Source organism: Squalius cephalus (assembly GCF_949319135.1).
Source record: "Squalius cephalus genome assembly, chromosome: 4".
NCBI classification, from domain to species: Eukaryota; Metazoa; Chordata; class Actinopteri; order Cypriniformes; family Leuciscidae; genus Squalius; species Squalius cephalus.
The window spans coordinates 45,567,188-46,143,903 of NC_137125.1; the positions used below are offsets into that span (position 1 = coordinate 45,567,188).

Consider the following 576,716-nt stretch of genomic DNA (forward strand, 5'->3'; position numbering starts at 1 on the left):
AGATTTAATAGCTTATACATGCGTATAATACACATTTATAGGTGATCTGATACAAAGCTATGTGAAAATATACACCAGAATTAATGTGTTTCACTTAATAGTTTTTAGTTGTAACAGAAGAGTTGCTCCTGACATTGATGTCTCAGGTATGTTCACAAAGAGCTTTCGGTTCGCAGAGAAAACATAACTCAAGGGCACGGTCTCATCTGGCACTTATGTTATGGGGAACATTGCACACTAAGTGTTGTCGTATTAAAGAGCATATTGAGTTGTGTAGGCTAATATAAATACACTGTGTCCTGCATGGCCTTACTGGGGTAGTTCACCTCAAACTACTATTAGTTGTGTCCACTTACAATCAAAACAAAAGGTGCTTTTGAAAAATTGTTTTGGACCCCATTGACTTTCATTGAATAGACAAAAACACGGAAGAAAGAAAATCATTCTGGTTAGGAACAACATGAGGGTGAGTAAAGGCATATTCACACCAAGAACGATAACTATACGCGTTCACACCAGCGGACGATATCGTTCTGTTTACTATAAGCGTGCACCGCTGTTACGTCATCTGCCGCTCGCGCTCTTGAAGCAGAATGGATTCTGATTGGCTGTCGTTGTTTTTATCGTTCATCAGCTGAAAAAAATATATATTCTGAAAGCGATTCCAACGATATTGTTTCTCTGTGCTGTTATCGTTATAGTTGTAGTTGTATTGTGAACTCTCATTCTTTTATATTTAGAACGACATTTAGAACTTATCGTTATCGTTATATATTTATCGTCCTTGGTGTGAACAGATGACAGATTAATAATTTCGGGGTGAACTATCCCTTTAACCCTCTGAAGCATGCAAAATAAAACTTTTTTCTTCCAAACAATCATCATTACTGATGTTTTGGTTTCCCTTTGGTTAATTTTTTGGAAACTAAATCATAACATTCATGTAACTTTTTTTTATTATTATTTTTATAAGCAAAAACAAATGTTCCAGGAACCAAACAGTGCTGGGAAATCTTGTCATATTCACACAAAAAAGAAGGAAAAAAAAAATATAGAAATATGGGAAAGGGTCAAAAGTAATTGCCTATATGATGGTTTGGATGTACTGTAACATCACATCCTGAATGATTAAAATGCCTTTTTGTGCAATACACAACAACTCTAAATCGTCTAATTTTAATGTCCAAATTATGCTTTATACCAGCTCAATGCTTTATTTGTTCTTAATGCAAGAGGACTGTAATGGTCATATATTATACAGCAGGTTGCTGCGCAATCTGTCATGTTGGTCAGAGGCTGGAAACCTTCAGATAGCCACACAGGCAACACTAGATGTCAGTGTTCTCGCTGATGTCGAGCTGCAAGCTTTTTGTTTGTGGGAAGAGGAAGGAGAAGCATATACAGTAGTTTGAGAAGTTGATGTTGCACTTTACAACTTGCGGGTCCTAATGGATTTCCTTATATTAGAGGGACTGTCTATAAGGAGTTGGGGGCTATTACTGTGCCAAGCCTGATCACGGGGCATCACTTTCATCTTGCCAACACTCTTGTATAATTAGCAGAAATTTGCTGAGATGTGTTTTCTCCTCCCTTCATTTCCTAAGATGAATCATCAGGAGTATAGACTAAACTCCCTTTCTTAACTCCTAAGATGCAGAAGTTAAATGTAAAATTAATGGTTCGTCTTATTTAGAAGATAAATTTAGTTTTTTTTTTCAGCTTTGAAGCTGTTGGATTCACCTAACATGCCTCAGACACTTCTGAAGGCGCATAAGTTTGAGGTTTGACAGTCTGTTTAGCATCATAATTACATAAGTACTTTTCTCATGTGTGCTCCTTCTTGTTTTTAATGATCGTAAACAAACTTAGCATGAATAATCTATCCACTCACACAAGTTTTAATCTTGGGGTGTAAAACATGCCTGTGGTCAGACAATAATAATAAGATTTTTTTCAGGGTCATTCAATAAAATTGTGTGCCTTTTTTAAAGAAAGTACATTTCTATGTAAACTGACAGATAACAAATGACAAATGACAATACAAAGTGTTTTTTATAGAATTTGATGCTGGCAATTTGATTGTTTCCTTAGTGACAAACCTCAAAAAAAAAAAAAAAAAATTATATATATATATATATATATATATATATATATATATATATATATATATATAAATTTATTATATATAAAAAATATTGTTTCTGTATTAGTAAGTGATTATATATGTATTTATGCATGTATGTGTGTGTGTGTGTGTGTGTGTGTGTGTGTGTAATATATATAGGCTATATATATATTTAGGCCTATATATAATTATAATAAATGTATTTAGCCATATGTCATCTCGGAGAAAGACAAATATTATTAATTATTATTATTTATTTGTTTGTTGACGTCAGCTTTTCTACTTTTAAATAAATATAATTGGTTTACAGTATATTCTTATGACGCCCTTTTCGTGAAATGACCCCAGTGCTGTATCTACTAAACGTATTGATGACGTCACGGAGGACGGCTCAGTTTCGATGTTTGGGAGAACCAATCAGAGCGCAGTAAAACCCGGAACTTCAGAGAGCGTAAGAAAGAGCGCCTGTATTCAATTTGAAAAGCAAGAGCAACATCAGGTATGAAATGTTTTTATGTTTACATAATCTATATCGTTTAAGAAACGTTACGGATTTCCTTTGAATGGCGACTTTATTATGAAGTCATATATTGTACAGTATTAGTTTCAGCCTCAAAGACACATGAAAACAGAAGTGTACTTCTATATTTCAGCCATGCTAACAAGTGTTTCTTTTTTTGAGTAGTTCATGCGTGTCATATTTAATATGGAATATTGTGTCAGTCGCGAGCGGTGACTTTAAGGAAAAACAGATGTTCAAAATATACACAAACGCCAGTTTGAACGCCAGTTTGAACGCATTACAAAGGCAGTCTTTGTAATGCGTTCAAACTGGCGTTTGTGTATATTTTGAACATCTGTTTTTATAATAGTTATCCAAAGTCGAAAGTGAGAGTTTTGTTTTAACAAACAGATTAAAGAAACATCACACATGACATGAAGAGTTTTGCTATTCATAGTGTCAATGGGAATTTCATTGTTAATCAACTAGATTCTAACTAACCTACTTCTTTATTTAACCCTCAGGTTCTGTTTGGGAACCTTGGGACCCTTAAATCTAAGTATGTTTAAAGTGTGTTTGTTTTCATATAGGCTACTTAATTCGGTTACACTTTACAACAAGGTTCGATTAGTTAACATTAGATAATGCATTAAAAAAACATGAACTAACAATGAGCAATACAATAATCTTTGTTAATGCTTAGTAAAACAAAAAAAAAATACAACTGTTCATTGTTAGTTCATGTCCATATGATCAGATAGGCCTACAATCTTTGATTCTAATAATGTAGTAGTTGTACATTTAAATTAACATTAACTAAGATTAATAAATGATTTAGGAGTATTTTTCATTGCTAGTAATGTAGTTAACTAATGATAACAAATGGAACCTTATTGTAAAGTGTTACTCTTAATTAAAAAAAAAAAAAGGCCGCTGGTAATTTTATTAGCTAATCGTTTGCGAGCTGATTATAAACACAATTTCTCAATGAGACACATCATATTTCATACAATTCATTAAAAAAACATCTCAGAATAAATGTAGACTGTACTGTAGTACGTTGCTGTGGCAAAAACCCAAAGAAATATACAATAAAAACAAATCCAGCTAGTTAATAAGGTCTATTTGGACTTTTTTTGTTGGTGTCAAACTGAACCCAAATGTAAATAATTTTTCTATATTCAGGGATCCCACATTAAAAAAAACCCCTAGAAATATCAGTTAAACTTCCCTGACCTGCAAACATCATGGAAATGAGTAAAATCTTAAGTCATGCAAAAAGTCATGATAATTTGTCCCTCAAATTTGATAGGTGGATTAGAATGTTGTGGTGATGGGGATCCAGGAACATGTTGTACTTGGTGAAATCATCTACACCATATCTTAACATAACCTTCAGAGCAGTAAAATTGAGTGGGAATGTTTGGATGCGCTCCAGCTCCACTCCTGGGAGTTCTGAAGACGTTACACCGCTTCATTTACAGATGTTACCCAACACCTTTATATTTAGATGCAAGTGTGTTAAGAAAACAAGAGTTTGTCTGTGTAATTCTCCGTTTGTAAGCATATATAATCATTAAAGGGTTAGTTCACCCAAAAATTACTCACCCTCATGTTGTTCCACCCCCCTAATACTTTCATTCATCTTCGCAACACAAATTAAGATATTTTTGATGAAATCTGAGAGCTGGCTCACTGCTAGGTTATCGATATCAGCCAGCCCAGAAAAGTTAGTAAAGACATTGTTAAAATAGTCCAAGTGACTAAAGTTTATCAAGCGACGAGAATACTTTTTGTGCGAAAAACAAACAAAAATAACGATTGATTTTCTTCTGTGTGGGCCTCTTGAGTGAGTTCACGTAGTGTAACAAGCGCAGCGCTTCTGGGTTGTACGTCAGAACGTAAGCTCACTATTGGCCGACGCTGGTCATGTGTGTGATGCTGGCCAATAGTGAGCCTACGTTCTGACCTATAACCCAGAAGCGCTGTGCTGTTACACTACGTGAACTCACTCAGAGGCCCACACAGAAGAAAATCAATCGTTATTTTTGTTTGTTTTTCGCACAAAAAGTATTCTCGTCGCTTGATAAACTTAAGGTTGAGCCATCGTAGTCACTTGGACTATTTTAATGATGTCTTTACTAACTTTTCTGGGATGACAGATATCGATTACCTAGCAGGCTATAAAGGAGTGAGTGAACGAAAGTCTTACGGGGTTGGAACAACATGAGGGTGAGTAATTACTGACAGAATTTTCCTTTTTGGGTGAACTAACCCTTTAATACAGTATAAGCACTGAGTTATGCAAACAAACCCCGCTGGTTGCTACATATTTAGTCTTTTTAACTAGGTACTCCTGACCCCAGTCCTCCTTTTCCTGGCTTTTAATTGGCTTCACTGGGCCTAAAATGCTGCAATATTTCTCGAAATTGACTGCTTATTTGAGTGTCGAGAGTGATGCAATTTACAGTAAGTTGCTGGTAAAAATGGACCATGGCTTCAGATGCAGCACTTAGCAGAGGCTTCATGGGGCACGCGTAACTTCAGGGGATGCATTTCACGTTTGCTGAGTTTTTATGGAGGTTTTGTACAAACAAGAAGACCGGCGCATGGCATATGGGATGGGATTTTTTTCTTTCTTGATGCTTTCGCTCCTCATGGATGCTCATATGCACACCGGTTCGTGTGCCCTCTCGGTCTTTTCGGGTTGATCGGGCTTGCCTTGTTTACAGTGTGTTATAGAAGGGCTGACGCCAGCCTCCCTCGGGAGAGAACAAGGGTTAATTGCTGTTAAAGTGTTGGTCTCGTTCCTCTTTCTGGCCCTGACGCTCCATTAGAGCTGACACTAATGAGGCAGTGCAGAGAGGACACCCCGGAGTCCAGGGACAACACCACCGGCTGGGGGAGGGAGCCATGATGGAGAGACTTTACTTAGCTGAGAGAGAGAGAGCACATACTAAGTCATAGATCAAGAGTGTGTGTTGTTGAGGATGTGTGTAGGCTTGGCTTCCCTTAATTGGTGGCTTACCCTCTGCATATGTTGTTTGTTTGTCATTAAGAATTCACAGGGGAAAGAATCGCTGGTCGTCCCTTATACTTGGTCTTTGCAGCCAATGGCGTTCACTTGGTTATATTACCGTATTATTGACTGTAATTTACAAATGTCAAAATATGGATTTTCAATGCCCTAATCGTATAAATAATGAAATTGCCTAAATGTTTTTTTAAAAAAGTGCTTTATAAATAATTGATCATTGAGCTCAACAAAATATATATGGCTGATTGGCTGCAATAATTTATTAAAATATATATTTAAAATTTAAAATGATATTATTTTAATTGGTTGTTTTTATCAATAAGTACTTTACAGAATTAAGTAAATTATATACAAATATAATAACAATTATTACAGGTTATAATTATATTATTAAAAATAAATATATTTAAACTTTGTTATTTTATTATTTATCTAAATATTAAATATAAAATGTAATATTTAATTTATTATTATATTAAATAATTTAATATAATAAATATAATCATTTAATTAATAATGTAATAGCACAAAAAGTTATTTTTCCATATATATATATATATATATATATATATATATATATATATATATATATATATATATATATATACAGTGTGTGTGTGTGTGTGTGTGTGTGTTTATATATGTATATATTATAATGTATATATATTTCTAATCAAATTATTAGACTAATTATTTAAAAAAAACGTATATAAGCAAACCCAATAAAATATAAAAGGCTGAAATAATTTAACAAATTAAAACAAGTAATAAAATAAGTTGATTATAACTGCAAATTATTTATATTATTTATTTCATTTTCTGCCATTAAATTGCTATATTGGTCAACCAGTCATTTTAATGGCTTGATTTTCTGCATTGTAGGTAGTTACACTGATCTGGAGTCAGCATCTTCAACCGGTCGGCCATGAGTTATGCTCCGAGTCCATTCACCCCCATGGGCAGCCGCAACATTCAGGAGCAGCGGGACCGCTGGGAGAGGAAGAGGAGCCGCACAGCCCGTGAGCTAGTCCACAGCGAACAAAGATACTGTGAACAGCTGGATCTAGTCGTCACGGTTAGTCTCTCTACAGGCCCAACATTACACACACGCCCATGGGCTGAATTAGCCATTCTTTTATCAAACAATACGCTGATGGAGAAACACTTGTCAGGGTTGGATTCGGTCATCCTTGAGAGAAGCAACAGAATAATGCCTTCGTTGCAATGTGTTGAACATTAGAATATCCTAATTAATACAAATCTGAAATTCTAATTATCTTGGAGAGCTTTATTCACAGTTTCAACAGCACAAGGTTTTCTATTTATTGAGTGCTCCTTGACACCATCGCAGGGCTATTCTTTTGAAATTCATGGTTTATAACCTGTTCAAGGCTTTTTATTTTGCGGCTAATTGGTTTTACCTTTAAGATCACTGAGCTTTCAAAGCCTTTTCTGTGCGTATTATGTAGATTATATTGGGTGTAACCACAAATATACACTTGAATCTCACTCATACCGGTTGTTTATAACATAATAATTGCCGTTTGGAAAGCTAACATACTGAACTGGCACATCCGCCTCGTTGTTTTATAATGCCGCCTTCTAATTAAACGGCCGACCATCAAAACTTGAGAAAGCGCACGTTCTCCTTCACGTCGTCTCCCACCTCTAGTGAAGTTGCGTTAGATATGCAGCTCATATTAAGCCGTTGGAGGTAATTGAGATGTCATTGCTGCAAAATGCTCGGCTCTCCACAGATTTGTTCTCGCTTTGTCTCAAGGGTATGCGACGAGAGGTGACACTCTCGGTAAGATGAAGAGTCATGTACGAGTGGCGTCTGAAAATTTAATTTTCTCTCCCTCCTGTCTCTTTCTTTTTCTCCAGTACTTTGTGGAGATCTTGAAGGCCAAAGGAACCCTCAGGCAGGACATTAGAGAAAGCATCTTCAGTTCAATTAAATCCATTCATTTAATAAACCAGTAAGTATCCTTTAAATAATTAAGCGAATATTCGCGCTCAGGGGAGAGAGACGGCTGAGGGTGGCTGGCTTTGATACCGTTTAAAAAGGACGAGAGGGTAGGGTAGTATTAATTGGGGTCTAACAAGAATCAAGTTTGAGAACTTGGAGATTGCCTGGTGTGCCTTATCTTATGTTATTCTGTTTAATTGGATTGCGAATCGATGCGGATGCTGGATTTAGGCTTACAGCTGCACTTTCTCCTGTGTATTTCACGTTATCCGCCATGGTTGCCATCATTGGTGATGGCTGCCTATTCGTAATGGCCACTGTTTGTGTCTTCCAAGCTTTATGTGTTGATAAAAATAAGCTTTTGCGTTTTGCTCATGCATTTTTAATGAAAATGTACATTATCATGCGCTCATTACTGACTCACAGTCTTTCCACCTGGCTTTAACACTACTGTATCAGGCTGCTCAATACAAGATTTCAAGTCAACATGAAACACCATTCGCAACCCATTTTTATTTTGCAATCTGATCAGAATTTGAAAAGTTGATGGGTTGGAGGGGAATAGGGTTGTCACAATACCAAAATTTCAGTAGTTTTAATTTACTTTTTGTGCTTATTCACATGTCAAATGCTTTTATTCAAAGCAGTTCAATGCGTTTGTATTTTTAGGATCAAACCCAATGCCTTGGGCAATTTTGTGATTTTTCGATACCAAAAAATGCTTTTGAATTAAGTCAAAATAATATTAAATAATATTTTATTGATATGATTCAATAAAAATATTAACAAATTGAATTAACAATGGTTTGTAGCCTTCACGTTTTTAAGTAATTAAACAGTAATAGCCAGTAAATAATTAAGAACAGTTAAAAAATATATTAAAAAAATGTTGTGGGGGGGATCAGTATGCATGGATTAGGTCTGTTGGGCTGCGTTTAGATTTAATATTTTAATACAAATCCTTTTTGTTTTTGTCTGACTCGTTTACGTTCTCTTAGGACATGCCAGCATCAATACCAAGAAATGCATTTGACCGTGAGTCAGTGTTGTTAAAGTGAAGTAAAACTGTTAAAATTTGTTTTTGGAAGTTACTAAAGCTGAAATAAAATAAATAATAACTGAATATAAGTATTTTTATTATATAAAAATAAAAACGTAACACAAATTACAATGTGAAAAATTACAAATGTTTTAACAAAAATTTATCTGAAATATTACAAATTACCGTTCTGAGTGGGTCGAAGAGTACAGTCAAAGAAACGACAACAACAATAAAAACGTAATTCTAAATGTTTTTCTGATGCAAGACTTTTATTTTGAAATGCGTGCCTGAGTGCTCTTGACTCTTCTGTCAGACGCAGTTTAGGTAAAGAGTGCCTGAGAAAAACGCCTTGTCCGGATTCAGTGTCTGCTGTCAGATGAACCGAGGGAGACGTTATTTTTATAAAAACGTTATTTTTGCAAATTGCTACGAAATAAAAAGTCTCACACTTCAGAAAAACGAACTCAAGGTGCACACTCTTTTATTGCGCATGGAAATGTGGAGGTGCGAATGCAGAGTATATCACTTCACTATATAACTAGTTTCTGTAACTTTTTCCCAAAATTCCACTTTATTTTCACTTTTGTGCTATTTTCTATATTTTTGATGACTGTGATGCTTCATACCAACATACTGACTCTATATTATTATCAAAAACTAGTTTAGGACTGCTGTTTAATAGCCTTACTTTATAATATTATAGTGTTTAATCATCAGTGTTAGTGATAGTCTTACAATTTACATGTATGTTAAGTAAAGTGTGTGTGTGTGTGTGTGTGTGTCTGTGTGTCAGTCATTTTTGAGAGATAAATTTGCTAGGTTCAAATTCATAAAAATGTGGGTCGCAGCTTAATGACCATGGGAAAATATGGGTACCACGGCCAAACCAAGTGAGAGAAACTGATTAAAATAATACTAAATAAAATTGCCATGAGCGCTTGCAGAGCACGAATGCAAATAAGCAAATTATACTGACATGTTTTTAAATTTGAGATAACTTTGAACTAAAGTATCGGTACTTTTGACTATAGGGCAGGGGTGGGGAAAATGTGAGATATTTGTGATGAGAGCTGAAAATAAGTAATTTCTTAGTCATAGATATTGTCTGAAATAATAGCAAGATTGTACATTTTAAGGAAATAGTGAACTTTAATTTCATCATGACTTTAATAACATCTTTATATTTCACCAGTGGTGAAGTGATCATGCTAAGTTGAGCCGTGACTCTTCCGCATACAGACGATTAGACACCCTGCTTGAGGGGCCTTTATGACAGCATGAGCAAATGAAAAGCCAGAGCTGCAGAAGATGAAATAATACATCAGAAAAACTGGCCTTAAGAGCAGTCGGCATTGATCTTCCCATGCGGGATGGGCAGACTAACAACAAATTAACTCACAGGTGTCAAGAAGCCTGTTCTTGTTCATTTTATCTGAGGCTATCTATGGCACAGAGCTCTTGTGAAGCGTTTGGTGTTTTGATGTACCACGTTTGAAAGCAACAAGCAAAAGCAGAAGCCCTCTCCACTAATGTCCAATAGCCTGCGAGCGAACAAGCTTCTAGCCTTATTAACGCCTTTAAGCCTGTATTAGAGAGATCATCGCTTCTTAGTGCAGGTGAAACAGTGTTTGATATATTTAACAACCTGATCAATCTCAGAGAATTTGCCTGACAAGCTCAGAGAGACGTTTCCCAACAGGAGAAACATAGTGAAGGATATTTCATTAGTCTCGAATTGGCCGAAGTTCTCGTAAGAATTACTGCCCCGTGGTTTCGTTGTGTGCATATTTTGAATTACTAAACGACTGGAAGGGGAACTACTGACTGCCTTCGAGGGCTTCATCCAGGCCTCGTTGATCGAGAATCATAAAATTGTCTGAATAATGAATCTCCGTGGGTCCCCGAGGCTCCCATCAATGCCTGATTGACGGGCCTCTCTACAAACAGTGGCTGAATGAAGATGGAGGACTGAATTTTAGAGCCCGATGTATTGGATAAATCGGTGCTTGGTTACCATATATCATCATTAGAATCGGTTATTGAAGTGCCGGGTGAAGCGTAATGGCAGTCTCTCAATTTAGATCTGTGAACAGACAGCAGTGGCTGACTGATTAAAACGAATAAAGTGCTCGCGTACTCCAAAACCACATCGTTATCAGGAAGCTTCTTCAGATGCGTGTTGATATCTGCGCTTGCTGCTGAAGGTTATTTCAATCCTTAACTGAAATCATCACTTTTTTTTTATCTTTGACTAGTTGTAACACTGAAAAATAGAGAACCAGGGCAGAAGGTGAGCCGTAGATTGTTTGTTTTTGTCATGCACAATATGCGTTTTACAGCATATGAATTTGAACCATATTAGATTTTACTCTTAATGAAATAGTTCAGCCAAAAAGTGCAATCCTTGCAATGGATTTAATTGCAATGTCTTTCAAAATTCATTTGACTTTCTTTATTCTGTGCAATGAAAAAGGATATATTTAGCAAGCTGTCCAAGCTGCTCTTTTCCATACAGTAAAAGTGAATGGTGATGGCTACCACTTTCATAGCAACTGTTCCTCACACACAGCTGTTGTACCATTATCCACTTTCATTGTATGGAAAAGAGCAGCTTTAACATTTTTCAAAACTTCTCCTTTTGCGTTAAACAGGAGAAAGCAAGTCATACGGGTTTGGAATGACATGAGGGTGATTTAAATTCTGTTTATTTTTATATTTTTAACACATTTTAGACTTTTAGCAGAATTTAATTTTGCATTTCTGATGTATTATTTCAAATAATTGTAAGTTTTCTTATGGTTTTTGAGATATTTGGAGTAATTATATAACATAAGGACAATACAACCCAACGTTTCCCAGTTTTCAATAAAAGCGTTCAAAATGATGGTTGCCTCAAAGGCGGCGTTAATACGATGACATCTTAAGAAATCTAAAAATGTCTGTCAGCTATATTTAAGCCTAAAAGAATAGGATGCAGTTTGTTTGAAGTTCATTCTTTGTACATGATATGATACTCTTGGGTCGGTAAAGAACAAGCAAGCAAGCAAACAGACAAACAAACAAAACTTGAATATATTGTCATGCCGCTGCCATTCATCAGAATTATGCCTGTTTATCTGATGAGGGGAATAAGGCAATAGTGGGAACAACCCAATTATCCCAGAATGCACCGTAACAGTGATCACCAACTTGAAAGTGCTGTCACTTAAGTAGCACTGAATCAAAAACGTATTTGAGAGATAAATATTCTGAACGAGTGCATCTTGGGGGTTTCTTAATGACAGTAAATGTGGTGTGGAAAGAGATCAAATAGTCTCCGAAATGAAGGAAGAGGGTCCTTGTCACTATCGAGGGAAGGAGGGGGGTCTCCCAACAAACTGAACGATGCTTTTGGGTCCTGTACGGATTCGTGTTTTTACGAGTGTTTGTGTTCCTGCTAACTATTCATAGGCGATAATTAGTATTCCTCGGTTCTCGTTTCCCACAAATGAAGCCACATAGACCTCCATTGTTTGGTTGAGTCCGTGCCCGACCCAGATGTCGCAACCGCTAAGCATTAATGTAGATTAACGTGACGCAGGAGGAATGCTAATGTTATCTTTGTCATCTTCCTGACGGCTGGAGAATTTAATTGCCCTAAAAAAGAGCATAAAAAATGTAAGTCATAATTTCATATTTATCATAATAGCCTCTGGCTGTGAGGAGGAAAAAGGAAACACTACTTTTCCCGCCCTTTGCCCTCGTTAGAACTCTCTCGGTTGCTCCGGCATCTCCTGATTATGAACAGAGGCTACCTTGGCTAGCAACTTCATTAAAATCTATTTAAATCAACTTCAACCGCAAAATGCTCCTTCTTCCAGCATGTAAAAAACGTAAAGTCTCAGGGAACATCATTAGAGAGAGTGTGTGCGTGTATCCGTACCTGTATTTCTGTTTGGTCTAAGCTGTATGTGTGTGTGATATCTACCTCGCCTAGTTTGGATAATAAGCTCCCTCACAAGTGTCAACACCCTCACCCTTGAATTATACCCATGTCACCCTAATGTGCCTGACAGCCAGAGCACCAACTCTTCCATTCCTCTTGAACGCCTTGTTTTGTTCCTGGTTTCGCAATGGGTGCGTTCCCGCTACAAAGCACCACACGCTTGCCCTTGGGCGCTAGCCCCTGCACCCTTGTCTCAAATAAGTATGTCACCCACAGGGAGGGGCCCTTGGATGACACCACACAAATCTGACTAAAAACGCTTCCTTTCGCAAATACTTCTGCCTCTGAACTAACCCCCCTCATTATTTGTGACAAGAAATGCCTTGATTTCCAAAACAGTATCAGGGTTATCATTGCGTTTGGAGTGCGATGGCAAGACTGCAGTGCAGAGTAGGATAACATTCTTATGTATTTATTGAGTTAACAGGACTTAATTGTTAATGCGACACAATTTTAAAGTATGCTTTTAAGTGTGTTTTTATATGTATTTGGCAGGCAAAATAATTAGATGAATCATTTTAAAATGAATAAAACAAGTGATTTTTCACCATTTAAGGCAAATCATATTTTCAATTCTTCTTTTTGTTTTTAACAGGACCCTACTCACTCATCTAGAACTGGGGAGGTTTGGCATCGGGTTTGAGGAGTTCTGCACTCACCTGCAGTTGTACAGTACTTACGTTGACAACATCCAGACGGCTAAAAAAGTCCTCATGGTAAGTTAAAGTTCAGTGTTTACTCTTTAAGTTGCTCTTTATGTTGTATGGCCTGAGTAATACCTGCTTGAACATAGCCATAGATTAGTTATTATTCACTGAGTATTAACATTTCTCTGTGTCATTTTCCTCTTTCTGCATTGCTCTTTAAAGGTAGTCTAATTATTATTCCACCTGCTATGAAAGTTACTCAATCAAATGGTCATTTGTATTGGCTTTTCCTGAGTGAATGTGTTCTTTTACCTGGATAGAGGTCATCTCCTTACACTAAAGACGGTGGCTATGTCTATCAATATGAAATCATGAATATGTATTCATTATAGATCTATGGTAATGCATAGGATTGACAGTATGTCATGCTCCACTTCTAATTAGTCCAAACCTATTAAGTCTTGTACAACTCCTCATCTCTGGCACCTTTTTTCACCGCACCATATTGTTCGGCTCAACCTTGTGGGGGAAAAAAAAAGAAGAGAAGACACTATGTCGGGTCAGTAACTCAAAGATCACCATTCAAAATGATTGACGTTTGGAACGGTGAAAAAAAAATGGAGTCACCTACCTGATTAAGGCTTTAGGATGACACTCTGTGCAAACAGATCTCTCCCAGGCAAAGCCCAGCGGTACCATTAGGTCCAACACTACCATCTCATTACGCCTGACTTAAGTGGGCAGCCTCCATCAGTCGGCCGGTAAAAAGTGCGATGGGGAATCTCTCTCTTTGCTAATTAGCTCCTCCCTCGGCAAGGCACCTGTACCCAAGTGTACGGATGACTGATTCCTTGTTAGACCAAATCAGTTAGCGGTTAAAGAATCATCGGAGCGCCAGGCTAGTGCTAACTTCTGTATTCTGTGTGCTTACGGTGAACCGAGGGGGCATTTTTTTTCCCGTACCATGCCAGTAATTGCGTCTGATACCGAATATATGTTTGCAGAAAGGTCGTTTCGAGTGTTAGCCCTGCAGCAAAGCTCTTCCAAGCCTCGTCTAGCCACACGCTGCTTTTATTTAGCTGGGGGAAGCTTGGAGCCTCACAGATATTAATGTCTTAATTAAGAGGAGGAATACGTCTGTGGCCAATTGACCGATTCCCATTGATTGCAGACTGAGCTGTTTAAGTTAGCATCGATTACTCCGCCAGGCCTACATGGCTGTAATTGCTGGAACATTGGCTGGCTGGCATGTTCACCATGTCACAAACATGGCTAGTCTGTTCCTCAAGATCCACGTTCTTTAGTTAAAATAGCAACAACAAAAAAAAGTTTTTCAACCAAGGAGCCTTTTACATCCCCAAATAGTTTATTTATTTCATTGTGGCATTTTTAATCCACTCTTTTTGTCCCATTTTTAACCTTGACCGATAGTTCGGCACAATAATAATATGAGTAAATATGTAATAATGAGATCTTTTAAAGTTTATTTATTTTAAGGATACATGGTATACTATACGAGTTAGTGACTGATGTTAGACATTTATTAATTTACTGGTGTCAGTCGGTGTCGGAGCCTTATTTACATTACTGTTCAAATGTTTATGGTTTGTAAAGGCCCAAGAACGATAACTATAGAGATAACTATATTAGCATCCACAACAGTGGATGATATCTTTGTGTTTATTATAAGTGGGGCGCACTGCAGTTTTGTCGTCTGCCGCTTTAAATGCTCGCGCTCTGAAAGCAGGATGGATTCTGATTGGCTGTTGATGTTTTTCTAATTTATCAGCTGGAAAAAATCATTCTGAAAGTGATTCCAATGATATCGTTGCTCTGTGAGCAATATTGTTATAGTTGTGGTGTAGACTCTGACATTTTTTAGAACTACATCTTTATCGTTATTATCATTATAGTTATTTTCCTTGGTGTGAACGGGTCTAAAGATTGTTTTTGAAATGAGTCTCTTATTCTCACTTATGCTTACAAATTAAACAACTCTTTTCTATTTTAAATTTTTTTTATTAAATGTAATTTATTCCTGTAATGACAAAGCAGAATTTTTAGCATCATTACGTCTTCACGCATGATCCGTCGCAAATCATTTAAATATGGAGATTTGGTGCTCAACAAACATTTCTTATTATTATCAATATTGAAAACAGTTTAATATTACTGCTTAATATTTTTGTGAAAACCTTGTTACTTTTTTCCAGGATTCTTTGATGAATAGAAAGTTGTCCATGCTGAATAAAAGTATTAATTTCTTTAAAAAAAAAAAAAAAAAATCTGACCCCAAACTTTATACCTTTGTCTTGATTTAATGCTCACTTAAAGTAACTCTTTAAAAACATACTGTTTTTTAGGGGTTTGTTTATAAAAAAATATATTTTGTATAATTTAAGCTTTAATATTAAAAGTATTCTTTTTTTATTGTTTTGATGACTTTCCTATTATTTTAAAATGTGGAAAGCTTTCTGGCAATTTAAAATGACAGGATTCGTTCTAAGATTTTTATTTTTTTTTGGCTGGCCTAAATAAAGAATTCCTCTCACAGCACGTCCAACATGTTGTGATTTAATGTTAGTGTGTTTCTCAGAGGGAGACCCCAGCTGCCTCGGCCATAAATGCTAGCCGAGCAGGTGTTGTTCGCGGTGTGGGCCGTTTGAAGATGATGGATTGTTTTGTGTACTTGATATGTTTATTTATTTACTTAGCACACAAACCTAGCACCGACCCATGCTTTTCTCAGAGAGAAGCACGATTCAAAACATATTTTACATATTGAAGTGATATTTTGCTATGCTAATTCAGACTCTGTCTGTCATTAGCCTGACATTGTATGTGTGGATGTATATTAAATAATGAAACCAGGGTTGCTTCTATTCAGAAGACAGCTTGTGATAAGAGACAACAGAGATGTCTCGTTGTGCATGAGTGAGATTCAGTCACAAGCGAGACTGAATACACAATTCAATAGACATCACGCCACATGCATCATCGACAGAGGTGAAAATGTTGGTGGGAGGTAAACAGTATTATCGCTTGTATTATCACATGTGCTCTACTGTTGTATCAAGTTGTTTTCATGGAAGCAGATCTTTGATTCATGGTTCATTTCCTTCTCAGGTTCAAGTGAAGAAAAGCAAAGCCTTCAGACGGTTTAAAAAGCTCCAGGAGTCGAGGCCCGAGTTCAATCAGCAGAAACTTGAGGACTTGCTTCTGCTTCCTCTTCAGCGCATCCAGCAGTAAGTTGTCAAGCTCACGTGTGACAGTATTGGAACTTTAATGGTTATCCTTTATCAGTTTATCAGGGGTTCGTTTTGTTTATCGGCTATCTTTTAACGTTGGGTATTTTTATAGTGCATGCTCATTTACATTTAGATCACATTTGCTTCATCTAATGCTCACTTAAAGTTAATACTTATGTAAAAACATTAAAACTTTAAGAACACTGTATGAAGTGTAAGCAAATCTCAAAATTAATATTCATTTTGATAATATTGTGATGCTGAAATTCACTTGATTTTTAGTTTTAATTGTTTTCATTTATTTATACCTTTAACTTTTGCTCCTATCTAATGCTCATTTAAAGTTTAAAATTTAAGTTTAAGTTAATATTTTAATGAATTAAATGTACTCTTTAGCAAATCTCAAAATGAATATCTATTTTTCATACTATGCATTATAATGTTGTGATGCATAAATTCACTTGTTGCTCTAAAAAATTATGTATTTTAATTTAATCATACAACATATTTGATCTTTTATACAATTTTAATTGGTTATCGGTCATAAGATGAAAATAATTATCAGCTTATCATTATGGGCCAGGATTTTTTATAAAGGTGCATGATCCCTGGCTAAAATGAAAATCAAGTTTTTGCACATCTGTGGATGTTTTTAAAGTAGGCTGAATCCCAAGAAAGTGTAACCAGTTTTTCTGTGGTCCTCTCAAAAGACTGATGCTTGAGTTTGGTGGTAGGGACTACAAGTTTGTGCAAAACTTGATTATTTATTTATACTTATTACAGCATACTTATTTACCCATGTGCTGTGGTGGTCGTGCAGAAATGGCACGCCTACAGATGTTTTGAATTCGATTTTTGATTTAATGGACTCCTCAACCACTTATTGCAATTGACGTGCAAAGTTTTCTTTTAATCTCATTAAATGTCAGAGTACCTCAGCCATTGAATTTTCAAGTAAACGAGATGGATTGGTCAGCGGATGTTTTTTTTTTGTGTATTTAAAGTTTAAACCATCTGCTTCGGCGAGGAGATTATTGGATCGACAGCATCAACGGATTGAAATGCAGTCAGTTCTTGATGGGAATGTAAAGCGTTTTGGTTATGCATCAGTATCTTCTGACACAGGCCAGTCTACTTCACAGTCTTCTGCTCAGCTGTCAAATCACTCTACAACTTCACATTTTGTTGATCATGCTATGTGGGTTTTCTTTAAAGAAGGATTTTGGGAATCATTTGATGGCATGATAACAGAAAGCTGTCACCACCGGGTTATGGTTTTCATGCTTGAATTCTCCAACCGTATTTCTTTGCTTTGGAGGAGTCAGTGCACGGCGCATACCGAGCCTCTCAATGACAGACGTAATTATTGTTTGATGTCGTGCTCACACCTGCTTTCAGACTGTCCAAGAACTGTCAAAATCCCTTTTGTTAAGGCGCCGAATTTGTTGGCTGTAATTTCATGCGGTCGTGGTCTCAGCCGTTAATTAGTGTAACAAGGTGCGAAATGAACTAGAACATGCTTAAGAACCAGCGGAAATTACATGGCATTTCTTTATCAAGCTGCTCGAGTCCATCTTAATTAGGCTTTTATGTCACTCCTACTTATTAAATGTAGTTTCCAACATGAAAGAAGACAAACGCAATGTCATTTTTGCAATGACGATAATTATGTCTTTATATTTATTCTTTATTAGAACATTTCCTCCGCTTGCGCCCACCTGTCGTGGTTTTCATTCAGTGGTTTCATCATATGCAAAATGACAGAATTCTGTTCTGATCTATTTGAGGTGATTTGATCACAAGACAGTCTCCTGGTTTTAGCAGGAATCTCTTTTGACCACTTTTTATTGTCAAGTTTTTCTTTTTTCTAGACTACACATCACTTACTATCAGTGACAGTGTGTTGCTGCATGATAAAGTACAAAAAGATTGAGATGTGAAGCATTTCAAATATTTAAGCACTATTGATTTTGTGCACCAAATCGGCATATTTGAATGGTTTCTGAAAGGCCCACTGAAGTGCCTTGGAACGCACAACTTTGTATTATGCATTGACGTAATTTCCACTGAAACAGGAAGCTAAGGCTGGACATATTGAATGGCTCCTCCCCCTTTTCAAATAGCCAATAGCGTTTAGTTTACCTCCTTGACAGCAACATCGAAGCAAATCCGAGGTCTGATGATACGTTGGATTCAATAGTAGAGGTGTGAATAAAATTCTAGCCATTTCATTCTTAACCAATGTACATAAACGGAATAAAAATCGAGCGTTTAAGCAACCGAACTCACATCTCCAACCCATATTGCTCCATAACGTGTCAACGGTTGCTTTGGCCAGGTGGTATTTATAGCATAGGGGGCGGGATGCTTTAGATTCTAGAGAGCATTTGATTGGACAGAAGATGTGATGAGAAGCTGAAGTCCGTTGAAAAACAAATGATCCATTTTAGCGGAAGTGAGAGACTGTAAATTTTGAATGCTTATATCTCCTAAATGCGAATGTTGTCATTGTTTTGAAACGCACCAGCTTCTTCATAACCTCAAGGCTAACATATTCATACTGAAAGCTAAAAAACTTACATTTTGATTTCAAGGGGCCTTGAAGGATCATGTGACCCTGAAGACTGGAGAAATTGCTTGTGAAAATTCGTCTTTGCCATCAGGAATAAATAACTTTTTTTCTGTGTCGCATAACGTAAAATTTGAAAATAAGAAAAGAAGTGCGAATCATTCTGCTCTTTTGAAAAAATCGAAAACAGTTATTCTAATAATATTTCACAATACTATTGTTATACTGTATAATTGATCAAATAAATACAGCCTTTTAGGACATTTCAAACTCTTGTTTTAGCACAGTAGATGATGACAGGAAAATAGGCTGTCCTATGCTGTCCTGTTACTACCAATGCGACGTTGTCACATGCATTTTCGACTTCATTTGTATGATTGGATCACATAACATTTTGTACTCCATTTATACCTGTGTTGAGCAGTTATCACTTGTTATCAGATCACCCAAAACCAATGTCCACACGATGTACGTGTGAACGGGGTCACAAGATGCCAATCTTTAGAAACAAGTATTTTCTAGCCTTTTTTTTTTTTTTTTACGTGCAGCAAACCACAGGACTCGGTGCTAAATACGGCCTCTGAGCTTTTTGCCGCACCCTGAGTTTTCTCCACCCAGTTATCACACAGATATCCTCTAATTTCCCTCGGAGCTGCCGAGCGCTGACATCTCAATCAGCATGTTCAAAGACGCCCTTGATCTGATCTCATCCTCTCAGGCCCTGATCACTGTGTTTCCCATTGTCCCCCCATCGATTCTGCCTCTCCGCTCTCGGAAAGCGAGGACACACGGGGGGCGCATAATTGTATGATGATCTTAAGTGGCACGGCAGAAGAGCTCCATTCTCGGAGAGTGCAGATAATCAGGAGTACCGCCTCTAACGGGGACTCAGGAGGAAATTGTTGTCACTTATTCGGCTGGAGGATGATGGATGGCGAGGCTGGCTGTGTGTGGATCATGGTGGCTACTTAAGACATGGAGCAGGACTGTTGGGAGGGAGGATAAAATCACTCCTATTATTAAACGCCATTCACTGCAGCTGCCGAGAAGAGATTCACGTCGTGTCCTCTGTCTCCCTCTCGTCTCAACTCTTCATCCCTTCTCTGGTCTTCCTGACTACAGATGGACATTTTGGTCAATTTGTCAAGTGTTAGACAAATAAATAAAAGTTATAGTTAATGAGTAACTAAAGATTCTGGCTGATATCAATAGTTTCCATGATAATAATTTCCATGATATGGGTGTTATTAAAACTTTTATTTTAAACGGTAAAGTGAATTTATTTTACTGTATAAAAAAAATGTGTATTTATCTGTTTATCCATCCATCTGTCTGTCTGTCTATTCAGCGTTCTGTCTATCGGTCTGTCTGCCTGTCCATCATACTATCTATCGCTCTATCTGTCTCTCTATTTAGCGTTTTGTCTATCGGTCTGTCTGTCTATCAATCTGTCTGTCCATCATTCTATCTATCGATCTGTCTGTCTGTCCATCATTCTTTCTGTCTATCTATCCATCTGTCTGTCTGTCTGTCTATTAAGAATTCTATCTATCTGTCTGTCTGTCCATCGTTCTGTCTGTCTGTCTATTTAGCTTTATGTCTATCGGTCTTTCTGTCTGTCCATCGTTCTGTTTATTGGTATGTCAATCTGTCCATGGTTGATCTATATATAAATCTGTTGTTCTATCCATTATTGTTCTATCTATATTTCTATCTGCCTATCTGTAAGCTGTCTGTCTTCAAGTTTATTTTTTACTTTATTCATAATTTTCAAAGAAGGATTGTCAATTGTGCTTTTCTAGTTAAAAATGACAAATTCATTTCTTAGAATTTCTGTTCATTTTAATTCTACTTCCTTAGATTGACATTCCAATTCTGCCTCCGGATTGCTACTTCAAATCAAATTCAATCCAAATTCAGGAAATACATCTATTTAAAAAGCTATTTAAAATTCATAAGTTGTTGTTTAATGCATCATACCATCATGCACCATTATAAATTACATTGTGACCAATTACAAACAAAATATTCGGATCATGTGAAATATTCCTGACCATGATGTTGATTGTGTTTAGCAGTAGTTCTAAGTGATTTTAACCTTATAGGACTAAAATGGGCGTGTTTTTAACACACTTGTACAGCTTTATAATGGATTTGAACGTCCTCAACATCCACATAGCGAAGTGCAATATAAGAGGTTAATCCTTCATTCTGTGGTGGAATTCGTCGCTTGGAGCGGGTCAAAAGGTCATGGCTGTGTCTCTTTTACATGCAGAGAGCCTCAAAAAGCGGAGGAGGACTCGTGTTAATGGAGCTGAGCCATTATGTAGCCGATAGTGTCAGGGCTGTTATATGGGCCTGTGCTTACACAGCAGATGGGTTCAATTCAGTCGGTGCTTCAAACACAACATAATGAGGAGTTCAGGAGGTTTTCTCGCCGTTTGTGTTTGTTTGCAAAGGTGTTGATTGAACTCATTTAAAACCAGCTTTATAGTGCTGTCCTCCTAATCGCAGTTTCTTTGCTGTTGAGACGTTGCTTTTACATGGAAGTTGAGAGGTCACATCCTCCATATCTATGGTTTAGTCTTAAGACAAGACCTCGGGCAAACTCACCTCCTCTCTTCTTTTGATCTGTTCAAATGGGTAATGTTAAAGCTCACTTGTTTCGATTCAGCCTGAGACTTGAAGGACTAGGACGAGCACTACATGATTCTTCAGTCTTTTAAAAGCACTTTTTATTTAATATATTTACTCTCAGAACTGGTATCGATCCCCTAAATATAACATTACCCTCATCTCGTCGTCCTTGATATGTTGACCTCAGGTAGTGATTGCCTGCCACAATGCTCTGCTCTCAAGCAGAGAAGACTTATTGAAATTCTTGGAGGCTTCCAGACAATCTACTTTATGTCTTGGCTTTTGTTAATTAGGTTCAGGCACTTGGAAAGAGTCAAAGTGTGGTGAAAAACTTGTAAAACTCTTCTCAAAGTGCTTGTCATATATTTAGCTGTGGTGTTATATACATCTAGGCTTGTTATTTTGTTCATTAAGATTATTGTTTGAATGCTTACGTTTTCGAGAGTGCATACCGATTCATAGGGAAATGTTTTAATATCCAATTAGCCGATTGGAGTCCAATTAGCAGCTTTAATATACTGAAAATCATTACATTTGCATTGGATACAATTAATTTGACTTGTTTGGAGATTGCTATTTCAAGAATACTATAATAACTAAGTATTATTATGATTGATTAACTAATTTAAATGGATAGTTCATGCAGAAATGAAATTCCTGGTATTATTTGTTCACCCTCATGTTTTTCCTAAAGTTTTTTGGTCTACACAAATGTTCAAATCAAATATTGTTTTGGACCCCATTGAGTTTCATTAGATGGACAAAGAAAGTTCTATTTAAAATTGAGGAAAGTTACAGGTTTCACAAGAGCTTGAGTAAATTATGACATAATTTTCACTGTCCCTTTAACTCCATGCAATCAAAACCAAAGTTACGTGATTTGCATCCCATCTAAATAATTTTTTTTTTAAAAATCTGCATACGTTCTCAGTGTACTGGGAAAACAATATGCATTTTGTTATCGTTTGTGTTATAATTTAATTGCTGAAGCTGGCGACATCTTGGGTTCTTCATAGCTGATGTGTTCATACGTCTGCAGTTATTAAAGAGTAGTAATTATGCAACATCCACCGCCGTGTTCAATAACCCGTGCAGGAGCCTGACAGTGGCTGTTGTCTCTTAATTAGGAATATGAATCCTTAATGCACGTATTTAAAGGCAAATAATTAGACAGATATTTCCTCCCTCTCTTCTCCTGCGCGTATACGAGCTGACCCGACATATCGGCTGCTGCGGGGGGGCTGGAGGAAGAGAATGAAAACACGACGCTTGTTTCATTTGCATATTACAAAGGAATTAGCGAGGCAAGGCGTCCGCGCCGGTAACTAGGCCAGCGACGCTTTCTAGCGCGCCTCTTCATTATAATATCTGAACTGTTATAAATACGGTTCAGATTACGTTATTGTCTCGTTATCTTCTCTTTGCTTTGCGCGCTAATGACTGGGACAGGGCAGCTAAACGAGCAAGTTCCGTTTACATTATTTGGAATGTGCTTTAATAATGCTCATTAGGCCGTTCCCTTTTTTGTTACTCTGCCGCTTTAATTAGATTTCTTGCCCCCCCACTCCCCTAATAAGGGCATTTCGTGGCTGATAATGCCTGTAATGTATTTGTTACTACAAGATGAGACAAGAAGAAAAAGAAGTGAGATTATTTCTCTTTTTAAGTGCCTTTTAATAGAAGAGGCTTAATTGGGGCTTGTTTGGTTTCCTCTTCCCTTTCATTTCTAATGAGCAATTCGCTACTGCTCTAGTTTTCCCCGTGTTCTGAAAGCCTGTTTAGTTAGGTTTCGTTTAGGCTGTTTGTAGGCTAACTAAATATGGAGCAAAGGTTGTTTTTTCTTTTTCGGAAGTTTTGCGGATAACTCTTCCAGAATTTAATAAAATTTTAATTTAATATTTATTTATTTTTGACTAAGGCATCATTATTACTAGATTTTTTTAAAACCAAAAATTTTTTTTTTTTTTTTTTTTTTTTTTTGTTGTTGTTATATTATTATACATTTTTAAGCACTCACAAAAAAGCAACAACTCACCAACACCTTAGCAACCCACAACATCTTAGAATTGTGTTTGGGTTGCACATGTTTAAAAATCGTATGTTTTTTTTTTTTTTTTTTGTCTTTTTAACATAAAGTCGAGAGATGTATAATGCAGGATGGATTTAAAAGGTCTGTTAGGTGTGCATATGTACAACCCTCTGTGCCGTGGTTCAACCTGTAATCTGTGAGCATTTCACTGTCCTGGCACCCATACTGTATGTCTGCTTTAACCGTTGCGTTCGGGTCTTGACCTGATATAAGGAGCAGGGAGAATGGAGAGCGAGACACTCACAGACAGAAATCAATGGCAGCTGTCAATGAAATCCAAGGACGTCGTACCCCCCGAACTAATAGATTAAGCGAGCACCCATTTGGCAGAAGTACTTTTTAGATGGTAATGGAGCATCTGACATATTAGCAGTGATGGACCATGCATTATCTCTTTCTGATTCTTTTTTTTTTTTTTTTTTTAGGTTTTATGTTACTTTTAACCAGAAACCCATTGGCCAGGTTATAATGGTGTTTTATCAGACAATATTAGCAATATTCGACAATATGTTGTTATTTTTTGGAAAACCGATTGTAGCATTGATTATTAATTGATTTGTTGTTAGTGTTTAATTTAATTTTATTGTAATTTATTTTGACAAAATAGTATAGCGTTTTAATATCGGCCATGTATCAGTTATTGGCCATTATTTAAGTTGTTGTCGGTTGTTATCGCAGAATAAACCCCGACAAGGTGATCAGGACCCTGAAACGAAGCGGAGGAATATTGATCTGAGTCTAAATATTTTATTAGCTGTTTAAACGCAAAGCTTCCGCGGAGAAAGCTGTTGCTAGCAAGAGGCAAGTTCAAATTAGATGTACATTTAAGGGATACTGTACATTCATACCACTTACACTGCATTTCACTACATAAATAATTATGGGGATAAGAGATATTGATTTGAGATAAAACTGTTTTAAAATCGTCCTGTTTGCAAAACAATCCTCTAAAAATGGCAGCAGCTGCCTTTGTATGAAACAAGAGAGAGTCTGTGATACCGGATGACATAATTAAATAACTGCACACAAAATATTGATCTGAGTTTAATATTTTATTAGCACACCGAACGCAAAACTTCCATGAGGAAAACCTAACTTCAGTTACCCGGATGAGCCTGTGTTATCAGTTTTTACTTGTTGTTATCGAGGAATAACATACCTGTGGATGGCGCGATTGACCAATCAGAATCAAGTATTCCACATAAAAAAATAAAAAAATTATTTATTATTATAAAAATGTAATACATTTATTATAGTAATAATAATCCTTTTTGGCTTGTTGGTATCAGTCAGAATATTAATCCTTAATTAATTAATTAATTAATTAAAGGGATAGTTCGGCCAAAAATGATATTTAACCCATGATTTACTCACCCTCAAGCCGTTCGAGATCCATATGTCCATCATTTTTCAGACGAACACATTTTCAGTTATTTTAGAAAATGTCTTAGATCTTTCAGTGGTTATAATGTGAAGCTATGGGGTCCACCTCCTTCAAGTCCCAAAATGTACATGCATCCTTCACAAAAGTAATCCATCCGGCTCCAGGGGGATAAACAAAGGCCTTCTGAGGGTAAACCGTGCGGTTTTGTCGTAAAAATATACATATTTAAAACTTTATAATCGAAAATAACTGGCTTCCGGTAGCGGTCGACGCGCGTTCACGGAGATGGATGCTGGCGTAGGACGTAGCGTAGGAAGCGCCGTGAGACACTTTCTAAAATAACTGAAAATGTGTTCATCTGAAAAATGATTGACATATGCATCTCGAACGGCTTGAGGGTGAGTAAATCATGGGTTTAATATCATTTTTGGCCGAACTATCCCTTTAAACTATGTAATGGATCATGTACAGTCAGTGTCCCATTATCTTAAAAAATATATAGATTTATCTACATTATTTATATTTTAACTTAAACTACATACAAATTCAAACTTTGAGTTTAGCAGTCATTCCTTTAAATCTTTAATATATTTCATAAGAACGGGGATCTAAAATGAAATCAAATGAGGACATTTAATGCTTGCATACAGGAAATTACCATATATAATAGTTGAATAAATGAGCATGCACATGCTGGGATTTTTCAGCTTCAACTTTTAATTCCAGAAGCTTTGCAGGATGTCCCACAAGCCCTGCTGTGAATAAATACACATCCTGTACTCAAACTGACTGTTTTGCCTGAAACTGTTTATCAAATCACCTCTGAACTCCTGAGAGGAAGGGAGGGCCGAAAAGGAGGAGTCAGAAGACCCCACATCAGACGTTTCCTCCTCTCTCTCTCTTTGGCCTTGTACTCTCAGCCCTCTTAAAATCTCTCGACAGAAGTGGAGTTTAAAGGATGTGCTCTTCTACCCCCCTCTGTGGTTGTCACGGGTGATGGGTGACACGGGCGTCTTGGCGCCTGCCACCACTGTTTACATAATTTCAACATGGCCGCAGGGAAAAAGAGACTTCGGCTGCAACGATCTTCTCTTCGAGCTCCTCCAATTAGAAAGGCCCCTGCTCCGCCGCTTAGCACGGCTCTCGGGGAACGGGAATATTCCAGCTTAACTTTTCAGCCCGCGGGGATCGGCTGGCTGAGTCACCAAAGAAAGATGCCACGGTGGAGTTGAGAGGACGTTTAAGACAGACTAAAGATGCCCCAGTTTATCTGACAACATCTAAAATGTTGGACGTGAAGTGGAAATGGTGGTGCCGGAAATGTTGAGAATGTTTTGTGAGCACCGAACTGTATTTTTAAAGTATCAAGTCTTGTTGTAAACAATTTTTGGTTGAAGTAATATTGTATCAAAATTGAAAGTCACCCAGGCCACATGAGCCATTGGATAATCCAATAACCCATTTTCCATGATACAATCAATTCCCTATAATAGTTCTGCCATACTTTTTTTATCCTAGTTGAAAACATTTATATAAAATAATCATTGTACATAACGATGTGATGCCTACATTTATTTCATTTTAAAACTTTTAGAATTATTATAAGTATAATCATAATATACTATATTATAATTATTTCTAGTGTTCTATTTGTATTGCTTTTATTTATTTATTTATTTATTTGTTTTAATATATAGAATAGAATGTTAATATCAGTCCATAACATGAAAATAATCATTGGCTGTGTATTTGCCAGAATTTTATTTAGTTTTAATATCACATTACAGAAGTAAAATGGGTCAAGAACAGTTTCACATTGACTTTTATCATCTCATATCCATTTCCTTTCTTGGATGTTTTGTTATCTGAATACAGTTGATCAAGCTTCTAGCATTAAATAAGAAGTCGTTCTCATTACAGTTAATGACTGCGTATGATATTTAGTTTCATGGTATTTGCCGAAATGCATATTTGATTGCTACATTAATTGCCTGCATACACCTGTGTAATGCTAATGCGCTCCCTCCAAAAGTTTTCAAGTTCCACTGCAATCAAAGTACAGAAAACTGTAGAGAATTGTATTCCCAATTGTGACGATACCACAGAGTCGAACTTTTTCTGAGAGCCTTCTCATTTGAAAGAGGCCTTTGATGTCTCTAGTCGCTGGAGTTCTGCTTAAGTGAACTGTAATCTCTAGCATTAAGACTCGCTCTATCTTTATCTCCATCCCTGAAACAGCCAAATGAATTACCACCAAATTTACTCCCCTCTCAATTTGGCCCTCACCTTGCGATACGGGGGTCATTTCCTTAATGGGGCCCTTGATTTTTGCCCAGCCATTTATAACCTTTTTGTGTCATCAGCGGACGATAGCACGATAATCAATATTTCATTTTTTTTCTGAACAGAGGGGAATGTGAAGTTTGACCCCGTGCACTTGTTTGTGTGAACCGGATGGATGGAATTGCATTTTCATTTTCTGTTTTTCAGTCTCTATTTTTGCTCCCTCCTTCAAATCCTTTCCTCATCCCTTTGTGCCGCTAAAATAGCACAAAATCAGTTCCGCCGCATTGTCTGAGGAAGCAGAAATACGGCACATTAGTGTAATTTTGTTGACTGAATGGCTCTTTATTCCTTCTCAAAAAGAAAAGCCTTTTTTCCTAAACGTGTCTTAATGCGAGTAATGTCATCTTACGATGACAGCGCTTGTCCGACCTCCTTACCCTGACACGCCGAGATCGGTTTTCTCTCGCGCTTTAAGGGTGTATTTATAGAAACATTGCAATAAGCCTGTGCCGTGTTTTGTTTATTTGTTGCTTTTTTAGGTACAAGCATTTCTTGAGGGACTTGACAGAGAACACCGGTCCAGACAACCCGGAGTTTCAGCAGCTTTCAAGTAAGAGGCACCGCCGTCTCGCAATTCGACAAACACTCTCTTATCCTGTTAGCGCTCTGTGACAAAAATGTTGATGGGTTTAGCCTGTCTAGATTTTTTTTCTTTTTCATTATCTGTTTATTGTCAGGATCTGTATCAAGCTGCGGAATCACATTCACCCAAAGTCACACTTGTTATGCTTGTCAAATTTGCTTTCCACTCTAGTTTGTCACTTACAGAGCAACCTAAAAAGAGATCACTCAACATGTTTGTGATGATGAGGTGCTTTGCGGAGATAAGCATTGCGGAGGATACCATGGCCTGTTGAAGAAGGTGCAAATGCTGAAATCGTTTCATACGGTGCCAAAACAAACCTGCGTCTTAAAGGGGAAAAAAAGTTTTTTAAGCTGGCAGCCGAAAAGACAGCCTCCCTTGTCTTTGTTAGGGTGACAAAGAACAACTCTGGGCCCCTGTTGTAGCGCTCACGTGTTGTTATTGTCACCGGGTGGCTTTGCTCTCAGAGGATGAAAGTACAGCGAAGCTTAACGTGAGTCTAAATTCTCGATGTGGATTTTGACATAATTAATAGGGACCAGATCAGAGGATATCAACCATGCAAAATATAAATAAATAAAATCTCTGGCATCAACAGAAGCCCCGATAATGACTCATTTCTATCGTCAAATAAACAGCAAATCCGACTTAAGAGCCAGTGTACACAAGGAATTATTTATGTGTATCAATTAAAATCTCATTGGTTGCTTGCTGCTTTTGCTTACAAATTAAAACAGCCCGTGAGTCTAAGATGAAGGTACATATCCAGATTTGGCCCTCCATTGCCTCTTCCTCTTCTCATTAGAGCTGCTTTTTAAGCTCACTAGCTCTTTCTTGGGGGGGGGGGGGAGCGAGAGAGAGAGCAATAGAAAAAAGTTTTCTCAATCAGCCTAGGCATATTGTAAAGGGAATTATTTAAAAACAACCCCAGACAAATTATATTGTATCTGATTAAGCAAACTAGCTGTGAAACTCACAAGAGGCTTTGTTGTTGTTTTCTTTTTGCGTGTCGATTTATTTTTTATTTTTATGATTTCCTGTTTTCTCCACAAGCTCCACTGTTTTAATTATTATAATTGTGGCGTTCGTCAATCATGTGCGTTTTGGTATGCCATCTTCTGCATTTCCCTACAGCCAAGTATCCTGAACTTTTTTGCGGAGCCTGTCAAAGGTTAATTAATAAAAGTTACCACTCGAGAACTCCTCGGACCGAGTTCTGTTTAAACATACTGAATGTCTAAAATGAAAAGACAGAGAGAAAGTATTCGTAGAATGTGGAATGAGAAAGTATTAATAATGCATCAGCCGTAGCTCTGTTGAAACACAATTACAGAGATGGTTTTCTTAAAAGGGAAGGACTGAGAGACATACAGAGAGGGCCCAGTCATCTCTAAACAGTCACTTTGTTTGGTTTTGCTTGTAGTTGTTCTAAAGATAAGCAACTCAATTAGGCTGTGATTATTTTACTATGAGGCAAACGCCCCGAGCGCTCTGTTCATTGTCTGAATTGTTTGAGTCAATAAGACCAAAGCTGGGTTTAAAATTAGTATCCATCTGCTTGTTTGTTTCTTTTTTCTTCTTAATGAGTTGATGATGTCTACATTAGTTAATGAATTGCTGGCATGGTAACTGGCTAAATGTTTTCAGTTGCAAACTAAAAAAGTATGATTTTCAACTCTGAAAACGAGTTCACTCTGCATTATTTAGATCACGTTTTGATGCTTTTATGTTGCACAGCTTGCTTCCAATAAACCAATGAACCGCAGAAATCTGTTTTATTCAGAAGCCATGTTTATCAGACAGACAAGAATACAAAAGTTCCAGATGAAATATGTAGTCCTTGTGCTTTTTATGGCCAGCTTTACATCCTATGGCAAGGTCTTCACCTAATCAGTGCTATTTGGATGTGTTAATGTACCCTCATCTTTCTCCAGGGGTTAATGGTGAAATCAAACATTGTGTGGAGGCCAAAAACAAACTTGTAATTATCATATGCAATATTGGAATCTGCATAATTCATGAACGCCTATGGGTTTGCACTTATTAGTGTCATGCTGTTAGATTACTTGTATGATGCTCCTAATAAGTTCAAAATTGCATAAATAGGTCAGGCTCGTGAATTATGTGAACTTTATAATTATTTTGTGAAACCATTTTAAATTCCACAGATGTTATGTTGATAAATTATTTAACACTCTCAAATAAAGTATTGCAAAAAAGGTTTCTTGTTGCATAGATTATTGTTTACAATAAATCATAAATTTGCATCATAGGGATGCACAATATATCGGCCACCATATCGGTATCTGCATCGATATATGTTCATTTTTAATGTTATCGTGATCAGCCCAATAAGAAAAAATTTGCCTGATATATTAAAGTCGATAAATAATGGATTATTTCCTTCAGTTGCGCACTCTTCACCATGGTTTTAAATTACTTGAAATATGTTTGGAATCAAAAAGGAAAATACAGTTAAGTGCAACATTTCTGTCATATAGGCTACTTAAAATTATAATGAAAACATTCATATAATTGTGTGCTAATTGACACGGATTTAATTACTTATTTGATGAAAATTTGGATTTAGATTTGTCGGCCAATGTATCGGTTGTCGGCTTTTGAATATAAAGATTTATTGGTTATCGGTATCAGACAAAATTGTCATATCGGTGCATCCCTATTGCATCTTATGCATGCCATTAGGATAAACATAAAATTATGCATTTGAGCATGTGGAGTCCATAATGCATTTGTAAACGTACACTAGAAGTAATACCAAATAGACACAAGACTGAAGTTTTAAATTGTGGTTTAAAGGCACCGGATAGCGTGAGAGCTGCAACATGCAACAGCCAATAAGTTAGCACCAAGTAAGTAAAATAGGAGAGTAATGTATTGCAAAATGGAAGTGTTTCATTTTTTGAATCAGTGCAAAAATGGCTGCAAGCCCTTCTTCCATGTTGTTTTTTGAGAATATGAATGATCTAATAATTGAGGCACCTAATCTGTGATTAGTCATGTAAAGTGTTTACCAACATGATCGAAAACTTTAAACTATGTCTTTAAATGTATGCAGTGTGACAAGCTTCAGTCTTGTAGTGTGTGCTTGGCATAACGACAAATTTTTGTGTTGCATAGTTCATTGTGCTGTTGGAGTTTGGTTATGTCCATTCAGTCCCTTCCACTGTTTCATGCTGCGTGCCCTCTTTCTGCAGAGGCAGTGAAGGTCGTCTCAGAGGTCGCCCAGCGGATCCAGGACAACGCTCGCAGCCATGAGAACCACCTGCAGCTGCGCAGAGTCCAAAAACAGCTCAAGGGCCGAAAGACCAGAATCCTGACTCCAGGTTAGTGTCTGTGATCTTCCATTCTTTTTATCTCCCAGAGAACCGTGGAGAGCCAGAGAGTTAAGCGGATGAAGGAGGTCAGGTGGAAGAGTGTGGAAAAGTAGTCTTGTTTAAAAGAGACCCAGCTGTTTGCCCATAATCAATAGAGGCGATTTTGTTTTCGCCCGGCACAATCGTAGTCTCCGACGAGAGAATTAACTGAATTTATCGACAAGTTCTTGCTGCTAATTGGTAATGGAGGGGAAGTGTGCCTTAAGTCAGTTCTTTCCATCTTTCTTCTCTTGTGCTACTTGTGGAGTGGAGGTCCTTTCTTCCTTCTTATTTATCCCAAGGGAGAATGCCCACGTGTGAAACAAAAGAGAAGGAGATGGAGAAGGAAGAGAGAGAGAGAAAGAGAGAGAGAGAGAAAAAGACAGAGAGGGCCTTGTCGTGAATGCCTTGGCCTGCCAATCTCCCCCAGGACCAATTAGCGCCTCTCCTCATCTTGTGGGCCGGTAGATAAAAAGGAAGCTGGGAGAAAGGGAGCGAGAGAGAGAGTGTGTGTGTGTACAAAGGTGGTTGGGAGGCTGGCGATGAATACCCAACGAGCACTGGGCTCATTTCACACAGCGCCGGATGTAGGAAGAGTGTTAAAAAAAAACCTCTCATCCTGTTTTTCCAGGACTCTAGAATTCTACCGAGGTCCTTTCTCTTGTCCAATAAGGATTCTTTTCTTCCATTCGCACTTTTTCTGACTTCAGAAGGCCGAACCGAGCCAGGCCATCCCAGCTTATCTCACCCAACCCCTCCGTTTCCTCAGATGTGCCCTAACGAAAGTGATGCTTGACAGATGAGAGGCTTCGGAGCCCCTGAACAATATTAAGTGGCCGGCTTGGAGATAAGGGCAGTGTAATTCTCAGACGCAAAGCTTGAATCAATGGGACATTGATACGGCAGACAGTCTGTCTGTTTCCTTGGAGTCCTCAGCAGGACGTTGCCGCCACCACCACAGCTTTCCGAAGTTCAAGCCGAAACTCAGGCCTACAGAGAAAGACGAAAGTGAAAGATGAGACCATTCCATGCCCTTTGGATGCAACTGCTTTTTTTTCCTTCTAGGTCTATTAAGTGCAAACCTTTTATAGCAGAAACAAACTCTAAGCGAGTATGACAATGCAAATGCTTGGCCAATGGATTGTAAACAGCTGTCCAGTTGTACATTCTTCACTCTGGTTCATTCTTAGCTACTGAAAAGGGGCATTCAGACAATATTCAGACTGCCTGTAAAAATCAGTTTTTTTTTTGCATATCCAGATTTTATCTAGGTGGGTTTTTGAAAGTCTGGAAAGCAAAAAACAAAACAAAAAAAGCACATGAAATCTGACATTTAGAGGTGGTTTAAAATGCGATTCCAGTCCGATTTTTACAGCTGTGTCTTAGTCTGGACGCTCTGGCTGCTCAATCAGATTTCAAATAGTCTTTTGCATCACTGTTTCACCGGTCAAAACCGGTGACGGAAATGTCAGAAGTATTCCTTCATACATTCATGTATCTGTACCAGTCTCCTCACTGAGTTTTTCTTGTGCAACGGAGGAGTGCTGCACCACGACTCAACGTTTATTTGGAGAGCGAGATGATGGAGACCTCCATTTTTGTCATGCATCTGTTTTGAAAGCCTTGTCACGTCCAAAGCAACCCATTCAGATAGGTTGGTTATGTCCGGTCACACAAATCTTATTTCACTTGCCATTAATAGTGCGGACAGTCTACCTGAAAAGAAATCCGATTTGCTTGCAGTCTGAACATAGCTTCAGATATCTGTGCCAGATATTTTAATCCAGATGTGTTATTGTTCAGGTAACTTGTGTTGCTCCACCATGACAGTTGTTGAATTAAAAGAGAAAACTAATGGGGCAATTAACACCATTTTGGAATTACTGTAATTATGAGATTCCAACTTGGAAAGAGGGCCCACATGGAACATACAACTCGCAATTACAATGTTCAGATTTGACATCTCTTAATTACAGTGAATGAACCATAACCATAAAAGACAGTTTACCCCTGCTTGCGGCAATGAAACTGACAATGTGTGATTGTGGAGCTTGCGTTGGTAGAAGTGCTGCATTCATGTACCTACAATGAGTATGTTTCGGGCCTTAAAGTCACAATTCTTCATACAATTGTGTAACCCGAATCTGAACAAAACTTTAAAGAGGGCTCCTGGACTTTGAATACTGTAGATGAACACCTGAATCCTCTTTTTAACTGACATAAAAGGTTAACCTATCCAACAAAGCCTTCTTAAAATTAACAATGATCTGACTTGCCATTCCATCACTTTCAAATCCAGGCATGCTTTTATGTCTCTGGGTCTTTGGCTTGGTCACATCAGGAGTACCCCTTACGCTTTGTAGTGCAACCTTTAGCACCCTGCAAACCACTAGGTCCTTTGTAGTTGGGCAGAGGTGTACTTTGACAGGGAAAGTTGAAAGCGTTCAACATGAAGAGGGGGATCTCCAAGTTCCTGCTCTTTGAACTGAGCCGATGAAGCCTTCCTTGGATATGTCAGTCCAAACCAGGGATGGGAATGTGAGGATGAGGCGAACAGATTGACATTAAACAGAAGCAGAGTCCTTTACCATTTTACCCACGGACAACTTGATGTTTTTGGCACTGGCTGTCTTGTATTTGTGTTTGTACACTTGTTAGCATTGTGTAGGCCTATGTGCAACTGAACACATTAGGCATTACTGTCCTGTGTAATCCAGATAGAGCTTGGCCATGTAAATGCATGTATCCAATTTAAATAAGCCAAGGAAACCATTAAATCCAATCTGCACATGTCGCCTGAGAGTATCACAGGATGTATCCTGGTTGTTGCCTCATATTAAACCTGTGGCATTTTTAAAAAGAGCTTTGACCCCTACTTGACCCCTCTGCTAATCATAGAGTGCTTGTCTGTCGCTCAGAGCATCCATTTTGAGCTCCGCGCTCTTGCTATCGCCGGAGCGGCAATCACAAGGTTCACTGGGGCAATTAAGGAATCAGTAGCAGGAATGAAATTTCATCTTATCTATCCAAATGTCAGCATCTAATTTAGTTTCCATCATGCAACTGCCAATCACTGAGAAGGGAGACGCTGGTTGTGTTACCGTCTCAAGTCATGTAAACCTATAAAAAAAACCGTACATTTTTTTTTTTTTACTTTTTTATGCAAACAATAGGGAAGTCCTTCATCCATTTCTCTGTTATCTCTTCTCATTGTAGGGAGGTGGTACATTCGGGAAGGCTGGCTTAAGACAGTGCCCACTAAAGGCACGGAGGCAAAGCCCAAGATGTTTTACCTGTTCTCTGACATCCTGCTCCAGGCCAAACCATGCAGTCCCTTACATCCTACCCACGGGGATAAGTTTGTTTGTCAGCAAGTCTACCCGTTGAAGGAGTGCACGGTGGACAAAGTCTTCGGCCACACCAAGAGCCAGGGAGGCCTTATCAGTGTAAGTTGAAACAGTTTGCAATATATTAGAAATGCTGTTTAATATTATTACAATTCAGTTGAAATTAGTGAAGAATTCAATTATGATCTGAATCTTGGTCATGATTCAGTTCACATATTTTGGTATGATAAGATATTCTTAAAGGTAATGACAAAACTAAAGATGGATGACCATTGGACAAACAGCTAGCTCCACCCAAACTCACGTCATTGGTTGAGCCAATGTTGATGTAATGTTGTGAAATTAATCTTGTGACTGTTTTCTGGGAAATCACCCAACTGTTGGCTCACTTATGGTTGTCTCTTCATATCAAGGGATTGGATAAAGTATTTTAGCATATATAAAAAATAGTACACACTTCACCTTTAGAACACAAATTGAATATTTCATCTCCTGCTTCATTGAACGTGTCCACGCCAGATGTAAACTGGGGATTTAGGTGAACTGAAAATGAACGAATGCACAGTACACTGGGTATTATTGTAGAAATTATAATTGATTTTTAGATTCTGTAATCGATGCATTAAATTTTCATTGGCAGATCAATGCATCATTACAACCCCAACCCCTTTTTTTCTTTGGGGAAAATCTGAGGACTATTACACACTTTTATCCATTAAAATTCCTCATAGGCACTCTTCAGATCCATCAAATATATTTGAACCGTATGTCCCTCCCCACGCTTATTGTTCTCAGAACGACTTGATCTGCAAGTTAGCAAAAATGATCAATTTATCATTCTTCTTCTTGCACTAATTACTCGAGTTCCTCATAAGGCTTCAAGTTTTAATGTCTCCACATGGCTTGATCTCTTTCCAGGTCTCTGTGCTGCCGCTGGGTGACAAATTATGTCTAAGCGATCTCCGCACTCTCATGAAACATTCAGACGAATGTATCGCACACCGCAAAGGCATTTATTCAACACGGTTTAGTTTAAGTGCCTAAACCCATCAACACACAGAAGTGGATGTTTCTTAAGGATTTCGTTTTGTTATTTTGGTTATAAAATACCATAAATCTGAGAACTAACAAACTAACTAATATACACACTGTAAATTTATAATACATCTACTCGTTAACTACATAAATGCAACTTAAAGATGTAGTATAAAAGGTTTTTGGGGGCGATGCCGCCAGATGTAGTATGCTATCTTGTCACAGTTATGTTTTTTCTGCGTGGAATAGACATAAAGAGGATCTTCTGAGCCACCCGCCCTGAAGAACTGTGGGAAGGCGCTCGCATCACTCCATCAGATTAGATCACAGATCCATCTCTTCCGCTCGGCCGCTGAATGCATCTTCCTGAAACCCTGTTAGTGCTTCACACTTCTCTCCTCTCCTGCGGCCGTGGCTGCATATTATCTAATGGCTAGAAATGGCATTTCATTAGCCTGTTATCCCACAGAGGCCTCAAATGCATACTCAATAGCATTAGGTGTAATTTCTCATAAGGACACATTATTGATCCCAGTTCCACCCGCCTCCCACCTGGACCGAAGGGGAAAGAGGCTGTCAGCACTCTCTGGCCCCTCCCCAGCCGGGCCGTGAAGAATTAAAGCAAAATTAAATTTGACAGCTGGAAATGCCATGGCAATCTATATGCAAAGTTTGAAAGTAGTAGTAGTAGAGGAAAATGTGCTATGAAAATTTTGGCTCTCTCTCCCCTATCCATTTGTCTAGATGAGAGAGTGTTTGTATACGGATAATTTCTTCCCTCCTTTTCTCTTTCTCTCGCATTTCCCATCTTCACGTCCCCCTCCCTTTTCGTCTCTCCATCTTCCTCTCACGGCTCCCCGTCTTTCTTCCTCCACCTCCTTGAATATTATTTTGCATCCATGACCGATTCCCTTTGATGTATAAATAATCAAGTGAAATTATGTGCGTCGAAGAGGCTCCGTGCTCCGCCGTTCGTATTATACAAAGTAATTTCTACCTAAGAGGGTCAGATTTCCTGACAAATCCCTAATTACCGCATCGCAATAGAAGTGGAATCTATTTGTGCATAAATCAGGCCACCCGTCCCCCCGTGCGGCGGACCCCTAATATCGCGCTTCGCTTTGCCTCGCTCACTGAACTCGGTAATTAGATAATACTTTTGATGATGGTACATTTGAAATCTTAATCTGTTTAATACCTAATGAGAAACAAGCGCGCCAGCCCCCCGCCTCCTTAAAATACAACCGGAACGTCATTACTTTTTACCAGGTGTCCATTAAAGACCTGGCTCTTCTCATCATTACGATTCCATTCCCAGTCGTAATAAAGATTAGGCCTGATTATTGAGATGCTGTCGGTAACTGCTGCCATTTTCTCCACTTCGCCGGCCTCAGGTAAATGTGAAAGGTCATTTAATATTTTCAAGGCCCCAATTATAATCCACTCTAATAGGTCCCCATTGTAATTATTCCGAGGATAAAGCCTCTGCCTTTGTTTGGGGTTGGATGGTTCCCGTTGTCTTGTTTGACATGTGTAATCTAGCAGTAAAGTCTCCTCAGTGCGGATGAGTGATGGTAATTGCTGTTGACTCAAGGATGAGCCATCTGACGGGAGGCGGAGAACGTGGGCCGAGCTCAGAAAACTTGTCCTCGAAGTGCAGATTGTGCCAAATTAGCAGCTGAGAGCATCAACTGGCACATCTGTGCATCTTCGGGCTCGAGTGGAGAACGTGTCGCTTCCTCTGCATCTCGTTTTTGTGCCTGATGACCTATTTTGCATCAGATTGATACCAAATTTTCGACTTAAATGTTATTGACGATGCTTTTTAATGTTCTGTGAGGTGGATTAAATGCTCTCACTCTGTGTTGTGCGTTTTGACACACTCAAGTGTCTTAAAATTCATCTTAAGGACAATTAAGCCCTTAAAATGACTAATTGTTGCTGTACCTCCTCTACTTCTGCAGGCTATATGTAGGGAGAACTGTGAAGTCAGTACTATGAATCATAAGATCACAAACGGTTGAGATTTCGAGACCGTGGTCAATGTAAACAATGGTGGCAACGTCAACAAGCTAGTTCATGGACGCCCTCTAGTGATCCAATGTAATTATGCACACAACATGTTGGATTCATATGCTTTTGTAAAAACGTTTACACCATTTTCAAGAAAAGTTTCAATTGAATGATTCAGTAAAGTAAAAAGTAATATTTTCCATACCTAAAATGAATGTGAGCACATTCGAAAAAAGAAAAATATAGTAACTTTTGCTTTTTAATATATTAATCAATTGCAGTTTTAATTTATTTCTGAATAAGTAACTGATATGAGCATCATACATTGACCCTATGCCTAAGAACAAATGTTTGATCAGTAGACTTCTTAAATTGATACCACCAAAATGTCTACATATTTTTCTTTTAGTGTCCATCACCAGTTCTCTCAATCTCTTCCTCTAAATCTGAATGTTTTCTCTGTTTCCTTTCTTCTAGTTGACCTTCGCCAGGGCCAAACTGCTCCTAATGTCCGATGATCAGGGGGACATTAATGATTGGTACCGTAGTCTCTGCATGGCTATTGGGTGAGTATGTCTCTCCACATAAGGATGCTCAAAATTCACCCCCTAAAAAAACGAAACTTTCTAGGTTACAATTCCAAATCTCTGTCCACTGTATCACTCCACCCAGGTTTTGAAGTTAAAGGATCGACGCAGCTCATAATCGTCAGCCTTTTACACTGTACTCAGTGTTAGCATAACATCAGTGCCCTTCACTTTCACAGGATCTGAGGGCAGGGCGAGAGTTGGCATGGGGCGAGCTCCTCACAGGGGAACAGTCACAACTCTCAAAGCTAAGCTAATTAGTTTAGCACTCTGTCTGAGTGATTGGGAGGGACAAACTGTCACCTCATGCCATCTTCAGAGTGGGGAGCTCCTCGGGTGTGGCCCGCCCAACCTACAGGCCCAGGGGAGCACAATTAGAGCCCGAGCTGGACAGGTTGTGGTGGCTGAGGTCAGAGGTGATTGGTATGAAAAAAGAAAGATGTGCCAGTCACTGTCCTACTTGTGGACTACCAATGTGGATCCAGTACTTTTTTTTTTTTTTTTTTTTTTTTTTTAAACATCAACCAGCATTATTATTCTGATGATTGTTCATTTTTGCAAAGAAACTTAAACATTAAAAAAATGTATGAAAACATTTTAAAATTCTAATAACTTTATTTACATGCTTATCATACATTTTGTCCATTTTATTTTTCTATTTTGTATAGACTTTTTTTCTTCATTATCAAGACTATTTTTGTACCTTGACATTTTTCACTTTGTGCCGCAAAAGATATCGAAGTTATTATTTTTTTTAATTCAGAAATTAAAAGTGTGGTTATCATAGAAGAGGTTCAAGTCATTGCATTTCTGAATAAATATATAATTCATATGAGTGTCATACACCGACCCGTATGAGCAAGTGACAGACGTTTGATCAGTATAAATACTTTTTGACCTAAATTTTCTCCCCTTTAGGTCCAATTACTAAAACATAGTTTGTTTTCATAACCGTTTTCCATCTTCTCTCTGACCCATATTATTAAGCGGGTCATTTATTTATTTTTTTTATGCTTTGCTGCACTTATTTATGACGTCCTCAGATCCAATAAACTTTTAACTGCTCCATACTTCAACATGTTTAATAAAAAATGGTTCACAAACCTGAAATATGTCACGAAAACTGTTAAAGTTAAAAGGTTTTAAAAAAACAGGGATCGTTAAAAATATTAACTTGAGTTGATATGCAGAGCAGTAGGTGCTACACAAGGCCTGGAACTGAAAGTCATTATTAAAATATGTAATTTTTAGTACTCTTTAGTACCTCCTTTTTTAATTACATTCACATTTGACACAAGCCATGTCACCGATCCGTGTCACGTGACTTACAGTTGCCTTTCTGATTCTGTATTCGTTCCCCTCCGTGATTATCTGTAATGCAAATATAATCGTTTCCTTTCATGAAACGCTATCAGATTCCCATTATTGATACGGCATTATGTTATTGCTATTGCTTGTGGTTGGGAAATACAATCCTTGAGCTTATTTTCAGTTGTTGCATACCAGTAATCTTAATGCCACTGATTATTGACTTGGAGCAAGACCGCAAACATATCGAGGCCCTTAAAACGATCCGAAACTTAAGAGCATCATTCCCTCCAATTTCCTTCGCACAGAAGTATGGACAGAAATCAACATATCGCTAATTCAGAGTGCAAATAAGTCAGGAAAAGTATAATACATCTTCCATCAGAGTGGTTTTAATTGTAGTAAACAAATATTGTTATAAGAAATGAACATGGTTTAAGCTTCACCCACACAAACGGATCACTACTAGTTGTTGGCCAAGGGACTCAATCAGTTGGCCAATCGATGGTTTCGATGACACGAGGTGAAGGTGCCTGGAGCCTTATGACAAAACTGAGCGTCTCTCATCGAGGCAGATCCGCTCGACTTTATGGTCAGATTGATGTCTCCTATACTCCAATGCAAACCACATACTTCCCTTTCATGACACCAGAAAAAAAATCACACACAAATATCCTGTGCTATAGACACGGTGTCTCCTGTGTTGGATCAAAAGGAATTGATCAATGTATTTGAACATTTTGAGTTCTCCTGCTTCTGATTTAGTTACTTTTTCCCCATTTCACACATTTTTGTGTCACTTTCTTAACCGTAAAATGCGTATGTGAGTGTAAATTATCATTAAAATGTATTTTGAAGTATATTATTGATTCGTAAAAGATTATTTAAAGTGGGTCCACAAGTCTAATAATATGATCAATGTATGATTTTTTTTCTTATTTTAAAGAACATTTTTAAATGATCTTTATCCTACTGTTTGATATTATTCATAATTCATATTATTCATATTCATATTATTCATTGAGACCTAGTGAAAATGCATCTTTTTATTATTATTATTATTATTAGTTAAAATATATATAATCTATAGATATTGAAATATGAACAAGGTGTTTTTTATTTCTTGTTTAAATTCTCAATCACCTACTTTTTAGTTTATCTTTCTTTGTTTCACACATTTTTATGGTACTTTCTTAACAAAAAATAACCATGTGTGTCTAAATTATCATTTAAATGTATTTTTATTGATTATTATTTTATACTGTAATTTTAGACCCGCAATGTGGGACATTTTAGTATTAATTATATATTAATTATATATACTGTATATTAATTTATTTATATTGGGGGGTCACAAAATTACACATTGTCACATCAGAAATTGCTAAGAATACAAATATCACATTCAAATACAGCTATGGTAATGTCTTTGTCAATTTTAAAGTGGTAGTTAATACTTTATGGATTTCATCGCAAAACCGCAGGCGTGAGCTGGAAGGTTTTTTTTTTTTATGCAAGGTACAAGTTGTACAAACGTACTACATGTCTCAGTGTAACGAGAGCCGGAGTCTGGAGAACGGAGAAGTGGTCTGAGTTTATCATCTGTATTAAAATGTCAAAATTAGCATCAGATATGACATGAAAGTGAAGCTAATGATGTAGTCATTTCATACTCCTGATTCCTGTTTAAATGACTGATCTTAATGTCTTCCCTGGCTCAGTTGATGACTGATGGTCTTGTTTTCCATCTCAGGCAGCTGAAGTCAAAGAATACAGTGGTGCACAAGAGAGACGAGCTGTGTAGGAAGCCAATCAGATCCAAACCAGACTGTCAGAACACTCCAGAACTCCAAACACGTGGAATAAAAAGGATCATGGTCGGTCGTTGCTTCGTGTTTAATTATATTTATTGTTAAAATGAACTAGTAATTTGATTATAGAAATGGTATCCTAAAGTCTGAGACCATAATTTTTTTTATTTAATATTTTTATATTATATTATATAAATTTGTATTTATTTAAATTGTTTAAGATCCTAAAATGTTCTATTTCCTGGTTTAAATTGGATTTTAAATCCCAGATTTTCACTGTTCATAATCTAATTAAAATCTGGAGATAGAAAAAAAGTTTTAAGATTAGAAAAATAAAAGTTTTTTAAGTAAATGAGGGTGAATTTTTTAAAAAACTTTTTTTAATTTATTTAAAAAAATATATATAATTAAAAATGTATAATAAAAAATGCTATAATTAGGTCACATCAAATTTCTGAAATTCATTTCAAAATATTTTTTTATTCAAATTATCTTTATAATATTATATAATTTATTTATTTTATACTGTATATGTTTTCACATTACATGTACTTAATCTTTTGTTGTTTGTCTCCTCCAGATGTTGGATGAAGAGGTTAGGGGGTACAGCGAGGGTCACAGTTCCATCCCTTCAACAGGGGAGAGCGGCCACAGCGCCACCAAGAGGCTGAAGCCTAATGAAGCTCCTGCTGCAAAGTAAGTTTTAATGCATCATGTTACCAGACTCTGACTTAACCAACACTTTCCCATCTCTATCATCTCAACCGGCCCATTATTTACCCAACATTTGTAATACAGAGAGTCTGACTCTGAAGAAAAAGTATTTTTATGTTGTGTGGATATGAAATATGTACCTGCAATGGAAATTTCAATAGCATAATAACACTGGTATTGTTAATGCAGACCACAGGAGTCTTCTGGATCAAGCTGTGTCATTCTGTGAGGAGGTTCTGAAAGAGCTGAAAGATCTGCCCACAGACGGAAGGTGATTTAGGGTGAATGTAATGCAATGCACATCAACTACATACTGCTGCATTTTTTTCCATATGCCAAAGTATATGGTGCAATGCAGGGTTATTGATTTTAAGCATGTTTACTGTTCACTTTTTAAAGATTTTTATACTGTGATGTCTTATCAAGTGTAATTCAGTGCATAAATACTTACAGATAATGGCCAAAATAAAAAACAAAACAAAAAAAAACAAGCAATATGTATAGTAACAGAATATTTATCCAGTCACAGACTTTGATGAAATATCATTATAATGCAAAACAAATTCAATTATGCTGTTACCATTTATTATAAAATTTTACTATAATTTGCTGCAATAAGTCTTGGTTTGCATGAGATTTTGATCTGTTATACACTGGAACAAAAGGGGGAACTGCTTTTATATATATTGTATATTGCTTTAATTATGATGATACTCTGCCTTTCTTAATGCAAATATATACAGTTTTTTTGTATTCTTGTGTTAATCAAACTTTTACTGTCAGATCCATTTAGGAGTTTATTTGTTACTGAACTCTGTTACACTGTTCAATATTATATTTTGCATGTGAATTAATAAAAGCTCAGTGATTTTCTCTAAATATTGACATAAGTACTATTAAACTAACAACTTCAACACTGTTAACTGATCATGTGGTCAACACTGCCCTCTTCTGGAATATTGCTGATCGCTCAAGTCTCACATCCATTTAACTTGGTTTGTTTTGAGAAATTCAAGCCTGTTGTGAGAGTCGATTAGTCAGTAGAGGGTTATTATCAGAAGACAGGTATATTTTGGTTATATATTAGGTCTCTAAGTAATTTTTTACTATATTTTGTTAATAATCATTAGCTTGTTTCCTACAGTCATGAAAAACTGAATTTTTTTCTTATTTCCTTGTAATGGGAAAGTAATATAAATTTCGAATAGTGAAGTGATTATACATTTTTCTAGTTCTCATATGAAATATGAAAGTTCATTTGGCCACATGGTGGCAGTGCACTGCTTTTTTTTTGTAATTTCATAAAGTGGGCCACAGAATGCAGATTGTGTTGAGTAGAGCTGACCCTCTTTAGACTTATATGAAATTACTGATATTAGATAAGAAATTCATGCATTATTTTCTCCTTCATTTTTGCGTTTATCATCACTGCACGCTAACCAGGTTATGAGGTAGAGTCCATTTACGGTTTCAGAACAAGCCTTTGGAGCTCTCGATAGAGGCTGATGCAACAACATCTAATTTCTGAAACTGCCAGGCATTTACCCGGTTGCATACTTGGCACAATTTTCGCAATTTGCTCCTCATCTTTTCACTTTTGCTCGATGCCGATGCCAGATTCTTTGCTGAATGCTCTCTCTCCTGCCTTACATTCTGTTGACAGGTGGTTGTGGATTCAGAAATACCATTCATGGTCACTGTGTTTTTGATGGATTGTGACTGGGTTACAAAAGACTGAGACCACAATGAAATTCTGTGATTCATCATTTAAAAGTCTGAAAATAATCAGGAAAAAAACAGAACAGAAATTTCACTCAAATTATGCTGATCATATAATTTATAAAGAAAACATTTGTATTAAATTTGAAGATAGATAGATAGATAAAATGATTCAACAATGATAGATAGATAAAACTATTCAACAATGATAGATAGATAGATAGATAGATAGATAGAATGATTGAACAATGATAGATGGATGGATGGATGGATGGATGGATGGATAGATAGATAGATAAAACGATTCAACAATAATAGATAGAGCGATTCAACGATGAGAGATGGATGGATAGATAGATTGAACGATTGAACAATGATAGATAGATAGATAGATAGATAGATAGATAGATAGATAGATAGAATGATTCAACGATGATAGATAGATGGATGGATAGAACGATTCAAAAATGATAGATAGATTGAACAATAGATAGATAGATAGATAGATAGATAGATATATTGAACGATAGATAGATTGAACTATAGATAGATTGAACGATAGATAGATGGATAGATAGAATGATTGAACAATGTTAGATTGATATATAGATAGATGTATAGATCGATATGTTATCTTTGTTGGTACTGATCAGATATGCTTCTATTCTGCATTGCTAAGAAGAATGTTTTTTATAAGTAATGAAATGTTTCCCTGCACTTTTGGGATGGACGAATGGATGGAAAAGACATGTCCAGAGAAAGCATCATGTACTTTTAGAGAAAGAACAGAAGCAGAAGGAAATGAGCTTCCTCGGTCTATGGCTTACCTTTAGACTATGAGCAGTAAATCAGGCCTTATCTGAGTCTCTGGCACGCTTCTCCTGGAGCCCTGCCCTGTTTAATTACTCCGTAACTGGAGTTGAAATGGGACGGGATGGCTAATGGTGAGGCCTTTGAGGGCTCGGTGACCTCAATGCTTATGGAGCTTGGTGACACAATTTGGGATCTGTTCCTGCAAGTCTGTGTATGTCCATATTAAGTGCGGTACATTTCATTTCTAATATACAGTCGATACGAATGCTTCTAAATGCTTTGTAACTATTAATTCATGGCATCTGATGCCAATTGTTAAATGGAATCTCTACAGCAAGTTATATCTTGGGACTTGAGTAATATTATGGATAATTTTTACTTTGCTTATGAACCAGTAAGAAACCACCCAGCGAAGGCTTGGCAACAGTTTAAAATCCACTTTGCATGACTGCACCATGTCAACAAGTTTTGTCCTGGCAAGACTCTCACAAAATCTAGCAAATATGTATAGTTTGGAATTCAGGTCAGTCTGTAAGTAATTTTGCAGGTGTCTTTTCTGATATTATTATAGACATGGTGACAAAGTTTTTTTTTTTTTTTTTTTTTCCCGAAAGTCAAGAACCAGATCTGTCTGTGTTTTTCTGTGCTTCTGAAATCAAAGCAACAAAGTGTCCCTCAGTTTGTGGGTTATATTTTATTTAAGCAATACGCCCCTTGAAGCCTTGTTTTACAGTGCATTTAGAACAGCTAAGGGGCGTTGTTAGGCACAGCGCGGAGCGGAGTTCCTAAAACCCCCTTAAATCCACTGTAAAACACGGCTTCAAGGGGCGTATTGCTTTTTTAAAACGGTTACTCCATAAAAATTAATTTTAATATTTATTTTATTCATAAAATAAACACCAGCAACAAAAAAATATAACGTTATAACCATAGACTGTAAAAAAATATGGATGTAGTGTCCGAGACGTCACCCGTAGGTTTCTGAAAACCGTTTTTGAAGCCTAAAGTGGGCGTGGCCAACCGTCGCCATCTTGGTAGCGCGTCACTACCGAATTTATTTATTTTTACAGTCAGACAATTAGCTGAGGTAACGTAGCGGCTAACAAACAGCAGACAAACGGCTAATGATGACTAATGACCACTGCAGCAGGAATCCACCTGTCACTCAAAAGTGGACACTCATAATTATGCAGAACTTTAAGGCTTAATATAATGTAAATGGATGAGTTATAAAAAAAATCACCCCCTTCACAGTTGTCATGAAGGGAAAAATGAGCTATATAGACCAAAGCCACTTTTTGCACCAGGCTGTAAATGTGTTTTTTTCTGCTGTAAAGTTGGGTATTTTAACATGGGGGAGATACAGATTTGACTCACTTCTGCACCCAGCCTCAAGCGGCCAGTCGATGAATTGCCATTGAATTCACTTCCTTGTTGGTTTCAAGAGAGAGCCGCTTGGTTATAACACATTTATTCCTCCGCCAAGCAAATGTAGTTCCAAAGAGGTTGCTAAGCAACACATGCAGCAACAAAGAATCACAAACGTCAGTTGCGCAGTAATACTAATGTAATGCGGTCACAGGTGTATGTTTGTTGAGTAATTTACAACGGCTTCGAACGCGGCTCAACCAATCAGAATCAAGCACTGGAACTATCCGTTTTATGATATTGTAATAGAGACCTTGTTGTAGCTTGTGATGTGCTCTGGCTCATGTACCTGCACTTAAGGAGGAGATTTAAGCATGAATGTTTATTACTCAAGCAGTCCAGGGCTTCCTTGCGGTGTCCAAGAAATGTAGGAAGCAAAATGTGTTTGGAAGAGGTTTAGTGGCCAAATCACAATCTTCCAAAACATCTAGAAATCTGATGCTTTGTGTGTACAGTCTCAAATAAGTGCTGTATTTACATGCACTTCACTTGAAATCTCAGCCTTTAATCTTGGCATTGGTGGATCATTTGTCCTGTTTATGCCGTTTGTACAGTGCATGACCGCTCAATGGATGTTGTTTGGTTGGAACTTGCATCTTACCTTAAATCAACATCAACTGAAAGAGTGGCTGAATGGTGTGCAGTTTCATTCTGGTGTACATTATTGTCAAACACAGTCATCGGTCTCTTGTTTCTGTTTTGGAAATGGTGCATTAACCGACTAATACACAAGGCCCTGGCAGAACAACGAGCGCTGTTGACCCTGACAATCCCTCTGCTTTTGGAGCATTTCATGCGCGAGGACTGATGCATTAAACACTAGCGTGCTTACCATTCTTTTCCCGTGAAATGTGCCTGAGGATCTCCGTGGTGGTTTTAAGACTATTTAGTATCGTCTTAGAGAGATGTTTGGCTTTTCAGACCGAATCTTACATTACAGTTTGAGCGCACGTGAAGAAACAAGGGGCAGACTGTCTGGCGCTGTTTACTTGTTGCATGCGAGCAAAGTCATTTTTTCTTGACTTGAAACTGTTTTTTATTTCTTCTTTTACATGTTCAAAACCTTCGAGTTCTCACAGTTTAAATTTTATTTCTCATAGGGATTCATTCATTGCACATAGGTTTCTTGTTTTGTTTGACATTGCTTTGATTTGATTTGATTTGTTTTTGTGATTTTTGTCTCGTTTTGCTTTGTTTTTGTTTGTTTGTTTGTTTGTTTTTGCATTACTTTGATTCGCTATGTTTTGATTTGTTTTTGCTTTTGTTCTGCTTTGTTTTGTTTTTGTTTTTATGATTTTCTTTATTTTTTGTTGTTTTGTTTTGCTTTACTTTGATTTGCTATGCTATGCTTTGATTTATTTTTGTTTTTCTTTGGTTTTGTTTTGCTTTGTTTTTGTGATTTTGTTTTGTTTTTCTTTTCTTTGGTTTGCTATGCTTTAATTTGTTCTTTGTTTTTATTTGCTATGCTTCAATTTGTCTTGCTTTGTTTTAATTTTGTTTGCATGTTAAAGTTAATTATCTACATCATGGCAGGTATATATATATATACATTTATTTATTATTATTATTATTATTTATTTATTTATTTATTTATTTTGAAAAGTCATGTTTCTGTTACTTTATTTTATTTTGTCATTTCTTCTTGCCTAGGGGACATTTTATGTACAAGTGGCACAGCCTACCCCACTATCCTGTACATTGTTTGTACTGAAGAAAGGAAACTTGGATCTTCACACACTATACTAACTCAACCCTTGTCTCCCCTTTTGTATCTCTATCCTAGTTTTCAAATCCTCAATCCAGATGTGTGATATTTCGGCTGGATTTTTTGTTTTACACTATCAGACAGTATATCTGGTTTGTTACTTAGTCCATATGGATGGGTCACCCACCATCGGCTTCTCATTTAACCTAATTTATTCATGTCAAAGGAACATTTTGTTTCTGTCTCAGTTAATCTCTATTAATAACCCAGTCCTAAGCAAAGCAGCCATCAATCTGATCAGATCTGCAGCCAAAAGCAACGCCATTCATCTTAGACTCAATGCACACCCCTCATACTGGCCCCTTTTGTAAATATCTGAGGATGCAATGTTGTAGTTACAAAACCAAAACTGCTCATCTGTTGTCATGGCAGCAAAATGAGTTGAGTTTATGGATACTCATGTCGGGTGATTTGGGATTTGACCCGATTGGCCCTTTGGTCCTATGTTATTGTATGCATGACATTGCATACAATACATGTATCTCCCTGTGAAAAGCTTTAGGTTGTATATACAGGTAAGATTATAAAATAATTTCAGCTCAAATCAATATTTATGGTGAGAAGCTGCATAATATACAGCCTGACAAACAATCAAAGTTGTTGTGTCATTAACCACCTAGCAACCATCCAGGACACCCTAGCAACCGCCCAGAACTAACATTTTCTTTAGAAAATGTAAAAATCCAGTTCAATGTATTTATTGTATGCAATGCACACTATTCTTTTTTTGCTGTATTTGATCATTTTACTTTTTAACATGCAAACGCTTTCCCATAAGTGCTTATTAACTGTTTGTCTAAATATTGAGGTCATAGCTGCAACTGTCAGCTTAAACCCAGTGTCTAGCCTTCTTCCACATGATCATCGCAGTTGACCTTTACAGCAAGCCTGTGATGAACACTGTGATACAGATATCCCACAATGCATCGCTGGAGCATCAAAGATTCAAAAGTAGGTCAAGAGTAAGTTATAGATCATAGCAAGTATATTGAGGTCATATCTTCAAAGGTATATTTAAAGGTTTTATTGTGTTTATTTGTTTACCCGACAGCTATCAAAATATGATGATATTTACTTTGTAGCATTCAGCCCCGTTCTATTCATAATGGCAAAACTCAGTTGCATAATTTTGACTTATAGCGAATGCTAAATGTTGAAAATACTTGAGATGATAGGCTAAATATAACCAGTGTATAATAGTACTGTATGTGTAGGCCTTGACCCATTTGATATGTAAAACTAACACACCTCCTGTAACATTTACTTTTCCAAGAATTCTTTTTAGTTTAGTATGGCTTACGTTTTGCGTCATTGCAAAGCTAAATGTATACAGAAACTTTTATATCAGTATCTGGAGCTCCTTTGCTCTGAATTCCACAGTTACACAATAATCTGGGTAAATCTGCCAAAGAATAAAAAAAAAAATTCAGCATGACATTTACAGTAGGTATAAAAATATATACTATACCACTGTATAAAAATATACCCATTATATGGTTAAAGATCAGCCTTGAATTATTAAATGGTTAGCATGGTGAATTATATTTTTTAAACCATAATTTGTTAAATTGGCTGGATGCAAAAGGAAGAAAAATATTGTCATTGTTTTTCAATATTGTGTGGACTTTTTGTCTTTTTAAGGCTCTGAGGAAGGACAATATGCAGCGCAACTTTACAAAGTATATTTTTCCCCTTTAAATGGACATTGCCTTCATACAGTAAATGCCACATATCATCTGTGAGGGAGACGGGGAGGATTGTTCTCAGCCGAAGTCTGTAGGGAGTTCTGTTTGGAGACAGGTTTGATGAATAGCACTCAAAAATAGGTTATGATAGCAAAATATCCTGCTTTTGTGATACAGCAGATAAACATGGTTTTATACGTCAAACTCTGGATGGTTTTAGTTGGACTATTGCATTGCTTCTGATGCTTTAGGCAGCGAATCATTTGAAATGGAGCCAGTAAGGAGCAAAAATGGTCTAGAATGGCATTGAAACCCTATTCAGATATTGCAAGACCCGTCATTCCCATGTTTTGTTGTGTAGTTAGTGTCTCAAAAACATCAATTGAGTCATGTGGTTTGTGAAGCAGAGTTGGCTGGTTATGTCAGCGCATGTTGCACGTCTGTATTTTTGTCTTGAGTGTGGTCATTTTGTGGTAATGACTGGAGTTTGTGGGGTTTTTTTGTTTTTTTTTACAAAACTATTGCAACTGTTGTGCAACCAAATGCGTATTATAGGAATGAACTGAATCAATACTCCTTCACCTAACTGTGTTCGATAAGCTTCATAATTATATGATATTATGAATTATTAGGGCGCTAACACACTATTCAATCTATTCCTCTTCATAATCGCTTTTCTTCGCTGTCACTTCCTAACTTTTTTGGACAAGTATTCTGTGTGAGAACGGTTATATAATGTTGAAAGTAACATCTCACTTTCAGTTCTAACCCCTCATGCTATTTTTTACAAATATTTGTAATGGCATACGGCCTGTTTTTCTTCAAGATTAAGCGAGCAAGATTAGCATTCACGTTTGTTTGTGTGGGCCGACTTTTGGGAGTGTATTGTTTGGGTATGAGTTGGTTTTTGTGGCTTCTGTTCAAATACAGGCTTTATTGAGTGATTTTGTGACTGTGGTTTGAGTTGTTATTTTTGGGTGTAACAAAAAATGGCAATAAGCTCAAATACATTTGTCGATTTTTACGCTTCATTTATCTTTATAAAATTACACCGTAATGATTTAAATAATATAAAATACCATCCTGAAAAATATTGACTATTGCATCCATTTGCTTTTATATTTTCTCTTTTTAGCAGTAACCTTTTTGATTCCTTATTCCGAGAGAAAAAATAGAGGCGTGACATTTGGGCCAAATGGATTTTTTTGTGCATTACAGCGCTGCTCTGTATGAAAAGCAGGTGCACATGATCTTTGAATTCAATCTCACAGGTCATTGTGTGCCAGCCTGTTAATACATTGGCAATGGAATTGGTATCCACCCCATAAAATTGCATTCACTGACAGAATGTTAAAAGAAAAAACTGTTAAAGTGGGCAAAACAGGTATTATATCTTACAATTTGGATTGAAAATAAGTGCTTTTAAGAGATTGCCATCATAGTGACAAGAGCAACAATATAAAATATTTAACATCTGTTCTCAAGCTTAGTTTGAGAACAGATATATGTTAAATGTTCTATATTGTCATACTTATTCAGCAATTGCTTATGCTAATGCTATTAAAGCATTGTTTACCAATGAGTAAATTAGCATTTACTGAATTAGCTAGTTAAGTCTGGCCAAGTTTCCGCTGCTAAACATATTTAAGTTGAGATTACATGATAATTTTAAGTTCAATTCATGAATAAGCTTATATTTCAATTAAAATGTATATGTACAAAATACAAATCTGGTAGTTCTGCTTACTTAAATTGTGAATTTCTTAACTTGAAAAAAAAAAAAGGAGTTTTGCCAACTGATTCGGATTTACAGTGTTCTTTTAAAATTGTCAAATCATGCAGCTTGTTGAGGAGCAATTACGATTTCCAACTGTCGGACAATAAAAAAGGTGAAAAATTCTTGCAATGAAGGAGGGACCGAGCCACATCAGATAACAAAAACAACACTGCCAAGAACCACCCCCAATTTCTTACTTCTGCAGTTATAATAATATGTAATATAGCCTACATAACATGGGCACTGTAATGTATACTTACACCATTCTTCATTTTAAGTTTGCATCTTTTATTATTGCAGGGCTTTGGTTTGAACTTTAGCTTGTTCCATTACATCAGTGTTTTCTGACCCTTCAAGATCAAGTGTTGCTGTAAATAATAATTTTCTCTTTTATTCTGGAGTGTGTATGGATGACACTGGGAACTGATAACTGTTTCAATGCTGGCTTTCTTTAGAAAAGTGCTATTGCTAACGAAATAAAATACAGAAGTAAGGAGCATCAAGGAAGCATAATATTTATACTAGCCAGCCTAGATATGAAATGGACTTGTCAGTGGGAACTGGTCAGCTGGAAAATGTAAGAAATATTGCTTCTTCTATGGAGAGAGCAATTCCATCTATGGCATATTAGCCTGTTGCTATGAGACGCAGCCTTTGAGAAATCAGTGTGTGACAGAAAGCCTATTTTAAATATGTTGCCTAAATATAAACAGCCTTCTGTCCTCCCGCTTAACTCAGGCCCAGTATTTGTCTTTCATTTCTAGTAGTGAATTGCTTTTTAATTCCCTCATCTTATGTTTGTTGTCGAGTGGCGTCAGTTTGGCCCTGTACGTTTTGAAAACCTTGATCCTTCTTTCTCATTTTTGCTTGTTTTGAGTAGCCGATGATAGTAACCCATTCTTTCCTGATCTAATCAAATTCCAGAGGGAATGCACAGGATATATACAGTCAAACTGTGCACATATTAATTCCCCTCAGTGAGGGAATTGCTCTGTTCCCTATAAGACACAATGGAAAGCAAAAACTCTCAAATGTAGAGAAATATTGATTTTTGGGAGGGAAGAATGATTCCAGCTCCCGGCTAGATGAAAATGAAGTCATAGATCAGTCGAAGGGTTTCTCTCAAAAGCAATGAGAGAGCTCAAAAAGCCAATGAAGAATATAGCAAGCGTTCGTCCTCCCTCTCCTTCACTTTCATGCCGTATTTTGGCCTCCCGAGCTTCACTGTCTACATGGATTAGTTTGAAAAATATCCGCAGAGTTAAAATGCCTCTGCTACTATGAATTGCCATTTATCCTCACAGATATGTTCAATTTAGAGGGGTGCTTTCAAGTTCTGGCCAAACCAAACGAAAGCCTCAGACATTCTCTTGAGAGCTTCCTCACCTAGAAATACTTCAGCTATTCTTCTGAAGTCTGATGCTGATGAACTGGATTTACATGTTTAGCACATTAGCCTTAATTTCCTTCATTTTCAACTGAAATCGAGCTGATGTTATCAGTAATTCTAAAGCAGTATCTACTAATGATCTCACCTTCACTTCTTTGTTCACCTCTTGATTCAGATTAGTAACTTTTATAGCATTAAAATGAATTAGTAACCTCTTGTTAGTCTAATCAAAAACAGGCTACATCATGCTGTAGTGTGTAGTTTGTTTACTAAGAACTGGAAACTGACGCTTCAATTCGCACGGTCTCACCAAAATTGGACAATAGAAGATTGGAAAAACGTTGCCTGGTCTGATGAGTCTCGATTTCTGCTGTGACATTCAGATCCTGCCTTGTATCAACGGTTCAGGCTGCTGCTGGTGGTGTGATGCTTTGTGGGATATTTTCTTGGCACACTTTGGGTCGCTTAGTACCAATTGAGCATCATTTGAATTCCAGAGCCTACCTGAGTATTGTTTCTGACCATCTTCTGATGGCTACTTCCAGTAGGGTAATGCACCATGTCACAAAGCTTAAAGCATCTCAAACTGTTTTTTTGAAAATGACAAATTAAAAATAAGGCCTCCACAGTCCTCAGATCTCAATAGAGCACTTTTGGGAAATAGTGGAACTGGAGTTTCGCATCATGGATGTGCATCTGACAAATCTGCAGCAGCTGTGTGATGTTATCAGTAAGTAGTTGGCTATATTTCATACTGAATATAACTAAAATGTACAAATTCATCCCTGTACATTAGTGGCTGTCAAAATGAAATGCTAGTGTTGCAGCACCAAATTTCATAGATTTAACAAGATGTCCTGTTCAAATAGCAAACAATTATAATCCCAAACAGGTCACCATTTCCCATGTCCTGTATGTGCACTCTTGAAGACAAACAGCAAAACTTTGCTTTGAGAGGTTTCCAGGCTGACCTCAGCTGACTGGCCTTTAGTGGTTTTCTTTCACAAATGTAGATCTGAAAAGAATCAAGTGTACCAGATTCAGCTATAATCCACTTTGATTAATGCTCCACGGAAAGAACACAAGAAAAAGTATCTGGCAATCAAGGCCCTACACCTCATTTCTCATATTAAAAAAAAGAGATTGCTTTAGAAAAATATAGAAGGAAGGAAAACAATGTACAGCATGCATGATAATCTGATTTTGCGTTTTCATAAGATCAGGTATGTTTCAACATTTTGCCCATGTGATTTAGTCAACATCTCATTTTCTTCTGTATCACACATATAAAACACAATGTGAGATGTTTCTGAGTGTTGTTTTTTTTCGTCTGTCTGCAGTTCCCATCATGAATCTAATGATGCAACAACAGCCTCTAATCACACATCCAGGCTTTGGTATCACTGATTATTCTGCTAGTTTAATAGCTCTTGATAAGTGATCCACTTGGCCTTGCATTGCTCTTTCAGACATTCAACAAACAGCAGCAGTATTAACTCAAATGCAATTAATATGCATTTGTTTCTCGACCCATCAGATTGGCTTGTTGATTGCCAAACCTCTGTTTGAGATAATGTGGCAGATATGCTTTAAACTGCATTCGCCTGGTGAATGTTTATTATGTGTGCGTCATTATGTGTGGGACCAGCAGCTTATATAACAATCCCACATACACTCAATCAGTGAAGGTCCAAACAACACCCACAGACCTCACAATTAGTGCAGCTATTTGTTATTTCTGAAGAGATGCTTGCATTCACACTTCAATAGTTATGCTTCAAACCACATGTTTTGTGCATACACACACACACACACACACACACACAGTCATGGTCAAAGGTTTACATGTTAACATATTACATTTTACATATGTATGTATTTATGTATATATAGTGTGCGTGTGCGTGTAGTGGCCAAAAGTGATATCTTTGAAAATTTATATTCATGAAAATGTATATCTTCACCCTTTATTCAAATATTAGAAAAAAAAAAAAGTGAAATATTGCGTAGTTGTGCTTGGAGTGCACAGATTTTTTATTTTATTTGTGATAACACAATAATAAAACATTTTTGGCAAGGCTGTCACACAAAGAAATTATGAACACATGCAAAAAAATAACTGATTATGTTTTAGTCAATGTATGCTTTTTTCCTGTTTTTATATGCATTATTTTGCATAGTAAAATAAAACCTGTAGCTGTAGTTTGCGTTTTTTTGCTAAATACTTTTGTCAGATAACTATCTTAACCAAGTTTAGTGTTTTATTCTTCCCTCATTGTTAAAATATAATATATATATAAAATATTTCCCTCGTATTTTTTATGGTTTAAAGAAGGGTCATTAAAAACAAATATCTCCTCCAGACATCAAGTTTGGCCACTAATATACAGAATATACATACTAAAACCCCTTTTAGGCCATATCTTTTGACTTTTTTTTTTTTTTTTTATTAAATCCATTATTCATATTTTATAAAACACTAATTATTTGGTAAACCTACATGCATAATAATTTAAAACTGATTTATGTATCATTTTTAATGTTTATAGTGTATTAGTTTATAGCATAATGGTTTTCTAATATCTCATACAAGAACAGAATGTTGGTGAATCTTTGTAAACAAATAGAACCATTAATCAAATGCAAAAACATGGCAACAAAGAGCAACCCCTTCCACACACACACTCAGAGCCTGCGATGTTTTGGCTCCAGCTGTGGCTTGCGTCAGCGTGACGTCACGATCCTCATAATGCTCGAGCTGCGCAACATTGGAGAGGCAGTGCTACAAACCCATGCGAGTCTGACGAACACCTGCGCGAGATCAACACGGGTATAAAGGATGCACCAGTCCCTTCTTACTTTCGGTCTCCAGTGTGTTTTTTAAAGCGTGCCAGTCAGTCAGAGTGACTGAAATGTGGAGCGTGCGTTGAACTGGATAGGGGCGTTTGAGTTTCATTCCTTTGAGATCTGGACGCGTTTCTGCGAAAAATAATGAATGACATAAAAGTTGCAGTTCTTGGATCCGATGGTGTGGGGAAATCAGGTAAATTTATCATTTGTATTTAATTAAATGCTTAATTTATCATCTTCATTAAATAGACTTGTTTCGTTTTTTTATCAATGTAAAAAAAAAATATTGTTGTTTTTATGCAATGCAAGTTTGAATTTGTTTTACAAAAATATGTAAAATGTTTTTATATACACATATATATATACACAAACACACATACTGTACATGTGCATATGTGTGTGTTTTGTATGTTTCATCTTTTGTACTCCTCTTCACATCCACAGCACTTATTGTTCGATTTTTAACCAGGCGATTCATTGGAGAGTATGCATCATCATCAGGTATGTGTGATACTGTTTTCAGATTGCATTTTTTCCTATTGTTTATGGGGGTGCATTTGGTTTGGAGAAGTGTACAGAACATAAGAGGTATAGGCTGGAATCTTTTTTGCGTCTGATGTGATCTGTTCTTGCCTTTACAGAATGCATTTACAGAAAGCGCATGTCTATTGATGGAAGACAGCTCAATCTTGAACTTTATGACCCCTGTTCTCAGGTATGTGGACATCTAACTGTAACTAGCTGGAGTAATCCAGGCAAAAACCAATAGTGTGCTACTGCATATTCCAGTGACATAACAGATCTTTCTTTAAGATCACTTAACCTTTGCCTGTTTGAACAGGTAGACTGAATTTCATTGTAAGCTAAGAAAAACATTGTATGGATTGTAATGTATCGCCTCATCTTGTACACTTTACTAGTCTTGACTTTTCCCAGAGACATGGCATCATCAAAAACTTTTAGTATGTATCCTGTAGAAAGCAAGTGTTGTCTTCCTTGCATTAATGCGTATTGCAGAGGGTTTTGCTGCTTATGAAATCTTTCCACAAGCTCCAGACAAAACCAGCAGCATATAATACACCAAACAGCTCTGCTCACTGTACGCTTATATTATTCTTTGGAAATAAACCTTATATAACCACACAAGAGTGATTTAATATGAGAGGAAGCTTTGTCCTCTTGAGCTTTATATATATCTATATTATTAATGTGGTAAAAAATGAGGTAAATACAGTCTAGGAGGAAGACTGTGTTTTCCTCTTTGATAAAATCCAATTATTTAATCAGTCTGGTTGCCCATTATGTGATTGGATGCCATCTGTGCATCTTGGGGGTCCAGTCGATTATCCTGTTTTTCCTCACACAATCCCATTTTGTGTAATCAGTGATGTTTAGTTAGTTAAATGAATATTGCTGTTGTAAATAGTTTTACACAAAATGTTAGTAAGTGGGTTTTCCACACTAAAATCAAGTATACCAGTGAAGTCTTGTGGTTATACTACTGAAATAGTGAGTATTTTAACGTTTACAGATTGGCCCTGTTCACTTTCATGAACTCCAGTACTCCAGATTTTTGCATTTAAACTTTAGTGGTAATGTTCCTTTAAATACATAATGCATGTGTGTATTTTTTGCAGCCGTGCGAGGGGAAATCCACTCTCAATGAGCAGATCCACTGGGCTGATGGTTTCGTGGTCATTTACGACATCAGCGATCGTTCCTCCTTCCTCACGGCCAAAGCCATAGTGCACCTGATCCGAGAGCTTCACCTGGGTGGGACTAAAAGGTAACGGTTCTCTAAGTTCACAACAACATCCTCTGGCAGCAGAAGATGTGCCTATTTCTGTCCATATACTGTATGATTGTTGCTCTTATGTGGGTGTATAATTCACCAGCTTGGGTTTGCATTGAGGAGGATTGTTGAATTGACTATGTGGGTGGTGTTGATGGGTGGATGAGCTGGTGACTCAATGAAAAATATCTATTTTTAGTTTATCCTTGGCTATTGAGAATTTTTCAGTGATGAAGTAGATGCACTGGACAACTCACTTTATAACAGAAATGGGTGGAATACTGAATGGGCTTGTGTTTTCAATTAAGATGTGTTCAATTCATAATTCAGGTTGAATCGTTTTTTCGTCATTTAAATGAATTGCGATTTTAGACTTTTCCTGCTTTTTCTTTTACTTTGGTTATAGTGAATTAATTTAAGAAGAGCTAAACGCATGGAGAAACATCAGCCAATCAAATTAAACTTCTCTTAAAGTCAGCATGAAACAGAAGTTGCGATAGTCTTTTCTTCCCTATTGTGACATATATATCCGAGTGAAACGGCTTATCGAACAAGAAACAATGTTGGGCGCGACTTGATTTTGTCCTTCAGGAATTGATTGGATCGTTGGATGATTGTGGTTTGCTATTGGTCGATCTCATGTGAGTGACAGGTTGTCCCGCCCTCGCGCCGGTAAACACATCATCAGAGAAGAGAAGAGATCTCACTGCAACAGGGAGGGGAGGTTTATTTTAATTAAAGATTATGAGGGCGCATGAATAAAAAATAAAAATAAAAAAAATAAAAAGATGTGCATGGATAAATCACTTATAATAACACTGCAATATTCCATAATAAAATAAATAAGAATTATCAATTTTGATTTCATGGTGACTCGTCTAATTAAAAGAAAAATGATGTTGTGTTCTGAATTTGGTGGCTTTTTAAGAGAAATTTAAACATCCCATATGCAAGTGTAGTTGATAAAGTTGGCAAACTGTAGCGGACAATGAAACATCCTAAGTATTGTTGTTACTCCTCTGACCCCAGGGACACGGACTCTGTGATCTTCCTGGTTGGAAATAAGCAGGACTTGTGCCACATGCGTGAGGTGGACCGGGAGGAAGGCCAGAGGCTGGCGTCAGAGGGCCGATGCCAGTTTTACGAGCTGTCCGCTGCGGAGCACTACCAGGAAGTGGTGCTCATGTTCTCAAAGATCGTGCGCAATGCCAGTCTGGGAGGCAAAGCCAAGGAGCGCCGCCGTCGCCCCAGCGGATCAAAGTCCATGGCCAAACTCATCAACAACGTCTTCGGAAAACGGCGGAAATCTGTTTAAGAACGAACTTGGACAATTGTTGCAGGACTGAGAGATGAGATGCATCAAACTTGTTTAGATAGTTCCTCACCGCTTATTGTCTTGGCCACACAGTCATTACCGGGTGCATCTCACAAAACACATCTAGAACATGGACACATTTTACCCTAAAGTCAAACTAAAACAAATTGTTTCCTTGCTTAAAGAAAATGAAGCCTGATAATTGTGATTTTTGCATTGCAACAATATTTTCATGACAATTAAGCACAATTACCTCATAAATTCTCATTACCGTAATTTCTCATTGTGGTAATGAGAAAATGTGCTGAGTTGTCACAAAATAAATCGTCACAATGCAAAACATTTAAAATAGGCTTAATTTTATTTATGCAAAATATAATAACCTATTTTTTTACGTCTGTGTACATTTGCACATCTCTGTTCTTTGCCTTAAATGTTTCTTTAATCACTTCTTTTGATGTTTAAGCAGCAGATTAAAAAAAAAAAAAAAACACTAACTCTGAAGTTGTGAAATATTGTTAGCTTGCTATGTAGTTATTGATAAAATGTTTAATGTATGATGCCAGCAATGACTGACTAATGGTGTAGTTTATGGATTTTGAAATCTCTTTAAATTCATGAAAAATATAAACATCTGTGCATCAAAATGATGTGACCGCACTGACCAAGCATCTTTTCATCTTCTAGGAATTCACATCTAAATGTATTTGTTTCCACAAAATTGGGAAACAACTGACCTATGTCCAGAGCATAAGTGATAGGTATGCAGTATTGAATACTTTAGCAAACATGCTCACCAGAAATAACATTATCTTGAATGTTGTGCAACTGATTTGCTTCAGGTAGCAAGTTTGCATGTTACAGTCAGGAGATAATGTAGAACAGACTCCGATTTTGGAAAGGCATCAAAAAAATAAGGGATGAGTCACTATTTTTTCTAATTTGTACTACAAATTACCAGATACATAGTACATGCAGTATTGTGCAAAATACAAATTACTTTCAATGTCCTAAATAACATGTGTATAGTATGCACTATGTAGCCTACTATTTACTAATACTATTAAAAGTGTTTAAAAAGTAAACAGATGCTATTAAAGATCAATTGATGTTGCTTGTGGTTCATTCCTCCTCACACTGGCGATGGAAGGTCAAGTCGGATGCATTGCATTGTGGGATCCAGTATTCTATGCAGTGTGCTTTGGTTGCGTACTATGGTATGTTTGTCAAAAGGTGGTTATTCCACGCACACAAAAATGTTGCATATTGTACACTGAAAACACTCTACAGAAACATACAGGTAGTAGGCTACTATTAAGACATACTACAAAATACAATGTGATGAGTATGATGTAGTGCATACTATGTATTCTATTGGTTGTTAATTAAGTAAAAACCAGCCAGAACAACCGCATATCAACATCCTGTCATCACACAACATGATTTTTCTACAGAAAAAAAAATATTTCAAGCATTGTTCTGAAGGTACCATTACAAAAAAGAAATTTATTCAAGTGTGCTGTTAGTTTACATCTTTTAAACAAAAAAAAAAAGTATACTTTCAGTCTACTTTTTATGTACTTCTCAGAAATATCCCTAAAATTACACTAAAGTATACTTGACTTATAGCTCATTTATTAGTATATGAAAATACACTTTGAAGTAAACTCAGTAAATTGCGACAAGTACAAGAACTTCTGTCAATATAAGTATTTAACTAGTAAATTATCAGCATACAAATAAGTTCACTTCTATAGTTGCAGTACGAAAAACGTAGTTGTAAACTAGTTGTGTACACAGTTTACTACTGTTACACATAAAAGTATACTTTATACACTAAAAAGAGGGCCATTTTAGCTCCAAGTACACATACAAGTATACTACAAGTACATAGATATTAATATACTTGCTACTTAAAGTATACTTAAAAAATATACTTGGCATTTACTTAAGTATACTTAATAAAATAACCTTGAAGTATACTTATTTTTGTAAGGGCTATTTGAGCAAACAGATGAGACAAATTCTCATTCTTTTGGCAACCGACAAGGCAAAAGAAAAGCTATCATGCTTTTTCGTTGACCTTTCGGACGTCTGGCCAACATCCAACAAGACAGTTTCCTACATCAGCAGGTAATGCTGCGTAATATTTAAGTCAGGATAAGTGTGGATTGGGTCTCTGTAGTTTTCATACCTGCAGGAGCTAGCGAAGACGAGAAACCTCTATCAACATAAGGGAGAGGAGCAGATGGCTGTTTGTGCAGCATCGATTCAAAGGGAGATATGAAACACAAAGTTTTTGCTTATGAGGGTCTTGTCATCACGTATTGATTCCTGGATAAACACTCAAACAGCTAAACGTGCTGGGAATTTCACTTTTAAGTCATGCTTTGTGAACTCCCCCGTCGTCTAACTAATATGCCTAAACATGTATTTTTCGCTTACCGTTATAGGTAGGACGGAATTTGTTGTTACAGTTTGCATTACACTTGTGGTGTTTTAAAAGAAGTGTGTAAGTTTAGCACCTCTAGTGATGACAAATGGAATTGCAATCTGTTTGTTTGAGTGGCTCAGTTGGGCCCAACATAATAACATTGGCAATGGCGCGAGTTGGGATGAGGCAGCCTGTTTGTCCAAACAAAGGAGGATAGGTTTGACAGCCGTCTTTATTTTCATTATTCTGTTTGCTGAAGCTAGTTGAACAGAAATACATGACTTTAAGTCAGCATGAAACAAGTTTTATTGTTTTATTTTATTTTTAGTGAAATGGCTTCTCGAACAAGAAAAAAAATTAATTTTGTCCATCGGGAATTGATTGGAATCGTTGTTGTTTGCTATTACTGTGATCTTATGCAAGTGACAGATTGTCCCGTCCTCATGCCGAAAAACTTTATCAAGTGTGAAGGGGGAGTTATTTTGATTAAAGATTACGATGACAAAAAAAATAATGTACATGCAATGTAACTGCAAAATTCCATAAAAATATGAATTGTCAGTTTTGATACAGAACGTTGGCCTCTGTCACCATCTGTGGTTAAAACGTAAATTGCAATTTACTTGTGGAGTTGTTATTTTACATCAGTCTGAATCTGGTATTTTGTGTTCTTGCTCAGTAATGGAATTATGTTAAACAGCTTGCACACATTTCATGTTTGAATTTAGTGATAGGGTTAGGACTATGATTTTAATCATCTTAACAGTTACATGATAAGAGTGGCATCAACCCACCAGCATTTTTCTGTTATTCAAGCATCACTTAGTTTTAGCTATGGGGATTAAAAATAGCTAGTTAGTCATCTTAATACAATGTTAGTTGTACAGTCAACAGGGTAAAAAGAAAACGAACGTGCTGTCATACCTCAGACTTATCCTCCCACCTTAAGCTCTTTAAATTTGGTCACGAGACATAATGAATAATATTGTTTACCACGCCCTGTTCTCATATCATCATTCACCCAGTAAAGAGGCACTGAAAGCATCTGGTGCAGGCGGAGTGGATGGGTGGTGTGTGTTTACTTGTGCAAACTTGTGGAAGGACGAGCAGCAGAAGAGAGGTGTTGCTGGAAGGAAAGCAAGCAACCGGTTCCGAGAGATTTGCTGTCCAAACCACACATGTGAACTTGTGCGTGACCCCTCTTCAGGTGTTCTTGGCAAACACTGAATTTTCAGCGATCTCAACACCTGACCAAAGCAAAGAGCCCGGCCCGGCCCGGCACGCAAAATTACCTAAACCCCAACAGACCGTGTACCATCAGATGGAAATACTGTCTTTTATCTTCACAGGGAACGACACACACGTTGAGCAGGTGTGCTGAAGACTGATTCTCACACTGCTTATAAATCAATCATCATATTTATATATTAATAAACTGTATACTGTAAGTAATTAATTCTGCAAGTGACAGTGTTCAATAACAGGGCTGTTAACGATGTCAAGTCAGCAGTAATCAGCTGGTCATGTGATCTCAAAATGGCTGCCACCATGAGGAGACCTACTTCATGTAAAAATAAAGCAGCTTTTATTAGGCTACAGATATGACTGGAGTCTTCATCTCATGTTAGTGTACAACGTTTTGAAAAAATGTTTTAAGTACCATTCATTTCGATTTAGTTCATCTATGTAATCTCCCATTTAACACATAAAATTTTCAGCATTCTCAGTTGTTGATTAGCTAACACATGGGTTGTGGATAAAATATGGACCTGTATATAGACTGGGGTAAGTAACATTTGTTACACAAACGTGTGTGTGTGTGTGCGTGTGTGTGTGTGCGCACGCGTGTGTGTGTGTGTGTGTGTGTGTGTGTGTGTGTGTGCGCACACGTGTGTGTGTGTGTGTGTGTGTGTGTGTGTGTGTGAAAAAAAAAATTGGTTTCGAATTTATACTCAGAAATTGCTAGTATTAGCACACATAATTATAAAGACACCGCAAGTAAAACATTGAATTAAGCATGGAATTGTGAAGTAGAAAGACTGAAATAGTATTTTTTGTAAAACATACTTCAATAATCTCTTGTAAAACCTACTTCAATAGGTTTAATTTACTACTTTTTTACAGTGCATATTTGTGATACATGCTCTATGCTCAGTAATCATGCAGATGTAATCAGTCACTCATTAGTGTGTACACAAGCCATGCTAATGAACGCTAGGACTGATTAGCTATTAATTAACAGCACATCCGCTGGAATTCAGACTGAGATGAGTTGGCCGTGGGAATTCGTACACTGCTAAATTGCTTATGTTAAGAGAGACACGAAATTGTATTTTTATTTCCACCGTCACTGCACCTTGCGTGTGTTCTCTTACAAAAATAACACGTTGCCTGAGAAGGAGATGGAGAGAAAGTGCCATGCACACCATAAACCATAATAGCTGAAAGCTAATTCATAGCTGGGCCAAGGGATTATTTTGCAGCAGCAGGCTGGAATCTCTTTGATGAGGCCAGCAGAATAAAAGCCTAACATATGGATCTGATTAGCACAGGCGAAAATGATTCTTTGATTCATTTCTGCACGAGGACCCAGTGCTTGTGATACTGATGTTATAGTGTTATGTTTTTAAATGCATCCCAATCTGTCTATCAGCTAAGTCTGGATGAATAGGGCAACAGATTTTGGCTTTCACATCAAAAAGATTGGACTTCGTTGTAAACTTTTATTGACCCACATTTAGTGCATTAATACACGTGAGCCACGTTCATGCGTGTTGTATTAGTGGCACGTGAAGCTGATATATGTTAAGTTCAGTGGGAGGGTGATTTGTTTAAGACACATTATCACGTTAGCGCACATGTATGGAACGCAAAGTGGAGACGGGGATATGCGCTTTCTACGTGCTCAGATGACAATAGGAAGATGGAAAGCTTGGTGGGGAATACACAAGGAGAGATTACAGATTCTTTAACTGTAGTGCTGTTAAATTTATAGCGTAATGACGCTATAAGTTCACATACTGGCTTTACATGGTTTCTAGCTGGTAGAAACTAGGATCTTCGCCTGTTTCAAACTTGTTTAGTTGGTTGTTCATCTACTACATTACCTGAAAGTAGGGCATGTGGGCCCAAGAGGTCAAGGTTAAAAAGTTGGCCTATGTGTGCATACTATTGCCCTAAAAATTAGGACAATTAAAAATGTATTTAATATTACAACGTAGTTCTAAAATGTATCTTTATTTTGACTTGCTCTATCACAGCAGTGGCTTGAAAAGTTTGCACACTTGTTTATTTACAGACCCATAAAACCATCATACATCTTATGCCACTCAGGTTTAAATGTAACCTTGGACTTGCCCCACCAGCTGCGTTTAAACTACCGCACTGACGGGAACCAAGCACAGAGATGGCACAGATAGCCAATCGCAACTGGAGCGTACTGCTACAGCCACACATCCAGACTGCAGGTATGTGTGCTGAGATAAGGAGCAGTGGCACTCGCTGGCCCGTTCCAGCAACCCGGCTCAGGTATGCTGGGAATGTAGCAGAGAGTAACAGAATAAAGACAGGCAGCCTGTAGATCTGAGCTGAGGCTTCACTGAAGGCCATTGGTGGAGGAACTGAGACGTTCTTGATTTTTGTCTCTTAAATAAATCCATGAAGGTAAAGGAGTTTAGATAAACCAAACATGTAAGATGGGTTATGTAAGTGTGTGTTGAAGGGCCAAAGAGTTATTGGAGCTAAAGTGTGAGCAGTCCTATCCAATTCTGCCATTCCTGCCAAGTCTCCTTCAGGACACAAAGTTTACTTTCAGGAGACCTTGTGGGACTCCATTCTTCTCCAGGCCCCGAGCATAGCGAAGCGGAGGGAGGAAACAGTGCAGAGATTATAGCAACCCATCAAAAAAAAATATTCTGCTCCATTCCAATGCGAAAATGAGCAAGCAATAATAGCTGATAATAGCAGTGTTATGCCTGAGAGTATCAGTTATTTTGCTACTATTCCACATTAATGAAACAACAGACAATTTTATGTTGTGAAATGAATAAGAATTTGAATCTGATAATTGGAGGAATAGACTACATTTGTTTTATCTTGGATTAAACAAATATGTGAAATATGTCTGGTTGCATAATGGTATTTACTGAAAGAAATCTGGAGACTGGTTTTGGCTCCTCAAAGCTTTGGTTTGTTCCTGTTACAAATTTCCCTCCTTCCTTGTATATGCGCAGGAGAACAAATCATTTATGTAATAGTCCTCATTACTCATGTCTTCATCTCTTTTTACACACAAGATAGCTGTAATTGAGAGATAAGGGATCATGTACAAAACAGTTACACAGCTAATCACCAAATAAATACAAACTTGGAAATTACATTGATTTGAGTTGAAATGAAAGATTTGCCTGTAAATGATCTTAAAGCTTCCTATAAGAAAAAATTGTCCGCTTCAATGTACAAAAACAATCAGCCAAGCAAAATGGCGTAAAATGCAACAACATTACAGCAATATTAATACTGAAATCGTCTGATGATGTTGCGCTAACATTGATAATAACTGAGACACAAAATGGCGGCAGTTTAACAATGAGTTCAGGGGTAGGCAAGGCCTTGAAGGATCCTTCTGTTGTATCCTTTCACATTTCACTGCATTTGAAGGAGCCTTCAAATTGGGACAGCCTTTGTCGCGCAGCGGTGACTGATTCGGCCTTCGAATGAGGCCTTCAAAGGATGCAGCCTGGTTTGTCGGATCTACGCACTAGCGCAGGTTAAAACCTCATACTTTAATACTATTTATAGTACCCAAGTTAATAAAACAGGCTGTGTGACTACGAGGAATGATTACATCAAAATGTTCGTCCGTATGCAAGTTCGAGGGACTTTATTTAAATTAAATATACACCTGTTTAGCTATTATACACCTGTATAGCTAACCCCTGGACCAATCAGAATTAAGTATTCCAAAGAACCGCGCAAAGACGCGCACCATTGGCTCTAAAATAAATCATGTTACTCGGGATGTCATTCGTCGACACTTTGTCTGTCCTGCAGAGGGTTAAGTACTGGTTTTGAAAGTGTGGCTAAATAAGTGTCCAACTGTTTGGACCATTGTATGTGTATCTGTGGGTCAATGGTTGTTTATACTCTCCTCTTAAAGTTGGCCTACTAACATACAGACAGATTTAAACTACTGATTTAGGTTATGTTATTAATCAGCTCCTCCTAGCATTCATCAAATCTATCACACATGATAGCATTATCTTTGATAAACGAAATCAAGGCATATTCATTTCAAAGTGATCAGTAGTTATATTTTTCATACTTCATCTACACTTTTGAGAGGTAAAATCACTGTTGGCAGTGTTTTGAACACTTAAGGGCACTTAGAAAGAACATGTATGGCCGACTTCCATTTTGTCTGAATGCCAGTGACATCCTAAGTGCACTTCTGGCATTACCGAACAACTTCTCTGATCCTGACCACTTACACGTTTCATTGTCTGTTAAATGCTTAAGTGGAACATAAGTTTAGAAATTAGTGTCTGGCACCTCTGATAGAAGGGGGGGGGGGGGGGGGGGGATATTATCATGAAGAGATGATTTTTAGCTTTTTTTTTTTCCTAGGCATATTTTTGTCTATTTCAGAAGATTCACCTCCAGTATGTTATGTATTTGTGCAATGTATTAGTTCATTACACTCTTAAATACTCTTAAAAAACGTTGGCTTTTGCCATCTATGGTTACATGAAGAACCTTTGACATCCATGCAACCTTTTTATTGCACTAAAGGTTCTCAGTCATGGAAAAAGGTTCTTTATATTATTCAAATGTTCTTCACACTAAGAAGAAAATGGTTCTTTTAAGTACTGTTCACTGAAAGGTTCTTTTGGGAACCCAAAATGGTTATTCTATGCACTGTAAAATAAATGATATGATCACTAAATGTTTTTACATTGCTTTAACCCATCAAAATAAGTTAAGCAATTTAATGTAATTTAAGTTGAAATAACTTAAACATTCAAGTTGATTGTACTTAAAAATTTAAGGCAGCAACGAAAACCCCATTTTGGAAGCTTTACTTTCAAGATTGCGGCTTGAGCTAGAAATGTACTTGCAGTTATTGTGGGGTTTTCTTGGATTTCTTCTAGTTTTCATGGTCTATAGCTCAGCATTGACGTGTATTCTCAGCTGTCGGTTTAATTGTGGATAAGTGTGTCATGACCAAAGCACTACTCTTTATAGTTAAGACCCTTTTGACACATACTGCTGGAAAGAAATGAGTCATTGGTCGGATTACATTTTCTAGTGGTGTAATTTTCCAAATTGCCTTTGACCCCAACTATAATCAACATTTAAAAAAAAAAAAAAAATCAGACTTATAAGTATGAAAGGATTTTACCAGTGTGTGACATTTCTTAGCTCCATTTTCAGACCAGCTTGGCATACATGCCGTGTTGTTGTATATAAGACTCATTCAATCAAAGTACAGACTTGTCAGCCCTAATCAGGCATTTTTATTGGTTTCTTCAGAATTCAGCTAACAGTTCATGGGTCTCTTACTAAAACCGGTGATCTCATCACAGAGAACTGATAAATGTGACATGCTTTAACCTGATTATTTTTTTTAAGTGCAGTTTCTGCATACCTAGCCGTCATAAAACTGAAAAAATACTGGACGTAAGGAAAGTTTTAGATTATTTGATATTCTAAAAACATGATTATGCTTAAGTGAGTTAAAGTTCAGTCAAAGTAAGATTACTAGTATGAGACTATGGTATCACAAAAGTTTGATTGTAACTTGTAAGGTGCTGGTATGATGGATGAGATGAAAGACAGTATTTTTTTAATAAAAGTCAACATTTTTGTCCAACTTATTTGAGCCTGCATGGAAGTGTCCAAACAATTCCCTTCAAATCCCATGCAACATGTTAGCACCGTAGATTCCTCTAATCTCCGGCCAGTATGTGAAGCAGGAGTGTGCGCACCTGGGCTAGGTGTGGGTAGCCCTCATTCTGTGATTTTGATACTGGGACAGTGTGTTGTTTCTTGTTTGACCTTCATAGGCTGGTTCATTAATTCAGTATGCAGTACAGAGACAGACACTAGTCTGGGACTGAGAAGATGCTCTATCCTCATCTCTTCTGTTTCAGTTCATTTCTCTTCAGCAGTTTGAGGTCTAAAAATTAGAAGAATGTTTGCTCCGTGTAAAATATTCAAAGAGCTTTTGGAATAATTTGTTAATATGTGTTTGAATGGAACATAAAGAGTCACCAAAAACATGTAGGAGAATGTCAACTGTGCATCTTTTTAGTAAATCAGATTTCTTTGGTGTGGCATTTGAAACTAGGTACATTATAATGCACTTTAATGCAATAATATTTTTTTAAATTATGCTTTTTTCCCACTATGAGAAATCCATAGATTACTTCATTTATCAAAATTGACAACTACTATATATATATATATATATATATATATATATATATATATATATATATATATATGTGAGCTTATTTTTATTTTCTTATATTTAAATAGGAAAACTAGACACTAAACATTTTAAAAAGACCTACCTACACATACAATATACAGTGCGCATGTACAATATAATATGTAATACAATATACAGTGGTGAAGTAGCGCCCTCATGTGGAAAGGGAAAGATTGTTTGAGAGAAAGGAAGTGAAATGGAATTCAGTATGAAATTATTTTAAATATATGCTTATTTACGTAACAGCACCAAAATAAATGTTCATTAACAATATATAAAATAACTGTAACTGTTGAATAAATGATGCAAACAATAAACATTTAAAATAAAATAATGTGTTCAAATGTGCTGCTTTAGGCCTACTTAACTATTAATATCGTATTAATAATATTACATGCTAAATTAAGTGCTAAAAGTGTTTTAAGATAACGTTCGGCGTTAACATTTATGCAAAACGGTGTTGTTTAAAGGTTTTTATATACTTTTAAGTATACTTTTTCTTTATTGATTATTTATTTATTTTAATGGTTTCTTTACATGTTTTCGGTTTCCTAATTTTTATCCTTTGTTTTCGTGCTGACACTAATCATCTGCCATATTTAAAAAAAAAAAAAATTATTCTCTTGGCGTTGAGTAATTTTTGTGCCATGTCTCTGTTATTCTAAGCAATAATAGTTCATAATAATGCAAACTATCAAAAAATGACGCACAAGACGCGAACTGTACAGTACACATCTTACGTGACGCGACGCAACATAAACACCGCTTTGCTAATTGGTTGTTCCAGTTTTGCAGCGTCGCGCGTTTCCAAAGTGCACGAAATGTGAGTCACGTTGCTTTGCATATTACAATGATTCCAGGAAGCTTTTTTAGGTCGGCTGTTTCCTCCTGCACCTACGCCACCTTGTTTACCTTGCTCTTTCAGACGAACTTAGTCTATTAAAACGTTTCTTAAAGGATTCAGCTGTACTGAGGTTTATGTAGGATCATGAGTTTCTTGTACCTGAAAGGTGTTGTGTTTTTCACCTTCATACCTGTAGTGCTGAATCTCAAACTTATGGATAATGGGCTCTCTCTGAACTGTACACAAGAGGTAAGATAATGCAAAAAGATCACCAGATACCATAAAACGTTTAATAGGCCTATGTTTAATAGTCTCTATGTGTTTATTTAGACATCTGATATTTGGCTTTTTGGGGGTTTGAAGTTTTAGACTCATATTTGTGTCATCCATTGTTGTTTTTTTCTCTTTCTCTCTTCAGGAAGTACAATGTAACGCAGAGTTTAGTAAGTGCTTGTCTTTTTACTCTCATTGGAAATGTTTTATTATTATTATTATTCATATTTTGGATTATATATATATATATTAACTCATGGTTTTAATAATTTTGCCCCCACAGATAATTGCATGTATAAAGAATGGCTCACTCCTTCAGATTTTACTCCCAGCGGCCCTGATGATTTAAAAGTGTATGTTGATGTGAGAAGAAATATGAAAGATGATTGGGAGCCAGTGATTGTGGCAGAATGGAAAGCAAAAGATGACGGTGGGTCACTTGTTGTAGGCGGTGTCTGAGTTTTCAGATTAGATTACATTATCATTAGATATGTTTGTTACATTATGTGAATATGAAGAAATCCATTTCAATTCCTTGCCATAGTAAAACAAATTTAAAGCAAAGGGACACTTAAATTGAATGTTTAAACCTATATTTTAGTTTATTAAAAGCTATGATAACGCTAAAACTTTACAATAAGGTCCCATTATACCATTACTTAATACATTAACTAACATTAATTAACAATGGACAATGCATTTGTTACAGCATTTATTAATCTTTGGTCATTTTAGTTAATAAAAATACAACTGTTCATTGTTAGTTCAGGTCCATGAAAAATGTTAATAGATAAAACATTTATTTTAATAATATATTAATAAATGTTGAACTTAACATTTAACTGTGATTAAAAAATATTGTTCTTTGTTATTTTATGTTAACTAATGTTAGTAATCTTAACAAATGGAACCTTATTGTAAAGTGTTATAACATTTTTAAACAGCCATATTTCATGGTTTTTAAAAAGGATCTTTATTTTCATTTTGTCTTTTCAGTAGGTATTTATAGATTGTAGTCATCAAGTTTATTAATCGTTTTTTCTTTTCTTTGTTTGCAGGAAGCATAATCCATTTGAGAGGAACAGAGCTTAGTGTGATGAAATCATCCACCAATGAACGTCTGTGTGTTCATTTCAATTTCCTGCAGAAATTTAAGTCCATGAGAAGTGATGCCGGTGAAAAGGCAAGACGATTGATCGATTGATTGAATTATTATTTTTTTTTCACAGATACTGATATATTATCTATTCTATTTTAGTGGTCTTTTTCTCTGGATAAAGTTGTGGTAGATCCAGGCAGTAAATATGAAGTGACTGTCTCCAATCTTCCCAAGCCAAATTTACAACACACTAGTTACAATGTTTACCGAACAGTTGATGTTCCAGGTAAGTGCTAAATTAAACAAAATTCCTTGCTCAAATCTACATTACAGTTTATATTCAGCTTCAATCTGTAACCACAGGTTGTGACGATCCTTTGATGCGAACGACCAAAATCTGTTTTGAGAGAGGTGAGAGAAGAACTTATTTATAACTGGTTTACCTTAATCAAATAGATAATACACATAGAAACCACCTTAGTTCAGTATTAAAGTATGCATGCGCATCTAAAAAAATGAGATGTTTCTCTTAGGGGAAACATGGCAACCCAATATTACTGTGGGGAGGACTACAGGTCTAAATGGCGAGGATATTCTGTATGTTGCGTTTAATCCTGGACAGAATGCAGACAAATACAACGTTTTTGTGAAGTGCAGTAGGGACCACGTAACGAAGACTCTTTTATGTAATGTAAGACATTTTATCTATGGATATTTAAATATATGTAAAAGAACAAGGCTGACTATTTTAACTCTTTTAGGAGAGCAAGACGTTAATAAATGTGACATATGGCCTGGAGAACTGGCCACGCACATGCTGCAATTTCGATGTTCAGGTGTGTAGGCCTAAACGTGCGCTAAATTAATGAATGAAGTAATATCATTCTTATATGCAAGGATCTTGATATAAATATTGTTCTTTTCCTATTTAGATCCAGCCATATTTTCGGAAGTGTGCCAACGACTGTCGTCGAATAAACCATAGTTGTAACATATGTGCCCCTGGTGTGTATGGAACGATTTCACTTTTTGAACTAGTAAGAAAAAAATACAGTAACACGTATAATGCCTCTTTAATCATTTTATGTATGTTCCTTAGTAACACCAAGCCCTCCCGAGAACAACTCAGGACTTTGGATTATTTGTGTTGGATTATGCCTCCTAATTTGTGGCATTGTTGTTTTTGCCATTTATTTGCGCCGCAGGAAACCAGGTAAGCAGTGACATGTTGATGTTTATCATGTGTGTCACAACACTGGCAGTAACTTCCTGTGGCTGTAACTTCCTGTGGTTAGCCACATAAGCAGTGCTAGGAGGACTGAAACAATAAATCTTATATGCAGTAAATGATAATTTTCAAGGTTTATCCGTGTTTCTAATTTTCAAAATGTATTTTAATACAGATGCAGAACAGAAACACCTGAAAAAAACACCTGTAGAACCGCCAGTTCTACCCGGCCCACGATCCATATTGATCATCTACTCCAGAGATCACCCTCTTTACACAGACATAGTCCTGAAGCTTTGCGCCTTCCTGCGGGCTAAATGCGGCACTGAGGTTGTGCTGGACCTACTTGACGCGACTTGGCTTGGCACCATTGGCCGGCTGCAGTGGATTGAGCAAAAAAAGCGACACATCGACCAGACGTCAAACAAGATCTTGGTCCTCTGCTCCCGAGGAGTGCAAGCCAAGTGGGGGGCGATCTGCGGAGAGCCTAGAGTCCTCCTCCGGGAGGATGTGTGCTCGCCGATCGGTGATATGCTGACTCTCGCCCTTCAGCTGATTACACCTGATATGCAGCGTCCGGCTTCCTACGGGAAGTATTTGGTGGCTTACTTTGAAGATGTATGCAGCGAAGGCGATGTGCCGTCTTTGTTTGACATTGCGGTCAAATACAAGCTGATGAAGCATTTCGAGGAGCTTTACTTCCGTATCCTGGATGTGGAGAAGTATCAGCAAGGGACGGTGCACTGTATCGAGGGTATTGGAAAAGAAGAGTACTTCAAATGCCCCTCGGGCGAAGCCTTGAGGAATGCGATCGAAGCATTCCAGGTGCACCAAATGAAGAATCCGGACTGGTTTGAGAAAGAGTGCGTGACTAGCGAGGAGGATGTGAGAGGAGAAACAGATGCACTTTTTGAGGTGCCCATGCCGCCAATATATGAATTAGTGCCGGTGTATAACAACGGACTCCCAATCCTTGTAAAAGAGGTGGACATCCATCAAGACACACAGAGCGTTTGCACCGTAATTCCCCAAATTCATGAGAATCCTGAAGAGTCGCCCATAATGATTATTAATCCTAGAGTCCAGCCACATAACAGCGAAGTACTTTCATATTATCCGGCAATAGAAAGTCCTCTTGAAATACCCAGTATGACACCAGTGGACCCACAAATCCACCCATATCTCCTTGCCGAACCAGTACCATTGGAAACCTCACATCCTCCTATTGCGTTTCCAATGGGAGAATTTTCAGATAATTATCTGAAGGACAGCAGATTGCGCTTTTTAGTAGCACCTCCACCCTCGATGGAGGACAGCTTCCATTTATATGGAGAGATGGACATGTCCCAGCCAATGGAGATGGAGGAAAGTGAAATGGAGGGAGCTTCTGAGACGAGACCATCACGAGGGTCCGATCAGGGATACGGTTCCAGGTATTCCACAGTGAGAGAAGACCCCAAGATTAAGGAAGACCTAGCCAAGTTACAAATGGAACTTTTCCTGAAAAGCCCCATCTCTTCCAGTTTCTGCAACAAAACAATGGAGATCTGAATTTCTTCAGTGTCTTTTGGCTGTTTTCTGATTTGATGTGTGCCGTGGTGTGCTTGAAAGTTCTTGAACTGTCTATGGTTGGTCGTCACTCCTAAAACATTTGAACGGAAGGACAATAGGAAATAGACTAGATGGATAATGAGTTCAGTTATCAGCCGTTTTATAAATGTTTCATCAATAACAAATTGAAGACACGAACACAAAGGTGTGATAAGTTCACTTTTACTGTGGAGCAGAACAAGTACCTTGTTAAACAGCATGATATAGAACAGCACACCACATGATTAAGGATATGTTTAGCTACTGAACACAAGTCTAAGTCATTTGGTTGGGCTTGCAATGATACATTTGTCCTGTTTTTCATATTAATTGCTCAGACGAAATGTTTTGTTGTATTATATTGCACTAGAGTTACTTTTTTAATAGTTTATTCCAGTTTAACAGCTATAACCATCTACTATGGAAGTTTGTGTATACTTTTAAATGAGTAGATGTCTTTGGTAATCTTCTGTTGTGTGCTTTTTACTATAATTTAGATAAAGAATAACTTTATTTGCTTCAAATTTCATCCGACTTTGGACCTCAAATTACTTTTTAACCAATTTAACTAGGATACTTCCAGACCCTTGCAGCTGTTACAGTGCAAATAATGTCTTATGTAAACATAACAGTAACTTAACTTGCAAAATAAAGCCCTTGCAAGAAAATCCTCTGTAAAACATTGTGGATCAATAGAGAGAGGTGGGGTTGGAAGTCGATTTCCTTGTCAAAAAAGGTTATGTAATATGTACATACTCTAAAACCTGTAGTTTAAAAAACATGCGTAGTATGCAGTGGTATATATTTGTCAGGTTAAATACTGCACAATGAGGCACAAAAAAACCCATAATGCACTTTCGGCCTGCATATTTAACACATTTAGCTCACCCTGTACCCCAATCCTCAAAGCACAAGAGTAATAATATGTTAGAATAAGGATGCACAATTGTTATTAATTACATGTTACACTAGAATATAAAATACTCTGCTGTTTTAACTAAAAGTGACAGGACAAGTTTTCTTACTGTTCAGCCAAACTGTTGATAATTCACCCTAAAATGAGTATTATGTGACAAATATAATTACTCACCCTCAGGTCACTCTAAACCTGCATCCATTTCTTTCTTCAGAAGATATTTAGAAAAAAAAAAAAAAAAACCCAACATTGTTTTGGACCCCATTGTCTTCCATTATATGCACAAAAACAAAATATTTGTTCAAAATATATATTTTTTGTGTTCCACAGAAGAAAGTAAGTCTTGCAGGTTTGAAATGACATGAGGGTGAGTAAATTATTATTTTTGTGTGAACTGTCCATTTAAGGTGGAAAATTTGACTGAGATTTGGCTTTGACATATTTGTTCAGGTTTCTGGTGTAATTCTTAGTGTAACTAAAGAGCTTTGAAATATACATACACAGATGCACTGCATGTAGATTAATTATATAGGATTGTGTCCTCTCGCAATCTGTCCATCAGCGCTATCACAATTGTATTGGTTGGTCCAAATGTTAATTGTGAAAATCATACCTCATTTACTGGCATGAATAAAATAGCATCTGGAATTGAGCAGATAAACCAACTGGTTCATGATTTCAAACATGAGGTTCTGTAAAGAGGTAGCCTTGTAAAAACTTATGATGGCAATATGGCTGGTTGGGAGCGGCAATGGAGTTTGGTCATTAAAGATGGATTACAGTTCTCCTCATAGATTCTATGCTTAGCCTATTAACATTAAGGAACATCACGAATTTGTATCATACACCGTTCGGCAGTTTCCAGTCCAAAGTACCATTGCCACTGACACAGTATTTCAAATAGGAAAGGACTACATCACATTCACAATTTGAAGTGTACACCAAGCCTAACAAGTCACAAGGCATATTTACACTTTTGATAAGTGCATTTAGGAACATCTCTTGACAAGGTGTCTGAAAACACTATAAACATCTATCTACATTATAGCCTACTAAATTGAGGACATTTTTACATAGAAAATAAATTATACAACATTGCACTTATAACATTTCCTCAGTTGAATAGTCCTCACGTAATTAAAGTGCCTCACAAAACAAGTGCAAATCAAAGATTCTCGTATCATCAAATAAGCACTGGTTTACAGTCACATCCCAATACATTAAGTATATACTTGCAGAGGTCACAGGTGGGAATGTTTTTCATTGGCACGTTGAGTGGTTTGGTTGTAGCACCTGTTGAGAGTGGAGGAGAAGGGATAGTACACCCAAAAATGAACATTTTGTCATCATTTACTCACCCTCAAGTTGTTCCAAACCTGTATGAGTTTCTTTCTTCTGTTGAACACAAAAAAATGATATTTTAAAGAATGTTGGCATTACAGTGGACAGTAGTCAATGGCCAATGTCAACTTAAACTGTTTGATTACCAACATCATCTTTTGTGTTCAACAGAAGAAAGAAACTCATACAGGTGTGGAACAACATGAGAGTGATTAAATGACAACATTTACATTTTTGGGTGAACTATCCCTTTAAGGAGAGGTACTGCGGGCATAAATGTGGATTTAGGTTGGATTTGTCTTTTTGATTTGGCAAAATTTTCCCAAAACATCTAAAATACTAGCTAACATGTTTATAAACATATTTTTATTTTATAGGCCTATCATCTATACAATGTAAATAATGTACGATCAGTTAGCTGTTTTTGGGAATGTCTGACACAAATGGCATTTTGCATGTAAGCAAAACAAAATATTTCCGGATTTGTACAGAATCCTACTTTTGCTTCCTATATGATATTGTAATTGTCAGTGTTTTTTTTTTTTTTTTAATTTTGTAAAATAAACAGACAAAAGAGTCAGACAATGAACAACCACTGAGTTAATACACCTTAAAACTGTTTCTATGTTTAGTTTCACTTGTTAGGCCTATATTTTGCACACCTGTGTAAATGTAATAAGGTGACGAGTAACGTTAATTTGCATATTCATCAAAAACGTAAGGGGCGAGTGAGCGAATTATTCCGTTACCTGCAGGGAGCAGATTTGTTAAAGGATTTTTTTCTCAGTAATTTTCGTCACAATTAGAAAATATTTATTTATTATTTATTTGATTTTTAATTATAAAATAAACTGATAAACAGCGACAGTAGTTTTATCTATTTTATCGCTCGCCGCTGACTGTTGCTATGGTTACTTCCGTTAGCGAGAGCGTATTTGCTAGTATTTTGTGGTTACTGTACTGTTAAGCCACCTCATAATTGCACTTTTACAAAAAGGTAAAGTACACTTTATTTATTGGTCAATTTTTATTTAATTTTAAATATTAAGAAAGGACGTTAGCACCTGCAGTTACCTCCCCTTAAAAGGGCTGATGCACACTGTTGTAGGACGTGGCCTCCGGTGAGCGTTAGTCCTTAATGAGCATCTACGACTGAGTATTGACAGCCAGCGTGTTCACATAACCGTGGGGACACATGTCGTTTTCGGAAACGCAATGGGAGAACTGGGCTGTGTTACCCCCACGTCCACGTGCAAACCTCCGGACACCTCGTAAGGACACGCACTGCTCAACCAGCTCCAGGCACTTACACCCCAGGAAGAAGATGTTCTTGAACATGAAAACCGATATGGGCATTTTGTAAACAAAGACGAGGAAACATCTGACCACCAAGAGCGGTGCGTTGAGCAGAACGCCGGTGAAGAACCTCGCCCAAATCCAGCGACAGTTCATCTCCGAGGCCGTCAACTCGTAAAGCCAAATAACCGGAACGCCCAATGCGATGAAATACACGGATATGACCGTGTACCTAAGGTATATGTTGGCGATTTCGTTTTTAAGGACCAGTTCCACCAGAGTGAAGCTGTCCAGGATGTCTAAGCAGGTGCTCATGAAGGAGCCTTGGGAGTGAAAGCGCGTGGCACCGTTAGGGTCTTCAATGATGGAGTTGATGAGGCAGTAAAGCAAAGGCGCGCAGAGCAACATGGTTATTTTGAACCCAGTGACGCCAAATGGCACCTTCAGGGCAATAAGATCCAGGATGGACGTTTCCAGAACGAGCACCACTTTCGGGGTGGACGCGATCACGTAGATGAGCCATGCTAAGTACGCGAAGGTGAACTCTCCGAGGTTGCACCCGAAGATGGAGCTCTTCTGGTGGAAACCACAGGCTCGTTCTCGCTTACTCCTGGCGTTTTTCATGAAGAAGATCGCCCATCCCGATATAACCACCAAATCCGTGGCTATCCACGAGCACCAGTATAGATCCGTGAAGACGATGAGGTAGAAATCCAACATGCCTCCTTGCAGAACGAGCACGAGGAAGCACAAGATCTTATAAAACAGGTTCTTCTTAGACCTCTGCACGAACAGAGGGGTGGACTGCATGAATTCGCTCGATGTCATGGTGTAAGACTGAGGCTGAGCGGTGGCAGAGGAGACCAGGGGCTGGGAGCTGCCCTCCTCGAGGTTGGCACTGCCGCTGGTGGTCTGCGTGTCTCTCCTGGACGCGACGCTTCGGATGAACAGCAGCTGTCCGTTTTCTGGTGCTGAGGAGACAGGTGAGTCGGGCTGGGAGATGTCTTTTATGATTTCAGCAGTCATTGTAATTCATTCCTTCTCCTCCCGACTTGTTTTGGCTGTGCTAGTGTAATGATAGCCGTTCAAGGGGGGCAGAGGAAGAAATCCCGTTATGGAATTCCGTTGGATTGGAGTGCATTTACCCAATCCCTCCAAATAAAAACTGATAAATTATGAACTCAAGTCAATGAATAAAATGACGCTGAAGTTCATTGAAAACACGAATTAATTTTTAAACATCATATCCACGTTAAAAATTATAGTAGCCTACTGCATTTAATTTTATTTTAAAGATTGTGAAAGAATGGTTGGGAGGGAGCATGAAGAATAATTTTCACACATTTCACTCTGAGTCCAGACCTTAAATTCATTGAAAGTCTTTGGGATTTGCTGGAGTAGAATTTATATTGTGCTTGACTCTTGCATTGTCAATACAAGATCTTGACCTAAAATTGATGCACCTCTTGATGAAATGTATTAAGGTGCAAGATGTATTAATTGTCATTTTTATCATTTCAAGTACTTTTTTGCTAATGCACAATATACTTGGTGAAAACATGGTGAAACAATATTTCATTAAAATTAAAACGTTAATAATGCTGATAATCTATGAAAAAGGGGCATTCCCTGAATAAACATTATTTTGATTTGATTTGTTTTGGAAAAGATAATGTAGATAAAGTAAGGATAATGTTGATGATATATTATGCTTTTTCACAAAGCAGCTTCCATAAAAATGCTAAATAAATCAAATGCAAATGGCCTCTCCAAAGCGGTTCTTTTATAACAGTCACATTTGTCTGATGATGTGATGTGCATTCAAGCATGATCACTCACAGAAGCCTGATGTAGGACATCAGAAGCCTAGTATGAATTTTATCATTTATCCATTATTTATCTGAGTTATTAATGTAGGAGAGTCAGAGCATTGTTTCATGTTAAAAAAATGCTGTAGCTTTAGTTAAATTATGTATAGGGCATAGGCTGTATTCTTATTGCAGATTTCCTTTGAAAATTAAAGCTACAGTCCATAATTTGTTTGGGTTAAAAATTATCCAAAATAAATTTTTGAGCAAGTACATAACCAGCCAGTGTTCAAAACTATCTGCTTGCCTTAGCTCAATTCAAAACGGTAAGCTTATAATAATGTTTTTAATTCCAGTGGTACTGGTAGATTTCCACAGGAAATTCTACCATGTCTTTGCATCATTACATCACATCTGTACACATACAGAAAGTGTCTCGGCTAGTAGGCTATATTGCGTGTGAGGATGTTGGAGGTGGAGATTTATAGCCTTTTCTCACTCATTTGATGCTGGATCCAGAAAGGTTCAAACAACAATCACAAGTGACAATTGGAGATTCACCCGTTGTAAAATGTGTGTGGCTACAGAAAAAAAGAGACCAAGCAACCGGGCCCATGCGAAAACAAGGATAAATATCAGAAGGTCATTAAATGTAGTTAACATTAACAATTTGAGAACAAAGTATAATTTGCACGGTTTGACGTGATATGATAAGCGATCGTTAGATTTAATAAGCGCGATTTACTGCAATGCTTTTTTCCCCTTGGTCAGAACAAAAGTGGATGTTACTTACTTATTCAGATGACATTTTCCAGTGAAAATTCTTATGTTGGTCATACTTCCAAAAAGTAGAATCTGTGATTGTGAATGACAGTATCCACACCGGCGCGGTGACTGACAGCCGCACATTCTCCTCAAAACATTGGATTCATCCGCGCTGTGCCGTGTCGAGGCACAACCCACGTAAAGCTGATAATTCCGTGAATAACAGCAATTGCAGATTTCGAACAGAGATGGCGATAAAGAGGAAAAACTACGGACTGCAGCTTTAAGTTAAGATTTAAACCATCTGTTCCTAAAAGGTTGTTTTCGGTATATCCTTAATTTGCCAAAAATAACACCATTTTAGTATATACTTAAGACCAGAACGAAGACAACTTTTTTTTAACCCATATTCAACTTTCAATAAGCCCAGAGCATAACTGCTAAATTACATACCGTGATAGCAGTCTAGTCTCATTTACCAAACACCACCTGAGTTTAACTACCGTACAAACCATCAGTGATACAATTCAAATAAAAATCCACAGAAAAAGAATACTTTGATAATAAACTTTAATTTCAAGTTACATTGGATGGTTCTGAACCATAGAAAACAAGCACATTTCTGTATAAACATATGCATATCAACCAAGTTCGACAAGAACCGAATAACAATTAGGTGTTTGTGGTTTGACTACTGCCAGCTGAGCTTAATATGCAATACTCACTGAAGCAAAACAGATTTACAATTAATAGACAGTTAAACTGATGAACATTCAGCTTCGTATTTGAATGCATTTAAGTCGGCATTTGGGAGTCCAGATTCACAAAATTTCGGCACACTCAGTTCATAGGGACTTCCCATGGGATACCACAGCTAATTAGGTACAGCTTAATAACAGGTACAAAAAAAACCTCAGTGGATAATTTAATAGAGGGAAACAAAAGGACATTACATAAGGATAAATGTTACGAGTTGTCCGCGTGAACGTTGACGAGTGCATTTGTGAAATCCAGGAAGCTCACCGCCACCACCACCTCCCACCCATTCAGAATCAGTGCATGAGAAGAGAGATATTTCAAAAATATCAGAAGCATTAACAGCCACCAGTTAGTGAAGTCATACACCGTTGCTGTATCCTCACAGTCAATGATAAACATGTCAAACCCACACCCGAGATAAACTCAGGCAAGGTTCGTGAGCTATATCTTTCCAATTTCATATATAACTTAGTGTCCTTTCTTGCAATTTTTTAAATTACTTTTGTTTTTGCTCTTTATACTTATTCTAGTACATTAACCAGACATGAACAGACTCACAGAATGGAGAAGGCTTTCTAGAAAATATTTTAGCACAAGAGCTATTTTTTTGTCTTTTGACGTGTGTTTTATATTCATTTATTGTATTTGAAATGAATTCATTGTTTTTAATGGCCTGCTGAAAGGCACTGCCACAACACAGGGGAAAAAAGACGCTACTGCCCATCAGTCACACAAGACAGTCCTGTCTAGTTTCTAACAGGGATAGAAGTAGAGTAAATTGGGACGAGGGTTAGTAGGAGGGAGTTAGCGAAGGATGGAGGGAGCCCTGCTATAGGTACAGCTCATAGTAATCGTCCAGCTCTTCGTGGAACAAGTCCCACTCATCTTCGGAGTCGGTGACGTCATCGTCGGTTCCGGCAGCCAGAAGCATGAGGAGCATCTCGCTGAGCTCGAACGTCACCATCTCCTCGTCTTCGTTGTCGAAGGAGTCGCTGTTCTCCCGCTCGTCAAAAAGATCCCAGAGTGGCGTCCGTCTGGAGCTCTGCAAATACAGATTTCAATAATGCGAATTTGTTGCACGTCATTAAGTAAATTCGATATGCTTTTAGCCAAGCCGAAATGAAAGTTGCAGTTTGGCATTAACATCGAGACAAAATAACCCTTAGACTTCAGTAGAAGCTTTACCCGGTTTCTTCCATTGGAGCCAGTCTGTCTCCTCTGGGGTTGAGGCTCTTCCAGACGGCCATCAGGAAAAGCATGTTTGTAAAAGCAGTTGGCTCCAAACGGACAGGTCCCACGGCCTTCATCGAAATATCGGCAAGATTTACTCCTGGGTGCGAATATGAATAAAACTAATTAGCTAAACAAATGGATCACAAAACCCCACAGAACTGCAATGTTTTTTAAAACAATGCTTCAGGCTTAAAATGACACATCAGCCAAAAATTACAATTCTGTCATTTACTCACTTTAATGTTACCCTCAACTAAAGGACTTCAAAAATGGCACTTCATTGCCATTTAACACCACTGAAGCCAAACGCTTCTTGGATTGATCATGGATTGGGATTGGGAGGAACTATTATTTAAAGCAGGAAACTTGTATCAGAAATGTAAAATTCAGAAGCATGTACCCCATGCCATCCTTGTACTTCTGAATGAGTTGCTGCTTCTCATCCTTGTCCTCCACCCAGTATTCGCTTGGTATGACAAAGTTCGATGTGATTCGACACTCTGGGCAGGACCTGACGGAGAACATATTCATTTAACATAAATTTGATTCTCCCTTTTACACTAGTACTGATCTTTAAAAGAAGAGGTGGACAATTACAATTAGCGATAATAACCGTAAAATTACAAAAGATTTAAGATCACCTCCCTAGAATCCTATTCAACTTAATACACGTTTAATTATCTTAAGGACGGTCTTACTTTATGATTTTGCTCTCGAACTGCTTGGCGCTCCGCCATTTCCTGATGCACTTGAGGCAGTAGCAGTGGCTGCAGTTGGAGAGGATGCCAAAGCGCCGTTCGCTGGGGTTGGTTTTCTCGAACACCACCTCCATGCACACGCCACACATCATGTCCTTACTACGCTGGATGGCAAATGAGATTTCCATGTCCTTCTCGTGAGCCTCGATGCAGGCCTGCCGTTAACAGAAGGAGAGTTTACTATAAAATCTCAGAAAACAAAAACAGAATGTCAATCCACTACTCACCTTGATGTGTTGCGAGCGCTGGGAAGTGTCTGAAGGGTGTAGAACCTGTAGGCCACACATGTCGCACACGTCTCCGTGGAGGTAGGCGCAGTTGAGGCCGTAGCGACATTCGCCAACGGCGGCGTACGGGCAAAGCTGTTTCTTCATTTCTTTGTTAGCTTGATCTTTCTCATATTCCTCTTCGATGAGAGGACCAGGCCCCTCAAACAGCACTGGTTCAGCTGCAGGAGGAACAAAAAAGGAATGATTTTAAGGTTTAGCAACCAAGTTCCTGAGATAGGAATAGGAAAACAACAACGTATAGCCGGTGTGGGTCGAAGAAACCTTTAGTCAACCTAAAGACCAGTTTTGTATTGTGGTCTATCACAGCACCTGCTTGCCTGAATGTAAGAGTTTTGGCTGCCACCCAAAGACTAGGAAAGAAACAGCACTGTTCCTTCAGCTCTTTGCTGATGAAGCCACTCTTTATGATGAATGTAAGTGGGTTTGGGCCAGCAAGAACAAGAGAGCGCACTGGTGGAGCACAGCCTGAGATCGGCTGTGTGTGCCGGGTCAGTCCAAGCTTAGCAAGGGGCTGAGTATTCATGCTGCATCATAAAACAGCTAGTTCTGTTTGTATGAGCTGCATCATAAAATGGCGATAAATGCACACCTTTGGCCACTGGCCTGCAGTGGGGCTAAAGGGCTACATTACTGCATGGCAGTGTTATTTTAGTATCATTTATATACTATTACAGTATATATTTATACTTTGAATCGACTTTTATTCGTATATTTTTAGTCATTTTGTTATGTGCTTTTGTCATTTTTAGTAGTTTTGTATTTTAAATAGTTCTATTCAGCTTTAATTTATTATTTCAGTTTGAGTCATTTTAGCACTTCAACATATTTTATTTCAGTTAAAGGTTGTCTAAGCGATCCCGGGAGACGTTTCTTCTTGTTGACATTCGAATTATTGTCAAACAAAACGGAGGCTGGCTAGACCCTCCCTCCTCCTCATCCCGTCTCCTCCCTCCTCCCCTCCCTTCCGGCATAAAGGAAAGTCAAAATAGTCACTACAAAGTTAAGTTTTACTGATACTTCATTCAATGTGTAATGTCGCCAAGTTAGATAAATGCTTTTATATATTGCAGAACAGAATGCAGAAAAAGAGAAAAATTATCTTAAAATCGTTTTGCCACCTGAGGTTATAAATAGCTCCCATACAAGGACGCAATGATAGCAAGATAACGTTAGCTTCGCGTTTCCCAGTGAGCATAAACAACGGCGGCGTTGTAAACCAATTTAGTCAAAGTTGTCAATAGCCTATAAATGAACATTCAAATTCACGACAAACAGTGGATGAAAACAACCCTTAACTTACACAAATTGTCGCCCTAACGTTACTGTGAATTTGCTTGATCGCTGCTAGAAACATAACGTAGGCTACATGTTGTATTCACCAAAGTTAACGCTGACTGCATAAATCTAGCTAATTACATCCTTGTGTTGGTTTGGCGAACATGAACGTCAGTTTAGAAAGAAAAGTGAATTTAACGTTACCTGTTCTGCAAAAACAGAGCAACTGAATGTCGGATAGTAGCTAATCCCTTCTGCCGGCGGAGGTCTCGCCACATTTCAAAGGTTTTTCCGATGTAAATTCGGGACTTCGCACGTTCCTTATCCTTGTCCCTCTTGCAAGTTGTTCTGTTCATCGGAACGTCGTCTCTTTGGTCGTGTGTCGGCCATAATTCAAACTTCCCTCTTCATCTCTCTCCTCCACACACCCACCTCATGTGCACGCGCACTAACCCCGCAAACGCGCAAACCCCACCCTCCAACACTTCTTGTCGGTGATTGGCTGGAGCTCTGTTTGTTATGTTTCGTGGTGCGGGTGAGCACAGTTTGTTTTTGTTGCCGTTTGTGGAGCCTGTGGTGTCTACAGAGACCGCGTTTTTTTACAGTGTGTTCAGGGGACAGGCAGCTAGCGGATAGTGAGGAGATGTTTGCTGTATGTGACAAAAAATGTTTTGGCCTGACATCGCTTAGACAACCTTTAATATCCAAGGCAAGATTTAAAAAAAAAAATCCCCCAAAGTTTCAGCTTTTTTTTTTTTCAATTGAAGAAAACAATTTTTAGTTTTAATTATTGATATGATGCAATCAGTGAAATTATTATTTATAAATGCAACTATTTATTGAACAATGGCATTTTTTAAATCATGTTGCAGATCCTTTACCACAGTTTTTAGGATTAGTGATTTTACCATGGTTAAGTTGGCTTCGCATCGTGCGTCAGCACAGCATTCCTTGGCGTTCCTCCCAAGGTCATGGGTTCCATACCCAGTCAATGCACAATGCTGATAAAATGTGTATCTTGAATGTACTCGCTTTGGATAAAAGTGCTTGCCAGGCATGCAAGTGTAAATACCATGGTAAAAATCAATTGGTAACACTTTAAAATAAGGTTAAATTTGTTAGTAAAAGTTAATGCATTCTGTATCATAAACAATACTTTTACAGTATTTGTTAATCTTGGTTGATGTTAATTTCAACACACTAATACATTTAACCTCCAAACAGTACAAGTTAACATTAGTTCCTACTTTATTAACAAATAGGACTTATATCAACAATAGTACATCTACAAATTAAACTAGATTAATAAATACTGTACAATTGCGGTTCATTGTTATTTAATGAAATGTGGATCTGAACCTGCTAAGTTTTACAAATCAATTATTGTATTATTTACAAAACCGTATTGAAAAGTATCTACTTGAAGCCTAATCTGATTGTCAAAGAATCAGATTAAGAGAATCCAGATACACTTTGTCTAATTTATTTTCCAGGAAGCGAGATTCGGATCCTGTGGTTCATGTATACAGAAATGAAGAAGCTTGCCACAGTGATAGCATTATTATTACAAACCAAGGCATTCATCAAGCAAACTAATATAAAAGCATTATTGTAAAATTAAAAACTTTTATATTGTACACCGAATGCTTTGCTTATTATCTGCTGGCACTGTGTTTTCACAGATTGTCTTGGCAGTAACAACTGAACATCTTTCCCTGCTACACTCACCCCTCCCACAGTAGGGCTGCCCTGGCACGAACTCGGCAGCATTGACCCAGTCCACTGCCCCCGAGCCTTGGGGCTTCTCCTGGGCGTCGCTCGTGCCACCTGGCCCATCAGAAACGGGATCAGGAGTGCCAGCAAGGGGAGCAGCGGTCAGCGGCACCGACGGCTTAGAACTAGGGACTTCGTCTTGCTTGGCAGGTTTGGTATGTTCATACCTGGGGCACAATGCAAATTTAATGAAAATACAATAATGCGTAGACTGGTACTCTAGGTAAGCCATGCAGTGCAATGAAAATGCACCCCTCGACCCAAGTAGTGTATCTGAAGTGAGAGCTTCTAGAAATTTGTTTTGCAAAACTTGCTCTCTGTGGTTTGTAATTGTTAGGAAGTGTTATTACAGTTTTACTAGTATTAATACCCAAGTGAGTGTTGGGGAATTAAACCTTAAATTAAAAATGTAATCAGATAAAGTATTCAGACAGGCTTTAGCACATTATAATCATTAAGCAGCTAGTTTTTTTTTTTAGATGATATTATGATATTGAGATGATAAGATGATATGGTCACAAACTTGACGTTTGTGTGGTTACCATGGTGAGTACATGTCTTGTTCACACTTATAATGCAGCAGTGAGCCACTTACAGAAATGATTCATTTAAAGATGTAACATTTGTGAGTGGGTTTGACAGTGTCTACAGCATGTTAATTAAAACACCATGGCTACAAATTTCAAAACTAAAAACAAAATGTAAGGGGGGAAAAAAAACTAGGTAATCTAGTCAGCCTTACTAATTGTTACCCATCCTTATTAGTGTACAAGTACAGATTTTAATATAGTGTTGTTGGGTTGTTTGCATCTTAAGTCATTTACATTTATGCATTTGGCAGACGCTTTTATCCAAAGCGACTTACATTGCATTTCAAGGTACACATTTACATTCTTATCGGTTCTTATCAGTTCAAGTCATGTTTCAGACAATATAATTGTTTGTAAGGAAGAGCTTAGTTTTCACATGCAATGATTGTTATAGATAGATAGTTTGTTTTCACATGCAATGATTGTTATAGATAGATAGATAGATAGATAGATAGATAGATAGATAGATAGATAGATAGATAGATAGATAGATAGATAGATAGATTAAATAACTGTACAACAAAAATGACTATACCATTTATAAGTAAAAAAAAAAAGAGAAAACCACATTATTTTAAAAACAGTTTAATGTGATGGAATCAAAGCATATTATTATTTACAATAGCTAACAAGCCTGATCACAGTGTCATATCATATAGTTTAGCATCTGACCTTTATTTGTCTCATTCATTATTCCCCGACAAAACACGCTTCAATGCTTTCCTTAAGCATCCAGAGACCCCTCCATCCTCAAACCTCTTGGGTCGTTCAGCCCTATTCTAGCCCGGTTTGTGCGCGTGTGTCGGCCTATATATGTGGGGGTGGGGGTCGCATAAATAAACGACACAGCGGTGGAAGCACAAGTGGCTACATGAACCGAATGAACCTGACGGCGGTAGCAGCAGAAGGGGAGAGAGAGAGAGAGAGAGAGAGAGAGAGAGAGAGAGAGAGAGAGAGAGAGAGAGAGAGAGAGAGAGAGAGAGAGAGAGAGAGAGAGAGAGAGAGAGAGAGAGAGAGAGAGAGAGAGAGAGAGAGAGAGAGAGAGAGAGAGAGAGAGAGAGAGAGAGAGAGAGAGATATGCATGTTAACACACTAGGGTTATGTAATTGCCATGCAGTGTGCATTGCGCTGCTCTATTTGGGCCCCAGATTGGTGGAGGTGGTGGGGGGGAGGGCACATGGAAGGAGAAAGCCAAGAGACAGAGATAGACACAAAGCAGCAAAGAGAATCCATCCATAATGAAGCATACATTGAGGCCCTTTCTACGCACACTTAATGAAAGCTGGACACCCACCCTCCCTCGGAATAAACACAGGAACAATAATGCGGTAAACCCCATATGGGGACAAAAGCATCACTGCGCCTCCCCAAGATAATCTCAACGCTGACAATACAACTCTGTCAGACATCAATCTAGATTCTAGACATCAGATATTTAAGCTCAAGACCCTGAAACCACAGGAAACAGTCCTCTCAAGGAGAGCTCTCGGTCAGATGTAATGCTGTCATAGAACAGCCTCGGCAGACAAAGACATTCCCATAGTGCCATAGTGGGGGCAGCAGTTACTATGGGGATACACTTGACTGCAGACAGATATGAGACAAACATTGTCTGCACTGTCTGGCTCGCAGGCTAATTTTTACACTTCTTCGGGCACCTTTGCACTGCATTGGCCAAAGGTGGTCTGTTTATATGCACTTGTTGCCATTTATATACCTTTAGATGGCAAGTGCACTCTAAAAGAAATGGCCTACAGACAGACCATTTGCATTTGTGTAGCATTAGTGTTGGCTTTTATATATCTATAGATAGCATGACTGCAACACAAATGCAAATGGTCCGTTTGTAGGCCATTTTTTTATCTTTAGATATATAAACGCCATCATTAATGCAAAACAAATGCTTTAAATGCAAACACAACTTGCCCTTTAAGAGCTACTTTTACACACCATCTCCTAAAGACACAGTTCAGGGAAAAATGAAAATTCTCTCATGGCAAGGACAAAAAAAAAAAAGCTCTTTAAAAAAATGTTTGTGTTCCACAGCAAAACGAATCTCGTAGAGGTATAGGAATGAATAAATTATCAAAGAATATTAATTTTGGGTGAACTCCCCTTTAAGGAAGTGACAAACTCAACAACTTGTTTACAGAAAATTCTGCTTCTCGGATGTCACGGACATCTAACGAAGCAACACACAACACTTCTCAGAAGCCTTCCTTACCTCTAATACATTTAAACACACTCATGTGTTACAGATCCTGAACACAGAAATGCAGATTACATTACCTCTGAAGTTATGTAACATCTGCCCAGATCTTGTCGTGAAAGTGAGCGGTTGTTTTGTTCAGCACATTTTGAGGATCTACTCAAATGCAATACTTTGCATCATTATATCTCTTACCTGCAACGGTCCCCAAAAGCACAGGATCCCTTTTGAAAGAACTTGCAGATCATGGTTGGCTTGCAGCTACTGAGGTCGTGTAAATATCGACAGTTGTCGCCCTCTTTGCAAAGGCCGTGCATGAAATACCTATAAATGAAGATGTTTTTTAAGACTGGTCAAAAAACTAGAGCCATATGACAACACTCACACAGACTCCACTTTAGGCTTTTACACATCTGAAGGCACTAACAAAGGCTGATATACAACATAAAATAATCAATATGTCATGACAATAAGCAACGGATACTAAATAATATGACTAAGATGCAAGATGCACAGCCCACGTCTTTTACTGAATAATAAACAGCATGACCCAAATAACCCTTCGTATTTGACAACAGTGCTAATGTAAACACTAACGTTACATATTACTCGTGTTTGAAACCTCTCTTGCATTTGATGCCATTAGATTTGTTGGTTAAAAAATAGGTTATTTTGTACAGTCATGACTAGACTAGAATAAAGCCTGACAAGTGAATTCATATACATAAATCATCAAAGCTGACACTGACACATTGGCTGCTGTCCAGACGGTTAAACTCAAGGATTTTGATGGCTTCCTTGGAAACTCTTTACTGTCAAACTGACTGCCATATGTGGTTGATGCAGTGCCGTGTTGTTTTTTCACAAACACGGATGTTTCATAGATAAACACACACAGAGAGAGAGAGGAAGAAAGGACCGCAAATAGCAACCGCTGTCGGACTGATCGCTGATCGGTGTGCTACAACAACAAACACACACTCATCCAGTTCAGCACAAAGACAGCGGCGCTATCCGATGCCTCAACATCGACACACACACAGGCGTTTTGCGTTTTATATTTGTGACCGTTAAATGTTGAAATAACCGCGTTCCTCGGCGGATCTCCACTAACCTGCAGGGTACGTGCTTCGTCCAGCCTCCGATAACTGCTGGAGCCGCTGTTGACGCTGCCGCTGCCTCCGCCATTGCTGTTTATGTTGAAGCCCCAGCACCCGGATCTTCCGGAGAGCGGCCGCTCTGCGCTCGGACATTTTCGGAAAACCGAAGGCGCCTTATGTGATCGAGTGTTTTCGGAATACAAAAGCCGCATCTCAATCGGGTGTTTTCGGAAAAACGAAGACATGGCACGAGTCAGGTGCTATTCTAAAAACATTCCAACTCGTGGCTGTAACTAATAAAAGGTAGGATGACCCCCCTACCCTGTGTGTGTGTAATCTCCAGGCTAATAAGTCAGATATCACTATAAAATCATATCATCTATTGCTTAGGTAACCACTGATTGATTTTTCCAATGGCTTTGAAAAGCAGGCAGAATTAGACATTACTTCCCCTTGTTTTTATGTCAATCAACCAGTCACCACTCCCGCTTAAAACTGAGATAGAGAGTTTAAAGCCCATAACACTGCCTAGTTACCGAATATTACACACCTCAAACAAAGCTAAGAGGAAGAAAGGAGAAATAGCAGACAGATAATGTAAGCCTAATGTGAATTCTTGCTGGGAATTCTTGAAAATAATCTTTTTTCCCCAAAGCAAATCGACAAATACAGTCATTTGTTTGGAATTTTGTCTTTTAATAAGTCATTTTATTCCTTATTGAACATACTGTGTATTGACCATCACTAAGGGGAACTGTGCACATATTCTTTGTAACATTTGCTCTGTTATTGTGTCTTCGCTCATGGTAACTAATAATCATGTGCTGTTTTGTTTTTAGAACATGACGAGACTGAGGTGGTGGTTATGCTTTATAAGCAGCTGCTTGAGAAGGTCTCTTGAGAAGTCAATTATGAATCACAGCTGGATTCTTGTACTTTTTCTGTTGCAGGCATCTACCTGACTGCCAGGAATGGGGTAGAGTTTGGGGTGCTGATGATAATGGAGACAAACATGTGCCGCACGGCTTGCGCTCAGATAACCGCAATGAATTTGAGAGTAGCGAGGATTTGTCTCTGATTATTTTGGAGGTTTCAGCTCAGGGATTATTGTTGTTCGTCAAAATGACTATGGTCAGTTCAACTCAGATACGGTAAGACAACTTACCATGTGTGTCAATCTTTTTGGTATAATTAATGCTCAAAATCTTAGAATACACGGAAACACTTAGAAATCAGAAAAACAGCGAGCTCTAGTAATATTAGCAAAATAGCACAATGCTCATGAAAAATCCGTATTCATATTTAATCTGCAGTCTGGTTGCAGTGCCATTGAGACAAAGGGCCCTATTTTAACGATCTGAAACGCAAGTATCAAGCGCGAAACGCAAGTAACTTTGTGGGCGGGTCTCGACGCAAATCTAAAATGGGTTGGTCTGAAGTAGCTTCATTATTCATAGGTGTGGTTTGGACGTAACGTGAAATAAACCAATCAGAGCGACATCTCATTTTCCCTTTAAGAGCAGGCGCGCTTGTTCCATGGCGGATTGCTATTATAACGGTGGATTTGCCAGGCGCACGCCAGGAGCGGTTCACAGCCGAGGAGACCAACGTTCTCGTCAGGGCCGTAAAAGACAGAGAAGTGACATTGGGGATGGGAGAAACCCACCCAAATTAGCTTCGGTTAAACAGGCGTATAAAAATTTGGGTAAATGTGTTATGCCTATTTTTTCACATCTTCATGGACACAACAATGATTTCCCTCGTGTGTTAATATTTTTCCTTGTAATAATGTATGATTTGCAAAAATGAAAACTGCTGCGTCTGTGTGTAGATGAGAGAAGCAAAGTGTATGCGTGTTGTGCACACGCTACATTGATTATGGCCAAGCATGCACCCTTAAAATAGCATATGAATAACATGCGCAACGCACCACTGACTTTAGACTAGGTTTTTCCTGGTCAGTGGCGGAATTGTTTTCTAAACCTGCAAAATAGCATCAGGGAACATTTGCGCCGGAACACGCCTCCTCTTTTGCAAAATAGGAATGATACATGCATTGGTGTACAAAGTCAATTGCTCTGGGTGCAAGATAGGGCCCAAAGACTTATAATAACCAGCTGCACTGTGCGCGGGATGCCTGGGATTGTATTCCTGCAATGTCGCCCTTGGAAAGTGCCAGATGAAAGGACTGTCACGGAAATCAGGTTGGCCAAAACCTTACAATAACTACTTTGTGCTTCAGAAAATAAAACATTAATCTGTTGAATTATACTGAAATTAAATTATTCTTAAAATAATAGCATATATCAATTTGAAATGTGAAGATACTCAAGGTTTATTTATATACAGTTGCATTATAGTTGTACAGCGAAACTATACAATACTGCATAATATTGATATATAACTGTTCTGTACACCATTTTATTTATCATTGCAGGTGGATTCTACCAAAATCTAAAAGATGCCTGAGCAATGATCATAATTTATTTTGGAGATATGAGATAAATTATTCAACTTCTTTTTTGTTATTTAGTCCATTTATAAAAAAGTGCATAATCATGACATGTCAGATGTAAGACAGTGAGGAAAGTTGTTTCTTGTAAGACAGTGGTGAGGAAAGTCCCTCCACCCTTCCCTTTTACACCTGACCTAGCTCTGTCACCGCAAAAAAACAAACAAAGGCTGGTTATTTTTCTCGCCTGAAATCATCATTGTGACTCATTGTCAATCAGTATATGTATACACAGTATATGAAAAAGATACGATAGAACAGAAATTAGAGAGGACTGACTGAAAGTGTTGCAACTTTTAGATCCATCTCTTCACTGTACTGTTTGTCTTTCACTCTATTGTGAAATGGTAATAAGCACAACTCAGAGATACCGTGCAGTTCGTGTCGTGCATTAGCTCTAGGCTACCTTTTTTTACTTCCAGTACTTAGCTTCTTGTGTAATGCAGTTAAACAGGTAACAGTACTGCCATTAAATATTACATTTTCCTTCATTTTTGCAAGCATATGTGATTATTGCACTCTTTTACCCAAATAAGGTTTTTCCTCTGGGCATTTAGGGAAGTTCAGTGTTGTGCATTTAGAGAAGTTGAAGTACTTAGAAAATGCCATTGTGTATTTTTTTTTTATGTGGTTAATACCATGTGCAAGAGTGTCTTTATAAAGCCATATAATAATGCGCACAGCAGAGATCAAGCTGTAAATGGACAGGAGGAAAATCATAAATTTCTTTATTGACTAATTTTCACATTTCATATCAAAGGTAAATGACCATTTATTCATTTGTTTTTTGTCAAAGCAGATGTTTAATAGTCATTTAATATTTTAGTGGTGTTATATGTAAAAATAAGTACATTTCGAAAACAAGGAAATTGTCAAATATTTTATTATATTATTGCATTTATTTTTATTATGTACATTTTTAAAAATATTTTATACTTAATAATTATATTTTATTCTATTATATTATTGTGTGTGTGTGTTTGTGTGTGTACATTCAGTTACACATCTAACAAAATAAATCTATGCAAATTTCATTAATCCATGAATATTATTTAAAATGTAACGCATATAAATATTTTTATTTTCACAGGATGTCTTCCGCCGTCTGGCCTGTTGTTATCTCATATCTCTTAGTTCTCCCGTTTAAAGCACATGGTGAACATTTCGAATATTGTTCCACTGAACACACAAAAGATCTTTCCAATAATAATCTAACAAGGATACCATCACATTTATCAAACAACATAGAGTACTTAGATGTGTCGCACAACAACATCTCCAGCATTGTTCATGGTGACCTGTCTGGTTTAACCCAGCTCTGCTTTCTGAAAATCACACACTGTGGACTTCAACACATCTCCCCTGATGCCTTCAGCAGCAACTCTGAAATCAAAGTTCTGAACATCTCCTACAACCATCTGACCAGCATTCCAAATTTGTATTTGCCCCAGCTAAGGATCCTAGACCTTTCCAGAAATCCATATCCCAACTATGGGCTTCCACACTCATTTGGTAACTTAAATTACCTTTCCATCCTTTCGATTGGTAGTCCAGTTGCTACTTCTGTTAAAGTGAAAGACTTTGTTCCTCTTCAAAACATCCGTTTGAAAAAAATCATATTTGGAGATAGAACGGAATTGAGAAACTATGAAAAGGGCGTTTTTTCGCAACTCAAATCATTACAGGAAGTCATTCTGAAAGTGACTTTTTGTCAACGTTTTGACATTTTCAAAGACATGATTGTAGATTTTGACCAAACCCAAACTAAAAAAATTCAGCTCATTAAGTTATTTCCGGACCAGTGTAGCATAATGACTGACCCATTTGATGCTTTTAAAGATTTGCGTGTCCTCAGTAACTTAGGCATTGTGGACACCTGGATAAACAGCTCTGTGATGGTCAAACTGTTCAAAAATGTTTGGAAATCATCTTTTGAGGAAATTGCGTTTTTAAACATCACATACAATGAGGACACTCCTGATGGCTTCCAGCTACCGAAGCAGAATCACACCATGAATCTACGAGCGTTCGTACTCGATGGTGTGCATCACCATCAGTACCGCTACCCCACTATTAACACAAGCGTGGAACTAATCAACCAACTAACCTACCTGAAATTCTCTGGTACTGGAATGAATATTCTACCATGTAATCTAATTTCAGCCATAAAGTCACTACAAGTCTTGGACCTGTCAAACAACCTCTTGGATGACAGCGGCTTCTGGTGGAGTGGCTGTTCATCACACAAAGTGTTTCCAGCCTTGAGGAAACTCTCGCTAAGCCATAACCGTTTCAACGACCTCGCCGAGATTGCCAATAACGTCAACGATATGAAGTTCTTAGAGTCTCTTGACTTGAGTTTCAACTCTATTTCCATAGGCAAGCCGTGTTTTTGGCCGTCCCACCTGACTGAACTGAGTCTCAGCCACAACAATCTAGGAGATCATGTGTTTCGCTTCTTATCACCACACTTCCAGAAGATAGACCTCTCGAAAACAGGCTTAAGTGTCATTCCTTTAAATAGTATATCATTGCTTCCCCGACTAACACACCTCTATTTGAGCTTTAACAGCATACAGGTCATCCCGGCAGATTTTCGGTCTCCTGCGTTAGTAAGCCTGCGCATTGACCAGAACGCAATTACTTTTATTAGCCAGAAAACAATGGAAGGTCTTCCCAAGCTGAAGACTTTAAAAGCCGACCACAATCCATTTAGCTGTGATTGCGATTCCTTTTGGTTCATGACGGAGTTGAATAAGTCACTTCTCCTAGATTGGCCACTGGGTTACGCTTGCAGCACCCCACCATCGCTTTCCGGAAGGCGTTTGGGGACGTATGAGTACGGGTGGCTGTCCTGTCAACCGGGCTTGCAGGCTGCTGTGGTTCTGCCGGTGTTATTTGTGGTAGGAGCTGCTCTGGCCGTCACTGTTTATGCTTGTGATGGTGTTTGGTACACAAAAATGCTTTGGGTGTGGATACGAATGAAGAGGAGAGGCTCCAAGAGGGCTAATCGATTGCTCAATGCTACCTTCCGCTACCATGCCTTCATTTCCTACAGCCAACATGACTCAGTCTGGGTAGGCTCTCAGCTGGTACCTGCATTAGAAAGGTCAGGCCTGTCTCTTTGCGTCCATGAGAGAGATTTTGAACCTGGGAAGTGGATTGTGGACAATATAATCCAGTGTGTGGAGGACAGCTACAAGAGCCTCTTCATCCTGTCCAAAAACTTTGTGCAAAGCGAATGGTGCAACTATGAACTGTTCTTCGCCCAGCACAGGGCCATCAGCGTGAATGATGACTCGCTGGTCTTCGTTCTTTTGGAGCCCATACCGACAGACTCTCTGCCCAAGAAATTTCTAAAGTTAAGAACGCTGCTAAGGCAGAAAACATACTTGGAGTGGCCCGCAGATGAACGCAAGCAGCGAGTATTTTGGTGTAATCTCAGAGCTATTCTGCAGACCGTGGACCAGAGTAAGATTTTAAAGGACGTGGCCACAGACATTGCTGACATATGTCCTCTGCTGCCTGTTAAAGAATGAAGATCTGTTTGTCTGAATAAATGTGTGATTTTTAAAAAGAACCTTAATTCACTGTCTTTTAATGAACCTATAGGGCAGAACAAAATCTCTATTATTCCATTTATCGTTTGGATATTTTCATTTCTTTTTAAACTATTAATGTGTTCTCTTTTTAGACTCGGATAGCCACTCCAGATAATGTGTACCACATGAAACGTATTCTTCTAAAAGTCTTGGCCTGTGTCTCCACCTACTGTTGAACTTCAGAAATGGTACAGACTTGTATTTTTAAGGACAATGATTTGCAAGTTTTTAATACTAATCCTTTAAATGTGGACTGAACTAAATATTTCACCATTAATTATATATATATATATATATATATATATATATATATATATATATATATATATATATATATATATATATATATATATATTGGTAATGTATATATTTACACAGTTATTATTATTTGTATTATTATTTGGGGGTTTTGAATAGTTTTATGTATAGTCAGTGTATGCACATATAACTGACAATTTTGAAACAACAATTCATAAAACCACAAAAGTGTGCAATGCTTTTTATTTGCAAACAAATATTGCAATTAATAAATGTTGCAAATGTATACAATTTTAAACACGTGCGATTTTGCTCTGACAAAGCAGCAACTTATCCAGTAAAACAATTATGAAACAGTTCATGAAACAAGAAAGGTGTGAAAGGTAATGCATAAATATGAATCCATTTTATTTACAAACAAATATTGCAATGTTCTTCACATGTGACAACTTGCTCCAATAAAGCAGCAGAGTTAAACAGTAAAACTGAAACATCAATTCATTAAAAAAACAACAACAACAACAACAGTAAAAGCATAATAGGTCATGTAAAAATATATATTATTACTATTATTTTTTTTTCCCCTGCAAACATTACAATTAATACATTTTGCAAATGAATACTATTTAAAACAGATCACAGTTTGCTCCAATAAAAAATGTGACCTAACATTTCTACAAAATAATACCGTTGAGAACAGAATTCAGCTTTCAAAATATAGTCAGAGAATGTCTCTGATATTAGTTCTCTAAACATTGCCGCTATCTTTATGTATGCCGCTATCTTTATGTAGCACACTACATTACCCACAAAAGCAAAGGTCCATCATCAACTGCGCATGCGCTGAAAAGTCACAACTTGATGCCCCCCCTCCTCCCTATTTCAATGTAAGATGGTGGTTAGGAGGCACTACCGCTCAACAGAGAGGCTGTAAGAAACAAGGCTTGGTGTTTTCGCATCAAATCACACAGGAGCAGTGACAAGCCACCCGGGAAATTATATTGCGACCTGTTCTGCTAGACCTGGGTCGTTCAGATAGATTTTATTTGCTGTGAATCAATCTGTACAGATAGACAGGGTGAGTATCCCACTAAGGCCTCTCTTGTCCACCGCCTCCACATTCAGCTGCTTTCCTCTCTCAATTCACCTCTTAATAACACATCTCATCCCTCTTTCTCCCTCAAACGTCCATTTCTTGTGGAAATTCCTGTCTTTTTGTGTGCTTGACAGACTAACGTTAGTCGTCTAGTTAGCCGAGTAAGTTAAGTTAGCCCCTAGCCGCACCGTTTGACCGGCTTTTAATAAAATACACGAAAATTAATTCTCGCTTCGTCAAACACTGACTTATTTTTTGTTATGCATACTTTGAGACAGTATATAGTATACGCACACTGGTTTTGGTGTATATTTCGCCTTTTGAATAACTTCAATAGGTATTAGCTTAGCTGGCATACTTCAATGCATTAACAAGGAAACAGAATTAAATTCTGTGTATGATTATGTACTTTTACATAGAGGGGATTTCCTTGTTATTTGAGTAGGAAGTTGCTGTTCCTTCTCCATGCAACATCAGTTTACAGATGTGATGCCAAATACGATGACTTTGATTGCTCTGTCACTGCAGGTCATTTCTATATATTTTTTGTCCACACCCTTCATTATTGTGGGTGACGCGTGTTTCATTATGCAGACCACTCACTGACAGGAGGTGATTGCTACTGGTTTTTATTGACCAAATGCACCTTTACTTTCCGCAAACAATCAATCATATGAGTCTCTCAAAAGAGGATATTTTTGTGTTTGGTGACAGCATCATGTTCCCGGACTCTGTAGTTACTGTGTTGAGTGTGCACTATTAATCCTGTTTTGTCAGCAGTGGGCCTTTTGAGCTTACTATGTGCTTTTTGTCTTTCAGCTGTAAGCCTATTTTTTTAAGAAATAGACAAGCCAGAAATGAATACGCAGTCATGTTTTTCCAAACCCGTATTACTAATTGTTGTTCTTTTGTGCAACACAAAATGAGATGTTAGGCAGAATGAGCAGCACTTTGGTTGGAAAGAAATGGAAAGAAAGATGCAATCAAAGTGATTGGTGGCGGAGACTGTCTGACTGGTTTGAGAGCAGAAAGTCATGCAGGTTTGGATCAACGTGAGAATTAGTAAACGATGGCAGAATTGTCATTTTTGGGTGAACTTTTTCCTTAAACACTTTGGTTTTGAATTTGACACAGTAGGTTTGCCAGTCACATTAATTAAGTCATGTATTACATTTACATTTATTCGTTTAGCAGATGCTTTTATCCAAATGAGGAATAGCAGCAATTCATCTTAAAGAGGCAATAAACACGAGAAGTGCTTGTACTACAAATTTCAGATTCAGACATCAGTTTAGAACAGCGATCTCAGGAGTAAAGGTCCATTCACACCAAGAACGATAACGATATAGTTCTAGAAAATCGTTCTTAATATAAAGGAATAGCAAAAGCCACAAATATATAACGATACTGGCACAGAGGGATATTGTTGGAATCACTTTCAGAACAATTTCTTTTTCCAGCTGGTGAACGATAAAAACATTGACAGCCAATCAGAATCCATCCTGCTTTCATATCTCAAGCATTTAAAGTGACCAAAGACAAAACTGCAGCATGCGCTTTGAATAAACAGAACAATATCCGATAAATAAATAATCCGCTTGTGTGGATTCTAATAGTAATCATAGGTGTCATTCTTGGTGTAAACAGGTCAAAAAGGAGAGGTTAGCTTGGAATGTGCTTCTTTGGGAGCAGGTTTTAAGTGGACAGGGATGTCTAGGCCCAGTTCCAGCGCACTGTCCGGCAAGCATTGTTTGTGCCAGACACAATGTTTGTGAGACACTTTTCTGGCAAGGATTACTGCTGCTAAATGATCACATTCTGAATGGACTTCTGCCTTGGTGTTCAGTTGCTTAGAAATTAAGCTCTTCGTCTTTATAGTTGGTTGAAAAAGTTGCACCTTTACATTCAGTCCGAACGGGTCTGCCACAATCCTGGCAGTACAGGAAAAAGCCTTCTTTTAACATCAGCTTTAGTAAGATCTGAAACAATTAAAGCTGTTTTGTCCTGAGCTGTGGGCCATCTCAGATATGTTACAAAAAAATGGATGAACCCTTTGTCTCATAAAGTGTTTTATTTTATTGTTTTTTTTTTTTGTTGTGCTTTTATTCTGTCTGCCCAGAATAGCTATTTGTGGTACAGACACATCTTTCATTCCTTGCCGATGCTTGTCCATCTGCTCATGAAGAGCAGCACACAAATGGACACGACTCCCACTCTGATGATAATTTCAGCTACGCTCTTCTATGACGTCAGCTGAAACAACTGTCCATCTCTTCACTAAGCTTGTCGGCGTACTACATTTGTCCTCGTAAAAGGCATGTTTTTGAGCCTTTTATTTTATTTATTACAAATTCATCATAATGTTGTAAATTGAGTCCGACAGTCTGTCTTTATGTATAGCAGTGTTGTATACTGTGTAGTTGAGTTAAATTAGTTTGTTGTTGTGTGTTAGGAATCGGATTCTTAATTGAAATCATTTTCTACTAGAATAGATGTAACTGCATGTTCACCACCTTTCAGTTTTCAGACCATCGATTTGACTGCCACATTAAATTAACTGTATATTTCAGAAACACTTTTAAAACGGTACCAAAGGCTTTCTAAGTCAGTCTTCAAAGCTTTTTTGTGTGTTGAAACCTGCAGTTTTGCACAGTTGTTATTTTCATCCTTTGTGTGGTTAGTAGTGCTCTGTTGTAAAATGGCCTTAAGATGTCTGTTGTGAAACCCTTCGATTTCTTTCTAGACGCCACGGTGTTCCTGAGATTTGCACTATTTACGTAGTTTCAAATGTTGGCTTTCTATTAAAGGTTCTGGCAAAAGTTTTCTGAATTATTTTGACCATCAAAAATGCATGCTTATAGCTATTACTAATAGTGAGCGATCAGAAACGTTTACTTCTCAGGGTCTCAGGCAACAAATAATGGAATTCATTTGTTTTTTATGCTTTGAAGAAGTGTGCCGGAGAGTCTCAGTAAGGTGTGGAGAAAATCAGAAAGCCTGATGGGCCTGCAATTAGCAGTTTGAATGTTTTCTCAAGGATTCAGTATGCTTTGAAGAAAGATCATTCCACATCGACCCCTACACAGAGGATTGAGGGCCCTTCAGGTCGTCCTTTCAGTGTTCAGCTCTCACGGCACACTTGGTTAATGTATATACGAAAACATCTACCATCGCCAAAACTCAAACATTGTAGGCTTAGATCATTGTTTGTCCCTACGATTTCCCAGTACCTTGCAAACATGTTTGTTAGTCTGTCTGCTTAGAAGAGATTTGTGGGTAATTCTGGCCTCTTTGGTGGTCAACAGTTATAATAAGTCTTGATTTCTGTTCAACTTAATCCAGTTTGGTATGCATTCACACTTAGTTTACAATCAGAATTGGCACTCTTTTACGTGTTTTTTTTTTTGTTTGTTTTTTTGTTTTTTTACTGTTCAAAGGTCAATTGTGACTTTTTCTTTGAGTTTCCTTCCATATTATGCATCTTTCTTTCACAGAATGTGCATGTGATGTTGAATGCCACAAGGGATCAAACCCCCGTCCAGCTTGAGTGTGTCTTTTGGGGTTTGTAAGCATTGTGATGAAATCAGATCCCTTTTTTTATGGGAGTGATGGTTAAATATTTATGCATCATTCCCAGCAGGGGCCAGCGGAAAGCTTTCATTACTCGCAGCTGATATCCGCCTCTACTGGGAAGGAATCCCGACCTCACTGACAGTGGGAATTCCTTCTTCCACACAGTTCTGAGTATAGCAAAAAAAAAAAAAAAACTCTTACACAGTTTCTAATTCCATATCGGCACGTTAAGGAGATGGTGCGCTTCATTTTCGCCACCCCCTTCCCACTACGCTAGCTGGGGTGTGACTGTGTGGATCCCAGGAAGTGCTGATTACCCTACATGTAGCTCACACCGCCCTCTGCGTTCAATCAGCATTTCCCTTTTAAAGGGAGATTCAAGGGGCTGACTCCTCCTGCTGTACTCTGCCTTCCCAGGATGGGATATATTTAGAATGCTCCCCTCCCATCAACTCACACCCACCCACTGACTCCTCTTCACACTCCTGGTGCTTCCGCTATTGACGGAGTGACCTTAAAGACTCCATGAAATCAAAATTGGGGTTTTGTTGGCTTTTAGTCTGTGTCTGGTAGTTATGAGGCTATATATACATGCACTACTGTTCAAAAGTTTGGGGTTAAGATGTTTTTTGTTTCGTTTTTGAAAGAAGTCTTGTCAGTTGGGCAACGTGGTGGTGGACGCACCAGTGTGACCTCTAACAAAATTTAGTCAGTAGTAGGAAAGTTGCAAAATGCATGGAGCCCTGACTATAGTTTGTAAGTTTAACATGCCATAGATGAGTCTCTGCATGGAAGCTTCATATTCCGGTTTGTTTGTTTATGAACACAAGGCTGTCCTGTATTTGTTCACATTTGGGAGCTTCATTCAGACCATTGTTTGATAAATGAACCTCATAGGGAAGTGCCTCCAGGGAACAGAAGTGTCTCGGACAAACTGCTGTATTTGTGCTTGTCCATGTTGTTAATACATAGGAGTTTAAGTACTACAGCGGAAACAAAGACTCCAAACTAGAATGTGACAACAAATTTTGGCCAAAAGAAAACTGATTGCCACTAAAAATGAGCTTGAACCAATCCCCCCTTTCTTTGGCACACTAGGACGCCAACATTAATTTTCATTACTGTTTAAAATGAAGATGCTAGCAGTCACATAACACCACAGAGACATTAAATTGGTTTTCAACCAATGCATCCTATGTTCAGCGAACCTTGTCATGTGCCCACGGATCTGTGTTCCATACGAGGATCCAAAACCTCATTTTCAGTAATTGCTGAATCTGCACCTACACAGTTAGACTACCAGTCCACTGGGTGATCCCTAGGGGATACATATACTTGTTTATGAAACTGTTGCAATTGTTTGTGTGGGTGTTTGTGCTTGTCGATTCCAATTATGCCTTCAATTCCTCTCATGACTGAAGTTTTAAACTCCTCCCACGCACGCAGACACACTCTTACTAGTAGCAGAATCATTATTGGCTTTCTGATGCAACCACTGGTGTGCTTTGAGACTATTTGAAGGATATGAGCCTAATTCTGTCTTGCTGCTTAAGATTAGGCCTACACGCTGTTGGAAGGAAATATGATTTTTGTAGATACTGGCTGCATTTCTAAATCTAGAAGCTTCATTTGTTTGAAACTTTTTGGCCCATAATGGACAATTTTTATTTTATTTTATTAATTAAACGTATTGAAGCGTAACTAGAATGTAAATTCATATTAAATACATTTTTTACATTGAAATATTATTTTTAAAAATGTTAAACTTCAATTTTGTTTTTCTCCTCAGCTCTGCCTCTGTACTGTGAGAACACCCCGCTTCTTTTCTCTGTGCCGTGCCATAGGATGTCCCGCAGCCCTGAGGTGAAGGAGGACCCCATGGAGTGCCCACTGTGCATGGAACCATTGGAGATTGATGACGTCAATTTCTTCCCCTGCACCTGCGGCTACCAGATCTGCCGCTTTTGCTGGCATCGCATACGCACAGACGAGAACGGCCTCTGTCCGGCCTGCAGAAAGGTAACAAATAAGTCGAGAAACCATTCATTTGTTTCTGAGAAATTGCTCCATTGGGGAGCTCAAGGAGATGAGATGTTTTAATGGCTAGCATTCAGCATCCCAGGGAACTTTGCTGGATTAATTCACGCTCCTGTTGTTGCCTCAGGTTCTGCGTGATTTTATCGGTGCTGTACAGCTGTGTGGAGGGAACATGTGCAGCACAACAGGCCTCCAGTGCTCCAGTGCTTGTATTCTTTCTCTAAACACTAAAACCAGTCCCTGTAGTGGCCAGTTTACTGCAGCTCCTTAACCTTAATGTGCTTAATGCACATTATTATATCCTTGTTTATTGCAGCATATATCATGCAATATCATCATCATCATTCCAGTGGGTGATCTTAAAGAGAACTCCAGGGTGTCCGCTGATCCTTAATCTGTGGCATATTAAAACATCTTAAATTTGCACTTCAAAATTAAACACTGAATTCTTGAATACCTCATTGCATGCATTGTATTTCTATTTATTGATATGCATTGATATATTGTTACTTTGTGAAAACCTTAGCATTTCTTTTAGATTTTAAACTTAAGATTTAAGACATTTTATTATGCATTGTATTTATTTTATTTTTCATGCCATGAATCTAGCCTTTGATTCTGATATGACAATAAAATAAATAAATTTTAATAAAAAAAAAAAAAAAAAAATTCTGTCTTAACCTAATTTAGTGAAACAAGATCCATCTTCTAGAATTAAGTCATCTTACGTCTAGCATCTTATGTTTGGTTCAGCCCTATCCAGAAGACCCTGCGGTGTACAAACCTCTCTCTCAAGAGGAACTTCAGAGGATAAAGAACGAGAAGAAGCAGAAGCAGAATGAGCGGAAGCAGAAGATCACAGAGAACCGCAAGCATCTCTCCAGTGTGCGAGTCGTCCAGAGAAACCTGGTTTTTGTGGTGGGCCTTTCACAGAGACTCGCCGACCCCGAGGTGATTCAGCAAAACTCAATGCTTTCTGACCTCTGTGTAACTAATGTCGTTCACACTCAATGTAAACGATTCAGGAAGTCCATATTCAAACAACAAAGCTTAATATTCATCTTGGTGGTTTTTTGTAGTGAGCTCTCAAAATTCACCCACATATGGTTTCCGTGTTTAATAAAAGTTTCACTGCAAGCAAGATATAGAAAGGTACACGTTTTTGCATTTTCTCTTCTGTGTCCTATCAAGGTCTTATCTGTTTAAGTGTTGAAAAATGAAGGTTAATGAGCATTTCTCCTATCTGCTGAAACAAGACTTTCGTGAGTGGATGAAAAGAACATAAAGGACTTTTTGAGTTCACATCCTTCTGTGTAAAAAGACCCATCTGATTCACAGGATTTATAATCTGGATCTGACTCTCACTCTAATCTAGTAGTTACTAGTGGTCAACCGAGAAAGGTTGCCGATATCTTGGAGAGCAGGCAGATCATACTATTCGATGTAAAGATGGTAAATGACACTAGCACAACTATTTTTATTATTAGATTTATATTAATTTGACATAATTGCTAAAATAGTTTGATAATTTCTATTAAAAAAAGACCTCTAGATTTATACAATAGCAAATTATTGATTTTGTAGTCCTATTATTGCACTTTCAAATATAAAGAAATTGTTAAAAACATTAATAAAAAGCAAACAACAATAATCTGGTAAATGGTGCGCTCTGGGAATCAACACTAATTTTACATGCAGTACACAGTGTATATAATGTTTAAATGCCTGTTTTCTGAATTCAGAAAGCATTTGCCTTTCTATTATTAAAGAACTGAGGGAACAAAGACAGTAACCTAATGAAGACTGAGAATTGTAACTCCTTTGTGCTCAGGTACTGGGTTCTCAGCGCTGTTAAAATAAAAATAAAAATAAAAAAGAAAAGTCCTGCTTACGTCATGTATTGGCTGATTCTGATTATCTGAAATATCGGCCGATATCTCAGCCATGTCTATATATATATATATATATATATATATATATATATATATATATATATATATATATATATATATATATATATATATAGTCTGACCGCTCGTAGTTGCCTGTGTCAACAAGTTAAAATGTGCATTGTGGCATCACTCTCACTTTATACTTTGTCAGATATGAAACAATTATATATTTTAGTGCTTCCAAAGCATCTTTGCCGTGGTAAAGCATACCTATTACCTATTATTATGGCTGTTCTCTTGATATGTTGTGCAGGATTGCTTCCATGTAGCTGCAAGAAAATCCTTGAAGATGTGAAGATTTGATTTTAATGCCACATATCATCAAATGGAAATAAAACATGAGATTAAATGTTTTCCTGGGAAAATGGGAGAAAGCTAGCTGCCCACTAGCTGCACTTAGCCTTCATTACCAGCCCACGAAAAACAGCTTTCACTCTCTTTTTGCTTTCTTCTCTCTGACACTTTCTCTCCCTCTTTGCCATCACAGCTAACGTCATGTACCCTGAATAGCTCTCAGCAGAGAACAAGTTATTCAGTGAGAGAGAGTGAGAACATGCCTTCTAATTCTGGTCCAAATGATATTAGGAGCACAAAGCTTAAAAAAAACAAAACATCAAATCTATGTTAGTGACTGTTTATCAGAGGTCTTTAAATTATAGGATTTGCCTTAATTTTCTTTCTGTACCAATCGTCCCTTTAACATATCAGTCTTTGTGCTTTTGTTTATTTCACACTGAGGGTGTGAAAAAGAACAAAAAACAGAAAGCGAGTGAAGCTGCTTTGCGTGAACAAAGACCGCAAAGAAACATCCGGACTGCTTTCACAGTTCAAGAGTGACCAGAATCTCAAAAGCACCATGCCATCGAGGCGAAGCCCTCCGCCAATGAGCTGTCAGTCACCCGCTGCTAGAGACCTACTTGTGTGCCACACTTTGTTTCCAGTGTTGATTTGGCTGAACATTGTGGACATCCTGTTGATAGTGTTTAGGTCGTCGGTTCTCAATACAGTATGTCATTCACACAAATCCTGTTTTTATCTTGTCCTCAAAAAGCTTTGTGTAAAATGGTTTACTTATGTAAGGTTTTATAAGTAGAAATGATATTTGTTGGTGTAAGAAATGTGGTTTAAATTGTTAAATGATATTTGCCACAGTGCTGATGGTGTATATTGAGTTCCTAACCTAGATTTCATATGGCCTTCTCTTGTAATAAATGTTGATTGAGTCATATCCTTCCGATGAATCATGATAATCAGGTGTGCTCTATCCCTGTGTGACTCCACTAAACAAACTGCATTTGCTTATGCTGTTGATGATCTGCAAACAGCAATCAGGGCTCTATAAATATATAATTGATGTCTGATTGCAGGTTTTAAAAAGGCCGGAGTACTTCGGGAAGTTTGGAAAGATCCACAAAGTGGTCATCAATAACAGCACTTCTTATGCTGGCTCACAGGTGAGCTTCGCTTTCTTTTCGGTCAATCTCTTGCCTGCTCAAATATTTTGCATAATGAACAATCTGCCATTTGTCCTTTTTTTTTTTTTTTTTTTTTTTACTTCAGCAAATAAATACTGCTTTGTTTTGCTGATTTTGTTTTATCCTAATTTCTCTGTTTTATCTGATTTAATCATCTAATATGTTTGGATGTTTGTCCCCAGGGTCCTAGCGCCAGTGCCTACGTCACTTACATTCGATCAGAAGATGCCCTCAGAGCTATACAATGTGTTAACAATGTTGTAGTAGACGGCAGAACACTTAAGGTAAACTTAATGACAAAAATAGTCCAATATTATGAAAAGCAATATACTTTCAGTTAGGGCTGGGTGTTGAAACAAATTTGCTTGCTATTCTATTCGATATCGATTAATTGGGTCCCATCAGGTACAGCATGTGGCAAATTTCCTCAAGGAAAAATATCTCTCAACTAATGCTGTAAGTTATACAGGGAATCACTGTAAAATTACATCACTGTAATATTAAAGGTTAAAATTAACAGATTTGTGTGGTACCAGCTGTTTTTTGACATCTTTTGGCATATATTTAGATACAGTATACACCCGTTTTTTGTTTTTGTTTTTTCATGTAGGCTTCTTTAGGTACAACAAAATACTGCAGTTATTTTCTAAAAAGCATGCAGTGTCCCAAACCAGACTGCATGTATCTTCACGAGCTGGGAGACGAAGCTGCTAGCTTCACAAAAGAAGAAATGCAGGTAACGTTGCAGCCTCCTGCAACCTGTTTACTGACGTCGACAAACTTGCATATGAACTCTTAACATTTGACATTGCAGGCTGGAAAACATCAGGAATATGAACAGAAACTCTTACAGGACCTGTACAAAACAAACCCCAACTTCCTGCAGAACTCGGCTGGGGAGAAAACAAAGGGCAAATCAGGCACATCACAGAGGTTTGTACTCAATTGTACCTTTCCCAGCAGGTCCAATAAAAAAAAAAAAAAAAGTTATTAACTTATATATTTATTTATTCAGAAATAACACGCATTGACGTGGGAATTATTTCATATTTTTCATTTATTTTATTCTAAAATATTCTAAATATTCTAAAAAGAATTATATGTGTTCAAACTTTAAATATTTGAATTATTATTATTATTATTATTATTATTATTATTTAAATAAATTGAATTCATTATAATCTAGTCATCTAAAGTTTATATATTGCATGAAGTAGAAGTAGCATCTCAGCTTTGTTGTTAATCTTGCATTTGTATCATGACCCCCAGTTCCAACAGTAACAACAAAGAGGCGTGGCCTTCGTTACAAACCATAGGGAAGATGCCCAATGGGCTTCCAGAACACCATGAGACCCCACCCCTAGATGGCGGCTCAGACTCTGAAAACATGACTCCAGACGGTCTGGACACAGAGCTGGGCCTTGGCTCCATCGCTGGCCTGCCTCCCTTCACTTCAAATTGTGACCCTGTCAGGTAGCCAGCCTGTGAACTTCTGCCCTGTGCCTTATTCTGTCAGCCTTTTCCTTTGCTGAACATTTCATCATCTTATTCTCAAAGACTTAAGGGCGCCAAGGTCATAGTGTTCAAGACATCGTTGGATGGTAGAACAATCACTAAATAACCTACTCTAGAAAGAGAAAATGTAAAAAAATAAAAAATAAATAAAAACCAATATGCTGAATTCCACAAAAACATTTTCAAAATGAAAAGACAAAATTAAGCATTCAATTTGTTTGTAAAATTACAAAAATGTAGTCTTTTTTTTTTTTTTTTTTTTTTTTTTTACATTTACATGACAATTAAGAATGTTTTTCTTCCAAACATCTTAAAGGGTTAGTTCACCCAAAAATGAAAATTCTGTCATTAATTACTCGCCCTCATGTTGTTCCAAACCTGTAAGACTTTCTTGCATCTTCGGGAACACAAATTAAGATATTTTTATGAAATCTGAGAGATTTCTGTCCCTCCATTGACAGTCTACGCAACTACCACTTTGAGCTTTTGTTTATGTTCGCTGATCAATTTAAATGTGAATAAAAGCCTAAATTCTGTTTGTCAGAATGTAATTGATTCTCATGTTTTTATTATTTTCCTGCAGCCCGAGTAACAAATCTTCAGATTGCTTCAGCATAAGTAACGGAGAAATATCACAAGTAAGTTCATGATTGCATGTTCTTTCTTTACCTTTGAGAATGGCTAGCTGTACACCTATATAATGTTATCTGAATCACTTTTCTTTTATTAGGAAGACTAATGTTTTAACATCATGAGTTTTTTTTTTCCCCTTACTAAACTCTTCAGATTTCTGGCAACCACTCCCCATCGCCCCCTCCTGGCCTGACCAAGCCGTCTTTAGTGGTGCCTATTTGTGTAGCAGGACTGACAGTACGGTCGCCTTTCGAAGGAGCAGCAGCCGAGTCACAATCGCTCTTTTCAGACAACAGCAACTTTCGGCACCCCAATCCCATCCCCAGTGGCCTGCCCAGCTTTTCCAATTCCCTTCACAGCAACTCCGATTGGCCCACTGCCCCAGAACCACAGAGCCTCTTCACATCAGGTACCTGGACCCGTTTAGACTTACTCATTCACATGAAAGAGAAAAAATGAAATGTACACTTATTTGTCTTCATTCTGACAGAAACCATACCAGTGTCGTCCTCTACGGACTGGCAAGCGGCTTTCGGTTTCGGCTCTTCGACCAAGCAGCAGGATGACGACCTAGGCTTTGACCCCTTTGACGTCACCCGTAAGGCACTGGCTGACCTCATAGAGAATGAGCTCTCAGTGCAGGATAAAGCCTCCTTGCCCCTGACCACCACAATGTCAGGGCCAGTCTTCCCCCACGGGCCTTTACTCGGCCCTCTACACAACACCCCCTCCATGAAAAGCGCCCTTCAGCCTCCTACGTCCTCACACTTTGCCCCAAACTCCAGCCTGCCCTCTCGGGGCTTCTCCCAGCTCCCACACCGCACCGTCTACAACTCCTTCAGCTTTCCCGGCCAGACGCAGACCTCTCGCCACAGTTGGATGGGCATGCACATGCGCAATAACCTCCAACACTTGAATCACACCGGGGCTCCTTCTGCTGCCCAGCATAGCAGCTTTTTGGACTTGAACTTGGCGCCACAACAGCAACATCATCATCACAGTACGGGGCTTGGAGGTATCCATATGACAGGTGAGTGTAAACTAGTGTTGGGATCTGTGTGTGTGTGCATATCCGTTGCATATCTTTTGTGCTCATTGTTAATCTAATAACAAAAAGAAAATCACTCACTGCTCTTGACTGGTTGAGCCCTGCTGGAGCAGCTCTAAGTATTCGCTGTGCTATTAAATTAAATTTAAAATGTGATATAATACAATATGAACAGTGAAAGTAACAGTAGCTCAATACTGTTTACAATACAATACATTTTAACTGGCATTAATTAGGTGTGAAAATATGTATTTGCTAAGCTAACTAATTTAATTTGTACTCTTTTAGTTCCTTTACCCAATATTTAAAAAAAAAAAAAAAAAATACAATGAAAGTACAGGTTTTCGGCAAGTACTCAAAATAAAATAAAAAAATAAAATCAGTATAACTCATTCTGGAAAAAGTAGTATTGGTACATCCATAATAAATACATAAATAAATAAATAAATAATATAATATAATTTATATAAAATTTAAAAAAATGTGATAATGTTTTACCATATGGTAAAAATATACCATATGTGACCCTGATTCATGGGTCAAAATTATCGTAAAATTTCCTTTATGCCAAATATCATTAGGATATTAAGTAAAGATCATGTTCCCTGAAGATATTTTGTACATTTCCTACCGTAAATATATAAAACATTTATTTTTGTGAGTGAATGCTGCACTATCGCGAACATAAATGGACAACTTTAAAGGCGATTTTTCTCAATGTTTAGATTTGTTTGCACCCTCAGATTCCAGATTTTTAAATAGATAACAAATCATACATCAATGGAAAGCTTATGTCAATTTTGTGGTCCAAATTTAGGTTTTGTGGTCCAGGGTCACATATTGCATACATGCAAACTGCCCTCTTATGTTTGCATTATGGGTATCTCTGTCATTGCAAACTCAGCCACTGGTGGGCAGTGTAGTACTATTTTCCCATCATTCAGCCATGTACATCATCAGAGAAGATTCTAGTGATTGCCAAGGGCTCTCTTATGGAATGAAACCTCATGATTTATAGCAGTGAGATCAGTGTCACATTTAGTGCTGATACAAATTGTAGAGCATGTAATCATCATCATCATCCCCTGAGGACATCTTCATGACAGGGCTGCAGTGTGCATAATGCATGATGGGCCTGCCCACTTCCTTTCTTACCTTTAGCATTTTAGGTATGTTTCTGTGGTTTACGGGGTGAACTTCTAAATCTGGTAAGTGCTTTTATTTAGAGTAGCCAGTCTAGCCAGGTTCATTCAGTTTGACTTGAAAAGACTGAAAACATGAACTATGTGCCTAAACTTATACAAAGACTAATGTTTACAAAGATTATTTTTTGTTTCTCTGATGTGAGAACAGCCCGTAACTCAAGAAAATATCAAATACCGGTATTATCTGTCTGAGGAGAAGGTACTCAGACAGGGGGAAGAGGCTACAGTTTGACATTTCATTCAAGCCATTACCTGAACCTTTCAGCTAGGAGCAAATATCATAAAACACGTCATTCAGTCTGATACCATAACAACATGGACAAGTAAATGTTGGGACAGATTAAAGATGCATTTATGATGATGTATAAAAAGCAGTATTTATTAGGCACACAAATAACGCATCTTAGTTGCATTAAAGTGAAAACTAAAACTTCTAATTTCAAAACTTGCTGAACAGCAGCATTTAACTACAAATAATCAGCTCTGAAATCAGGTCTTGTAGCTACACCTAAAGAATCTGAGCTACTGTCATGCAACTGAAAAATGCATTTAAGTCAGTAGCGTCAGTTAGTTACTCCCCAACCCCATCCTGAATTGATCTTTCAGGAATTCAGTTCATTTAAATAAAGCGTTTCCTTGCGGTCTAGCTGTAGGGCTTTTTATGGGAAACAATCTAATCTGCTGACACTGCTGTGGAAGTGTAGCATTTGTTAACATGCTGCTTGTTTCTCAGCATGCCTCTACTTTTTGAAGATTAGATTAACTTGTATTTCAGTTGGTGCAAAAAGAAGGGATGGGAAATTGGATGTGACCTCAAGGTTTCATTATTCGTAGAAACGATGAATAACTAGCATGACTACTGGCTTCCTTTCAGACTCTATTGTGCTGTGCAGCGTATTTTGTTTGTTTCTTCAATCCATGAGTCTCCGTGAGAGAAATGGTCTTCCCTGTTTGAAATGGTGTCCTCCAGAGGATGCAGCTTGCCCAGGACCTGGGAGGAGAACATTGCATTATTTACGAAGAAAAGTCGAGATACCAAAATAGGCTGGAGGGCCAACCCATGCAGTCTCATTAGAAGTGTGTTTGAGAGTGTGAGAGAGAGATTTCTGCTACATGGAAAATGTAGATTTAGATGTAATTGAACACCACTGATGCAAGCAAATGATAAATGAGGAAAAATAAGCTAATTGGTTGACTATAAAGTGTTTTGCTGATGCTACTATAATTCTGATTAATGTATTTAATTTGCGTTGTCGAAATTATAATGTATATAGAATTACCGAAGATTAATATTTAATTTTATTTACTTTAAACTTTTTCCAAAAATAACTCAAAACAGATAAGACATGTAACTCTTTTTAATAATCCAAGTTGACGTGATTATCAGCCAATGCTACTAAATGTCAGCTTGGTGTTTGTGTGTGTGTGCGTGTTTTAGTTTCATAATGTGAAACTGTTTTTGTGATGGTGCTAAAATTGGGTGCATTTAGGCTGCAATTATTTGATCAAAATACAATAACATTTCTATTTGAATATAATGTATATAATTATCAGAAATCAGCCTATTTGCTGCTCAAGATTTTTTTTTTTTTGTATCATCAATGTAATATTTTTTTGGAAACAGTAATACAAATTTTTAAAGGGTTCTTTGAGAAAGTTTAAAAGAAAAACATTTGAAATAGAAATCTTTAATATTCATAAATATCACTTTTGATTAATGCACCTTGTGGAATAAAGGAATTAAAATAACTTGAAACTTTTATGTAGTGTATATAAAACATTTTTAATTGAATTTCCAGCCAAAATAACTAATGCATATGTTACAGTGGAGATTTGTGTGCTTTTAATGTTTTATTAACATACCCTAGCCTATCTGATATATTGTTCATCATCGCAAAGCAAACCTTCACTGAAAAACACCTACTTTACAATCTTTACAGCCCCTCAAAAGAAATGAGGTTCCTTCAAGTTGCTGCTATGATTCTGAGTTTAGCTTTTGTCCCATCCACATAAATAAAACATGATGACACTTGTTTATCTGAGTATGCAAATGGAAACATGGGTGATTGTGTTAATGCCTGACACACTTGGCTAGACGAGCATTTTCCAATCAGAAGGAAGAACTGTGGAGAGGTTTAAAAAGAGCACCTAATTCACCTTATTCAACACCTTGTTCATCTTATCTCCTTCAGATGTGTTTCATTAAAGCCCAGTCCTCTTCAAATGTTGATATTGAGTGTATCATATTGGCTCGTTCTCACACTTGACTTGACTAGGTTTGGCTGTATCGACTACAGAACCAATTCAGCGTTTCCCAAGTGAGCGTGTCACGTCCTCTGTGTTTGAGGCTTGATCATTGTTAATTTGGTTATCGGTCACTGGGAAATCACCTACTGTAATATAATGAAATTTTTGTCATTTGTGTTGTGTGCAGGACATATTTAGCTGTAATAAATAAACTCGAAAGGCAAATGGAGAATCAATGGAGAAACATCCTTTTTGCATTCAAATGATGTAGTTACTACATCTACCAGCAGGGCTAACTGGCCCATGCTAACCAGCTTAACCTTGACCCCTTGGTTGAGACCCATTATGTCTGGTTTTAACTGACTAATGGAGTAATAAACGCATAGCTGACTTTGCAGCATCCATAGGTTGACCCCTGCCCACGCTCAGAGGGGGAGCTCCGTCTGCTCCTTAAATTCCCACATTGCAAAGTAATGAAATGACAAGCATGACCTGTTTGACAGAATCAGTGCTGCTGGTGTCTATGCCGGGTTCACCTCTATTGTCTGAAGACCATTCAACAGCAGGCTGTCCCAGTAGACCAGGGTTCACCAATCTCGGTCCTGGAGGGCCGCTGTCCTGCAGAGTTTAGCTCCAACCAGCTCCAACACACCTGTTTGAAAGTTTCTAGTATGCCTAATGAGACCTTGATTAGCTGGTTCAGGTGTGTTTAATTGGGGTTGGAGCTAAATTCTGCAGGACAGCGGCCCTCCAGGACCGAGATTGGTGAACCCTGCAGTAGACCATTGAAAAAAAAATCTATAATTTAAAAAATATATATGATAGCAATATCTTTATGTATCAGGATTAATGAAAATCAGAATCTACTTTCAAGTTTTCCTAAAAGGTTTATTTATTTTCCTCAAATTATTTCTACCAATTGTCCCAAAAAAATGTAAAAAATGAAATAGCCAAATACTGTGGTTGTTCAAAATGTTAAATGCTAAAAAGTATAATGCAGTTAAAAATTATCTGAAAATGATTGACTAAATAAACAGATCAATTTAGATATTTGAATTTCATTTTTCTTTATTTTTAATTTTATGAATTCACTAATACAATAAATGAAATGCTTATTTATAATATTTAACTACGTTTATTTCTAATAAAACATTTTATTGCCATTTTGTAATTCCTTGCAGAGATTTGGAAATTTGAGGGATGCAAACAAACAGGACAGTTTTAAAGAACTTCCCAAACTTCTCATTCTTGCGCAACCTTCTGGAATGCTTGATTCTGATTCCCAGCATATTATTGACCGTTGTCCCAGACAGTCAATTTTCTTTTTTTTTGCTGGGCCTAGTTTCACATATTGAATCACTATTAAACTCAGATTAATAACAATGAATTTTATATATATAAGACAACCTCATAATGTTATTTTTATGGTCAAGTTTTCACCTCTTTATATATTGTGCTTGTATGTATTTAGAAGCAAGGTGCTCAGAAGTTTGCTGAGTCTTAAGTCAAGCTCAGAGGCTAAAGGCTTTTTTTTTTTCCTGCCAGGGTTATCTCATTCACTCCATTCCCCTGTCTTTGCAATTCTTCCTTGTTTGTCCCTCTCGCTTCTCTCTCTTTCTCTCCGTTCCCCCCTTCATCATCTTTGCTGCTTGGTTTCTCTGTCCCTGTGGGCAGAAGCAAACCTTAGGAGAATACTGGCCTGATTAAAGAAGAAAAGGTTTATTTTGGCTTGGGTCCAGCTGAAAGAAGCTCTGCGTTATTGAAGCCGCACGTCTCTCCTCCAGTGTGACACACAGAAATAAATGAGAAACTAATTGAATAATAACGGGACTGTAAAGAGCTTTATAATGATTGTTCCTCCATTAGAAAGGGCTGGTAGACTCAGAAGGGAGCCAAATATCACCTGCTGTTTTTGCTGAATCAAGTATAAATCACTATTACAGTAATGGCTATTAATACACTGTCCAGCTTTGATTAATGCTGTTTTTTTTTTTATTCTATATCTAATGAAATGCAAAAGAATTCAATTAAATTGTGTTTTTATTTGGGCTGTCAATTGATCGCCAGTCATTATATGGCAAATAATTAATCCGATTATTTATTTGATTTTGATTGCGTCATATTAAGTCATTTTCACGGTTTTAATTTTGTTCTAAACATAGTCCTATTTTACTGTTGCGCTCCTTTTGGCTGTTTTTGAGTTTGTTTTTCCCAATTTGCTTTAAAATGAATCACCGAATAACACAACTAGCAGCACTTGTTTTTGTGTTGTACAAGTTGAAACTGATAATTGCTTTTTCTTTCTCCATCTTCTCTTCATCTCTCCTGTTGTCCCCCAATCTCTTCTTTTCTGGTGCATTTGTGCGCACGGGCGTTTGGATACCCCACCGGCACCCTCCCGAACAGAAAACAGCACCTCGGTAGAAAGTCTAAATGTGAAGGAGTGGCAGGACGGGCTCAGAGCGCTTTTACCCAACATCAACATCAACTTTGGTGGACTGCCCAGCTCCTCCTCATCTTCGTCTTCATCATCCTCCTCCTCCTCTAGCGTGAACCACCCAGGCGGCATCTCTCACAGCCTTAGCTGGGACGGCACAGCCAGCTGGATGGACCCCGCCATCATCACAGGTACAGCCTGCATTACCTTCACAAAAAAAATGTTGCCTTGTAAAATGCTTGTTAATAATTGTTTCCTTCCCTTTTGCACCAGTCATTCTCTTTTCACAAAGGAAAAGTTACACATTCATTTTGCTTGCTTAGTTAAATCTAGCTATAATCTATTATGTACACAAAAATACTAATGTTAAATATTAACATTGGAATATATTTCATTCATTATTATTCATGATTTAACATTACTAATTAAAATTAATGTGATAATATTGGCAATTTGTTTTTCAATCTTTACTGACGTTGTGTGAGAATAACACAGATGTGTTAGATTCTGACGGTATTAAAACCACAAAACACATTTGTGAAGCAAATTTACCTGACGACCTCGGGAAAAACTAGGCTCGTTCAAATTGTGCCTTTGGGAGCTAAAATGAATAATGCATTTAGGCCTTTTAAACATTTATAAGTAACCTTTTCACTAAAAATGTCAGAGATGTAAAGCCATTTTAAGGGCCACAGAAGAGGGCACACATTTCAGATCAGTTCGATCTCCTGCACTTTCAGGCGGTCTAAAGCATCCATGTGGACTAAATCAGATATCACACAGAAAAACACCAACAATTAATATCCAAAGTGGTTAAATAAACAATGTACATTTATAGTGTTCTTTTTTTATCGTTCAAGCAACATTTTCATCTACTGTTTTAAACTGATTTATGCAGCTAAATTTCTAATCAATACTTCAAGCAAAGTTTTGCCATTTTCCTCTCCCGGGTTGAAGGGAAATAGCAACGTTGTATCTGTTGCTCCCTAAGGTCGAAGTTGCAATCTGTATGGATGTCACGGATGTTGTCTGGGTGCTCTCAGCGGCTGCCTGCAGCATCCATCATCCACAGGGGGTTTAGAATTAATAGCTCACAGCAGGCTGGCATGTTTTAAGTGGTGCAAAAGCACCCCAAAACGGCCTGTTTCCTTATGTAATTAATCCCATTATGGCGAATGATTTAAAAATGTCCTCAATAATGTCGCCTACGTGATAAATGGATTCCTACGTAGCATCAACTGTAGAACGATGGATTTGTTGACTGCAAGCAAACTCTTGCTCAGTCCTGTTTAGCACAGTATGCGGTTGTGTGTAAAGTGATTTATTTCTGGCAGTGGATATTGACGATTTATGCTTTCATAACTTTGTTTGTATCACTTTCAGTGTAATGATACTCAATTTATTTGTCCGAATTTCTTCATTCATTAATACATAAAAAATGTGATTGACATGTATAATGACTTGAATACACTTCTGTGACTGATCAAGTTTTAAAATTTTGATTTATTTTCCCTGTGTTATAAATAAGTAAATAAAAAGTCAGGGTGTCCTTATATCGAAATAAAGCTTAATTTAAAGGATGAAATAAATAAAAATATGCAGTGAAGCAATTTTGTTAAAGTGTTGTTAGTTTTATAAGTCATAAAGATGATTTTGTAGATTATATTGTAGAGAGGACTCTTGCAGACCCTCTTGAATGTTTGTCAAGCATATTAATCTCCTAAAACATCAGACTATTTGACCTTTTTAATAACGGCAAGATTAGTTCAGATTGTAAAATGCAGTGCGAGTCATGGTATTTATGAATAAAATAATGATTAAAAACAAGAAAATGAGATTTGCATTCAACATTTAACATTTATATTCATCATACATGTATTGAAAGAAATGTTGTTACTTTTTACTTGAATGTTTTGCAAAAAACATATGGAGCCAACATTTCTACAAAAAATCTTAAATATGTTGACCCTTTTTTTTCCTATCACTTTTTCCCTTTCAGGTATCCCAGCATCCTCAGGCAACAGTCTGGACTCTCTGCAGGATGATAACCCCCCCCACTGGCTCAAATCCTTGCAGGCGCTCACAGAGATGGATGTCCCTTCCGGCTCCACAGTGCCCCCTCAGCCCCCACACAATGGCCCCTTCGGAGCCCAGTTCCCCCACAGAGCCGGCTGGACCCCTTATCCAACCACAGCCACGGCCAACCCCGCCACCCAGTTCCACTCTCCTCCCCCAGGATTCCAGAACGCCTTCAGAGCCTCAGCTCAGGCCTCCACAGATCTGCTACAGAGTGCCGGCATGGACCGCCATTAGAACTGTGAAATCCGAAGAACCGCCGACAAACACGGCAGATAAATCCATACAAAGCTATTAACAAAATAACAAGATTGTATTGTTTTCCCTCTTCACCTTTTGCTCATTTTTGTCCCTTTTCCTTGATTTGTGTTTCCCTTTGGTTCAGTCTTTCTTTTTCCTTGTTGCCCTAGTGCTCTTTTCCAGCTTTCCCAATTCAAACGGCCACACAAACAAGCCAGTTGTCGCATCAAAGCATAACAAAAAGGTTTTCAAAAGGTAAACTAACTCCTTAGTAATACGTAACATTAACGTCAGTCCATAATTTTTGGAACTCTACCCTTTAAATAAAAAAAGGCATCATCAATGATGTGTTTTCTAGAAATTCCATTGGAACCAAATGGAAAGAATCAAACGAAAAGTGTCTTGATTTTGAAGTAAGAGTCTGCCTTCAAAGCTAAACCAAAAAGAACAGCACCTGTTCATCCATCTGCACAACAGAGATACTTCCTGTGAGAGTCCTTAAAGCCATGCCGCTAAGCAATCAAGTAGATTTCCAAAATCAAAACAGGGCTTCAATTTATGTTTGATCAAAAGGGTTCTTGACTTCCATTATTCTGACGGATCAAAGGCATAATGAAGGCCAAGCAAAAAGCACTTTTACCGAGGATCTTTGGCCTTTAACTTTGTTCTACCTTTCTGCGCCCTTGTTAAAAGGGAGATGCATTTTAGGGGTCATAAATGTGGTGCCCGCTCTCAACGCGGCATTTAGCTGTAGATGGATGCAGGCCTTTGCCTTTGACCCATCCGCCAGATCGCCTGGTTGGTCAGGGGGTCTTCCGCTTTAGATCGCAACAGATCGTTAACCTCTGTATCAGAGGGCGGCACGTTGCGAAATTAAGTGGAATGGAGAGCTGGGTAACACCGACCCCTTTCAAGCGCAGGGCTCGTGTAGCACACGGGACGCCACCGTGTGGTGTTTCTCATAGCTGCCTCGACGTACGTGGCCTAATCAGTGTTTACGCTCCGACTATGCTCCCTGAAGAAACTTGAAGGTGTGCGAGGTGCACAGAGTTTTAGGAAATAGATCTAGAGTCCGAGTGAAACGACGTTTTTAAGTGTGAATGCGTGGCGTGAAACTTCCCTCTGAACGACAGAGCGGAAAACTTGCGATTGGTGGGTGTGTGGAGAAAATAATCAGGGTTCAAGGGCTTTCCAGTGGAGAGAAATTCATAAGGGTGATAATGTTGATGTGATTATGCCGATTGTGACTGTTGCAGTTACTTTGCACGTTTCCCCCCCCTCCCCTCACAAAAAGCGATAAAAGGGAAAGCTGGGATAGTGGCTCTATTGGGCATCTGAGGTTCTGGCAATACACAGGGGTCTCGTCCGGGACCGTTAACGCTGTTTGTCACCCCACCCCCCCCCCCCCATTACCCTGTCAGTTTTCTTTTAATGGTCTTAATCCTGTGTCAGCTGTGTAGGTTCTTGCCGACCGTTTGGTATTCAACAGTATTCAAGAGGAATGGATAAATTAAATCTCGACGACAATGACGAAACCAGTAAAGTTTAACTTTGGGTTTTACACAGTGCTAAAATGTAAGAAAAATTAAGAGCTGGAGGAAATTGTACCTCTCTACAGGTCTGGAGGAAAATAAAAACTAAATCTTAAATAAAAGTGTCGAAGTGATCTTTTTCTCTCTTTTTTTTTCCCTGACAACCTTTAGCTTTCTTTCCTCGAGCTCTCTGAGACGTGATGAAAGGCGGCGATGGGCTCTGTCGCACCTTCTCGCTCTGCCCCGCAAGTGCTTGGACACATCCTCCTCATTTGCGTCAGTGCTTGTCTGCGATTGCTCCTTTGAGGGATCAGGTCCGGAAGAGGGTTTTTGGCACTTCGCTTCATTTATTTGATTTTTTTTTTTCCTTTAGTGTGGGTGTCAATACCAACCTCCAGTACGCAAGCCTTCAAATACGTTCGAAGCGGCCCAATTAACTTTATCTCAGTAAAGAGGCAGCAGCTCCTAGATAATGTCAAGAGTGCATTAGGCGTTTGAAGCGAGCTTACCGAGTGCTCTGCTTTCAAACGCTCAGCAGAGCCGCTCTGTCATGCTCTCGTGCCTAAATTACTGCAGTGCTGATCTAATTGGCAGTGGAAGTTGCCAACAAATATGCAATACTGAAACTGCAGCGACTGGGCATGTGTCTTCTCCAGGTCCTCAGTTATAATTACCCAAATAAGTAATGTATTCATACATAGCATGGTTGAGTCAATCTATATGTATAATAGACTGAATGATTGAGTGGCTTATTTCCGTTCTATCACCTTAAGATGATTTGCATATGTATAACAGCGTTATTTAATGGTGTAATTAGTTCAATGAGGCAGGATCTGAAAGCACTCTAGTCTATACCAGTGGTTCTCTAATCATTTTAGTTTAAATAAAGCTATTTATTTATTTATTTTGAAAATTTAGCATTTTTTAATTATTGCCTCAACTTTGAATACCTTCAGGGGATGGTTTTGAAGACCTAACGAGTTCCGTAACAATACGCCAATATGTTTGTAAAACAGCATTTTATGACAAAATTCAAAATGGTCGATATGAGAAATTTGGGTATCATTTGACTCGACACGCTGCACTGAATCTAAAGAGACCCGTTTCATCATTTAATTTTTTTGGCCAAACAATTCAGAAGTTATAAGCCAGGCTGTTGCAGAAAATAAGAACTTGTTCTTAAATGACTTACCTGGTTAATTAAAGGATAATAATAAAAATCTATTTTTCATATCTCCTAACCACTAGGTGGCACTGTGCCAAAACTGTGCAAGTGCCCTCAGGTCAAGGTTGTCATAACACACACCAAGTTTAGTTAGAATAAGCTAAAGCGTTGTGGAGATATACCCTCACGTCCGTTTTGGAGTGGTCTTTGTCGAATATGTTCACGCATTATTCGATTATTTGACGAATCGACTTGAATTCCATAGCTTTTTGTCAGCATGTTCTGAAGATGATCTGGTTCAATGTTCTGTGAAAATCAGAGCAACAGTCTAGGAGTTTGAAAAAGCAGTTTTTTCAGAAAAATCTAAATGGCTGGATAATTTTTATGATGGAAAATGACGTCATACGGTGTAATCGAATCGGCTTGAGCCAGGGATCAGGAAAAAAGATTTTGTTTCCTGCGCTATTAGCTTAAACGTGAGTACAACTTAGAACGGTTAAGAGGGATTGAGTTAGATACTCTAAAATTTGCTATGGTGAGAGTTCAGACTGTCCTCTATCTGTGTGCCATATTTCATAACTTTCCCACAAGCGGTTCTATGGGCTGCCATAGATTTAAAGAGCAGAAGAAGAACGCCAGCAATTACAAGAGGTGTCTACACACCTTTGATGCTTGGCCCCTTATGAAAACTGAAAATATAAGAAATACAAGCTAATTAAAAATATTAACAAATATAATTGTATATAAATGCTGAAATAACGCTGATCTGAATCACAACCTAATCATATTTTTTGACCGGGTTTCTGCGGGTCTTAAAAAGCTCTTAAAACAGAGTAGAAAGTCTTACATTTATTAAGTTATGGCATTAAATGTTTCAAAAAATTAATCTTTTCCAGTGTTTTTGTTCTGCTTTCCATTACAAATATATCTTTAAATCAAGATGCATTCACTTGAGATGCAAATGTAAAAATGAAGTCTGGGAAAACTGAACAAACATCTGTCAATGAGTTATGAAAACGTCCCTGTGAATTACGTTGATTTTTCTGAGCCCATTGGCGGATATTTGTTCATGTTTTAACCATAAACTCACTTCATTTTGATCATTTTCACAGAAAAGAAGTCATTTCCATATTCTAGTGTTTGGGAATAGTGATTCATGCTACTTTTTTTGTAAAATAAATTAAAAAGTATCTGTTGCAAGAAGTGTTGCTAATACATCTGTGTAATTGTGTTTCTCCCTAGATATTTACATTTAGAGAACAGAGTGACGTATTGTCTTCCCCTTCAATCCATTACATTTTATTTGGTTGGTCTCAAATTTACCTTCATAAAACCTTTTTTTCAGAACCCATACTTTACATTGGGTCACTTTTGACTTCAGAAAAGGTAGTGTTTTAGTGTAGAAATGACAATGTAATTTTTATTATGAAACTCAGTGCTTGGGTTCTAAATGTATTATTAAATGTTGATGGTTTCAATCTTTTGGCATCCACTAATTCCCATCATCTTTGTTGCAAGTGAACCTCTAATTAATGTAATTATGATCGTGTGGATTGTTCACAACCTGTCCATGTCGACATGGACCTGACTATAATAGAGTTCCACTGGACTTCGACGTCAACAATAAAACATGTCGGAAGTGTTTTCACATTTCACACGCCAGTTCATTTTTATATGGTTAGTTGCATTGTATAATTAGCATTTTGCATTGTTTTTTCCCCCTTCAGATTAGGCCTGTGACCCATTTTGGGTCTCTCTCTCCAGCAGTTGAGAAGCATTGTTCTGGGCGTCTCTGAGCCGGGATCTAAATGCTCTCTAGTTCAAATGCTCATGTTTCCGTCGCTCCACGTCGATACTCATTGTCTCAAGAGGCCTGATGGAGAACACACGGGCCCGTCCTAATCAGAGGTGCTTATTCATAGCAGTGCTCTCGCTCTAAATGAATTCATGAAGTATTCATCAATCCTCAAACACAGGCTTTTCATCTCTTTAAATTAGCCTGTAAGTTGTTTTTGTTTTGTACGTTCTTAGCCAACAATGCTAGTATGAAGGCTAGATAGTTTCTGCCTCCTCCTCGGCTTTCATTTATCACGTTTGAGGAGTTTGCCCCCTATTTTTCATCCTTGTACTTTTCTCTCTCGACTTTCACTAGATCCATTTCAGCGGTTTGCATAGTTGATCAGATAATAACCTCATCATAATTGTTTGCCAAGGTGGTTTTACTTGCCTTAAATGTCAGCAAGTGAACTTCACTGATCTTTGTCTCGCTAGCCTTCCTTTTTTTTTTTTTTTTTTCAGTTGGTAACACTTTACAAAATTGAACATTTGTTAACATTGGTTAATGCGTTAACTAAAAATAAACAATTCTTTGATAGCAATTATTAATCTAGGTTCATGTTCATATACACGTTTAGCGTTTCAAATTGTAGAAATTAATATAATGTATTATGAACAAAAATTTGTAAAAATAGTGAATTTACAGATAACCATTTTTAAATGCTGTAAAAAAATGTTTTTTTTTGTTAGTTCATGATTACTAATGTTAACTAACTGAACATTATTGTAAAGTGTTACCCTTATTAAATTGTATTTATTGTTGCAATATAACTTTTTAATTGCCTGGAAATATAAAGGTCAGTACAATACACAGGTAAATATACAACACAGATGAACACAACAATGAGATTTTATTTTGTAATGATATTACATTCCACATTTTAACATTTTCCAGGATTTATTTTCTCTCTTTTTTTTTTTTCTTAAACATTTTTTTACATTTGTATTTTTTTCAGGTACTCAACAGACACATTACTGATGAAAAAGAACCTTTAGTCTTCAGTGTCCCATTAAAAAAGTTGCAGTCTCACCGATTCTGCTACTTTTTTTCATTTATATTTTTACATTTTGAAGACAAAAATATTCCCACTCCTATTTCCCATCCCACCCACTCAAAAAAAGAAAAAGAAAGAAAGGCTGACAACTGTTGGCTGTGATGTAAACACATTTGTGTGAATATAATGTGGAGTGTGCTCATGAATAAGGGAATCTTTGATCCTGAGCCCATTCATCACCTACATGCCCAACGCTTTATGATCTTTCATTGAGGAGAGTCCTTAAAAAGCGACTGTTAGTTTTTATTCATTGCCCGAGTTTTTATAAGACTGACTGAAAAATTTCACTATAAGCATCACAATGATCCATACGAAGCTTATGCAATGCAGTTCACTACCTGTTCACTACCCAATTAAGCAGTAATTCAAAGTCTTTCTTGGCATCTGATGCAAGCATCTGCCCTTCGGTGCTCTTTGGTGTCTTTATACTCCGTGATTGAACACCCCTCTCTGCTTTGCTGAAGAAGGAAAAACGTTTTTAAATATTATTTCTCAAGTAGGACCGTGCAAGGATGGCGTTTTGGTTTATTTGAGAGAAATGTTGAGTACAACCAGCGGCTGACCCCATTTATGTCTTCGCCTAGGAGCGTAATCCGTGGACTGAAATAAATATTTTCCTCCTAAGTGTGTCAAGGAACACTATCTTATATAAGGCCAGATGGGCTTATTGCGAGATGCCTCTGAAAACAGATTGTTATTGTGTATTTATGCATGTTTTCTGTTGCATGCATATTGTAATCAAGCACTGTGGAGTTTGTTTCGTCGATTTGTCTTTAGGCTCTGCTTCTGGAAAGTGTGGAGAACTCTTCTGGAGTTATGTAATTTCATGGCCAATTGCATTGTCAGCATGCAACAATGTCTTTTTTCTTGAATACTGCCACACAAATCACCCAGAGCGCCCATACATATGTCAGAAACCTGTGAACGCTCTCTGTGAAGACTGCTGAACTCATATTTGGTGGAGGAGAAATGAAAATTGTGTTGAAAGATCCCATGAAATGGTTTGACAAGCGCAGTTTGGAAGTTGTTGGGATGTTTAATTCTGAAATGGCTTACAGCCTTTAGTTTGCCACAGCTCTGCAAAACTCACTTGGCAACCTGTATCACGAACGATGTAATGAAAACACTTTCAAAATGAATGACGACTTGCCGTTTCTTTGAGATGGTCCTCACTGCAGAACACGAAATCCAGGGGAAGAAGTTGGATCCAGATCCAACTCCTCCCACCTTACATATACCTAAACCTACCCATCTCCAGCCCCTGATCCCTAAACCCACCCCTAAACCTACCCATCTCCAGCCCCTGATCCCTAAACCCACCCCTAAACCTACCCATCTCCACCCCCTGATCCCTAAACCCACCCCTAAACCTACCCATCTCCACCCCCTGATCCCTAAACCCACTCCTAAACCTTCCCATCTCCACCCCCTGATCCCTAAACCCACCCCTAAACCTACCCATCTCCACCCCCTGATCCCTAAACCCACTCCTAAACCTTCCCATCTCCACCCCCTGATCCCTAAACCCACCCCTAAACCTACCCATCTCCACCCTCTGATCCCTAAATCCACCCCTAAACCTACCAATCTCCACCCCTTAGATCTGGATCCAACTCTGCCCCCTGGATCTCGTGTACTGCAGTGAGTTGCTACTGGTTTCTTTTGCAACCAATTGATGGTTGTTAAAGGAACTGAAGTATGAGCATCAATGGTCCTCACTGCAGAACACGAAATCCAGGGGGAGGAGTTGGATCCAGATCCAACTCCTCCCACCTTACATATACCTAAATCTACCCATCTCCACCCCCTGATTCCTAAACCCACCCCTAAACCTACCCATCTCCACCCCCTGATCCCTAAACCCACCCCTAAACCTACCCATCTCCACCCCCTGATTCCTAAACCCACCCCTAAACCTACCCATCTCCACCCCCTGATCCCTAAACCCACCCCTAAACCTACCCATCTCCAGCCCCTGATCCCTAAACCCACCCCTAAACCTACCCATCTCCACCCCCTGATCCCTAAACCCACCCCTAAACCTACCCATATCCACCCCCTGATCCCTAAACCTACCCATCTCCACCCCCTGATCCCTAAACCCACTCCCAAACCTTCCCATCTCCACCCCCTGATTCCTAAAACCACCCCTAAACCTACCCATCTCCACCCCCTGATCCCTAAACCCACCCCTAAACCTACCCATCTCCACCCCCTGATTCCTAAACCCACCCCTAAACCTACCCATCTCCACCCCCTGATCCCTAAACCCACCCCTAAACCTACCCATCTCCAGCCCCTGATCCCTAAACCCACCCCTAAACCTACCCATCTCCACCCCCTGATCCCTAAACCCACCCCTAAACCTACCCATATCCACCCCCTGATCCCTAAACCCACCCCTAAACCTACCCATCTCCACCCCCTGATCCCTAAACCCACTCCCAAACCTTCCCATCTCCACCCCCTGATCCCTAAACCCACCCCTAAACCTACCCATCTCCACCCCCTGATCCCTAAACCCACCCCTAAACCTACCCATCTCCAGCCCCTGATCCCTAAACCCACCCCTAAACCTACCCATCTCCACCCCCTGATCCCTAAACCCACCCCTAAACCTACCCATCTCCACCCTCTGATCCCTAAACCCACCCCTAAACCTACCAATCTCCACCCCTTAGATCTGGATCCAACTCCGCCCCCTGGATCTCGTGTACTGCAGTGAGGTGCTACTGGTTTCTTTTGCAACCAATTGATGAGCATCAATACAAACCATGATGCTTTGTTTCTTGCTATTGCTATTTTGAAGCAGGTGATATTTATGCTTTAGGGGCTGTTTTACACTACACCGTTCTCATCTAAAAATGTAAAACTTTGTATGCGTTTTGGCCGATCGTTCGCATTTTCGGTGCCTGAAAACACAAAGTTTTGAAAACGGGTTTCAAAGTGCACGTTTTTGAAAACGGTCTCCGTGTAAACAATAAAAACACGAATCTCTGAAGACGATGACGTCACGCTGATATGTGTATTACGTGTTCAGTCTATAGTGTTTCATCGCCATCTAATGGCCTGGCAGCAGAATACAGTGTTTTTAGTCATTTTTGGTGGATCCGTGTGAATGGGGATCATTTTGACAATGGTGTCGTCTAAAGGCGGAAAACTCAAAGGGAAAACTTCTCTGTTTTAAGCAGATCGTTGTTGTGTAAACGTACCCTTAGAGGGAAGCAACATTCTCATTTAGCTCCAATCCTAATTAAACACACCTGAAGCAGCTAATCAAGGTGTTCAGGATTACTAGCAACTTGGCAGGTTTTTGGAGCAGTTTAGAGCTAAACTCTGCAGGATTGGACACACCATCTTTAGAACCATGAATATACATGTGAGTGAAATGAAAGTCATCAATTTACATTGGTCTGTTATGCCAGAAGAGAAAAATTATACATTTTAAATTGTTTTTACACAAGTTTTGACCAATTTTAATTTCCAGTTTTCAACTATTTTTGTTTTAATAATTTTTCTTTTTTTAAATTTATTTAATAATTTTACCAGAATCTTTCCATGGTTGGTTAAGTCTGTCATGTTTCTGCGGTACTAAGAATGGATGTTTTCATATTTGAAGACCCCATCAAATACATATGAATTGGTTTGGAAGCCATCTATATTAAATGGAAGCTTGTTTCCGCAACAGAATCAAAAATAAACTGTGAGAATCTCACAATTCTGACTTTTTTCTCACAATAAGAGTTTATATCTTGCCATTTGGACTTTATAACTCACAATTCTCTGAAAGAAATCATAATTTTATGATAAACTCGCAATTCTGAGAAAAAAGTCCACTCACAATTCTGGGAGTCAAAAAAAAGTAACGATTATCTTTTTTTTTTTGAGTCCATGGTTGAAACAGGCTTTCTAAATATGATGGTGAACTTAAACGGACACCAGGTTAACTGCTGGTTGAGCCGATGACCATCATGCTAACGTAAGGAGCTGAGAAAGTCTATGAACAAGACCTGGCAGATGGTTTTGGCAAATCTCCCTTCTAGAAATCTGTAAACATGGTCTTGCGGCAAAGCTAAATGTCCTAGCGTAGGTTTTTGGCATGTTTGATTGAGTGTGCCGATTCGCCAATGACCCTCGACGCGTATGTCCCATCATAACACGCTGCTCGAGTGGTTGTTCATGTGTTCGTTGCATATGATATGGGTATTAAAATGTTTCTGATGGCAAGAACGAATGCATGAGAAGAGAAATAATGCAAAAAACTTGAGGGAACCAATCGCACATTGGCTTAGGGATTGTATTAAGCTCGTGCTTGCCGCTCATCCTCCATTTGGAGGTCACGATTCTTCAGATGTATCTCTTTTGTGCACCGCTGCTGTCTCATGTAATCAGGAGGCACTTACATACCCCATCCTGTTTTGGGAGTCCCCTTTGAGTAAAGAGACGCACGGTGAAACAGAGGAAGAAGTTGGATTCAAATGAGGATTTCTTTTGTCAGCGCGTAGATGCTTTCAGAAGAGAAGTCAGCATGCGTTCTCATCAAATGGCATATATTCCTCCTTGCAGACAAGCTTAAGGCAGTAACAGTGTGATGTTGAGTTGTGTTTCTGTCTGTGTGTACTACGTCAGTCGTGTCTACAGGGACTAAGTGTTCAGAATCTTTCCTTTCCAGTAATTCTTGGTTCAACAAAAGAGCCTACCTGATTTCCCCCAAGGCAGGTTTTTGATTTTATGCGTTATTATAATTTTTTCTGTTGTTGGGTTGGGATTGTGTGATTGTATGGAGACTACAAAACACTCTCACCCACACATATCAATAATACATCATTTGCACACGCTTCCTACACACTCATTCACACTGATGATGACTGTAATTACTAAAAAAAAAAAAAAAAACTGAGAGAGAAGCACATAATAAAATTGAAAGCATGTTAGAAATGTTCGCTGATACCATTTGGATATGAATAAGAAATGAAACATGGAAAATGCTCCAATGTCCCTCCCATTCAGATTTTTTTTCTTTTCTGGAGTATTATAGGTATTATTTTTCTCTTTACAATTTGCTGTACAGCGGGAGCAGTATAACGTCACGAGCAGGCATCTCCAATTCCTGAAAACGTCCAGAGATGCTCGTTTATACACGAGCAGATCCTTCAGCCACATCCCAAGAGGCATTGTGATAGTCTCCAGGGCCCGAGACAAATCAGCCGATTAACCACAACAGATCCAAATCGCATCAAATTCATTGTCCTCTCATGTGAAAGGGCCTCATGGTCCCTGGGCTTGAAACATTGGCACTGGACCTCCATACTTGCACATATGCCGTCCAGATACAAATACCATAGTCTCCAGGTTTGGCAGTTTTTAGGCATCAGTCTGCATGTCAATATCCATCCGTCCGTGTCGGAATGAGCAACATTGTCTTTTTTTTTTTTTTTTTTACTTCATTCGTCACCGTTTTCTTGTGCTCACTAAAGTCACAACATCGACAGAACAAACTTTTTCTGTGCAGGATCTTGATGACGGAAAGGCCCACCGATATATTATCTTTACAATTATTCGTGGTATTTTTTATTTCTTTTAAACGATCAGGACACTCAGTTGTAAATTCACACACATGGTTAAAAAATGGCATTTGTGGCCTGTTTGGTGAGATTAGAAATGATTCTAAATGAATTTATGATTTTAATCTTCAGTTATGGTCTTTTTGATGCGTTTTTGTCCCCCAATTGTCCAGCTGCACACGTCGGGCTAGGGGATTTTCAGAGGCCGTCTCTTAACACACGGTGCCGTTTTCTTGGCGAGATTTGGGGCACGTGGAGCGAGGGATCGGCTGTATGGAGGGCGCCAGTGTGCAGAAGAAGCCAGCGATGAGGGACAGGCCCAAACCACCCCAGGCGCAGAACATTGACCAACCGTAACCGTGACTGATGTCGTCTGGCAGGCCGTATATGTAACGAGGGTAACGGGACAGCTCGAAGTTGATGCCTGCGACACAGGTACACAAGGAAATGATGCAAAATGTGCCTGAAAAAAAAAAAAAAAAGAGAAAGACAATCATCAGATTATTTCAGCAGCTTTGTTCCAAAAACCTAATGAGTTGCCTTGCTGTGTACTTTCTAAGACAACATCCCAGCATTAGTTTAATACATTTCCAAAGCTGATTTTGAGAGATACGGTCTAGTTCTATCGACATTTGCTAATCTTTCTGTAGAGGTTTTCATAAAATAAAATGCACAGATATTGGTACATTTTTATGGAACTTTATGAAAGCGTTTTAGTTGACCCGCTTGTCGGAACTGAGAGCTAATCCGAACGCTATTACTCATTCAAACTATATTCAAACTCGTTCAAAAGAAGCAGAGAAGATCCTGTTCTTTTGGCGTCATTCAGTCTAGAAACTCTCCATTTTAAGACCTTGCAAGCTTGTAAGTGACGGTCCCAACTAGAGAACAAACACTTAAGATGTCAAGTTTAACGAGACAGATTGGTTCGGAGATGGCATGGCTGAGTCAAAAGGTTGTTTGATCCCCAAGACAGAGGCTTAAAACAGACCTCTGGGTGACCTCTTAAACGCAGGACTGAAGTCCTCTAAAAACCACAGAGAGTACCTTCTCATATCATATCATTCCAAAACAATGCTAGACAGACTTATAATCAAACATTGTTCAACTGCATAATTCTAAATCATGTTTATAGATATGCTTTGCTGCTTATATAATATTTGTCATAATTTTAGAGTAGCTATATTTTAGAGTGTGCATACATGCACAAATAAATATGAATGAAATTTAGAAGACTGGAGAACAAAAACATCACAAATTATTCAAATAGTTTCAAATGTTTTTGTATTTTAGTAGAAATTACTACTTTATTTCAGCAAGGATGCATTAAATTGATCAAAAGCGACAGTAAAGACATTTATAATGGTACAAAAGCATTATTTAAAAACATTGTTTTTTCATCTTTCTACTAATCAAAGAATCCTTTATCATGACATGCAACAAGCAGCACAACTGTTTTCAACATTGATAATAAAATAAGAAATGTTTCATGAGCACCAAATCAGCATATTAGATTGATTTCTGAAGGATCATGTGACACTGAAGACTGGAGTAATGATGCTGAAAATTCATCTTTTTTTGTCAGGAATAAATTACAAATTTTAAAATGTATTCAAATAGAAAAATTATTTGAAACTGTAATTTCAAAATATTACTGTTTTTACTGTATTTTTGATCAAATAAATATAGCCTTGGTGAGCATAAGAGACTTCCTTTAAAAAAAAAAAGAAGCTTATACTGTATTTGTAATTGAATTAGGCAATTGTAATCCAAATGGAGAATTATTTTAATTTTATTTTAACATTTTAGCTTCAGTCATGTCATAATCTTTATGCTGCCTACAATTTGTAATCTTCATTTCTTTGTAAATGCACCTTAAAATGTTGCATAGATTGCCAGTAATACTTAATATTTACTCAGCAGTTTTTGGAACAAAACTAGTGTTACGTAATATGTTATTACATAACATTGCAGTGACATTTAATCATCCAATAGCAAACTTAGCATAACTCTTTTTTTCACAAGCCTTGCTTGTTACATGCATTACAAGCTCTATCCACATGTCGAGCAAGTACAAGCATACACTAGTATAGATAACGTTGTCGTAAAATGCCAGTCGTTAAAGAGCTCTAACAAACTCATTTTCCTGCATCAAGTGACTGAGCAAACATTCAGAGGTGATTCATCCTGCCATAATCTGACCCTCAGTGCTCCTTCTGCCTTTATAATTTAGCATCTTAATTGGGTTTTTAATTGCCATCTCATTATTCAGACATAGGGCATTACATTAATCCAGTGCACATCTTAATTGCGTCTCCGCTTTGCTCTCTGGTGCTCCGCCACTCTTATGAGAGCGGAGAGAGTGACGCAAAACAAGTCAGCCGCTTCCTGTGAATAACAGAATATCAGAACGCACAGTAACCAGGCCACAGGCTGTGTTGACTGGTGTGAGCATCTGTGTAGTGAGGTGATGAGCTTGTGGGTGCGTTCAAAAGACCAGACTCAATATTGCTTGCTGAAAGTGAGATAAGAGATCAGGAGATAATTGATATTACATAATCGCTTTAATGCTGGCTTCCTGGCTGTCATTCATTAATTAATGCAGTCTTGGGGTGACTTGCGTAGGAATTATTGACTACTGCACTATGCCGTATCTCATGTTAAGTCACCTTTATTTAGCCTATATAGCACTTTATACTGCACATTACAGATTGTTTCAAAGCAGCTGCACAGTTATGAACAGGAAAATAAGTCAGTGATGCAAACTTCGAATTCAAATTTAGCTGTAAAGCAGCTCTAAATAGAAAAATAATGAGCTATATGGCTGACAGTGGATGTTTAGAGGATATATATATCTGAAGATATGCTATCTGTCACAAAGACATTAAGGTCCTTCAAGTCCTGAAGGTTGCGAGGTAGAGCCACCGTGGATCGAACTTGTTTGTCCAGCACATCCCACAGATGCTCAATTGGATTGCGATCTGGGGACTTTGGAGGCCAGGGCAACACCTTGAACTCCTCCTGCAATTTGTGCAGTGTGGCAGGGTGTATTATTCTGCTGAAAGAGGCCACTTCCACCAGGGAACACCATTGTCATGAAGGGGTGTACCTGGTCTATAACAATTTTTAGGTAAATGGCACGTCAAATTTATGTCAACATGAATGGCCGGACCCAGGGTTTCCCAGCAGAACATTGCCCAGAGCATCACACTCCCCTCACCGGCTTGTCATCGTCCCACAGTGCATCCTGGTGCCTTCACTTCCCCAGGTAAACGGAGCACACGTGTACGGCCGTCCACGTGAAAACGGGGTAGTCTTCGTTGCCCTCGTGCATCGATGAGCTTTGGCTCCTAACACCCTGTCGTCGGTTTGTGGTTTGTCCCTCCTTGGACCACTGATGGTAAATTCTCACCACTGTTGACCAGGAGCAACCACAAGCCCTTTCAAAGATACTCTGACCCAGTCGCCTTGCCATAACCCAGGTTATTGTTTTATTTTAATTATTGCTTGTACAGCACTTTGGTAAACCCTCTGTATTTTTAAAAGTGCTATATAAATAAACGTTGAGTTGAGTTGAGTTGAGTTGATAACAATTTGGCCTTTGTCAAATTTGCTCAGATCTTTATTCCCGCCCATTTCTCCTGCATACAACACTTTGATTAAGATAACTGATTGTTTGCTTACCATCTAATCTACCTAGACCTTAATATGTGGCCTTGGAGATGATCAATGATATCCGCTTCACCTGTGACACCTGTGGTCATAGTCAGTGCATGTGTGTGTGTATGTATGTATGTATGTATGTATATATATATATATATTACACACAACATATTTAAAACAATTTGCTTCTTAGTAAAATGTATTTTACTCTTTATGTTGTTATTTTGTTTATTAGATTTTATGCAACTCAGTTTCCAGTCACAATAACTTGGATGGAAAAAACATTTGAGAGAGGTTTTCCCATTAGTGCAGTGTTTCCCAACCATGTTCCTGGAGGCACATCAACAGTACACTTTTTTTTTTTTTTTTCAAAACTCTTCCAAATCAAACACACCTGATTGAACTCATCAGCTCATTAGTAGAGACTCCAAGATCTAAAATAAATGGGTCAGATAAGTGAAACATCCAAAAATGTGTGCCTGCAGGAACAGGATTGGGAAACTAGCTGTGTAAAAATCCATTGCATTCATTTTTAATCAAAATTCAATGCAAGTCAATTAATAAATTATTTTTTAATAATCACAGTAATAATAATAGTGATCATAATACCAAATGTATCACACTAATTTCTTATTCAAAAAATGTTCTTCATTGTTTTAGCTGTAAAAATTCACTTTTCCTAGAAGCAGGAGATACAATGAGTGTGTTCAAGGTGAAAAGCATTTTATTCACATTTGATTCATTTATATCATATTATACATTTAGCTTTTATAAATAGCACCAAAATAATCTGAGCGATTATGTTGAATCTCGACCAAATTTCGGATTTCTTGATGCATTGCATCATTTAATAATTAATAAATGTCTTGTCAGAGATCCTCACATTAGAAATATAATTATATGTGACCCTGGATCACAAAACCAGTCATAAGTCGCACAGGTATATTTGTGGCAATAGCCAACAATACATTATAAGGGTCAAAATTATCGATTTTTCTTTTATGCCAAAACTCATTAGGATATTAAGTAAAGATCATGTTCCATGAAGATATTTTATGAAATTTCATATATAATCTCAATTTCAAAAAATTGACCCATGTGACTGGTTTTGTGGTCCAGGGTCACATTTAGAATATGCTATATAACTAAAACTGGCTGCCATTTCTAAATATTTTTAAAAAACTTTTTACATTGTCTCAACATTGTATTCTGACTCAGCCGTGAACATACCTTAAAACAACCAATATTGTCTGTTTGTTTCTGAAGTCGACTTACCGCCCATGAGGAAGAGCAGGCCGGCCACATACTGCATGAGGCCACGGTCCCAACAGCATCCCAGCATCCCAATGATCCAGCCGAAGAGGATGATGGCCACCGCCATTCCCATAAATCCTGCAGTCATCCTCCGCAGATCTGTGGGCGGCGAGAAAGGCAAGTCAAACACATGACTCAGAGCTGATAAGGGCACGGCGTGAACACGGATGGCAAAATGACGCATTTTAATGAGTGCTTGAGGGATTCTGTAAGCCTTGTATTATTATATTATTATGTTACATTCTTATCTATTCACAACTTCTTTTTTCAACCAGCATGAATCATGAGATGCTTTTAAACACTATTAAAGGAGTTTCTGTGTATTTTGGCCACACTTCCTTTGATAATATGCTTCAACTCATCCGCTTTTGACAGGTAGTTTGTTGTAGGAGAACTAAACTAATAAAATAAAAAAATTAATATGACTGCAAATATAGTTCACAAATTCTAAAAATCATAGATCACTGCACTTGCCCTATAAATCACTATAATGCCCTATAGTTTGTTGTAGCAGAACTTTAAATAAAATAAAAAAATTAATATGACTGCAAATATAGTTCACAAATTCTATAAATCATAAATCACTGCACTCGCCCCACTGTGAGTGTGTGTGTGTGTGCGGCCACACGCTGAGTGCGACTGGGTTGACTCTGTGTTAGCTAGAGGGTAGGTCACAGCATTTGTGTTGGTTTGCTCTTTTTTAATCTCACAGTTGAATTCTCACAGAACAGGAGAGGTGGCAGGCCCAAAACACCGGGCACGGTGGTTTATGCCAGCCAACTGTGAAAGGGTCACAGAGTTCACCTCAGGGCAGACGCAACTCTAGATGAGCATGCTGTAAGAGAGCTTTAAAAACTCTCTTTAAAAAACCTTTCATCCAAGTTATAATATCAAATCTAAAATATCAGATATTTATTCAACAGAAATTCATGATTCCCACTTCTCTGTTGTGAGACGTTATTACTTAAACATTGTTTGTTATTACTTAAACTGAAAGTGCCAGATTTCATGAGTGTTTCTTCTGGGGTTGCAACTGGATCTCTTTTGTTTGCTGCAACTTTATATCTCACAATGTGACTCCATTTGTCATATTTTCAACTTTATTACTCACAATGTGATTTTATTTCTTACAATTGCAACTTTATTTCTCATAACTGCGACTATTTTTTTGCAGTTTTTCACATTATCTCTCACAATCTGACTATTTCTTACAATTTAAGCTTCATTTCACACAATGTGACTTTCTTACAATTGCAACTTTGTTCCTTGTAACTGTGACTATTTGTCATATTTTCAACTTTATTTCTTACAATGACTTTATTTCTTATACAACTGCATCTTCGTTTCTCGTAACTGACTATTTGTCGCATTTTCAACTTTATTTCACACAACGTGACCATTTCTTACAACTGCAAGGTTTTCTCTTAACATCTCACAACGTGATTTTATTTTTTCTATTTCTGATTTTAACTATTTCTCGCAGTTGCAACTTTGTTTTTCATAATTGCGACTATCTAATAATGTGACTAATCTTGTATTTGCAACTTATCTCACAATTGCGGTTTATATTTTAGTGTGACTTTATATCTCATGATATGACTTTTTTTTTTTTTACTGAAATGACCATAGTAGTGCCGTTCGTGTCTCGTAAAATGCTTCATGAAGTGTTTTACAGACTTGTGCCATCTCAACTTTCATGTTCGGTTGTATTTCACTCACTTATAAGGTGTCTGGAAACTGTTTTACTTTGCAGTCCTTTGGGAAAGCTCATTTATGACCCTTAGATATGGTTTACTGTAAGTTACTGCCACAATAAAATAGAGCAGAGCCTTCACAACAATGAAACAGTTGGGTTGAAATAAGCAAGGTTAAGTTATAAATGAATCCCTTTCTTACTGAAAATGAGTTTAAAGAGAAGATATAGTAGCCAAGTCATGTACTATCAAACACATTGTGGTTTAAAAAAAGCTCACAAGACTGTTATTTAAACATTGAGTCAGGCTACAAACACCGCCTTGGGAACAGCCCACACAATATTTGTTACATCAGAATATAGGCTCTTAAATTGTAGAAATGGAATAGCATCAGTCAGCGTGTAGGCAACAGCATGCGTTATGAAACAATAGTTGCTCAGGTATACTGTGGTCATGTAAATTTCTATAGATTATACACAAGTTATATCCATATCAGGCAGAATAGCTTTGCGGTCATCAATGACTTCATCTCTCTGGAGAAATGCAAGAGAGAAACTGGTTTACATAAATTCAGGAGCCTTTCTTGGTTGGATTCACATTATAAATGCTGTTTGCTATCTGAATAACAGCTTTGATTTCTCATGTTGAGAGAAACATTTTATGCCCCAGAGAGCAAAATATTGGATTTCCTAGTTTCTTAAAGGTTCTTATGCAATCTGCAGACTGATGCTAAACCAGTCTGTCAGCAACGTTCAAAATGTATGTTAACTAGAACGGAGGGTCTACTAGAGTAGAAGAGCACAGAATGCTAGACGAGCAGCTCTACTGGAGACAGGCCAGGAGAAGTCTCTGTAGTTGGCCCTCTCCTTTTGTTTGATATTCTTGTCGTTTTTGTATCTCTGTGTTTCTTAACCTGCTGGGCTTCCAGATGTGTCAGGTTCTGTCAGATCTTTGTTCCACTCACTCTCGAGGGCTGAATGAAAGAGCAGCCTGTAAATGCTGTACTGCAAGCAAATGTGTGCTTTCAAAATCTCTGAAGGGGAAGGGTGTAGAATTATGTCTTACACTGGATCTTTGCCAATTAGGTACTTTTTAATCAAAGTGAGGGAAATGCATAGGGAGAATGGACTGTACTGAAGCTTGATTTCTCTGAATTCACAACCTGAAATGTCAGATCTTTCGAATACAGTTTTTCCACTCTGGAATATACCATGAATACCTTAAAATGACAAACTGCTCCCTTAGGGCTGGACCTGATGAGATTATGCTTCCTCAAAATGAAATGCATAGTCAGGGTTTGAAACTTTTACCCACTGTTTTAGTGGTGAATACTGTTATGATAGACATAAAGAGACCATTTACTCACCTTCCAAACCTGTATGACTTTTTTCTGTTGTGGAACACAATGGAAGGTATTTAAAGTTGGGATCCAGTCATTGGAACCCATTGATTTCATTGTATAGACCACACAAAAACAGACATTTTCCAAAATATCATCTTTGTGTTCCACAGAAAGAAAGTAATTTTGGTTTGGAAAGACATGAGGATGAGTAAATTATGCGATTTCTTCCCCCCTTAAGTCATACCAAATCAACTGAATATCAGTAGTCGACGGGAAATGGCTTTTGCAACATTTATTTACATAATGTGATGTACTTTTGAGATAAACAAATTTGAATAACGAATATTAAACAATAAAAGGTTGGATCCATTGGCAAATTAGGATTGTGGAAAGTTTCATCTCACAATGAATCCAGGAATCAAGTTGTTTCAGAGTTAGGCTATACAATTTTAATGAATGATTATTAAAACTACCTTTTTTCCCCCTTTGTAATACTCTGCATTGATGGATTGTGCACAAAAGGGTGTATAAAGCAAGTAAATGTGGTCATATATTGTTTTATGTCGACTTTAAGCCTTAATTTATTATCCAAACTCATTTTCAACCCAAATATTCCACTTGGGATCACCTTGAAAATTAAGTTTCACCTTTTTTGCAAATTTGAGTTCTGTTAGCAGCAGAGATTCTTGTTCAAATTTGTACACAATTCCCTGAATTATCCACAGACCTCATGCATAATTCCACATCCGTTCCGACATCCAGATCAGATCCCTGTGCTGTCTGTTAACATTCTGTGATCACATGGCTTTCCTGACTTCAAATTTATAATCTCTCTATAACAGAAGTAAATATAGACTAACCGCATGATCTAACCACATAATGGGCGTACCATCGAAAGCTAATGGGAAATGTGATTGATGTTGGACTGTTCATGGTGGATGACACCGTAATCGAATTGGGAATTTTTTTTTGACATAATCGAGTTGGGTTTACGCAGCTCTCGAAGTCTTGTAGTCCAGTATGTACACACTTGGGGTCTTACAAACATATGCTAACTGAATGATGGTAAATGAAAGTCCACTTTATGAACATAAGGTTGAGTAAAAAATGGCCATGTGCTCCCTTCTGACAGGAAACTAATGGTCGCACCTGCTCAGGAGAAACTGATTTGCATGCCAACCATCAATGTGATGAAAATGAACACAAACTTTCTTGGCTGAATCCCTGTGCCGTCTTAGCCAATCCAGACCCTTAGAGCATTGTCGGGATCCCATTCAGATGATGTCAAACGTCTCTCAAGTCATACTACGACATTGTTTACAGGCAATCGAATCAGAGCGGGAAACACAAGCCTCTTTTCATCTCTGACCTTTAGGAGAAGGTGCTTCGGATAGTTGCATCATTGTTAGAGGAATGCTTTTGTCTGGAATGAGATGTGTTGCAAAGAGCACAAATTTGACTGCTAAGGAACAAATGAAATGATAGCGGGGATACTGCTTGAGGAATAATGCGCATCAGCTTTATTTGCAGTAGTTTGACAGTTGTCATTTTTTAAAAGAATGCGAATAGTGAGACGTGAGTCAGAGTGGATAGTGGTTTATTAATTTAGAGAATCAAGTAACAGTGAAAATATGGATTTGCTGGTTATTAGCCTGGATCGTTTCTGTCGCACCCTCATTTTAATAGCATTCCTCCTTCAAGTCATATCTGAAAGTGTGTTTTGGAGAAATTTTATTCTATTTCTTCAACATGTTTTAGTTGACAGGAACAGGAATTTTAAGGGCAAACAGAGGAGGAAACGGATTGAGACATGACATAATGCAGCACCACGGCTTAATGCTCTGCGCTAACGGCTATGCCGAAGCACAGTTTTCTTGATTTTCTTTTCTTCTTCAGTAGCTTATTAGAAGTAGCCAAAACTACTATTTTGGCAATAGGTGCACAGAACGACACCAGGACACTATGTTGCTTATGTTCAGTTTTACAATAACAAAAAAATTGTTGTCAAGTTTTGCCATCAGCCACAATCTTTGTGGCTTTGTTTTTCTGTTTCATCTTTCTGGACAGTAGTTCCCCTCCAGTATTTTTTAGGAAATAAACTTCTGTTATCCTCAAAAGTGGTTCTATTTTTCTGGATCTAATATGTCAAACTGATTCAGTCCATAAAAGCACGTCATGTTCTGCATCGAAATGAGTCTGCATGTTTTAGTGCAGTATGCGGTCATTTTTCTCTCCTGGCTTTGGGAAGGGATTACATTTTATTTTATTTTGTCACTGTGTCTCTCTTTTTTCCCTCTCTGTGTGGAATGGCCCCTGAAGGTAATAGAGCTTAATTTCATTATACCCCCTTGTCGACCGCCACTGGGGAGAAAACAATTGTGAACTAAAATTAGATTACAGAAGACGGGATGGGAGAAGCTGGAAGAACATCATACTTATTTGCTGTATACTCAAGAGGACCATGTGTGCGACTGTTTACAAGGTAAAGTGGATGTAAAACTGCATGTAGTTGGCACAACTTACAAGTCTTGTGCTATGTTGGGAATAGCATGCTATAATATGTCTGCAGTATGTGCACTGTGGAGGGGTATGCAAATTAAAAATTTACAAAAGAAGTATGTCCAAATTACATTGCAGTGAGATTCTGAAGTGTGCATACGATGGACACTTAACTCTACACTTTACTTTTCTACCCAAAGCCAGGAGAGAAAAAACTATCCCATACGGGAGAGGATTTGTGAATGGCGGTGAAGCGACGATACTGGCGCTGGTAGGTCACATGATAATGACAGCATGGCGAATGTAGTACGTCCAGATTACATTCATTCTATATAGAACATACCTTTATAAGTAATGAAGTTATACTTATACAAAATAAGTACCTACTCAAGAGAGTATGCGATTTCAAGTGTTTCCTTTCAGGTTAGTTTCTGTCTCCTTAGTTACTGAATCCTCCCTGTTTGTTACCTTGGTTACTGATTAGTCCCACCTGTGTCTAGTTTAGTTCTCTGTGTACATGTATACTCCCTATGTTATTCAGCTCACTGTCAGTTATCCTCATTGTCTTTGTCTTTCTGCTCCCCGGTGGTCAGAGTTGCTGTCAGTCCTGTGGGATCTGCCAATCCGGCCGTGTAAAGCAATAGTGTCAGTGATAGGGGATGGACTGAGGCTATAGGCTGAGGGAGGTTACAGCTGGACAAGGCAATGTCAATAAGAGCTCACTTAGTGACCCACTGAGGGAATTGTTGAGTGACGGACAGCTGGCACTTCAGTCGAGCACTGCGCTGACGTGACGCTATCGACTGGCCATCAGGGAAGTCATCATGTCCTTGAGGACCGTGATCGTGCCTGCATATTTTGGTCAGTAAGCAAACCAAAGGATACGGCAAATAAGATGTCAAATTGTACATGAAGGCAAATGTACAATTCAGAAACAGATTTCCAATAGGTTCTTTGTTTTGAGAGGCTGCTCACTGCAGAGCCAATGGGTTTAATATTCCCTGTCTCTCTACATAATGGGAGGAGCTTAAAGGTCAAGCCACACCCTAATCTTTCCCTCTCCCTAAATATAATTAGGTCAAGCTCCACCCATTACGTCCAGAGAGGGGGAGCTGGATGTCATTTGGCTCTGCAGTGAGCAAGTTTTCAGGTAGCAGGCATCATATTTTATGTTAAGCATATGTTTTTAATCATTTGTGTATTTCCTGAAGTAGAAATGCAACAGAACCATTAGCAGTGCATCATGATGACAGATTATCAATTTCAGCTGAGGGCAAGTTCTACATTTAATGATAACGCTAATGCTTCCTTCAGCTTTAGCTCAGTGTTTCCAATGCCACTTATATAAATGGGAGAAACTGTTACCCGGAATATGCCATCATAGTCCTGTCTTACAGTTAAAGGAGCCAATCACTGTTTAGATGCACCAGTCTGAAAATGTTGTATAGAATTTATGCTATAATTGTCAACCGACTTCATTTCTGTTTTGAAAAAGGCTATTGAAATGTAATTTTGACAAAGTAGATATTTGCTGCTTGGTAATATAAGTGCACTAACCTTCCTTGAAGTACCTTGGTAAGGTTGAAGTACCTTTCAAATGTACCAGAATTTTTGTGCAAAACCGTTAATTGTAAAACAATTCTTGTGTAAATGGTTGCATTCAATTTAATACAGCACATTACACTTTTTTTTTTATTTTTTTATAAAGACAATTTACACAGAAATGCATACGTTGTAAATCACTTTAAACACATCTGGCAAATGAAATATATATAGGGTGAACGGCATTGCTTTGAATCAATATTCAGGCCAGGAAATAAGTTTAGTTAAGTTTATGCTCTGTATGCCTTATAATCTCCTCCTGTTCGGCTCAGAGATAAAGATGGTATCAGCAAATAAGATCTGCTTGTTTCAGAGAAGAAAGCAGCATCTGAATTTATGCATGCAGGCTGTGTACTTTGATAAATCAGGGGTCAAATCTTACAGACCAGAAGGTTAAACTGAACAACCACAAACATGCCGTTCTGCAAGCGCAGTAAAATGATCTATCTAAATCCATATCTCGCCATCAGAAAGCTTGCATATACGGTCACCACTGGAATAAGTAAGTGTACAAATTCTGTCTGTACATAACGTCCTCTCTGACCTCAGGACTTTATGCTGCTTAAAAAGAAAGTAATAATACAGGAAATGCATTATAGTGCAGATAAAAAGGACATGCGTGTATGATTAGATGAGTCGTCTATTGAAACTGGCCTTGTGAATAACTCCCGCCAATCACCATTCACATAGAAAAGAGAACTGAAAGGGAGAGTAGCAGAGATGAAAAAATAAAAGTGTTTTTTAATGAAGTGTCGAGGTTGAGCGGTTTTATGGAGCTGATGGCGGGAGCTCGATGACAGCCTATCGTTCAGGCTGCGCCGCAGTCCTGTGCATTACATCAATAAAGTGTCGATTTGCATGACGCCGCATGAAGGCTCTGGTGACGAAGCATCACGAGTGCTGACAGGCATTGAACACGAGGAGAGGCATGTAACTCAGCACTTTTGCGGCAGACCTTTTGATTTGATTTCCAATGCAACTCAAGAAAAGGCATTCTGGGGGGTTTTATGCACTGAATGCTTTCAACATGGCTTGAATTTTGATCTGATTAAGTATGCCGCTTCATAAATCGTGCACAACTGGTTTAAAAGCAACATTTGGAGCATCAAATTTTTACTCCTGTCACACAACATGATGTTTGATGCTCACAGTCCAATGCACAAACATACAGCATTCTATTTTTAATTACACATCAGATTCCAGTTCCAAGAGTGCTGATGAAAAGTGCAACAGTACACAGTCCACTTGTCTGTGTTTGCGGCATTCCAGACCACAGAATATAAGTGTACGAAATGGAACCAAATTTGGTCCGGAGCGAGATGCCTCTCTTTCCTGAAACAGGGTTTATCATGGAAAAATGTAAACCCTGGATTGGAGCTGGAGCAGAATGATTAGGCATAGGGAACATAATCTGTTTCAGACTTCTTTCAGCCTGTGTGTTGCTTGGTAAAAAACAAAGCCTGATGTAAGACATGCTGCTGCTGTACATTAGCAAACATGAATTACCCATAGCAGATCTATACAGGTGGAGGTGGGAAAGGTGGCCTTAAATAATGGCGTTAAAAACCAAACAAACTATTATATGTTCTTTTTTTTTATTAATTCTTTTTTTTTTATCACTATTAGTTCGTTTAAAAACAACAACAACAACAAAAAAAAACCTAGAAATGGAAAAAAATATAGCTTTAGTATTTTAGTTAATGTGCTAAATGTTATAATTTGCAAATGTGTAATGCTGTTGTGGTTTTATAATACACCATATATCTTAAAGTAAAATTAGAGTACCCGTATTATGCTTTTTCGGATATATTACCTTTCATCCTGTGTGTAATATAGCTGTTTGTGAATGTAAAAGGTCTGCAAAGTTTTAAAGATCAAAGTGCACGACAAATAAAGTTATTGTCTCCTAAAAGAAAGAATCAATTCTGAACTGCTGAAACAGGTCGCCAGCAATTCCAGTCTCACTTCCTGTTACATATCTATGTAACAATCTATGTATATCTATGCAGGGCTCTCAAGTTTTGAAGACAGGCAAGAGTGACATCGGACGGGTTGGACGGGTCACGGGAATGGGGTGTTTCATTAATAATATTATTATTAGTGTTTTTGTTGTTGTTATTAATAATTGCTCAAATACCAAATACAAACTTTTTATTCAATTCAGTGTGAGAGAGAGAGATAGAGATAGAGATAGAGATAGAGATAGAGATAGAGAGAGAGAGAGAGAGAGAGAGAGAGAGAGAGAGAGAGAGAGATTATGACTGGTGTTGTTTATTGAAAGTGTTTGTTGCCTTTTTGGACTTGTTGCCTAGGGGACTTTCCTCTCAGGGCGAATGAGAGGATGCTTAATTGCTTTTTACCTGACATCTTTGAAAGACAGATGCAATGATTAATGCATCCATGGCCAGGATATAATTATAAAATATGACATGATTTTAAAAGTGACCTATAACATCGACTATGCAATACACTTTAATTTATTTAGTGCTAATAAAATTATTAAGCCTATTTGGAGAGAGAGAGATGTTTATAATGTGACAATATATCAGTCATCGTGTGATAACGAAAATATGACAAGGCCTAGACTAGTTGTTCTGAGCAGGTGTTGTCAGTGAACAGGCTGTAAAACTGTAGGCTAAGTTAGACACTCAAGAAAAACTGATGCTAATTATCTGGGAAACATTCTCTAACAGCAGTCAAGTTGTCACTGTTTGTGTCAAACAAGTTGTGAATTTGTTGTTACATTAAAACAGGAGATCATCATGACTTACTCTGTGCTCAAAGTGATGCTCGGAGCTCCAGTGGTTTCCTCTATGGGTGAACGAAACTTTGAACGAAGACGCTGTAGCAGAATCACGTTAACAATTCCAGGATGTGCTTTTTTTCATTGGTTGTTGCGTTAAATCTTACCCAGATACAATAGTGCTATTTTCTGATTGGCTATTGTGTAGCCCCTTTCTTTTTGTTTTGATTGGCTGATAAGTGGCAGGCTCGGCTAGGGGAGACGCTTGATTCCTGGCTGCTGATTCCATAGTGAGATCGGCACGGCCAGAGAAATTTTGGGCGCTGCGGCATAAATAGTTTTTCCGCGTGAGAAATACAATGTGTGGCGGGAGTGCGTGACAAAAGACCGAAATGAGTGACTGTCACGCTCAATGCGTGACACTTGAGAGCCCTGTCTATGTAACAATTTAACAAATTTGCATACTGCCAGCCTATGGTCTTCATTGGCTGCCTATGAACAACATTTCTTTTGACCAGCCCTCAAACACTGTAGTTGTACAGTAGATGAGGCCTGGAAGAGTTTGGTTCGCGAAGATGCAGTTTTCAGCACTGCAAATTCACTTTACATGCTGTTCAAAAGGTTGAGGACTCGCACTGGAATTGATGCTGTAAAAAAAAAAATTACTGTTCATATCACTGTGTGTAAAGTGCTTATGAAGCCTTTAGAGCTGAAATTCAGGTACACACTGTAAGCAGTCGACCTATCACATCAGACTGGGCCATCTGACCAATCAGAGCAGAGTAGACTCTCAGTAAGGAGGAGTTTAGAGAGACTAAATCTTCAAACGAACCGTTTTCAGAATCTTTGGGAAATGAGGAGAAGTGCAATGTATATTTTGAGAAAATGTAAGCGTTTTTTGACCTTGAACCTATTGCAGGAAACAAATTAGGAACCTTTAAAATATCATAGGGGCACTTTAATATGTGACCATTTTTATTCTATTTTAATACATTTTGGAGTCATTCAAATGTATTTTAGTTTAGGTTCAGTTTTTCCAAATCATGTTAACAACTGTTTCAATTTAATTTACAATAATAACACAGCTCTCAATTGTGATGTTCTAAGTATCAGCATTACCTATAGCCGAATCACAGTCATGCTAATATTCAGTACAACAGCACTCTTGCTCGTGGTATATTGCTTAATCATCCAAACCTGGTCATGGGTGAGTCTGACAGTAGAATGGCACAGCTATGGAAAATGCTGAGTGAAACAGAGAAGCCTCTGCCAGCTGTCAATCACTGCATCCGTCCCTCATGTGCTTTTTCCACACAGTCATCACAAAATCAACAACAGGGGACAGAACAGACAAACTCAGAGCTATTGGATGTGACAGCCGTTTGACAATGTTTATGCAGATGTGAAAGCTCTGTCGCCCTCGCGTAAGCAAGGCTACGTGCTGCGTTGCGCTCGCAACCACAAACGTGCTTGCCGCTAGGGGCTTAAAGGCAAATACATCCTGGTCAGTCACCTCTCCTCCTCTTCACTGCCACTCATTCCCGTTTGTATCCCATGATGACGGGTGAGGGAGCTGCATGCTCTTTGTTTCATATTGGGATTATGGGACGGCACATTTGCATGCCGCTGTCAACTGGACCGACGCATGATCGCTCGCACACGGCAGTGGATTTGCATACTGAGCATCAGGCTAAGCCGAAAGAAATGATGGGAGGGAGAAAATTCTGCCGACAGAGAGATTGCTAATATCTGCACTGCTCTTAGGCCTAAAAATGGATCAAATATATTTAACCCTCTAGTGCACAAATTTGCTTTTGTGTAACACCTTTAACACCTTTTTTCTTGAGGTGGCACCAGTGACAGTTCTGGCACTTCTTCCTAAGACTGGGAGTCATGATACTCTAGTGATGTAATTCTATAGTATGCATGGGGACCGGGTTCAAATCCTGATTTGGGAACATTTTAGTGTAGGGTCCAATTCTCACTATTAACTAGTAGCTTATTAGTATGCATATTACTAGGATATTGGCTGTTTATTAATACTTATAAAGCACATATTATGCCTTATTCTGCATGACCATATTCTACATCCCTTAATCCTATCCAATACCTAAACTTAACAACTACCTTAAGCAGTAATTAGGAGTTTATTGAGACAAAAGTTGTAGTTAATACTTAGTGATAATTTGACCCTAATCTAAAATGTGGCCAAAAATTTCCAAAGTGATGTGGAAATATAAGTGGCCAAAGATTTCATAATGCGTGCAAATGAAGGTTGAACCTGTTAAAAGAGGGCAGATCCAAAGTAAGAGAAATATACAGTGCATCAAGCTTTTTCAGGTCATCTACTGATCCCGATCCGTGAGGTTTAACGTCATGATAGATTCTGTATTCACCATCTGTGGTGTTTCCTTGCTTGTTCAGACATGAATGAGGTTAAGCGTAATGCTTAGATTTAAATCCTGTTGGAGGCATTTTCTGTACTGTGTACCATGCTGTGTATCGTGCTTGTTTAGAGAGAGAGCAGATCTTGTCCTGTGCGCACTGAGGCTCTGCGCCATTCGAATGTGCAAATTTGAAGCGACCGACTGTGCCTCTGTTTACTAATCGTTTTACTGTAATTGTTAGGTTAAGATGTCTGTGCATGCCATTCAGATGCACACTGTGACTTTTAACACAATGTGTCAAGCTGTCAATGCAGAAAGCTCAGCAAGCTCATGCAAAAACAAATTATAGGTACAAAAAACGCAATGCTTTGAAACTAGATAAGCTTTATCTGACATTCAGGCAAATTGCATATGAACACACACTCTCACTCCATAGATGAGCTAAAAAGCCCAAAGGACGATCTGCCCTGCGGTGTGTTTAAATGGCTTTGTCTCTCTCCTGTCTGTGTGCTAAACTGTCACCTCCTCTCTCAGTTGGCATTCCCCATAGTGCAGTCTGGCTCCATACACATCACAGCACAGCTTTAAAGCAGGACGGCCAAAGCCCACAGGACCGAAAGACACGAAGGGTGCGAGATGGGAGGGAGGACGGCGGAATCAGGGAGACAGAGAAGCTTTTACATTCACAAAAATTAGCATGGCGCCTTGGTTTCTGCGAGCACAGTGTGGCTGTTGACCAATCAAGGAAATCTGGTCGAGAGCCGTGCGGTTTCATGCATTCACAGCTGTCAGGTGGCTTGTCTCCTTTTCTTGTGTGATCGTTTAAAAAGGAAACTGAAAGTCAATTGAATCTGCGTTCCCAGAGGATTTTTATTTTTTATTTATTTTTTGCACATAAATGGCTCTTTCATAGCTCAGGAGACTTAAAAGATTAGTTCATCCAATAATAAGAAGTCATTATTTAGTCACACTCTCTAAACATATCTGCTTTTTTTCTGTGAAGTTTAATTTTATTTTATTTTTATATAGATTTTATATTTACTACTGTGTCTTAATTTAATCTTTTTTTTTCTTGCTTCTTACTATATTGGTCCCTTTCGTAATATTGTTTAGATTGGACTAAAATCAATCAAATGAAATTCATGCAAATTCTCCTGACATAATTACAAGTTGGCCGCTTGATCAACGGACGGCCAATTACATGAACCTCTTGTCACCCCTCTCACCTCTTAACTCTTACTCTGAACCATCTCTGATGACCACTTGACTTGCAGTCAACTATTCACCTTTAGTCAGACTTCAAAGACCCGAGTGTCCATTGAGGTTTTTGATGCCGTTTTATTAGCTGACTTACATCTTAAGTTTTATAAAAATAGATTAATGGAACCAATTCAAGGAATTCATCTTTCATCAGCAGACTACATTCGAATTAGTGATTTAGATTGCCGTTAAAAGATAACGATTAACATCCTGTTGTGGTGCTGTACAATTTCTACCTCCCACATTTCTGATGATAAATTACAAGTGCTAATAAACATTATTAAATGCAAATTTAATGTGGGGAGTATTGGAAAGAGTTTTTATTTAAGGATCTTATTAAGGTCTGGACAAAATAATGTTTAGTTATTTAGGTTGTACGACAACACAGGACAAAGTGAACAACCACTTTGTGGGATGTGCCGATACGATTGCATATTAATATATTGTGATAATATTCCTCACAGTATTGCATTGATACTTCATATACTTGTATCGATATTTCTATTTGTTTATTCAGTTATATAATTTCCTACACTTAAGTAAAGAAGCAGATCATCTAAAAGGAACTGGACAAGAGTGTTATTTAAGTATTATTTATATACTAATATAGTATTTATTCATTTTGATTTAGCTTTTATTTAATCTTTTCCATTTTAATTTAAGTTGTACTTTTGTCATTTTTATTAGTTTATTTACTTCTATTTAGCTTTATTTTTTATTTCAGTATTAGCAATTCTAGTACATCAACTTTAGCAGCATTAGTTTTTCATCTAAAATTTAGATTTGATTTTATTCCAATTTCATTTAAATGAATGAAAATAATTTTAATAGTTTTAGTTATAGTTTGTTAACAATAACAAAATTACTGGACAAAAGCGAAGCAAGCGTGTGAGAAAGAAAAATTATGCAGCAGTTTCAGGTATAATCTAATTTTGATATTGTGCTGCATTGAATTATGACATTTGTTGTTTCATCATGTTTATTGTATCATAAAATGAAGTAGTTGGTGATACCCAGTCCTAGTTTGGGATGAGTTGAAAATCATTTTTATGGTAAATTGCAACAAGCCACAGACACTTATTTTGTATTTGATCCAAAATATTCTTTTAAATTTGCTTGTTTAATTCGCTTTAAATACCCATCTGTACCTCTTATATTTCTTATATCTAACCACATTTGCCTGGGCCTTATGTCACACGTCACTGAGTCACCTTGGCTAAACCACGCAAGCAATAGGCAGTGTTGAGGATCTGTGGGTTGCTATTATGTTGGCGGCTGAAGCTGAGAAAGGAACTATGGGAGGAGTGCAGCGGGGCAGTGTCACTCAGCTTGTCATATGTGTTAACAGAGGTGAGAGACACTGACACCGGTGCGAATGATTTGTCACCGGCTGTGCAGATGTGAAAACCCACCAGCATCCCACGACAAGCGCTATGTGGCAAAACGTCCCTCAACCCTGTAACTGAACAGCCCTGCATTCCTCATATAACAAGACCACAGTATATTATGATTGTGGGCGTGCCCAGACTTAAGACCACGCCCACAAGCAGTGACATCATGCATTTGTATCAGGCACTGGAACAGGATTTCTGAGACAGGCAGCGATATTATTTTGGTTGCTTTCGTCATCACTTCAACACATTTCTCTTTTATTGATGATTTTTCTTTCTTATTTATGCACTTTGAAGTATCTGGTACAGTTGGTTTGTGGTATCTCTTATGGAGTTAAGATATGTGTAGCTGCCGATAGGATACGCATAAACTAACGCATTCGGCCCTCATCTTGCCTGCAACACCTTTGCGTTCATAAGCTATACCAAGGGATGTTGGGATGAATTTTAAGCGGAAACTTAAAACGTATTCCCTTAGCAGTGGTGGCTCTATCAATAAAAGAAGGGAAGCATCCAAAACACTGTTTTCTGCTGTTTCTGTTCTTTTTGAGATGTGAGGCAGCAGTGACCTTGGGCGTTCCAGACTGTCCCTCGACTGCATGCAGTGAGCTGATAAGACGCCAACCGCTGACGCTCGTTCCTCCAAACACCAGCCACAAGCTCCGGCAGAGTGAGGATATTTCCATCTCAGAGGGAACAAGCGAGAGAGAGAGAGAGAGATGATGAAGCTGTAAGACTTCTCAACGAGATGCCAGTGGAGGCCAGATAGCCGTGTCCAGCCGAAATGACTTTGTTTGGTGTCTTGCTGTTTTAACTAAGAAATTGGTCCTTATTTTCAGCTCACTACGGTGACTCTATGTTTGAAACAATCTGTCTGTATCAAGGAGGTCTATAACACCTGGAGAAATTAATCTGTTAGCTTTTTCATTGATCTCAATGACAGTTTCTTTGGCTTGCGTGAAACCCCCAAGAAGTTTGACAATGGTTTACTCCCATTTTACAGTTTTTTTTGTCTTTAGATGAAGGTACTGCATCTATCAGCAGGAGTTAACTGGGTCATGCTAACCAGCTGAACCTTAACCCAATGATCAGGACATACAATAATATCTGTGATTAGATTTTCCATTGTTTTTGCTGGGGGAAGGAAAGGATGTTTTTTTTGACTGTCCAAATGTGTTCCCTGTTGAATTAATCTGGGATTGGACATGTAGGTCAAAAGTCTTCATGGTTTGTCGTCTATGGCATCTGCGCTTCCGTTTGTAGTGTTCACCAAGCTGAAGTCTAATAAAGACTGTGGCTTTACCATATACAGATTACCAGGAGGGAAGAACCTGTAGTATATTTATTGTGAGGTGCAGACGTCTGTATTCTTGTCTCCTAGCCTCAGAAATCCCCATCATCTACCAAATGTAATCTGATTAAAACCAAACAAATCTGTATCTACTATATACACGAAGCATCCGTGTTTCGCATTGGTAATCTCGAGTCTCTGTGGCCTAAATCAAGCAGTCATAATCCCTAATCCAGAGATCGTTTTCTGCCAGCTATATGGACAAACAATGCATTCATATATAATAGCAGAGCAGGGATGGGCTTTTGATGACTCATGTGGTCCAAGTGTGCTTGTACAAATAGGCACAGAGGACAAACACTAAATACACAACACCACGTTTAGCGCTTCAAAGCCGAAACAGTCTTTTGTTTGTGGTTTTGTTTGCACATTTTGTCTGCTAGGGGCTGTTTTGTCTGCTCAAAAACAACACTGGTGCAAGACGATGAAAAAACATGTCTTGCATGTTTACACAGACCAACAATTAGAGAAAAAAAAAAAGTGTCCTTTGTGAACCACCCTTTAATTTTGGTTTGGTTTGCCTGAATATATTGTTGTGTTTTGAAACACCAAAGAACTTAATTTTTTAACTCAGATGCTCAGTTCCAGCTCTGGAAGTACAGGTTTTTTTGTTTGTTTCTAAACCAGCCAACAAGAGTCTCTTGGGATTTAGGTACATATTTCTTAGTGAAATTGCATCATAATATTTGCCTACTAAATGTTTCATCTTGGGCAAAAAGTTTGCAAGCAGATTTGCAGACACAAGCTCACATCAAATTGGGTTTGTCTGACAAATGCTTAGTGACCCATTTTGCTTAGTGACCCATTTCTCTTTCAATGCTGTTCAATAGACACATGATGTGGGGAGGAGTGTGAATTTAAAAAAAAGATTTTGGGATAACTGTCATGGTAAAATCCTCTCTCTCTGTTCAGCTTCTTACAGAGCCAGTCCGCTGCCATCTTACCCCTGTGGCTGCTGTGAGTTCCTGTAACAAGCATTTAGTGTCAGGGGCCAAAACGTGATCTCACACAACGACCTTTGAAGAGTGAGGTGGTAGAAAAGGTGGTAGAAATCTGTAACCTGCCTAGTGTTGAGCCAAATAGGCTTGTTCAAGCTGCTTTCTTTTTACTTCACCTGCTGTTTTATTTTAAAATCTGTTTCATTTCATTATTTCATTTAAGTTCAGTTCAGTTTAGTTTTAAAAACAACCCCCAGGACACAATTTCTGAATTGTTTCTATTGAATATTAATTTTTCAAATCGATTCTACTGAATCATTCATTAACAGCAATAGTACCGGTAATAGAACAACAATTGTTAATTTAAATCTAATTTGCTCTGGCTCTCTAATTTGCATCACTTTTCTGTGTTTACAGCCTTCCAGTGGTATAAGAGTCAATTTTGTGTGAATATCTTTTTTTTTTTTTTTTTCAGTCACTCCAGGATCGCTTGAATTTCAATGAGAGAAAAATCTCCCTCCTGCCTCAGCTGTCACAGCAAATATTTCTCAAATGAATGAAGTAACAGTAGAAATGTGAACAATGCAGTTCAGCTTGGAATCTTTTTAAACCAATTCTTTGAGTATTCACTTTAACACAGCATTTCATCTATATATTCATTGCATCGTGATTACGACAGCCATTGCTCCTAGGCTAAAGGTTGTTGAATTTTAATGAGCATTAATGTCAGATTAAGTAGGGTGTTGAAGTGGGTGTTTTGCACCCTGTTTAAACCTTTCAACACCGTGGCGAGTCTCCGGCAGGCGCAAGCTGGTGACGGCATTTGATCTAATGACAGTAAACAACAGTGGAGCATTACAAAACACAGTGCTGTGAAATTCTATGTGGCAGCCAGTCACAGCAGCATAAACCACCTCCTCTTCTTTTAAGTCTAAATTACTTTAGGATTTGCCAGGCAGTGGACAGAGAGACTGTGCAATGTGACTAACCAGATTACTGCTGCACTTTATGGGGGAAGATGGAGCCACAAGTATATGCTGGTATTGCTGGAGAAAGCACCAAGTGAGTGTCAGTATTGAGAGTTGGGTCATAATGAGGCAGGGAAGGGAATTTCTGTTCACTCTTGGGAAAGAAACTAAGCTTTATGGAGAATTGACTTTAGTCAACTCCGTCAGTGAATCCTTGAAGCCAAGGATCATATTTATGAAAAATACACAAGTTCCCTGTGACTCATACTGAAATCTTGTCCTTTTCCAGTTGGAGAGTTTTACATTCATATTTTATTAGCCGATATATATCAAAGTCTGTGGAAATCCACAGAAGAATGTTTGGATATTTATTTGTGCATGCACATCATCCATTGCCTAAGTCATACATTGCCTAATAAGAGTTTTTTATTATTATTATTTTTATATATTTATTTTAAAAATACTATTTTACCAATGTTAAATGTAATTTTTAATCTCAAAATAAATGTCCATTTTGCATACTGTACATTGTAATGTTGTGATGCCTAAATTCACTTATACTGTAGCATGTTTAGTGTTTTATTTTTAACTTATTTTGGCAAAATAGATTAGAATCTTAATATAGGCCATTAAAGTTGTGCTTAAAATATGGATAGGCGTATAGAGATGACATGAAATGACGGGGAAAAGTTAAGAGCCAGGTTTTAACTTTAAACTTGCACGACGGCTCAGTGGCTCAGAAAACATGAGCTATCCAACAAAACTTTTCTAAAGTTTAGAAATATGTCTCAGTGACATAATCGCAGAGTCAAGCTGGCTTCCACTAAACGGTTGAGTTTGAATCTTAAAGATTTTTTATTTTTTTGTTCCAGCCACTGCAGGTAGAAAGAAGTGTCAGTCCTTTAGAAGGACTCGCTGTCAAGTGACGCATTTATTGATGAAGACGATCAATAAGAGGAGATGGCCACAGCAGGATCACAACAATTGCCATCAAATGTCTCATTTCCAGTGTCAAATTTCTCCAAAGGGCTCATTCACAGCACTGTACATTATGTTCTACCAGCCATATTCACCAGCAAGTGAAAGGGTCGTATTTTGAGAGCTGGGGATGATTCTCATAATTACTATGACAGCGTAATGGCCCTCATCTATGCTCAGTTTATTATACATTCCTATATGCTAAAATCAGCCTCAGTCGCAGAGCTTAAACGCATCATTAGCACCTATTTCTGTGATGGTTTACCCACAGCGTTTCAGTGCAGAACTGAATTGTGACCAAATTCAGATATTTATCAATTAAAACCCCTTTATAGTACACTATACTTCTCTTGTGCACTCTCATTTATAGAAAGGACACATTCCTGTTAGTTGTGAGAGTGTATGAACTCTTGGTATGCCATTAGAGATAATGAACAGGCATTCTTTTACATACATTTACATAGCATCAATGAGCTACGCCGCTCAAAGGCATTTTTATTAATCCTACTTCTGTTAATTCCATGTGCGTTTATTTTCGTTTGTTTGGACTTCAAATAAAAAGAGGGCAATTGAAATTGAATTGACAATTGAAATTGCAAACTAGAACTAGATGTTTATGTTTTGTGAAAAAAACAGGTGATTGCTCATGCAAAAGTCACTGCCATGATGCTAGGATGCTGTAGAAGGTTTCCAGGATGTTGCTATGTTTTTTGATGGTTGCTAGGATGTTGCAATGTGATTTTTCTATGATATTTTGGTATTTTGATATGGCTTTTTCACCTATTTTATCACCTGCCAGCAGGGCTTGACATTAACACCAGCCAGGTGAATTTCAGAATTTGGTGGGTTGAATTGTATATATAATATATACATTTTTCAATTGTAGTCTTTTAAAAAGGCATCTGAAATAATAAAAAATATACATATACATATCGATACTGAAATATATCTGAAACGCAGACTATATACACGATACCAGCTGCGCTTTCTCGCTCTCTCATCTCTCCGAGAGCGAGTTGACACACAGACCCGCCTCCCCTTACACTCGTTTCATTTGCTCTGAATGAATATTGTTGGTGTTACAGGGTTTGAATTGCGCTTATTCGCTTATTGACCTTAAACCGTCAAATACACACAAAATAATGTCAATATGCGAATACTTGGTGAGTATTCACGTAAACACAGTCAGGTATGTTTTAAGTAAATGTAAACAGTTGTGAAATAATTATTTGTGAAATTTCTGAGTGAAAATTGTTTCAAAGCCATTTTTTTCAGTGTAGTTAAGTGTACATTAAAATAATTTCTGTTACAAAAAATATTTTTTAAGGAACGTGGATTAGAAACTATTTTAGAATAATAGTAACTGAAAAAAATCCTTTTTAATTGTTCTATAAGTCGGAAAGGTTATTTTCAAATGCTGCTAACGGATTAATAATTAATAATCTGATTTTTCATTCCGATAATTTTTCATGAAACCAAAACTAAAAAAAATATTGTCTTTCTCCATGGCTTACAGCTTAGTTCTAGTGGCAGTATAATATTTATAATGTTTGAGTGAATTTTATTTTTGTTAATTGTTTGAGTGTAAAAATACAGTTTTGGCCAACAAACCAAAATCTTATGCCCGAATGTAAGTTATTATAAAGTTGATGATTACTAAAAGTATTTAATATAACTTCACATATTGTATTTTAGCAACATAATTCATGCAAGAAGATACAGTTTTAAAATAAAGCTTTAAACTTGATTATTGATGCCTATTAAAGGCCTTTTGCATTCTTTGGCTTCAGACATCTCTGTACTGTGTTTGGCGAGTACAGTAATGTTTGTATATCTTCTCTCTCTCTCTCTCTTCAGTGCTTTAAGAGAACAAGCAGTTTGGGGTTGCTGAGCCAACACATGGCACACCTCCAACTTCCTTCTCTTACTCAGACAGTTTAAGGCATTCTGCACACACACATATTCGTGCACATGCCGGTTTCTCATCCTGCCTATCCCAGGAACATTCAAATCTGTGCGGAATGGGACTGTTGCAGCTCTGGAAAATTCTGATTAAACTGTCTATTACAGCTGAAATGAGGCATATCAAAACAAACAGGAGCACGCTTGATGGATTTTTACATGTATTTAGCAGTCTGGTCCTCTCAGGAGGGCAGAGGGCTCAATTATTACATGTATATATTACATGTATGTATCAGTTATAAAAATGTCAATTGTAATGGATCTTGATTTATCCTGCCTTAACACAACCTTCCATGTGTCAGACCTACACTTATAACAACATGATGCTATAGAACTCATTTAAAGTCTGGATTTGTTTGCATTAAATATGCTGTTTATATTCCAAACCCAGTAGACATTAAATTGAGGATAGGACTATTGCATTCATTTTAAAATGATGAGCTATGTAAATACAGCACATCACAAATAAAGTATGAATATAAGTAAGTTAATGACCATTTATTTATTTACTTATTTTAAATGTAGTTATTTCTTTATTTTATTTTAAATTACCTTTTGATGCATAGTGTATACTAATTTATGAAATAATTTGGCCACTTATGTAAATACACTCTTATTTTAAATATACTCTACTCAAAATATATAATTTATATATTTCCTTTCTTGTTCCATACATACTGTAAGTTATGCAATAATTTGATGACCATTTATTTAGTAATTTATTTGTTTGAATATACTTGAATTTTACATAAACTTTAAATATAATTATTTAATTTGCAGTGTAGCTGTGATTTAAAGCTAAAATTTGGATTTACCAAACACTAAGAAATTACAAAATTCACATTTCTTCATTAATTCAGCTTTTCACTCAATTGTTATTCCATATTAGCAATAGAAAAAAAAATCACTAGTGGTCTTAGACATTTGGACCCTTCTATTGCGTGCTCAGTCCTGAATGATTAATTTAGGTGACTGGGCAGCCCATAGTTACTTACTCATGCTTACTAATATGTTCATTGTGACAGACAGCGTTGCTCCGGGGAGAGCAGCTTTTACTTTAATGCAACGCTGTAAGCCTTTGTGAGATCGCCTGGCAAAGAGGGTCGACATGTAAATCTAATGTCGAAGTGCTTGGCTTTCCAAGGAACTGTTTGCAAACGGGATCTGTAGAGATTGGATTCTCGGGCTAGTTAGTCATCATCGTTACTACATGCTTGGAGGAATGTAGTTGGTTTCTTGCTCAGCTCCTCCGAGGCAAAGCTGAAGAGAATGAAGCTATTTTTGAGGCAGAGAGGAAACACTCATGCATAGTAAAAAGACGGATTATCCATACAGACAACTATAGAGATGTATCGGGTGGATTAACGACGGTGATTATGCTCAAAACGCATTGCCAAGCACGCTGATTTAATGAAACGCGTTTTCCAATCATTGTACTTTCTGTTTAACAAGCAGTTCTCTTTTAGTCCTCCACTTTGTTTGTTGGCATGCATTTGGTCCTTTGAGAACAAATGGTTACAAAAATGAGCAGAACATTTCACCCCAAAATCAAAAGAATGTTTTTTGTTTTTTTTGTTTTTTTCTGGCAGGTGCCATTATTTTTTATGACAAATAAACTTGCAAAAGTTACTATATTACAGTAATTGAGACAAATTACTAAAAGTAAGATGCATTATGGTAATGTGTGTTAATGTGCATTACACTTAATTAAAATAATGTATTTATTTTTTACATCACAGTAATGAGACTCTGGTAGGAACATAATTTTAATTGTACTAAACATAAGTTTTATCTTTATGAATATATATATATATATATATATATATATATATATATATATATATATATATATATATATATATATATTGATTTTGGTGTGAAATATGGCCTGGACATGTTTTCACAACATTACCTTAGAAATATATATTTTTTTAATAATTTTACCAAAATGTCATGTATTCAAATTCAAAGTCCAACCATACTCTTAAGAATTTGAAAAATCCACCACTATAAAGGATTTTCTTTTCTTCACTGTATACGTGTCGTGCACACCTATTTTTAAGTCACTCCAGGGGAGAAAATATTATCTTAGGCCTCTGAAGTGCTCGATACATTTTTTACTTTCCATCATGTCAGTTGTGAAAGGACCATTAGAGCGTTTGTCATTAAACTTCTCCCAGTGAAGCGCTTAATGAACTGAGAGCCGCAGCTCCAGTCCAGCAGTTCAACTAATCCAGGAGAGTCTCTGTGGATGCCATCACCTATAGCAACAAAGCCAGAGGCTGTTCACTACTGGGACATAGGCGTATTCATGCTCAGATATTATGTCCTCACCCATCCCTCTCCTTTTTTTAATTGGCTATGGTCCTCTGTTCTCTTGTGTGTGCTAACCTAGAGGACAGGAAGTTCTCCCTGTGGAACAAGAGGGATTCAGGGACAGTTCCAGGATTAGTAAAGGACATCATCAGTAGATAGAGGCAATAAAGCGCAACAGTGACCACTCACATGTTCTTAGTTCACATTTATTATGTCACGTCTTTTATTTTGAAGTCCGTGTTTATTGGTTCATGTGTTTATGTCATGTGATCTCTGTTTTGTTTTCATTGGGTCCCTTGCTTCGTGTGTCATGTTCTGATTGGTCCATTGTCCTGATATCTTGTTAACAGTCTTGTTGTTTCATTGGTTCACGTTCATTAGTTCCATCTTGTCATTGGTTGTTTTGGTCGTGTGTTCCCCGCAGTTTTGTATTTAGCCCTCAAGTTAGCCATGTTTGTTTGTCATGCATTGTTCTCTGCTGTTGGTGAGTTTTGTAAAGTCTCCTTATGCTCAAGTCAAGTTCAAGTCTGTCATTGTTTAGTTCTGTTTAATTTGTATTTAGTTCTACTTTCAATTAACTGCACTTGGGTTCGTTCATCTCCCCTCTCAAAGGACTTAAACGTTACATCCAGAAGTATATTTCCTATTAATTGTTTCTTTCCACAAGGATTTAAAAAAGAGTTCTAAGACATAATCAAACCAACCAGCTGTGAGATGAATCGCAGTTTTTCATTTTATTTGAAGCCAAAAAGTATTTGAAAAAAGACAAATGCTTTTATAAGCTAATAATTGCACACATCCCATTGCGAATGACAATGTCGAATCAAAACGGTGCAAAATATAAAACTACTAACTTAGAATCTTTTATACAATATAATACAATATATTTCACGTTTATTGCAAAATATTTAAATAAATAACTTGTTTGAGAGTATAGTAAGCTGCTTCAATTACATTATTCAGTGCTTCTTGGTAGTAAACGGCCCCTTATGACTTTTGATTCATTTGATTGTTAAAAATCAATGTAGGAAAAAAATGTAACCCTATCATTGGGGATGTATTAATAAAGGAATGCGAATCCCAAGGATACAGCTTTTGTTTGCATTTGAATTGAAAAGCAAAAAAAAGCACATGGCCAAAAAGACACCGTGGGTTCAAATGCTTGACATAGATGGCTCCTACTTCTACTCCACAGAACAGAAACAGATGCAGCCTGCAGTGTCACCCTGTTTTATCTCATCACATTGAATTCATGGCCTAATGTAATCTGCAAATAAACACTAAAGCTTAGAGAGACCAGAGAATGAGTCAGTGGCCTCTGTTTGACTGACAGAGGAAAAAAAGAGCTCAATTTATTTGAAAACACTATAATCTGGCCAACATATTTCAATGAAATACTGTATAGACAACAGCTTTTTTGTGTCTGTAACATGCCACCATTATAGAGGTCATGCAAGCTTATTGCACTGTCCATAGAGAATTTAATAGTGAAGTGTATTTTTTTTTTAACCAATGTTAGAAATTCAGTTTTTTTGTCTGAATTGCATGTTTAGGCAGTACAAATACATTGGCTATTTTTTAGCATGGAGATTATTCTCTGGTTTTAAACCGAGTTATTGATTTGATTCGGCTCCATCTTTTGGCACTGCGAGTGTAAACAGCACTTGTAATAATATGGCAGTTTTCTTTCCATCCATGCTCAGAGATCAAAGTAAGCTTCTGATTCGTGGCCACTGGGCAACTTCCACTCGGCCATCCACAGACTAATCACTAGGCGTCCGTCTGACAGATTACAGCCCTTCTGGACGCTGCGGTCACAACTAAACCCACAGGGAACTCTGGCTAATCTGAAATGCCCTGTGAGCATATGTGTAAAGTCCACCGATCTAAAGCTCTAAGCTTTGCTCGTTTTATTCCATCTTTTCCTGTTCATTTATAGTCTGTTGATTGTATTACCCATCAATCAGGCGGTGGCGCAGTCTGCCGTTCAATTGTCTGTTGAGGATGTGGTGCGTGAGTGTGGATAATTGTGAGTCAAAATGGTGCAATCGCTAAAACTGCCAGGACAAAGACCTCGCAGTTTGTAATTAATAGCAAAGGGATTATCAAATGCATGCAACAAACAGGCTTGAGGATTTCTCTGCTGAAATGTTCATTTTTAAGAGACAGTTTTGTCTTGCTAGCGATAAAAAAATAAACTGCATTGTTTAGGTTTCTATAAACAACTCCAAAATGACCATGGTTTTTACTACATGTTTATGCAGACAAGGTTATCTGGAACAGAGAGGATTACGGCTGTAAATAAGGATTTGAATAATGTGAATATTACGGCAGGATGTTTGGCGGCTGATAATGCCACATTTATTTACCGCTTTCTCACGTTTGCACGTTTGCAATCCCTCCAACTTTGCAAGGTTACTTTTGCAATATTAATGGACTTCTTATTCTCATAAGCCAAGGACTTAACCGTTATTTTGATTCCGGTGGAAGTAGTTTCTCAGAAAACTGGGAACAAATTTACAGTGTGCTTCATCTAATCATCGTTCTCATCCTACAGCCTTTCACATTTTACTGGCATGTACCAGAATGAAATAATCTTATAACTTTTTTTTAAGTCAACATGAAATCAAAATGTACCCTATTTGTTTTTGTGTACATGTTCCTGTTCTTATTTATATTTTTTAATCAAGCCCTCCTGTCATATAGAGACTACAGGATCTTGTAGGACAAAATGAAGTCCTTACATCACGTTACAAATGTGAAATATGTCTTAAATACCATTTCATGTTGTCTTCGCCCTCTGCTCTGTCAACATGTAATTACATCTTTTGTGCATCTCTGCTCCCTGACTTGAATGAAAGAGGTCAACAGAAGATCAGAGTCTCTAACTGTCAGAACGGCTATTGACGGCTCACCTACCGTGGAGGAAAAGGTCTCTCAGCTTTGAAAGAAAACATAATGATCATGGATGTCAAAATGCCAAATCGCAGTTGAGAGATTTCTCGACAGCCTCCTCCATTCCTCTGGTGTGCGCTGTAATGGCGTCCTTGTTAATGTCAGGCCCATCATGGTTTGCATGATGACACTATTTTCAATTTCCATTTATTAATGCCTAGACACATGGAAATGTCTTATCTAGGGGAGATTAAATCAGTAGTGTATACAGAGAGTGTCGAGTCAAGTCACCTTTATTTATAGCGCTTTATACAATACAGATTGTTTCAAAGTGATAACAGGAAAATAATGCATTTTGGCGGTTGTTTAGCTGCAGTGTTGAGTGAATACTGTGGTTAGGTCCCATTCAAAGTCCTCTAAGTGCAATATATACATAGGAGGGTAATGTTTAAGTAGTTTAAATGTAAGTACAGAGATGATACAAATTACTCAATCCCACCTTAATAGTGTCTGATTGCAGCAGTGACAATTAAGTACAATTCATTTCCTCTGCGGATCCCACTCCGGGGTGAAGACTAAATTACCGTTTAGGATGTTAGTATGTCATTACAGGTCCTGTTTTTAGCAGGGTCCCAAGACAACAATCATTAAGCTATTTAACTAATGTTTAGTGTAGGAAACAGCTTCAGTAAAGGATGTACAGTAGCTTTAAAGTATATAATAATAAGAGCAGTTTATTTAACTAATATGTTCACTTAGTATGGTCACTTTCCATAAAATCTCTTAAAATACTTTTGTCTGCCACTAGTGCCATATCAAACTTCAAAAAAAAAAAAAAAAAAAAAAAAAAAAAAAACCTTAGATGAATTTAAATGTTATGCAATGATTTGTAAAATTTAATTAATTAATTAATTAATTAATTAATTAATTAATTAATGTAATTTATTTAATTACAATAATAATTTTTTTAACTAATTTAAAAATATTGATATTATTAATTGCATATATATTTATATATATATGATTAATTGCAATTAATTGGCATATGTAATTAATTTGATTACATGAACACATTTTTAATTTATTAATGTAATTAAAATCCATTTAATTTACAATTGTTTACATAGGATTAGTTGTGTGATATTTGTGATTAATGTGATTACTATTAATTTAATTACATGAATACATTTGTAATTTATTCATGTAACTAAAATCAGTTGAATTTAAAAATGTTGCTCTATGTGATTAACTGCATGATATGTTTAATTGCAATTCATTTGATTACGCATGTCATATTTTAGCATGTCATATTTTTATTACATAATTAAATTGTTTTAATTGATTGACTCTAATAATAGTACACTCTTGTTTTCTTTTTTGCATTTTCTTTCTTTTATCCAATGGTTGCCTCTCTTTGGTCTCTGAAGCACTATAAGCAGTTTCTAAGTTGAGTGCACTGAGATCTGGAGGATTTGGAAACCAAGATCATAATTCGCCTCTTTGGGCACCTTTACGCATCACGGCAGATTATTTCCTGTCATGTTCATTGACAGCTTCCTGCTGCTCATTTTTGCTGCTTCCTTTTGATCTTACAAAATCCCTAAGCTGTTGAAGTTACCGTCTTCATCCAAAGACGAAATGTCTAAAAGCATTTGCCGTGTTGAGCTGAATATGCCGTCCATCGCTAAAAACAAGAGATTTTGGCTTCTGTGGAGTCTCATCTTTCGCTTTCATATTCTACATAGAAGTATTGTCTTATTTTGTGACTTTCTTGCTGGTATAGTCGATTTCCTGGTGGGTTGACTGACGGGTACAAATGAGTGCAGTGTATATCCCACAGCCTTCTGAAGTTTTGCTGATGTCACTCACGAACAGATAAGCATTATGAGAGCGCAGGAAATGTTCTACTACCTTTGTTCAATTTCACACGCTTTATGAAATGTCAGGTCTGGCTTCTCATCTGAGCGCAACACGAGCAAAAACAACTCGAATTTGAGCATTACCTGTTCTGTTTATTCTAGGCATCACAACAAAACACGAGCTTTGATCTAATACCTTCACCAGTGGCCGGTTCTGACATCTAGTGATTTTTTTGGGGGGCCCTTTTTTTGGGAGTGTTGGTTCAGACACATTTCCCAGAGTACTAGGGTAATTTACTTCTCAATGTCCACTAATGGAGAGTTCTTGATCTCCTGACCTCTCTTGGCCCCCAAAATCAATATGGCGCTCAATGGAGTCAAAGCCATAAAGGCTTAATTCTTTTAGTTTTTTACATTTAGGGTTCCCTCACCAGAGGAAAGGACTTAATCCTACTGTTTGATTTGTTGGAGCAGCTGTGTAAGCTGTAATAAGAACATTAAACATCTCAGCCTGACCTTAACCAAGAGATTGACTGTTCCACATCTTTCTTTACAGTATAGGTCAGAATGCTTGAATCAAATGACAGACTCGTTCAACACGCCCCTGGGAGACTCTAAATACCGTGTGAACATTTTCCTGCCTGAAGTGTGTATGAGAAATATTTGAACTAGATATGCCCAATACCAGTTTGAATATCAGCCAATATTAGAGTTTTTTTTTTGTATTTATAGATGTCTGTTGATATTGGATATACTGCGAACTTATTTCCTCTATTTTTAACATTTAGAATACCTTTGCAGTCATTAAACGCTCACTTAAAATGAATCTATAGAAACAATATAATACCATTGATACATGTAATCTTAAAGCCAATCTTTAGGGTCAGTAAGTTGGGCTTGGGGTTATGGTTTTATTCAGCAAGGATGCATTAAATTGATCAAAACTGACAGTAAAGACATTTGTAAAAGATTTCTATTTAAAATAAAAAAAATTTTTTTTTCTATTCATCAAAAAAACCTGAAAAAATTATCATGTTTCCACAAAAAATATTAATCAGTACAACTGTTTTCAACATTGAAAATAATAATAAATGTTTCTTGAGCACCAAGTCATAAAGATTTCTGAAGGATCATGAGACACTGAAGACTGGAGTAATGATGCTGAAAATTCAGCTTTGCCATCAATTACATTTAAAAAACAGTTATTTTTAATATGTACGAATATTTCACAATCTTGCCGTTTTACTGTATTTTTGATCAAACAAATGCAGCCTTGGTGAGTATAAGAAATGTTAAATAAAATCATACAAACTTCGGTACAGTATATTCATTAATTGAATTTTAATATCAGCCATTTATCGGTTATGGTCATATTATGTTATGGCTGATTTTATATTGTTTTGGCCCAGATTTTAATATAAACTTTTAACATAAACTCTAAACTCCGTTTGCAAGGTTTAAAATGAATCCTGCAGGTCTGGGCTAAAATTTCTGATATCAAAAAGTACAATAAATAAAACAGAATAATAAACTCATGTGAACCAGATATTGAGCACAAAATGGAAACCTTGAGAAATGTTTGGCGCCACAGAGATCTTTCATCTGTTGCACTTGACTGCATGAAAGCTCTGTATCTTTCCAGAAGTGTCATTTATACATCTCTGATCTCATAACCCTCCATGTTAGAGCTTTGGAAAATGAGGAAAGCGAGAGAGATGGAGGTGTAGATACTGGTGGGTTTTGGGGTTAAAGGAAAGGTGTCTCTCCGGTCGCCTGACAGAGGCAGTGCAGTGGAGTGTGACCACATGACAGTTTGAGGGCATGGTGAATCCCGCTCTTTCTTCTGTTCGTGATACACGGCAGCTTCAAACCACAATCCCATCTCATAAGAGGGTTTCGAACAAGCCAATACTCTCCAAGGAGAAGGCCTTATCTGTAGATTTACACACTCCCCACTCAGTGTAAATTTTGTGTCACAAATGTGTCTGTCAGCCAAAAAGGAAAAGAGCAGAAGAGCTTGTTGTACTGTAGGCTTCCTCAAACTATTTCTTGTTGAACTGTTTTAAAGAAAATGTGTTCCTAAAGCTAAATCAAGCAAGATGAATGCAAAACCAAACTAAAATAAATGCCTAAAATAAAATGATTACTATGCATGTAATTAATTATAACACTTTTGGCCTTTGCATTAAACACATCTTGTGATTGCATAAGGACACTGAATAAAATGACTTTCGGTGTTAAAACATATTCTTAAAACTCAAAAATGTGACATGACACGTGGACATTTTGATTGGGTTATCAAGTGGAAATTGTATTTTATTTAGGGCTGTCAAACGATTAATCGCGATTAATCGCATCCAAAATAAAAGTTTGTTTTTACATAATATATGTGTGTGTACGGTGTATAATTATTTTCTATATATAAATACACACACATGCATGTATATATTTAAGAAATATTTGCATGTATATACTGTGTATATATATTTATATTATATATAATTTATATTATATATAAATATTTTATATATAAATAACACATTTTTCTTAAATATATATGCATGTATGTGTATTTATATATAGAAAATAATTATACTCCATACACACACATATATTATGTAAACACAAACTTTTATTTTGGATGCGATTAATCGCGATTAATCGTTTGACAGCCCTAATTTTATTATTTTAGATACACGTTTATAAATAAAAGTAATGGTAAGTGAACTATTAATGTGTCATTTTAATTTAAAAAAGATTTACTTTATTTTATATACACACACTTTTATATATAAACAGTTATATTAAGTAAACTTGATGTGTAATAATAATTTTTATTATAATTAATTATATTTTAATAATATTTTTTATGCACACTGCTTACATAAACTGTAATATTAAGTTAACTATTTATAGTATATGTGTTATATTTGTTTTACCATATTTGTTTTATTTTATTTACCAGCAAAATGGATTTTTGAATAGTAAATATCTTTAATAATCAACCCCTCAAGGTGTGGCATGTGGAAAACTTTATGAATGATGGGCTTTACGGGTTTGCTGAGCTTCCTGTGGGTCAGATTGCGTACTAATGGCCCACTCTCTGTATTAAAGCATTTTCCCACCACTTCTGTTAAAACATCTTCATAATTTCCATTTTGGGTACGGTGGAAACAGAGCAAAAGTGGGTCGACAAGGTACATCTGACTTTGAGATATGTACCCTACTTTCTCCTTCCACAAACCAACAACAAATCACCTCATCTATATCTTTAGGTCTATCGAGAGCTTTCCCGAAATGAATGAAATTGCAACGTATTGCATTACACCTTCCATATCTGGCTTTGACTTGACCTTAGCAAGTAGGGTCTGAGCAAAGGACATCACTATGGGATGATTACTGTTTGTACTGTTTACAAAGTGCTTGTCTCAGCAGTAATTGTTAAATTATACACTTATTTGTACTATGAAGGTAATTTGTCAAGCAAGTATGACAGTTTGAGATATTAATTCTTTAGTTGTGTTACAAGTACAGAATTTGTAGTCTCCTCTAATCACAGTAGTGGCATTTCTTAAATGCATCTTCAAATGTAGAGTAAAGCCATGTACTCACGTAGAGAGTGCCATTCATCCTGACGTATGGTCTTGGTGATGTTGTAAGAGAGATTCTTGGGTATTGTGGCTGAGGAGTAGTGGTACTTGATATAGGAGCATCTGGCAATGGACCCTGCAAGTAGAGAAGTAGAAAAAATGAGTTTAAGTACTGGTAAAATAAGTTTTGCTCATGGATGAACAGATAAACCAGAAATTATTCGTGTTTATGGTGAAATTGTGAATAGTATGTCTAAAAATGCTGACAAACAGTGTTGGGGAAAGTTACTTTTAAAAGCAAAGAGTTACAATATTGCGCTACTCCCTAAAAAGTAACTAATTGCATTACTTTTTATAGAAAGTAAAGTATTACATTACTTTTGTGTTACATTTTCTCACGTGGCTGAGGCTCGCTCTCTTTCAGGCATTGCAGGTGTTTTTTACAGAGAAGTTATTTTTGGAAGTGTTTACTTAAACAAACATGAACCTTCATTTTCCTTTAGAATATTATTGTATTCTGACCACTTCAAATAATTCCTGACAACTAATGCCATACAAAAGATCTACCAAAAGATTACCTACTGTACAACTCTTTTTAATTAAAAATGTTTTGTTACTTTTGAACTTTTTGTCTGTTCCCACACGTGCATGAGTGTACATGTCTCTCTTCACTGTTATGGAGAAGAGAGAGAATTTTAATTCAGTAGTTTAAAAAATGTTTGAACAAGTTAATTGAAGTGAAATGTAATGCGCATTACCTTTTTAAAAAAAGTAACTCAAATGAAAGTGGGTAAAGTAATACACTATAAAAAAGTAATCTGATTACATAATGCACATTACTTGTAATGCATTACCCCAAACACTGCTGACAAATATGACAAGATAACATGTCAACTTATTGCATTGACAAGGAGAACAACAGTAGATACTGTATTGATTCCGATGGAGATAATATTGTCTTCATTTTCCAGATATACATCCCACACACTCCTCCAAGAGATTTCCATTTCATTTCACTGTATTTAGCACGACCAGAATACAAATCTTCACACCTTCGATTGTTGTAATTTTTTTCCCTTTTCTCCTTCACTTTGAGAGATTACAGATCCCATTTTTTTTAGCATTCCAGGAGGCTTTTTCAACATTTACAAAGTCGTGTGATTTGTGTTTCTCTTTGTTTCTAATCAAACAGTGGTTTCCTGTAGCTTGTCACATCTGAATTCCCTCTGGTTTCAGTGTATTTTGAGGCTTTTTGGTCGACAGCATATCTCTCAAGCTTTGAGGAATGAGTTATGCGGCGTCGTGTCTGAAATTATTTCATTTGTGAGCACTCTGAAGCGCGTTTGTGAATGATATGGCCTTTAGAATGAGGCTTGCACACATCCTCCCCTTTCGACAGGAAGATGATGTGCTCATGTGTCTTCAGAGCTCACGCACATGCACTGATCAGCAGTGGAAAAGGGCTGACAAAGATAATGATACATATTTCTGTGTCCTTATGGTACACGGCAGCAATCATTCCAGCTTGCACTATTGTCCAGGATATCATTTCCTGTTGATTATGAAACTCTGCAGATAGAAAATGGCAGCCTGTACCATCCAGAAAAGAGAATTATAGTCCCAATGCTCTACTCTGTCTTCCATTATCTCATTCCTCCAGGAACCAATAGACCAGCTAAAATCTATGTTGTGTTACTGAGGGAAGTTCTAGTGTCACATTGATTAACAAATCATTATTGTCGGAAGTTGAGAATGGATACGCTTGAGTGGAACTCTACTTGTTTCATTGGTCATAAAGTGGCGAGCCAACACATAACCACATAATATATTTATTTAGGGGTGTAACAGTACATGCATTTGTTTTTTACTATTATTACTATAATTTTTTCTAAAATCATATTTGTTATATGTTTTCACTATGTGTAGTGCCACAGTATTTACAGCTTGTGGGGAAATCAATCTACAATGGCTTACTTATAGGTGTCTTTGCATATTGTGTGGGATAGAAAATGACAAATTTCATGTTTAAACATGGCTTACACTGGGTTTAATGAGCAACTCCACGAACATCTCCTGTTACACAGGCTTGTAAGACAGATTGTTCTTGGCCCTATGCATCCCTGTGGGGCAGAAGCTGATCGGGTCAGCGACCGAGTGTAAACCAAAACCATCTTTCTTCCAGGCTGACCAGACAGCATGTGTTCCTGGGTATAGATTTTTTGATGGCCAAAGCCTGGGAGAGTTGAATAGATTTTAAATACTCTGAATAGATAGGGCATAGCAGAATGGCAGTGTCACTGGGACCACAGTACTTACTTTGATTTGGATGTGTGACTCAAATACAGAATTGCTTAGTTTAATTGGGGACGTTGACTTGTGAGCTTCCATCCCCTTTTACACCTTTCAACATTGTATAAATGGTAGTGGAAGCCTAATAGAGTGTTTGCTTTAGTTAAAAAAAAAAAAAAAATCAATTTACAGAACAATCTACGTTAATGTTAAGCTGCACTCCAAGTTATACCAGCTTCAACTGTTGATAAAAGGCAGGATGGATCCATACTTTCATGTTGTTTACGCCCTACTATCTGAATGTCACAGCAGAAATCAAGGCTCATCAGACAAGGCAACGTTTTTCCAATCTTCTATTGTCCAATTTTGGTGAGCCTGTGAATTGTAGCCTCAATTCGCCTGTGTGAATTGTACACTCACTGGCCACTTTATTAGGTACACCTTGCTATAGTAACGGGTTGAACCCCCTCTTTTGCCTTTAGAACTGCCTTAATTACAATTAATGATCATTTTAAAACATAAAATAATTGTTTTAATATAAAGTATCTGCTTATTATCATGTTTTGAACTAATTAATTGTTAAATAGTCAGCTCTAGTGCGCGTGTATATTTTTACAAGGGCTGTATATTCTTACAAGGGCTGCATATTTAATTTAATTTTGTACAATTTTATGTACAGTACAAAGAGAGAATCAGCAAGTAGGCTACTATTTCTTTGGCAAACTCTCCTGTGCTGTCTGCTTTTCTGCTCATTGTGCTAATCTAAAGTCTGCAGACAGGCATTTGGGAGACTGGGGAGAGTCTCTTACTTATTTATGAATCTCCAGCCTGTCTCACTTTGCTTTAACTATCATAGAGAGAAAAAGGACATTTTAGGGTTTTTTTTTTTTTCTTCTTCTTCTTTATTTTACCCTGCAAGGGCATTTTCAGCTGTTTACTCAAGGATTAATCACTGCCATTATCCACAACTAATGTGTCTGCTCAGACGAATTTCAAAATAAATAAATAAATAAATGGATTTTAAATAATCCATTTGCGACACGTTTCACACATTGCCAGCCGAAGTGCGAAGGCACCGTTACAAAATTAATCACCCTTGAACCTCATCTTTTAATTTCCTCTGGATCCTTTGGAATGTCACTTTGCCATTTTTCCAATGTCTTTGTCAATAATTCATGAGCCCTTCTTCACTTCACGTTTTCACTCCCTCTGGCCAACACATGCCTCCCAATGAGCAAAACCATTCTAAGTAAAACCTCAGATGCACAATATCGACAACTCAGTAAGATAGAACTATTATACTTGAGGAAGGACTGCATGTCAGTAAGGTAACAGATTACAAATAGCCTGACATTTGACTTGTCCTGGGATCAATGATATGTGTCCAGTGTTCTCATTACATGTAAACTGGATCAATGCTGTGTGGTGTACCATAATATCACTGAGGTTCATGCAAAGTCACCAGTGTTGCAGCTTTAATATTGCAAAGGGGATTAACTTGATCTCCCCTTTAAAAGTGGCACAGATATATAACACATTAATTTTTACGTAATATAAGAGCAGAAGTTAATATGCTCTAACAGGTCATTTTAAAACAGTAAATAATAAAACCGTGTGTCACAATTAGCACAACTGTTTATATATTTAATAACTCTGGATCCTTGTAAATATGTGCTTTGGAGTCAATAAAATTAATCAAATTGTTTGTACATATAAGCCTATTCAATGTTTATTTTATTTTATTTTATTTTATTTTATTTTATTTTATTTTATTTTATTTTATTTTATTTTATTTTATTTTATTTTATTTTATTTTATTTTATTTTATTTTATTTTATTTTATTTTATTTTATTTTATTTTATTTTATTTTATTTTTTTATTTTATTTTATTTATTTTACCGGCTACTCAAAAATAAGTTAATAAATGGGGAAGAAATGATCAGTGTTATTTTAGTATCATTGAGCTAATATTATATTATATTATATTATATTATATTATATTATATTATATTATATGTAAAAATATATATTTTTATATTTTCCATTTTAATTTTAATTAAAGTAATTTTGTTAAGATAAAGTTAAAATAAAGTGTGTCTATCTATATAGTTTTTATTCATTTTTATTTCAGTTTTAGGCATTTTAGTACATCGATCTAATCTAAATGAAAATATATAGGCTAAATTTTTAATTATTTCATTTTGGTTATATTAAAATATTTTGCCACAGAAAGCCACATTTGATCAATCAAAATCAAGTATTCCAAAGACCTGTGTAATAAATGTAAATATCTGACATACTTCAAGTAATTGTACATCCCCATACATATTTAATATGTAGGGCATTGCAAGAATTACTTCAAGACTGCTTTATTAGAGTCAAAAAGGCATGTCAAATTGTAGCAGTGGATTATTCTTGAATCTTGACCTCTCTGTCAGGAGCTATTCGGCGTCAGTGCCGCTGACTCCAGGAGTGCAGTGCGCACACTGAACTGAACCGAGGGCTGTATCCGCTGGTGATGTAGTTGTTTGCTAAGCAGTAACGCAGTTGTGGAGGCGAGAGTGATCAGGTGCTGGGGCTGATGTGATGCTTTTCATATTTATTTCCATTAATCATAAACTCCCCCCTCTGCTACAGGCCTGTAGCCATGCTGCCAGCATGTGCTGCAATTCCCTTTGTTAAGTGGCAAGCATTACTCATCATTACGCTGTTCATGTTGCCTTAGTGTTCGAGTCAAATACAGTGCTGTTTCTCAGAAGAATGACAGATCGATTTAGTGTTTGTATGCAATTATAGTAATAATTGTAATGTAATCTTCCTTTTTTGGGGGGGGATACACTAAACAACTTCATTATGCCAAGGATCGCTGAAAGTGATGCTTTTATAGGACCTCCTTCTTAAAACATAAAGGCTGCTATATATTTTCATGTATAGTGTGAGAACAATACTCTGCAAAATATTAATTCCTTAGCTTTTTTACTGTCAGTGTACTAAATCTAAGGGTACGTTTACATGACAACGATATGCTTAAAACGGAGAAGCTTTTAGACGACACCATTGTCAAAACAATCCCTATTCACACGTATCCGTGAAAACTGCTAAAAACGCTGAAACACTCTACTGAAATAATATTATGTATAAATCTGCAGAGAAACATTTGTTTATATATTGAATACCTCTAGATCATTAGAAGGCTAAAATGTACCAAATAGTTTATTTACATATATTCAAGACTATTTTATATTGTTTTTGTCACAGTTGGGTTGCAATAAACGAGTAGAAAAGGATCTAAATGTAGCAGTTAAACTTGTTAAAACAAAGAACTCAGGGAACTAGAAACATAACACAAAGTAGTACTGACAATGAAATGAAAGAAACACAGGGATTAAATAGAACAAAGCAATCAAAGAAACGTGAAACACCTGTGACCACTGAATCAAACCATGTGTAACCTAGGAGACTAACAGGCAGGGAAACAGAGGATGACGGAACTAATTAACAGAACAAGAAAACCAACCTAGAAACAGACATGAACAGAAAAGGATAGTAAAAGCAATCTCTAAACATGAACAAACTCAAAACGTGACAGTTTTATTTAATATATTCAAGATTTTTTTTTTCTTTAATTTAATCTTTTAGTTAGTTATGTTTTGTTTTGTTTATAGTTTACTGATAATAACCATGCTTCTAAACGAGAAAAAATATACGAGGGGCATCATTATTTTTTCGCGGTCACTATACAAAAGCATTTGTCCAAAGAATGCCACCTTAGACCAATTAAATTTATTTTCAAAATAAATTGTACAGTGCTTTCCCATTAAATATTGAGTTTTACAGAGAATATTGAACTGCAGTGAGAATGATAAAGTTGACGAGAAACTGGGTAGAAAAGATATATAGATATTCTTTACAAAATAATTGTGATGAATCTAATTTCCAACCAGTCTTGAGAATAGCAATGGTAGTCAATTATGTAAATATAATTTTTTTTCTTGCATTTTAACAAATTTCACCTTAAGCAGTTAGGTTTTATTTCCCCTAATTGCATGGTGTCTTAGAAAAAGCAGAGAATGAGTCCTGCAATTCCTAAAGCATTGTGCACTAGCAGACCTTTGTGAGATAGCAAAAGATCAACATAAGGCATGATACGAGTGCTTTATCAAAGCTGGAGTAAGCCATGCTTGACACTAACAGTCCCAGAGCGGCATTATCATCTAGCTGACTCATAGTGTTTGACCCGACACTCCACAATCTAATTATAAATGTGCCTCATGGTGGTCTCTGTCCTTATGATCAAGATAAAGGCTGTTGATAAAGACTGAGAGAGGCTTTTGGCATAACTCTGTCTATGAGTCAAGATTCTGCTTCACTCCACTGTGTGCCGTCACCCACATGCATATGGACTTCAAAGATCCCTGTCATCATACAATCTGTTTTTTTCTTTTTTTTTCTCTCGCTATCTCTCTTTGCCCCCAGTGTAATGGCTGACATAATGCATGTATGGCTTTATTATTTCAGTTAGGAGCATTGCTGGAAAAGCACAGTGCTATTATGACTGTGTACATCCGAGTAAATTTCCCTTTGTTTTTTGTTTTTATTGCAACTGAGTCAGTTTCTGTGCAAGCTAAACGGCACTTTCAGTGCACCTTAAAAGTAAAAGTCTTAAAAAAGATATATGCATAGTATTATTTCCACAAAAGGATATAGATAGATAGATAGATAGATAGATAGATAGATAGATAGATAGATAGATAGATAGATAGATAGATAGATAGATAGATAGATAGATAGATAGATAGATAGATAGATAGATAGAAGAAAGTGTAATTTTTCAAATCAAAATTTATGTCATTTGTTTAAATAACAGATCTATCCTGGTTTACTCATAAAATTCAGTTTTAATATATTTACGTGAAAAAGAAAGGACAATCTTTTGAATTCCATGGTTTTACGTATAATGGCGTAATAAAAAAAATCATCTGTCATGGTCTTAAACTTTGGTAAATACAACCTCAGATGAACCACAAGGCATGACATATTACACTGTGTCATTAATTACTTAACAAACATAAAGACAAAATGGAGAAGCCATGGATGACAAACTTCTTTTTCACATGACTGTATATATATTATTATGTTTTTTATATTTTTATACATAATAAAAATGATATATTTTAATAATTTATATATATATATGTATATATTTTTTGTATGTTTTTTTTTATTGATTTATTTATATATTTATATATATAAATACTCATACACATAGAGCAGTGCACAAAAAAAAGCACGAAAACAAAACTGCCATTTAAAAAAATATATATTTTGTATGCTTCAATACTAAATTCCAAAAGCAAAAATGTTCTCACACACTTTATTCCAGAGCAGGGTAACATGTCTCTTTGTGTGCCCACACTCTGTTTATTCCTCCAGACCTGTTTATCGCTGGCAGAGACAGGCACGTGGAGCTGCCAGATGGACGCTGTGGTGCAGTACGCGCCCTGGCCTCATTATTCGGTGACCCAGATTGCGGTCCATCCCTCCCCAAACCCAAACCAGACTGGATTATCGGCGAGATACACCAGTTAAGAGCATTGGTTGGTTGTAACGGGGAGGGATCTTATAACGGTCAAGTATTCTGACCCAGCTGATTTGTTTCATTGTCTCCATAATTACAACACAGCACATCAGCGCAAGGCTTGTGCAGGTAAAGCAGTTCGTTGCTGCAGGGAACGTGACAGATAGATTGTCTCTGCTTTTTCAAGTGAAGTGAAATTAATTCAGAGATGCTTCATGCAGTGGCTGAGCATGACATGATGATGAATGTAATGTGCAGTTAATTTTGCCAGTGCGCAAATGTCGTTGAGGACAATCTTGTTTACAGGTAACAGTGGATGCTGGAGAACTGTGAATGTCCTTTAAAAATACACTAAAGCTTGAATATAGTTGATTGTGATTGTTTTATGGCTGGAAGATAAAGCTGTTATGTCATCCATGAGCGAGTGACCAAGTAACCAAGTTGCTTTGGATAAAAGAGTCTAATAACGTAACATGTAAATATCTTTCAGACAAGTGAAACTGGCTTAAAATAAAGTGTGAACCTCGAAAGTTATAGTTATAGCCGACCCACACTGCAGAAGGCGAAAGGCATCGGAGCCACAGTTTCCTGTGATTGTGATACTTTTCTATGCATTGTTTGCAGTGTTTAGACTAAATTAGTAAGATTATTTAGAAATGAGTTTAGACTAATTAGCCCAATCAGACAACCTTGTACTAAGTTTACCCTTTTTTTGTTATAACGGGGAAGTTTTTTATTTAATTCGGTTCTGTTCGTTTCAATGATTCCTTTGCATATGTAAAAACCTTTACATATCTTTTTGTCATTTTGTGTTTCATTTTTATAGTAAATTACATTTTCATAATACACTACTGTTCAAAAGTTTGGAGTCAGTACGTTTTAGTTTTAAAGAAATTCATTTATTCATTAATAAATGTTTCTTCAGCATCAAATCAGAATATTATAATGATTTCTGAAGGATCATGTGACATTAAGAGTCATGATGCTGAAAATTCAACTTTTCCTCATATAAATTAATTACATTTTAAAAAAAATATTAAAATAGAATATTATATAAATATTTCACAATATTACTATTTTTACTGTATGTTTGATCAAAAATTGCAGACTTGGCGAGCAAAAGAAAATAATTAAAAAAATTAAAAAGTCTTACCAAACCACAAAATTTTGAACCATAGTTTATATATCTGCCAAAATATCATCATAATGAAAGAATATTTGTTCTTGAAACATTGTGAGAATATTATTGTCATGTTTAATTGTGTAGTATCAATAACTATTGTTTTATAACTATAGTTGCAACTTTTGCAATGGTACATTTTTGTGTGCTCCACTGTTTTATTTCCAAAGTTCTACAGTGAAGTGAATTGATTAGAACGATTCATTAAAAAGAATCGGTTCATTAGAATGACTCAATTGAATAGACTAGTGGTTGTACTGGAACAGTGTTAATGTTAAGACCATATCCATATTGAGTAGCTTACACGATTGCCTCCTCCTATACAACACTTGATATTCAGCTTTTGCGATCGAAGATCCATCGGAAAACAGTGTGGCATGCCTTCAGGAGCTAATGATAGGGAACAATGAGCCTGGTTTGCTATGGATCATGTTGAGAGTTTTACACTCCGCAGCATCATGCTGTCTTTGAAGGGCCGTGAAGGCTTCCCTCAGGAGTGGCTTGTCTCTTGTAATTCGCCAGAATCAGTATGGCAGAAGCCCTCAAGCCCACTGTGTTAGAGAATTAAGATGGATGAATCCGGGCTGGTGTGCGGCTCTTCGGCTCAAACTCACAGAGGGTGGAGGAACTCACTCTGATCCAGTGGAAAAATAAATAAATAGCCAATCTAATCACTCTTCAAAAGTCTGTGGGCGTGCAATAGCCCTAATCAGTCATGCATAATATGCTAGAGCAGCATTCTTCTTCGTAATGGTATTCATTTTATAACTAGGCTATAACCTTGTTTATTTAGTTAATTGGCACTCTTTTAAAGTCCATTTTCAGTCTTTGACAAGCTGTCTGATGCTGTTGTGAACGCCAGTCGCTGTGTTTGTCTTGGTCAGTTTGCATGTGATTAAGAATGAGACGATTATAAAAAAAGCATTAGCCTATTAATTATCTGTCGTCTGCAGGAGATGGAAGTATGGACAGACGTTACTGACTGATAGTATCTGGACACTGGCACAGAGCTGCTTAATTAAATGCCTGAAAACGGCTGCCAACGCACTGTCCTTCACTCCTGTAGGAGAAAACCTCACACTGCCATTAAATATTTTTTGCTGACACACACAGCAAATGGATAATGGCAGTCGCAATGCTAACTTGAGTCTCCCGTGAGATGCATTTAGTTTGAGGAGCCTTTGTCTAGAAGTTGAATGGGAAAAGTTGTCACTTCTCTTCTCTATATCTCGTTTTTAGAGTTAAATATATACTGAAATAAATGGGGGATGGGGGATGGGGGATGGGGGATGGGGGTCTCCAGATAGTCTCACTGTACAAAAAAAGTGAAGAAGAGGGGATGTTAATTATGCTAACAGACAATAGTACAAGTTACATTAACTTTTTTCCATATCAGGTGAAGTATATCAGACACAAACTATATTTTGCATTGTTTTATTATGGGCAAAAATATTACTGTCACTGAGGTAAATGTTGCAGCTGAATTTCTTTCAGCCTGTTTAGACAGACTGTTTGTTTGGTCATGAAACCAAACAGTCTGGCTAAACAGTCAGCTTTGTTCATGCATTTAAAGGTGCACTCAGTAACTTGTCCCTCAATGCATTGCATTTTACACAAACAAATAAATAGTACTTTTGAGAAATATGTTCACAATTATGTACAATTAAGACTCAAGGATTATCAGTAGCCTGATAAAAGTAGTTTTTTTTTTTTTTTACATAGAGCAGGTCTCCTCATGGTGGCAGCCATTTTGAGATCACATGACCAGTGGATTTCCGTTTATGGAATAAATTTATGTCATCAAAGATTTTAAATTGAAAATATTTGTTTTTTGTGATGCCACATCTACACCTCTAGGTGTCAGTATGAATTAATTAATAAAATTACTAGGTGCACCTTTAAGATTTGAACCATATAGTAATTCACAATAAATATACCAGCCAACTGGCCAGATTGTATTTACTCGCCAAAGCTGATTTTAACTCTCAGGAGGTGCTTGGTGAGTGTTAATTTTGTATCCTGTTTACACATTATGAAAAGATAAAACTGTGGAGCATATAAATGCTGGAGAAATTCTTGAATAGTTGGAAGAAATGAAGAAAGCTATTGACTGGAAACCCTTTATTATTGTTGAAAGAATATAATTAAGAGGTCCAAAACGGGATTGTTTGGACAGAAGATTGTGTTTTTCTTACAGAACAGCAAATAGAACAGCTGCATATTGCCTGTAAATAATAAATGAGGAGTGCACACTGTAGTTCAAGATTGGCATTGGCTTAAATTAAGTGGCGGTGAAAGTTTTTATAAGACAGCAGCCTGGATTTCTGCCAAGCAGACAGTGGCATGATCTGCCAATGGTCCTAGAATCTATATGTTAAGTAGTCTATTGATAAAGCACTTTACATGGGATCTAATGATAATGCCGGGATTGCTGAGCTTTGTGTTAAGAATCAAGAGGTCAGGGGAAAGAGTTTTCTTTTTGTTGCCATCTATTAAATGATCAAACGGTTACTCCTTTGGGACTTGTTTTACCTTACTGTCTGTTTGAATGAACTGAATGTTTGTGGTGTTCATAGCTGGAGTGTATTTTTGTGGTGTCGCTCCATTAGTCACTCAATTTCATGGATCCTTGACATCAGTGTTAGTGCATGCAAGGTAGTTTGAGTGTGGTTTTGTTAGAAAGATGAAGTTGATCTGTGGTTCATGGTAATGTAGCCTCATGTAGCCTTTGACAAAAAAGCATAAGGTTTGGTCCACATTGCAGAGCAGAATTTTGTATAGTATTGATCTAGTTAACTTACTAATAAGTGGCTCAAATTAAACTCTATATCTTTTAAGGGTTTGATGCCAGTAACCTGACAACATTTCACATCCAGTCATTATTTGAGCCTCAAATGCACTCGCTGTTTTGTTGTACAGTCAGTAAGATTTGAGCTTGCAGGATTGAAAAAGTGCTTTCCATTTTCATGTGCATGGGAAGGTCTAAGGCGGGACTAAGCCTGAGACTATTGGTAATGTTCTGCCTGTCTTTTTCTCATAAGACAGTACTCTTGAATTTCAGCTTAAAATGTGAAAATCCCCGCCAGGAGTGCACATTTGACTGTCCACAAATTGTTAGATCGAGGACAGTCCCGTATTTGGCGGTGTGTAGATAAAGCAAGCTCACACGAAGTCAAATCTAATTCCAGGCAAAACCTTTCATCTCAGCTGGTCATAATAGACTCCAGGATTGCAGGACTAGCCACACTTCCAAATGCATTGAGCAGACTGAAGTGAGAGATTTCCTGTTTTTTGGGGATGAAAATGTCAAACCTGGCCCTTAGGAAGAGGCAACCTTTGCTTTTCGAATCTCAACTCCAGATAGACGTGGGATTTGTCTGAATGAAGTCAATGGGAATAGGCAAGGGATTGCACTTTTGACCTTTGGTGAGGTGTAGTTCAAGAGTCAACCTGAGCCGGTTTACTCCCCATAACTTCCGTTCCTGCTTTTCCAAACACCCACATTTTTTCAATTGTGTTCATAAATATATACAATTTACCTTTCAGTGCTTTGAGAGCGATCGAGAGAGAGAATGCAGACATTGGCTTGGTCTTTTGGGATTTTTGCGCGGGCTCCAATCCAAGAGGGTTATGAAGCCGCGGAGAGGATAAACAAATATATTCCATTCACTAGGCACACACAGATGTCATCTGAAGCAGGAAGAGAGCTGTAGGTGCATGTAGAGCAGCTGGGCAGATGGGGGTGGGTGTATTCACGATAGATTCGCAATCCTGCCAGACCATTTCACTTTGACCATGTCAGTCTTGAAGTTACACCACTGCTAAAGTTATGTGTCTAGAAGCCACACTTGATCTGTGGCATTGTAAAGCTAAGCCAATTTTGGGGGAAAATAAACACTACTGGGATCATTGAAGTGTAAAACCTACACAAAAGGTTGACATATAAGAGAGCTGACACATTATGACTCGAACATTAGTGCAGCACACCTAAATCAGGCAGTGAGTTGAAAATCTGGGTCAGGGAAACTCAAAGGCCTCAGGATTCGGTGCTTTACCGTTCCATCTGCTTACTATGGATGCTGCAAAGAGAAAAATACATCTCAGTTGCTCATCCTACACATCCATTTCACTAGTCATCTAGAAGAATGTCACCATCTTGACTATGCGGAAAGCCCACTCTCTGCTCCAGGCAATCACTTGCAATCACTTTCACTGTCTCCTTCCTCTAGTTTTTGTGGAGTAACTAACTAGGAATAGTGATGGTACCAACTTAACTGCATTTTTCAGTAGCATGAAAATAGTGTTTTCCCAGTGGCATAGATTTGAAAGTATAAGCTACCTTTTCAATAGCATAGTGCAACAAAATGCTACATAATGATGTTTTAAGTTGCATTGTATTGCGCATGCAGCCTTAAAGTTTTATTTAAATGAGCTTATGTAGCCTAATAAAATAAATTAATAAAATAAATGAAATTAAATATATAAAAAATACAATTACATGGTATAATATATAGCCTAATATAATACAACTAAATTACATTATATTTAAAATATTATTTTTAATATTTAACTTAATTAAATTTTTTCAATTGTTTTCCCAAATGTTCTCTTGTGTAAATACACAAGACGCATTATAAAGTCAGGAAACATAACTTTTTACTGCTTTTCTTCAACTTTTTGTGGTATTACCTGTACTCTCTGCATGCAAAATATGCAGGAGAGATAAATGCTTGTTCATAGCACAAAATAGGACTAATTAAAAACATATTCACTCACCGGCCACTTTATTAGGTACACCTGATCTACTGCTCATTTGCACAAATATCTAATCTATTCACATGACAGCAACTCAATGCATGTGGACATGGTCAAGATGATCTGCTGAAATTCAAACTGAGAATCTATTCGGGCTGATAGAAAGCAGTAATTCAAATAACCACTCATTACAACCGAAGTGTGCAGAGGAGCATCTCTGAATGCACATCCAAGCAAATGGGCTACAGCAGCTGAACACACACTGGTGCCACTCCTGTCAGCTAAGAACAGAGAACTAAGGCTACAATTCGCACGGGCTCACCTCACAGACAATAGATGATTGGAAAAACGTTGCCTGGTCTGATGAGTCTCAACTTCTGCTCCGACATTCAGATGGTAGGGTCAGAATTTGGCGTAAACACCATTAAAAACATGGATCCATCCTGCCTTGTATCAACGGTTCAGGCTGCTGCTGGTGGTGTGATGATTTGTGGGATATTTTCTTGGCACACTCTGGGCCTCTTAGTACCAATTGAGCATCGTTTAAATGCCAGAGCCTATTGTTTCTGACCATGTCCATCTCTTTATGACCACAGTGTTCCCATCTTCTGATGGCTACTTCCAAGATAACAAGCCATGTCACAAAGCTCAAAGCATCTCAATTTTTTTTAGAAAAATTACAACGAGTTCACTAAACTCAGATGGCCTCCACAGTCACCAGATCTCAATCCAGTAGAGCACCTTTGGGATATGCTGGAACGGGAGAATCATGAATCATGAATATGCAGCCGACAAATCTGCAGCATCTGCGTGATGCTGACATATCAATGTGGACCAAATTGCACCTTGTTGAATCTATTTATGCCACGAAGAATTAAGACAGTCCTGTTCTGAAGGCAAACTAACAAGGTACTAGCAAGGTGTAATAAAGTGGCTGTGAAACATTTTTTGTTCTTCTTACTAATGAAATATACTGTACAGTTAATTGCTGCTATTGGCTACTATTATTTTTTTATATATGGTTTTCTAGATCACAGATTTTTAAGGGGGTCTTCATAAGGTCTAAAAATACCTATGTTAACAAGTTGTTTTCACTAATGCAAATAAAAATGTATTGGCCAACATGCAAATTCAGTTGGTCATATGACCCACACATTAATTGATTGAGAGGAAATAAGGAGCAGCAGTGGGTCAAGTCTTGTCAACATGTGTTCTCTTAGCACGGCATCTTTGCCTCTTAGTCCCACAGACGGTTTCTTGGCGTTCTTCCCTAAGCACTAATACATGCCTAACAACATGGGCTGCTTCTGCACAGTGTGCCATGCTGGCGTGCCAATATAATTGCAAAAATGCCATCATGCCATTAAGAGAGATTTAGCTGCAGGGTCCAAAATTAACTTTTTGCCACAACTGCTAAATGGCGGGTGAATTAAGAAAATGTACCATCTATAAATATATTTTTACCACCCATAAAACTGTATTTTGCATAATTTTTATGAAAAATTATTTTATCCAAATGACGGTAACATTTTAGAACTGTTTAATAGCCTCCTTGTGTATTTCCTTCCATCAAGAGCAATGCCTAAAAAAAAATGCTCTTTACAGAGGAAACTCATTACATTTAGAAACTGAGCTTAAATCTCAAATTTCCAAAAAGCATGTGACCGCTTTCTACATCTGCTAGGTACCTACAAGGCAGTGGCGTAACTTTGTTTTAAAAAGTGTTAGATTGAAGCGTGCGTCCATGTGAAGACTGTGCACGAGCTACAAGAGAACAACTGTATACGCACCACTGATAGCAGTGGCATCGAGCACTCTGCATGATTTCAAAAACAACACATTTTAGCGCTAGATTGTCTCTTATTTCTAACTAAATTAATGCTCTGCTAGTTACCTGGAGATGTTTTATTTATTTATATTAGGTACATCCGTGCCTCGAAATGTTTCAAAAAGTGGTGGGGACAACATCGACCCTGAGAAAAAGTGGTGGGGACATGTCCCACCCGCACTATGCTACAAGGTCAATTTAGAAGCCAGAGGGAAATGAGGCTATCTCTCTTATCAATCTTTTTCAGCCGTGTTGAAAAGAGCTTTAAGCCTGATGTGCTAAGCAAAGCACGCATAAACACATTTTCCAATCGAGGCCCGTCGACCCACTGAGATCTTTAATTGATTGACTGGCTTGCAAATTTCCAGGGCAAGAGACTCGGGGAGGCCACTCGATCAATTCCTCTGCTGGGAGTCACGTTACTGCAAGACTCGACGGCCAAGCTTGTCTCCTGGGAGGATCTGTCTCTATATTTCAGGATCTGATTACTTTTTCAAGGAATGTGTATTCTTAAATATTCATGAAAATTAAAATTGTATTTAACTCTTTCCCCGCCACTGACGGAACTTTCTGGCTTTCCGTGTTTTCACTGTTATAGGGTAGGGGTTGCTATTAGGCATCTTCTGAAAGAGTACTGAATCTCCTGATCAAAACAGAGGCGAAGAAGAAGCAGAAATAAGCGATATCATATGTAAGCATATGCATATGTAAAATAACGTAATCATCAACATTAAACAGCATATAAATCAAAACTGCCTAATGTTACAGAATTAAATGTTGACCCAGGACGAGGTAAAGGACTGTGCAAGCTTCAGGGGTGTTGATGGACTATCTATCCAATCTATGTTTTGATCATCGTTCTGAATCCCATCCAGGCGTAGTCTTTGACAAAAATGTGATTTTCTCAGCTTTTTGCTCAAAATGTTGCTTTTTTTATGAAACTTACCCACATTCAAGTGTTGAAAAGCAGATGGTCTGTTCTTTCTTTTGATATTTTGCATATTCAAATATTCATACAACAAAATATTCTGGTGGTGGTTGGCAACTTTTTTCAAAAACGCTGGCGGAAAAAGAGTTAATAAAATATAATTTTTTTAGCATTTTAATATTTAATTTCATTTGTAAAAAAACAATGGTAACATTACAATAAAGTATCATTTGTTAATGTTAGTTAATAAAAATCCAGCTGTTCATTGTTTGTTCATGTTAGTTCACAGTGCATTAATAATGTTAAATACAACATTTTATTTTAATAATGTATTAGTAAATGTTGAAATTAACATCAACTAAGATTTATAAATGCTGTAGAAGTATTGTTATTTCTTAGTTCATGTTAACTAAAGTGGTTAACTAATGATACCTTATTGTAAAGCGTTACCAAAAAGATCACTTTTTTGATCCCTGTGTAAATGCACTTATGCACATTAAAAAGTCAGGGAACACCTTTTATGTTGTATAGCTGTCATTGCATGCTAAAAATGCACTTGTCCACAGCAAAAATAGAACTTAATGTATAATAAAAATAAAGAAAGTAAAACATGCTTGTTTTTACAAAGTGTTTTTACGATCGCAAAAAATGGCAGACCAAACTACAGTACTATGCACACTGGTGTGTGCATGAGTGGCACTGAACGACCACCTGGATAACTAGTTTACTAGTCCAACAGTTTGTCCAGTGGGTTCATCAGTGCTGTGTGGTTTAATTGGAGTATTTAGCCTCTAAAATTTCCATAAGTTTGCTGCAGGGTGCGTGACGATGAACAAGGATTACACCAAGTTTGGCATGCTAATGCAGGGGAATTGAGCATTTCAAAAATAAATAAATTTAATATTCATCTCTACATCTTATCGTTCAATGCTAATAAAACCCCCATTAATGTTTAAGGTTGCAGACACCTATACTGTACCGTGTAACACATACAGGCTGAATTATGCAAAGAAAAATCTGTTTGAGAGTCAATAAGTATGCATAAGCCCGCCCTGAGCCTTTTTGCCCCATTTCCTAGAGCTTGAAAGCCTGTGTTCCCTCTTTTTTGATCTGCTCCTTTCTCAATATTTTAGTGAAGCTGGGTCGGCCAGCCGTTTAATTAATGTGAACAGAACGTTACTCTCTCCATCCGTCTTTCTCTGCGTGCTTCACGCCGACTTTGAGTGGTACGTTATCTTCCACTTTCCCTGAGCAAACCTCGTTGTTAATTAAAAGCTGCCAAGTCCTTCTTACGGTGCAGCCATTTGAAATGAAGCCTCTCCGGGAACTACAGCCACGCGCTTTCCTCCCTGAAGAGGACGAATAGATCCTCGGCACATCTATCTCTATCAGAGTGTGCGTGTTAGTCGCTGTAATGTAAAATAACAGCTTTAAAATGGCGGTAGGGCAAAACGCCCCATAGATTATCTTTTGACTCATTTCTGAGTGTGTGGCAGCAGCAAAAATGGTGTCCGATAGCAATTAAAGCTTGAGGCACGCTGAGCTGAATGTCGTGCGACGTGATGAGGCCTTTGATATCAGTTTTCTGGCTGAACTAATTTGGGTTTATAACAAGCTAAACTGACCCTGAGCATAAAACAACTCAATAACAGTGAAAATCATCAATCGATGCATGTGCAAACAAGATGAGTAAAATCCAATGCCAGTCGTTCTCACCACAAAGCCAAGGCTTGGAAGCTAGAAGGGGAAAACAAGAAGAAATGCTGTTTGTTTTAAATACGTCATAGCCGGGGGGCTTTGGCGGACAGCCGTGCCATACATTAATCAAGTTATTTCAGTCTCGGCGTCCCTGCTGACTGCCTGAGAGGAATAGCCTCGCACCAGGTATGGCAGATGCTGCTGGAGCGTTTCACTACAATTTTCTCATTAGACGAGAAGTACTAATTTAATCTTGGTTATTAGCATCTTTAAACATGATGAAATGCAAGAAGCTTTATTGAAGAGAATAAACTGAAAGCTTTACAGACTGGATATCAAATCAAATGGAAACCCCATTTATTTTAATTTTAATATCCAACTTTTTGGCTTTTTTTCTCACTATTTACTTGGATGATTTCATTACTATAGTTGTTGAAGTTAATATTTCTGTGGTAAATTAAATGGGTATTTCTTGGGATAATATTTCATCTTAATTTTATCTTTAATTCATGTTCTGAATGTCCCACATACAAAAATAATTCTTACCTACGGCATTGCTGTCTTTTCCATTATTTTCCAATTTTGTCTTATGTAGACACATTTATATTCGACCTCATTCATGGAAAACAACAAAGTTGAAAATATTTGGCAAGATTTCTGCTTCTGCACAGCTGATTATGTGTACTTAAAACCAAATTAATGACTAAAAATGTCAATTTTATGTAAAACCAGAAATGGATGATTTTGTGCATCATTGGTCTCATTATAATTTTGATGACAAATTATTTTAATTCAGCATTTGAAAATGCACATAACGTCATATTGACCTCAGCAAGCATTCAATTCATCATTCCCATTTTATTTGGGAAAAACTGTCATATGGTGAGGTAAGACGACTGTAATAATGTTGAAGGGACACATCAGCTTGCACTTTTGCAAACTTCAGCAAATACACGAATTGAGATGAATCAGGTTAATGCCAAGAAAGTTATGTGATTTTTTTTTTTAATCTATTGACAGCCATAGTTGTTACACATGCAGCAATATGCTCATGTTTTCTCACTTGGTCTTGTGCTTTCTGAGCTGGAAAGTGTAGGAATAGCAGAAAGAAAAAAATGATCCATAAATACAGTGACTTTGTAGGCTGGCATCATGGTGCGTGCCATCTTTATCCACAATCTGGTATATGACTGCTTCCTTCCTGTATGTCACCTCACAGATGGGCAATTACTACGGTGCTGTCAGTCCATTTGTACACTGTAACTACTTCACGGATTACCATCTGACTGTAGGCAAAAGCTGACTGCTTGTCAAATGAACATATATTTGGCAGTGTGACTAGAAATGTGTGCTCTCACTAGCTAGCAAATACTTCAGGATATTGTAAAAAGGTGTGTTTCCAAGTTTGCATTACATTTACATTGTTTTGCATTCATTTTTATGCCTTGCAAACTTAAATGTTTAGTCTTCTGTGACATATTCTACATAATTGTTGGAAATTTTGCCATTAAGACAAAGTGTTATCTAGCTGGCTAATATGGATGAGGTTTTTGTTGAAAATGCAAACATGATTTGTTATAGTCTTGAACCCAGCGGTGAGGCCAGTGAAAATGTTGGCAGAGTGAGTATAAAAAGCGCAAACTATAAATGAAACGGTCTTCTCTTCACTCAAATTGTTGCAATTTCTGTCAGCATTTGACATTTTTCCTCTCAAACATAATTGTTTATATACAATACGCAGTGTTTCCGTGAAAGCACGAAAATATGAGTGCACGATTGGTTGTCTGTTGCTAAGCGTCTAGCTTTAACATTCTAACACTGCATTATTTCACACTGTACAAGTTTGGCACCGCAATACGGGGTTAACCTGCTTCTAAATTACAAGTGTGAAATGTTCCTTTACCTGGGGTTAAAAGTGGTGTTTAGAACGATGATAACCCAGTTAAGCGCAGTGTGAAAAGCCCTATAGAGACAGGAAGTGAACAGAGAGTTACTAAAAGACTGGGAAGAGAGGTGAAGTGATAATGTAAAAAATGTGTTTTTTTAACATTCAAGCATGAAAACCTATTCTTGTAGACCCAAAAAACAAATTCAAGACTTTCTAAAAGGGCATAATATGGTCTCTTTAAATAATGTGTTACTGAAAATTCATAATATGGTTTTATATATCTTTCCCACAGACTCCTGGTTGAAAACTCTAGAGGAGGACAGAAACCTCTAATGGCCCAAAGAATGACTGAGCTGTCAACAGATGACGACATTTGGAAACTAAGGTACAGTGCTCATGAAACCCAGACGGATGGTCTCAAAAATTTGGAGAATAAGATGCAGGAACAATGTTTTCCTACTTTTGGTGCTTTTCCATGTTTCCAAACATGACAAAAAAAAACCCAAAACAAGCCGTCCTTCTGTGAAGTTAATTATCCGCAATCATTCTCTACCAGATCTATGAATTTGTATCCCACTGAAAAAGGAGACCATATTCTCTGCTCCTCTGTATCCGTCATGCGGTGTCAGTTCTGTACTCTTCCATAACACATCTTACACACTCCAGTGTACTTCAGCTCACAGCGCATACCACATTAACACACCCCTGTACCCGCTGTTAAGAGCAGGAATTCAATTACAGACCCGATGTGGAGATGGAGAAAAAGCTGTGACCGGCTTACTGAGACTCTCTCGATCACTTCATACTGGGCTCAAATTAATGAATCTCATTCCTAGGGAAACTCAAGAGGTGGAAAGAAGCATTAAACACTCAACTTTTTCAGCAAAGATCGGGAAAGTATGCAGCTCCTAATGACTGGAGTGTTGCCGTTGGCTGCCGACAGGATGTCGAATGTGGATTCTGTTTCAGTTGCTGTTGGAAACTACGCCAGGCTCAAGTAACCTAAAATCGATCAAGTCTGTTTTGCTTCTATAGCGTAGGTCATTAACACCAGAGACCAAGGTTGGAAAAAGGAAATTAAACAAGGAATGTACAGGCTGCTTGACCCGTTCACATGAAAATGCTGGTTATAAGGTATTCAGAAGGCTTCAGCTTTCTGTATATGCTGTCTGACAACTAAACAAGGTTGTTTGCTGATCATGTCACACAAATAAGTTGAGGACAACAAGGTACTTTTCTCACAAAGCAGGCAACAAGTTACTTCTGAACATTTTAGCAAATTGGTTTGTTCACAAAATTATTGTGCAATTTTAAGTATTAAAAAGATTATCTAAATGCTGCTCTTCACCATTATGATTTTAGATAAGTTATATAATAATAATAATAATAATTAATAATAATAATTATTGTTGTTTTTGTTGTATTTATATTTCAATTAAATTTATTTGTTTATGCTGACACCCTTGAGGTGTTCATTTTGTTTCAGATAAATAGTTTGTTTATTAGTCAAAGAATGTGTGAAATTGTAGGTCACAAAAAGAAATGTTAATAAATGTTGGCCTTTGCCGATATGATTTTAAATGTTATATAATAATAATTATTGTTGTTGTATTTATTTTTAAATAGATGTCTTAAAAAAATCTTAACAAATGCTGCTATTTACTGCTATGATTTGTTATAATTATACGTGTGTGTGTGTGTGTATATATATAGTATATGTTTTTTATTAGTCTTTTTAGATTTTATTAATACAGTTTATTTCACACTCTTGTGAGTAAAAATTAGATGACTAATTTTATTTAGCTTTATTTCTCTCTCTCTCTCTCTCTCTCTCTCTCTCTCTCTCTCTCTCTCTCTCTCTCTCTCTCTCTCTCTTTAAATATATCCTCATATCACATACAGCTCCTCCTGGCAAACGTGAAATGAGTTGAGGGGGGGGAAAAATCAATGGACTGTGTCCATCAGGGACCATCATCAAAATTTTGATCAACTCTCAAGTCCGTCCTCCTCCTAATTGTGTCCCCTGATTCTATCGTCTGAACCAATGTGACTTTAATAGCATTAATCAGGTTTATAATGTATCGTTAGCGGAGTGAGGGACCCTCTCTGGTTTAAAGCCCAATTGCTGATTGATTGAACAAAAAAATAACAAAATTGCTATCAACAATTGCCTATTACATGCAAAATGTATGCCGCAAAACTCTTAATGGCCGTCCATAAATAATATTCAGATTAGATAGGCAATTGTAATCTTTGATTGTTGATAATTATGGGCTTGGCACTCAGAGGGAGAGTTTGCTCATAATACGCGAGAGGTTTCCTAATGTGTTTGTGTTTTGAGTGCCTTTGCAAAATGCACTTGATGAAAGCAAAACACAATCAGACCAAATTAGCCGGGCACTGGCAGTCTGTCATTTCCGTTGGGCTCCACCTTAGACCGAGCCTGCGAATTTTTGCAGTTTGGATCCAAATTCATCCCACTGAAAGCAGTCGTTGGGCTGCTTTCCGATTTCATCTGTGCTTTGATTTTTCGGAGTTTCCGCCTACGCTTTCTCTGGATTAAATTGTCTGATTTTTCAAGTTTCTGAGAGCATTTTGTAAGCTGTTATTCTTGCAGTGAACCTCATTAACATTGTGCCTATCACAATCTGCCCTTGTTAGTTTTTGTTACGTGTCCTTGAACCGCTCGGTATTATATTAAAACTCTGAATATATTGCTGCCGTTTCAAGTGGTTGTGTGTCAGTGTTTATGTAAGTATGTTTTTGCACTCATGTACATGTATGGGGAGCAGCAGAGGCATTACAGAGAGCACAGGGGAAAGGCAATTACCCAGAGGGCACCCTGCTGCTGCCAGTCTCTGAGCGATACAAGCAGACAGACAGTTATCAGCTTCTTCCTTCAACACACCAGTGGAGACAGAGCCGCCACTGTGGCAGCCTGCAAAACTTCTCCACCCTCTCTTGAATTCTCTCGCATGACTCTCTCCTTTTTTTTCTCCCTGATTTCACAGGTGTATTTACAGCTGTCTCAGCAGAGGGCAAAAAGAAACGACATAAAAATCAGTTTCTATATCCGACCCTCACAGTTGATCTTGCTGGGGGTGTAATGACAGAGTATAGCTACTGTTTTTTTGGGTGTAGTGCTGAGATTTTGTAGATGGCAATGGGGGAATGATTTAATACTAAAGCTGAGAGCCAATGACTTGGTACATTCAGACTAAAATTACAACTAATTACAATCATCAATTTTTCTTTTTTGTGCACTTCTGATGATGCTCTCACAATATACACTGCCTGCCCCAAAAAAAGTTGTTTGGATTTAAATTTGCAAATGATTTAGAATCTGTGATTGGATCATTATTGCAGTGGTTATTATGTTTCTAGCATGTTATATGTTTGGCATCAGTTCTTCTAACTTGATGAAGTGTGTAGCTTTTCATTTCTGAAACAACCATGTAGGAAGACACATCATGGCCATATTTCAGGATGACAATGTCAAGATTCATCAGGCTCAAATTGTGAAAGAATGGTTGTGAGGGAGAATGAAGAACAATTTTCACACAGGAACTGGCTGAGTCCAGGCCTTAAATTCATTGAAAGTCTTTGGGATTTGCTGGAGGAGACTTTACAGAGTGCTTGACTCTAGCATTGTCAATACAAGATCTTGACCTAAAATAACATAACAACATTTATTTCCATCAAGAGGAGCATCAAAAGAGCAGAAGAGCAACATCAGAAGTGCACAAAAAACAAATAATTATGTCATTGGCACTTTCCCCCATTAAACCATGCTTTCATAAGCTATTGTGAATTGCATGTCTGGTATTTGTTGTTAAAAGGTAAAAGAGATCCTTTGGCCTTTGTGATGTGCTTATAGCTGCAAACAGCAGTAATATCCCTAAGGTGTTCACTGCAGGTTGACTGACAGTCTTTAAATAAGCAACGATGAGGAGACTGCCGGCCCCCTGAGACTTTAGTTTTGGGTGTGTTGATGTCACTGGTTGCCCTTCTCACGAACTTCGTTACCGTATATTCAATTATGTATCAGCTGGGGACCCGCAGAGCAAATGAGAAAGAGAGTGAGGGCACCATTTTCACTCATAATGAGGCAACAGGAAGGCGTATGTATATGTGTGCTATATGTATGTGTGTGCAAACACAAACATTTGAGCAATATTTTTGCCAATCTATGGAAATGCATCGCTTTGCATTCCAGTTAACTGGCAAAAGACAATGAGGTAAACAATACATTTTATACGTTTTTTCCCCTTGTGCAAAGATGCTTTTAAGCTATTTAAACAAAGTGTTGTTCATTGTAAAGTATAATTTATTTTTAAACTACACTTTTATTTTAAATTATTTAATGATTCTATATTTGATATATTACATTATGGGGGTGGTGCTTGCCCGTGCAAACTCTCAACCACAATCTGAATGTTATAGCTGGTTGTCAGGGTGTTTCTATGCAGGTGTTCTAAGCAGTTTTAGGATGTTGCTATGTGCTTTCTGTAGTGTTCTAGATGGTTCTTTGTTGCTAGGTGGTTACTATGGTGTTCCAGTTGCTGCTTGTCCAAAGATCCCACTTCCAAGTCCACTAAACTAATTAAAATGAGAGGTTTTGAAAAATCACTAACCACAAGTATGAGCAAACACCACAGACAAAAGGAAATCCAAATCACTCCATTTGAGGATTTTAGTGTATAGAGGACAGATGGAGCAGGAGGTTTGCTCACACAAGCTGAGGAGAAGCGAGCACCTAGCAACAGCAGCATGACCGCCTGCCTACAGCCCAGCGATTTAATGGCAGTTCCCTGAGGCGAGAGAGAATTCCATCTCCCTTATCCAAGTACTCTCGTTTTCCTCCTCCGTCTTCCCAGGTAAAAATGGAAACATGATGCTGTGCTCTTGATTTTTATTTAGTCCACACCTTCTACGGTCCTCAAACTCTGCACAGACATCTATCCCTTTGCCGCATGCATTGTGGCGTTATTTGTCATGCCGATATCGATCCTCTGCTGTTTTCTTGCTCTCTGCTTGTCAGTTTGCCCTCTGGACAGCAGACCTTTGTGAATGTGAAAAAAAGGTGGATGTTCAGAGTTTCACATCCGTAAGTCGTCTGCTCATCTGAGCGGTCTGCTCATCGCCTGAGGCTTTCCGTCTTAAAAAGGTGTGCCGAGACATCAACTCCCCGCTGACTGTCTCCATGTTCCAGAAGTTTCATCACATATTTGTCGCTACCCTCATTTCTCTGTCTGGACACATAGACATTTTTACAGGACCAAAAACTTATTATGTAAGAGTCCTCCTAAAAATTGGTCACTATAGGCAATTATAACGTATTATTTTTAAATCTTCCAAATGTTTGTAAAGGGGTTTGCACCAACAATTGCACCATATATAATATAATATAATATAATATAATATAATATAATATAATATAATATAATATAATATAATATAATTTATTTAAAAACAGGCTATTTTCTTTTTTTTCATAAAAAATAAAATAAAACATATTGCCAATATGGCTTATAATGATAACAATAATAGGTTGTTTATATTATATTATATTATATTATATTATATTATATTATATTATATTATATTATATTATATTATATTATATTATTAATGGTGAAATTGTTGGTACTTTTTGTAATTTCAATTCTATTTCAGAAGTCATAGCTACTTTTGAATGGCCATCAATGGAAAAAAAATGCTCCAGGTTTAAATGAATTCCCTGCTCTTTAAATGCACACGTCTTGAATTCAGACAGGCCTGGAGAAGAATCTGGGGGCTTCGTTGAGATACTAGTGTATAGATTACACCACTACTGCAGTCAATCAATATAATTTCTCATGCATTTCTGCTTTCAAGCAGTCTGTTAGCAATGCTGATAATGTCTAATACATGACACGGTCCCTTTTGGCCTTGGAGGGTGGATATCAGAGGCTGACAACAACCTGAATTTTGCGGCTTATTTAAGTTTTAAGTAGCAAAGAGGGTTTGAGACCGGATTCTCTGTGTACTATAGCTTTGCTTAGAAGATCAAAGCCCCTCTGATCCTTAATAGGTAGCTATCAGGCGCTTGCTCGCATTTAAAGGGGGTGCGTGCCGTGTTTTCGGCCACATTCTTCTATAAGGAAGCTTGAAATGCTAATGCTGCTATCGCTAATGCATCAAAAAGGAACGGAAGAAAGCTGGCTTTACTTATCCAGCTTCCTGGTGTTGATTACATGGGCCTTTCAGACATTGAGGAGAGAAGCTTAAATGCACCCAAGTGAATGGTAAAAATGGGTTTGTTGGCGAGCTTGCCCTCTGTTGATTCTTTTATGCTTTGACATGGACCTTCATCCGTCATTTTACTTCTGTAACGTGATATATTTGCAAGTAAAAAATAAAAAATGTAAGGCGGGACTTGATTTTATCCAATTATAATTATTTGGAACGTGAAAAGTGGCCATTCCATACTAGAACTGAGCAAGTCCTGAATCCAAGTTTACAGTCAGTTGTTAAGAAATTTGGTCCAAGGAATTTTTTACTCTCTATCAATTGGGAATTGAGATTGAGATTAAGATGTGAAGGTTAAAGGTCAAGTTCACCTTATCCAAATAATGCATATTACTCCCATTCACTTTATTGCGTTAACAATAACCAGTATGAAATGACTGCGATAACTATGAGTACAAAAGCAGCATAAAACAATGTCTATATAGCTATTCAGATATTGGTTAACATTAACATTAGCCAGAGTGACTTCAGCTGAAATGGAAAGTTGTTTAAGAGGCAGAGCAAGTTATTAGATTTTGATTAAAGATTACAAAGGCAAACAATTTTCTTTTCTTTTGAATGATGTGAAGTGATGAATACTGCACTATTAGACCAGGAACATGGGATAAGAAAGTAAATGGGGTCAATTCTGATTTCCTGTTGACTTCAAAGGGAGAGCTGATAATTAGAAAACTCAAAGTTGTATGGATGCATTTATCAAGTGCCTTACTACAGCACCATATGCTGCAACGGCTGAAAGAGTGTGAAAATGTGCTTACAAAGTCAAAATGAAAGTAAATGAAGTATAAAGGAACGTTTAAACAGTGACACGGGTGAAAAAGGTTTGAGCTCTATTTTGTCAACACAGCATATTAATTTGTCTGGGGCGATTTCCCACCTCACTTCATTTTAACACCTTTTGAGCGTGCAGTGGTACAATAACTATAATATAGCAGTCGTGGATGGAGGGTGTTTTATGAATTACTAATGTAGATTGTTCTGTTTCATCTCACAGTAGGGATGGGTCATTATGGTTGTTAGACAACTAGTCAACTATCGATTATTTAAGCAGCATGTTATGCTTTATCTAAGTAAAATCTTCTCAGAGGAGTTGATCAAAATTCATACCCTTTGCCGATTTGATATGCGCACAGATTTTTGTGTTATAACTTTTTTAATTTCAAGGTGTATGATCACATTTCATCATAGGAAAAAAATATATATTTTGCATAAAGAAAATTAAGCCTAACCCACTAAATTTTTTAAAACGTTGACATGATGTCATGACACTTAGGCCTACAAACATTCTCTCCACAAACATTAATAACATAATGTCAATTTTTTTTTTGTATTTTATGTTTGTTATAATTCTTGTTCTCGATGATTATCTTTATTGTAACATGACATTGCATTATAGTACTTTTCGATGTAATGCAATCATTTCTAAATCTATTTTATTAAATGCAATGCAATGTTTTTTTATTTAAATAAAAAACAAATACTATATATATATATATATATATATTTCAAATTCATACTCATAGTTATATATACTTATGTATATATATATATACTACTGTATGTATATATTTATGTGTGTGTGTGTGTGTGTGTATATATATATATATATTAGTATATACTGCACAAAAAAATCATAATGGGCTTAAAATAGACTTTGTTTTCTTTAAGCAAAAAAAAAAGCAAAAAAAACATTTTCTTGTGTCTTTCTTGTAATTTTGAGGTGAAACATGACCCAGACATGTTCTTGACAGGTTTCATAAGTTTCTCCCACACAGTAAAAACACAGTAGGCGATGTGTATCATTTTAAAAAGAAATATTTGACTGTAGTTGGTGGAATGACTCCCCATTTCTGACATAATGCACTGATATAGTGCAACAATCAAACTCATCTATTCAGGTAGATGTTTGGCCTTTCATGGGAAACGTAAACACACACAGACATTTTTCTGTCTCTCCAGGCCCGTTCTGCAAATACCAAAGCAATTAGAAAGGAGGAAAGGGGGTGGGGTGGGGGGAAACCGAACCCAAACGCTTGCATCAGAGAGCAGAATATAATTTGTCAGGTGTCTTCACGTTGCCACGACAACAGAAGCAAGAGAATTATTCCACACATCTTGACAGATGACGTCACTCAACCTTCTGCTTGTGCCTTATCTGTCGGCCTCAGTGAGGAAAGAAAAACAAACTGCCTCCATCCGTCACTCACAGCGTAAAACACCTTAACGCGGCTCACGCGCTTCACGGGGCGAGTTGAGACACCTCGCACGCCCTTCACACGCTCGGCCCAAGAAGCAGAAGCAGCTGTGTGATTCCTCCGTGTGCCATAATTCTTGCTTTGTCGGCTTCCTGAAAGCTCTCATTCAACCCGGCAGCTGCGCTGGACGTGGTTCTCATTAGAATCGGCCTGCTCTCTCCCACAGAGCTTTTAACAAGCGTCTTGTCTTTCTCGGGCCTGAATGGATTGCTGATTGGTGTCACTGCACCGTGAGCTGAACCCAACTGAAGTCCAGCCCTTCTGATGAACCATTGATCAAACGAGAGGATGTGAGGAAGAGGGGATGAGAAAGAGGAAGGGCGTCCACCAGGAGGAGGGAGGGCTTACACATCAGAGATCAGGTCTGGATTCCAGCTTTCACTCAATCGACCCTATTTAGACTCATAGCCAATAACAGGAAGTAAAGACTGAGTGGCTCAAAACACTTTCTTAATCGGCATTTTTATCTGCACATAAACAAGATAGATTTAGTGGAGAATACAAAGATATTAAAACCTTCTAAAAGCATTTAAATGCACATTAATATGTAAATTTAGAGAATGTGTTTGTTGTGTTGCTTGCAGTTTATTCATTTGTGGATGTTTTATGGTTTTATATTGTTTTTAGCATAAATTCAACAAGATTTACTAAAGTTTGTGCTTCCAAATTCTTTACCAGCAGGGTATTAAAAACACAATCAAGATTATTTGAAAACAACAAGTCTTATTAATAATCCTATTGAGTTTTGCTTCTCTTGTTTTAATGATGATTTAAGGGCATTTTGTTTACTGGTAAATAAAACACTTAAGAAAATGAAGATTATGATAAATTGATTGTGAGCACATAGAGATTAAAGATTAATTATAGTTTTCTCTGCATATTAAGTTAGAAAAAAATACACTATTAACCTTTTGCTGACTTCTTAGTGTAAACGTACTAGTGTTTGCTGTCATTCTGTTTGATTACTTTGATACCAAGTCGATGCTAACATTTTTTCTACAGTAGCCTATCTATAGTACCTGGAGATGTCTATTATGTCTTTAATATTATTATCAAATGAAAATATTGAGGAGGAGGAGGAGGAGGAGGAGGAGGAGGAGGAGGAGGAGGAGGAGGAGGAGGAGGAGGAGGAGGAGGAGGAGGAGGAGGAGGAGGAGGAGGAGGAGGAGGAGGAGGAGGAGGAGGAGGAGGGGGGGGCATATCACTCCTCTTATTGTTTTATATTACTGGTTACTTGAGTAATTATTTGAAACACCAGAAGAAATAACATGTTTGGAAAATACTTTAATAAATAAATATATTACTTTTTAAATGGAGGTTATGTTCGATAGGATATTCGTTTTTGCTGTGGTTTTAAAATTGATAGAAGGATAAAAATTAACTAGTATTGGTATCAACAACTGAAATGGTCTCTTGACAAGCCCACTGCTTAGTGGGTAAATGTGTAGGTTACCACAACTTTGTTTATCATATTCAAATGACCTATTTTGCATTGCCATGATAAGGTTTCATTCATTTTAAATAGCCAAATAGGCAAAAATATTATTTGCATTTTAATTATCATATTATACATCTAAATGCATGAGATTGGCCTAGATTTTTCAGAATTTAAACGGCACCAAGGCTTTTCGCTTTGGCAGTGACCCTCTCATATTGAGTGAAGATCATCCGGTGTTTATCACACTCTCCCAAATTCAATGACAAACTAATGAGCAACTGAATGGATCAATGTCTGTCCTCACCATTTCAAATGCATTACTTGTCTTATGGCTCAGCTTACAAAGATTCCCTACGATTGATCTGCTCCAAAAGAACATTTCCCACACACAGCAAATCCAAAACTAGCAACTAAACACCACAGAGATGATTTGGCGGTGAAACAGCAGCAGAAAGTGATTTGGAAAAATTGAGCCGTTCTTGATGACTTCTGTAAAAGGAAACTCCAAATACTGTGGAGGACGTGAATGACGAGGGAGTAAAACACATCTTTTTGGTCATTCTTTTACCTTCCTTCACTTCACTGCAGTGTGCAATCCTTTGGTGGTGAAATCATCAGCACTCCATTTTCAGGAGACTAATCTGCGTGCCAGAATATAAATTGGGCTGCAAGAAGGAGTGAGACGAATCGAACGAGGGGGGAGGGGCGAGTGTCATTTCCTCTTGACTAACAGCCCTCGCCGTCTATTCTTTATCCCTTCACTTCTGCTTGTAATTGCACAAAGCAGTCACATTCATCTGACTGTAAATTTTACCAACAGTTCCACTGCAATTCTCTCACATCTGTTGTCTGTCTTTCAGGTGCAGCATTACTACTGGTAGCGTCTCAGCTGCCTCCAACCATCCTCCTCCAGTTCCCTGCGTGGCAACCCCCACGCCTCCGCTTTATTCACCTCGCAGGGCTGATTGTGAGAAGGAGACCTGTGCCAGGCTTCATCAGGGAAAACAGAAAGACAAACAACAGGGCTCACAATGACTTGAGGTCACGCAGCATTCACCGATATCAATTCTGCGGTGTGGTGCCAAATGAAACGGCCACATTCATCAGTCCCGTCGAAACACAGACGGCTGTCAGCTCAATATTAGAAGCAGGGCTTGTGCTTTCTAGCATTCAGGGACAAATTATAACAGCCCTACAGCAGTGTGACAGGAAAATAATTATACGTTTTAATTAGGGAGAAGTATTCTGGTGGCTTATTTCCAGAGTGATTTCCAGGCATGGTTCTAAAATAACAGATTTATCGAGGAACCGTTTTAAAGTCAGGTGAAATGTGACGCTGACTTGTTTGTTTTTTTATCAGGAAATGAGTGGATTGTAAAAAGTAGGCAATAGAGATTATATACCAGAATTTGCCAGATGTTTGGAGAGGGTTAAAATAAAAGCAAAAGGGCTTGATGACCACCTGAAAGGGAAAGACTTTCAGAGGCGGAGCAAGTCCTGTTTAGATGAAAGACAAAAAAGAATTACGTTGAGCAATGTGCACGGATGAATTGTGCATAATAAGACTAGGAATGTGAATTAAGAAAGTAAAAAAGGATAAATTTTGATTTCATGATGGCATCTTAAATGGTTTTCAAACCATGTGGTTTAATGTTTAGATAGAAGCCGTCTCATTTCGAAGGCTGTGTCCTCCAGAGGTCGCATTTGTCGACCGCATGCGCCTCATTTCATTGCCTCATTTCAGTAAAGTAACCATTACATTCCAAAGTCATATAGAAATTACAACTATAATGGTTACTTTTATGAAATGAGTCATCCTTGATGGCGTATGCGGCCAACAAATGCAACCTCCAACAGAGGCAGCCTTTGAAATGAGACACAGCTAGAGACTTTTTGCACAGAGTTCACTTATCAGTAAATTAAACAAAATTAACATCTTTTAAATGGCTTACTTATTATTTTTGCAAATTACCCTATTAAAAAACGTATTAAATAAAAGTCTGAAAACTTAGAGGGCATTTACATGACACCAACTTTTTATGTGTTTTGGCCATTCATTTACACAACAATGGTGTTTTGGGGGCCTGAAAAGGCAAACATTTGAAAACCGGTTTCAACGTTTTTGAAAACTATACTGTTATCGTCAAAGGGTGAATTTGTGAAAAAACTGATGTCATGCAAATGCGTACCCTGAATGTTGCATTTTGGGATGTTAAAAAATAGCCTTGAATAGAGAAATGAGCATTTCTGAATAATATTTAGGCTAGTCTTTTAGCTGAAACCCCCCAAACTGTCTCCGATTAGTGCACACACTCCATGCAAAACTCCAAAGCAAAAGCACATGTTAAATCATTGAAGAACCATGTGACATCTCCCAGAGGTCAGAGATCTTTCATGGTGTGATGAAAACATGTCGATATCTGCCGACGTAGTAGCCAATGATCACATTAGCATAATTTCAAACAGGAGGGGGAAAAGTGATATAACACACGCTGTTATCAAGCAGTGCGCTACTTTCAAGTCTGTCATATCTTAAATGCACAATTGTACGTCTTATTCGAACTAAGTGAGAAATATTCTCCCCGGCACTAATGAAGGTGCTTTACACACTTTGAGGCCAAATCATAATCTGCTGGTCGTGGGCTGAGTCCAAGCACTCTGTCAAGTTGCATTTCACTATACGGATATTTGTTGGAAATGAAAGCTATAACAGAAAATGAAAAGGGAGGTTATTGGATACCTCATTTATTTCAGCGTGGTTCCTCCAAAGATCTTGAATGCCTCCTGGCCTTGAAAATTACTGAACGCTTTTCCCTTTCTCTACACTTTATTGAAAGTCACACCCAATTTCTGTGATATAATATGCCTTGGAATAAAATCATTGTAAGAGGAAATGCAAAGCAATAAAAACTCCATTGCACAGTCTATTCCTTGTTCCCAAGAGATGTACCCAGCATCCCACCCCAACACCTGTGTATTTGATTAGTGTCAGCGCCCGAGTCCCAGTGCGGCTTACTGTTTGAACTGTGAAGGTGTGGTGTCTTCCTCCCATGGCATCCAATTTAAACACTGAAAACAAGGAAGCCAGATCCTTTGAGAACTCAAGTACAATCCAATCCTTGTCTTCGCTCTAGCCTGCTAAGCAAGAATGGATTTGGAGGGCCCTTCTTATAATAAGGTGAGATTTAATGTCCAAATGTGCAAAATAAAGTCTCAATTGACATCTAAAGGTTACACTGGCTCGGTCCGTAATCCGTTTTTTGCTGCTAACTGCATATGTGTTGCGGTGTTTCTCATCTTTATTCTCTCCCTACCGTTAGGTTTGCCTGTATTAATGGTGGGAGGTTGGATCTCACTCTCTTGTCGCTGTGATTGTGTTCCAGGTCTAAAATGTCTTCATCATCCCTGATGGGTGTCCCTCTGGGAGGCAGGGACAGATGGTGGACAATGAGATGGGTTGGCTGTTTCTGCATGATCTCACCCTCCTCTCACACTCTCACTCAGATAGACTTTCTCAATTTTCCACAAACTCCAGATGCCGCCATCTTTCGCATCATTTCCTATTTCTTGTCATCCTTTCCATTGCGCAGGTTTGTCTTTCTACAAACTACTAACATAAACCATTTCCTCTGTGCTGCAATATGTTGCTACAATGTGAAATCTTCCAGAATAATACCAGTGATATAAGTAACATTCTAGCATGGTGCTAATCAATTCTTAAAGGTGAACTGTCATTTCTACACAAATCACACACTCCTGGGGTTCTGCAAAACCCGAGCAACTGCTGTTGTGAGAATAAGACTGCTATAAAGTTGTTGTTTTTTTCGACAAAAAATTATATTTAAATAATTGAACGAAATATTCAAACATTTTGTTAATATTATTTTTTATTTTTTTTTACAATAAACGCAGTTTTATACTGACTAAAACTAATAATTTCAGTCACCAAAAATGACATTTTTGTTGACAGGAAAGTGCAAAATTAAACAAAATATTCAAATATTTCGTAAATTCATTTCTCCATCAACGTTTAACAAAAAACAACCTATGAAAACTTTTTTTTAAATGTGCATTAGTTTTTCATTGTGTTTTAGTGCATTATGAGAAGGTTCACAATATGTGACTAATATTTTATAATAATAATATATATATATATATATATATATATATATATATATATATATATATATATATATATATATATATATATATATATATATATATATATATATCAAACGATTAATCGCGATTAATCACATCCAAAATAAAAGTTTGTTTTTACATAATATATGTGTGTGTATGGTGTATAATTGTTTTCTATATATAAATACACACATATGCATGTATATATTTAAGAAATATTTGCATATATATACTGTGTATATATATTTATATTATATATAATTTATATTATATATAAATATTTTATATATAAATAACACATTTTTCTTAAATATATATGCATGTGTGTGCATTTATATATAGAAAATAATTATACTCCATACACACACATAAATTATGTAAACACAAACTTTTATTTTGGATGCGATTAATCGTGATTAATCGTTTGACAGCCCTAATATATATATATATATTGTCATATTTTCGTAAACAGTATAGTTGAAAATCTTAAAATTTTCATAGATGTGCATTTTTCGTCTCGTCTGTGTCAATCGACATTTTTTTTAACAAAATTAACTGGAATCATCCTTCGAATGGCTTACTTTTAGTTATCTTTGCTAGTTAAGCTGGAGTCTGTGAAAAGGTTTTAATTTAAATTCCCACAAAAAATACAATAGCTAGATTAAATGGAGCATTTTTCATTCCCAATGAATGACTTCAAGTTTTGACCCCTTATCTGTGCACTACTGCTTTGCTCTCTCATTCATCATTCTATTCCTCCTTCTCTCTCCCAAGAGAGGATCCTGGGTAGAGACAGAGAATAAGCTTCCTCTGAGAGATGGGCAATGCCATTATGAGCACAGTCAGCACATTTCATAAAATGATGTGCTTGCAACCCAGATAATGATATGAATAATCATTAAAAAAGAAATGTAACGGTAGCATTCACACATTTATTTATAAAGACGCATGGCTTGGCTATTGACAAATATGTACCAAACAAAGCACGCACAAATAAAGAAACAGCTGTTTATCTGAACAATACATGTTTTCAACAAAAAAAAAAAAAAAACAGTCAGCTAATGATTCTTCACTTTGGACACACAGGCAAACTGCTACTTGCATCATCACCCATCGCACAAGGTGAATGGCAGAGATGGTGTAGAATAACACTGCATTATTCTATCAATGCAACCCCCACCCCAAATCAGCACGCAGTATGTGGCTGGCAGGTGCCCCAGAGAGTTAAATGAGCTTTTGCTGATGGTGCAATACACAATCGGCTGGTACTGCACACAGTCATGACACACAGCACTACAGGGGCACCTCTTCACCACAAAATCCCTATTACATAATCGCGCACACACATTAGGCACAGGTACAAGCGGAGGTGACACGATTCATATAAGCAGAATTAAGCTTGTTTTTATTTTAGAGGGTATTTTGTGCTGCTACTTTCCCAGAACAAGCGCACATTTGCAGACAGAGGTTAGCGTGTAACCGGAGAGTATGCGACTCTCAGCAACTCTGGGCCTATTGTTTTGGTGTAACTTGACTGAAGCACAGCCTACAGTGTTTGGGCTGACATAGTTTGAGGCTCGGGATATATTTATAGACATCCTTGTGTGTGTGTGTGTGTGTATAGCTATTAATATATTCATTACATAAGCCTCTAACCATTGAGGAGTAAATTAACTTAGTTTGGTGGAAGATAATAAGTCCCATAATGTGAGACTAGCCATAGGGTTTCGCACCTTCATATGCAAAGGACTCATCACTCATCACAGCTAATACATGAGTGGTGAACTCTGTTTGTTACACATTATTTGTGTCTGTGCACATGAATGGGGCAGTATTGCCTATGGGCCTCCAGTTTAGAAGGCTGACATCAATTTGTGTATGTCAAGAGTTTATGGATGAAAATGTTTCAGTGTTTTAGCAAATCGTGCACTGCAAAGAGATATGCAATAGATTAGCTGTTTCTGAAAGTAGTACATGTGCTTGCTGGGTAGCAAAGAGTAGTGCTAAAGTTTCATACTTTCATACTCAGGCTGCCACTTTATATTGGTTGGCTATGGATGGATGGTCAAAATAAATGCGACACAGTTCAGAATGCAAATATTACAATGACATCATCACAGCTGTTGCATTTTGAATGCTGAACATTCAAATATATTTGATTCACTCAGTGTAGGCTACATCAATCAATGGCAAAGTTTAAAACTTTAGTCTCAAATTTGTTTAAAAAATAGAGATCAGCTGATATTGTTTATTTATGACCAATACAGATACAGATATTTTTGTAAATAGTTTTTATCAAGTGAACGATAATATGCCAAACTGATTTTTATTTTATTTCTTTAAACAAAAAAGGAAAATAACTAGTTTTTATTTTATTTTATTTTGTAGAATATACATAATGACTATAAACCAATATAATCATAATAATAACAACTATAATGCAGGTTCTCTGGGTTAACCAATAATTAATTAACACTTTTTTTATGTAACAATTATTAATGTTGTTGTTGTTGTTGGATTAAAGTATGAATGGCTGTTATGTAAAATGTTGCTTGATTAATTATCGGTTGACCCCATCACTAAATTATGTAGAAAATTGTGAATATAATAAAAATATCGGTGAAACAGCCTATTGGTTTATCTAAAAGATACACTGTTTATAAATTAGACAGCAGAACTAGAAGTTTAAATATAATTTTAAGCGATTCAGACTGAATTAATAGTTTTAATGTTAGGGTTTCAGAATAAACCTTGACCAGAATGTTGAGGAATATCGGTACACTGCTGCCTTGCAAACACTCTAATAGGAATATGATATCACGTCTGCCTTTCACATTGATAGACACAAAACATCACTGTCCTACCTTTTCGAATGAAGTCCTCGATATCTTGATCAAATCCAAGCCGATGGCATTTGCTCCACAGCCCCATGTTGGTGGAGTTATACTGCCTGCTGCACTCATCGGCGGCGCTCATGGCGAACAGCTGCCGTCTGTTCCGCGCCAGCAGCAGCTTCTCCTCCCAGTGGTCCAGGCGCGAGCGGCTCGCCCGAAGAGGGAGGCTGTTGTTGGGGATGTAAATAAAGCCCGGGTCCTTCCGGCGGCTGGAGAAACTTCGGCACCTCTCTCGGTACCTCCGGGCGTCCGTCTCGTACCAGTGGTCGGAGCACATAGCCACTGCCAGCATCCCGAGCGCGCAGAGGGACAGAGACAGACCGGCGTAGAGCAGCAACTTCCCAGCAGCCATGCTCGCGTTCGCTCAGAGCCGCGTCAGCACCACAACAGCTTGGAGAGCTCCTCGACGTGCACCCGCATCCCGCCGGGCACGCGGACTGAGAGAACTGATATCAGTCGGTGCAGTGGAATCTGTTTCTATTGAAGACCTCGAGCTGAAGCCCGACAGAAAATATAAGCCTTATTTAAGGTCCATCCGTAGCCCTTCCCATCCAATAACAGTGATGAAACCAGACAAGACGATTCAGTCAGGTCCTCGTTCACACGAACCAAGCCTTAAAAAAAAGCAGAGGAAGATTTTTTTAACCATGGTTATTATAGCTGCATTAAAGCCAGAATGCCATTAATTTTGGGTTTAGATTTGAACCCCCACAAAGGAAGTCAGAAAAGGTGTGTGTGGATATTCAAGTAGGCTATATACGTTTCAATTGTGTTCGCAAACGTTTCGGTAACCACAAAAGTTAGATTATAAGTTTGTCAGAGCGCGGGATTTCATCTGTGGCCAAACAGGCGCTAGATAAATCGCGGTAACCATAGCAACAGTTACGCGCTTTCTGTTGCAAGCATCTAAAAATGATGGATGTCAGGCTATTTGTCGTCATTATAAATTTACATCACAAATAGCCTACAGCCTAACAGACAATGTAGGGGGTCTAATTGTTTTCGTAAGTCTTTTGCACAGCTAATTGTCGATTCGTTAACTGTGCTGGTGGTCAAATGACAATATGCCTTACTAGAGATCTATGCGTTGCTCTAAAAATGTCTTTAAGAAGTCGACCAATGATGAACAAGTGCTTTTGAATCATTTAAAAAAGAACCGAGTCATTCGTTCGGGAATCGGACTAGTTCACGCTCTATGTTTTCAATTCACAAAAAAGAATCAGCTCATAAAGAGTCATTAGTTCGGGAGTTGGACTCCGTTTTTTGGTATGCTACTTAATGTTTTAATTCACTAAAAAGAACCAGCTCTTAAGAGTGATTCTCGGACTGTAGGCTGGTCGCGCGAAGATTCGGTAAATTCAGCGAATATTAGTAATGCGGGAAACTGTCTGTCAGAGTATTTTAGTTCCGTTCGCATAGGCGGAAGAATAGCCTAATTAACGAATTATTTTAATATTAATTACGGTAATTGCTGAAGGACCGTTAAAAGAACAGAAATGGATGAAAATGGTTCGGTTTCGGTATTAAATGGGCTAAAACCGGTTCTGAGTAAGAACCGGTTTTCGGTTCCCAACCCTTCCCATCCCATTTTGGTTGGCGCTGACAGACTATAGATTTTTGCTGTCCGGTTTATGTTACATATCTATTTCATAGAAATGCACAGTCGCGCGGCAGTCAGGTTTATTTTCTCATAGGCTACATTCTCTCTGGAATATGTAGGATGCATTGAACAAAACATTTATCACATTGCTGACTGTTAAAGAGAAATGTAGCCTATTAAGATGACTCGACATTACTTAAATTAACTAAGCGTCATTTAAATCGAATTTATAGTATATCATTTATGTAAAGGAATGTTTAAGAATAATACATATATGCTCTTATTGCATCCATTGCACGGGCCCCGTTTATAAGACTGATCAAGTGAATTAAATTCCGCACTCACCCCAATTAAAACTGACAAAACGGGTTCACTCCACTCCAATAATGCATCTCCAGACCATTTTGCGTTTGCAGTGACTGTATGATACGCTATATGCTGATATTCACTGCCAAATAATCCTATTCAACAGCGACACACGTTTATAAATGCTCTGCGCAGGAAATATCAAACCGTTCAACGACGCCGCATCTCAAAAGCTTCACGTTTAAACGAGTCTATCGATATCAGAACATTTGGCGGATTGTGCATCCTCCTCCTCGGACAATATGGTCTCAACATCATCCGTGCATGTTGCCTCTGTCTGGGAAAAACAGCGGTGATGTCATGCTGTCAATATGAGATGTTCATTGTTTATTAAAGCGGCTTCTTAAAGGAGTCGCACTACTGCTCTTGGTTCCGTGTCGAACTGTAACTGGAGTCGCCTTGTTGGCATTCACTCTAGGATTTACACTTACTGAAGTAAACTAGTGTCTTTCATGAATAAATAATCAAAGGTTGCAGAATCTTTCATTTTGTCATTCTGCATCACCAGCGCTATAAAATGATACTACACCAGACCAAAAGCCTTCCATAAAGGTTTGTTATTTGAAACCACTATGCACTGTCCAGAACCAACAGCAGTCAGGTATATTGCTGAATAATGAATGAGAGTGGTGGCATCTGTTTTAGCAGTCAGAGAGGCCCTTGTACACACGTTTTCTTTTTTATTGGATTGCCACTGCCACAGCTTTCAGATAATGTTGGGACTCTCGTGTTCTTTATATTTGTATTGTGTGTAGGTGTATGTAAAGAGATTGATATATATGAGGCTATACGTTAGTAAAGATGCAGTTTTAATGGAAAATCAACATTTAGCAGGCCACTTGTTTAATATAGGCCTAAATGTTATAGATACACTGTTCACCTTTGATATGCAATTTATTGGTTAATAGGCTAAATGTTTTCTGGTAACACATAGGTTCAATTTGTTCTCCCTTACATTAATTAACATGAACTAGCAATGAAAAAAGTTCTATAGCATTTCTTAATTTTAGTTCATGCTAATCTCAACATTTACTAGTTAGTAAATGGACTTAACATGAACTAACAATGAGCAATTTGTAAAGTTTTTTTTATTAACGGTTAACAAAATTAAATAAATAGGCTACTGAACAAATATATTTCTCATTGTTAATGTTAATTCACTAATTTTGTAGCGGCTAGCAAAAGCAAGCTAGCTTTAATAGCATAAGATCCCACCCTCTCTTCAGAGCGTCTCCAGATCCACGCCTCCTTCAAAAAACAAAAGCTTCACGAGAGATGGCGTTGAACTACCTCATGTCTCAAAGCATATAACAATAATCAACATAACTCAAAGAGTTGAGACCTGTAACACCTGACTGCTGCAGATTAATTTCGACATTGATAGTGTTGCCACTGAAAAGCATAATTTCGAGTCATGAACCGCTCCGAGTATAACGCCACAGGTTTCCATCTCTTCCAAATTGCAATAGTTATGACGTGAATGCAACATAATATCATTGTTTTGGTTCAGGATGAACTGTAAAAATCATATCATTGCATTCAGACCTAATGGATGAACATGAACATGATGATTGGATGAACATTTTATGGCCTACGCCTTCCACGGATGATATATATATATACATATAAATACATTTAACTTAGTGATTGCTATCAAGATGTGTAAGAAGTTTTCTTACTAAATCAACATGCAATAAAGTGAACAAAAGAGAATATTATTTGCATTAGAATATGACAAACAAATATACATATATGAAACAAAATTTTAGATGTTTTGCATTTAAAAGTCAGAATTTCAGTGAAAACAATGTCAGGTATTTGTCCTTCTAATCTAGAAGTGAACAGAATTGAGGAAAACTTTAAGTGGATCTTTATGCCATGTTCTAGGCGATAGCTACTATTGGCAGATATTGAATGTGACATAATTTTGCAAAATGGGTCTGAAACTGCATAATATTGACTTGCATTGGATTGACTATTATGTTATATTCAAAGATGTCTTTTCTTTATTGAATTCTGTCAGGCTGTAATTGTCTCTGGAACAGTATGAATGACAGCTTGACAGCTAAATTTTAATTACATTTTAAGGGAGGCAAAGTTTGTTTGGAACTTATTTGCAGCTAACAGTGAAAACTGAACAATGTAATCTAAAAAATGCAGCCGATACACAAGGCAATTTGTCTTGTGCTATTTGAGGATGTGTTATCTTGTTCCTTTTTTTGTCCCCAGAATTGTGTTAATAGATACATCCATTGGAAGGAAAAGAAAAACGTGATTGTCATGCTAATCCAGAGAGCTGTCCATCAATTTATTTATTTATTTATGTATCTCGTCTTCAGTGCTTCTTTCTTTTTCAATGTCTTTAATGTATATATATCGCCATCTAGTGAACAAATATATCACAGCAAATCTAGTGTGCGTCACACAAGCCTTGACTGGTTTAATAATAATGATTTTAAATGATTTCCGATACATTTAAAATAAAATCATCATTTTATTGAATTGTCCAATAACCTCGTGCTCAATATTTCACATTGTTGTTAACAAACTTGTTAACGCATTTAATGAAAAAACTATGTTTCGTGTTAAATTTAAATAAATATGAAAAAAGTGTATTTTAAATCATTAAATTATTACATAACATAATCATAAACTATGTAAATATGTAAAGCCGTTACCAAGACAGAACTTTTATCCCGTCAAATATTCGCATACGGAATGATTTCGCAGGAGTACGACTTCCTGTGACGTACGAGACATTTTCCACAGTAAAAGAGGATGCCAAAACAAAACAAACACACACAAAAACAAAAACGCTAAAAATGTATTTCTACTCTATTAAACGTAATATTTAGCTGTGTTAAGATCAAGTCACGAACATAGACTGTCACGAATCACTGACTGAATACACGAAATCTCATTTATTTTGTAATGAAGTATCGTCAACGGCCAGGTCCTTTAAGCCGTAGTTTTTACAAATAAAGAAAGAAATCTGTAGCACCAATAAGTCTTATTATTACAGAAAGATATTCTCATTAGCTTTTATAATATTTAACTCGAGGAAATTAGAAGTGAGTAAAATGAATGTTACTTGATATATTGAATGACATATCACATACTGTTTTAAAGGACCTGTGAGACGGTAGAATAAGAGGAAGTGCTTGACCTGCTCCGCGCATGCTCATCTTTTATGTTCCCCCCAGTGTGTGTTTGAGCGCATGAAGGTTGAACTGTTAACTAACCATAAACGAGTATTTAAACTAGTTATTGAATTGTCTGTATTGTTAAGTATCTAATGTCCACATGCCGTTACAATAAAGTCTATATTTTTGGACCTCACCTGCTTCGTTCGGGATTTTAATAAAGGGTAAGCAAACAATATTTGGATAAATTATCTGCCAGGTATCTACAAAACAATTGCAGCCTCTTTAATAAAATACACTCATGTATTTAAAGATATGGAATTAATCTATCTATCTATCTATCTATCTATCTATCTATCTATCTATCTATCTCCATCAATGCATGCATGTGTCATTTAACTAATGCATTTATCTGTGTGTTCTCTGTTAGGTGAAGATGGCTGGTCTTTCTAGCTATGCCCTGCGCATGGCCCGTCTGAGCGCCCGAATATTTGGAGATGTGTCCCGTCACACAGATTCCAAGTCTATGAAAGTGGTTGGGTTTTTTAAAGAACCCCCTCCGGCCCAGAGAAAAGAAGTGTATGACTGGTACCCCCCGCACAAGATTTACTATTCAATGACCCAGAAGCTCAGATATTTGGGGCTTTTCAGGTAGGCTCTGGCATAATATTATAGTGCACATATGAACATTTTATCTTCTAATTCTTCTGTTTTTGTTGATGACATTTTTCTGGTAACGTTTTAGGGATGAGCACCAGGATTTCAAGGAGGAAATGAGACGCTTGAGGAAACTGCGGGGGAAAGGAAAACCTAAGAAGGGAGAAGGGAAGAGAGCCACAAAGAAGAAGTAGACCAACACATTTCAGCTATTTATGAACGGACACTTGAGAATCTGGTGAAGAAACTGAGCTATACCTGTATGGGCAACGGGACATTGTTTATAACAGTGGCAACATTATAGTAGCAGAGATTGTGGTGAAAAACAAAAAAACAAAAAACAGAAACATGACATCTGTGATGGAAATTAAATATGATTTTTTTTGTACATTTTGCATCTTCATTTAGCCTTATTTAAAAAAAATTGACATGGTTTTGATTTTGCTTTTCTGCAGAGTGTTGCCAGTTTTCCATAATGGAACATCCTCAGATTGCCTAACCAACACATTTTGGTTTGTCTTTCGAGAAGTACACTGAAAGAAAATAATTAGAGAATTCTGAAAGGGATAATAAACTATTAGCGCACAAGCATTTATTTATTTATTTTAATTTTAAATGATGCATGGTTGAAATGCCATTGCGTAGCATGAAAAGACAATTCAGATTATGGACTGTTATAAAGAGAGAAAAGCACATTCCTAGATGACATACATGCATAAATGACATACAATCATTTATATTATAGTGTTACATTTGTGCCCACAAATCAATACACCATATATTGTAATTGGAAATTTTGCATTTATTTAGCATTGTTAATGACATGCCATTTTGTGAACCCGTCTATATTCGGAAACCCCCCACACCCAATATGATAAAGATGATAAAATTGCATCTTAAAAAAATCTTCCTCCAAGAATCACAGGCACAAGAGGGTCATCAGTTCCTTAATCACTCAAATATTCTTGTGCAACAGACTAAGTTCCTATTTTTTGGTTTATTCTGTCAAACGTATTAAGTTTCATTTATATAGAGGCTTTATAATGCTCAAGGACACTTTACATTAGAATATACACAATAGACAGTTGTAGGCGTACATAAAAAAGATGATGATACTGCATAAACAAAACAGTAATGCTATTCAAATACTACGATGTATCAAAAATAACAATGCGAAAATGTTTTTGGCTAGATCATTAATTATGCAATTTTTATTTTACAAAGTACCCATGCTTAACTCTGAAAAGCCTGACATGAAAATATAGTCAGAAAAAAATTAAGTTTTGTAACGGACCAGTTTAGTTTACATTGTCTAAAAGTTTAAATATATGCATTACGGGTTTGTTTTGTATCATTTGATACATCAGACTTTTATAAACCATGATATAGTGAGAATATGGAGCTTACACTCAAGGAGAAAACCTCAGTTTTATTCTTAGGATCAAACTGAACAAAAATATGCCATTTCATGCAGCTGTTGTTATTTTTTATGTCTTCATATAAAGACATCAAAAAATGTTGTACATCAATTAGATTTGTACAACAGTACAACTACTTACATAATATGCATATAAATATCAGTTGTTACTCTCTATCTCCCAGTAGTATGTCTTGGTATGGATGGTATTTAAATGCTTAGTTTTATGATAAATGCTTTGTAGTTTTAAATGTGGCAGGCAAAACATAATGTAATGCAATACAATGATGATTGAGAGATACAAAAACATATTTCTCAATAGCCTGTTGTATAATTTTTCATACTTGTATTTTCTTTAAAAAGATATAAGAATAATGAGAAGAACATTTCTTTCCTATAAATGTTCATCTTGAAATATTGCTAAAGTTATTCTTTTGTTTACTTTATAAGAACATAAAAATAATACTAAAAGATATTTTACTTACTAAAAAAAGTATAAAAGACTGAACAACAGGCTTGATGATGTTCATAATTTAGAAGTCTTGTGTGTATCAAAAGAGTATGTTTTGTACACATCTGGCCAAATGATAGTCATGTTGGATGCACTCTGTTCAGTCTTTATAGGTAATATACATAAGTATTAATGTTTATATGCAGAGCATTTTGGTTCAAATTAGTTTATAGATTAAACGGCTGCCCTGAAATGGTCTACCAGATAAACTAATATGATAGTATAATTCAAGTAGAATGAAAGATATGGCAGAAACAAAATTGTCACTTGTTCGTTTTAGAATTTACACTTTAATATTAGTGCATTGGTCGGCGTCCAGTATCCCCATTTACCCCTCCACGGGTTTACATTTGGTGAATCTGTCTCCCCCTCCTGTCTCGTTCTCTGTTTCTTTCCTCTATTTTCCACTCAGTTTCTCGTGGTTTAAAATGGCGGCGTTGAGCAGCGCCGAGTCCCCACCGCCCGTCTTCAACGGAGACAGCATGAACCGCGATCCGGAGCGGGACCCGGGACTGGACGAGCTGGGCGCGGGGCTCGAACCCGCCTGTCCCGGAGGAGCGGCGATCCCCGAATGTCAACAGGACATTCCCGAGGAGGTACAATGGGGGAGTCAGGGTTGAAGGAGAGCTCGGCTGTAGAGCGGAGCGGGGCTGGATGGAGATGTTCAGGAAACACCGGCTGTAATACGGATCGTGGGGGGATGCAATGCATTGCAGGGGAGAGAGATGATGCACCAATATTTAAGTCGACCAAATCTTATATCGTGCGCTTATGCATTTTCGCAAGGTGCATTTCCGAATGACGCCATTTATAATTCTCTCATTGCAGTTCTCTGAGCCAATGTTTATCAGAAGGCCTGTTCGTGTTTCATTGGCTTTATTTCCCCACCAGACCCCGCTGCAATGCATGCACGCATGCTTCGTATCTCACCTTGCGATGCATCGTATTAATGGGAAACTACAGATGCAACTGGGAATATATTAACTGCTCGCGTGCATTGTTTTATCTCCTTTGTGTCACCAGCTGGCGCGAGTCTGCGTTCGAATGCGTTTACATTTACATTTAAATCTGCAGTGATGTCATTGTGCTCGTGCATGGAGCCCTGCGAACGTTCCATATTCATTTTGTGACCCCGTGTAAATGTAATGCATTATGCTTCTTTCTTCTAAGCTGTCAACTGTCTGTCTGCACAAATCACATATGCTGCTATAAGGGGCCTTTGCTGTTGGATGTACACACTGGGGTATTACTGGGTACATTCTGCTGCTTGCTGGAACATCCAGCTTAAGTTAGTAGCTGTGTTTAGAAACATGCTGGTTATTAGCTAGTTGACCATGTACAATGTTCCAGAAACCACCTTAAGCTGGTGTTACCAGCTGGTAGGTGATTTGTTGGCTGTCTACAAGCTAGAAACCAACTGAAATGTTCCAAACACAGTTCGACTAAGGGCAACATTTCAGCTGGTTTCTGTTTTCTCTAGCTATCTAGAAACCATCTACCATGTGTCAATTCCATGCTACCGACTTAAGATGGATTTTCCAGCAGGGCATCCATTCATTCTGTTTAATTCGGAAAGAAAAAAAAAAAGTTTACACCGTCATGGAACAGGTTACAAATTTGTTTATTCAGGAAACAGCTTCCCTATTTAGCTGGAAGACTAGTTGGATTAAAGAGCAGCTTGTGTAAGTCATCATTGTATGAGTGCTTAGTGGTAATTAGATTAATTTTATTGCTGGCTGCTGTAACAGGGTTATACTGTCCGATTATACACGGGACTTGTCTTGCTTTTTTTTTGGTAATAGTAACTATATTTACTTTAGTATTCCATACTTTTTAGCACTGAATTCGCTCTTAAATGAAAGAGTGGAGCATGTTTTCATCTGATTGAAGAGTCCATAAACCTAGTTAACAGTTTTATTGATGGTCAGGGCCATAACCACGAAGGGTATACCATGCATCTGATCTTCCCAATAAACATTACTTAGATGGGTTATGCGGTGGCAGTTTCTTCAATTTATACACTGAGCTAGAATCTTGAATGTTTGGCTACATACAGTATATGTTGTCAGCTAGTTTTTTGAATGTTGAAGGAATGTTGAAGGAAGAATTCACCCAAAAATGTGTATTTTAAAATTGTCACCTCCAATGGGCTTAACTGTCACAACTGGATCAAATTGAACTTGAGAACCGGATCAATCATTCATTAATGAATCATTCAAATACATAATTTCAATGAATAACAATTTCATTTTCAGTGTGTTCTTTATACAGGGCTATCGTATGGCTTTAGAAGCCTTGGAATATAATATGGTGTTTGTCAATTTGAAAGGTCTGGTTCCTTTCTATGAAATTTTATAGGGGGAAAAAATCTGAGTTGCAGTCTTCAAAAATTCTGCTTCTGTGTTCTACAGAAGAAAGAAATTAATACATGTTTTAAATGAAATAAGGATGTTTTAATATTGATAGAATTTTCATTTTTGGGTGAACTTTCCCTTGTAGAGAAGCCTGCAAGTATTTCATGTATTGAGCTATTTTAAACTGTCTTGGTTATGTTGCATCATGTTGGAAACACAGAGTATATTACCACATGGGGTTTGCTCTAAAAGAAAGGCTTGTAACCAATGTCTGTTTAAGAAACTGTCAGCAATCTTTGACTGCCAGGAGTTGATACTGGCAAGACTACTGAGAAAGTCCCTTGTCACAGGTACCTTTTAGCTATTTCTTGCACTAATTTGACTAGTAGAGCCAGTTTATCCGCACCGTTGATTAGGAATCAAGTGGCAGCTTGACTCTCGGAATGCAGGATTTTTAATCAGAACTAAAGTTAGATGCACTTAAATGTGCTATTTCATGGGGGCGTTGAGGCATTCCAAGTTTCTTGACAGTCTGCTGGAAAATTGCTTCTCAAAATGGTGATCATAATAAAGTTTACTTGTAAAGCTTTGTAGCACTGTCAGATTGTGTTCACTTGGCTGGGACATTTTCCAACAAACTTGGAGTATTTTATGATCCTGCTTGTATTGCTTGGCAAAATTGAAAAATGTTTATTGGCTTTTTAGAACAAGTACTTTGCTTGGATGTTTCCTTGAGCAAATGCTTGCAACCCATTCCAAAATAGACTATAATCATAGTTTAAGTGCATGTCTTAACATTAGATAAAAAAAATGATCTGCCTCAATTGAGTGTATACGTTTTTTGTATACATTTTTAGAATTTATGCAAGTCTTGGTGTTTCCATCCAGCAGTTTTTTTCTTTTTCTTTCTGCGATATCCCAAAATTTGCATACAAATATGTGGATGTTGGAAACATAGCTAACCATGACCTCATGCACACCAATTGTTTTAAAATTGTGCTGTAATTAAATGTATAAAATCTTCAATAACTATAAATTGTAGTTTACTCATCTCCTGACAAATGTCTCGGATGTTTAAAAATATTGACATTAGGATAAGATTTTGCATAAATCGTACATTTACAGTATCAGATCCGATCTGTTAAAGGTGATTTTTTTGTTTTGCTTAGGGACATGAATAAAAATGGCAAAAAAGAAAAAACAGGTTTCCTGAAGATCTCCCCTGCTTCCATTGGTTGGGCACAAGGATAGCCCCGCCCCCAAATGTACACCTTTGGTTGAGCCAGTATTGTTTTGTCAGGTTGTTTGTGATGCTCAAACAAATGGAGTAAAGACCTGTTCACACCAAGGATGATAATGATAAAGATATAGGCCTAGTTTTTCCTTCTAAATGTAAAAAAAGAATAGCAGTCCACACCACAGCTATAATGATAACGGCACAGAGAAACAATATTGTTGCAATCACTTACAGAATTTTTTTTTTCTAGCTGATGAACGATAAAAACATTGACTGCCAATCAGAATCAATCCTGCTTTAAAGAGCTGGGGCATTTAAAGCAGCTGACAAAAACTGCAGCACGCGCTTATCATAAACTGATATTGTGCGTTGGCGTGGACGCTAATATAGCTATTGTTAATAATAATAATATTAATAATTTTTTTGGGACTAAGCACGTTGATGCATTTTGAAGCTGTTTCTTTGCTAGAGCTCACTGTCAGACTCAGTATTTCATTTGCTTCACACCTCAGACTTAATTAATATAGCACATTTACTGTGAGCAGGGCCTGAGACAGCCGTCCAGTGTCAGTTTTTACAGCTTAGTGGAGACAAGCAAGTGATTCTGTGTTTATTAGATTTAGCACAGTCACGAGGTTCTCATTCATCTATGGTGAAGTTCAAATGTATCTGCTCAAACACTTGTCCAATCAGTGGAACCTTTTCATAAAAAGGAAGCTGGGGAATTTTGGTTTGCCTAACTCTCATTTTCTTTGCAGATATGGAACATCAAACAGATGATTAAGTTAACCCAGGAGCACCTAGAAGCCCTTTTAGATAAGTTTGGAGGAGAACACAATCCGCCATCTATATATCTGGAGGTGAGTTGGCCCGACAAAGAGTTGCTGTCATGGGTGTGATGTGAAAGGTGTTTTACTATACCAAGAAAGTTAATGGTGATGTTATAAATGAAGTGACTAGAATTGATACCAGCATCTACAGTTACAATTAACTTTTGGCCTTTGTTCCAAACTCTCGTGAGCAGCCTAAATAGGCAGCATTTTAAGGTATCATAGGCACACTCCCAACACAACGGCTGTTCTAAAAGTTAAGTATATTTAACATGTCTTTGGTCAAATTCTAAGGCAGTATCTGAAGTGTCCATCCCACTCTCCAAATAACTACAACAAGCCTAGTGCAGAAATCTATGCAAGTGTGTGGACAAAGTGGGTGAAATTATTTGAAATAATTCAAATAATTAATATTTCCATATACGATTCCTAATTTTTCCTATTATTGTCATTAGCTTAGCAACATGCTAGTGAAAAACTCTGTTTCTATGAAACGATAGTTGTTGCCTACAAAAAAAAAAAATTGTCACTCCATGACAGTTTAGATTAAAACTAATGAATGAATTCAGAGGAGGAAAAGAACTGATGGAAGTATTTTATTGAAGCAGTAAAATTTTCCCTCTTGTGTGTATGCAATAACAGCAAATGCATAACCTCAGATCTTTATCCTCCAACAGGTTCAAAACATGAGCATTTATGTGAAACGTTCATAAAGTCTTAATGATATATTTCCTCAACGCCACAGGCCTATGAGGAGTACACTAGTAAGCTGGATGCATTACAGCAGCGGGAACAGCAGCTTTTGGAGGCTATTGGAAACGGAACAGAGTTCTGCTCCTCGCCGACACTCACCCTGCTGGATGTGAAGGGACCGGGCGCCCAGAGTGCCCCCATCACCCCAAACACCTTGGCTGTCCTGCAGACCCCCACTGACGCATCACGAGGGAATCCCCGCTCGCCCCAGAAACCCATCGTAAGGGTTTTCCTGCCCAACAAACAGAGGACGGTGGTGAGTTGCTGGATATTATTTGTTGCAGAATACTTGGTACTGTTTTGCTTTTATATGTAACATTTTGAAAAAGTACTTACAAATAAAAGGTTGAAAAATAGACCGTAAACTATATAAATGCTATAATAGTATGTGATTAATATTATACTGGCTTTATGACAGAATATCAGGTAAGGGATCTGAAAAATGGGGTGAGTTACGTCTGTAGTGTTTTGCCCTCAGCTGGATTTGAGAAGTTCTGTCATGTACAGATGTGGTAGGATATTTTGACAATACTTCATGGTAAGGTTTCAGGCAGGGCTTTAAAAATAGGTTTTTGAAAGGAATTTCCACTCCAACCAGATTTTAGAGCGCCGGGAGTCCATGGGAAATTAGCGAATATAGGTGACCCCCTTTATTTTGATTATCTGCTCAGCTTGTCTCTTTTGGCTTAGCAAAGAGAAGCGGCTGTCTGAGTAGGAGCCAAGAAATCAAACGTGCCCAGACGTAGCCACAGTCTCACTGCAAGGAGATAAAAGTTACTTGAGTAAGTGGTTTATGTGTGCGTTTCAGGTTCCAGCTCGTTGTGGGATAACTCTGAGAGACTCCTTAAAGAAGGCTCTGATGATGCGAGGCCTGATCCCAGAATGCTGTGCGGTCTACAGGGTTCAGGATGGGTAATAACTGTTCTAACCATCACTAGTGCAAAAACCAAGGTTTTGTCACACTGCCAGCTATACTTCACATTTAATGTCTGTCCTGCCCACATTAGGGAGAAGAAGCCTATTGGCTGGGACACAGACATTTCCTGGTTGACGGGGGAGGAGCTCCATGTTGAGGTTTTAGAGAATGTGCCACTGACGACCCATAATTTTGTGAGTATGATGAAACTGACCACAAGCTGTGGCTTAAAGGGGACCTATTGTGCCCCTTTTTACAAGATGTAATATCTCTATAAGAGTCTATAAAATACCTCCCAGATAATTTACTATAACATGTCCAATTTGCTCCTTTTTGAGTGTGAGCAAAAACATGCTGTTTTTGTGTGTGTACCTTTAAATGCAAATGAGCTTCCCGCCCCCTTTCCGGAAGAGGCAGGTAATGCTTTGGATACTCTAGCAACAACAACACTGGAGAATCTCACGCAGCCAAAATGTCAGAAATTGAATAGCGGTGTTCAGCCGTATACATTTAAACCGGAGTCGGACACAGATGAAGAGGCTCCGGTAGAAGTTACAACTTTTAGAATGCAACATTAAGTTTCTGAATGGTTATTTGATGAATTTATGTAGTTGATGTCAAGTTAACTTTATTCAACTTGTTGGTTAGCAAGTCTATAAATCTATCATCTATAAATTGTTGTACAGGCGCTCATGTGGGAATTGTAGTATGATGCCTACATAGCCTGAGAGTAAATGCTGCATGGAGATAGAACATGTATTGTTTTGTTTAATTACGGTTATAATTAGTATAATCATCTTTTGCTACATTAGCCATACAGCATGCTAACAAGCACATTAAAAAACGCGATTCGGAAACTTGGTTGGTATTGACCCATCTTTCAGAATCAAATTTTGTGCAAATCCAGCGTTGAACTGACCCTCGTTTGCGAAGCAGTCAGACGTAAAATTATTTGCACAAGCATATCTGACTTTACCTAATTTCTTCGGCACATTTCCTTCATAAATGAAATTCATCCACTGTGTCCTCAGTGCTCAGATGCCGTTGATTTATTGTTGTTGATTTGTACATCCAAAAACAGAACATTTGTAATGTTTATGTGGCGCAGACATTATATCAATAGGTGCTATAGCGAGGATATAAACATGGCAGACTATGTGACTGACGTCACAGTTGGGGGAAATCTGGGACACTGCTTCTGATTTATGGGAATTATATATATATATATATATATATATATATATATATATATATATATATAAAAAGGAGTGGGTAGATTTTTACAATTATAGGCTGGTTGTTTACACACGCTATGGACACACATCAGTGTTTAAACACCAAGTAAAAGTGAATGTTGCATAATAGGTCCCCTTTAAAATAAATCTGAAATGACAGAGAGAAAGTTAGAGCCAACAGTTCACGTTATAGGTGTGGTGATTTCTATTCTTGATTTTACTTTTCTTAAAGAGTTTCTTAAAGACACGTTGACCTCTTTCTCCTCCACCTTGACTAATATATTGTGCTTTGGAAACACCCAGAAGCTTCGTTTTAACTCAGAGGGTTAATTCGGTGATTAAACAGGTGCGAAAGACCTTCTTCACGCTGGCCTTCTGTGACTTTTGCCGGAAGCTGCTGTTTCAGGGCTTCCGCTGCCAGACGTGCGGCTACAAGTTCCACCAGCGCTGCAGCACAGAGGTCCCGCTCATGTGCGTCAACTACGATCAGCTGGAGTGAGTGCTCATGGGAAATTCTTTCACTTCTGCTTTATCCATTAAAGGGTGAAATTTGCTCCACACATAATACACAGTGAAATAAAGCATGTAAATAATTTACTTTAAATTACATTATATTTAAATTAAATATTAAAACAATGTTTTTGCCTAAAGTTTATTTCTCCTATATTAATATTCACTGTATTTGGAATAATTTGCATCTTATATGGTTTTGTGCTGTGGGTAATTAATTATGTATAATATATTTGTACTGTTCTTCTTATTATTTATATTTTTGTTCAGTTTACTGCTGGCATCAAAATTTCTAGTGCACCACCCCATTACCCAGGAGGAGATGTCATCAGAGGGCACGACACCCGTTTCAGAGATGTGCCCCTCCCTCCCTCCATCTGAGTCCACTGGGTAAGAATTTAGTCCACTTCTGTATATATATATGTATATATATATATATATATACAGCGGGGGAAATAAGTATTGAACACGTCATCATTTTTCTCAGTAAATATATTTCCAAAGGTGCTATTGACATGAAATTTTCACCAGATGTTGGTAACAACCCAAGTAAGCCATACATACAAAGAAACAAACAAAAATAAGTTCAGAAATTAAGTTATGTGTAATAATGTGAAATGACACAGGGAAAAAGTATTGAACACATGAAGAAAGGGAGGCGCAAAAAGGCATGGAAAGCCAAGACAACTGCTGAAAACTTACAGTAATTAAAAAGCAATCCAGCCCCCTGTCAGTGGAAATTAATAACAGCTGGTTCAGTCCCAAATGATGGCCTACAAAAAGGTCTCACTGCCAAGGTGTCACACAAGACACATCTCATGATGGGTAAAAGCAAAGAGCTGTCTCAAGACCTTCGCAACCTAATTGTTGCAAAACATAATGATGGCATTGGTTATAGGCGCCATTCTAAGCTTCTGAATGTTCCAGTGAGCACTGTTGGGGCCATAATACGGAAGTGGAAAGACAATAATTTCACCATAAATTTGCCTCGACCAGTGCTCCTCGCAAGATTTCTGATAGAGGAGTGAAAAGAATAATCAGAAGAGAGTCGAGTTTTTACGACAGTGTTGTCAAATATCTATTCCGAAGCTGTAGGGGGAGCTCTATAGAGAAACCTGCGAGCAAAAAGCAAAAGAAATTGCAAAAACTGCATAGCGCCGCTTTAACAGTGAGTTTAATCATGCACTAAGCAAAATTTCATTATGCTCTCCTGTCTTTTTTTCTCCAGGTCTCTTTGCCATCCTTCTGTGTCCCCGTCCAAATCCATCCCTATCCCACAGTCCTTCAGACCTGGAGAGGAGGACCACCGCAACCAGTTTGGCCAGAGGGATCGCTCTTCCTCGGCCCCTAATGTCCATATCAACACCATCGAGCCGGTCAACATTGATGTGAGAACTGGACATTTGAACAGCTGATGAATATATTTTAGACCATGTCTAATATGTATTTTAAATAATTATAATGTAGGTCCCACTTCCTGAATCTAAAAATAGAAAGAGTATAATATAAAAGTGAACTATTTAATAATATTACTAAAGATTAACATTGATCATATTTGATGTGTGCTTTTATTTCCCCCTTAATATTATTTAATAATAAATGAATCTATATTAAGTGTTACAGCTGCCCTCAACCACTGCATCACCTCCATAATGTTTATTATAATCTTGTTTATAAGTCTCTGTTAATATAAATATTTCTTATACCACTAAAAAATGTACAAGGTGAATTTGTGTCAAAAGTTACAATTCCCCCGGACTCCCCTAGTCCCTGCTAATCGGTGTTATTCCTGTACAGGATTTGATCCGTGATCAAGGCTTACCAAGGTCAGATGGAGGTAAGGGCTGTCCGAAACAGAAAACATACACTAAGACGCACTGAATTCAAATGGCTTTCCGTCATCCCATGTCTTTGTGCTATCTTTGTGTCATTGGCCTTAGAAGTTTGGGACAGCTGTTCCATTTCACCGTGCCTGCTATTAAAGCTGAAAAATAGGCCTTTCTCTCCCCTGCCCGCTTTGTGAATTGCTTCTGCCCTTTTCTTTATCAATAGCGGCCTGCTGTAAAGTACTAATTCCTAATCAGTGTTGTTAAAGCCTGCCCCCTGTCCTTTCTGTTTCAAAACATGTCTCAGAACGTTATAAGTAAACATTCGGTCATCACTTACTCACCTTCATGTTGTTCCAAACCCGTGCGACTTTCTTTTTTCTGTGGAACATAAAAGAAGATGTTTAGAAGAATGTTCAAGCTGCTCTTTTCCATAAACCAAATGTAAATTAAAAGCATAAAAAGAAAATCAAACGCATTTGGAATGACACAAGGCGATTAAATGATAACATAATTATCATTTTTTTTATAGACTGTAAACAGGAATAAATAAAAACTGGCTCTGTAATTCACTTGATCATCTCTAAATGAACTCTGAGAGTAGACACAGGATTTTGGGTAGTGGGTGACAGGAAGTGCACCTGAGCTTCAGGGGCCAGTGATCCCGTGTCTGTCTCTCTCCCCCTTGCAGCCCCCTCGCAACACCCAGCCCGCTGCTTGAGGAAGAACCGAACACGGACCTCAAGCCCCCTTCTGTCCTCCCACCCCAATGAAATTGTCTTTGATTTTGAGCCTGAGCCAGTGTTCAGAGGTAGATAGGCCTTTGTGCGTGGCTGTGTCCCACACCTTGTCTCGTCTTTTGCTTGTCTGTCTGTCTTCCACTTGTGTGTTTTGTTGATGTATTTCACTCCTCCTTGTTTGAATTCTCACATTCTCTGACACGCACGCTTTAACTGCGCTTTGATCTCCACTCACTTTTCCGTAACTCAACACACTACAAACTCACTTAGGCACAAATTGTACATACCGTATATCAAATTTAGACATTTTCCTCTCTTCCGGTCAGTTTTGTATATTTTAGTGTGCATGCACATTTCTAGATTTAGATCGCCTTAGCCATTATCTAAAGCTCACTTTTAGTTATCTTTAAACCAAAAATAATTTAATTACACTGTTAAATGTTATCTTTAGCAAATCTCAAAATGTGCATTTCAAACTATACATTATAATTATTTTTATTATTATTATTATTATTTAATTATTTTTTATTTTATTTAGCATTTAATATTTTAATTTATTCACTTTCATTTAGATAAAATAATATTGAAGTTTAATTTGTGCCATTTATTAGTTATTGACCATAACTTGAAAACAATTATCAGCTTATTGCATTGGCCAGTGATTTTATATTTTATTTAAATTGACAAAAAATATTTTTTTTACTAGATTTTTTGCCAAATTTTAATATCAGTGCATCCCTACTTGCAATACTTCAGCGTACATATTTGTGTGAGATATTTTTGGGGATACTTTTAGATTTGGGCTTTTCGGAAAGAGACGGGATGTGGCTCAGGATTTGCTAGTATACTTATATTTGAGGCATACATCGCTCGCAGCCCCGTTTCACACTGCATGAGCTGTGACTTGCCCCTTTCCTCTTTTTCTCTCCCTCATGTGACCACACAAGATTTTATTCCTTTCCTTCTGTCTTCTTCCCCTCTTATTCTGTTTCTCTCTTCTTTGGCTCCCATATTTCCTGCTGAAGTAACTTTGATGTTTCTCGACCTCTTGCGATTCCAGGCTCCACAACAGGCCTGTCGGCCACACCTCCTGCCTCCCTACCTGGTTCCCTGCCCAATGTGAAGGTGTCGAAATCGCCGTGCCAACCGAGGGAGCGGAAGCCATCGTCTTCTTCTGAGGACCGCAATAAAATGGTAAAGATTTTTTTTCTTTTTACCTCACTTGGCACATCCAGGTTTAAGGTCATTTTAATCTATTTTGTCTAATATTTTGCTCTGTAGAAAACTCTAGGTCGACGGGACTCGAGCGATGATTGGGAGATCCCAGAAGGTCAGATCACCCTGGGACAGCGGATAGGATCTGGCTCCTTTGGAACAGTCTACAAGGGGAAGTGGCACGGTGGGTCCTGTGAGAATGTTAACAGCATTTGGACTTCAGATTAATAAGGAATGCACAGATAAGGCTAAATGTGTGTCTTCCTCTTCCTCACAGGTGATGTGGCGGTAAAGATGTTGAATGTCACGGCCCCCACTCCACAGCAGCTACAGGCCTTTAAAAATGAAGTGGGTGTCCTCAGGTAAGATAAGGACTAAAAATACTCATTATTTCACAACAGGGACTGTATCTGTCCAAAATGTAGGTTTCAGGTAGTGGTCAACTGAGATAGTTTTTCTTTGTTTGTTTTAATTACGAATACCATTGCATTATTTTTTATTTTATACATTTCTATTTATTTATTTAATGTTTATTGGAAGAAAATAATCAAACAGGTTTTTAAACTATCCCAATTTTTGGTTACAAGGTTGCAAAAAATCTATTTATTTTAATTTAATAAAATAGTTTAATTAAAATCAACAATTAAATTAAATATAAAATAATAAAAGAAAATGTCATATAATATTAAATTTGACCTAAGATTGCCTATCAACATGAGGGTTAAGCACTTCGTTTTCACTGACCATTGATTTTTATTGAATTAAGAGTTTCCTATCATTCATTAAGCGATGAAACTTGAAACAAAAAAGGAGAATATTATTAAAAGAATTGTGCATTTCATAATCGTAAATGTGTTTTTATACATGTAGGTTTAAGGTGCAGATTAGTATTTGAACAATGACTAAAAAAAATTCAATCATTATTTGTAAACCTTATTATTTGGTCATTAAATGTTAGTCTCGTGTTTTTTGTTCAGCCTATGTGCTACCTAGGATTGTCCAATACCAAAATTTCAGTTGTCGGTACCAATACAAGTAAAATTTCACGGTTCTCTGTACCAATTTCTAGCCTGGGTTTCCCCATGCTGCCTTGAGCGCAGCGCGATTTTATTCACGCTGCTAGGCAGCCTGGATACCATGGACCAGATTTTCCCCTCAAAAAGGGAACCAATCACAGAACGGGGAGGGAGCAAGACGATGACGACGTCTATGCGACACACCGAAGCAGTTTGTTTATATCTATGGATCCAACATGGAATCAGACGCGAAGTTACCTTTCGATGCAGCCTTATAGTGTTCTAAGTAGTTTAGAACGCAAGTTTATTTTGTCTTCTTCCTCGTCGAATTTCTGTCACTCTACATACGTCATCTGGTATAATTGAAATGACTGGCTATGAGCTACGTACAGGCGCATTTGCGCATAGGCGCAATTTCGGTATCATGGCAAAAACACACAAATACGCACAGGAACGTTTGAAAGGAGCCATCTATTGACCCAATACTTGGTACTACTGGTACTTCCGGTAAAATTTAAGTATCGACTTGGTACCAAAGTACCCTAGAGCTGCCAAAACATTGTTCTACCAAAGCTTATTGAAAAATTCTTTATCTCCCACAGGAAAACCCGCCATGTGAATATCCTGCTCTTCATGGGCTACACCACCAAACCCCAGCTGGCTATAGTTACACAGTGGTGTGAAGGCTCGAGTCTCTACCATCACCTGCACATCATCGAGACCAAGTTTGAGATGATCAAGCTGATTGACATTGCCCGCCAGACGGCCCAGGGCATGGAGTGAGTCACTGGATGGATTAGAGAGAAATAAATCACAGATGATCACTATAGCAGTGTAATGTTTAGGAGTCAAGAATCCGTTTAGTCTTCTGGCTTCAATAGAAAGCGTGAAACCTACTGCCATCATGAGACTAAATTGTTGAAGTTTTAATGCATGGATTTAACACTTTTAAATATTTTTTATCCACAGCTATCTGCACGCCAAGTCCATCATCCATAGAGATCTGAAGAGTAACAGTATCCTTTGTAATTAAGGACTGATTTGCTGTAAAATGTCTTATACAAAAAAACAGGTCGCTTTTAATAGGTATATCAACTTTACAGTGATGTCCAAGCCTATGTGCGCGTACATACGCTTCTATATTAGCCTTAACACCACCTCCCTAGATATCTTTTTGCATGAGGATCTAACAGTAAAGATTGGTGATTTCGGTCTGGCTACGGTGAAGTCCCGTTGGAGTGGCTCACACCAGTTTGAGCAGCTTTCTGGCTCTATCTTGTGGATGGTGAGTCAAGGCACTTGTACTAGCTACGAGTATTTCTTTTGCGCCCGCTTTTGCATCTGGACTGACTCATTGGTCTTCTTCAGGCTCCAGAGGTGATCAGACTGCAGGATAAAAACCCATACAGTTTCCAGTCGGATGTCTACGCGTTCGGCATTGTGCTCTATGAGCTCATGTCAGGGGCTCTGCCTTATTCCAACATCAACAACAGAGACCAGGTGAACCTCTTATCAGTGCACTTGTCCCCCCAAATTTTTTGTCTAAATTTGATTAATTACGTAAACATGAGTAGTACTTATGCCTTATCATCAATTTCTAATGTTAATGTACTGTATGTGTAATGTACTAGTAGTAGGGTCTATGACATGAATCAAGTTTGTACTCTGAAGGATTAATGCAAATATCTGAATATTGGAAAATGTAATGAGCATATCTCTCCTATGCAGATTATCTTTATGGTTGGCCGAGGTTACCTTTCCCCTGACCTGAGCAAAGTGCGCAGTAATTGCCCAAAGGCCATGAAGAGACTTATGGCAGATTGTTTGAAGAAAAAGCGAGAGGAGAGACCTCTTTTCCCTCAGGTAATGTTGTGAAACTTCTGCTTTCTCCAATTTGCCTGCCATCTGTCAAGGCCATTTTTAAGTATGTTGCCACAAGATGGCATCAGAGTGTCATTAACAGAATGCAACAGAATATATTTGCAGCTTTGAATTTAATATATTTAGAATTTTCTTTAATCAGTCATTTATATTTTAAGTACATTTTACCAATTCCAAACCACATCAATCTTGATTACTACTTTTAATTGTGTATATAATCCTTTATAAGTGATAAATAATTGTTAACAAGGGCTGGAAGTGTAAAAATGCCTTATTCAGATAGTCATAATTAAATGGCCATGAGAAGGATGCAATACTATAGAAATTGTGAAACTAAGTGTTGACCATTGGGCAAGAAATGGTCACTCTGGGTCAGCATATATATATATATATATATATATATATATATATATATATATATATATATATATATATATATATATATATATATAATTTCTTTATATATTTTTATTTAGTTATTTTATCTTATGTATATATCATCTATTTATGGCAGATCCTGGCCTCCATTGAGTTATTGGCACACTCTCTGCCCAAGATCCACCGCAGCGCTTCTGAACCGTCCCTTAACCGCGCTGGCTTCCAGACAGAGGACTTCAGCCTGTACACCTGCGCTTCCCCCAAGACACCCATTCAGGCTGGTGGCTATGGCAAGTACAAATAGACAAACATTGTTGAACTTTTTGACTTGTATTGCATTAATTAGTATGAAAACTGATACAAATCTGTCCTTGTGTCCCCTTTTAGGTGAATTCACAGCGTTTAAATAGTGCTGCAAATCCTACAACTCCATCCCTTGTCAGTTTTTACGACGTCTTGTGTTCCTACGGTGGGTTCATCCATAACACAGAAAAGGACTAGTTTTCAAAGAATGTGCTGTTTTTCTTCCTCTTTACCCGAAGAGCTACAGCCTCAATGGAATTGCTTTAAAATAAAAAAGATCTCTGCAGGGTGTCATTGCTGAATTTACAAAAATGTCATAAACATCACTTAGGACAACTCGATAATGCAGCGTACAACAAAAAACAACTGGCGCGAGACACCAATGCCTGGTCACTGAAAAAAAAAGGCATAGATTGTGAAGGGGGATAAAAATCTTTTCCCCAAGAAGGATGAATGGGGTTGGGATGAATTATATTGGAGCACAAGCCCTGCCTTCACTCCGCCCCTGGAGGGGAAGAACACACAGCATTGGCCAATCAGAAAACAGGGTCCATATTTGGACTAGTGGCATGGAATGATGGAAAAATTGGCATAAGAGCAAGGACGTCAAGTTGCCGTTGTGGAGAGGTGCTGGATATCAGGAGATAACTTGAATGATATTTAGAAACGTTTCTTTCTCTTGCGACGAGTTTGTTGCGTATAATGTTGCCTGTGGCTGGAGTTGCTAATAATAAAAAAAAATTCTACAGGGTCATACGTTGTAGATAAACAGACCCAGTATTTTTTTTTTGTTTTTGTTTTTTTGTTACAGGCAGTTTGTGAGGTAGGGTAAATGAAGCAACCATTGAAAAGACCTCTTTTTTTATAAATATATTCTAAAATATTCTGTAGGTTCTTTGCTTTTAATTTTTTGTCAAGGCAAACTCTAGTATCTTTTATTTTACATGTCACATCCCCATGAATGCCCCACGCAAAGAAGCCTGGGTAAATGTTTTTAGACTCTTTTGGTTCGCCACAAATTCCATCAGACATTTCCGAGGTGGGCAAAATCAAAGCTGTTTCTGTGCTTCTAGAGAATGTGATTTATTTAGTTTTATTTTGTTTTGCCACTTTATAGTTGCTGACGTCATGTTTCTGAATAAGTCAAAAGTCATATTTGAAGTTTCTTGTAGAAAAAACCCACTGTATAAAGCAAACACGAAGCCTTGTTTCAGATGTGGGTGTATTTCAGATGTATTTCTGTACTTTTCACTACAAATTTATGCTTAACTGTTGTTATTAGAAGCCATTCCTTTGAGGCCATAATGGTTAACTGATGTTTTTTTTTTTGTTTTTTTTGATATTTCATTCATCCACAAGTCATGTGACTCTTTGGACCTTGCACCGCTGGATTCATTCCAAAATGTTTGTTCACGGGTATAGGTTTTTTTTTTTTTAAGTTGTTTTCATATAGTTTTTCTTGTGTTATAGACAGGCAGGCCTGCAAAGTTACATTAATTTATATTGCTTTAATTTTATTACTTTTTGTTCGGTGTTGTTTCAAACTCTGGGAGAGGTGTGTGTGTGTGTGTGTGTGTATATATATATATATATATATATATATATATATATATATATATATATATATATATATATATATATACACACATTTATTTTCTCTCACCCATTCTGTGATTTGCTGAAATGGACATTAAGCAGTGTGTCTGTGCACTTTGTATAAATGACTGATGCAGATAAGCAATTTTGCCTTTTTAAAGACTTATTATATTTTGTCATATGAAGAGGTTAAAGCATGGTTACTGGATTGCAAAATGAATGAAATTGATTTCAAAAGCAGGCAGGGCCATAGGACACTAAAAACCAAAGCTTAAACCAACCTTCTATCATCATCTGTGTCCACCTTTGCCATTGACAGAGAACGGTTATCTGGATCTTCGACCAAATCGATTCACCCTATGATTCAAACTGGCTTCCTCTGTTCCTGCTCGCAAAGTGCGACAAAGCGGCGGCTCTTCGTTTCACGTTGGTCCAAAGACTTCTGCGTCAACCCTCTAGCATAGCTTTGGGCTGTAGTGACACTAGCACTGTGTAGCCCTGAAGTTCACCTAGACACTGTGGACGGTGGAAGTGCCCTCGTAGGAATGCTTTTCATTATTTCGGCCTCTTCGTATTGAAAAAAAAGTGGCTCCACCTCCTTTTTTTTTTCTTGTACGAAATGACGCATTTTCGCTTTCGGCTCCACAAAATGCTTGATGTTGCACATATAACTGAGGCTCTGCGCTTGGTTCACCACTCGTGCTCTGTTACAAAAGCGAGGACACGCGCTCCATCTTCTTGCTTCTGTTGAGATGGATTGATTTATTTATTTTGAGTCTCTTTTTATTTTTATAAGGATGATGCTCTGTGAATTGGTTCTGCCACTTAAACTTGCCATTAAGGAGAGAGGAGCTCCATGAATCCTGTTGGTTGTGACAGTGGTCACTGTTTTCACATGTATAGTTTCTGACAAGACGTTTGAATGGACTTGTTCTCAGATTAAGCTGGCAAACTTATCATGGGTTGCGTATGGAGATAGTAGAGGTGTATTTTAAGAGTGCTGTATTTATTTTCTATGGGAATGTTACTGAAGAAGTCTTGACTTGCGAAGGACTGATCCTTCTTTATTCTGGAATACTTGGGGACGTACTTGATTACAATTCGGTGAGGTATCCTCTAAAACCATTAGTCTTTCACTATACCCAAAAACCCATTTTATTTGCGTTTTAAAGCCTTCACCAAAAACGTCCATATCACATTCCTTTCTGTTGCCTTGCCTGCACTTTAAACCCCCACCCCAGTGCAAGTTCATTCAAGTGAAATCTATCATACAAATGTTTGGGAGACTCTTTTCATCTGTAAATAGCTGTACAAAGGAAGTACTGTCCGTTTGCTAGGAGGCATGGAGATAAAAAACAAAACAATGAAATGACTTCAAATGTTTCAACTTAAGAAATGACAACGGTTAAGAAAAGACATTTTGATAGATGAAATTCTGAGAAAATATTTCTGTGTAAAAATATTTAAGACTGTATTATATAAAAGGAAAAAGAGCTTAATGTATTTGTTGTGAATATGAAAACTGATATATTAAAGAAGTGCATGAAAACTGTAATGCTTTTGTGCGTTTATTTTCATTTAATTTGAAATTCAATGTGAAGCACTGCTTGCTTTTACAAGCTGTCACATCTAACACCGATCTTGACACTGTTTTCAGCTTTTTTGGCTTACAAAGTGTTATCTGACTTGTAAGAAATATTTTCTGTAAAGTGCTTTTGGAAAGTTTATGAGGAGTTGCCTTTCTCTACTAGTTCTGCCCACTCTTTTCTTACTTGGCCCCTCCAGATGCTTTGTTTCAGTCCTTAAGAAGAGATGCTTTGTCACTTTTATGTAGGTTAGGTTACCAAACAGATGATCTCATCGCTTAAGTAACACACAAACTTTGTTTTTTTTTATCTAAAGATGAAAAAAGCCTTTTTTTATTTTATTTTGGAAGCTACTGAAAACTAAATGCTTGCTGCAACATCCATGGGTAAGTAAATACAAGTGTAAATTCAATTTGAATATATTTATAATTTTCTTGTTCATTTTCCAGATTTTATGTATTATTTAGTGTCTGATATATTCATGGTGCATGTATGATGAACCTTAGCAAATCACTATATTTCATATATAAATGTTGTATCTGGATATTTTTTTCTCAAAACCTGAATATAGTGCAACACTGCTCTATTTATAAGTAAAACATGATATGAGTTCTCAACTTTTCAGGATTTGTGACTGGATCCTGCATATCACCATCTCTTTCAGACGAACGTGGGATGTCCAGTTTCATCTGTCAGGAATTAAAAAAAAAAAAGTCAAAAAGTACACAAGGTATCAGTATAAATAAAATGTTAATGCATTCATTAATCCATTAGTATACAGTTTTAGATTTCTGAAAAGTGATTTGTGTAGTATGTTAAAAGCCTGAAGTATTACAAATAAGAGTTAGTTATATACATAATGCATGTCTTTTTTCCATGTAATCCTCAGAGCATGCACTGGACGCACAGTATCAGCGGGAGTTGGCCGGGGTACAGGGTGCACAGCAAGTGTTGAGAAGATCCCTGGACCACTTCGGCAGCCGAAGTGCTGTCAACAGACCTTTGGCCCTGCCTTCAACCTCCCCTTCCTCCTCAAACCAACCCAAACGGGCACCCTTGCAGTCCTGCTGCCCAAACCACATTGTGTGCTCGAGCTGCATAAATCTGGACATTTACTGAACAACAAACTGTATTTTGTAACACAGGAGCACATTTTTACTGAATATTTTAAATAAATCTGTGGCCCATTTATATTAGTACTCAATGGAATCGGAAGGTTTGATACTAGTTTTATGGTTTGAAGCAGTTATTATCCTAAAGAGTTTCATGTTATAGAATCCTGTGAAATTTACTGACCTGTCACAGTTGCAGATTCAGTGGCTCCGCCCACTTGCATGAGTTTGACCTGCCACCTGCCTGTAGAGCCTGTGAAATACACATTTAGCAAAGCATTATCTTCCAAATGCAAGTTTTTTCATGTCACACAAAATAGCAGATGTATTTCACAACAAAATGTTCATAAGAAAATAAAGTTTCTATTTTATTTTAAAATGTGTCATTTTTAAAAGAGTTGCATTGTGATATTGTTACATAAATCACAATTTTTTTTTCTATTGTCAGTTTAATAGTTACAAGTTTTTTTGTAATGATTAGTAATGATTTTCATGACCTTTTCTCTGTCATACTATAAAAAACAAAATAAAAAATCATATATCTCAAAGTTGTGTTAATGGTCATTCATTTTAATAAATTAGATACTTATTTTAGTTGACTATGGTATGACTATGATTTTTTTAATTGATTAGAATAATACTTTTCACTTTGTGCGATTAATTTTGGAACAATGTTCCACTTGTCATGACAAATACAGAGCACTGGGCGTCTCTCTCGTCCTGATATGAGGCTCAAGTTGAGATGAGCATTGATGAAGTCGGTAGGACTCTCCAGCAGTGGATAATGAATTGTTTTAGTTGAAAGGATGCAGATTTAATCAAAAGCACATGGATTAGCGGATTTTTTTAATGGGTAGCTGTGACCATCACTAATACACATAAGAGCTCATGGAGACAGGTTCGAGTCCAACTTCAATTCTGTCAATAAATACAAAAAAGCACCATATATACACACACACAGTTATTGTGCTAGGAATTATTAATTAATTTGAGTTCTTAAAACTGACCAAGCTTGAAAACTAGTTTATTAGTATTACATTACCACAAAAAAAAAAAAAAACCCTTCAAGCTCAGTGGATTGAGACAAAGCCTTGTAGTTTTACATGCCAGCCTTGATGATGTGTTGTTTTAACATGAGTCTTTGAACTTCTTGTAGTCAAACAAAACTACAACAGAGACCTGTTCAAATCCTGCAGATATTGTAATCGTTTACCTTTCTTGACAAAAAAAATCACACATGACCCAAAAACAAGCCACACCTCATCAGAACTTCTGTTGTGCAGAGGATAATCAATTGCCTTCAAACATGAGAGTCTGGGTTCAAATCCCAAACTGCTGACTTTTCCATCAAATAAAACAAAACTCTCAATAAAAACCCATCCATAAAACCCTTAAACTCAACAGACTCAGTGGTTCAGTTGATAAAGCATTGGGATTTAATCAAGGAGATCCGAGTTCAATTCCCATTCTTGCTTGTTAAATTGTTGTCATTATACCAAACAAACTTGCCAAAACACCAACTATCAGTGTGAAAGCCACAGTGGTGCAAGTGGCTAGATGCACGTTCTCGGCTGATAGGTTGCGCTGGAGACGTGAGTTCAAACCCCACCTCAACATGATTTATTGTAAAATCACAGGCCTCATCCAGGAGAAAAGTGAACTATAAGTTCCAGCACATGTCTCAGCAAGAGATCTGTGGTTCACAGGTAAGAGCGCTGCCTCGTGGTTTCAGAGGTTGCTGGTTCAATCCCAGCCAATCACACAACTACTGCCTTTTCCATTAAATAAACTCTCAATAAAAGTTCATCCAGAGCATCATTTCCCTAAACAGACTCAGTGGTTCAGTTGACAGAGCGTTGGGCTTTAATCAAGGAGATCCGAGTTCAAATCTCTCTCTTGCTTGTGTTAAATTGTTGTGATTATATCGAACAAAATGACCAAAAAACACCAACTCTCAGCATGAAAGCCACAGTGGTGCAAATGGCTAAACACACGTTATTTGGGGACAAGGTTGTGCTGGAAGCGTGGGTTCAATCCCCACCTCAGCATGATTTATTGTAAAATCTCATCCAGGAGAAAAGTGAAATATAAGTTCCAGCACAAGTCTCAGCAAGAGATCTGTGGCTCACAGGTAAGAGCGCTGCCTCACGGTTTCAGAGGTTGCTGGTTTGATCCCAGTCAGATCTCCGCGATACGAGTGAATGGTGTATGTGTGAAGGGGCGGGGATGTTTCGGGTCCCCCCCCGAACCCCGTCACAATGTCCAGCAGCGGTTATGCTTCTTGATACAATGAAAATAAATTTAGCAGACTAAAAATTTTGGCCCGCCGTCCCTTCCCCACCTATTTAGGTTCCCATCATTTGCTTTTCAAAGGGACGACCCTCCAAAAAGAAAATGATGGGAACCTACATGTTTAGCGCCAAACAACAACATTCACACGTTACAAGTCTTACCTGTCCATCAGCAGAAGTCCATCATTACAGTGAATGTCTGTCCACACGTCCCAGAGCTCTGCTTCTGATGACTGGACGCTCCAAACACATCCTGTATTCTGTAGAGGAAACACAAACACAAACATTACTACATACTGAATAACTAAAACATCACAATTTAATGTCTAAACAATAGTTAAATGTTATCGGTTACATAAATTAAAGTCTTAAAACCGTACAGTGCAAAAAATATAATACATAGTATGATCAATAATAATCTTTTTGTTTAATCTACTGTTCTTTAAGTTACTGTCTTAAAGGCCACAGAACTACAGGAACATAAGAAATAGAAACAAACACCCTCCTTCAGTTGTGAGTGCTGACCAAAAAAAAATCAAAAACATGTTTGTTTTTTTGTTTAATGCAATTTCTACAGTACTGTGCAAAAGTCTTAGGCATGTTAATATCCCCACCCCAAAATTGTCCCCAAAAATGGTTTTAAGTCAGTTATTTATATCTTTTGCTGTAGTGTGTCAGTAGGAACTATCAGTTTACATTTCCAAACATTCTTTTTGCCATTAATTGTAATAATCCAGTGAGATTTCTGTATGCACAAGGAGTCTGACAACAGCCGGTATGATCTGATCTCACCATCATCGAGTCCGTCTGTGATTACATGAAGAAACAGAAGAAACTGAGACAGACTAAATCCAGAAGAACTGCGGGAACGTCTCCGAGACGCTTGAAGAAACCTTCTGCAAAGCTACCTGAAAAACTATGCGCAAGTGTATCTGGACAAAAGCCGTTTTAAACGAAAAGGGTCGTTACACCAAATATTGATTTGGATTTGTTAATAGAAGTTAAATCATAAATAAATTCAATTTATGATTTTATTTTTGAAAGCATTCTCACGTTACAGCATTTTAACACAAGTGCCAGTACTTTTCACCGTACTGTAGCTTTGCAGGAAGGTTTCTTCAAGCGTCTCGGAGATGTTCCCGCAGTTCTTCTGGATTTAGTCTGTCTCAGTTTCTTCTGTTTCTTCATGTAATCACAGACGGACTCGATGATGGTGAGATCAGATCATACCGGCTGTTGTCAGACTCCTTGTGCATACACAAATCTCACTGGATTATTACAATTAATGGCAAAAAGAATGTTTGGAAATGTAAACTGATAGTTCCTACTGACACACTACAGCAAAAGATATAAATAACTGACTTAAAACCATTTTTGGGGTGGGGATATTAACATGCCTAAGACTTTTGCACAGTACTGTACATTATTTGGAACTTTTAAGGTTGATTAGGTTTAATTCACTATAAACAATTAATAAAGAACAATAAGATCACAAATCTAAGTGTTAACGGGTCATAGGTAGTTATGTAATAGATTATAGGTACCTATAATAGAGTATTTTTACCTAAGGTTAGACTGCAACGACAGAAAAAACATGATTCTTACTTCATAATATGAATATCAGAGGGCGATTCATTCAAAGATTATAAAGGCGATGCAAAACAACTGATTCACTCGTTCTTCTAAAAGTCTGACAGTGAGTTCAACAAGAGCAGAATGTGAACAAAGTCTGTGATAAACCTTCATAGAGGATGACCTTCATTATAGCCTTCATAACTGTCAAATAACAAGACTTAACGTTAAAGACCACAACAAAATGAACGTTTAGTGCGTTTTAGTTCATGTTCGTTCATTTTATAGTCACAATAAATGCAACATTCAATCATCACAATATGAGTATAAATAAACTGACATGAGCCCTGCTATGAAATATCAGAAGAAAGCAACAACACATAACTACTTAAAAACGTAAATAATGACTTAAGAGCAGAGAATAATGAGTTAAAGTCTTAATAAGATAATGCAAGAGAAAAGCACTTTATCTGTAGAGTTACTTACATGACAGTCGAGTCGCTCGCGTGACATCTTTGCTTCCTGAAGTTTATCGCAGCGTGTGTGTGATTTGTTTGTTTATGGGCTGAAATATGTGTCGTTGAGTGACATTAAAATACTGTCATCTGCAGTTTATGTAGTTTAAACGGTGTGCACGTGTTGTGGCCACTGTAACAAGCGTCATGTTGTCAAGCATCAGAAGCTGTCAGACTGAACCTGAAACTCGCTGACGCCGCCTAGAGGAGCGGATGGAAAACTGCACTTCAGTTTGAAACGACATGATCGAGGCGGCGGCCAGTTGTAGGTGAGGCTGAAATATCTATTTCATATATTTTCCGAAATATCTATGATTTTGTCACGGTCCCGACCAGCAGAGCAACACAGATCTACCAGTTTTAGACATTGCACCAGATCAGCTCTCAACTGATGGAGTAAAACAGATGAAATGTGTTGAACTCAAACATGTGTTGAAAGTGTAAACACATAAAATACGGTTCGATTTTCTTCTTTTTGTAAGTTGTTTTGTATGTTTAAAGTTGCTGTTTGTCTGTCTATAGTTATTTATAATGATATGCATCATGTTTGTTCACAGTTAAAGTACAATGCCCTCGTGTGGTTTAAGCAGTTTTTATAATAAAGCATGATTGGGTATTTGAAACATAGGACAGATCAAGACTCAATCAAAATGACTGTCTAAATCTATAAACCAGTGCAATGGCTGATATCACGACTAAAATGTTGTGTCTAATAGTGTCTATTTACTGATTAAACAGACCCAGGCTGAGATCAGATCAGAATAGTGTGTCCGCTGCTCCCCCTTGTGGACAATAAGTGTGTCTGCAATAATATATGAAAACAGCAGATGTAGGAGGACATGGGTTTTAAACACCTGCACATGGTAAAAGCTCTGTCGCTTTCAAGTCGTGTAGTAGAGAATTAATTTCATTGGGAAAGTACCTAAATTGCCCTCCTAAGGGTAGAAATCCACGGACATATATACATTTACACACAGCAGATCATAAGATATAGTAATACATCAGTAAGTTCAGAAGTTGATATTCAGTCCAACAGCATTGGGACTTTTGTGTCTGAGTTCCAGACAGACTGTCAGATTATTGCTGGAGATTTTATTGATCGAGACGCCAGTAGTTGGCAATAAAGTGACATTAATTCAGTAACGAAACAAGTGAGTGACTCAAGAATCATTCATTCAACTGATTTGTTCAAACATGATTCATTTAGCCATTGCAGGCAGAGAATGTGTCTCTATGAGCTAGAGATGATTTTAGACAGCATTTAAACACAGTTAAACAACCTGAAATTTTTATTTTTATGGAGTATAATATCGGTCAATGCAGATTATTGCAGAAATGTTTGGCCATGGAGACAAGTAATCTGCAAACAGGTCATGAATGATAAATTATTTGTCCTACAATTTGTTTTTACTGACTAAATACAGCATTAACGGGATCATGCACTTTCAAATCAATGCAACATCTGGTAATAACCGCTTGATTTTTTTTCTTTTTAGATGACTTCTGTTGGAATGGATCTACAGTGATGACTGTTTGTAGAGCTCAACTCCAGTCCTGGGAACCACAGTCACCTAAACTGAGGTTATCTGCCTAAACAGCATGTGGGAAAACAAGACGTTCTTACCGCTCACAGTTTAGACTGTGTCGGGTGATTGTCCATGACCTCTTCTAACCCGGAGCGTAGGAGAATGTCTTTTTCTGTCTGTTCGAGAACACACAAGAGGTAGTGAGTGGGAAAGTGTGTATAATTCTTTGTTTTAAATAATTAAGTTGACGAGTCCTGCTGGTCAGGTAAATGTAATAAGAATGCAGTGCAAACATGTATTGACACCTTTTACAAACCGATCGCAGATGTTTCCATTGTTATTAAATAAATGTACAAATCATTAAATCCCATTAAATATGAAGTTTGAAGTGTTGTATTAATTCGTAAGGCGTGTTTTGTGTGTTTTTAGGAGGGCTTGGCTAATCAGGCCAGTAAAATACAATTAACTTTCACTCTCCATTTTTCTACACACATTTGTCACTAAAACTGAAACTAACCTATAAAAGTGACCTGAGATCAGTTAAAACTCTATATTAGCTGCTGGTTCATGAGTTTACCAGGTTAACGCCACCTAGTGGTGAAACAAATGTTTCTAAACAGTATGAAGTGGCGAAGCATTGTTTTGCAGCAATCAAATGCCAGTTTGACATGTGCTCTGAACCACTGATTCAAACAAACGATTGGTAAAAGTTTCAAAGCTGCATGAAGCAGTGTTACATATAAGAGCTGTAGACTCACCAGTGTTAGAGTCCCGACTCCCGACATGTGTTGATCACACTCCCTTACTTTCCCATCTCTGCTCTGCTGTCCTAAGAATAAAAAACATTAAAAAGTTGATCAAATACAGTCGAAACAATGAAATTATATCATACAAATAAACACAATGTAATGGTAGAAAAGATTAGGTGAATCATATTTATAAACCTGCAAAAATTGACAGATTGGAGAAAAAGATGCTAAAAATGTAAACATCTAAGAAATTTTGTGATCTGTGTCTTTAAAAAGCAAAAACAAAGATGCAAACATCAGTGGGAGTGATAAAGAGATGTGCTTCCATATAGGAAACTGGAATCCAAACCCCATTAAAGCTTGTAATGTTTTGTTGTTATTAAATCATATAAAGTGCCTCAAATACCTCCACTCTATGTGAAACCCAAGGTGTGCTAGTGGCGAAACAGATCCTCTGCTGATAAGAGTGTGCTGATGTTGGGGTTCAAATCACACCTTAGCATGTTGTGCCATTTACATTCAATTGTTATATTCAACAAAGTGCCCCAGACACCAATACTGAGTGTGAAAGCTATGATGGTGCAAGTGGCTAAACACATGTTAGTTGTGGACAATGTTACGCTGGAGATATGGGTTCAAATCCCACCTCAGCATGCAGGGCTGATAGTGTTCTGGTTTATTGTAAAATCACAGAGCACATCCAGGTGAAATAAAAGTTTTTGAGTCATATGTCTCAGCAAGAGATCTGTGGCTCACAGGTAAGAGCGCTGCCTCACGGTTCAGAGGTTGCTGGTTCAATCACAGCCAGATCTCTGTGTTACAAGTGAATGGAGTATGTGCAAGTGGTTGTGTTGTTTAAACATACATGAGTCTTTGAAGAACAAAACTACAACAGAGACCTGTTCAAATCCTGCAGATGCAGTAATCATTTACCTTTCTTGACAATACAAATTCACACTTGACCCAGAAACAAGCCATGATTCATCAGCACTTCTGTGGTGCAGAGGATAATCAATTGCCTTCAAACATGAGAGTCTGGGTTCACATCCCAAACTGCTGACTTTTCCATCAAATAAAACAAAACTCTCAATAAAAACCCATCCATAACACCTTTCATCTCAACAGACTCAGTGGTTCAGTTGATAAAGCATTGGGCTTTAATCAAGTAGAGCCGAGTTCAAATCTCTCTCTTGCTTGCGTGAAATTGTTGTGATTATATCAAACAAAGTGGCCAAAACACCAACTCTCAACGTGAAAGCCACAGTGGTGCAAGTGGCTAAACACACATTCTGTGATGGTAAGAGTGTGCTGAAGTTGAGGTACAAATCCCTCTTCAATTTGCTGTCTCCACAATTTAAATTAAATTGTTATTGATAGTTATATCAAAGAAAAGGCCCTAGACACTAATAAAAAGCGTGAAAGCCACAGTGGTGCAAGTGGCTAAACACACGTTCTCGGCTGATAGGTTGCGCTGGAGACGTGAGTTTAAACCCCACCTCAGCATGATTTATTGTAAAATCACAGGCCTCATCCAGGAGAAAAGTGAAATATAAGTTCCAGCACAAGTCTCAGCAAGAGATCTGTGGCTCATAGGTAAGAGCACTGCCTCACGGTTTCAGAGGTTGCTGGTTTGATCCCAGCCAGATCTCCGCGATATGAGTGAATGTGGTGTGTGTGTGAGTGGCGCGCCCAAAGGAGGGGGATACCAGAGCGGTCTCCCCCCGGAGCTTCCGTCACAGTCACCAGCAGGGGTTATACTTTTTTTTTTGGACAGAACGAAAAAATTATTTATATATATAAAATTTCACCCCCTCGTCCCTTCCCCACCTATTTAGGTTCCCATCATTTGCTCTTTAAAGGGACGACCCTCCAAAAAGAAAATGATGGGAACCTACATGTTTAGCGCCAAACAACAGCATTCACACGTTAGAAGTCTTACCTGTCCATCAGCAGAAGTCCATCATTACAGTGAATGTCTGTCCACACGTCCCAGAACTCTGCTTCTGATGACTGGACGCTCCAAACACATCCTGTATTCTGTAGAGGAAACACAAACACAAACATTACTACATACTGAATAACTAAAACATCACAATTTAATGTCTAAACAATAGTTAAATGTTATCGGTTACATAAATTAAAGTCTTAAAACTGTACAGTGCAAAAAATATAATACATAGCATGATCAGTAATAATCTTTTTGTTTAATCTACTGTTCTTTTAATTAAGTTACTGTCTTAAAGGCCACAGAACTCCAGGAACATAAGAAATAGAAACAAACACCCTCCTTCAGTTGTGAGTGCTGACCAAAATAGAAGGAACAGATTTTTTTCAATGCAATTTTTACATTATTTGGAACTTTTAAGGTCATGATTAGGTTTAATTCACCATAAACAATTAATAAAGAAAAATATGATCACAAATCTAAGTGTTAACAGGTCATAGGTAGTTATTTAATAGCTAAGATATAGATTATTATCTAAGGTAAGACTGCAACAACAGAAAAAAACTTTTCGTGTTCATAATATGAATATCAGAGTGCGATTCATTCAAAGATTATAAAGGCCATGCAAAACAACTGATTCACTCGTTCTTCTAAAAGTCTGACAGTGAGTTCAACAAGAGCAGAATGTAAACAAAGTCTGTGATAAACCTTCATAGAGGATGACCTTCATTATAGCCTTCATAACTGTCAAATAACAAGACTTAACGTTAAAGACCACAACGAAATGAACGTTTAGTGCGTTTTAGTTCATGTTCGTTCATTTTATAGTCACAATAAATGCAACATTCAATCATCACAATATGAGTATAAATAAACTGACATGAGCCCTGCTATGAAATATCAGAAGAAAGCAACAACACATAACTACTTAAAAACGTAAATAATGACTTAAGAGCACAGAATAATGACTTAAAGTCTTAATAAGATAATGCAAGAGAAAAGCACTTTATCTGTAGAGTTTACTTAACGTTACATGACAGTTGAGTCGCTCGCGTGACATCTTTGCTTCCTGAAGTTTATCGCAGCGTGTGTGTGATTTGTTTGTTTATGGGCTGAAATATGTGTCGTTGAGTGACATTAAAATACTGTCATCTGCAGTTTATATAGTTTAAACGGTGTGCACGTGTTGTGGCCACTGTAACAAGCGTCATGTTGTCAAGCATCAGAAGCTGTGAGACTGAACCTGAAACTCGTTGACGCCGCCTAGAGGAGCGGATGGAAAACTGCACTTCAGTTTCGACCAAACGAGCCGTATTAAGTTCAGCTGATTCAAAGTTGTAGGTTCAAATTAGGTCACTATAGCCTATCCACTATAGTGTGAGGGCACTCCACCCGGGTCTTACTCGCCCCGCTCCTGTGGGAGCCTCGAACCCGGGTCTCTGGCGTGAGGATCAGGCGCTCTAACAAGGAGGCTAAAGATTGCAACTAGCATTTTCTCGCACAGCGACTACTAGCTGGCCTCCGTTACATATATTCCAAAACCTCACACATATTTTAACACTTTCATACTCAACTAAAAGTTGTTAAAGGAGCTGTATGTAAGAAATGTATTTCAATTAATCATAAAATGGCCCTGATATGTCACTAGACATTAAGAAATCATGTTCATTTCAAATACTTATATCACTGACAACAGTAGTACGGCCAGGATATTGTCATTTAAAAAGTGAAGTTGCAGCCCTCAACTGATGTTGATGTTGTCATCTTGTGTTTTGGCCTGATGCTCCACCCTCCACCTATCTACCAATCACGAAGTCAGTAGTGTTTCAGCATCCGGGTTGCCAGCTCTGCTCTAGTTACCACAGCTGCAGCTACAAACGTTCCTGCTGGATCCTGCAGCCTATCTGGCAACCTCGAGTCAGGGGAAGGGGAGGGGATACACTGCTCTATACAGTAATTTGAAAGTAATTGCAGTACCAGTTTTGGCCACAATCTTACATACAGCTCCTTTAAATGCGAGAAAGGCAAGTGCCAAACAGGTGATCATCAGCTCCCTCTTGTGGTCAATAAGTGTATCAGCAGCATTAATAATTGAAACGACACCGAGGTGGCAGCATTATAAGTGAGACTGAAATGTACAATACAATTAATATATTTTACGACAAATCTATGATTTTTAACGGTCTCTGTTCTGTAAAGGAAACATTCAGAGTACAAGAATCTAACAGTTTCAAAAAATGAACCAGATCAGCTCTCAACTGATGAGGTAAAACATATGAAATGTGTTGTTGTATATATATAAAATCCAGGTCGATTTTCTTCTTTTTATTTTTTTATTTTTTTATTTTTTGTGTTTTAAATAGCTATTTGTTTGTCTTTAGCTATTTAAGATGATATGCATTATGTTTGTTCACAGTTTAACAATGCCCTCCCTTGTGTTGTTGTGTCAGTTCAAGCAGGTTTAAGCAGGTTTTATGATAAAGCATGATTGGGTATTTAAAACATAGGATAGATCAAACAAAGTCTACAGCCCAGGTGATCGGCAGGTCAATGGCCAGTTTAGTGGTCCTGGAGTGCCACCTCTGGTAAACCTCAGGGAGATCAAGGATGCGGACAGGACCGCCTTCCATCGACTCCCCAGTGACTGCCACCGACCTGTAGATGGTTTCACGTACCTATTCGCTGCAGCACAGAAGTCTCCGCAAGCCATGCACCACCTTCTCCCCAAGCGCTCGACGGCTGTTTCAAGTCGCCAGAAGGCTTCGCCAACCCAACAGCCCGCAAAGCCTGCCCTGTCGCCCGCTCAGCCTCAGTCCAAGCCAGAGCCTGAGCTCCGACAGCGCCCTGAGCCAACCAAGTGCTACCCCTTTCCTAAACGCCAAGGCCCCCACCCCTCGATAAAACTGGACCCTGAGCCGCAGAAGCTGTCCTGATCCGTCAGGAAAAAAAGAGGAGAGGGTTAAGTCCCGCTGAGGCCAGACCACCCTCGATAAAGTCTCTAGTTTGCCTTCCAACCCCCCATTCAGTTCTGGGCGTTGGAGGCACTGTTCACACTGTCAACGCTGGGCCCGTCCCATCCACACTGTATGTGGTTAAACCTCAGGGAGATCAAGGACGTGGACAGGACCGCCTTCCTCGACTCCCGAGTGACTGCCACTGTGCCACCGGCTTGTTCGGACCAGCTGTAGATGTTCCGCAAACTACCGATGTGATACCGGACCCACTGGCTACAAAGAGCACTTTTCCTCTTCTCAACAGCTGCCTGCCCTGATGGTACGGACTTCCAGAGGGAAGGTTGTCACAACAGATGACACCAACTCGGGTTGGGGAGCTCTGTGCGAAGGCAGACTGGCATTGCATGCATATCAATGGCCTTGAAATGATGGCGTTTTTTCTGCCAGCTACAAAGGGCACCACTTCATGGTCCATTTAGACAACATGACGGTGGTAGTCTTCATAAATTGCCAGGACGGCCTCAGGTCGTGGTCTCTTTACAAGATGGCGAGATGCCTCCTTCCATGGGCACAGTGCACTTGCCGGGCAGGTTGAACCAAGGGTTGGAAATGCTGTCCGGGGGCAAGGTGTCTCCTGGAGAATGGAGCCTTCAACCCCAATTGGTTCAGATGATCTGGGAGATCATCTGAACCAATTGGGGTTGAAGGCTCCAATCCCAATTGGTTCAGATGATCTGGGAGATCTTCGGGAGGGCAGAGGTAGACCTCTTCGCCTCAGAAGACAACTATCATTGCCCAATATTTTTCTCAAGGGAACAGGACATGCTGGCCCAGGATTGGCCCGAAGCTCGCCTGTATGCCTCTCCCCTGATCGCTCTGCTCCCTCAGGTCATCAGGAGAATCAGGGAGACCAGATGCTCAGTGCTATTGGTGGCTCCACTTTGGCGAAACCAGTCATGGTTCCCCAAGCTGATACAGCTGTCATTCCTAATTCCGCTGAGGAAAGACCTTCTCTCTCAGGCAAGAGGGTCCCTTTGGCATCCACAAGCCGTGTTGTGGAGCCTACATCTGTGGTCCCTCGATGGGAGCCTTTGCAGCTCCCTGTTAGTGTGGCCAGCACGATAGCAGAGGCCAGTGCGCCGTCTACAAGACACCTCTATACTCTTAAATGGTCTGTCTTCTCTGACTGGTGTGCAGTCCAGAATGAAGATGCAGCCGTTTGCGATGTATCAGCCATTCTGTCCTTCTTACTGGAGCTGCTAGATAAGGTGCGTACCCCTTCCACGCTCAAGGTATACGTGGCAGCCATCGCAGCGAATCACGCCCTCATGGCTGGCAAGTCTGTAGGAAAAAATTACTTGGTCGTCAAGTTCTTGAGGGGAGCCAGGAGACTTAACCCGCCTCACCCTCATTTCCGATCTGGGCCCAAAGGACTGTGGATGGAACCGACAAGTTAAAGGGATAGTTCACTTTGAAATTAAATTTTGGTATGTTTTAGCTTACCTCAAGGGCATCCAAGATGTAGGTGTCTTTTTTTCCGCAGTAGTTTCAATTTTGATATTTTTAGGTCAAACCGTTCTTGTCTGACAGTCATATCATGCAGGTCTGTGGTCACTGTCTCAAAGAGCATGCACAGAGTCCAAATTAAAACAATTCCCCATCGTCCAAATGAAACAATTCCCCATCGTAAGTACACATTGATGGCCTAAGACACGAAACGAGCGGTTTGTGTGAGAAAACGAACAGTATTTATATCGTTTTTACCTCTTATAACACAGCCACGTCCAAGTGATCTGAGGGCGCGGGCGCTTCCTGCTGTGTGACGTGTACGCAGACTGGTGCATAGATACACTAGATGTCGCATTAAAGACATTCGTTCCAATGAACTGCCGTAGCCAAGGCGAAATCTAGTATGCACCAGTCTGCGCACACGTCACACACCAGGATGCGCTCGCGCCCTCAGATCACTTGGACGTGGCTGTGTTATAAGTGGTAAAAACGATATAAATACTGTTCGTTTTCTCACACAAACCGCTCGTTTCGTGTCTTAGGCCATCAATGTGTACTTACGATGGGGAATTGTTTAATTTGGACGATGGGGAATTGTTTTAATTTGGACTCTGTGCATGCTCTTTGAGGGGGTGACCACAGACCTGCATGATATGACTGTCAGACAAGAACGGTTTGACCTAAAAATATCAAAATTGAAACTACTGCGGAAAAAAAGACACATACATCTTGGATGCCCTTGAGGTAAGCTAAAACATACCAAAATTTAATTTCAAAGTGAACTATCCCTTTAACAACCAAATTCTCAATGTTTTATTTGGACAGTTGTGGCAAGAGTCTCCCCAAGGTCAGCATAGGCTACCTCAAATCCTACACTGAAGTGACGCCCATGCAAATTCAAGTCAAAGCATCAATGACAAACTCCACAATCACTATCTTACCCTCACCAAAGAAGCCGGTAGTGAAAGTATTGCATTTGGTCTCCATCATCACTGGATCTTATTGAAAGTTCTAAGTTGTAAGATTTTTAGATATATTACTTTATATATTTATCCTAATCAAGCAATTTGTTTGAAATGCAAAGTGAACTATTTAGAATGTGTAACTCCTGTTGTGGATGTACTCTTCCAGTAACAATGCACTAAAACAACTAAACCACAAAGAATTTACAACATCCTATGATTATGTAAGACAGATTGGCACTGCACAATTTGCTGTTGACTATATTTTCATTATGAAAGTGATTCCAGGTATCAGTGCGTGCTCGCTTTTGAAGCCATAGCTTCACTTTAGTTCTCCTGTCTGAACGACATGCAGTCCCATCGCTAACCAATCAGACTTCAAAGTACAACCCAAAATGCCATGATAAACGATCAGAGAAAAAGAAAATACTCTTTATCAAAGTCATGATCCATCATCACTGTCACTTCTGTGTACCCATCCCTAATTTGGACCAGTTTCTAATCTAATCTGGAAAAAAAATCTAATTACTGGTATATTGAGTGTTTTCCAACAAGATTTAACCATGTTAATATACACTTTAACATGTTTAACGTGTATGTTGCCGTTGTATGCTATTCATTTTTATTTCAAGGCTCTGATTCATATGTATTCATTCTGGTGTAAAAATACAACCAGATTCATTGGAAACAGGCCATGTTTGTAGATCCATTCACTGTGACTCAGATCAGGAACTATTGAAATTCCAAATTAAAGGTAAGAAACCAGATTTGCGATGAACCCAACTATGGACTATGCTTGTAATAAAAGCAAAAACTAACATTTCTACACTTTCGTGAGTGCTGTAGTTTATTTCTACCTTATAATGTTTCAGAATTATCCCCAGAGCCTAATATAGCCTAATTTTGGGTGTTGTGAATGAACACCATTACTGGATACTGCTGAGAACGGATGCAGTATATAAACATTTTCATTTTTATTTTATGAAAAGGAACAGGAATTTGGGGAAGCGCTATCATTATAAAAGCCTATAATGCACATTTATGGATAGTGTATGGCTAAATATAGAAATATTATAAAATATGCACTTCTTGTGACTGCAAATAAATATTACAAAATGGAGAAAAAATCAGGCTGAGATTTTGTATATATTTTTTGGATCAAAGAAGGTTTATACGAGCAGAAACTGTTTAAAAAAATAAAAAAAAATAAAAAAAAGTTTATAGCCTGACACTGCTACCTGTTACTCGGACACTCCCTTCCTGGACATCAGTTTCGTTTCCACTCTTCCTTTCTCACCCTGTAGAAGCGTGACCGTTCGCCGCTCTCATTGGTCAGATTCGTCAATCGATCAAATTGACATCGCGTAAACTAACACACACCCATCAAAACCAGCTTTTCGTCGCTTGCGTGATTAAACACAATAATTTCGTTGAATCATCAGAAGAAAGTGGTTTAACCTGCGAATATGGCCAGAGGGTAAGAAAATCAATGGCAACAGATGTTACTTTAACGGTCTTTCCGGTTTGTGCTTAATTTATATCAGCAACTCAAAGTTGTATTGATGTTTATTAATATTACTTAGGGGTATTTAGTGTGGTTTTAAAATCATAATGACTATGCTTTTACTTAACTAAACTGTACATGTGGTCGGTTTTGTTTTGGGTGAAGATGCTATTTTTTGGACGTATTTTTCACTCGCAAACAGGCATAACATCCGGTGCGAATTAAAATACACAAAAATTATGTGCACAACGACCAGCTGGATTTTCTGTACGAAGCTTCATGTCTATAAATATTTAAGAGATCACATTTTTCGACATTATTACCGTGTTGAGTGTGGTGCCTTTGTACAATCGAGCTTTGTTTGAAGTGGAGGCAATGCCATGCATTTACAAACAGCCTCTGTTTAACGTTTTCCAGATGCGAGGAACTGCGTTCACACAGTTCGGTTATTAATGAGAGTGACAAGAGTCACCTTATTGCATGATTTGCTTGCTATCTGTTATAAAATAACCCCCCAAAATAGCCATAATCCCAATTACTATCGTTACTACAGTGATTATAATAATTGCTTTCTTAACTAGGCAATACAGTCATCTTCATGACTTTTCGGTGAATCTGCGTTGTGTGAACGGGAAGTGCACTTGACAACTAGGCTAACTTAGTTGTCGCGACGGCGTCACACATAGTGTCGTCGTGTGTGTTTTGTTTTGTTTTCATTTCTGAAAAAAAGGTGTTTTCATGCCTGAAAAAAAGGTGTTTTTATGTCTGGGTGACTCACATTGATATGAGCTGTGTGTCATCTGAACGTTTTAGATCCAGTCACTGTCTTCCCCTTGAGATTTGTTGTTCGTGCGTGACCCTGCTGCACTGAACACTTTTTTCTTTTTTTTTTAATGAATAAAAAGGCATGAATGAACTCGCTTCTCAATTGTACTCGTGCCAAATTGATTGTGATTAGAATTTCAGGTGTCAACTGTAGAGAACTGTCGAATTGTTTTCTTTCTATTTCTGAATTAAAAGTTATTTAGATATTTATTTTGTAGGATTTAAAGGAACAGTCTAGGTGGAGTAAATGTCTAAAAAAAAAAAAAGAGAGAGAAAAAAAGTTCTAATTAAATGCTGAAATCCCCAGTAGCACCTCAATGCAGTACACAAGATCCGAGGGGAGGAGTCGGATCTTATATAAGGGGTGGAGATTGGTAGGTTTAGGGGTGGAGATGGGTAGGTTTAGGGGTGGGTTTAGGGATCAGGGGGTGGAGATTGGTAGGTTTAGGTATGTAAGGTGGGAGGAGTTGGATTTTATCCGACTCCTCCCCCCGGATTTTATGCTCTGCAGTGAGGACCATCTCGAAATCCTTGAAAAATTAATACTGGCACTTCATTCGGCATATTTTTATTACTATTAATAATGTTGAGAAAATCACTGCTTAAAATAACATTTTAAAGAGTGTTGAACTTTTTTCTGTTGAATTGTGTTTATTATTAATATTATTATTTTCATTTTAAATGTATGAAACCAACACAAATACAAAGATTACATTTCTAATAATGTGATGTGTTGTAACATAGACCTTTTAAGGATTTCTCCTTGTTATCGTCTTGGATAACCTTTGGACATTTGTCATTGACTCATGTTGGTAGGTAGAGATAGAAGAACTAAAATAACCCCCCAAAATAGCCATAATCCCAATTACCATCGTTACTACAGTGATTATTATAATTGCTTTCCTAACTAGGCAATACAACCAGACTTGACTCATTCTAGACTTTCAATGTCATACTTTTTTACAGCAGTCAAGGCACCAATCAGGAGCTCTCAGATGTGCTGAACGAACTGTGGAAGCTGGATGTGAACCGCATGAAACCTGGAATAGACTATAAAATCAACCTACAAGTAGGTGGTTGGGGGAGGATGCAGGTTTTTGAGAATTATATATGCATTAAAGTAAAGACATAAGGAATGTTAGATTCCATGTACATGATAGCTGGTGACTTGACTTCACTATGACTTCTTTTGCATGATTTAAGGAGAATCAATCAGTCAATTATAGTGGATTTGTTTTCACACAGGGGAAGGCTGGATTTGTATCTGAGGGCAGTAACAGTGCCAGAGACAGCGCTAGAGCTCCTCTCTTCTCTTATGTCAATGAAAACAAGCTCAAAAGCATTGATACCTATGCCTGTAAGAAACCATGGGCCGTTTCTATACTAATTTGTTTCTAATTGCATCCTTATACATACATCTAATAAATACACCGGTTTTCAGTTTTCATTAAATTCACAGATATAATGCAATGCATGGCAGTTTAGACAGCTGTTTAATCTACTTTGTGTCTTCTCAGACTTCATAAATCTACTGGACAATTATGAGATGTCTACAGGAGTGGCTGAGCAGGTGACAAAAGAGGAGCTTACGGAGAACAATCTTTTCCTGGATGCCATTCTGAAGACAGAGATAATGAAGGTACCATTACTCAATGGTCTTGTTTTGCCTTGCTATTTAGTAACATCATGTTTGAACATGTTGAAATTTAGCAACTTAAAGAATGTGTAGTATGTGTACTATTTACTGTTATCTGATGGAAAGGGATCGTTCCTGACCAGAGTGAAAGTAATTTAAAGGTCCCGTTCTTCGTGATCCCATGTTTCAAACTTTAGTTAGTGTGTAATGTTGTTGTTAGAGTATAAATAATATCTGTAAAATTTTAAAGCTCAAAGTTCAATGCCAAGCGAGATATTTTATTTAACAGAAGTCGACTACAGCGAACGGCCCGTTTGGACTACATCCCTCTACTTCCTTCTTTAATGACGTCACTAGAACAGTTTTTTGACTAACCTCCGCCCACAGGAATGCTCCCTCAACTCTACCGAAATTCGTTTATGTACTTATTAAACTCATCAGTATATGTTTGATCATCATTCAGACAGCAGACTTGTAGGCTATTAATAAATAATGGATACATACAAGCAGATGACAAATACGTTATAATAACCGTAATTAAACTACTAAACTATACCTGTTCCATCTCTATACAGCACTCTGACTCTGTAGGCATTATTGTCCGACTCGAAATGAACACCGTTACTGAGAGTTTCTGATATTATCATCATTCCGTGAGATGAAATTGTCCTGAGAGACTGTCCGCGAGCTTATGAAGCTCCGACCCCTGTGTCGTCCAGCAGCAGCTTATTTGCATTTAAAGGGCACACACTAAAACAGTGCGTTTTTCTGAGCCCCAAAAAATGACAATTTAAACATGCTGTAAAAAATTATCTGTTGGGTATTTTGAACTGAAACTTCACATACACACTCTGGGGACATCAGAGACTTATTTTACATCTTGTGAAAAGGGGCATAATATGGGACCTTTAATTTATATTAAAATAATTAAATATGTATTGGTTTGTAGTGCACTGCATAGCCTTGCAAAAAACTATTGATAAAAAAAACTTAAGAGAAACTAATAATGGTTTAATGTAGTGGATGGAAAGTAAATATGAGCATGTGAGACAACTGTGCAAATGTAGTACAGAGATGTTGGTTCAAGGAGGAGACTATTACACAAAATGCAAATACATCACCGTGCAAATACATGCAACCATTAACATGCAAACATTACCCTACAAGTGAAAGAAAATATTATAATATAGTCCAGTTCTGATTGGTTTTGTCTTTGCAGTGTGCCCACAGGTATTTAGTACGCAAAGGTCGAGCCAAGTCGGATCCGGCTCAGTTTAAGAGGCAACTCTATGATATTTGGTTCAAGCTCTATCGCAGAGACAAAAGTGGAGGGTGAGTTAAAAAACTAGCATGCGTACATATGTGTATTTCTGACATATGACCTGAATTGGGTTTGTTAGATGAGTAACTGACATACTAATGACTTTTGGAATGAAAAAATCACTTACCATCATATTGCTTGAGGCTTATGTGCTCATAACTTGTGTAATTTGTATGCCCAGCATTTCTACATAGAGAAGTTTATATTTATCTGCCCATCTCCCTCTCATCCCTCATGCAGTGAAGATTCCTGTGGATTTGAGCATGTGTTTGTTGGTGAAACCAAGCATGGTAAAGAGATCATGGGCCTCCATAACTGGGTCCAGTTTTACCATCAGGAGAAACACAATCATGTGGACTACAAAGGATACAAGGCCAGAAATAACAAGGACACGGTATTTCATCATTTAATAATGATTTGACAAGGAGACTCTTGTATAATCATGTTAATATAACGTTGTGTGCATTACTTTCAACATTTAAATTTACACTGTGGCTCAATCTCTCAGCCAGATGAGGACGATCACGTCTTAAACCTGCAGTTCAGCTGGAATGGTCTAGTCAAGCCAGTGGGCAGCTGTTTCTTAGGCGTCAGCCCAGAGTTTGAGGTGGCTCTGTTTACCATCGTCTTCCTTCTGTCTGATGAGCGTGTGGCCAACGTTAATGTTAAAGTGGATGAGTACCTGCTGGAGATTGTGGTGTACAGATTTGGGAACTCCATTGGGACATCATACCCCAAAATGATCAGCAGCAACAACCGGGATCTCTAGGTCTCACTGAAAGGTCATACAGTATCTGGTATGGAAAAAAGCGTTACTAGGAAAAAGGGGGCTTTATAATCCAAATTTCAGTTTGTGATCCTTAAATTCTTAATCTTGAAATGTTTATGTCATAGGGATTTTTTTTTTGTACCACTATTAGAATTCTGCATAATGACAGTTGTGTGCAAACAATTTAACTTGTCATAATTGCACAGTCTCTTATAGTTGGGTTAACCATAAATTGCTTAAAAATGTGTGTTTAGCCTATAAACAGCTGAGCTATAATCATAGATAATCATAGACCAAATCTAACTGCTACAAGCTTTTAGAAGTCGTTTTTTTTTTTTTTTTTGAGCAAGAAATTTGCGTATTAGAAATCAAACTCTTATGTATATTTTATTCATCTTAAACTGTCAATGGGATGATCTTTGAATGGCATGTAAGCTCAACTGTGCACTAGACAGAGCGGAACGTGGAAAATGAACACGAGCCTTTATAGAAGAATAATGTCGTTTACACTTTTGTTTCGTATCTGTCCTTGGAACTGCATGGCATAAAAATCATTCTGCTAAAAACATTATTTAGCTTTTTTTGTAGAAATAGATACTTTGAAGTATGTGCCAAAACCTTTACTGCTGGTACAGTCATATATATGTGCCTTTTGGTTGTTAAAATAAAGACATTTTCCATATATATAACATCTTGATGCATTTGTTTATTAATATGTTGTATTCCAACTCTTAATACAAAATTTAAAATGATTTCTTATTTGTAATTTCTGCAAGAGCTTTTGGATATTGAGCGATCTTAGTGATGCCAATGAGATGATACATATTTTCCAAAGTGAAATTACTGCTTTAATTTGAGAAATATGTTAACATGGGTTAATGAGCAAAAGTTCAGAAATGCAAAACAAAATCATACATTCAAATATAAGATTGCATTTCTACTGTTGTGTGAAATCTTGTGAAAAAAAAAAAAAAAAAAAAAGATGCAACTTTTAAAAGGTTCACAACCTAAGATCAAGACTTCAGATTACATGAAACATGATTACATGAACCAAAACATTAAACCCAGTAAAACCCATTAAATGTATGATACAATGCTAAATAAACAATTATTAATCAACAGAAATAAAAATATAAATGATGTCCTGTAAAGTTCAATATGAGACTTGAAACTGATTCCTCTGTTCTATGTGTCATTGCATATGTCAATCAGATTAATTTATTTCCAGGACTTCCTGGTGGTCTTGGTCACCTTAGCTCCCCTTTGATGGTCACTAACGCGGTTACGCAGAACATTGATGTCGTACTTCTGTCTCTTCAGCTTCTCTGCCAGGTCAAACTTCTCAGCGTGGAGTTGACTGAGCCACTTCCAAAGGTCAAGGGCTTTCTCTCCCAGCTTTTCTTGGTTGAGGTGATCAATGTTGAGGGGTTTGCGACGCTCCAGCAGACATTTAGTCTTCTTCTCACGCTCTGTCATCTTCTTTCCCTTCTTCTGATCTACCTTCTGCAGGTAGCCACCGTAGCCCTTGTTGGAAAGGATCTTCTTTTTCCTGGCTTCGTCCTCAGCTCGCAATTTGGCGGCCTCTTCCTCGCGCCGCGCCCTTTCCTCTGCAATGCGGGCCTGTTTCTCACGATCGCGCTCGGATCTGACGCGCTGCTGTTCGGCACGATCGGCCCGACGCCGCTCAATACGGCTCTTCAAAGCTATGAGGTCATCCTCCTCCTTCTGCCTGGTGGTGAAGTGCAGCTCAATGAGACTCTGCAATTCATTGAAGTCCTTCTCCGTGCGCTTCCGGTGGAGGTCATCAAAGTCCAGCTTCTCTCCATCAGGCAGCTTTGGTGGCATAATGTTGGGAATATACATTTTGGGCTTGGGTTTGAAATCCTCTTCTGCCTCTTGTTCATCTTCCTCTTGTTCTTTCTCATCGGTTTCTTCTTCCTCCTCATTCTCTTCTTCAGCCTCCTCTTCCTCTTCCTTTACCTCCTCCTGTTCCTCCTCAAACTCCTCCACAAACTCCATGGTGTCGCACATGGTGCTTCTTTTGGGTGTTTTGGGAAGAGGGGGTCACTGAGGAAGAATGCACGGCTGGTGGTAAAGATCCTAAAGGGACTGAGATGTTCTCCATGGATGCGGTGCGGTTTTATAGGGTCCTCCCTCCCTCCCCATGTGACGTTTGCTAAATGGCTCTTGGATAAGCTTTTTGAACAGATGCACGTAGGATCTATTTTCTACTTTACAGGATCTTGTCTTGTCCAATACCCAGACCCTGACCTCTAACCTCTGACTCTCCCACCCTAAAACCTTTGTCCTTTGGTGTGAAGAGGAGCCTATTTCAGACTTAAAACAGATGCACACGCACACTTGTGCATTGGAAGGGATCTTGTTTCACACCATGTTTGAATAGATTAACTGGGCACCAATATTTAGGCATTAATTTAATTGTCTAACATCAGTTGTTTCGTTTCATCTGTTGCTTTGAGTATAAAAAATGATTTTGTCATTTTTAGGAATTCATGGAACTCTCATTAATTCAATTTCTGTTTGAAAATTATGAAATAATACAGGGAATTGTGTACCCCACCCCTGAGACAATGTGAACTGGATAATGGTAGACAGAGAGATAACAGACAAAGGCAAACAAGTGTTCAGTGGCTTCTGTACAACTATTTGTGTATAAACATTTCAGCTGGCTCTCTCTGCATGCCGTTGGAAACCTAAAGAACCACCACCAGGCCTTTGGTAAAATAAACACTGTCATAACAGTTTTCTATTTGATGTGTAATGTGGGGAAAATCTTTTAAAAAATATTTATTAAATTGAGTGACAAAAGTGATTGTTAGTTTAAAAAAAAAAAAAATGAATTAAAGCTATTCTTCTGAAATGATCAAATAATTCTGTTTCAAAAGATGTTTCATGGTTTCCACAAAAATATTAAGTATAACCGTTTTCAAATGGACTTAAGCAGCAAATGAGCATAGAACGATGACACTGAAGACTGGAAACTGAAGACTGAAAATTCAGCTTTGCCATAGCAGGAATAAATTACATTTTAAAAAACATTCCAATAGAATAATAGTTATTTTAAATTGTAATAATATTTCACAATATTACTGTGTGTTTCCAATGTGCTTCCTTTTGGATCTATGGGTGCAATATCATTCTAAAATAAATTAAAACATCTCTATGAAAACGTTGACTTTGTGCTAAGAGCATAGCAAATATATTTCAGTTTCCCTTTAAAAGCATTGCGATTGTTCTGAGCAATTTCTAATGAGCTCTGGAAAGAGTCTGTCTCTAGTGTGTACAGGGAAAAAAGAATCTCTAAGCCACTTATTGAGATGGTTTGTTTTAGGATCACGAAGGAATTTATGGTTCTCCATTGGTCTAATTCTCCCATGCCACCTCTTATAAATGTTGGTTTTACTGTTACAGCATTGTGCACTTATAAAAAGTGCACTTATATAAAGTAGCCTAATTGTGCCACTCTTATGTCCTTTTCTAATTTCCTCAATAATAGACAGGATGAGTGATACCTCGAGAATGAAGGGCAACTATCTCCATCTTCCTCCCTTGTTTGAATATAAATAGTCTTCATGAGCTCAGTGTACCCTTGTAGTGATTCTGTCAACCTTCAGTCTGCCAGTAGCCTATGTTATTTGTGAAATTGTGAGTGACAGGTGGAGGTCTTATTTAAATCCGATTCCTCATTGGTCAGACACAGCGAGGGACAGCTGCATAGTGGCCCATGTGTTTGCGACGATTGACAAGATCCCCAAATAGCCGATTCGCAGTTACAATATATACTCTTAAGTACATAATTTAAAAAAAAAAATATATATATATATAGATTAAAATTGTACATGCATTAAAACAATTCCTCGCTATTTCTGTACACCAGTTTCGCTATAACGTTAGATGTGCCTGTGAGTGACTACTTAGTACTTCCCTTTGTATTTGCCACTTCACTTTGTGTAAGTTATACTATTTGTACTTGGAGAGTAAAATTTGTTTTGTCTTTTGGTAACCTAGCTTTGATTTTTGCATTTTCAGAATTGAAAGCAGAAAGCAATGACTTATTACCCTACAGCCTACAACAAATGCACCTCGACAGGGAAATATATTAATTCTTATCTGCTGATTATTTGTTCTTTTTAAGACTGTATCTGATATAGTACATCACCTGATTGTAAAAAGAAAAAAATTATATAGAATTGATACCTTTTAGTTTATATCGTCTCTTGATCGTTGATGACGTATCCCTTCGATAGCTCAGTTGGTAGAGCGGAGGACTGTAGAGGTTTAACACTGTCATCCTTAGGTCGCTGGTTCGAATCCGGCTCGAAGGAGAACATTTTTGGCTATGCGTTGTTTTGTTAGAAATGTAGTAGTGTGTTTTATCAAGTTGCAATCTTATATCCAGTTATTGACTATTGATATAGATATATATTGATGTAAATAAATTAAACTTTTCATTGCTATCCTACGTAAAATAATACAAAGTGTAACTTTACTAGATGGAAATAAATGTATTAAACTAATAAAAGTATAAAATATATGGATAGTTTCCCATCATGTTTAAAGTTTACCAGCCTACAACAGCATACTCGATTTGTACTCAGATTGTATTCTAACCATGAAATGCAATAAATTGTATTCTATTCAAGGTTCCCACACTTTTTGACAAATGAATTTTCAGAGCTGGAGCTACCAATGTTAATATATTTTAAAGTTGAATGTGTATTGTATGGAAGCAGATTACATGAAAGAGAGAAACGGCGCTGCCATGTGGACATACACAGTATTTATGTCACACCTGTGACAAACAGATTTTTACCTCTTCTTTCTTTTAATGACGGAGTTTCATTTCATCTGAAACGTTCAGGTGATTCTTCTTGTCAGTTATTTATGTTTATATATTAAGGGTGACATGTCCTGTTTGGTTGACCCTTACGCAACATTCATTTCATAACTAGACGGAGGTGGAACAGTCTCGACCGATATAAGCTGTATGGTTTAAAAAACCTGCATAAGGACTGAGGTTGCTAAGGAATATTGTATACGTCACCTCTTACGCAAACGTGGAGGCGTGGCCAAGCTACTGTGTATTTTGAATCACTGCTAATGCGGCCTTTTAGCATAATACAAATATTTATCACGTTTATTTACACTCTTATTTATTTGTTTTGGGTCCTGGGATACAGTGAAAATGACGAGGTTTCTAAAAGCAAACTTTCGCGCGTTTCGCTATGTCCTTGTGGTTTAAGGTAGGCAAACAATATTGTAAAGTTTTTAAGCCCTAACGTTATATGCGTTATTTTACCTTTCAAGGCGTTTATAATGGCCTCAAAGTTATTGGACACTCACTCCATCCTAAAAATTACACGAATTTCATTTGTTTGAAAGAAAGATAGCATGAACAAACCAAAGTTGGTCAGATTTTAAGTTGTAAACCAAGAAATATTTTGCTTAAATTTAAGATTAAAAAAGTATTTGGGCCAATGATCTATGTTTTGGACAATTTGTGATTGACCTTAGTGAGCAAGTTCATAGTTAATGGTAATTAGTAAAAACTAATTTATTTGTTTATGTAATAGGTCATCAGCTATGCTGTGCAAGGGAATCAGCATTAGTCACCTGAAAAATGAGTGACAGAACAGCATCCTGTAAGTAAATGAGCGAGACAACGTACATTTACACTTTATTAAACAAGCACAATGTGAGAGGACGAGAAACACTGTGGTGAATTATATTTTCGAATAGTTTACAGCAATGGAGAGACACTCAAATAGAGAGGAGTAAACGGGGACTGAGAAGGTGGAGACAGATGTCAGTCTGAAAAGAGTAACTGAAAAAAGATCACAAACGGCTGTAGTTGAGACAAGCAAAAGGAGAGTTCAAGAAACATAGTGCAAGCAAACAGCCCGATGAGAGGCTAAGTAATGTACTGCATGGACAGTCTACAAATGCTTTAAAAGGTTCAATTTTATGTTTTCATAAAGAACAGAGTAAAATTGATCCACAATAATTCTTTATATCAAAAATATATCAATGGGTCTATGACTACATGAAATAGAGAAAGCACATACAATATTAAATATGTACATTTTGTATGTAAGTATTCATCAAATCCTTATATACACAAAAATTTAGTCCCAGAGAGTCCAAACATGAACACAACGTTGACAGAACATTGCAGCTGTGCAGATTACAGAGCCACAACATAATTCCAATGTTGTCCGGATGTCGATGACCGCTTGGGTGAAGTCCCTGTGATAATGTACAGTCAGTTTTGAAGTGCTATGTGTTAATGTGCTTAGAGAGAGAATCATGCACTCCCTTGAATCGCTCCCGTCAATGGGATTTTGGTTTCTTCCATAAAAATGCAAAACATAACAACTCGAAAAAGGTGCAAAAAAAGACATCAGGCCTCTGCAAAGTCGTGTTGACCGCTGTGCATGGACCATTTCTAAAAAAAACATAAAAATGACACATATGAGGCTTCATAAAGCATAAGAACATGACAGTAAGAAAAACAGTAGTGCTTGAAAAAAAGATGTCTTCTTTAATAATAAAAAAAACATTAATTGTGATTAATTTCATATTTTGGCATATACAAGTAATTAACTACAAAATACTTTAAAATTGTAATATATATATATATATATATATATATATATATATATATATATATATATAATATGTGTATATTTAAATATATATTTGTAAAATATATATATGTATATAATTATTGTAAGTATATATATATATATATATATATATATATATATATATATACACACACACACACACACACACACACACACACACACACACACACACACATAGATATATTTAAATGTATAAATGTAGTATTTTGATTGTATATATATATAACTACAAAATACTTATATATATATATATATATATATATATATATATATATAATATCAGTTTCATAATTAATGTTTTTGCATATATTGACAGACCTGTTGTTTAAGAGCTGCTCTGACGTTGGACTTTTGAGCCCGTGGCAGGACCAGACTCCTCGCTGTGTCGTTTTCCAGATGTCAGGATGGTGCTGTGCAGCCCTCTTCCTGAGAATGAGATTTAAAGATTATAATGCTAACTGTAACATCTGCATGACATTAGACTGGCCTCTGGTTAAATGTGGAGGTCTTTACCTGGCTGTACAGCAGGACTTAAGTCTTGCCTGTAGCACATTGTGCTACTATTGTTGCCTGCAAAACCTGCAACACAAACACTATAATGACATGTCTGGCATTTGGAAAAAGTAACAATGCTGCTGAGATTTATTGACATTGTTGATAATTGCAGATATAGATATTGACGTCATTGGTATAGTGTTTGTACCTTGCAGTGGCATGATGCTGGTTGTTTGGTGGTCTCCTTGTGAGTAAACCATCCTGCCGTGCCATTCACCTTGTGAGGTGGGTGGCATCTGATAGCCTGAATTGAATTAAAAAAAAAATCAATCAGATATAGTAGTGGTTTCTACAGTAACATGATGCTGTTTTTGCACTGAGGGTTATATAAGTTATTTATATATATATATATATATATATATATATATATATATATTGCAGTTGCAGCGACATCTCTTCTCTTCTTACTTCTTTCTTACTCCACTTACACGAGATCGCAGCAGTAGCAAACCACAACCATGCAATCAATTACTGATGGCCAAATTCAAGTCCCGCCCTTCATTTATTTCTTGTTTGAGAAGCCGTTTCACTATACATCACTATAGGGAAGAAAAGACTATCGCAACTTCTGTTTCGTGCCGACTTTAGGTATTGATTTAAGTTTTACTTAAGATGTGTCGGCATAGCTTGCATAAAAATAAAGAAGTTAGAGTGTGCAAACCTAAAGGTGCATTGATTTCCTTGGTCACATCTCCTGTTTGGAATCCCATTAAGGTTGTGGAATTCTCACCATTTCCATTAGCGTTGGATGGCACTGTTGCCAGCAGTCCTGTTGGGGAATGAAGCATCAGTCAGAGACAAAAAATGAACTCGTTTCAGATTCTGTTGTGACAATTTTCTGTTAATTCAGACATTAAATCACATTCAATTCACGCAAATCCTTTAAAAATTGAATAACCTAAATCAGCCCTCAATATCCAGAAGCTTATGAGTTCAGAAGGATTAAACACATTTTTAATGTGGATTTAAACAATTTTTAACAAGTTACACCAATAAATGAGGCAGAAACCAATATTGCGAGAGCGGGGTATGGGTTAGTGTGGCACTTTCATTTCCCTTAGTTTCTGTCTTACCCAGGCCATGGTAGCTGGACAGTTGCTGGTAGATCTGTTTCATACGCTCTATGTTGAGGCGGCTTGCCTCTGCGTGATGCACCATGGGTTTGGGGTAGTGTACACCAATTATACATTTGGCTGCTTTCTGGACGCTTTCAGGAGCATTCCAGGGGTCGTAGATATACTTGGCTGGGAAACCCCTCAACACTGGCAAATATCGCCTTCAAGAGAAAAGGGGAGTACATTATATACATATATAATGTAATCTATTACATTATAACATTACAATTTCTGGATGTTATCTGTGACCAGGCCAGCAAGTCTTTGTGATGTATCGAGAGCTATGGTATCCAGGTTAATGTCGGCATACCACCACGTAGGACGAACGACATCCAACAGGTGTAACTGTCGACGCATGAGGAAGCTGTTTGAAAGGAATGTCCAGGTACTAACCTGGACTGTATCCAAAAAAAAACATGAAACTACAGCTGCCCAACTCACTGCAGAATTAAATGGGCACCTCGACTCTTCTGTTTCCACCAAAACTGTTCGGCGGGACGGAACTCCACAGAGTCGATATTCATGGTCGGGCTGCTATAGCCAAACCTTTGGTCACTCGTGCCAAAGCCAAATGTTGGTATCATTGGTGCCAAGTTCCAACAGTGCAAATCTTGGGCTGTGGGCAATGTGAAACATGTATTGTTCTCTGATGAGTCCACCTTTACTGTCTTTCCCACATCCTTGGGAGTTACAGTGTGGAGAAGTCACAAAGAGCCTTAACACCTGGACTGTTGCGCGGCCAGAATGAAGCATGGGGTCAATCAGTGATGGTCTGGGCTGCAATATCATGGAATTTCTTACTGTGCTTGATGGGCGCATCACTGCCAAGGACTACCGGCCTATTCTGGAGGACCATGTGCACCTAATTGTTCAGAAATTGTACCCTAAAGGGGGTGCTGTGTATCAGCAGGATAATGCACCAATACACACAACAAGACTTGTGACAGAATGGTTTGATGGACATGAAAGTGAAGTCCCATGGCCTGCACATTCATCAGATCTAAAAATATTGAGCCACTTTGGTATATTGTGGAGGAGCAAGTCTGAAAACGTTTTCCTACACCAGTATCACATAGTGACCTGGCCACTGTTCAGGACTTGTATATGTCGTTCTCAAGACGAATTGATGCTGTATTTGCCGCAAAAGGAGTACTACACCATACTAATACATTTTTATTGAGGTCTAAAACCAGTTTCAGTTTCATTGTCCGACTGGAAATTCTTTGTTTTTGCATATGTTCATAATTTCTTTGTATTACACCCTTGCCCAAAATTATATCAATGCAATTTGCCATGTTTTATTATGTTATCACAAATAAAATAATTGACTCCAAGCACAACTACACAATATGCTCAAAAAAATAAATATATTATTTGAATAAAGGGTGAAGAAGTCAATTTGCCTAGGCCGGACTTTGTTCAGAGCCTAGACCGTTTTTTTAAACCGTTCTTTGTTTACACTGTAGAATTCTAACTCACCGTATGTAGTCTCCGTTGGGGTCGGGGCGACGGCCGAAGCTCACGGGACAGTAGCAGTGGAAGAACTGCTGGAAGAAGGAGCTGCAGGACAGCCACATCCAGCTTCCTGCATTCACACTCCAGTCAGCATCCAGCAGCAGCTCCTCAAAGACCTGTGAAGACAGATGCATGTGAGTGCTGTCATATTACTAAAATACCTCAAATAATCACAATAATGAGCGCTTTTTACTTTCATGCCCTCCTCCCAGCTGATCCACAGGTCTCCACGGGTGAGGAAACAGGCGACTGCATGTCGGGCCAGATGGTGGATCCAGCCCTCTTGCCTCAGCTGGGTCATGATGGCATCGATCCAGGGGAAACCTGTCCTGCCCTCAGCCCACTTGGCTAAAGCCTCTGGGTTTTTGTCCCACGGGATCTGCACACAAATGGGGTTGCCTTCCATCTTGTCGAAGCGTGGGTTGTTGGTGGCGGCCGTGTAAAAGAATTCACGCCACAGTAATTGGCCATAAAGGGACAGAGGAGGTGAGCTGTTCTTTTTGACCTGTAGGGAAAAAGTGTGATTAATATAAGTGATTATTGAGCTAGAGCTCTACATGTTCCCTGAGTTAGAACCGTTAGAAACATCATTTGAAGTACATAAGATACATATGATGAAATACTGACCTTTCTGTAGAGATCTGTGAGTTTGAAGTAGAAGAGTCGACAGGAGAGGCAGCCGAATCTTAAATATGGACTTAAGCCAGTGGGACTGGCCAGCAGTGAATTGGCATTCATTCTTGGACGCTCAAAGTTGGCCACCCAAGCCTAGAAAAAAGGTATTTGCTATGAAATAATCATTTATTGACTGCACTCAACAAGGATGGCCAGGGGCTAGTTTGTCTTACAAACATAACATTTCGTTTTCTGTGATGTTGTTAAACAAGTTATTTAAATGGCAAACATACACTACCACTCAAAAGTTTGGGGTCAGTAAGATTTTTAAATGTTTTTGAAATAAGTAATTGAATAAATAATTTTTTAAATCTCTTATGCTCACCAAGGCTGCATTTATAAAACTCAACACAGTAATATTGTGATTTAGTATATTTTAAAATCTAATTTTTCTTTTCATGATGGCCAAGCTGAATTTTCAGCATCATTACGCCAGTCTACAGTGTCAAACTTCATACATTAATGTAAATGGTGAGTTTTTTTCTTCTGTAGAATCTGCTAGAATGTTTTATGATACTGAAAGCATCAGTTAAAATAGGTCATATTATTAACAACTCAGGTGGGTTGTTGTGTGTATATATACGTGTATGTATATATGTGTACATCTATTTATATAGTTTTTGTAGTTATATTATAACTGTATTTTTCAGATGCAAATTTATTTTTTAATGAAACCACTTTATGACTTAATTACTTTGATTTAAAGTAATAAAGTATATATATTAGATTGTGCATCTATGATCTGTGTTTTTAGATGCCAATATTATTAATCCTACAGTTGTGCATGTGTGATTATGGAGTGTCTCTAACCTTCCTCTCCAGGTGCCTCTCTAGACGAGTGAGGGCCTCTGTTTCTCCTCCAGGCCACACGGCTGAGGACAGGCCCTCTGTGTCAAAGCCTGTTTCAGGAAAAGCATTAACAATTACACTTTTTACATCGAAGCCTTTAAACACAAATACAGTTTGAACTGGTATGTCTTCCTTGTGCGTTTAAGGATGTATTACATACTTCATGAGAAGTTTAGTATGCTACACATTTTAGCTTGAAGATTATTTTTATTATTATTTTTTTGAGACAGCAGACTGACCAAGCTCTTCCAAAGAAGGAACCCCGAACTTCTCATCGTGGTCATCAGAGACAGGAGTGGTGCACGCCCCCATGACTTCTGCTGTGATGGTCTCTGCCGGGATCTCCACAGACTCCATCCTGCTGATGAGGGTCTGGTAGCGCTTGTACGTGAGTGGAGACTGGCCTCCATTCAGCTCAATTATCCTGAGAGACAACAATCCACCAATGAGTAAGAAAACAAAAAAGTCATTACAGTTGACTCTTCGCCAAGCCCTGCCTTTAAAATTACCTTAACAACTGTTGCCATGCACCATATCAGAAAAGCTTTAGATTTTTTCTTATGTCAATCTCTGGTAGTTCTGTGCATTTGAGTAGTTACAAACATAATTTTACAAACGTTATCTAAAAATATGATAAAATGTAGCAGAGGCACTTGTAATGCTGACACAAGATAGCCAGAGAGGATATACTTGTGATATACTGGCTAAATCTCGAGAATATCATTAAGAACACCTACATCTGCTCCAAAGTAAATTAGGGGGCTTTTACATTACAATTTTCAACTAAAAACTGAAAACTTTTTATGCATTTTGGCCGTTCATTTACACGACTACGGTGTTTTGGGGGCTTGAAATCTCAAACTTTCGAAAATGTTTCAAAGTGCAAGTTTTTGGAGGTTGGTGGAGCTTAGCAAAGGGTCAATAACTACAAACAAAGGAATTATGGAGCAAAAGTTCTGACAAAGTTGGATGAATTTAGAAGTACGTACTTGTCCAGATCGTAGAGCGTGTGAGAGATGCGAACAATCACCTCCACGCCTGCCTCATTGGCCAGCTTCTTGATGGCTGCATCTCGCTCCTTTCCAAATGGCTCTGAGTCGTACTCGTAGGACAGACGAGTAATGTTCCACTCCTGGACACGTTACAATAACATACCATTAGGGGGGCGCAAAAGATTCACACAATGGTGATAGAGAGCCAAGTCACAAAACGTATGGAAGATTAGATGTAAAGTGTCACATTTAAAGGATAAAATGTATATTTTGCCTCAAATCTATTCCATCCAATCCAGAAATGTTTTCCTGGTGCAAGCCTATTACTTTAGAAATCTAACAATTCAGTCAGTTGAAATTGCAAATTGAAAGCTGGACCTTAAACAGCCTGGGGAAGACATCGGTGGGTTGGCCACGGATAACGAAGAGTCGTGAGTTTAGTTTGCGGAGGCTGGCATCCAAGTCTTCCAAACACTGCAGTAAAAACCTGAGCAACAAGAGACATGACATGTATTTATAGCCACATACTGACAAATAATATCATGCATTGCACATAATATAATTCTAATAATAAGGCAGGTCTACTCGCAATAACTATTGCAGTGCTATTGCACTGTGCAACTGTAAAACGTTTCAAAGAAGGCAAGGCAAGGCAAGGCAAGGCATTGAACGAGGATAGGGTAAAAAATAACTATCCACTGACAGAATAATGGCTATAATTATAGATAATTACTTGATGAAGCTACAGCACATTGCAAACCTCACCCATTTTTTTATTTTTATTTTCAATTTATGACATTAAAGTCTAATTCTGTTTTTTATAATTGATCATTTTCATTTTGTTTTTAATGATACACATTATAATTGATTAATTAATCCATTCCTGCTTTGAAAAATAGGGGCAAAACTTAGGACATACATGAGTCACACCATTGACTTAAGTACTACTTACAAAGAGCCATGCTTACAATGAAAGAAACTGCTAACTGAACACTGATATTTTAATTGAGCAGACGGCTGCCATTAAAACAGACTGCTGCCCTTATGTAGCTTGCATTGTGCATCAATTAATCATGCACTCCAATGACCCTGAATCAGGTACCTTGTAAACAGGACTTTTAACTACTGTTAAAATTATGCATCCTTGGCATTGTTAGCACCATGCTCTACTATGAGCAGTGCAGTCCTGTGTAAAATTTGCCATCAGAAAGCTGTGGATGGTTGCTGGTGCATTGATACAAGGTTGCTAATGTGTTCTGAGTGGTGTTTAATGTGTTACTATGTGGTTAATAGTGTTTTGGGTGGTTGCTTACTGGTCCAAGTAAAAAAATAGGCCACATGTGTCTCACATAAGAATTTTGTGGTTCCCTCCTTCAGTGTAAGACTACAATGTTGCACTATTTGAGGTATATTTCATCTCTCATCCCATCAACAATGTAGACGAGTTACCTGCCAAATTGTTAATGTTGCATTTGCAAACTGCACCAGAGATTTATTCATTCACTTTTTAAGCACTGGATAAGAATGTAACGATAGCAACTGTGATAGTTTATTCAGTGAAATAGTGAGTTGTCTTTGAATGATTCAGTCCATGATTGATATGAAGACTTCAATATTTCAGTCTGATTCGCCCATTGGCATATTGGCTTATTATGAACCACGCCATGCGAGCAATTTGATCGTGAATTGTACAGGACATTTTTTGGTGTAGTGCTGTTGAAAAAGTAGTGCAGGAAACCCAATGGATCTTTTAAAATAGCAAGCAGCAGCAATTTGAAGAGCACTTGGCCATGATGCAGTGTGTTGTTGACCCAGAAACCCAAATCCTGTTGTTTGCAGGTTCTCACATTAAAGATCTCAAACCTTAAATGCTGAGTAAGAGGAAAGCTCCAGCCTCCAAAGCTAACCTCTTCTCAACCCCCAGACTACCTCAAGTAATCCTGGCCAAACTGTACTCGATCTCAAATTAAATCTCTCTAAAACTATGTGGTTATCACACAGTCAGACAAAAGAATGTTATGTCATTTGCATTTCAAGGATTCCTGTCTGGGTCGTAGTGCAGATCAGAGGCGGCAGAAACTAGTTTGTGTCTTGGCATGACAGTTTTGTATCATTTTAGTGCAAAATCTATTTTGTTCTTAAAAAACATAATCCATAAGACATATGATGGTGATGTTTCTGCCTGGGCTATAAACTAACCAATAGACGCTAAAGAAGTGACCTGGTGCTCTACAGAGTGATCAGTCAAACAAACATTTATTTAATGTCACATGGATTATGGTCTGTTTGAGAATGATTCATCATGGTCTTTGATAAACTTATAAAAAAAAGAAAGAAAGATGCATTAATATAATATAATTCACCTGAGCCATGTTGATAGTCCAGTTGGTCATGGGACAGTAAGCAAAAACCTAGCAACGAACAACCTTGCAAACACATAAAGCTACCCTGGTGACGCCCTAAAATCATGGCAGCAGATTTGCATGGGTAAGCAGCCTCATTCATTTATGCACTTTTCTGCAATTATGAGTGTCGAGTTTTGAGAGCAGACCAGATAATATTCCCATACTTTCTCACTGAGGCATTCATTGGTATCGACTACTCAAATGTTAGTTGTAAAATTACACTACAAAACCAAAAAGACTTATCAGGCAGCTCTTACTGTAATGCAGCATCATATAATCAGGTTTCATCTCTGTGTGGAGGAAACGTGTTGTAGTAAGACCAGTCAGCCATTTGTGTAGAAAATTGTGTTTATACGCTAAAGTTCAAAGGTTTTTGGTCTGTAAGATTTTTTAAAGAAATCTCTTATGCTCACCATGGCTGCATTTATTTAATCAAAAATATAGTAAAAACTTAACATTGTTACTTTCACACATTTGTGTTTTTGTACAAATGTGTTTTTGTACATTTGTGTTTTTGTACATTTGTGTTTTTGTTTACACTGAGACGATAACGGTATTTTTTTCAAAAACTTTTACATTTGAAACCCATTTGAAAAAAAAAGCATAATAAGTTTTTAGTTGAAAAACAGAGACAGATAAAAACTAGAACTTAAACAGAAGAAATTAACTAAACATAATCCTGACATCTCTCAGTTTTGGTAATGTGATAATGTGTAAATCCCTGTCTAAGCCGCAGCCTCCCTCTCTTTGTCACTGACTCGCTGCCCTATGATTGACCGCAGTGTCATGTTATATGACTAGCTACAGCATTGTTGTAATGATTGCAGAGATAATATAGTGCATCAAGTTCACATGTGAAATTGAAGTATATCAAGTTTGTGGTGCACATTAGCAGTCAGTTCTATAGGTGCAGAACAACATTTTGATATTTTAATAATATGAAATTGATATATAATATATATAATATATATATATATACATATGTGTATATGTATATTTTCCCCTCAATATTTTAATAACAATTAAAAATATATCACACTTTCCAGAGCCAGTATGGGAGCAAATACACTTGCAATAAAATGACATCTAAATTATATTTTTATTAGTTTATTATTTTATATAATGTAAATTTCACCATTTATTTTCCCCAGTTCATGTAAACTAGATCCGATCAGAGCTTATTTTGATACCATGGTGAATAAAGTAGGTCACTACGTTAGCATATTGTAGTAGTCATTACAATCACTCTCTATAACACTGAAGATAATCCACTCTCTTGTATCTCCATTGAGTTGGGATCAGAAATGGGTCAGAGCAAACAATCAGATCACCTGTGCTGCCCAGCAGTTGACCTCGCCACGAGTGTGTGAACACACATTTATAGAAACCGATACACATGGACACACCACATGCCATTGTGTTTAGATGTATTGCACATGGTTAAAAAGCTTTGAAAACACAAGCACTGAAACTCATAATTTACTCATCCTCATTTTTCCCCAAACTTGTGTCTTTCTAACTTGGATCACATAAGGAGACATTTATAGAATGTCTAAAGCTGCTCAATAAATGAGTGAATAGTTACATTTCATCATTAAAGGGTATCATGTGACTTCTGAAGACTTATATGAATATACAGTGGGGTTTTTTTGTGTCTTTTTTGCAGTTTACAGTCCCAAGTTCTCACCCACTTTCATTGTAAGGAAGAGAGCAGCATGAATATTCTTCAAAACTCCTTTTGTGTTCAACGTTAAGTCAAACCATTTGGAACAACATCAGGGTAAGTAAATAATAACATAACTTTTGTTTATGGATAAACTATACATTTAAGAGTTTGAGGAGTGTAGTAAGCAAGCATGGGTGTGGTTAACTGATGCAAGAGTCTGTATGTAATATTGCATGACTCGAAACAGAACTAATGCATTTGCTTAGCTTTTGCATACATGCAAATGCAACAAATATATAGTGAAAATCTTTCATCTTTAAAAGAAAAGTTATTTTATTTGAAATTACTTGATGCCTCTTGCTCAACCATTCAGTAGGCTCAAAAAGTTACAAAACATACTAGTTTCCCTTTAGTAATTCAGATACTAAGAAGACATACTGTAATACATACTGACTGCAGTCAGTCACTCATTTGTATCTCTAACCAGTCTGTAAAACCACTAATTGATAACTGATAAACTGTCAAGATTTGTAAAAATGTCTTTGTTAAAATTGTCCATAAGTAATGCATGTTGTTATTACTATATAGTAATATAGACTGGTAATTCTATATTTTAGACTGGTAATAGTTTTTTATAGTAATAGTATTTTAGACTGGTAATTTTAGACTGGTAATAGTTTACCCCGATAGTTATAAATAATAGTATCATTATGCATATGTAAACTAATGGAGGTTCTGCAGTATTTTGATTTAAGTGCATCAGTCTCATTGAATGATGCCATTGTAATAGAAAATATTAGCAAAATAGAGTAGTGTAGAATAGATCGTAGATTATACAGATTGTAATAGAATTAGAATTAAAATGGAATGGATACAGAACAAAATTAGATTATGAGAGAATAGATGTAGAATAGACAAAATTGAAAACTTATAGTAGAATAGAATAAATATGGAAAAGATTAGACCAGAATCGATCAATCATAAAATAATGTAATAGTAATTTAGAAAGTGTGTGTTTAGCCTATGTGTGTGTGTCATCCTTTATAGCACACTACTCCAAATAATCTTGTAATGCATTCCAAGCACCTATATTTTATTATTTGGCATATTTTGATCCATTACCTCCACCTGCTGATCCCGACGTTAGATGATCCGGCGAACCAGGGGTCAAGGATGTACACACAGCGGACATTGTGCGCTCCCTGGATGGAGTCTCTGAGTGATGGATTATCGTGGAGCCGCAAGCCCTTCCTGAACCAGTGGACCGTATTTACCACCATTACTCCACTCAAGTCCCTTAAACCGTTTTTAGTATGCTGGGGTGATACGTTACAGACCTCCTTCACGTTGCTCTAATGCACTCCAAAGAAGAAACTGCTTTCAAATGCGTGAAAAACGACAAATATTGTAATAAAGTCACTATAAATGAGCGTTCAAATTATTCTGGATATCTCCGGGGGAAAAAATATAATTAGCCTTGCTCTAACAAAACACTTTCCATCATTATGTCAAGTGATTTGGAACGCGACCACAGTTGAAGCATTGGGACACGAGCTGGATAACCGCGCAACAGCCGAATACACGACTGGCTTTAGGACCAAGACGCAACGCAAAGTACGCTTCCCTGTTGTATAACTTGTTTTTCTGAATTATCCAAAATAATCAACAATACTGTACATGTTTTATATCTCGCATGTAGAGCAAGTTCAGCTTTGAGTTATATTCAATCTCAATGCGCGTGGTCTTCAGCTGAAGTCAACGGAGTCCGACGTACGAGCCCGAATCAGCGCGATTATGTAAATATCAATTTGTGCTCGAGACCATCGTAACCGCGTTACAGGCTGTCAAATAAAGCAGTATCCCGCATGAAATGACACCCCGTATTAGGTATCCTTCGTGTCTTGATTTGTTTTCCTTCAAAGTTACGTAAACTTGTAAATATTTTCCAACGGAGAAGGTTCCACACACTTTCGTCCATGCAACTCAGACTGTCGACTAAGCTCCACCTTAATGCTTGCGCACATGAAGTAGCGCGCTCTGTTTTGTCAAGCCCTAATATGACGTAGATGGTCATCAGTCACGTTTCTTTGGTGATCTCTGGGTGTGATCAGAGACAGGGGTGTGATGAACCAATACACTGACTAACCTGTTATACTTTATAAAATGCTCTTCATCGCATAATGTGAATGAACATTACTCTTTATCGTTTATGTTAATATGCATCGAATAATAATGTCAGAAATGTTATTGTTTATATCAAAACTATTAATAAATGCAGAGAATTATTATAAAACATGTCTATGCAAACTCTGCTCGGAGTTTGCATGTATATACCTTGATTCATACATTTCCACTCCATAAGGACAGTTAAGGACTTTAGAGTGCAATCCTTGAAGCTGATTGGCTGGAGCTTCAGTACCCGGATAGTCACATGAAAAGCGACATGATCAAGCTCGTGTCAGTGCGCTGTTCTTTGCTGAACAGGGTGGCGCTGTTGAGTCGTGCTGTTAAAATCACCTTTTCTGTCTTCACAAGAAGTGTTGGCAGAAATGTATTTTCTGCGCTTTGTTTGCATCAGTCTTTTGCATGCATACAGTTCTTGTACTTGGGTCTCTGCATGATGCTTTAAGCAGCATTGCATTTTGTCTACTGTTTAGTTAGTTATTGATTATGCTGTTTGAAAACTGATATTTACATATATAGCCTATATGGGTAAGTAGGAGAAAGATCCCCCCCCCCCCCCACACACACACACCTTATTGTCATTGGTTATTCGATTGTTCTAAACGATCTAAATCGTTAAAATATATATTTTTTAGATAAAATCCAAGTATTTTACTTTAATGACAAATATTATAAATATTGAATTATATCAAAAGTCAATAATATGTGCTGTAAAAGTTTAGCCGGGGGAGCTTTTTACCCCAGGTAGGGGGTCAACTTACCCCAGTAGTAGGGTAAGATGGCCTCTTTGAATAATTGTACATTTTGTTCTATAACAACTAAATTGCAAATGTTTCTATTTATTTCCTAATAACACATTGGCTGATGCATCATCATCATCCTGCACATGCTAAACATAGGCTATATCTAAATACGTATGTTACAATTTAAAAGTAAATGCACATTGTTCTTAAGGGGGGCATCTTCCCCCATTTTGATAAAAACAAAATAATAAGATTTAGCCTATACACAAATTATCCTTTATAAATTATCACACCTCTTGGTTCTTTAAAATTGTGTGTTGACTTATCGAGTTATGCTTTGTAATAGTCCCTGGTTTGTTTACGGCCCACTTTCATTGAAAAAAAACAAAAACCTTTCAGGTACTGAAAGGTCTTTGCTTTCCCAGCATACTCTGCACATTTAACACATTGTATTGTGAACTAAGGATGTGTGCACCTTTGAACAAGATAATTTGTGTAATTTCAGTTATTTTGTCTTGTGGAGCATGTTATGCAACCATTTATGCTCACTCATGTTTAAAAAAAAAAGCTAAATATCTTATACATATTTTGCAAGGACTGTGTAAGCATTATAAGCACATCTGTGTTTAGAAAGCATGATTTGTTATCCAGGGTTGATCATTAGTAAAGAAAATACCTGATATGTGTATATTCCAACCCCTCTTTCAGTTCAGACCTGCATCAGTGAAAAAGCTTTGATGTCCTTTATAGAAGAGCATTGGTCTGAGAAGCATAAAAATCAGAGTACCCCATTATGAATTATTTAATGTTACATGTCTGTGTGCACTTTTCCTGTAATTCAATATGTTATTAAATATGTGTTATGATAGAAGCATGTAATTTTTAGCTCATTTGAACAAGAATAAGTTCAATAATTCTATTTGCCTCACTGGATAATTGAATAATAATTTTCTTTTTTTAACTAGTATATCCAAATTTCTAAATGTCATATATTTAATCTATTTAAATTACCACTAACATAATGCTACCATTTTATTTAAATGGCTGTAAGCATTTTTACATCTCAGTGTGGTGCACCATCGTTTTTCTTTCTATGTAGCATTATTTATGTATGAATTTTGTCATTCCAGTGAAATGGTATCTTGAAAAATGTCTGAATGTGTGAAGTTACTTGTGCAATTTAACACCAAGCATATAACATTATCCTTGGTATTTGTATAACCAAATTAAACCTTCCAAATGAGGAATGAACCTGGAGATCTATAGACTTAATTACACATTTCTTATTCATACTTGTTCTTTTTATCCTGATATAACCATAATGGTTTCTGTGTATCCAGAGGATGGAATACTTATGTGAGGTATACATAGGAACAATATACATTGTCGCATTTGTGTTTCCAGGCAACACGCAATCATGGAAGAATATGTGAAGGAGAAATCTCAATTAAGAAGGACAACCTCTGTATCCCAGCCTGCCGCTGCTGCACACTGATTTATTCATATGCACACTGCACAGTGCATATCTAAGGTAATTAAAATATGTAGAATTGATTAACTGAAATAAAAGCACATACAAAGATTGAATGTTGTCAGTTAAATAGTGCCTTAAACTGCAGCACTAATTGACTTAGTTTATGTCTTTTAAGAAATGTTCATTTTATTGTCCATATTTAAAAGGATTTATTGAAGAGGAATAGATAAGGATCAGATACGTTTTTTTGACAGTGTTACACTGGATGTAAAAAAAGGTTTAATATAGATTTTGATAGTGAAAATATGATTAAGTTTTTTGATAATGACTAAACTTTTGTGCAGTCTTTGAATTTTTTGTTACAAGCTATATTTTTTATTCATAATGTGTAATACTAGTCATAATGTTAACAAGTGGAAATTACAGGTTCAGTTATACAATATTCCTGCCATATCCATATACCACCATATTCACAAGTCTTGCTGAATGTGACATATTGTGTATACCGTGTTTTGCATGATATTTAGTGATTCAGTAATTTTCTCATAGGTAGTGGTGTTATTTCCTGTTTTTTACACGTTTGGTGCCCTAAATCTTGTATTTTATGTGAGAATAGAGCAATAATGTGATATTAGAACAAGTGAGTGAGATTAACCAGTCAAATAATAAAGGATATTTACACAATATCACCTAAAGAGGGCGCCAGATACGCAACAATTTTCCACCAATGCGCCAAACTCCAAGGCGTTCTCTTTGTGCGTATTAATAATGAACTTGATAAGGAGACAGATTGCAAGGCTTCTCACTTCAAAACAATTAGGGTTTTTTTTGTCACGCCAGAACACTTGCATAGTTAAACGCTCAAAGCCTAAACGTGTTTAAACCCATTCTCCTATACCGTGCTTGTTTCGTTCCAGAACTTTTTGACAATTCTGGAATAATTGTCAGAGTTAAATTTTAAATGGTTTGAGACAGATGAAAGGTAGAGAAGCTGTGCAAGAGATTGCTTTGATCTGCACATTTCAGAATCATCGCGTAAACATCCTCTGGCTAAAGAGAAGGGTGTCGAGATGGTAAGAAAGAAGAGTGTTTAGAAGCGATTATGGGGTGTGTCCTTTGTGTGATCATATTAATAAATATTTATATATGTCCAAATATGCAGATAAATATATTTTTCAATAAAAATCTTATATATGTGACACCTTATTTAGCTCTAATAATTTTCTATAATAGTTTTATTGAAGACGCTACTATTTTAAGACACTATTTGTCTGATTAATTTCACGTTTTTAAAAAGAAAAGAAAGCACCCATGTAGTTTCGGAGCCTGTTGATTTGATAATGAGTAATTATCTTTCTGCATATTCCCTCCTTCCATAAAAGTGATTTATATATAAAATCCCTCCCCTATGAGTGTCTATTTGCATAGCTCCTCCCTAAATGAGTGGTTTCGCATTGAATGATGCAGTGGTTGTTGAAGGCGTTCTGAGCTCTCGAATTACGCACGCAAAGTTGGGAGCAGAGGCGCGCGGTGGAGATTTATATGTTTTTTTCTGGTGACTTACCAAAAACATTAACGAATTGTCACTGCGCTCGCTTGCAGATTGGTGTTTGCTCGTGAAATTAGGTGGCAAAACATTCCTATATACTGCTCCGAGGAGAGGGCGCGCCACGGGAACGCGCTTTGGATTTTCTTTAAAATATCAGGCATAAGCCTAACATTATGAGGTGCAGCCATGACAGGCAAGGGTAAGACAGCGGCGAGGACGCTGGAGGATTTAACGCTCGATTCCGGTTATGGTGGAGCAGCGGATTCCTTCAGGTCGTCCAGCGTGTCGCTCTGTTGCTCGGACACGCATCTTTCGTACGCGCATGGGGGCAACTGCTGGCATCTGACTGAATCCATGCACAGCAGACACAACAGTTTGGACACGGTCAATACCGTCCTGGCGGAAGACACGGAGATCCTGGAGTGCTCGGGCCAGTGCGCTAAACTGCCCGAGCTGGAGGAGGACGTGCCGTGGAGTCTTGGAGAGGTGGAAGGCGCGCTGCGCAAAGACGAGGACCTGTGCGTGGGGAACGCGTCGCGGGAGATCCTAGCCAAGCTCTCCGCGCTGGTCAGCCGCACGCTGGTGAGGATCGCCCGGGAGGCGCAGCGCCTGAGCCTGCGTTACGCCAGATGCACGAAGCACGAGATCCAGAGCGCCATCAAAATGGTCCTCTCGTGGACCATCTCCGTGAACTGCATCACTGCGGCGCTCAGCGCGCTGTCGCTTTACAACATGAGCACGGGTGATAAGTTCAGCCGGGGCAAAAATGCCCGATGCGGACTCGTCTTCTCCGTAGGGAAGTTCTTCAGGTGGATGGTGGATAGCCGGGTGGCCCTGCGCATCCACGAGCACGCGGCGATCTACCTGTGCGCCTGTATGGAGAGCCTGTTCAGAGAGCTGTTCAGCCGTGTGCAGAGGAGCGCGCTGGTGGAGAAGGAGAACGGAGTGCCAAAGTTTTCAGTGGAGTCCCTGGAACAGGCCATAAATAACGATTCGGAGCTGTGGGGTCTGTTGCAACCGTACCAGCACCTCATTTGTGGCAAGAACGCAAGCGGTAAATTTTTGTTTATTTAAATTTTTTTACACACACTTTTTTTTTTGTCTTGCTAATAGACACTTAATATTTAGAAAGTGCATTATACTCATGCCCTTCTTGTCACTGAATTGAAACGCACTTGAAATCAGTCACAAACCTAATATGAGGTCAGTCAACAGTTGTTCTGTCCATCCACCTACTTACCTCCTACCTGCCTCCTTTTGTGAAAGCACTATTGAGAGGGTGTTTCATAATAGTTGCTAGCATAATCAGATCCCTGCACCTCCTCGCTAGCATATTGTGTATGATGATCCATACTTCATAAATGTGTTCTGCTTCTCTGCAGCACTGTTGACTTATTTATTTCTCAAGATAAATAAGTTATGTGGGAGGACATGAGTGTTGGTGAGTCCCAGCAGGGTGTTTATTTTCAGACTTCTTATTCATTTAGACACTGTAACAGGTGCAAACACAACAGGAAAGGCTTCACACTGTTGTGCCGCAGTCCCTTTTTTCCTCCACCTGTTGAAACGAACTCATTTATGGCTTCTGCCATGAGGGGCTAATTTTGATGACATAATCAAGGAGTCTTATTAGTAACATTTAAGGTTGTTATCCATTTCTGAAAGTGATTATCAACTACATCAGCAACAGTTTGGGATTGGTATTTTTTATGGTTGAGGCAGATTCCAGCAAACCATAAAGATTCCTACAATGAAATTTCACACTTTGCTATTCATGATGCAGCTCCAGTTTACACTTGTTTTAGATCACCACAGGCATGCTTTCTCTGATGTGATGAATGTTGGAGAGTAGACAGAAAGATCTAAAGAATAGAGCTGAATGTCCAGCTTCACATTAACACTGTTTGCATCTCTTCTAGCCACCCTAGTGATTGGTTTGAAAACTCTTATCTTTTTCTCACCCTCATGTCATTCCAAACCCGTATACTTTTATTCCTTCTGTAAAATACAAAAGCAGAAATTTGGGAGAATGTACCAGTTGCTCTTTTCCATGCATTTGCAATGAATGGAGACTGATGTGAATATAGACTTTGAATATACTTGCATTGATAAAAAAAAAGATATATATTTTTTTCAAATAAAAAAAAATTCTTTTGAACTTCCTATTCATCAAAAAATCTTGAAGAAATGGGTCACCTTTACATCTTACAAAAGCTTAAAATCTTCAGTTTCCATTTATTGTAATTAAAGAATGTACCTGGCGCTCTCCACCCCCCCCCCCCCCCACATTCAATTTCACCTTTTATGTGCCATGCAAGATAGTCAAGTGGATTTATGACAATGTGAGGGTGAGAAAATGATTTGTTCCTTTAATAGATTTTTGATTTGTGCTTGAAGTCCATTGTTGTTTTACAAAAATTATGATGAAAAACATTTTGTTCCATGTTATTATGTTTTTGCACCTGCAGTATTCACATAAATTAAAAGATCGCCTCCTTTCCAAATGCTGAGCTTTTGGAACATTTTTCTGCAAGGCCTCTTGTATTTTTTGTAATGTCACTGTGGCCTTGTAAGGTTCAATTTTGGAGCAAATTGTTGTTGCTTTTAGGAACTTTTAGAGTACAGTGATTGCATCACTGGTTAGTGATCAGCTTTTATATCTCAACCTTACTAAGCTTGAAGACATAAGACAGCTCTTTATGCATAAGCATGTCTATGTTTGTTATGCATTACTGATTTGTTGATTGATTGATATATTGGGGTTTCTCCTGTATGATTATCTAATTTTCTCCCTTTACCTTTGTTCTTTTCATGCCCGACTCCCCGCCTGTCTCAAATACGTGAAAGCCTTTTCAACAGTCTGTAGTTACTTGAATAGCGGTTATGGTCAATTTTCCGTGGCAAACCCAGCAGGGTTGATTATCGACACGCGTAACTGACTGACCATTTTCAGAAATAATGCTCTCTTCTTGCAAGAAAGAAGGAGAACAAAGAGACCAAGTTAAAGTGAAAGATGTGGAGGGACAAACTGAAAAAATGGCAATGTCAGGAATGGGTGGAGAGAGGTGATGAAGGTGAATAAAATGATACTGAAAGAGAAATGACTTAAGATGAGACGGTGAAATGAGAAAGTTGGAAGAAAATTAGCGTGAAGACACCAATATTAGGATAAAAGAGCAAGAAGGACTGTTGATAGGGGTTTTTTGTGTCACATGAAGGAGGTAAAAAGAGCAGACTGTGAGTCCCAGATAAGCCAAGAAAATGTAATTTTGGTTCTTGATATGAAGGGTTTTGTTGCCTCCTGCGAAATATTGCATCTCTTCAATTTCGTTCGGGAGCACAAGCTGTCCCTCCACATCTTTTATTGATGTATAGCTAATGTCGCTCCTCGATTTTGGTGTAATTTGTTTTTCATGAGTTGCTGACAGCAGTCGTTTCACTTGTTACTTGTCAAGCATATATGCTACATGTCAGTCAGGAAATGTGTCCATTAAGACACCTGAAAAGTGAGAGGTAGTTGCACCGCCTAAATGTGCTTGCGAAATGTTGCTTTGGGGTGTTTTGAACTCGAAACCAAAGCAGCAGACGGTCAGCTGGCTCAACTGAGGCTTGTAAAGTCTTTGATGTATCATGTTGAATGTATGGCAGATTTAGGACAGACAGAGCTGGATGTTTTGGAGATTTAAAATGCAGTGAAGAACAGCCAGAGGCCCAACTTACTTAGCAACTTACTCCATATGTCATTTCCAAAATCTATAAATCTATCAACAACATTACTCTGTTATATATATGTACACTAGCGTTCAAAAGTGTCAGTTAATTTTTTGCAACATTTTGGAAAGTCTTTTAATCTCACCAAGGCTGCATTTATATGAGTAAAATGCAGTAAAACACTAATATTGTGGAATCATTTTACAGTTTAAAATAACTGTTTTCTATTTGAATATACTTTGAAATGTAAATTCATTCCTGTGATGGTAAACTGCAGTCTTCAGTGTCTCATGATCCTTCAGAAATCATTTTATGATATGCTGCTCATGAAACATTTCTTATTATTATCATGCTGAAACAGTTGTGCTGCTTAATATTTTATTGAAAACCGTGATACATTTTTTAGGATACTTTGATGAATAGAACATTTAAAAGAATAGCTTTTATTTGAAATTTTACTGTCACTTTTGATCAAATCAAATCTTATTCACTGAAAATAATCAAAAGGAATGATTCAGCAATATTCAGTAGAATTGAAAATCACCAAATATTTTGATGGTGCTTTTGTAAAGTGCTTTATGGTGCTTTTTGTCCAAATTATGTGTTGCATTTTAAATTACCTGGTTTCTGTTTTAATGGTTTGATTGAATGTTAATGTTAAGAGAGAAATTCAAGAGTAAATTATCACAATTTGTGCACTCAAAAAAATGCTGGGTTGTTTCTGTAAACAAATTGTTGGGTTGATTGTGCTGGGTCAAAAAGTTGGGTTGTTTGGGGTACTGTAAACACATTATTGGGTTGCTCATGCTGGGTCAAATGAGTTGTAAGGGGGTCATTCACAAATAAACCGCTGGTTGGGTTATTTTGACCCAGCAACTGGTTACTTTTTTCATTCTTTGCGGAACTTTCTGGATTCTTCACTTCTGACTCGAGGAGCACGCCACTCGGAGCAGGCAGCTGCTTTATGGTAAGTTAATATGAATGTTTACCTATATTTTTAATAAGTTGTGGTGGTAGCAACAAGCTAATTTCACTGTTCAACATACAGTCGTTGATATGGAAGTGTGAGGGGTAACGTATTTATTCTGTGAAACATTAATTAGCCACAGCTAGCCGGTTAGAATTTTTGACAAAATCAAATGCCACATTGTTAAATAAATCCTTAGTTTAAATTAAACCAGCTATATCAGCAGCCTTTTTGAAATATGCAGTTTAAATTCTAAATTCATCATGTAATTATCGTAGGCCTATTCATTGTGGACGTTGCATATTTAAAAGTGAGAAAAGCGTTTTGTATGAAATCCATACGCGCAGTTTCCCTCACAGGGCTCGTACGTAAAATCAGCGGGAAATGAGTCTCTAATGTAGGCTAGCTAGTGAGTTGTGAGTGAAAAGTCTGCTGGCGTAGTTTTAGAAATACTCGTCAGAAGAAGTGACTGAGGTAAGTTCCAGCACAGTCTGCGTGTGTCTTCTGTACTGTCTCGAACCATCGTTTCTGCAAAAAAAAAAGGTTTTCAAGAGCTTGATATAGCCTAGTTTTTTTTAGTAAATGTATGACTTGCAATCTTTATAAACAGCGACTGAGGACAGGAGAAATAAATAGACAGGCGCCAGTTTTGAGAAGAAAAGTATACCCGTTTAGTTGAACGAATGAGCGTCAATATTTAAAACTTAAAAAATGTAAACTTACATGATAGCCTACCCTACCACCATGCATGTCATCTTTCATTTTTTTGTGTGTAAGTTAACATCTAAACGAGGCGATCATCAGCGCTGCCAGTCAGGAGATTAACGAGCAGCTTTGTGGGTTTGTGAGTTTTAATGTTAAAGACACTATATCAACATTACAGTAATATTTTACTTTTAATAAAATAATGTTTTATTTTAATGCCTTAATGTTGATAATATTTGTCCAAATTCACATTTGGTCATTTGGTAATGTTTGCAATAATTTTAATTGCATATTCAATAATAAATTGATACTTCCACAAAAAAAGCTTAACTTGCATGTCAGTTTTATTACAACACTCTAAGTGATTGTTCGGGAAGCAGACACACTCTGTCAGTTTAAATCTAGACTAAAATGCATCTCTTTTACCTGGCATTCATATAGAACATTATACATTTCTATTATTCAAATCAGTTAAATGATTATTAGGCTGCATAGGTCAGCCGGAACCAGGGACACTTTCCTATAACACCTGATGTACTCATTATTTAATAAGAGGAATGGCATGTATGCTAATGTTTGTCTTTCTGTTCATTCTAAAGTTTACTGAAGTCAGCCGGATCCAGATCAGAAGGTGGACCTGCGCCTGGACCTATCCATGACGCATCCCTGAAGGGCCAGCCTCATCAGCCCTGTGAAGGCCTCATCGACACGACTGATCCTCAACAAACTCATCTCCATACCGGTGTGATGACTCCGACTTCCAACCAGATGGAACTGGATAAATATTCTGAATGTTCTTATTCAATCTGACCTCTGACCTGTAATGCTGCCTGAATCATAATCATACACTGTTCGCTCGTTGGCCAGAGGAGAACTGAGCGACTGAGACTGGGTTCTCCCAAGGTTTTTTTCTCCATTCTGTCCCTGATGGAGTTTTGGTTCCTTGCCACTGTTGCCTTGGCTTTTGGCTTGCTTAGTTGGGGACATTTAATATTCAACAATATTACTGATTTGCCTTAAGGTGGACGATGACGCAATTTTCTTCTAGAAACAAACTTTGTTGTATTATATTCACGTTACAGTATCACTGTGAAGCTGCTTTGATACAGTCTGTATTGTAAAAAGCGCTATGTAAATAAAGATGACTTGACTTGACTTGACTCATCAACAGGTGAGGACCTACATGGTTGAATATTTACAAAATGAGATGACTGGTGAATTGCTGCACATGCTGTGCCTCAGGGATGAAATGAAGGGGACATGTCAGACCTTTGACATTGATTAACATTTGTATTCGATAAAGAAAAGTATTAAAGAAATGTATAAAATAAAAAAAATAAAAAAATGAGATTGAAATCATACAGTGGCCTCTCTGGTTTATTGTATTACAGAGATAATAATTATTTTACATTCATAATATAACAAATATTTGTTTCTAATTTTAATAAGGCAATGAGACAAGAAATAACCCAGCACATGAGTAAGACTTAACCCAGCAAGAGGGTTAATTTCACCCACTGGTTGGGTCAAATGAATGACCCAGAAATATGGGTTAAATGGTAAAACCCAGCACTTGGGTCAAACCAACCCAGCGCGTGTTCTGTCCAATAGTGACCCAGCGGTGTGGTTAAGGTTGGGTTATTTTTTAACCCAGCAGTTTTTAGAGTGTGCTGTGTATTTCTAACAGCACCTGTTTATATGATCAATAAGTTATGACAACATGTTTTTACAATGCTTTACTCATCAAAATAAGTTGAGCAATTTTCAACTTTCTTTGTAAGTTATACAAGATTCAACTAATTTAAGTCAGTTTAATGTAATTTAAGTTCGAATGACTTAAACATCCAAGTTGATTTTACTTAAAAATTTAAGGCAGAACTCCAAAGCTTGTGTTCATCACGATTCATCCTGTAGTCTGTATCTCACATCATCCCTCCCACACTGTGCTCTGATTGAGCTTGACCTTGACGTGATGTCAAAAATTATTTCCAATTTTGACAATCCCTGATTTAGAAATGTCATGACCTGTTGCAGTTACATATTGGTTTGTGTTGAAGTCAGCTGTGGATTACTCTATGTAAGACTTTGGTTACTATGCTGGTGTCGTCCACATGACGTATTGGTGGGGTCTGCTTAGTCAGTGTGCATGGTGTGCTGCCCCCTGACCTCTCTGAAGGATTAAACTGTAAGAATGCTGCTCCAGCAGGTGGCTGATGAGTATATTCTGAGCCCACGCTGAGCTCAGGCCAACGGTGAAACACACTTGTCAGCCGTGATTCTCTACAACACTCCTCTTCATGAGGGCTGCAGCACGGACAGCTCGCTGCCAGATTTCTCCCACTCCACACAAGCCTTTGGGGACCGTTTAACTCATTGATACACCTAATGAACTAGTTCTAGCCGATACGCCAATCATTATTTTCATGTTATGTCCGATAACCGATATGTGACCGATATTAAAATTCCACACTATTTTGTCTAAATAAAAACTCAAAAAAACTTAAATTGTTTTAAAAACTAAAATTATGATGACATAAAATATAGTACTGTAATTTTAATATTTGCTTACGATTGCATTAACAGTTATTCAATTATTACTGTTTTTGAAGATTAAAGTTCTTCAAAAACTTCCTCAGATTGAAGATTAAAGTAAAGGGGAAAATATATCTTTAAATATTCAATATCGACCAATATTATTAAATATATATAAAAAAGAATTGTCTCATAACCAATATATTATATTGAATCCCTAATTTCAAGTTAATTCAGATTTAGATGTGACCATTTACAAATAGAATATAGGCAGCATTATCCTAATGACAGAGGAATCAGCCAATCACAGTGACGTGGAGGCGCTGCAGTGTTACTTGAACTGGTTTAAATCGTTCTCATATTTTGTAATATTCTTGTTGTTTTATTTTTATACAAATTTATGCTTCTTGGGAGGCTCTTGTGTTCAAAAACAGCTAGATGGAGTAAAATGAAATGGAACATGGAAATCAAAAGTTATTTTTCACCTGATACATGGTCTTAAAGAGGACCTATATGCCCTTTTTCTTGATTTTGTTTTTGGGGTCTACTAGAATAGGTTTTCATTCTTGAATGTACGAAAAAAATCCATTATATTTTTTACATATTTTACATTATTGCAGAACCTCTCTTCCCAAGCTGTCTGTTTAGTTCCAGTCTTGATGAAGCCCTTCCTTCAGAAAAGCACAATGTGCTCTGATTGGTCAGCTGGATCAGTGTGTTGTGATTGGTCAACCGCGTCGAGCATGTTTCGGAAATCTCACACCTCTTTCTATAACCAGTCGTGGCGACAAAACACAACTAAGGCAACTCAACCAGGCCTAGCACCCTTTATTTTGCATATGACTTTGGTGGGAATTATTTAAATGAGGAATATTGGGATTTGTACGTGCCTGGAAGAAACCTCAAGACTAAGAGTTTCAGGGAGTTCAGAAACCGTGCTTACTGATATAGAGAATAACTCCCTTTGGAGTGGACTTTGTGCTTTGTAACTTTCTAAACCTTTTTCATGCTCAAACATCAACATTACATACTAAAGAAAGTAGAAAATGTAAAAAGTAAGGTCCTCTTTAAAAGCATAATTGCTGTGGTAGAATGTTAAAAAAGTGAGCCAAGATGCAGTGGCCAAAGACGGTTGTTAGACTACTAGTCGATCATCCTAACCCATGTCTAATTCCTGGGATTAACCTGATGCTGCTTCATTGAACGGATTATTTAATGGAGATCTTTGGACATTTCCAAAAGCAATGCAAATCACGTTTGCATGCTTACAGTTCTTGTTTTCTGCAGTCACGTTTCAGTCTCTGTGCACCAATAGAGTGCACTAACCTATTACATGCTGTATGTGGTTGCAGATTCTCCCTATTGACATGTAAGATTAATTTGTTAAATCCCATCTATTTGAAGTCTGCCACTGCAAGCTGTAGGAACTCTGATTCCAAAAGGAAGGTTTCATGGTACAATGAGTTCTTGTGTCCTTGACTTCCTTTTGATGTTAAAGTCCCGTAATCCTTTCAGATGTGTTGATGCAGCCTACATCATAATTGCATAATTACCGAACGGTTCTGAAGTCGCATGTGTTATTTCTGTGAGAAAGAAAAGCCTTGAGCTGTCGCAGTGTTTATTTCTTTTCTTTCTATAGATATGGGGAGCATTTGTTGTTCTCCAGACAGTCATATCCTGTTGTTTCTCTGCAATGTTTTCCTGTGTTTAAGATGAGAAGAGGAAGTTAAATGTGTTTGTATTGTGTTAAATTCCATTCAGTTTTAGAACAAGAACTTTAGAATTCAAATGTATTTGAAATGAAAACATTTTTCTTGATGTTTATATAGTGTGTGTGTGTGTGTGTGTGTGTGTGTGTGTGTGTGTGTGTGTGTGTGTGTTAGCTTTAACATTAGCTTTAAGGCATAAACATCTTTTTTATTTATTTCGTAAGGTCTCAACTTAAATGTCAAATTGCGTGACATATAGAAACAAGACACCATGTTGCACTTGCTTTTTACAAAATAGTTTAGTTCTGATGAAATCACGGTTTAGTGTTTCACATAATCTTTAAAACATGCCCAGAAGTTCTGCAAGACCCATGCGTAATTTATTTTACATTCCTCTAAGCTTCGCATTATTCAAATGAATGTTACAGTTTCGCCTTAATTTTCAGTCTCTGATTTTGTCGAATTGAATTTCATTCAAATAGACATGGGTCCCATTAGTTAGATGTTGCTCTGTGGGAAGTAAATGAATGACTTTGTTGTCAAAAGCTGCATACAGTATTAAAGCATTGCACATCTCTGTGGCTAAACTCGTCTTAAACATCCTCTTGCTGGGACTATTTAAGGCTCTGCACTGGATGAACCCCAAAGGCTGCGTGAGATTGTACACAGGTGCATGTTGAAGCATTTATTTTCATTCTTGGGGTTCATCTACCTAAAATATCTGGAATTTAGTAACCAGCAAATATAGCGCTAGAAGATTCATCTTGCAGCAGTTTTTGTTTCATTTTTATGTTAAACTTAGGTGAATGGCTATGCATGCAGTCGTCCATGTTTGCTGATGAGTGTTTCCTGAATTCCTCTCAGGACTCTCCCCATCTGTATTTTGCATGCCACTGTTGCTATTGGAATTCAGCAAACGTGTCCCCAATTCACTTGTGATGTAATTCACAGACTTTTTCTGCCTCCTTAAAGGGATAGTTCACCCAAAACTAACAACACTGCCATCATTCACTCACCTTCATATCGTTCCAAGGCTGTGTGACTTTTATTCTTTTGTGGAACACACAAACAACCTTCATTCACTTTCATTGTATGGACAAAACCCCACAATTTTCAAAATATCTTATTTTCTGTTCCACAGAGTAAATTGTAACTGAATTTTCAATTCTTGGGTGAACTAACCCTTTAAGGGAGTCTATTTTGTGCCCGTTTCTATATAATATATACCTATTCTTAGGTAAAGTCACGTTTGACTCAATGTGATGTGAGCCGGGCAAGCCGACAGATAGAATTGTGTAATGCCCCAGTAGTACATGAGTTTTTCAATTTGTTTGGCTTGATTCTTGAGTTCAGATGGGTTGGATTAAGGCATTCAGGTCACCCTAATGAATTCTGGGTTGTGCTCGGAAGAGCAGTGATTTTTCCTTTGAACAGAGTTTAAAAGCAGGATGCTATTGATTTGTGGAGAGATTTTCCACCACTGATTTTTGCCGGAAAGACAGGAAACGGCCAGTATTTTCAACTACAAAAACACATTGTTCTTGGGCTACTGTTTCAGCGTTTACATTAGTGATTTACCATTTAAAAAAAAAAAAAAATCTGTCAAGAAAATCTTGAGTCATTTTAAATATTTAATTGTATTTGGAGTGCCAGGTTTTCTAGTAATTCCTTTCAGAATATTTCTTGTAATTTAGCTGATGAATCATTCCCCACTTCAATCCGTAATTTCCTCTGATGGTGATTGTGAATCACAGCGTTGCAGCCTGGAGCTGTTTGACGTGATGGCCATCTGGAAATTCAATGACAAGGAAAATTGATCTCAAAAGTGCAGTGGATTGCTCAGTTGTGTTCGTTCTATTGAAATGGAACAGTATTGAAGCATTTAAATTAGGGTTGTCACTTGTTTAACATTAAATTGAATTGCATAATATTGTGATTAATTAATTAATCAATACATTTTTTGTTGAGAAAAGCATCCAAATAAAATAAATTAAAGACAATAATTCATTGTGGCAGATGAAAACATTGTCTGTCCGAATTCATGTTATCTTTTGTAGTCCGTTTAATCGTGCGTGAATGCTCAATAAATGCACGAGGTGAATATTGCGATTCAAGTGTCTTTTGCTCTGGTGGCATCAGTGCCTGTGTCTGCCCATTCTGTCATGCTCATAAAGTTGTAATTAACAGTTTTCAAAAGGCCTCCCGTTCTTTTTCTCAGAGTCCTACTAATTACTGTTTTGCTGGCAGTCCCTGGAGAGAAGGGGAGAGTCCACAGAAACTGGCAAAATAATAAAGCGTCTTTCATTCGACAGAAGCCAGAAGGAAACAAACGATTAGTCTGACTTGGCAAGATGAAGGTGGGTGGCAGAAGTTTTTTTGGGTGCACTGACAGCAAAACAAGGGTGTTCATCTCCTTTAGGCCTGAAATATCACATGGTTGACAAACCAAAGAAGTTGAGTTCAAATTTGGGTTGTACACACCAAACCGTAACATGTTAGAGCGTGTATGCCACCCATGAAGCCACGACAAGAGATTTACACCTTTACTGACTGACGTGTCATGTCAGGGCTTTGGCAAATGATTGCTGTTACCGATAATTAAGTTTCTACTGTTACACCTAAGTACCAAATTTATTTATTTATTTAGTTCAAATATTTTGTTTTCATAGTAAATAAATAAACAATATAAGCATAAATTCAGTAATACATAATGTATTGGAAATTTTATTTCTTGCTCAATAATATTTAAATAATAAAAATAATTAAATAAATTCTTTATTTGCTTATTTATATATTTAATTTTATATACATATTCACTCTAATATATCGTAATATTTGTATTTTAATTGCATATATTTTGTTTTTATAGCAAATAAATATACCCAAAATCAGTTACACATTGGATCTTTTAAATTTCATATATATATATAATGAATGCACAAAAGTAGTTAAAGATAATTAAAGATAAATAAAAAAAAAGCTTTAAAATAATGACAAAAAATTCACACAAATTGTAAATTGTAAATTTCATTATATATTGTATAATGATTGCACAAAATGTGTTATTATTATACACATAAATTCAGACATACATATTATATATTGGACATTTTAATTTAATTATAAATTATAATGATTGCACAAAACAAAAGTAGTTAAAATACATGATAAATATAAATAAATAAAACATTTAAAATATAAATAAATAAAACATTTAACATAACAAAATATTTATTTATTTAGGATAATATAATATGCTTGCATTTTCGTTTTTTATTTTTTATAATAAATAAATAAATATAATGCATGCATAATTTAGTAATACATAATATATTGGAAATATATTAATATTATATAATGAATGCACAAAAGTAGTTAAAAAAATATAAATAAATACATTTTTGTTTTTGTTTTAAATGATTTCATTGTTTATTTGTTTCTACTTATGTGCATTTTTCTGGTTGTACTTGCTCTGGCTTTAGGGAGCCAACACCCTTATGCCTTTAGGGGGAACAGGTCTGTACCTGTGGGTAACTGATGTGGTGTGGAGGGGATGGGATGGGAACCGAAATAATACCACTGTAGGTCATCTCTAGTTTTCTCATCTCTTGTCTCATTACATACATTAACTGGCACACATGCATATGCTATCACCCTACTGCCCAATCTCACCATCACACGCCACAGTCATACTCCATACTCACACGCACTTACTGTTAATACTCATACGCCCACATGCAGGCTGCTTGCACAGTTACTTCTGCTTGCCACACCCTGTGCATGACATAGCAAAAGAAACAGGTCTTACGGCTTTGCTCTTCCTACAAATACATCCTTTTACTCTCTATAGAAAAACATCTTTCTTTATCTGTCCCCCCCCACCCCCCCCCCCCCCCCACCCACAGAAACTCCCTATGTGTACCATTAATTTATCTTCGTTTCCCTCTGGCTGCCAGATATGACGGCCCCTTTTTTTTTCTTTCTGCCAAAGAAACATGCAAGATCAGCAGTGCCATGTAGTTTGTTGCTTTTCACAGCCTGGCATTGATGGGTCGGGGGATTTGAGAGTCTTAACCATTGGTATCATAACCTAATACCAACTCCCACAATGCAATTTACTATCTCGCCCTCTTTGAAGTGAGAGGCTCTTTCGAGAATTGCCCTGAGACCACTTGGAAGAGAGATTCATATTTCGGTAGTCTTTCATTTCGCTTTCAAGACACTTTAGCGTCTCACCTAGCTAACATTTGTGTTATTACTTTATTTTACACAAAAGCCAAGGAATCAGGAAGAGCGGGGCTAGTTGTCACTATTTATACTCCAGTAAATATTTATTAGGCTGAGCATACAGACCATAAAAAATGAACATTTGAACATCTCTCTTTATTACCCAAAGTTACAGTTGCTTTTGGAGCATGTTGTCATAAAAGGTGAATGTAATTTATCACAATGGGAACATGCCATTTAAATGATTATGATGCAAAATGTAACTATCACGGCCTGCCCTGACCTGAGATTTATGAAAATTATTATTATTATTAATTTAATTCTAATATCTGATCATTTTAAGTTTAAAAGCAATAGAACTGCTAGAGAAAATACCTTTGTTTAATTGGACTTTTGACTCAAAAACACAGCCCTTGTAAAAGTATCCCTAGTCAACCCTATGAGATATAAAACAGATTATCCTCAAACTGATATTTCTTAAAGCTGCATAATATAGCTCCTTGCACACTCAGTTTTCAACTATTGAATACAATTCCTGAGCAGGATGATTAGTTGAACAATGTGAGGTGTGAAAAAATATGAATCAGCAAAGCTGAGCTCCTTCAAAAGCAGCACAAAAGTATTGTGTGAAGTATGAGCAGCTCGGCATTCTCTCTTTCACACACAGTATTTGTTTTCTCGCTCGCTTTATATCCATTTCCCTACCTCCCTTTTCCACTATCTTTTTCATACACCCACTCTCTCTGTTGCTAAGGGATCTTCACCTTGCATTATCCACTCTGGAAATCATTAACCAAGCCATCACTCTGTTTCCTGCACCAGCTTTATGTTCATAAAAGCCATAATTCACAAATATATCAACATATCAAACGTCCCAGCATTCACTGCCCATTTATCGACCCATCTTTGTTCCTGCATATGCCAATGCAGTAAAAATTCACTGCTGAGTATTAAGAGGAACATTGCGTTAGAATGATGTGGGTGCAGAGGAGAGGAAAAAAAGCTCATTAAATGATAGCAGTCCACAAAATGTCATCATTAGGTCTTTCCGTTTCATCCCTCCATTGCTCTGGAAATCACAGTCCAGCTGTTCCAACACCTTCCTCTGTTTCCTCTCGTTTAGTCAGACGTCCAACTCGATTACCCCTGCCTGACTGGAGAGGAACCTGCAAGCTAATGGTGTTTCTTTAGGGACTGTTGGCACTTTCTTTTCTTTACATGTTTGGAAAAATTCCAGTGTTCCCAACGATGTTTTATGTAAAATAATATATAAATAAAATAAAATATTACACATATAAGTTTGTAAATAATTATAATATAAAAAAATGTGTTATTAAAACAGACAATCGCATTTTTAAGCACAGAATTTTTTGCAATATTAGATATGAGCAACTGCACACATATGCAGATGGATTTTTGATGGAATATTGGTTGTGATAAGCTTTAATTCTTGGCATGTGAGAGAGTTATGTGGTTAGGTGCAAGGTTCAGACATGGGATAAAGCCTATATCAAACAGCTTCAAAATTAAAATGAATGAAAAATGTTCAGAAAGTGTAAATAACATTAAATGAGTCTATTTAAAACACTTGTTCACCCATTGAAGCTATAACTGTGATAATGAAAGACTAAATTTTATTTATACATGTGAAGATGTGTAACATTTTAAAAGACTTTGTCAAGAATCTTGTGGAAGTGCATCTCTTTTTGATGTTTATAAAAAATGAAGTGTGCGTGAGAGGCGTTAAGATAAGCTTGTGTCTGTGTGTGGCGATGCATTGTTTGCCCTCCTGCTAAATGTGTAGGACTCGGGTACATTTCAATGAGTCAACAGTATCACGTAAGCCCTTTCTGACTGGATTTGTGTATTCCAGCAGTGGGTTTGTTTGTAAATGTGTGAGCGTGAATATTAAGTGATTTGTTGATGGACTGTGAACAAAGAAAAGTCAGCTTTATGTCACCCATAACTGCGTATGAGTCAGTCGCATCCGTATGCTCAATTACCGAATAATACTTAACACTTGACGAGCTGATTGATGCTATATTTCAGTGCTGTTATCTTCAAATGAAACCCCCTAGGCGTTGAGGAAGAACAGTTGAAAAAATGACAATTTATAATATGTTAGAAAAGCAATAATACTGTGACTGGATTGGATATAAGCCTTAAATATGATTTAAAAGATGTTATAATGACATTGTGAACTTTATATTTCCCTTTTTCTTCTTGGTCTGAACTATATTTGACCTTCTTACTTTTCTCTTAATATCTACTGATGTACTTCATGAGGTCTGGAGCTCTTCTGTAAAGATACCTCTTCACAACAGTGGCTGAGACTTTATTTCAATGTTGGAACATAATTTAATGTTTATTTCTTCTTACTTAAAGAGATAGTTGGCATCCCTTACTCACCCTCAAGTTGTTCTAAACCTGAGGTTTTTTTGTTCTGTTGAACACAAAAGAAGATATTTTAAAGAATTTTGGTTACCAAACAGTTGCTAGTCCGCATTGATTTGGAACAAATAAAATACTATGGAAGTCATCGGGGACTAGAAACGAAAAATTCTTCAAAATATCTTCCTTTGTGTTCAACAGAACAAAAAAACAAAAAACAGGTCTTGCTAATACAGTCTTCCAGTCTTCAAACTCATACAGGTTTAAAACAACATGAGGGTGAGTAAATAATGACAGAATCTTTTTTGGGTGAACTATCCCTTGAGGAAGATCTAACATTCTTAAATGCCTTCTTGTTTTACTAAATGCCTACTTCTAACTTAAGAATAAAGTTAAGATTTGTTTGTATTCCCAAAAACATTTCTTTAGAATGTTCTTGTCTTTTTATCTTACAGTTGTTCTAAAGAAAGCAAAATTTAAATAACTAATTAGAACCACATAGCAATTGCACTTTTTTTTTAAATTTAGCAGATGTTTAAGGTGCAGTAAGCGATTTCTGAGAAACACTGTTGATATTTGAAATCAACCCAAAAGAAAACACAGCCCTCATTTTATTGCTCCGCCCACAAAATGTACAAACACTCAATGCAAGAGTGGATGTCTCTTTATCATAGCTGAAGTGAATCAAGTAAAGATGTAAAGATGACGAACAAATGACAAGGATGAACAAAAATATGAACATTCAAGAGTATATACATTACAAGCAAGAGTTGGTTGTTAGTCGCCAGTAGCACAGCAGCTCCAGACAATTAATGACACTAGAAAAACTGTCCTGTTACAAAATCTAACATCTCAACAACAGCATATCTGTGTTCTGTGAAACATACCAAAATGTTACTCGTGTATGGAGCTGAAACGATGCAACCCTGTTGTGCGTTTTCAGGCATTCCCGCTTAAGTCTCTCCAGTGCTGGAAAGCTTTTCTAATCTTAACTCAAGTCCTAAAGCTCTTGCCTGATCATAACCCCTTCTTTTTCCAGTGATATTCCTTTGACCTTTTCTCTTTTGTAATGTCTCTCAGCCATCTCTCTTTCTACAGTCGTTCTTCAAATCTCCCTCTTGTTCGCTCTCTCTTCCCCCATCATAAGTGGACACGCCCCCTACTGCTGATTGGCTACAAGTGTGTTTTTGTGGTGCTCGGTCTGATCCACTTTCAACAGCGTTTCTCAGAAATCGATTACAGCACCTTTAAATGTGTTTTTAAATGTAGTTCATACAGTTGTTTAGTGATTTAAGGCCATTTGCAGTATATGCTAGTTTGCTGCTAAAAGGTTACGCATTTTAAAAATACACATTTAAAATGTAGTGTCTCGTTTTCTATTATCTGTTTATTGTGATGCATAGGCTAATATGTGTCCACTTATGTTTAACAGCAGCATTTAGCACTCAAGTTAACTCGTCTAAGAAGAGGCCTCTGTTTCTCACCTGTCTTAACTCTTCGCGGTCTTGCTAATACAGTGTGTGTGTAATGGGAAATATTCCTCATTTGACAGTTCTTGCCCAGTTGGCAGCAGCAGGTGTTGCTCCGTGGGCCGTCTTTATGTGTCAGCTCAGAAATATGGCGCACACTCCGGGGTCGTTCTGCAGATCCCTGAACCAGCTTTCATGTTGGCATTCTAAATTTGATCATGCTTGTGTTTTTTGGCATTGCATAAATGTGTCCCTTCCTTCTTGTCCACCCCCTTTCCCCACTCCTCATAACTGTGAAATTTCACATGTTGGTGTAATGCAGCCGAAGTTTAACTCCTCATTTTCACTTTTGATTGGGTGTACAGTCCCTCTGCAACACTTGTTTAAAGCAGAAAATGTATCTGGGTTGCAATGCCCACAGTCATTGGGGAGGGTGGCATATGTAAACCTAGAAAGTGGTGGAAATATTTCCGGAATGAGAGCACACCAGTGCTGTTTATCGCATTTCATGTTGTCAGAAGTCTGGTAAACACTGAAGAAATATAACATTATTACAGTATAAGTGAGACAACAGTTGGTTAATGCGTTTTTCGGCTTTCTCTGCAAATTAAATGAAACCATTTTATCTCATAACATCAATTACAGGCAAAAAGCATTAGTGTTGTGCTGTAGTGCGTCTGACTTTGTGTCATTAATTAGAAAAGCTAAATTTGGTATAGCCCCCTAAGAAGCCATGTATTGTCATTTTCTGGATTTCTCTTGATCAATGTTTACTTAGGATTTTCTTATGTTGTTATGAGTCTTTACTTTTTGTCTAAACTTCAACGTTTCTGACATTTATTCCATCTGAACAGTTTTGAGGTAACATTTATTTTTGTAATTTAAAAAAAAAATGTATCCAAAAATTAGTGAGCTGTGTCAGTACATTTGTCAATAGATTTGTCAGTATGTTGCGCCATGTGGGGTTTGTGTGCAGGAGTAATGTTGAATACAACACCATCTGCAGTTCACAATTATGACAATTGTTAAAATGTCATGGTTGTGCATAAGAATCATATTGATGGTATGAATAATCTGAACTATTCATAGTGTCGGAATCGTCTCGTTGGCGCAGAGTAATAATCCTGTTGCATCAGTAGCTTGGCTTTGGCAATTCCAGCTTTAACCTTCTGATACCTAATGTCCATATTTACTTTTATAATGAAAAAGATTGACATTTCCTTTGTAATTTATTCCCTACATCAAAGATGTAAAAGTGCCGTGCTGCTTTTGATATTCCTCATAGCTATCAAACTTGACTCCAGTGACAACCATCAACTGACCTTAGTTTAAATAAATGTATTGTAAATGATGTGCCTGTTCGTGTGATGGATAGTGTTGTGAGTTTTTCCTTTATGTTGTTAGCACACATGGCACAAGACTCCCTGAGGCGGACAGAGTTTGTTGATACTGTAACAGGATCTCCCACTATCCACACAGTAGGTTCTACCACTGCTGATTATGTACACACAGCTACACATCTTACTTGGGCTGTTCCAGTTATGGAGAAAGAAGAAAAACAGGAGGACTGTGGGGGATGCTCTGAAGGAGTTGTAGGTTATTGGGGTGCCATGCCGGGCTGCGTAGCCTACTTAGTGTACATCTGCAACTAGGCCAGACTGTTCCTGAGAGCAGACGTGCCAAATGATTCAGCAAGCAGAGAGTCCGCTGGGACTGAAGTGTCCTCCAGCACAACAGGCACAGTAACACAATTTTATAGTTTGTTTTTTTTTCTCTTGAATTTTCATTGGTAACATTTTGCAGTTATTTCATATATAAGTGCGCACTGTTTCTGAACTCCCTAAAACACCTCGATTGTAATCTTGAGTTTTCTTCTGGGAATGTACACATAACAAATATTCTTCATTTAAATAATTTCTGCCAAATACATATTGAAAAAAATGGGGCCAGGCCTGATTGAGTTGCGTTACATGTGTTGAAACTCAGCACATTTAATATATAGAAATTAATATTTAACCTAGATTATAAAAGTATTTTTCATTTATTTGTCATGATACCTAATTGATTAACTAAATAACCTTTTTGTAAAGTGTTTACTCTTTTGTTATTATTAAATATTTATTATCTTATTTATTAGATATTTTTCTGTTTTTTTAATTATTATTTGTTATATGCTATATTATTTATAATGCTTATTTATAAATTATATACCATGTACACCCAGTATTAACATCATCTTGGATGATCAGATTGCAAGTGGATGTTAAATACAGGAGTAAACTGGGTCCAAAACATTTGATCATCTAATCAATCAAACCACATTCTGTGGAAGATGAAAACAGATTTTGGCTTCATATCACAAGCATTGCGCTGAAATGACTGGTTTCAGCTTCAATTTTAACTTAATTTTTTTTTTTAAATATCTCGTGCAATAGAGATATTTAGTATGTCATGCCTCATATCAACAGTAGTTACACACACCTTGAGAAACATATTTGAATTGAATAAGAATCCCACTAAAAGCATTGCAGTGAGATTACAATTCTAGTATGTGGGTAAAATTATATCACTTTATGGTGCATTTTTGATTTGAGCTTTATTAATATGGAATAGCAGTGGTAAGTGATTAAAAATCTTTGTCTGTCTTACCTGAGCATATAATAATCAGACAAAATGAAGAAAATATTTTATTCCCACACTTTCCCAAAGCAGTCACGCATCTACAAACAAGCAATGTCACATTTTGGGACCCTGTAGTTTACAGACCATAAGAGAGCAGATCGCACTGTTTCTAAAGCCCCACAGCTCTTTATTGCAGTACAAAGCACGCAGACGCACACACACCTCCTGAGAAGGAAGCCGGGGAGGCGGGGAGTGTTAGTGCCGCACCAGGCTAATCAGAGCAGGGAAATGAGGCGAGTCCCACACAGGGCTCCCGCACCTAGAGGCCCACTCGCTTGACAGCTCTGATGGATGGAAGTGTCTTCTCATCTGAGAAAGAGAAAGATATTGGGAGGAAGTTGAGGAAGTGCACTGCAGGTATATGTCGCTGTTGGGTTCTAACCTGCTTGATTTAGGGTACTTAACAAAGAAAGATGGAGGTGGAGATTGAGGGGAAGGAGCGAAGGCATAATTAGTCTCAGCATCAGACGGCACACCCACACACCGTCTAACGTATTTTGAACAATAATGGCGAGAGCTGGCTGAAATCATCAGTTTGAATCGAATTGGATGGCTATTACATAATATCTGGTAGAGGCATAGTGTGGACAGGTCTTTTTTTATCAGCCTGATGGGAAGCAAAGCACCAGTCTTCTACGATAAACTCTTCCGAGAAAGAACTAGACAGGGCGTTTTGCAAGTTTGCATGTTGCATTGCATTGAATCTTAGGGTGTGTTCACACTTGGCAGGTTCGGTTCGATTAAAACAGTTCATTTGAATAAGTGTGAACGCTGCCATCCGAACCCTGGTGTGCACCAAACAAGCGAATGGAGATCCCTGAAAGGTAGTTTTCGATCCTCTTCCAAACAAATATTGGGGCAATTCGCCTGAAATATGAATGCAACACAGACCAAAGACAACAAAACCCTACAAAAGACAGAATGGTCAAGCATGCCTGTTTTTTCGTCAGGAGCTTTGTCGCCCCATTATAGTTTGATGCAGGCATCAGGACCGCCGTCTTGCAGCAGATATTCTTTTGTGTGTGACGAATAAGTGCTGTTTTGACTCCTTTACACATTTTATAAGCTCTTAGTTCTCAGCTGGTAAAAATACTTTCATTTGTATGAGCATGTTTAGCCCAACACAGCTTATTTTTTCTGTAAGTTCCGTTGCAAAGTACGCTGCATAAAAGCTTTAAGTGTGAACACAAGAGGTTCTCTGTTTTGTATGGCACATCTGGTTATTTAACTTTCTTAGTTTTGTCCGTTTGATAACAGGTACTTAATGCTAGAGATGAGAAAAACTTTTACTTTTCTGGTTTATTTTTTGATTAAAATACCATTTATTATAACAAGACAGTTTTGAATGGCTATATAAAACTACATATTGTCATATAAACAACCGGTCATTAATTACACTGATTTAATTTTGATAAGACTGTTAATCTTTTTGATTGGTTCATTGAAGAATTAGTTAAAAAGAGAAATTCATTTGTGAATTGGACTGCTGTTCCATGCAATGACATGCAATAGAAAGATTCCTTGTCTATTTATTTTCTTTGTATAGTGTGCAGTGCCCAGTCTTTTTCCCTCATTACATTAGATTCAAACTGAAAACCCACTACAAATAAACCAGAAAACATAACTCATTTTGCTGTAGCACTGTAGATTCAGAAAACACTGTCCACTGAGTATTTTACAACATTGTTCTGTTCACATCGGCAGAACAATACAGTCGTTGAAGGACCTAAATGTCATAAAATTATTTTTTTTAAATATTTATAAGATGTAAATGAATACTATTAATAATAATTGTTTATATTCAATTAATAATAATAATAATAAACTATTTTCTTTGAACAAAAAAAATATATATATTAAATGTGACTGTATATGTTTAGTTAAAGAAGCTTGTCCAAGAGGGTTTTTACTGTGCTTTTTGCCATCAACCATTTAAGGACATTTTTCATCATGCTGGTAAATGCAATGTTAAAAAAAAATAATAATAAAAATAAATTTAGATATATATATAATTTTTTTTAATTTTTTTTTTTTTTAATTTTTTTTTTAAATGTTAAGTTTAACCTTTAAATATAGGTTATTTCTGTTTTCCATTTTTCTATTAGAATACCAGTGCATTTGAAGACCAGGGCTAAGTAAGGCCACAAACGCTGATGTGGTTTGCCTGTGGTGTCAGAAATAGGCCTCAAGTATATGTCTAACTGCAAGTGACACTGCAATAAGCTCTGTGGGTATTGTAGCAGGCCAGACAGAAGCTAATTACACGTTTTACTTCCTCATTCAGTATCTATAGATGCAACACAGAATGAGGTAGATTTTAATAGAGCTACAAACTTTCCATGATTTTTATAGAAAAGAAACTGTGGCTCCAACAGTGCCAATTTATCATTAGCAGCATGGCTGGGGGAGATATGGAATGAAAATATTTAGTTAACTCTCATCGGGGTTTCTCCACCACCAAGTCACAACTCACTCACACTAGGCCAACTGCTATTCGTATATCGCAGGTTGTCAAGCCACACAGTGGGCCGTTGTGTTTGCGGATTGTTTGTGTGGCTGAGGAGCTTGTTATAACAGAGCAACATGGTTTGAAGCAATGGAGATCAACTAGTTTGTGAGGGACTCACTGAGCTGGTATCAAAGTCCAGTTTTACTTGAAAACTGCCCGAACTCTTTCATGAAATGTCATTTTGTGAAGTAATGTGAACTAATAAAAAATGTTGCAATGGCTGTGTAGGCATATTGCTAAAGCATTTTAGAAATAATTCATTGTTTTTGAGCCTAATTTTATTTTAGTCAAGGAATTTAAATTATACTTAAAATAAAAATAAACAACATTATTTTTATGTAATTTCTTATATTATTTTATATATATATATATATATATATATATATATATATATATATATATATGTATATGAATGTATATATGTATGTATTGTTATTTATTGTAATAAATATTTTCTATACAAGACTCACAAAGGTCTGTAGTAACCTCAGTGAATCAGCATGTTTGTTAGAGAAGCGTACGCACAATTATGTGTGATTCTGGATAAGTGGGTCAGAAAAATTTCCCAAAGGCATTTGGAAGATCTTAGAGAGAATGAGCTGTGATGGTTCAACCTTTGGTCATAGACATGGAAAATAAAAAATGTGTGTTATTTTGTGTGCACACACACTTATCCGTTTCTTTCATACTTGATTAGAATCTCGCCCTAGGGCGACTGTGTTTAATGACGGTATACTGAACCAGTGGCAGGTTCCCATAATAGGCAGAATAAAAGGGTCTAAGGTAAATGGATCCTTTAAATGGAGTAAATGGGTCCAGGCTAAGGCGTCTAAGATGTTATCATTTGCGTTGTGTTTTTATTTATTTTTTCATTTACATTTAGATTTGATGTCGGCACAACAGGTGTCAGATTTTTGTCAGATTATAAGATTTATATAAAAGACCCATGTGAGTTCAAAGGTGGATTTAACACTTTCTTCATGAAAAGTCCTGTGCTGAACTGGTAAAAATACTAAAGTGCACAGACTTTTTTATTTATTAAAACCTGTTTATTTGAACCTTATTGCTGTTTGTTTTTAGAGTACCTTATTGTGGTCATTTTTAGTAGATTTTACAAATGCTATTTTACATCACTGTTATATAAGGTATTCAAGATAATTGTTTCAAACCAAGTTGAAGGACAAAAGCAGAGAATTGTATGAATAACAACAGTCTGACATAACTTTCACTTTTTACTCCGAAAATAAATGAAATAATAATAATAATAAATAAATAAATAAATTCTGCTGACTAGAAAAGATAATGTGATGTCTTATAATTGCCCAATCAATGCCCTTGGATATACACTAACAGATTTAAATTGATACGTTTCATTGGTTTTGCTACATGGATGGAAATAAACGCTGAGTCTATCAGCTATCACCGGGAGGAAGTTTTAGATGATGAGAGAAAGAAATTGACAAGATGTTGGTTGTACACGCAAACTCTTTGTGACTTCTGTAATTGGTGTAAAATGTAGCTGGAAGGCTCAGATCTGCATATAACCCAGCTATTGCGTTCGGTCCCATTCACACTTCATTAGGCTTTCCCTAGCGTTTATTTTAAATGGCGGGCGGACCGACAGCCAGGCCACACCGAATGAATCGGCTAGACTATGAGAGGTCATCTGGAGCATCTCAGTTTCGTTTTACATCATGCTGCGTTGAATACAAGCTCACCCACATGTACAAAGACATTATCGTACATAGAGTAATGTAGATTGCCCTGTAAATTTAAAACACAATCTCAAATGGACCACAGGGATTGGTTTGCACAGCTCCACTGGTGGAGAGTTAGTCTCATTTTTGGCTTGTGTCCCTTGGGGAGTTTATTTGACAAGTGTTTGTTGAGGACAATGCACTGCAAAATGCAAACAAAAAGGTGTGTAATGTCGTTGAAATTGGATTTTATTACTTGTTCTAGTGGGATTGTGTTTTTGATGGTTTTCTTTCTGCCTTTCATGATACTCCAAGTTATCACATCATGTCACTTGAAGAATAGATGGTTTGTCACTTTGCCCTTTGGTTCGTGTTCGATACTGCATTCATTTCTGCATTCAGGTTGCTTTTGTCTGATAAAACGAGACCATGGATCGCATGTTACAAATTCCTCCCTTGCCACATCCAACACAAAAGCAGCCTTTGACAGAAGCCCTCTCCATTTCCCTTAGCTATAGATAAGGCAGTCATCCTTGCATTCGGCTCCGAAGCTGGCTGACTTCTGCCGCACTGCTATTAGAAACTCCATCCTGAAGAACCAAAGCAGTTGTAGCCATCTGGACTGATAAGAACTTTCAAGAGACCTAAAAGAAATTAACTACCAGCCACGTCTTGACAGGTCACTGAATAGATAATCTCACTTCCTCGCAATTTCCCATCACTACAGGATTGTTTTGGAAGCGGGAGCATAATTGTCTCTTATCTTGTTGGACTGGTCACTAAATTTCTAACAACACAGAGGGCAAGTGCATTTGAGTGTTGAACACTCTCAACCTTTTTGTGTTAAGATGACGTTCCCCATTATCAAAGTTAGTTTCTTTTTTAATCGTAAGCTACTAAAAGGCAGGTTCAAAATAAAAACAAGATTATGAAGATCAAAGGAAGAGAGAAAGCAGACAAGAGCTGAAATAAAAGGTTGAGAAAGGAATAGTACTGAATGACTTATGGACTAATGTTATTATAATAATGCATTTTATTTAGGCACCTACTACTGTACCAGAAAGTGCAGCTGGTATCAGTGTATCGATACTGCTAAAAAAGAGCATTGAGATATATGAAATATTTCAGTATCGATATGTACTTTAAACCACTATTATACACTCAAAGTCTTCTGAAGTCATACAATAGCATTGTGACAAACAGACCAACATTTAAGTCTGTAATCAAAGTATTTATCTTCATTGGGCTGTTAACAACAACTGGATCACTGAATCTGTTCAGTCTGATTCATGAACAAAGTATTCAGTCAAGGTTACCAGTGAATAACGACTTCAGTTCAGTCTGTTTATCACAAAAAAGATATTGTATGACCTCAGAAAACTTGGAATATAGTGAGTGAGTCATATGGACCACTTTTATGATGCTCGTTTTGGAGCTTGACCACTTTAGTCCTCATTCATACAATTTTTATTAAAAAAAGGGCTAAGTTCTACATAAGTAAGAAAGGGTATTGGAAAGAACACAAGGGTAAGTAAATATTCTAGGGTGATCTTTTTCTTTAAGAGCTGAAATAAAAGGCTGAGATGAGGGGGTATTTAACGGTAGAGAAGTCATTGGCTTTATTAAATCTTTTAGTAGCAGGGCAGGCATTTAAGGTAATGGGAATGAATCTCGTACCCTCAAAGGCAGACAAAGAATGGCATTTCATTGTATATTACCAGCTGGTGTCCCATCATGCCATGTCTATTATGCATGTCTGTCATCATTAGCGCATCCGTATGAAAGGAGCTGTCTGCAGATATTACAGTGCCACCCACCTCAAATGGGGCTGACATGGTAGATTTAGACTATGAGGTTCGTGAAAAAAGAAAACTCTATTATCCATGTCTAATATAAAAAAAAACAGAGATAGTACAGTTGATAAAACATTTTCATCCAGAAAAGATTATGCTTTTCAAAAAATTGCTTTTAGTACAAAATGTCTGTATTATTGCAACACTGGCAATTTTGTGTTTAATTCCATGGCGCCACAGCATCTGTGTGTATTTCATTGATATTCGTTCATCATTATAAGCCCAGCGAAGGAGAGAGACAGACAGACGCTGAGAGGGTAAGGCCCCCACTGGAGCTCTCCCACGTTCCTCCTAAGCGATTGTGTCATAGCCAAACCATTTATCTTCTTAATGTCGCAATGATGGACAAAATGAAGATTTATATGCGTTGGTTGTTTATTAATTGAATTTTTATGTGTTTGTTACTTATCTTGTTTGACAGAGACCACAGCATAAAATATATTGGAACCAAAGAGAAGTGGATAATAGTGCTATATTTTTTTGCTTTTATTTGATGGAGCAACATTGGACAAAATATAATTCGAAAAATACACTACAGAGACATTTATTGTATTGTATTATGAGCACATATTGTTTTGTTTTTTTTACCTCAAAACCACTTCTAAAGAATAGTGTATTTATATTAAACCCTGTCCACAGCATCTGAAACCTATTTTTGAAACAAAAAAGTGGGTTTGCCTCATAGACATCCATTGTAAGTGCTCAGAAATATTACCATACTTCTTTATTATAATAATAATAATAATAATATTTATAATTATTATACATATTAACCCAGAATATTCTATTAAGTTTAAACTTTTTTTTAAAGCGTGACTGGCATGTGTATATTAATATTAATATTATAAGTATGGCATACTCATATGGCATACTGGAAATTCCATCACATAAGTTTTATACCCTTTAATATTAAAGGTGTGTGCCACGTCACAGTCTTTTGTGTTTCTTGCCAGTGGTGAACAGGTACTTTAGAGTTAACCAAAATGATGTGTACAGAGGAGAAACCTGCCATAAATGTTGTTTCAGTGTCGTCCTTACCGATCTCTAGAGTAAATGTTCAGAAGTCATAGTCTTGTGATGGAGGTCTTGTGACCACTGGAAAAGTGAAGTCCATTCCCTTGAGAAAGTACCTCACTTTGTAAAGGGTTACAAATGCCTGGCCCTTCAGAAACATCTCTCCTGAGCAGTAGGGCGCGCAGACACCTGGCTCCATTTTGCCGCCGAGGTCTGATGATTTTTATCCTGGCTCTGTGAGCGACTCCATCCATCACGGCAAATTTTATCTCCTGTAACGATCCCTCGTTTCTCAGCCTGTCTGGGGTCTAATGGAGGAGAACGGAGATGGATTGGGAGGTGGGATGTCGACAACAGCTTTGGGGCATGGACCTTTGAGGACACCCCCTGCCATTGGTGGAAATTGTGTTTTGTAATTGCGTCTGGTTAATTATTATTGCGGTTTTGATTGCTTTCTTTATCATCTATTGGTGGATCGTAAGTCGGACAAAGCCCTTGATCTGGTTGGTTCTCCTGCGGTCAGACAGCAGGGTTTATGCGATGCAGTATGTTTCAGGGGTTAATGTGCGTATGATGCTCAATTATCTGTCCTCACTTGTTCTCGATCAAAGGGGCTGACGTCAGAGCATGCCATTAAATTAGATTGTTAATTCAATTTTAGGCTTGTTTTTGTTGTTTAAAGGCCAGTGAAGCATGTAATGCTACTTGATAAAATAAAGAGTTGGGCATACTGGACCGTTATCCTGAGATGCACTGTCTGCCTCTATCAGCTTGGCTTTAATTGACCACTTAAAGTATAGTAGAGCGAGTCTCAGTGTGTAATTGTGTTTTTTGCATGTCAATGTAAATTATTTACATGGCAGGTCAAATTAATTTGACCGTAGAATGAACAAATTAATTTGTGCCGTAGAATGGATTATTTTATTATTTTATAATGTTTCCTGGGGTGCCCTTATAATGTTAGTATGTTTTTTAGATCAAAATTTGTTATAATTTAGAAATAAAAGGCATATTTCCTAGCCTGATTTCATTCCCTGGTTTGAACACTCTGTTTGAGGGGGCGTGTCTGCTGTGAGACTTCAGTGTTGTTGCCCTCTGCTGTGATTGGCTGACATGCTTGCATATGAAATATCTGGCATTACATGTAAAGCTATCTGGAAAACTTTTACTATTACAGCTTTTATACGTTTTTACTATTACAACTATCGGGATTAACGAATCATGAGAAGTTTTTTAAGTATTTAGATCTATTCCCATCACATAAAAGGTTGCAGTGATGAGCATTGAGCAGATGACAGCCTGTTGATAGCGTGAATGAAGATCTTATCACTGCAAGCAACGCGATTTACTGATGCATAAACAGTGTTGAACGACTTTGAGAGAAAGATTATCTGTCTGAACTTGAACAATTACACATCAGAAATTCACATAACCCACTGGTTCTTCAGAGGCTCGGATGAAGGAGCTAAAAAAATATTTTTGTGTTCATTTGTACATCCAAACACTGAGCAACTGCCATCGTTCGCTCGTTTGCAAGCCATGATGTCTCTCGAGGAAAAAACAATATCGCGCTGGATCTAGATAACACAGTGTAAATTATCGTTAATAAAATCACTACTTACCGCTTGCGGGAATATAACGTTAGTTGAAATTGCCCCCTTCGTCCGTTTGAGACGCCGAGAGAAGCCTGGGTGCTTGATATTGTTCCAGGTTAGAAAAACAGTCCGTGGTGAAATGGACAGAGCAACTAACAACTTCGAATTAAACTGTAGCGGTATCCGATTATAGATAGATTATAGATAGATCTGCCATTTTCCCTATGATCCTCCTCCTGCTTGTTTCTTCACCTGCAGAACTTCTGATGATTCGGCTGTGCAGTTCCGCCTGGCATTGAACCAACACAGTCTCACCCCCAAACGTCACATACTGACGCGTCTTGACCAAACGGCAATATACGACGAAAAGGGTACCCCTAAAACGTCCGTATGTGACTATTCGGGTTATGGGTAGGTTTAGGTATGCGTTAGGGTACCGCTAAGAGGCGCTGCTGGTGCGCTTATGTCTTCGTCTCATACGGACGTTTTAGGGGTACCCTTTTCGTCGTATATTGCCGTTTGGTCAAGACGCGTCAGTATGTGACGTTTTGGGGTGAGACCGGGCTGATTGAACATGGGCTGGCATATGCAAATTTTTGGAGGCGTACATATTAATGATCCCAACTGTTGCGTCACAGTCGGTGTTATGTGGAGATTCGCCTGTTTTTCAGGGGTGTTTTTCAAAAACGAGATTTAAATAAGAAAGAGAAAACTATGGTGTTTGAGACTCACTGTATGTCATGTCCATGTACTGAACTCTTGTTATTTAACTATGCCAAGATAAATTCAATTTCACATTCTAGGGCACCTTTAAAGCAAATTTATTTAGGTCTAAAAATATGTTACGAATGTTGATGAATTGTAAATGTATAAAACCAGGTAAATTATATGGATATGAATCATGAAATTAAGCACCACCCCACAAATTGTAGCTATCTGGAAAAGTGTGTCAGATGATTCGGGGTAAGCTGTGCCAGTGACTTAAACAATCACGATGAATGCAGGAAATTTTTAATATGAATTTATAATTATTATTTATATTAATTATTAACTATTGAAATTTTACAAAAACAAAATGTTGAAAATTGTTTCACTGCACACAAATATTCTCAATAATAAACATTTTCTCAGCTGGTTTATAGAAATATGCAGTCATATCTTATTTTTTTTATTTGTTATGTTATTCTTAATATTTTTATTTTTATTTATCATTTTTTTTGCTGTATAGAAAGGTTTCTACAAATTTCAGCATATAGCAGATGTCCTGAAATAAAATTCGGATTATTGTTATTTTATTTATTTTATTTTATTTTTCTTTGTGGCAATTTCAGTCAAAAGTGGCACATTTTACCCCACTTTGGCCTACTAAAGCAAGTAAACATTTTCTTATGATATAATGCCTTGCATTTGTTATTTAAAACACAAGGTCATCACCAACACAGAATAATGAAGAACACAAAAATGAATTATTTCTTCTTCAGCTAGATGTTTTCCAGTGGAAAGCATTGTTTAAAAAAAAGAAAAGAAAAAGGATTTCTTATATGTGCCTCCCAGGGAATCATGAGTAAAACCTACAAGTGGTTGCTAGTAATGCTTTCTATTTTTACTATAGCCTCCATGATTCATAGTGCTATTTAGGGAGATTCACCCTTTGTATCACAGTACACAAGCTGTTATTTTGCATTTCATTATGTCCTAACCTTAATTGTGGTGTTTTTAAAGCAATCAATAAACCCCTGCATTAGATCTGTCATCTGAAATACACCACTCAGCATCCTTTTTACCCTCAGGGGGTTTTCAGGCGGTTTTATGTTATCAGGATCATATGTGGTCAATATCACACTCAGCGTTGCGCCTTTTTGTTTTTGTTGGGAATCGTAGTGAATCGATTGACTGAAATGACGTTGTGATTGACAGAGGCTTATTGACTTATTGTGCACATGCTTTAAAGGGGTCCGGTACTATTATAGTCATCCCTCGATTTGCCATCTACACACGGATGGGAATCAATGGCAGCTGGGTCAGAAAACAACATGCCCTTCTAGTGCATTAATGGGTTGCTAATTAACCAATGCTTTTATCTGCCAAATCCATGAATCCTTTGAAGGGAAAGTGTAGTTAAATTCCCGTGAATGTGCATTTACTGCCTCCTTTGATTGAAAAGGTTGTATTGGCTGAGTAACCTTTTTCCAAGACACTTTGGCTAACCGCAATGCTTTCTGCTACTTCAGTAGTCTTTTTAAAACTTTTGTAGGCTGTGTTGAAGTAGGTTTCATCAGTTAATGTGCTTTTCTGAGAATTTTGCCTCAGAGAAAAGCTGCTCTGTGGGAAGAGTTAGATGCAGTCTTTGTATTGCACTTTGCCTTGAAAATCACTCTCTCATCCCAAATGCAACTTGTAGATCTTAAAAAACAGTGCCACTGTAAATATCAGTTCACTTTTGAATTTGAAGTACATTCAATCTTAAAGCTCTTTTGCAATCATTATAAAGAATCATATCAGTGACAATATTGCTCGCTCACTCTTATTTATCGCCGCTGATCCACTTACTAACACCCATTTCAAGTGATTTAAGTGTATGAAGTGCAAAGTCTCTCCACTCAATGCCTCGATTGGTTCAGCAAAGGCCTCTATGAATATAAATATTAAAGTCTTATAGGAATCATATTATTGGTTTAATGTGTGGTCATGTGGACAATATATATTTTTTAATTATTATTATTATTATTACAGTCATTAGAAGTAGTTGTAGTAGTATAATATATAAATATAATTAAATTTTTGTTTTACTTATTATTATTAGTAGTAGTAGTATTAGTATTAGTATTATTAATATAATGTTATCAGTAACAATAATAAATAAAACTAAATACTATTAAAAAAATGAAATGTATATAATATATATTGTTGTTGGACACATGCTCTGTGATTCATGAAGAAATTCGTAACATTTTACAATAAGGCTCATAAATTAAAAATGAACTATAAACAATAGGATATTTATATTTAAAAAATGCTATTAAAAATGTGTTAGTTCAACAGCTAATTCTAAAAAATTGAAACTTATTGTAGCAGATTTTTTTTTTTTTTTTTTGGCAACATGATCTCACAGTATTGGTTTTCCATGCAAATTCAGCACAAAACGGCTCCAATATATTGCCCTTCATCACATACTAATTAAAATGTTGGCCTGTTGCAATGGTTATGTAGCTGTGCCAGAGTAAAGGATTGCCGTCTGGTGTTGTGAGGAGGCCTGGGATCTAAATGACATGAGGTCTCTGGGCTCAGATGGCCGAGCAAAGGGTCAGTGCCACCACAAACACTCATTACCCAATGTCCTGTCTCCAGGAAACCCTCTTTTTGAGCTGTCTCATTTTCTCCTCTGCTAGAGAGAGACGAGAACTGCTCTGAAATAGAAACTAATGTGTAGATCACTTTGACCATAGTTGTGTGTCAAGCTAGAAACTACTCATAATTTTATAGTTTTTGCTACACTCTTAAAAATAAAGGTTCCAAAAAGGGGGTTTCACGGTGATGCTTTATTAAATTAACCATTTTGGTTCCCCAAAGAACCTTTCAGTGAATAGTTCCATTTTTTTTCTTAGTGTAAAGAACTTTTTAATAATCTGAAGAACCTTTTTTTTCATTATAAAGAACATTCTGTGTAATGGAAAGGTTCCATGGATGTTAAAGGTTCTTTATGGAACCATTGATGCCAATAAAGAACCTTTAATTTTAGGAGTGTACACTTGACAAAAACTATATGGATACAATTCAACATTTGCATTGAATGATTTGAGGATCTCAGTTGGGATGACAGAACTAAATGCCATTTGAACAGATCAATTTACATTTAGTTGCACTAACAAAGCAATACCACTAATATTTATAGAGAGCCTCAAGTTGCAGGCACAACTGATTTATTTTCACAGTTTATTTTGGCATATATACAATCCACCATGTTATTCCTGTCCAGCCATTGCATCACACAAACCCACTTGAATTTAGTAACTACAAGTTATGTTCTTGTCCCATGCAGCATGTTCCCAGAATTCCTCCGCGGACTGGTCCTTTACTGATCAAACTAGAAAACATGGAATTTATGAGCTCTGCATTACATAACAGATATGCAATCCAATGAATACAGATGGGCTGATAAATGTCTGTTTGCAACTAAGATGCAGATGACATTGATTGACTGCTTGTGATTTACATAATTACACTGCATTTCCAATAAGAAACACCGTTTGCAGGATGTTCTTGGTGTTTATTTAAAGAATCGCTGTGTCATGCGGTCTGGCTGGAAATGAACTGCTTTGAAAACTGTTGCTCAATTTTAAAACGTATGCATTGAGACAATTCATTTGTTAACTACTGCCATGAGCAAGAAAGCATTGCAAATTACCTGGAGAGTTATACATTTTAAAAAGTCAGTTAATATGAAATTGATAGATGTGGATTCCCCCAATGGCCAGCTAGTGCCAAATAATTACTGTGCTCGTTGGCAAGAAATTATCATATTAAACACTAGGTTTTTAACATTTAGTGAATAAAATGTGACTACCTGCATTTAATTACCTTACTTGTGAACTTACAACCAGAAATTAACATATTAAACGCTATGGTTTTTAACATTTAGTGAAGAAAATGTGACACTTTGCCCACATTTAAGTTGTAGTGTTTGCCAATGTGTTTCTATAGTTGCTAAGGTGTTTTGAGTGTTTGTAACCTGTTTCTATGTGGTTTCTAGGTGGATATGGTTCCTTATTGACATTGGAGGTTCCATGAAAAACTTTTAACCTCCACAGAACCTTTACATTGCACAAAAGGTTCCTGATAGCGGAAAAAGGTTCATCACACTAAGAAAAGTGGTTATTTTTAAGAACTGTTCACTGAAAGGTTATTTAGGGAAACCAAAATGGTTCTTCTATGCCATCACTGTGAAAACCCCATTTTGGAACCTTTATTTTTAAGAATTTGCTCAATGGTTCAATTAAGTCAAACGATCCCAAGTCTGGTATCTTCAGTGCAAGTCTTTGGATTTTTGGTCTGAGTCAAGAAAAGTTACAGCGCATAAGTTAACATTTATTTAAAAACTTATCAGTATAAATATTTTGCTGATTAGTTTCTAATCGCCATATAAATATTGGCAGACTTTGCAATTGGCACTTCCTTCTTTCACAAAAACTAGCAATTTTGGGCAAGGTCAAATGTAGAAGGAATGTTTCAGTAATTAATTATCTTCTTTTTTCCCCCCTTCATCTATCCAAAGAGCTCATTTACATTTGGACATTTCGCAGATCTCTCTAATCACACTAAAATCACTCTAATAATTAATTTGCAGATGGCTCCTGGCTGAGACCAGATCCGTTTCTGTTCCTCTTGGTTACTTTCATTCCCATGAGCTTGCCTGCTTGCCTGCTTGCCTGCCTGTCCGTCATCAATGTCACATGAGTCTGATCATGTCCCATGTTCCCTCAGGGAGACCAGTCAGAATGGCACGTGTCACTAGTATTAGGGATTACCCCTCACAAACCCATGACATGTTGTCATGTGCATGCTAGATAAACAGAGCCTGGCCCACTGTCATATTTACCACAGGCAATCTGATTTCAGGTCAGTGATCAATGGCCGTTTCGCTTACACAATGCTGTGAAAAGTGTTGTTTTGGCTAATCGCTCAAATGAGAGGCATTTGCAGATTATTTATTTCATTAGAGATGGTAATCAATAGACAAGTAGCGGGATCATTGATTTTTTTGTTTTTGTTTTGTTGCTGTAACACAAATTGTGCGCATGAGATATCTGTGGAGGAAATGGATGCGTTTCATTTGGAAGTGATTTCACTTCACGTTTGGCTGGATAAGCTGTAAATCTGAATTGCAAATATTATTTAAATAACAGTTTGAACATAAATATTTGTATAAATACCTTACATGGTGAAGAATCTTAAATCTTTCTTCATTTTACTTTTATATATTTTTTGTTTCCAAATTCTTTTTTTTTAAACTTATTTTTATAGTTTTTTTAAAACCAAAGAAACTTTTTTATTTATTTATTCTAACATGTATATATTCAGATTTAAATGGAATTTTAAATCCTCATTTTCAAAATGGTCTCAGACTTTGGGACTCCAGTGTATTGTGTCAGGGACCTGAATAAATATTTCAAGTATGTTTTGTAAACACCTTGTAATATTTCAGTTCAGTTATATGAGTTGACTGTGCTAATGTGAAACACTGCCTTCGAAATTGACTATCAAGTTTTTTGATTTCAAAAACATTGCAGCTTTGAGGTTGGTCCATGAGGGAGAAACTTTGAGGCCATTTAAGTTCATTTTCCAAGTCATATTCAATCTCTCATAAATCTCAGATGTATGATGTTGTAATGCACTTATGCTCTTTTTGTGGTTGAACATGCATTTGGCTCTTTCTGTACTTAGATTTAGTATGTGGTGTTGTTATACCACTGATCCTCCTTGGGGATTAAAGGAAGAGGATTTGAACTTTAAAACCTCTCATCACTGAGAAATTTGAAAAACAGAAGCAGGCAGACTAAGACTCAAGCTTGGTAATAGCAGAGCAGTGTAATTATATCTTTTAGGTTTCAAGTTTCAATTTGTTATGCTAATTTTTTTAAATTTCAATCTATATTAGTTTTTTAAATTTCAGCTTAGTTGAGGTTTTTACCATCCATCCATCCATCCATCCATCCATCCATCCATCCATCCATCCATCCATCCATCCATCCATCCATCCATCCATCCATCCATCCATCCATCCATCCATCCATCCATCCATCCATCCATCCATCCATCCATCCATCCACCCACCCACCCACCCACTGTGGTTAATTTGATTTCCAAACCCCAACATTACAAATCCTGTAAATATAAACCTATAAAAGCCTTTCTATTCATAAAGGAATACAAGAACAACACACAACTCAAAACCAACTCAAGCCAAAGGCAGTTTTGTAACATTTTAATTCTTGCAGTCCTTCCTTGTGAATAGTTTTGAAGACATCTTATTGAGCAATATTTCCCGGTATTCACATCACGTTTCACATCACGTTGCTTGCCAAGGTCGTAACAGCCTTTATGAGCATAGTTAGCCACCGGCTTGTCAGTACAAAATTTACAGGAAATCCAAACAATGTTTTCAAAAAATGCATATATTCAACGAAGTCTGAGGCGCTGAGGACTGTTTAATACTGTTGCGTAAGTCTGACCCCCCCGCCCAAGCATGTGATGGACATTTTTCAGTTCTTCACTCTGTGGTAGTGTGATAGACCAAGTCAAAAGTGATTGGATTCTTCATTCCATTCTCTCACCTGTCTCATGGTTTTGCCCCCCAGGTTTTCAAAGCTGACATCTTTTAGTCAGTATGCCCTTAAAAACTTGATATGTTTTTCAAGCCACTTCTTGATTCTCAAGGTCATCACAGTCTGCGGCTCAAGGGATGGGGCCGTCCTTTTGACAGTGACTGTCATAACCACGTGAAAGTGTCCTCCAACCTGTGTGTTGCATAACATGCTATATGACATCCGGACATCAATCGACCAGGCAGAATATGGCATTTCAACTTTAAAACAGGAAGAACAGTACTTGACAATAAAAGTGCCTTCATCAAAATCTTGGAAATGAGCTGTCTTTCATAACACCCATCAGATGATTAAAAAGATGCAATTTATAACAATGTATTATGAAATTAGGATGCTGCACTTAGATGGCTATAAAGAAGACATAAAAATGAGTCCTAGAATATAAAATGTGCACACTTCTTGGCTGCATCTGCTGAATTGCTTCAAACCCTGCCTTTTTTCCACCAAATAAACTAAGAATATTTCCGTTTTAATTCATAAATTAGTGCTTTTTTATTCTGTTTGTGCAGTCTTACTAAATGATTTCTTTCTTTATTATTGGTTTTGCATAAAGCTAATTACAGTGTTGACTGAAACCTAATTTATTCTGATGATTTATAAAAAAGCTGTTTATATATCTACAATATACTGTATATACAGTATGCATATGCATATACACAAACACAAATGTTATTAATTAATTTATTTATAACCCAAACCCATCCAGATCTTCTGTGTCAATGTCCTTAACTGATGTGAAAGCATAATAATTATTCTAATCAATTTCTTTCTTTCTTTTGCATGATTCATGATGTCACCATCATTCTGTTGACAGGTAAGATTACAGTTCTTTTGCTTTTCCTAACCACAGAATGATGAAATGTTTCAAGTATCTAACTCCATTAAATATCAAACCATATCAGTTTATAACAAATGAAAATAAATGAGTGCCATTATGCAATTTCAGCTGACATTCATCACTGCACCTTCAAAATCCTTCCATGGGAATATCCTTTTAAATGTTGGCATATAAATCTTCCATATTCTCTCAATATGTTTTATGGCGACACATTTGCTAGATGTCTATCATTCGTCTCCCTTTTGGTCTGACCTCTTAACTTTAAAGCTTGGAGAATGTGATTGTGACCATAAAGTTCAATTGGTCTCTCTGAATTACCTTCACCGCCTGGTTTCCCTCCCACCGTTGTGGGTTGCGTAACCTGACTGTGATGCTCAGAGCTTATAAGAATAATGAGAATATAATGACATGTTAATGAGCACATTAGACTTTAACAAAGAAAAACGTGCCTGTTGGCCTCCGACTGCCCTCAAGGTGGGATGGCATGTTATTTGTTTCAGAGGGAAGTGTAATTGTGAATGGTGAGGTTACGGCTGACCTGAGACCTCCGTCTTGATTAATGGCTTTTGGACTGAAACACACACTGTCTTGCAGCTGTTCGTTTTGGTCTCATAAGTTCTCTTCCAGTTTCATCTGGTGATTTAGATTGGGGAAGTGTCTCATCTGTTGTGAACAGTTTAAGTTGCTCTATAATTTTAGTCTGGACCATTTTGCCCTTCAAAATTTTAAATTAGTTCCAATATCAGCCAGGACATTATTAAGCTCATTTTTCTTCACATAAACTTCGATGTCATGAATCAGCAACCTCTTATTGGCTTTCAAACAAAAGATTCATGTGGAAATCCCTTAAGGGATCCCTAACCTTTCTAAGTTTGCTCGCAATTGCAATTACAGAGTTGCACTTTTAAATAACATATTATAATCTCTTTCCCAGGACAATTCTTCATGTTAAACAACCAGAACTTGTCCTTTTGCTACCCCATACACAACCTTGATTCCTATTTCCTTGAACCTTGAATTATATTTTTAGAATTATGCAATGAAAAACCAAAGAGCAAAATAATTGCAAGAAATGAAACTGTAAGACTGAACAGAGTCTCTCACAGAATGTGGGCTGTCGATTGCAGGGCTGAGAGGGCTGTGGCCTAATGCTTTTCAGTGTGAGCAGTAATTGTTTTAGGTCATTAATCCTCTGGCACCTGGTTTTGAGAATGATTTGCTAACTTTAGTACAGTGATTACTGATGCCTGGGGATCTTTAAAAACTGAGGTCTGGGTAATTGCACTGTGTATTGAATGTCTGTAAACCAGTCCTCGAGACAAACTAGGCTCATATTAAATCAGTAAAAATGGGAAAGACATGATATTATGTAGAATTTTAAACTACATTTTGTATTGTAAATGTATTATATATATTCATATATTATTTATTTCATGAACTAGACAGTATAGTCCAAAACTATATATAAAACTTTGTCTAAAAATATGTTTGTTTATTATATTACTTTATTTTAAACAAGCATGTCCAATATATATTGAGTAGTATCTATAGTGTAGTGTTTGCTTTTGAGGATTCTCTGAACACACAGTAAAAAGCAAAAACAAGTACAGCTCCAGACAGGCACTAAAACATCGATGTCTGGTCTTGTCACCCTATAGTCCAATATAACACCAACTAGATGGGCCGTCAAGGGCCACATTGATGCAACTCCCCTTAATTTACCCTCCTTTTGGGTCAATAACTGAGACAACCTCTTGCAACAGTTGTGGAGTCAATACTGGTTAAGAGCAAGGCCAAAGAGTGTTGAAACAGAAGAATCATCACATAATTGGTGATAATTAGCTTATTTGGGAACAAGAGGTGTCCTATTGAAACAAAGGCCAGAGCACCAATGCAGCTTTGAACAATTATTATCAGACTGTTTGACAAGAGAGAAAAAGAGAAACTCAATAAGGGCATTACTGAACTAGACAGTAGTGCTTAACTAAGCTAAGAAAAGAAAAGCAAAGATAGCAGTTGGTCCTCTGGCGTTTATTGTCAGTGTTTTTGAGCGACTGTCTAGATGCATTTATTCAGCTTTCACCGAGGGTCACATATGTATGTGCATTAATTATGAAAAGAATTTGTTAATGGCCCAGAGATTGCTTGGTCTTGAAATGATCTCTCCTGGCGGAGGAAAGCCGCTCGCGTCATGTAAATGTCCCCATGTAAAACCCTTTATAATATCATGCTAATGTTTTATTCATATTCATGAGACCTTTTCTTAAAAAGGCTGATGAAATGATAATAGTGTTTAATTGAGGGGGTGAGATTCAGGTCAGGTTGTATTAAAAATGGAGAAGTCAAAGATTTCATTGTGCATGGCCTTCGCTTGCTTGCATTTTTCTTTAGAGAAGTACTGAGCCAACTTTGGCGAAGTGGACAAATTGAGGTGTGACAACCGGTGAATGAATCACAGAAGCGTTCTAAATAGATTTAGCAGGTTAAACCTGATTGCACTTACTTGGTGTGCAGGTTGAAGTAGTGCAAATCAGACGTTGAATGCCTATTACAGACTTATACACAGGGATTGTGTTAGTGTAGTGTATACCGTTTCGGAAGCTTGTGGTGGGTGCACTGCACATTGATCATTAAATGTGTTGAAAAGATACAAGAGCTCCAGTTATGGAACATTTAGAAAACATATGATTGTGAAGAGGACACAGAAAGATTGCTTTTCTTACATCTCATTATTATAGTCTTTTAGCAGATGCTTTTATCCAAAGTGACTTGCAGTACATAATGTGGAATGAACGTCCACCGTGAGCAGTCTGAGGTATACATTTGCATTTATGCATTTGGCAGACACTTTTATCCGAAGGCGACATGCAGTGTTTTCAAGCTGTGTATTTTATCAGTTCATGTGTTTTCTGGGAATTGAACATACGACCTTGGTGTTGCCAGCGTCATTCCCTACTGTGTGAGAGTATTGAGGGTTTGAGGGGGATTTCAGGACCTAAAGTTGTTCCATAATTATTTGAATGTATCATTTAAACAAATAAAATTATATTTAATGTTGTTCTGCCTGGTATAGTTATGACTAATATCTCAGTCTAGTGAGCTTATCCTTCTCACTCTACATCTTCAATATTGCTGTTGTCATGACAATCAGTTTCTTAGTTTTTCTGTTAGCTGTGCATGAGAATGAACTTTTGAGTGTGCTATATTTCTGGACATTAAAGGACAAGTTCGGTATTTTACACTTAAAGCCCTGTTTACAGATCCTTTCTGATGAAATAGAACGGTTAAGATTCAATTTTGGACACATGTTGCTGTCCCGAGAATTTTAGGTTTCTTTCGCTTTCCCCCCCACCAGTAGACTGGTTGTATAGGTGCACTGGAACAGTCCTTCCTAAAACATTAAACTTTCGTTTACAAAGACGTGAAACTCACCGAGTGGTCAGGGGTGTTCACTGGTATGCTCACACAAGCGAAAGAAACCTAAAATTCTCGGGACAGCAGCATTTATCCAAAATTTTATCTTAACCGTTCTATTTCATCAGAAACGATCTGTAAACAGGGCTTTAAGTGTAAAATACCGAACTTGTCCTTTAAAAAGTCATGTTATATGTGCCAACTTAGGGCCAGATTTACTAAACTACTGTCAGGATTTACTAAAGACATGCTGTGAAAAGTTTGCGGTGAAAAGGCGTGGACAGTTATTATTGCTTATGCATTTGTAGGAGTTTCCCTTTCTGATGCAAAATGTATGGGAGGAGAGTATGTAAATGAATCATGCAAGGTGATTTACTAAGGTTTGCGCTAGTCAATTTACTGGTATTTGCGCCATTATTTACCGCCCCAAAAAAAGCATGTCTTTAACCAGATGCTAATTTGCTCTTCCCTTGGGAGATTGTCTTGGTCATTATGGAAATGATCCGGCTGCTTCTGTGTTCTTTAATTTGCGTGTCGTCAGTAGATCACGTGTAGAAGTTTCCACTCCCGTCGGCACTTTTGTGGATATGCGCTCTCACGCTAATTTAAATGTTAGTTTCTGCCTATTTTTGCCTATACTGCAATAGTTTTCTTTTTTAATTTGATGCAAGTGCAAGTGACTGAATTGAATCAAAGACCAATAAGTGCTATACTAAAGGGACTGTTTAATAATCATTAAAGTGTTTGTGCGTCTCTTCCTCTGAACTTTCCTGACCTGAAACTTCAGTTTGTCTGCCCGTAAAGGGTTGAGTTTGGCGGTCTTTACTTCACATATTTTAACAGCATTCATTTTGGTGAAAAATTACTATTAGAAATCAATACGTTTTTTTCTCCTCTAGCCCTGAATATGTAAATTATGTAATATATTACTTGCATTAAGCTACAGAAACATGTAAATACATGTTCCAAATTTGTCTTTCCAAATCTGCAAGACTTTCTATAGAACACAAAAGAATATATTTTGTAAAATATTTATTTTTCTTTCCTTTTTTGGCCAATACGGAAAAGGTACTGGTAATTTTCTTCCAGGACAAGTTAATTTTATGGACATTTCCTGCAACCACAAAACATAACAAAATGCTATGTATAATTTAAAATATGGGATAAACACCTGAGCAGACCCCAGAAACCAGCTGACATGTTGGTCAGATGTCCTTGTAACAGCACTTGTCACCCTAAAGATTTGACTTTATACACTTAAAGTATTCTCTCAAATGTTCTGCATCAGTAATATAATATAATATAATATACAGTAGTCCCAGGAATCACATTGTAGGCGTCTGAAAAGCTTTTGACATCTCACCATAACATACTTCATTCCACCAAAAGTAGCCGAACACCTTTACATTCCCAAGTAACAGAAACCAGAAACCCAGATAAATTATTCAGGATCCTCTACCTGCCCACTCTGTAGAACATGATCTTTTCTAAACGGTTGAGGAAATGATTCTCTGTAAACACAGTTATACAACCCACGCTGTCCTCACTCCACCAGAGAAGATTCCCTCACTGTCCACATTTAATATTTCAGTGCAATCTCGCCAGTGCGAGTAATACACCTAATTTATATGGCTACTTTTCATGTTTTATGAATTTTCAGAATCATTGTCCTGTCATGACAAGAATGATTTTGGGCCCTATCTTTAGCGCGATGCAAATGTTTTTTGCTAGTTTCAGCCTGACGCAGTTATCATTTTCACGTCCTGTGCCACGTTGTTTAAATAGCAAATCCATTTGTGCTGGTCTGAAAACGAGGTGTGTTCTGGTGCATTGTTGGCACGTTGCTATTTTGAGGCAACTGAAATAAACTGCGTCATTGACCAACTGAAACCTGGTCTAAAGTCAATGGCGCAATATTTTTTTTTGTTATTTAAAGAGCGCGTTAGTAATGTGCGCCTATAGGCGGGTCCACAACTAGTGTACATTCTGCTTATTAAACACACAGGGACGCACGGCAGAACACAAACATGCCAAATATTAAAATTAAAAGGATTACAATGTAAAAGATTATTATTGTGTACATAAAGATATGGTGGAATCCGGCTTGTCCCGTAGATGATCTGCTTGCGCACTTTTACCTCGCACATGAGCAGTTCCGTTTGCGCTCTGGAGACGCGTTTAGTCTTTCCACTATCAAATTCCGTCATGTAAATAGCGAATTTGCCATGCCGCGAGCGCAACTGGCATTTAAAGGGAATGGGAGATGAGACTCTGATTGGTTTAACGCACGTAAATCCCAAAACACACAAATTACTCATTAAGAGAAATAGGGACATTTTTCCAGTCGTTAAACTAGCAAAAGTGGATTCGGACATGCCCTAAGTGAGCTTGCGCCCTGCGCTTTTGACCATGCGCTTAGATCGTTAAAATAGGGCCCTTAATGTTATAACATGGTCATTGTGATTTTGAAAGACAAAATCCTGTTCCTGGATCAACATATTTTGTTCACATTTAAAAATTTAGGTCTAACCCTAACCCTATCCTTTACCCTAAACCTAACCCTACCCATAATTTATCCCTAAAAGGGAAGTGATAGGTGAAAAACACTAATGTAGAAGCTCCTAACCCTGGTTGTAAGCCTATTATTGACATTAACTGTGAACTTGCCCCTCAAATCTCATTGGTCAGTTGGAATGTTGTTCCAGGATCAACAAAGATGTTGATCCAGGAACATTATGCGCTTGGTACCTAATAGGCATTTCATATGCTATAGGTTATGATGTCATACATAGTAAAGGTCATGGCTGATAACCCAAAGGGTTGTTGTTAATAGGACAATCTGTGAACTGTGAGTATTTCTGAGTCGTGCCCTTGAGCAAGAGTCTTAGCATCATGTTATACCAGAAGAACTGCCCCTGTAGAAAGTCGCTTTGTATAAATTATGTCTGCTATGATGATTAAATGATGACATTTGTTAACATTAGTTAGCATGAACTAAGAATGAACAATACCTCTACAGCATTTATTAATCTTAGTTCATTTTAATCTCAAAATCTAGTTCTACATTTAAGTTATATCTGTTAACATCAGTTCATGCTTTGTGAACTATAACATAAACATTTTTATTAACTAACATTAACATTAATGTATTAATGTATTTACTAATGATGCCTTATTGTAAAGTATTTTATCTAAGTTTTTTAATAAAGTATTTATTTAGTTTATCTAAAAACACTAAAATTGGACACTAAAGACTCTAAATTTAGTCACTTTTTTGTTGTCATATTTGTTACATTTAGTCTGAAATGCTTAGAATTTTAGTCGACAGAAACAACAATCTAATTTACTAATGTACAATAATGACTACATTTAACTATATACTATAAATAACTAATTTAATAATGTACAAATCGTGTGTGTTAAATTGTAACAGACCAAACTTGTATCACCATATAAAAGATTTATCAACAAATCAAATCAAATATTCCATGGTGTATTTATTTTATAAGGCTGAGCATGTATATGCAACTGTAAGGACTGTATTTATATGTAGGCTGTTCATATCACTGTCACTCAGGGCAAAGTCATGTGCTCTTTTTCTGCACACTGAGAGGCCTTGTCTTAAATCATTCACAGATCAGCTCTATACACAGCTGAAACCTAGAGGGACAAACGTGGGGAAAAAGTTATTGGGTCCTTCATCATGATGAGTCAGATGCAAGGCGGCTCTTTAGCTTGAGGTATTGCAGTGATCTTACTGTGTTAGGAGCTAAATCAAGAGGTTTTCTCAAGAGGAACACATCAAAATCAGGGAAATCCAGAATCTCTGCAGTGATGCTGTCAACACTATGTTTAGTTTAGCTTTAGTTTCACGGACTCTTATTATGTTTCTATTTTGTTGCAGTCTGTCTGTTCCTGTTTGCACGTTATTCATCAGTTGTCATGGTTATTCATTATGTTCCTAATTAGATCACACCTGTTTGTAATTTGAGTTTATTACCTTGTGTATTTAAGTTCCTCTGTTTCTCACTGCCGTGGTCCGGTATTGTTTGTGCTCGCACCGTTGCACACTGTCTCATATCCTTGTGTATTTGCCTGACTTCACTTGGTTAAACATGCTTCCATTTGAATCTTCTTCATCATCCTTGGACTAAAACGTGACAGATGCCTATATATTGCTAGAAAAAAATATTGTGATTGCATGGAAACTTTGCTTCATTTCTTTGGCATTTTTAGTGATAACATTTTTTTACTGTACAGATAATTCTTCTTGTTTAAAGGGGTTTTCAAACTATTTGATGCCAAGGACCCCAAATATGGTAGATTTAAAGAAACCTATGTATTTTCAAGACTCATCATACGCTAGTAAGCATGGAATAATAAAGACAACATGTTTGTAAAATTAAAGATGATTAATAATTAAATTAACTAAAATAAAAAATATAATAAATAGTAACATTTTAATAATGAGAAAGCCAACTTACGGAAATGCTATTTCAACTTATAGTTATTCTTCTTCTTCTGAGACATCTTCTTCTTCATTTTCAACTCTAACTCTATCTTTAACTCTGACCCAAACTCGGGTCAGACTTTCAGACTGTTGGTTGGTGTGCTATATCTTTTCTAACTGATCCGACTTACGGTTTTCCTAAAAATGACGATTAAAACTCTGAAAAATCCCATCGACTTAACATTGTGACAAACTTTGATGGGTCATAGCTCCGAGCAAGGATTTCGTAGAAACATTGGGGTCTGTTCATCTGTTTTGAAGAATCTAGTTCCTTAGTCTGCTATATTTCTTCAATTTTAATTCTGAGAGAAGGTCTCCTATAGTCCTCTTAGATGAATGTTAGTACTGTAGAAGTCAATATCTGTTCTATATTCACCTGACAGCCTCCTCATCAGGGCTTTAAAATGCTGCCCCACTTGAATTGTTTTCTCTTAACACACTTTCCATCATCCTCTATTGTTATGTCTTATCCTTTTACTCTCAGTCAAGTGACCAACTAGATAATTACAACCAGGCTCTATTGATTGATATCAAGGCATCAGTGCTCCTGGTCAGTTATGTGAATGGACCCATAGCTCAGTTATGACACACACTATAGCGCTGCTGTGTGTGTGTGTGTGTGTGCTCTTTTGGAAATGAAATCTTCCTATTTGAAGACAAAATGCTCACAAACCTTGTTCTTTAAGGCTGTTTTCAGGCTGTGATGTCTTTCCTGCTGCTTGATGCCTCTTTTCACATTGTCCTTGGGTTCGAACTGCAGTTCCTGTACAAACTCTAACTGACACAGATCGGGTCCAAATGCTTAGAAAAATAGAGCCTTAAAAATAAGCATGATTTATTGCCTTGTTTCAGTGTGAAAAATTTTTTGGCAGAAATGCAAATGCCCTCATTAACACCCGTATTGTACATGTGTTTATATTTAATGCATGCTGATTGGAAGAGTTCCCCTGCAGTCATGCCTGGAGTCATTTCACTTTAAGAGGGTGCTATTCATGTTCACGTTCATTAGCTTTGGTGTATTGTTGGTTTATTTAAATGAAGTAATTAAGAAGACTATATCCTAAAAATGCTAGAAAAAGAAACATTCACGCAGAGTAGCTTACACACTTGGCTGTACTGATGTTACATCAGAGTTTAAAGTGATCTAATAATGTATGTGATGTTCATAGCTTTGAGCTGTCACTTCTTTTTGGATCTCACTCGGAAATGTGTCACCGTGCATCAGTGAGGGAGCTATACCATCATTATTGTGCCACAGGAGCGTTTGACTCATTGCTTCGTGCTGGGTTTGTGACTGTGCCTATGACGTAGAAGTGAGAGTGAGCATCTCTGTCGGAGAGCTGTGGGAATTCACTCGGATTGGCCTCAGAGCCTTTGGCGAAGGTGTTAATTATGCAGAGAACAGATAATCGATAAGGCAGCTAGAGACCAAATACAGTAGGCTGACTGAAAGCTGCGCTCAATCTTGTGCCTGCCAATGTGCTCAGTGGACTCCACGATGCAAATCAGATATCACCGTAGAGCCGTGTTGGCAACAGCTTTTGCTTTATTTTCAGGTGCTGTTGATGTGTCAATTACAGTCAGGACCCAAATTGGACATTGGACATCAACTCAACACAGTACAAAAATCCTTTACTGTACAAAAATGTGCTTAAAACAAAATATTAATGTCAAATGCATAACAGGAATACTACTTAATATCAGCATTTATTGATTGATTTATTTATTATAATAATAGCAAAAACAATACCTTGTGTTTTATTCGGTTATAAAAAATATTATATAATGATGATGGTGATGATGATTATATTATTATTATTATTGTTAGCAGTAGTAGTATTATACATATAATTACCATGCCATTTCCATATTAATTAATTTGATTGTTTTAATAATAGCACATACAAAAATAAATCCTTGCATTTAATTCAATAATAATATTTCCATGTCAATTGTTTATTTATTTAGATAATTAATAATTCACTTTTAATAATTAATAATAATAATAATAATATTTTACATAGTAATAATTAAATGATTGTTAAAATGTTAACAGGCAAATAGAGAAAATTACTGTACATTTTATATTAATATCATTTCTAACATCATATGCCAGCGCAAATCAATATGACGCTTATGGATGTGGCTTCATTTTATTCAGTGAGGCAGGTTTATTATTTTTATATTACATATTTGATTTTATTATTTGCATTTTGTGGTCTTTTTTTGTCCCACAGACATGGGAACCACCCGGTCCTTCAGCTAAGGACATTTACATTAACACGAGTACAAACAGAAGGCCGTCACTGGATCAATGAGCTTGGATGGGTGCTAACTGAATGGTTTCTGCAAGAGCTCTTCTATTAAGTCCAGTCCAAGTTAAGATGGCTTTTTTCCCTGTCACAAAAGGGAGTCTTTCACGGATGTGCACAGCAGCCCTGGCATTCTCAAGAGTGCCAAGAGCATTGTGGGCTATCAAAGTGAATTACTGTTCAGTCTGGTGTCATCCCTCAGGCTGCTCAGTTACCACCCATGTTGGTCTCCTGCAGGTGGGCAAGAGAGTGAATCCAACTGCGCCTGATTGCTGAGATAGTCGACTGTGTCATGAGGTCAAAGTTATACTTTTTTGGTGCAGAAATGGTTTTTGATCCAGTTTATATTGTGATCAACTGTAAATTCATCTCAAAAACTAAATCAGTCTCTTTTTGATTACCTATTAAAAAGCTTATACTGGGCAATTGAAACTAATTTTACAGATCCAATATAACTTCAACAGCATCCTTGGTGTGATATTGATTAGAAGAAAATATTGGCTTGTCACTCAGTTTGCAAAAACAAGCAAGGGTTGCTGTTTACAATAAAGATCATTGCATAGGGATAAATGTTAAAAACAAACTTTTGGGGAGTATATCCACAAGACAAACATTATCCCCCTAATTTCACAGACAAGGTTTAAGCCCAGTCCCAGATTAAAATGCATGTTTGAGCTGTTTTAACTGAAAGCAACTTGCACTGACATATTTTTAGTGACATAGTTTTGTCTATATGCACACCAATAATGTTTTTGTTTTTCTAAGGCATGATTATAAAAGCTATTTAAATGTCCTAATGGAACTAAGGTTTAATCCTGGCTTAATCTAAGGCCTGTCTGTGAAACCAGGCCTATATGTGTTAACATGAAACATAATAACATTGCTTGCTATCCCAGAGATTCATATCCCTTGAATAATAATAAAAGAACATATTTAGACATCTTTATAGCTCAAATAACACAAAATGAAAAACGTAATTGTTTTATCAAAAGTATGAGCTGCCAATTACTTAATTTGAACCCTTTTGAATGCTATAAAACATGATGTATTTTTTAACAAAATTATCTGGAGTGATTAACAGTATATGCCATCGATACATCACGTTTCTTTAGTTCTCTTATCTTTTCATGTCACATTTGCAGTTGTTACTTTTTAGCATTTTCGTTTAATTCTATTTAAGTGAACAATATCTGTATCTTAATAGTATAGATATATAATATCTATAATATAATAGATAATATCTTGTATATCTACCTATAGTCTGTCGAAATCTGATGGATCAAAGCAGGTATTGTAGGCCAGAGCTTTGGCGACCTGTCCTGCCTCTGGCGGATTAGCTTCTGAGATGTCCTTTAAAGGTGTAGACATAGTGACTCACGGCGCAGGTTTAATCTCAGCCTTTTATTGAAAGCTGAGGTGGACAGTAGTGGGTCGAGAATTGAATTGTAGTAGATCCTCTGTCCCCTTTATCCTTGTATTTAAGGGCCTTACAGCATATATTGCATTTTCGATATGGTATCAAGTGTGTATTTGAAGGCCTCGGGCTGTTTAAAACACTTAAATTGCACAATTTTATCTTGCATATCTGGCATATTCTGACACATTTCAAGGATTACACTTTTCTGCATAATTATACAGACACTTGTGGAGTGTAAGATCTCAATGTGACCCTGTCTTGTTGAAAATATTGGGGTTGCTTATTATACAATATGCAGAAAAAATAACAGTACTTTATAAAGAGCACTGCAATATCCTGCAAGGGTGGGAGGCACAAATCAGTGTCAAGAACCAGAGGAGGGGCAGATTATTCAACCACGTCCAATCTTAAGAAACACATCAAGGTCAAAAAGTCAATTGTTTCATGCAAAGGACGAATTTATCAAGTGATTTTGTATTAATGGGAAGAGATGAGTTAATTACCTCTATTGTGACAAGCAGAACTCAGTGTAAAAAAAGAATTTTGTTATTTTAATGTTTAATAAGACATGATACATTTTGTATCATCTAGTTTGGAGTGTAATTATTTTCTCAAGATGAAAAATGTCTTTTTGAGGTTAAAAGCGAGAATTTCTGATGCCAAGAATTAAATTCATTTTCTTTCATTTGTTTTTGGTGCAAATGTATGAAAAATATGAAGATTTTAAGAGGGTAGAAATCTGTACAGGGTCTGTTTAATCAAATGTGATTCATCCGAGTGCATGTTGCTGTATTATAGCCTGTAGTGAGATCTGGCTTTTGAGGTAGTGTTTTCTGCGACTGAAGGTCAAAACTCTTAATGCCATGCTGGAAATGTCAAAACAATTATGGCCACAATAATAGTCGGCATTTTAGAGGTGTATGTGTGTTTACCCGCACATTAAAATTGTGATCAAGTATAAAATTGTAGTTACAACCGTTTTTTATCACAGACTGTTGCCTGCACGTTAATGATGTTGTGACCGGTTATTATCCTAGAAACCTGATTTATAATGTATAAATTAGCGTTTTTGCCTCTGACATTTGTGACCGCATCCATGTATGTCAGTTCCCCATTATTGAGCTGGGAACAAAATGCTAGGAGGACTTTATACGTGAAAGCCATTAAACAATAGAGCGGAAAGGTGGTCTTGAATAGTCCCACCGCTCTACGTTGGTTGTGTTTTTTTACTTGATTAATTTCTTTTCATCAAGCATAGGCCTTCATTAACCTGGCAGCTTACTCAGTATTATATAAGACTTCCCATTGTTTTTGAAGTAAGAGCCAAAGACAATGTGTTAAGGCTTGAGGGATCAATCTCTCTCTAGTAATGTGTGTACGACACGTCAGGGAAAGCGTGAGTAAGGTGATGACGTGGTTAGAGTCATAGTTGTTTTAGTTCTGAATTGCCGCTTGAGGCATTCACACTAAGAAGAAAATTCATAGCTCATAGCTACGTAAATCAGTGTTTGAATTTGGCTAGTGCAATTCTTCTATTGTACATCTCCTCTCAGTCCCAAGATCCCTCTTAAAAAATGAATTCATGGCATGTTAGACTAAACACTTCCTGCATCCAAGTATGTTGTGACAGTCCGTGTAGGGAGTTTTGGCCTTATTCATAATTTTCTGCTTTCCTTAGTTTGTAATGTTTCTGTTTGAGCATGAAAAAGGTCTGCAAAGTTACAAAACACAAAGTCCACTCCAACGGGAGTTATTCTCTATATCAGCAAGCACTTTTTCTGAATTCCCTGTAACGCCTCGATTGTAGTCAGGCACGTACACATCACAGTATCTCTCATTTAAATAATTCCCAGCCAAGGCATATGCAAAACAAGGAGTTATGCCTGGTTGAGTTGTGTGACATTTCCGAAATGCGCTCGAAGCGGTTTACCAATCATAACACATTGATCCCACAGACCAATCAGAGCACATTGCGCTTTTCTGAAGAAGGGGCTTCATAGAGACTCTAACTAAACAGAGCGTTACTGACAGAATGGGAAGAGAGAGGTGCTGCAACAATGTAAAATAAAATAGTGTAACCGGTCCTACTCGACCCAATCCAAGTGGGACTTGAACCAGCATCAGGGAGGGAGGAGGCGGACATGCTAACAAGGACGCTAAAACCACGGCCACTAATGCGCTTCTTGAGGACATAGGAGTGCGGTTTACACGCACAACTCTTACTGGCCTACATCTATTACACTCACCCCCTAAACATATCTGGGTCATGGCACCAAATGTAGCTGGTCCTACTCGACCCACTCCGAGCGGGACTCGAATCTGTGTCTCCGGCGTGGGTGGCGGGCACTCTAACAAGGACGCTAAAGTCCGCAGCCGCTAGTGTCAGTCGCTAATGCGCCTCTTGAGGCCAGGGAAGTGAGGTTTACACGCACAGCTCTTACTAGCCTACATCCGTTACACAAGCATGAAAACCTATTCTTGTAGACCCAAAAAAACTAAATAAAAACTTTGGATAATAGGACATAATAGATCCCCTTTAACACTTATTCTTCAGTACTGGGTCAAAAATGGAGAAAATTGGTTATTATTGACAAATCTAGCACTCTCTTCAGTGAATGAATGAGGTGAACTTATTTAAATGTGTAAAAAATCAAATTGACGTCTACCTTGACTAAGGTCTATTGCTTATGCTTTAGCTCAAGGACAATGCACATCTGTCTGTAAAGAGGGCGTACATGGGAATATCCCTCAACTCAAGTTTATGTAACTCCCTCATTATTCACACTGCATTCAGGGCCCTCATGGGGAAAAACACCTGTGTTGTTTTGTTTGGTTTCGTTAAGAGATGCAATATGTATGTAATGCACTTCATTAACTGCTATCAAGCCTTTTGCACAGTGAACTTTGCAAAAATGCCTCCAAAAGCAACAATTAGCTGCAATGCATCAGAAAACTCATGAAGCATCATTAAATAGGTGTCTGATTGTGATCAAACCAACTTAAAATATTTGTGTACGTCTGCACAAGATGCACTGCACTACCTCCCAAGTGTAAACGGAAGTTAACAGAGGCATTCACCTTTACCTTGCCTTTGATGTATGATCTAATTTAGCAAAATGCAGGTTGTTCTTATGAGACGATTTAGTCTGACTCTGCTATGAACGGAGAGAAAGATGATGCCCTGATACCGCTGAACCACCAGCGTCAAGTGTCCCATCAGATAAAGACTTCTGAGGGTTTGATCCTGCAGAGTGAAAGCTGCAAAGCTTTCTGTGTTTGATGTTCACATAAGTAGGAACATTTTCTGGTCATTTTTGGTTTGGCTTTAATACAGCATAACATTAAAGTTTTACTGAAGGCTGCTTGGGCTTAGACCATAGATAGTTTGTCTAATTTCCTTTCCCAATGTTATACGTTTTTCCCCACTGATATCTCTCTCTTATTTAAATGTTTGCCAATTATAATAAATTGTTGCATTGCTAACATGCTGACATTTACTCGTATAAACAAATGGTAGAACGTAGCTTTCTCTGTCTAGTTCACAACATTGTTGTTGACTTTTGTAATCTTTTAAGTTAAAGGGATAGTTCACCCAAAAATGAAAATGCTGTCATCATTTACTCACCCTCATGTTGTTCCAAACCTGTATGATTTCCTTTCTTCTGCTGAACACAAAAGAAGATATTTTAAAGAAGGTTGGTAATTAAACAGTTGCTGGTCCCCATTGACTACCATAGTATTTTTTTTCCTACTATGGAAGTCAATGGGGTCCATCAGTCGTTTGGTTACCGACTTTCTTCAAAATATCTTCTTTTGTGTTCAGCAGAAGAAAGAAAGTCATACAGGTTTGGAACAACATGAGGGTGAGTAAATGAGGACAGCATTTTCATTTTTGGGTGAACTATCCCTTTAAGTCCCTTTCTTTTTTGGGATTTGGAAATCTATCATTTTTGTTCAAAAACAGTTCATAAACATATTCAAATCGCAAGTAAATTGAAATAACCACAATCTATTAGTCTGTACCTTAGTCTTCAGAGTCTAAAGCCGTGAACCCTGCATTTCAGGAATTATAAATCTAATAGTCAAACTCTGATTATTCCGCCACAGTGCTAAACCACCGTGCCATTGCTCTGGATATGTGCTTATCTGTTCATTACAAAGTATTTCCATTTCGAGACACACAATGGAGTCTCTTCATAGCAGACGCTCGGCCTAAATCGCTTACTTTTGCGAATCGTTCTTAAAGAGGATCCATTGCAGATTTACATCAGACCTTCATTCAATTAGTACTTCGACAATAGAGGGAAAGCTTTTAATAACGCAGATAAATCTGAAGCTCCCTGATTAGAATCCATCACCCAGAACTTTGGGTGTTGTGAATGTTGGGAAGTTCATGCACGTTACCAGACTTAATGGATTTGTGTATCCAGATCAGATAGCTCTGTCTTTGTAATCAGATCATTCTCCAATCGATTTGCTTCTGCTTGCAATTGCCTGTTTAATTAATGCTTCCCATTACTTCAATGTCTGTGGAAAATGAACATCTTAGAGCCCACCGTGGCTTTTGAATAGGCAGAGAGTGACAGTATGGTTATGGTCAATAGGCTTGAATCACCCACAGTGATGATGCGGTGTTGCCCTGATGGGTCTAATGGAAAACCCCAGGGGCTTGTCGACTCTGCTTGATGCAGTTAGGAAACAAGACCAGAACACTGACAAAGTGGATTAACACCACTGTCATGGTATTAATACAGCACAGTTAGAACAAGTGTTTTGCAAGTCTGCCCAAACAGGACGTGTCCCCCCTCCAGCACTATAAAGAACCCATGGGGCCTTAGCTTAACTACTTAGTCGTACCCAGCATTCAACATTCTGTGATTTTTATGCCTAGATAAATATGTTTAAAAAGCTGAAATATTGAATAGTTTTGTTTGTAAAAGATTTTGGTATTGGCTGTCAAATGTTTAAACATTTTAAATGAATTGAATGATAGGCAGAGCAATTCATAGCATATAATAATGTTTAAAATAAGTATATATATAGCCTATATTCTGTATATAAAGTTGAAACATGGGAATTTATTTTGGTCCCTCTGATATTTCTCATGACAGTTATATAAAACACTGGGTCTGTTCTAGACTGCGTAGGCCGGGCGCTTAAGGCCGTGGACTCAGACGAACTTGCTGGATCTGTTTAGAGATGCATGTGATCTTTTTGCTTTATTAGAGCTTCTCCTAGCAGTTTTTAGCTCTTGTCACTAAATTGCACCAAACTTTTTTTGTGGCATATTATTAGTAAGAATGGGTCACTATTCAATAACCAACTAGTCATTTAGTAAAGTTTAGTAGTAAAGCCTTTTTTTTTTTTTTTTGTCTAGCAATATTGCGCTTTAATTAACACGCGGACCACATACTGTGCTTTAGCTGTTTGGCAATTTGCACAGTTAAACCCTCTCAGAAAAGTTAAAATCTTACAATTCATTTCCTTTCAAACACCACTGCTACAACCATAATGAAAGGCATCCAATCTGGGTAGGGTGAACCTGAAATCAGTTTCTAATCCCTAATTAATAGACATTTTGAAATGCGTCTGGTAGCTTCAAAAGTGATTTTACATAACCAATAATTTGTGTTCATTTTAATTATCTTTTCACACTCTGCATGTAGCGGAAAGCAGATGTTTTCAAGAGAGGACTTGGAAGAATTTGAACTCAGCAGTTTGAACATTTCAGCTCAACGATGTCTTCACTTCTCTTTCACTCTGCATCTTAACTTGGTTACAAAATTCCTCCAGTCCATATCCTGCGGTCCACGTCTCACCCACCCCCTCATTCTTTCACACAGTCTTTTCTTCAATCTCTCTTTCCCACTCCTCCACTTTTGCAATTGTCCTTTCACTGACTCCAAATCTTGTCATATCCATTGCTTCTCACTCTATTTCTTTCTATTCACTCTTTACATCTCTAGCGTTCTCCTTTCATTAAACCTGCGGACTCTGAGCTTTTGAGAATGTGTCTCTGTGAGTTTGTGTGTGAGCACCTTTATGAACTCAAGTAGAAATGTTCTGTGTTGCCGTGCCCAGTAGGTCTTGCAGCACCAATGACTGAAGCGAACAGTAAGTTGCCAACTTCCCCGTATCCATTATTGCAACTGTGGCCACAGCCCTTAGGGCTCAGTGGTCACCGCTTTAATTGGGTTCAGCTACATCAGGACAAGTCATTCTTTTCAAGAAAATGCAGAATTCACTGTTAACTCAACTTTTGGGTTTATACAATTTTTTTTACAATTTTTATATACAAAAGTTATATGACATGTCAGTGACTGTTTACATGATCTGATTTTTATCAATTTGAATTAATTAAAACTAAATGCTAGCTAAAATTATATTACTACATAATTTTTTCTATATGTATAACTACATATTAACTTGCCTCCTAAATGATTAGGGTCCATTAGACCAGTGGTATTCAACCACGGGACATAATTGCGCCATTTTACCTTTTGATTAAAGTGAGCATCGCATCAAAACAATGGAGCGCTTCACACCACAAGCGCTCAGGGTAGTTTATGGTAATGATCTTTCGGCACTACATCCTCTAATATTTTTATCTAGAGACAAATGCGCTTCGTTCAAAAAATGGTCAATACTTTTCTTAAGAGGTAAACCCTGCACCCCCAGTGTTTTCTCAGTCCCAAGGTTTTCTATGTGCCATAATAATAATAATAATAATAGCCTGACAAAACATCTGAACTAATCTTTTTATATTCATATTCAGTATATCCAGGACAAATATTTACCTTTTTTTTGGTAAATATTGTTAAAAATTCTTAGACATCACTGTTTTGGCTCTCGGGGCCCAAGATTCTCATATTTGATTATTATTTTAGTGTTTAGGATTTTTTTCTTCTACAAAGTACTATGGCTTCCCCAATGGAAATGTATAACTGTTCCAAAAAAAGTTGTCCGGACCTCCGCTGGGAAGGAAGTATAGAGGCCAAACCTCTTAGAACTTTAATTGAATAGGCCTTTATCTCATTTCCTGGTTTTGGAACGTTCGAAATCGCCAAGCAGTGTACTCGCACTTCCGGTTGTTACTTAGTTACCTTTAGATGAAAAGTAGGTCAGTAAACTTAAATAAAATCGCGATATAGACCAGTGTCTGTCAATATTAAACAGCATAAAGACTATTTAAATAGGAATCATGCATGTTCTGCGTGTCTCTGTGAATTAATGGCACAGACGTGCTGTTTCATTTACCACACACACACTGAGGCACGCATGACGCTCGCGATGTTTTTAGCCTAACTTATATAAGGACATTAATGCACTTCATCAACACAGCCGCTCTGAGAGTCACTTCAGCAGCATTTTAGCTTCATTTGAGAAAAACTATCGTCATATCTTAAAACACAGAGAGACTCAAAGGTCTACACAGCAACTCGTCAAAATAAAGGTTTGGTTTAACCTTTGAAGAAAGTTTTGCTTAAATCATTACATTTTAAATAACTGGTTATAACAATTTAATTAAACCATTCAAATGGAATCAAGAAAAAAAAAAAAAAAAAAAAACTTTTGGGAGATGCGAGAGGGAAGTAGTCCAGTGATAATTAACAGGCAGCCAAGACACAGTACACTGCTTCAGCAATTTTTCGCGGCTACTTCCACCGTTCTATTGTGATGCGATAAAGGCCTATACCTCTTAGATGTTTTAGGCTGTTTACACACTGTATGCCATGTTTAGCGCTACAAAAAATAATGGAATTTAGGGGTCTCGACTTTTGGTAGATAACTATTAATAAAGCAATCTTAATTGGCATGCTATCTTCAAAACACAACTTTCATTGCACAAAACGATTCATTGTTTTTTAAATGCTCACTGCGATGTCGCATCGGGGCAAAAAAGAGATGCAACGTCGCAGTGAACATTTGAAAAGAATAATTAGTTAATAATAATTCATTAGTCTGTTATGATAACCAGTACATATAACTAACTAGCACATCGCTAACCTTAAACCCAATTGGACAAAATAACGCACAACATATTTAAAACAAAATATCAGTGCATGTAACAAGCAGCAATTTGCGTCACGGTTACTATAGCAGCAAGAAACTGCCAGTGCTTTGTGCGTCACAAAAAGCAGTGTTTACATGTTCATTTTGATTGAGTTATCAATTGGACTAATCTCTAGTAAATCTGATTGGCTTTGTGTTTGTGTCTCAAATGGTACAGGTCTAATAACTTTGGTAGAGATTTCCGCACAATGAGGGTTCAATATTTGGCCTGGCCGCATTTATTTTGGCCATTTAAAGAGAATTAATGGTCCTGCAATAATAATCTTAACATTGACACATCTTAGCCGGCAGCATAATGGTTCCATTGGGTTGTTGAAACTATGGCCCCTAATGCTTGTTCTTGCCTTGTATGCATCTCAAATGTCCTTTTCACTTTCAGTGTGTTTGAAATTGAATGTGTGATTTGCTAAAGTCTGTTACAGATAAATGTATCTCCAGTATAAAGTGCCTGAATGATATCAGCAAAGTTTTTCTGCTCTGAGCACGGCACGCTCTCCGGGGAGGTTTCATGATGATAAGTACTGAGAGTTTGAGTCTGGCTGTGTGCATCCATGGATTTATTCCTGAATAAGTGCATATGAATGCAGTCTGACACTGCAGCAGTCCTGTGTGTTGAGGGAAATCCTCTAGGGCTCGCATTACCTCTCATAATGAACGATTCGAACGATTCAGCCAGAATGAACAGGCCAGCATCCAAATATCAAACCCATTGATTTTTTGTCAAAGTGTTTCTTTCTCCAGTTTTTCAATGAAAACTGAAAAGCATAAATAGAGATGGACACACTTGAGAAAACCCAGAACTGTGTTTCACAAGTAATAAAAAAGCCACCTGTGAATTAAGTGTTTTCATTCTGACTATATTTCAATGTTTCATCTGTATCTCTTAAGCTCCTGTTTTAGCACTGAAATATTTCTTTTTTGTGCCTCTTCATGGGGTTGAATATCAGAACCAATGGAATAAAGGTTTGATCTCTCCTTTTGAGCTTTGCAATGTTTGATTAAGGCTTCAATTAATCTCTTTCATTCTATACAGCATTCAGTGTTGTAAAAGCAAGAATTCAAGGATAATATTGTCAAATCCATAATTGCAGTCAGCATGAAATATTAATTTAGCCTATTTATTTTCTTTATACATGTTCTTGGTCATATTGTGAGTAATGTATTAGTGCATGTTATTTTAAAAGTTTCTTCATCGTCTGCCATCAAAATGTAATAGTTTTCTCCGCCTATGATTTCATTTAAATGACTTTGCTTTTCTCTGACATAGGCTTTGTGACAGTTAGACAATGTTAAGTCTCTCAAAAACACACTGCAAATCTGACAATGATTTAAATACATTCAACTTCTTTAGCAAAATAGCCATTCTGGTGAGACCCAATTTTTATGATCCTATGAACGCTCAAATTTGGCTAATAGCATGTTTTCTAAACAAAATAGCATTGGTTAATTTGTTTATTTTGCTTTTAACATGTAAAAAAGTAATGACTGTTCTCTGTTTATGTTCATTCAATAGCATATTGTATCTGTGCAACCCTTTATTTGTACTAAATCATCTGTACCAAATTAAATCCGTGTCTGTAGCCATTTAGCTACTGGGAGCCTGTGATTTTTGCATATTTCGGCTGAGTCATAAAGAAGCGTTTTCACAGCATGAGTCCACAGAGCTGTCTGTCCACCGGTGAATTCGCATTCTGATGTGTTTGCAAATTAAAGTCAAAGCCGATGGCTAAAATTAGTGGAAAATGCTTTATTTTGTTCAGACACGTGAGCCAGGGGTCTTGTGGATATTTCCAGCAGCCAGTGTGCCATTCCCAAGAGATGCTTCTGTTTTCAAGCTCTGACTCATCAGAAAGATATCAGGGTAAAAACTGGTATTTTGAGAGCTCTTGTTGCGTTTATACGTTCATATGGGAAGTGTGTTAAAAGCCGCTTGGCGATTCTGAAGACAGCATTAAATCCCTACGGTAGAATAATGCTGCAAGATATTTATCCATATCCACAAAGTGTCTGTAAAATGCAGCTGGTGACTCATTCTCCAATATTCTTTAATGTAATAAAAAAAATTGCCATTTACATGGTCTGCATCTCACTCTATATCACGTTTTTGTTATTTCCATATTAGCGGTCATCCCTGAAGTTTCTAAGATGTGTGTATTTGTGTGTAGGCGCGAAGAAATCGTTTTTGTCAGAATCCATCTGGTCAATTCAACCTCCCTCTCGCGTACCAAATCAATAAATAAGGGGTGTGAAAAAGTTTAAAGGAACACAAGGGAACTCAGCTAGCCTCCACAAATAGTGTCCTCAAAGCACAGTTTGTTTGTTTTTTTCTTGGCTTGCCATAGATTACAATTCCCTCCTCCCAAAATAGCCGAGAGGAAGTTCCGCCACCTGCCTGGGAGAGTGGGTGAAATCCTCAGCGACCCAAACCCATATTTCCTTCCACTATTCTCGCCCCCAACCAGAGTAGTAGCAGCAGTCAGACCCTCTGCGGCTCACATTGCAGCACTTATACAGCGCTCGGGTTACCAGGCAACAGCACTCGCTGCCGAAGTGCAAGGGAGTGAATGAGGACCTCCAAAATCCTTGTAGAAAAGGCCAAACCTGGGAAAGTGCTAGAAGTGTGATTGCAAAACGCTGTTTTGTTTGTCATTCCCGGGTATTACTCGTAACTTCCTCTCATGTTTTGAGTAGCCGTGACCAACATCAGAGGCAGTGGCTCTTGCGTACCTGAAGATTGGGATGCTTTTGTGGCTGTTTGTGACAAAGATTGTTCCGTTTTCAGCAGCAAGTTCTAATCTTCTAATGTCAGATACTGTGTATTGCGCATCTGTCTGTCATGGGTGTGTATTCTGAGTCTGAAATTGAATCACTCGTTATGCAAATAATGAATCATTTCAAGTTGAAAGTCAAATGCAGATGTTTGAAATCATGAAGCATCTCTCATAGTCGACAAGAAGGCCTGTGGCAAATGTTATTAAGCGATTCAAAGTTTTGGTAACACTTTAGTTTAGGGTCCAATTCTCACTATTAACTTTGCTATGCATATTACTAGGATATTGGCCTTTTATTACTTATAAAGCAAATATTAATGCCTTATTCTACATCCCTCAATAACCCAATACCTAAACTTAACTGCCTTACTAACTATTAATAAGCAGTCATTAGGAGTTTGAGGCAAAATTTATAGTTAATAGTTAGTTAATAGTGAGAATTGGACCCTTATCTAATGTGTGATTACAATTTTAAATGTATTTTTACTAGGGCTGTCAAACGATTAATCGTGATTAATCGCATCCAAAATAAAAGTTTGTGTTTACATAATATATGTGTGTGTATGGAGTATAATTATTTTCTATATATAAATACACACACATGCATATATATTTAAGAAAAATGTGTTATGTAAAATATTAATATATAATATAAATTATATATAATATAAATATATATACACAGTATATACATGCAAATATTTCTTAAATATATACATGCATGTGTGTGTATTTATATATAGAAAATAATTATACACCGTACACACACATATATTATGTAAAAACAAACTTTTATTTTGGATGCGATTAATCGCGATTAATCGTTTGACAGCCCTAATTTTTACTCCTGACAGAGTAAGGTTTTTTTTTTTTTTTTTTTTTTTTAAAGCTACACTGTGTGATTTTTACCCCCATCTAGCGGTGAAATTGTATATGACTACCCAGTGAATATTAGTTTCTGTTCCTCTCAATTCCGAGGGCGTTTTAACTCCTACGGTGGCCGTATTATTCCAAGATTAACATGGCTTCCAGTTATCGACTTCGTCCATGACAATAATAAACAATACGTCTAAAATGAATAAAACTACAGGACAGATGTCAGGAGGTAAACGTCACCCTTGGAAAGCAATTAAAAATAACTAAAATTTACAGTGTCCTTTTTTTTATATAGCTTAAAAAATGGCGCCTTTAAAACTATTCATCACCTGTGATCCGTCGCAGCACAGATTTATGTTACAAGGTAAACAATACTTTTTCACCACTGACGCGAGGATGAAGTTATACTAGAGGTCGTTCTGGCGTTATGCACAACCATGCTATGGTTAGACAAGCAACTATAAAACTTCGAATTTACACAAATAGGCTGAATTACCTGTCGAGAAGAAAGCAGGCAACCTCGGCGTCCGTTTTAAAATCTTTTCTCCTCATGAGCTCTTTCCATCTGGGAAAAGTTACTCCAATATTGACTATGGTCTTGCTGATTTGTCTGTCGCGTTGACGTTTTAATTCTCTCTTTCAAATGTGAGTACGCACGCACGCACACACACACACACTACACTATCTTTCAAATCTGCCGGCAGTCGCGAGTACTCTCCCCCTCGCATTCGTCACGGTGTCACTGAGTGAAAAACGCAAAAGGCGAAGCTTGAATTTACAGGCATGTCCCTCTTTGGCTAATGTAGTTTCAAGATGGAGGGGCAACATGGCGACCGGCATTCGAACCCCTCACCCGTACGTACTTTCAATGTCAGATTATAAACTTAAGAGAATACTTTATTACTTGAAAGAAGTAAATATACATTAATGAGCACATATATTTTTGAAAGAACTAAGTGTTTTTTGCTAAGAATCAACTAAAAAAGTTACACAGTGTAGCTTTAAGTTGTATTTACAATTTAATGTTCGTTTTCTAGTTTTAGTTTTGGATTTTACTTTAGTTGTAATAGGGCTTCAAAATGTAATGCACTAACTGGTATCATTTAAAAATGTTTAATGGCTGTTCAAAAGTTTGAGGTCAGTAAGATTTACATTTTTTTAAATAATATAAGACTTTTATTTAGCAAGGATGCATTAAATGAGTCTAAAGTGACAGTAAATACATTTAAACATTTATAAAAGATTTCCATTTCAAATAAATGCTGTTCTTTTGAAATTTCTGTTTATCAAATCTTGGGGAAAAATGTTTCACGGGTTCTTCAAAAATTTAAAGCAACACAACTATTTTCAACATTGATTCATTGATTAAACAATTCAGTTTTGTCATCAAAAGAACAAATTACGTTTTAAAATGTATTACTATAGAAAATTTAAGAAAATATAGAAAAATAATTGCTGGTGAAAATTCTGTTTCACAAAACTACTGTTTTACATTTATCAGATAAATGCAGCCTTGTTGAGCATGAGATGCATATACCATATCTAAAACTAAAATAATGTGAGGCTGTTTTTATTTTATTTGTTTATTTTATTTTTTTTAGTTATGTTAGATTTATTTTTATTTCAGTTGTTTTTTTTTTTTCGTTTTTTTTTGCAATACAATGGTGTTACCATGGTACTTTGAAATATGGTATGATACTTCAGAGAATAGTATTAATGAAAGATGTCTTAAAAGCATGGTAAAACTGATATTTTTTATTGTGCAGGGAGACCTTTTTTTTTGTACCTTTTAGCTATTTTACCAAGCAGCCCCTTTCACATGCTCACTATCTTTGCTCTTCGTATGCATGAGAAATAACACAAAAATGTGAAGGGAAAGAAATGAAAGTGAATGCAGGCTATACTGGTTTAAAGGACACCCCCACATTTACTTGGAATAATCTGCAGATTTTACTCCCCACTGAAACTGCAAAGACAAAAACTGACATCAAGAGTCTATAATGTAAAGCCTCACAGTCTCACCTAAAAATGTGTTTTATTCATGAATTAATAGCACTCTAAGGTCATCATGAGAACATCAAATATGAACCCTTGCTGAAGTGTATTACCGTGTCTAGTTTTAGAGTGGACTGCAAGATTTATTTTATTACCAGATGTTCTATTCATATTCTAATTCCTCTGTCTGAAGCAGAGGCTCATGAATAGTCATCGTTCTTGTTTTTAAGTTGCTTGGGAAATGGTAGACAGAGCGAAGGGTTGAGGTAAGTGGCTTTTCTGTTACTCAGAGTGGTTGTGGGACAGCTGAGAGTGACATTGAGTGGCACGGTCTCTTGGCCTTTCAGTCTTATTCCAGCTGAATCATTGACCCAACTCGCTCTCCGACTGTCCTCTCTCCCCTCATGAGTCAGCGAGCCCTGTCCACTCAGCAGTCTGCCAATCAAATCACTTTATTTTTACCCACTTCTACTCTTTCTTAAGACTTTGTTAAAAGAGTTATATCATGAGGAAAAACATTTTCCTTGGCTTATAAGTCATACTTTGAAAACATTGTTTAATCATCATGGTTTAACCTTAATAACTCAAAACGTACATTTTCAATTTCATGAAATAAAATGTATTTTATTTTATATTGGTGCAAAATACCTAAAACAAAACAATATTTACTACATTATTAAGTATATGAATAATGCATACTGTGAATATAATGCATGCAAAATAATATTTTGTTTTTTATTTTAGGTGTAAAACACTTTAGAAACATTATAAAGTAGATTTAGATAGATAAAATAGTGTATGATAAGGAAATTAATATGATCCATTTATGGCTTAGTTTGTGTCTTTGGATATACAAATAAGAGTGGCACAATGCAATATTTACTATAGCACCTGTCAAAACTGAGAAAATGACACGTCTGGTGTCTTGTTTCCTAGCTCCTCTCAAGCTTCGGTGTAAATAAAAAAATAATGTCTGCTCAAGTAATAAATACATGAAAAATTATTTCCCTCTTTATTCTGGTAACAATAAATTCTCATAGCAATAAATCAAAGTATTATGGGTATACCAGAATGAGACAACAGCCTTACCCTGTTATTTATATGAAGGGTTCAGGGAAAGAGGTTTCGTACAGTTTATTTATTTTGATCTATAAGTTGTTGTTATATTGTTATATAAAAGGCTGCATTTTATGCTACACGCATATACTAATCTTTTTTATAATACAGTGTTAAGACATACAGCAAGTCATGCATGCCAAAGATAGCATCAGCTTTAACAAGCTGTGCTCTAAAGTTATTTGATATCATCGGATGTAATGTCTCTGTTGGAAAACATAGTGAGCTGCCTTGCTGTCTACTGTCTACAAAGAGAACTTCCTTCTAAGGCAGCATCCCAACTGTCATAGAACCCCATAATTGGCTGATTTAGAAAGCTCTAATATTAGGAAGTTCAAATATTTTCAGCATTGCCGATAATAAGAAATATTTCTTGAGCAGCAAATCAGCATATTAGATTGATTTCTGAAGGATCATGTGACACTGAAGACTGGAGTAATGATGCTGAAAATCACAGGAATAAATAATACATTTAAATATATTAAAATAGAAAACATTCATTTTAAATTGTAACATTTCACAATGTTACTGTATTTTTTAAAAAAAATGCAGCCTTGGTGAGCATGAGAGTCTTCTTTCAAAAACATTAAAAAACTTCCCGACAGCCAAACTTTTGAACAACAGTGTGTATTTACTTTATATTTGCTATTTCCTTTTAATCCATCCAACATTAGGATTTTAATGAGCTCATGCATGCATTCTGAATGCATGATATGATACCTTACATTTGGTCCATAAATGTATTAGATAATAATTATTTACCAGAATAATGTCTGTAGATATAGCTCACTTGGTTGTGGAACAAGTCTTGACTTAAATGTTTCTGAACCACATCCTTGCACATCCATGCTCCTTAGACACAGAGCAATGAGCTTATGAACATGCATATGTAAATGATTAAACCATCTTTGGGCAGTTAGTCTCTTTTCTGATTCGGATGAGTTTTCATGTGTGGTAAAATCAACGGAATTTCTCGAACATAATTAAAAAAAATAAAACTGTTTGCGTATAAGAGAAATATTTCCCTATATACCCATAGACCCAATGCCTTAACTTCCATAATGAACAGCACATCCCAGTGGATCATATTTCCTCATATGTATTCTCCTCATTAGTTCTGGCAACGTCTTGATATTTCTAGGGCTCAACTGTAGCTCATTTCAGTGCCTCTGGCCTCCACAGAAAACCTCTATGGCTTGTGAGTGATAGACAGCTATTGTGTTTTCCTGTATTGCTCTGTCAGGATATAGATGAGAATAGAGGTAGTGCAGGGACTCTGAGACTAGCTATAATGGAGGGTGACTAGGGTGGAAAATGAGCCAAAACATTAAGACAAGCTTGAGCTAAAGACTCTGGCTGTGAAGAAAACTACAATCATAAACTTTATCCATAATTTTAATAACCCACCGGTTTTACTGTGTTTACTGTTGGAACCTACTGAGTCAAAGTTCTTACCTTGGCAGTGTGGCAGTACAAAAACACTCAGACAAAATTAGATTCATTTATGCCACAGCAGTAAACAAGGTGCTTTTTTTCTGCCAGATACATTTGCTTTTCTATAAGGTTTGATGATTTGGGAAATAATTAAGAATTATGGAGTAAATTGCACCGGCTATGTTTACACAGTCAGTGTTTGGGGGTTGGCAACCATATTTACATTGCACCAATGTTAAAATTCTGGCCAATACCGAGAAGCCGATTTTCATATTTTGACTGATAACCGATAAATCAGTGATAATAAAATTAAATTCTGTTTTGTCTAAATAAATTAGAAATAGAAATAAAAGGTAGGCTATTAAAATTCTAGTTGATAGCAATAATCCGATTATGACTTATAACTGATAAATAGCTGAAAATTATATACTATTTTGTCTGAATGAATTAAAATAAAACACTAAAATCAAATGCATTTGGCATCACAACATTATAATGTACAGTATATGAAAAATGGATATTCATTTTGCTAAAGATTACATTTAACAGCAGCATTTCAAAAGTTCCTAATTTTGCTTTGGGAGGTTTCCTACAATAAGTTTACATGCATCAAAGGTAAAAAAAATCAAATAAATGTTTTATTTTGCACTGTAAAACAAGACTGATAACTGTTACGGTGTGCATTTAGCCACCTTCACAAGCAGTCTCGTTTTTAAGACCAAGGTGATGGTCGCTTAGCAGGGTAGTCCTATCTTTTCCCCCATGGCCTGGACTTTTCCGTGTTCTTGACCCAAATCAGTCATATTGCATGGTAAACATTCCCGTCAATGCTTTCCTGGCTCCCTGGGTTGTATCTGCAGGCTTAAAGCAGGAAAACTGCAGCTTGTTTTCTCACCGATATAATTACTGTCACCACAAAATAAGACCGCGTATGCACCAGGCTGTTTGCATCACTCAGGAGAACACAAGATGCAGGGTGCCGAGCCCAGAGGCTCTGGGTCACGGCCAGAATCCGATCGGGAAGGTTAAGAATTGATGAAGATCGCCAAACAGAACCGGAGGCTAACGTCTGTGTCTCTCCAGTGTGGTCTGCTGGGTTTGTTTTGTAATCAGTTTTAAAACTCTGCCTGGTGTCTCTGATTTGTCAGTCCTGGAGAAAGTGGGCCACCGTCTCCCACAGCCTCTGCTGGAGCTGTCACTGCTACAGCAGTGAGCATCAAACTATCAAAGCGCAGCGAGGCACTGAAATGTCCTCCAAAGTTGCAGAGTGACATTTGTGGACATTCGGAAGATAGGTGATGCATTAATGTTCTACATTTAGGGATGTTTGATATGAAAGCTTTCTGGTTTTGACAACTAGTTCGAAAAAATGACAGATTTTATTTTATTCAACAAATTAAGCCCTGAGAAATATTTTGTGCATGCACTGTGAACTTGATGCACATACATTGGTAATGGTAAATTGGAAAGCTTTTTGTGCACATAGAAATTTCTTGAAACATCTGAAAATTGTTTCCTCTTCGTTTTCCTCCATCTCTGTATTTTATTTCGTTTTTTACCCCCTCCTTTTTCCTTTCTCACACTCACTTATTCATATCAAATGGAGTGGAGTAGGTCGACCTGTCAAACGAGCTCAACCCCCTGCAATAATTAAACCGAGTGTTGCTTGCCTGTGGCAGAACTTGCCAGAACCCGCTTGGATGGTGGAAAACCGAGAGGGAAATGAATGTGCAGTGGCACAGAGGAAATAGACCGAATGAGGGAGCATTTCAGATGGGGAAACACACTCGGCTCAGTTGAACTAACTGTACATTCACCTCCCTTCAACTCTGAATGTTCCTCTGCTGTTAGAAGTGTATTCTATTGTCTTCCCTGTTTCCAAAGAAAGAAAGAAAATAATTCATGCAGAGGTCTGTGTTTCGGTTCTAATTTGGGTTTATAATGAAGATGTTTAACTATCAAGTCATTTCTTTTCATATTTGAATCTTAATTTAGCACTGCTTTCATCTCATAAGCAGCAGGGAGTAAAACAAACACGGGTAGAAAATGCAATTTTCAAGTGAAGACTTTTAACTTGCCAGTTGTTTACTTATTTTTGTTGTTTTTTGATTTCGTGTAAATGTGTCTAGGACCGTTCCACCCCAAAGGTGTTTCGGTTTGACTTTCTCTAAGCTGTCGACTAGGGCATGATGAAACCTGTGGCTATGACACCCTATCTAGAAGCCAGTGACTTCAAGGACATTTTTTCTGCCAGACAAATTGGAGTAAATGTCAGCTGAGAAACAGTAATAGCTGCCTAAAGGTTAGGCTAATTTCCACATGTTCCGGCATGTTTTATGGTATTTTCAGAGGCTTTTGGACCACACCTATGCGTTAATTCCAAGTCATATGTATGGGATTAAGGTAAAAGCCGTGTAGTGTCGTCAAGGTTCATTATGTAATGTTATGGTCCATTTCCTTATTGTAGAGCAGCAAGACCGTGAGAAAATCAACAAAGGAGCATTCCATTCCTGCATTACACCTCTCATCTTAAGTCAGTAGGTGCTTTCGAAATGGCATACAGTCTGAGTACATAATAATGTACATTTTACTATGAACAAGCTTCACAACCATTAAAAAGTATGTTCTATATACTCTAGTATCAATGTGTGCAGTATTAATTAAATTATCGTGTGACTTGTGGCGTCAGTTGCGTCAGTCCTTTGCCATTTACAACTCCCCTCTCGTGGCCTCATGGGATAGTAAAATGACCAGGAGATGTACACTCCGGAATCTTTGAGGAAGTAGCAAGTCATCCCGGTATTTTTCACGCCGTTTTACGAGTACTGTGAATTCGGGCATAATCGTTCCACACACTGATTCTGCCAACTGTATAAATGGAATATTGGGACGCAGGGAATGTGTGGTTTTAATATGCTATACTTACCTGTGCTAACTGTTCCTCAGACACTTGACATATCTGTCTGTGTGTTTCTATTTTAAGTCTGTAGGTGGAATGTAAATGTTTTCTCATTCAGTATGAGCCCTTAGTATGAGTGGATGACAATATGACTGTGTGTGTGTCTTAGCTTCATGCCGTCGGTTTGAAGACAAGTGGGCTCTAAATGTGAAAATAACCAAGTTTTTGGCCTCGCATTTGTAGAGCTGCTCTTCCGTGTTCTGCAGACATATGGCTACCATCTGCTTGGGCCTGGCCGCATCAAGGTACACATGCTGGGCCCCAAGCAGGGGCCTCTGGGTCATGTTAACCCCTAAGATGGACCATCTCACCAGCAGGATGAACAGAATCTCAATTTGAGCACAGAGTATCTTGTGTGGAAATACACCTCAGCTGGTTTGAGTGTGTTACAGCCTTTTGATACTTGTTCTAGTTACTTTAATGTAGACAGCTTCAGTTTCACACAAAATATACATTTGAAGTTTGTTTTGGCCTGGTCAGGATTGAGAAATATTGAGAATTAAATCAAATACCCAGGAGAAAGCAGACTAGCTTTTATGAAAGACATAAAAGCCTTTGTTTTATCATATTTCTCCCATGTCTTTTTTGTCTCACGCAACTCTCTGTCACGTCTACCTTTTTTTTTTTTTACTACTCTCTCATTTCCCTGTCATCATCTATCTCTGTTTTTCCTTCTGTCCCTGTAAAGCAGATAAGAAGCATGTGAAGGGAGTTAGGGTTTTGAATAGGTCACTGAATCTGGCTTCGCCATTGGCTTTGAAATTCCTGCCTCCTCCCAACAGTGACTGACTGACGCTGAGACCTGCGGGCCAAAGAGCATTTACGTCATCACCCCAAACCGACCACATTTTACATGCACTTTGCTGCTTGTTGCCCACACAATGTTAATTAGCTGGACAATCTTACATCAGCACAAAACATCTGTTTATACAAGCTTCCTCAAACACATCATTTTACTTGTAATAGAAATAAAAATTACATAAATGTATAATATTACATATTATGTAAAGAATGTTTGGATTTAAATAGGCAAATGCTTAAGAATCTATGAATCATTATTGCAGTAAGTATTGTGTTTCTAGCATGTTATATGTTTGTCAACAGTTCTTATAACCCTAAATGATGGAGTGTGTAGCTTTTCATTTCGTAAACAAGACACATCATGGCGATATTCCAGGATGACATGACTTGGCACCTCTGAGTCCAGACCTTAAATTCATTGAAAGTCTTTGGGATTTGCTGGAGGAGACTTTACAGAGTGCTTGACTCTTGCATTGTCAATACAAGATCTTGACCTAAAATTGATGCACCTCTTGATGGAAATAAATGTTTTGATGTTATGTGTGAAAATGATTCTTCATGCTCCCTCACAACCATTCTTTCACAATTTGAGCCAGATGAATCTTGACATTGTCATCCTGGAATATGGACATGATGTGTCTTCCTACATGTTTTTCTTTAAGAAATGAAAAGCTACATAGACAACAGATAACAATCTGCAAACATGATAATCACTGCAATAATGATCTAATCATGGCGAGACGACATCTGGAAATCTACAAAAGCCCCTTCCAGCGCACAATGGCTAAGGGATGTTATGTTTTTCCTGAAATTAGAAAAGATTAAATATTCTCTGAGAGGTGATTCCAACAAGTTTTACAGTAAATGGCAGCCCTTTTTAACTTTCTTTAAATCTCTTCCTTCTTTACCCCCTGATTGATGGAACCCCCTCCCCCCCCCATTATTATTTATCTTTATATGCTTGTGTGAATGCCTGAATGTTTTTGAACTTTGTACTTCGTTTACTTTGTGTACTCGTTTGTTTTCATATTGTACGGTAAAAAAAAAAAAGAAAAGGAAAAACAGCTAAGTATGGCTTTATTTTTGTGTCATCTCTACCTCATTGTCATTTATTTTTCATTGTGCCATATTTTTCAATAAAAAATATCTAACATAATAATGATCCAATCATAGACTCTTAAGCGTTTGCATTTAAATCCAAAATATACAGTGCTATGCATAAGTTTAGACACCCATGCTAAAGTTGACTAAAAAGAGGAATAAAAAATCATCTTTTGGAAATTAAACTTAATGCCTTAATTTAAAAAAATAGGAAAAATCCAACCTTTAAGGACACCAATTTTCTTTGTGAATGAATAATGTATCGTAAATAAATAAATGTTCTTCCTTAAAATACAGGGTGCATAAGTTTGGACACCCCTATGTTAAATTCCCATAGAGGCAGGCAGATTTTTATTTTTAAAGGCCAGTTACTACATGGATCCAGGATACTATGCATCCTGATAAAGTTCCCTCGGCCTAAACTTATGCATAGCACTGTATATATTTGTCTGTATGTATATACAGATGTACTCAAATGTATTTCTATATTTCTATATCTATATTTCTATATGTATTTCTCTACATTTCAGAGTGTGAGGTGCTGTTATTTGGCATTTTAACCTACATTTAGAGAATGCAAGTTGTTTAATTGGTTTCAACAAGTGGTTTGATCAGTGTTGCCAAGTCTGTGGTTTTCCTGTGGAATTGGGCTACTTTTAAGTTGTTGCCATGGGTTGATTTTTTTCCACGGGTTGATTACCTCCAGGAAATTCAAATTCAGCAGGGAATTCGCCACCCTACCGACCACAAGCCGACCTGGAAAACCTGCTTTTGACGTAGTGGGTCGCTGAGGGCTAAAGATCAGTCAGGTGTATATTGTACAAATGTAGTATGTTATAAGTCCTCAGATATTGCATTTTTTTTATTGATTTGTTGTTTTTGACTCCATGGGTTCTGCCTGTTGTCCTCTGCCATGATGAGTCAGTCCAGGCTCAGGGAGCACAGATGGGGAGCAGGAGCGTGCTGCAAAGCAGCATGGGAATTTCTTTTGATCCCATTATATGATGTGAACAGTGTTAATTATTTGGAGAGTGCTGGTATGTTGGGGTTATTTGTAACATTTGTGAAATAATCTTTGCAGTTGACTGAAGACCTTTAGCTGTGATGTGAATGTTTTTTGTGTTTATGGACTGACTGCAGTGAAGTGTTGGGGAGCAAGTAACTAAAAGCATGATGCTACTAAGTAGACTGTATTCTTTGCAAACAGTAACTTTTCCAGTAATTAGTTACTTTTTTGAGTTGTGGTGTTGTGATAAAGACATTTTTTTGTCAAATTTACAACCAAATTCAAATTAACTTTCCTAGATTGTCCTTTCTCTTTCCCTTATATTGGGATGTGAGATTCATTTTTGTGAGCTTAATTTGTTCATTCGAACGTTTCAGTTAAATGAACCCGTGTCGTGCAAGATCCTTTCCCTCGCAGAATCATGTCCCTCTTTTATGATTGATTGGAAAAAATTGTGCATTATTGTGATCTCTAATCAAAAGAGCTTTTCTTTAATAAGCTGTTAGCTTGCTGGTGGAAGGCCAAGTCTGAAAACTGAAAACGAAAAGGAACCATTTATATTTTCTGTAACATAACGGGATTTGTAATTTGAAAAGACATTAGAATAAATTCATGATTTTCAAGACTAAATATGTGGTTTTCTGGCATTTATAATCAGTCATAGAATAGAAGACCCCTAAAAGGTTGAGGTGGTCCAAGTAGGGATAGTATGTTTTACAACACCATTTTTATTCTTTAATAAATAAATGGCATGAATTAAATGTTCAAATTATGCTGTCACCTGATAAGTACTACTCTGACCGTAAAAATAAATATAATTTGGCAATAACATGTTGAAAGACATTCACTTCTTAATGGCTTCATTGTATTGTACAGTAGGTAACTGCTTTTTCAAATGAGTAGACTGACTGTAGAACTACTTTACATTACTTGTAGCTTGGGAAGCTACAGTTTCTAGGCAACACCACCGCACACATGCTTATTACGGTGGCAAAGTGACGTTTCCTTGTGACTTCCATTGGCAGAGACAGAGACTAAGCACAAACCACTTGGGTTTTCAGCTTGAGTAGCAAAAAGCTCTGTAACCTGGTAAAACATTTCTGCATGTGGGAAATGAACTCCTATCAAAACCTATGCCCACAAGTGAGCCATTAATGGGTTAATGTGGAAATGGAATTGAAACACTTCCCCAGCAGAATGAAATGTCATCCACTGATAGAACTCTTGGCCAGAATCTCTGCGGTTTGGAAATTCAGTGTCCTTTTCCTAAAAGTAATCTCACCTGTCAATCATCATTCACATAGAGGCTGTGTCCGGGTCAATGTCGCTCAATCTTCTTACAGTCCCAGCATGCTTTGCACACAATCTGAAGGCAAACAATCTTTTATGAACATTAATTTATCTATAAAAAATTATGAAAAGGGGATGATGTGGTTTGTAATAGTTTCTTCTCCGATACAGCAATATAAATATTTTTTGAAGATATTTGTAAATATATATATAAAAAAATTAACTGCTTATTTAATTAAGTTTTTGTTCCTTATTTCCAAATTTTTAGATATGAAAAATTGTAAGATATGAAAATAACTTTCTTGAAGTACTTTTTGTAATTTGACAATTCAAATGAAATATATAGGTCTGAAGGCCACACTTTGAAATATATTTGAAATCTATTTTGGCCAGAAAAACGAAGAAGCTAAAATCTGCCTTTGCTATTTCACTTTTTGCGTTAAGAAAATTTTAAGGGTTGATTGTTTATTAGTTCAAAATACATTGACCTTTGGATCTTCAGCACCAGATGTTTCAGTTTTGCATTAAAAATGTATATTAATTTAGCTCTACTGAGACAGTACCAGTCAGTAGCATGGCCCTCATTAAAATCTTTCAATGTCCCTTGTTGATCATATTGCTTCAAGCTGATGTAAAATGTCAAAATGGGAAAATGTTTGCCGGTAACTGCCGCAGCTGTGAAGCAGTGTGTGTTATGACGAAGGGGGCATTCACCTCGGTTGTCATGGTGAAGGAGAATTCGGACCGCTTGTGGGGTGTTTTAATGATTTAGCACTCGAGGCATAACACTGCCTGTCTCCACATTTGAACCCTGATTGTACATAATGATATTTATTCAGCATTTTCGATGCCTAATGGACATTTGAATTGAACTGCAGCAGCTGCCTTTATTATATGATCCATATTGTTTTAACATATTTGTGTGTTCCTAAGTAAGATTAGAGGGTTTTCTTCTAATGCGAGATGAGCCACCCCAGTTTATACACAATATTTATGCAAGTCAAAAGAGAAGCACCATATGACCCACTTTCTGCAAGAATTGACCAGAGACAGATGATGTGAAATGTTTAGTGGCTGGTGACCAAGTGTGCTTCCCTAGGAAGACTTTTTTATCCTCCAAAAAACGCTACGGCATTTGATTCTGGTGTCTTTAAGAGCCTTTTTAAATTTTCATATCTACTTTTGTGCAGAGTTAATGTAACTATGAGCTACAGATGGCTTCAATAGTTCATAATTGTAACCTAGACATATTTTCAAAAGCTAACATTTGACTTTATCATAGACCTAACTATTAATGAAAACTAAATAGATTGTAGAACTTTCGTAGAACTCTATCTACCAGCATTTACAGTGAATTTGGCCTCAAACTTTGATACAAACTGTGTATTGTCCTTTTTTTGTTTACCCGTCATGTTTTAAATGGTTTAACAAATGGAAATGATCAAATCCAGAGAATTGGAACGCCTGTTTCTCAGGCCGGTATGCATCAATCTCCCTCATCAGGGGTTAAGACAATTTTACTGGGGCACAGAAAAGTTTTACATGCATACGTTCGAAAACACCCACATTTTTATTGCCTACTGTAAGTTCTGTAACTTTTCAGATGTTTTTACATGCAGTAATGCATGACTCAGAGGGAAATATCAAGCTGTCATGTCGAATGGCAAAAATAGACAAGCTCTGAATATTTTAAAACTCAGACATTATTAACTCAAGCGCTGCTGCAAACGAGATCCACTTATCTGTATTTCTGCAGCTTTTTTCTAATGCTACGGCAAACACACCCTCATTTTGGGAGGTACCCCCAAAATTTCAGTTTTTTGTCACTGCATATTCTGTATACACTCACCTCCAAATCCAGCACATCCCCACCGCCCCTGTCTCTCTTTCCACCAATCACACGGCTGCTGGGCAGCTCTGCCCTGTTGCTATGGAGACTTGGCTGTTAATATTCTGTACGAGTCTCACTCTGATAAGAGACCAGCCGCGCACCGTAGAGAAATCGATGGGACTTTCCTCCAGCAAATGTACAGCGCTGCAGCAAGGGAGAAAAAAAGAGAAATTGAAAGCGAGCTAAAGAGTTTTGTTGTCTTTTTTGTAACAGGACTGGTTCCCTTGCTGGGTCGCGATTGAAGCGTCCCCCCAGTAGGATACTTTAATTTAGTTAGTGGAACAAAGCTACTCTGAGCTCCTTTGAATTTTAGAACAATCTTATTGTTCTGTCAGATTTCAATTTTATATATTCTGCAAAGTTTGATTGTCTGTTGTGGAATTAATCTGTATTCCTGATATTCGGTAACTCCATTAACAAAGTTCCCTAATACCTTATCACTTCAACAGCTGCAGGAAATCAAAACAAAGTGTTCGAGTGTGCACTCAGGAGGAGAAGTGTGTTTCTGTCACAGGAAAAGAATGGGACATATTGATTGTAGATCTAATCATTCACTGAAGAGCTGAAAGGGGATTTCAGGCAATCTTGAATATACCACATTTGCACGTTCCTGCCAGAACCGCCGGTTACAGGCAAGCCAAGAAAAGGGAACAATCTGTTGTTGTGCAAAAACTGTGGAAAAACTGAATTGGCTGGAGTGCGCATATGCAAATCTAACGTATACCCTCCGCCCCGTTTGTAAAGGACAAATACAGTGCGGTCCAAAAGTATGAGACTGCATTAAAAGTCTGGCATTCAGAATTTAATTTTAAACTGATAATATGGAGGTTTTCACCAAATTAAAATAAAGAAACATTATGAGGTCAAATGAAAAAGAGATATTTCAGAGTTAGCACAAAAAGTAGATTTGTGACTTTGATCATGTGAACTTCTTTGTACAGATGGTCAGATGTTCTTCCACTGAAGCTCCAGATGCTCTTTGGATAATTTCAAATCATGCTGGAGAACACGGTCATCCGATTGTACACAAACTTGTGGAGTTCATGCAGCTCAAGTGCTGCTGTCAGTAATGCTAAAGAGATGCACATCAAATACTAAGACATTCATAATAATGTTTACTCAATTTAAGAGAAGCATTTTCACAGTGGTCTCACAGATTTTTATTGTACTCAATGCTGTAACCAGGGTTTGCGAATTAGTGCGGTATAGGGTGGGATTTTAAGAATTGTGCTATAATAACACCTACAAATGCAACTCATTATATAAACTTTAAAAGAGACAGACATATAGATGTTTGTGAAAGATGTTTTATTTAAGATGATGTTTTACACTCTCTCTGTTCTGTCTGATTCGTGGATGGACATTGTTAAATTAGACCTTATTTATTGCATCACAATTTGTTAATACTTTACTATAGGCTAGGTAAGTTTATTATTTGTTTATTATTCATGCAACACTTATCACTGTAATAGCTTTCATTAATAAGCATTGCTATATGGATGATAAGTAAAATTCTTGCTCTTATTAATGTTTTTAGCAGCTTAGTGAAAGGTTAATTACTAAACTGAATTAAATAGCATAGCCTTCTTCATGGCCAGTGTTTGCATATTTGGCATATTGCATTCTATAACCTACTTGCTCTACAGATCAGGGGGCCGTTTCCCAAATCCAACTATGGTCGCAAGTTTCGTCGTTACCAATAGAGTTCAATGGCCAATCGTGATCATCCTTTGGGAAATGCACCCCTGTGTAGTAGTGTTATTATGCTACTGTTTTTGATAGTGTTGATTCAGGTACTATCATGATGATCATTACGCATGTCTTACTGAATGTGGTATCCTGTCAGCAATAACTTGCCCATGCTGTCTAAGGGCCACAGATTTCAGCATTAGACTGGCATTGCAGTGTTGCCAGATATTGCTACGAAAAACAACAGCCACCCCCCCCCCCCCTAAAAAAAAAAAACCAAAAAACCTGAAATAAGTTGTATTTTGGAAATAACATAAAGATTTCGCTAACCCTAACCCGCAACTTCCCACTTCATTAACTTCCTAAAGTGTCGCATTAAGTGAAAAAAAAAAGTCCAAAGACGCTTATAATAACTGGATCTGGAGACCACTCACAACCCTCTCGCAAGCCCCGTTCACTCTGCCAGCGTCTCGCAGCGACATATCGCTCTCCACCATTTTCACACAGGTTCTAAACTTATTGTACATGCAGACATTCATAGGAGGAGTTTTAAATGGCTAGTTAGTTATTCAGAGAACTTCAAATTTTATTTTTGAGTATGAACAATTTACAGAGGTCTGGACCGCAGTCTGGACCTTTGTACTCAAAGACATGTGAATAGTACAGGCTTAATGTCTTATCTGTTTTGAGTATTTTCAGTCTAATGCATCTTGAAACCAGCATCAACATAGGGATAATCCATTTGGCATTCAACTAATATAATTTACCTGCACTTATATTGTTCATTTTGCTTCCATCTGGCTAGCACATTGTGTTCCTCTCTATTTCTTTATATAGAAAATGAATTGGCTCTTTAAGAAGTGACAGATGTAGCGGCAGAGGGGGATGATGTGATAGTCTGTCGAAGTTCTGGGTTTACGACCAATGTTGAGGCATCCAAGTCATTTTTGGATTTCACTTAAATGCCACTAAAACCAGCAGAGAATTATGGGCCCATAATCATGGCAGTAATATTGCACATAATGACTGGTCCCCAAAGGCATACGTCTTACAGTCATTTAATGAGATTTTAATGTCCATTAAAAGTATTCGCTCATTTACTGACTGATGCTGTAGTTTTATCAGCCAATTGTAATTATTTCTTAATGCAGATGTGCCTGCACAATTCATTGTATTTTAATGAAAGATGTGTGTTGTAATCTGAGGTTACACTTTATTTAGATGGTCCTCTTTAGACATTCCACTAGTAACTTTGTAACAACACGTCAGCTAACTCTCATTAGAGTAGTAGACTGTCTGCTTAATATCTGCTAACACTTTATTTTGATGCTCCCCCATCAGACACTCTACTGACTCTTTGCAACTACGTCAACTTCTTCTACTAACCCAAACCACACCTAACCCTAACCTAACAGACTTCTAACAAGTCTACTAATACACTAATGAGAGTTAACTGACATGTAGTTGCAAAGTTACATAGTTACTGTAGTAGAATATCTAAAGTGGACCATCTAAATAAAGTTCAACCTATTCAGATTATCTAAATAGCTGCTGATAAGGGAAATATTTCTAAAAAGCTGTTGAGCATGTCCACCATTTTCGCACAGGAAAAACAATATAGTTCATTAAACTTTTGCATTGTGTGATATAATAGCGAGGAATATTGTCACAATGAAACTATCGCTGAACTACGAGCAATGTGATATTCAGGTCAGAGAAGAAGGTTCTTTGGGAAAACTGAAGATTTGTAGTGCGCTCATACCTCATACATATTCTTTGCAAATGTTTGTTTAGCCGGAAGTTTAATAAAAAGGATATGCTCTGTCTTGGCTAACCGAGCACTATGTTTACTAGGACTATGGATGTGCTGTAAAAACAAGGACGTGGGGATTCAGTCTTCAATCAAATTACACCCAAATATCCAAAGATATTTTTTTACAGCTCAATCTCTTTAGGTTGAGTATCATTTTATATGATCAGGTCACAAAATGTGTCTGAAAACAAGCCTGGCCTCTGAACGTATGCAGAGAGGAAGTTTTCAAACTTGTTATGAGATAAAGAACTCTCTGCGTTTCCTTCATTTCCTCAGCTATGACTGAAGTGTCTAGCAGCATTTGTACTGTTTTATTTATGCCAGTCTATCTAAAACAAAGTTATTGCAAACTGTTCTCGAGTAGATGGTGTTCTTATGACTCAATGTCGCGTCGCCCCCCCCCCCCCCCCCCAATCCCCCATTTCACTGTACAAGTATGGAGAAACTTTCCTAGTTGTTGATTTTATAAATATCGTGCTAAGGAACATTTAGAGTAAAGTGTTTTGCCACCAGTTGGCCAAGGTCACAATCTTCAAGGGTCTGGGGTCTCATTTTTCTCTTCCCACCCCCTTCACCTTTTAAGTCACCATATGAAGCGAAGAAAAACACATTGCTGAAAATAAAAATAACCGTTGCTTCCCTCTCAGTAGGGAATACAAGTGCTGGAGAGAGATAATATACATGGTGGGGCTGCAAAGTTGGACTGACTAGAACGTTCTAACACGCTTTTTCGTGATTTGATCTGATTGTATGAATATTGCAGGGGAATCTTTTAGCGTCTGTAAGGTCATTGAAATGTTGATGTGCTGAGATTATAGAGGAGGAGAGTGAAGAGTTTCAAGACAGGGAATGTTGATTGGGCGGAGAGGTCATAAAATATTGAGGCTTGTTTTTTTCCCACTGGAGTGCATATTTTTGGCTGAAGTGAAAGAGTCATGAGAAGATTTCTAGCGATCAAAAACCTGTCTGTTTCTCCTCCCATATCATTCTGGGAACTGTGATGACAGCTCACATGCACTGCATGTTGTTCGGACTGAGTGCATGTTTTTTTGTGTGTGTGTTTGTGCCTGAGGAAAAAAAAAATTTAAATATACTTTGATTTCAACACTTAATTTTTTTGTAATTTTAACTGTTATTACAGTTAATGTATTTCTAATTCACCTTCCCATATAAGTTAAAACTTATATGTGTATATATATATTATTTACAAGTAAAATTAATTTAAGTTTTGTAAGAGTAAAAATTATTTAATGCCTTGTAATTTATGGACTCAAATTACATTCTCCATGTGAAGCATCAATAACAATAGTTTCAATATTATTTAATTTTATATTTTAGATGATATATTACATATATTTAGATTATGTATTTTTAAAATAGTATATAAAATATAATTGAAATATAGTAAAAAAAAATGTTGAAAAAAGGTATGAGCAAAAGGGATTTATGGGTCAGAAGGACAGTCCCAGAATTCCCTGTGTGAACTATCACAATTGTTTAGATTTTATTTAAAATGAGACATTTTTAGTCCTATATTTGTTTTCAGTTACGTACATTGAATTGTTTTATTTAGCAATTTTTGTTTGTCAATTGTACCACCTGCTTTATTATCAGAACATTTTACAGTAAAAACTGATTTTAAAAGCTCAATTAGGTTGATGTATTAACATAATAAAATTAAATGACATAGGAGCACTAAAAAAGTAAAAGAAAAGAGCACGTATCACATGCGTATCACGTAAGGTATGTCCTATAACGTATCTAACATATGTGTATGTTAGCATATATAACCCAGCTGTCACAGCTGTAAGGTATTTTTTAGTCAAAACCAGGTCAAGCAATCCCCTGTAACTTTGTGCCGGATCCTGTTTATGGACTACATCATCCTCTCTCACCCTTCGCTCAACTGTACAAAAACCCGCAGCAAAATGCTGCAACTGCTGTAACTGGCATCATCACGCTGGCTTCTGCGATGTCCTGCGGCTTCATTAGGGACCGTACACATGCAAACATTTGCTCCTCACGCAGTATTTCGGCACTCAACTTAAAAGAAACTTCATCAGACGAGACAATCAACCAAAACAAAGTGTTCCCTCGCTTGAACTCCCTTCAAAATTCCTTAAAAGCATCATGTCACCCATGAACAACATTGTGTCTCTTGACAAAGCATTCAGCTTGTCTCCCATCTGGCGAATATTGCACATCCTCCATTATGCATAAACTCACTAACCACAAAGAGATTTGCAGCAGCCAGAACTCCCAGTGCCAGGTCATTTTAATCACGGTGTTATGAAAACTTCATGAGTTTTTGTGTTTCTTTCTCTGTGTTGTTTTGTGCTAACGGCTTCATTCAGTATACAACAGGATACAGGATATTTACCCACCTCTGGGAGACTGACAACACAAATCCCTTTAGATGAAAGTCAAGAGTATAACCTGCTTAAAATAGCTTCCTGGAAGGCTGTTGCGTGCTTGTGTGCAGTGTTGGAGAATGTTACTTTTAAAAGTACCATGTTGAAATGTTGTTTTACTTATTATACAAGTAATGTTACAGTATGTTATACTATTAAGGTTTATTGACATGCACATTAAATTACTTTTGTGTCTTTAAGAGAAATCACTTGAACAATAAACAAGTTACTTTACTCATTTGATGTGTTATTTCTAAAACTGTTTTTGTGTTTGTGTATGTATCTATTCGTTCGAACAGTTCGTTCTGGTACTCTTATGAGTGAGTCATTGAATCATTTGTTCAGTTTTATCATTCAAAAACATTGAGTCATTTAGGAATGAATCAGAGGACTATCTTGATGAGTGGGTCATTGAATAACTTACTCAACCAAATCATTTAACAACACTGTTTCATTTAGGACGAAACAAGCTTCTGTCTTAATGAGTGTTAATTATTTACTTAATCAAATAATTCAAAAAACGTTGATTCATTAAGGAATGAATTGAACCATTTACTCCAAAGGAACAAAACAAACAGCTTTCATTTATGAGTCATTGAAATATCCATTCAAGAACACCACTCCTGACGTGGTTCTGCTGTGGTGGAGCAAATGTAGACATCGTAACTGACAATACTGTGTTTGAAATGTATGTTACTCAATATTAACTTATTGTTTATTGATCTGTTGTATAAAAGCAACATCATGAAAACAATATAGCTTAGATATACTGACACACTACAAGGCAAATGGCCATAGGGATGTCTCAAAACCAAATAGTTACAGATATCAGACGTTAATTAAAACCAGTTCAGAAACACAATATACTGTAGCCCCAATGTGTGAAGCCTTTAACTCAGACAGATAGCTGCTTATCTGTCTTTATTCATCTGTGGCTGAGCTCAATATCCCATCTGTAGTTGCCTATTCTCCAGTTCAAACAAAAGCCTTGGCTGCGGTGCTGTGCAGTAATTAGATTATGGTTATTGAATGAACATTAGACTACCAGGGCTCCAGCCAATACACGCTGCTGAACTCACCTGTGGGCGCATGGTTTGTTGCAATTTGAAAAAGATCCAACACAAAAACAGCGGTTTTAATTGCTTCAGGGGTTGTTTGATTTGCCTCTCAGACAATGATAATGTCATAACACTTAGCTTTCAAAGTCTCTTGATCCCATTGCAGATGTTTTTGTCTGCTTTTGGCTCGTTCACATGTTTATTTATTTTTAATTGTCTGATCTTTGTCCCACAGGTGTACTGAGCCTGCCGGACAGTCTGAACCTGCACCGTGACCAGCAGCGAGCAGGGAAAACCGGAGAGAGCCATGCCTACAGCCAGGCTGAACTCCGCACCATTGAACAGTCCCTCCTGGCGACCCGCGTGGGGAGCATTGCAGAGCTCAGTGAGTACTCATGCCTTAAAAATGTGTGTTGATGTATTTTTATTGAAACTGGAAGTTTGGCGTCGGGGGCCTTTATGTTCACAAAGGCTGCAATTATTTGATCAAAAATACAGTAAAAACATTGAACAAGAAATATTGGTGTTACAGTTTAAAATCACCATCCTCCCCCTGATAATTTTTTTAAAGTTAGACATCAACCTTCTTAGTGTTCCTCAATTTTTTTTTTTATTTTTTTTTTAAGTATATAGGGTCGCTAGCGACCCGAGGCATGTAATAGTGTAAATATTTTTTTCTGCACTACAGTAATTGAACCTCTGACTTACACAGTTCCCTCTCTGTGCTGATCTTATAGATCGGTTGTTAGAATTTTACTTTTTAATAAAAATACTAAGTGGTGGAGGAGCTTTTCCATTTAGGATCTTAAACATCAAACAGCCATCAGTGTATTTTGTCAGATTTTTCCAGCTAAGGAGATCATATTTGCCCAAAATATCACAGTGGTGGTAAGTATTGGATTTTGTGTCTAGCACTTTGTAGGCCTGCTTATACAAGGAGAGAATGGGCTTCAAAGTTGTACCTTTAGCTAGAGACCAACTTGTCATACAGTATGTTATATGAGGGATAATCATTGAATTTAAATATAATTTTTAATCGGTTAAAAGTGAACATTGAGTCAATGTTTAAATCCAGTCCAAATTTTTGTCCCACGCCATGTGGATTTTAGCAACGACCCTTGTCAGATGTCCATTCTGTGTCAGGTCCCTGAGCTATTTGACATCTGGATGATCCACTGAATTAGCTATTTTTAGTCACTTGTGTGGGTGTATGAGGCCAGTTCTGAGCAACTGTAAGGCCCTACCCTAACTGAGCGGGGTGTGTCTCTCTAGTGACCACCGGATGGTCGTCAGACTGAATAACAGCTCTTTGTATGTTTGTCTTGGTGATGGTGGTTAACCTGTGTGGCAGTGGATTTCAGAGCTTGTCCGTACAGCAGGACTGCACCCACGGTCATTTTTTAATCATAGCAAACACACACAACACCCAAAAAGTTAAGATGCGGAGCACACACTATCATCTACACTGATTATGTCTCCTAAAGTGTGCCTGCCAAATGAAAACGTGTGACCCCAATGAGGAGGGGAAATTCGATGTGTGCAGAGGGACTTGAGTAAATTACAGAGAGCCGGTGACCCTTCTGTCATTCTAATCAACATTGCATTCTGCTTGGAAACAGACACATCATATTTAGCAATGTGAAACAATAGAGATAATAGAGATTGCTTGTTTTGTTTATTCAATTCCTTTTGATTGGGTGAGGCTCACAAAATTTATCAACAATATTTCTGTCATATTTAAAATGCAACTAAAAAAAGAAATAATTCTTAAGTAGAGTTAAGCACAATTGTCTCCCCCAAGCAAGCAAGATTTTGTATGAATTATGTATTATATTTAAATATATTATGTAAATTATTTTATATAATGTATTGGTATTTATTATCATATTTAAAACTAAAATAAAGTCCATTTGAAATTTCCTTCATAAAATTGTGTGTATTAATTATATTTTATTATACTTCAATATAATATAAATTTCTATTTGTGTAACTGCATGCATATTCTCATTAGAATTCAAAATCATTGTATTACAGTATTTTTTCTGCAGGTTTTTTTTTTTTTTTTCGTGGTGGTGCTCAATAGTCATTATTATTGAATACTAAACAGACCTAGACAGGCTAAACAAATTAGGTGGGTTATTTAAGATGCTGCAGGGTATTTGTGTTATTGCATGTATACGAAGTATTAGCACAGATGTGAAGTTGCTTTCATAATGCAGCATTTGTTATGTAACCATGCAGAACATTAGCTATTTCACCAACAGATGAGGCATAATAATCAGACGTAATTGACTTTTTCCTCCTTTACAGCTTTGTGTGCACAATGCACAATAAACATCCATATATTGATTGCAAACCCTTCAAAAGCCACCTAATTGACCATTTACTAATGCTGGCATATTTTCACACTGTATAATACAATTTTAAAGTCTGGATTATGCCATTGCTTTTCTGTTGATGAAAAGTTCTCATGCATATTCATTTCCCTTTGAATCATCTCACTTTTGGCTATGCGAAATATCATTTGTGTCTACTCTAATTATCTCACAATGTCCTTATCACAGACATATAACTATCAGTGTGGTGTATTGCAAAACGGTACTTGTTAGAATGTGTCCAGCATTTTTATGAGCATCCTGGCGTCTTTCAGTGTGAAACCATACGCCACTGTGGTTAAATTAACTACGAAACATAATACATTGTGGGCAGTTAACAATGAGGCCCAACCATTACAGACGTCACTGTGTCCTGAAGGCTAGTTATGTTATGGTACATATGTCGATAAAAAGTTTTGAAAAGAACATTAAAAAAAAATTTAAAAAACTTGGTGGTATAATGTGTGTGTGCGTGTGTGTGTGCGTGTGTGTGTGTGTGTGTGTGTGTACAAAGAAAGTGTGAGTGCTACAATATCAGTGATACTCTAAGTAAACAAGCAAATACTTTTTTATAGTAAATGTCTCTAGAGTTCACCTTCGCCTTCGAGCCCCCTGGCAAAAATCATCCATGGTGTTTTACCATATTTATTTCTCTCAAAAAATGTTCAGGATTCTTTTCTGTTTATATTCCAGTGCAGGGAAATTGTGAGAAGAAGCTCCTTTTACATTATGGCCTTAATTCAGACACCTGTCTCTCCACATGCTCCAAGAATCCCCTTAAGAGTTCGGCCTGCACTGTGCTTTCTCATTGGTTAACTAAATTATTCCCATCTAAAGTTCATTGCTGAAATCTAAAAATAAATTCAAGGGGCAGATATATTCATCCATCTGTCTGTCTGTCTCTCTGTCCGTCCATCAGTCAGTCTGTCCATCCGTTTGTTTTTTTGTTCATTCATTCATTCATTCATTCATTCATTCATTCATCCATTCATTCTTACTTTGCTTATCTTTGAAAAATCCTCAATACATGCTCTTCTGGAATTAAAAAATCCAGAATGAGCTGCTGCTTTCAATATTTGGGCTGAAATAAAATGAACTAATTTATTAGTTTCCTTTATCAGAGGAGTTTAGATTATACATGGAAAATTAGCAATTAAGGGATATTAATCAAACCACAATCTTGACAAGGCAAAGAGAAAACCCCTCACTGCTCTTGGTAGGATAACTGTAACTACTCGCTGGTTATTAAACAGTCCACGCTTCCGAAGTACTGATGTCCATTTTTTATTTATTTATTGAAGAGACACCGTGAAAACTAGACACAAAGGAAAAACAAACCATAATTTACACATAACACCATTACGGACACAAAACCAAACATGATATACAAAATATTAACAGTTTTACCGTATTCGCCTGGTAACCAGCAGTAGATTAAGTCAGGAGCACTAACATGCCTATCTGAATTTACATCTCATTCAGTTGACGCTAACACGTCCAGGTGAAATAAATCAGCACGGGTCACATGACACTCAACTTAAATAAACTAAATAATAATAAAGTACAAATGACAAACCAAAATTATGACATTATCATAATACACAAAAATACACATTTAAACTATAAAGTCAAAAATAAACATTAACCACCAAAATGTCATGACCCACAGCTGACTTCCCAGTGTCAGCTACACTCCCACCAAATTACCATTGAGTAACAAATAAAAAGAAAACAAAAGCAAAAGAAAACAAAAACACCTACAAAATACAACAAATCAAATAATCAATGGTAATTTCCAGGCTCCAAAATGAAAACAACAACAATTCAAAAAACATAATTCATAATTACACATTCTTACACTAAAAAGAACAAATTGTTCACCATACTTCACATTCTAATATTCACCAATATTAACCAGCACAAATCAACATGTATCCAAGATACCACCTAATACCAGCATGATGCTAATATGACTAAACTTCTAATAAGTGATAGGGCGATATTAATTTTCAACTTATGGCTACAAGAACTACCAACTTTTGAATAGGGCGTTCAATAATAGAGGGTTTAGTGAGGCGTTCACCCCTTTTTCCCAACTTCCGATCCCCAATCTGTATTGTAACTTTCCGTACCAGTCCATCATCAGCTTTGCAAACTTCAATGACCCTGGCCAACCTCCATTCGTTGCGGGGAATTTCCTCTTCCTTGACAATGACAATGTCCCCTACTTGCACGTTCCGCCTTGGTGTGTGCCATCTTTGCCTGAGAGAGATATTAGCAAGATATTCTATCCTCCATCTGCTCCAAAACTGTTCACTCAAATACTGGACCTGCCTCCAACGTTTCCTTGCATAAAGATCTTCCTTAACAAATGTCCCCGGTGGAGGAAGTGGAACAGACGACTTCATGGTAAGCAGGTGGTTGGGGGTTAGAGGCTCTAGGCTTGTAGGATCACTGAGGCCATCCACTGTCAATGGGCGGTTATTGACTATAGACATAGCTTCATAGAAGAACGTACGTAAAGAAGCATCATTAAGTCTTCCAGTACTTTGTGCCAAAACTGAACTCATTACGCTCTTTATAGTTCGAATCTGCCGTTCCCAGACCCCTCCAGCGTGACTCGAACTGGGTGCGTTCAGACAGAAATCGCACTGCTTCGCTGCCAGATATGCTGCCACTCTCTCTTTACTCACTTCCTTTAGGGCATTCTTCAACTCATTCCTTGCCCCCATGAAGTTAGTTCCTTGGTCTGATCTAATATGTCTGACAGCTCCCCGGATGGCTATGAAACACCGTAAAGCGTTGATGAATGCATCAGTCGTCATATCCTCCAACATCTCTACGTGGACAGCTCTGGAACAAAGACAAGTAAAAAGGAGGCCATATCGTTTATATGTCTTTCGACCTTGCTTGGTGTAAAAAGGACCAAAACAGTCCATGCCACAATAAGTAAAGGGTGGGGAAGGATCAGTGCGGTCACGGGGCAAGTCCGCCATCCGTTGTTGTTCTGGCGGCCTACGAGCTCTCCTACAAGGAACACACTGGCGTATGTAGTGTGCTACCACCTTACTGCCACCCATAATCCAAAAGCCATTGGCTCGTAATTCATTCAGAGTCTGTCCCCTGCCTTGATGTTGAATCTTTTGATGATGGTGCGCTAAAATAAGGTGTGTGACAACACCATCCCTTGGAAGGATTGCTGGGTACCGCAATTCAAAAGGTGCACATGCTCTCCTCAATCGTCCTCCCACCCTCATTATTCCATCCTCTATGAATGGATTAAGTTGATGCAAAGGATGGTTACAAGGCAGCATACCAGAGTCTTGACTGAGTACATTCAACTCTTCTTTGAAGGCATCCTGTTGTGCAAGCTGAATGAGCGTAAATGAGGCCCTCCTCCTTTCCTCCACACTTAAAGATTCTGGTGTCTTCATCTTCTTTGCTAATCTTTGAATCCGGGCAATCACATTCACAGCTGTAGTCCATTTTGATAATCGTGCCAGTTGCTGTTGAAAATCCACTTGCATCATGGTCTCGGTCCTCAATACCTGGACAGCCTTGACCTCCGGGTCTCCCACCAACAACTCCGACGTTCCTTGTTTAGCAAATACCTCTTTCTCCCAGAGGAATCTGGGCCCTGTGAGCCAATTTGAACTGATCAACTCTTCTACAGTGAGGCCCCTCGAGGCATGGTCAGCAGGATTCTCTCCCGTATTGATGTAATACCATTGTCTTGGATCGGTGGCCTCCCGAATTCTCTGGACACGATTAGCAACAAAGACATGAAATCGTCTTGCTTCATTATTGATGTAACCAAGGACCACTTGAGAATCTGTCCAAAAATATTCTCTATCAACTCTGAGTACCAACTCCTCCTTCAGTATACTACTCACAGCAGCAGAAATGACGGCTGCAGTTAACTCTAATCTTGGTATAGTGACAACTTTTATGGGAGCAACTCTCGCTTTACCCATAACCAAGGCACAATGCACCTTACTTTCACTCATCAATCTGATATAGGAGCACTGTCCATAACCTTGACTGCTAGCATCAGAAAAGTGATGTAATTCAGTTCTCAGAATCGGTCCGAAATTTGGAGGGGTGAAGCATCTTGGAATTTGTACCTTTTCTAGGTTGGGCAGATCATTCAGCCAACTCTCCCATCTTGGTCTGAGCTCAGAGGGTAACGGTTTATCCCAACCGATGCCCTTATGGCACATCTCCTGCAGAACCTTCTTGCCAGATATAATGAATGGGGCCAAGAACCCCAATGGGTCGTAAACTGAAGCCACCATGGAAAGAATTCCACGCCGTGTGGCAGGTTTCTCATCAAGAGCAACCTTAAAGGTGAGTACATCATTCTCTACATCCCACCTTACACCCAAGACATTTTGTACTGGAAGAAAGTCATGATGGAAATCAACGTTCTTTACTTCGGCAGCATGATCACAGGGACTAATGGACTCCAACACTTCTCGGTTGTTGGAAATAAATTTGTGAAGATGCAGCTTCCCTTTGGCACACACAGCTTGAGCTTCCTTCACCAGCTTGATTGCTACCTCAACAGATTCCAGGCTTACGAGGCCGTCGTCTACATAGAAATGGTTTCTAATAAACCCAGCAGCCAAGGGATATTCACTCTCATTCATACTGGCAAGATACTTGAGGCCATAATTGGCGCAGCCTGGAGAAGATGATGCTCCAAAAAGATGTACTTTCATACGATATTCTCGGGGTTCTGTGTCTGTATCTCCATTTGCCCACCACAGAAAACGCAGGAAGTCCCGATCTTCCCTAATAACATGAAATCTATGAAACATTTTCTCAATGTCGCACATGACAGCGATAGGGTGTTTACGGAAACGGCAAAGCACTCCAGTCAATCCATTGGTAAGGTCAGGCCCAGTCAAAAGATGATCATTTAAGGCGGTACCTTCATACTTAGCTGCACAATCAAAGACCACCCTGATCTTATTTGGTTTCCTATGGTGATAGACGCCTTGGTGTGGAATATACCACACATTTCCCGTATCTGGTTGCTCATTTGCTATTTCCGCATCTCCATCTCTGAAGACACCTTCCATGAACGTCATATAATCATGTCTGAATTTAGAATTCTTGTCCAATTTCCTCTTAAGGTGCTTCAGCCGTCCTAATGCAAGACTCCTATTATTTGGAAGATGGGGCCGTATTTTGAAAGGAAGAGGCATCTCAAGATGGCCATATTCATTCTGATAGACACCCTCTTTTACTACCTGCAGGAACTGAACGTCGTCTTGTGATTTACTCTTTTCACCTGATGGAGTATCTACAAAATCCAGCTCAAGTGCTCTGATAACAGCGGCGGGTGTCATGGAGGGGAGCTCTCTGACTGACATGCGGTGGCATAAACCAATCACATCCTTGGAGTTTATACCTTGTGAAGTTCCTCCTATGATGCTCCAGCCAAGGTCCGTCTTGATGGCATAAGGCTCTTCATCACCGCCAGTGATGACCTGTCGAGGCGCCAGAGCTCTGGAGCAATCATAACCGATCAAAAGACCTACTCCACAATCCATCCGTGCGGGCATTTCATTTGCGATCACTTCTAGATGTCTCCACCGTTTAGCTGTTTCACAGGTGGGAATGTGTGTGCGCACAAAGGGAATGAAATCCCTTGTATAAACAGGAGGCAGGCAGATAGGGCTGTCCGAAGAAAATCCTCTAACCCGAAGTCCATTAACTCTGTGACTCAACACAACAGAGTCTTTTCCCATCATGGTGGAAAGCTTTAGTTTTACTGGTTCCATTAATGCCTGCAAGCTTTCACACACTTCCTGGTCAACAAATGTGTGACTACTCTGGGTGTCTAATAAAGCATATACGCAGACTTCAGACTCTGAGTTAGGTAAAGACAACCATACTGGGACAATCATAGATGTTATATCACCTTCTCCTCCATTCGTACAGCAGGTTAGAGAGAATGCATTATCTTCAGTCTGCAAAGCTGTCCATGGAGCCGACATCTCTCCTGGCTGACGATCTTCATGTAACGAAGTTGGGTGGCGCTTCTTACATACCACACACACAGCTCTATTTCTGCAGTCTTTGGAGCTATGTCCTTTTCTCAGACATGCAAAGCACAACTTATTCTCCATGACAAACTTTCTCTTTTCTTCTGCTGCTTTTTCCCTTAGTTTTTGACATTCCTGAATAGAATGACATTCATCACAGAACATACATTTAACTGAATTTGAGCTACACACGAATGTAGTTTTCTTTCTACCAGACTCTTCAGCCTCACGGTCAATAATGTTACTGAATTCAGCCGTAGCGCATGCTGCATCTAAAGTCTTCGTAGTGGTGGCAAACGTGTTTACTCTTGAACGCTTTATTTCCTTAGATGGCTTCTCTTCAACGATCTTTAGTGCATACAATGATGACACAGGATTACATGCTATACGTGCTTCTTTTGATACAAATGAGGCAAACTGGTTAAAGCTTGGATAATCTTTGTCTTTGTCCAGCTGTTCTGTGACATAACGGTTCCACCTGCTCGTCACCCAGAAAGGAAGCTTGGCCAGTATCCTCTGATTCTCCTCGCAGTCGTTCAGCACCTGAAGACCCTTAACGTGCGGTAAAGCATCACTACATGATTGTAGGAAGTCACTAAACTCTCTTAACTTGATGTACTCGGCTGCACCAATCTTAGGCCACCTATTAAGTTTCTCTCTGAAGGCACGTTGCACCACAAAGGAGTGACCATATCTGGCATTCAGCTTCTCCCACGCTTGCTGATAGGCCAGTTCATCTTTCCTGTAGAAGCTGCCTTCCAGAGCCGATCTTGCCTCACCATCAACATACTTCTGTAAGTAGAAGAGCTTATCTGCAGGATTAGAGCACCGTCCCTCTATAAGAGCTTTAAAGGAGGTGCTCCATTCTATAAACTTCAGTGGGTCGCCAGAAAATACAAGGGGTTCTGGAGCAGGAAGTCGAGACAGGGCCATGGACCCTTGTAACGCCTGCACTAAGGATACTTCGCTTTTAGTAACTTGCTGATTCAAACATGATGTGTCAGAAACAAGAGGACCGTGGTTGCTCCTGTCACCGCTTGCTGAACCACACTGCTGACTTCTTACCCTTGACTCCTCCTCAGTATACACTCTGAGCCTTGCTTCCATAACCTCAATGTCTCTACGATCTTCAAGCTTCTTCAGTTGCTGCCTTTGTGCCTCAATGTCAGCCTCCCTTTCCACTTCAGCTTTTTTTGCAGCTAACAGCGCAGCAGTCTCTGCTCTCTTAGTTGAAATGCTTGCAGACTCAGATGCAGGTTTAGAATGGTTGCTAACAACCGTGGCTCTAGAAACTGTGGATCCAAATATGGACTCAGCGTACTCGCAGTCCAGCAGCATACGTAACCTTGCTCTTTCAGCCTCAGCATCAAATTCCATACCATCCTCCACCATGCGTACCCTCATTAATTTCAACAAGTCTGCCGTTACAGCTGAACATGCATCAATTTTCCTCCTAGTTTCTTGACTTGGTGGTGCTTGGAATCGTATGTTATCATATAGATCTTTCAATTCAAACTCTTGCCTCTCAACCTCATCCATCATATCACACAAGTCACTTTCAGAGCACTCATGTTTTAACTTTAAACGAACATCTCTGACTTGAAACTTCCATTTCTCATATGCAGATTTAAACTTCTTCTCTTTTTGAGTCAGTTCTTGCTCTTTTAACTCCTGCATCTTTGGTGTTAAACGTTTATCACGGGAAGATTTTCTGATTTCATTTGTCTCTAATAAAACAGAATTAAGCTCTTTAAGTCTTGCCTCAGATTTCTCTGTGCATGATGCACATGATACATGACGATCCCTCACAACACCATCCATATTCTCATTCTCTGCAAATAAGACTTTCTCTTGTGATGGAGAATCATTTTGCTCAGCTAGATCGCCCTGGACAGACATTTTCCTCTAAAGGGTTTGCACTTTAACAAATAGTACAAAATGTGTAACTTAATCGCAATAGATAGCAGTGAAACAATCTTAGACTGAATAACCACACTTAACTTATCAATGCCCTTAACACTTGAATGTTTAGCTACTTAAAAACCTTAAACACATGATAATCACAGAAGTTAAGAACCAGTTACCTCATTAACTTGTAAAAACCATCCATCGTTTACAAAAACATATCATTTAATATTGTACATCTAACCTGCTGATGCACAGCTGACACAAGGTTGTATGAGAAGATCCTCCATTGACGATGTAGCAAATTTGCACACTAAAGCTCGCAACAGTCCATCACAGAAGGCCACACTGCACGCCAAAACTTTCTAGTTCACCACGGGACAGTCAAACAGCACGCGAAGTCCAGGGAAAGGCGCAACAGAGCCACGCGCTGAAGACAGCAGCATTAATCACCACGGGAAACAGTCAACCCGCGCGCAGAGACCCATAAGTAGAAGGCTGCACGCTGAAGCTGGAGAATCACCGCCAAAGCACATCTTGTAGCCGGTAGGATGGAATTAGGCTACGTTTTCACTGTAACTACTCGCTGGTTATTAAACAGTCCACGCTTCCGAAGTACTGATGTCCATTTTTTATTTATTTATTGAAGAGACACCGTGAAAACTAGACACAAAGGAAAAACAAACCATAATTTACACATAACACCATTACGGACACAAAACCAAACATGATATACAAAATATTAACAGTTTTACCGTATTCGCCTGGTAACCAGCAGTAGATTAAGTCAGGAGCACTAACATGCCTATCTGAATTTACATCTCATTCAGTTGACGCTAACACGTCCAGGTGAAATAAATCAGCACGGGTCACATGACACTCAACTTAAATAAACTAAATAATAATAAAGTACAAATGACAAACCAAAATTATGACATTATCATAATACACAAAAATACACATTTAAACTATAAAGTCAAAAATAAACATTAACCACCAAAATGTCATGACCCACAGCTGACTTCCCAGTGTCAGCTACAATAACTTATAGCTTTAATAAGTCTAAATTAATATAGTAACACAAAGTAAAAAAGAAAAAGAAAAAAGAAACTAGATGGCTAATTTTAATTACAGACCTGCTGCTCAGTCAGACTTTTGTGTCTAATAGTCATGCATTGGAGACTTTTTCAAACCTTTTTTTACCCATAATATTTTTCCTTATGTGTAATTAAAAGAAAGATTCCACTGTTTTAAGATGTGAGCTTAATATGCAACACAAATTAAAAGTGGGTTTTGACTGATTTATCATCATGGAAATGAAATTGCATGACAAGTTTGTAAGGTTTTTTATACATTTCTAAATTATAGCTGTTATATACATGAAAAGTTTCCTTTTTATCTAACTAACACTTAAATGTCAACAGCAGTTCTGATGATAATGAGAAGTGTCGGCGAGAGGAGTCAAATCAACTCCATTTTAAATGAAGATGGTCCAATCAAAACCTTTTGCCTCCATCCTCTGTGATGTTTCCTGGTGGGTCTGAGCCATCCGGAAACACACCAAGTGCCACTTCAGCATCAGAGCAGCTGTAAAATGCTTAGCAAGTTTAGGTAATTCACACTACACCAAGACGGCACCAGTGGCAACAGACACATTTGTTGGGTTTTGTCGGATTAGTGTGTTACGTTGGTGTTGGTCGGTGCTTGTTTTCAACGGTATTTATATATTGTGTTCAATCGGTATTTGTCGGGGCATGGAATGTCTGAGAAGTGATTTACTGTAATCTGGTGATTATAGACATTAGATCGGTGTCTGTCAGTGCAGAGCAACTTTAGAGTAATTTTAAGTCATTTGAAAGTGAAAAAGGAAATTGAAAGTAGAAAGACACAGCGTGATTGTTCAATTATGGACACATTTGACTACTTGAAATCAAGTGGAACTTAAGTGGGAGTGAAGTCCAACTTAAAGGATGTATGTTTCATCTGTTAAATGTTAAAACATTTCTCCTGAAATAAAGTTCTTATATTTATATTTATACTTAAAACTGAGCAAACATATTGATGACTCATCCTGCACTACACAAAGGATGAAAATGCCCCTCCCCTGAATACCGTCTGCACTCGACTAGCAAGAAATAAATAATAGTTCATGGTTATCTAACTAAAATATATTAATTGTTTTAAAAAAAATAAAACTGGTAATAAAATTATAATATCTTGCATTTTCAGTTTGATTCCATTGCCTGCTATAAAACTATATATAATGAAAGCCTTTTTGCTCTCAGTTATTTTAAAGGGATAGTTCACTTTGAAATTAAATTTTGATATGCTTTAGCTTACCTCAAGGGCATCCAAGATGTAGGTGTCTTTGTTTCCGCAGTAGTTTTAATTTTGATATTTTTAGGTCAAACCGTTCTTGTCTGTCAGTCGTATAATGCAGGTCTATGGTCACTATCTGAAAGAGCATGCACAGAGAAGTCCCAATTAAACAATTCCCCATCGTAAGTACACATTGATGGCCTAAGACACGAAATGTGTGGTTTGTGTGAGAAAACGAACAGTATTTATATCGTTTTTACTAGGGCTGTACTCAACCAAAGAAAATCTTGGTCGACCGAAGTCCTGAAATTTTCGACTAAAAATCGACTAAAAATGACGTTAGAAAAAAAAACGTTAAATTAATTAGATGTGCACTGTGCGCAGTACTTGGTAGCCTTGTTGTCCGCCTAAATGAATTATAAATAAACAAACAACTAGTAGGCTATTTGCAGTATATTAAATCGTTTTTGACCTAATTATTTTGCACTGAAATGAGTCTGACACTTGAGTCTGTCAGCTCTGACAGCGCTGCACGTGCACCTGCGCAATATCATAGCTTATGATTTCCGAAAATAGTACTATGTTGTCAACTAGTGATATCATCACAAGAACTGTTGAGGAATATGCAACATAATTTAGACAATTATTTTTGTCATGTGTTATAATAATAAGTTATTATTAGTCAGACACTATCATTTCACCGTGCATGTCCTCGCACCGAGCGAGGCTGATGAGCTTAACGTTAGCTTCGCAGCTGAGACACGAATAGACTATTAACTTAAAGCTTTTACTCTTAATAAACACAAAAGGCACGTCCACTTTAATAAAAAAAGAATATTTGTTCATAGCTTACTCAAAACAGACCGGGCAAGTTAACGCAGACAAGTGAGCTTACCACTTTTACAGTAGATGATATGTCATGTTTGTCGTCAAGCTGTGGAAAACTGTTGCTTGCAAACTTTGCATTCGACCTTTTTCCTGTTATCAATTTTAACAAAATGCTGCCACACTGTCGATTTCTTTGTTGTTGACATGTTAGAAGAGGACTGACTATTAAACGCTCTCACAATTAAATAAATAATATTCAGCATCAAACCTTCTACGCTCGACGCTCTCTCTTGGGTTGGACTAATCCAAAAAAGGTGAAAACAAGGGGGGTGTTTTGAAGACAGACTGTTACAGTGAAACAAGGGTATTCTGAAAACACCCCCATTAGCAGTTAGTGCTTTCCACCTGATGAAATGAGCGCGCCTCAGCGCCTCAAAACTGATGAAATAAACGCGGCAGAAAATCGACCAATCAGAATTTTGGTCGAACCAGAACGTATCGACCAACTAATCGACTAATCGACTAGGACAGTACAGCCCTAGTTTTTACCTCTTGTACACAACCACATCCAAGTGATCTGAGGGCGCGCGCGCTTCCGGCGCTTTCTTCTTCTTGTTTTTTTTTTTTACGGCGGATCGCAAACAAATATGTGCATTACCGCCACCTATCTCAGAAATGGACCATTGACACTTTCCTATACTTCTTTAACCTATCAACCGACATAAATTCCCCTTATTTACCCGCATAGAGGCTTAATAGAATTTCATCCCTTTAAGAGTTTTATAGTAGGCTACATCTATGCCAATGGCAGTTTGAACTCTTTCAAATGGCACATATCCGCCAAGAAATGTAAGGATCATTTTACAGCTGATTGGTAGAAGATTTATTATTGCATTCCAAAACTGTACTAGTAAAACTTTGTTCTAAGAAAACCCTCTCTTTTCAACTCTGATGCTGATCAGGGGTGCGTTTCCCGTACAACGACGTAACTCGCTGGTTCACTACCATAGTACGATGCATTGTTGAAGAAATCAACTAGCCAGTCACGACTGTTTCCCGGAACCGTATTGTCGCAAATTGGTCGTTCAACCATGTTGGTTAATGATGTCACGCAGGTGGTGGAGTAATAAATTTCTTTAATGAATCTGTTTGAGATCGAATTAATGCTAGATGTTTTGCTCTAAATTACGAACATGGCATCTGAGGTCTATTTCTCATTTTTCTCGGTTATTTTGCTTTATTTACAGATTCAATCGCTCGTTCTTACATGGTAGAGCATCTTCGCACATGTGCACTCTTCAAAAACAGTGCTTTAAATCTCTTGACAAACTAAAAGACGTAAATGACATTTGTATGTATTCTATATAAAAGATAGAGATTGTAATGAATTGCTTATTTTGCTTAAGACAAGGATTTATTAAGTCCATATGTCATGCAAACAAGAAACTATGCTTCTAACCACAGGTCAAAAGCTGTCATTCCAACCACACAAATTTGCGATGCTGTTTGTGAATGTTCGTTGGAACGATGGTTTCGGGAAACGCCAACTCGTTAAACTATGCTGATAATGACGGAACTTGCGACCATAGTTGGCTAACGATGCTTTTGGGAAACGCACCCCAGACAGACAAGGGCAAGTGAGTCATTTTCATCTGCACAAACTGCAGCAACTCCTGACCTGCCACTCTTTCTGCAGGTTGCCCACTGCTGACAGACAATGTGCAGCAATCACCTTTCAATAACCACAATTAAAAGGGCATTGTACTTTAACAATGGCTTGAATAATTTATTCTAATTAGTTCACCTTATTAGCCTGCACCTTATAAAGAGCATTGCTTGTGATGACATGCAGATGATTCAAGCGCATAAATCCACCGAGCTAAATGTAAACCTCCTAATAGTTAAAGTTTGACAACCCTCATGTTGTACAAGATAACTCAAATTCCGCCAATATGGCACATAATTGTATTTGATTGTAGCGTAATTAACTTTGCTTACATAAAACTGCTGCTAATTTAGAATAATTGCCTGTAATAGTGAAATGAATCAGTGTTAGGTTACTTAACACTTTTGGAACACATACTACAAATAAAATTCCAATGCTAAACACTCGTCCTAACCAGGTGTGTCTTGTTAAAGCGAGTTTCTATCCTAATCAGACATATTTTGTTGATCATTTTTCTACACTGGTCCATAAGCAGTCACAGCCAAGCAGAAGATATTTAAAAAGTTTCTTCGCACAGCAGTTTGGTGTTCAGTGTGGACAGGCAAGCTTGTCGCTGGATCAGCATGTGTCAGCAGGGAAATCACATGCTTGATTTGTATGCATTCATTTTGATGACAACGTGCAGTACAGTATTAAATATGCATTCACCATATGTCTGAATATCGATATTATAAATGTGCACTTGAGCTGTGCTTCTTTCTAGAAAATGAGGTGAGCGCCTTCAAGATTTAATGGAGGCAAAAAGTCTTGTGCTGTCTCAATGGAAAAATATCCCATGAGCTGTGCAGCAGATTGCATAGCAAGGTGCCTTTATTTCACGGTCAAAGGAAAACCCGGTAATTATACTGAGAGGGAGTAATTATAAAGGCTCCAGCACTATTTCCTGCTGCTTTCACTTTGGTAGTTAATACTGAGACACCTCCATTTGTCACGTTCGTGGAGATAATCTTTTATGCAGAAATCCAAAACTTGCCTGAGATCCAAGGGGAAGTTGTTGTCAATACGATAGCAATAGTTTTCAATACAGCAATTACATTATGTGTGTGGTTTAACTTTTAGTGTACTTAATATAAGAATAGTTCACTCAAAAATAATTTACTCACCATCATATTTTTTTCAAACTCATATGACTTCATTTCTGCTGTGGAATACAAAAGAAGACATTTACATGTATTCATTTAGCAGATGCTTTTTAGCATTTAACAGTGTGTAAATGAAGAGCTCCTCTGAGCGTCTCATAGAGGTTTGTTGTATAAACTTTGCTAATGAGCATCCTCTTCAGACCAGACATATTAATACTTTAGTCTTGTCTCTCAGCACACAGCAGTGTTGATGAATACACATCTTCCATTATCCCCCCCTCCTTCGAAGATCAGTTCAGGTTTTATGAGATGAGTTGCTTTAATATCCAACATCTCTACACATTTCATCATAAAATGTGATTTTGGGGTGTAAAGGTAAGCCAAGCTGCCACTCAGTAATCCTGCTCTGGCTTCTCTGAAACCACTGCAAAGGCTTCCCTGTGGGAAATGTACCATCATATCTGCATAAAACATGAGAACAGCTTAGAAAGCAACACCCTTGGCAGATGGAATCAGGGCTTAGGGTTGATTCAGGTTAAACAAAAATTTACCTGAATCCATGTTACACTTTGTGGTTACTGTATTTTGCATGCCTGGGATTATGTGATTTAATGTAAATAATTAAAGATTATACAACAGTTTGTTCCGATCCATTAATTTAATATACAGTCCAACTGCGCTGGGACTTTTTACTGTTTGTGTCACTCTGCTTTTCTGTATTTGTGCCTTCCAGGCAGATTGTCAGTATGTGCATCTGTGCAATAGTTTTCAGTGACTCTTTCTGCAAGTTAAATCGATTTGCCAGTTGGTAGTAGATGACTGTCATTAGTGAGTCAATAATGTATTCACGCAACAAACTTTTGAAATGTGTTCATTCAATAAGGAATAGAACAAGTGCCCATCTTTATGAATAAATAATGAATCGTACTTATCATATTTGTTAAAAATGCTAATTCATTGAGAAGCGTAATTGAATCATTCATTTAATAACCCATTCAATCATTCATAATTTGTTGAAAAACACTGATTCTTTCAGTAACGAAACAAGTGACGTGTTTATGAATGAGTCATTGAATCGTTCACCTAATCAATTTGTCCAACAAAACGCGGATTCATTAAGAAACTAACAAGTGACAATCAAGTGAGTCATTGAGAAACAAGTGATGAATGAGTCATTGAATCTTTCACTTAATAAGCCAAGAAATCATTCTCTTAATAAATTATTAAGTGAATGATTGCAGTCTGCGTTCATTTAAGTAAGTTATGAACCCTATGATTCATTCAGAAATGAAATAAGTGACTGTCTTCACGAATAAGTAATTGAATCAATCACCTAAACAATTCTTCAACAACGCGCAACAGTTCTGTTGTGACTTTGTACGGAACTTTTTTTTTTTTGGTGGAGCAAAACTACATAAAGTAAACTGTAAGTTACTCAATAGTAACTTCTTGTTTATTGAATTGCTGTATAAAAGCAAAACCACACTCCTGATTCTAGTGTAAATGTGCACAGATGGAATGACACAAACAGTTTGTTAAATTAAATTAAATTACAAGACTAGAACTGATTTATAACTGTCATTAGAATACAGTAACTGCACTAAGACTGTGTAGTTATGGCCTCCCAAGGGTGGTTATTTGTTATGGATGTCATGTTGTAAATGTACCCATAGATGAGACACTCTGTGCTTCTGGCCTCTGGGTGATGGATGTTGTGAGTCGCCTTTGTTAATGGCGACAAGTCCTCAGCTAGATGAATCATGGCCCGCAGTGATAGTTTGCTTTTATAATTCCGGTCCACACTGCCACATAAGGTGGATGAGGCAATCATCATTCTCTGGAGGATTCAGTATGGCAGTCTCCAGAAAGCATATGCATACATAAACACACTGCATAATTTTGTTTGTGTGCATGTGGCTTTTAAATGAAGGCACCTATTTCAGTGACACATTTGCTGACTAGTCAGGCATAACAGTGATTCACCGGCCTTGATCTCTTTCAGATTGCCTCGCTGATGGATAGACCATTGTTTACTTTGACCTTGAAACAAAATCAGAATCACTGATGGTGAGAGACCAATTTTTACCAATAAACAAAAACAAAATAGACTAAAAAAAGTAGAGAAATTTGCATAAAAAAAAAAAATGTTGCTTCCCATATAATTGTTCCAGTTAAAGTTAGGCTAACTCAAAAATTTGCATTTCAAACCCGTATGACTTTCTTTATTCTGTGGATCAAAAAAACACACAGAACCTGATGACGCAATTAGTGAGACAGCAACAAACCGAAACTCCGAACGAGTCTTCTTGCATGTGTCCGTTTTGACTGCCGTACAGTAGAACATGAATGACAATTGAGATCCTACATTGTGACATGGCTGACAGCAGGGATCATGTTCGTACAGTCTGACAAGCAACAGTCGTAAAGGACTATTAGAAACCATACAGTGTGCAGCCAGTGTAAGACATGAGTAATCAATAATCAGGGATTTATTTTAATTATTTAAACATAGGCTATGTTCCTGTATGTATTTGTCATAAGGCCCTGGCGAGTTGTCTGTAAGGTGTCTCAATAAAGCTGAGGAGATTGTCTGACTCTGTAAATGCCATCAGTGAACACTCATGAAATAAACTTCAAAGGGGCCGTGCTTCTTTGACACTGAAAGGGCAGGAAAGGAGAAGGGGACACACTCAGTCTTTCAGCTTTGGCTTTGTCCTTTGGCATCTCTTTGAAGCTTCAGTTTGTGGTTCATCATTATTAGATTCCATCCTACTTGAGATTCAAATCATTGAAGGTCACTTTCACTGATGGTTTCCTGTTCATATTGAATGGTAATGTGTTTACTTTACTTCCGAAATGTGACATATTTCAATATTAAAACAGGATGTTCAATAATATAAGCCGGGACTTATAAATCTGTCAGAAATTGATTGGATCGTTAAACATGGTAGTTGAAAAGTAAGAGGGCTGGTGAATTGTCTTCTCCCTTAAGTAATTTGCATTGGGGACTGAAGGTAGATCTTCAGTGTTCATTTTGCGCTCGCTTACCTTCAAAGAATCCATTTTTCAATATTATGTAAAACTATACAGCAAGAAATACAAAAGTGGAGTATTATGGCTCAATATCGCACTTGGCTGAGTGGATGGGCTCGCAGGGCATCTCTGCGGCATCATATTTGACGGGGGCGTGATCCGTTCCTCATAATTACACCTCCTACTTCAGCATCTGCTGAAGGGAGAAGAGAGAGGGAGTTCCTCCGAGTCATTCTTCATGATTAATGCAGGTGTGCCTGAGAGGCCTTTTGCGAACGACCGGAGAATAATTACTGCAAAGTATAAAGACGTGAGCATGCCTCCGCTCTCTCCCGTCTTTTAACACCCTCCAAGATACACCAGCCGCCAAAGAGCTATTCGACTAGAGAAGGCCATGTAGAGGATCTATCATTTGGGCTGCCTGATTCTCTGTAGCAAGAGAAGGTGGAAGTAAAGGGGAATTTGTGGATCTATAATTGGAGCAATTTCAAAGCTGAATCACACCCAAAAGGCTTGGGTTGAAAAAACGGGAGCCTCTGTTGGATCCTGGTAAAGAGAATGTACCTCATTCTCCTGGAACTTGTCTGACTTGCCTGGATATGTGTGCCAACTATGCCATCTATCAGCATGTGTTTTGGAGCCCGCTGTGTGTCGATTATTATAGCGTAAAGTAGATTTAAAAATTTTCTGAAGACATTAGCTGCACCCGAATTCAAAGGCTGCATCCTTCGAAGGCAGATTGTCTCACAGCAGCACGACGAAGGCTCTCCCAGTTCGAAGGTTCCTTCGAATGCTGCCTACAAATGTAGAACGGGCAATGAAGGATACAACAGATGGATCCTTCGCGGCCTAGCCTACCCCAGAATTCATTGCACGCTGGAGACGACTGGATTATTTTTTTTTAGAGAGAGAAATTGCCGCATTACACTTTCACGTAAATGCAAGTGTTGGGTTTCAACTTAAATATCTACGATACAAATGAAAAAATAAAAAATAAATATGTAAAGAGGTTCAAATGATGACTTACTAAGATGCGATTTTATATAGATTATATATAAATCTATATAAATCTCAGTAATGGACCACAGTGAACATATTTAGAAAGGTTGTGAACCCTGTTTTGCCGTTGCTTTTTCTTTTCTTTTTTCTTGTACTTCTTTTTTTGGTTTTAGCTGTAGTTTTACTTTCATTTTGTCATTTTCATTTAGTTTAGTTTTCACTCTGTTGACTGTTAGTATTAGTTTTTTATAGTTTCAGTTTTTATTTCAGTTTTAGTATTCTTGTGCTGCTTAGTTATTGCGTTCAGTGATATCATTTAAATATTTTTATTGAATAACTTTAATTTTTAAAATGTATTCATTATTCGTTTTTAACTTTGCAAGAAGTTTTGACGTTAATCCAGTAACTAACAATAAGAAATATATTTGTACAGCATTTTTTAATCTTTCACGGCCATGTTAGTTCACAGTGCATTAACTGCATAATATTCTTAATCAAAAGCTCAAATAAATGTTTATTTTCTTTAGATAGTTTTGTAGTCATTAAATGTATTTTAGTTTGGTTAAATATTTTCAAATGAATTCGTTTTTTTATTTCAGATAACAAAAGTGTTTTTATTTAGGTTTCATTTTAGTTTTTGATAACCTGATTCTAAATTATATATATAACAGAGAAAATTAATAGAAAAACCTTTTTCTAAACATTTTTCCTCTCCATTATGTTGGATATAGTGCAGCTTTGTTGATTAGATTTAATCATGATGTAAGTCTCTCAATGGTTTAGAGCCTTTGGCCATCTGTTTCTTAGTATTTTGACAGAACGGTCATATTTTGTGCTGACGCCATATGTTGTCTTCTGCAGAAAGGTCAGCGGCTGTAAAGCTCAGAAGCGGTGAGAATGAGTGGTATGCAGAGGTCTTTTACACTCCTCTGGTCCGAAGCTCCTCACGCACTCATGAGCTCCAGAGGTGATTCACAGGTCACACTTTAGCTGAGCCAAACTCTCACTGAGAGCAAGGGGGAAAAAAGTTGTCAAAAATTTGTTTGCGATCAAACAAAAATCCGCAGACCCCCTGTTGAGCAACATGTTACTTGCTATTTTCCATGAAACGTAATGATATAACATAATTAGTTGTTTTTTAAATAGGACAACACAATAATGCAGTATTTTTCCAGAGATATGGTGTGCTCTTTGAATTGCAAAGATTTGAATTCTGCCCTGGCTGCTTTTCCGCTGATGTTTGAGCTTCTCGTCTTCCATGTGCAGCTCCAAGTCAGTGATAGTTTACCTTAAAGCAGCAGAAGCCAAAATAGAATCTGGTTCAGGCAGAATGTACAATGTTAACACTAACTCCCAGGGTGTACAGTGGTCACACTGGAATCAAATCCTTTGTCATTCTTGCTGAGAGAGTTGTTCCCTTTTGCACGGATCGGTGCTGAATAACAACAGCGGCTCGGCTGCATAGTAGCTGCCACTTCACTCCTGCCTCACACACACACCGGTACAATCTAGTGAAGGCAAGCTTCAAGTGAATGGTCCTTGGCAGAACTTGAAAGACATGTTTCAGACCATCTGGACAGGTGATGAAATGTGTGCTTCTTTTCATGAGCAGTGGAACATGCCAGTCTTCTGATCATGGTTTTTAGCAGTTTTTCATACAAGGCTTGAGAGAGTGATTTTATATTCAATCGCATCTTACTCTCAAACTGTGTACTTTCTTTCTTTCTTTCTTTTTATTTTGAACAACAAAAAAAGATACAAATAAAAATATGAAAATACAATAAGGATCTTGCAACACACCGAAAGAAAAAAAAATATCTATAAAGTATTATAACAATAATTACAATATGTTTGAAAAGGAGCGGGATGAAGCAGAAGCTTATTAAGAGTACAATAGTGTTAAAATATAAAAATAATTATGTTCTATTGTTACTTTTTTATGGACAGTAATGTGTTAAAGTTTGCATGAAATAAGTTTCTTCCCTATTGCGACGTATATCCGAGTGGAACAGCTTCTCAACCAAGAAAAAATGTAGAACGGGACTTGAATTTGTCCATCGAGAGGAGAGGAGAGGAGAGGAGAGGAGAGGAGAGGAGAGGAGTGGAGAAGAGAAGCCGCTGCAAGCAGGAGGGGAAGTTATTTTGATTAAAGATTACGAGGGCACATGAATTTTTAAAAGAATGTAATGATGCACATGGATAAATCATTTATAATAAATGCAATATTCCATAAAAAGATCATGGTGACTTTTGTGTTACTGTTTTGTGTGGCTTGCAGGGTATTTGTACATTGGAAGTATGATATTTATTTATTTATTTTTGATGTAAATGAAAAATGACACTCATTTTATGTATTTATTTATTTATTTTGTGCCAAAAATTCATTACTTGTAAAAAAGTAATTGATTATATGAGGCCCAACTCTGCTCTCAAATATTCACTGTAACTTCCACACAAAAAAAGCTTTTAGGGACTATTAAAAATCTGTGCCTGATTGCCTTCTTTAAACCAGCTCTCCTCTATAAAATTTTAATGAGGGCTGTACTTGGAAAGAGTCGATTTGCCTTGGTAAGAAGGCTTTCCTTTTGATAATTCGCTAGGCCATTATAGAGTAGCACAGTCAGTGTAGCTATGTGCAGGAGAGGTGTGTGTGTGTGTGTGTGTTTGTTTGAGAAAAAGAGAAAGAGAGAGAAATGGAATGTTTGTGTGATGGCGAGTGATTTTCACCAGCTGCTGCTATAGTGCTTCATCCAATAAAATTAAGAAAGCAGCATACACTCACATAGACATGTTAACAACTTAAGGTTTAAAACAGTGTGCAGACTTCCTCTTGCTCGCTTTCTCGGTAATTGCGGTGTTTGTGTTTATGTATGTGAATATGTGTGGATGTTGTTCTTAAAGAAGCAATTAAATTTTCCTTGGTTTTGCCAAGAAGGCTCTGTAATTCATCCAAGATAATTTGATCAGTAAAGTTAATCATTTCTGTGTTTATGTGAATAAATAATAGGTCCCAATGACTAATAATTCTGTACAAGTGTTCTTATGTAGTCAAACTTTTTTTTTTTTAAATAACAGGTGTTTATAACAGGTGTTTTGTTTATAAATTGTTATATTTTTTTATGTTTTTTGTACGTATATTTGTGTATACAGTACAGGCCAAAAGTTTGGACACATTACTATTTTTAATGTTTTTGAAAGAAGTTTCTTCTGCTCATCAAGCCTGCATTTATTTGATCAAAAATACAGAAAAAAAATGTAATATTGTGATATATTATTACAATTTAAAATAATTGGTTTTCAATGTATTATACTTTAAATTATCATTTATTTCGGTGATGCAAAGCTGAATTTTCAGGATCATTACTCCAGTCTATCAAATGATCCTTTAGAAATCATTCTAATATGATGATTCATTATCAAAGTTGGAAACAGGTCTGCTGCTTAATATTTTTTCATAACCTGTGATACTTTTTTAGGATACTTTGATGAATAAAAAAAAGAAAAAGAAAAAAGAAAAGAAAAAGAAAGAAGCAAATGTTTTCAAGATAGAAATCTTTTATAACAACAATATACACTACTGGTCAGTAATTTGGGGTCAGTAATTTTTTTCTTTATTTTTTTTTAATAAATCAATAATTTTATTCAGCAAGGATGTGTTAAATTGATAAAAAGTGATAATAAAGAAGATTTATATTAAAAAAAATTTTTTTTATTTTGAATAAATGCAGTTCGTTTTAACCTTTTATTCATCAAATATATTAGGCAGCAGAACTGTTTCCAACACTCATAATAAATCAGAACATTAGAATAATTTCTAAAGGATCATGTGATTGACTGGATGTCACATGTGACACTGAAGACTGGAGTAATGATCCTGAAAATTCAGCTTTGCATCACCGAAATAAATGATAATTTAAAGTATTATAAATTGAAAACCAATTATTTAAAATTGTAATAATATATCACAATATTACATTTTTTTCTGTATTTTTGATCAAATAAATGCAGGCTTGATGAGCAGAAGAAACTTCTTTCAAAAACATTAAAAATAGTAATGTGTCCAAACTTTTGGCCTGTACTGTATGTGTTGTGTGTGTATGTATATTCAATTATTTAAGTTATATTAAATTGTTTATGTTATTTTTTGTTTTTTATATTCAATATATACAGTATATATATACAAAAATACTGTACATAAACATATTAGCTTAACACATTCCTTGTTTTTATGTCTACCAAGTGTATTGTTTTTGTTGTGTTCTAAATGTTAGTCTATTTTATAACTTATTGATCATTCATGATTTCTTTGTGAAAACGTTTGCACACAGTTGCACACCTTTTCAGGCACTTCTGGTCACTTTAAAAGTGTCTGGAAGTGAGTTTAGATACCCAAGAACTATATTTTCTGGCTCTTCTTTTCTTATTGGAATCAGTCTAAATTGTAGCTTTTGTCAGTTTAAGGTTTAATACACATATTTTGACATTTTGACAAGTTTCCTTACCATAAGATGAGTGATATCTCCTGTAACCCCTGCACCAGATTTGGGTGAGAAAGGGAAAAGGTTGTCATCCTGAAGCAGTCATTTCCTCCTTTAATGAATGTCTTCCTGTCAAATGTGCAACTGTCTGTCTTTTGTGCATGTGCTTATGTACAAGGCCTCTAGTTTTATGTCATAAACAGTGTAAAAGCTTTATTTGATGCGAAGCCGCAATCCTAAGGAAGTCTTTGTAAAAGGACATTCCCATACACTCAACCGCATGTCTTTACCGCCCCCTATAGGTGACCTGGTGTCTCGTGCCATGCATCAACTTCAGCCTCTGCACATCAAGAACCCCAGCAATGGAACGCCCGTACACGAGAACCGCACCGGCACCGTGCACTGGGAACCGGAAGCCCTCTACACGCTCTGCTACTTCATGCACTGTCCTCAGATGGAGTGGGAAAACCCTAATGTTGAACCCTCAAAGATTACCCTGCATACTGAGAGGTACATTGTGCATTAGCGCCATGTTTGTCACAATATTGGAGTTAATCAAGGCAGCACAGGATGTCATGTAGAGTTTATGTAGATACATAAATCCCAATCGAATATTTTATTTGTGGTGTTTGCTAATGCAAGCATCACTGCTATAATTACTGGGTAATTATAATTATTATAAGAGTATCATATTGCAGCCACCCAAAACACCCAAGCAACCGCATAAAACACCTCTGCAGTGTTATACAGCATCGAGTGACCTGGTACATGATGGTGGTACATGATTTTTTCCAGATGACTTTTAGGATTATTGACACAGTCGGGGCTCAGGGAAGGCAAGGAGAACGGGATTTACACTTCATCTTGAATTTCCAGATGCATTGATTTAGCACAATGAAGATACAGTAGAACGCTTTACTCCTGTTGGAGGAGAGCGTTAATGGATTGTTATGGAGTTAAGTTCAGCATCCGCTGCATCTTGATAAATCCATCAGGACCTCTCTTCCCTGGCTGCCCCACATCACTCAGATGTGATAAAAAGCCCCCTTCTAAGGACACTGTGGGACGCCCATGCAATGCTCGACAGAATCAGAAAGCTATCTGCTTCCCCAGAGAGGGTCTGCTCTATTTTATTCATTTCTTTCTTGGCCTCTCACAGAAGAATGAGAGAGTGGAGGAAGAAAGAGAGAGTGAAAGATAAGAGAATGACAGAAAAAATAAAATAGATTGTAGGTGAGGACAGGAATAATGAATAGAGATGGAAAAAGAAAACAAGAGATCAGAGCGAAGGAGCGTCTGGAGGTGTTCAGTGCTCTGGCTTTAGATTGCAGGCTTCAGTCCTGTGGACTTTTGTTGATGTGCTCAGTGACATTTCATCAACCTTTCAACATTCTGTAGAAGAATAATACACCAAGGGCACGAACACTCATATACACACTGTAATTATCACCCTGTTTTGTCCCACATACTGTACTGTATAATTTCCAACATGAAATACACTGAAAGATCTTGGAAATATACTTGCTGGAAACGTCTATCCTAGATCTTGAAGACAGTTAATTGAAATTTTAAACAAGGAATCGTTCTCAGTTTGCCTAAAGCTCTAGTGTCATTTGTACTGTAAAGTAAGTAAGGTTAAGATTAAGTGGTTATGTGGAGGTATTTTTATATTATTTTAGTTAATAGGAAATAATGTTTTGTTTATATATATATATAAATGTGGTATTATAAAAAAAATATAAAAATATATTATAACACCTTATATCTAACAATACATTTTATAAATCTAAAATGTAAATAAATTTATAATAAATTATATTTCTATGTAATAATTATATTTATATTAAATATAATAAACGTAATATTTGAATATATTATTATATTCAGTAAATGTTGTTTTTGTGTGTGAATACAGTTGTAATCAAATTTATTCAACCCACCCCCATTGCAAATCAGGTTTATTGGCAAAATCTACAGACTTTCAGCTGTTTGCAATGAACAAATCAAACAAAAGTCATTCAAATAGCTCAATGCAGCAAATGTTTCTGGTGGTTTCCCCAAATTCAACTGAAAATGCAACTTTTCATGACTTCTGCAGTCTCAAAATAATAGTCTTAATAGCTTCTTGACAAAAAAAATCTTATTTGAAACAGGAAGAGTTTATAAATATAAAATGCAAATATTATATATATATATATATATATATATATATATATATATATATATATATATATATTGCAACAATAAATTATATTGTATATTCATTCATGGAGTCTTTTTCATGGGGATTTTTAAAAAAATATTTATAAAAAATATTTATTTCAAAACAAAAAGTATGTATTTTTTTCTTAAATGTTTGATGTGATCTTTTTATTGTACTACTCCTTTAGATTAAAGTACCAAGCTTCCATAAATCAATGGAATATATCTCGGTAAAATATTTATGAAGACTTTGACATTTTTCAAGAGACCCTGAAGTGATTTTGATAAGAAAACTCCCTTCCTCTGGTTAAAGTGCGAAAAAAGAAAACAGTCTTATTTTCCATCTAGATGTGGCTACACTTTTAAACTCCAGACTGGAATGAGAACCACGTCCTTTTCCTACAAACATTTCTTCAAAGGGAGGGGAGCGGAGAAGCACATTATTCAGGCAGAAGAGAAACAGAGAAGGGTTTGCGGTTTGTTTTGGCAAAACTCGGATTCCTGGCAGGCTTTCTTGCGGTGGGTAGGTGTCCGGGGAGGAAGAGTTAGGATTGTGCAAAGCTAGCTGTTAGATGCAGGTCATAAGAAGCACAATTATATGAAGATAGATGGTTCATGGTGAAGCTTGATGGTTTCGTTCCCAATATTTCTACGGTCAAAATGCCTCCTTTTTATTTACGTCCAAGTGCGTGCAATAACAACTCTCAAATGTTTTCTCTAATTTGGAAACTATGATGATATGTTTTGTCCCACACATTGCATGCTTTTTAGCACAGAGGGGTGTGTGGAACAACTTTGACACAAAGACGAACAGATAATGTTGTGTGGGCGGACAAAAACGGTGAAGTCATTGCTTTTTCATACTTGAAAGCCATAAACTAAGTCCATTTCAACCAACTCTGTGCATTTCTCATATAGTCATGTTATATAGCTGTCGCCATTATTTAATGTTGATCCACAACAACCTGACAAGACTCTAAACTCAGTTAAACAGCAGTAAAATAATCTGAATATGCTCATCGGATTTCATGGTCATGATCATTATGACTCACTGCAGTTGAGTCAGCTTCCTCATGTCCCTCAAACTTTACCCTGTAAAGAATAGTTTTGAATATGTAAAAGTGGTGTTTGGCACATTGAGAAAGTGTAATGGAAGCACATTTGCAGCCTTTTAATTCTATTTTTTGAATTCAGATTCGTCTGTTGGAATGAGAGTGTATTTATGAGTCTCAAATTATCTTTTTCTGACTGAAAACTTGTCAGTTTGGTAACAGGACTTTCATATTCCGCCACACTAATTAGATGAAGCTTAGTGCTGGTAATTAGTAGAAACTGTAATCCCACCAGAGAGTTTATGATTACTTCTTTATAGGAAACAAACGTACGCTGACAGTCAAAGGTTTGGACGCACTGGACTGAATTTGTTTCTTATGATCTTTAAAACCTTTTGATCTGAATGTTTAATTCTTAAATACTAGGAATGAAGTTTGTTGACAACATAAATGATGAAATCAGTAAACTGCTTTTCTTATATCAAACATATCTTTCTTCTGCCCCTGCAGGCCGTTCCTGGTCCTGCCTCCACTGATGGAATGGATCCGGGTGGCCGTGGCGCACACAGAACACCGCCGAAGCTTCTCTGTGGACAGTGATGATGTACGTCAGGCAGCCCGACTGCTGTTACCCGGGGTGGACTGTGAGCCGCGGCAGCTGAAGTAGGTTTGGAAGGCAACGTCACTTCCATACATGCACAAACACATGGTCGGCATACACGTTATGCATGTAGAATGCCTTTATTAACAGTTAGTCATTCATTAAAGGACAGAAGGACACACAAACACATAGACGCACACACACACACACACACACACACACACACACACACACACACACACACACACACACACACACACACACACACACAATGTACTCATACTGCACAGAGTATTGTTAAATTCTTGTCTGGATTTAGTTTCCTAGTGACAGGACATGTGACATGGACATAGTTATTTTGAGGAGCACCTTAACAGATGCCGGTTAACTTGGCAACAGTCTTTTAAAGTGTGTGTGCGTGTGCGTGTGTGTGTGTATGTGTTGTCTTTCTTCTAGCCTAGAAGCCTAGTAACATTTTCTTGAAAAGAAAATGATGTTATATGAAAGAAATTAAAATATATTTTTATAAAATATTTTATAATCATTAGATTTTTTATATATAACAATATATATAATGTATTATATTATATATTCAATATGTATTATATATTATTTACATTATTTATATATATATATATATATATATATATATATATATATATATATATATTATGTAATGTAATATATAAATGTATATAAAATAAATAAGAATTATGAAAGAATATATAATAAAAACATACTTAATTACAAGCTGCTAGGCTGAATCTAATTAGTGTGGCAGAATATGAAAGAACTGTTGTATGTGTATAAAAAAAAGTAAATAAACACTTACCTTTTATTCAACAGAGCAGACGACTGCTTCTGTACCACAAGGAAACTGGACGCTGCATCCACAGAAGCAAAATTCCTGCAGGACCTGGGCTTCCGGATGCTCAACTGTGGACGAACTGACCTGGTCAAGCAAGCAGTCAATCTGCTCGGGCCAGATGGCATTAACAGTATGAGTGAACAGGTGGGCACTGATATATTCACACACACACCACACATTTTGTAGCATTCATGTACTATTCAGGCCTGAATATTGTATATACTAGATTATAGATTTGAACCTTTATATCTAATAATAATATAATTAACAGGAGATAATATGACCTTGAAAGTGGCATTAAATTGCAATGATATTCACTGAAAAAATAGTCAACTTTAAAGGGCATTTGCAACCCATTTTACTTCAGTAATGTGACATACATTCTAAATGTCATTGCATTTGATACAGAAAAAATAAATGTGCATTTCTTTCTGAACTAACAATAAAAAGAGGCTTGGTGACACTAAAAATAAAGTCTTTTTGAAAGTGGAGCAAGTTAAAGGGGTTCTTCACTGCTGGCAAAATGGGCTTTCAACAAAACTTTGCTGTCTAAAATTGGTGCTACCTGACTAGAGAAAAAAGAATGTTGTCTTCCCTTTTGCCAAATAGGTATATAATGCCGGTCAATACCGCCTTGCTTGAGTAGGAAATACTTCTTAGAAAACTTTTAGTCATAATTGTGTCGACAAAGCTGTCAAAAGTTCGTCGGATGACGCATTTTGCTGACAAATAATCATGAATTGAAATGATGTGCACTGTTGAATTGTGCAAACTAAGATAAAGAGCATGTATTTTGATTACAGGATTTGGCTCTCCTTATCCATCCTACAGTTTCTTGTAAATTCTGTTGGCACAGACCCTTTTGTTTATACTGTAACACATTTTATAGTGACTATGAATGCAATTAATTACAACACCAACAACATAATAACAGAGTATATTTATGAGCAGCTCCACAAAATAATTACGTCATTAAATAATCACACATCCTTTAGTATTAATCAGAACTTGCACTGTAATTACCCCGTAATGTAAATGCTCATGTAAACTGTGACTTTCCCCACATCTGCCTTCCATAGTTTTCCCTGTATAGCATCTGCCTCATACCATTAAATATTTGAGAATCAATGACATTTCTGCAGCATGTGTCATTGTAGATGAAAAATGGCCTAGTAGGTTTCTTATAATATTATGTGAAGAAAGATGACCCACATAGACATTTAGAGGCGAAGGAAACAAATAAGATGTTACATGACCTTTAAATAAGGAAAAACGCTTTTAATCTGACTGATCTGTGTAGGAAGCATCTATCATGATAGTAGTCATGACACTCGGTATTATGAATCAAATAGTGTCATCCGTATATCTTATGATTGCGTGTTATTGTCACGGTCTGTCTTGAAAACAGCAGCCAGTTTATGCAAAGAATGACGGCGACATGCCGGTGCTGACAGAGTGGATTAAACTAACATGTAAAATTGAAGCGACATGTGAAGGCAAAATGTGATGTGATGACAGAGAGAAATGTTGTCGAGTCCAGCTGGGAATCATTGAGAGTTGCTCCATCTTACTTTGGAAGAGTTGCTCTGAAATCACGCTGGCAAATATGGGACTCGTTATTTCAAAAAAAGCCTTGAGGGAAAATACGATTCAACTGACAAATGAATCTCCTTCTTCATGGTGAAAACTGTTTGTAGAACGCACACTCTCGAGTTAGTAATGGAATAAAGTGTTTACAGTTAACATCAAGCAGAATGCCTAAAACCCCTTTACCCGTGTAAAGAGCCAAATTTATTAGGAATAAATTAACTGAAATCACTGTGAAATTGAGTGCACTAAAGACTTGACCATATCTCTTTTTACAGAGACCCAGAATAAATTTAGATAGATTTGTCACCATTATATAAATGCATAAACAGTTTTCGGTAACACTTTACAATAAGGTTTCATTAGTTAAAATTAGTAACTGCATTAGTTAACGTTAACAATGAAAAATACCTTTAAAGAAATGTATTGATCTTTGTTTGTTCAATTCAACATTTACGAAAACATTATTAAAATGTACATATACATACATACATACATACATACACATGCATACATATACATACATACATACATACATACATATATATATATATATATATATATATATATACATATACATATACATACATATACATATATATATCAAAACATGACTATGAAAGGTGAGAGGGTATTAATGGTGTATTTTCTTTCAAAGACTGTTTAAAAACATAGCTAATTATTTGGCTTCATGTGCCTTCATGCACTGATGCTTATATGTGTGTGTTTCCCTAAAGCAGTGCAAGATTTGATGGTGAGAATGAATTGTTTTCTGTTTAAAGTGCTTTAATTGAGCATCATCCATAAAGATTACTGTTCCACTCAGTTCATTTAAATGGACACTTTAAGCCCTTAAGACAATGTTATTTTCAGAGACTTTTTTGCTAAATAACCCTTAACTAGTGCCGCAGTAACTTGTGCTGTAGGCTGTACAGCGATGGGCTCGGACTATGGCATGTTTACTGCAGGTGTTCAGTGTTTTTTATGTGTTGCTCAGGGCATGACCCCTCTCATGTACGCGTGCGTCCGTGGGGACGAGGCCATGGTGCAAATGCTGCTGGACGCTGGGGCAGACATTAACAGTGAGGTCAGTATTTTTTGGTTGGACAATTATGAAGTGTCTTATGAAGTGTTTTCCTCTGTCTCTATTAAACTAACTATCCTATCTCTATGAAATTAATCAACTATTCTCTCTGTCCTCTTCCCGATGTTGTTTGCATGTACTTAAAAAGTGGTCGTGTCTACTTAGGTTCTCATTGATCTCGTCGATATTTATTTCGATTAGAAGCAAATGAGATATGCTAAAGATTTCCAGCAAAATGGACATATTTGTAAAATACATTTGACACAAATGTATTTTTAACACTATTAACTATATATTTTTAAAAAATACAATGATTGCCTAAAGTAGATATACTGATTGTGAAGCATTCAGGTTGAAAACATGAAACATGATTATAAAAGTGGATTAAAACTGATTCAGTTGGCTAGCTTGCATAAAACAGCATTGACTCAATGTCATTCTAATCTAAGGGTCATTAATTGATATTAAAAGGAACATGTTTCACGTATTTGCCTTTCATGTATTAGTTCTGAAACCGGTGAAGAACGGGTACAGGTCATATTTTACCACACAAAAATGTTTTTGTTTTTTTGCATTGTGACGTTACTTTTATGACAGTTAAACATGTTTTCTAATTAGCATAATATGTCTGGATGAGAAGTCTCACTATTTTTGATGATTTGAATGATTGTAATTTAGTGATTTTCTTATAATAATAAAATCAGTATATATTAAAGGCAGTATAACAAATAGTACCACAATGAATAAATACTTTGCATCTTAAGTAGATTATTTCATAGTAGTATTTCACATACATGACGTTTTAGATAAAATGTCAATTGTTTTGGGCTGAAATTTGACCTTATGTTCTTGACCATTTTCATGAAAGTCAGTCCTGTGTACATGTATGTCGATGTGATATTGTGCTCTTTTACCTCATGTCGTCTTCATTTGACCCTTAAAGGACATTTTTAAATGGAGTTGTTGACTTGGGCACAAAGCACCAAATGCATAAACAGTGATCTTAAGTTGTTTTACAAATTGCTTCAAACTCAAGGAGAGTATTAGCAGGTGGGCAGATGTGCAGTTATTTGCCTACCTTATGTCCTAATGTTCCTAGGCGATTTTGCACAAACAAGTGTTAACCTTAATCCCACCCTGAACAATCAGTTCCAAAAGGTCATGTTTGCCTAGACAAGAACAGATGCCTGCATAATTTACCATTGACTACAGGGCTCAGTTCAGGATGCATTACAGCTGTAAGCATTAAAACCAGACAAGCCTTCTTTTTTGGTGCTTTGTACATGAGTCACTGCTCACTTACACTTCTAGCGTTTGAACTCGCTGCCAATTATTCTCCCTGCAGTCTTTATGTTACCGCTATGAAAACCGTGAACTAGATCCTAACCGTCTTCAAACCGTGGTCAGGATTTTGAGTAAAGCGAAGAGGGCGTATAGGGGTTGTCCAAAGGAAAGCAGATGCAAGTAAACTCTAGTTTGTGGGCTGGATGGAAGAAGGGGTTTGGAGAACAAAACAAGCACTTGCTCTTTCTTCCTCTATTCGCTTGAATTAACAAAACAGCCAGACGGCGGAAGAACTTTCCAACTTTCCGCTTACTCATTCACTCTTTCCTTCCCCTTTTTTCTTTCTCGTACTCCTGCAATTCCGCAATTGGAGCACAGTGTTCTGGTATATAATGGCTGAATTTTTCTCTCCCTGAACTTCACCTATATGATTCCCAGGTGCCCAGCTCACTACACAAGCACCCCTCAGTTTATCCTGACACCAGGCAGGGGACTCCACTCACATTCGCCGTGTTACACGGACACGTCCCTGTCGTGCAGGTAGTGGCGGTGTGAATGATTTGATGCCTTCCACCTTTGTACTTTCCTTGATTATTATTATGATGCCGCCATCATAATAATAATGGCACAAATGAAAAAATGTGATGTTAGACTCTTGTGGGCTGGATGGTGCTGCCCCAGTTCAGAGGAGCTTGGATGAGGATGTCGATTGGTAGTAGGAATAGGCCATATGTGCCAAGGAAGAAAGAGGAACGCTTTGAAAATAGAGGCCAGTTTATTGACTGTGCACTCTACTTTTCCCCCCAAAAGTGGAAAAAAGTCTTAGTTTCACTGTAAATACTCTATAAGTGTTGAATCCGATGTCCTACCAAGACACGTATTTAGCTCTTCCAGGAAAATGGAAAGACAAAGGGGATATTTCCTGGGATATTTCTCAATCTCCCAGAAGCACACATCCATAGTAGGAGATATTATCAGTGAAATCCTTTTTATTTCATTCAGTATAAATAATTTCCCATTTTCTTTGACAAACAGACCAAAAATCGTCCACCTAAAGCATCAAGAGTGAAAGAAATTATGATCAGATTACCATAAAGATGTTTATTAGCTGCAGGTGGCCTATGTGATGAAAAGAGCAGGCTAATTTAATGCAATTACAGGACTTTTATTTACCGGTATCTTGGTGATATTAAAGTTAAATCCTCTAAAATCTGTTTTATAATGATTGTTCTTCTCATCTTATTGAGCAGCTTCTACTGGATGCCAGAGCTAACGCAGAGGGAGCGGTTCAAGAAGGCACAGAGAATTACACTGAGACGCCACTTCAATTGGCGTCTGCGGCAGGTACCACAAAATACTGAAGCCATACAAAAACTTTTACAGTATGAATTTATGTATTATTAAATTGCAAAATATAAAACCAAGTGGCATCTGCAAACATGAAGCAATTACTGGCCAAAGACAATTACTGATGTCAAGGTTATATTTATTGGATGTATGAAGTAGTTTCCCTCAAGTTCACACAGTCCAACAATATATCTGCTTTTTTATCCTTTACATTTTTTTTTATTTTTATATTTTGCTAAGTTTTCTATCTTTAAAATAAATGCCACTTGATTTGATATTTATGGTTTGATATCTAATACAGTGACATTATGCTGTGGCTTAAGTGTCCAAATACTTTTTATGGCCACAGTAAATTATCTTTATGACATGCAGTGTCATATATATATATTACCTTTAGCTGTTACAGTACTTTATACCTTATCTACCTCTAAAGGAAGAATATTAGTACCTTAAAGAGATAATTTACCCTCATTTTGTCATCATTTACTTACTCTTATGTCATTCCAAAGCTGTATGACTTACTTTCTTCTGTGACACAGGTAGATATTTTAAAGAATATTTCAACTGTTTTTGTCTATACAATGAAAGTCAATGGGACATTGGATTTAGCTGACTTTTATTGTATTTACAAAAAAACAAAACACTTTGACTTTTTATAGAATATCTTCCAAGTATTTAAGGTAGTAATGTGCACAATTTAGGGGTAGATGAGGTATTTTTGAGAGTGCTGCCTTAGTGGCATTTAGATTATGGCGCCTCCATGTGAGTGAAATCTTTGACAGCATACAGAGTAAATACGTTTTAGATGATTTTTCACTCTACATCCAGGACCCATTTTTTAAATGGTTACATTCTGTTCCTTTTGTGCCTCTAATTTCAACCAAATGGTCTCTGCTGACTGTTATCTGACAAACTGAAGACATTATACTTTTGTGCCCCAGACTGGTTCCAGAACCATAATAGTATTATTCAGAGACTGATGGGGCTGCATCGCTCTCAGGAGCTCTTTGCAAACTTGCTAATGAGCCTTAGCAACAGCAGCTTTTTTTCCATTTAACATCCACAGTGTGAATGTGACAAGTCCACATGGTGGAATGATGTATTGAAACCAGTGCCAAATGAGATTTCATAATCTCAGCTGTGGCAGTCCTATGAATATGAATTGACCTGAGTGATATTCATTTACATTTGCCAAGTGTTTTCCAGCATAATGCTGAAAATTACCTGTCTGCCCCACTTAGCATACACACTCTTGAAGACTTGGGTAATTCAAGTTTGAGTCAGCTGGTAATGGGCACCTTCTCTGTGGGATAAAAAAGGATGGGGGTTCACAAAAATTGTATCATCTCATGCAGAAGAGGGGAATGAAGGAACACAAGCCAAACCGACTGAGACGAAATGTCTAGAAACAGGTTTAACCGTATGCCTGTGTTCCCTTGTGACCCCTCAGAAATGGCTGCGGATGGGATTGTTTGAGCCTCATCGGATCCAAAGCTCATCAGGCCTCACTGATTACGCCCCATTTGCTGTATGCTGGGTCAATTACCCCCAGTGTTAACATTCGGGTTTTCCTTCTAATTTAGAAAAGCTTTCTCCTCATTAGTCCATGTGGATGTGCACAGGACAGCCTGCTAATTTACATTAGTAAATCAATCTGGGGACGACCTGCTAGACAATCTGATTGATAAATACTTTTCCTGAAGCTCAACTGCCAGTAAAATGTGTACCTTTTTATGACCTGTTCAAGGTCAAACCATGACAGATAAGAGATAAAGGACTTTCAATTTTAAATTCATAGCTTAACATGAATAAGGGAATTGTAGATGGAGGAGCCAATCAGGCCAAAATAAACAAAATCCGCGACTTAATCCATCCCCTTATTAAACTAAACAAAGAAAATAAATAACACAAAACTGGTCTAACTCAATGTCTTATGATAAAAGGAGGGGACTAAAATACAGTACTTGAGATTTTTTTCACACTCACAATTTAATGAATTAATTATTGAAATGATTATGATTGACTAAAATAACTGAGATTTTTTCACACTTTTTTTTTACATTTTTACACTATTAACATATGATTAACTAAAATAACTGAGATTTTTTCACACTTTATTTATTTATTTAATATTTTTGCACTTTACCAACACATAGCATATTTGCATAGTGTTTTATTTATGTTGTCATAAGAAACCGTCCACCTTTTAATACGGTCACAAGAAACACATTTGAGAGATATGCTACTAGTTGTAAACAGCAATGTGCCTCTGCTGACCTCAATAGTAGGTGTCTAAATGCGTTGCTTTGGATAAAAGCATCAGCCAAGTTAATGTAATATAAATGGTCTTCTTTTAACAGGCAACTTTGAGCTGGTCAGTCTGCTTTTGGAAAGGGGAGCAGACCCTTTGATTGGCACCACTTACCGTAATGGCATTTCCTCTGGTCCGCTGGGTGAAATGAACTCATACAGCCTGGCAGCAGCACATGGACACAGGTAAAGCACACCCAATGACTCAACAGCAAATGAAGTGTATAAAGTGACAGCACATTCACCACCAGCCCAACGGGGAACTGAACTTTCATTAGTTCATTGACACATTTGTCACACATATCATTATTTCTGTGTCCTTATACATCATTCTGACTGCAGAAACTTAATCTATCAGAACTGAACCCCTGATGTGTTATTATTGGCACTTATAAAAGCTGAGCTGGTGTATTTGACTGTAAAATTGTGTGTAATTTACTACCATAACTCCAACCCCATCATTGCTGGTGAATGGGATGGATGACTGCTTGCTCATTCATTCATTCAGTCTCACCTATGGCCAGCGCTGCATAATGGAACCTTATTGAAATTCATATTGCATACGTCTGAATGAGAATCCAGCATGTTCAACAGCCAACTCACCCACCTCTGCGGTATTAAGGCAATCCGTTATAAAGGGCTTCAGAACGGGACACATCTGTATCTGAGCCAGAACTGAATGTCTTTGGCTTCAAGTCCTAGGGATGTTTACAGTTGTGCATGTCGCAGTGTTTGGTTGTTTATGCATATTAGATCAGTCGTAGAGCGCTGGTACTTTTATGAAAGTAAATGAGTTTACAAAGACAAGAAAATGCGGCAAAGCAGAGAAGAAAAACACATTGGAATGCATTGATAAATGGAAGTCATAAAGAAGCGCTCAGTATTTTATAGATGTTCTTTTTTCAAACACTTTGTACTCATCAATCCTCTGATTGCACGCAAGTAATCCTCAATGGCTAATGGCTTTGTATATAACAGTCAAATTATGACAGTGTTTTTGTTTTTGAAAAAAAGTCAATCTTTGCTTTACACAAAAAGTATACTGTTATTAATTACTCAAGTCATGACGTTCTGAACTTATACTAATGTACAAACGTTTGGGGTCAGTAAGACATTTAATTGTTCTTGAATAATAATATATTGAAATAAAATTGAATAGAAATAATATCTTATGCTCACCAAGGCTGCATTTATTTCATAAAAAATACATTAAAACAGTAATATTGTAAAATATTATTACAATTTAAAATAACTGTTTTCTATTGTAATATATTTTAAAATGTAAGTTCTTCCTATGATGGCAAAGCTGAATTTTCAGAATCCATACTCCAGTCTTCAGTTACACATTATCCTTTAGAAATCATTGATTTAATCAATGATTTGGTGCTGAACATTCTTATTATCAATGTTGAAAACACTTGTACTGCTTAATATTTTTGTGTAAACCATGATAAAAAAAATTCAGGGTTCTTTGATGAATATAAATTCAAAATAACTGAATTAAAGTAAAACTTTTGAATGTTAGTGCATAAGCTGTGTGTGTGTAACAAAAGAGCATTTTAAGGATTCTTTATGCAGCTCTTTTTAATAATATTTTTTTCTATTATAATAATTTTGTGTATAAATTTCAAGTTCATAATCACTGTCAAGCTCCAAAAAGACAAAGTAAAAAATGATTATAGCCTAAAAGTGGTCCAATTATTATAGTCTAAAAGTAGTCCATAGTCTTCTGAAATCATACAATAGCCTTTGTAAAAAAAAAAAAAACTTTAAAAACTGTCAAAAAAGTAACAGCCGGTTTGAAAACAACATGAGGGTGAGTAATTGTTTTGTGAGTGAACTATTCCTTTGAGTATACATACCTGAGCGAGTTTGTTACGTGCACTTGCTCCTGCAGGAACGTGTTCCGGAAGCTTCTGTCCCAGGTGGAAAAGGACAAGGGGGACGTGCTGTCTCTGGAGGAGATCCTAGCTGAGGGCTCAGAGGTCGTAGAGAGGAGAGCACCACAGAACGAAGGCACCCTCCGGACAGGCAAGGCCAAACTAAGAGCCCTCCGCGAGGCCATGTACCACAGTGCCGAGCACGGCCATGTGGACATTACCATAGACATCCGCAGCCTGGGTTAGTAAAAGCACTGCACGATTACCACAGACATCTACCACCTGGCTCACTTCTGTCACTCAGCGATTAGTCTCAGCCTCAGATGGCATCTGATGCGCAGTGCACATAAAAACAGCCATTTCCAATCTTACTCGTGAAGGTAAAAAGTCCATTTTCTTTTTACCAATCCACTACTATAATGCTAATTTTGAGGCTGAACTAATCGCTTCTCAAAGTTTACCAGGTTAGTGGCATCAATGTTTTAGGCCCTTAGTTGCTAGTTAACTAGACACCCATGAATATCTTTTGTGTGTATTGTTTTCTGCCTGTCAGTATCACTATGCACCATATTTATCTACTAAAAGATGCTATTTACACTGCCGTTCAAAAGTTTGGGGTCAGTAAGGTTTTTGTTATGAAAGAATTGTATACTTTTATTCAGCAAGGATGCATTAAATTTATTAAAAGTGACACTAAAGACATTTATAATGAACTTTCTATTAATCAAAGAATCTATAAAACATGTATGACAGTTTGCACAAAAATATTAGGCAGCACAGCTGTTTTCAACATTGATAATAATAAGAAATATGTCTTGAGCACCAAATCACCATATTAGATTGATTTCTGAAGGATCATGAGACACTGTATAAAATTCAGCTTTGCCATCACAGGAATAAATTACATTTTAAAATAGAAAACAGATATTTGAAATTGCAATCCTTTATTTTTTTTACTGTGTATCCTTTCCTTTTATACTGTGTTCTTTCAAAAACATGAAAAAGTCTTACCGACCCCCAATTTTTAGTGTAGTGTAGTTGCAATATGCATTGCATTAGTTCTCTTTACAGGGGATTGACAGATCGATGGAGGCGACAGATCGATTCTGAAGTGAATGTATTTCTGAAAATAATTGATATATGGATTCCATATGCAGGCGTGCCGTGGACCCTGCACACATGGCTGGAGTCCCTGCGGACGTGTTTCGTGCAGCAGCGGCGGCCGCTGATCCAAGGCCTGCTGAAGGACTTCAGCTGCATTAAAGAAGACGAGTACACAGAGGAACTTATCACGCACGGACTGCCACTCATGTTCCAGATCCTTCGAGCCAGCAAGGTCTGTTCTCAATGCTTTATTACAGCCTGAGCCAGTATCAGTCCTTTATTTACCAGTACTTCCTGATCATATCAGTAGACATTCATAGTGTAGAGTTTTAATCAAGGTGAAGTGTATCAATTCAGAGCCACTACACTCCTCCTGTCTGCCATCAGTGTTATTTTAATATTATTTATTGTAGTATTTATTGATATTTTGAATTAGCTTTTATTTTTATATTTGCATTTTTATGTGCTTTTGAAATTGTTATTAGGTTTTCTTTGGCTTTAATTTATTTTTATTTCAACTTCATTTCAGTTAATTGTGAAGGCAACATTTCTAAGTTTTTCCATAATTATTTTATTTCGATTAAAGGGATCGTTGTTACGGAATGGCTGTGTCAATGAAGCACACGACGAAGGATGATTCCTTTTAATTAAAACCCACAAAGAAGAGAAACTCAAAAACAACCATCCAACAAAGACGACAGACCACTAGACAGTACAAGACTAAGACTTAAATACACAGGTGACAGGGAGGAACTGATTGACAAGATAATTGACACACAGATGAACCAAAAGAACTAATGAGGAGGGTTACCATGGGAACAAATGAATGGCGGGAAACTGAACAATAGAAACAAAGAATAGAGTCCAAAAACAAACAGACATGTAACAATAGTTCACCCAAAAAAGAAAATTCTGTCATCATTTACTTACCCTTAAGTTTTTATAAACCTGTATGAGTTTTCTTTGTTCTGTTGAATATCGGTAACCAAACTGTTTCTGGTCCCCGTTGACTTCCATAGTAATTTCTTTTTCATATTATGAAAGTCAGTGGGGACCAGTTTGGTTACTCACATTCTTCAAAATATCTTTTGTGTTCAACAGAACCTTTTGGGGTGAACTATCCCTTTAACAAAAACTGTTTTAATAGTTTAGTAGCTTATGTTTTAGTCTCTATAATATTACAGCGCAGTTTTGTTGTTATTTTACACTTTAAATTATTTGCAACACTATTTCGAATTTAATGTCCCTCGTAAGTCTCTGCATTATAGTTATCACTGCGTGTCAGTCCCTGTCTCTGAGCAAACAGGCAATCAACGTCAGCCACACCAGTTTCAGCTTTCTCTGTAATTAACATGATAAATCCTCTCATTACAGAGCTCATCACAAGTGCCGTGTTGCTATTACCGTAGGCTTGGATGCGTTTTACTTTTAGAAAACAGAATTTAGGGTCTAACTACACCGTGTGTGTTTGTGTGATCTACAGAATGAGATGATCAGCCAGCAGCTGTCAGTAATCTTTACCCAATGCTACGGGCCTTTCCCAATCCCCAAACTCACAGAGATCAAAAAGAAGCAAACGTCACGTTTGGGTGAGTATGTCAGTGGCGCTGTCTTGTTAAGTTCGCCTTTAAAAGGGACTCCATTTCTGCTCTGCCTCTACATTACTAACAATATCAGTAATTTAACAGAATCAAACAAGCAAAATTGCTGGGAAACAACAGTTCTATAAACAAGAAGATTAGCTTACTTTTAAGGCACAATATGGCCAGTAATTTTGTCTGTTTTTGATCCGCTAATAAAAAAAATAATTAGACAACCAAAACTAACTGTTGTGTTATGCACATTATGTGTCAATTCAGATCATTAGAAAATGTCAAATCAACTTGTGCTGCACAAGGATTCAAATTTATCTGGATTTAATTGGTGAAGCTTGTTAAATCCATGAACTGAGCTGCATTAGTCAAACTACAGTGTCACAAGGACAGTTTCAGTCAGGAGACAGAATACACAATTTTGGTTAAATTTCATTTGACTCTTGAAGTTTTAGAGGAACACTAGTGCCATCTAGGCTTTGGTTAAGCTATTGGCAGGTATAGAATTATAAAATAGACATCTTTCATGCTCTTTCATTTAATGTGTTGATGACAGCCTGTCAAACACAAGACAAGCCACTACTGCTAAATAATGAAGAAGCTTGTGTAATCAGTGTTGTGTAATATCGTCTCCGACTTGGGGACTTCATCATTTGATTTGTATCATCCTACAGATCCACACTTTCTCAACAATAAAGAGATGTCTGATGTTACGTTTCTGGTGGAAGGAAAGCCCTTTTATGCCCATAAAGTGCTGCTCTTCACTGCCTCAGCAAGGTATGTCTTGATATTGTACAATTTATTACACATGGCAGGAGTGGCAGAACTTGGAACGTCGGTTCTTTACTTTTAGCACACGTTCAAATTAGTTGGCTCACATTAAAAGCACTTTTCTAATATAGTCTATGATTCACTGTAGTTTTAGCACCTGATGTTATTTCAAACAAGGTCATTTGTGCTCATGAAAAGAATCAAATTTCATATCTATCTATCTATCTATCTATCTATCTATCTATCTATCTATCTATCTATCTATCTATCTATCTATCTATCTATCTATCTATCTATCTAAATTGTTGACATTTCAATTTTGCCATCTTGGAAATTGGTACTATTTCATCTCAAGATAACATTTTAATAATAAAACCTTTCCAAATCTGCAAGGTTTGCAAGAATATTAATTCATGCGAAGTGACTGGATGGTCTAGGATTTAATGTCAGAATGAGCTCATTCATATTCATGAATTAATTTGCATTGACATGCAATTCAGAATATCTCACAGCCACACAATTTAAAATGTAAATGTTTTTACTGAGCTCTGTAAATAATTGATTGAGTAATAATACAGCACTTAAAGGAAGTTAATGTTTCTCTTTACCTCTTTCTGACATGCAGGTTTAAGTCTCTGCTCTCTAACAGACCAGCAGCTGAGAACACGTGCATCGAGATCAGTCATGTCAAGTACAACATTTTTCAGGTTGGAATCCTCTGATTCATAAATCCCACTCAAACTCATGTGGTATTACAGTCAAACTGCGCTACCCTAATTCCCTTCTCTGTCAACACAGTTCGGCTTAGTGACAAAATACGTCTGTACATTTGTGACTAGTGCTAAGCGTCTGTCTTAAAATGTTTCTTAGAAGTTTGAGAACATTTTTATGTGTTTCAGCTGGTAATGCAGTATCTCTACTGTGGCGGAACTGAGTCACTGCACATCAGGAACACTGAAATTATGGAGGTATTAAATATTCTCTTCTCTTTCCTCCTTTATGCTCATAATTCCTGCTACCCTAAAGCCTTTTTTCATCACCATGGCACCCACACACTAATGATGACTTAATGATTAATGACTTGAGATGATGCTGAAAGTGATGAATGGATGAATTACGGTCTGATGGCGTATGGGAGATTTCTCATGCCGTACTTATCGGAAAACACTCTGAGGAAAAAAAATCTATATGTAATCTCTCATTTATCTTTAGCAGATGGAGGCTCTCTAGCACGTAGAACTGCAGCAGAACTTCTGATAAATGTTTATGTATTTTAAACTTAATTAAGCGATTGCTCTTGATCATTATAAACCTGAAAGCTTGATGAGTTTGGCTCATTAACAGTCCCTCTGCTTCAAAGCTCCTGTCTTCAGCCAAATTCTTCCAACTTGAGGCTCTCCAAAGACACTGTGAAATCATCTGCTCCAAGAACATCACCACCGACACCTGCGTGGACATATACAAACATGCCAAGGTGCTCTGAAACATTCATTTATATGTCATTCTATTGCACTTTTTATTTATACATTTCCCTAGATTAGTTATTTAATGTGTTGTCAGGATCAGAGATTGTACACTGTATGTTTGTAAAACCCTGGATTAACATTTTATTTGCATACTTATAAGGTTAATAACATTGATTAGACAAATACATCATGCCAACGAGGATGCGACCTGTTCTAATAATTGCTTGTCTGTCTGTGTAAATGTCAGGAGCTTAATTTGCTCTGCTTGTTTTGAGTCTTTAGAAATATACAGATTAAGTATCTAGTGTGTGTAATTTTTAGACAAGAATTGTGGTACATTATGTTATAGTACTGCATGGATTTTACATTGTATACCTCTGGATACCTTAGCAGGGCTTTGTATACAACATTATTAAAGGATTAGTTCACCCAAAAATGAAAATTCTGTCAGTAATTACTCACCCTCATGTTGTTCCAACCCCGTAAGACCTTCGTTCATCTTCAGAACACAAATTAAGATATTTTTGATTAAATCTGAGAGCTGGATCACTCCTCCATAGGCTTCTAAGGCATTATAACTTGCTGGCCCAGAAAATGTATTAAAGACATCGTTAATATAGTCCAAGTGACTACAGTGGCTCAATCTTAAGTTTATCAAGCGACGAGAATACTTTTTGTGCGCAAAAAAAAACAAAAATAACGACTTTATTCCACTATTCATTTCCTTCTCTCTGGGCCTCGAGTCTTTTCACGTAGTATAACTGCGCAGCGCATCTGTGTTGTACGTCACACGCATCACACACATGACCAGCGTCGACCAATAGTGAGCCTACGTGTGACGTACAACACAGAAGCGCTGCGCAGTTATACTACTTGAAAAGACTCGAGGCCCAGAGAGAAGGAAATGAATAGTGGAATAAAGTCGTTATTTTTGTTGTTTTTTGCGCACAAAAAGTATTCTCGTCGCTTGATAAACTTAAGATTGAGCCACTGTAGTCACTTGGACTATATTAACGATGTCTTTAATACATTTTCTGGGCCAGCAAGTTCCAATCCCTTAGAAGCCTATGGAGGACTGATCCAGCTCTCAGATTTAATCAAAAATATCTTTATTTGTGTTCCGAAGATGAACGAAGGTCTCACGGGGTTGGAACAACATGAGGGTGAGTAATTACTGACAGAATTTTCATTTTTGGGTGAACTAACCCTTTAAGGAAAAATGACAAGACATTAACTCAGAATTAAGAATAGCGTCTCACATTGTCATTACGTCCCACACATCCTCAGTTCCTGGGGGCCTTGGAGCTGGCAGCCTTCATCGAGGGCTACTTCCTGAAGAACATGGTGCTCCTGATCGAGCTGGAGAACTTTAAGCAGCTACTGTATGAGGTTCCTGCGGAGAGCCCCGGTCCAGGCCCGTCCTACGACGTCCTCCATGACCTCGAGAGAACCCTGGCCCTGCGCATCCGCTCCATCCATCTCTCAACCTCCAAGGGCTCCATCGTGTGACACCTTCTCCATACTCATGCCAACTGTTCCTTACAGCGGTTTCATCAAGAGCATTATTGTGTGCCAACCAGAACCAGTTGGAGACATTTCAAACATCACCGCCGACATGACAAGCACCTGCCCGACGGGATGAACTGTAGGGAAGGCCAAGAGATGGGTTTTAGTCCACAGGCTAACATCTCCACAACGTTGCAGAAACGTCAGCCTGCTGAGCTCATACCATTCCAAGGGCTACGTTACGTTGTGGAAACATTCTAGCAACGTTGTGACAAGCTAATCACGCCCCAACCAATGTTAGTGCCCAGGGAAACCATGGCTTCTGATGTCATCACTGCCTCGGCGATGCATGTGGATTGGGTCGGTTTCATTTTTAGGTGGAACTGTCACCATGCTACCCGCTGTGGACAGTTTTAGTAACACACACAGTTATATTACTCTCCAATTGATGTAATATTGTTAGCCTGCCTTCTGAACCCTGAATTTGTGTAACATTCTTTCCAAGCGACACTAAACACTAAGCCAACAATGCATGTTAAGTTCGGTAGTTCCTAAGCATTTGTTTTCAAGTTGGACAAAAACATCAACTAGGTGTAGAGTTTTAAAACGGAGGTGTTTTATATACTTAATAATACTCACATCCAACTACAACTTTTGGTATTTGTGTCACAGAACAATGATATGCCAGCTGTTTAAATCCTAGCACTTGTGTTTAAAGCTTTGCGGTTTTAAGGAATAGGGATTTGCTACCTTCAGTCTTTTGAGCCAACATAAATTATCCAAGTAGACTAAACTTATTTGAGTTGTTTCTTTTAGTTTATACTTCTCAACAAATGTTCATCGTGTCCACCAGTGCGTCAGTTCTGAGCTATTCGTTTCAGCCCACACGTTTTAATGACCCTCCAATCTACCACTGTGCTTAGTACACTTAAAACTGAGCAGTTCATCTTTGCCTTGAGGTCGTGTAACCAACGATCTGTGTTGAATAATCTGCATGGGTCCTCCGCAGTCTGGAACTTTTGTAAAATACAAAATACAAAGCTCATTTTCCATTAGTGGATGCAGAATTATTTACTAACGCCCATTTGTGCAGGCCTCTATGGTCCTTTGAGGTCTTCGTTGCTTGCGAGTCTGTCCAAACCGTGTTATGAAAGATGCCATTGCACTGGTCGCTACCTTTGTGGCCCAATGTACAAATCCCCAGTCCTCACCTGCTGCACTGCTTTTGTTCAATGTGAAAAATGTGAAGCCAGCTCAAAACAAGCTGTTTTTAGTGTGCATGTTCTGGTTTTACCTGTGTTTGTCTGTAACCCTTCAGGATGTTGGTAAGTTAGGAACTGCACTGGACGTATAGTGTTACCAGCAGAAGATTTTATTGACCAGGCTGAACCCAAAGTAACAGATTTATATTTTACGACATTTCATCCAAAGACTATCTGGAAATTACATCACCAAATACTCCATTTATCAGCACACATGAGAAGTGACTATATGATTAAGTACGCATGATGTGCTGGTAGTGATGTCCAAGAGTCCTGTTTTGTTGTATGATTTATATTTCATGTGTGTAATGGAATAACTTGGTTATGAACATCCTCATGTAAAATGAAAGGTTGGATTATAACTAAATTTAAAATGAACAATTGAAATACATAGTTTACTGATATGTAGCTGACAATATCATGATGCAAATAATTTAAAACTGTGAAGATTTTATTTTAAAGAAACTTAGTATAGTTACTTTATTTTCTTACAAAGTACATTTATTGTGCAATCCCTGTCTGCTATTTTGTGATAATAAGTCATAATGTAACTGTATCTACAGTATGTTCTTTGCAAAATGTCATTGCTTTGACAAAAGCTAACACAAAAACAGACAAGGATAAATCATGTTCATGTCATATTGAAGATCGGACGTGCTTAGTTGCAGTGTCCTCAGCAAACCCCACCATATGTGTTCACAGTTAAAAAAAATAAAATAAAAATATATAAGAATTTGAAAAAGCAATACTTGACACAAATATGTCCATGCAAGGTCAGTGCTCTCCTACTACTTGTGCTTAGCATGGATGCTTCTCCATGTAGCCAAATGTAAAGCAGACGCCAATGTCATGAAGTGTTCGTAAAAGCTGTAAACCTCCCCACATAAAAAGAGACTTGCTCTGTGTTTCTTGGCTTCAGCTTTTTTTCTGCTTCAAGGCTGTTAAAAACATGCTTTAACTCTTCGGTCTCCACTAAGGCACACTTTAGACAAAAACCTGCATGCTTTGGCTGGATCAGAGTCTAACAGAATTTGTTTGCTCTTATTATTTCACCTGATTGAAACATTGTACATTGTACAAAAGATATATAGAGAAATATCTATAGAACTTGGTGTAAATATAAGGGACGTGGTTGAGTTTAACAATCGAAAAAACAAGAATGTTACACTTGTGCTACAGTACAGTTGTTCAATGACATGCATTTGTGTACAGTCAATAGAAATGACCACGATTGACCACTGTGTTGGGTCGTCAATAAATTTCTGTGATAAACTGTCGAGTCTTGGTTGATTGGCACCTTACATGTGTTCAACAGATCTTGTTTGTCACTTCAGTGAGAGCGTGGATGAAATTTTGCCCTCAACATGTTAAAGAGGTTTGGTTAGCAAGAGATCAAGTTGCCAAGCCTTTTTGGAAGACTAAACTGGTGAGTTTACCTGTCATATGCCCAAATTGAAACTTAGCAGAAAACATGAATGTTATTTGGAGTGTTTCCAGATATTTTATAAACTACAATAGGGTTGCCAGGTCTGTGCAACAAAACTAGCCCATCGAAAATAGCCCAATGACAATATCCTAAATATCAATTCCCACACCTAAAATACATATTTTAATCACTGTTAAAACCTCTATATCACAAAACTTAACATCTAGCACAGTTGTATCATTGGTAGAATATAAAATATTTCAATACAAACATTAAGGTAAAATATACCTATGCAATGTCAAATACGGGGGAAATGTGCAATAAATTGCACCACGCCACCACCTATTTGAGAATTTTAATACAAGTTTATTAGTGCTAACGATAATAACATTTCCATGTTTCTTTGGCCTAAATTAGTCATTTTATTAAACAAATGTGTTGCTGTATTCTAAATTAAGTTCTATATTACACCGTGTACATTTTACATTCATTATATTTGCACTAAAATTATTTGTGAGCAAATGGGGGAATTAGTAACCATTTGGATTTTAACTGCAGAATCTAAACTCAAAATTGTATTGGAAGAAAGCAATAAGAAGTAAACTAAACAAGTTTGATCAAGCATTACGTTGACATGAAAACTATTCAATACAACCTTCACCTGATATATATTTTAACTGATTGCCAATTTTCTTTTACCTGTAGCATACATTTTATCGGGAACGATTTAGCCATTGAAAAATTAACGAAATTCTTCTGCATGCATTATAATAACTTCTTTATTTGGTTTAAGATCAAAGATTATTTGGAGGTTGTCGCCGTCTAGTGGTCAAAGGATGAATAGCTCACACGCGAAACTGCGTGCGTTGACACCATAGTTTGTATATTCTCTATGATTAGACACGGGTTCATGTGTGAGCTGAACCATTGATATGTCAAAACGTTTCGCTACAGTTATGGCGTAACGAAGCCTCGTTTACCGATGGTTCAAAACAAACGATTCGCAAAGGTTTCGGAGCTTAACGTAACGACGTCACAAGCAGTTATCTCCTCCCATTCCAGGAAGAGATTGTCGTTTTGACAAGCAGGCGGCTAACTTTCTAGTAAAGTTATTCTTTTCCTGTAAGTGTTATAATTATCCGTCTTCGTTACTTGATAGAGTCTCTGTAAACACTGCTGGAGAAAATGTCCTTCATCATCAACGTGAGTATCTATATTAAATAAATGCGTATGTATTTTTTTGCAGCACGCAACTGTACCTTGACACCTTAGCATACTGTTATCTCATTATTACAGATGTTTCAAGAATTAAACGAATGCAAATTTTATCCAGTTTGTTGACAGTCTCTATGCATCACACACCCATCAGTTTATTTTTAGCCTTTGTGCAGGACACGCCCATCATAATTTTGTATTTGAACCTATTTGGTATAGGGTTATTGCATGATTAGAAAATTTCGTTTTTATTTTCCTTTCTGTAGCTGATCTCTGGCAGCATTCAGTTCGTGTTTGATTTGCTCCGGAGGCTCTTTGGCAAGAGCAGACCTGCCATTACCCTTGAAGACCCCAATTTGAAGTATCCATTGCGGCTTGTGGACAAAGAAGTGAGGATATTTTAAAATATGATTGTTTAACTAGTGCATAAATAAGTTTTTCTCTGCATCAGCTGCTTTAACTCCTTCTTTCTGTCTTTTATTAAGATTATTAGCCATGACACAAGAAGATTTCGCTTTGCTTTAAAATCACCTGATCATGTTCTTGGACTTCCTATTGGTGAGTGCAGTAGATATGCTGTCATTTAGCATTTGACCATTGTTCATTGGCTTACTTTAATATGCTGAATCATCGCATTTTTAGGGCAACACATCTACCTGTCTGCCAGGATTGATGGCAACATTGCGGTGAGGCCTTACACCCCGGTGTCTAGTGATGATGACAAGGGCTTCGTTGACCTGGTGGTGAAGGTATGTGTATAACTGTAACATTAAAAGATTTTAAAAATGCTAAAAATCATTTTTTTCAACCTCATTTATTTTAGATATACTACAAAAATGTCCATCCAAAATTCCCAGAGGGTGGGAAGATGTCCCAGTATTTGGAGAGCCTTCGTATTGGTGACACAATTGATTTCAGAGGACCAAGTGGGCTGCTGGTTTACAAGGGCAAAGGTTTGTAGTCTTGAAATCCACTGCGAGACAAAGAAAAGCTATGAAAGCAACTGAAAATTTCATAATGAAGTTACACAATCAACATTTTTGCAGGATCATTTGCAATCAGACCTGATAAGAAATCAGACCCTGTGGTGAAAACCGCAAAACATGTTGGCATGATCGCTGGTGGTACAGGTAATCACATTATCATGTATTTTATTATTATATCAGTTTTTGGAGCGCAATAAAACTTTTCCTGTAAGTACATCTTTGTTTTATTTTCTTTAGGCATTACACCTATGCTTCAGATAATCCAAGCAATCATGAAAGATCCAAAGGATGAGACTGTGTGCTATTTACTTTTTGCAAACCAGGTGAGCCAAGTTTTTTTTTCCATGGACATTTCTGTCTGTCTGTCTATATATAGTTTTGGTTTATAATAAGAACATTTATATATGTCATTTGTATATATATATTATACATGATAAATAGATGTACTAATTATAAACCAAAACTATATTCATGTGAAAGTGAGTGTAATTCCTGTGGACAAAAAGACATCTCTTTGGTTCAATTTGTTTGTCTGGCAAGTATTTAAAACTAAGAATTATTCCCACTCACTACTTTCTTCAAACAGACAGAAAAAGACATTCTCCTACGCCCTGAGTTAGAAGAGGTCATGGCCAATCACCCGGCACGTTTCAAGCTGTGGTACACCGTCGACAGGGCACCAGACGGTAAGAACATCTTGTTTTTGCAGATGCTGTTTAGCCAAAGACTAATTTCAGTTTAGGGGACATTTATATCTAACCAGAAGGTGACGTGTTGAAATAATCAACTTTCATGTGGTAGGTTGGGAATACAGCCAAGGCTTCATCAGTGAGGATATGGTGAAGAACCACCTTCCTCCACCCGGGGATGACACACTCATCCTCATGTGTGGACCTCCTCCCATGATTCAGTTCGCCTCCAACCCCAGCCTGGACAAGGTGGGCCATCCCGCTGACAGGCGCTTCACCTTCTAGAAGGGTCTCACCTGTGACACCTGAAAGCAAGCGGATTTGCATTAAACAAGTGCAGCTTCAGTTAAAATGATAGCCATGCTTACACCTGCCAAATGCCTGTATGGCTTTTACACATTTTACCTGCACATTAACTGATCTGTATCTATAATGATGCAAAAATGCATGTACCTTTTCAGCTTATATCAAAATGTACCTGTTTTCTTGAGAAACTTCTGCATGCATAAAGATGTATCTGCCATTAAGTCATGGAGAAGTTGTGTGTGTTTTATGCCTGGATTAAAGCAACCTTTTTTTTTTTTTTGCATTATATTATCAGATGCAGGATGATATTGGAATGGAATAATTTAATGTGACTTTACACTTTTAATCATCAACAAATATTGATGATGGCTAATAGTGTCTCATTAGCAGCAACAACAAGCTGTTCATCAAAGTTCTCATTCATTAGTTTTATACTACTCATATTAATGCAATCACTCTGTAAGATGGATCACTCTGTAAGTGGGACCTGGTGTTGATCAATTTACACCGTTCATTTGTCTAGATCTGAGAAACTTGTTACAGCATTAGTCAAAAATAATAATAATAATTAAGAGCAAATCAAGAGGTTTTTCCTTTATTAAGTGCCTTTCTGATAACACTGTTATATTGCATAGATGTGATTCAATTTTAAATGCATGATTCCATACAGTCCATGCTTAATTCAATGATTAAAAATTTAAATAAAATTTATTATCTCAACACAATTATACTTTTTGTATTTGACCTATGCTCTTTGCAGTTCACATCGCTTGTCTACATGACCGAAGCATATTTCTGCGATAATTTTGCATTGACCAATAAAAGTATATTCTTTATTGTTTTTGTAGTTTGTTGTTAATATGTTGTTTAATGTGTTAAAATGCTCTCTATAAGAATCTTATTTCTTTAAATTTGGCCTCCAAGCAAAACATGTGCACTAAAAACTAAATTTAATGTTTATTCATCAACAATTAATCAAGCTGAGTGAAGCAGGGGTTTTAAACTATTCGACTCAACGAATTATTGGATGAGTGAGACAGTCATTTGTTGTGAAATATTTTACATTTGTGAAAATAATAAATGTATGTGCATTCTAACTCTTAGCTGAGGTTAATTCACTCATCGGGTTAATTTACCAGAACTGGTAGATCCATGTTGCTATGTTGGTTGAGAACCCGACGACATCAGATTTGTTGTTAAATATATACATTTTTAATCTCAGTCCTCTAACCTTCGACAGAACCCATTACAGAACCTCGGGTTTGTCGTTTTATTTATCAAATGTGCTGATACACTTATTGACCACAAGAGGGAGCTGATGATCAACAGTTCAAAACTGGTTCAAAATATATATTAAAAAAACAGACTAGCCTAATGTAAAAGTGTGTGTGACCTTTTAGAATAGTCAATAGTCAGGTTCACTATATATTTTTGTGGGAATTTTTGGGGGATTTGCTAAACTATAGGCTACATTTTTGGAAAGGTTATTGTATAAGGAGTCAGAAAATCAATGTTTGCATTTGCCCAGATGTCTATGTGGCGGCCATATTGAATTTTTAAAAAATAGCCGCCGTAAAACTTGAATTTGTAATATCTCGGCTTCTGAATAAACTGGAATGTTGATTTTAACTGCTAAACCCACATTTTCAGGGTCAGGGAATCCAATGGTGCTAGTTACAAAGCTACAAGACTTTGCCACATTAACCCATAGATGCATAAGTGGGTCAGAAATGACCCGGTGTGGTTGTTTTCTTGCAATATCATTGTAATGAAAAATTGTTCGCATTTAATATTCCATGTTCCTCAAAAACCATGTTTTTTTTATCATCCCATTGAAATACATCCACAATATGAGTAAAAAGACTAAACATCACAAGCAGTTGGTCAGATAACTCAGAGTTCCTTTTATTGAAGAGTTTAAAATTAGCTAATGTAAAACATGTATGTTCGGGAACTATCGACATATGATTAAGCAACCTATATAATTAGACAGTTTCTCATAATCATCATCGCTTTCATACATCACGGCTTGGGAAGTGTCATCGTTCTGGCACTGGCTGCTGCACTGACACATGTCAGTACAGGCTAAGTCCTTAGTTCTGCAGGAGCACCTCCCAGAAGAGCAGTCAGATTTACACTTGCATTGAACCAACTCAAGGATGGCCTTTGGGGCTGGGAGGACCTCTGTGGTCACTGGTTTGAGCATGCCATCCGAGTGTTTGAAGTATCCGTTTTGCAGAGGATCCAGCTGTGGATCCTGCAGAGCAATGGCTGCCTGTGCCCATACTCTTGTTTGGGCATGGACTCTCAAGATGTGTTGCTTCAGAGCTCCAAGTGTTGGAGGGAGCTAGTCACTTTCTGCCCTATGTTTGCAGAAGAGATGCCATCACTTATCCAGTGGATTTGTATGGGATCATGTGAATGGCAATGAAGAATCAAATGTTGAGGGGTCTGGCTCAGCCGTTTCTGTGCTTCTTCTTTTCTGTCCACGCTTTTTGGCAGTGTAGTGTCCTGTAGCTAAAGCATGTGCATTGTGGTCTCTTGCACGTTGTATTTCAACCTTATTAGTTGCACTGAGGGACAGGAGCGATGCCAGACTGCATTCTCTGTGCACATTGTTTCTGGTGTGCAGTTTTGCAGTCGCCTTTGTACTTGGACATAGTTCCCATCATTCAAACTGGCCCTCTCTTGAACTACCTGAAGAATGAGACCATAGGACTCTAATCTAGGGTGTTAGACCAGGACTCCTTTCTTTTTATCATCAGACTGGCAGAAAATGCACTGCTTCCAGTTAATGGACTCCTCAGCTTGACATACCCCTTCTTAAATATATCTTAAAAATATATCTAAATTACATCATATGCTCTCATTGACAAATGCGGAACAATTAGTTAATGCGTTCATGACATCAAGGCTAGATTATTGTAAAGCTCTATTGGGTGGTTGCCCTGCACGCTTAATAAGCAAACTATAGCTGGACCAAAATGCCACAGTTTGAGTTCTTACTAGAACCAGGAAGTATGACCATATTAGCCCTGTTCTGTCAACACTGCATTGGCTCCCTATTAAACATTGCATACATTTTAAAATATTGCTGATTACTTACAAAGCACTAAATGGTTTAGCTCCGCAGTACTTGAGCGAGCTCTTAACGCATTATAGTCCTTCACGTCTATTGCGATCTCAAAATTCCGGCCAGTTGATAATACCTAGAATATCAAAATCGACTGCTGGCGGTAGATCCTTTTCCTATTTAGCACCAAAACTTTGGAACAGTCTTCCTAACATTGTCCGGGAAGCAGACACACTCTGTCAGTATAAAGCTAGACTAAAAACACATCTCTTTGACCTAGCATACACATAACACATTATAGACTTCTATAATTCAATGTTAGGCTGCATAGATTAGGTCAGCCGGAACCGGGAACACTTCCCATAAATCCTGATGTACTCGTTACATCATAAGAAGAATGGCATCTACGCTAATTTGGCTCGAAACATCACTGCAAATAAAATCTTTCAACAGGAACTACTTTGTGTGTGGATCCCTCTCAGCATCCTTTAGTAGGTTTGCAATGTGCATGTCTTTGTAATTCCCAAAATAAATATTAAATGTTTTAATGAGTGATATAAAAAATCTTTTTTTGAAGAACAGCTGGAATATGAAATGATAACTTTTCATTACAAAGATATTGCAAGAAAACAACCACATATTCCTACTCATTTTTTTCCTACTCATGCATCGAAGGGTCAATATGGTAAAGTGTAACTAGCACCATTGGATTCCTTGACCCTTACAGTGTGAGTTTAGCAGTAAAAATCAACATTCCAGTTTATTCAGAAGTCGAGATATTACAATTTTACGGCGGCCATTTTTTTAACTTCAATATGGCCGCCATATAGACATCTGAGCAAATGCAAACATTGATTTTCTGACTCCTTATACAATAACCTTTCCAAAAATGTATAGTTTAGCAAATCCCCAAAAAAATCCCACAAAGGTTAAAATCTGAATATAATGAACCTGACTACAATAACACAATCTGAAGCAACGAACGCTGAGTCTGTTGGCATTATAAAATAAACTTTTGTAAATATTTTTCGTTTTTCATCCGCACCACTAGGCGGCGTAAGCGGCTTCACGTTCAGTCTGACATTTGGATGCTTGACCGACAACATGACGCTTGACAACAGCAACATGTGTAGACTTTTGTGTAGTTTTAAGTTTAGATTCTGCAGATGACAGCTCAGTGACGGTATTATAATGTCACTAAACCACGCATATTGCAGCTCATAAACAAACAAAACTGATACACGCTGCGATGAATTGCAGGAATCGAGTGTCACTCGACTTATCTGTAAGTATCCAAATCATTGTCAAAGCCACATAACTTTAGTTCTGATGGGGTCTTTCACCTAAAGTGTTGTTGTTGTTGCTTGACAACTAAGTATGTATGAAACTAGCATGTTTGTCACATCTACTGTTTATCACAGACTTTGTTTACAACCTGCTCTCTTGCTGAACTCACTATCAGACCTTTAGATAAACAAATGAATCGGTAGTTCTTGTGTTACATGTACAGTGAGGAAAATAAGTATTTGAACACCCTGCTATTTTGCAAGTTCTCCCACTTAGAAATCATGGAGGGGTCTGAAATTGTCATCGTAGGTGCATGTCCACTGTGAGAGACATAATCTAAAAAAAAATCCAGAAATCATAATGTATGATTTTTTAACTATTTATTTGTATGATACAGCTGCAATTTTTTTTTTTTTAACCTTTATTTATCCAGGTAAACTGTTTGAGAACCACTTCTCATTTACAAACATGACCTGGCCAAGAGGCTACAGGAATAAATAGGGACATACTGTACAACTGTACATAGTCAAACACATGACACACATAGAACAAGCAATTGAATTAAAAAAGGTAGACAACAAAGAAAAGAGAAAAAGAATAAAGTGCTTAAATATGTGTGTATAAATATGGTTCATAATTGTCAGCAGGAACAAGAGTCAACTATGTAATTTTTGAGGTTCTGCTTAAAGGTGGAGATTGGGATCAGAGATGTAAGTTTCAGGGTATTTTGTAGTATGTTCCAGTCGTGTACTGCTGCAAAGCGGAAGGCATTACGTCCAAAGATAGTAGAAGTAGGGGGGGTACTAAATTTAATCAAATTACTTGATCTTGTGTGATAGGCGTTATGAGCAGCATGAAGAAGAGATGACAAATAGAGAGGTGTCTTGCCCAGGATTGTCTTGTATATGAAGATAAACCAATGATGGAGCCGCCGGGTATGAAGGGAGGGCCAGCCCACCAGTTTATACAGGTCACAGTGATGAGTGTGAAAGGGTGCATTAGTGGCAAAACGGATGGCTGAATGATAGAGTGTGTCAAGTTTTTTTAGGGCTGTGTTTGGTGCCATTCTGTAGATAATATCGCCATAGTCCAAAATTGGCAGTACTGTCATCTTAACAAGGGTGCATTTGGTAGCATGAGTAAAGGAAGCTTTATTGCGGAAAAGAAAGGCTAGTCTAGCTTTGACTTTTGTTTGAAGGTTATTGATGTGTGTAATGAATGACAGGGATGAATCCAACCAGATACCTAGATATTTATATTTTTTGACATACTCCAGAGCCATACTGTTCATGCAGGTGATTGTAAGTGGAGTCTCGGTGACTGGTTTTCGGCTAAAAAGGATACATTTTGTCTTACTGGTGTTAATACGGAGGTGGAGATTGTCAAAGAACTGCTCTATAGAGGTGAAGCTGAGTTTAAGACTGGAAGCCGCAGAATTGGGCGAGGAACCAACTGAGTACAAAATGGTATCATCTGCATAAAGATGAATCCTGGAGGTGCCAGCAGCTCTGGCTATATCATTGATGTAGATAGAAAAAAGGGTTGAGCCCAGGATGGAGCCTTGAGGCACACCTTTAGAGATAATAAGTGGGTCTGACATAATGTTTTCAACCTTCAATTGCTGGGCACGGTTGGTGAGATAATTGGCAAACCAAACACAGCTAGAGGAGGACAGACCAATACTGGAAAGCTTATGTAAGAGGATCCTATGGTCGACAGAGTCAAAGGCCTTGGCGAGGTCTATAAAGGTGGCAATACAGACCTGTTTGCTGTCTAATGCTGTAATTACCTCATCAAGGACCTTTGTGGTGGCTGTTATGCACCCATGTCCTGTCCGAAAACCAGATTGCATGTCAAATAATATATGATTTTTATCCAGGAAATCATTTAACTGTTTTTGGACGAGCTTCTCCAGAACTTTGGCAAGGCATGGTAGGATGGAAATTGGGCGATAACAATTTGGATCAGATTCAGAACCCCCTTTGAAGAGGGGAAAAATTATGGCTGATTTCCAATCAATAGGGAACTCAGAGAGCTGTAGGGACATGTTAAATAGTCTTGTGACGGGAGCGGCAATAATGCGGGATGCTGCTTTTAAGAACATGGGATCAAGACCATCAAGGCCAGCAGATTTGTTTGTGTTCAGCTTGGAGAGTTCATCCTGGACTTCAGAGGTGGAAAGAGGCATAAAAGAGAAGCCATTGTTGCTTGATGGAGAAAGTTGGGCATCTACAGAGGTTGTAACTGAAGTATCCATTGAGACTGGATTAGGGTTTGACATTGAAACTGTATGGGTTGCATTAATAAAGTGATGGTTTAGAAGTGAGGCCATCCGAGACTTCTCAGTAATAATGATGTCATTAAATAACATAGAAACTGGTAAATGAGGTGAAATAACTTTATTTTCCATTACCTTGACTGTTTTCCAGAATGCCCTAGCATCAGTGCCACATGTGGTGAGTTTTTCTTTAAAATGAGAGATTTTGGCATTTCTGATAGCCTGTGTTGCTTTATTTCTGCATTGACGGAAGGCCAGCCAGTCAACTGGAGTTTGGGTAGAGCGGGCTTTTCTCCAGAGAGCATTTTTATGATGAATAATCTCAGCCAGGTCATTGGAAAACCAGGGACTATATCGATTTTTTATTCAAATTTTTTTCAGAGGGGCATGCTTACTCATAATCAGATTGAAAGTGTTTTTTAAAAAAGACCATGCCTCTTCCAAGAGGTGGAAGGAATTAATTCTGTCCCAGGACACGGCCGCAACATCTTGGAGAAAAGCTTGCATGTCCAGTTTTTTCAAAGAGCGCTTGGTTACAATTACTGGGGGCCTTTTGAATGAAAGGCCAGAGCGTACACATGCAATAGCGCAATGATCACTTATTTGACTGAAAACTCCGGCTTGATAATTAGATGGATTGTTAGTCAAAAGGAGGTCAATCAGAGTGGATGATGAGGAAGATTTAGGATTAAGTCTGGTGGGCTCAGATATCATCTGAGTAAGGTTTAGAGCATCAAACTGTTGCAAAACTGTATCTGGGGGATTGATCATATCCCAGTTCAGATCACCCATAAGGACAAACTCAGAGGATATGTATGGAGCTAGGAATTGACTAAAAGCTGTGAGTGCAGAAACTGGAGCTGAAGGTGCTCTATAGCAAACAGCAACAGAGATAGAGAAAGTAGTTGAAAGCCTAAGCTTTAGTACCAGTAGTTCAAGTTGTTTAGGAACTGACTTAGAAAGAACAACAGTACATTGCAGATGATCTTTAACATACATAGCTACACCACCACCCCTGGTAGCTCTGTCCTGACGAAACACATTATAGCCTGGTATGAAGATGTCAAGATCAGTGTTCCCTTTTTTAAGCCAGGATTCAGAGATAGCAAGAACATCAGGATTAGCTGTGTGCACCAATGTTTTTAAAGTGTCAAAATGCTTAGAATTCAACAGACTGCAGATATTTACATGTAAAAAACCCAATGATTTACGGTCACAAAATTCACCAAATGACAGCTGGGCAGTTACCAGCAGGCCCGGGGTCCTGATACTGTACATGCAGCAAAACGGTGAATGACAAAATCCAGAGAACCAGTAAGATTTTTATAAAGAAAAGCATGATTCAGAAACTTTAGTAGTGTAGCACAGGCTTCAATGTGTGCTGGAAACAAGCCTTGATGTATCTTGATGTAAATGCTGATTCGAAAACCCCTGCCACAGATCTAGGCTGAAGGCAAGCCACACTGCAGCAGGTCCATGTAGGCCTCAGACCAGGTGGAGTAGGCCGAGATCCTCTCGAAAACAAGCAGGTAGGCCTCAGACCAGGTGGAGTAGGCCGAGATCCTCTCGAAAACAAGCAGGTAGGCCTCAGACCAGGTAGAGTAGGCCGAGATCCTCTCGAAAACAAGCAGGTAGGCCTCAGACCAGATGGAGTAGGCCGAGAACCTCTCAGAATAGCTGTAGCCAGATAGCATAGGCTTTAGTGTGTGCTGGAAGCGAACCACAATGCAGCTGGAGATAGATGTTGTTATCTTGCTGTAAATCCTGTTTCAAGAACCCGTCACAGATCTAGGCTGAAGACAAGCCACACTGCAGCAGATCCCTGGGCTGTAGCATGAAGATAGGCCTCAAACCAAATAATAGGCCAAGAGCTCACAAAAATAACAGGGTAGAATATCCATAACTACAAAAACTTAGTTAAGTTAGTTAACTTAGTTAGGATTATTTCAGTGAAAGGTGCACTAAAAACCTTTAAAAAAGTTAAAAATGGACAGACAAAGAGCAGACAGAAAGACATGCAGCCATCTTGGAAAGTGGGAGGGGGTGATCAAAGTCTCAGGTCTCAGGTCTCAGGGAGTCTCAGGTGTTCAAATAAGTATTTGAACACCTGAGAAAATCAATGTTAATATTTGGTACAGTAGCCTTTGTTTGCAATTACAGAGGTCAAACGTTTCCTGTAGTTTTTCACCAGGTTTGCACACACTGCAGGAGGGATTTTGGCCCACTCCTCCACACAGATCTTCTCTAGATCAGTCAGGTTTCTGGGCTGTCGCTGAGAAACACAGAGTTTGAGCTCCCTCCAAAGATTCTCTATTGGGTTTAGGTCTGGAGACTGGCTAGGCCACGCCAGAACCTTGATATGCTTCTTACAGAGCCACTCCTTGGTTATCCTGCCTGTGTGCTTCAGGTCATTGTCAGCCTCTACCCATCTTCAATGCTCTAACTGAGGGAAGGAGGTTGTTCCCCAAAATCTCGCAATACATGGCCCCGGTCATCCTCTCCTTAAAGGTCCCGTTCTATGTGATCCCATGTTTCAAACTTTAGTTAGTGTGTAATGTTGTTGTTAGAGTATAAATAATATCTGTAAAATTATAAAGCTCAAAGTTCAATGCCAAGCGAGATATTTTATTTAACAGAAGTTGACTACAAAAAACGGCTGGATTGGACTACACCCCTCTACATCCTTCTTTAGTGATGTCACTAGAACCGTAACCTCCGCCCACAGGAACACAGGCGTATTGATGGCGAAATGTCAACAGACGTGGTTGATGTTTATCTATAATCGGATACCGCAAAAGTTTAATTCGAAGTTGTTAGTTAGCTCTGTCCATTTCACCACGGACTGTTTTTCTAACCTGGGATAATATCAAGCAGACTTCTCTCAGCGTTTCATACTGACGAAGGGGACAATTTCAACTATATTCCAGCAAGCGGTAAGTAGTGATTTAATATGGAAGTAGCGATCACTCTTCACATCGTTCGTTTCTCTTAGTAGGATGAAAATAATCTTACTTAAACTGTGATTAATATACAGAAAGCGATCAAAGAACAATCCCTTTCCAATCGCCCAAGCTGCTGTCGGTGACACAGCGCGAGTTTATCTGGACTCTTGCCAAAACTCGTTATGAAATCAATGACGCTGTTACACTGCACAACGAAGCTCTTACTGTATTTATATGCCTCATGTTTGCATTGGTGAAATCATTAGTGAGAGTGCAGAAACTGCGTTGCAATGATAAGATCTTTCACGCGATTAACAGACTGTTATCTGCTCAATGCTCATCATCACTGCAACCTTTTATGTGATGGGAATAGATCTAAATACTTAAAAAACTTCTCACGATTCGTTAATCCAGATAGCTGTAATAGTAAAAACGTATAATAGCTGTAATAGTAAAAGTTTTCCAGATAGTTCCACATATAATGCCAGATATTTCATATGCAAGCATGTCAGCCAATCACAGCAGAGGGCAACAACACTGAAGTCTCACAGCAGACACGCCCCTTCAAACAGAGTGTTCAAACCAGGGAATGAAATCAGGCTAGGAAATATGCCTTTTATTTCTAAATTATAACAATTTTTGATCTAAAAAACATACTAACATTATAAGGGCACCCCTGAAAACATTATTAAATAATAAAAATAATCCATGGAATGGGACCTTTAATACAGTGCAGTCGCCCTGTCCCATGTGCAGAAAAACACCCCCAAAGCATGATGCTACCACCCCCATGCTTCACAGTAGGGATGGTGTTCTTGGGATGGTACTCATCATTCTTCTTCCTCCAAACACGTTTAGTGGAATTATGACCAAAAAGTTATATTTTGGTCTCATCTGACCACATGACTTTCTCCCATGACTCCTCTGGCTCATCCAAATGGTCATTGGCAAACTTAAGACGGGCCTTGACATGTGCTGGTTTAAGCAGGGGAACCTTCCGTGCCATGCATGATTTCAAACCATGACGTCTTAGTGTATTACCAACAGTAACCTTGGAAACGGTGGTCCCAGCTCTTTTCAGGTCATTGACCAGCTCCTCCCGTGTAGTTCTGGGCTGATTTCTCACCTTTCTTAGGATCATTGAGACCCCACGAGGTGAGATCTTGCATGGAGCCCCAGTCCGAGGGAGATTGACAGTCATGTTTAGCTTCTTCCATTTTCTAATGATTGCTCCAACAGTGGACCTTTTTTCACCAAGCTGTTTGGCAATTTCCCCGTAGCCCTTTCCAGCCTTGTGGAGGTGTACAATTTTGTCTCTAGTGTCTTTGGACAGCTCTTTGGTCTTGGCCATGTTAGTAGTTGGATTCTTACTGATTGTATGGGGTGGACAGGTGTCTTTATGCAGCTAACAACCTCAAACAGGTGCATCTAATTTAGGATAATAAATGGAGTGGAGGTGGACATTTTAAAGGCAGACTAACAGGTCTTTGAGGGTCAGAATTCTAGCTGATAGACAGGTGTTCAAATACTTATTTGCAGCTGTATCATACAAATAAATTGTTAAAAAAGCATATATTGTGATTTCTGGATTTTTTTTCTTAGATTATGTCTCTCACAGTGGACATGCACCTACGATGACAATTTCAGACCCCTCCATGATTTCCAAGTGGGAGAACTTGCAAAATAGCAGGGTGTTCAAATACTTATTTTCCTCACTGTATAAGCTTTGAATGAATCGTCCTCTGATGTATGTGTAATGAAGTAGAATAATGGGGAATCGTGGATTTTGTCTCTGTTGTTGTTAGTTGTCGTACTGTATAATCCAGTTTGTTAATAGTAAAACTGTCATATATACAGTCCAGAACCAGGCTAAAACCATTAAACCAGTCTTTTAGCATTACTCGTGTTTAAAGTCTCCTCTTAATTTTAATTGAATTAATAGATTATATGTTGATACAGCATTACTGAAGAGATATAATATAATCAGTAATATATATATATTTTTACATTGTACTGCTTTAGGCTTTTAATTTATTCCATTTTCCATCTATTAACTAGTCTTTAGACAAAAGCCCTAATCAGACGGTAATTGTTTCTCATGGGGTCGTAAGGTATTTTCAACATTTACAGGGGTTAGTCTGTGATTTTATTGCCATCCGAATATCTAATGTCTGTGTTTTTCTCCCACCACCCGTGTAAAAATCGGCTTCACTATCAATAAATCGTTTTATCACTGAGGTGTCATGCACATTTTTTTTTACAGACATCCACATGAGTAAAAAGTACCGTCCGATTATAGTTTAACTTTCACATTCTCATTTGAGATGTAGAATATGGAGTAATGTCTTTTTTTATTTACTTTCCTCACAGAAGGAATGTGTTTGGTGCATTACATGCAGTCATCAGAAGCAGAGCTCTGGGACGTGAGGACAGACATTCACTGTAATGATGGACTTCTGCTGATGGACAGGTAATGCATATGTGTGTGTTACTGTGCTAAACATGTAGGTTTCCATCATTTTCTTTTTGGAGGGGCACCCCTTTACAAAGCAAATGATGGGAACCTAAATAGGTGGGGAAGGGACGAGGGGGTGACATTTTTATATAATTGTTTTTTTTTTCCTCTCGTTCTGTCCAAAAAGTATAACCCCTGCTGGTGACTGTGACGGAAGCTCCGGGGGGAGACCGCTCTGGTATCCCCCTCCTTTGGGCGCGCCACTCACACACACACCACATTCACTCATATCGCGGAGATCTGGCTGGGATCGAACCAGCAACCTCTGAAACCGTGAGGCAGCGCTCTTACCTGTGAGCCACAGATCTCTTGCTGAGACATGTGCTGGAACTTATATTTCACTTTTCTCCTGAGAGTTTCCAATAAAGCAGTTAAAGTGAGATTTGAACCTGTGTCTTCATCACAGCCTTGTCCTCAGAGAGTGTGTGTTTATCCACTCGCCCATCATGGATTTTGTGACAATGACCGCTTTTCAGGACACCTTGTCTAATGAGAACTATTGAAAGTCAGCAATAGTGGGATTTGAACTCAGGCCGCTGTGATTGAAACACAACTCTTTAGCTCCTGAGCCACTGAGACGGCTGATGCGGTGAGTGATTTGAACAGGTTTGATCCAGAGCTTTGTGTTAAATGATGAATAACTTTAACAAACGTGGGATTTGAACCAGGCCTTTCTGGTTGGTAAGGAAGACAACTATCTGCTGAGCCACAGAGATTGTGATGTTGTGATGTTGTGATGTTGTGATGTTGTTTTAGATTTAAAGTTTATCTTAGCGTATGTTTAAGCTGGGTAAAAGATGATCATCTTTGATTGATAATTCATTGACTACTCAGTCCAGAAAGTATTTCTTTGGATTTATTATTCAGTTATGAGAAAACCAGATCTATTCTTATAGAAATGTTTTTTTTATTTCTGTAGGAGTCGTGTGAATTACTATTTTGACATTTGACATTGAAATATGCAAACTGATATATTCGCTTAACTGAAGTTATTCTTTGTATCAGTATCTGTGTGTGAATTTTTTAGTGTCCTATTGTCTTTCTAAATAAATAAATACGCAAAAAAGTCAATCTAAAATTATTTTCGCCCTCCTGTGGCGATTTGTGTAAACTACACTGCTTCAGATCGAGTCTCAGATTAAAATAGTTTCGCCCTCCTGTGGCGATTTGTGTGAATAGCACCAAATCAAATCGAATCTAATAAACGTAAAATTGTTTCGCCCTCCTGTGGTGATTTGTGTAAACTACACCGCCGCAAATCGAGTCTAATGAATTTAAATGGGATTTTTCTTCTGTCCTCTCTATTCTTCTATTAAAAAACACACACAAACACACACACACACACATATATATATATATATACAAAATACCAGGCTTTCTTATTCAAAGGCAAACCACTATTTTCTGCGCCACAGAGCTTGTCTAATGCATCTGTGGGATTTAAACATGTCTCAGATGTGATCTCTCCACTATAATCCGACAGTAAAGTGCAGTTCTTCACCCGCTCCACTAGGCGGCAGAAGCGGGTTTCTCCTTCAGTCTGACGCTTCTGCTGCTTGACAACATGACGCTTGATGACAATCACAACAACACGTGCAGATCCTGCAGATGAGAAGATGACAACTCTTAATGTTACTTTAACAGCACATATTCCAGCTCAACTGCAAATAAAACCGACACACAGACGGATAAAGTGAGGGAACCGAGTATGTCACAAGACTCACCTGTAAGTAACTTTTAGCATGAAGTCAATTTCTCTTGTCAATTGACTTGCACGCACTATATTGCAAGTCAGTCGCTAGTTGTAGCGTTACCTTTTTAATCTGTGAATGAATCGCCCTCTGATATTCACTCTATAAAGTGGAATAAGAAGGACTCAGTTGATATCGCAGTCGTTTCTGGATGTATGTGAGAGTCAGCAGGAGTTGTGTCTTGTGTGAAGCTCTGATGTTCTCCTGCTGCTTCAGGCTCTTCTTCTACTTCCTGTTATGACTGGGATATGAGAGTGAAACACTGCCTTTAAAATGGTATCTTAATTAAAATGTCATAATATTACTACAAGCACGAAACAATAAAGTAAAGAGCAGTGACTAGACACTTTACAATTGGTTTTCTTTGCATAGCATTTCTAATATTGTTCTGATGTTTTGTAAGTCTGGCTTTCTTTGAATGGGGAGTTTTTCGTTCTGTGTGTTCAGGGTTTTCATAATTGTGTGGCCTGTAAGACAGTCATTGAATCAATAGCATCATGAGATGACTTTCTTTACAACCTGCACTCTTGCTGAACTCATTGTCAGAACTTTAGATAAACAAATGAACCGGTAGTTCATTTCGTTGTGGTCTTTAACGTTAAGTCTTGTTATTTGACAGTTATGAAGGCTATAATGAAGGTCATCCTCTATGAAGGTTTATCACAGACTTTGTTTACATTCTGCTCTTGTTGAACTCACTGTCAGACTTTTAGAAGAACGAGTGAATCAGTTGTTTTGCATTGCCTTTATAATCTTTGAATGAATCGCACTCTGATATTCATATTATGAAGTAAGAATCATGTTTTTTCTGTCGTTGCAGTCTTACCTTAGGTAAAATAGGCTACTATTATAGGTACCTATAATCTATTAAATAACTACCTATGACCTGTTAACACTTAGATTTGTGATCTTATTTTTCTTTATTAATTGTTAATGGTGAATTAAACCTAATCATGACCTTAAAAGTTCCAAATAATGTAGAAATTGCATTGAACAAAAAAAAAATCTGTCCGTTCTTTTTTGGTCAGCACTCACAACTGAAGGAGGGTGTTTGTTTCTATTTCTTATGTTCCTGGAGTTCTTTTATCAAGTTTATTTAGGTAGGGACAGATACAAATAACATAGATAAGCTTAACAGTCATCCGATGTATGTATCATCGTGTTTTTAGCTAAAGCTAATTCACGACACTTGTCCCTAGTAGGGCATTTTGATAAAAAAAATACAGTCTAACATTAGCAAAAAAAAAAGAAATACAATATAAGGAAATAAAAAGGACAAAAAATATACAGGGAGGGCAAAGTGTAAAGACTAAATGTGAGAACAATATTGTTCTTGAATTAACCATGATTTGGCGGGGTTTTTTAAGGTGGCTAATGTCGGGATATATTTCAAGTGGTCTGGCAGAGAATTCTATAATTTAGCCCCTCTTACTGAAAAGGCAGCCTGGGCAAATTATGTTCTGCGAAAAGGGATACTACAATTGCCTTTTGACGCTGATCGGGTGGTGGATCTGGTACTTTGCTGTCTTGATATTGTTTTACAAAGCGGTAGTGGGGCAGCGCCATTTAAGCATTTGAAGACCAGTTTAACCAGATGCAGGGAGATAAAATTATCCTCTTTTTGTCCAGAACTTTCTGTGGCCTGTAAGACAGCACCTTAATTATAAGGACAGTAGATTGAACCAAAATATTATTATTGATTCAGCATTCATACTATGTATTATATATTTTACACTGTACAGCTTTAGGACTTCAATTTTTGTAGTCAATTACATTTAGCCTAACTATTATATAGACTAACTTTTAGATTTTGATGTTTTAGTTATTCAGTATGTAGTAATTTTTGTGTTTGTGTTTCCTCTACAGAATACAGGATGTGTTTGGAGCGTCCAGTCATCAGAAGCAGAGTTCTGGGACGTGTGGACAGACATTCACTGTAATGATGGACTTCTGCTGATGGACAGGTAAGACTTCTAATGTGTGAATGCTGTTGTTTGGCGCTAAACATGTAGGTTCCCATCATTTTCTTTTTGGAGGGTCGCCCCTTTAAAAAGCAAATGATGGGAACCTAAATAGGTGGGGAAGGGACGGTGGGCCAAAATTTTTAGTCAGCTAAATTTATTTTCATTGTATCAAGAAGCATAACCGCTGCTGGACATTGTGACGGGGTTCGGGGGGGGACCCGAAACAGCCCCGCCCCTTCACACATACACCATTCACTCGTATCGCGGAGATCTGACTGGGATCAAACCAGCAACCTCTGAAACCGTGAGGCAGCGCTCTTACCTATGAGCCACAGATCTCTTGCTGAGACATGTGCTGGAACTTATATTTCACTTTTCTCCTGGATGAGGCCTGTGATTTTACAATAAATCATGCCGAGGTGGGGATTGAACCCACGCTTCCAGCGCAACCTTGTCCCCAAATAACATGTGTTTAGCCACTTGCACCACTGTGGCTTTCACGCTGAGAGTTGGTGTTTTTGGCCATTTTGTTCGATATAATCACAACAATTTAACACAAGCAAGAATGGGATTTGAACTCAGATCTACTTGATTAAAGCCCAACGCTCTGTCAACTGAACCACTGAGTCTGTTTAGTGAAAAGATGCTCTGGATGAATTTTTATTGAAACTTTAAAGAGACATGCTGGAACTAAATCATGCTGAGGTGGGGTTTGAACTCATGTCTCTAGTGCAACCTATCAGCCGAGAACATGTGTTTAGCCACTTGCGCCACTGTGGCTTTCACACTGAGAGTCGGTGTTTTTTTCAGATTTGAACTTGGATCTCCTTGATTAAAGCCCAATGCTTTATCAACTGAACCACTGAGTCTGTTGAGATGAAAGGTGTTATGGATGGGTTTTTATTAAGAGTTTTGTTTTATTTGATGGAAAAGTCAGCAGTTTGGGATGTGAACCCAGACTCTCATGTTTGAAGGCAATTGATTATCCTCTGCACCACAGAAGTGCTGATGAATCATGGCTTGTTTTTTTGCAATTTTTGTCTTGACATTTCTTAGACGTTTTCATTTTCTTGCATCTTTGTTTTCCAAGTGGTCAATTTTGGCAGGTTTATAAATATGATTCACCTAATCATTTCTAGCATTATTTTGTGTTTATTTGTATGAAATAATTTCAATGTTTCGACTGTATTTGAGCAACTTTTTAATGTTTTTGTTTTTTATTCTTAGGACAGCAGAGCAGAGATGGGAAAGTAAGGGAGTGTGATCAACACATGTCGGGACTCTAACACCGGTGAGTCTACAGCTCTTATAATGTAACTCTGATTCATGCAGCTTTGAAACTTTTACCAATCGTTTGTTTGAATCAGTGGTTCAGAGCACACGTCAAACTGGCATTTGATTGCTGCAAAACAATGCTTCGCCACTTCATACTGTTTAGAAGAGAGGTCTTCAATCCTGCTCCTGGAGGGCCACTGTCCTGCAGAGTTTAGTTCCAACCTGCTTCAGCACACCTGCCTTAGAATATTCAAGCGATTCTGAAGAGCCTGATGAGCTGATTCAGGTGTGTTTGATTAGGGTTGGAACTAAACTTTGCAGGACAGTGAGCTCCAGGAGCAGGATTGAAGACCTCTGGTTTAGAAACATGTTTCACCACTAGGTGGCGTTAACCTGGTAAACTCATGAACCAGCAGCTAATATAGAGTTTTAACTGATCTCAGGTCACTTTTATAGGTTAGTCTCAGTTTTAGTGACAAATGTGTGTAGAAAAATGGAGAGTGAAAGTTAATTGTATTTTACTGGCCTGATTAGCCAAGCCCTCCTAAAAACACACAAAACAAGCCTTACAAATTAATACAACACTTCACACTTCATATTTAATGGGATTTAATGATTTGTACATTTATTTAATAACAATGGAAACATCTGCAATCGGTTTGTAAAAGGTGTCAATACATGTTTGCACTGCATTCTTATTACATTTACCTGACCAGCAGGACTCGTCAACTTAATTATTTAAAACAAAGAATTATACACACTTTCCCACTCACTACCTTTTTTATGTTCTCGAACAGACAGAAAAAGACATTCTCCTACGCTCCGGGTTAGAAGAGGTCATGGACAATCACCCGACACAGTCTAAACTGTGAGCGGTAAGAACGTCTTGTTTTCCCACATGCTGTTTAGGCAGATAAACCTCAGTTTACGTGACTTAAGTTCAAACAGACATCATCAGAAGGTGACATACTGAAATAGGGCCTGTCCCAATACCAACACTTGAGTCTGATGTATTTCCTGTATTTGGCCCAAGTGTTTGTGAAGATCGTGTGTGTGTGGAATTTTTTCTTATTCAATGGGGCACACTTGCATCATAGTGGTGTAAAATTAAGTAAAGTTTTTACAGAGCTTTAATAACACTTGCAACACTTAGCACTTTTAAATGTCTGTTCAGTCGTCCCTATGTAACAGACAACACATTTAGTAATTGTGATGCTTCTAGTATTATAAAGCAGTTGCAGACGTTTAAAAAAACACCAACAAAATGTGCACTTTACCAAAGCAAATTTTATGTAACATCTAATTAAAGTTTTTCTCAACATCTTGAGATTTTGGGCTGTTGAGTTCCATGATGAATGATGGGATACGCTTTAAATATCGATCTGATATGGTATTAGAGATAATGTGGATTTAGTGTCCATTAAGGGCAATGAGCTTTGGCATTTATTAGACCCAGGACAGTCTTGTACATTTAACTTCCTGTCAAGTGGCCAAGACTGCAAGTGTGTGTATTGGGACAGGCCAATAATCAACTTCATGAGGTAGGTTGTGAGTACAAGCAAGGCTTCATCAGTGAGGATATGGTGAAGAACCACCTTCCTCCACCCAGAGATGACACACTCATCCTCCTCCCATGATTCAGTTCTCATGCAAACCTGTATTTCTTGATCCTGCTCCAGCAACTGCACATTTTTGTCTCCCTTATTTAATACATCTGATCTGATTCAAATCATCAACACGTTTTCAGAGCTGCATGAACTAAAACTGCTTTTAAATAAGAGAGACAAAACAAATGTGCAGCACTGTGGTTCCCAGGACTGGAGTTGAGCTCTACAAACAGTCATCACTGTAGATTGTTGTGGAAATTCTTTCTAGACTTTAAACAATAATTGGAAGACAGCTGGAAATTTCAAAAGTTATAAAGATCTTTATTTCTTGCAAGAAAGGCCGTTCACACATCAGTCAGCGTCTGATATGTGAAGCGCAAGGGGTTAGTTCCCTTTGCCATGGTTATATACCCCTAACACATCCTGGGTAGGCTACATCAGGTCTTGTTTACCTTAAAAGGAAACATCTTTGTTCAAGATCTCTTGTCTAACATAAATTCTATCTAGACAGAACAATACCATGTCTGCTAAAGGTTCCTGTTTTTTAGCTGCTGCTCAAATTCACACATTTTGCCTATCTTTAGTTCGATCCAAGCTGCGCACACATTTTTCACACTTGAAGTACTCTTAGTTAGTCTCTTTGCTACTAAGTCGTCTATCACCCAGAACATTTCGTTCCTGTAAGCTTGTCTTAACTTATGCATTTCTAAAACTTGGTTACATATCTTTAATATTGTGCTTTTAGCTTATATGATTATATTTCTTTAAATGCTTATGAGTAAAAAAATGAATGTTCAACGTTAATACAAGTTGTACACACCCAGAAGTAAAAACACATCTAAAAGTAAAAGAACACATCTAAATGTAAAATTTCCATTACAAGATCCACTCCAACAGAAGTCATCTAATAAGAAAAAAAATCAAGCGGTTATTACCAGATGTTGCATTGATTTGAAAGTGCATGATCCCATAAATGCTGTATTATTCAGTCAGTAAAACAAATTTTAGGACAAATAATTTATCATCCATGACCTGTTTGCAGATTACTTGTCTCCATGGCCAAACATTTCTGCAATAATTTGCATTGACCGATATTATACTTCATAGAAATTTAAATTTCAGGTTGTTTAACTGTGTTTAAATGCGGTCTAAAATCATCTCTGGCTCATAGAGACACATTCTCTGCCTGCAATGGCTAAATGAATCATGTTTGAACAAATCAGTTGAATGAATGATTCTTGAGTCACTCACTTGTTTCGTTACTGAATGAATCTCACTTTATCGCCAACTACTGGCGTCTCGATGTATCCTGCAGAAAGAGTCGATGTAAAATCTCCAGCAATAATCTGACAGTCTGTCTGGAACTCACACACAAAAGTCCCAGTGCTGTTGGACTGAATATCAACTTCTGAGCTTACTGATGTATTACTATAATGTATCTGCTGTGTGTAAATGTATATATGTCCGTGGATTTCTACCCTTAAGGAGGCAATTTAGGTACAATCCCAATTAAATTAATTCTCTACTACAAGACGTGAAAGCGACAGAGCTTTTACCATGTGCAGGTGTTTAAAACGCATGTCCTCCTACATCTGCCGTTTTCATTTATTATTGCAGACTCACTTATTGTCCACAAGGGGGAGCAGCGGACACACTATTCTGATCTGATCTCAGCCTGGGTCTGTTTAATCAGTAAATAGACACTATTAGACACAACATTTTAGTCGTGATATCAGCCATTGCACTGGTTTATAGATTTAGACAGTCATTTTGATAAATAATAATAATAGTACTGAATTGTCTTGATCTGTCCTATGTTTCAAATACCCAATCATGCTTTATTATAAAAACTGCTTAAACCTACTTGAACTGACACAACAACACGAGGGCATTGTACTTTAACTGTGAACAAACATGATGCATATCATTATAAATAACTATAGACAGACAAACAGCAACTTTAAACATACAAAACAACTTACAAAAAGAAGAAAATCGAACCGTATTTTATGTGTTTACACTTTCAACACATGTTTGAGTTCAACACATTTCATCTGTTTTACACCATCAGTTGAGAGCTGATCTGGTTCATTTTCTAAAACTGGTAGATCTATGTTGCTCTGCTGGTCGGGACCGTGACAAAATCATAGATATTTCGGAAAATATATGAAATGGATATTTCAGCCTCACCTACAACTGGCCGCCGCCTCGATCATGCCGTTTCAAACTGAAGTGCAGTTTTCCATCCGCTCCTCTAGGCGGCGTCAGCGAGTTTCAGGTTCAGTCTGACAGCTTCTGATGCTTGACAACATGACGCCTGTTACAGTGGCCACAACACGTGCACACCGTTTAAACTATATAAACTGCAGATGACAGTATTTTAATGTCACTCAACGACACATATTTCAGCCCATAAACAAACAAATCACACACACGCTGCGATAAACTTCAGGAAGCAAAGATGTCACGCGAGCGACTCAACTGTCATGTAAGTAAACTCTACAGATAAAGTGCTTTTCTCTTGCGTTATCTTATTAAGACTTTAAGTCATTATTCTCTGCTCTTAAGTCATTATTTAAGTGTTTAATTAGCTATGTGTTGTTGCTTTCTTCTGATATTTCATAGCAGGGCTCATGTCAGTTTATTTATACTCATATTGTGATGATTGAATGTTGCATTTATTGTGACTATAAAATGAACGAACATGAACTAAAACGCACTAAACGTTCATTTCGTTGTGGTCTTTAACGTTAAGTCTTGTTATTTGACAGTTATGAAGGCTATAATGAAGGTCATCCTCTATGAAGGTTTATCACAGACTTTGTTTACATTCTGCTCTTGTTGAACTCACTGTCAGACTTTTAGAAGAACGAGTGAATCAGTTGTTTTGCATTGCCTTTATAATCTTTGAATGAATCGCACTCTGATATTCATATTATGAAGTAAGAATCATGTTTTTTCTGTCGTTGCAGTCTTACCTTAGGTAAAAATACTCTATTATAGGTACCTATAATCTATTAAATAACTACCTATGACCTGTTAACACTTAGATTTGTGATCTTATTTTTCTTTATTAATTGTTAATGGTGAATTAAACCTAATCATGACCTTAAAAGTTCCAAATAATGTAGAAATTGCATTTAACAAAAAAAAAAATCTGTCCGTTCTTTTTTGGTCAGCACTCACAACTGAAGGAGGGTGTTTGTTTCTATTTCTTATGTTCCTGGAGTTCTTTTATCAAGTTTATTTAGGTAGGGACAGATACAAATAACATAGATAAGCTTAACAGTCATCCGATGTATGTATCATCGTGTTTTTAGTTAAAGCTAATTCACGACACTTGTCCCTAGTAGGGCATTTTGATAAAAAATACAGTCTAACATTAGCAAAAAAAAAAAGAACAAAAAAAAAGAAATACAACATAAGGAAATAAAAAGGACAAAAAATATACAGGGAGGGCAAAGTGTAAAGACTAAATGTGAGAACAATATTGTTCTTGAATTAACCATGATTTGGCGGGGTTTTTTAAGGTGGCTAATGTCGGGATATATTTCAAGTGGTCTGGCAGAGAATTCTATAATTTAGCCCCTCTTACTGAAAAGGCAGCCTGGGCAAATTATGTTCTGCGAAAAGGGATACTACAATTGCCTTTTGACGCTGATCGGGTGGTGGATCTGGTACTTTGCTGTCTTGATATTGTTTTACAAAGCGGTAGTGGGGCAGCGCCATTTAAGCATTTGAAGACCAGTTTAACCAGATGCAGGGAGATAAAATTAGCTAAACTTAAAATCTTATATTTACTTTGAATTTGGCAGTGATGGTACCTTATCCTCTTTTTCTCCAGAACTTTCTGTGGCCTGTAAGACAGCAGCTTAATTATAAGGACAGTAGATTGAACCAAAATATTATTATTGATTCAGCATTCATATTATATATTTTACACTGTACAGCTTTAGGACTTCAATTTTTGTAGTCAATTACATTTAGCCTAACTATTATATAGACTAACTTTTAGATTTTGATGTTTTAGTTATTCAGTATGTAGTAATGTTTGTGTTTGTGTTTCCTCTACAGAATACAGGATGTGTTTGGAGCGTCCAGTCATCAGAAGCAGAGCTCTGGACAGACATTCACTGTAATGATGGACTTCTGCTGATGGACAGGTAAGACTTCTAATGTGTGAATGCTGTTGTTTGGCGCTAAACATGTAGGTTCCCATCATTTTCTTTTTGGAGGGTCGTCCCTTTAAAGAGCAAATGATGGGAACCTAAATAGGTGGGGAAGGGACGGTGGGCCAAAATTTTTAGTCAGCTAAATTTTTTTTCATTGTATCAAGAAGCATAACCGCTGCTGGACAGTGTGACGGGGTTCGGGGGGGGACCCGAAACATCCCCGCCCCTTCACACATACACCATTCACTCGTATCGCGGAGATCTGACTGGGATCAAACCAGCAACCTCTGAAACCGTGAGGCAGCGCTCTTACCTATGAGCCACAGATCTCTTGCTGAGACTTGTGCTGGAACTTATATTTCACTTTTCTCCTGGATGAGGCCTGTGATTTTACAATAAATAATGCCGAGGTGGGGATTGAACCCACGCTTCCAGTGCAACCTTGTCCCCAAATAACATGTGTTTAGCCACTTGCACCACTGTGGCTTTTACGCTTTTTATTGGTGTCTAGGGCCTTTTCTTTGATATAACTATCAATAACAATTTAATTTAAATTGTTGGGAGCGCAGACTGAGGTGAGATTTGAACCTTAACTTCAGCACACTCTTACCATCACAGAACGTGTGTTTAGCCACTTGCACCACTGTGGCTTTCACACTGAGAGTTGGTGTTTTGGCCACTTTGTTTGAAATAATGACAACAATTTAACACAAGCAAGAGAGAGATTTGAACTCGGGTCTCCTTGATTAAAGCCCAATGCTTTATCAACTGAACCACTGCATCTGTTCTGTAGATTCAGCAGTGTGGATGGAAGAGGATTTATTGAAAGCTTGTAAATAATGAAATACATTCACAAATGTGGGAATTGAACCCAGTCTTTCATGTATGACAGGCAAGCAATCATCCACTGAGCCACATACTTTGTGAAATTTAACACCACCAGTAATGAGATTTAAACTCATCTCCATGATTGAAAGTCAAAGTGTTTTCTCCAATGCCACTGAGTCTGGGGCGTTAAAGTGTGTTGTTTGATGGGTTTTATTGAGCTTTGTTTTACATGGTACAAATAGTGTGGGATTTGAACCAAGACAAAAGACAAGAGTTTATCCTCTGAGCCACAGACCAGCACATACTGCATTTTACTGTTTTGTAGGGCAGTATTTGTTCCCCACATTTTTACATCTAATTTCTATAAAATGATCTGTGTTTGTTTGTTTAAAATAACATCTGATGTATATTCATTTTATTTATAGATCACAGATGAGAAAGCAATGGTGGACAATCAAGACATGACTGGCCTCGATCCGATTGGTCTACATTCTTAAAAGCAATTTAGCCACTACCTTCTCTACTACAGAATTTGCTCTTTGTTGTCAGTATAAACACTGTTCTCTCATTGGAACTAAATATACTGATCTCTTTATGCAGATAAAAATAATACTAGCATGTACTTCAAGCCAAAGGTGGACTTAAAACTTATGAATAAAAAAGACAAATCATCCAATTCGATTCATTCATTTATTATTAGTTTCCTTGTTTCAGAAAGTGGTAAGGACAGTGCTGGTTATGACATCACAAATCAACATATGAACATTCATTAGGCACAGTATTATTTACATTTCCAAAATTTAAACATATATGTGAACCGCTACTACAATTAGCAATGTCTAAAAATCATTTGAATTCAAATTAAAGTCAATTTATTTTCATAAACAAATTGAGTGGAGTTTTTAACATAAAGGAGTTACACAGTTATTTGATTGAAAGGTAATTCTTGCTGACACATTCAACTGCTCAAATGAAATTGTTACATTCAATTTGATAACTTACTATTAAATCTGCCACTGTCTGTCTCTAGATCAGTGGATAAATGTTTGGATTTGCAGCTTATTTCCAACTGTGGTCCAGGTGGCGCCACTTTCAGTTCAGAACAAGGGATTCATCCATCCATTCATTCCCTTTCACTTACATCTCCTGTTGTTTCATGGAAGAAGACGACGTACAGGTTTGGAATGACATGATGTAGAATTTTCATTTTGGGTGAACTATGTCTGCACAGTTGTGTGCATGTCTGAGGGTTATACTGATGTAATTTAGAAATAAACAGTACCAGGATCAGGAATGTGAAAAAATAAAAGGATACATGGAGAGGACGAGGCCCGCACAGATAAATGAGGACAGAATTCCACACATAGATCCCAAGGTCAGGGCGTAGTGGGAGAGAGACGTCTGTGGGGGATGTGCTGCCCTTCAAATAAAGATACACAGAGCCAAAGGGTCCCCTAGATGAAAATAAAACAAGGCATCTCAAAAGACTGGCATTCTATGCAGATTATAAGGATAACTAATCAGAGCATCCTGATACTCTGGGAGAGAGACTGACTGGGGAGAGATAGAGATTTCCCAGAGATGGAATCTGTAAAAGTTTCACACAGAGATAAAGGGAATGGAAGGGGGAAGTATTTCCATGGCAGGGTCTATGTGGCTTATATCCAGAGCATAAAAGGTGCCAGCTGTGTGTGTGTGTGTGTGTGTGTGTGTGTGTGTGTGTGTGTAAAATGTGGCCATTTTATACCTACCAACAGTGTTTTAAAGTGGACTTCCTAACAATAGTTCAGGAGGTGCTTGTGCATAAAATGGAAATGAAATGGCTATGGAAAAGCTAATGGTACTATATAAATAGCTGCTTACCTCAATCACTCCAATTCCTCTGTCATCCCTCCATCGCCCTCCCTTCCTCTCCATAATTTCGTCCCAAGGGGAACCAGGAAGCCACACCTGTCTGCCTTTTCCATATTTCTGAAATACATTTTACAATTTATTCTGATACAAACCATTATTAATGAATTACCATTTATGGATGCATTTCACCCAAAACTTAAAAAAAAAAAAAAAAACATATATTATTGTGAAATCATTTTGAAGTATTTTATATATATATATATATATATTTTTTTTTTTTTTTTTTTTTTTTTTTTTTTTTAATGATCTATGATCCTTCTTAAATGATCTTTCTTAAATCCTGGTTTGGTGCTCGAGAAACATTTATTCTTATTATCAATGTTGAAAACAGTTGTGCTGCTTAATATTTTTTTGTGGAAACTGGGATAATTTTCTTTAGGATACTTTGATGTTCAAAAGAGTATCATTAATGTGAAATATAAATATTTTGTTGCATCATTATAAATGTTTTTACTGTAACTTTTAATCAATTTAATGCATCCTTGCTGAATAAAAGTATTAAATGACAATTTAGACAACTTTACAGCTCAAAATAGATATTTTTCATAATGTAAGGACTTTAAAAATCCTACTGCCATTGTGGGATGTTCGTTGACTTAAAATAATTTAAAAACAATTTTCTGTAGTGTCATCGATGTTGTGCCACAAATGATACTGATTTGTATCGTACTAGGAACATTCTTTGACGTCTGTGGAATGTGAATGATCGATCATTCTTCTGTCTTATGAGTTCCTCTTTGACTGTGTGCATTACCTCAAAGCAGCAGACTGGAAGTGGCCTCTGGCAGGCCCACACCTACACTTCCCATTTCCTCCTATAGAAACGCAGGGATCGACCAACAACTGTTTCTGTGGAAGCTCCCATTTGGCAGCTTCCTGGGCCACTCCCAATCTGTGAATAAACAACGTTTCTGAGTCTAACTAATGGGCGTCTGAAGACCCCCAACCCTACAAAAAAATCTTTTTCCGCTTCATCCTGCTCTTTCCTTCCTCCCGTGACCTTCTTTAGGTATTATGCACTTGAAGTTTCGAATGTATGCTAAACACTCCTTTTGGGTCACAATGATCTCTTAAAGTCAGGGACAGGCTAATAATAACACAGACCAACTGCATCCTTCTTTCAGACATACCCAGACCAGGACAGGGACCCATCAAAAGCGACCCAACCCAACGAGGGAGCCACATTGTCATGAAGAGGGCTGGTGTAAATCTCCTGTCCTGGCTCCATCACCTCAGCATGAGGCTCTACAGTAGCATTCTGAGATAATCTACAGGCTTTGGGGTATCAGTCCAGAGGCAGATAGATGATCCTTCTACAGGTCAAAGGTCATATCTGAACACCTACACACTGATTGTTTACTTGGAAAAGTTAAGAGTCTGTTCCACCACTGTTGTTGGTAAATGTCTTGAAATAGTCACCTCATCTCATGATGCATCACAATAATGTCACTTTCTGCCAACACCATTAGTGAAATGGCAAAATCCCATCAATAATCTTTTGTTAGTCGCATAATACAAGATATATTTACATATAAATGTACTCAAGGACATTTGTGTTAAATTTTCAGGGTTTTTTAGTCTAGACTCAAATTACTCGGAGGACTTGGAGTGCCGCTTAAAAAAATAAAATGAAGAATTATTTTTATAAAAAAAGTTAAATCTAAAAATAAAAATGTAAATGAATAAACCACTTGTTAAATGTATAATAGACATTTAAAACTTATTTAATTGTTTAAAAATATAGATAAATGTGTAACAATTACAGTATGTAAAAATCATTAAGTTGACATACAGTGTACACTATACATAAAGTTTTTTATTCATGTTAGTCAAATGTAACAAAAACAATACATTATAATCTGTGAATGCTTTATAAAAATGTGATATAAATGATATAAAAATGTGATATAAATGATATAAAAGTTATTGTTTTTTGATGGCACTCCTGTCCTCCATACAAAGGGCCTCATTCATAATCAGTGGTTCTTTCTAAGGAATGTATCAGTAATATTGCTCATATTAAGGATTTCAACTTATCAAAAAATGACTTTTACTGGGCAGATGATAAAGGTGAAAACCCCCTATAGACTTGCATTGAAGGAGGCATATCAATGGACTAGAATATCACAGAGACTTTGAGGTGGGCTCTTTTCAATTGGAAAACACCCAGCAACAACCTACAACACCATAGCAGCAACTTTTAAAGAGCAAACATCTTTCTTCAGAATATCTAAAATATATATAGTTTCACTAGGCAAGCTGTCTAATGCTCCTCTAAACTATGTATAACCAAGATATCTTTTTTTACAGTTCCACAATAATCAAAAAGTTACATGCTGTGCAGGATCTAGTAGACCTGGTGGACCTAAAAGACATTTCTTCACACACTATAAGACTTGCTCCTGCAGTAGAGACACTGATCTGACTGCCTGTCTGTTTGAAACGAGGAGGTTTAAAACACGTCGAACAAAAACAAGTGCTTTGGAGTGGAAAAAGAGGTATAAATAAACAAAGGATTTGTGGAGAGTGGAACTGTCAGCAGGAGATGAGAAATATAAACTAGTTCATACCATCGGAGGAGTTACTCGTTCAAACGCATTCTCACACACACACACAAGCTGCTTTTTTTTCTCCCGGGGATTGACTCCGGTTGGTACCAGGCTTCTGATAAGGAGGTGCAGAGTGTTCTGTGTCATGTCAACTCCTAAATCACACACTTTCAAGGATATTCTCTCACACACACGCATGCATTTATCTCACAGTAAAAGAAAGTTCAAGCAACACAGGCAAGATTATGCAAATATTATTTTAATCATTCAGAGACACCATGCAGAATGTCTTAGATCTCAACCCTGTTTTGAATCTGCAACATTCTTGTGTCATGCTGCCTGTACTCCTCTGGCCTTTTAAACTTTGATTTTTAATGCACACACAGATACACGTTGACCACCTGTGCCTCTGTTCAGTCTGTCAATTTATCTTTGTACCATAACTATCTATACTTACTGACAAACCACAAATCATCCCTCCAGGAAAACTCTGCTAAAGACTTTCCCATGTGGGAGTATGACATTCTGTTTTCTTGTCTTGAAGATTAAAAATAAGTTAAATGTTTGGCAATTTAATTTAGTGAGCAATAAATAAATGAAATACTATTTTCTCCCTGCTCCATGGTTCACAAAGTTATTTATCAGGCAGCTGTCCTGGGAGATTTTATTTTACGAAATTAAATAAATGGGTACTGCACCTGTTTAACTCAAAAACAACTCTTGTTCTTTTCCTCTAAATTGTCTCCATGATTTTCTGAGCCTAGATATGGCGGGGTCCCCAATGGCCTCTGTAAAGTGAAAAAAAATATAAATACATTATTATTAAATAGAATAACTCAACCCTATTAAATAAAATAGCTCAGCCTCACGCTCTGATACCTGTGTTATTTTGCACATTTTAATAAATAAATAAAAAGATGTCTTCATTTCAAGTGACAAAAGGGTGGGTAAATGATGACAGAATTATAATTCAATTTAAATTGTAATTTAAAATTAATTTAACTATTCCTTTAAAAACAAAAATGTCACCAACACCCTGCCCTCTGTGTCTTCTTTTCAGGATGAATCATTCAGAAATACTCAAACATCTGAAGTCACAAAACATGTTATAGGCAATCATTTCAGAAAACTGGAACATGGAATGTGAACGCTAGACATCTACAGTGCACAGTACACACTTTCCACATATCTGAAGAACACATGCCATAAATCCCAAGATAAATTCAATAAAAAAGCTTTAGAAATCGTATTCATCATGGGGGAGGCTTTCCCCTGCCTTGTCAGTGCTTGGCACGCAGTCTCAGCGCATCTAAAGAGGGAGAGTGAATGAGCGCCCGCATTCTTGGAATGCTCTTACCATTGTGGGTCTTTAATGAGGCAGGGTGAGCGCGCGCTCTCCCTGTGACAAACCGCCCGCTAACGATGGATGGGAGGCGTGAAGCCAGACGTGAGAGCACCAACCTCCAGCCTTGCGACCCCTGAGCTGTTTAGCATGCGCTCCGTCACTCGCCGCTCTGCGAAGTGTGTCAGAAGGGCTCCCTTGAAAATCCAGCTCAACAAAGTTCTCTAGTTCTACAAATGCTTTACATTACAAGATAGAGCTGGATGTGTGTGAGTGGAGTATTAATATTCTATTGTCCTGTGAGGTTAACCTTTCCAACCCAAATTATCTGAAATTGAACTGAGCCATTAACACTGAATGGTAAAATCACTGGAAACCTGTACCTACCATAGCAGGAAAAACATGTACGCGTTTCAATGGCCGTCCCTTCACCATAGTACGTCTATGGGGCAACTTTGGGCAGCTTTTGCCCCCCCCCCCCCCCCCAGAGGTACAACTTATACCCCATTGGGAGTGTGTTCTTACAGAGCCTGCCAACCCCTTCAAATGTGGCAGCCCACGTTTTTACGAAATCCTATGAGCCGTCAAAGTTCGTCGCAATGCAAAGTCTATTCAAATATCAAATTAAAAACGTCTGGACTTCCAGAGCAATACCAATATATTCACCGCATTCCTTTGCTCAGCTGCTTGCATTACGACACAATTGTGAGAATCATGGAGCATTTACACTTGATAACACACCCACGGCTCACATCTCAGCTAAACCGTAAGATAAAGAACAGAAGTGTCTTATCAATTTAAAACAATTTGATTCTCCACATAACAATGGATTCAGTCTCCAAAAGTTTCGTGCTTAAAGTGTTAAGAGCAAACAGCCTATCTTGGCATCTATTTCAGGACAGAAAGAGACGCCCAGGAAGTATGACCAACACCCATATGTTTATCTCCCTTTGTACAGCACCCAAAACATTTCCCCTCTACCATTCATAACAATCACACATGGCATGACGGGAGCTTTGTCACCGCTCTGATCTAACGTTTCCTATTGACTGCTTGTAGCAGAGGGGCTTCTCTGGGCCCACACTGAGTTAATGCTATATTTAATGGAGCATAAGTAGATGCCCATGAGTGGAGGTCACAAAAGGTCACAGTTCATGAAACTAAAATTGAATGGAGGTATTGTCTTTTATGGCACTTAAAAGTAAACATGAATTTCCCAGACTAAAACAGGAGCTTTTGAAGTCCGGTTGTCATGGTTTTTGGCTTGGTGACTGGTGTGTGTGCTGGCAGCGTCAGATCTGGTCACAGCAAACGCCACAGCAGCTGCGCTTACACATAGCTTTCTCAGACAAATTAACCCGTTCTTTGACGTTGATGAACTTCACCAAATACTGCACGGCAAATTCTCAAACTAATATCCAAATTCTCAAACTAATACAAATTACAAAGTCTGTAAGTGAAAAGCAACACATTAAAATGATGCATATTGTGACTCCCTGGTTATTGTCTTAAATGATTCAAATAAATTGAATTAAATAAAAATATTACATTAAAAACAACAAAAAATAAATATGCCTCAAACATTGCAGAAGACCATTAAAAGGCATTAAACAATTCACAATTCAAGTATAATGGTTCCTATGCCACCAAATGGCATCCTTCAAACTGGCATACCCTTTATATAAGTTATATATTTTTAATTATGAAGTTAAAACCGCCAATAGGTCCAATTGTCATTGGAGAAATAGAGCAAAAACAGAGAATATTTGGAATATTTTGTCTAAAATGTCACATCACAATATTCACTCTTTGTTTACTGAACTGTTTTATAAAATAATTATCACATTTGCAATCGCACCAATATTCTGGAAATATTTTTTAATATCATATGTTATAGGCTAATTATAAAAATAACTCAGCTAGGGCAATTTTTCCACCACATTTTGAATGCATATTAATTCTGCTGGAATTATTAGAATCACTGTTTTGTAAGCTACAAATAGAAATGGCTAACAAGTGTCAAACTAGCAGTCAAGCTAGCTCACATGAGATCAAAACATGGTTGGTGATACTGGGACGGTTGTAACGCCCCGTTACAACCGTCCCAGTATCACCAACCAAGTTTCATTTATATTGTAAAAACTAATCAAGCTAAAAAAAACCTGCATAGTTTAGCTTTAATGTGCAAATTAAAATGTTTGAGTTCATGTTTAAACTTTTTTGAGGTGTTCTACCCATTAAATAAATTTCTTGTATTATAATTTGACAGTTTCACCTCTTTTTTTGTCATGTAGTATGAAAAAAGGTAATCATTCCTTAAAAACATTAAATGAATAGTCACAATAACATGACTGATAAATAATATTTTCCATTTTGAGTATATGATTGATTAATTATGTATATTTTAGACATGTCACAACCGTCCCTGACATGTGTTACAACCGTCCCTGTACACTGGGACGGTTGTAACAGTGGAGAGACTGTATTAAAATCAATTTGCAACCTGTACATATTTCATAAAACCACTTAAATACATTGTTTCAGAAGTTGACAGATTGAAGTTTATAATATAACAAATTGGTTATTCCAGTATAAATGGTTTTTGATGTATTGCTAAAATGGAAAAAAGTGTTACAACTGTCCCTGGTCTCCCCTATATATATATATATATATATATATATATATATATATATATATATATTTATATATTTATATATATATATATTATTGTGTAACACCCTTAAATGTTTAAAAACAATATTTAAAAACGCAGAAATAAAAGAAATTTAAAGATACATCAGCACTTAAAAGAGTGGCATGTTTGATCTCAGACATTACTAGAGTGGACAGTGTTATTCATGGGCTAGTCTTGTGCCTGAGTCCAACCCAGCCCTCTCTATTGAGTCCCCCCGCATGAGCTGATACATCTCATACAGACCCTCTGTGCACGCGTGACAGCAGCAGCAGCAGCAGCGCGAGCACAGCACAGCACGTCACTCCAGACGACTTCAATACATCACAATCCGCGCAGCCAAGGAAACCCACCAAAACTTTACCCCCCAAATCCCCGGACCCTCAGGGTGGGGTAGAGCCGCAGAGAAGCAGCAGCACAAACAAAAGCACTCCTCTTGGCTTTAAGATACCAGCTGCAAAAAAAAGTTCAGATACAAACTCAAGACGACAAGCGGAACCGATCGGGGTCTCCACATTTCCATGCAAAACTTTTTCTGAAGTCAGTGAACGCGGAGCGGCGAGCATCAAACTGACGGACTGAAAATGGCAATCACATGGACAATCATTGTATTAGGTGAGTTTACGTTCATTAACGTTAAGGATGGTGTTTGAATATTAATTAACTTAAACAGGCTACTCATATAGAGGCTAAATAATAATTAGACAAATTAATATAACGCGATATAGGCTCATTAACGGTTGATTATTCAAACGCCTCTTTTGAATATAAACTGTTAGTTGTTTTAGAACTTATTAATAAATGTTTTAAATTCATTCAATGTTCTAATTCACAATAACGTCATAGTGACTTAAACGTATTTATTCAGTTGCTATTAGCGGCAATAGAGAGAAGACTTTGAGTCCGACTTTAACATTTAGTTCACACTAACTTTTATTAATGAGCCAAAAAGTGTTGTATTAGGGGATAACAATTGCCCCTTTACTATTTTTAATTTCTTAAGTGATTAGCCTACTGTTTTTCAAACCGTAAAAAAAAATAAAATCAATTTATGGGACACTTTCTGACATGCTCATCTAAATTAACAAACAAACAAAAAAACTGTTGGAATTATCATAAACATTTATATTTGAATGTGCATCAGCTGCTAATCTGATGTTAATGACTTAAAGATAATGATCAAAAAATAACATTTTGCTGACAGCGATGGCTGCTGATCTTAAAGGTCCTGACCACATGTGTGGGGGAGATTTGTTATAGTGGCAGAAAATTGTGCAAAGAGCTCTGGGAAGTGCAGCATCTGTGCCACTCAACATTTCTGTCCGCTGCTTTGCTGAAATGACAAACAGTGACACAATTACAGATGAAGTGCGTCTCCGACTCAAGAGGGATGTAAGGGAGGAGACTGTTATTCTTTAATTATCAGTGTGGTGCACCTGCACCCGTCCACATCAGGCTGACAGCCTATAAAAGAAGGTCATGTTTTGTTTAGCTGACCTAAAAGCATCATAAGCATTTCTGACTAGCCTATACTCTGTCTCCGTCAGCCTTTTCTGAGAGGTCTAATTAATTGTTTGAAATTGCATTCTTGCAAGGCTTGGAGTAGTGCAAGAAGTGAGGATGTTGTAATCTCCACTTTTTAAGGTTCATTACGGTTAAGCCTTTAGGCTCTCAATGTTTTTTCCCCATGCCGAATATTTATAAAATGTTCCCTATGATTAACCGGAGTTTTGAGGGCTTCCTTGTGTTCCTTCAACATTTATATTAGCCAAACTAAACTGACTGCATCAAAGTATCTTTTGGCAATGGTGTGGATGAGTACTGACCGGACATCTCACACAAGGCTTGGGAAAGTGCAGAACAATGGTTAGGAAAGTGTTCTGTCAACAAACCCGTTCCCAGGGAAGGTGTGGCATTTATTTCCTCTCTCCTCTGTTCACTTCTTTCATAATCTCTCTCTCTCTTACTGCATCTCTAAGCCGATCCAACTTTTTATTCGATTATTGAGATTATTCAAAGAATGAAAGACTGATTTCTATGAAGCATGAGTAGATGAGGGTGGATTTGTAGAATGCTTTTTAAAGACCCCATGAAAAGCCTTATTATGCGTGGTTTTCCTACTGAAACAGGAAGTTTGGGTGAAGGGCGTGTCCCTTTTTAAATAGCCAATAACCATTAGTTTGCATTACAACCATGAACTAAAAAAACCCACAGTTGAATAAAACTGAAATAGATTTTTTTATTAATATAATACACTATCGTTCAAAGGTTTGGGATCAGTAAGATGTCTTTATGTTTTTGTCTCTTATGTAACTGAGTTACAAATATTCATATTGTCACAGAAGTACTGGAATAAAAGTTTATAGTTCAGATATAAACAACTATGCTAGCAATCAAAATTGAGCAAATCACCTTTAGAAAGCTTCAAATTACGACTATCGATTACATCGTTACACCAGTAGGTGGCAACAAGTGACTGTTAAAAAAAATAATGTCATTGAATCATTCATTCAAGAGATTATTTTTAATAATCAATGGAAATTTTGACATAAATTACATTTTTAGCTAACTCATTCTGTATATGTACATTTCTGAAATACATAACTTAGGCAGTTACCTCTGATAACAGATCACTCTAAATTGTAATTAGGACTCATGCATTTTCTCTAAAGCTGCTTTGAAATGACGTGTATTGTGAAAAGCGCTATACAAATAAATATTAATTGAATTGAATAAAGAGATTAGTTCAAAAAACACTGATTCATCCAGTAATGAAACAAGTTAAGTCTGTATGAGTGAATCATTCATTCAAAACTGATGTTTTTTTTTTTATTCATTCAGATTATTTTAACATTTTAAATAGACTGCAGCAATTAACGTTTTGTCAGAACCTCGAGTAAACATGTTACATGTTATTTTGTTTAGTTTGTCTGTTCAGAATCGTGGGGAATCAATCTCTGTTTTAAACAAAAAAAAATGTGATTCTTAATTTATCCAGAATCATGCAGCTCTACCATGAGTGCAAGATGAGTCACAAGTTTACCCAAAATAGATAGTATAGTGTATATTTATCAGCTAAATCTTTATTTTGACATACTAGCATAACTATTAGTAACTATTCATTGACTAAAAGCCACAGAACGCCAATTTTGATTTCATGGGTTCTTAGTATGGCACCAAGAAGTAGTGTAATTCCCTGCTTAACGTAGGAGTGTCGGAATGCTTTATAAGGGAGCTGTGTAAGGTAAAGAGAGAGTGAGAGATACGCTTGTGTATCTTGAGATTGCAAAGATGGCCCCCCTCTGTCAGTCTCCCCCTCCTCTTCTGATCTCCTTATTATGTATAACGTCTGCAACTGGCACCGCCACGGTCTTCAACTCCCTTCTCTAATCCAACCTCTAACCCGGCCTCCCCTCTCCACCCACAAATCCTTCATTTCATCACACGGATACTTTGCGCCTTAAAGCAGCTAGTATTTCTTAGCAAAAAAAAAAAAAAAAAAAGGCACTCTCCAACAGATGAGCTCATATTTCACCTCCTCATTATTGAGTGTTTGCAATTATTCAAAATCCCTTTATCCTTAAATGGGGGGGATGTGGCACTTCAGCTTTGATACCTCACACTTTGAGTATGCAGTCCTCAAAAAGCTTGATACAGTTCTATTAGTACGCCATAATGACGTCTGATAGTGTGTGTCATGAGGAATGCATTTGAGTCAGGCACACAAATGTCCTCTGACCTTGTTCGGCCCCTGTCCAGCCCTCTCAGACTCCTTCTCTTTTTCTTCTGTCTGTCTTTCATTCATTGTGCACATTTTTATATTCACAGTCCCTCTCCTCATCTCAATAGAGGGGGTTAGATGCCCACCAACTCCATCTTACCCCTCCCCCTCCTACTGGGCCTGTTCAATTACCCCTGAATAGGACACTATCTTGGGGAGAGGGGGCTTGGGGCCCAAGAAGGTCTTTTTTTTTCTTGTTGGGGGGGGGGGGGGGGGGGGGTCCTAGTATTCAGATCAATTAGTACAATACAATATAATACAACTGTATTAATCCAAGAGGCAAATTAGGAACAGTTTACAACTTGATTAATCCCCTTAAAATATAACTTGGTCCTTTAAATTAAAGATTTTGATAATATTTTTACTTTCAGACAAAGAAATCTGAATAAACTCGGTCAATACAAACTTATTTTGATTTTCAATAAACTTTTTTTTGTTTGTGAACAGCTTTTCACAAACTTTAAACTAGTTACACTAGCGGTCAAAAGAATATTTTAATTTTTTAATTTTTTGAAAGACATCCTGGCTGCATTTATTTGATAAAAAATACAGTAAAAGTTGTATTATTGTGAAATATTATTACAATTTAACATCTCTGTCTGTCTATATAATGCTCCGTTTATTTTTTTCCTGTGATGGAAAAGTTAAATTTTCAGCAGTCACATGATCCTTCAGAAATCATTCTAATTTGCTGATCAACGTTGAAACAGTTTTTGCTGCTTAATATTTTTGTGGAAAAGTGATACATTACCATTTAAAAGTTTGAGGTACGTATGTTTTTTTTTAAAAAAAAGAAAAAGAAATTTATACTTTTGTTCAGCAAGTATGCTTTAAAATGCTGTTCTTTTGAACTTTCTATTCAAAATATTAATAGCAAAAATATTAAGCAGAAGAAACAGTCAATATTTTCAATATTGATAATAATAATAATAATAATAATAACCATTATTTGTAATTGAGCACTAATAATAATTCGTAATAAATAAGCACCAAATGAGCAAATTAGAATGATTTCAGAAGGATCATGTGACACTAAAGACTGGAATAATGATGATGAAAATTCAGCTTTATCATCACAGGAATAAATTAAAATATATTAAAACAGAAAACAGTTATTTGAAATTGTAATAATATTTGACAATATTAATGTTTTTACTGTATTTTTGATCAAATCAATTTGATCAGCCATGATAAGCAAGAGATCCCAGTCTTTAAGATGAGTGTGTTGAGCTCCTGTTATCTGGTACCTCCAGAATCCCAGTGAGAGTGTGGGAGCCTGTAGGACAGATATGCCTCTGTGAGGGGTCAGCCATGAAATGTCTGCATATTGTCTAAACAGTCTCTACATTGATAGTGTTAGGACCGGCAGCCCTGTCAGTGGGTAATATACAGACCGCAACTGACAGCAGGGTCAACGAGGGTCAATCCTAACGATGGAACTATTGGAAACCTCGGGGTGATGAAGGATAAGAGTAAAAACACCAACCTCAAACTTTCCATTACTCAAACTAATACATTCAAAGAGTTTCATGGTAATCAATTGGGTGCTTAAAAACAAGAACCAATGGCGTGCAGAGAAAGGACTTAGTTCAACATGTAAGGTCTGGAGCTGTGATAGGCAGCCATGCTGATTAGCAGTGGCCGTATTTTTGGATACGCAAGGCTGCGTGATAAGATGGTGATTAGACAGAGGGCTAAACGAAAGACAACACTGGTTCACCAACCAAAATAAACAGCCTCTCATCACTACCCCCCATCCCGACAGCAACCCCGTTTCTACAACAACCACTACTGATTGTCCTGACATCCCATTAGGTCAAGATTTACAAGATCTTCATCCTGGGTGGCCAATGAACAGTTCTGGTAAAAAGCATTAGGAACTACACCAACACTGGAAATTAATAGTGTTAAATGTAGGAGTTTAAGTCACTTATTACATAAAGTTTTGGACTGATTGATATAAATAGTCGCCATGGTGTTTGGATCAGCCAACGATGTTTTGACAGAGATATCTGCTTACTGTCATGAATAATGACTCAAATTGTTTTAAGTTACACAACACACACACACACACACACACACACATATATATATATATATATATATATATATATAAGACAGCTGTAGCTTAAATAAAAAGCTTAAGTACTATAATAATATATAATAATTTCATTATGTGTATGTGTGTGTGGTGGGTGGGTAATAAACACTGGATCAAGTAAGGTAGATGTCTGTTGAATAGCAAATATGAACTTGAGAGCTGCAGGTTAAAGGAGAACTCCGGTCAATTTTAACATTGAGCTCATTTTTTTGTACATTTGGAGTGCTGTCAATACAGAGAACAACGACAAAAATCGGTGTTGCCTACACCGAGTTATTCTATTTTTAAAATTTGCACCCTGTTGACTTCAATAGGGCAAGTACTAAACCTGCTTTTAGCCTCTTAACATCCTTGATGTGTCATTACAAGTGCACAGAAAATGTGAGTGATTCCTTCAGAGTGAACATGGGTGAATCTGACTTTAGGCAACACCGATTTTTGTTGTTGTTCTCTGTATTGACAGCACTCCAAATGTACAATAAAATGAGCTCAATGTTAAAATTGACCGGAGTTCTCCTTTAAGGAAAAACTATTGTATTGAGTCTCAAGAGACTATGAAACAAATTTGGACACCATTGTTTTGGCATCTGTGGTTTCGCCCATAAGAGTAGGTGTGTTACTTCCTAAGTTATTGTATGGAGTGTCCTGTCAAGCTCACTACAACAGAGATAAAGTCCCATAACAATGTGACATCAAGACACAATATTAACAATATGATGTGCATAAATAAAAACAAGAAAACTTAAATTCACAGCTTGACCGAATTCATTCAAACTTAGTAATGAAAATGTACTGTTTTTCAAAGGCCGTCTGATACCTAAAGAAGGAAGGAAATTGCATGAAATCAAAATATAAGACGGTCTGTTTAAATTATGTTTATATATATATTATATTTAATATACCCAATGCCATTTTAAGCATACAATTAAATCACTGCCAATAAAATTTCACTGATGATGATGTGATAATACAGGAATTAGGAAATTTCACTTTGAAGAACAAAATTTTAGAACTACATCCACATACGAAAAGAATCCAGATGAGGTCTGACTGTTAAAATAACTAATCTCAGCTCTTGATTCCTGGTTTAGAGTGTTTATTTACAAACAGCGAAAATACTCCATAAAAAGTAACAAAATTCAGTTGTTACTTTTGTCAATTGATAGAACACTAATAGTTCTGTTTAAATCATAGTTCCAGTGTGCATTTACTCATCAGCAATGACTTTCACTCTTTTCAACATGCAAAAACAGAGTTTACAGCACTGCTGCTGTGTACCTACTGAATAATTCCCCATAGCAATCGCACAGAACCAATAAGAAATGCAGAGCAGCATATTCCTACACTTCTAATATGTTTTTTTTTTTTTTTTCTCATAGGTGCCCTCCTCCTGCATGACATGCAATGCGACTCATCGGAATCCATTCAGACCACCTTACAGACAACCACTAATCCGATTTTATCCACCACTTCAAACTCCAGTTCAAACACCTCACCGAATCCTCCTTCAACCACCTCACCAAACCCCACTACAACCCCCTCACTGAGCCCCACTACACTCGCCACATTGGGCCCTACTACACCCAAATCTACACTCACCACATCGGACCCTAAAAAGCCCAACACACTGAGCCCCATTATAGTCACCTCATCAAACCCTACTACAATCATCTTATCGAGCCCCTCTATAACCACCTCACTGAACACCATTAACCCCACCTCACTGAACCCTAGTACAACCATTTCACTGTATTCCACCCCAGCCACTACAAAAGGTCACACTGACACATCTTTAACATCTTTGACAACTAAAGAGCTGACCCAGCAACCAACAACGTCTGATTCACCCCAACAAGTCACAACCCAAATCACAACAATTCAACCCACCACAACCAACACAAAAGCTACTCCTACAGAATCCAACCTCAGTTCTCAAAACACACCATCACTCAGCCAAGGGACCACCAGCTCAAATAAACCTGCAACCACTACCCATAAAGAAAGTGGAACAACCCCTGTCAACCAGGCAGACACATCAACTGTCTCCACAAATCGTGAGTCACATTAATCACAATAGTACAGCCTTTATGACTGCACAACTTGAACAGCGCTTAAATATTTATATATGGTACATTCTGTGATTTACTTACCCTCTTGTCCTTCATACTCGTATGGCTTTTTTTCTTCCACGGAACACAAAAGCATCACTTTTGAAGAATGTTCATGCTGTTCTTTTTGCTCTTGGTCTCTTTATGCTCCTATTGTATTGGAAAGAGCATTTAGTCATCTGTAATTAAGTACTTAAATGTCAAATATGTGCTAGAAATAGCGGAAAAGCATAATGATTTGTGCTTCACAGTCTATGGGAATGGGAAAATTCTGAGTTCTATACAGGGAATGTCAATGCACAACCTATGGCCTCTCTAACTTTTCTTCATCACACTTACAGTAGATAATCTGTTTCAAAACCAATAGTTAGATGTTATCATGCTGCTTGGTTAATAATCTGATAAGCATAAAAACACAACACAGCAATGTTAGGTAAAATAGCCTACTTCAAATATAAACAGATTTGGTTTTAATTATTTACAGTTGTAATCGAAATTATTATACATCGCACCCATTGCAAATCAGTTTTATAGGCAAAATTTACAGACTTTCAACTGTTTGCAATGAACAAATCAAAGAAAAGTAATTGAAATAGCTCAACACAACAAATGTTTCAAGTGGTTTCCCCAAATTCAACTGAAAATGCAACTTTTAATGACTTCTGCAGTCTCAAAATTATTCAACCCATTCATGGCAAGCTTTTTTTTTTACTTTTGCTGTCGTGACCTGCAGCAAACGAGATGTATAACCAGACAGCAGCTTCTGGCAGCGTTTCTGAGGAATCTTAGCCCATTCCTAATGAGAAATGGCCTACAGTTCAGTAATATTATTGGGTTTGCATGCTGCAACTGCTTTCTTCAAATCCCACCAGAGATTTTCTATGTGGTTCAAGTCAGGTGACTGTGATGGCCACTGTAGGATCTTCCAGGACTTCTTCTGCAACCAAGCCTTGGTGGAATTTGAGGTATGCTTGGGATCATTGTCCTGTTTGGAAGGTCCAATGACGCCCAAGCTTCAGCTCCCTCACTGATGTCATGACGTTTTCTCCAAGGATTTCTTGATATTGCAATGAATCCATTTTGCCTTCCACACGCTACAGGTTTCCAGTGCCAGAGGATGCAAAGCAGCCCCAGAGCATCACCAAACCTCCACCATGCTTAACTGTAGACAAAGTGTTCTTTTCTGCATATGCTGCTCCAGATATCCCGCTGATCCAAAGGGCCAAAAAAGTTCCAGTTTTGTTTCATCGCTCCACAGAACAGAATCCCAAAACTTCTGTGGCTTATTTCTATGATTTTGAGCACTTTTCTTGTACTTTTGGGTCAGTAGTGATTTACGTTTTGGAATTCTGGCATGGAAACCGAATGCATTTAGTACACGCCTTACTGTGCAAGCTGAAACCTCAGTGCCTGTTATAAGTCTTGCTGGAGGTCTTTTGCAGTCACTCAAGGGTTTTCCTGAACCTGCCTTCTGAGAAATCTGGTTGTAGTCATTTATAGCTTCCTTATTCTGCCCCGTCCAGGTAGTGTAACCACTGTTCCTTTATTTTTGAACTTGCGAACTATGCTTCCAACTATGTCTGTTGGAACATTTAGTGTCTTCGTTATCTTTTTGTATCCTGTTCCTTTTTTGTGAAGGGCGATGATTATCTTCTCTTAACTTTTTGGACCATTCTTTTGACTTAGCCATATTTATAACATGCAGTCAAACGTGACACTCAACAAACCTAGCCAGTTCAGATATTTCATGTGTTCTAGCTTAAGCACACCTGATGCAACTAATGAAGCCCTTGATTAGTTGCATCAGGTGTGCTTGAGACAACGCCTGTTTTGCAGATTTGTTGACTGCTGTCAGGGATTCTGTTAAGAGGGATGAATAATTTTGAGACTGCAGAAGTCATTAAAAGTTGCATTTTCAAATGAATTTGGGGAAACCACTTGAAACTGTTGTGTTGAGATATTTCAATTACTTTTGTTTGATCTGTTCATTGCAAACAGCTGAAAGTCTGTACATTTTGCCAATAAAACTGATTTGCAATGGGGGCTGAATAATTTCAATTACAACTGTAGTTATTCTGAATAATTTTCAGAAGCAGTGTGTTACAAAGTTACAAAACGTACAAGATTTTCAATTGTGATGTGAGCACTATTCTTTTATGGTAAATTATGGCACTTTTTTTTAGCTTGACAGTTCTTGGTAACCGTATGGGAAAGAGCACTGAATCTTCAAAATATATTCTGCTGTGTTCCACAATAACAAGTTGACATGAGGGTGAGTAAATGATGACAGAATGTAGTTTTAGTTTGGACTAATAAAAATAATTTACTTTTCATGTCCACACCACAGCAGCACCAGACTCTACGTCGGCTGTTTCTCAAACTATTCAGACGACGGAAGCACAAACAACTTCTGCTTCGATCACATCAGTTGATCCTGCGACTAGCACCTCAACTCCCGGAAATATCACTCATGTAAAATACTAGCATTTATGGTTTTGGTTTCTTGTATATTGTTTACATTCTTGACCCTGATATTGAACATGATCATGTTCTTTATTTTCTCTTCTGCAGCCTGTCTTTAATCTGAGCGACAGCATTAAGGTGAGAGCACATTTCCATACTAAAATGCACTAACAATTCAATATCAAGACCCTCTGTGGAAAAATACCACAAGGGAGCTGTTTGACCTGTAAACTCTGAACGTTTAAAGACATTGTTAAATAATTTTAAAATCGATTACAGAACAATATATGAAATGGAGCCAGAGAACATTTCTTGGTCAAGAGCAGTATGCAGATTGCCTGACTATTTTTCAAAAAATCAGCCTAGATTCTCCTTAAAAATGATCAAATCATGCATATTTGTTTTGTTTGCACAGGGGAACATCATTCTTGAAACCTGTAAGATGTTGGGTCAGAAGATGAAAGGAAATTGCTCGGTCACCTTGGAAATTCAAGGCAAACAATTAATTGCAACAGTAAGAATAAACGGTGAGGGAAATGTTACGGTTTCCAAACATATTAGAGCCTCATCTGAAGGAATCACTGGATTTAGTGCTTGCCATATTGTGATCAGTTATCTTTGATAACATAAGTACAGAAAATGTTATTATAGTAATTCCCTTCTTTTTCCATTTACAGCCGACAAAAATATACCGATAGAAAACTACAGACCTTCAGAACAGGTCAGGCTATAAACAGACAACAATACTGTGACTCTCTCAGGAAGTTTGTTTATTCTCAAACACACCTTTTCTTGGCAGAAAGGAGATGTTAGCGAGCAGACGATTCCAGACACGTTGATTGCCATCTTGGCTTCGAGTGGCACTTTGGTGCTCATTTTGTGCTGCTTTGCTACGTACTGCACTTATCATCGCAGATCCTACAGGAAGAACCAGGTAATACTCAATTCCAAACACAAAAATGAGTCAGACGTACTTGCATTGATTGGGTCAGTCTCTAGTTTCAATAAATACAGCTAATGGCCTTTTTGCTCTCTGAATTTTGAAACAATGTTCTGAATGATTCGAGTCCTTTAAATGTCAAAGTTTAAAGTTACGCCCTGATTACCAAAGTGTTACGCTGTTTAACATCCCAAAATATACTTTTACCTGGATAGCAACACCTGACGGAAGAGATGCAAACAGTGGAGAATGGTTACCATGATAATCCAACACTGGAGGTGATGGAGGTACAGCCGGAGATGCAAGAGAAGAAACTGGCATTGAACGGGGAGTTCAACGACAGCTGGATCGTCCCCATAGACAACCTGCTGAAAGAGGACATACCTGATGAAGAAGACACACACTTGTAGTGGCACCAGACAAAACCTGGTGCTCTCATAATGGTAGATTGTGACCAGACAGAATGTAGGAAGAGCAGAGATTGATGTAAAGACTATCAAACAACAGTTTCATTTGGTTCCCGGATGTACATGCTGTAATGTAGTAGTTAGATGTCAAGTACGTGCTAGAAATAGCAGAAAACCTTTCATGTGTCACTGTGTATGGGAAAGGGAAATGTCTGAGTTGTGTACATGGACTGTCAATGTGCCTTAACTTTTCCTTATCACTCTTATTTTAAAACCAATAGTTTGTGTTAGCATGTTGCTTAGCTAACTATCTAGCCTGTTTCAATTAATTAAATTAAAAACTGAATTTAGAATTTATATTTTATGTGATTAAGCTCACCATCTTTGATTTTTTTCCCCCCACTGCAGTGCATTCTGGGACTGCCTTAGAATTTGTTCAAAATGTGGCAATTTCATTGCCTTCGCATCGGAGGCGTGCCTCATGATGCCTCAAAATGCCACCAAGCACTGTCTAGTTAAGTTTAATGTACAAATTGCTCTGTTTTTTTCTCTAAAGTGATATATTCAAGATTCACAGCGTTTCTGATCAGTGGATGTCCATGACTTTTCCATGAATTTTCCCATAATGTGATTTTAAAAATCAGCACTCACAAAGTCTCTTGACATTACTTTTATAATTCAGTACCGTGGAAACCCTGTATTAATTCTTGAGAGGAATGTAATTGTTATGCTTGTATATAATGCTTTTTTTAATGCTTCTTTGTTTGTTTTCTGTTTAGGGAAGATTAACACTCATAGGCACCAAATTACACTGTGACCAATGGATAATTCATCCTGGTAAATTAGACTATGGTTCAAGATAACTTTTACATGATCTTCCTTCTGTTCTACCTGTGTTGATAACTGAGCTAGAATGAAGGTTTACAGTCTTGTTAACCTGAAACTTTTGACACTAAATCCAACACAACTCAGTCAAATGTATTTACAACTATTTAAATATTCATATGCCACTGTCTTTAATTAGAATTGTCAGTTTAGTTCATTGATCACCTTTTTTTTGGGGGGGGGGATGTTTTATTTAATTGTTTTGATGTTGATTTCACCAAAACATTATTTTTATTGTATTTGCATGCACTACACCAATTTTCATTATAAAGGATTCACTGTTGCCTCGGTTTAGCTGATCTACTTCCACCAAAGTATTAATTTTGAATTTATAGCTGTATTCTGTATTTGAAAGTCAGTTTGCTACTGTGTGCAAACAACAGGGGTCTGATACACTGGAAGCCGCATCTCTGTCAGATGGGACAGGGACGGCCATGATTTTTAATAAATTAAAAAAATTGTGATTTTTTTTTTAAAGAAAGTGTGTTTTCTTGTTAAAAGCAATAGGACAGATGATACGACATGTTGATGCACTTCATCTTGAACAATTAAAAAATTATATACACTAGTGTTCAAAAGTTTGGGGTTTTTGAAAGAAGCCTTTTATGTTCACCAAAGGTTAATTTCATTTATTTGCACAAAAATACAGTGAAATATTATTACAATTCAAAATAACGTATCTATTTTTTTGTGGAACCCATGATGCTTTTTTCAGGATTCTTTGATGAACAGAACATTTATATGAGATAGTTTAATGCATACTTGCTGAATACAAGTATTAAATTCTTTTTTTTTTTTTTAAATACCTTACTGAACCCAAACTTTTGAACAGTATTGTAAATAGACATTTAAAAATTAAAATATATTTAAAAGCTTTACAAAAAAAAAAAAAAAAAAACTCAAATCATGAGTCAACGCTTTAAGCTTTTATAGGTCTGATGTTAAAGGAAGACCAAGACGATTTTTAGGAAAAATTGAACAAAATACAATCTTTATTCTTTATGTACATTACATACAATGCAGTTCTTTAATATGTTCTACACATTCATGAGAGCCACAGTGTAGTGCTGACATCTCAATGCGCCCTAGCTCAAGAGCAGAGGGAGGCTCGCCGAGATGACGGTTTCCAGGAGAGAGGAAAAGAATAGTCATTTCATCTCTGACACTGCAGAAATGTACACCAAAAGCAAGAAAATGTATTTGGCATTGAGTGCAACAAAAAAAGTCTCCGGTTGTAAGTGTCGATCCTCTCGTGTATCCATGATTTCATTTTTTTTTTTCCCTCATTTTAAGAAAAAAAAACTTCATCCTGGCACAAAGACAATGCTAGCTACGGAAGGCAAAGAAAGCCCTGGATTACAAGTCATAAATCATAAACCAAATTGCTTTCGCACCAGAAAAGAAACCAAGAGTGCAGAAAAAACAAACAAAAAACAAATTCACAAATGGGCCAATCACAGAGAAGTCAAACTTCCACACTCTGGCGCGCCGTAAGTGCATCTTCACAGACGCACGCCTCGCTTAACAAGGGCCAAACTACAGCTAACTCGGAGTTCAGGGAATTGAAATATCCCACTTGGGAGGACACAATCAGCAGGGTGAAACATAATGTGCTGTCCCATGGTTCTTTGAGCCTTTGGTTTCTGCGTGGGTGAAGCCAAAAGTACAGCAAATTTAAGAGCGATCCAATTACAGGATTTTTTTTGTTTTTTTGTTGTTTTTTTGCAGGGCAAACACTTCCTACTCGTGCACAGGGACACAAACAATTCTAAAACAACTGCTGTTAAACTAACACTGCACAAATGGAGACCAAGTTAACCAGACGCACAGATGGAGACACTCACGTGGAAGACTATCGTCCAACATACTTTAATCTGTCCAAGATTTCAAACAATCCGGAAGCTCATACGGAATGAAGGGCACATACAAACATCTCTATGACATCATAGAGAAAGAAGGAACATAAGACATGACATTAAGGGCTCAGGTTCACCAAGAAATAATAATAATAATATTAATAATAAATAGTGAGGGGTCTCTTCTGTCTTCGGTGGTCCCGATAAGGCTCCTTTGTGTTGGTACCAGTCCGCTGAACAGTCTATGTAACACAGCAGTGTGAACTGGACTACATTGAGTTTGGACAAAAGCAGCCAAAACCTTAAGTAAACAGCAATCTACACTTCAAAAATTCAATTCATCCATGTCTTCGGTTTGTCTAATTGCAGCAGTGTTTCGCAAATCCATTTGCTAACGGATATGAGTGAAATAACCTGTTATAAAGTACAAAGTGTTGCCATACATGAATGTGCTACTAATATTTGCGTTCCTACACACATACAGAATGGAAAACACTTCTCGTGTAAGTTACATCTCGAACATATCTCTATATTCCTTGTAAGAATTGTGGATGACAATTTATAGTTATGGAATCTATTAAAGAGTCAAAGAAAGCACTAATGTCATGGCAGCATCCAATAGCAGCAGCAGGTTTAGATGGAAGCCAGTATTCAAATCCAGTACTGAGTGGACAACTCCTTCAAAATTCATCTAAATGTGTAATCAAATCAGAACTGACACTAGAGGGCGCTCGGATCTTTGCCTCAGCCCTTCACTGGCTCAGCACACGTTTGTCCATTAAAATGTGATTTAAAATAGCAAGGCAGAAAGGAACCCATGATGATCACACAGTTCATAAATCAAATTCACCTCTTTATGATGTAAACTGCTTGGATGTATAACTCGCCTATTTTGCAAACTGTATGAGAGAATATTTAAAAGATAAAACTGAAACTGAGCAGAAAAAAATTGTAAAAAAAAATAATAATCAAATCAGTTCACAATTTGGCAGATATGCAAATTTAAACCTAATTCTGACACCTTTTTTTTTTTTTTTTAAACAAAAAAACAACCCTGCCACTCCAGAGTAGAAAATTATATTTCTGCATATTAAATAAGTCTCAGTGACGTTTAAGTGGTATTACATCTGTAAGAGAAAACACAGTAGGTGGGCATGGCACACCTCGGGTGGAAAATGTAGAAAAATAACTTCTGTTTTTGGTGGGAGGAGTCTGAGAGGTCTATTGAGGGTGTGACCTAATGTGTGGGGCGTGGCTACAGGGTGATGAGGTCAACAAGGTTACCCTTGGGTGGGGTCATATTGTCAGGGAAGAAATTGACGAGGGTGTCGAACAGCTGAGTGCGCTGGGCGTACGTCTGATCCACATCTGAAAAACCTGTGATGAAGAAAAGAAAAAAGATTAATATTAAGAATCAAAGCACTAATAAATATATTTGAGCAACTGACTGGGGGACAATCATGTTCATGAAATGAATCTGAACAAAGCGCTCACCTAGAGGAATGAAGTCTGAGCTGGATTTGAACAGAGCAGAGGGCAAGAGCTGGAACTACAGGAAACACACACACAAAAAGCACATTTATTTATGAAACACGCTCATTGTGACCGGTACAATTTTAGTCTGACTAAAGCACTTACACGGCTTTATTTGAATTGAAATCAACTTTTTGTAAATGCACATCCTGACTCAATCAATAGCACATAACTATAACGATATAATTCTAAACATTTTCTAAATACAAAAGAAAAGCAGAGTTCACACCACAACTATAACGATAACGGCACAGAGAAATGATCACTTTCAGAAAAAAATTTTTCCAGCTGATGAGCGATAAAACATTGATCAGAATCCATCTTGCTTCCAGAGCTTGAGCATTTAAAGTGGCAGACGACAAAACAGCAGAACACGCTTACAATAAACAGAACGATATCTTCCACTGCTGTGGACCCCAATATAGTTATCAGTGTGAGCTGGCGTTTAAGCATTAAATGTGATCATTTTTTACAGCGGTCCTAACCTCTTTTGTCTCATCGGGGTCAGTGTGGTCCACGGTAAGAGACAAATCATTCTGTAGATATTTAAGTGCATTCAACGGCTCGGTCTGAGCCTTCTCCTCAAACCTGCAAAAACACAAAAGGCAACAAGCCTATGTAAACATGACAGCAAGTTTAAAAATGCCTTAGGAATTCTGAAACCTCAAACATGAAATAAATGAGAACAGAATTTCCCCAAGTACATTATTATTCCATTAACTAAAACAATATGGCCACAAGAGGGCAGTAAGTGAGCAGAAATCCCATGCACCGTGGAAAAATACCACTGTAACTTAATCACTAACTGCAGTGCTGCATGACACTGCAATTACATAACAATACAGCTTGGTCCTAATGGTTTACATTCAGATCACACAGATCGGAGCAGGATCAGAGCAAGTGCATGAACTGCGTATTAACAATCAAACACAAACTGTTTAACATGGAACAGACATCTAAACACTTTCCTAGTGCCATTTGGAAACTTAGCGTATCTGACAGTTTTCTTTGGCTTTAAACAGAGAGAGAAACTAGAGACCAGACTACCTAATTCAGTAAATATTATTCTTAAGCACAATTTCTAATCAAGAACTGTGAGGTCGGAATAATGAATATCTCTTAAGAGCCAGGGTGAAGCGTTTTGAAACGCTCTTGAACTCGGATAAAAGTATATTTGTACCTGTATTTGCGAATGAGGTATTTGCAGTGTCGAAGCAGATATTCTTTGGAAGGGCGGCACAGCTTTAAGGACCAGAAATCATCCAATCGCATTTTAGGAGAGCTGGACTTCCCCGGGTTTCCACCGAAAAGATAATGCACCTGTATACCATATCATCGTATCAAACCACTGCTCACTGCTTTGATTAATTAGTACAGCAATTAAAGATATTAGATTTTATCAGTAGTAGTAAATAGTATACAAGTATATATGTTTGGTTTATAGTATATATTATATAGTTTACAACCTAATCATTTGAAAGCTGCTGATAATTTACAATCAGGCAGTGATACAGAATCGTTAGGAGTCTCTTTTGAAAAGTAAGGATACACAATAGATACCAGATACCTTTGAATTATGAATTATCAGTTAAAAACAGTTTGTTGTTAACAGTCTAAATTAAAGAGTTAGTTATAAATAAGCTTTTGAAAGCCTTTAATATTACATTTATAGAATACTAAAGTACTATTGTAATATTTAATTTAATTTTTATTGTTAGATTATATTACAAAAAATATATAATTAATATAATATAATACAAAAAATGACTGCAGAAACCTTAGAAAGAACATAAAACAGTGTTTGCGATTCATTTTACTTATATGATATGTAAGTGTTTGAGTAAAACAAAATTCTACAAAAAATCTAAAAATGATAGAACAATAGAGACAAGGAACATTATTATTATTATTATTATTAAGTATTAAGAAAGTAAATAGGGTTATGTTGACTTCCTCCAGGCTAGCTGGGGTTGAAACCTACAAACTTTGGGTTATCAGGTCAGGAGTTTAACCAGCGAATCCTAAACCACACCACCACAGTAATAAAAAATGTAGATCATTTGGCTTCCACACCCATGGTAAATATGAAATGAACACTACCTTGTGCAACTCGTCGTAGACTAGCTGATGAGCAAAACGAGGACAAGGTTCTTCTTCCTGTAGGGCCTTAGTGGGGTTTTCTTTCACCGCCTGGTCATTCTTATAAACACATGACCTGCACACAAACACGCAGATAGTCTTTCATATTAAACTGTGCATACTGTCCTAGCAAAGTGTACACAATTGCACCCACCCAAATCAAGTCAAATAAACAAAATGACAGAAACCAGCACACCGCATCCAAAGGAAACACTGACGGACCAATTTTTCAGACGCCGTAAGCCAACTTTTTTTCCAATTATTGTACAGAACAAAGGTTTTTTCTCCCCCGTTTAAGAGCAAAGTACATTTAATACACACACACATAAGCATCCAGCCCCACACGCAAGCAGAGAACATTCTGTTCCTGTTTGATGGTCACAACTCCCTTTCTGAAGGTCAGTCAGGCCTTTGAAATTATACTTTCACTCTGGCTTTATTCAATATATGCGAGTGTGCATTCAAGCTGAGAACAATTTATATAAGGGGTCTTTGTATGATATTTTTACAGGTATCATATAGTGCTGAATTTTTAATGCACTGCAAAGAGAAAATACAGTTCAGTAAGGAGAGAACATGTTCTCTCATCATAACTGAAGATTTTCTTCCTTTGCGGCAGTGTATGGCAATCTAAAACCTCAGGAATGAAGCGCCTGAAGGCACATTGTGGATAACCAATGCAGGCAGTCCTCAGGGCCACAGTGTACAAGCACAGGTCTAGTGTACTCATTAGCATGCAGTGTGCAATGTTGCACAGATGAAGAGCGTGTCCGAGAACTCACGCACCAGTTGTTGCGTGCAATGTCGTAGATCCAGAAAGAGTTGCGCACATTCTCCTCGCGTTTGTCTTTGTCTTTGCTGAGTCCTGATAGAACGTGGATCTCATTGAGCTCCGGGTCGATGGTGGCACGCTGAGTGAATCCGGTCATTGGTACTGCAATACAAACACAGATGGACTTAAACTTAAATACTTAAGAGATGGTATAACGTGGCTGAAGTGGCATGATGACATAGCAGCTTGGTGTAGTTGTATGTAAACAGCCTTGCAATGTGAGCAAATTAAAATAATTTTACATTTCTATCAATATATTATTAATGAAATATTTTAAGTATTAATGTTTATTATATCAATATTAAAGTATTAAGGAAAATATAATAATTTACCATTTCATACTTCTATAAATACAGCATTTGCGTTTTGTGAGTGAATGTACCATTTTTTAAATATATTTTAATATTTAATATTTACTATAATATATTTTAATATTATTTTAATATATTTTATAATATTATATTATATTTATGAAATATTTTTAAGCATTCATATATATTAAGGATTAAAAATGCAATATTATATTAATTTAAAACTAAGGAAATAACACATTTTTAATGTTAACAAATAATATTAAATTAGAATATTACACAGCGCTCTATAATACTGAATTCTGATTGGCCAATCATCCCATTCAGTCAAATATTTCTGTTTAATTTTTGCTAAACTGTATAACTCACAGATGCCCAAGGTAACTGGTTTCACATCTCGTATCCATTCCCTTACATTTTTCTTAAGTTTCAAAACAAATCAATTTCATGCCCATTATTTATTTACTTATTTATTCAGGAGTAATGATAATGTCACAACAGAGCTTTAGACCATGTTAATCTATGAATTGTCCTGCAATTCTAATACCCAAAAGAAAACAATCACCCCTGTTTGGAACTACATGATAAATGTTTTTTTTGGGGGGGGGTGAACTACTCCTTTAAGGTGTGGTTGTGAGCATTCTGTTCGGGCTCACTGTTTCCTTCCTGGTAAATTGTATTCTGTTCAGTCTTATTTTTGTCCCTCTCTCCAGCCTTCTATCTCGTTCTCTTTCTGTCACCCCCTGTCCTCGTCGCACACACATCTCTCTCTAACACGATAACAGAGAGAACACAGAGGTCTTTTTATACTCTCTCACTGCGTCAAGTCGCCCATTGAGATTTTACACAATCTGTTTATGGGAACAGGAAGTGTGTCACAGGCCTGTGTCTGCACAATCTCTCTCAGGCTTCACAAAGCTCTCACACTCATCCACCTTCAGAGTCTCTCTTCTCTGTGAACTGGCTGTTCGGTTTGGTATTTCCCTCTGAGCTTGATACAATATCATGCAATAATTACTGATTATATAGAAAGTGAAGAAATTTGAGGGACATTACGTGGGTGTGCAGACTTTATGACCTGTCAACTCATCGAATTCTTCTCTGTGATGATCAGAGACGTTTTACAATGTCTGCTTTGTTAGAAGACTTGATTGTGTGCAAGTGTGTAGCTGACGTCAGTGTGTGTTAGGTAAGTTAATCATGTTAATCAAGTGCGTGGGCGTGAAAGTATGTTCTAAGAACTCACTCAGTTCTCCAGAAGTCAAAGTTCTGAGAACGGTATTGTTAAATGTTGATTTGTGCCGACAGAGGGCGGACGCTGAGAAGACATGCTTTCACATATGTTTCTTATATACGAGTTTTCATATGAGTTTTTTATTTATTTTATTATTTATATACAATTATAGTATTTAATAAGAGCTTTTATGTTTATATTTTCGGTTAACATTTATCAGTTTTTCATATAATATTCATTTTATTTTAATCACAATTTTTTTTTTTATATAGTTTTAGTTTCAACAATAAAAACACTGCTGTGTTTCTGCAAAAAAAGCTGTAAGCTACCTCAAATTCACCTTGAAGAGAGGGGTGCTGTTATATTGAGCCATTACATAAAACATGCAGAAAAGCCCTTATATTCAAGAAGGGAGCGATCTGTGCCCTTATGCAGGGACCAGAATATCATAAAGACTTGGGTCATTAAGTAACCACCTAACAACTACCCAAATTACTGTAATAACCACCTAGAAACCCTTGGATTGTGCCTGCACCCACTGATATTTTCTCTAGAATTAGCCTATTTTGTTTACGTAACTTAAGTAGTCATCTAGGCCTGCAATATCTGGTCTACTAGAAAAAGCTTTAAATATTAAAATGTGTATTTTACGCAGAGTCTTCAGAGGCGAATATCTTGATGAACGGCAGAACGCGTGTTCTTTGTAGAGCAGCATGTTCTCCCTGCTCAGGAATTTGCTGCAATATTCACCAATCATCATGACAGTCCTCACAAGAAACTTTCATCACCATCATCCAGACCAGCAGATCTGTGTCTATCAGTATCAGGAAGACAGATGATGTCAAGATGACTTAGCTGTTGAATAGTAGGGCTGCAATAGATCACATGTTCGCTTGCGATGCGTGTAGCATGCTGCCGCAGTGACATAATCCCCACCTGATTCAACTCTATTTCTGAACATGATGTCACCTTCATGCTCAAGATTCCTATACTCTCCTTATAAGGAGTTTCTTTACAGAGCACAGCTTTGTAAGAGTCATTCTTACAGTATGATCAAAAAAGTGTATTAATAAATCCCAGCCAGTTTTTTTTTTTTTTACAAATTTACAGTTTGCTAATGACATCTTACCCATGCCTGAGTCCTTCTTGGTGCCATCTGAGATGATCTCCACATGATCACCGTCAACGTCGTAACTGAAGAAATCATTCAAGTATGTTTTGGACCTCTGACCTCCAAAAACGTACAAGCAGCGATTTCTCTGCGGGATGGAGAAACAAAACTGTCACATCAGAATTTTTGTCAAAACAACCGATAAATTCTAAACATCTTTTTTAGGGAATTAAACTAACAAAATAAATAATATAAAAAGTAAAAATGTTGGGTTTTTGTATATATATTAAAGTAATGTATTATTATCAAGATTATTATTTGGTCATATTGCCCACCCCATATTCCACAATCCACAAATGCATCAATCAAAACGTTAGAGGTCAACGTGCAAAATATCTTTTTTGCAGCTCAGACTTTATGGGTCGTTACTAAGGAGACGAACCGTGTGGAAAAGCATGCAGTGTCCAATGCGGGACTGGATGTCCTCTGGCCCTGCGTTACACGAGTCTTCTCTGAGCAGACTCCAGCTAGCAGCTTGACAGTGAAACGCGTAAAGCCCGCTGAACTGAGGTTCTGACGTCCTGCCGTCATCCACGCTGCCGTTACACGTCAGAATCCGACCACCAAAAGTGTAGATCATGTGCTTCTCAGAGTCCATGCACATCTGAGAGAGAGAAAGACAGAAGCTTTGTTCAACTTTCTGAGAGATACTGAACTATTCATCATGAATCTGTAAAGGGGAGACTCCTAGTGGTATGCGGGCATAAATCCTGAATAATTTTGTGTAATTTAAAATGTGTACCTGGTGGTCAAACACAAGTTTGGGTCCTCCATCAGCAGACGTGTCCTCGCTCAGGAGGGTCCACGTGTTGGCATCAATGTCATAGCAGTAGAAGTCACTTTTCAGGGACTTGCTGTTTCTGACAGAGGAGTCCAAATAGCGGCCTAGAGTATAGATCTGCCTCCGCTGAGAGTCGATGCACATCTTGTGGCATGAGCGCGCACTGGGGCCGTTCTAAAAGAAATACATCACAACTTTATAGTTTTCACCTCTTACACCACACACTCAGACAACCTATAGACCATGATGCATGTCGGACACAAAAATGGGAACGTTCTTTCAAAATCGTACAATTGAATCTGCTTGTCATTACACTATTTCAAGTTGTTTAATCAGTCCATAAGGGGCTTTTGCACCAGAGGAACCTTTTAATAGTTCCTATTAACAATGGCAGAAGAACCTGCTTTTTGGCGTATACGCACTACATGAACTAGGAAAGATTTTAGTTCTAGGTTCCAAATGGCGGTGTGAATGCAACCAGGAAAATGGTCCTAGGGAAACATTTAGTTCTTGGGGGACTGCCCTGGTGCCTAGTTCCTATAACTTAGTTCCTATAACCACCTGGTGCGAAAGCCTCTTATCAGAGAATAAAGTTGTTTTTACAAGGTACCAGGATACAATTATGGGCATTTCTGAGAAAGAAATAGTCACTGGATTTATTGTGATTATTATCCAAAATTAGTGAGGTCCATGTAATCAAATCTTTGGGTCCTTGGCGGTTCTTAGTCACATAAGCCTCCATCAGCATTGAGGCCATCAATCTACTGCACATATTTTTCATTACAATCATTTCATTCTCTTGCTCATCCACAAACTATTCCAACTATGAGTCAAAAATACCCATCTACAGCAAGTAACCACCAGATGAAAGAGTACGCATCCATCAACACACTTTGCACAGAAAACAAAGTATGTGAAACTTGACATGATTGAAAAGTCTAGGGTATTTTTGTGCCATTCAGCAACTGAGTCATAATTAAAGAAAAAAAATCCTCTTTCACTTTCTCTCTTACCTCTTTCTCCGTATCCCTGGATATGCAGGCCCACTGATTCTCCTTTACACTGTATGCCCAGAAATCAGCCAAGTCCTGCGTTCCATCCCAGCCACCAAACAGATACACTGTTTCTGTCGGGCAAAGAGGCGAAGACAAATTAAAAACAAAGCGTCGGTGAGTGAGAGGCGTTTTACACCTTTGTAAGAAATTTAATATGAAACTAAAGGATAAAAACTATTATGGTATTTTTTTAAGCTGCTATAAATCATAATATTCTTGAGAAGCAGCTGTGAGCTGAGGTTGAAAGGCTGATGTCGCCATGGTGATAAGCAGAGACAGTTGTTTGAGCTATTGAGCATCAGCTGAGCGGTAGAGTGGGTTACTCGAGGTCAGTCTGAACGTACAGGGCCATATGAGGGCTGTGGGATCGATTGTTCCTCTAACAACAAGCTCACAGATTCACACGCACATTTAAAACAGCTCTTAACTCGTAACTATGGGGCGAAATGCAGTCTTAACAGGCATTCCATTACAAGCAAGACAGGACAAGCTAAATAGCACTGCAATAACCAGACAATCAGAAACTTTGCAAATAAACCACCTGACGTAAGATGTACCTGTCTGAACATCAATGACCATCTGATGACCTCCTCTCATGCCTGGCCTGTTATCATCACCATCACCTAATCAGAGAAAACGAGGAAGAATGAATGTAAATGAAGAGGTGTGTGTCAGGAAGAAAACACAGTAAAAGACCAAGAACATGGAAGATATATTGAATATCAATACACCCCTTAAGTAATTTAATACAGCACACATGGATTCCCTGGAGTCCAGCGTTCAGATTCAGAGCAAGAGGCCGTCACTTGTGTGTTCAGTAGCCTGCTGTCATACCTTTGTTACATTTGGGGATGATCTGACTCCAGCGGGGCTTATAATCCTGCTGGCTGATGTACTGATTAAACAAACCATCTGGAAGAGAACAAATAAAAAGCACTTTAATTTGCTTATGTATGCTCCCTGAGAGGGAAACAAGTGTACATTAGGTTCTAATTACCGTAATTTAGACTTTGACCACTAAAAAAAAAAAGTGCAATAATGCAAAATGCTTTTGTGAACAACTTTAAAGTTGAAGTGTGTCAAATATTTTCTTCTAACCCATCCTCCCAAAAATCTGTAAACACTGTTTGTTCGTTCTTGACCAGCCTGACAACAGAAACACTGGATCAACCAATGACTCGAACTTGAGGAGAGACTATTTGTTTTGTCTGTAGAGTGAATTTAATTCAATCATTTTCAGCAAAGCGACTTGAAGCTTACTCAGCGGCCATTTTTGCTACACCGCTGGACAGCGATTTCAGCCATGCAAGAATTGTTTAGACCAACAATTAAACCTGACATAAACTGTATCATGAACATAGGCATAAAAGACTGATAATTGGCCTTTTTGGAAGGCAGGACTTCCTTTGCTAGAATGGCCATATTGCGTGTTGCACTTTCTCCCATTCAATGTAAAACCTGTGAACTGTTTCTGTGTAATCTCTGCTTCAAGTCATTTACTGTCAATGAAAGTTGGCGAATTCTATTGAAATGAGTGACAGATTACAAAAGCAAGAGCACAAGAGATTCACAACCTCCAGTTAATTTAGATCACTGTCAATGAGTACCACCATATATACAGCAAACCATTTTCAAATCAAAATATTCAAATGTTACCTTAAATTTAAACAACATTTATTCAGTTTCTTGAAAGGTGCAATGCGGACACACGTTCTTCAAATAGAATCATAGCCAGGTAAACTTTTATGTTGCACATTACTGACATATGACCACCACTGTCATGGAAACTTAAGTTCTCAACTGTGCTTGTGTGACACCACCCACAGGTTTCTGACAAAAAGAAGCAAGTTGGTCATTATGACTCATTGTGTTAATTACATTTACGCATTTGGCAGACACTTTTACCCAAAGAGATTATATATTATACATTATGTTATATATTTTATGAGTTCATACATTTCCTGGAAATCGAAACCCATCGAGTGCCATGCTCTACTGTTTGAGCTAAAGAAATGTAGGCTAATTTAAATTGTATCAAATATCTTGGTAATGTCTGCACTGCACCCTTCAATCAATACAAAAGGCAAATATTAGTTAAGGTGGGAGTATGTGAAAAACAATACGTTTTGCAAAGTAGTAAATAATCAATATTCAAATTGTGAGAGCACAAGGAACTAAATCTTTGGGTTAGGTAAATAGAATTTCTTAAATTGAAAGTCACATTTCTTCGACATCAGAACTTCTCTAACAGTGAGAGCATGGCAGATTAGAAATATAACTTAAAACCCTTATAACAGAATCTTTGAGTGTAGATCATCTTTTTTTGACAAAACATTTGGCTGGCCACATAACACAATTATAATCCAGAACAATTCTGCTCCCTACAGTGAACCAACATGCCCACATTCCCTACTTAATGAATGTGGCACATATCCATATGATGAAACACTGGGTGGGGTACCTCTCACGGCTTTGTCTATGAGCTCCTCGCAGGCGTCAAAGTCTCCTCTGAGGACCAGCCGCTCGTGAAGGTGCGTGAGCATGGGGTGCTCCAGAGCGATCCGTGTTTTCTTCTGCAGAGACTCGAAGGCTTCTGTGTAATTGTGTTGCCGGAAGTGTTTCAGGCACAGGCGGATGGCCTCCTGTTCACGGTACTGTCCAGAAAAAAAACAAAAAAACACTGTAACATGCCTTCAGTCCATGTTTAATATTGTGTAAAACTTCCTGTGCAAATGGTGTGCAAGTGTTATATAAACATGAATGTATCCCCTATTGGAACAGCTTGGCAATTTAAAACCTGTTAATGATTATGGCATAAAAAGACAATTACGCTGATTACTGAAATAAAGCTTACAAAGGAATCAATTAATACTTCAGTTTACATGTTGAGTGACATTCAGGAGATTATCTTTAACAACATGTAACTTTTGGCAGTTAAACCTCACAAAACTGCATGCATTTTGCAGAAGAACATTTTCCGCTCTGCGTGACAGTGCGGATGAATCTGGTTATCCTACTGCTCATAAAACATACACTACTACGCTTATGAGATATAACCAGTTTAGATGGAAAGGATCTCAAGCTGACTAGTTGAAGACATTACTGTAGCTACACCCATTAACGGACATTGTACTTCTTTGAAAATAAATTCCAGCACAGCGCTACAACAACCATAAATACAACAAGAAATGACCCTTCACAAAAGATAATGCTTTACAATGAACTCTGTTGGAGAGCTAAAAGGCAATTTATCTGTTCAATAAAATACCTTACATATCTGCGGAGTAATAAAAACGCCATCTCTGCATCACTTTTACAACATTTCAAATTCCTGAGTTCTCACCATCTCCGGAAAAGCCAAGCCGATGTTGATTCTCATTTTATTACAAGCTGTCGTGTTTTCTTTTTGCCAGAAGACTGTCCTCTATAGGGTTGGGAACCTAAAATCGGTTCTGTGTTTTTTTACAAATGCCGGAACCGTGCGAAATTCCTGAGTTTCGGTTCTGAAACCGGTTCTGGTGCGATGTGTGGGCTAAGTGCTGGGAGCTTATCCTTTAATAGCGAAGTCTCACCTCATGAATATTAAAATAGTAATGAATGCACTGGCCCTCGCGCTACTCATATATGTTTTGCGTCAGATATCAACACAGACAGAGAGAGAGAGAGAGAGAGAGAGAGAGAGAGAGAGAGAGAGAGAGAGAGAATAAAGTATAAAGACAGTAGAGCTGCACCATTAACCTTTAAACGATCTCGATTCAAAAACCCACGCGATCTTATTCCTAAATGACAAAAACTTCACACCGGAACATTCAAATCTGTTTGCGCTGTCGCTGACCAAGAGAGAGCAGTTATATATGAAACAGCTTTACTTTCACAGTCTTTTCAACAACACAGTATTGATATTTCTGTTACAAATATTCAAATGATCACAGAATTACTGAGATAAAAGTTTATGGTTCTAGAATGATGTCTACGGTTCTGAAACACTGATGTCTACGGAAGCAACCAAAACAAGAGTAAATCACCTTTTGAAAGTCTTACATGTGTGTTCAAGCATATTCTACCCCTTCTGAGAGGGTATTCTCCACTGCTGGAGATACTATAAGCTATAGGAGAGGTCCCAAATTATACTAGAGAATGCAGAAATGTTTATTTTCCTTCAGAAAAATGTATTATTTTTGCAAAAATTGCTAAATAATATGTTGAATTTGTTGACATTACCAGTCTGTTAAACTCATTTGACCGAAATAAAGTATCAGAAATAAACACAAAAAGGATTGTGTTATTTTCCCCTTACTACTATTTTTTATTAGTTGTTTTATTAATTTTTATTGAATGGGAATCGGAACCGGAACCGGAAAATTTCTTACGATTCCCAACTCTAGTCCTCTGAGTTTTTTAAAACGGGCAATTCCCAGGAGGTTCGAGATTTAGCAGCACCATGTCAACCTTTCTCGCCCGTTGTTACAAATAACCTCTGCCACTCACCCACAAACGTCAAAGTAGGCGGAGCAACTTCTCTCCATTTACAGATATGACGAGACACACGGGTAAGTGACATATGTACACAATTCCCCGCAAAAACCATCCTGCTCGGTTTAAAAAATAAACAGCCTACCATAATGAATCAGGGTAAGACAAAAACACATTTTGGAAGAAGGATTGATGTATGGACTATTCAAATATTGTTTATTTTGATAATTTTTTTTACATAGAGTATCTTTTGGGTTAATAACGGATATTATTATCTCGTCCTAAAATATTTAGATTTTCTTGGTGAAATATGACCCTAACATTTCTTTGTGAGATTCACCCTGAAAGAGCAGTTTTGGTGCAGGTGGATGTTTGGACACAACTCACCTTACTGTACCAGTTAAGGCAGGGCTGGACAACGTCTGGATCTTCAATGCCGTGTAACTCAATATACCAAATGCTGAAGTTAAAACTGGGCCCCCATGACATCAGAGGCACTGTACGCAACCAAACAAATACAGACAGCATCAAGAAAGGACATTCAGACATACGATGACAAATATTTTGATTTCAAATTTCCTACCCTCAAATTTTTTTTTGTCTGTTTCAGACATTAAAATCTTTGTCAAAAGAGTTCAACATTCACACAAGCACTTGTTTGTTCCATCTAAGATTTGCAGAGTCATTCAATCACTCATTCAACTCATTGCCTTCCTCTAAAATCATGCGATGACTAATCTTTCCCCTAAATGTGTCAGCACACGAGGTCACCAGGACTTAAGCTTGCTTTTGTGGTAAACACTCACCTATTTTAATGAACCTGCAGGGAAACATCTGCTCATCGATCTTGTGCTTTAGCGTGAATGTCTCCTTGTTGAAGTCATTCTTAAGGCCACTAGGATTAGATGAGAAAGACAGTGAATGATCACATCACATCACAAGAAGCCATTTCCCCAAACATTACTCACGTCTCAAGAGACACTATTTTATAAAATGTTTGTGTATCTGGTGCCCCATTACTAAGTGAAGTATATCTGGTCACCCACTCTAAATATGGTCATAAAGCTACGAGTCTGTAAAGCTTATCTGACATAAAGATTAGACTGTAAGTAGATTGTTATCAAAATGAAAATTTTCCATCCGGACTCACCTAGACAAGAGTTCTGTCATGTTTTCTTCACTCATGCCTCCAAACACCTTGAATTTCTTCAGGTTGCACACGTGAGTTTTCTCATATTTGCCATAGGTGATGTTAAGAACGATAGCTGGTCTCTCCAGTTTTAAGATCAAGTACTGAGTAGCAGAAAAATAAATTGTTACATCAAAGCAATTCCAAACCAAAACGTTCTAGCTTTGACACCACAGAAACAGTCATTTGTAACATCAATAAATAACTGTACACATAATAATTAAAAAATGTTACCTTTAACACAACAGCAAATCTAGACCTATTTCTAGTATCATACACACTTCCGTGTTTTAATAGTTGCTCCAGATTCGACATCGAGGATGTTTTGTAATGAAAGACAAACACAAATGAGATTTGAAAGCCATCTCGGGGTGAAGATTTTCAGTGAATGATAACTCAAATGTTAGTCAGCTGCTCCTCAAAACTATCATACATAACCGTTTAAACGTATGGGGTCAGTAAGATTTTTTTGAAAGAAATTAAAACTTTTTAATTCAGCGAAGACACATTAGTGAGAGTATAAAGACATTTCTACTGTTACAAAATATTTATATTTCAAATAAACGCTGTTCTTTTGAACTTTCTATTCAATTAAAATTGTATCACATTTTTCATAATTATGCAGCACAACTGTTTTTAACATAGATAATAATAATAAACGTTTCTTGAACAGCAAATCCGCATATAAGAATGATTTCTGAAGGATCATGTGCCACTGAATACTGGAGTAACGGCTGATGAAAATTCAGCCTTGCCACCACAGGAATAAATTACATTCTAAAATATTCAAATAGAATTTGAGCTTGACATATACAGTACCCATCACTTTCCATTTAGGGTGGAAAATTCTAGAAACAAATTGTTACACAGAAGAAATAACTGACTAACTACTAATACATTGCAGATGCTTACCTAATTTTCTTATAAATGTCGACATGACATGTCAACAATTCTTGTTTTTTTAAATGGAATATACCAGTACTTATTATGAATGATTTGTGAACTTTCCTTAATTCATATCATAATCTTTTAATCAAAATATCATCCTCTCCCTTTGTGATTAAAAAGATTAATCGCAACTTCCGTTTTATGCCGACTTTGATGCATTATGGTATCTGCGCTTCTGTTGAAATTAGAGAACACAAGGAAGTGGCCAGGGCCCGCGAGTGCCAACACCCTCTTCAGATGCAGGTGAACAGGAGGGGCTCTATTACTCATGTTGCTCTCATGAAAACAATTCAATCAACTGTAGACAATAGACATACATGACAGAAAAGCCCGCAATCACAGCTTGTAAAGTATTGCTCAGAACAAACAGACCTTTGCATAGACCCTAAAAATCAATGGGCTACTGTCATTGTAGATGGGAATAATATTTCACACAGACTGACTGAGATATTCTATCCACCAACACTGATGGCCGACTGCACTAAGAGCTCAGTAAAAAATGTTTTTACAACAGACCATTCAAACCACAGATGAAACATTGATTGAATTTTCTGCAATGATTTACAGCATGTAGAGTGGTCAAATGCAGCAGTATTTCTGAAAAAAAAAGGATAATGACAGGAACTGTGATTTCAAAGTTCTGAACTCTGTGAAGGGTGACTGCACTTTTTAAGTGAAAGGACGAAAGTGGAAGGACACAAAGAAAACACAAGCCTTTGCGGTTAAAAGTTGAGGGCACGTGCTACTGTACCGCCAACATGCACTTTCAATTTCCTTATTGCTCAACCACAAGTCTGTCTGCACTGCATGGTCTGTACAAGGCCAGCAAAGACGATGAAAGCATGGCACAGTGTCAATGAATGAAAATGTCAACATAACCAGGCATGAGATAATGAACAACTTTGAACACATTTGAGTAACACATGTCTTAAAGCCAAATGCCAATACTCATTAAGGCAGAGACCTTTTGAAAATATATATATTTTTATTATTACTATTAATATTATTATTATTATATTTAATATATATTTTTATTATTTCTACTTTTGAAATGTAAAATTATTTTTAACTGTAGCGCTTTGAGTGTGGGAATGTCACTTTATAAATAAGCGTACTATTATTATTATCATTAAAGGGGGGGTACAATGGTGTTTCATGTATTCAGAGTTGTTTACAGTGTTAAAGAGATGGATTCTCATGCTAAACATGGCCAAAGTTTTTTAAAAATATTTTGGACGAATAACGGAGAATTTCTGTGCCGAAAATCTTACTTCCGGGTTGGTACAAGTTTCGGCTGGTTTTTTTTCGACCGTGGATCTAATGACGTAGACCAGAGTGGAACTCCTTATATGAGCATTTCTCCCGGAAAAGCGCGGCCGCGCACACGTCGACCAGAGGAGAGCGAGACCGCGCACATCAACGCGCTTCAACAGGAAATCATCGGTAGCGCTGCATAGTGTCTCCAAAGTGTGTTTTTGGATATGAGGGAAAGCTTACCAAAGAACCCAGCGTTAGGAACAGTGGATGCTGTTTGTTCCCTGCATTTCGACGATGAATGTTTTATAAACAAAGCCCAGATCGACGGATTCTCTCTGTGGCTCTGGCTTCGCCCACACGGCCCGCCTCCAGACGCTCGTTTTTTTCCGGAAAGACTCGGTACAGCCTATCTTTTCTGTTATACATATAATAAAACTAAAGACTTTTTGGAGATATGAAGGATGCAATACTACTCTATAGGTACTCAAGATTAACAGGAGATTGAGTGAAAATGAGCATTTCACCCCCCCTTTAAGAATTTCAATCATGTAATTGGGGATGTCTGCAGAGCATTCGCAGAACCTGAACTATTATCCAGCTCAGGTTAACACTGAAAAAGAGGAGCAGAATTTACCTGTGGAGGGTAGTTGCTCTCAGATGACCACCTGGAAGACTGATCGTTAGGTTTATCCACTAATATATTTCTGCAAGCAAACATTCGAAAGCTGATGAGTTAAACACCACATTAAGTCTTGGAGTATAAATGCAAAATAATAGACCTGCCACTTTTTCCATGTAATGTGTTACTTTGTTGTTCACTTTTCAAATCAGTCACTCAGTGGGTCTCATTCACTAATAATTGCGTGGATTATTTCGTATTTGTACACATATGAGAACTTCTCACAAAAAATCACTGACCAATTCACAACACGTTGGTACGCACATTGCTTAAAATTGTTCTGTTAGCGAATTTGGAGTATTCTAAATGAGCGGCCGTGTGCACAAGGTTGCTCATTTGCATAAAACACGCCCAAACAAACGCCAAGTGTGCCATTCTCACAATAAACATCTTTTACACAGACCCAGATTACAGATAGGCCTATCTCACTGGCCAGCTGTATACGCGCATTATTCAGAGAAACCTCGCAGCTGAAGCTATAAGGCAACTTTTCTTACTCTAACTGTAGTGGCCTATGCGATGGAATGCATTTAAGATGAAATTAAATTGTATTATTTAATAATTTTATAAAATATACATACAACATACTACAATAGCTTATAATTATAGTCATGTTGGGATGTAATATAACTTCTTAACATGATTATAAGGCCGTACAGACACGATTATATTATTGCGTAATGCGTACGTGTGGTTTCAGTTGTTCCTATATTTTTTCGTAAATTTCAAATAAATTTTATTACAAAATTTTGGGTGAATGGTGATTTGTTCTTAAAATCTTTCGTACACACATTTCACGCACAAATTTGTGCGTACGCAATGGCATGCTTAGTGAATGAGACTCTTGTTACTTGTCTTGTGACTTTTACATTTAAATGTACAGATTTTTAAATATAAAACAGTTCTAAGCACATTTGTTTTATGATCTGTCCTGATTCTTTTTTATTTCACGAATAAACAAGATGAGTTTATATTAGAAATGGTTTCTTTGCATGTATTTGGGATATATTGCCAGTACTGGGCTTGCAGTTCACATGGGTAGGGTACTTTGTACTGTGTGTGTGGATGACCGTGTTCGTCCGCCACCCCTGAAGACCCTTTTTGACCCAGGAAAAACACTGCAAGTCCAACACAGTTCTGCTTGCTGGATAAAGTTCATAAAGCATACAAGCTTGAGATGAGCAAAAACAAAATTGGTAAGGGTACACAGGTGTCACAACAAGATATGCTTCACCGCTGACTAAAGCAATGAACGCATGTTTACGTCAGTCTACAGCACATCTGCCTCTAGCTGTCACATCTAACACAAAGATGATATAGAAGTGATGTAAATTAGTAATATATTAGTAATAATATATGTAAATATAACATTTTCCAATACACAAATTGCATGCATATTATATGTTAGACCGCAAAAACCACCAAACTCATTGGCTGTTTCAAAACCGCGATTCATAAACTGTCTAACGTTACATAGGCTGCTCGAAACTCTGCCACTTGATAGAAAGCAAGAAATAACAGCATATTCAGTAGAAATACAGTTTGCCATAAAAGTTGTTACATAATAATGTAGATTAACAGTAACAGAAGAAGATTAAAAGAGGAGATAAAAATAGTCTGTGACTATCAGTGTCATATTCCCACAATTTAGCATTAGCCACCAAATACTTTTATGCAGTCTAACTTAACGTTAATTAAGATGCGAAACATTAACGAAAAATTAAGATTTCGACCTGATATTTTTAAGCAAATAAAAATAAAACATTTAAAACTGCTTCCAGCGATTTGCGGTTTGTTTACTTCTGAAAAACAGTTCACTAGTAAACTAGCCATGTAACGTTAGCTAACCGGCTACATTATACTGCAGTTCTGATTAATATTTTATGGATAAATAACAAATACTACGCAGTAAGACACCTGCCAGGTTCTTAAAAGAGCATCCTAAGCTGTATAAAGACATGTACAATAAAACAAATTAGGTGTCTTGAAGGCGTGTTTTGCATCATATGAGCTGCTTCATACTAGCCCAGCCTAGCCTAGCATGCTAACATGACTGTCACATCTATACATTTACATACATTTAGAGCCGTTTCTGCGCTTTTGCGCATCTAAATGCAAATTATTGTGTACATTTAGAGAATTCGTTTGCTGTGTTGTTTGCAGTTTATACATTTGCGGCTGTTTTTATGTATATGTACCCGTCTGCTGTAGCCCGGCCCGTTTGTTAGATTAAGCAATGGATTTGATTACAATAACAGAGTTATGAACTGTGTTTGTATATTTAAGAGCATAATAGAGTCTCAACGGGAGTATTTAATTTGCGTTACTCACTCGGGTAAATATGTAGAGGAGTACGAGCTCCATTTATAAACACTGTAGGAGAGCACTCTGCTGTCAGGAGCCACCGCCATCTTGATGCACGACCGATTCACACACACACACATAAAGATAGCTACCCATTCACACTAACACACACACACAGAGAGGAGGCACAGTAGTAAAACATTATGTGGTCCTAGGAAAGATGGTAAAGGAATTTATTCATTTTAATCTGATAACATTGATAGTCTTGTGTTTTATTATTTTTTTCCAAGCAATTTATTTGGTAATGTTGTGCAATATAATGTCAAATAATATCTCTTGCAACTCACCTGATGTGAAATTGTGCAATGCCAGATTTAATGAGGGCCACAGTCACACAGAAGTGTAGCTAATGAATAAAATAAAATAAATAAATAAATAAAAAGTCTCTTTTGTTTGTAAATAAGAATAAGGCCTATTTTATGGTTGTAAAACATTGAAAGAATCCCAACGGGCTTAAAGTCTGCATGAAACAGAAGTTGTGACAGTAATTTCTTCCCTATTGTGATGTATATCAGAGTGAAATGGCTTCTCAACAAGAATAAATGTATAGGGTGGGACTTGGGCTGCGTCCGAAATCTCATACTCTCTTGATGACCGCTAAAAAAGTATGTTCTATAGGCTATAGTATGAATAGTGTGAATGTAATCTGGACATACTACATTCACCATGTTGTCATTATCATGTGACCAGTGTCAGTTGTGTTGCTTCACTCACAAATCCTCTCCCGTGGCCTCATGGGATAGTAAAGTGTTCATCATATGCAAACTTCAGATTCTCGCCAGAAGAATAGGACATCCGGGTACTTTTTGCCTACTCTTTTATGAGTATTGTGAATTCGGACATAGTTCTTTTGTCACATAGGCCTACTGTTTTTCGCCTACTATAGTAAGGAAATATGCGATTTCAGATTCAGCCTTGATTTTGTCCATCGGAATTGACTGGATGGTTGGATCATTGTCGTTCGCTACACTGATTGATTGATTGATTGATTGATTGATTGATCTTTATTATTCCCAAAGGAAATTCAAGGCATCCAGTAGCTATACACAAGACAACACAACACACACATAACTATAGCAAATATAAAACTTAACAATAATAATAACAGTCCTATATAACATTCAGAAATACCAGAAAAAAAAGTGCAATATAAAAATGTATATATACACTGAAGGGTAATAAGAATTGATAGCTCAAAAATAGAAGAATATATAACCATGTACATAACTCTCGTCGTTGAAAGAGCTGATGGGAAGTAACTTTGATTTTTTTAATCAGATTATAAGGGCACATGAAATTGATTTAAAAACTAATGATTTGCACATAAATCATTTATTATAAACATTGAAATATTCCAAAAATAAATGAATTGTCAATTTTGAATTTGATGGTGAGTTTAAAAAACATAATGCTCATTTTAGACTGTTAGCTAAAGGAAAACTTTTCCCTCTCCTCCTTCACCTAAATATTTTCATAGGACCTAGATTACACTAATACTTTAAATGAATCATCCAGCAATGGCTGAACTATTATTAATCATTACAACAAGGCTCAGAGCAAATTTTCTGCAGCTAAGCCTGAAAAGTAGGCTATTCTTGACACAAGTAAATGAACCAGAGGCTACTCTCCAAGAGAACAGGCTAGCCTAACTGCCCAAGGGGCGATCCCATCCTCACCAAGCGAGGGATGAGGAGGCATAGGCACTCTTTTGTTTGAGTGACCTGATCCTTTCTAATTCCATGCGTAAAAAAACTACAAATATGATTGTATCACTGTGGACGTGCCTGTCTTATCACTGAGGCTAATTATTCGAGACTACTGAAGAACACAACGACCTTCAAGATAAATGCATTCTGCCTTTAGTTTATCATGGCACGCTGATGATGTCCTTTACCGGAAAAAAGCTGATGTAAGGAATGAGAGATAATGTCATTTCAGCTAAGTGCACGGACAGAACTTGGCAAGAGCTCTTTTAATTTACCACAAATGGATGGGGACTGTTTGTGTGTTGCAATTTGTTTTATATACCTATGTGCAATTAGGTTAAATAAAACACCAACAAAAAACATAGTAGATGCCAATATCAGTAAAAATCTGCACAAAAAAAAATAAGGTAAATAAGGTAAGGTGTCCCATTTTGCTGTTATAAAGGCACACTTTTTGCACATTTTTACAAGGATGATGGGGAGGGATACAGCGATTTTACATCTTCTAAAACATACGTCTATAAGGAGCACACTTTTAGCTTTTATAATTCATTAAAAATATTAATATGACTTTTTTATTTTATTTATGTCATGGGACAACAAACCTCTTCACCATGAGTAAAATCCTTACAGATTAAAATAATGAAAAATACCATGACATTTGAATAATAAAATCATATATAATAGGCCTATTGTTAGCCTATTTCATATAATATAATTTCTTACAGAAAATGTAGCCTACAATAAATATTATATAGATACATTTCCTATATGATTTTATTAAATTCATATTTAATAAATAAATAAAAATTATAAGTAGAATTTTCATACAATTATGACTTATTGGAGTAAGCTGTTATATGGCCTATACTTGATAAATATTTAAAATACTTGTCACCCAGTCAACAAACATTTACAAACAGCTTGCCCCAAACAAACTGAGTTAAATTACTAAGAGAGGGTGTCCCAGCCGGGACGGGCTGCTGCGAATACGATCCAGCATCAGTTCGGTAGGAGGTCCCTTTAAGTTTCCATTGAAGGAGGCAGCACTATGTCACATGATGGACATGATATAATGCAAGTGAGTGTGTGTGTGTGTGTGTGTCCATGGCTACAAAAAAAGAGAGTAATGCAACGCAGTCGTCAAGTAAACGCCCCGTTTCCAGAGTTGGAGCTCCTGGAGCTGCAGTATTTCAAACATCACCAGTGATGGTTTCGTAGTGCGGACCGGACTGCACCTGCTGCCACGCATATTATAGCCTAGGCTATACGCACTTTTATAGATGCAAGAAGACGCACGAGAGAATTTGCGTTCACGTGAACTTCTTCATATGATGAATGGCACATTTGCCGCAAACTCCTGGCTGCTGAAATGTGTGGATTGTTATGAAGAACAGTTCATAAAGTAAGTGTGTACATTAATCCCTTAGGCTAATGGAAACGTATATGCATGCTCAGGAAAAAGCAACGGGTCTCCCGTTGCTAAGAGGAGGTATTCTGTTGATGTGCCACATTTAATGCTCTTAAACTCTACCATCCCTTGCCAACGTCCGCATTCCGGTCTCTGTTGCGCAGATTGAAATCCAAAGTTGTGGGCGAACTAATTTTTTTTTTTATCCGCGATTTAATGCTGTAATAGGGATGGCGTCTTGTTTAAAACCTCTAGCCTGAGCACTTCTGTTAAAGAACAACATCGCGCTAGTGGGCAGTTGACGTATGTCAGCAACCGAATATAACCTAGCAATATCTGCGTACATACAGCCGACTTCAGCCTTTAATTTGGACCATTAATTGAATATATTGAGGTGTAAAGCTTCCAGAAACGCAAGAGGGATCATTAGAGATCTATAGCAGAGCCTCGTGCACTTTCAGAAGTTGCGCTGTTATTTCAGGACCATCGTCATCATCATCATCATACGCAAGATAAAGCGGAACAGGCGCTTCGGCGATATGAAGCAAAACTTCGCAGAAAAGATGAGCCGACTCGAAGCCTCTCATGAACACGTAAGACTTTGGGGATTTTTAATTAATTTGAATGTTATTTAATATGTTTACGTATGTATAACTATATAGGAGCCTATAGGAATTTACAGGTAACATATTGTTTTGGCAATAACATGGGTTTGCTGCGTCACTATAAAGGAATAAATACACATTACGTTGTGTTGTGCTTCTCACATAGCGTTAAGTAAAGTATAAAACTAATTTATTTGATGTTTAAAAACAGTGAGCGAGGTGATGAACCTATTTCAGAGTGTTCGGTCAGTGCGCAGGTCCAAAACCTCGCGCTTATTTTCTAGATACATAACGTTAGAGCGAATTCTAACCATGACGCGCGATATTATCCTCTATAAACGAACGACTGCTGTGTGGATCAATATTTGAAACAAATTAGACCTCAGTTATCCGACGGAGTATGTTAAGCTATTCATCCGCGATAACGTGCGACGCCACTACCTTGTTGTCGTATTGGAAGGAAAAACAACCCGAGCACTTGACAACAATCTGAGCGTGCGCGCTCACTGCCAAGTCGAGAACGCGCAACATGTAGGTTGAGTCAGCCAGAGCCATATATCTCTATATGGCTCTGGGTTGAGCCAGCCCGTGGGGCGCGTCGAACAGAGAAGCGCTGCGCAAACGTGCGTGAAATATGTGCTGAATTCGGAATCGCTTACTAGAATAGCCTAACTGTGAATACTCGTACTACCTTAGTATGCTAGTATGTGGTTCCGAACTCTGCAATGGTTTTGATTTCTTTTTAGTGACGTATATGGTTTGTCACAAAGTAGGTCGCTAAGCAACCACGGCAAGCAGGTAAAGGGCGAGGAGGATTGACGTTGACAAGTGACGGTTCCGCAAATTATGATCACTCATTTCAAATTAGCTTATGTACCATAAATAATGGGCCATTTTTTTTAAATATCATATTTTTGGGCATAGCTTGCCTGGATTATGTAGCCTGAGGCTTATTACTTAATGAACTTTGGCGATTTATGAAGGATAACTGTAAAAATATTTTTGCTGCCTTAAATTGTTTTAAGTACAGTCAAATTGGGTGTTTAAATCATTTTAACTTAAATTACATTAAACTGACTTTATAATACCTCTAGAACGGTTTATCTCAATGTCACATAGTCAGTTGGCACAGTATACATTTTGAAATCTACCAACTTTGGTGATGGACACTCATTCTGCTGCCAATCACCTGAGCTGAAAAAGCCATGTGACTAATGACTCTTGAGGAAAATGATGTAATGACAAAGCTGATTGGCTGATGACAGCACAATACGCATAGTCCCAAGCCTTTAATAGTGAGCTGTGACCATCCAAAGGGACCCCCAAAAAAGGAATCGGTCATGGTTAAACATCTACTGCACTTAAATGAAATATTTGCTATTTAAATATGCAAAAGCTCCCCTGAGTCTGACATCTGATATATTTACCTCTGCAAGATTTACCTCTGTGGGTAGCACACAATTAACACACAGTGATGGCAAAACACCTTAGTTGCATTACCTGTTGTGTGAACTACAGGCTTCTTTCAGCTGCTTGTTGAAAATGCATATTTGTTTGACCATTTTCTAACTTGAGAATGTACTTATACTGACAGGATGGTGATCAGTAGCAGGTGTGAGGAGATATTGTTATGGCAACCGTGCATTTCAAACTGATTCGCTGAAAGCATGTAGGAAAGCATTGGCATATCATCTTGCATTGGCAATGAAACTGTTTTCCTTTTCTGCAGTGTCATCCAGTTGGGGATACTTAAAGGATTAGTTCACCCAAAAATGAAAATTACATCATTATTTACTCACCCCCATGTAGTTCCAAACCTGTAAGACTTTTGTCTTTTGGAACACAAATGAAGATATTTTTAATGAAATCTGAGAGATTTCTGTCCATATGAATCGGGCAGTTTAGTTCAAATTTTCTGAAGATGCTCAATCGCTTTATATGATGAACAGATTTGTTGGCTTTTATTCACATAAACATTCATCAGCGGCCATAAACAGAAGCTCAACCGTACTTGATTTGAAGCACGAGAACAAACCTCATTGGTTCTTGCGGAAGCTCATACGTGCTGCGCAACACAAGAATGAACCTTATAAAGTGATGAAAACATATATAGTGACTTCCATTCCGAAGATTAACGAAAGTCTGAGGGTGAGTAATTAATGACAAAATTTGCATTTTTGGGTGAATTTACCCTTCAAGTCAATGAGGGTAACAGCTGAAACGAGAACATGTTTTTTACCAGGTCATAGCCTGGTCACCTTAAATTTAAGTGATCTCAAACAACACAAATGTTTGTTAATGTTGTAAAGATGAGGGGACAAGTTCACAATGTACTAAAAGATCACAACTTCCACCGAAACTCCATCTGTGCTTTGCGTGTCCCTTAAGTAGCAGAGTAAGCCAAACGACTGGCTCCGTTCCAACTTATGTTGGCTTGGAAACTTGTTGGCTGTGTGTCAAGTCACTTGACTTGACGTCCCTTGAATTACAAGTCACTTGAGCGATAAGTGACAGAATTCTTAGGGCTTTCCTGATTGTTTTGTACTTTGTAAACATTCCCCGAAAAGGATGGTATTTATGAGACTGGCTTGTCTTTGTGAATGGGAAAAACCGACTCGAGGTCATGTTGTTCTGGGGGGAGTTAAGTGGATCAGTGTGCTGTAAGGAGTTATTTCCACTCTGGGATGAATTAACAAGGCACATTTACTCACCACTGCATGGAGGAAAACAATAAGATTAACATTGCAGTGAAATTGAACCAGGAGCTGCTGACGCATGGGTGAGGTTTGGTGTGGATGTTTGTGTATGCACATTAATGTGTGTTCCCGCTCTGCGAAAACAAACAGACATCATGAAGTGCGTCATCAGCTATGATGTACCAGGCTTATTGATAGCAATGCAGATCACAAGAGCTCCAGAACCTTCTCTAGAAGTTACATTTGGTCTAATTTTGTCTATTACCTTACATACCTCATCCAAATGTGTTTGCGAAACTTCCAAGCAAAATCCTCATGCAGTTTCAGCTCAGATAAAATCATTTTTAAGCCCAGACAGCCTGACGTTCAACAGCTTCCTCTTTTGATGAGTCAACTATGGCCCGCCAGCAAATGCAAACATTTTACTGGAAACCCGAGATTAAATGTACGCTTCTAGAGAACAGCTCAGAAACAACAGCATGTGTGTTTCATTTCCTGATGAAAATAGCACGATTTAAATGCACGCTCGCGGTGTGTTTGTCCAGGTGTTAATGTGTGTTTTATTTGAGGCATCTGCGTATGTCAGGTTGTTACAGTTTAAATTAGCATGTAGTGATGATGTTAAAAGGTGTTGGAGTGCGTGATTAGGGGTTTGTTTTGGTGCATATGAGTGTGTGTGATTCACGCTCAGCTGTGAAACCTGCGTTTCCGCTGTGGGGTGTGTGTGGTCATGATGTACTGCTCCCATGTGACTGCGTGTGTTTACATCCGACGGTGGACGGGAGGGGAAGTGAGCGATGACGCAGGAGCAGCAGTACAGAAGCAGAGACTGCCGCCATTACCCTGAGCAAAAAAACAGACAGAATGAGTGAAGAAAAGGAGACTAACAAGACTTCAGAGAGGATATATGGTAGTAGAGTTGTAGAGGAAGCAAGAGAGTTGAAAAATATGGGACAACAGAGAACCTTAGCTGTGTTCTGATTGAGAGTCCCTACACAGTGTTCACTGCTCACTATTCCCTGAGCACAGGATATCTGTTAAAGTGCACTTTACTTGACAAAATGCGTTAATTCAGAATACTCTGCAATGTCATCGTTCCACACCAAAAGTAAGACTTTCTTTCATCTTCGTCACACAAATGAAGATATTTTAATGAAATCTGAGAGATTTCTGTCCCACAACTACTGCTTTGTTGCTTCAAAAAGTTCATAAAGAGATTGTTAAAAAATTCTGAAGTGACACCATCACTTTATATGATGAACGGATTTAATTTAGGCTTTTATTCACATATAAACATTCATCAACGCATTTGGTATACGTAAGCTCAAGCATGTTTGACGTGCGTGAACCAATGAGGTTCATTCTCGTGTGTTACACAGACATTTGAGCTTCCACAAGAATCAATGAGGTTTGGTGCTTGACGCGCAAAGTGGTAGTTGTGTGGACTGAAAAATATAGGGATGGAAATCTGATCATTCCCTTTGGAAGGATCAGATTGTCAGATGATCAGTAGATTGGAATCTTACTTAAGATGGCAGAATACCCTATCCAGTCCAATTCGCAGGGCACTTTTAGTCAAGTGGAAAGCACCTCTTTATTAGCTGGGTCAGGTATTTTTAATTAGAATTGGAGCTAACTCGGAGAGTCGAATAGTGGCCCTCAAAAAGTAGGATTGTAAAAGTAGGACCCCTGACATTAGGATACACTGAGAACTTGATCTTCAGCCTCCTTGAATGTGGGTGCTGGAGGTGCGTCAGGAGAAGGGTAGTCTTTCAGAATACACTTTTCACGATCAAATAATTTCCAATGAATAACAAAAAAAAAAAAAAAGAATTAAGCTGTTTTACTTGGAAAATACGTTACACAGTGAAAATAAAACGTGTTTTGAAGGCCGTTTCAATTTGACTTTGAAGTTCATCTCTAGCTTGTTGCTCTCAAAATTGATCACCCAGTAGCCAACAAATCATTCTCTTTCATCATTCCTTGCCGGTTTCAAGCATGTTAAGCCGTTCTTGTAACCCACAGCCATTTATGAAATTCAAAGCACTAAATACCTCTTTGTGTTCAAGAAAAACTCTGGTACTTATGGTTTAAAAGCCTTTATTCAAACCTTGGCTTTGTGAGAGATCCTTCCTCTCTTCCCAGGGCTTCTCAGGTTGGCAGAGAGAGTGCGGCGATGGCCGATATTTGTGTCCCGAGTTCCCGGTTCCCAAAGTGTTGAATGGGAGAGGAATGCGCCCGGGCAAGCAAAGCTGGCACGACCCCTGCCTGAGCCCTCCGCTGCCTAATGTGAACTCATATCTCACTCGGGATGCCATTGACAAAGAGCAACTCTCCACGGGCACTGTGTTCCACCCTACTCTAAACCTCATCTATCAAGAGTGAGGTCTGAGTGTGTTTGTGTGTGAGAGAGTTGGATAGTTACTGTGGCTTGGCTTTCAAAGTGACCAGCATAAAGAGGATACATTTTCACAGAGTAATGACACAAGCTCGACTTGGCAGCGGTCGGCAAAAACGCTTTGATTCCACCGCACCAGAGAGCACAACGCGTTCCTTATGCAGATCCCTTAGCAGAGGAAGCGGTTCGGTCAACGTAACGCAGTAAACTTTCACAGGAAATGTAAAACGCTACAGGCAAGAAGGCCAAACTAGCGTATTTGCATCACAGTCCACCAAGGACAGCTTCTTTTCTTAATTTAGCCATTTTGTCAATGAAAGAAACAATGTGAGCAAGTGATTCCAAATCAAATGACTTCCTTTAACCATTTAGCCAACATTTTTATTGAGTATTGTAATGCATAATAATGAGTCATTTTCGCTGGACTGTTTCTTTTGGACAGAACCGAAATGATTCCAGTAAATTCTGAAAATAATTGTTCAGTTACAGACAGTCCCTTTACAGACTTTCCTTTTTTTCTGATGGTGAGTGGAGATTATTGTTGTAGAAACTTCCTTGGCGGTACAGTATCGACTTGTTTTCCAACTAATAAAAGGACTCAGGCAGGGTGTTTGTCTAGTTGGAACCAAGGCCTTTTGGGGCCTTTAGTGAAAATCAGGTCAATTCCACTGGGTCATTCCAGCCAGAGGAAAACTACCCTCATTCCATATTTAAAAACCATCTTTTTCTTCCTCCTCTTTTTGTCATCTGCATGCCCTGATGCAAAGTAAACAAGCCAAAGGAGTGAAACCATACAAACAATTACAATAAAGTCTAATAAAGTTCCATAGCTAGTATTTTTACCCCTCTAGAAGAGCCTCTTTTTTAAAAAGCTAGAGTGTTTCCTTCTCATTGCCTTTAGCACTTGCATTTCTAACTATATCATTGGGACTTCTTTCCACAACCAGTAAAAATGCTTTCAGTCAGGATAAATAGCATAAACTGCTGACTCATGCCATAAGCTAACAACAGAAGATGTAGATAGTTGCATTTCTGTGCAGGTTTGCTGAAATCTGCTTGACCCTGTTGGGAAAGGAAATGTACAAATGAGCAGCTCAGCTAGTTTTTTGTTTATTTATTTTTATCACTCAATTTACTTAGTGGTTGTGAGAGTTTATATTAAGATATAGCAAATGTGATTGGATAGAGTCATTTTTGTAGGACTACAATAGGCTTGTATATTCAGTCTAATTTCTGTACATGATTTTTAATTTATAGGGCTAATTGTTTGATACGTCGAGTAAATTAAATGTATGTGCATATACAATATCCCATTATGTTGTTTGCATAGATTATGTGTCTTTGATTCCAAATCTGGATATCTAAAACAAATGAAAACAACTTCACTTTGTCTGTACATCTGTTGGTGAATGCTTATGCAACATTTGGTCAAGTGTGATTTTTTTTATGATGTGTTAAGTGCTTGCATAATTAAAAATTACACATGAGGATGATGGAATTATTACCCTAAAGGCAGTTCTGTTGAAGGCTGTTGAAGGCTGTTGAGTGGTTGAAAGGAAGAGGTAGAGTGCTAAAAGTTTTATGTTTCAGGTCACATTTCACCCCAAAATCAATGGAAAAAAAGTCTTTAAAGTTATAAAAGTTACATTATATTTTGCATTATGAATAATATTTTTGTGTTGTGTGACATTGTGCTCATGATAATTAAGCTAATTTTGCTCCCACATTCCTGTGTACAGAGGTGTACTACTTTTGCATTTGTTTATTATTTCTCAATGGAGATTCTTATTATTGTAAAAAAATATTTATAAAGACACAATACAACTTACCTTCAATATACATCATCTTAATGTTTCATGAGATTCATCTTTATGCACAATCATCCAATCCATCTAAATGCTAACATCTGGGTCGTTTCTGTTCCTCTGTCTTTCTTCTTTTGTACACTTGAATGTCGTATAAAATGGGATATAATATTATGCGATAAAAATGGACTTAGCATGGCTGCCATATTTAGCCAGATTACTGATTTCCCCTTATGAATTGCTGAAGAAAAACAGAAAGGAGAACTGAGGTCAGCCAAATGCAGCTCCTTTGCTAATAGCCAGAAGCATTGATAGTCTGAGCTAATCTTACAGGAAAATGACAGATTGTAATCTTATGAGGTCAATTAAGTATAGTACACTATAAACAGTTACTCAGAGAGATATTTCAATATACATTTATTTCCCTTTTTCCATTAGCATTGATTTGGCTTGCTTTTGTCAAACAAACCTAATGCTGCATCTCTGATTGTTATCTGCTGTACAAGGGTTTGAATTCTCTCTTTTTTTTTTACCATGTCAGCCTGAAATTGTAACCACAGTCCAGATCGTCTAATATCCACCATAAGGTGGTGAAACATCAGCTAAAAGAAAGAAATCTCAGGGCACCATCGGCCAAAGGGTTGTTCATCATGACCAAGCAGTATCAGAATAGATACTATTACTCCATTACAGCTGCCTCCACCTAGTGGCTACTTTTCCATGCATTCTAACACACATAATTGTGACCACTGACCCTAGATCAGGCTTTACATGCTCAGATAAGGATAAGCAGAAACAATTTTAGTCAGGGATCAGTTCTCACCAGCATAAAGGAAGTTGAATCAGGGCCAACGAAGAGGCCATAGCCTCTCGTCAAGCTGCTAGGCTTCCAGATCTTTCTTTAGCGTGGGTAGAAGGCCTTTGACACCTCACCAGACACGTAGGCAGATGCTTGGCACACATGCCAGGAAGTGCTCACTATGCCAGTGCCACGTCACTGTACATACACATGCATGCGCTTGCATATATGCAAATACATACATGCACAGTGTGTCAAACATACACCCACGCGAACACATAACAAATGCAAACATTTCTCTCCACAAACAGTGAGAGCGTACACACAAGCACCCACGCGCCAACCAAGCAAAAGAGGACAGATGCCCACATGCAGACGCTCACAAATATGGCTACACAGAGAAGCCACTATAATGTGGCCTAACTTTTCCTGATAACGCTATCTATTTCTCTTTTGCATCTTTTTCTATTTAATTATTAACAGTGCTTGACAAACATCACTATTACTATTGCTTCCATATATTACTATATATTGTAACTGTAATATTAAGTATATTAACGTCCACATCAACAGACAATAGCATTCTGTTTATTATAATGGCGCGCTGCAGTATCGTCTGCCACTTTAAAGGTCCCGTTCTTCGTGATCCCATGTTTCAAACTTTAGTTAGTGTGTGATGTTGTTGTTAGAGTATAAATAATATCTGTAAAATTATAAAGCTCAAAGTTCAATGCCAAGCGAGATATTTTATTTAACAGAAGTCACCTACAGTGAACGGCTAGTTTGGACTACATCCCTCTACTTCCTTCTTTAATGACGTCACTAGAACAGTTTTTTGACTAACCTCTGCCCACAGGAATACACAAAAAAGGGGGCGTGGTCTTGTTGCGCTCCCACGGATAAGAGGAAGAGTTGCGTTTGTAGAGTGTGTTTGTCGCCATGCCGTCGAGACGCTGTTATTTTCATCCCGGAGTCCAATCACCTTTGTTTGGCACTGAGCGCATGCATCTCCACGTTATGGTAAGAGGCGAGACCTTTCCGGGCAACGTGCGCTAAGCTTCTGTCGAATCACAACACAGGAACCGCTGGCACAATCAGAACTCGTTACGTATTTCTGAAGGAGGGACTTCATAGAACAAGGAAGTCATCAGCCCGTTCTTAGGACAGTGAAAACAGCGGTATACAGATAAGTAAATTGTGTGAAAAATACTGTGTTTTTTTACACGCGAAACATGAACACATGATATATTGCACACTGTAAACACAATCAAAGCTTCAAAAACACACGAAAAACGGGACCTTTAAATGCTCAAGCTCTTTAAAGTCGGGTTGATTCTGATTGGCTGTCAATGTTTTTATTATTCATCAGCTGGAAAAAGAAAACAATCTGAAAGTGATTTCAATGATATTACCCCTCTGTTTCGTCATTGTTATAGCTGTGCTGTGGACTTCCCTATTCTCATTGAATTATTTATTGTTATAGTGTGCTACAATTTTTGGGAAATAATTTGACTATTGTGTGTAGTGGATGATAAAATAGGTGAAAATAAGTTGCACCAGAGCAATATATCTATGGTCCAACAGAAATATCATAGAGCTCTTTTGACTTGTACCAATAATCAACACCATAGCAACCACCCATAACACTCTAGCAATGACATAGCAACTTGCTAACAAGTAACAACCAATCAGGGGTGTGTTTCCAAAAAGCATGGTAAACCTAGATCATAGAAACCATTGGCACCAATTATCATTATGATCTACTAAATATGCTTTTGGGAAGCTCAGCCCATAGATATATACATAGATGCCTCATTAGCAGCTGTTTCTATGGGCTGATTCTATATGGTTATGGTTTCTATGGGACCAATTCTATACCAACCATCCATAACACCTTGACAATGGCATCGCAATTTGCAAACAATCAATCAGAATGCATTAGCAACACTTTAGCAACCACCCACAACACCTTAGCAATAACATAAGTGGCAAACAACCAATCAGGGCTGTTTCTGAAAAGGCACAAATGCCTTTACAATCTTTACAATCTATAGGCCAACTATGCTTTTGGGAATTGCAGCCCAGAACATATTAGCAACACCCTAGCAACAACATAACATTTGATCAAACAATCAGAATATATTAGCAACACAATGGTAACTGCCCAAAACACCCAAGCAACGACATCACTTGCTAAGAAGATAAGAACATGTTAGCAACTGCATAGCAACTCCTTGTTGCAATGTGTTTCTGTTATTCTGCTCTTCTCATCTATTACAGTTAATACCTCATGTTGTGGTTTATGTGCATGTGTTCACTTTTTAAATGCAGGAAGTTATTTTTAAGTGAGTTCTGGTGTTGACACGGTCCGGTGGCTCTTTCGCTCTCTTTGCAGCTGCCGCCTCAGGCAAACACACCAAGGAAGTGATGGATAAAGAAACAGTTGAACTGGGATAGCTTGGTTTTGATAACATGTACGGATTGGTTAGTAGAGAGATCATGTGACAGTTTCCAGCTGATGAGCAAACGTCTCAGCCTATAGGCTTTTCTGTCTCTGTTCTGCTGGACATGCGGGTGTATATGTACGTTATGTAACCTTCTGTCTCATAGCTTTAGCATCACACACTATGGAGGTTGTTTTTCTGAAGGCAGTGCAGTTCAAGGACTCCAATCACTCCAGATAAAGTGAGTTTTCAGAATAAAAATGTAAATCAGATTGTGCTGGAATGCTCCTGAAATGTGTGCGTAATGTCATCTCAACGTTTGGTTTTACTATGCAGTGTTCTTTGCTTCCACTAGAGGGTTGTAGTGCACTGATGCATGATATAGCAATGGCTGTTAAAGGGGAGGTGTGTAGAATGTTGTTTATCTCTGTCAGCTGTTTATTGGCTGCTGGGATTGTGGTCTGACCATGTGACCTCATATTGTTATATCATTTACTAAAATTAGCTCTTGACAAACACACACACCACTTTTAAATCCATTTGTACTCACTAACGAACACAAACAAGCCTTGTTCAAGATACAATAATTTTTTTGAGATGCGCTTGAGCCAAACCCACAGCCTTCATTATGCTTTTATTGGTGTATTCATAGATTTATGCAAATGAATACGCACATACACATTGTCGTCGCGTGAATTTCATGCTCACCAACACAACACTCACTATAAACACTCACAATCACTCATTCGCTGAAAAGATGACAATTTGTGCAGACGCGGTAATATACAAGGCAGTCACGCTCGCAAGTACACGGACACCTTGGCACACAGCACACAAATCTGGCACATTGCATACAGCACAACACAACACATGAATTTGTGCCCTGTTTCTCAGGCCCACTCCCCCCTCCCCGCTCCAATGACCATTGGCAACCTCACACTGAATGGCCTATTAGTCATTTTCATTGCATGTAGTCCCACTACACACTCTCCCACATGCGTGGAAGACCGTATATGCTCTCTTCGATGAAGTGTAAGTGTGTGCACATGTACTCTATCAATGTCTCCAACAGTTTGGGGACTTTAAGAATATATATATATATATATAAATATATCAAATAAATTTCAATATATGTGTGTGCATGCAATTTATTTGATGAATAAATTAAGTATATTTTTTAAATGTGTGCCATTATATTAGTGCTCTGTCAAAAGTAATTAAAGTATTAACTTTTATATAACTATATATATATATATATATATATAAAAGTTTTATTAATCATTAATATTAAATTAATTAAATTGACAATCCTTGCTTAAATGTATTATTTATATTTTATTTTAAAACAGTTAATGATTGGAGAAGTCAGATTTAAACTTATCACCCACTTAAGTGCCATAGCTCAACATGTCAGAACATGTACACTGCACTGCATAAGCACCACTAGCTATATTTCCAACCACCTATTTTTATGCACATTTTGGGATATCGTATAAAAAATCCGCTGGACGGAAACGCCAAAATGTGCATAAATTCTAAAAATGCTCACAAAAAAAGTATGTGCTCTCCTGAGTCGGATAAAAAAAAAAATCCCGTAAGAAAACATGCATATAAACTCTGATGGAAACACATTTAATGAATAAATTCCACGATGTGCATCAAAAAAGACACGTGACTTTGCGATGGGACGGGACGGCATAATTGGACCAACCAACGAGCGGACCGATCTCGTAGCACAGCATCTGAAATATATAATATATTATACGAACATAGCTAGTGGCTTCTCCTACTGCAGCAACTACCATTTTTCTTAGTGATATTTATCGGCAGTTTATGAGGAAGGACTGGATGAAAACGGTGCCTTATTCGCAAATGTTTTATGCTATATTCCAATTTTGCGCAGAAGTTAAATTCGCAACTTTGGATGGAAACAGCTACTGACTCTGACTTAATTTATTTTGAACCAAATTTATGTACAATTATGCATTCATGAGTCAGTTTTACCCAAAAAGATTCAGAGAGCATTCAAGCTACAATATTTTATTAGTTTGTATTTTCTCTGCAAATTGAACTGATGACCTTGCCGTTGCTAGCAGCACCGTGAGCATCAGCTGATTGTATTATGAGCAAAAGTCTATTAGTCATCAGCAATCATCCAGCATCAGTTTTCTCATATTTTTTACTTATCTGAACAATTTTCATTCAAGAAAGTGTATGTAATTGTGTTCATTATCAATAGACAACCATGTGGGTGTGTAGGGAACTAAATATTGTTTCATGTGGTTGCAATAATTCATTCCCAACCTCTCTGCCCTGGCACTGTTCTGGTTTATACAATTCTTCCCTTATCGCAATGACTCGCTTGAATTTTCTGCCAATAAAATGCTTGCGCATATACACGCTCTGATAATCATTCTGATACCATTGCTGTCAGATATACTCACACATTTCCTACTTCCTTGAAAAGACTCGTCCATTCCTCTAGGTCACTTTGAACACTGAGGTTTAAAAAAAAAAGTCATTATGAAAGTCCTTAGTCATGCTGACTACAAGTTGCTCAGCCCTGTTCTATATTTCATCAGCCTGACAGTATATCTTCAGGCAAGCTTTAAATCGAATTTGAATGCTGTTTTGTGATTTGCCAAATTTAATGTCATTTTGACATGATTTGCTAAAAGGATTGTATTTGTGTGGCTGCACTTTAATGAGATGAGTCAGTGGATGCTTTCTTTGCCTCAAGAACTGGACTTCTTTGTGGTTGGCTGAAATTGAGTGATGTAGCAAGTCACCTCTGATTGGCTGATCAGGAGTGCTGGGGGTCATTTGAGTTAGTCTGAACGAGGCCATCTCCACAGTGTAGCATCTCCATAGCAACCCCATAGCAACCCCATGGAGGTCAGTGTCTGGGAAGGCATGCATGAGTCATTTTTAATAAAACATCCTTTATTGTGTATTCTTGTAACCACTAAGCAATTGTAAATATGGTTAGTAATGGAAAGCGAGAGTGGAATAAAAAAAAGAATTGGAAGAAAGCGGTGGACAAGGACTAATCTAAAAGTAAAAAACAAAAGCATGACCAAGCATTTAACATGTTGTTACATAGAGTTAATTTTGAATTCTTGACCTTTGGCTGGACAGCTTCTTCTTTTTTCCAGATCTTTATCAAACACAAATGATAAAGATACAAAGCTGTCATAAGACTAAAGTACTGTGTTAGAAAAGCTACTCTGAAACCTTTGGTGTATTATGTCTGAATGAATCATAGTTATGTGTTAGGAACAAATTAATTTCTGAATCCGTCAGGTGCTTCATTAGAAACTTTTAGGGGTTCTATCATGGGATCATTTAATGGATTTAGTTTTAACTAATTTTGTTTTAATTCACTTTTAACTTTATTGAAAGTTTGTGAATTGAGCAGCTTTTAAACATACTTTATCCCTAGAAAAAAATTAAATAAGCAGTTAAATATGAAAGTGTATTGTGATGATTTAAGACATGTATCCATTTGTAGAACTCCATTGAACTTTTTTTCTAAGAGTGTAAACTATGAAGATTTCTTTGTGATAGACTAATCAATCTAAAGTAGTTAAACTACAGTGGAGCTAGTTAAGTACAGTTCAATTTACTAACAAAAAGTAGCTTACGACATTGAAACTACTTAAGGAGGCACTTTTTTCTGGTAAAAACCAATGAGGATCTCAGTTAAATGACATGCAAATAACACAATTACTGAAATAAATAAAAAAAATGAAATAAAAAAAAATTAATAAAAACTGTAATAGTATGTAAATAATTCTTAAATAACAGCACTAAATACAACCAATACCTTTAGAAAAACTTTTACAAATCTAATCGAAATATTTCTTTTGCTACAAATGATGCGCAGGGGATTTTGTGAACACTACTTTATTCATATGAATCAGCAAATCTACTTTTTGAAATATACTGTCTGACCAAATTGATTTGGATTTGTTTTGGAAAAGCTGCACAATAATGAAACAGCTTCACACTACCAAAAAATATCCATGGCTTCTTTTAGTAATGCTATGCTAGACCACAGATGAGCACTTCTGACTTTCCCACAGAGATCGGAACGTGTCTCGTTTCACGTATAATGCGCAAATATCGGCAATGGCACGTCTGTTAGCTGGTTTCGCAATGGATAACATCATTTGCTCAGCTGTTTTTCATCACAATGGCCTCTGGCTTCTGAATATGCAGCGATGCATCTCTGTTTCACCACAATCCTCCATACGCTGCTGTACATTAGCTGCGTATGAAAATGAGTCGTGACAGCGGATGAGGGAAGTGACCGTGTAATGTGACTCACAGCCGGTCAACACTCATTTTCCATATACAGTACATCTCTAACCTTCTGTTACTTTCTCTCATTCTCTCTTTATCTTTATGTTATTCTATTGAGCTAAGAGTCACTGTCCTTCTTGGAATAAAAACAGCTTGATGGTTTAATTAACTGGCTGGGGGATTTCCTAAAGCTAGATTCGATTATAAACACTGTAAAACTTTTCACTGTAAATTTACAGTAAAATACTGGCAGCTGGGTTGCCAGCCACATACTGTATTTTTACAGAACTAGTACTGTAAACAGCATTTACAGTATTGTACTGTAAAACGTTGTACTGTAAATTTACAGTAAAATACTGGCAGCTGGGTTTCCAGCCACATACTGTATTTTTACAGAACTAGTACTGTAGACAGCATTTACAGTATTGTACTGTAAAACATTGTACTGTAAATTTACAGTAAAATACTGGCAGCTGGGTTGCCAGCCACATACTGTATTTTTACAGCACTAGTACAGTAAACAGCATTTACAGTACTCCACTGTAATTACCAAATACAGAATATACCACATATTTTTACAATATTAAACTTGTCTACAGCAATAAATTGTATAGTAGTCACACTAGGAAAAAGAAAACAACATTTTCTGGGTTTTAAAACATTTATTTTGGTTAAAAGCAAAGATCAGAAAATTGCCTTCTGTGAACATGTTGGCTGAATTTTTTTTAAACATAAAATGCAATTTTAACACTTAACAACAAACAGATAACACTTAGCACTTAATTAAAGGGATAGTTCACCCAAAAAATTAAATTAGCTCAAATTTACTCACCCTCAAGTCATCCTAGGTCTATATGACATTCTTCTTTCAGACGAATACAATCGGAGATATATTAAAAAATGTCCTGGCTCTTCCAAGCTTTATAATGGCAGTGAATTGCTGTTTCTGTTTTGAAGTCCATACAAGTGCAAACGAAATCCCATTCAAAGTCTTCAAGTTTTCGCAGAAGTGAGGACACCTGTAGGCTTACAGTGTTCTTTTTTTGCACAACTTGGCCAGTTTTGTTTGAAGTTACTTGTCCTTTCTTTGTTTTTGATCCACGTTCAGGATTGATGTCAGGAAATCGTCTAAAAGGCAGAAAAGAAAGGAAAAAAAACAATGAAATATTATGGACTGAGTTTATATATTTTGACAGAGAGAGACAGCACAAAAGATGTGTAAATAAAAAACAGATATCGGTTTTAACGACTAATCTGTTTGGATAAAACTGAACAACATAAAAAAAAATGCAATGTTGGATGTTGTGATCAATAACTGATATTTTTTCTGCCCTGGTTAAAATACATCAACTCAATGTGTCTGTTTACATGTGCACTGTCAACTAACTAAACTTTTGGAAGTGGGGTTGCCAGATTTAAAGTTTTATTCTACAACTTTTAATATCATCCCCTCATCAGGTCCCATCAGAGTATCAGTGGAAAGGCAGCCATAGACTCTGTTTATATAGAGCACACATTGCCAGAATCCAGCCCAAACCTTTGTGACAGAAATAATTTAACTTTAATTGCAAGCCTTGCAATGTTTATTGCATACATGACTACATGATAATGTTAAACATGACATTTACCAGACTAAAATGCATGTTTGCACCCAAAAATGAAAATTCTGTCATTATTGCTCACCCTTAAGACTTTCGTTCGTCTTCGGAACACAAATTAAGATATTTTTGATGAAATCTGGGAGGTTTCTGTCCCTCCATTGACATCAATGTCATTGCAACTCTCAAAGCCCAGAAAGGTGGTAAAAACATTGGTAAATAGAACATATAACTACAGTGGTTCAACCTTAATATTATGAAGTGACGAGAATACTTTTTGTGTGCAAAATAACCCCAAAATAACCTCTTCTCTTACATGTCATTCTCCTACACTGTTTTGTGAGGATGAGTAGGCCGGAGTGTATTAAAGGGTAACTCTCGCCAAAATGCAACCTAGGGTCTTTTTGTTAATCTACCAGAGGCAAACTTTCATTTAAAAGCATAATTAGGATGGAAACGCCACTTAAGTTTGACCGTATTTTCGTTTTCGGTCTAATTGCCTTTTGAATGGGAGTGCTTGGACTATGATAGCATTAAAAATCGCTATTTTTTAAAACACTAAGGAGGCTCGACACAACATGAAACTGTGCTCGAAGTATCACCAGGGGCTCTACACATGAACTCCAGCATTGAGAACATTGTTTGTGTACACAGAGTTTACCAAAAATAAAGATTTTGAACAACTCACGGAAGCTGTGTCCGCCTGCATTTTGACAGTCAAAAATAGTCGATCTAATAACTATATTCTAGAGCTGCTGTAAAGCCAAAACAATCTATGTTACTGTAATTTCCTATTATCACTGTAAAGCTGCTTTGAAACAATCTATATTGTTAAAAGCGCTATATAAATGAAGGTGACTTGACACTGTTTACACTACGTCAACAGCGTAGGAGAATGACGTGAAAGAGTAGAGATTGTTGAATAATGTCGTTATTTTTTTGTATTTTTTTTTGTGCACAAAACAGGTTGCACCACTGTAGTTGCATGGATTATTTAAACAATGTTTTTACTACCTTTCTGGGCCTTGAAAGTTGCAAAGACATTTCTGTCTATGGCTGGTTCAGAAACCTCTCAGATTTCATCAAAAATATCTTCATTTGTGTTCTGAAGATTAACAAAGGTCTTACAGGTTTGGAACAACATGAGGGTGTGTAATTAATGATAGAATTTTCACTAATCCTTCAACTGAAAACAACTTGCACTGACATATCTTAAATATGTGACTGCCACTGTTTTGTCTCAAGATGCACACCAGTAATGTTTTTTTTTATTAGACATTTTTATAAAAGCTGCTTAAATACCCTAATTTTATTGAGGCCTAGACCTGTCTTAAAGGGTTAGTTCACCCAAAAATGAAAATGATGTCATTAATGACTCACCCTCATGTCACTCCAAACCCGTAAGACCTCTGAACTCTTCTGAAGACATCTTAAGATATTTTAGATTTATTCCGAGAGCTTTCTGTCCCTCCATTGTAAGTCAATGGACGTGTCACTGTTCACGTCCATAAAGGTAATAAAGACATCATCAAAGTAGTCCATGTGACATCAGTGGGTTATTTAGAATGTTTTGAAGCATCGAATATACATTTTGGTCCAAAATGAACAAAAACTACGACTTTATTCAACATTGTATTCTCTTCCGGTCTGTTTTCCATCCGCGTTCACGAGTCCATATTGACGCACCAGATAACACGTCAGCAGCGTCAATGTGGACTCGTGAACGCGGATGGAAAACAGACCGGAAGAGAATACAATGTTGAATAAAGTCGTAGTTTTTGTTCATTTTGGACCAAAATGTATATATTCACTTACAATGGAGGGACAGAAATCCTCTCGGAATAAATTTAAAATATCTTAAGATGTCTTCAGAAGAGAAACGGAGGTCTTACGGGTTTGGAGTGACATGAGGGTGAGTCATTAATGACATAATTTTCATTTTTGGGTGAACTAACCCTTTAAGCTAAGCCCAGTATGGAAACCAGGGCCATATTGTTCATACCAGTAGTCAGTCAGCTTAATAAATACTGTCAAGACAAGTCACAATTCAGTCTAATAGTTATATGAATGGCAAATATGCTAATGACTAACCTCTGAACAAACTCAAGGTGCTGCCTCTTCCTGGTACTGCAAGCTGAAGTTATAGGAGGAGGCAAACAGCGCTGCCAGGCCAGCGATGAAGCTAGGCTGTGATCCTTTCCACACACACCTTGACCTTCCAAACGTAATGTCCAGCACTGGTTGCTTAGAGATTGACCTGTAATTGAAAAAAAATAAAATAAAATGAATTAATAAATAATATTAATAATTAAAATAACTATTGTGGGTTCCACTGTGGTTCGATGTAGTTGTCTATCTATTCATAGTTCTATAAATTAAAATTTTCACCTAAAAATTAAAATTGATTAGGGTTAGAAGAACACTAAAACGCACTGCCATATTATTTTGCTTGTTTTAAGCATAAACTCACAAAATTTTTACTTATTCTTTCAGAAAACAAGACACTTTTTACTTGTCAATGAAATGCTTCTTCATGTAAGAATTTTAGATATCTGGACTGGAAACAAGAAAAAAACACTAATTAAGAAAAACATATTTTGCAGTGGAGTGAGTAAATGATGGCTTTTCATTTTAGGTTTAAACTTAAACCTTTAATGTTTACATACCAGGAAATAAGGCGTGGACTCTCTGGCAAATGTAGATTGCTGGACATCAGCGTTGCAAATTCCTGAAACAATTTTTAAAAAGGACAGCACAACCATGATCAACAGAACCAAAACATAAAACATATATTACAGATTAATGAGATTTGTTGAATATCATCTACTTATCTGCTTGAAGGATAACACCGTCTAACTTCTCTTTGAATTGTTAGGCAATTTGTAGGAACATATGGCATGGCAATCAGGAATACTACATTTGAAAACAGCATTAACATGGATTTTTTTATGCTAGCAAAATTGAAAATTCTGACAATGATTCAAAAGCACGATCACAGAACTGACAGCATTTGATAGCATTTTTTTTTTTTTTTTTTACCACATAGACTATAACTGTAACACTACTTAAAAGCACTTACATTAGCACTGGACCGTCATCAGATTACAAAGCCTGAAACGAAAAATATATATCAAAAGCAGGTCATGCAAATAACATGGTATATGTTGCCTATTATGTGAAATATCGAAGTTAACGTTAAATTACTTGGTAAACAGGTGGAACAGAGTGAATTGTTTGCGCGGCCGCGGTAGAAAACCGCGATCGCAAAATCAAACCAAATAAGCATTTGTGAAAACAATGTAGAAATGCGAACGCAAAAAAACAAAATATATTGGCTTACCGTATCACTCAGTTGAACAATTTTCCATCTTCTCAAACTCTAAATCCCACTAATCGTCACAGGCGCAGGTTATTCAGATGACAAATTCTTCCATCCGTCTTCATGTAACATTAATGTCGCCCATTTTCTGCTGCGTCACAGACAACTAATGTTTCAAACACGAACCGAAGCTCACAAAAGCTTAAAAATTGCTCACAGATTCGCAGACACTGTTTATCTTGTTAACAGGAATGATTATTCTGTTCAGTTGAATCCCGCTGACAAATCAAGTTTGCCTGTAGTAGCTACATGTCGGCTCGCGTCACATTTGAACTGAATTGAGCGCGAAAGAAATCAATCCCACAATGCAGTGCTTTTACAGTATGATACTGTATTACGAATTTATCGGGTTGAAAACAGAAATGTGCTGTATATTTACAGCTGTTCTGTAAAATATACAGCCTAATACTGTATTATGGAAATACAGTACAATTCTGTAGGAAATTCGCTGTAAATTTACAGTAAAGTTTTACAGTGAATCATTAACTCAGCCTCTAAACACTGTACAGCGGAGCTCATTAATTTTTTTGTCGTGGATTATAGCAGACACACTTCTGGACTGTGCTACAGTTTTTCGGTTTAGGGGCCGTTTCTATTTTAGAAGCTGTAACCGTTTCCGGAGTTTGATCAGGTCTGTTTGCATGATCAAAATAGGCACTGCTTTTTGTTCTTGCTCAATTTTTCTGTTTTTATTTTCTCCATAACATATCTCTGATAAATACTGAGGGAATGGGTCGTCATGGAGATGAAGTGAACAAGTAAAGATCCAATGATCAGCATTGGTGTGTGTGTGTATATATGTGTGTGTGTGTTGCCAAAGTCAGAAATAATGCACCATAAAAGGTAAAGTGCAGATGATTTTAGAGACAAACCCTGCTCTCATTCCAAGTGAGCTGACAGTATTCAATAAATGCATTCTGCCGTTAACTGCATTTTGTGGCGACTCAATCAGAAACTGGTCCAGTCATCAGATTCTAACCAAGACATCAACTGTCGCATCGTGGCTTTATGCGACGTTTTTCTGGTTACATAAAAAAAAAAAAAAACACGTTTGTCCTTTACTTCTCGGTATGTGACTGCTGACCAGTTTTTGCCATTTGAAAGAGTTTAACAAGATGTATTAATGCTTACTAAGGTTCATACTTAGGGTTTAGAATAAATCCTACAGTCATGAATGATACCTCAAATCATGTGGTTTTTTAAGGAAATGTTTGCTATTACATTTAAAAGCAATCAGATCTATGTTTATTGGTTAACTGGTGAAAAAATCCCATAGACTTACTTTGAAAGAGGGACACAAGTCATATCTTGAGACAACAATATCTTGTGTGTGGGATTTTTTTAGTTCGAGGACATACCCAACCACCCTAAACGGTTACCTTGCTACTGTATGTCCTAGCAACCGCTAAGCAATGCCACAAAAACACATTAGCAACACCACATAGCAACACCCTAGAAACCACCCACAGCACACTAACTCTAGGTGTTTTTTTTTTATAGGCTCACATGTTTTTCAGAAAATATTGGATTGAGAAGAGTAGAAGTTAGGAAGAAGTTGACACACATAGACAAAAACAGACCTTGATTAACAGAGTATGACTGTGAATAGAAATGTCCCCCTTATTCATATAGAACCCAGTTTAGCTCGTTTAGGGTTAATTAATGTGTGTGAAGTTTGTAGTGCTGTGAGAGTTGAGTGTTCAGGGTTTTTACAAACCCAGTCATATCTCAAATGTACTGAAATGTGAAAAGTAGTCGCTCATGTTTAGAAGTGTGTTGCTGATAAAGTTGTGGGTGTAGTTTTTGTAAATGGTCTGTTTACTTATGCCCAGTGGGATGTACAAAATCTGTGTTTATTTGAACATTAGAGTAGTGTTGCATAGAGATAAAGACAGTGGGAGAGAGATATGAAGAGATAAAGATAACAAAAAGTAATATGAATAACATCATATATTTATCTTATAAGATATTTACTGTATGGAAATATTTTTTTTAGAAAGAAATTAGTATCTGTTAAATAGATCAAAAGTGGTAAATTATGACAAATATACAAATATAAATTGATGAAAAGTATCAAATAAATTGTTCTTTTGAATTTTCTGTGTGATGCTGTCAATAGAGCTTAACATATTAAACCCGGTTTATTACTGTAACACTTTGAAGAAAAATAAATTGTTACATTTATTCTAACCGGAAACAGTTGTGTTGTCAAGATAATAATGTTGAATCTGGGCATCAAAACTTCCTAAAACCTTTCAGAGCACAATTCAGTGTCCTACCCAGTGCTCGAATTGAATCAAGTCTTATGGGGGGGTCCCCACCATAAAATAAATTTCCCCATAAAATTTTTTTTTGGGCGGGGGGTTGTTTAGTTGGTTAGTCTCGCAATATACAATTTATACTAAATCTACAATATATTTGATCATAATATGCATAAATATATACTATTTATTAAAAACTATTGATAAATAATAATAATAATAAATATGCTAATAAATATTTTCAGCATCATTACTCCAGTCTTTAGTGTCACATGATCCTTCAGAAATCATTCTAATATGATGATTTGATGATCAACAAACATTTATGATTATTATCGATGTAGGAAACAGTTCACATTTGTGTGTAAACCATCTTACATTTTATTTTTCAGGATTCTTTGATAAATAGAAAGTTCAAAAGAACAGCATTTATTTGAAATAGAATCTTTTGTAACATTATAAATGTCTTTACTGTCATTTTTGATCAATTTAATGCAACCTTACTGAAAAAAAGTAGTAATTTCCTAAAAATGTTTTAATAAATTCTTACTAACCGCAAGCTTTTGAATGGTAGTGTATAATGCTACAAAAGTTTCTATTTCAGATAAATTTAGTTTAGTCAAAGTAATAAAAATCACAAATGTTTGTTGAGCATCAAATCATCATATTACAATGATTTCTGAAGGATCATGTGATGAAGACAGGAGTAATGATGGTGAAAATTCAGCTTTAATCACAGAAATAAATTACATTTTATTGTATTATTATTTTAAATTGTAATAATAAATTCATAATATTACTGTTTTTACTGTATTTTGGATCAAATCAATGCAGGCTTGGCGAGCAGAAGATACTTTTGAACAGTAGTGTACATCCAACATTACCAATGTAGTATTTACCCTAAAAACAACTGGATGATTGATGTGACACTGTGATAATAATGTTTGTTCCAAAAGACTTGATTAAATGCATGAAACTAGTTTATTAGATATTAAACATATAAATTGTGACAAAACAGGCTGTCAGTCTGTGTGTTGGTGGGGATTTTTCAATGATTTCAGTACATACGATCTTTACATAGTTACGTCTAGTAGGTGGCAGCAAAGGACTGTTATGAGTGAGTAAGTCAGTTAGCAAACTATTCAACCATTTCAGTGAAAAAGGCTGCTTAATTCAGGAACAAACAATGCTATGGCTATCAAAATCAATCATTGCTATTTCAAGAGTGAATCCCGCATAAATGCGGATGTAATTCCTAAAACTTTGCAGCGTGTACGTGGCCATTGGTCCTAGCAGCATGAAAAACAAGTTTTATACAAATTCTGAATGGATATTAGAAAGCATAGAAAGCGCACAACGAGCGCTCCCTTTATAAGGACTAAAAAGCTGCTACTCATCTTCATCGAGATTTTCTAGCACTCCCGTAGAACCAGGACTATTGAAAATAATGAAAAATGAGTAACTTAAGCCTAAATGTTTCCAATTTATGGAAGGAATACAAAAGCCCCGACATGGAGTGGATATAGATATAGTAGAAAGATACATAGAGAGAGAAAATTACCCCTCAAAAAAGTCAGTAAGAAGCTTTCTCTTCCCGACTGCGAGTGGAGGTTTATTATTCTCCATTTTTTTTAAAGCTAAACTTATCTTCACTGGAGCGGCGCCAATCAAGCAGTCCTGTCTACGATGTCATGCGCACAGAGCTCTTTAGGTGTGGGGCGGGGCGTTTACATTTTAAAGAGACATGGCAACTAGCCTATAAACAAACTTAATATAAATTATTGTAAATAATTAATTCACAACATTTACCGTATCCATTGCATGCATTTAATCAGATTTGTCAGTATTATTTTTAATAAAATAAAAATATCTGAAGGACCCCCCTAAGTCTATTTTTTACTTCTTATGGGGGGTCCCTAATACCTTATGACGCCTCAATTCGAACACTGGTCCTACCCTTCTCAAAACTTGTTTTCTCTCTGCGATTGTGGTTGTGGTTGTTGTTGTTGTTGTGTTTAAACATGACATTGAATTGCATCAGCCCTACTCAAATTGGCCAATATGAATGAGAATCAAATTACTCCTTAAACCCTCATGCATCACATCCGATTCTCTCACGGGCACGCACACATACAAGTCCCAACATACAGACTAGATCAAGTCGATTGCTCCTGCTGTAAGTTCGGCAGGTAAACTTTAGCATGAGCTGTTCACTACCGACTCCATCTCTACTTTTCTCTGTGTGGGAGTCACTATCAGGCACACCGTTGTGTGTGTATGTGTGTATCCAGATGTGTACTGCTGTGCGCTCTGCCTGGTTGTGCAACCAACATGAATCATTGGGCAACATGGTCATAAAAATAGTTATTCAAAGAAGCACTACACAAGACACTGAACTTTGGAGACCACATGAGAGGTTGCACAGCTGTACCTGTGAATGTGTGTGTGAGTGTGAGTGTGAGTGTGAGTGTGAGTGTGTGTGTGTGTGTGTGTGTGTGTGTGTGTGTGTGTGTGTGTGTGTGTGTGTGTGTGTGAGTGAGTTTCATTATTGGGAGGAATAGATGTCGTGCAACTGAAACAGAGAATGAAAAAACGAGAGAGAGTGATGTGAGAGCTCATTTGAAGAAGGGAAATGGCAGTGAACACTTGTCTGTTCTGTTTTTTTCTCTCGCTCTTTCTAGCACCTGATCGTCAACGTGGCTGGATGGATAGAGGGAGAAAGAGAGAGACAGGCAGACAGAGAGGAGAGAGAGACGGAGGTGAGTACACATCGTCCTCACACATTGTTTTGGTCTGTTTCCCCCCACTTTTGGCTTGTACTGGAGTGTTTATATTTCTGGAACATTCGCACTCACATGGGCTGATGCTCCTGACTTCCTTTAGGGAATTTATCCTTTGACATAACTGAATTGTGGTACTTAAAATAGATTTATTGTAGTGTATTTTGTTTCAAAATAAACAATAAAAAACTCTGAGGCTTGTGACAGATGTTTAGTTTTGCTCATATTTTCGTATTATGTAAAATGGGATTTAACTGTTCTCTGACAAAATGTCCCTTGACTTCTGAGTTTGTGAAAGACAACATGGCCTTTGCATTCCTAGTTATGTCATGTCAAAGTTGTCATGTTAACATTTTTCTACAAAATGACAACTTCAGCAGCTTGGATGTAATATTTCATATTTATGAGAGCTCTTTAATATCTCAGTAGTTTCTCCTGCAATCTTAAAAATAAAGGTTTTAAAAGGGGGGTTTTCGCAGCAGTGTCATAGAAGAACGTTTTTGGTTTCCCTAAAGTACTTTCAGTGAACATTTTTTAAAAGAATATTTTTTTTCTTAGTGTGAAGAGCATTTTATAAACTATAAAGAACATTTTGTTGCATAATTGAATAGTCTTTCAAACTATGAAAGAGCACTTTTTACAAACAAAAGTTTGTAGTGGAGTCAATAAGTTCACCACAACGTGTGTGTGTGGTTAGGATAACACGCAGTCAGAACTGCAAAGGAAGGGCTGTGACAGTACTACTGAAATGAATCTGTAACAATGTCGGCTTCAGTATGACTGAGCGATGTGATTGGCTGAATGACGTGTCCATCAAACATATTTTGTGTGTTGGTTGGATGGTGCGTCCCTGGCCGAATGCCAGACCTCCTGCGGGGATTTTGCCGCTTTCTTAGGAAAGCAATGTGCTGTCTGGGGTTTCCGGGGGACCGAGGCCTCACTACAGTTGTGTGAAAGAAACATTTTTGAATCTCTACCTCGCTGCACTCATGACATCTGAAATTGTCCCGTGCTCAAAGCCAGATCAAAGTTTGTGACACATTTAGTCAGAGAGTGATGTTTTTAACACTCGACTGAAGGTTTTGAATTGAGTTTTGAAAGTTAAATGAATACTTTGAACCTCTTTGAGTTGCAAAGAGGAGGTGCACAGAAATGGTTCAGAATTATGTCTGCAAACAAGGTGAAGACAAACTTAAGTGGATATAACTTAAGTGGAGTGAATATGGCTTGTGAATATGGATATAAAGATTGCGCACATAAGTTGTGTTACAGACATGAGTGATACCACAAGTCATACATCATACAGTACGCAGAGTTTGTTATGTGCAGTCACTTTTCGAAGTATCACAACATTATATGTCTGTGTGTATATATATATATATATATAACATGGAGGGGATGGCCTTTTGCCTAGGCAGTTGCCCTAACAACCACTCATAACACACCCTAGCAACACTTTAGAAATCACCTAGAACAACTTAAAGTTTTTGACAAACTACAGCACTTTTCTTAAAGGGACAGTTCTCCCAAAAAATTAAAATTCTGTCATTATTTATGACGTGACTTTACCTCATGTCATTTTAAACCTCTGAATTTTCAACATTTTGGGTGAACTGTTCCTGTAAGAACATGTAAAAACCTAGTTTTGATGTGTTTATAAGGGAAAGAAGCAGAAAGCCACAAGGATAAAAGACAAAGTGAGGAGCAGCAGAGAAACCTGGAGTCATATTGAGGCAGGGGCGAAGGTGACGCCAAAAAAGAACATTCTTTGGCTGGCTGATGCTTGTTGTAAAAAGACACTCAAGAACACAATGTTCAGCTCTCTGTTTGCCAAGAGGCACCGCAATGATAAACAAGAATCACGTGTGTCCAGAAAATTTCACAGTGATCCACTGAAAAAAAGTGAACAAAACTATTTCTCTGTTTAAATAAAAGCTGAATCAATTTCCGGTTTCACCCTATTATTTTGTGACTGATTCATTCTGTTTTTGCTTTATGACAGCAATTACCAGGCCGTGGACTGTCATGCAGTATAAGCATGTACTGTTTCCTAGGCTGACCAGCACAATTTTTCCTTAATCTACAGTGTCAATCATCATGGTCAGTTAAACCTAGTATGGTCTCAGTCCCAGACTAAAATGCATGTTTGAGCTGTCGTAACTGAAAGCAACTTGCACTGATATATCTTTAAATATGTCAGTGCCATTGTTTTGTCTCAAGGTGCACATCAGTAATGTTTTTTTTCTAAGGCACATTTATAAAAGCTAATTAAATGTCCTAATTTAACTTAGGCCTGATCCGGGTTTAATCCAAGCACCGTCTGTGAAACCAAGCCCTAATTTTTTATCTGTCAGGCAGTTTTTTTACTGACCACAAGATGGTAGTGTCAACACTCAGTCAACCTTATTTCCTAAAAAGAGTCACTTAACCCTGTGCAGTTATGAGTTACTATCATTGATTTAGGACCCACGGGCCGCTCTAAACCCGACATCTTAATTCTGTTAGCGTTTGCAATGTCCAGAACTGAAAGTTCAAACACTTTCTGAGCCTAAAAGACAATGAGAATGAGAATGCACTCTATTATGATGAAAACATGAAGGTGTGCATGTGTGAGATCCACTGCCGCAGTGTCATTAGTTAGAGCTGGGGGACTGCTCAGCAGTGGCAGGCCTTTTAATGAGCCTATTAAGAGAACAGCAAAGACCAGGCGTCATTAGTGGCACAGCGGACACAGCACACCCTGGGGAGAGGCTACTTTTGGCAGACACACTAGGCTGGCGAGAATAGGTTGGTTTGGTGTTAACTGGCATCTTGTCAGCATACGTGCACACACACAGAAACAGGATGGGCGTTCTCGTGTGGTGTGGTTATTGCTCGGTACGCCAAAAATGTTGTTTTGCGATCATTGGGCCCGGGCTGGACCGTTCAGTTAACTGCTCTTGGGTTGTCCGTCAGCAAAATCAAAGTGCATATCTTTATTCGCTTAATGTGGGTTTGGCCTTGCTGGCTTTTATTGGCTTATCAGGAATATAAGCTCTTCAGAATTTATGTTGCATGGTGCTTCTCTTGAATTCCTCTGAGCTTTCAGAGCTTCCACAGTCCAAGAGAACGTTCTGTGTTCAACTCACTGAATAGGTTTGAACAGTATCACTCCTTTCAAGAAACCAATCATTCCGTGAAAGTCATCTACCGCCTACAGTGGCATGTAGTAACATAGGCTTCAGCTGTATTAACAGCTTTCAAACTAGTGCTATTTTATATAAAGTGTTTGAGGTAAACTTTTAAAATAAGGTTTTGTTTGTTAACCTGAGCATGAACAATTGTTCTACAACATTTATAAGTCTTAGTTAATCATTTATTAGTCTTAGTTTAATCAATAATACATTTATTCATACAATAATACAATTATTAATAAAAATGTTTATTTTTATTATAAAAAATAAAAATGTTAATGTACTGTGAACCAACATAAACAATGAACAATTGCATCTCTATTAACAAACATTCAGAAAGATTATTACATTTTGAAAAAAAAACTTTTCTGACTGTTAGTTAATACTTTAATGTTAACTAATAGACCTGTTTATGGTGCATATTTAAACACCTTTACCTTATTTTTTATTATTCTCAGGTTTGGTAAGTGTCACGTTACGTGTAGGACAAAGCTCATGGAGACCAGGAATACGTAGAAATAACATTTAATAACCAAACTCTCAGGGGAAACACCAAACACTCACGCTGACATTGACGATACCAGACAAAGACTGAAGGAGAACACAAGGTATAAATACACAGGGACTAACAAGATAACTAATGAGGTGATTGACAATGCACAGGTGATAAACATGACTAATTAGAACAATCATGGAACACTAGGTCACAGGACTGAACCAAAAACACAATGAAGGGGGGAAACACAGATCATACATGTAACAGTACGCCCCCTCCAAAAAAGGCGCGTCCTCGTGCTGTACATAGTTCAACTGAGGAAGAAGGGAGGGCGTGGAGCTAACAAAAAACAAAAAGTCCATGAAGGAGTGGATGGTGGGAGAAGCCAGTGGGGAGCAAGGAGCAGGAGGAGCCAGATGACATGCCAGAGACCAGCCAGTAGTCAAAGGTAGGAGGAGCCATGGTGTAGATGACTTGCTGGAAGGCGACAGATGCCACAGATGGAGACCCTGGCGAAGCTGAATTGCCGATTAGTCCACACAAGACCACTGGTCCTGGAGACTGAAGTGGAGCTGTGGCAACGAGCGTTTGAGGTGAAGCCGGAATACCAGAGGGCAGAGGCTGAGCCGATGGGACAGAGGAGAAAGGCGGAGCCGGTGGAAAGGCGGAGTCAGACGGAGCCGAAGGTGCAGGCAGGTCAATGGTTGACCAAGGTGGAGCCGGAGGGACAAGGGAGCCTGGAGAAGCCGCATGGTCGATGGTTTCCAGTTGAGCCGAGGTCGGGAGGAGCGATGGGCCCAGAGGCTGGAGGTGGAGACAGGAGATCCTCCAGGCTAGGTGGAGCTGGTGGCCTGAAAACACTGGGCAGGTCTTCAACACATATGGGAGCTGCAGAGGGGTTGAAGGACAGCAGCGGAGGCAGGGCTGAGGAACTGGCTGATTGAGGAGGTGGGAGAGGGAGACTGGGCAGGCATTCAGGTAATACAAGGGACACTGGAGATACAGGGGGTGCTGGAGATACTGGGAACTCTGGAGATACAGGGGAAATAGGAATTACCCTGCCAAACTAGTCTATGAGGCTCTTCTCAAAAATGTCCTTCAATTCCTCATAATATATGCCAGAGGCCGCTGCCATCTCATCCACAGCAGTAGTGGTGTGGACGGGGCTCTCCTCCCAGCCCTCAAGCTCCACAAGCACTCCCTTTGCGACGCACGATGTTGCCGGCTCATGCACCTGGTCAGACTCCGTTTGTGGTCCGGGCTCTGTGGCGATGACACTCTCCGTCCTTATCCTCGGTACGGGCTCGTCTATTACGGCAGGCTGGTCTCCACGGCCTGCGGTGGGCAAGTGCAACTTCTCCGTCGCGTCACTCGCTGGTGGTGGATGGCTGGTCTCTGACGGTGATGGAGTGGGGCTAGTGGTGATGTCATCCTCAGCAGGGCCGATGGTGAATGGTGAATTGTTGTTCACCAGCACCCACTCCACGATTGCGGCGAAATCCTCCTTCGGACCGCCCGCTGGAATGCGTGCCTTGGACCGCTCGCTCAGGCTGGTGTGATAAAATACACAGAGCGAGCGGTCTGGGTAGTATGTCTGGCCCGCAAGCTGGATGAAGTCACAAGTGTGTTCTTCCAGCAGGTGGTCTCCCTGCTTCAGGCAGAGAATCTGGACAGCCGGTACAGCCTGTTCTTCTTCTTCTTCTTTGGATTTTAACGGCAGCTTGCATCCTTGACGTTGCATTACTGCCATCTTCTGGTTCTAGTTATTTTCCATATTTTTAGTCATCATATTCTTGTCATTAGTCCCGATTTTGTCAGAAAACAAATCAAATATTTAATTCCTTGTTCACTCTTACTGCAGTCCATTATACTCTTTACTCCATGTCCTATTAGTCCTATTTTTTCCATGTCTTTAATCATAACTATTCTCTGTAATTCATATTTTGAACAATTAATTAACACATGTTCTACAGTCTCAGGTATTTGACATTGATCACAAAACCCAGTTGGATGTTTCCCCATTATATGCAGAGTACTATTTAATTTATTATGCCCTATTCTTAATCTGGTTACAATAGTTTCTTCTCTCCTGTTTCCTCTCTTATTTTCTACATTGCCAACTCTTCTTTTAATTGAGTATAGATGTCTTCCTTTAATTTCTTGGTCCCACCTTTGTTGCCATTTTTTCGTAATTTCTCCCCACACTATACTCTTTCCTTCTGATCTTGAAAGACTGATGACTGCTTCTATATTCTCTTTTTGAAGTGCTTCCTTAGCAATTTTATCTACCTTTTCATTTCCTATAATACCCATATGTGCTGGGACCCACATAAATATAACGTCATCACCTTTATTCTTTATTTTTAAATAGATAGCCATAATATCATAAAACAACTCCTGATGATTCTTGACCATACCGGTCTTAAGACTCTGCAGTACAGAAACAGAGTCGCTGCAAATTAAAGTTTTGTTTAACTTAGTGCTTTCTATCTATTCTAATGCCATCAAAATGGCAAACATCTCAACAGCATATACACTTAAATGATCTGAAGTTCTCCTGTTCATCTTAATCGTCTGGCTGGGAACTACAATTGCAGCACCTGTAACTCCGGTTATTGGGTCTTTGGATCCATCTGTAAAAACTTGCTTAAAATTACTATATTTTTGGTTCACATGTCTATAAAATTCACTCACCAAATCAACTTGATTATTTACTATTTTGGTCTGTAATACCTCTAAATCCACTATTGGAGTTTCAAACTTCCAGATAGGGATATTGGGCCATACCACAGTTTTACAAAACTCCTTTCCATATACTCCCAAGTCACGTGCTGCGTCATCTCCTGTCCAACCAAAACTACATTTTTTCCCCTTTCCCTTTTCCCAACTATCTTGTAATACTCTTTTGGTTGGGTGACTATCTATTTGTCCCCTTAAATTAATCCAGTAATTTACAAGCAGCTGCTTCCGTCTTAGACTCAAAGGCATTTCTCCTGCCTCTACCTGCAATGAGCACACTGGTGATGTTCTCATGGCTCCGAGACATAATCTCAGTGCCTGTGCCTGAAGATTGTCCAACCTTGCTAACACTGATTTTGCTGCTGATCCAAATGCCTGACTCCCATAATCCAACCTAGATCTTACTAGTGATATATATATATATCTTAATGACTTAAAGTCTGCTCCCCACTCCACTCCTGTAAGACACCTCATAATATTTATTACTTTTTTACATTTATCCTCTACTTGTTTAATGTGTGCTCTCCATGTTAATCGTGAATCAAACCACACCCCCAAAAAACGAAAACTTTCAACTCTTTCCAAATTATTCCTGTATAACTTCAGTTTAATATCTTTATTTTTCTTTCCAGAGAAGAGCATCACTTTTGATTTTTCAGCAGAAAACTTAAAACCCCATTCCATTCCCCACATTTCAACCTGGTTTATTCCTTCCTGTATTTTCTTAACTACATATTCCAAATTTTTCCCACGTTTCCAAAGCGCCCCATCATCTGCAAACAATGATCTATTCATGCCATTATGTACATTCTTAAATATATCATTTATCATAATGGAAAAAAGTGTAGGACTTATAACACTCCCTTGCGGTGTTCCATTTTCTACTTTGTGTTTATTTGAAATATCTGTTCCTATTTTAACTTGAATCGATCTTCCTTTTAGGAAATCTAAAATCCAATTAAAAACTTTACCTCTTACTCCTATTTTGTGCAATTTAATCATTAATCCCTCTCTCCATAACCGGTACAGCCTGCCACAGGGACTAACAAGATAACTAATGAGGTGATTGACAATGCACAGGTGATAGACATGACTAATTAGAACAATCATGGAACACTAGGTCACAGGACTGAACCAAAAACACAATGAAGGGGGGAAACAGAGATCATACATGTACCAATAAGTAAGTCGAATCTGATTATCTAAATGATAAGCACTTTAAAATACTTACAATCCGATAGAAGACTTCTCCGCAGTCTGTTCTAGCTCAACGACTTAAAGTCAATTTATTTATTACTATAAGTATCTCTAGTAGTACAAGTATTCTACAAATACTCTACACAATTATAAAGTAAGAATATCGAAAAGTTTCTCAATCAAGGCAATATCAGCGATGATTCTGGTGCCGGAGAAGCTCTTCAGGTGGTCACGAATCTGATGTCCTTGTCGTCGTCACAGGTATTCAAAGATAAATTAGTGACCTCCCCAAATTAGGTCATCAAGACTGGGAAAGCCCCCTTTAAAAAGACCCGTTTTATTTATTCTCCTTCTCATTTGGAGATCTCCTCTCCTCTTGTCGGCATCACTTTTCATCCACAGCAACATGCTTCCTGCATACTACTTATAAAGCTGCTCTAATACATGTTTTCTTCTCTACTTTGAGCATAAATAAGTCATCTGTAGAGTGATATGTAGAGGGGTCTCATCCTTAACTCTTTGACCTTGAATTAGCCGTTTCTGCACTTATAACTCTGCATCGCTCTCCAGCCTAACACTCACAGTACTATGGGTGAATACTAAGACATCAAATGAATGTTATATTCATTGTATTATAAATACACTATCTATGTAACAGTTACATAATTGCCCATATAAGGCATTTATGAAAGAAACTAAATAATGCTTTAGACATAATATATTAGCTAAATACATCAAACAATGAGGTAGGGTAATTGTATTCTTATGCATATTATACAACAGACCTTATTGTAAAGTGTTACCATGTTAGAAAATGGATCGATCCGGTCTTGAGAGCTGATTGGTCAAATCTCACACATTTCACCTAATGCATTTAACTCAATATTGTGCCGTTATTATAAGTCTCTTGGAGTCTCACATTTACACAAATGAATACTGTTCACTTCAGTCGGTCCATATTTAGTTATATCCTCTAGTCTAGTATTGAGCGTCCTCACAAAGCAATGTCTTCACTGAGCGGCCCAGTGCTGACTTCCAAGCAAGCAATACTGAAAGATGATGATGTGGAGGGAGAGCTGTGAGCTGTGGGATGGCCATTAAGTTAACGCTTTTAAATGGTGACAGATCACTGTGGTGATGAGAGACTGACTCATCAGTTTTATGGGGCTTGTTATGGAAAGACTTGATCTCATAGGAGGACAGCACTTCAGATTATGTCAAGTGCACAAATATGTCTGTTTTTCATTTCACTTGTATTGATGCTAGAGGAACTGTGAGGTGTTCTGTTTGCAATGAAAGTGTGACTGACATTTTAATATTCTCTCTGATTATACAGCATGGACGCTTATAAACGTCAGTGGAGGGTTAAAATTACACACCTAGACAGTGACGGCTTTCTTGTAACCCTGAAATAGGGGGATATATTTATGTGTTTGTATGTTCTTTCACAAAACGTAATTGCAGTGGTACTTGCTAAGACAAGCATAGCTATTGCTATTTTTCTCACTTAGGCTTAAAGGTTTGAAAACCCCAAATATTAAACTGTGTGTGCTACAGATGTGAACAGTAACTAACAATTTCAGCATAACATAAAATTAAAACAAGAGAAAAAAATCCCATAGATTTATCTTTAAGGATGGACCAGAATATTATAGGACACTTTAGACTTGGGCAAGTAATCAATCTCCTAGCAACCACTCAGAACACCCTAGCAACCACCTTCAACACTTCATGGCGGCAAGTTTTCCATAAGGACATACTATTTAAAAATGTGAATATCAGAAAGGACAGGTGTTTGATGGCTCCATTGTTAATAATTTTTTTTATATTTTTGCTCATCTATGCTACTGACGCCTAAATATTAGGAATTATGACTCAGAAATGTATCTCATACTTGTGTCATTTTAAATTATGTATAATTTAATGTCTTTATATCTATGGTTACAGAGATGATTAAACATATCGGGGCCTCAATTATTCAACAAATGAAGAGCTAGAAGGTCTGTTATCTGACAAAGTTACATAATGTGCTAGATAATAGATGTTCTTGATCTTTCACACAGGAAAATATATAATTATTGACTTATGAAAAGAGAGAGTTCTTTCACTGTGAAGAAGGAATTTGTGGAGATTCATGTGTGTGTATAAAAATTGTATATGTCTGGTCAAGGTTAGTTAGATAAGGAAAGCATGTTTGGCCAGTTTCAAGGACACTGCAGTGTAGTGATACTAGTCTTAGTAAACTTGAGCGATGTGTCATGGGTAATTAGGGGTCACTATGTAGTTTGCCTGCATTGGTGATCCGAACAGTTCCTCTGCCAACAGGGATGATAAATGCCACCTATTACATGTGTGTGTGTAATGGCTCCTTTGTTTACCTGGCCTGGGGAACGTCAGGAATGTGTGTGTTTGTGGATGTGTAGGCGAGTGTGTGCGTGATGGTACACGTTGTGAAACGTGGTCATAATGGCATTCTGGCCCTATCCCATACCACACCTTTACATTTGATAAGCAGCAGTTGATGGTTGAAGTGTGTAAAAAGGAGAGCTGCACTGATCTCAGAACCTCTTGTGTGCTTGTGGTTGCTGATACCAAGATAAGTATTCAAACTATAACACATTACCGTCTCCACCAATCACAACTGATTTCAGGGGAACGGAACTCTGATGAGGCGTTCACTCCGATAGCCATCTGTCATGGCAAAGACACCCGGAATAATTGGATTCCAATGAGATTTGGTGAAATTTTGGCAATGCAATTTAAATACAAACACTTGCATTGCATTACTTTGTAGCAGCAACTGATTTCTTGTCGAAATAAAATGACATTTTTTAAATGCAAAATAACCTCATTTGTAATCATATTTTCAAGAGCTATTTTCATGGAGGAAATGTCCTTTTATGTCCAGATAGGATTGATAATTACAGTAAACCGATGGTGTATTTCTGTGGGAGGTCTTGTTGTGATGTTGGAGGGTCTGGGATAACAGAGTGTCAAAGGATGAGGGTCTGCTAAGCAGCAGGAGGACAAGGTGGAAGTGGCCAATTTTAGCAGATTCCTACAGAGAGAGTTGCTAGAGGGTTGTGGGTAGAGATTGACAAATTAGGGTGAGTGAAAGTGAAGGATCAAGTGACTCACTCATTTGTGAAGGATAGAATTCAGGACTGGATGAAGGGTCAGAGAAGCAAGAGTAGAGGAGTGGAGATCACTTGCATTCCTGTGAGTTGAGGGAAATGACCATAGCATGAGTCGAGTGACCAAGCCTGTGATCTCGTCGCAGTGTGGCGCCACTGTTGACTCCGTCTGCTCTTGTGTGAGGTCTGCCACCGGATTCCTATGCCCTGAGTGGAAACGGCACCTGCAACAGTGACCGCTCTCCTGTTACTGGATCCGTTCTGTGGTGGCGATGAGCAAGTGCACTTGTGGAATTCCCCCTGAGTAACAAAAGAGTCAGAGAGAAAGAGATTAGCATTGACTGCCTGCCCTTTACAGTTATTAAACTTTCATTTTCACTCTTAGGGGACATTTGTGTTTGATTATCTGCCTTTCATTTTTAGTTAACTAATTAAATATTTTAAGTTGCGTTTTTGCAGTTCCTCTGCATTCTTGTGGTCTGAATAAATGTTACACTAACTCTAAACGGGTTACGCAACAAAACTAGACGCAAATGCAAGAAGCAACCAGCAACAGAATGATCATTTGGGTTCTAATTATGAAGCCCCACCCACTGTAAAATGTCATTGGTCCAAAATTAGTGGATATCAAACAATGTTCTGATCGGCTGTGATCGTGCAGTGTCATGTGATTTTCACTTTCAGTGTGAACAAATGATCTAGGTCAGGTTGCGTGGTTGTGCTTCAATTGTAAGTGAATTGTGTACGCAATTGATAACTATTTGTGTGGTACCGTCTGAACTCCAGCTCATTAGTTCTTACTGAAGCAGTAGTGTTTATTCTACAACTAGTTTGGGCAAAATATTCCCTCAAGCTTTCCAGATGATTACAAGCTGCAAACGTTGTGTAAGGGATATATTTTTCTTCAAAACATCTGTTGCGGTGACGAGTTGTTTTTGATTGTGCTCATCCATTTCCATCAGCCCTCCTTTTTCTCTCAGCAACCTCAAAGTGACGTGTCCTCAACCTCAAAACAACGTTCCTGCGTAACCACCGCACCAGAGCCAACTTGTTCTCGAAGGAACCTTATGAAACAGCACACCTCAGTGGCCGCAGTAGTATTGCAGCTACGAATGAATTAGTGCCTGATAGATGACACATGAAGCATTTACTGAAAGAGAGGCTGAGAGAGAAAAGGGGAGGGAGGAGGAAGAGAGAGAAAGTGAGTTTGATTTGCCTGCGGACTCACTTGGCAGCAATCGCTTGACTGGATGTGTTGTATATGACTGTGCAAAACACGCACACACACAGACGCAGTGAGTGAAACTAACAGGAGAGGCTGCTTGAGATCACTCTGTTGTGGAAAGTAGAGCAGCAAGGTTCCTTCACAGGAACTTATTGGATTCTCTCTCAGGAGTTGTGGGATGGTGAACGCAGTCAGGAGATGTCTGCGTGACAGTGAGTGTTACTTTCAAAATCTGTAAATCATTAATCTGTGATGTTAAAGCTTTTACTGAGATATGTTTAGTGTGCTTGTGTCTCCCTGGCTGGTGTCAGCCCAGTGTGTTTCTTGGACCAGAAGGCTACAGGTGTACTGGCATTCGAGTAAGTAAGTAGCTTGCTGGCGTTTAACTACTAGATAAACAGAACATTTTTAACCAGTTTCATTTGGCAGATGCTTATTATACAAAGTGACTCACTGAGGTTTATGTTTATCAGTATGAGAATTCCCAGTGAATCATGCTTTTAGCATTGCTTTCATCAGTCGCGCTGTAGGAATAGAAACTGAAACACAAGAACGTAGAGATTCATCTTCAGAATGTGAACTTACTAAACATTTTCAATTTTAAATGTTATTTGATTCTGTGGGGAACTTTGAACCTCAAACAGAGTCTATTTTAAGAAATGAGAATGTACATTCTCATAGTACAGTTTCAAACAATGTACGGTATTTAAATATGGAATGATTTCACTAAGACTTCTGAATCACTATCAGGTTTTTGTCGATTTACTTTTCTCTATTTTGTCATGGACATAAATGCCTATTATTCATTGTGTTGGTTCATCTTGTGGCATCTGTCCACGCTTCGGCTGGTGGAATGGCTGTTAGTGAATGTAGCTGTAGGTGTGGCCAGGACGCACCTTGACCTATTACGTCCACCTGCTCACCTGAAAATCTTTATCAGCTTTATTACCATCTTTATCACCACCCACGTAGAAACTACCAGTCAATAGTTTGAACACACCTGCTCATTCTTTCGTGGTACTATTTTGTACATCCTCAAAACTAAAGTGGAACTATGTAGTGACCAAAAATGCTAGCCAAATCAAAACCATCTTATATTCAACTACTTTAAACTTCCAGGACACCGGGGTTACACCCCGACTCTTTATGAGATGGGATTTATTTTTAATGAGACCACAGAGAGTCAGGACCTCAGTTTAACGTCTCATCCATGGTGGTTGTTACAATATAGTGTCCCCATCACTATACTGGGGCGTTAGGACCCACACAGACCACAGGGTGAGCACCCCCTGCTGGCCTCACTAACACTTCTTCCAGCAGCAACCTAGTTTTACCAGGAGGTCTCCCATCCAGGTACTAACCAGGCTCAACCCTGCTTAGCTTCAGTGGGCAACCAGTCTTGGGCTACAGGGTGATAGCTGGTGTTTTAAAGTGATAATTATCCCAAAAATTTTTATTGTGTCATTATTTACTCAACCTCATGTCGTTCTAAACGTGCATGACTCTTTCTTCTGTGGAATACAAAAGAAGATATTTTGAAGAATGTCCATACAGTGGAAGTCTATAGTGTCCAAAGACTTTTTTCAGAATAATTTCTTTTTTGTTCCACACTAGAAAAGAAAAAGTCCTACAGAGGGTCTGTACATGACAGAACTTTCATTTTTGGGTGAACTGTCCCTTTAAGATTATGAGAAGGAAATTCAGTCGGAGGTGTTTAAACTTTTGACTGGTAGGGTTTTTTATGTCTGTGTACAGACTAGGTTGCTCCACAACTAAACATACGTCACAGTACAATGTGGTTCATTTGCAGTGTATATATTGAGTGTTTGCATATTTTCATACAGAAGCTTTGTCTGCGTTTGCATTCTTTAAGGCCTTATTCTGTCAGCTGTGCTGATTCATGATAGGAGTATTTGAAGAAATTCACACTAATTAGCACCACGTTAACTCATATTTCAGCGCTACTAGGCGCCTTAATCACAGCAGGCTCTAATGAGACTTGTGCTGACGCAGACAGGTGATGTCACAGCCCCTGAAATATTCTAGGTCAGGCCCGAGTTTAATCAATTGCAAGATCAGGATGAAAAAAACGTTGCAGGTCAGTGGTTTTTCCATTTTACGAAATGTATGAGTGTTTCAAATGAGTTAGAAATGGACGGATGTGTAGTTCGCAGTTGAAACAAAAAGGGTTGCAAAGGTTTCAGGAGTGGAGCAGACTCCCTCTCCTCCCCAGTCTCCACGGTAACAGGCTTGGGTGCCACTATTACAGTTACTCAGTGTTTGAGTGTCAGTGGAGTGTGTGACCGGGTCGACATTTAAACTCTGCCATGTTTCTTAGAATTCAAAGCTGAATGAGAATGAGTAAAAGGGTGGATGAGAAATATTTGTGAATGCTTGTTTGTGTGTGTGTGTGTGTGTGTGTGTGTGTTTGTGTTACATGAATCCAACAAACAATTTGATCGTTCAGAGATTGCTCTTTTATAGCTCAGGAGGCTTAAGTTTGTTTTGTTTAAAGTTGTTTTACTCCTTAAATTACTTAAGAAAAAGATTACTTAAGATTACTTAAAAAAAAATAGACGCAAATGAACAAATTGTTGCCACACATTACAATTATAATGCTATAAAATGAATGTGGATAGAATAGCTCAGACAAATCTGATTTAAAGGGATGGTTTATCCAAAAATAAGATGATAAATGTCAATGAAATGTCAGTAATTTGCACTGCTCTTGGTAGATTGCGTTGGTCATTATGGAACTGATCCGGCTGCATCTGTGTTCTTTTATTTGTGCGTCGTCAGTAGATCACGCGCAGAACTTTACACTCCCATCGCCGCTTTTTTGGAATTGCGCTCTCACGCTTTGCCCTGTTTAGTAAATCTTGCCCTAAGTCTTTACTCTATATCTATTTTCATTGCTGTCTAGGAGACACGAGAGTCAAGAGATTTTTCTTCTAAAATGACGAGTAAAGGATGGAGGGACACATCTTGTGACTTCATGTCCCATTTTTGGTTCGTTTACTTGTCTTTGGTCTTGGTTGCGTTTATATTTCATTCTAACTGCACCAGAGTTTGTTTGGAAGTGGACCAAGACCCATCTTTTCAGCAGTCTTGGTTTGCTTGTTTGGTGCGCACCAGGGTTCGGAAGGCAGTGTTCACACTTATTCAAATGAACAGAGCAATCGCACCAGGGTTCGTTTTAATCGAATCAAACATGTCAAGTGTGAACACACCCTTAGCTGCATGTCTCATATAGTAATGTTGACATTGTGAACTCTTGGATTTTCCAGGGGGGTTTCTGTTCTGAAGAAACCACCACCAGTGCCAGCAAGAGGACGAGAGCTAGAGTTTCTCTACCTTTATAGGCTCTGGGTTTCAGATTCTCTTTCTCAGGGGTGTGTGCTTCCTTTTTCATTTGTGTTTGTGTGTGTGCATCTGGGTTTGATTGGGTGATCTTACAGGGACACACTCTCTGTTTTAGAGGCCGATCTTCATGTGATTTCTCTTTCCCTCTCGAACAGTGCAACTGTATTGGTGGTCCCGGGGCAGGTGCCTTATGGATCAAGGGGCGGTCAGAGCTTTGAAAGGATGCCTATATGTCCTTAAATGCAGAAAGACCAGTGAAAGAGGCCACCGGCGTGAATGAGTGCTGCCTAGGACATATCACCCAAGTTAAGGTAAGATGTAATCCTAAAATGACAGGTACAGTATTGCTGTTAGAAACCATGACGTTTATTTGTGGATGTAGCAACATTGGAGTTTGTGTGAGTGTGGGAGAAATGTGAAGAGCTCTGTCCCAAAACATTGCGAGCTGTTTACGCAGACGAGCATCCTAATTGAATGAAAACCTTATAAATGGCTTATTTGAAATGATGTAAATAGGCATCAACTCAATTTGCTACCCAAAATAGCACTCTTCATGTGAAGCACGAAAGGTGCACTTCCAATAGAGTTTGACGTTAACATGTTGCTAAGCTAACGACATAAAACAAAAACAGTTTTCCTGTATTTTTATAAGTTAGGTTGAACTGTTTTGATATTGAATGAAGCGTATTTTACTTATCCCGCCATCTTGGATTTTTTTTGGATGGAATGCAGAATTACATTCTGGGATTGCCTTATTCTCAAAGGATACTTGTGACGCTGCCTTCTGCAAGTTGGGTTGTGAACACGACTGTGATGCCCTATAAATCTGATTTACTAGGCAGCTTAGTAGGTTCTGGAACTATTGTGTGTTGGACATAAGAAACACAAAATGTGTGTATGCATGTGAGAGAGAAACACACGAACAGAAACTGAGAGCTGAAAGTACGTCAAAAGGAAGGTAACTCAATCTGGGCAGCTGTGAGCCATTCCGCTGCAGTGCCACGTCTTCAGTGGATTGACGTAGAGAGAATACCTGCTCTGGCTGTACGCTATTGTGTGTGTGACAGCAGAAACAGTGGAAGTTCAACAACAAGCCAGACCTAACACGAAGGTGATTAAAACTGAAAAATAGGGAGAAAAAAAAAGTGTGTCAATGAAAAATATGAAGCAGTATCTCTGACGTACTTACCAGTGTGTCACGCCCTCTCTTCCATGTGCTCCTGGGCAGACAAACCATGCCCCCACGGATGATTTGAGAAAACATGTTTTGCGATGTGGAGTTGAATAACTTTGAAGGAACTTAATTGACCTCTCCTACTTGAGCTGTGAGAAAGTGACAAGACATGATTACATCACTGCTTTAGTGGCCAATGGCGTGGCTGAGCTGAGCAAACACATGAGAGTGTGTGTGTGGTTTTATGAAGCGTTTCTGGTATGGTATGCCTCAAGGCTTTGGCTTTGTATGCCAGGCAATCCTCCTGAAAAAGCTGTATTAGGAACAGTATGTCTACAATGCATCTGTACTTTCCTGTTTGTTTGTATGAGAGAATGTTTTTACGTATTATATTCATTTTTATTTATTGTTATTTATTTATTGTCCACACCTGAAGTGAAAATACTATCCAATGCAAAACGTTCACAGCCAATGTTAAATTTGATGTTTAATACATAGTTGTGTGGAGAAATATTTTGGACCTATGGGATTTCAATATGGGTGGGGCTACTGAGTGCAACAAAACTAATCACTTTGGTTTTGACCACTTGTTTGGGTTGTTGTGCCTGGTTACAGCACACTTCTAGTGTGGTGTTTATTGTGGAGGTCAAACTGTTTTGGTAATGGCCATATCAAACCATGATATCATCTCAGACTCTTTCTAGAGCTAGGAATAGAATCGCTACTGAATCTTGGAGACAGCCAAAGCAGTTTTCTTTTTATTTTGTGTGTAACAAAATTCAGTCTGTAAATAATACCAAATTTTGCCGGTGTTTGTTATGGTTTTACTCATATTTCATGTTTCATTGGATAAGGTCCACAATGAAGGACTTTGGCCTCTCATAACATTAAGGAAACATTGATTTAGCATGCGTATTACGTGCCAGTGGACAATGAATTATACTGCAGTCTGTGGCTGGCGTGATGCCCGGACTTTCTTATGAAAGCTAGATTAATGTTTCCTCCTTGATATACAGATATGTACTCTCTCACTTTTTCTAGCCTCAGACTGTCAGGATTGTATTGAATGAATTAAATGTTTTTTTTTTTCCATTGTATAACTAGAGCACAACCAATCAGTACCCTGTATTCAGACACATACTGTTCACAATCATTAAACAACCACTTATTATTCATTAATCACTGGGAGAAATTGAAAAACTGACTGTTTTGTGGTGTTATGGATGGATTGATTGATGTCAGATCTGTGAAGTCATTGAAGCAAGACGTCATTGTGGGACTTGGAACTGAAAGATATCACTTAGACCGGAGAACGAAGGGGAGGACTATTTGAAAACGCAGAGGAGTCATCAGTCTAATCGTTAAAAGACAGGTTACAATTATCCAGAGGGAAATAACAGTGTAGGCGGTCGTTCTGATTTATATTGCATGTCTCTGATAGAGTTTATCCTTGGCTGATTTAGTTTCATCCTTGCATGGGATGTTATCATGCGGTTGTAATGTAACATGAGGTAGGTGGTAACCTAATTGGCAAAAATACCCAGCAGCATAATCCCGTCGGAGCAGTTTTAGGGTTTTAAGCACTCAGCAATGAGTTAACAACTGAAAAGGTGTATTATGGGGATTCACTTCTCAGTATTAATTGGCCACACCTCATAGGAATTTGCTTTGACACTTGAATTTACTAAATTGCATTTTCAATTAATTTAACAGGAAATGTATTCTGGAAAAGGACATGTCCTTCTTCCCTGGTTCACAAATGTTAATTTCTTACGAATGTTGATATATATATATAATATAATACAAGTTTCTATGAGTGGGATTTTAAACATAGATTGTCTGTCTGTCTGTCTATCTATCTAGTATCCATTTATCCATCCATCTGTCTATTCATCTGTCTGTCCGTATATCCATCTGTCTGTCCATCTATGTACAGTTTCTATTCATTATCTATCCATCTACAGTATCCATTTATCTATCCATCTGTCTCTGTCTACGCTTACCTTTATCTATCTCTCCATCTATCCGTTTTTCCATCGACAGTATCCATTTATCTATCCGTCCGTCCATCCATCCATCCATCCATCCATCCATCCATCCATCCATCCATCCATCCATCGGCCTTTTACATTTATTCCAAATCTTTCAAACAAGGGATTCTCAAGCCATCATTATATGTTTGTTTGGACAAACTTTACATTTCAAGTCAAAAATATGTTGTAAAAATTAAGTTCTCCTGTTTGTTACTATAATTGAAATTCAGGAATAATAAAATGGACCATAATGGGACCTGACCCCAAGGCCAGCGTGAATGCAAAGAAAAATGGATTCTTCACTCGATTCACTTTTGGTCCACAGATTTTTTTCCCGTTTTTTTTTTGTTCCTTTTAAAGGGGGGGTTCAAGTGTGAAAACTTGAATTATTAGCCATTAAATACAAAAGCATACACTGATTTGTTTGGGTACTTACATTAGAATTAGCTTGATTGAGTTTATCACATTTCACACAATGCTATTCCCAGTGGACCTTTTCTTTGGTGTGCGCTGGACTGTAACGTCACACGGGCCCCACACTAGGTTTCTGGGAACAAGAGTCACGTTTACTGTAAAGTGTTTTTTTCCTCTTCAAGCACATCAGTTTTGGGAAGCAGCCTTGGCCTTGGGCCCGCTGTTAAGAGATCTCTGCTTTATGACTCGCTCCTGTGGTTTGCTGGAAGGCTGACCCCGTGCCGCTGACAAGTCATCAAAGCAAAGATTGTGTGAATAACATGCAGGCAACTGCGGCGGAGTTATTTTTTTCCCTTGCTGTTAATCGCCGCTGAGATGGACCCTCTGACAGATGATCTGATTTAAGGCCTGTTTGTGGCGTGAGTCAGAGGAAGTGCGCTTCAGCGCAAGTGCAGTGAAATGAAGAACAAATGTGCACTATACACTCAGGGAGGGGGGTAAGAAATCCCTAAGGATTGCTGGGGGAGTGGTGAGATACGTGATCCGTAGCCGACGGCTAGACGTGAGTCAGTTAAGACTCATGATATTTATTCAATTATGCATACAGTACAGTTATATTAGGGCCTATGAGACTTCCAAGAAGCTATTCCCTCACAGACAGGAATGTGTCATTTCTCAGAAATCGGTGTTAGTTTAAATATAAACGTGATGATCATTAAACTGTGTAAATTGTTGTGAAAGTTATGCTAGCAAAGGCAAAAGCACTGAAATATATTTTCACAGTTTTCCTAAGGAAATTTTAATTTGCTTGCAAAATAATGCAAAAGTTTTGCCAGCAAAGTTGTGTGGGGGCAAAAGGATTGGAATACATTTTATAAATCTTATTTTTTTTCCATCATTATGTCCCTTTAGGGGCTCCGTATACCATGAAAATCTTCCCCCTACCGTAGCTCTCAAGACTCATTAGCATTTACCACTATATATTCCATTCCTTGTGAAGCCACAATGCAGCTTGTCATTGATTTTAAACATCAGATTTAAATGTGTTCATTTCTTTGGTTAATGTAAACTGTTTAACGTGATGCATTTACAATTAATACAGCACCTTTTTTCACTTAAAGAGGCTATGCTAATGTTTTCCGCCCATTTTTTGTGAGTTGGGTTCTATTCTCGCACTGATTACATTCAGGGAAAGTGTTAATTTACATGATTACAAGATACAAGATAATTCATCATACCTAAGATGATTAATTGTGATCCATCACCAAAAACTTTGCGATTATGTGTTTTTCTTATTTTTAATTCACATCTCTAAAATATCTCCACTCGTTTCCGCGGTACAGAAGTAGTATGAAAGAGCAGTGCAAACATTGTTCTTAAGATCTCCTGTTGAAGAAAGACAGTCTTACAGGTCTGAAACAACATGGGGTTTAGTAAATAACAATTTTCATTTTTGTGTCAGCTAGTCCTTTAATCCCAGGTTTATTCGCAGAGAAATCGCTTTGGATGAAAGTGTCTGGTAAACGACTGCTGACTTGCTAGTCAAGCTCTGCATCAGAGTCTGTGTGCTTTATGCGACTGCAGGTAATGGCGGTTTAGAGGTTATCAGAGAGCAGACATGCGTAATAAGCTGCACACTGCGGTGAGGAAATGTAAAATTACTGATTTGCGCAGTGGTGTTTCTGTTGGCAAGGCCATTCCAGATGAGCGCAGGCCGGGTTTCCCAGGAGAGCTTCTCAGAACAGCTCATTTAGTTCAAGACATTCTGGGAATTTGTAGTTGCGGGTCACTGTAATTTTCTTCCTCCTTTGTCAAAAGCCACTTGGTAAAATCACTTATTTGTCAGGTGTTATTATACATAGGCTCAAATGAAGTTGTATACCAAAGTATTGCGAGCTATAAGAAAAAGGCTCCTTTTGTTTAGCATGACTCAGGTTAGCATCACTTCCTCTCACGTCATTCCGCACATTGCAAGCATTTAGATCTAGTCTACATGTGAGTGTGTTAGTGCCAAAAAGAAACATAGATGGTATGAGTGGATAGTCCTCCTTGTCTTTTCAAGTATGGTTTCTGGAAACTCTTGCTTATCCTCATTCTCCCCATTTTTCTATCTTTCCACTCTTTTTTCACTGTGTATTTACTCAGGCTCTAAATTTGGCCCACTCTTCTGATAGGGTTAAGGTTGTTTATCTGTTTTTACCCAGAAAGGAACATTCTCCTGTGGCTGTGTCACACTGCGCGTGTACAAGTGGGCCAAAGTTCAGTCTCTTCCTGTAAATAGATCAAAAGGAACAGCCAGATGTCTGAAATTCCCCACGAAATGTCCAAGAATTCCAGAGAACTCGCGCACCAAGAGCATGCTTTGGGACGATGCACTGCCAAAATGGCTGTGGATAATGCCAGGAGATGAAGAGGGAAAAATATGTTTTGGTTATTATGAAAGAAATGTGTCGTGTTGAGTATAGCTGTGTGTGGGCGCCTGTTTGCTTGTGTATTTATGTACAAATGCTGCATCTATAAAAAAAAAATATACAGGAGGCATCCAAAAGTTGGAAAGCACATTGAAAATCTGCCATTAAAAACTAATTTAACATAGAAATAAATCGAGTTTTAGGATTTGAAAAATGTGTTAAAAAAGAAAAAAAAGATGAAAAAAAAAGCATTAAAAGAATTTTTCAAAGAAATTTAACTCTGCACTATTTATAGGTCACTAAACAAAAATAAGTAAATTTGTGATATTTAAATTAAAATTGTCATCTAAGATATATATTAGTTTTTTATGACCCAACTATATAAATTTAGTATTTTTTGTGTGCTGCAGCGGTTGCTGCATCGTGTGGATTTAATAAAACTCACACAGAAGCACCACTTTTCAGCCTTGATTTATAAATAGGTGACAGTCTTCTTCAGAGTGCCTTCTAATTAAAGAAAGGAAGAAAGAGAGAATGAGTGTGCGACCTGCTGCCATTATAGCCATCACTCTCCATGCCCTATGCATGAACTCAAGAGAGCATGCTAAGCCATATTAACACCATGCTGAACTCTATTGACTGATCTGCATTAACTTTGGGGTCTTTCTCGCTCTTAGACACACAGCGGTGTTAAAACCATCTACTGTATTCTCACAGCACTGTATCATGTCATTCTTTTCATCTCAGAGTCTTTACAGAGTGAATCCTGCTGCACTCATGTGTGTCTCTCTGCAGGGCTTCAGACGGTCAGCTGCGCTGTGCAGTCAGGCCACACAGAGTTTAAAGTGCCCCTGTTATGCTATTTTAAACATTCAAAATTTTGTTTTGGAGGTCTCCTTCAATAAGTTTACAGGTCCATGTTAAAAAAAAAAAATTTTTTTTTTTTTTTATCATAATATACATTGCACATTACCTCTTTTCTCATTGTCTGAAACGGCTCAATAAAGGATTCACTCATTGTAAATTCTTTCTGAGAGCCAACTCCACTCTGATTCATTAGATGGCCCAGTCTGTTGTGATTTTGGAAACCAAACAGCCATTACCATATCCGAAGGCTCCCTCAAAACTTGTGTACACAGTGAGTCCTCATCCTTTTGAGTGCATGTAAAATGGATTCTCGGAGCTGAAAACTGAATCTTCTCGATATGTCAACAACACAAATTCCAGGCCTCATCTACAACTGTGTTCGAGGGGGGGTCAAAGTATTAAGTAGACGTTGTTCGTGGGCAGCCAATGAAGACCATTGGCTGGAATTATGAAAATTAGTTAACCTACGTAGATATGTTATGGAAGTGAGACTGGAATTGCTGACGACTAGTTTCGGCAGTTCAGAATCTTTTCTTTCTTTTAAGAGACAAAAACTTTATTTGTCGTGCTCCCTTGATCTTTAAAACTTTGCAGACCTTTTACATTTCATTGAAGAATCAAAAATGCAAAAAATGTGTGCACATCCCACGTAATTGGGCTCAGGTGCAGGACAACAAAAAGAACAATAATGAAAAAAAAAAAAAAGAAGTGTGATGTCCGCACACTGAATTCACAGCTCCAAACAACTTTATTGAGAGCACTACGTTCCAACAGTCAGGTCTTCATTAGGCACATTTTTTCCACATGGGTATTGTGCCTGATGAAGACCATGATTATATGATTCATGATTCAATAAAGTTGTTTGGAGCTGTGAATTCAGTGTGTGGACATCACACTTCAGTCTAATTATTGACCCTTGAGGAACCATTTACAGGAATTTGTTACTGCTCTGGGATCAGTTAAGGGTTGTGCTTTTTTGGGAAGCGCGTTTTTTGCGTGCGCGTCATAGTTTGCCACTGACAGGATTAAAATAAAACACACCTGCCTCCTATGATTCACGTCTGACTCATCGAGCAAAACATCCGTACATCCCTGCATCATCTTTCTCACTCATAACTCCACATCAGGACCAGTACAGATTCTTTTTAAACGGGGCAAACTGCTTGTCCCATGAATGAACGGACTGGGAAATAGAGTTTGTGGAAATGGGGAAGGACTATAGAGTATCGATTGAGTGTTTGGTGAAGCACTTGTTTATGCTGGGGGATAGTATGGGGGGACTAATCGAGGTGATGAACGAGTTTCTATGAGCTGTAAATGTGATGAGTCACTAGCCTGTAGGGCAGCTTACACTGTTGGGTTTTTAAACGTTTGATGGAGAAATAACTACACTGCTGTATGTATGCGCATATGCTGTATATGTTTAGTGATGAAAAATGGGTCCTGTACAGTGGTGGGCAGATTCTTGTGATGCTCTACAACCTGCTTTGACTGTTTTCCTCCATCAGCCTTTAGTTCTCAAACCACAGTCTCTTAATATATAGTACACTGTTAAAAATGTCAGATCAAGATTAAGATCAACTGGTTTTATCCAAGTCATTATGTAGCCTATTAGTTTGGAGCAACAAAAGTAATTTCAACTACCCCTTGTCTGATGTCAGTGAAATGGGATGTACAACAAGAAAAAACAAATGTAGGGCAGGACTTGTTTTTATGCATCAGGAATGTAAGAGTGTTAGAGATTCAAGGATTGAGTAGGTGGTTGAAAGTTAAGACGGATTGGTGCTGGTGCTGAAAGTTTTAAAGGAGGATCTATTATGCCCTTTTTCAAAGTCTTGATTTTGTAACACATTTGATTCATGAATTTCTAAGGCCTCAACATGATAAAAACTTGAAAAACCTGTTGCACACAATCAAATCCATGCCTTCTGCCCTCTGACTGATTTTTTTTGTGTAATTGTGAAAAAAAAATCAACCTTCAGGTTGTGATACATGTGTTTATTGCAGCGAAACCTTTAATAATTGAAATGTAAACTTTATTTATTTTGCTAGAAATATCTCTAGATGAACATTTACTGGTCTGAAGCAACTTAGGTTTTCTTACTTGATCTTTCTAAAACAATGAACTAATATGTTGGGATGTATCAAATATGATTCAACAGGCTTTCGAGGAATGTTTATTTGTATCTCTCAATCATCACTGAATTGCATTGCATTTGCATTGCATCTGTTTTTTCCTTGAGCATGAGCTCCATATTTTTATTACATCATACTATATGGGCATTAAAAGCCTGATGTAATATGATACATAAAACATACACCTACTTTTGTTTTGTATTATTTTATATTATTTTTTTGAAGCAGTTCCATTAACGAAAATTAGAATGTCAGGCTTTAAGGGTCAGATCAGATCAAAAGTGGTTTGAGCACCACTCCGCCTCTCTAACAGATCCAGCAGTGAGAAACACTCACGTGGCTGGACAGACTAATCACTTCTGGGCCACGTCATACAGAGCTCACTCGAGCCAAGCCACCAAAGAGGAGAGGTGTTTCTCTTCACCCACATGTATTCACAGAGACAAAAACATTTAGCTGTCCTTTTTAGCGGCAAGGCTCGGTCAGTACAAAATAAATTGATCGAGAGAGACATGTCAAGCGAACAACCGAGACTGAAAGAGTGTTTAAAGTAGGTTGTTACATAAAATAGGAAATCTTGTCATTCTCTTTTTAAAGAATTAGGCCAAGGAGGCAACGGGTGGGAGGGGGTGATGTCATCACTGGTAGAGACGGGCAATCATGCAGTCCATTCATTTCTGTTAGTTTGTGTGTGTATATGTGTGTGCGCACATGAGTGAGTTTCTGCCTTCTGCGTGTCACTTCCTGGGATTGAATAGAGCAGGAAGTGGAGTGACAGGGCGCAAAGAACAACACCTCCATGGTGGGCTTTTCACACACACACCAGAGAGCAGGACTCACATGTGTGTTTGTGTATTCACTGAATTGGCAGGAATCCCTTCAGCTCTGCTGCCCTGCTTTTGCTGGTTATTTGTGTCTTAAATGAGATGTATTGAAACACTGCCCTCTTCTGTTTGCTTTCAGAACTGCAGAAAGAAAATGTTCAACACCTGCTGTTCTAAATGGATCCGGTAAGTTGCACTATCAGTGATTACAATCAACATAACTAATAGGACAAGTGTTTTAGGGATGGGTTTATGACCAGGCTTACATGAAATCTCTGCACACGGAACTTGATTTCCATAGAATTGGGACGTCTTGTATAGACCAGAAATATTTAAACATTATGACCCCCAAATAAGGAAGGACCCCCTCTACATTTGTTTATACAAAGACCCTTTTATACTATGCGAAATAAAAAGTTACAAGTTTTTCAAGTTCTTATTTTCAAAAGAATGTTTTATATTATGTAATTGTACGTAAACTGAAAGAGTACAAACATATTTTCCAGCTATACGTTTTTAAGTTGACAGTGTATCTACCAATTTATTTATAAAGCGCTTTTCACAAATATCAAAACAGCATGCTAAACCTAACTTTAACTTTTTAGAAATCTCTTTAATTTGATCTAATTTTTCAGATTAGAAAAATTAGAATCCTATTTTCTACTTATCCCCTCTCCCTAGTGTGTTTAACTATTTTGGCTAATTTAAAAATGACTTATTGGTTGAGTCTACCACATTTTACCATGTACCAAATCCATTCCCTAGAATTCTACAGTTTTCCCTCAGAATCAGCACAGAAAATGTGGCAAGTCAAATGATCTCATCTGGGCTTACATATGACTAATCATTTTTGTTCAGAAAAATATCTTTAAAAGCTGTGTAAGCATTTCCTGCACTTCTAGTGGCACTACATGGAATTGCAGAGATCATCATTATTTTCAAACAAGCTTCTGAAATGTAGTCCTGTTTCAAACTCATGCCACTAGTTGTGGTTTACAGAGAGCCATCTCAGTGGACCACAGTCACATTGTTATTTGCCATTTACAGAGCTTAGAGCTGCTATAGAGATGGGTGTGATTTCTCAGGAGAGCCATTTCAGGAATAAATAGCTGTAAAAAAAATAAAAAAATAAAAAATAGAATTCAGAATAGCTTACTAGACTTTTTAATAAGCTTCTCAGGCTGCTAGTGTTGTGCTATACAAGATGATATTTTCTGTCCAATTAAACTGACAAAACTGAACACCAAAGCTAGCGCTGGTTAACAGAAGACGGTTAACTGTCACTTCTTGTGAAAATCAAGGCAGCATTTCTCTCCTCTTATACAAGAGCCAGTGCCGGGTGACTTAGGCTATTAAATCAGGCACCTCCTGTGGGTTCCAGTGTGCGAGGAACAGATAATAAGGTGTGTAATAATACACGGTAAGCCGAATGTGTGGGCTTCTTATGCAAGGAGACTTAATGCAAGCCGGTAAAAGAAAGTACGAATGACAGTAGTGTATAGCCTTATGTAGTGATTATTCTGAGAACTATTATGTAATAATTATTCTGATTATTATGAGAACATGTTTTCTGTGTTTGATCAGAGTTGGAGCTGAACTTTGCAGGAAGGTAGATCTCTAGGAACCGGATTGAGCACACCTGATTAAAACTATTAAAAATTGTTTTTGTTCATTGAAATACATTTTAAATCAAATAGATTTATATGATATATATATAAAATATTAGATGACAAACTTAAATGGAAATTAGAAAACTAAGTAAAGAGAGTAACTGAAGTAACAGAAATAAAGTTGAAGTATAAAGTTACTAAAACTGAAATAAAAATAAATGAAAGCGAAATAGAAATAAAAAACCTAAAATCAAAGGCACATAAAATTAGTCTACTAAAACAAATAAAAATGGATCCTGAAAATATAAAAAAGTAAAAATGTTAAAGTTAATTCAAAATATTCATGTTAATAAATACTATAATAGTTTATAAATAACACTTCCTCGTAGAGGTAAGACAATGATTTAAGAATGACTAGCAATGACATCACCATGATCAGCCATAGGCTGATGTAAAAAAAGAGGAGGAGCCATGAAGAGGTGTGTTGCATTCAACACGTTTCAAAGCAATTAAGACGGCGTGCCACGTCTAAACGCGCTTATTTGCGAGTGGGCCTGAGACTACGTCAATGTTGTGTTGGTGGTAGGTACGCAATTTAACTTCAAGGACCTTCAGTGGCCCGTCCGCAGGTGAGCGACCAATCCTGTTCGTCTTTGACGTCTACTTTGAATGATGACATTGTTTAGAGATCATTCAGTGACTCATATTTTCCATCTCCCACAGTTCTCCTTTGAAAAAGGGCTGACGTCATCCTCCCACGGACAAAACCTGTGCAGGGATTCTTTCTGGGCAATCAAGGGTCTATTTATACACAAACACTCCATACATCAAAGCGCATTGTGTGTCATGTAATAAGATGCTGTCACCTCACCAACTTTACCCAACTGATCAACAACCAGAGGTTCACAAAGTCTGGTATCAATGGAGGAAATCGGACATCACTATTCAAAACCGCGAAGCCATGGTGACCATGACCGTGACATTTGTTTTGACAGAGTCACTTCCTGTTAAAGCATGCCCACTGCTGTTTCAACCTTTTGCCTTTCCTGTTTTGTTAATCATCAGCTCAGCCAATGACACAGGGATTTCTGATGGGATCGTTTGGGCTCCTGAACGCTTCCTCCGGATGCTGGTTTCACATGGTGGTTTAGATGTGTTCTACCAGTGTCTAGCACCATTTGAAATCAGTGTTCTTGGGGAGGGAATTGCCGCTGGATCACGATGGCCAAGAGAAGTCAAAGAATAGCAAAAAAAGGACAAGGAAACTTTAGTGGGTGGAGTGGCTTTTCGAGAGAAGCGAGGGAAGTGCATCTATTGAATCACAGGAGAACCAGATAGCGCTCATGACTTGCCCCAAGCGCTTGATGAACTCACTCATATACTGGAAGTCAAATGATGTGGTGTAAACAAGCCAGCCCAGTCCCAAAAGGGAAATACTACTGTAAAATAAAATGTATCATGACATCATGTTTTTCCATTACTTTAACCAATTTCAGCTTTTTTAACGAGATTCAACTCTATTTAAGTCAGCTTAATATAACTGAAAATAAAAATGAGTCGAAATGACTTCAGGCAATTTGATTATACTTAAGACAGACAGCAACTGAACTTTTTTAAGTTGAAGTAGGTGGGATTTTATTTACATTTTTATAGACTATTCCATTTTTGAACCTTGTTTTGGAGGTTTCTGCATGACGCTGTGTCTGTGACTGGTGCAGAATACTGAACAAAAAGGCTTTGCATTAAAACAGTGTATGAATTACATAAATGTGCGATACAGCATGATGCAGTGTTATTATAGCATTATCTATGTACTTTTATAGTATGTATTAATATCTTGAGTTGCATTTTATTTTAATATTTTCACTTTTATTTTAAGTTTTAGTAATTAAATTGAGTAAAAGCTCTTTTTTTGTCTCAACTCAATGTTTATTTAGCACTTTTTAAAAAACTTTTTTTTTACAGCTAAATACTGTCTATTTAGCTTTAAAAAGTGCTTTTAGCTTTTTTTTTAAGTGCTAAATACTTAATCTGCAGTTAAATTCTGCCCTCTGTTGGTTTGAAGGCACTACAAGCTAAAGTTTCAGACTGTAGGCGTCTGTAGGCACATAGGCACTTTTTAAAAAACTATTTTTTTACAGCTAAATACTGTCTATTTAGCTTTAATTTCAGTATTTTAGTAATTAATGATAACTTATTTTATTTCAGTTAGTTGCCAAGTTAACATTTCTAATTTTCTCTTTTAAGTTTAATTTATTATTAATACTTATTAAAATATATAAATATTACAAATAAATTTACATTTAATATTATTTCAATTATTGAAAGGTTTTTTAAACATGGCATGATGAAATGTCACAGGACTTCATTTAATTTTGAGTTTCTCATTAAAAATACAATCAAATCACTTGACTAAAGTAACCGAATTCTCCAAATCAAGGTTCAAGGATAACCAGGGGTTTTATGGCGCATGGATAAATGTCAATAGAATAGCGTTTCATTGTGTTACTTCGTTACTGTGAGCAGCCTTAATCAATCAAAGACTGTATTTACTGTATGAATACATCATGAATGTTTGTGTGGTTGAGTCTTCTCGTCTATCTTACTTTCTTAATATGAGTGTATTTGTTTTTCCTACCCTCATTTGAACTGTTAACATTGTCTTAGAGTGCCAGTAAAGAGAGACTGCGTTATCTAAAGCTCTTTCTCCCTCTCTGGCTGTTCCTGCCCCCATCTCTCCCCACCAAAGGATGACTGATTTCCTCTGGTGCTGAGAGTCCCTTCCATCATCTAGCACCATTTGAAATCGGTTATAATGACTGGGGATCAATTCTTCGACTTCCCATTGCGCTCAGAGCGATCAGTGCCCTTTTCTTACTGCATGTGTGCTCAAGCCTTTGAAGAGGTTATTGCAAATAAAATAGGAATGAAAAAAATGTTTTCTTTTCAGCTGAAAATATGTGGAATTTCAATTAGCTTGGTTGTTATTTTTTAGGCACCTATGTATTTATCAGCAAATAAATCAACACTCCAAGGCAATACCTCCTCCAAAACTGACTTAATCTGCAGTTAAATTCTGCCCTCTGTTGGTTTGAAGGCACTACAAGCTAAAGTTTCAGACTGTAGGCGTTACATGTGCTTGTTTATGTAATAGTTGGAAGTCAAATCAAGTCAGTTGTATTTATATAACACTTAACAATAAAAGAGACAAAAATAGACAATTTATACTTGGGGAAAATGTAATTCTGTAAGAAATAAAAGACTGCAAACCTTTGCCTAATAACCTGTAACCATAAGCTACAGTGACTGAAACATGAATCCCTCCACAATAAAGATGTTACACTTAGGGAATTATGAACAACTGTTTCATCATCAAAAGTGCATGTGTTTTAATCATGTTCCTTCCTGATATTTTGTGCATATGCAGGTCCTGATAATTGGTTCACCAGAACATGTGGGAATTGAAATACTAATACAATGATTAAACCGTTATAATAATAATAAATGTGTAACTACAACAACCTTCAATGTGTTTATTGTGCAGGCATTTTTACCAAAAAAAATGTTTAAAAAAGAAAAAGAAAAGAAAGAAAAAAATGGGTTTACTGACTCATAGTTACAAAAGGTTTATTCATTGGGAACTGTCAAGCTTTTCTTTGTGCATCTACAATGCTTGAACTGTTTTTAATTACTCACACGAATAGGCATTTAGTTTGAAATAAACAAGCGTAACGTTTTCAGCTCTAATGAGGTCTGGATATTGTGAGGGGTAAAACTGTAAAGACTGGTCCTCAGCACTTAAGAAACAATTTAGACCTTACAAACTGACGTCCTTTACACCTGATATGTCTCCAAACTCAGTTAGGACAGGGTTTGTTGTGTTGAGTAATAACGGCTTTAGTGCATTAACAGCAGTGTTCCCTGTTTCTGTTACAATATTGTATGTTTATCTTTATTAGGAATATTGAATAGTCATCATGATTACAACAATATAAAATCATCCAATAACATAAAATCGCCAAAGGGGCGATTTTACACCGTTTTGCTTTAATATGCAAATATCGTTTTTAGGTACTGATTAGTTTCATTAAAATGCAAGAAATTGTGCTTTGTTGTTGGTAAATATAGATGGAACTTAAGAAATAGTAGAATAAAAAATGATAAACTAATAAAAATAAGAGCACGAGACAGCAGGCGCGCAAATGTTTCGTCACTAGTCGCCTTAAACCCCTCCCCTATGCTCACTTGTGATTGGCCGCGATTTCAGATTTCCGCCATATTCAAAATCCGTCCTATCCGTTGATTATCGCCTCCTTCCCCCTTTCTATTCAGCCCTCGAATTGACTCATTTTGATTGTATTACGTTTTGTATATACAATTTACAGTAGCGTATTCCAGGTCAACTTATTTCAAATGGAGGAAACCGACGGATCTCCAGTGGCGATGACAGAGCCGGTGAACGAAAGACCGAAGAGGAACAAGAGGAAAGCGTCGATGGTGGATATGGACGCGTCCCCAGAGCGCAATTTCAAACGGTCAGGATCATATTAGATACTTTGTTGTTCTTGTTGTTATTCATTATTACTTTATAGTTCGCACTATTGTGTTCTGCATATTCCTTTGCAAATTAACGTAAGTTATCCCACTGTGCAGTTGTGCGAACTGTAACTTAACGTTAATGAATGTGGTTATAGAGAACTGTAACTTAGCTGATTTTAATGCATTTAAACGGTTATATCTATGCGTTATAAACAATATCTAAGGAGTTATCCTTTAATATACGACTGAACGGGTGAATATAGATCAATGAGTTTGTTGTGTTTTCAAAGTGAGAAAAACTTCCGCAATATGTCGACACACAAAAACAAAGCATGACAGCAGGAGAGCTAGATTACTGCAATGTTTTATCCTAACACACGGTGGCGCTCATGTCGCACAAAATAAGAGTGATGTTCAAGCCACTTACATTAGAGATACAGCTCAGCCCTCCTAGTTTTTTTAAAAGCGCACTCTATTTTAAGATTACTAGATAAAGAAAGCGGCAGTATGTTCAGTCCTCCTCACGGGCGCGGTCAATTGACATCACTTGATCAGCTGTGTAATGCAATTGACTAACTTAGCCTAACTACAGTTTTACTTTGTAAACAAAGCAAGTAGATCCAAGCAAACCCAACAATAAAATAATTTGATAACACAATATAAAGTAAATAAAAAAATACTCTGTGCAACTTTAATAGTATCCAAATACTTTTTTTTTTCTTCAAAAGCTAGCCTATATTTGATTAAAAGGTTCAAATGTCAAATCCTGGTGCATGGCAATTTTACCGACATTATATTGAGGACAACTGATAATGTGTCCAAGGTTCTCTGTATAAATAGATCATGCCAAATATATACAATATATTTCACAAACCCTGAGAAAGCAGACGGGGATGGAAAGCATCAAAATGTGCTTTTATCACAGACTAAAATAACAACAGTTTATTTTGGCAAAGGGTCCGATTTCTTTCTCTCATGCCTTTTGATTGATTGGAACAAGTCTTTGTGACCCAAATTGCCTCCTACAATACAAAAAACAACCTAAATGGCATGGAAATTATCATTTTAAATTTTTTGGAAAATGTGAGCACTACTTGCCAGTGCCACGATGATGCAAAGGCATTAGTATTTGGAGGATATGATGTTCTAAATGGTTTTTAGAATGTTGCTATGTAGTTGCCAGGGTGGTTATGAAAACATGATAATCAAGATAAAATTATTATTGTCGCATTATCAATCCAACATACCCCTTTTTTTGTTCATATTAAAATGTCTTTAATATGAAATATGAGCCTCTTGTGAAGTATTATTTTTCATATTTTTTGCCAAAATAAGGTGGTGTGAGCATTACTGAAGGGCGCCCTCGCGCAGAAAGTCCAAATATGCCTTAGATTACATGACGTGCAGCCTTGAAATACCTTTGCAGCGATATTCTGTTAACAGACATCCAGACGCTGCTGAGAGCGATGTTAAGATGTGTAAATATGTGCTGCGCTCTTTCCTCAATAATAAAATAAAAATGACAGCGGTAATATAATATAAAACACAAATATAAAACAGCAGTAAAGAAAGCATCTGATCATAACGGTGTGGATATGTTTGCACCCGCTCTGCAATTCACATGCATCATGTCAACATAGTTTGAATATAAAGAATGCTTGAGATTATAGACTATATAGATCTGGCTATGAGTTTGAATTAATCTCTTTTCTTTGCATGACACATTGACATTAACTCTTTCAGCATCATCCTAAATAGCTCTTTCGGCATTATCCTGAACATTGTATAAGTATTAATAAGAGAGGCTCTCAGGAACGCGTGTAAACATCACATCCTTTGGATTTTCCTGGTGAAACCGGCCCGAGTCCTTCACATTAAAATCAGTCTGCTGACTTTCATAGGCAACCTAGGAAGTCAGGGAAGGTCTCGTTTTTTTAAGCTGGTTACACATTGGCAATACAAAAAGCGGTTAATGCACGAGAATTCTTACATATAGCCTCTGCTTTACAGTGAAACGTTGATACAGTGAAAATGATTCAATGATGCAAACAGTTCATTTCGGCTGTACAGCAGCTCTAAAAGAAAATATTGTCATTGTTCAGCTGAAGAAAGCAGTGATGTCACTGTCCAGCTCAGTTCAGTTCTCATTCAATAGTGTCAGTGCACTGCAATCAAATAAACAATATTGTTGAATTAAGTGTTACACTGTTAAAAGTTATGATCTCAATTTTTATCAAAATAACTGATTGATTTTTGCCATAATTAATTGATTTAGTAATACTTGCCTTTATTATATATGAATTATGAGCAAAAAAGAGAGAAAAGCTAATGACCTGAAAAGCCCACCATAGGTTTTGATGTGTTATGTCACAGAAAAGTGGAACAGACCTTTATTAAATGTCTTGTTTTGGGCCTTGTTTTTATGCCAACAATATCTTGCTTCATTTCATATATACGCATTACGCACTAAAAAAACCGATATAGCTGAGATAAGAGCACAACGTCACTGTTTCACACATAGTGGGATGTCGTAGGTGTTTAAGGCAACCGTTATCCAATTTCAGATTATCCTTTCTCCGAGCCGTTTTGACACTCAAGCCCTTTGCGTGGCCTTTTACAGGTTTGTTATATATGATGTCTCATATTTGACAGTGAAAACCACAACAAAGAGAGCTTTTGAAGCCGTATTAGAATGATCTCGATGAGTAAGTGACATATCATTCCTCCAAGGCCTCTCCTTTGTTTGCTACGCAAAGCATGGTGAAACCAAATCTACTTATCTTAACCGGAGTCCTTTCAAGTGTTTTCCCACCTTAACGTCTGTGGGATTTCTTTCTCACTGACAGAAGGAAAAAAACACTTGAAACCAATGTTGACCATTCCCTTAAAACTATTGGATTGTATAGTACACTGTGACTACTTGGGACCGCCAAAATTCGGAATAAAAGCATGCAGGAAGTGTAGTTATGTTTATATAAATTCCTACTCGCATCAAATAATCAAAATTGCCAGTGTATCAATGACGTCACCTTGTGAATAGACCAAGTTCCATCTTACATGTTCCCACACACTCGTGTCGGATCAGCTGACACTCGAAAGCGGTAATAGTATTGTAATGTCCTTTCGAAGTTCTTAAAACAGGGCAAGCCTCATTTTTGGTGTATTTGTGTTTCTGTTACATATGTGTGTTAGAGTGGTGTGTGTGTTGATGTAACCATGGGGTGTGTGCACTATTTGTTCCGTGTTTGTCATGCCAATGTCCAGCGTTTCACACTAACACTTCGGCATTCCAGACATGTTTTAGAAGCAATGCGCACTCACAGGTTCCCTACTCAGTTCATGAAGCTCCCAAACAGCACAGATTTTTGGATGTCTCCCTTATCAGATACACCTGCTTCAGGCCTTGGAGTCTCTGCTATTGAGCTGAAGAGTTGAATAGAATAAGGTATTTGATTATGGAGAGTTGAGGGCTTCCAGGAACAGGCTTGGGAACCACTGCCTTAGGCATTTTACACAATATAGCTACAGGTCATGGGTGTGTTTTGTTCTGCCTTACAGCCATTACCACAACTATTCAGATCACATTTTTTCTTTAATTGTTCATTTGAGGAATTCAGTCTTCTCAGCATTTGTATGTAAACTAAATACTGTTATCAATCAATATTTTGGACAATAATATATAAGCACTGCCCGATGACCCGGGCCAGCGTAAGAAGCGCTCAGGACAGTTGACTGAACTGTCACTTGCCCAATCAGGCTAATGCTGCATCGTCACAAAGGTTGATCATTTTCACGTGTTTTTAAGCCTTGCCAATATAAATATTCAAGTGCAAGAAGGCACAGAAGAGAACTCAATTCGGTACTCTCTGTGTGAGAAGTTCTGTGTGCGCAACACACATCCAGAAAGCCGCCTCTCAGACAGCGTGCACATATTAAATTGAGTTCTCTTTCACGTCGTCTTGCACTTGAACGGACAGTCACACAATTATGTCAAAATATCCGTATTGGCGAGTATCCTCATAATCAGTCTGTTATAAGACAGTGAAGGTAAGTGAAGGAACAGCTGAGAAATAAAACTCACGTCTAACAGTAAATATGGAATACGTTGAGGTCTTAAAGTGACAGCAGCTAATAAACCTCTTGACTGAATAACTTTTGTAATGTTAATATTGATTAATCTGTATTTAATTTTTACAATGAAGACTATGCAGTGTTATTTTACATTTGATTATTCAATTTCTGTACCTGAAAATCTGAAAAGTACTGTTTATCTACTGACCAGTAGAAAAAATTCTTAGCATTGAGCCCTGTAATACTATTTTTAAATATATGGAACTGGAAATTGTGAATTTTAAGGCAATTAATTTAGCTGTTTTTTACATGCAAGCACAAACAGTGCGTGACAAGAGGTTGTGTGGTATGAATTTTATGACTTCACAGAATGTCCCAATATTGGCATGTTACTTTACTGCACACCCAAGTATGTACTTTCCTATAAGTACAGTGTGTTTTTTTTGTATCCGTTTAACTTATATGCCGTCTCTACTCGTTATGGTCTATTCCTCATGAGGTCTGCGTGGAATGGAGGACACTCCATCATGGGATTGGCAGCGTCATTTGACCTACAGATTTAGGCTCCTGTTGTCTTTAGGAGCCAAGACCACCCACAGTAGAGTCTTTTTCTAGTGGACACTGATATAGATTCTGTACCCTGTTAACATGCATTGCACTCTGACTGGTCAGATAACCTCACACCGACGATCGCCCAGCTTCTTAATGTTCTGCTCACTGCTTTTCTTACATTGCACGGTTGTTTTAAAACATCCTCCTGTACAATACACCATCATACAATATTCAATTAAGTTAAATAAGTCACATTTAATAATAATAATAATATTTTTTATTTATATAGCGACTTTCCAGTACCCAATGTCGCTTTACAAAGGAACAGAACCAAAACTATTTGAACAAGTATTTCCGTGAGAACCAGTTTCTCTCACTTCACACTTACATTCTTTAGATTTATTTTACTCTAATTACCTTTGCTCTCATATGCCACCTGCACTCATTCCCAAGTGAAGGAAATATTAGACGACTGACGTAGTAGGATAGAAAGATGGGGGATGCCTGAAGAACATCAGACCGAATAAGAGGAATTTGCTGAAACATACACATGCCTACACCTCTACCAGGATCACAACCAGATAACAGTTGTCTTCATATCACAATGAATCATCACTAAAAACAATGGGGAACAAAATGAAGTTTGCCCACACTTAATAAACACTTGAATATAATACACCCCCATATCTGTTATCTAAAAATTAATGCATTAGGATGAGTTACGGTCTGTCAGCCTCCAAGGCAACTTCACTGCACATTAACTTAAATATTATTAACTTATTTTTTTTATTTTTTTTATATTATTAAATCTTAGATCAAAACAAAATGTATTCAGTTTAATACAATTCTGATTGGTCAATTGCAATGCTCTGATGACAGTTAAAGTGCATAATTGACAGTTGTCCTAGAGAACCGATTTCCTATGTAGTTGTGCTTGTTTTGTATATCACTCTGGTCTAGCTCTTCTTACATATTTAAGATAAAAATTTCAATATTCCAATGTATTTACTTGCACTACTGTACCGTTCAAAAGGTCAGTAAATCTTTTTTTAAATCATTTTACTTAACAAGGACACATTAAATTGATCAAAAGTGAGAGTAAAGATGTAATATATCAGTTTTCACACACACACACACAAAAAAAGCATATTGGTAATATAAGAAATGTTTCTTGAGCACCAAATCCCCATATTAGAATGATTTCTGAATGATCGTGACACTGAAGTCTGGAGAAATGATTAACTGTAATGATTCTATTTTAAATTGAAATAATATTACTATTTTACTGTATTTTTGATCAAATAAATGAAATCTTGGTGAGCATAAGAGAATGTTCAAAAACATTTAAAAAAAAAAACAGTAGTGAACAGTGAACTCAGTAAAATCTTTTTGAACAGTAGTGTATTTAGTTGGCAAGTAGCCATTTGAGAGTCACAGGAAGTTACTACATTTTGAATCATTGAATTATGAAAGAGCTTTTCTTTAGAATAACATACTGACACATGATTTAGGATAATTAGTCTGTTTCAACGTTGCTAAAATTAATAACCCAATGGTAATACCACATTTGCCTTCATTTCTGAGGGCCTAAATTGATTTAATCATAACCCTGTAGATTAGCTGATAATAAATGTGAGAATTTATCACAGGATTTATCACAGGCTTTTTAGAAAAGATTTGGCGGGGCTGTCCCATTATCATAGCTGAAAAAAGCAGTGGCTCTTCTGAAAAAGGAACCTTGGGTATCTTTGCAAACATGACCTTGCTGAGACAGTTGTTACCAATCCCCAAATAAGGGCCCAGTTAACAATGAGGGGCAGTGCATTTGTGAGTAAAAGAGGACATGAAGGATAGAGACTGAAGGAGAGGGCACGTGGTTGAAAGACAACAGAAACTGAGTGTTTTAGTGTGAGTTCGAGAGATCGGGGCTTAGTGACGCTCTCTCTATATCAGTTCTGCAGGCGATGATGCAGTGTCACGGGAGACAGAGCTACACCAGGCTTGGTGTGTGGTACGTACAGGATGTGTCTTTACATTTATGGGCTTTTCTTATGGGCACACTGTTGGGTTACAGGCATACTAATAGATCTACAAGGTTTGGCTGCACGTTCTATGTCATTACTGCACAACCAGAGGTCTGGGTCTGGTTGGATGCTTTGTGTTTGTCTGGTTTTCTGTATGAAGAGGGGATTACATTTTTTATTATTTCAAATGGCTTTTGAAGTTTAATCGTTTTGAGAATCTTATTTTTCTTTTTTTCTTTTCTTGCTGTAGGCCATCTTTGAGACGAGGAAGTTCTTTCACCTTCCTGACACCTGGACCCCAGTGGGACTTTACGCTGGTGAGTAGTTTATGACATCCATATTTGTGAATTTAACTGAATGAGTGATTTAAAACTGCCTCTCCCACGAATCACAAGACAGACTTGACTCTTAGTTGATTCCAATAAAGTTTGACATTAACATGTTAATATTATAACACTAATTCTTCTACAACATTGGGCAGGATGTAATGATAAAAAAGTGAAAAAATCTGCTTTTATCTGATTAATCAAGTAGTTAAATCTGTAGATTAATTGATTATCAAAAGAATCATTAGTTGCAGCCTATTTAGCTGAAATTGTTTTGTTTTTTTAATTAGAGACCATTACCAATACTTTATTGATACTTTTCAATATTGAATGAATTACTAACTAGCATTTCTCTGGATTCGTCCACCATCTTTGGATGAATTGTTTCACTATTCGGCTCATTGTAGTGCAGGATTGCCCTCTCCACAAAGAATAGAATAGAATCTTCTTGGCTGGTTGTTTTTAACAATGTTATACTTTTAATAGCACAAGCAAATTAGACATGACAGGATTGTTCTGGTAAATTCACATTACCAATCCATGTCAGTACATGTTCCATTTTTGTGTTATTTATAGTATTTCCCAAGTAGCAAAGGTGGTATATTAAATTAAACAATTTTGGCATTTATTCTTAGTAAAAAGTTTGGACTCGCTTTATATTAAGAATGTAACTTCTTTGTATTAGTAGTACCTAAACCTAACTATCCACCTTTTTCTGCTCAGTCTAAACAATGCGTGCTGCCATGACGACGACTCCGGTTTCCTACTTCCGTTCGTAGCGCTTGACCTGTACTAGCAGCGAGAGAATGAGTTCAAGCTCCTCGTGTGCTGTTGTTATTTGTTTTAACAATTCAAAGAAGATTTCAAACTTTTTAGAAACTGAGTGTTTCGAGCATAAGACAATGCCCATGTCCGGTTCCGTATCAGATACATTCAATAAAGTAAACGTTTAGAGTGGTTAGCGTTAAAATTGAACTTCTCTCGCTACTAGTACAGGTCAAGCGCTACGCACCGGAAGTAGGGAACCGGAGTCGTCGTTATGGCAGCGCCCATTGTTTAGAGAAGAATAAGGTGGATACCACAAAATCTGTATTTTACCCGTATCACTCCTTAAGCAGCAAAAGTGTTTTGCAATAAAACACTAGTACACTGTACCTAACAATTGATTTTTGATGTAAATACATAAGTTAAAAGACACCAAAATATAAAGTTTAATATAAAACTTTGTTTTGTATATTGTATCACTCTGGTCTTGCTCTTCTCATATATTTGAGATGAAAATTTCAATATTCCAAATGTGTTTATTTGGAATATACACAACAGATGACTTTTGTATTTTAAGTGACGTGAATGCTGTAGCCCCATTAATGGTGCTTTGCTTTCATGCCTCAAAAACTCTATAAAACTGCACCCAAAAGGTCATTTTTGTTCAACTTTCCATCCTTTTCTTTTGCGCAAGTGTACTTTCCCCTTGCCCTTTATGAAAATTTTGGCAGATATTGTTTTCCACTCAACCATCACGTTGTCGCCAACTGATGACATTTTAATCCTCACATGGCATCAAGTGCCTCTGGTTCAACGGATGCACAAATTGCCACTGATAAATTCCCAAGCGTCCCAAATTTCCATCAAACTGAACCCAACATAGCCCTCATTCCCACTGAATCAGTTAAGCAGTAATACAAAGTAGTTTGTGATTGAACACAGAGTAGAGCCCGTTTAGAGCATTCCAAAGTTTATGAAGGCCAAGCGATATGCAATCCATCTCTCATCTGTAGGAAAATGGGGGGGTGGACTGCTTTATCACATGCCAAAACGTTCCTTTGATATGTATTTTTTTTATGAATACACACACATTAGCTCATCTAGGGGGCACATGGGCCTCATTAGGCTTCCAGCTCACGCACCATTATCTCACCTTCAAAACCCTGCAGAGGTAAAAGTATTCCTCCCTCCTTTTATTCCTGCTCAAACCCCTGGAACATGAAAGCAGAGAGTCTTTGTCATTAATGTGGAAGTAGTTCTTCTAGTTCAGGCCGTCTACATGGCCGCAGGGTGTCCGTGATGGTGCAACAACAGATGGATTATGCGGGAAGCGGCCTGCAGAGCTGTGATACTGCCGGATTTCATTTTGACAGCACGTTGTGCCAACATGTGCTGATGACTTCAAGAAATCCATCTCAGACATTGTAATTTTTTTGTTACACAATTTTTCATGAAGTCTATTGTGTCATTAAGTTATTCCAATATTAAGTATTAAGACATATCGTATTGTGAATACTAGGGGTGCATGATTCAGAAAATGTCACGATTCGATTCGATATCGATTTTTAGGCTCAAGATTCGATTCAAAAACGATTCTCGATTCAAAAAAACGATTCACAGTATGTAAATGTTAGGGGTGGGAATCTTTAGTCACCTCACGATCCGATCCAATTCCAGAATGATTGTTTATCTACTCCTCCCCCCTCCCCCCTCCCCTCCCCTCCCTATTAATTCATTAGTTTACATAGGTAATTAAGTACTTTTTTAAAAAAAATTACAAAAAAAATAAATAAAATTTAAAACAGTTGTATGTTAAGAATTTTAAACTAATTATAACTTCAAAACATACAAGTAAGTAGCAAATAATAAAGAGGAGCATAGAAACATAACAAACAAACAAATAGTGCTTTCAGTAGCCTATTTAAGATTATCTGAACGTTTTCCATTCAAGAACTGTGAGTGATTTTTCTTCATCTTTACTGTTGTTTTTTACTATGACATCATAGACTGCGGGAGATCTATTAAGCTGCATTCACGCACGGATCTCTTTTGAAATATAAGAAGTAAAGTGGTTTGTCCTGTCCGTTTAATCCCTTAAGACATAACTGGCTGTGTTTACGTTAATTTTGCACAAGTATATCAAACCACTTACACGGAATCGCACAGACGCATGCGCGAGCAGTCTACACAAACAAAGCGCGCGTCAGCATTTGAAATTGAAAGCAGCCTTCTGTTAGTGAGGTTCATATTTTAAATATACAAGTCCACTGCATTCCAAACCACATAAATGATGACTTCGTAGAGCATTTGTAAGGAAAATACCGAAAGGCGAGACAGCACGCTTCAAGTGTAACGTAACATCAAACAAAGCGTGCGTCTCTCACAGCGCATCCTGTGCAATGAAGCCTGTGAATGTCCTAGTAATTCGCTTCAACCTTTCCGAACTTATGAAAGATTATTTTACGGAAAGTTTGAGTGGTGTATGTATGTGTGTGAGGAATTGGAAGAAAGCAGATTACGGGTGTTTCTAAAGCAAACTCAGCGTCATCGCACATCTGGTTAAAAACTAAGCTCAGAATCGATTCTGAAATTCTCAGAATCGATCCAGAATCGTTGGAGAGAGAATCGCGATGCATCGATGGATCGATTTTTTTCTCCCACCCCTAGTGAATACAAGGCTGTTCCTTAGAAAATTGTTTGTTGGTTTGGTGTTTTTCTTATGTAGTGTCTGAATTTGCGTTACAATGCGAGTCACACACTGACTATTAAAGACACAGGAAGCAGATTGAGACAGCTGGACTACATTCATATAGAAAAAGAAAGTAGCTTGATCTTTTATTCTTTCTAAAGGTGACATGCTTAACGGGGTTGCAGTGTTTGCTCAATTGATTGCGCAAGTTTATTACAAGAATTCCTTGACTGCAGGCAGCATTTGTGCACGAAATTACCTCACAAAACTGATTTCGACAGACTTCTGAGGCAGCATAATAAAGGATTAATGATCTACAACAAAATAGAAAGAGCTTTGTTGATAACTTAGCGGATAATTAATTACTACAATACTAATGTCTCGCTAGAAATGACATCAAAAGTGGAAAACTTTGGTCAAAAATTTACACACAAACTGACCACCAACCGCAACTTTCAGATGTAATCTTTATTTTTTTTATCTTAACTGTCACAGACTAAATGCACAGGATTGTGGGATAAAGGCAGCAAAGGATATGTCTATGCTGCCTTTAAAAATCCATCAGATGAAGGTATCTCAGGAGACAGGAAGTGAAGCTAACATGAGATTTCAGATGCGCCTTAACGCCTTCCGACTGTGGAATGCATCATCCAAAAGGCATCATTTTTAGCTATCAGACGCAGCAGCATTTTCACCAAGCCATCTTATTTTTAAACTTCTTTCGACCAACCACTACAAGTCCACTGTTCACATCCAGTCAGCCGCAATTAGGAAATCTTACTTTTTTCCCTAATTGAATATCTAGTTTTACTTAGAAAATATCACATTACAGAAGTTAAATGGTTTGTGAATACAGTTTCATGTTGACTATTTCATTCTTTGATTAAGACTTTTGTCCAGATCTGTCAAATCACAATATGCAATCACATGTCCTGACCATCATGTGCAAAACCTCTTCATCCCAGATCTTACTGACCCCTGCAATATGCAGCGTCCCTAAAACGTGACTTTGATTGAGCTTGTTTGTAATAATCTATTTTTTTTTCTGTGCCAGCAGCTGTTTGCTCTCATAAATTCTTTGCTGTAATATCCATTTATGGTTTGTCCACCAAGAACAGGCAGTTTGGAGCCAAAACATACACAGCCTGTCTATCACGTTGAACTTTTCTTCTTGTTCCTCTCAAGTTTTATTTCTTCTTGTAAAGCTTTAGTTTTATTCTTTTGAGTAATTTTTTGACTTTCCAGTGTTGACCAAATTATTTAATTTTACGTTCATTTTTATCCGAAAGCACTAGCAATATCGGTGTAACTTCTAAACTAGGGGTGTGTGATATAGATCGTAGATAGATCGATAAATTTTATCCCATATAGTTAGGCAATCACACAAAGAGTGTAATTTTCTTTTCCCAAATACATGCATGATTGCAAATGTGATATTAATTTTAATAAACAAGAAGTTAACTCTTTCCCTACCATTGACGGAAATTTCCGGCTTTTCACTGTTATACGGTAGGGGGGTGCTATTGCGCAACTTCTGAAAGAGTACTGAATCTCCTGATTAAAACAGACGACATCATATGTAAAATGGATATGTAAAATAAGTATTATCAATATTAATGCCTAATGTTACAGAATAAAATGTTGACCAAGGACGAGGTATAGGACTGTGCAAGCTTTTGGGGTGTTTATGGACTATCTACTCTTTCGATGTTTTGATCATCGTTTTGAATCTGATCCAGATGTAGTCTTTGACAAAAACGATTTTTTTGCCCAAAATGTTGCTTTTTTAAAAAAAAAAAAACAACTTACCCGTATTCAAGTGTTGATAAAGGAATGCAACTTTTTTTGTTTGTTTAAAAGCAGAGGGTCTGTTCTTCCTTTTGACATATTGCATGTTCAGATATTTAAACTATGAAATATTCTAGGGGCCAAGAAACTTTTGTGAAAAGCGCTGGCGGGGAAAGAGTTAATATCAAATGACTTACATTTTAGACACAGTATTGACTGTTTTTGCTCTATTTCGCCAACGAAAATTGTTCCTAACAAAGTCACAGCAGAATAAAGGTAAAAATGCCAAAGGTAGAAATCAATTTCTGTCAAAATTCATTTCTGTTTCTGCTGCAAGCTAACCACTGCACAGAATATGAAGACTATCAAAAACTTTAGAAGTCATCTCCTAAACCTGCACTGCAGTGCTAAACCTGCCATGGTACCTGCACAATAACATACTCGGCAAAGTATCGTCTAATTATTGTTATTGACAAAATCCCAGAAAATATATCACAAATATCATACATCAATATCATACACCCCTATCGTAAACTTACAGACCATTAGCTTTTCTCCACTCTCAGATAACACAAAAGTAGCCGCTTATCCGTGTTATCCATTAAAACGTACAAAACCAAACACCTGTGATTCACTCAGAAGCTCAGCATCTGATTGGCCAGCAATCATTACTGAATCCTAAAACCCTCCAATCAGGGTCTTGATTAATTATCCCCTATCATCTATGAATGGGGATTTGCTAAATGATTGCTTGTCATTTATTGTTTGTGTGTTTGCTAACTTGTTTGCTGTGAATGGGCCTGATGTTAAATTAGCCTAATCTACTCATTGCTTCAGTGAAACTCGGGGTGAGCTGGCTGCAGTGTTTGGTTTTGATCACGCGACTTTAAATATGCTTTCACCCTATAAGAAAACAATAGGCTCATCAAGACATTACTTCTGTTAGTGGCAGCGACATCAAGAATAGTGGCTTTTCAATTGATACTGGTCTCAAACAAAACCCTAATTGACTTACAAACTGGCCCTGTTTGTGAAATGTTGCTTATAATGGTATAAAGCAGATAATGGGCACATTTGAGTTAAAACTACCACCCTTATTTAAATGCGTTGCATACTTGTGATGGATTCAGAACTCACTCTCAATGGGTTGATCAGTCAAGATTTACATGCATTCAAATTCAATCTCCCACCCTCAACTTGTGAGTTTAATATTAATATATTTGCCTATTACATAAATAATGATGATAAAGTATTATGATAAAAATAAATAAATAATTATTATAAATTGAATCATTATTACGGTATTATTTGATAAAACAATGTTGTGTCGCTATGGCAGAAAATACAATTTTGCTGATTCCATGTGGGCCTAGTTAAATGGAAGGACTGATGTCTTCTTGGGAGGTTCATTATGCTATAATTCAGCCACTTAAACGGCCTGCCTTGAACGGTTTCGTGAAGTGGTTTCTTTTGGGAAAAGTCCAGTAAAGAGAACACAGGCCAATAACAGAGACCCTGACGGCTCTCGGTGGCCATTGCAGTGCTGCAGAAATGTTTACAACCCCTTCACACCCTGCACACACACTCCACAGGTAGAATTTTCACTAGCCAGATGCCCCACCAGTCCCCGACTCCCACACACAGGTGCTAAAAGGCCTTAGGGATAATGATGTCCTTCCTGAATCTGACTGGACCTCCTTTGGAGCCATTGTAACCCATAATAATACCAACTTTCAGGGCAGCACTTTGCATACTCTCAAGGAAACCAAAAGAAAAGTTTGGAAAAGTTGACAAAAGAATGTCTTCCTTGGTTCCTCTCCCAAAGCCAGAAAGTTTACTTTTTTGTAAGTGTCCCTTTAGTTTAGATGTGTATTGTGCTACAGATTCTTATAGACTGTTTTCTTTTTGCAGAAACGCAAGCGCAGAGAGAAGGACGATGCGGACGCAGTCAGTCTCTGCAGCTTTGACTTCAAGGTAAGAAAAGCAGCAAAACAAAATTGGTTCTGCAGGGCCAGATATAGCACAACAGATTTATCAAAATACACAAATCAAGAGGTCTCGCTTTTTAAATCATTTCCTGAATTCAGTCTGCATGGCTCATAACATCTGAAAAAAAACCTGCCCCCTCTGATGTATTTGTCAGCAAAATCAAAGCCATTTTACACAAGAATCCTAGATTAAATCATTGGTTGTGGCAGTATTCAAAGCCTTTAAACCTTAAACTTGTGGAATTTAATCTTAGAAAATCTTTCCTCTGATAATCCAAAAGGTCATTCCTCCATAACCGTAAACTTTCCATGATTATTGTCAGTAATTATCCTCATTTCAGCAAGGGCTTAATTGAGACGCGCTGCTGTATAAACAGATTTTTTTTGTAATTTGATTCCCCGCTGATCTTGACTCCTCTCTGGTTTATTTTCATATTTTTTTCCATCTGAAATGGAAGTTGACTTAATATGCATCCATAGCAACTGAAAATGTTTTTTACAGTTTAGTAAAAGGTTGTACTGAGCACACCCAAATCCTCTGTTTTTGACAGACAGGCGAACAATATAACTGAAATGACTTATCAGTCTTGCACCAACAAGATTAGAGATCTCTGATTCACCAAGAGCCTTTATGCCTTGAGCAATGGAAAAAAGACTGGGCAAGATTATTACGCAAAAACAAAATGTATCATCGTATTGTTTTGAATAGATTTTAAATGATGGATATATAGACAAAGGAACACAAGACAACATTGATGAAATTTATCAGTAAATCAGTGTATCGGTGTACATACAACAGCATTATTTTGGACTTTGTAACTTTCATTGTATGGACAAAAACAGTTCATCAAAATATCTTCTTATGCGTTTCACTAACGAAAACGTGGTAACACATTAGTTTAGGGTCCAATTCTCACTATTAGCTCATTTACTCTGCATGACCTTATGCTACATCCATTAATCCTACCAATGTCGGCTTTCTAGCTATTAATAAGCAGTAATTAGGCAAAATCATAGTTAATAGTTAGTTAATAGTGAGAATTGGACCCTAAAGTGTGACCGAAAACATTAAAAACATTGAGGAATTAAGCCTCAATTTCTTCAGTTCACATTTTTTTAATGTTTTTCAGTCACTTGTCCATTCTGCCCCAAACTATTCTATTGAGTGAAACTTGTTTCGCTAGACAGTGCAGTAAACAAAAGTTCCCAACTCCCTTCCCCACAGCACATCTTTGAGAATGCATATTGGGGGAGGTGTGGGCTTTGTACCTGTCCTAATGATGGTACCCCTTTTATTGCCCCATGCTTTCCCTTTAGGGCCTTGTTCTGATGAAATTACATTGTCATCCTGAGACTGTCGATATTGAGATTTGCCTGCCTTTTCATATTCTGCATAATGTAACTATAGAATTTGCACAATTAAGCTGAGAAGTGTCATAATGTTTCCTTTATATTGTTACAGTTCTTTCTCTGTATGGATTGACTCATTTCGCTAGAAGAATGACCAAACACTTTAGATTGCGATATATTGTGAGAAGTCTGTGAGAAAGGCTGTACGCGTGTGTGGTATGCATCCTGACTGTGTTGTGTGTCTGGTCAGAGGGGTGTGTTATTAGTTACCTGCTCTGTTTGGTGGCAACCATCTTTGTTGAGGGTGCATTGACTCAATTAGAGTTAAATATATTTGAGAAACATCAGGATGTTTGTGCTTTTTATCTGTTTTTCTGCAGATGGAGTTTTGGTGGCACGCCAAAGAAACCACAATCTTTTTTTTTTTTTTATATAAATAAATAAAAAGTATTTATGCAAATGATGGTTCCACACATTTAGTGAAACCACTATAGTGGTCAAAATGTTGACATTGCTTATTGTGCAAAATAGTTTTTTCTGCAAGTCACATTATAACTTAAGTGTAGATATTATCTGTCTGTTGGTCTCATCACTTTTCCTTTCAGTTTCTTCTTTAATAAGAGGATGTTGCCAACTTACTGTTCTCAGGAACATGGGTTGGGTGATATGACCAAAATCTCATATCACTATGAGTAATTTTATTTCATCATGATATATTATTTTTGCTTTAAATAAGGTTATGATTAGGGCTGGGTAAAAAATATCGATTTCTCGATTTTAATCGATTCTCATTTTTACGAAACGATATCGATTCTTAAATCCCAAGAATCGATTAGTAATCCTGTTTTCAGTTGATGAATGAATGGAACATTGTTTCGAGCATCCCATCCAATAAATCGCAATAATCTTTGTGCTTTGTTATTATTGATATGAAACAAAGTCTCAGATTTCAAATTACGTCCATTTTTTTACGAAATTCAAAAACATAAATACCGTTTTGGCGCTGTGGCGTGAGATCGCTCTGGCTCAGCTCAGCTTAAGAGAAGCAGCAGCGCGGAGCGCACGTGACCTCCTCTTCCGCCTTAAAGGAGAACTCCGGTCAATTTTAACATTGAGCTCATTTTTTTTGTAAATTTGGAGTGCTGTCAGTACAGAGAACAACGACAAAAATCGGTGTTGCCTACACCGTGTTATCCTCTTTTTAAAATTTGCACCCTGTTGACTTCAATGGGGCAAGTTTTAAACCTGCTTTTAGCCTCTTAACATCCTTGATGTGTCATTACAAGTGCACAGGTCATGTGAGTGATTCCTTCGGAGTGAACGCGGGTCAATCTGACTGCAGTAGATGTGAAAGATATGAATAAAAATGATATTTATTCAGCCAGCGCTCATACATGTATTTACATCCTGTTTTCAGTCAAAGTCCATAGTAATCGATTGTCGAGTTCACGCGCATTGGTTTAGTACCTATGATCATGCGCGTGAACTCGACAATCGATTACTGTGCACTTGTAATGACACATCAAGGATGTTAAGAGGCTAAAAGCAGGTTTAAAACTTGCCCCACTGAAGTCAACAGGGTGCAAATTTTAAAAAGAGGATAACACGGTGTGGGCAACACCGATTTTTGTCGTTGTTCTCTGTATTGACAGCACTCCAAATGTACAAAAAAATGAGCTCAATGTTAAAATTGACCGGAGTTCTCCTTTAATAATACCAGTTACAGCGCGAAATAAACATGAATGAGCATCTGCAAGTGTGTTAAAAGATAGAGTACAACTTATCGAAGTCCGTATCATGTCACATAGAATCGCTCAATCAGTGTTTCAACCGTGGAAAGACGTTAAACAATGTCATGTAACGTCATTTCCTCAGAAAAACCATATCCAGTGACCATAAACTCGTTAGTCAGCTAGAAAAATTTACTCTAGAGAGGAGCATTTTGTTAAATATATGCACCATATTACATATTCATTATAATGTTTAATGTTCTTCAATATTTAATGCATGTTTGAATATATCTGGAAAGTTTTTTATGACAGCCACCGTTAAAATTTGTATATAATTTCATATAACTTTATTATTATAAAAATAAATAAAAGTGTATTTTAAGTGTTTGTATACAAATCAGTTAATTTTTACCAATATTATAGTTGGCTAATGAAGCCTATAGGCTACAACTGACTCCCATAGTTTACAATAATAGTTAAGAGATATGTTTTCCTTGAGAAAACTTGCAATGTATTGTACCTGATATCCAAAATAATCAATATTGAATCGAATCAAATCGAATCGTAATCGAAATCGAATCGAATTGCAAGCTTGTGAATCGAAATCGAATCGAATTGTGAAATTTGTGTCAATACCCAGCCCTAGTTATGATGATATCACACTGAAGACAAGTAAATCGCCAGTAATAAAAAAGAACAAATAAACTAAATTACAAGCAATAGGACAAAACTAAAATGGAACAAAGACACACATGAAATGGACCTGCCTGAAAAATTCAAGCACTAAATAAGAAATACTAGGCTACATAAATTGTGTGTGTGTATGTGTGTAATATATATATATATATATATATATATATATATATATATATATATATATATAAAAACAACACTGCATTTTTCTTATTAAAGTTACAAAAATGATTCAGTCAGGAGCATTTTCTCTTTATCTTTTGTTGTTTGATTAACTTTAAAAACACTTTGCTGTCACTGCTTTCACTTTAAGAACGTATGCACTGATCTAATATACTGATACACATGCGCTTTTTCTCGACCGTTTACGTTCACTTAAGACAAATTACTGTTAACGAGGATACTCGCTAAGACACATTTGACCATTCAAGATCAATTAGGTGGCAAAAAGAACTCGGTCAAAAGACAGCGCTCAGAAATAATCTCAGACATTCTGCGCATATACAGAAATTAGCTCTTTTGCTGCTAATGCTAATGCTGTTAATTGCACTTCAATGGTTTAAAAATGCATGCAAACGGGAAGCTTTCGTGACGGCACAGCACTGCAACATCATTTGAATGTGTAACCATGATAGAGACAATAGTCCAAAATCTCTACCAGTTGACAAATTTCTACCGGTTAATCGTGTCTACTGGTATATCACCCATGCCTAGTTCCAAACGGAACACAAAAAGATGCTTTGATGAATGTAATTGGTTGCTCTTTTCTATGCAATTACAAAGGAGACTGGTGCTTTCTTGCTTCAGAAAGGATGCAATCATTATCATCAAACTGACTTTTTAGTTTAGCATATACTGTGTTTTAGAGCAGCTCAGTTCACAGTGAATGCAGCTTCCTCCATCTCGGCATGTGCTGTGAGTTTAATATTAGAGGTCGACCGATAGTGGATTATAACAATAACTAGGTTGGCCCTCTCTGTTTAATAACAGATTAAATCAACCCATAGTTTTTTAAATGGATACTGAATAAAAACAAACATAACACATAAAATAGTGCTGAACTTTATTACAAAAATTAAAAAACAGTACTGAACCATGAAAATGTACTGTACTTTAAATATAAAAAAGAATTATACCTTGATCACTCATGTTAGTGAATGAGTATTAGCTAATGTTAAGTGAAACAACTTTAAAATGCAAAAATGTATTAGTAAATGATACAATGAACAATACTTTTATTAACTTAAGTTAATGTTAGAAATGGACTCCTATTGTAAAGTGCTTCTATTTTAGAACACTATTATCTAATCAAAATAACTATGTATTACAGTGACGATGGAAAAAAAAAAAGGAAATCGGATGCATTTCTGATTTATGTTTCTGTCAGCTGCATGAAAATATAGTTTGCTTTTTCACGTCACTAGCTTTAAACTTGACTGCATAACAAATGCATAAAAGTGACCAGTTGGATATAAAAGTAATGAAAATAGATGGTAATCGTGACATTAAACATTTGGTTCTGGTTTGCATGTATTTTTGTCACATTGTTTTAACCACTTGAGGTACTAATGTTAGCATCCTCTCAGCCTCGACGGCAAACACACTGCTGTTCTCCACTAATGCAACAGTCAACAAATGTATTACTTTATAATATGAAAACATTTACTGTAGCGTACTGTATAACATACCGTTTTCCTCCAAAATAAAAGCTCAAGGGTTTATCTCTTTCAACTGAAGAAATTAGGACAAAAGTATTGTAATTTCCCTACTGTAAAGTAAAATTATATACCTGTCATTTTATTCCATTTCCATGCATATGTTTTAAATAAAATACTTCTTTATTACTTTATTCATATTCTTTAATACTTTTATTATTATAATATTCTTATTGTTCGGCTTCATAAAACACCAAATATAGATTTAAATTTCATCACAACTAAAAAAAGAGGTTTAACAAGAGAGTCCACAATAAAGTCCAGGTACAAGTCAAAGATTTTATACTCTGTTCACTTGAGTTTGAGGTTCTTAATTTTGAACTCTCAAAGTGCACCAGATGCATTTGACTTAATGTACAAAAATTTCTTTCCGGAGGGGATGGGGCATAGAGGGACCAAGCCTGTAGGAAACACTGCATATATACATACATTTTGTAACCATCATGGATGATTATATTTCGTAAAGAAAAAGATAAATAAGAACACAGGATGAATGAAGAATGGGGCATGAAGTGATAACAGTAAATGATAGTGATTCCAGCGTAAAACAGTTGGTGTACATGTGTATACACCTACACACTCCAACGTCACGGGCATATACAGGCTTGTCTTGTACCCACACCTTTGTTATAGTGGATGAATTCTGATACCTTTACAGATACAAGTTCCTCCTCCACTGATGAGAAATTGGAAGCTTTCAAAGAACAAGTCACCTAGGCTGCAGTGCCATTGAATTATCCACCAGGGGGCAGCACTATGATCCACTGCACACCATTCCGCTTGCTGCCTATTCATCTGAGGTTTATCAGATTTCCCCATCAGGCAAGCTCACACACGGCCCACATAAAGTGAGTCACTCTTGTGTGATGGTGTTTAGCACTAAAGTAGGAGTGCTGTGTTTGTGCTTCACACCCAGATGTCGAGGTGTTAGCCCGCAGGGGGTGCAGGCCGAGCCGCGCTTTCATGCAATATGGCTGCCACACCTCTCATCAAAACACACCGAGAACAGTATGAAAGTGTCTCCCCATGGGATGAGTAACGAAGGAACCCTGTTATTGACTTCACTCATACTGATATTCAACTTTCAACTATACAGATGTTAATTTTTTGTGCACAACTGTTATGGTGCAGTACTGATTAGTCATAATTAAACAATTTATTTATTTAAACAAATCATATCTTTGTTTAATCTCTTCACTTTTTGGAGATACACACAGATTTGTTATGAACATAGTTATCGAGTAATGTTTTGAATATTAGAATAAAGTGTTAACTAAATGTAAGCCTCATTAGCAGATAACTGCTTCCGTTTGACTCGTCCACTGAGTGGAAAGTGTCCTGATCCAAACACACTAATGCATGTCCTGTTTCACACTCTTGTATTGACACAGGAGGGTAAGCTTAGAGTCTGCACATCGTTCATCTCCATTTGCTTAACACGCGCACCCCAATGCTTTCACACATTTTAACACAAATTTCTATTAAAACCCACTGACACATCATGCTAGTCCATTTGCGTAGCTAAAGTTATTACCACTGCTGACCGTGCGGGAAGGTAGCAGTAAAAGTTTTGGGTCTGTAGTGAACCATATTCCTTGGTCACACAAATGTGGAGATCAACGGGTGTGCGGTTTTGTATACGCTGAGAAAAATAGACTGAGAAAAGCAGCTTTTGTTAAGCAGGATGTGTTTATGGCGTGGTCTGGGCCAGTTTCTGGTTCGGACCACTGAAACTTTTTGAGACTCATCAGACCTTCCCACACACCTCCAATACACAGACAGCCACCAGTGTGACCCCCCTCAGCCACCAGTTATATTGATATTGTAATTGATCATCCCCCTCCCCTGCTGATGAGTGGGTGATAACGACCCAGGTCTTCATTAGGCAGATCTCAAAGCAAATATGTCTGTACTTTACACCCTTCATGCAACTCAAAGACATACATAAACCAATCCACAATGCATAGTGAAAGCAAGTCTGTTTCTATTAGCAAAAAAACTTATTTCCATTTCATCTTGAAACTTGTACTGCAAACTGGGGAATCTGTGAGGTTTTAGTTGGTTTATTTGTTTGTTTTGAGGTCCAAAATTACTTTAATACTTTAAAAAATTACAGTTTAAGTCATAATATTTTAAAGGCAGAATTTTATGTAAGCTTTCTTGCTTTATAGACATTGACACTGCTGAAATGTAGAAACATAGTATCTAGAAGGCAAATTTTAGCTTTGTTGATGTGAGGTAGCAGAGAGTCAGATTTCTTAGACTTTGTCTGTTCAGAGTCATTTACATACCCCCATCTCCTTCCTCTTGCCATTGGTGAGTTTACAGTGACTCCGCCCTTTTAAAACTCTGTATATAAGCACTCCCTACCTCTCACATCCCAGAACAAAGTTGGAGATTGTTAGAGCACACACACCAAGAGTGTGTTTAGAAGTTAGAAAGCTCCGCTTAGGCGGACAGTCACGAGTTGGGGGGGACGTTGAGGTTTTTAGACCTCTTATGTTACATCACGTTTTTATTTAAGAATCACTTGTGGATTATTGCCCACCCTTGGAAATAACAGAAACCAACCAGTGGATTTTATTGAAAGAAATGGTGGCTTACGATGAACCTTGTGTGGTACCTATCAAACGGACTTTACAGAAGATAGACTATCAGAACCAGATTTACAAAGAACTAGAGGTGAGACCAAAAGACGATTAATCACAAATGCTGTCCTGTTGTTTCTTTTGCTCTTTGTTTTGCTTGATAAAAGCATGTTTGAGTTTCTACATTTTCTTTATCAGCCAAGGCAGAACCTTGCCCTGTTGTTATCTTGTACGCACACTGGCCTTTAAAAGGAGAAAAACCACAGGTGTGTTTCTCAAGAGTGTGTGTTTGGTGGGGCAGGAGCTGAGTGAGTGAGTGCTCTGCAAATCAACGAGGCTAAAGGTCAACTAAAGTAGTCATTGAATTACTGGATTTCATTTGAACAGTTGTAAACATTTTTTGAAATTGTCTTGCCCATTGTGGTGGCTAAATATGCATATACAGGAAGTTTAAAGCCTGTGTGTTTGGTCGTACACCTGAGCAGAAGTTTCACATATTTACTAATGGTTTGAGGGACCCTTCAGGGCTTTTTTTTTTGAAGGTGTGAGCATGCAAAGATTTATGAGCATTCTAGATGTCTGAAAGCAGTCACATCCTGTAGCCCAGGTATGCTTGAGCCATGCTCTGAGCATTTAGAAATGTATTCAAGACTCAGAAAGAGGCTTTAATCTTACTTCTCTTCAGCAGGCTGCTATTCCTATTTGCTGTTTCAACTCTGATTCGGAAGTGGCCACAGAAAGGGTTGAGTTGTCGGGAAGGCTAAAGCAGAAGTAGCAAATTATGAATGAATCAGGAGATTTTTAGGAAGTTGTGGCTCAAAGCTGGGGGACTTTGCTTTAGTCACAACAATAGTTTATTTGGTTCCCATGCATTACCTATGCCAGGTAATCAAACAATACATTTTATTTGTATGGCTTGCCAGTAAGGATTTAAATAATCTAATCCGTCCATCAGAGGGATTTTGAAGAAAGAACAGAAACAATACCATAGACTTCCATTGTTTTTATGTACAGCTAATTATAATGATTTAATACTCCTTAAAACCATACTAGGAAACCTTGAATTGTTTTAATTTTTTTATTTAGTTTTTACCTTTGAGGTAAATCATCCCCAAAGGAAGATTTTATCACATTTAGCTTCTAGTGACAATTATGTCTCCAAAGTTTAGCTAAGCAAACAAAATGTTACACAGCAGTGGTCTAAACTTTAGTTCCTGTGGGGGAGGCTTCCTCCTGCTATGTTCTCCCATTCCAACTCTCCAGGGGGGTCCCTAAAAAGTCAACACAACCTGAAATAGCCACACTATCAGTCTATCTGTCTGTCTACATGTTGCTCTTTCCACACGATGATCTATAATTTCATGAAAAGAGAGAACAAAAGTGTTTGTTATTGCAGGGATTCCCTAAACAGCAGGAAGAGCACAATGGGCAGCAGCAACGCTCTGATTATTTGCGTAGAGCCACTAATCACTCACACAGGTACTGCTGTGGTCTTTTGAATTTAGTGTTTAGTTAGAACGCAGAGGAAGCAGTCTGTCTCCCCAACATCTTGTGTTTTTGGCCACCGTTGGAGAAGGTTCAGATGTGGTCTTCATGTTTATTTGCATGATAGGTTACAGCGGAAGAAGGACAGGCGGGCAGAACTGTGCGGCCAAGTTCAGTTGGGCTTGGGCCACAGTTGCAGTTCCCACTAAAGTGAAGTTGTAGATCTGCTCGGCAGCTGTCTCCGCCGTTCCGTGGAATGGTGTGGTTTCACTTTGCCAAGATGAGAACAACACATCCCTTTTAATATACTTTCAGCAGCTGGAAAACCATCCAGCACTGGAAAATCTATTGAAATGTGCATTTTAAAAAGTGCCAAGCACATAGTGCTTTTTGTCCCTGCCGCTGGAAAGACACAAACACATTTTGACGACAAAGCTCACATTGTTCCAGGAACGGTAGAAGTTTTTTTCAGTCAGATCTCTCGAGTGAGTGTAGGATCAACGTCTCAGATCTGTTTTGCTTTGATCCCCCCTCCTCTCAGGTCTGTTGAGGTTGGCTGGAGGCCCAGTCATTATGGATGTAGGGTTTGAGAGTGCTCACCTCCCCCTCATCCAGGGGGTTCAGGTGCGCCTGTATCTCTCACGCGAGGGCTACAGGGCCTGCCTCAACACGAAACCATAAACAGCTCTTAATGGAAGAAAGGAAAGAGAAGAGGGGGTAGAGTGCTGCCTGTTTATAAGGCCTGGGTCAAATCTGTAACTTACCATGGTGGTCCCTCTGACCCAAATAAATACACACAACCAGTGTTGTCAAACTCCCCCTTGAAAGAGCAAATGTATCTATTAAGTGCTCTGATTTGGAGACCTGTTTGCTATAGTTAGGCCATGATGTCGAATGTGTGTGTGGGTCATCAGCGTGGGACAGCTGACTGGAGTCTCCTACATTCCAGTCATGCCTCTTGAACCCTGGGTGTCCAGGGCTGCAGTCAGAGAGGGTTTTGTTCTTGTTTGTATGCGTGTATATATTGAGAGAGAATTTTTTTGCTGAGAGGGTTAATCTCACTTGATGGGCATAACAGCTGCTAACTCAAGAGGTTGGAGCTTCCGCCTAGCTGTCTGTCGCCCAGGAAACACCAATCAACCTGACCTGCAGATGACCCCTTCATAACCGCACCAGTGAGGAGTTTATCCTGTGAATTATACAATAGCCTCTATTTAAGTGAGGCGGCAACTTGTGGTCTCAACTTTAGCCTTCTTGTATTGGCAGTTGTGCATTTAATGAAGCACTAAGGAATCTGTTGTGGTCCATAGGGGGTGATTAAGTTTTAACGTTTATTTTCATCCATGTGTCTCATAGGAACCCTGTACCAAGCGTGTGAGGCCTCTTGGCCGAGTGACCTCGCTGGCGAACCTCATCTCTCCCGCGAAGAATGGGGCCGTCCGACGCTTCGGCCAGACCCTCCAGGCCTCGTTCCGGGGTGATGGGCGGTCTCCGGGCGTGCCCCAGCAGAAGCCTTGCAGCAAAGCCGCAGCTCCCACACCACCCAAACGCCGCAACAGCACGCTCTGGTCCGAGACTCTGGACGTCCACCAGAAAGGAACCTTTTCCACCAAAGAGATTAAGAGACAAGAGGTGAGTGCAGACGGAACTACGGAATCCAGACAGCACTGTAAAACCTAGACTATTAAATCCACTCTTAGTCTCCCTGCCAGACGCTACTGAATCAGGCCAGTGAGACTTATGAAACCCAAAGGGCCTGGGGCTTGGAAAGTGCCCTGTTCCTTTTCTCCCTCTGTTTTTATTCTCCATCGCTCTACCACTCTCATTCTGGCTGTGTTTTTTTTGGCGTGTGTTCTTAACACGCAATGGAATGGAGCGGAGAGAGTCTGGCTGTATTCTGCAGTCTCAGAGTCAGACGTACAGTGCTAACATAGACTGGCTGGTCTGACACACAAAGCCTCCACCTCTCATTCACAACTAGACTTAGTAATCAGACATTACAGCAAACTGTGAGCCCCTCAAATATTTCCCACCAAAGAGAGAATCTGATTGATGTGTAGGGGCTTGACTAAAAATACCTGAACTATCTTCTTAGTTTTGAATGTGACCATTTTGTTTACTGTCTCTCCAGGCAATTTTTGAGCTGTCTCGGGGAGAACAGGACCTGATTGAAGACCTCAAGTTAGCCCGAAAGGTTTGTACATTTTGATTTTTGGTTGGAACATTTAAAGCAAATAGACCAAATAAGTTCTTGGCTGTGCTTTCAGAGTTAGACATATTGGCTGGCTTCCTTCCTCCATTTATAGCCAAAAATGTCTCTCTTTTTAAAATTAGAGGCTGTAGCTATTATTTACTCTTTTATTTTTTTTTCCATTTTGTGTGTCCAGGCGTACCATGATCCCATGCTGAAACTTTCTATCATGTCTGAGGAGGAGCTGACAGCCATCTTTGGAGACTTGGATGCTTATATTCCTCTTCATGAAGGTAGATATCTTACCCGGACATCTTATTTTACCATAAATGATAGCGACAAGTAGTGCTAATTTATTCTTTACCCAATCAGATCTTCTCGCTCAGTTGGCGAAGGCTACAGGCCGAGATGGCACAGTGGGACAGATCGGCAAGATTGTTGTGAACTGGGTAAGTATCTTTTTGCTGTCTTTATATTATAATGAAATGCACATGAATTGTTGAGCATTGTAAGAGTGTTAAGACTAACTCTCGCTTTCCTCCACAGCTGCCCGGGTTAAATGCGTACAGGGATTATTGCAGTAACCAGTTAGCCGCAAAAGCCTTGCTTGACCAGAAGAAACAAGACCCAAGAGTTCAGGACTTCTTACAGCGCTGCCTTGAGTCACCTTTCAGCAGGAAACTAGACTTGTGGAGCTTCTTGGACATCCCTCGTTCACGATTGGTCAAATACCCCCTTCTTCTGAAAGAGATTTTAAGACACACACCACCAGATCATCCAGACACAGCAAGCCTTGAGCAGGCGGTAAGTACAAACACACATCTAGCAACTGTAGGCTTTCAAATTGAGTCGTTTAAGTGACATTTGGTGTTAATGCTGCCTTTGTTTCTCTTTTCCAGATAAGCATTATTCAGGCTGTGTTGGCTGACATCAACATGAAGAAAGGAGAGTCAGAATGTCAATACTATATCGATAAGCTAGAATATTTGGATGATAGACAGAAAGACCCACGCATAGAGCAGTGCAAAAGCCTGCTTTGCCATGGTGAACTTCGCAACAAAAGTGGCACGGTGAGTTTGTCTTCCACACAAACACACCCATAACAGCCTGAACCGCGGGGGGGCAAATCATTTCTGTCTTTCATTTTCTGGAAATATAAACACCAAAGACACCATATTCCAAATAAGGCCATCATAGGGAAGGAATTGGCTCCCTTTATCTCTCAAACACATGATACAATGACAGGGGAATCTTTGAGAGTGCCAGGGGAGAAAACTGTTAATACTTGCAAATCAGTCCAACGTTCAAACAACATGTCAATAACCAGACCTCTCTTTTTCCTTTGCCTTCTTTTTTCCTCCATTCTTCTCCTTAGAAGTTGCACGTTTTTCTGTTCACGGAGGTTCTGGTCTTGACCCGGCCTGTGACACGGAATGACCGGCATTGTTTCCAAGTGTACCGCCAGCCAATCCCGGTGCAAGATCTCGTATTGGAAGACCTGCAGGACGGAGACGTTCGCATGGGCGGCTCATTCCGAGGGGCCTTTAGTAATGCAGATAAAGGTAAGGTTAATGCCTCTCAGTGTCAGGCTGATCACATCATTTCCTTTATTATTCCATTACTTTTGCTCATTTGAGTCTTTTCTCCTCCCCCCCCGTAGCCAAGAACATCTTCCGGGTGCGCTTCCAGGACTCATCTCAGGGTCAGTCCCACACACTGCAGGTCAATGACATCTTCCACAAGCAACAGTGGCTCAACTGCCTCCGCAGCGCCATGTCAACCCAGAAAGATTCACCACTCCCTGAGAATGAATCCATGTCCACCCCAGCCAGTACCGACATTTGTGCCAAACGGCGCTCGTCTACAGTCTCCGCCATCATCCACATGGAAGAGATGGATGAGAACTGTCCGCGGGCTGCAGTTTCCGCCCCTTCCTCCCCCAGCTCCGAGGAGCCCCCCAGCCCCACTCCCTCTACAACCTCCACCCTCTCCTCGTCCTCTTCATCATCTTCGATTTCCGGCCCCTTCCTGCCTCGCAAATCTAAAAAGGACAAGCGTTCACTCTGCTCGCTGGGAAAGAGGAAGGAGACCATGGTGTAAAGACTTAGATGGAGTGGCACCATGCGGAGGACTTGTATTTATGTGTGTGTAAAGACTGTTTCTACAGCAGTGTTTTTGTGTTACTGTCCACAATGGCAGCTATTATTACCAAATCCCTCCCCCAAAAACCCTCCTAGGTCCATGTGGGCCACACCAGTACCAGAAAGACAGTATTTGTGAGGCGATTGTGTGAATCTCAAGGGATTGAAGATTGAAGACATCCCTCACACTTTAAATAACCATGTTGATTTGTGTGAAAGCGCAAGATCACGCATCTAGTCTTGTTTACTGTTAGTGTGGTCATTTTTTGTTGTTTATTTTATTAATATTGATTTTTTTTGTAATTAAAGTTATACTTTTTTAAACTTCAATAAGATATTTACTGTAGCTCTTTTTTGTTTTTATTAAAAGCACTGTGTTTAGCTTTTAGAAGGGAAGAATACCCACTGAGAAAAGAGATGAAAGTAATGAATACTTTGTAAAAGTCTGATTCATAGCTCTACTGGAAGGCAAGTCTTACAAGTACATTCCCATTAAACGGACATTTTATCAGTTCCATTTTATATTTAAATCAGATGGTATAATTTATCAAGAAAAAATGCTATGTTCGCTATCAATATGATTTTAGTTTCCAATTGGAAAATTTGATATTTTGTAAATGCAAAAATCAAACCTGAGCCATATGTTTTTCCACCCCCCAAAATGATGGATGAATATTACAATGTAGCATCTTGCATGGAGCTTTACTTGTTGAGTCCTGCCTGTATTATCATGAGGGCCCAGTGCATGTACATGCTTGTCGAAGCAGAAAGTTGACGTAGAACTGAGTCGCGTAGAATAGAACTTGAATGTTGAATGAGGGCTTGAGAAATGTTGATATGATATTTAGAAGGAAACTTTGGAATAGAGTTGGATACGACTAGATGGACTTGATGATTGGCGCTACTCTATATTAGCAACCATCCATGGACTTTGGTTTGCTGTCATTTATATTTTGTAGTGTCTTCATGAAGTAGATGGTTTGATACACTGGTAAAAAGCCAAGATGTTGTTTTGAGAAGGAAAGATGAAAAGTATGTTTAAGAGTTAAAGAAGGTTAAAGAATGTTATGAAAATGTAATGTCTATAAAAGTTTGTAACTGAAAAGAATGGATGTACAGTATTGAGAGGGACTGTGGTGGCCTGTATGTACAGTATGTGGTGTAAAAATCAACTATTAAGAACAATAAAGGTCTGTGTAAGATTTGCAACTGACAAGTTTTTCTTCTCTTTCTTCTGATGCAAACTGTTCTACACTAAATCCATCAAAGTTTTCCAAAGGCATTTCGGCAACACATGCCGATGTGATTATAAATAAATAATATAAGATAGATATCATGAAATTGTTTCCATAAATTCCAGGTAGACAGGCACTCAATAAGCATACAGACTCAAATTCACCCACACGAAGGTTAATTAGTTGAACAACTACTGTGTTTTTCTCCGTTGATAATGAATCACTCAAAAGGATTTTAAACAAACCCCCCCCCCCAATGTGGGCGACATGCCTAAATCATCTTCCATTTTTAGCGTTTGGATGATTTTCATACACTGAATCTGTCTCTTATCCAGCTCCACTGCTTTAAACCCCCCCTCCATTTCATTTAGAACTTGGCAGCTGCATAAAGTAAGTCTGTATTAAACAAATACCTTCATTTATCTCCGCAAACCCCCTTCACTGATGGCATTTGCCTCTGATAATCTCTTTAGTGGGAGGCCCGAAACAAATGGGCTGTCAGGAGTCACTTAGCACGTCCGCTTTGGAGTCTGAATTCGAAATAACACGATCGCTTTGTTTGTCTGACGGTCAGTCAGAGAGCTTGTGTGTGAACACTGACGATGGGTCCCAAGAATGCGATAGGTTCTTGTTTAAAGCTAATCTCAGCCAATGAGTTCACAGCATGGATTGATTTTACGTGCATTAAGTCATTTGGCTCTTAAATGCTCAAAATGGCTTTGTGCTTGGCAAGGCCACTTTTAAGAGGTTCAGGTTTTATGGAGAAATTGCCTCATGTCTGCCTTTTAGGGATAACGGAATTCTATTAAATGTTCAGTTGTTTTGCCTGGGGAGGCTGCCTGCTGTTGCGGATTTACTTTAATAAACGCTAATAATGTAGACACACAACCTTTCCGGGGTCAGCGAATGGTCGCACGCATTTACGAGCAGTTTGGGTTATCATAAAGTGGGTTTGTATTGTGAAGCAACACTCCCGTACATTGTTCCTCACTGTACGAGAGGAAACAGCATTTATTGAGTCTACTGGGAGGAACTCAAACAAACAAATGATGATGGTTAGTTTACAACTGCGAACAGATGCATTCACAGGGGGTTTGGGAGACCTTTGGGAATGACCTTTTCATAAAACCATGCCCAATTTAACATTTCGATCTAATTTTGTGAAAACAGCCCAACATTATGGAAACGAAGGTCTTGAAACACACTGTCAAAACAGCCACTTAAACAGTTGCTGAATTAGCACCTACCCGCTTAAGTGTCTAAACAAGTATGAGGAGACTCTTGGCTCCAGAGTAAATCATAATGGTTACATAAGCGAATGTGTCTTCACTGTGTCTCAGATGATTGGGGTTATGTAACGTTTGACAAAGACTAATGGAGACCAAATCTTGAAATAAGCTAATATGTCAACGCCCTCATGTTGGTATATGATAGAGCGGCACAAACCTTGGCCGTAATACAGTAGATCTTAAGTTTGGATTACGTCTTCATGCATTCAAGAAATCAAGATATTGGTTGTGATTTCATGGAGGTGACTGATATTTGATCATGAGTTAGTATATACAGAGTATTGCTATTTTTAACCTAAAGGCACAGCAGAATAAAAAAGGCTGATGAATCCATTAAAGCTCAGATGTGGTCTTTTTTGTTGTCTTCCATACATAGTTTTTGTCTGAAAAAGGCATCAAGGCTTCCAAATTCAATGTTTGCATCATATTGTGCCAAATAAGATGCCTTCTAGTCAGTTTCTAAACAACCACCAACTTATGCACTGGATTGTTGTATTCAAAAGGAATAAAATGGTGTCTGATGGAGCGAATAAAGGAATGAATTTCTTAAAAATCCAAAGTATTATTCAATTTCTATCAAAAATAATCTGTGTAGATATTAAATATTTGCTTTGTTGCATTTAAAGCTCACCTGAACTTGTTCTAGATCAGTAGCTACAATGTTATGGTGATTTGGAAGCCTGTCTAAACCAGTTTCTTCTGGCAGTACGGTCATAAACAAACTGCATATTAGATCATTGACTGACTAGCCAGCTGCCTTCAGTTTCAGACACAAGCATAAACAAAAAGGTCCCAATATGTAGGACAAGCAGCACGATAGTGTTTTTTTTTTAAACTGAATTGCTAGTAAGACAAGAGAGTCAAAGACTGACAGACATAAGCTAGCGTGCACGCACTTAGCACTCAGATACTCACTCTGGGACACTTTATTTAAACAGAACATGAGTTCATTCACCCAGAGGTACTACATAAAAGAATAGCATGATATGCAAACCGTAACTTCCGAGCTAAAGGGGAACTGGTGTCAAATTCATATTAATGCTGTGAATCACTCAGATCTAGTCAAAGATTGACATCCTATTTATCCCTCCTGATAGCTCACATTCGGGAACACAACCCTAAACGCAACCAACAAAACATTGAGCAATGGCCTAATGTGAATAGCGCACAGAATTAGCTACACATGTTGGAGCTGTGGTGTTCATGGAGGTGACTCAAGTCATTTAAATTTCAATATGGTATCAATCATAAAAATGTTACAATGTTACATGTGTCATGACAACTCAGTGTTTGGCATGGTAATGGATATGACAATGTGGATATATTTGGTATTGGCGGAATAGATCTGCTACACTGCTGCTGCTGCAGAGCAAGTACAGGACTTGTTGCTGCTGCCAATACACACACACACACGCACACACGCAACACGCTGCTGTGAGTAAGACATGCTGCTGCGAGTAAGACATGCTGCTGCTGTACATTAGCATACATGAATTACCCGTAGCAGATCTATACAGGTGGAGCTGGGGAGCTCTTGCCGGCCATCTTGGCAAAACCTCTGTGTACAAGACAAGTATACAAGCACAGCTTGAAAGTGGAAAAACCAAAAATAGATTTAAATAAAATATTATATTACATACATATATATATATATAATGTTGTAGATAAATAATGTTGGCTGTAAGATTGACAATCATACAACCAACATTATCCAAGACTGAGAGATGGGTCAAAAGGTTTGATCGCTGAACAGAACAAGATTTCTACCATTTGAATTATGTTTTCCCCAATTTCACTTATTGCATAAATTGTGATTTGTTTACAGGCCATGGTGCCATAAAAAGTTATACAGTTTGTGAAATTTTCAGCTTATGCAAGAGGATCTATTCCTGACAGGAGTTACGGCCAACTATGAGTCAGTTCTGTCAGTGAGGTGGAATCCCACAGTTTTCATTTTTCTCTCTTCATGAGTGATTGCAACATACAATGCTATCAGGATATATTGGTTTCCTTTCTGTGCTAAAGCTTTGTATACAATTACATTTAGCAGACAGTTTATACAGTTTTATACTTTTATACACACACAAGATATATTTATTATATTTATCTTTAACTTCTCTTCCCAAATTTCACAGTTTAACTCTTTGCATTCCTCTATTTTGCTCTTGTGTTGTAGAAACTACATTTCAATAGCTGCAATTACCGTTGCTTACTGTTTTGTTGTAAGAAATCTCAGGACCACACCTACTCTCAACTTGAGACAATTACATAACAATGAACAGCATAGTTCAGAGTTACAGTAAATGTGCGCATATTTTACCAATACACCAACTAGACAGCATAATGACTGAAGCAGTCGAATAAAAATGTATGTATGAAACAGTGCAGTACTTGTAGTGATATTTTGAAACCATTTTGTTAAATTTAAAAACATAATATTTGCCATTTAAAGTTTAATTGACAGTGCTAGCATCATCATAATTTGCATATTAGTTAGCATATTCTGTCATTTTTCTCATTTATTGACATACTGAATGATGAGTATATTCTTTCTGGAAGAATTACACTGGAAAGACGACAATGGCAAAGTTAAGGCAAAGCCTAAAAAAACTTCTGCTGCTTTGCAAGTATCTGCATTTCCTTGTGGAAACGCAATCTAGTTTCATTAGAGGACTGCTTGCCCAGTTGAAGCCCACTGACAGATATGGAAATGAGAATTTTAAAATGGAAAGTTTAATATTATTATAATGATTGGCTTTCTAGAGTACAAGAAGAAAAAAGCTTGAGGTTTCATAGAGTTTATATGCTGCCTCCCTACTTTTCTTAACCACTCTTTCAGGATCATTGACACTCACAACATAAGACTCAATGACCATTAGAGGATCACATAAAGCCAGTATTATCTATTATTCTCTCTGCTCAAATACATGCTGTGTTAGATGAACACTATTTGAACACTAATTGAAACATGTAACAATTTTAGCCTTTTGTTTTCCTTTATAGGTAAAATCAGCTCAAATTTGTGTGTAAATTTAGTAGCATGACATCATGTGGTGGTACATTATGAGGAAGGATTTTGATTTTGTAATAGATCTTTCCTCACACCATTTTGCACAAAACACAATGTTCTGTGGCTTCAGTCAAGTTGAATTATGTTTTTATTACAAAAAGCAACCAGAGTCTGCAGTACTTTAATTTCCTTCCTGAATACCTGATGGCTTAGAAAATTTGAAAGATGCAGCTTTAGTTTTGGGCTATAAACCTTTGGCCTACGTTGTGTTTTCATTCACCATCAGTCATAGTCACGAGAATAAGTCCTATGTCCGTACACAAACATTCAGTGTTCCATCTGGAATAACAAAACATGCACGTAGCCCACGTCTTACACACCATGAATGTTACCTTTGCCTTTTGAAACATAATGTATGGATTTTGACTGCATCTTCTAGCGAATCCTTGTGTAGAGCCTTATCTTTTGACAAGCTTGCGTAGAATAACAAACACAAACACACTTATTGGACCGATTGGTCTTCACCACTACCTGTTCCCCAGAGACTTGTGGGTATAGGTTAACATTAAGTTTCGCAATTCTCCACAACTTTAAATTCAATGGACCTCAAATGAATTCTTGATTCTAGAGAGAACAATGCTTTAAGCTTCTTGTTATCGGTTTGAATCATGATTCACTCACTCAATGAATTGGTCTGTGATCTGAACTACAAGTCATTACTCCCAATCATGTTCAAGTCAAAATTAACCAAGTTCTTTGTATTACATGTAAGGTCGGTGAGACTAAAATAGCTCTAGTTCATGTGACGACAACCTTCCAGAAATCCTGTGTATCAAATATTGTTTCATGTATACATCTCAAATAATACAAATCACATTACATGCATATCATTTTGAATATTTTAAAAACTTGTATGCATGCGTCTATGCATTTATTATTCAAAACATGAAACGCTGCGATTAATAAAAGTGCACTGAAATGTGCTAAAGCAAATATGGCACAAAATGCTTTTATATAAGCTTAACAAAATTTTGAACCTTTTCAAAACATTTCAGATATATTTTTGCACAAATATGTTCCTTTTAAATCACAACATTTCATGATGCATTAATTTTATCTTATGATGAAATATGTCTTGGAGTGTACAAAAATGCCTTTTTCCTTTCATATTTCAGTTCATTTTATATAAATAGATTTTGTCTTATGCTTCAATTACTGTAATTCTATTCATTGATTACATATACCATGAAATATTAAATTGTATCATCTACGTTATAGATACACAAAAAAGGGGGGTTGGACAACAGAAAACCTCCTCATATGTGAATATTTTTTATCTTGTGTAGAAAGAGTTTGATGTGAATAGTTTGTGTCAGTTTCACGATTGTGTAAGTGCACAGACAGGGGTGACAGCATCACCTCATAAACAACAGACAATCTGCTCCTCTTAAATGCTCTTCTGGCACAAAACATTCACCACAAAACAGACCAAAGCTTTTAGGCAGCAAAATTCTACTAAAACTATGATCATTGCCAGACCACCCATTCTACGACCGTAGTATCCCTCGATTTCTTGAGAAGAAAGAAAATAAGAGCCAAATTTAGAGCCGAGATGTTGCGATTGAGGTTGTAATTGTGTGTGGAGATGAGGGGTGGAGTCGGACAGTGAGATGAGTTGATTGAACCAGATCCAAATCAAACACACAGCACTGGGGGGTCTCTTTCCCCTGTAAGAGAATCATTCTCTCTTCCTGTTGAAACAGATTTAGAGCTTTAGACAGCGATGAAGACCTTGCACTATTGTTCTCCTGTGACCTAAGCATCCATGACTCCAATCTGTCTGTTCTGAGGGCCCCGAGGGCCTTCAAAATACAGAAAAATGAAGAGAATCTCGCAGTTTTACAGTCATGGATTTTTTTCCAACGTGGACCGACAGCAACCTCAAAAGGAATCTCTCTCTCTCTCTCCCTCTCATGGTTTTCAAGGATCTGAAGGTGTGTTACACAAGTGGTCCTAAGCTTCTTCCAGGCCAACACACTCAATCTGTCTAATGGAAAACATCAAAGGAAGAAGAAGCAGTCCAGAAGCTCAAATTATGTGTTCCTGACGTGACTATAATACAAACACAGACAAGACTGAGCAGATCTCAGCCATGTCAACAAGTGCTCATCTCTCTCTGAATAGGTTTGGCTTTAGTGGCTGTATATTAGCATCTATACAGCATCTTCCCATTCCGAAACAATCTCTACAGTCTTTCATCTGATATTAAACATATCATATTTATTTAAATCCTGAACCAAACACCCAACCAACTCGACAGAGCAGCTCTCAACAATAGCGGGAGTTTAGGTTGGTGGGACTATCTGTTTGTCTCACCAATGGGAGTGAAATCAGTTTCTTTTATTATACTTTTGTTCACTTTAAGTGAAAATCTAAGAGAAAATCTTTTCTTGGAAAGTTTCTGGAAACATAAATCATATACACATATATATGCAACAGCAGACCTAAAGCTAAACACATTCTCGAAATTAATCCAGGATGGAAATCCTTTTTTTTATTTTTATGAAAGCATGGCCGTAAAGCAGGGATCTCAAACTCCTGGAGGCCACTATAGCCAAGTGGTGTCTTCATCAGGGGTCAGTAACTGTTGACCAGTCACAACAAACACAACTGTTTTTACAACCACCATTTTTAACAGAGATTCGCACAAGTTATATTTATTCATACATGATCGGACCTTTTCCCAATTTTCAGACTCGTCATTTCATTCCTCATTCCTTGCAAACTGCTCTGCATTAAGTGAATTAATGACACCGTGTTCCTTGAGAACGCTAATTTACTCCTTGTGGAACAATAAACACAAAGCTGTTTCCAAAACCGGTCCTTGTTCCCTATATAATACTAAGTAATCATTCGTGCAGTTTTACAGGCAGTTATATTATTTCCAAGAATTAAGGTGTAATGTGTGATAAGATTATGCCAACTGAATTGTTATCAGGGATTGTCCAGAGTATTGTGAATCCAGCATACTTCCTTTGAGAGCAAGAGGTTACGCTGAGCTGTCACTATGGTGTGGACTCATTCTCTGGTCGATGCTTGTGTTTGTGTGAAAGTGAGTGTTGTCTCTGTGAGGCTGCGGTCAGCGGTCAGTGAGCTGAACTGCAGTCATCTGCTAGGCTCTGAAATGCTGTTTCGGCCTACAGCAGTGATTCCCAGAAAACCTCCCATCATGCATTGCTGGGAAGGCAGATAAGACTCATAATTCTCCTGTCCATGAATTAGTGACATCTGCAGAACTGCAAGACCGATCAAAGAACAAAGGCGCTCAAAGCAAACCAATAGAGACAAAACAAGAGTTATCAAGCAGGTCTGAGAGAGGCAAAAAGTGGACAAATCATTGAATTAAACAGTCGATAAAAATAAATATATTGATGAAGAAAGAGGTGAGCTAAAAAAAAACATCAAGAACAAGCCCAGGTCATAATTCACAACAAAATAAAAATAAGATACATTTTGCATCCCAATTAAATGCAATAATTAAAATTATTTAAGCCTATTTCTACTTATTAAAAACATTTCAGTGCATTTAATTTATGATTACATATATTAAAAACATTACAGATTTTTTTGTGTGTAAAAAATAGCATTACAAATTTTAGCTATATTTTAAATACAAGTTGACAATAGAAAAAAAAAACAATGCAAAAATGGTTATAAGAATGACTTTGATGACAGGCCTATAGTAATTTTGAGTGGTAAAATGTAATTAAGTGTCATGAAAATTTATTCATTTATTACCAACCAACTACACTGATTGTCTGTCTGTCTAAATCTTTTTTATTTTGGGATATAATGACTGAGACAAGTTTTTTATATTCACCTTAATATTAAAAGATCAGTCATGTACAGTATGTATAAAGATGTTGACTTCCCATAACTGAATTGATGGTCTAAAATAAGCAGTATGAGGCATACGATCAGTGAGTGTGGCGTGCATGACACCGTTTTGCACACTAGTGCTGAAATGCAGGGTTTGCGTGTGAAAGGTTCCCCTCACTGGAGCACTGCCATGGCTCGAAGCACAATTCAGCCTTACTCACCTGTTGAGTCAGCCGTCACACACAATCTCCAATTTCACCTCACACAGACACCAGACAAAAAGACAAACAAAGAAAGTTAAATAGAAAAAGACAAAGAGAGAGTGTGCGAATGACAGCTGAGAGCTCAGAGAAAAAGAGTGACAAGACCGAGAGGACCAACATATGAATATAGTTAGCGGATTAAAATCCCAGCAGAACTCCTCAACATGGTTGTGCAACACCTTCAACGGTTCTCCAGCCCGTACATGTGCCCGGACGCACAAACAGTTTGCTTAAACACTTCAGCATCTGTCTGCACAGTAGCACACTGCAAAGCGTAAACTACAACTGTTATCTGACTGCTCCTCAGAGCTCCTACAAAAACAATGTCCTCCCAGTTCTCCAGCTTTACAATAACACGACAGAGACCTTCTCAACAGCCTTCAGATGTAAACGCAGCAGCCAAAACAGTCTGCAAAGGCCACCATGTTCCATCTGTACCGTTCTGGAGCAAAAACATGTTTGTGAAGACCTTTACCGTGTCAATGAGTTTCAGGCTTTTAAATTGTCACCTGAAGATCCTTTTATGTTCATTTTAAGCCATATTCTTAAGGGATAGTTCACCACAGAAGGACACCCTCACTAATTTAAGGTGAACTGTCTCTTTAACTGAAAATGGAGTGCAAGCCTGTATATAACAATGACTTAAGAGGAATGTCTATTTCTATTTTGGGCCAAGCAATAAAATTAAAGATTTTGTTTTTAGTTACACTGAAATATAGCCATTACATTTGATTACACTATAAAATTATAACAGTCACATATTTGCTCCTGGTTTCCCTCCAACAGGGTAAACACACACAGCTTTGACAACTTATGCAAGTTAGAAACAGCTACTGCCTGTTAACTGCTATTTTGGATCTAGTATAGTTATCTAGTACACTGTAAAATGTGATAAGTTGACTTAACTTAAAAGTGAGGAAACTCACTGCATAATTGAAAAAATTAAGTTATGTGAACTTGACAATTCCACATAAGTTTTTTCAATCAAGCATCAAGTTTATTTACTTTAAAAAAAAGTGATCAGTAGATTTAACTTAAAAAAAAAAGTTAGGGAAACCAGTTGCTTTAAAATTTTAGTAACCGAGGTGGTCTCAATCCATTTTATGACCAATAACCACATGCAAGACACAAACTGTTATTGTTAAATGTGTAAAATATCCAGATATGCAGCAGGCGATAAAGCAGTTTTCTCACAACCTTAATTTGCATGGAAGGCTTATTCGCCAAATATTCCCTTTTGGAAGGTTTTGGTTTATGAGTTAAAAAGGTTGTTGGGTTAACATTACTTGAGTCTGTTAAAAGGCTGTGATTTAAAAAAAAAAAAAAAAAGCAAGTTGTTGAGATGCTATGTTTGAGCTACAATGGTTGACGGATTCGTCAAGCAAAAACTCAGATTTTCTCTTTTATAAGCATATCATGCAATGGTTTCATAATTCATGTTTTAGATATTTATGTTGTGAAAAGTTGACAAAACCCAAGATTCTTTGTTTCAATATAACAGTGCATCCTAAGAGAAATATTCCCACCTGTAAGGTTAGCCAGGTGTAATTTCATCCGAAGGGACTTTTGGCCTGCGTGCAAAGAGGGCTTTGCTCCCCATCGCAGAGAATAGACCCGGGATGCTGTGACCTGATTTCTCTGCTCTCAATTTCAAGTGTGATTGCTCAATTTCTGGTCTGTTTGTGCACCAAAGTGACCTCGGTGTCTTCACAATGCAACGTCTGCAAGATCTCACAAATACCTTGCAAACAACCTTATTTCATCAACAAGCCTCCGTGGGGATCTGATAATTCAACTCAAGAAATTCAGATGAAAGAATCCCGCATCTGAAGTCAAAAGACGTTTTCTGAGAAATATACCATGAGACCATGAAGTCAAAATACATAGTAAAGCGTGGGCTACAAAATTGTTGTGTTTAAAAAAAAAGATTATCTCCTCTTGTCGAAGGGAATGAAAACAAATATACAACTATAATAGACCCAACGAAGTTCCAACGAAATTAAACATTCCACTTTTAGTGCAAAACAAATCCAAAATAGAATTGTTGCCTTTACTGTACTGATTGCATCTGAACAGATTTACTCTTTTCCTGTGAGTCCAAATCAATGTTTAGAATACAGCCAGATGAGCAGATACTTTACTCTCCTAAAATTAGACGAAAGCAGGCTGGAGGCAGGGGAGATAATTTAGTCTATGGAAACAAATTAGTTTATTAAAAGAAGTTAAGCAGTAAAGGTGGGCAATGACCCAAAAGGGGACTCTATGGTATGAAAGGTTGCAGGTTCAATCCTTATCCTTGATTTCTGTGGCTGAATGTGTTGTGCATGGTGCTAGCAATACCAAAGTCATGGGTTCGACTCCTGGGGATCACATGCACACTGATCAAATGTGCACATTGAACGCATGCATGTCTGCTAAAAGCATAAGTGACCCAAAAACTGTAAAGATGAACTGGAGCCTTGCACAAAGCTCTTAACCCCATTTTGAGCTGGAGAACTAGCTGTAAACAGCATATGGAAGATTACTTTTTGATGAAAAGCGTCTGTTAAATTGCAAATAACTTAAGATAAACCAACAAGGTCCACTTCAGATAACACACTCTTCCGTTCTCTTGCTGTTGCTTTTCCTCTCACACATAAGTAAACACAGAACAATGCATTAGTCTTTGTGCATTCTGACTTATCAGAGTTTCAGTATCTCAAGCTTAAACAGATACACATACAATGAGCCTCCCACTATCCTTGATGGGTGCAACACTTTGCCCTGCACTGGTAAAACAATAACAGTGTCGCCATGGACACCAAACCAACAATACTGTCCTTCATGACTCACTCGAATTTTTTAAAATGTCCCTACATTACTAACGTACCAACAAGACTTCCCTGCAGGTACTGATAAGATGACTCATCCCTTTATTCCAGAATTATGTTTTCTATTTCAATAGATTAAGTTGAAGTCTGTAAAACAATGATTTTTAATCCTGCTAATGATCCTCATATGTTCTGTGGCACAATTTCTATTCAAAAGTGAATTGGGCCTCTTTAAAATTCACACTATCATTGGCCTTAATTTGATTTCAGACTCCAGTCTATGTTAGGTTACACTAGAATCAATTTTACAGTGTAATTATACATTTCAGTAAGTAATATTAATTACATGTACTTATAGGGATAGGGTTATTGTTTAGTTTAGGGTTAGTTGTATGTAGTTATCCACAATTTATATTTTTTACTACGGTAATGTGTAACAAGGACACTGTAAAATAAAGTGTTGCTCCATATTATCATTTGAACATTGTAATATGAATTCACATTCTTATTCATTATATTAAAAGATCAGTGTTATTGTTAACTAAAACAAACTATTAAAATACTTTATGAATTGAAAAGGCTGAAAAAAGCCTTTTCAGCCTTTTCAATTAATAACACTTTACAATAAGGTTTCATTTGTTAACATTAATGTAATAACTAACATGAACTAACCATGATAATTACATTTGTTACAGTATATTAATCTTTGTTAATGTTTGTTAATAGAAACACTGCTGTTTATTGTTTGTTCATGTTAGTTCACAGTGCATTATCTAATGTTAACAAATACAACCTTTGATTTTAATAACGTATTAGTAAATGTTGAAATGAATATTAACTAAGATTATTAAATGCTGGAGAAGTTTTGATCATTATTAGTTCATGTTAACTAATGAACCTTATATATTATTAGACAACACTTTAACATGTATTGCAATGCAGACCAGCTAAACCCCAGTGGATTTGTTTTCACATAAAATTGAAACGCTTCAAGTTAAAATACACTAATCAAAGCCTATACTCAAACTGCTTTAAAATACACTAATTGATATACTCAAACTGCTTTAAAGGGGTTTTATTTATTTTTAATGTTCACTTATGAGTCAATTCTTGAAGGATAGTGAAAATGAAAAACAAACAAAAAAACAATGAATATGAAACTCCTCAAGCTAAGTACTGGTAACCAGAAGGTTGCTGGTTTGAGCCCAATAAGGAGTAATCATCATTTTGCCAGTCAGCAACACATTTAACCCCTAGATTGTTCCCTGTAAGAAGTGCACTGGAGGTTTTTGTAAGTAGTCATTTAACAGACACTTAACTTAACCCAGTGAACCTGATTTTAAAACTGCATTAGTGTCTCATTCATTAGCATTAAAGTCAAAGAATATAAAAGGAAACCTTGCCACTTTCTGTTTAACTTCCTAAAAACTGGTTCAGCAAGATAACAGTTTCTCTGCAAGCATCCTGGGTGTGTAAGAACACAAAACCTTGACAAAACAAACCATTTTTCATCTTTTATCTTACAAGCATACAATCTACTCTATATCTTTAGCTACAAACAACAAGACCGCAAGGCTTAGCTAACACAAACAATCAGGCAGTCAGCTACAGATAATTATCATCATTACTACAGCAGAAGGCGGAATAAATGTAGTTTTAAAGATCAGTCTCAACAATCAGGCAGTCAGGTGCAGATCACTATCATCACAATTACAATGGAATGAGTAATCTAGTTTTTAAGACCGAGGTGATAGAGAGCACTGTATGCTAGCAGAGGAGTTTTAACAGCTCAAGTCATTCACACACACACACTCACACATGTCTGGTTCCAGCTGTTTCAGTAACAGCTGGCGAGTGCATTACTGCCATCACAGACACAACAAGATCGAAGAGTAGCACAGGAAGCCCTCGATTAAAGCACTTCCTGTCTCGCTGCCTGGAGCATTGTGGTATTTGCGGTGTCGTTTTTCTTCGAGTGTGAGAGTATATCGCCAGATTAACTTCCTCATGTAGTTTATTAGAGTAATATGAAACCAGTTCTTCTTAGACCACGTAGAAGCAATGGTGTAGAAACACGGCAAATATCAGCTCTTTAAGCCCAGTGCACAGACCAAGGGTTATTGCTGTATATGAAAATTGAGAGGAAAACTATTGTTTAAATCAGGGTTCACCAATCTCGGTCCTGGAGGGCCGCTGTCCTGCAGAGTTTAGCTCCAACCAGCTCCAACACACCTGTTTGAAAGTTTCTAGTATGCCTAGTGAGACCTTGATTAGCTGGTTCAGGTGTGTTTAATTGGGGTTGGAGCTAAACTCTGCAGGACAGTGGCCCTCCAGGACCGAGATTGGTGAACCCTGGTTTAAAGCGAGACGCTAGTAAGGCTAATCACACTGATAACAGATGGAGATAAATATACGAAAAGTCAGTGGGCATCACATATGAGTGTGTAGGCATAACGACTCCATACATTTTCTGAAAATTAAACTGCTATTGTGTATTGTATTCAAAAGTTCTGACTGTGATGCAGCATGAATAATATATCATTTTAAGTTAGTTTATACTTCTACAAGCAGAAGATAAATTGACTTGATACGTTGTTTTCTTTGTATTTATCAAGATCAGTCATGGGTTCCTATTTTGGATTTAAACTCTGGCCATGTTCTATTTGGTTCCTCAAATTATGAATTACTACAACTAAAGTGTTTCTTTATAAAGTAACATCGCCAACTACTGGCCATGAATAATACAGCGCTTTTATTCGTTTTCGCAGATCCGTGTAAACAGGGACCGTTTTGACAATGTTGTCGTTTTTACGCGAAACTTTTCAAAAACGCAAAGGATTTTTTTTCCCGTTTTTAGTACATCATTGTCGTGTAAACACCCTAATACTTAAACTAAAATGATAAAATTATTTAAAAGAAAAAAGTCAATCATTCAAATCAATCATTTAATAAACCAATGCATCACAAAACTTGGTGAACATTCAAACATTAAAAAAAGCATTAAAACAAAAGCAAATTAAAAAATGCTAACCTTACTGCAAACTGAAAGTGTTTTTTATAGATAAAGGATTCAATTGAAATGTCTGTGGAAAGAGCGGTGTCAGTTTAAAAAGGGGGAAACAGTAAATTGGATTCAAATGCAACCTGAAAGGCGCCTGAAACCATATAAATGTCACGTCATAATGTGGTGTTCTAGGTGTTGGACTGCAGCCAACATCGTCTTTGTCTTGACTGTACGAGGAGCAGAACGTCTGGGGAGTCTCGGTCTACTTTATAGTGGTGTCTGTTTTACATTCTGAGTCATTGTCAGATCGGCAACAGATGTTATCGCAGTAGTGACTCAAAATCTATATCATAATGTCTGCCAGGCAGGAAACCTCCGTCTCTGTTTTACACAGAGGAATCGCTGGTGTGATCAACTAAATGACTCTTCCCTGTCACTCTCTTTTTTCCTTTCACAGCCTCACAACATTGTCTTAATCATTCCCACTCTATAGATAACGTCATAATTAGTCGAGCTTCTTGCAGTAAGATAAACAATAGTAACACATCTTGATTTTTCACACTTAAGATTAACAATCCTGAGTTATCTTGTCAGTGTTTTATATACTTCAACCCAGATTTGCAGTCTGACATCTTTGATCCTACCTAAGGTAACATTAGACAAATATAGGTAGGCTAACTTTATTTCGATAGTCCACTTTAGACATTCTACTAAATATAAGTAACTTTGCAAGTACATGACATTACCAGCCATTAGAGTATTAGTAGTAACACTTGATTTTGATGCTCCCCAACAGACACTATACTGACTAAGTAGGTTTGCAAGTAGGCCTACATGTCAACTTATTCTACTAACCTAAACCTAACAGACTATTGATACTCTAATGAGAGTTAGTCGACATGTAGTTGCAAAGTTACTTATAGTTAGTAAAATGTCTAAAGTAACCCAAAAATATGCAACTGCTTGTTCATGTGAAAATGTCTCCACAGAATGTTTACTCTGGCTGTATTAAGTCTACTGAAATGCGCAAAAACAAATAAGTCTGCCTTTGGACATTTTCACCCGTCTCAGACACTGAAATCAAGTTGCATGTAGAAGTTTCTGTGGCTGTGCAAACCTCATGAATATTTAATGAGCTAAATGCTGATGCAGTTTCTGATTGGTTGTCTGACCTCCTTTCAAAGTCTGCAGTTTTAAAAGACCCAAGGTTGAACGTAGTGAGAACCTTGAAGGGACAAAGCCTGTTGATTCACTACAAGGCTCAGTATTGACAATACTGGGTCATGTTTATTTTATTTGAGGGAAAGCTGAAGCCTTGCATTTTGTAACCAGACTGCTCTGTTGTCGCATGCTATTACTTACCAGAGCTTTCTAGGACTCAAACACTGTTAAATAACAGATCTAACCCTGCCGGAAAAAAAGCACAGCTGTCAATACATCACAGCAACAGAGAGCGAGACAAAGATATTGATGTATTGAAATTGCCTCATTTTAGATATGAGGTCACATTGGTTTGTTTAGACGCGCATTACATGATCATGTCTGGGTCTGTGCTAGGTTGCAGTGCCATAGGCCTAATTCTAGCCAGGCACTACAGCTGTTCCAGTAAAGTCATCTTAGGTGAATCAGAAATATACTTAATCCATAACCAATTCCAGCTCCCCATGAGCCACCTTTGGCACACATATCTGAGCAGAAAGTCGACTAAAAAAAAAAAAAAATCCCCCCTCCCCCCGCGATTGTATCTTTGTTTAGATTAATTCTCTCCGT

The 576,716-nt window shown here is 37.5% G+C and overlaps 19 protein-coding genes and 5 long non-coding RNA genes across 42 annotated transcripts; 15 read left to right on the forward strand and 9 right to left on the reverse strand.

Moving 5' to 3' along the window:
- Positions 1-2,552: 2,552 nt before the first annotated feature.
- Positions 2,553-43,276, forward strand: arhgef39 (Rho guanine nucleotide exchange factor (GEF) 39). 4 transcript variants are annotated; one of them, XM_079869752.1, is made up of 13 exons: positions 2,562-2,624; positions 3,152-3,186; positions 6,547-6,739; positions 7,549-7,643; positions 13,256-13,376; positions 16,434-16,552; positions 28,060-28,130; positions 31,382-31,510; positions 34,757-34,986; positions 38,413-38,501; positions 41,584-41,707; positions 42,222-42,337; positions 42,545-43,276. In XM_079869752.1, the coding sequence occupies exons 3-13, from the start codon at positions 6,590-6,592 to the stop codon at positions 42,582-42,584; spliced, it is 1,284 nt and encodes a 427-aa protein (XP_079725878.1). In that variant the 5' UTR covers positions 2,562-2,624; positions 3,152-3,186; positions 6,547-6,589; the 3' UTR covers positions 42,585-43,276. The 4 variants fall into 4 exon arrangements, with proteins under 4 accessions (XP_079725877.1, XP_079725879.1, XP_079725878.1 ...); XM_079869754.1 differs by having other exon boundaries at positions 2,589-2,624; positions 6,551-6,739; XM_079869751.1 differs by lacking the exon at positions 3,152-3,186 and having other exon boundaries at positions 2,553-2,624.
- Positions 43,277-55,687: 12,411 nt separating this feature from the next.
- On the forward strand, positions 55,688-60,003 carry rergla (RERG/RAS-like a). The gene is made up of 5 exons (XM_079869784.1): positions 55,688-55,975; positions 56,227-56,283; positions 56,424-56,497; positions 57,420-57,568; positions 58,604-60,003. Exons 1-5 carry the CDS (start codon positions 55,924-55,926, stop codon positions 58,887-58,889), a joined length of 618 nt encoding a protein of 205 aa, XP_079725910.1. The 5' UTR covers positions 55,688-55,923; the 3' UTR covers positions 58,890-60,003.
- Positions 60,004-64,712: 4,709 nt separating this feature from the next.
- Positions 64,713-75,423, forward strand: il17ra1a (interleukin 17 receptor A1a). Of its 2 annotated transcripts, none has more exons than XM_079868663.1 (12): positions 64,713-64,790; positions 69,856-69,908; positions 70,078-70,102; positions 70,216-70,362; positions 70,991-71,115; positions 71,191-71,317; positions 71,395-71,442; positions 71,565-71,722; positions 71,793-71,867; positions 71,964-72,036; positions 72,131-72,244; positions 72,435-75,423. In XM_079868663.1, exons 1-12 carry the CDS (start codon positions 64,730-64,732, stop codon positions 73,808-73,810), a joined length of 2,382 nt encoding a protein of 793 aa, XP_079724789.1. In that variant the 5' UTR covers positions 64,713-64,729; the 3' UTR covers positions 73,811-75,423. The 2 variants fall into 2 exon arrangements, with proteins under 2 accessions (XP_079724789.1, XP_079724790.1); XM_079868664.1 differs by having other exon boundaries at positions 64,714-64,790; positions 71,796-71,867; positions 72,435-75,417.
- Positions 75,424-75,935: 512 nt separating this feature from the next.
- tmem121b (transmembrane protein 121B) lies at positions 75,936-78,473 on the reverse strand. The gene is made up of 2 exons (XM_079868667.1): positions 77,635-78,473; positions 75,936-76,058 (listed from the first exon to the last, which is right to left on the reverse strand). The coding sequence occupies exons 1-2, from the start codon at positions 78,426-78,428 to the stop codon at positions 76,007-76,009; spliced, it is 846 nt and encodes a 281-aa protein (XP_079724793.1). The 5' UTR covers positions 78,429-78,473; the 3' UTR covers positions 75,936-76,006.
- Positions 78,474-80,528: 2,055 nt separating this feature from the next.
- mkrn1 (makorin, ring finger protein, 1) lies at positions 80,529-90,092 on the reverse strand. The gene is made up of 8 exons (XM_079868666.1): positions 89,977-90,092; positions 89,058-89,186; positions 86,019-86,230; positions 82,953-83,173; positions 82,666-82,880; positions 82,368-82,478; positions 81,920-82,064; positions 80,529-81,776 (listed from the first exon to the last, which is right to left on the reverse strand). Exons 1-8 carry the CDS (start codon positions 90,048-90,050, stop codon positions 81,564-81,566), a joined length of 1,320 nt encoding a protein of 439 aa, XP_079724792.1. The 5' UTR covers positions 90,051-90,092; the 3' UTR covers positions 80,529-81,563.
- Positions 90,093-93,080: 2,988 nt separating this feature from the next.
- Positions 93,081-96,049, forward strand: LOC307156945 (toll-like receptor 1). The gene is made up of 2 exons (XM_079868665.1): positions 93,081-93,234; positions 93,565-96,049. The coding sequence occupies exon 2, from the start codon at positions 93,566-93,568 to the stop codon at positions 96,011-96,013; it is 2,448 nt and encodes an 815-aa protein (XP_079724791.1). The 5' UTR covers positions 93,081-93,234; position 93,565; the 3' UTR covers positions 96,014-96,049.
- Positions 96,050-97,207: 1,158 nt separating this feature from the next.
- cnot4b (CCR4-NOT transcription complex, subunit 4b) lies at positions 97,208-119,527 on the forward strand. Its single transcript, XM_079868445.1, has 13 exons — positions 97,208-97,412; positions 102,793-103,022; positions 103,794-103,991; positions 106,360-106,446; positions 106,650-106,751; positions 107,078-107,203; positions 107,282-107,400; positions 107,737-107,940; positions 108,566-108,620; positions 108,769-109,024; positions 109,106-109,645; positions 115,522-115,743; positions 117,552-119,527. The coding sequence occupies exons 2-13, from the start codon at positions 102,849-102,851 to the stop codon at positions 117,863-117,865; spliced, it is 2,397 nt and encodes a 798-aa protein (XP_079724571.1). The 5' UTR covers positions 97,208-97,412; positions 102,793-102,848; the 3' UTR covers positions 117,866-119,527.
- A 9,347-nt stretch (positions 119,528-128,874) lies between these two features.
- tmem178bb (transmembrane protein 178Bb) lies at positions 128,875-205,242 on the reverse strand. Its single transcript, XM_079869465.1, has 5 exons — positions 204,884-205,242; positions 202,909-203,552; positions 165,795-165,908; positions 133,959-134,096; positions 128,875-129,483 (listed from the first exon to the last, which is right to left on the reverse strand). Exons 2-5 carry the CDS (start codon positions 203,288-203,290, stop codon positions 129,233-129,235), a joined length of 885 nt encoding a protein of 294 aa, XP_079725591.1. The 5' UTR covers positions 203,291-203,552; positions 204,884-205,242; the 3' UTR covers positions 128,875-129,232.
- Positions 205,243-208,071: 2,829 nt separating this feature from the next.
- Positions 208,072-209,491, forward strand: mrps33 (mitochondrial ribosomal protein S33). Of its 2 annotated transcripts, none has more exons than XM_079869467.1 (3): positions 208,072-208,271; positions 208,484-208,698; positions 208,793-209,491. In XM_079869467.1, exons 2-3 carry the CDS (start codon positions 208,484-208,486, stop codon positions 208,896-208,898), a joined length of 321 nt encoding a protein of 106 aa, XP_079725593.1. In that variant the 5' UTR covers positions 208,072-208,271; the 3' UTR covers positions 208,899-209,491. The 2 variants fall into 2 exon arrangements, with proteins under 2 accessions (XP_079725593.1, XP_079725592.1); XM_079869466.1 differs by having other exon boundaries at positions 208,073-208,271; positions 208,478-208,698; positions 208,793-209,490.
- Positions 209,492-211,020: 1,529 nt separating this feature from the next.
- braf (B-Raf proto-oncogene, serine/threonine kinase) lies at positions 211,021-226,605 on the forward strand. Of its 2 annotated transcripts, XM_079869469.1 has the most exons (20): positions 211,042-211,228; positions 214,982-215,083; positions 215,799-216,062; positions 216,615-216,718; positions 216,814-216,916; positions 218,304-218,452; positions 218,738-218,857; positions 219,696-219,855; positions 220,265-220,304; positions 220,985-221,104; positions 222,094-222,227; positions 222,315-222,432; positions 222,526-222,610; positions 223,867-224,043; positions 224,234-224,280; positions 224,431-224,549; positions 224,633-224,764; positions 224,993-225,127; positions 225,660-225,813; positions 225,911-226,605. In XM_079869469.1, exons 1-20 carry the CDS (start codon positions 211,061-211,063, stop codon positions 225,931-225,933), a joined length of 2,454 nt encoding a protein of 817 aa, XP_079725595.1. In that variant the 5' UTR covers positions 211,042-211,060; the 3' UTR covers positions 225,934-226,605. The 2 variants fall into 2 exon arrangements, with proteins under 2 accessions (XP_079725594.1, XP_079725595.1); XM_079869468.1 differs by lacking the exon at positions 220,985-221,104 and having other exon boundaries at positions 211,021-211,228; positions 225,911-226,604.
- A 3,021-nt stretch (positions 226,606-229,626) lies between these two features.
- On the reverse strand, positions 229,627-239,957 carry LOC307157542. Its single transcript, XR_013821029.1, has 7 exons — positions 239,747-239,957; positions 238,713-238,810; positions 236,783-236,853; positions 236,123-236,200; positions 232,574-232,671; positions 230,305-230,373; positions 229,627-229,697 (listed from the first exon to the last, which is right to left on the reverse strand). It is a non-coding gene; the product is annotated as an uncharacterized lncRNA (long non-coding RNA).
- A 5,486-nt stretch (positions 239,958-245,443) lies between these two features.
- Positions 245,444-251,366, forward strand: LOC307157539 (uridylate-specific endoribonuclease C). 2 transcript variants are annotated; one of them, XM_079869470.1, is made up of 7 exons: positions 245,444-245,620; positions 247,439-247,541; positions 247,718-247,829; positions 247,990-248,111; positions 249,328-249,440; positions 249,670-249,823; positions 249,938-251,366. In XM_079869470.1, exons 1-7 carry the CDS (start codon positions 245,610-245,612, stop codon positions 250,196-250,198), a joined length of 876 nt encoding a protein of 291 aa, XP_079725596.1. In that variant the 5' UTR covers positions 245,444-245,609; the 3' UTR covers positions 250,199-251,366. The 2 variants fall into 2 exon arrangements, with proteins under 2 accessions (XP_079725596.1, XP_079725597.1); XM_079869471.1 differs by having other exon boundaries at positions 245,503-245,620; positions 247,442-247,541; positions 249,938-251,347.
- tnnt2c (troponin T2c, cardiac) lies at positions 251,310-252,920 on the reverse strand. Its single transcript, XM_079869472.1, has one exon. It carries the CDS (start codon positions 252,227-252,229, stop codon positions 251,417-251,419), a length of 813 nt encoding a protein of 270 aa, XP_079725598.1. The 5' UTR covers positions 252,230-252,920; the 3' UTR covers positions 251,310-251,416.
- Positions 252,921-255,884: 2,964 nt separating this feature from the next.
- On the reverse strand, positions 255,885-268,980 carry cry1a (cryptochrome circadian regulator 1a). The gene is made up of 14 exons (XM_079868446.1): positions 267,761-268,980; positions 262,946-263,054; positions 262,565-262,707; positions 261,815-261,999; positions 261,537-261,625; positions 260,679-260,819; positions 260,245-260,556; positions 260,016-260,167; positions 258,495-258,697; positions 258,083-258,190; positions 257,570-257,665; positions 257,380-257,445; positions 257,185-257,292; positions 255,885-256,664 (listed from the first exon to the last, which is right to left on the reverse strand). Exons 1-13 carry the CDS (start codon positions 267,916-267,918, stop codon positions 257,192-257,194), a joined length of 1,863 nt encoding a protein of 620 aa, XP_079724572.1. The 5' UTR covers positions 267,919-268,980; the 3' UTR covers positions 255,885-256,664; positions 257,185-257,191.
- Positions 268,981-272,514: 3,534 nt separating this feature from the next.
- On the forward strand, positions 272,515-401,797 carry btbd11a (BTB (POZ) domain containing 11a). Of its 2 annotated transcripts, XM_079868443.1 has the most exons (17): positions 272,515-273,642; positions 354,042-354,191; positions 378,907-379,114; positions 382,369-382,521; positions 383,306-383,471; positions 385,912-386,001; positions 387,721-387,822; positions 388,533-388,626; positions 390,990-391,125; positions 392,837-393,060; positions 393,977-394,155; positions 395,407-395,512; positions 396,190-396,292; positions 396,912-396,993; positions 397,186-397,254; positions 397,647-397,760; positions 399,040-401,797. In XM_079868443.1, exons 1-17 carry the CDS (start codon positions 272,775-272,777, stop codon positions 399,259-399,261), a joined length of 3,066 nt encoding a protein of 1,021 aa, XP_079724569.1. In that variant the 5' UTR covers positions 272,515-272,774; the 3' UTR covers positions 399,262-401,797. The 2 variants fall into 2 exon arrangements, with proteins under 2 accessions (XP_079724569.1, XP_079724570.1); XM_079868444.1 differs by lacking the exon at positions 387,721-387,822.
- A 963-nt stretch (positions 401,798-402,760) lies between these two features.
- Positions 402,761-405,714, forward strand: cyb5r3 (cytochrome b5 reductase 3). The gene is made up of 9 exons (XM_079869483.1): positions 402,761-403,149; positions 403,428-403,550; positions 403,647-403,719; positions 403,804-403,910; positions 403,985-404,114; positions 404,208-404,291; positions 404,385-404,470; positions 404,734-404,833; positions 404,949-405,714. The coding sequence occupies exons 1-9, from the start codon at positions 403,132-403,134 to the stop codon at positions 405,119-405,121; spliced, it is 894 nt and encodes a 297-aa protein (XP_079725609.1). The 5' UTR covers positions 402,761-403,131; the 3' UTR covers positions 405,122-405,714.
- A 3,575-nt stretch (positions 405,715-409,289) lies between these two features.
- On the forward strand, positions 409,290-418,459 carry LOC307157177. The gene is made up of 3 exons (XR_013820886.1): positions 409,290-409,500; positions 417,093-417,192; positions 417,365-418,459. It is a non-coding gene; the product is annotated as an uncharacterized lncRNA (long non-coding RNA).
- Positions 418,460-418,780: 321 nt separating this feature from the next.
- Positions 418,781-429,736, forward strand: LOC307157176. Its single transcript, XR_013820885.1, has 6 exons — positions 418,781-418,963; positions 420,855-420,952; positions 422,180-422,243; positions 423,025-423,102; positions 427,909-427,997; positions 429,260-429,736. It is a non-coding gene; the product is annotated as an uncharacterized lncRNA (long non-coding RNA).
- Positions 429,736-431,874, reverse strand: LOC307157178. The gene is made up of 3 exons (XR_013820887.1): positions 431,503-431,874; positions 430,698-430,805; positions 429,736-430,288 (listed from the first exon to the last, which is right to left on the reverse strand). It is a non-coding gene; the product is annotated as an uncharacterized lncRNA (long non-coding RNA).
- A 5,695-nt stretch (positions 431,875-437,569) lies between these two features.
- On the forward strand, positions 437,570-450,497 carry podxl (podocalyxin-like). Of its 2 annotated transcripts, none has more exons than XM_079870267.1 (8): positions 437,570-437,946; positions 444,593-445,267; positions 447,669-447,793; positions 447,893-447,922; positions 448,200-448,311; positions 448,462-448,505; positions 448,584-448,718; positions 448,940-450,497. In XM_079870267.1, exons 1-8 carry the CDS (start codon positions 437,916-437,918, stop codon positions 449,132-449,134), a joined length of 1,347 nt encoding a protein of 448 aa, XP_079726393.1. In that variant the 5' UTR covers positions 437,570-437,915; the 3' UTR covers positions 449,135-450,497. The 2 variants fall into 2 exon arrangements, with proteins under 2 accessions (XP_079726393.1, XP_079726394.1); XM_079870268.1 differs by having other exon boundaries at positions 437,789-437,946; positions 447,672-447,793.
- Positions 450,498-450,982: 485 nt separating this feature from the next.
- On the reverse strand, positions 450,983-471,935 carry mkln1 (muskelin 1, intracellular mediator containing kelch motifs). Of its 2 annotated transcripts, XM_079870265.1 has the most exons (18): positions 471,806-471,935; positions 469,430-469,499; positions 466,552-466,694; positions 466,208-466,296; positions 465,789-465,898; positions 463,390-463,582; positions 461,763-461,840; positions 461,486-461,551; positions 460,887-460,999; positions 459,835-460,047; positions 459,475-459,696; positions 459,051-459,180; positions 456,331-456,478; positions 455,506-455,620; positions 454,586-454,725; positions 453,891-453,993; positions 453,367-453,421; positions 450,983-453,249 (listed from the first exon to the last, which is right to left on the reverse strand). In XM_079870265.1, exons 1-18 carry the CDS (start codon positions 471,916-471,918, stop codon positions 453,128-453,130), a joined length of 2,223 nt encoding a protein of 740 aa, XP_079726391.1. In that variant the 5' UTR covers positions 471,919-471,935; the 3' UTR covers positions 450,983-453,127. The 2 variants fall into 2 exon arrangements, with proteins under 2 accessions (XP_079726391.1, XP_079726392.1); XM_079870266.1 differs by lacking the exon at positions 469,430-469,499 and having other exon boundaries at positions 471,806-471,906.
- A 2,669-nt stretch (positions 471,936-474,604) lies between these two features.
- On the forward strand, positions 474,605-527,086 carry LOC307157175 (uncharacterized protein). Of its 5 annotated transcripts, XR_013820881.1 has the most exons (5): positions 474,605-474,949; positions 475,437-475,548; positions 499,927-500,004; positions 515,508-515,663; positions 525,351-527,086. XR_013820881.1 is itself a non-coding variant. In XM_079869021.1 (4 exons), exons 1-4 carry the CDS (start codon positions 474,828-474,830, stop codon positions 515,568-515,570), a joined length of 375 nt encoding a protein of 124 aa, XP_079725147.1. In that variant the 5' UTR covers positions 474,646-474,827; the 3' UTR covers positions 515,571-516,501. The 5 variants fall into 5 exon arrangements, 1 of the variants encoding a protein (XP_079725147.1); XR_013820882.1 differs by lacking the exon at positions 475,437-475,548 and having other exon boundaries at positions 474,608-474,949; XM_079869021.1 differs by lacking the exon at positions 525,351-527,086 and having other exon boundaries at positions 474,646-474,949; positions 515,508-516,501.
- LOC307157771 lies at positions 490,830-496,009 on the reverse strand. Of its 3 annotated transcripts, none has more exons than XR_013821069.1 (5): positions 494,946-496,009; positions 494,685-494,716; positions 494,272-494,518; positions 493,697-493,862; positions 490,830-491,135 (listed from the first exon to the last, which is right to left on the reverse strand). It is a non-coding gene; the product is annotated as an uncharacterized lncRNA (long non-coding RNA). The 3 variants fall into 3 exon arrangements; XR_013821070.1 differs by lacking the exon at positions 490,830-491,135 and adding an exon at positions 491,738-491,787; XR_013821071.1 differs by lacking the exon at positions 490,830-491,135 and adding an exon at positions 492,026-492,924 and having other exon boundaries at positions 493,557-493,862.
- Positions 527,087-531,102: 4,016 nt separating the features above from the next.
- Positions 531,103-559,424, forward strand: net1 (neuroepithelial cell transforming 1). Of its 3 annotated transcripts, none has more exons than XM_079869018.1 (11): positions 531,103-531,356; positions 538,258-538,324; positions 545,487-545,549; positions 556,481-556,756; positions 557,256-557,318; positions 557,512-557,608; positions 557,688-557,764; positions 557,862-558,119; positions 558,215-558,385; positions 558,691-558,877; positions 558,976-559,424. In XM_079869018.1, exons 1-11 carry the CDS (start codon positions 531,235-531,237, stop codon positions 559,413-559,415), a joined length of 1,821 nt encoding a protein of 606 aa, XP_079725144.1. In that variant the 5' UTR covers positions 531,103-531,234; the 3' UTR covers positions 559,416-559,424. The 3 variants fall into 3 exon arrangements, with proteins under 3 accessions (XP_079725144.1, XP_079725145.1, XP_079725146.1); XM_079869019.1 differs by lacking the exon at positions 531,103-531,356 and adding an exon at positions 537,936-537,994; XM_079869020.1 differs by lacking the exons at positions 531,103-531,356; positions 538,258-538,324; positions 545,487-545,549 and adding an exon at positions 553,432-553,733.
- Positions 559,425-576,716: the final 17,292 nt, after the last annotated feature.

Excerpts from the sequence above, each read along its gene's own strand:
- braf (XM_079869469.1), top strand. The coding sequence starts at position 211,061 with ATGGCGGCGTTGAGCAGCGCCGAGTCCCCACCGCCCGTCTTCAACGGA. Across the intron at positions 216,719-216,813 it reads GTCTACAGGGTTCAGGATGG|GGAGAAGAAGCCTATTGGCT; the intron begins GTAATAACTGTT and ends TGCCCACATTAG. Across the intron at positions 221,105-222,093 it reads GCCTGAGCCAGTGTTCAGAG|GCTCCACAACAGGCCTGTCG; the intron begins GTAGATAGGCCT and ends TTGCGATTCCAG.
- LOC307156945 (XM_079868665.1), top strand. The coding sequence starts at position 93,566 with ATGTCTTCCGCCGTCTGGCCTGTTGTTATCTCATATCTCTTAGTTCTC.
- LOC307157175 (XM_079869021.1), top strand. The coding sequence starts at position 474,828 with ATGCAAGAAGACGCACGAGAGAATTTGCGTTCACGTGAACTTCTTCAT. Across the intron at positions 474,950-475,436 it reads TATGAAGAACAGTTCATAAA|GACCATCGTCATCATCATCA; the intron begins GTAAGTGTGTAC and ends CTGTTATTTCAG. Across the intron at positions 475,549-499,926 it reads TCGAAGCCTCTCATGAACAC|CACCTGATCGTCAACGTGGC; the intron begins GTAAGACTTTGG and ends CGCTCTTTCTAG.
- mkln1 (XM_079870265.1), bottom strand. The coding sequence starts at position 471,918 with ATGTGTGTGTGTGTGAATCGGTCGTGCATCAAGATGGCGGTGGCTCCT. Across the intron at positions 463,583-465,788 it reads GCCTTAACTGGTACAGTAAG|TACCGTGAACAGGAGGCCAT; the intron begins GTGAGTTGTGTC and ends TTTTCTGGACAG. Across the intron at positions 453,994-454,585 it reads TACCTCATTCGCAAATACAG|GTTTGAGGAGAAGGCTCAGA; the intron begins GTACAAATATAC and ends GTGTTTTTGCAG.
- mrps33 (XM_079869467.1), top strand. The coding sequence starts at position 208,484 with ATGGCTGGTCTTTCTAGCTATGCCCTGCGCATGGCCCGTCTGAGCGCC. Across the intron at positions 208,699-208,792 it reads AGATATTTGGGGCTTTTCAG|GGATGAGCACCAGGATTTCA; the intron begins GTAGGCTCTGGC and ends GTAACGTTTTAG.
- cyb5r3 (XM_079869483.1), top strand. Across the intron at positions 403,551-403,646 it reads TGCGGCTTGTGGACAAAGAA|ATTATTAGCCATGACACAAG; the intron begins GTGAGGATATTT and ends TCTTTTATTAAG. Across the intron at positions 404,471-404,733 it reads ATTTACTTTTTGCAAACCAG|ACAGAAAAAGACATTCTCCT; the intron begins GTGAGCCAAGTT and ends TTCTTCAAACAG.
- btbd11a (XM_079868443.1), top strand. The coding sequence starts at position 272,775 with ATGACAGGCAAGGGTAAGACAGCGGCGAGGACGCTGGAGGATTTAACG. Across the intron at positions 273,643-354,041 it reads TTGTGGCAAGAACGCAAGCG|GTGTACTGAGCCTGCCGGAC; the intron begins GTAAATTTTTGT and ends TTTGTCCCACAG. Across the intron at positions 383,472-385,911 it reads TTAACAGTATGAGTGAACAG|GGCATGACCCCTCTCATGTA; the intron begins GTGGGCACTGAT and ends TGTGTTGCTCAG.
- LOC307157539 (XM_079869470.1), top strand. Across the intron at positions 247,830-247,989 it reads AAGCATTGATACCTATGCCT|ACTTCATAAATCTACTGGAC; the intron begins GTAAGAAACCAT and ends GTGTCTTCTCAG. Across the intron at positions 248,112-249,327 it reads TGAAGACAGAGATAATGAAG|TGTGCCCACAGGTATTTAGT; the intron begins GTACCATTACTC and ends TTGTCTTTGCAG.
- net1 (XM_079869018.1), top strand. The coding sequence starts at position 531,235 with ATGGAGGAAACCGACGGATCTCCAGTGGCGATGACAGAGCCGGTGAAC. Across the intron at positions 557,319-557,511 it reads ACCTCAAGTTAGCCCGAAAG|GCGTACCATGATCCCATGCT; the intron begins GTTTGTACATTT and ends TTGTGTGTCCAG. Across the intron at positions 558,120-558,214 it reads CAGCAAGCCTTGAGCAGGCG|ATAAGCATTATTCAGGCTGT; the intron begins GTAAGTACAAAC and ends TCTCTTTTCCAG.
- cnot4b (XM_079868445.1), top strand. The coding sequence starts at position 102,849 with ATGTCCCGCAGCCCTGAGGTGAAGGAGGACCCCATGGAGTGCCCACTG. Across the intron at positions 107,204-107,281 it reads TCACAAAAGAAGAAATGCAG|GCTGGAAAACATCAGGAATA; the intron begins GTAACGTTGCAG and ends TTGACATTGCAG. Across the intron at positions 109,646-115,521 it reads TGGAGGTATCCATATGACAG|AAAACAGCACCTCGGTAGAA; the intron begins GTGAGTGTAAAC and ends CCTCCCGAACAG.
- podxl (XM_079870267.1), top strand. The coding sequence starts at position 437,916 with ATGGCAATCACATGGACAATCATTGTATTAG. Across the intron at positions 437,947-444,592 it reads ATGGACAATCATTGTATTAG|GTGCCCTCCTCCTGCATGAC; the intron begins GTGAGTTTACGT and ends TTTTTCTCATAG. Across the intron at positions 447,794-447,892 it reads CTCCCGGAAATATCACTCAT|CCTGTCTTTAATCTGAGCGA; the intron begins GTAAAATACTAG and ends TCTCTTCTGCAG.
- tnnt2c (XM_079869472.1), bottom strand. The coding sequence starts at position 252,229 with ATGTGCGACACCATGGAGTTTGTGGAGGAGTTTGAGGAGGAACAGGAG.
- arhgef39 (XM_079869751.1), top strand. The coding sequence starts at position 6,590 with ATGAGTTATGCTCCGAGTCCATTCACCCCCATGGGCAGCCGCAACATT. Across the intron at positions 6,740-7,548 it reads AGCTGGATCTAGTCGTCACG|TACTTTGTGGAGATCTTGAA; the intron begins GTTAGTCTCTCT and ends CTTTTTCTCCAG. Across the intron at positions 42,338-42,544 it reads AATGAAGCTCCTGCTGCAAA|ACCACAGGAGTCTTCTGGAT; the intron begins GTAAGTTTTAAT and ends TTGTTAATGCAG.
- rergla (XM_079869784.1), top strand. The coding sequence starts at position 55,924 with ATGAATGACATAAAAGTTGCAGTTCTTGGATCCGATGGTGTGGGGAAA. Across the intron at positions 56,284-56,423 it reads AGAGTATGCATCATCATCAG|AATGCATTTACAGAAAGCGC; the intron begins GTATGTGTGATA and ends TTGCCTTTACAG. Across the intron at positions 56,498-57,419 it reads TTTATGACCCCTGTTCTCAG|CCGTGCGAGGGGAAATCCAC; the intron begins GTATGTGGACAT and ends TATTTTTTGCAG.
- tmem121b (XM_079868667.1), bottom strand. The coding sequence starts at position 78,428 with ATGACTGCTGAAATCATAAAAGACATCTCCCAGCCCGACTCACCTGTC. Across the intron at positions 76,059-77,634 it reads ATCGCCAACATATACCTTAG|GTGCTACAACCAAACCACTC; the intron begins GTACACGGTCAT and ends CACTCTCAACAG.
- mkrn1 (XM_079868666.1), bottom strand. The coding sequence starts at position 90,050 with ATGGCGGAGGCAGCGGCAGCGTCAACAGCGGCTCCAGCAGTTATCGGA. Across the intron at positions 89,187-89,976 it reads ACGAAGCACGTACCCTGCAG|GTATTTCATGCACGGCCTTT; the intron begins GTTAGTGGAGAT and ends CTTCATTTATAG. Across the intron at positions 82,065-82,367 it reads AAGTACAAGGATGGCATGGG|GAGTAAATCTTGCCGATATT; the intron begins GTACATGCTTCT and ends ATTCGCACCCAG.
- cry1a (XM_079868446.1), bottom strand. The coding sequence starts at position 267,918 with ATGGTGGTAAATACGGTCCACTGGTTCAGGAAGGGCTTGCGGCTCCAC. Across the intron at positions 261,626-261,814 it reads TCCTTCTTTGGAAGAGCTTG|GCTTTGACACAGAGGGCCTG; the intron begins GTCAGTCTGCTG and ends TTCCTGAAACAG. Across the intron at positions 260,557-260,678 it reads TCACAGATCTCTACAGAAAG|GTCAAAAAGAACAGCTCACC; the intron begins GTCAGTATTTCA and ends TTTTCCCTACAG.
- tmem178bb (XM_079869465.1), bottom strand. The coding sequence starts at position 203,290 with ATGGCTGCTGGGAAGTTGCTGCTCTACGCCGGTCTGTCTCTGTCCCTC. Across the intron at positions 134,097-165,794 it reads GGATGAATGGCACTCTCTAC|ATCTGCGGAGGATGACTGCA; the intron begins GTGAGTACATGG and ends CGCCGCCCACAG. Across the intron at positions 129,484-133,958 it reads CCTGCTCTTCCTCATGGGCG|GCACATTTTGCATCATTTCC; the intron begins GTAAGTCGACTT and ends TTTTTTTTTCAG.
- il17ra1a (XM_079868663.1), top strand. The coding sequence starts at position 64,730 with ATGGCACAGATAGCCAATCGCAACTGGAGCGTACTGCTACAGCCACAC. Across the intron at positions 71,723-71,792 it reads CGAAGACTCTTTTATGTAAT|GAGAGCAAGACGTTAATAAA; the intron begins GTAAGACATTTT and ends TAACTCTTTTAG. Across the intron at positions 72,037-72,130 it reads TTGTAACATATGTGCCCCTG|TAACACCAAGCCCTCCCGAG; the intron begins GTGTGTATGGAA and ends TATGTTCCTTAG.